The following is a 576,716-nucleotide window of genomic DNA, read 5'->3' on the forward strand; positions in this document are numbered from 1 at the left end:
TGCAGCGTTCATTGTTGAGGTGGTGATGGCCAGATAACAAACGAGAGGAGGACACTTGTGCTAAAGAAAAACTTTGCCCTGTAACTTGCCCTTGTTAAGAATTCAGAATTAACAATGATGCAGAGATGTCAGACAACCTATCAGGGCAAAGTCACAGTGCTTCGATGGAACAGCTCTTTCTCTTGGGGGATGGAGGAAGAGGAGAAGGGGGGGGAGGAGGAGGAAGGAAAGAAGGAGGAAGGAAGGAAGGAAGGAAGGAAGGAAGGAAGGAAGGAAGGAAGGAAGGAAGGAAGGAAGGAAAGAAGGAAGGAAGGAAAGAAGGAAGGGAGGGAGGGAGGGAAGGAGGGAGGGAGGAAGGGAGGAAGGAGAATGGGAAAGAGAAGGAGAAGACAAGGGAGGAGAGGGAGAAGGAGAAGGAAAAGAAGGAGGACGAAGCAGAAAAAGGATAAGGAGGAAAAGGAGGAGAAGCAGGAAGAAGCAGAAGAAAGAAGAAGGAGGAGGAAGAGGAGGAGGGAGAGGAGGAGGATGGAAGAAGGAAGAGAAAGGGGAGGAGGAGGAATAGAAGGAGGAGGAGGGTGAGGAGGAGGAGAAATAAGTTGTACAAATCCTCTAGCTCCACTAGCGTTTGCTGACATAAAAAAATCATTGTTTTGAGGTGACTGAAATGAGTAAAAGGCGAGAATTCTCTGTTTTCCTATTGTGTCAGACCTTATTGCAGCCTTAAATTTTGGTTTAATTCTCAACTCTTCATAGAGACATGTTGATCTTTAAAATATATTTAATCCAATATGCTAATACATGGCTGATTCAGCATGTTTCCCTTGGGATCAGGTATGAGTTAATGTTGTGCATCTTCAATTTTCACCATAATGGGGCTTACTTGGTCCCTTCCACTTAAAATAAAAAATAAAAAAAATCTTCGTACCTCACTATCCACATATTCCATTTATGTTCCCCATGGCACTTGTGAACCAGTGTTCACACAGGAGACAGAACTGCACAGTAGGCTGTACAGTGAGTGTTTATAGAATGAATGATGAGCAATTCATTGATATGAGAACTGTGTAAAGACTAGATCAGCAATGCAGGGAAATAGTGAAGGGAGAAAAAAATTCAGCATAGGATCTCTTCTAAGGCTGAGTTCATACCTGTTGAGAGGCGGTGAGGTTTGGATTACGGACAGGACTTATACACTGTTTCCTGTGTCGCCTTGGGTCATAGATGGTCACAGTTAGGACTGTTGTGAGCTGGTAAGGAGAGGCAGTCTGGCTAGACAAACACAATGCCCCTCTATCCTCTTAGGGTCAGAAGAGATGGGTCTTATAAGCCTCTAGGGTTTAAGGGAATCTACAGGTAGTGGTGCCACCGAAACTTGACAGGAGGTCATTAAGGTCCCACTGAGGTCAGTGAGCTTCCTGCATGTCCCTTACCTATGGCACTCTATAACGGTTAGTCTACAGCAGGTTGATGGAGAATGAAATGCTTTGTGACACCAGGAAGGAGACCCCTTGTTTCTAAGCCTCTATTTATTAAACTTACTGTGGTCCTGTGGGTTCAGTTCTGCTAACACCAGGCAGGTAGTGCAGGGTGGATCCGCAGCTGGAAGACATTGACCGATGGCTCCTAACTTCACCCTGTATCTGGTTTATTTGTCTCCTTCCCATGGAATAGGAGATCCATGTGAGCAGCATACTTGATTTGTTTGCTTCATTGCAGCATTTCTTGAGTCTAGAAATACTTATTCAATGGAGAGTGTGCACAAACCTTCAAACAGGAGTAAATTTGCTAATTTCTTCAAAGCCACAGACTGTCTATTATCTCAAGTAAATACACACCCTTGTTTGCTGTTTTGTACATTCTGGATTCATTTTGAAGAATTGCCAGTAAAGCAAAGTTGTCATGGGACACAGTGTGTGTGAGCATGTGGGAGTGTCCCGATTGGTAGAACGCCTCTGAGTTGATCTGTGGGTTGTAGGCCATGCATAGTTTTTAAAAATCTTCATGACCACTGTGCTATTAGAATGAGTCCTTTTTATTTAATAGTCATTGTGGATTCACACACAGGAGGAAGAAGTAATAATGAGATGGCATGCATTCATCACCCTCTAACCAAGTCAATTTTTCAAAGCTAAAGGACATCAGAAGCAGAAAGCTGGTGTTGATCCAAACAAGGGAGAGAGGAGCAACCTGGATGGATGACGTGCTTTTCAGAGCTATACTTCCTTCCTCTCCCAAATCTCTGCACCCCTGCCAACTGCTTCTCTCTTCTCTGTTACCGTTCTGTGTTTTAATCAGTGAATAAGTCTTGCCCCTGCACTTATTCAGATACTTGACTCAATCAGCATTGTATAATTTTTTTTTTATTTTTTGAAGTTATTTTTTAATTGTGAAAATACCGCACAGAGGGGTTACAATTACATGGGCAAGATAATGAGTAAATTTCTTATCAAGATTTGTTGCCTCCTCCTTCGTTTCCCCTTCCCATCCCTTCCCAGCTCCACCCAACAACCTGCTTCCTCCTTTCCCCCACCACACCCATACCCTCCCCCAGCCAAAGTTGTAAAGTTCATTTTCCGACATAATGTCATACATCTCATTGTTGCAATGGGTACACCTGTACCCTATTTAAACAATTTGTTTTTTCCCCTTCTCCTCCACAAATTATACCAACATCAAATACAGTGAAAGCAGGGGTTATACTGAGGGGGAGGGACATACAAAGCATCAAAGAAATCATCTTATAAATATGTTAGAAACATTCGCAAGAAAGAAAAAAACTTTGAATCCTTATCTTGAGGTTCATTTCACCTAACATCAACTTATCTGACCGTTTCTGCTTGTCTCAGACATATATTGTTGTTTGTGCCTTTCCTGGAGCTTGAACTCAGATCAGGGACTGGGTACTGTTCCAGAGCTTTTATTACTCAAGGTTAGTGCTCTACCACTTGAGCCAGAGCTTTATTTCTGGCTTTTTGATGCTTAATTGGCTATGAATTTCATGCAGTTTCCTATCCAGGCTGGCTTGAAACCACAATCCTCAACTCTTAATCTCCTGATTAGCTAGGATTATAGATATGAGCCACTAGTGCTGGGCCATTGTGTTGTTTTTTAACCTACAGTTATATACATAACTTTCTGGAGTTACAACTAGACATCTAATAATATTTTCCTTATTATGTTGTATAGGTATTGTATCTCCATTTTTTCTTTTAAAAATTATTTTCATTGACCCATAATCAGTGAACATATTTGTGAAGCAGATGGGTGTTTTGATCGGAATATCATTAAATAATAAGTTTAACTCAAATAGAAGCAATCCAAAAATAAATATAGAACAATAAAAGACACGAATAGCAAAAAAATCCTTAACAAAAAGAATAGTGCTTGAGGAATATCAATACCAAATTTCAAACTCTACTGCAAAGCCATAGTAATCAAAACAGCTTGGTACTGGCATAAGAACAGACCTCAGGACCAGTGGAATAGAATTGAAAACCCAGAAATTAACTGACCTATAGCCACCTAATCTTAGATAAGGGAACTAAAAACATAGAATGGAAGAAAGACAGCCTCTTCAGTAAATGGTGCTGGAAAAACTGGTAAATCACCTGTAGAAAACTAAAGCTACATCCTAATATATCACCCTGCACCAGAATCAACTCCAAATGGATCAAAGACCTCGGAGTCAAAGCAGACACCCTGAAAACATTACAGGACAAAATAGGAGAAACCCTAGGTCTCCTTGGCACAGGCTGAAATTTTCTTAATAGAGAAACAGATACACAACAAATCAAAGAAAGGTTGCACAAATGGGATTGCATGAAGCTGCACAGTTTCTGCATGGCAAAGGATATAGCTAGCAAGATCAATAGAAATCCCATGGATTGGGAGAAGCTCTTCACTAGCTATAAAATGGATTAGGGTCTGATATCTAAAATATGCTTCGAACTCAAAATATTAAATCCCCTAACAACAAATCCTCAAAGATACATAGGCCCAATAAATATGTGGGGTGAAGACTTAAAGAGAAACTTCTCTGAAGAGGAAATAAGAATGACCAATAGATACATGAAGAAATGCTCAACCTCTCTAGCCATAAAAGAAACACAAATCAAAACAACATTGAGATTCCACCTCACCCCAGTTAGAATGGCTATAAGCAAGAACTCTAATAACAACAGATGCTGGAAGGGATGTGGCCAGAAAGGAACCCTATTGCATTGTTGGTGGGAGTTTAAAACTTGTTCAACCACTTTGGAAAGCAGTATGGAGGTTCTTCAAAAGACTCCACATAGAGCTTTCCTATGACCAGCAATCCCACTTTTGGGCATTTCCACAAATGATCACAGACAAGGCTATACTAAAACTACCAGCACAATCATGTTAATTGCAGCATTATTTACCATAGCTAAGATATGGAACCAACCCAAATGCCCCTCAGTAGATGAATGGATCAAGAAAATGTGGGGTGTGTATATATACAATGGAATTCTATGCCTCCATCAGAAAGAATGACATTGCCACATTCATTAGGAAATGGAAAGACTTGGAAAAAAATATATAAAGTGAAGTAAGCCAGGCCCAAAGAAACATAGGTCCCATGCTTTCCCTTATTTGCACTAACTAGTATAAGTCTAGGACAAAAGCTATGTACATATGACCAGATAAGATGATGTTAAGCAAAATGAACCCCAAGATAGGGACACAAGTGTGTTTTTCTTTTTTGTTATTGTTTCTAATGTATTTATTTTTTTTAATTGTATTTTATTTTATTTGAGAACATACTGTACAGAGGGGCTACAATTACATGGGCAGGATAATGCATACATCTAATGTATTTATAATGTATCATGTGTGGTTTTTTTTTTGTTGTTTCTTTGTATGTTCCTCCCCCACAGTATAACCCCTGTTTTCACTGTATCTGATTCCGGTGCCCTGCATCTTGTGTACTTACTTCTCTAATTTGGGAAGGGGAAAGGGAAGGGAAAAAATGCTTAAATAGGGATACAGGTTGACCCATTGTAACAATGAAATGTACAAGACACTATGTTGTAAAGCAAACTTTACAATTTAGGTGGAGGAATGGAAGAGTGTTGTTGTGGAGGTGGAAGGGAAGGAATGGTAGGGGAAAAGCAAAGGAGGAGGTAACAGTGCTTGATAGGAAATGTACTCATTACCTTGCTCATGTAACTGTAAACCTTCTGTACAGTATTTTTACAAAAAAAAGTATAAAAATAAGAAACCTAAAAAAAAGATGCACAGAGCTACTTTATTGACAAAAAGTTTAACTTGGGTAAACTAGCATATCAATATATGCATCACCTTTCCCTTCATCTTTCCTCAGTGTATATGTGAATACCTGTAAATACCTTTCTTCTAAGCATTTTGATATGTATTGCAAATGTTTTTAATTATATTTATGTTCCTGCCCCATAGAGTCCTCTATCATCAATAAGCCTGCAATTGATCATCAATCTTTTCCTCCTACAAACCCCCTTATCTTGTTCTTTTTTCAAAATGAAATTTTTAACCAGAGGTATGATATAAATACTTGTCCTTAGGGTGCTGTGCTATTTGATGAGCTTCTGGGAACCTTCTAGATCACTGGGAGTAGGTCTTTGGGGCTACCTTTTCCTCGAATCTCTCCTTTCTCCTCTCTACATTGTCCTCTCTCTCCCTTCTCTCTCTCATTCTATCTTCTTTTTTTCTCTCTCTGCTTTCACTGTTTTATTTCTATCTATTTTATTCTCTCTATTTTATTTTCTCTTATTCTCCCTTTCACACTCTCTCCTTGTCTATTGAATCTTATTCTCTATCCTTTGCTCACTCACTCTCTCCTCATTCATTCTGTCTCTCAGTCCTGTCTACTATGAAGTGAACATCTCTCCTCGCTGTATCCTCCTACTGCCATGATATTCTTCGGAAGTGTGTAGTGCCAGGTGACCATGGGTTGAACTCTATGAAACTGTGAATCAACCTAAATTCTTCCCAATCATTAAGAAAAGCAAAGAATGGAAGTTGTCTACCTATATTCTTTCCATTGCTCAATTCTCCTAAGATGTTGATTAAGTTCCAACCTCCATAGATGGTTGATTTAGTCTGAAAATAGATGAAAATTCATTGAATGGCATTTTTATTGAAAAGGTGATGAGGGAGGGGTTACAGTTACTTAAGTAAGGTAATGAGTAATTTGTTTTTAATCCCTCATTATCTCCCACTTACCCCTCCCTATTTCCCTTCCCCCAAGTTGTAAGTTTCTTAAACCATATAGTGTCAAGTGAGTATCAATGCTACATTGGTTCCTCCTTTGTCCTGCTCTTTCTGGGATTCCCTTTCCCTTCCACATATCGAACAATATTTTGTACAAAACACATGGCATCAAAAACCAAGAGAAACTAAAGAGAGAAAAAAACTACATACAAGACATAATAATAACCTCTTATTTCTAAATACTGGAGTGCATGTTGATACTGTTTAAGTGATTACATATATTGTCTCCATGTTTTGAGTCATATCTACTCTGAACTCATTATCTTTTATGCTTGGGAATGTGCATTATGTGTTATGGTTTGCTAAGTGATGTTACCATTTGTCTAAGGAAGTGTTTAGATTGTAATCTAAAGCACAGAATTCATTTTCACTCATTTATGGGTTCTAACTAAAACATATATATTCAGGGACATGTGTACATACATATATATATATGTATATGGCTGTGTCTTATAAATATATGTATGAGCGAACACAATATTAATTTACAAAGAGACTATTAATTGGAAATAGGACTGGGATGAGAAAAGGTAAAAGACAGATTGAATAATGTTGAAATACATGTTGAAAGAGGACAAATACACAAATGGATTGTTTCAAACTATGAAATAAAAAATGTTAAATAATAAATGTGTAACAAATGTCACTTGTCCCAGAAAAATGCCAATATATACAAAATGGAAAGAGCTAGCAACGTAAGCCTAATTGGAAAACAACAATAAGCATTTATTTCCAATAGTGTATTAAGAATTCTATACAAGGTATGTCAAATTCAATCCAACTATAACACTTCACATGTGTCTGATTTCAACCAAAGAAACCAACTAAGTTGTCAATAAATATAGACACCCAATTAACTGACTTCAGACATACATAAACACAAATGTCTTCAGAAATCTTAGAGAATTATATTACTTGTCTTTAATTCACAAATGTTTTTATGAGTATTTTATTGTGAAAATACTGTACAGAGAGATTACAGTTACATGAGCAAGGTAATCAGTACAATTCTTATCAAGCATTGTGTGTGTGTGTGTGTGTGTTTCTTAATTGAGTTTTTTTAATCTTTAATCCTGGGGCTTAAACTCAGAGCCAAGACATGGTCCCTGAGCTTTTTGCTCAAGGCTAGCACTCTACAACTTTTTTTGATGGACATAAGTCTCATGAACTTTCCTGCCAGGTCTGGCTTTGAACCACAATCCACAGATCTCAACCTCCTCAGTAGCTAGGATTACAAGCAAAAGCCACTAGCACCTGCCTAATTGAACTAGTTTTTGAAAAAGATTCCAACTCTTCTTCATGTGTTAGAGTGGTTCCCCTGTTGAACTTACACATACATCTGGGACTATAGGCAAGCACCATCACAAAAATCTTAAAATTTATGTTCAAGGGTAAAACTAGATACACATAACTCGCATATTTTGTTATCTATTAGGTGCTACTCAAGGCTTCAAACTTCCAGGAGGCATTCTCCCCAGAGCTACATGTCTAACCCCCTTTCCATCACTGAGACTTTGAGTGGAGCCTTGCTCTTTCCTTGGGCACACAAATGCACACTGATGCTGTTATGGATGCATCCAGTATACTTAGTCTTCAAGAGTTTCCCACTGTCCTCTTCATGACAGATTGTGCATTTGCATTTGCACTTGTGAACTAAGCGAACACTTTTGCCTATCTCTCTTACTCCATATTTCTCTCAATACTATCTTCGTGTGTATTTGTGGGTTACACTGAACTAAACACAACCATCAACACATACATTTCCTTGATGAGAATTCGGTTCGCTGTCAAGGGTCTACTGATGTTCAAATTTTCCCATGTTGTGTATTTAGCGTTACGTCCATTATGTGAATTGGTTCATGTTGGTGAGTACAATCCTATGGCTTCATTGTTCCAATCCATAGACATTCCATCCAGTTCTTTCAGATGTTTGAACTAGACTAGAAACCTTTCCCACATTGTTTATACACATAGTTTCTCTTCAGTATTTTTTTTCCTGTGCAAAAACAGTACTGGAGAAAGTGAAAACCTTATCAGATTTTTATATATGTAGGGTTATACCCTACTGTGTTATCTGCATCCGTTTTTAAATTTTGGTAGTACTGAGGAATGAACCACACCCCTCACCCCTTAGTACGTTGCTTATTTTTGAGATACTGTTTTGCTTTTACACTGGATATTTTTGAAACCTGGACTGTGATTCCTTACTCATGTTTTCCCATATCACTAGAGAGAACAGCCATGAACAATTGAAGCAGCTATTGGTTAAGATGGACTTTCATAAATCCTTTCCCTGAGGTAGCCTCAAACCATAATCTCCACATCACCAATCCCAGCTAATAAGATAATATATGGAGGCTACAAGTCATCATCAATCTGACCCACCTTCTGAATGCTAAAGATTTCTTATACCTTTTCTCTGAAACCATGCTCAGGAAGGTCTTCTGCATAGCTTTTGGGTGAGCCTAGCAGCAGAAATCCTTGCCCTTTCTTCTCCAGTGGATCACATGTAGGCTGGGGTAAAAGGAGCTCAGAAAGGTGCACATGGGACCTAGCCACTAACCCTTGGCTGACAAGCACACGTCTGCCAATCTTAATGGAGACCAAGATATAGCCTTTTTCCCTTGAAGGTTGTACCATCTTGTGTTGCAGGGCAAACTGCAACACAAACCACAACCTAGGTCTAATGACACTAGTACAAGGAAATCTTGGACCAAGCCACCAGTTGGCTTTTCCACATATTATTAAATTACTGCAGAGAAAGCCCTCCTTCCCAAGGTTGAACAGCATTTGCTGCAGGACTCCGCATAAGGGGATGGCCTAAGGTGAACAGGCGTATGAACCTCCCAGGGTCTGCTTGTGTCTATGTCTTATGCTCTCTACTCTGGAGCTTCCTGGGATGTTTGGGCCCTACGTTTTATCTCAGGCCAGGTTTCTGCTGTAGACTTAGAGCTATATACAGCAGGAGCTTGGTAGGCGGTGTTCCGTTAACCCTGTGACTTGGGTAAATTCAATGGGTGTAGCCTTCTGTAGGTCTTCACTGCTCTGGAAGTAATGCCTATTCAATTTATGTATCAAGCAGGTATTGCATGAGTTATTTGCTGACCATTGATACTCAGTTTGGGGCTTATGTTTCTTCATGATCACCATGGTCTGCTCCTGATGTGCTGTGACCTTGGACAAAACCTATTTCCTCACCATGAAAAAGTATGTCATCTGTCATCAATGGTGACTGATCTTTGGCTCCTAGAAACCTGGTGGAGTACCCAAGGTGTGCCCATGATCAGAGCCTAGACTCTTGAGTTTTCAGTCCCCAAATCCCTGCAATCCTTCAAACTCTGTTCATTGTCCACTCTCCATTGTCAGCCCTGATTGTCTTGCACCAGCCACCCAGTTGCATTCTCCTTTCCTGGACAGCCAGGCTCTGTGTGCCCTGCCAAGGTCGGTGCTTATCAGCAGGGACCACAAAGCTATGGCGGGCAGCCATGGCCATGTATGTCCCCTTGAGGTGCTGGGTTGCCCAGCAGGTGCCAGAAGAGGCAGTACTCTGCCCAAGCAGCCAGAGCGGAGCTGTCTGGTTTCGGCCTTGCCCATCAGAGTCCGTCACAGTCTATGCACTGCCCTCGCCAAGCCTACCTGGTTGGATATCCATCTGCAGCACCTGTTCCCACCAGGAGTTGGGGATTTCTGCGCCATTCTCCTATGGAGGAAGAAGAGTGAACACTGGAATTGCTGTTGGAGTTGGAAGCAAACGAGTGCTTCCGAGTGAACTATGAGGTCATCCACCGGTTCCAGGGACCCCCGCCTAGCCACCCTAACGCCAGCCAGCACATTCTCCCTCAACATCTCTCCCTCAATGCTACACCATCACTTGCACCCAGAGGAGCTCCCAACCAGGGGAGGGTCAGACAAATGCCTTCCCTTCATGGGCCAGTTCTTTGGGACCCGGAATTTCTTTGGGTTGCTGCTACTTATGGACAATCTCAGAAGTGTCACCAGGGCGCAAGGAAAAGGGGAGCCTGGCCTATAGGTTCGTCTCACCACGCTCAGCATTTGTTCCACACCTGTAGCTCTGGACCAACCCCCTCATTTCTTCTTAGATTTCTCCACATTCAGGCTGTCCACCTGGTTGGATTCTCTGCACTTTAGTCTTTGGACTTTAGTCTTTGAATGTGTTCTTGCTTTCTGGGGAGATGAAATGGCTACTGGGGAGCAGAGCAGTAGTTCTCATGGCCCTGCCCTGGCTTCATGGGGCAGGAGCCAGGCAAGGAGAGCAGAAGCAAGCCAGAGCACACAATGGACACACATGGTAGACGTTATACTCAAGCACTGACCTTTCCCATCTTCCCAGGCTTTAGATGGATGCACGGAGCCTGTTTTCTTCATTCTCTGTTCTTGTTTACAGTATTCCGCCCTCTCCATTGGAGAGCACCTCCAGCCTTTCTATCAGCTACATACACCTTTCATCATATTATTTTCCTGTTTCAAGGCTTCCTTGATCTATAAAGTAACTCCAACCACTATTTTATCTCATCAATAAATTAGTGGCAATTATAGTGAATTCATGAAACAGACATCAAGATGATTATGTTAATGAGTAAGATCAAAACTAAGATTAGAAATGCATAGTACAGAGCACTTCATGCTAATGACTATTTTTACGTATATATATATATATATATATATATATATATATATATTCATAACATCTCTCGTGATCGCTAATTCCTACATGGTTTCCATGCTTTGTCTCCCCTTAGTCTAATCGTTTATTCCTACTGTACTGGAATTTTCTGACTTCAGATTCTGAAATCAATCTCAGCTGATTGGACTACCTTTCTAGTTTTTCTGTTTTCTCTTATGTTCAAATCATATCCTTTATTATATCTCCTTTTTGCTGCAGTGTAGATCTTATATGTCCCCTAGAGGTAATGTGTTAAAGGCTTGATCCCAAAGCCCTGGCACTGCAGCCTTCAACTGGTCAAGCTTAGTTGGTGTCATGGTCATTGGAGGTATACCTTTGAGGGAGAGGATGAAACCCTGTCCCCTTTCTTCTTCTCATAAGGTAAGAAATTTTGCTGTCTTATGGGTCATAATTTCCCTCCAAAGGCCGAAATTGTTGGGTCCAACTAATCATGGACCAAAACCTACAAAATTGTGAAATTATCCTCTTATTTTTATAAGCTGTTTGTCTCAGGCATTTATTATAGTGATGAGGAGCTGATTAATACAACACTGACACACTGATTCTCATTATTTATTGTTCAATATCATGATCCTAGAACTCTTTCCTCTATAATTTCCTGGAGTCTAGCCAACTGTATTTTTTTAAAACATTGGGATTGACAATGGTGGCCCAAAGTTGCAATCCTAGCTACTCAGTGGGTCATGGTTTAAAACCAAGTTGGGCAGAAAAGTCCAGGAAACTTCATCTCCAATTAGTCAACAAAAATCTAGGGTGGTGATATGCCATAGACCAACATGCCATGAGTGTGTGTCCCTGATTTCCAGTTCCAGTACTGACACATACAAGAACACTGAAAGAGGAGCTGTAACTCCTTGTTTGTATCTTCACAGTGCAAATCACATTTTAAATGTTCCAAAGCCATTCACTGAATAAATTAATGACATGAAAATATAGATATTTGTGGTATATTATTATTAATTCCCAATAAAAACAATTTATATCAGTGAAGTTTGAGAATCACCTCTGAAATTTGGGTACTTGTGGACATAAAGATTGACAGATTATCAGAACATGGCCTTCACTTTGACAAATAAGAGAGAACTTTCTCCTCCTCCCTGCAATAATACTCAAAAGAGATTATTTCATTAATGCAGGGATGTTTATTTGCTTATGGCTCTTGGAAGACAGGAATTTGATATTTATTCTCAGGCAATTGGAAAATTGATTTTACCCATTTAGGAGTTTAAAATGGATTCATAATAACTCTTTTCAAAGAGGACAAAAGCTCAAGTATATCAATTGATCAATAGAACATTTAAGAAGATAAAGAAGTCAATATCAAAGAATTTGAAGACCTTGCTGAAGAGCATTACTTCCCAGTCAGAGAATTAAGTCATAAAGTATTGCCGAGGTATAAAACTAATAATTTGAAAGTGCATCTTTAAATCTGGGATCCCAGGTTTTGGAGTATAAGGCATCCAAACCCCTTCCTATCACTATACAATCAGGATGCCTGTTCCATTTCAAACCTCTGAGTCATCATAAATGTTTAATTTTATGCTGTGATCCATCCTTGATGTTTGTTTCAAACAGTTCTGGGTTTGTACAAAGCACACCCTTTCACTCCTCTCTCACGGCTGGTCAGGTTTGCAGTTGGAAAAATTAACCCTAGGAGGGCCTGAGTTTAAAACAAATCTTGAAGGAAGAGAGAGAGGCTGAGGAGCTGCTTTATATATGGTAGCTCACAATAAAAACACCAAGAAATGTGATTCCCTTTTAGTTTCATCTAGAAAACATACCAGCAGCCTAGGAGAGAATTCTATCAGTCATTTTGATATGGTTGTCTATGGCTGTGATCCCCTCCCTCAGGAGGCTGAAGATGGAGAACTGCAAGTCTGAGACCAGCTTGGGCTACCAAATCAGACTCTGTTTTAAGAAAAAAAGAAATGTTGGTTCTGCTCAACTCTAGTTAAACTCTAGTTTTAGCGTTAGCAGATTGGGTTCTCATGGGTGAGCACCATTGGCTTTGTTCTTTTTCTTTAATTACTCTGGCCCCTAGGGCCCAGTCAACTTTGTGCTCTGGGATGTGTATATCCATATACCTGGCAATCCCAGTTTTTCAGAAAGACATTGTCTCCTTCTTCTACTTGTCCTGTCCTAGAATCAGCTGGCTGAAACCCTGAGAGCATTTCCTATATGACTGGGAACTGCTTGGCAAACCATCCCCTTGGCTACACAGTGAGCTTTGTGCCTTCTGTTGATTTTGAGTTCAGTTTCACTGGGGCTACACCTGCTATGGCTGCTGCTGCTATAACTTCTTTGTTATGATGTCCCAAGGATGTTACTCAACTCCCTCCTCAGCAAGGGATTCCTTGGTCTTAACAAGGAAATAGGACCTGAAACATCAAGTTGAGGATGCAGACTTCAGCCTCTAAAAGGGGCAACTCTCTCTGGGGCCTCTCTCACCTCCAGAGTGTTTCTCTCCCACAGACAGATTTAGGAAATAGTATATTATGGATATAATACTAGTCTGGGAGATATACTCTATAGATTTTAATACCATGGGGTTGAATTTAGTCTTGCTGAGTCTCATTTACATTCTCTGCTGAATGAAGATACTGTAGCACCAACCTCTACAGCTATTGTGATCATTAAAAACAGTCATCTGCTGGGTGCTGGTGGCTCACACACCTGTAACCTTAGCTACTCAGAAGGCTGAGATCTGAGAATTGGAATTCAAAGCCAGCCTGAAAAGGAAAGTTTGTGAGACCTTTTCTCCAATTATTCACCAAAAAGGTGGAGCTGTGTTTTAAGTGGTAGAGTGATAGCTTTGAGCAAAAATCTCAAGGAAAATGCCCAGGACCTGAGTTCAAGTTCCAGGACAGGCACACACACACACACACATACACAAACATACACACACACATACACAAACACACACACACACACATTCCACCATATTCCTCAGTGCCTTTTTTCTCTTAAACCAATAGCCAAACAAGAAATCTAGAGGAAGACCTTGATGGGAAGACCACCATCCTCCATCTCAAACTCAGTGACATCACCAAGAGAACATTCTGACTGACCCCATGGCTGAATTTTGCAGTCAGACAGCTGGACAGTGAAGACAATATCCAGATGGCATTCACCTGCCTTTGGTACATCACCATGGAGCTGGATACAGCTCAGACTGAAGTAAAATCACAGCAAGACACACTTGCCTTCAACTCCATGTTTCAACTCTTATGAAAAGTACCACTTAGAGCTTTGATCTCCAGAAAAAAAAAAGTCAGAGAAGATATATCACTCTATCCTCCTGCCCCCTGCAAGGTAGCTTTTTTCCTGGGCCTCGTTTTCCTAAGATTTAAACATATGTTCTCTTTCTTTTCCTGGGGAAATTATCACCATGCTAAACATGGCTAATACACAATCTGCTTATAAACAGACCTCTACAGACGAAAATAATGGCAATTGATGTTGATTGCACAACAAAGATTTATTTTCTAGGTGCTAGCCTGAGAATCAGGACACTGTTATACACATTAGCACTGCTACCAGACTATGTAGGGACATAATGATACCATGCAGCCTCTTATCTCAATAAAGTCTTAGTCCTAAATGTGCCTATGGAGGAAAGGCCTAGTTTGCCTTACTAGAATACACTTTTTTTTATTATTATGAAAATACCATACAGAGGAGTTACAACTACATGGGCAAGATAATGAATACATTTCTTATCAAGCATTGTTACCTCCTCCTTTGTTTCCTCTTCCTATCCCTTTCCGTCTCCCCCTCCCTTCCCCCCCATCCCCCCCTCATTCCTCGCACCCATATCCCCCCCTCCCTGGCCTAAGTTGTAAAGTTCCTTTTTCAACATAACGACTTGTACATCTCATTGTTGCAATGAGTCCACCTGTATCCCTATTTAAACAATTTGTTTTTCCCTTCCCCTCCACAAATTATACCAACATCAAATCCAGTGAAAGCAGGGGTTATACCTTAGGAGAGGGACATACAAAGCAACAAAGAAATCATCTTATAAATATGTTAGAAACAATAGCAAGAAAGAAAAACCATTTAAGTCCTTATCTTGGGGTTCATTTCACCTAACATCGACTTATCTGACCTTTTCTGCTTGTCTCAGACATACACTAGTTACTGCAAATAAGGGAAACAACGGGGTATATGTTTTTTGGGCCTGGTTTACTTCACTTAATATAATTTTTTTCCAAATCTTTCCATTTACTAACAAATGGGGCAATGTCATTCTTTCTGATGGAGGCATAGAATTCCATTGTGTATATATACCACATTTTTTTTGATCCATGCATCTACTGAGGGGCATCTGGGTTGGTTCCATATCTTAGCTATGGTAAATAATGCTGCAATAAACATGGTTGCGCTGATAGCTTTAGTGCGGTCTTGTTTGTGATCATTTGTGGAAATGCCCAAAAGTGGGATTGCTGGGTCATAGGGGAGCTCTATGTGGAGTCTTGAGGAACCTCCATATTGTTTTCTAAAGTGGTTGAACAAGTTTACACTCCCACCAACAATGCAGTAAGGTTCCCTTCTGTCCACATCCCCTCCAGCATCTGTTGTTATTAGAGTTCTTGATTATAGCCATTCTAACTTGGGTGAGGTGGTATCTCAATGTTGTTTTGATTTGCATTTCTTTTGTGGCTAGGGAGGTTGAGCATTTCTTCATGTGTCTATTGGCCATCCTTCTTTCCTCTTCAGAGAAGTGTCTCTTTAAGTCTTTAGCCCACTTAGTTATTGGGCAGTTGTTTCTTCGAGGATTGGTTGTTGGGATATTTAATTTTTTGAGTTTGAAGTATATTTTAGATATGAGACCCTTGTCCGTTGTATGGCTAGTGAAGATCTTCTCCCAATCCGTGGGCTTTCTATTGATCTTGCTAGCTATCGCGTTTGCCATGCAGAATCTCTGCTATTTCATGCAATACCAAATTTCAAACTCTACTACAAAACCATAGTAAACAAAATAGCTTGGTACTGGCACAAGAACAGACTTCAGGACCAATGGAATAGAATTGAAAGCCCAGAAATGAACCTACAGACCTATAGCCATCTAATCTTCGATAAGGGAAGTAAATAAAAATATAGAATGGAAAAAAGATAGCCTCTTTAGTAAATGGTGCTGGCAAAATTGGTTAACTACTTGTAGAAAACTAAAGCTAGATCCTTATATCTCACCCTGTACCAGAATCAACTCCAAATGGATCAAAGACCTCAGAGTTCAAACAGACACCCTGAAAACATTACAGAATGGAATAGGAGAAACCCTAGGTCTCCTAGGCACAGGCTGAAATTTTCTTAATAGAGACCCAGAAACACAACAGATCAAAGAAAGGTTGGACAAATGGGACTGCATGAAATTGCAGAGCTTCTGCATGGCAAAGGACATAGAATATACTTTTGCATAGTTGTTTGTTACCTTATAGCCAGAGCCTCCATTAAGTTATTTTTTAGTGATTTATTTAGGTTCAAGATAGATATTTATAGACATATATGCTAGCTACTGTCACACACACACACACACACACACGAATTCTATGTGTCCATCAGAAAACATGACATTGTTCCATTTGTTAGGAAATGGAAAGACTTGGAAAAATCATATTAAGTGGAGCAACCCAGACCCAGAGATATATAGGTCCCATGGCTTCCCTTACTTGCAATAATTAGTGCACATTTAGGATAATCTTATCAGATGGGCAGAACAGCTCAAAAGCTATGTATATATGACCATATAAAACTAAGTAAAATGAACCAAAGACATAGACACAAGAGGTTTTTCTTTGTTGTGCTTGTTTTAATGTACTATGTGATTTTCTTTTGTTTCTTTTGTATGTTCTTCCCCCTATGGTTTATCCCTGTTGTCACTGTATTTGATTTTGATAAATGTATATACATTTATCTAATTTGGGGAGGAGAAATGGAATAACAAAATGCTGACACAAGGACACAGGATGACCCAGTGCAACAATGATACAAGACATGTTAGAAATGAACTTTACAACTTTGAGGGGAGAGGGTAGTAGAGGAGGGAAGGGAAGGAAGGGGTACTGGGAGAACAACAAAGGAGGGAGCAGCAATGCTCAACAGGAAATGGACTCATTACCTTACTCATGTAACGGTATCCTCCTGGACAGGATCTTCACAATAAAATAAGATAAAATGAATGACCCATAAATGGGATCAAGAAAATAAGAAAAAGAAAGAAAAAGATTTCTTTACAAAAAAGCTAGGTACTTATACATACGCACACGTTTAAATTCTGATGGCATTTTATGGGTGTCAAGTTAACTGTATTGAGGAATGTCTAGAAGATTGATAGAGTGTATCCTGCTTGTATCTGGGAGAGTGGATATTTCAGGATATGGTTGTCATAAGGTTCCAAAAACTGGGTGGGCAATAGGAGGAATTGGTGGCGCTATCTAATAGGCTGGTGGCTCATATGGAACAAAACACGGGAGAAGGGAAAGTTACCAGAAGTATGAATGTTCTGCCCCTCTGGTACATTTTTGCTCCTGGCATTGCCTGTGGGCATCAGACTCCAGATTTTATAGCTTTGAATGTGGGCTTCCAAGAGCAACTAACCAGGGAACTGCAGGCCTTCAGCCTCATCCTGAGGCTGCGTTATTGATTCTGTTTGTTCTGAGGCTCTAGATTCTTGGTCTGAGAAGTTACTGGTATTCCCAGGTCTATAGCCTGTGATTGGCTCCTGTTAGACTATTTAGACTCTGATTATGAGCCAATCTAATAAATTACTCCTATAATTATTGGTGACTCTTCTTGGTTCAGTTCCTACATAGAACTCAAATACACATAGGTCAATATAGACAGGTAATAGAAAATAGATAGATAAATGATATATAGATGATATGTAGATAGCTGATAGCTGATATGTAGATAGATCACTGATAAATGATAGATATACAGATTGATTGATTCCAAACCACTTCTCTCCTAGTTTGTGGGGTACCATAATCTATCAGGAAGATAAGTTATTTAAATAAGACCATAAGTAATTGATGCTTTAAAAATTAAGTGAATAAACAAAATAGTCTTCTCAGATTAATTTATTGGATGATCAGAAGGGTTAGGGTAGGATGAGAGAAAATGATTGTATATTGAATTGTCAATTCTCTGTAGAGTCTAAAGAAATAGACCAGTATTAAAAGGTAAATTAACTTCCTGACACTTGCTTAACAACAGAAACAGGCAAAAGATACATAGGGAAAGTGCAGAATTAAAGAGAATTATTTAGAAATGTATATAAATTACTTAATATGTACCTCTTGTATAAGAATTTAAGTTGTATGGAAAGTAGCTAAACTAGCTATTTTACAAGTTCATGCAAAGTAATGATTGTCAAGCTTTAGAAATACAATACAGAATAGATGTCTCCTCTAAAATAATTCATTTAGATCTGAAGCTGGTAAAGCCATGTTTGATTAGATACTGATTTAGAGAGATTTCTTTGGCTAAAGCAAATAAATCTATAATCACTAACCCAGAAAACAGAATATTACATGAAGGATAATAGGATTACTGAGCCCAAAGTTCACTAAGTAAAAACAAGAATGCCTACATGTAATGCCCTTGAACAATGCCTTTGACCTCCACATAGTTTTTCACATTCTATTTTCATTCATTTGCTCCACAATATTTATTGTAATTTATTCTAGAGAAAGGGGGCAAAGACTCCAATCTTCTAGCAGACTTTACATTTAGAAATTGTAGAATTAGCCATAAAATTAACGGAAAACTACAGAGGCTTCCCACAACAGCCCTACTTTCATACATTCATAACCCTCAATTCCTTCACAGAGGTGCATTTGTTATAAAGCAGCAAAACCTACATTGACATCTTACTGTTGCCAAAATTATGCTTTCATTTTTGTCTTTCCTTTTCCATAAAACAAAAATTTGGCTTTGAAGTAGGCACCGATAATAAACACCAGATTTTTTTAAACCTCTTTTTACAGTTAAGGTAGTCCTATAACTGAAACCCACCAGCAAAATAGCAAAGAATATGACTGGACACAGGTTCCAGGGCAGGAAAGAACAAGTATGTCCCCAAAGATTCCTTATGCTCAGCCCATGTTTCCTCTTGCTATCTGGAAGGCAAAAGCTCACCTTCACAGCTATGGTAAAGACCATGGATAGCTAGACAACGGTATAGAAAGAACCTGGATCTTTGAATAGTTTGTGGAACACAGTATGTATTCAGAGCTAAATCTGCCTAAACAATTTTTATTTAATTCTATTGTCAAGGTGATGTACAGAGGGGTTACAGTTACATACCTAAAGTAGTGAGTATATTTCTTGTTGAACATTATTACCCCTTCCCTCATTTTGCTTCCACTTTCTCTCCCCCCAAGACACCCCTTCAAGTTGTAAAGTTTATTTCCAACATAGTGTCTTGTGAGTATCCCTGGTGCATTGGCTTACCCTTTGTCCTTGGTCTCACCATTTGTTTTTCCCCTTCCCTTCCCCAAATCAGATAAACATATATACATGACACAGGGTACCAAAATCAAATACAGTGACAACAGAGCATAAACCAGAGGAAAAGAAAGAAACCATTTTATATTATTGAGACCTCTGCTATTTGGTATATTTTAATAGTCACAGCCACTATTATTAGACCCAAGAATATAAGATAAAAGTCTCCAAATATCATCAAACACATCCAGAAGGTCCAACTTGTATCCACAGGATGATTCCATAATACTATGGGGAATATGATATAGAAATGAAAAGACACAGCCAAAGTTCATCCAGAGAAGACACGGGGGAAGTGGGTACTCAAAAAAGGATCAAAGGGAAAGTGGCAGATGAATGAAGAGGAAAAAGTGGGAGGGAGATGAAGATAAAAATCCAAAGTATATCCTACAAAATTAAGAAGAGGGAGAGAAGGGGTGGGTTGGGAGGGACAGGAGAGAATGTTGAAAGGTGTGACATTGATCGAGAGATATTGTTTTCACAAACTGCTTTATTAAATGGCAAGTCTTCTGTACAACTACTTAAAGATAATTTTAAACACTCAAAAATTTATTCAGACTTTCTAGTGAAAAAAAGGCATAGGAATGAGTAAACTGTAATAAATATTACAGAGCTCATAAGCAGAAAAGGACTGTTTCATACACCAGAAAATGGAAAGTTTGGTCAATGGATGGTCCAGGAAGAGAAATAACAAATTCTACTTTTTGAAACAGAGTGAACCAAGATCAACGTAAGAAGGGCATTGAGACAGCAGAATGCAGTCTAGCTTGGATAATGTAAAATGAGAAATGGACAGGTAAACTGAGCTGTTTTTGGAAAGTAACATCAGAAAAATGTGATATTTAGGTTTTAGGAAATGCAATTTATTTGAATCTACCCTAGGGAAATGAACTCGACTCTACTATTACAAGGAAGGAGGTGATAGGTAGTGAAAAGAATATGGAAAGGTAATAGCTCTCTCCCAGATATTTTAGTAACAGAATTAAAGGGGAAAGAGACAGGCGCATGGGAGCAATCTTTCTCAGTTGGCAACTGGAAATGTGAAGGAAGTGGGAGATAAACAATTTTAAACTAGATGAAAGCTCACAGTTTTCTAAACTAGAAAGGGTAGTTAGAAAGAGGAAGCTGTTTGCTGGAGGGATATCTTCAGGACTGTTTTTTATTTTATGTGTTTCAGGTATAAGACTAGAAAGAAAGAGACCAGAGAAAGAAACTTGAAGCATTCCTCTTCAAGGGTAAAAATAAAGCCCATCAAAGGAATCATCTTAGGGACAATAAAAAGCATACAGAAATTGAAAGCAAACGAAGCTTTTGAGACTAGGCACAGTGGCTCACCTCTGTAATCTCAGCTACTTTAAGGACAGAGATTAGAAGGATGTGTGGTCCAAAGACAGCTTAGAAAAATGTGGATCCACAATTTACAATTTAGGCTGGGGGTGGGCGGGTGGGGGGGGGGGAGGGAGGAGTGTAGTTGTAGAAGTGGTAGGGAAGGGATGGCAGGGGAAAAACAAAGGAGGAGATAACAATGATTGATAGGAAATATACTCATTACCTTGCTCATGTAACTGTAACCCCTCTGTACAGTATTTTTACAATAAAAAACATATTAAAAAAAGAAAAATGTGAGATCCAATCTCAACAAGTAAGGTAGGTGTAGTGGTGTGTGTCTGTAATTTGAGCTGTGATGCAGTTAGGAGATGAACTGGGACAGATCACTTGGGCAAAATGTGAGAACCTATCTCAAAAAAAAAAAAAAATAACTAGAGCCAAAGGGTGGTAGTCATGGCTCAAGTGGCATTTGTCTGCCTGGAGCATGCCAGTTCCTAAGTTTAAATTCTCATACCACAACCAAAATGAATGAATGAATGAGTATTTGAGTCAAAGTTAGTGTTGCTTTATGCAAAATGTTTATTTTTCAAGAGGTTAAAAATAGTACTAATATGCTATGCCTCCATCAGAAAGAATGGCATTGCCCCATTTGTTAGGAAATGGAAAGACTTGGAAAAAATTATATTAAGTGAAGTAAGCCAGGCCCAAAGAAACATAGGTCCCATGGTTTCCCTTATTTGCAATATCTAGTATCTGACTGAGTCAAGCAGAAAAGGACAGATAAGGTGATGTTAGGGAAATGAACCCTAAGATATGTATTCAAATGTTTTTTTTTCTTTCATGCGATTGTTTCTAACACATTTATAAGATTATTTCTTTGTTGCTTTGAATGTCCCTCTCCCACAGTATAACCCCTGCTTTCACTATATTTGATGTCAGTATAATTTGTGGAGGGGAAGGGGAAAAACAAATCGTTTAAATAGGGATACAGGTGGACCCATTGCAACAACGAAATGTACAAGTTGAAAACGAACTTTACAACTTTGGTGGGGGGGGCGGGGAGGATTGGGTGGGGCGACAGGGGGAGGATGGGAAGGTATGGGAAGGGGAAACAAAGGAGGAGGCTACAATGCTTGATAAGAAATGTACTCATTATCTTGCCCATGTAATTGTAACCCTTCTGTACAGTATTTTCACAATAAAAAATAAATAAAAATAAAAAAAATAGTACTGATATGGGCTGGGAACGTGGCTTGGCGGTAGAGCACTTGCCTTGCATGCATAAGGCACTGGATTCGATTCCTCAGCACCACATAAGCAAAAAGCAAAAAGCCGGAAGTGGCGCTGTGGCTCAAGTGGTAGAGCGCTAGCCTTGAGCTGAAGAGCTGAGGGTCAGTGCCCAGGCCCAGGGATCAGTCCCCATGACCTGATACCACCCCCCCCAAGAAAATAGTACTGATATGGAATGAAATGTTGTCCCAAGGATGAGAAGTTGATTAATTAATGGGAAAGGTTTTTATTTTTATTACTATGGAGCACAAACTTTTTAGATGGTAGTAATGAAAGGTACAGGAGTGGAAGGGAATGTACAGTACACTTAGCTGTAGCTAAAAGAATGCTTGGCTTAGAAAGAGATGGGAATGGATGCAGGCATATTGAAAGGTAGAGAAAACAAATTTACAAGGCTGAGGATGGAGGAAATGTGGTGACTAATGAGTAGAGGAATTCCTTCTAGACTGACACAAGTATTCTAAAAATCAGTGTCGTGATAGCACAACTGAGTAACTTTATTAAACCCCAGAATTTCACACTTTAAAAAGATAAATGTTAGGACAAATAAATTATATCTCAGTAAAATAAAATGCTTCTAAGAGGCATGTTGTCTTTGAAAGGAGAGTTCTGGAATGGGGAGTTTGCTGATTAAGGCTGAAGACAGCAGAATACCCAGCACCTCTGATGCTTGCATGAAGCATGTCTTTGTTTCTGCAGAGACTGTCTGTAACACCTCTGTTAGCTTGAGGATTAAAGTCATTTCAGGAAAGAGCAGAGCAATGTTAAGACCTGTTCTCCTGGGTTAGAGTGACTGTGTATTATTGTTGTGTGTGTGTGTGTGTGTGTGTGTGTGTGTGTGTGTGTGTGTGTGTGTGTGTGTGTGTGTGTGTGTGTACTCACATGCACATAGTCTGTACATAGTGTGTTTTAAAAAATGACCCTTGCTTTGTAAGATAACTGCTCTTTTAATATGTCTTCTTTAACTGGACGGTGGTTTAGAGCCCCTCTCCCCTTACTCAACAGGTGTGTGGTAACTCAATGTTTCTCCCTTTGAGGTCTTCAGTATTCACTCATAGCCTTCTTAGTATCCTCAAAAGCATCCACTCTGCTGGGCTTCACTCACCATTTAGGGGTCAGTAATGCCAACTCCATCTAGTTCTTGATATGTGCTTGAAAGAATACAAATTAACAACATTCAGCTTCTTCATTTTGAATTCTCAGATCCCCCTCCCCAAATCAAGATGTCTAAAACACCTGGAAAATCATAACTTCTATACTAAACTGAGTCTTTCTCCACATTTCCCCATTTCACCACATGAATTATGACTAGGAAATATCCTCTATTCATTCTTTGAATTCCTGATCCTCTGAGTTCTATTTCCTAAACATTTCTCCAATTTTTCTCTCTTGCTCTCTCTCTCCATTGCCCTAGAGTGCCACATATCATCAACTCTTGCTAAGAATTTTCATAAAAGCTTCCTAAATGCTTTACCCGTGAAGCATTTACCACTATCACCTTCTAGTTTATTCTCTATAATATAGCCAGAGTACACAGTTTAGAAAGACGATCTTGTCACATCTGCTCCTTGTTAAATACCTCTCAGTAGTTTCCTTTTCCTCTTAAGAGTAAAAAAGCATCGTCCACAATCCTTAATATGTCCCATGAGTCTCTGCACAGTTAGGCTGCCTCTCATCTCTTTTGCTTTAGCTCCCTCTTCTCTCTACACTCTAGTATTATTGGCCTTAAAAATATTCCTCTGACAGGCCATTCTCATCTGTGCACTAGGACCTTATATACACTGTCATATAATTTCCCTACTCTCCTGCTTATTCAGCCTTTACTTATCTAATGCTTCCTTTATGGTCAACACAAATTTCATTTCCTCAGGGAAGTGTTTCTGGGCTCTAAAGTACAATTTCCTGTCATATGCTTCCACAGAACATTTCTCCTACATGGAGCTCAATAAAATTGTTTGATGACTCTCTTCCTTACCAATCTGCAATCTGTCTTGCTCAGTGCTGTGTATCTAGTAACCAGCACATTTTCAGCAAAGAAAAACTGAATGAAATGAATGCATGTTTTTAGTGGAACTATAGCAGGCTTCGGTTTAAATTTTTTTTTAATATTTTTAAAAAGTTCTCTGGCAGAACAGTTATGATAAAACATGAACTCACCCTAAATGTGTTTATCAGATTAGCAGAAAGCAAGATGTGAAAGAAATGTCTGACCACAGGTAAACAGAGAAGGGATTTAACGACTAGATTTGAGACACTATGCTAAGAGAAGAATAGTGAATGATGCATGCTTGCCTGCAAAAGTGAAGTAGAAAAGGATGATAAGAGGAGAAGGAAGTAAAACCCACAGAAATCAATTTGATTTTGGCATTGAAATAACTTAGCCTTCAGAGTCAGAAAGACCTGAATACTCCAGCATGTATGAACTCACTAATTATTCTATCTTAAATTCTACCACCTTGCTATGATCTGGGAAAAATACACATTACATATAAAAGATGAGAAACCCCATTTTTAATGGCAGAAAAAATCTTAACCAAATTATTAATTTATTATATTCTTAAGAGCCAGGATGGCACTCATATTTATTCCTCTGATATTTATTTTAGATTTGGTTGACCAAGCAATAAAATCTGTGACAAAGTGAATGTTCAATTAGATTATACAAGCCAAGGCCTGAAGTTCTAAGTGAATTTTTAACGAAAGGAATAGGTCAATATACTAGTAAGACAGTTGAAAGTAAGTAAGCGAACTCACCTTGTGTATGTGCGGGGGGTGTGTGTGTGTGTGTGTGTGTGTGTGTGTGTGTGTGTGTGTGTGTGTGTGTGTGTGTGTGCGTTTCCCATGAGATTTCAACCAACCCCAGAATAAAACTATTCAGAAAAATACTAACTAGTAGCAGGAAACACTACCACAATTTCTCCTTTCTTTCCTTCATCCAGCTTCATGCTAAGGTTTCCCACTGGTTACAACCACCTGAAGGCCAGTAGGTAGAGGCTCTCCACAAGTGTAGTTCCCAGTATCAATCCTGTGAGCATAGGACAAGGGAGGGAGAAAACAGGGAGTGCATTGATCTAGAAAACAGGCAAATCCCCAACACACACACATACACACACACACACACACACACACACACACACACACACACACAACCAAATTGATATAGTAAACTTACTAGGGCAGAGCTCCTTCAGAACAACACAAGAAAGACTACACATAATCACAGTTTCCCCTTTTGTGCTTTGCCAAACATTTCCAAAGTAATGGAAGTAAAAGAGGCTTGGAAGGAATCTTCTTGTTGTTTAAACAATTGAAACATCATTTAGAGATAAATTTATTTTTGAGTCATACATGAAATTTATTTATAATCAAAATATTACCTTGTTATGACATCAGAGTATATAATGAATCGTATACAGATAAAAACAACCTATCCAAAATATATAGATATAAATTTTAAAAAATAAATTTAGCATACACTTTTTTCATTCCTTCCTCAAATAATCACTATCAAATTGGTGAAAATCTTCTGGAAATTGATTTGTTTGCAAAAGAGATGATTATACTCACCATTTCAAGTGTCTGTGTGAGATAGGTTTTAGGACCAATATAGAAACCCAAATCTGAAGATGCTCAAGTTCATCCCATAAAATGCCCTGATGTTTCCATATAACTTACACAATCCTTCCATATACTTTTTGCCATCACTAGGTTACCAGCAATATATAACACATTATGAATTATATATGTACATATATATAGAAAGAGAGAGAAAAAAAGAGAGGTAGAATGCAGTAAAGAATTCAATGTATATCCTACCAAAAAAAAAGAAATGAGGGAAGTGGTGAGTTGAGGAGGGATGGGTAAGATCAAGATGTACTTTATCCATGACCTGCTTTGTTAAATAACTTCCTTGGACAACTGCTTAAAGACAATAAAAATGCTGTATGTATGTATGTGTTATGCTGTATTTTAAAGGAATAGAAGGAAAAGCCTGTGCATGTTCAATACAGACACATCATAAGCCTAGCTACCTAGTATACATGCAAACAAAGAGCTCTGGTAAAGGTTGAGGATCTGAAATGGTGGGAAACTCCAACCAATGCACCCACACATCACTTTCTTTGTAATTGTTTTTCATTTGCCATGGGTGGATAGAAAGAATATAAGTATGCATGTTATTAAAAACAAAAAGGCAGACATATAGCTTTGAAACTTTCCCCCACTTCAAAATGTATCTCTTGTCACATATGTAATTTTGGTTTATTATTTTTAATAACTATAAGCATTCTACTGTATCCTTAGATGATAATTCATTTAACCAATTTCCCACCAGGAGTCACTTGTAGTGTTCCTATGTTTTCCCACCACAAATAGGATCGAAAAGAAGAAAATTATATAAATGCCCATAGGGCAAGGCTACAAAGGAGAATTTCTGAGTTAGATGGTATGATGTCAAAAATGTTAATATACAGTACTAAAAAGCATTCCAAAATTTACTTCAATTTACATTCTCATCAAGCGTGAATAGACATATTCCTCATTTACTTTTTTATAATTATAAAGATTTCTGTACAGAGGGGTTACAGTTACATGAGTAAGATAATGAATACACTTCTTGTCAAACATTGTTACTCCCTTGTTTTTTTCTCTTAATATCCGTTCCCTTTCCCACCTCCCTCACTCTTCCCATCCTCAAAGTTGTAAAGTTCATTTCCATTATAGTGTCTTATGAGTCTCATAACCACACTGTAGGCTTTTTTAAAAAGCTTGTTTGCCATTTGAAACATATATAAAATTATTTTGCTGTTGATATTAATTCATGCTTTATAGTATTTTGTTAGGTTTCATTTTGCTGTGAATTAACTTATTTCCTATTTTTTAAAATTTTTTAATTAAGTGATTTTTTAAAAAACCTGCTTTCTCATTTAAAAAAAATAACGAATTCTGTCCTAAACTATCAGGAAGTGCTACTTCTTTTTCCTTTGTCTTTAGACTCCATATATTTATGTCATTTGCCTCACTGAAATTTGCCAACTTACAAGCTGCAACAACTAGGCATTAATTAAATTTCATCTGCCACTATTTAATTTACTCATCTATAAAGAGGAAGAAATAATGTGTTTCATGTTTGAGAATTCCGAGATTACAGGTCCAATTTCTCTTTGTCCAGGATATAAATAGCCACTTTTATTATTAAAATCCTCTTCATGCTACAAAATAAGATAAATTTATGACAACTTCTTGAGACTGAAGCTCAGAAAGCTTTCCTGTATTTATTATCATTAGTCAACTAATTATAGTTAGAGGTTTGATTCATCTAAGAATTAAATATATTCAAGTATCTATCTATCATCTAGAGATAGAGCTCCATATCTATCTGTTTACAATGATAGAGGTATAGATATTTCTGTTTATGTGTTTGTTTATAGAAAGAGAATATATTCTAATATCTGTTATATTTATTGTAGATAGATTTCTATGTGTATTCTTTAGAGATGTTATAGATATATAGAGATCTATCCATAGGTATAGATAGATGTATATTAAGATAGACAGATGCATATTAAGATGTATATTAAGATAGACAGAAAGACAGACAGACAACTAGATAGATAGATGTACAATAAGTGCACTTGCCACTTGGCCATCCTGCTCTGAACTTGATAGAGGTTGGGAGCAAAAGAAGAGATCATGCTGGGCACCAGTGGCTCATGCCTGTAATCCTAGCTATTCAAGAAGCTAAGATATGAGGATCATGGTTCAAAGCCAGCCCTGGGCAAGAAAGTCCGTGAGACTGCTATCTCAAATGAACCACCAGGAAAATGGAAGTGGCACTGAGGCTAAAATGGTAGAGCTCAGGGACAGCACCCAGACCCAGAGTTCAAGCCCACAATCAACAAGGCAGAGAGAGAGAGAGAGAGAGAGAGAGAGAGAGAGAGAGAGAGAGAGAGAGAGAGAGAGAGAGAGAGAGAGAGAGAGAGAGAGAGAGAGAGAGAGCAAGAGAGGGGGGGAGAGGAGAGGGAGGAAGGGAGGGAGCATGATCAGGTCATGGAATGTAAAGCTTCTTTCAAGACTATCTCAATAAATGATTAGTTGGAAGGGGAAGCAAGGCAAACTTTTCAGGGGATGCTTTCAGGTTTGTTTTAAATTGACATGTTAACTAAGAGACAAAAATATAAAATCATTGTGGATTTCACGGTGATAATGGGAAGAAGAATGGTTATGAGTGCTCCTTAAATTTAAATTTCATAACATTATTTTCCATTTAGTTTCAAGATACTGCTTAAAACAGTTGCCCAGTCCTTACATATTACTTATTGTGAGCAAACGGCTTTAGCTACAATTTATGAAGGTCTGCAAAGTAAAATATTTGAATGCAAAGAAAAAAAGATAATTTCCAAAAGTATCCAGGTGAAATATGCAGTTGTATTAGCTCTCCTTTTCATTTGCTATTCTGGGAAAGATACCTGTGACATGAAAGAAAATGTAACAATGAAAACTGATTGTGTAGAAAAAGTGAACACATAAATAAAAATGGAAATGCCCAGCACACAGCCTTTTATGGGGAAGCCAGATGAAAGTTTAGGCGTTCCAAATGCCCTGGAGACTTCAGTTGCTCTAATAAAATGGAAACGCTCCCAGATACACATGCTTAGTGAGATTATTTCAAGGTTTAATATAGATGCAAAACATTTGAGTTTTAGGAGCCCAAATCAGATGAGATTAATAATACACCCATCACTTCTGCAGCCTTACACAGACACTACACATTTTTCACAATAATAGTAGAAGGTCAACCATGGCCTCTCCACTGGAGAGTGAACAGCTGTTTGAGTAGGAAACTTGGGCAGTTTATTGAAATCATTATTAAAAGGAGTAGCCAATGGCAACAGACACAATAATGGTTCTCAGACTGTGTTTACAGATAAGAATGTCCTCCATCCTGGTTCATCTCTCTAACTTCTCTAGCGAACTCCTACCCAGGAAACCATCTTGATAGTATGTTATACCTCCACAGCCTGAGATCATCAAAGTTGTATGTAGGATTAGAAGGAAAACTTAATAAAAGGCATGTGGTACTTTAGAAAAAGTATGTGTTTATAGATTTCAGCCTGAGATGAGGATTTTGGCAACACATGGTGAGGTGAAGTCTTTGTTTTGATCTGAAAGGTCTAACATGACTTTGAGAAGGTTCTATTCAGTCTATATGGGTACAGACCCAGAAGCTTTCCCTGTACCTCTGAGGGTAAGAGACCAACTGCATTTGTGAGCCATAGAAAGGAGAGTTCTTCACATCAGCTATAACTGAGGGCCAGGTCTCAGGCCCTCAGTGGGAATCCCTGTTATTGTTATTGGATAACAAGCTTTGCAATATTAGTGGGAAGTCCTCCTTTGATGTCAATGCCAACCATATGTGTTAAGGATTATTTATCCAAAATTTTGAGGCCAGTAATGTTTTAGATGTCAGATGTTCCTTAGATTTTGGAGTATCATCTACATATTTAGTCTTGAGAGTGGAATTCACATCTAAACACAAAAATATATTTCCAAGACACATTGCCCAAAGGTAATTTTATACAGTATTTTCAGTACCCTTGAGTTTTGACTATGACTTATTACATGAGGTCAGCTGTGAGATTTTGCACTGATGGTATCATGTTAGCATTCAGGAAGTACTTGATTATATATATATATATATATATATATATATATATATATATATATATATATATATATATATATATATATATTTCAGATTTCTGATTTTCAATGAACTACTTACCTCGAACAAGCAATGTGCCAGACTTCCTTGAGTGGATGCTTATGCCACTCCTGTTGCTTGATCACTTGACCTGTTTCTCTAGTCCTGTACCCAGCAACCTCTATATGCATGCAACATGATCTTCTGTCTTCTTCCTTTTGCTGCTAGATTCTTCACTGAGACTAGGGTCAAGATAGCCAGGATGTTCTGCTATTACTGATGATTTATTCTCTTGTCCTGTCCAAGGTACTGGAATCAAAAGGCAAAAGTACTTTCATTCTTTTTTCTCTAAGCTTCTTTTCCATAAGTCACTAGGTGTAAAACATGTAATTTACACAATAATCAATGGTCTAGAAGGCTGTAGGGAATAGAAAAATAGACTAATTGAAAAAAGAAAGAAAAATAGAATAATTGGAAGCACAATAGGTTACTAAATAAAACTCTTATTCAATTCTACATCCATTTTCATGGTTTCATACTATTTTTGTGATTAACTATTAGAGAAAACTATAGACTACAGCTCAGCTTACTTTAGCTTTGAACTTTTAACAGATGTTTCTTCAAAAGTAACATGCACTAGCAGTAATGCTGCAACCTATAAACATCCTTAGGTGAGCTATCAGAGAGAGTTGGTTCTTGTTATTATAAAGCAGCAAAAAAAGAGAGAATTCTGGAGTCTGCCTATATTGTACTTCTGAAATGAAAAAGGGAAGTTGCCTGTGATAGGCATTTCACCTGAGAACAATCACAATGTTGGTTCTCCTACTTTTGATAGTTCTCCATTGTATCTAACTCTCCTGCTGAGCTCCTGTCTTAGGCTCACAGATTAATATTAACATATGCTTCAATGAGGCAGATTTCTCTTATTGAGGGAGAGCTATTTTGATCATATATTTTATTATTAAAAAGGCTTCCTAGAAGCCTACCTTGCAGCATTGCTATGAAATTCATGTTCCTTAGAAGCTTGGTATCCAGTGAGATATAATACATACTGCATAGATAAAAGAGATATGTACTTAAACTACTCAGAGACATTTTGCAAGGTTTACCTCTTATCATAAAGATTCAGAATTCAATTAACATAGAAAAATCCAGGGGGGGCAGGGAATCTGTCTGCTTAGAAAAACCCCAGTATTTCTCAGATTTTGCAAACACAACCTCAATTTTACCCACCTACTATCAGCAAATATAGTATGGACCACCTTTTGAAAGTGTCTGATATATAAACATGACATAATTTATTTGATGTTTTATTATAGGTGCACCTATCAATAAAGATAGTACCCAGGGCTGGGATGTAGCTCAGTGGCAAAGTGCTTGCCTAGCAAGTGCAACATCCTAGGTTCAATCCCCAGTACCAAAAAAGAAAAGATAAAAAAAATACAGTTAAAAGATAGTATCTTTGTCCAATTAGAGAGAAACTATGACATTTTCAGAAGCATGAAAACATTTTTGGTTGTGCAAATTTTTCCACATTCTAAACCCAGAATTCACGTGATTGTTGAATAATATGGACTGTTTAATGTTTGAAAACTGGCCCCTTTAAAATGCATTTACATAAACATCATTTGCAGTATATAAGTTGTCCACTCTTTAAAGGAAGAGGATCAAATAAGAAATCAATTCAAGTGAGTCAGGAGCAGATGAATTACAGAGAGTTGTGTTGCAAAATGTCCTGTGTTCAAGGCAATGAGGTGAATGCTGGAAAGATTGAAGGACAAGAACAAGGCAAGTCATTGGAAAAATCAAGCAGGCAATCAGGGGCCAGGAACACTCTGTCTCTGGAAAGCAAGTTAAAACATTAGATCAAATTTCAAGATCCTGGAAAAGAACGAAGATGAGACAAGATGGATTTTTTTTTAAGACAGACATTCTGAAACAAGGGGTCTATAACATGAGCTGAAGTGCAGCGAGGTACCTCAACAAGAAAATCTTTCCCACAAATGTCTGGTGAAATAAGGAACTTAAAAGAAAAGAAAAGCAAAAATCCATGAAAAACACTGGATAATTATAGGCAAGGTCATTCCCAAATCTAAGGGTTGTAGCTAGGAAGTACTTATTCTGGATATAGGAAAAGAAAAGAAGGAAGACAAGGGCAACAATTATGTAACAAGGCAGAAATCATTGGAATGTTTACCTTACCCTGGAGGAAGTAGAATCTGATTATTTTTATGGTAGAATCATCATTTGATTTATAAATTGCTATTTATAATCATATTTCCAATTTTTCCCTCTTAATTGGCTCAAGATAATGGCTTATATGATCAAAATATCCATGCCACTATTGGGCAGCCATGATCATCATACACATGCTCTTTGTGAGATGACAAATCACATATTAAAGTATTAACAAATGCCAAATATCAATGATACAAAAGCCTATGCATATGAAGAGCCAAAATTTGAGTTGACCTAAGAATTCAATGTAAAACATTTCTAGTTTTTTATGTTTTTATAATGGTAGCACAATTGATTTCAATGAATTGAATAATACCTTATAGTCTTTAAAGATTGTTTTTATTTTAGTAAAGCTTGCTTTTACTTTAGTGACTCATTTGACTTTTTGTTTGTTTTTGTTTTGTTTATGCTAATTCTGGGCCTGGGCACTGTCCCTAAGCTTTTTTACTCAAAGCTAGCACTCTACTAAAGCCACAGCTCCAGTTGCAGCTTTTTTGATGGTTAATTGGAAACAAGAGTTTCAAAGACTTCCTTCTCAGGCAGGATGCAAACCCCAATCCTCAGATCTCAGCCTTCTGAGTATGTTAGGATTACATGTGAGAGCCACTGGCTCTTGGCTAAGCATTCCATCTTTATCCACAGATCACTCATACAAATGAATGAAGTGGTTACTCTATTGAACAACTTACAATCTGGGTCATTACATATTTCTGTTAACCTGGAGAATTTTTTTGACAGGTATTGATTATAAGGTTTTCCCTGAACAATATATTCATTGAATTCCCTATCAAAGTGTTTATAATATGCTACCTATATTATTGAAAAACTTGAGTATGTGTTCATGGAACTTCAGAAATAGAAAATAAAATCTGTCACTTTTACAAAAAAATGTATTATATGTGCTTAAGCAGCACAAAATTTAACAACAACAAATATAGGCTGATTTAAGTAAGAAAAGGCAATTATAGAAATGGAAGCAGATATTAGATGTATTCATATCATTAGCTTATAAAGAGAATTTCATGGCCTCTCATTTGAAGACATATTAGATTTTGAACAGAGTGGGATCAAACACATGGTTCCACCTAGAAATGACAACCTTACAAATGCCAACAGAAGTGGACCATGTGTACTGTCAGTATGTCATAAGCTTTCAATCCATAACTGTTGACATTATATTGGTCATGTTCTGTCAGTAAGACAGGTCATCCTGTGTAGTCCAAGCATAAAGGTACTTCATATAGAAAGCGCTACTTTAACACTGGGGATTGCTGGACAGGAAGGATGGGGACGCCACCCTGGCCAGCTCAGTCTAAGACCCCAAAAATGACAATTATCAGGGCTGGCTAGAAGATGCAGAGATTTGCTCCTCTAGCAATGTCTTTGCTTCCATGTTGAAGGACCATTCCTTCTCTCTACCTTCCAAATCTACTAGAGTAATTGTTACTGTCAAACTCTGACCCAGTGACCCAGAGCTATTTGAGGGAAAGTATTCTGAGGAAGAGAATTCTTGCTATAGAAGAAGATAAAGATGATGCAATTGCTTGACATTCAACACAGTTACACAAATGAAGCGCCAATGAAGGCAGGATAAATAATTTACATGTTTAGCTGAGAGAAGGGAAGCAATGATGCCTTGCCTTGAATTTGTTGGCTTCTTGGGAAGCCAGGTTAAAAATTCTTGGCTGTTTTTGTTTGTAAATGAGTAGTCAACTATTGCTACAAGAGTAGCAAACAACATCAGTTCAGCCATTGTACTAGCTGTCATTATATCTGTGGATGGGGAAAAATACCCAGTTCTAACCTCATTCTCTTTAGACAGAATGCTTTACCGCTTGAGCCATACCACTAAACCATTTTTGCTTTTTTTTTTAAGTAAGCTTTTTATTGTGAAAATACTGTACGGAAGGGTTACACTTACATGAGCAAGGTAATGAGTACATTTCTTATCAAGCATTCTTGCCTCCTCCTTTGTTTTTCCCCTACCATCCTTTCCCTCCCATCTCCACAACTAAACCCCCCACCCCCAGCTAAATTAGAAAGTTTGTTTTTCGACTTAGCATCTTGTACATCTCATTGTTGTAATGGGTCAACCTGTATCCCTATATAAACAATTTGCTTTATTTCCTTCCACTCCACAAATTATACCAACATCAAATGCAGTGAAAACAGGGGTTATATCATGGGGGAGGGACATACAAAGCAAAAACAAAAAAAACAAACACATGGTACCTTATAATGACCCAGCAATCCTACTTTTGGGCATTTAGCCGAATGATTACAAACAAGACCATACTAAAGCTACCAGCACAACTATGTTTACTGCAGCATTATTTACCATAGCTAAGATATGGAACCAACCCAGATGTCCCTCAGTAGATGAATGGATCAAGAAAATGTGGCATATGTACACAATGGAATCTATGCCTCTATCAGAAATAATGGCATTGCCCCATTTGTTAGGAAATGGAAAGACTTGGAAAAATTATATTAAGTGAAGTAAGCCAGGCCCAAAGAAACATAGTCCCATGGTTTCCCTTCTTTGTAATAACTAGTATATGTCTGAGACAAGCAGTAAAGGACAGATAAGATGATGTTAAGCGAAATGAGCCACAAGATAAGGACACAGCTGTTTTTTGTTTTCATTCTTGCTGTTGTTTCTAACATATTTATAAGGTGCCATATTTGCTTTTTTAAAGTTAGTTTTTTAAAGATATAGTCTCCCCTTTTTGGTCTAGGTTCAGCCTTAGACTAGTTTTTAACGATGCACCCATCTTAAGTTTGCAGAAGCACAGCACTAGGCCCAGTTTTTGTTGAGATGGAAGTCTTACTAACATTTTTCCAAACATGGTCATGAACTGTGATCCTCCCAATCTTTGCCTCCTAAGTAGATAAGATTATAAGCCTGAGCTACCATACTTGCCTCAGTGACTGCACTGGCTAGAATTGTATGTGGCCTGTGTATCTATAAATCACATGCCCCCTCAGTACAGCATCTCTCAAAAAAAACCCACTTAGGATCCCTCTGCTGATCCCTCCCGGATTTGGCTCTGGGTTAGTGCATATTCCACATATTTCCCATTTTAACGAATTAACTGAATTAGCTGTCTTTGATAGTAATGGTCCTTCAAAGAAGACCTGAGACTGTGCCAGGTCACTAGGCATAGGTAAACTAAAGTTACATGTTTAAAAGTGATGTATCTAACTGAGTGATTTTTTTTTTTATTTTTGTTTTGGTCCAGTTGTGGGGCCTGAACTCTGAGCCTGGATGCTGTCCCTCAGCTCTTCAGCTCAAGGCTAGCGCTCTACCACTTGAGCCACAGCACCACTTCTGGTTTTTACTTTTTTGCTTATGTGGTGCTGAGGAATCGAACCCAGGGCCTCATGCATGCAAGGCAAGCGCTCTACCACTGAGCCACCTTCCCAGCCCTAACTGAGTGATTTTAAGATGGAATTATCTTCAATTATCTTGGATTTTCAGAATGTACCCTATGAAAACATGAAGTTCCTCAAAGGAGAAGATGACAATAGAACCCAAATGTAACGGTTCACCCCTGTAATCCTAGCTACTAGGGAGATATAGATCAGGAAGACAGCAAATCTAGGCCAGCCCTGGCCAGAAGTTCTCAAAACCCACCTAAAAAGTAAAAGCTGGGCACAGTGATTCATGCCTGTCATCCAAGCTACTTCAGGAAACATAAATAGGATGATTTCAGTCCAGGTCTAGTAGGCATAAACATGAAACCCTGTTTCAAAAAAATAACCAAAGCAAAAAGAGCTTGACAGTGTGGCTCTAGTGGTAGAGTGTCTGCCTACTGAGTATGAGGCTCTGAGTTCAAATCTCAGCACCCTCTCAAAAAATAAGATGAAGATAGACACAGAAAGCACCAGAAAGAACCCCAAAGAAAGGGCACTATAGTAAAGAGTCATACAACGGAAGGTGTGAGCATTGACAGGTGAAAATCTTTAACACTGTTACGCCACATTTTTGCAGGTGGCATCTGTCTTGCTAAGGTAACTTTTATCTGTGAAAAACTTAGGGAATGGGACTAACCGCTAGATGCCTCACAGGTTAAATTTGAACTCAAACACATTATGTGTGGTCAAATCACAAATGTTGGGTCATTTTATATGCTACGAATGAAAGGTAGAAATAATTACTAACCTGTACTCAAATGTTACATCCCAGCAAGATCTCTCTTTCCATCTCTCATGTAAAAAACACACATAGAGGCATACAGCAAGACAGGTGAGAAGATGTTTATTTCAGTATAGTTAAATGTTGCAGAGTAACCATTAGTGGAAGAATGAAATGTAAAATGTAACACAAACATTTCATGGCCCTTGTCATATACCATGGAGTAGTAAAAGCACTAACATCTGCATATACATGGACAGATTACAGAAACAAGTATTGGGTAGATAAAGAAGGAAAGAGAGCATGAGAGATCTCATGGAACAAAAGCAACTATACAAAGCTAAGTTCCCTAAGAATGCCATGATTTTTCGACTTTGATAATCTACATAAAAATGTAGAATATGTATTTGAAAAAAGGTTATGTTAAATGTACCAATACACCATATACCCTGTGAGCTAGGATCTACAAGGAAAATTAATTGAGAAAATCAGAGCAACTGGGAAAATCGCCAGATTTCTTTAAAGATACCCTGACAAAATAAACTTAAGAAATACTGGCTAAAGTAAATTAAACACAGCCAATCCTTAGGAAGGAAAGAAAAGAGGGAGAGAAGGAATGGAGAAAGAGAGAAGAAAAACAACTCAAGAAAGACTAAAAAGTATGGAGAGAAGGTGGTAGAAATGCTTGGGAGACAGGTAAAACCTTTATTAAGCTGCTGAGCTTTGATATCACAGCATCTTTTTATTAACATTTATGTTTGCTGGCAGAGATTAATGCTTTGGTTGATTTCTAGTCCTTTAAGAGCATAAAATAGGCAGGCAGACAGGCAGGCAGGCAGACAGACAGACAGACAGACACACACACACACACACACACACACACACACACACACACATACACCATATCTATATTTTACCTAGAGATCTATTCCATTACATCTCTCACACAATCAATTCTTTATGTCTGTCTCCCTAATACCTGCCACTACTACCCCTCTCATGGGTGTCCGCAGGCAGGGACAATGCCTACCAGGCAGCCTTCACCTCCCTTGACCAGTCTTTTCAGCCACTCACAAGGTAAAGAGATCATTGCCACAAAGATACAGATGACCCCTGGCTGCATTTCATTTTTGAAAGAAAACAGGATTGCTTAAAAGAAGTATCTGTGCTGAAGGTAAGATTTCAGGCTTTAGTACAGAAGATATTTTATCCATAACAGCATATCCAGTACTGGAGAAAAGAGATGAATATACCCATGTACAGTCTGGATATCATCCCACTCCAAATGCCATTTAAGATGAGCATTTCTTGAGTTTGTAGTATATAATCCATTAGCCAGTGTATTTGAAAACAATGAAAAGGTCCAGGTGTTACATTGCCTAATGGATAGCATTTGACATCAAAAGTTCACAGGTGGGTTGGGAATGTGGCTTAGTGGTAGAGTGCTTGTCTAGCATGCAGGAAGCCCTGAGTTCCATTCCTCAGTACCATGTAAACAGAAAAAGCTGAAAAGCCAGAAGTGGTGTTGTGGCTCAAGTGGTAGAGTGCTAGCTTTGAGCATAGAGAGGGTCAGGGACAGAGCTCAGGCCTTGTGTTGAAGCCCCAGGACCGGCAAAAATAAATAAATAAAAATTCATAAGTAGTATCTCTTCTCCAAACTTGCCCTTCTACCTACCACAGCCCTCTGGTTCAGGGACAAAACTGTCAAATTTCCCAATGACCTGAGTCAGAAGACAGAAACCATGGCATACAAACTAGGTCAGACTGTGAGATAAGAAATATCAGCCTGAGCTTTTTCATGGATGTAAAATTCAAATTTAAATATGTACATAATGATTATAGAAGACCACAAACTTGCCAAGTTCAAATAGCCTTCCTGGATATTTTTCTAGAATAAAAATCTAAAAAGTGCTCATTTGATCCAGTCTTAACTTTGCCACTAGAAACAGATTTTCTTAAATATAAAAAGGCCCAGTATCCTTATTTAAAAATATGTATATATAATCTTATTGGGTGAAAAAGTACAGCAGTGGTACTCACAAGACACTATTTCAAAAATGAACTATACATCTAGTCAGTGGGGATGGGAAGCAAAAAATAGGAGACAGCAAGGGACAGAGTGCCCGTGTCCAAAAATAAATGTACTCTTTACCTGATTTATGTAACTGTAACCTCTTTGTACATCATTTTTATAATAACAATAAAAGTAACTTTTTAAAAGTGCCAGAATACTTCAATATCGTATATATATATATATATATATATATATATATATATATATATATATGCATAAACCGTATTTAGAGTAAGAGTGCCATTTCATAAGTCAGGTGCATCAGTACAGTTATTTTTTGTTATTGTTTTTCATTTTGGCCAATGTCACCCCTTCTTTCACTTTTTCCCAGTTTTCCTGAGATTTTTGTTTTTAATTCAGATACCCTCAGTGTGTGCCATCCCTGTGAGGGATGGTTTAAAGATTAAATCCCAAGCAGCTAAAGGAGCGGATGGTACACTTAGCTCAGGGTGGAGAATTTATCCCTCGGTCATGATCTCTTTAGTATGCAGGGTAAATAGCCTCATTAGGAGTACACTGCAAAGGAGATTCATGACTTTCTCAACTGGGTGAGAGAGGTCAGCTGAGGAAAACAAACCTCTGACTCAGAGCAGTTATATCCTTGTCCAAATTGGTGCCCATAAACTTAGTCATTTTAAGGATGCTATCAGTCAGAGAAGGAGAAGAGGCCTATTAGAAGGTGAAGACCTAAGTCCCCCCAGAGCTTTTCCACACAGGTCGTGTGAATGTAGTGTGGTAATAGATGGCTAAAAGAGAGGCAAGAGTGAGAAGCACTGGAAATGAATCTCTTTCTTGAACAGCAGCATTTCCTTAACACTGTGCTTGTTGGCCCTTGGCACAGCTGAGCAGCAAGGTTATTTTTTAGGTTTTATTTTTATTGAGGTTGAAATTCCTTTCTTTATTCATCCTCCTATTAACTTCTATTTAGAGTTCCCCAGACTCAGTTTTCAGTAGAAGGATCTTTGTGAAATTCCTGATGGATGCTCTAAGGCCTCTTTGGGATATAATCTCGACCTTCTCATCCTTCCAAAGGTGCCATGTACAAGGGCTCACCTTCTATTCACTCCTGCTGACACAGCTTGGCAAGATGAGGCTGAAAAACCACAGAGGCTGACCTCAGCAGATGGGTCATAGGGAGGAACTTAAGAGGCTCCACAGGGGACCAGCTATTCCTTTCCAGATAACATGTGCATTCTAGCACAGTGACCTACAGCTGTGATTTCAGGTACTCGGAAGGTGCAGTTAAGAGAATTCTGGCTCAAGGCCAACCCAAGCCAATGCATCTCAACAAAGAAGCCAGGTGTGTTAGTTTATAATCCCCGTGTCTCTGGAGGTCTTGGTAGTAGGATTGTAGTCTGAAACTAGCCCAGACAAAAAGCATGAGGCCCTATCCAAAATGGCTGGAGGGTGACTCAAATGGCCTAGCAAGTGTGAAATCATAAATTTAAATCCAAGTGCAAAAGGAAAACAGAAAGAAGAAAGAGAGAGGGGGGAAAGGAGGAGGGAAGAGGAGGGAAGAGGAGGGAAGAAGAGCAGTGACATCTTAGAGGCAGCTCTCCTTCATTTGTTTTCTCCCACAGGAGACTGTGTTTAGTATTGCATGGTTCTGGGGAATAAACTCTAACGCTAGGACATTGCACATGCCAGCCAGTACTGATCTGCATACCTGACCCTGAAGAACAGTTTCAATGGACATTTCAGAGCAAGTTGGTACAACACAGAACACAAGCAAAGACATTTGTGGCATTGGGTGAAAAGTGAAAGATGGAGAAGACTCTTTGTATGAGAAAACTCCATTTGAAAGACCCAAAGATACTAAAGGTAGGAAAACCTTCCCCCTGGCCACACATTAAGAACATAGCCTGATTTCCCTCCAGAATAGAGCATCCAATGACAGATCTCTAGTTCATGTGTGGAGAGAAACAATAGTATTCACTTCACTGCATAATCACATCATGCTGGTGTTTAAAGATGGTGGGGAACATTTCAGGGAGTACTTAATTTTACTCAATGATACCTGAGACTCGGGTTGAAACAACAATTTGCTAATTTTAGAAAGGAGAGAAGTAAAAATGGTCTCCCATTTACATACCATTAACCACTGTAATAGCGCAAGGATGAACTTAGGGATCTAGCAGATTGTAGAATTACTGCTCTGGGTGTAGACAGGGGACCATAAAAACGCCGTGCCGAGGAAAGATAAGTGAGATTTTAGTCCTGGCTCCTCTGTGGAAGTTTCTTATTGTAATTTCAGCAGCCAGATTTTAAAGGTGAGTCAACCACAAGATCTTAAGATTTAATTCATTCTGTTACTTTTGGTAATTGAGATATTTTATATCCTAATTTTAACTCATGCTGCTGATACCTGCTCCAAGACCAGTAAAAAAATGTCCATGATTCCAATTAGATTATAATTCAGGAATTAATCAGGATACAATAATTGTGTGTGAGTGAGTGTATGTGTATATACAGAGAGCAGTAGTATAGTGTAATGTAGCATAGAAAGGGAGTGACTGAAAGGAAATATGTCAACAGGAGATGTCTCTGGATCCTTAAAATAAAGTCAATTTTTATTTTATATTTCTTCTGCTCTCCCAAAACTCAATCAAGCCATCGGTGGATTTTACATTTAAACTTCAGGGTATATTTTCAGATATCATTTGTTAATATGTTTACTTTTTGCCAACTAGCATAAATTAGTCCAGAAAAAGTAGAGTGGACATAACAATTGGTAAATCCGAGCAATGGTCTAGTTTTATTTGTATATCATCATTGTATCTCCCTTTTTTTAACACTTAGTTAATGCTTTGCAGTTTTGCTTGAAAAAATATACTATTCTGAATCAAAAATGTACATATGTTACTGTTCCTTATCAGACAGCATTCTATTATCATCTTTCTAGACATAATAGACAAATTGTCACAAGTTTTGCCACTAAACACAATGGGAAGCCAGGCTTGGGTACTGAGGAAAAGCAGCACTTGAAAGGGGAAATGTTTGCATACAAAATAGGGGTGAATAATCTGCCCATATTTAAGGACCCAAACTGGTACCTGTCTCAACTGATATCTTTCTAAAGCTGAGTTTTCTAATTGAGGGCATAAAATATCTTCCCATTGACTTCCTACTTCTTTAAATTTTTATTACCATCATTTCATTTTAGTATACAACTAGTGCACCCATTTTACCAAATCCTTCTACTTATACCTCCCACAAAGTAGCACATATAAATTGCCATACTCAACTTCTTCGTTGAGATGAGAGTCTCACTTATGTTTTGCACAGGCTGACCTCAGATTGTGATTGTCTTGATCTTTGTCTCCTGAGCAACCAGTGAAAAAAACACATGAAGGGAAAAAACAAATTGTTTAAATAGGGATACAGATGTACCCATTGCAATAATGAGATGTACAAGTTGTTATGTCCAAAAACAAACTTTACAACTTTGGCAGGGCAGGGGTGGGGACGGGAGTGGGTGGGTGGTGATGTGGGAAGGGCTGGGAAGGGGAAACAAGGGAGGAGGCAACAATGCTTGATAAGAAATGTACTCATTACCTTGCCCATGTAATTGTAATGCCTCTGTACTGTATTTTCACAATTAACACACACACACACACACACACACACACACACACACACACACACACACACACACACACACGAACCCAGCTATAATTTTGACATTTCTACGCCTATTTTTATTATTCCTTTTCTTCTTCTTGCCTTGGGATTTTTGATCTTCGGTACTAGGTTCTTCAACTAAGAGTTCAGATTATTTCTTTTAAGACATTTCTTTTCTAACACATACACTTCATGCTACACATTTACTTCTCACTTCTTTCATGGAGTTCTACACAGTTTGATGTTATGCTTCCCTTTTCATTCAGTCCAATGTATCTTTTCACTTCTCTTAAGACTTTCTATTTAACCCATAGGTTATTTATGTGTATTTCTCAGTGTTTGGAGATTTTTAAAATAAGTTTTTTATTGTGAAAATACTGTATAGATGGGTTACAGTTACATGAGCAAGGTAATAAGTACATTTCTTATCAAACATTGGTGCCTCCTCCTTTGTTTTTCCCCTACCATACCTTCCCTCCCATCTTCACAACTACACTCCCCCCTCCACACATCCCTCCCGATTTGGAGATTTTTCTGTTATTAATTTCTGGCTTGATTTCTGTATGACCCACTGGATCCTTCCAATTCTTTTAAATCATTGAGGTTTGTTTTATTATTCAGGTTGTTACCTGCCTTAGTATCTGTTCCATAGATGCTTAAGAAGTCTGGTTTCTATTACTGAGTGGAATGTTGCATTTGAAAATCCACTGGAGCAAGGGTCTAATTGGATCCTGTTGTTTAACAGCGTTGCTAATTTCTCTCTATATTTTTTTTTCTGGTATTGGGATTTGAATTCAAAGCTTCATGTTTGCTTGGATGGCCCTCTGTGACTTGAGTCATGCATTTAAGCTGGCTTTTTCAGGCTATTTTGGAGCTAGAGTTTAGTCGACTTTTCTGTTTGGACCATCTTCAAATCACAGGTCTCTATATCTCAATCTCCTGAGCAGCTAGGTTTCTAAGCATGAGCTACTGGATCCCAGAAAGTTCTATGTTCTGGACAACTTCTATATTTTTGTTACATTTATCTTCCTGATGAGTTTTCTATAAATGGCTATAAGTTTTCATGGTTGGCCTATGAATATAAGAATGGAAGAGAGTCAGAGAGACAGAGAAACAGACAGATACTGATTTCAGTCTTCTATAATTATGGATTTGTCTATTGTTCCTTTCCATTCTGTCAGTTTTTGCTTCACATGTTTTACAGCCCTATTGTCTATTGTATACACATTTAGGATTGCACACATTGTAGATTCATTGAGTCTTTTGTCATTATACTAAATATTCTGTGTCTCTGGCAATTCTCTTTGCACTAAAGCTTACTTTTTCTATTATTAATACAGCACTTTAGCTTTCGCTAGATTGATGTTTGCATACTGTATCATATATTTATTTTCTTTACTTTCATACTATCCATAACTCACTTAAGTGAGTTTCTCATGAAATCTACTTGGGTTATACTTTGTAATGCAACTTGATAGTTTGTGTAATTGATGTGCTTAAACTTTGCGTTTAATACAAGAAATGAAAAAAAAAGACAAGAAATGATATGCTAATGCTTAACACATTTTGTATTTTGCCTTCTGTTTTTTTGTTTTGTTTTGTTTTCGTTTTGGGTTTTTGGGTTTTGGTTTTTTTTTTTTTTTTTTGGTTTGCAGTTTCTTATTTTCTTTTTTCCTAGAATCCTGCAGGTTGCTTGTATCACTTATAAAATTCTGTTGTTTATCTATATGCTTTTGTATGTTTCTTTTTGAGTATGAGCTTTTCTTAGTGGTTTTTGTGGATATCATTATGTCCATACAAGTATCCACATTTTACTGGCTGCAGAGAAGTACACATAACTGATATTCCCATATATGTCCTTGGCTTGTATGCTTATGAAGTTATTGCTTTAAATCTCAAGGGAAAGGAAAGACAATTGGTTTATTTTCTGCCATACTTTTACTTTACTATTTTATTTCTTCTGTTTGATGTTCTTATTTTTTTCATTTATTTTTTTCTGGAATATTCTTTTGAAATTTCATAAAGGAAGCCTGTTGGTCACTGATTTTTAGTTTTTCTTCATTTTAGAATGTCTTGGTTTTTTTTTTTACTTAATTCCTGAAAGCTACTTTCATTTGATGTAGGAATCTGAGTTGACAGATACTCATTTCATACCTTTGAAAAAAAATGTGATTCCGGGAGAGAAATACACATGAGTGAAATTGTTTCCTTCTCAGTAGGTGAGCTGCCATTTCTCTCTTGCCATGGCAGAAGGTCCATGACTGGAAGGAGTAAGACTGCAATGTCTTCCCCCAGTATGCCTCCACTAGAGAGGAGCTGCAACCACTACAACGGAACAAAGGTGAAAGTACTAACTTTCCATCAGCTACTACCTCAGGGGTAAAAGAGAGAAAGAAAGGGACACAGAGAGATTATCATCATTTTCTGATGATGATGGTGGAAGTACAAACAGTCTATACTTTGGGAGGACCTTGGTCTCATTGGTACTCAATAAGTATGGAAGTCTATACTCCCTACGTAACTTATTTAACACCATAAAGGCATCCAGGGTGTCTTAATCCAGCCTTCTAGGGGTTATCTAGGCTTCCTATCAGTCTTGACCATCCTTGAGTTAGGAGGTACCACAGGTCTGTCTTGTCTCTGGAAGCAAATCTGTTATTGGGGAAAACTTTTCTATCCAGCCACTTTCCTGATTCTACTGGTAGAGGAATATTTTGTTTCTGTGTATTTGTGTTTCCAGTTTTCCTGCTCCTTCTGCTGTAAACATGAGATGCCCACACAACTAAACTTTGGGACTCACTACTCTATTTTGTCTTGAGATAGAGAGTTTTGACCTTATTTGGCATTTTCTCTCCACCTTCAGTGTCTTCTTAGAGTTATTTAGATACATGGTACACAATTTTTAGCTGCACTTAGGTGGTAAAATTCAGTGCTAACCAGAGATATAGTTCTAAAGTCATTTTTTCATTCTCTCTGTCTCTCTGTCTCTTCTGCCTTTCTGTCTTTGTCTCTCTTTTACTATATGTGTGTATATTTATATATACTAATATATATACTAATACATATTGTATATATAGATATATCAGTACTAGGGTTTGAACTCAGGATCTTTCACTATCTAGACAAGCATGCAGCAACTTAAGGCACACTCCAGCATTTCTAGCTTTCACTGTTTTCAAATAGGCTCTTTCTTTTTGGCTCCACAAGTTTAAACCCTGGTCCTTTTATTTATGCTTCCTATGTAGGTTAGATAACAGGTGCATGTCATCACACCTAGCTTTTAAATGATTAAGATGAGGGTCTTAAATACTTTACACAGCCAGGTGCCAGTGACTCATGCCTATAATCCTAGCTGCTCAGAAGGCTGAGATTTGAGGATCATGGTTCAAAGCCAGCTCAGGCGGGAAAGTCCATGAAGACTCTTATCTCCAATTAACCACCAGGCAACTGGAAGTGGCACTGTGGCTCAAGTGGTAGAGCACTTGCCTTGAGCTGAAAAGTTCAGGAACTGCGCCCAGAAACAGAGTTTAAGCCCCACAACCAACCAAAGGGGGAAAAGAGTTTTACACAGACTGCCCTTGAGCCACAACATCACCACATACAAACTCAGCCTCACTAATCACTAAGATTACAATTATGTGCTTTGTGTGTAATACCCACTTTATACTCAAAGCATTTCCTTTACATTTCTATGGTCCCAAATCAATGTCAGTAAAATGAATCTCTGTCCCTCTGAGGCACATTACCTGAAAATCAGAGTTGAGGACTTTGTTTATAATTTGTAACTCATGATGGTGAGCAAGATAAAAATTTAACATGGAAGGCTGGGAATGTGGTTTAGTGTTAGAGTACTTGCCTAACATGCCTGAAGCCCTGAGTTTGATTCCTCAGAAAAGGCCAGAAGTGGCACTGTGGCTCAAGTAGTCGAGTGCTAGCCTTGAGCACAAAAGAAGCCCAGGGACAGCACCCAGATCCTGACTTCAAACCCCAGGACTGGCAAAAAAAAATAACATGGAAGAAATCACTGCACATCAATATTTGAGTGGCAGGGCTCTTGCAAAAACATCAAGTATTGTATAAATTTCATGTAGATATGTGGAAAATTTGCTACTACCCCTTAAGACAGATGCTACTTTTTTATTTTTAGTCATTTCATGCTTTTTATTTATCAGAAAAAAATTAAGAGCTACAAATGGTTCAAAAATAAAAGGCTCATCATGAGGAGAAATGAAAGTAGATATTTCAAAAGCTGTAGCCAAGAAACAGTGACAATGGCTAAATCCCTCCAAGTGATGAGCATTGTACCCTTTGGCCACAAATAATTCTCCTAACCAGCAGTTTTCGTAACTGTTCCTCTTGGTGTGCCATTGAATTGCACATAATTGAGAATCAAATTCTGCCTTTGATAATTCACAATAGAACTGATTATTGTCCATCTAATTCTGAAAAAGTAAAGCTGCAGAGAACCTAATGAACATTTGATGGTTCCTTTGGAATTTAACAGTTGAACAAGCTTTGTGTGGGATGACATAATTCATGTGACAGAAGAGGAATAGAGATTTTTATGAATTCAAGTGATTGATGGCATTGTTAGAATTAAGAGTATCAGCCACATGGGGGAGAGAGGAGATAAAAATAGAATGTAGAAATCCCGGGCAGCAATTGTAATCTCAAGGTAAGGAGACCAGGGTAAGATGTGAGCTTTTCACTAAGAAGATGTAGAATATGCCTGCTAGGTTAGTGCATCACTTCATCATTCATATAGTGTGCAGAATTTACACATAATCCCACAGACAAAAGGCATATATATTTGCCTAATTGTCTGCAAGCCCTGCTCCTTTAGCTGGCTGGAAACTACTCCTATGTCCATAAAAATTTCAGGATACCTTACAGGAGGGTGAATATCCTAATGGACAATTAACAGACCATACACAACTACAGAATTCAGACTCATAGTCTCTACAAAAGCTGGCCAGAAAGTCAAATCACAATCTCAATTGCCATCAGCCCAAAACTGGACTTGAAAAAGGACCTTCCACCTTCCATGATATTTTTTTTTTTTAGTATGGGTGAGAATTACTGGGATTTAAACTCAGGATGCTTTACTTGCTAGGGAGATACTCTACTGCTTGAAATGCTGTACAAGTCATTTATTGTGATTATTGTTTTCTAGACTCTTTGTATAACCGTGCTGGCTTACCCACACTGGTTGCATCATGAACATGTGCTACGGTACCCAGCCATTGTGTTTCCCTTGTAGCTGAGAAGACAGGTGTGTACAACCACACCCAGCGATTGGTTGAGATAGAGCTTCGCAAATGTTTTGTGAAGGCTATCTTAAACTTCAGTCCTCAAGATCTCTGCCCCAAATAGCTAGAGACATATGCTTAAGCTGCTGTTTCTAGCACCTTCCCCAGCCTCCCTCCCCCCACACTTCCAATTCAGGATTAATAATATAAATCCAAATATTACTTATCCTGATTAATCACACAGCACTTCTAATTAAATTATGTGCTTCTAGTTTCCCAATAGCAATTGGGAATAAGCCTCCAGTCACAAAATAACTGAAGCCTCTGATTTTTCATGATATAACTTCCTCATACCCATCCACCTTGGAATTGTGAGTGATGGTGTCTTGCCTTCTTGCTATAAACAAGTTCTGAAGAAATCGCTTTTTCATGGTTCTCTTTGATGTATTCATCTATTTTCACGCATTCTTGCTTTTCCACTACCTACCTCCAGTGTCAAAAGAGTTAATTTTAAGTGATGTTAACAAATAAGTCTGGCTTATGTCTCTCGATTTAATGATTCAGTTAAAGCAAAACAGATTGCATTCTGGTCTCTATTTTCATTATAGAATTTGAGTTTTGAGAATAAGCTTCTCTATATATTTTGTTTGATAGACACCCAACTATTCCAAGTTTTAGTACTATGGCATTGGGGCTAGTCCTCAACCACATAAAACACTTAAAAATAATGAGGTCAAAATAATAGAGCAATGATTCTAATGTATTGATAATATGCTTAAATGATTTTAAAGTCAGATGTGGCAGTCAAACAATTTCTAATGCTTGAACAGCTATTCATGTCTGAGGAAAGGTCTCTTTTTTCTATTGTCATTTTCTACTCATGAAGAAGTTCTTGATCAATATTATCAATACTTACTATGTTCATACAATGTAAAGTTCAATATCATTAAGATATGGATTCATCCTATTCTGGTCTATAGAATAAGCTTAATCCAAATTGAAATTCCTAAAGATTATTTTGATTGTAACAGTAAGCTTATTTTAAACTAGGTTTGGGGTAACAAGTGAATTAGAACAGAAGGACAAAGCTGAAAACACATTAAGATTTACCACAGTTATCACAGCAAAACCTGTCTGGGAACACAGTCTTTATGGATGTGATCAACCTATGGATCAAAATGAGCTCACATAATATAGTTTTGTCCAAGTCTTTCCATTTTCTAACAAATGGGGCAATGCCATTCTTTCTGATGGAGGCATAGAATTCCATTGTGAGTGTGTGTGTGTGTGTGTGTGTGTGTGTGTGTGTGTGTGTGTGTGTATATACACACACACATATATATGTATATATATCAAGAAAATGTGATATATATATGATATATGATATATATATCACATTTTCTTGATCCATTCATCTATTGTGAAGTAAGCCAGGCCCAAAGAAACATAGGTCCTATGATTTCCCTTATTTGTTATAACTAGTACATGTGTAAGACAAGTAGAAAAGGCTAAAGTTGTGTACATATGACCATATAAGATGATGTTAAGTGAAATGAACCCCAAGATAGGGACACAAATATTTTTTCTTGCTTGCTATTGTTTCTAATGTATTTATAATGTACCATGTGATTTTTTTTTGTTTCTTTGTATGTTCCTCCCCCATGGTATAACCCCTGTTTTCACTGTATTTGATGTTGGTGCCCTGCATCTTGTGTCTACACTTCTCTAATTTGGGGAGGGGAAGGGAAATTAAAAAAAAAAACGCTTAAATGAGGATATAGGTTGACCCATTGTAACAATGAGATGTACAAAGCACTATGTTGAAAATGAACTTTATAATTTCGACGATTGGGGGTAGTTGTGGAGGTGGGAGGGAAGGGATGGTAGGGGGAAAACAAACAAGGCAGCAATAATGCTCAGTAGGAAATGTACTCATTACCTTGCTCATGTCACCCCTCTATACAGTATTTTTGCAATAAAAAACGTACAAAAAATGAGATAACATTGGATTATAGTGGGCCCAAAACCAGTGCCAAGAGTTAGAGAGGGCAGACTCAGAATGAGGGTCATATGAAGTCAGATGTAGGCAGAGGATGGAGTTACACTCCACAGGCTAAAAGTTATCTGGAAGAAAATCTTGGAGAGGTAAGGGCCATAGCCTTTTTGGAAGTTCACTGACACCTTAACTCAGACTCATCCTCCAGAGCTATTACATACTAAATTTCCATTATTTGAAGACACCATGTATGATAATTTACCATGTGTGATGATTTACTGTGTAATGATTAATTCCTGGGAGACCCTAGGAAATGAATATAACCATGCAAGAAAAAAAAAAAACAAAATAATTTGAGTTTACTTCATTCAGGTGGGTGAATGATTTTTAAATTTTATTCTCTCTATATATCTTTTGAAATTGAATGTGTGGAGGCCAAACTATAAGCAGCTTTGTTCTATTCTGATTTTTTTTGGGGGGTCCAGTCGTGGGGCCTCAACTCTGGGCCTGGGTGCTGTCCCTCAGCTCTTCAGCTCAAGGCTAGCGCTCTACCACTTGAGCCACAGCGCCAATTCCGGCTTTTTTCTTTTTGCTTATGTGGTGTTGAGGAATCGAACCCAGCGCCTCAGGCATGCAAGACAAGCGCTCTACCACTGAGCCACCTTCCCAGCCCTCTATTCTGATTTTTTACTTTACTGAAAGCCTGTTTTAAATTCACTTGAATTTCCTTCAACCGATTGTCCTCACTTTTCATAGGCCTAAATTATCTAAAGTTCTAAAATAGAATAATCAGGATAAGTGGATGAATTAAGAAATGTAACCCTTTACAACTTTGGAGCGGGGGAGGGGGAGGGGGGCAGGTGTGGGGGTGAGGGGAGGACATGGGAATGGATGGGAAGGGGAAACAAAGGAGGAGGCAACAATGCTTGATAAGATACCTTGCTCATGTAAATGTAACCTCTCTGTACGGTATTTTCACAATTAAAAAAAAAAAAAGAATGCTTGATAAGATACCTTGCTCATGTAAATGTAACCTCTCTGTACGGTATTTTCACAATTTAAAAAAAAAAAAAAAGAAATGTAACCCAACAGTAAGATTTGTACTGTCGATTCACAAGTTAAAAGAATTAACTTGTTTACCATACAATGTATGAGCATCAATGCTGTCATTGTCCAAGTGTCTTCCCCTTCATAGTTAGTTTTGCTTTGACTTGCTAATGGATGCCATCTGTTTGAGTCAATAAATTACCTTCATATACTTGATTGATTAATTTAATCTTGTCTCAGAAAGTTGATTATCTTTTTCTCAAACATGTTCGTACTCCATGAACTATCTATCTTAAGAATAGAAAAAGATAAACACCCCAAGAATACAAACAGTGCAAAACATTTAGAAAAACGATGATGGATGAAGATGCAATGGTAAAATACACATTGTGTGATCTGGGCCCAGGTGTATTCTCCAGCTTTAAAAAAAGAAGAAGAAGAAGAAGAAGAAGAAGAAGAAGAAGAAGAAGAAGAAGAAGAAGAAGAAGAAGAAGAAGAAGAAGAAGAAGAAGAAGAAGAAGAAGAAGAAGAAGAAGAAGAAGAAGAAGAAGAAGAAGAAGAAATGAAAGAAATGAAGGAGGCTGAGGAGGTGGAGGGGGGAGAAGAAAGGAAGGAAGGAAGGAAGGAAGGAAGGAAGGAAGGAAGGAAGGAAGGAAGGAAGGAAGGAAGGAAGGAAGGAAGGAAGAAATAATTATTGTATCTTCTGTGTTTTGCATAGCAAAACTGAGGCACATCAAGATTGGCTCTTATTTTTCAATCCTTGCAGCAGAAAAATGCAAGGACAAACATTTTAAAATCCATTCACGGGATTCACAGATATCTTAAATATCTAAGTTAAGAATGTTAGTACCTTGCTCAGGTAACTGTAACTGCTCTGTACAGCATTTTTACAATAAAAAAATACACAATGGAATTCTATGCCTCCATCAGAAAGAATGACATTGCTCAATTTGTTAGGAAATGGAAAGACTTGGAAAAAAATTATATTAAGAGAAGTAAGCCAGGCCCAAGGAAACATAGGTCCCATGGTTTCCCTTATTTGCAATAACTAGTATATGTCTGAGACAAGCAGAAACAGTCAGATTAAGTTGATGTTAGTCAAAATGAACCTCAAGATAAGGACTCAAATTTTTTTTTCTTGCTTGCTATTGTTTCTAACATATTTATAAGTAATTTTTTGTTGCTTTGTATGTCCCCCATGGTATAACTCCTGTTTTTCACTGTATTTGATGTTGGCATAATTTGTGGAGAGGAAGGGAAAAAACAAATTGCTTAAATAGGGATACAAGTGGACCCATTGCAACAATGTACAAGACGTCATGTTGAAAAATGTGCTTTACAACTTTGGCGAGGGGCGAGGCGGGGACGGGAAACAAAGGAGGAAGCAACAATGCTTGATAAGAAATGTAATCATTACCTTGCTCATGTAATTGTAACCCCTCTGTACTGTATTTTTGCAATGAAAAGAAAAAGGAAAAACAAAAAACTAAAAAAACTAAATATATAAAAGACATGGAGAAAGGGGCCCAGTTATATTTCTGCACATCAGAATTTGAAACCAAATAGTTCAAAAGAGTTTCCCCTCTACTCCATTTGAAAGTCAGGACAGATATTATCAAAGAGATTGAATCACTCTAGCATAATCTGGTAATAAAAAATGTAGAAAGATGCTTTTCCTTAAAAGAAAAAAAAGCAGAAACTTTGAGGGTTGTCATTTCAAAGTTTCCTTTTGTCTGAGTGGGTTGTAACAGCCATATTTTGTAGGTCAGTCATTTAGAAAGAAATCCTCCTACTTAATCACTCCACTGATTACTTGATTGTTGTTATTGTTTGTGCTTTGGTTTCTTGGTTTCTTGTTCCAAAAAGTAAGATGTCATTTCCTTCCTTTATTCCTGTTGGCATAGACCTTCTGGATGGGAAAGCTCTCCTAATATTCAGTCACTGCTGCTTAACAGAGCTGTACCATTTATAAAACATTTCTCTATGCAGGGTTACATATCCAAATTGCCCACCATCTGGGTTAATACAAATAAAGCCATAGTAAATCATTCATCACATTGTGGAATTTTATATAAATTTGTATGATTTTTTTAACTTACCACATGGACATTTCCCAGCAGATCTATGGCTCTATAAAGACAAGCAACTTTATTTGCTAATAATCCCATGATTATGGCTTCGTTTGTTAGTTGCTTTATGCTTCATATAAAACTGTCACTTTTTATTACTAGCAAGGGAGCCTTGATTCTAAACCTTTTAATATATTGCCTTTTATGTACATGTGTTTTCTCCATCCACTGTGCTTCATCTTGCTTAAATTCCAAGATAATAAAATTTTTAACATTTCTCATGAGGAAAAAAAAACTGTAGCACTACATTTTAATTCAGGTTTTCCTTTACAAAAGTATAGTATTGATACAAATTATAAGGAATATATGTGTTACTTATATACATGGGATGTAGGTGCAAGCATGTAGTTTACATATGTCTAACGTCAGAAAATGGTTAAAACTACATCCTGGATTTTTTTGAATTTTAGCTTCATAAACTTGTTATAAACTTTGTAGTTGAGTTCAAAATGTGGTAGAAAAGGTGTGAGGAATTGCTCTCATTCTAGAGTTCACTATGCTTAAAATATAGTTATGCAAATGCCAATTATCCTGGCTAGAATTTCAATTTTCAATTCTTTTCAATTTCAAATGGCCAAGGAGTGAGAGTCTCCTAACGTCAGCAATCTTCAGTTTCCATATGTATAAAATAGTTTTAAAAAATTATACACAGTGAATTTTGTTAAGAACCGATAAAATATTTAAACAAATGTAAACCATTCATTAAATATCTTTCTGTCTAAAAGAATTATATAAAGTAGTTAATATGTCATATTTCTTTGCAGTACATTTTTTGATGACTCTTCTAACTCCTTGTATCTTTCTTGGTCCCTATCCCAAATCTGGACTAGGAAAAGTAAGGTAGTTTCTCTCTAACAAGTTGTCAGTCAGCAGTAAAGCTGTACAATGCTAGTCATTAAGAACAGATGAAAGGTGGCTTACATATCATTGAATTAGTTCTCCCTTAAAGCAGATGGAAAGTTTAGCTACTGTTTTTGCATGTCTGTCTCATTCTTCATTACTTCACAAGAGAGTGATTTCTACTCATAGGTCAAAAGACGTGATGATGGTTTGTTCAGCATCTTCAGAATTTCAAAATGCTTAACTAAAATCACAGGTGCATACGGGATACAGGAACATGCGCTAAACATTAAATTCCTTTGTCTATAAGCATTTATATCAAATTAGAACTCATTAGCTCACTGGGAAATTCAATTAGTTGCTTAAAGATTAGTTTAATATACATTTTAACAATACAGGGCCAATGAAGAGGAAAAATGAAAACATCAAAGAAACTCTTCATTCTGCATTTATTTCTACAAAATAATGTGATGCTCCACGGAGAGGGTCCTGAGAAGGAACTTACATTCTGAAATATGTCACTGCAGAAGTACTCACTATGAGGACAAATGCAGAGTGAAAGCTTACCAAAGAACTGCTTCATTGGAAAAATATTCATTACACAAAGAATGGGAAACTAAACAAGATGTGACTGGCTGGGAAAATGATGCCTCAAAATTCATTCCTATCACCAAAAGTCGGTGTTTTTATGAATGTAATAATTTGCCACACCCGAATGGACTAAGGTAGACCCTTCCCAGTGAGTTCTGATCATTAATGAGAGTGGTTTCGAAAACTCATTGAAAAACCAAGAGGAAGAATGCCACATGACAATGGAGACAGAGAAAGGAGCCATGCATGCATCTATAACCCAACAAATTACAAGGATTGAAAATGGCCCTATCAATATGGTCTCTTCACACTTCTCACTTCTGGAAGAGTGTAAATATAAATTTTAGTTATTCTAAGTTACTCCTATTTTGAGGTTTTTATTATGGATGCCTTTGGTAAGTAATACAGAAGGTTGAAGACATTTTTCTTGAAAAAAAAACTGTGCCTGGGCTGAGAAGGTGGCTCAGTGATAGTGCTTGCCTCGCATGCAAGAGGCCCTGGGTTCGATTCCTCAGCACCACATAAGCAGAAAAAAGCTAGAAATGGCGCTGTACCTCAATTAGTAGAGCACTAACCTTGAGCTGAAGTGCTGACGGACAGTGCCTAGGCCCAGAGTTCAGGCTCCACAACTGACAAAAAGAAAAAACATTATATTCCCATCAACAATGGAGTAGGGTTCCCTCTGGCCACATCTCCTCCAGCATCTGTTGTTATTAGATTTCTTGATTATAGCCATTACAACTGGGTGAGGTGGAATCTCAATGTTGTTTTGATTTGCATTTCTTTTATGGCTAGAGAGGTTGAGCATTTCTTCATGTGTCTATTGACCATTCTTATTTCCTCTACAGAGAAGTTTCTCTTTAAGTCTTTAGCCCACTTATTTATTGGGCAGTTGTTTCTTTGAGGATTTGTTATTGGGGAATTTAATTTTTTTGAATTCCAAGTATATTTTGGATTTGATACCCTTGTCTGTTGTATGGCTAGTGAAGATCTTCTCCCAATCCTTGGGCTTTCTATTGATCTTGCTAGCTATTTCCTTTGCCATGCAGAAGCTCTGCAGCTTCATGCAATCCCATTTGTCCAAACTTTGATTTGTTGTGTTTCTGGGTGTTCATTAAGAAAATTTCAGCCTGTGCCAAGAAGAAAGACCTAGGATTTGTCCTATTTCTTCCTGTAATGTTTTCAGGGTGTCTGCTTTAACTTTGAGGTCTTTGATCCATTTTTAGTTGATTCAGGTGCAGGTTGATATATAAGGATCTACCTGTAGAAAACTACAGGTGATTAATCAATTTTGCCAGCACCATTTACTGAAGAGGGAGTGTAAACTTGTTCATCTACTTTGGAAAGCAGTATGGAGGTTCCTCAAAAGACTCCACATAGGGCTCCCCTATGACCCAGCAATCCCATTTTTGGGCATTTACCCAAACAATCACAAACAAGGCTACCAGCACAACTATGTTTATGGCAGCATTATTTACCATAGCTAAAATATGGAACCAACCCAGATGCCCCTCAGTAGATGAATGGATCAAAAAATGTGATATATATATATATATATATATATATATATATATATATATAATGGAATTCTATGCTCCCATCAAAAAGAATGACACAGCCCCATTTTTTAGGAAATGGAAAGTCTTGGAAAAAATTATATTAAGTGAAGTAAGCCAGGCCCAAAGAAACATAGGTCCCATGGTTTCCCTTATTTGCAATAACTAGTACATGTGTAGGACAAGTAGAAAAGGCCAAAAGCTATGTATATATGACCATATAAGATCATGTTACCAAAATGCAACCCAAGATAGGGACACAAATATTTTTTTCTTGCTTGTTATTGTTTCTAATGTATTTATAATGTACTATGTGATTTTTTTCATTGTATGTTCCTCCCCGTCCCCCGCCCCCCATATAACCCTTGTTTCCACCATATTTGATGTTGGTGCCCTTCATCTTGTGTATACACTTCTCTAATTCAGGAAGGGGAAGGGACAAAACAAAATGCTTAAATAAGGATACAGGTTGACCCATTGTAACAATGAGATGTACAAGACACTATGTTGAAAACGAACTTTACAACTTTGGCAGGGGTGGGTAGTTGTGAAGGTGGAAAGGAAGGGATGTAGGGGGGAAAGAAAGTAGGAGGCAACAATGCTCAGTAGGAAATGTACTCATTACCTTGCTCATGTAACTGTAACCCCTCTATACAGAATTTTTATAATTAAAAACGTACAAAAAGGAAAGAAAAGAAAAACTATGCTTAACAATGAAGACGTCTTACCTCTTTCATTTAGATTCATAAATACAGAGTGGGTGTATAATTCTAGAGTTTTTGCTTCCTGCCAGGCTTAAATTTTTAAAAAATGTGGAAGTCACTAATTCAGCACATACATTGAGTTTAGTTGCCCAAACATAATGGTGCACTTTTCCAAAGTATTTAATTTACTTAGCAACTTGATTTGTTTACACTCAGAGCATTTGAGTCATTTACTTGAGTAAGTACATTTATACTGAACTTTAATCGTGTAAACACAGATTCATGAATATTTTACATAAAAACATAATTTAACTTTACTTTTTTCAGATTGAACATTGCTTCAATGATTAAAGTATCTAATAAGACAGCAGCAATCAGTTATATGTCATGAAATAGAAAGGATTAAGTTAGGTAAAAATTTACCACTGTGTACAGTCCTACAAAAAGTGTCTGTTCCATAACTGTTAAAGTGCACTTCATGATTTCTATGGTGGCCAAAATAGAAATAGAAATCTTTCCAATGAGGGGTAGGAGTTCATCCTCTAAGACTGTTAGTGATCTTCGGTTTCTTGGAAAGAAACCTAGATTGTAAGAGATTATAATTTTATACAATCTTACAGAAATCTTCCACATCCTAATTACTGAAAATATAGTTATTTCTTCTTAGTGATAGGCTTTTCCAAAATGATGTTATAATCCATTATCATCTACAGAATAAATACAAAAAGTCATAAAATATTAGCAAGTAATACAGAGCAATAATGGCAGCAGTCAAAAATAATTCCATGATTTAAAAATATTTTAATTAGAAATAGAAGGAATCCATATAATAAAGAACACTTACAAAAGATAACAGATATTTAATGGAAAATTTGAGATGTTGAATCAATTAGTATTTATAAACATAATTACATAATATACACGTACAGGAGTTTATATAAATCCCTATATATAGACACATCTATCCCTATGTGTATTTATATGTACACATAGCTCTCTCCTCTCTCTATATGTATGCACACACACACTCATAGACACATATATTATATATCACAGCATGAAACAGACAGACAGACAGAACACAAGGCTGAGAACACCTGTTTTGAACTAGAAGAACAATAAAATGATTTTAAGTGTTTTCAAGACTTATTATATAAAGTATTTAATCAAGACAATGAATTATAGAAGGAATATATACATTAATAAAACAAAATAAGGAATGTAGAAAAAGTACATAGAAATCATAAAAATATGCAATTTGGTGAAGGAATAATATACATTTCAGCAAGTCGTGCTATATTGGACATCTATTGTAAAAACTAACTCGAAATGGGTTACTGATTTCAAAGCAAAGTGTAAACTAGAAAGCATTACAAAAACGGACACTGTAGAATCATTGAATCCTATGGAAAGGAAAAAAATACTCTAGATCACGTCAAAAATATACCAATAAAAAATAGGAAAAATGTCACAAATTAATACCTTTTTTCTCTGCAAAAGGCTACAAAGCAGATAATACGACAATCTATGAACATGAAGAAAACATTACAAACCTTATATCTGACAAAGGAGTAGTATTTACCATAAATAAAACATCTCAAAGTCAAGAGTTAAAAAAAAACATAAGGAAAAATCCAACCGTACAAAACACAAGATATTACTGAAGAGAGAATAAAGGAACAATAAACACACAAAGAGAATTCATTACAGAAACTCAAATTTAAAACATAAATTGATATCACCACATACACTGTCAGAATGTCTGAAATAAAAATTAGTGATAATATGAAATGATTAATTACTGATAAATTAGTGAAGATACAAGCTGTATTTATTGGAAAGGAAAATACTACAGTCATTGCAAAAGTGTGTAGACATTTCTAACAAATGTAAACATAAGCTTACAACATGACTCAGTCACTGTATACTTGGGCATTTATCAAAGAGAGATGAACATTTATTTTCCTACAAAACCTATATGCAAATATTGTAGTAACATTTATAATCACCCCAAACTGGAAACAATGCACATATTTTCAGTAGATGATTAAACAAATTGCAGTATTTTTATGCCATGGAAATTATTTACCAGTAAAAAGGGAAACATTGATCCAATTTATAACTTGCACAATTTTCAATGGCATTATGCTGAGCAAAAAAAACAATAATTTCAAAAGATTTCTCTGTTGGTCAACTTTATAACAATATAAAACATGGCTAGTCTGAATAATGTAAAAGAAAAGGTTTTTTTAACTCAGAATTTTAGAAGCTTCAGCCCTTGATTATTTGTTTCCCATGTCTTTGGACCTAAGGTGTCATACCAGGACTAGAATGCATAGGAGAGCAAATTTGCCCACATTGTGGGTTGGGAGAGGGATAAGAAAGCTAGAATGACACAGTCCCCTTCCATGGAACATCTCCAATGACTTGGAGTCCTCTCACACAGCTTCACCTTCAACAGCATCAAACCTATAAAGAATTTACAGATTACTGGCAAAGGCCAGACTTGGAATACATATAACATTTTAATATGTGGTTCACTCTGTTAAGGACGTCTGAGATAAATATTTAACATGGGTTGGTTTTTCTCTTTATAATATGTTTTTTATTGTAAAAATACTATGCAGAGGGGTTACAGTTATATGAACAAGGTAATGAGTACATTTCCTGTCAAGCATTGTTACCTCCTCCTTTGTTTTTCCCCTACCCTTCCTTCCCTCCCACCTCCACAACTACACTCTCCTCCTCCCCCCACCTAAATTGTAAAGTTCAGTTTAAGTAGGTTTTTTTTATTGATTGATTGTTTAGAGCACAGATATTACAAAATAAATAATAAATCATCCAAACTAAAACTTTCAGGAATTCCAGTCTCTAAATATATACATTGTTGTTGTAATGGCATCTGACTAAAGAGGAAAATGATTTTTTCCTAAACAAAAAGAAAATGGATACTGGAGGAATTAATTAGATTTTCACATAAAGAACATATTTGTAAACTTAATCTACCTATATGAAAATGCATGCCTTTCCACACATCCTTATTAAGTACTATACCAACTGTAGAAGAGATGAATGAAGGACAGAGCATAAATATTTTGCAATATAATAGAGTTTGGTAACAATATGGTGTAAAAAGTTATTATATTGCCTGTAATCCTAGCAATTCAAGAGGCTGATATCTGAGAATTATGGTTCAAAGCCAGCATGGCCAAGACACTCTTATTGCCAATTAACCAGCAAAAAGCCAGGAATAATATCTGTGATTCAACTAACAGAGTGCCAGCCTAGAGCAAAAACGCTCAGGTATGGTATCCAGGTTCTGAGTTCAAGAACTAGAACTGGCACAAAAAGGAGATAGATAATAGCTTGACAGTGAAACAGATAATGAGATATTTATAGATTTTAATGTACCTTCACATCTTATTTTAAAATTATTAATAGGAAAGGATAATTATTTGGTGATTGTGAAGCATCCTATTGACTTACTCTCAAAATGTGTTCATATAAAAGATTTCTTTGAGCCAGGCCCTGGTGGCTCTCGCCTACAATACTAGCTACTCATGAGGCTGAGATCTGAGGATCATGTTTGAAAGCCAGCCCAGGCGAGAAAGACTGTGAGACTCTTATCTCCAAAAAAACACCTGAAAACCAGAAGTAGTGCTGTAGCTCAAGTGGTAGAGTGGTAGCCTTGAGCAGATGAGCTCAGGGACAGTGCCCAGGCCCAGAGTTCAAGCCCCATGACCAATAAAAAAAAAAGAAAAGAAAAGAAAATATTTCTTTGCAATAGTTAAAACTCATCTGTGTGTTTTATTTCATTGGGGAGTAAAATAAAACTACCACATTACTTCTGAAAATATAGGTAATGATACACTAATCATATTGCTTTAGGATCTGATCCTGACTTCCATGGATCGAGATTGTAAAGACGTTCAGAAGTTACATTTGTGTGGGGAGAGCCAATTCACACGATCAAATTCTTAAGAGATGGTAGTGTATGCACATCATAATGCAAAATTGATGGATTTCAAAATATACAGTGTCATTTGGTATTAATTAACTGTCGTTGTGTGTGCCACAAGAATGCCTATCTTATTCCCTAGGTTGTTTAACACACAGGTAACATCCTGAAAATTGCATTTGGACAGAGTATCATGATTACATGAAGTTTGTAGATGCTATCTGATCAATAATAAGGGACAAGGAAGAAAGTATTAAGAAAAATATTAAGAAAATATTAAGAATAAATAATATTCAAATGGCTAGATGTTTCAGAAGAGCCAAGCATTTCCATTTCTAGATGTTTTAAGTAGAACAGATAGCTACAGCAAAATAATTTTAAACTGGGCCTATTGTCCTGTTAAAAAATCCCCCCTTTCATTTTCCTTTGAGAGACATTGTTGTCAGATCCTTGTTCTCTTTCTGCTTCTGAATTCTATTCTGTTTTCTGAGTTAAAAGGAAAGAGGTCAGAAAAGTTAATGTCAGTGAGCCCAATGAGGATGATAATAATGTCTGAGAGATTGGACACAGCTAATTTGGACCTCATTGTTCTTGGGGCCACCACCCAAAGAATGCCGGCTCTTTTGAAGCTTGCTCTGAAATCATCCAGAAGATGAGGAATTTAGCTAGCACTTGTTAGGTTTAGTTCATTCTCACATTAAACTCCTTTTCATTCCTTCCGAAATCCCAATGAGGCTTCTAGACATTAAAGCAATCCATCCTTTGTTTTCTGATGGAGTGCAGCTATCGGGGTCTCCTACCAACCAGGTTTTAGGAGGCAAGGAAAAAAATTCCTCCTTTCCCTCAAACAAATAAGAACATCTGGGACTAGCAGCTGAGTTCTGACAAGAAAAATGGTATCACAGAAGTATTGTTCTTTTGACCCATTTCCAGCCAGTTAGTATCCTGTAAATAATAGTTGTTTATCACCTCACTGACACTCAGGGACAAAGCTTGGTGTCGTTAATTAATATCACTGCAGGCGTTCTCTAAGCTCTATTCTCCGCAATTGATGTTGGCTGGGGGCAGAAAGCAACATCTGCTAGGAAATATTTATTCAATAGGTTTCTAGAACCCGCCATTACAGTCCTTTCCCTCAAAAATGGGACTCTGCAATAACATAAATCATGCCCAGGTTGTGACACAAGCTTGTACAATTGCTCCTACTCCCAAAATAACAGTAGCCTTATTATTAGAACCAGCTTCAAATGGGAAAGCGAAAGATAGACTCTTTCTTCCCTGTAATGCCCATCCCTTCCCAAAATGCGTTTGGCCTACTGAATCCTTTATATCTCGCAACAGACATCAAACAGGGTTCAAATGTGCAGCAGCCTAGCATATCTGTTGTGTGCACTGCCTCCAAAAAGCAAAGGTATTTTTAATTAATTATATAAATAAATTAAAGAAATTCTATAATCAGAATGTCTGCTAAGTAATTCATTTCCCCTCAGTTTTTTAGTCATTTTCTTCTCTGCTGCAGTCTGCTCTAATAAATTCCAGCTATGAATAGTATATGCTGTTCTCCAATTAATTATTTATGCTGATTAAACATCGCCCTTACAGAGCCCTTCTGAGACTGCAAGTTGAACATACCTTCCAGCTTTGGCACAGAGATTCACTTGCGGTCACAGAAGGTTTTGTTGGTAGAAATTATTCTAGACTTAAAAGAAAATAAACCATTAAATACTTCCCCATCCATTTTCTCAGTCTGGAAATACCATTCCTCTTTACTGTGCTTTCACTATCTAGAAAACAGCTTGATATTTCTTACAAAGGACATAATCAACTAAATTTTGTGAATAGATTCCATACTACAGCTACGCACAAACATGTTTCCTTCAGGACCCAAGGAATTCATGGTTCAAGCCAAGGACCTGTGGTTCACTACTGTAATTCTAACGACTCAGTAGGCCGAGCTCTGAGAATTGCCTTCAGAAGGTAGCCTGGTCAGGAAAGTCCATAAATGTCTGAAGTCAATACACTAGTACTCCGTGTGATTAAGAGAGTCTGAAACTAGACTTCATTAGCTTTGTGGTGAGTGGATTACCTGGGAAAAGGAAAATAAAAAACAAATACTAATATTAACAAAATTCAAACGCTGCCCAATGATATCACACACCTGAAAGATTTTCTTTCTTGCTATTGTTTCTAATGTATTTATAATGTAGCATGTGATTTTTGTGTTTGTTTGATGGGAGGGGAAAATCAAAGGAGGAGGTAACAATGCTTGATAGGAAATGTACTCATTACTTTACTCATGTAACTGTAACCCCTCTGTACAGTATTTTTACAATAAAAACATATTTAAAATATAAAGATAAAAATAAATTTAAAAAAAGATTTTGAGAGGTAGAGCATGAATGGGGCGTGTTTGAGAACAAGATCTTATTTCCAACTAACCAAATAAACAAAGAAACCCACCAATTTATTATAAGCATGGACTGCTGAAGGAAAAATATAAAGGATATTTGTCCTGTTATTTGAAATCCAGTAAATGCTACATGACAAATGGAAGCTAAGTATTGTATTAAAATAGGCAATATGGTTTTCTATGTTTCTAATGTTCTTAATTTAAACCACGATTAAAGAACAGATAACCCATTCATTTCAGAATTTCTAGGTGATCTCTATAATTTCTTTAATCAATTTAGGACATCAAATCAATGTTATGATTAGATTGACAAATCTAAGAGGCAGAACAAGTGGAGAAGCAGTTTGTTTACAAGCAGTGAAAATACTCTTTTGTTAAGCATGGTCTGTTTTTCACATGAAGGGTAATTTTAAGAGAACCTTTTTCTGAAGGATTTGTCCCAAATATATATATATATATATATATATATATATATATATATATATACATATATACATATAGACATCATATACTCATATAATGTGTGTATATATATATATATACATATATTTGATTTCTTTGTACTCTAGGTGGAGCACTTCATCTTCACCTTTACATTTTGTTTCAAAACTGAATTAGAATAATAAAAGTAAAATTAAATTTAAAAAGATAAAGTTAAGCAAGAGTGCAAGGCCCTGATTTCATGCCTCAGTACCAACAAAATATAAACAAACAGAAAATTCTATTTCTGCATATATTATATTTCATGAGGAATACTTCAGGCTGATTAATAATAAATTCCAATACTTTTCATGTAAAAAAAAAGACTGAGTTGAAGTCAAAGAGAATATGGAAAAATCCTTTCTTTAGCAGGCTTTGTGGATGTTCAGAAAATAAAAAAACATTTCAACTATCATGGATAAGAATGGCCCCTACTATCCACACAGCCATGTTTGGGTTTTTTTAATGATTAAATTTCCAAAGCACTCCTAGCTTTGTGGTTTCAAGTTCATGGCATAAGGAATAAATGTGTTGCTGAGTTGCTTCTTATTTAAAGTAGTCCAAGGACATTTCTTAAAAATACTTTAAAAAAATACAAGCAAGAACAGAGATTGAAATTGGCAACATTGTCCTCATTAGTCATGTGGGTGGTATATGTTGGTGCCAGTGGTAAAGCCCACCTAAGCCTAAATCTAACATCAAGGTTGAATGTTCCTGGAGCAATGATTTCCACTGGTTTTGTAGTGTATTCCTTCTTTCTTTATATTGTAAATTGGACTTATGTATTCTGTAAATTCCCAACAAGATACTATTTCATTTTTCCTAATAGTATGAATTTTTAAAGCCAGAGTATAGATATTTTATTTTTTTCATTTTCAAGCAAACTAATAATATATAAACAAATATTGTTTTAAATTTTAAACTATATAGATTGCCTGATTAATGGTCCATTTTACTAGACACATAAAAACGGCCTAAAAAATTTCCTGTGGCTATTCTCTCAAAATAACCTAGGATTTATAGGACTTACAAACAATTATTAATGCTTAGATTAAACTTTACAGCTCTTGTGTGTTTGTTCTGCAAGAATAATTCATTTCTTAAATATAAAAGTGAGATGGAAAGTTTCCCTGGTGCATTTCTTTTGTGTTCCAGGGAATAGGCCCATTGCACATGCAGTAAATTACCGTGGTAAGTACTGGGATTTATTCAAGTTAGCTACATAAAATGCACCAACATTCCTTAGCAAATAAGACTATCTGCAGCAAAGTAGCGATAATCAGTATACTTTTCTCCCTGAGGTAAAATACCCACGAGACTGAGAAAGGAAAGTTCTGTCTCCAGCTTTAAAAGAAGTGAGGGTTTTTCTTGTTTCCTGAAAGAAAGCTTGAGAATGTATTAGTTTCATGTAAGGTATTCCCCCAACAATACTTTTTAAATAAATTGTTTTATATTGAAAAAATTGAATACCTGGCCCGCAGGACATTGACACTCACTCTTTGGGTGAAGACAATCATGTCATAGACTTGACAGTAATGTAACTGTTTTCTTCCTTGCCTCTGTGTCTCTGGTCCTACTAGACAATGGGAGACAACCCTAGGCAAAAAATGTATCTTGTTCATCTTTATTTCTCTAGTGTCTGAAGAAGGTATTCATTAAATATTTACTGAATGGATGGATACATAAAGGACAGAAGGGTGAATAAAAGTAAAACCATCCAGAGATAATCCAGGTTTCAACCAAGGAATAGTTATTTTTATAGATGTAGCTGCACATGTTTTTAAACGCAGATAAAAATGACTCCCAAAGTGATTTAAAACATGCACCTAAAACAAATTCCTGCTGTTTCTACTGACAAAGAAAAGGATTTATTTGAGGAAAGGCAATATAAAACTATCGTTCTAAATTCCACTACAAATAACAATAATCATTCACAATAGTCAAGGGTCTCCATTCACCTGTGAAGTATTAATGGTATTAAAACATTTATATGTATTTATTTATAATACCTTCTTAACATATATTTTAAGAAGGCTTATTTGAAATAAACCTCCTTAAAGTATGCTACTATTTAAAAAAAACTGAGATTAGATAATTTAAGAAACTCTAAGAAACTTATTTCTTACAGTTCTGAAGATTATGAAGTCCCAGACTGAGTTGGTAAGGGAATTCATAGCGGGGCACTGGTGGCTCATGCCTGTAATCCTAGCCACTCTGGAGGCTGAGATCTGAGGATGGTGGTTCAAAGCCAGCCTGGGCAAGAAAGTCCATAAGACTCTTATCTCCAATAAACCACTCAGAAAATAGAAAGTGGTGCCGTGGCTCAAGTGGAAGAGCACTCACCTTGAGCTGAAGAGTTGAGGGACAGCCCTCAGGCCCAGAGTTCAAGCCCCACAACTCACACATACACACACACACATACACCACTTAATTGTTGGAATTATTATTTTAATGTATATGATATTAGCAAACAAAAAAAGCAAAAGCAAAGCAGAAAATATGGCCCTGTATGATGATTGAATTTAGCCAGTGATGTTTTCAAAATTATTTCCTTTTTTAAATTTTATTTTATTGTAAAGATGCTGTACAGAGGTCAAAATTAGTTCTGCAGTTTAGTTTGTTGATTGTATTTGAAGAAATAAAAGAATGCAAATGCTTATTTTGCAAACTTTTTTCTGTATTTTCATTTCAAATTGCTAGAGTTCAATATTTTCTCAGTGAAACACTATAAATGAAAGCTCTTTCAGTCACTCAGAAGCACTAGTAGAATTTTAGTTATACAGATGATAGTTTTTGAAAATAAAGTATCAAGAGGAAAAAATCATGAAGAATCTTGTCTTTCACAGCTACACCAAAGTAACAGATTTCTGAAATATTAGCAGGTGAAGGGTAACCTCTGAGACCTTTGGCCACCTCCTAAAATGAAGAAAGGTTGCATACATTTTGTCTTGCTGTTATGAATAATGAAAAGCCATGGGATTCCTTGTAGCAGTTCTGGAATAATTATGAAATGGCTGATTAAGTTCAAAGTTAGTATGGAAATCTGTTCCTTTAAAACTCTTCCATAATCTATCTCAGGAGAGAGATAATTCTATCAAGTTTGAATTAATCCATAGATAATGATGAGATTATTACCTACCATTATTTGTCCATATGCAGGAAATGAATACTGTGTGCATTCTCAAATTACACATGAAAATAACTCAGGACCAGACTACAGAAGAGATTATTTGTAAACAGTATGAGTTATGACAGTAACCTCAAGAAAAGGATTAATCATCTTCAACACTTGACTGGACCTAACAATAAAAACCCATCCACAGATCATTCTTTGGAGAGAAGTTTTTCTAAATGCAAGTCACATAAAATTCCTTTCATAGCCCCAATAAAACATTTAAAAAATGACCCTTTCTGGTATTATAAAGTATAATCAGGCCCCATATTATCATCCGTACTGAAGCACATAGTAGAATTAATTTTTCTTCATTTCAAAGCACAAATAGCCTTTTTATCCGGAAACCTAAATCAAAGCATTCCAAAAAGTTCCCAGTTTGATTCTTTAGGCATTTTATCAGGAGCTAGTATGTAACCACTTACTCGTTTTATCTTCCAATGATGTCTTGTTTCTATTCTTTCAGCTATGAAACCACACATGTACCACACATAAAGAGGAGCCACATAAGTGCAGGGTTCTGAGCTTTAGGACACTGTACCTTGTTCAAAAGTGCATGCAAACGTGATCAGACAACTTTAGAATAACTGAATTAAGTTGGGTTTCTTCATTCCTAAAAGTATGATAAAAGATACATAACCCATGTACTAATGAAAAAGTTGGGTTTCTTCATTCCTAAAAGTATGATAAAAGATACATAACCAGTGTACTAATGAAAGTACTTTTACATATGCAGTTCACTCGCACTGAGTACTTTCATACTGTTCTGTAGCTGGTCTCTTGAGGTATTTTCTGTCACACACAACTTGCCATTCTGCCTTCATCTTTCCTCTTGGTAATGGCGTACGCCAAGTCTATGAATCTGACTAATCACATAGTACTTGTCCTATTTGTGACTGTCTGTTTCCCTTAGCAATAATGGCATCAAGATTGACCCTCTTGTAAAACTAATAATATATGTATATATCCTACATTTTCTTTATGCATTCATCAAAGGTCACTTGTGTGGCGACCTGCTTTTGCAGTAATGTTATACATAATGTGTCCATGAATATAAGTGGACAAGTATTTCTTTGAGAACCTGCTTTAAATCCTCTTGGATATACATCCCAGGAGTGGATTTGCTGGTTCCTGTGGTGAATCCTGTTTGACAATGGTCATGTTCCTTTCCACCGTGCTTGTGCTGTTTCATATTTGCACCATTAACAAGAGGGCACAAGTTCCAATAGTCTGTGTTTGCTGATGAAACATAGAAAAGAAAAACCTTCTTGTTTTCTTTTTTAAAAAATAAGAGTTAGGAGTTTGAACTGACAAACTTAAGCTTGTTTATTTTTAAGTTAGGAAATCCACATTTACGAATTTTCATGTGATGTTTCTAGTATACCTGTTAGAGATAAATTTTGGGCTTTTCCCTCTTCTAGATCAGACAATTGTTAAAACTGAAGATAAAGAAAATGAAAATTTTCTTTTTTTGCTGAGTCCTATGATAAGCCTATTTTCAATTTTTTAAGAAACGTTCATATTGTTTTCCATAATAGTTCCATCATTTTACCTTCCTAACAATGCAACAAACAAGACAGAGGACAGTTCTTGTCAAAACCTCTCCTAACATTTTTCACACAGTATGCCCTGGGAAGCTGGGTATGGTAGCACACACCTGTAATCTCATCTCCCAAGAGGTGTGGGCAGGAAGATCATGAATTTTAGGCCAGTCTAAGTTACATAATGAGACTCTCAAAAAAACTAACGAACAAAATAAAAAGTATTATCTTAAAATATTTAAATAAATGAGATGAAATATTTTAGCCTCTTTACAGCCCCCACTACCACAGGTTTTAAATTCAAGGTGAATCTCAAGATTCTTAAGGATCTAGGGCACAGCACTGCAAGGTTGTTACTCAACTGTCATCTGCAAAAGGCCCATTGTACCACTTGGTTATTGTGGAGAATAAATTTGTGTGAAGTGTAAAGAGTTGCCCATGATCAATTTGATAAGTGCTAGCTGAGGTACATATTATCATCAATCTGTTTTGTAAAACCCAATTAGTAAATAAGTATTATTAAACATTTAGCATTGTTTTCAGCTCAGTGTCAAATGTTGTCATACTAAAATTAACAATCCCCACAGTAGCGATAGTTTAATTGGAAAGGAATGAAACATAAGGATAGTACAGGGGGAAGTGATAATCCCTCCCTATGAAGCTGTCTTCCCTTAGCACCCTAATGACATAATTCTTGTTTTTCACACATCTGCCTGGTTCTCCCACTTCCCACACATTCATGAATGGGCTTGACCTCTGTCAGATAACCTTGGTTTGCTTGCATGCTCTCTCATTTGTTGACTTTACCTACTATCATTTCTCAGGAAATGATGAAGCTAGCACATCCCCTTTCCATACTGATGGCTTAGTCTAAAGCAATGAACTATGAGGGCCATTTCATAGGCAAATATAAACGTATGCACTGCAATTGTTGTTCCTGCTGCTTGTTATACAGACAAAATTCTTAATTACATCTTTATATACAGAATAAAACTCCAAAACGTTTGCCTGTGATAGAGACCATTCACAATAGGCTTATGTGTTTGAAATTTTATTTTTTGTAAGTTTGGATCATTTTAAAGTTTATGATTTTTTAAATTATTCAGTTTTTTGAATGAAATCTGATATATATACATATATATATATATATATATATATATATATATATATGAATTCTATGTTTCCATCAGAAAGAATGACACCGCCCCACTTGTAAGGAAATGGAAGGACTTGGAAAAACTCATATTAAGTGAAGTCAGCCAGACCCAAAGAAACATAGTTCCCACGGTCTCCCTTATTTGTAATAAATAGTAAAATACATCTAAGATAATCTTATCAGATGAGTAAAATAGCTCTAAGACATGGACACAAGAGGTTTTTCTTTGTTTTTGTTCTCAATGTACTATGTGATTTCTTTTTCTTTTGTGTCCCTCCCCCCATGGTTGTCACTGCATTCGATTTTGTTATTGGGTATTGTATAGATGGTTTTTTTGTTTATTTTTTTGTGAAAATATCATACAGAGGGGTTGCAATTACATGAGCAAGGTAATGAGTACATTTCATATCAAGCATTGTTGCCTCCTCCTGTTTCCCCTTCCCATCTCTTCCCATCTCCTCTGCACACCCCGCTTCCCCCCACTCTCCTGCTGCCTCTCCCCTCCAACCCCGGCGCCAAAGTTGGGAAGTTCATTTTATGACATAATGTCTTGTACATCTCATTGTTGCAATGGGTCCACCTGTATCCCTATTTAAACAATTGGTTTTTTCCCTTCCCCTCCACAAATTATACCAACATCAAATACAGTGAAAACAGGGTGTATACCGTGGGGAAGGGACATACAAAGCAACAAAGAAATATAAATATGTTAGAGACAATAGCAAGAAAGAAAAAACAGTTAACTCCTTATCTTGGGGTTCCTTTCCCTAACATCAACGTATCTGACCGTTTCTGCTTGTTTCAGACATATACTAGTTATTGCAAATAAGGAAAACCATGGGGCCTATGTTTCTTTGGGCCTGGCTTACTTCACTTAATATAATTTTTTTCCAAATCTTTCTATTTCCTAACAAAGGGCGCAATGTCATTCTTTCTAATGGAGACATAGAATTCCATTGTGTATATATACCACATTTTCTTGATCCATTCATCTACTGAGGGGCATCTGGGTTGGTTCCATATCTTGGCTATGATAAATAATGCTGTAGTAAATAATGCTGTAGTTTTGCTGGTAGCTTTAGTATGGTCTTGTTTGTGATGAATCAGGTAAATGCCCAAAAGTGGGACTGCTGGGTCATAGGGGAGCTAACGTGGAGTCTTTTGAGGAAACTCCATACTGCTTTCCAAAGTGGTTGAACAAGTTTACACTCCCACCAACAATGCAGTAAGGTTCCCTTCTGTCCACATCCCCTCCAGCATCTTTAATTATTAGAGTTCCTAATTATAGCCATTCTAACTGGGCTGAGGTGGTATCTCAATGTTGTTTTGATTTGCATTTCTTTTATGACTAGGGAGATTAAGCATTTCTTCATGTGTCTGTTGGCCATCCTTTTTTCCTCTTCAGAGAAGTTTCTCTCTAAGTCTTTAGTCCACTTATTTATTGGGCAGTTGTTTCTTTGAGGATTTGTTGTTGGGGATTTAATTTTTTGAGTCCCAGGTATATTTTAGATATGAGACCCTTGTCCATTGTATGGCTAGTGAAGCTCTTCTCCCAATCTCTGGGCTTTCTATTGATCTTGCCATGCAGAAGTTCTGCAATTTCACGCAATCCCAACCTTTCTTTGATTTGTTGTGTTTCTGGGTCTCTTTAGGAAATTTTGGCCTGTGCCAAGGAGACCTAAGGTTTCTCCTATTCTGTCCTGTAATGTTTTCAGGGGTCTTATTTGACTCAGAAGTCTTTGATCCATTTGGAGTTGATTCTGGTGCAGGGTGATATATAAGGGGCTAGCTTTCGTTTTCTACAAGGGATTAACCAATTTTGCCAGCACCATTTACTGAAGAGGCTGTTTTTATTCCATTCTATTTATTTTAGCCTCCTTATCGAAGATTAGATGCTGTAGGTCTGTGGGTTCATTTCTGGGTTTTCAATTCTATTCCATTGGTCCTGAGGTCTGTTCTTGTGCCAGTACCAAGCTGTTTTGATTACTATGGCTTTGTAGTAGAGTTTGAAATTAGGTATTGATATTCCTCCATCACTGTTCTTTCTGTTGAGGATCGTTTTTGCTATTCAGGGTCTTTTATTGTTCCATATGAATTTTTTGGATTGCCTCTTCTATTTCCTTGAAGAATGAGGTTGGAATATTGATAGGCATCCCATTGAATTTGTGGATAGCCTTAGGAAGTATTGCCATTTTCACGATGTTCAGCTTTCCAATCCAGTAGCATGGGAGGTTTTTCCACTTTCTAAGTTCTGTTTTGATTTCCTTTTTCAGATTTTTAAGGTTTTCATCATAGAGGTCCTTCACTTCTTTGGCTAAGTTAATTCCTAGGTATTTTATTTTTTTGTGGGGCTATTATGAATGGAGCTGCTTTCCTGATTTCAGCCACGCTTTTCTCATTGTTGGCATACAGAAAAACCATTGGTTTTTGAGGGTTAATTTTATACCCTGCTACTTTGCCAAAGTATATATATTTTTTTGTTTGCTGGTTTATTTGCCGAGTTTTGCTCTAGCTAATGAGATCTAGCTACATGTAAACCCTCCATGAGTGTACAGTGCATCGAGTTTAATTATCTCAAAATTGCCTTTTTTATCTGTATGTGTTAAAGATCTATTCACAAACTATGTTCCTGCTTGACTCAGCCAACCAGAAGGAATGAATTCCCCAAACAAACTTTGTTCAGATTCCCAGAAGTATCTTTCTTCTACTTATGTTTGTTTATACACTATACTGTGAGCCACAAGTAATTTGGGTTTCCCAAAATGAATGAGTGAATGAATGAATGAATAAATAAATAAATAAATAAGAGAGAAAGAAATTCTCAAAGGGGAATATAATCAAAATTTAACGTATTATATATCAATATAATCACATTTTATTTTATATTATTTCATATAAAAATGAAGCCCATCATTTTGCGAAGTTAATAGACTCATAAAAATGAATTAACAGCTCAGAAATTCATGAATTAATGAATCCAACAAAATGTCAAGTTGTTTTAAAGGTGAAATTTAACTTTGTAATAGCATAGAATCTAACAGTCTACATTCAGGGCCTCAGAAAAGGCTATTCCACTATTGAAAAAAAAAACCAAGGACTAGTGTTTCAGAAAAGTAAATATATGCTAAAGTGTGGATTTCTTGTGCCACTAAAGACCCATCTGTCAAAGGCTTGCTCCTCAGCCCTTGGTGCTACTGAGAGTTGGAAGACATTGATAAAGTGGGGCCTAGTGAAAGGAAGTTAGATCATTGGAGGTGTAACCTACAAGGGGAAATTGTGACACCATCCTTCCTAGAGAGAGGAAGTGAGCATATTTCTCTACAGTATGCCCTGGCTATGATTTACTGTCTTACTAAAGGCCCCACAACAAGAGAGCCAACTGACCAGGGGGTGAAACAACCCCAACTGTAAGCCAAAATATGCTTTTGCTCTTTTTAATTTGATTATTTCAGGTATTTTGTAACATCAATGAAAAGCTGACTTAATATATATGTATATATATGCATGTTTAAACAGAAAATATATATACATGTCAAAATATTAGTATTTATTTTTATACAAAATAGGCCATTCTCATTAATGGATTAACATGGATATATCATCTTACAGTCTTGAACTTGTGACATTTTTTTATTTTGTTTTGCTGAACTCAAGACCTTGAACTGCTCAGCTTTCTTGTTTGCACTTCTATCACTTGACCCATGAGTCTCACAGACCTTTCCTGACTGAATCTCAATCCTATAGATCTAAGCTTCTTGAGTAGCTAGGATTATAAGCATGAGACATTGGCACGCAACTAATTCTAAAGTTCTTGTGTAGATCTCAGGATTCCTTTTTTTAAGTTTCAAAACTGTAGAAATTGGAAAAAACAATTCTAATTATTATTATTTTTAAATTTAAATTTTTTTTGCAAAGGTGATGTACAGAGGGGTTACACCATTTCTATTATTTCATCTACTGAAAATCTCAGTGAATATGCAGAGGAAACTCCATTGTAGCAAAAATAACCAGTGTGGATATTCACTTATTTAATATGTAGTAAGAAAATCATTGACAAATTAAAAATATATTCAAGATCAAACCAAACAGATAAATCCCAGTCACTTCTAAAGAAAAGGATAAGTTCATTAGAAATGTATGCTGTGGATCCAAGTATATCACCTCTCATCATGGCTCTGCCAGTAAATAGTTGGATAACCTTGAACTTGTTTCTTAACTTCCTCCTCCAAAGGCCTCCCTGGCTCAGTACATTCCCATCTACACAGCAAATGCCATTAAAATGTTTCAACCTGTCCTCTGTCTTAGAACATTTAGGTTGTTTATGATAGATTTGACAAATAAAGCTTTTAAATTTTTAATTAGTCAGATCTCTAAATCTCTTTTATCTGTTTGCCTTTTGGTATTACTTTCCATCTCTGTCCTTGGAATCTTCTTTTCCTGGCCCCCTTCCTGGATAATTTTCTTTTGCCTGAGACTAGGAATCTTTATTTGTCCATCTAATTTTCTCAGAAGAAACTTTCAACACCTTCTCTGCTAGCAGAGTCATACATTTGCATTTTTTTTCAAATTAAAAGATATCAATCTCAAGATCTCTCTCACCCACACATACACATCACACATCAACTTTACTATTTGATTTTCCCATAGTTTATATCATATATGAATTATATAAAGTAGCTCAAAGTCAAGAATAATAATCATATTAGGATATTTCTTCCTCAAGATATGTAAGAAGCAGCACTGACTATAAAGCAGGGAATAACTTTAAAATTCCATTACCTTGTCCATTACCAAGAGACTATGAATTGCTCTTCAGGAAGGAACATCATCTAAACAATGAAGGGGATAATGGTGTTGCTGCCTCCACTGACATTTTCCCCCTATCTTCTCACCACCCTGCTGTTATCTTTCAACTTTAGAAGATTGGGACAGATTGCTATCAAATGACTTGAGTGACAGTCTCCTTTTGAGACTTTCATAATGATCTTTTAAACATTTATATTCCTCTCTTTCTTAGGCAAAGCTGTCATTTATTCTCATTTCTCTAGTTGTGCTTCTTAACAGTTGACTTTCTGATGAAAGAGTATTCAGTGTCTTGGGTATTTGCTATTTCTTTGATGCTTTGATTATTTCTTTGATTATTTTTTGTACCATTCTGAGGTTTGAACTCAGGGCCTGTACACTGTTCCTGAGCTCAAAGCTAATGCTCTATCACTTGAACCACAGTTCCACTTACAGTTCCTCACAGGTTTTTGGAGATCAGAGTCTCATAGACTTTCCTACCCAAGCTGGCCTTATATGCTTTTTTCAAACAATTGTTCTTAATATTAAATTGTTTTTCACCAGTTTGGAAATAGCCAGCTCATAATATAATAGTTTTGAATTTCATTACTCAGATTCTGCATGCAGATTATGCGTACATCCTAGCTGTGCCACTTCCACATGATTTGACCTTGTAAAGTCACTTCAGTGCCTCAATTCTCTCATCATGAAAGAGATCAAAACTTACCTGGTATGATTGTGGCAAACATGTTAATCCATGTCTAGTATACTAACTGCTTCAAAGATTGCCCTGCCTATAGTACATGTAAGTACTGGTGTTTATTATTAGCATGCATTCTCCTGGTTTTGTCACCTCCAAAAAAAATACTCAACAAGCTAGAAGAAGTGTTAAGATACACATATTAGAATATGCAAATATCTTCTGTCCTTTCAAGAAAGAACTCTTCAGTATAGAGTGATGCAGAGACTAGTGCCTGACTACATCTCTAGATGACTCTCTTGTGCTCTTTCAGCTATAAACCTACTGATCAGCAAGATGGCATCACCTGAATCTTGAGACCTAATTTTCACCAATATGGAAGTATCCAAACTTTATCAAATAATCCAAACATTTACTAGTTTTTTAATGGTAAAAGTGATGTACAGAGAGTTTACAGTTACCTAAAACAGGTAATGAGTATATTTCTTTTTGAACAGTTTTACCCTCTCCCTCATTTTCTCTCAGTCTTTCCTTTCTAGACTGCCCCCACTCCACGTTGCATAGTACATTTCCTTTTGAACAGTGTCACCCGCCTCTCTCATTGTCTGTCAGTTCTCCCCCTCCCAAATTCCCTTCTCCCAAAGTTGTATAGTTCATTTCCAACATAGTTTCTAATGGGTTTCACTGCTGAATTGGTTTATCCTTTGTTCTACCACCTTCCCCTTCCTCTCTACAAATCAGATAAACCTATATACAAGACAAAGAGTGCAGAAATAAAAAAGAGCAACAAAAAGGAATAAACCAAATGTGAAAAAGAACCACAAACAGTATAATATAAGACCTCTCATTTCCATTTCTTGAAGTTCATTTTAATAAGCATAATTTTATATGATCGCATGCACATAACTATTGAGCCTTTGTGATTCTTTCCTAATAATCCTCCTTTGGTCACACTATGTGAATATTTGGATTGTTGCTTAATTAATAATGCCCAAGTGTATTTTTTGTCTTTTACTATTCACTGGACTTACTTGTAGGTTTATAGGCAACTTCGGATTATTACAAATGAGGGAAACCATGCAGCCTATGTTTCTTTGGGTCTGGATTACTTTGCTTAGCATAATTTTTCCAAGTCTTTCCATTTCCTTATGAATGGGGCAATATCACTCTTTCTGATAGAAGCATAGAATTCCATTGTGTATATAGAACACATTTTCCACTGACAGGCATCTGGGTTGATTCCATATATTACCTATGGTAAACAATACTGCAATGAACATGGTTGTTCTGGTGGCTTTAGTGTGGTCATTTGATAAATGCTGAGTAGTGGGAATTTGGGGTCATACTTTTAATATGTAGCTACTTTTGCTTGAAGTATTCTTTCTAGGTGGAATAATTGTCACATTTTTGTCAATCTGGTAGTTTCCTCCTTAAGTTTTAAAATTAATTCAGGCATCTCCTCCTCCATGAAGCCTGCCTCTGTCCCTAGTTAAATTTGGTATCCTTCCTCACCAGATCAGCCTTAGGTCTTTCTTCCAGCCTAATACTGAGAGCAATTGTTTAGGAAGATTTTCTGGCTGACATATACCCATTAATTCTTGATGTCAGAAATTATGTACATTCAGTTGTCCAAATTCTGATTGTGCTTATTACATAACTAGCACTGAATAAATATTGAGTAAATGGATAGATAATTGTTTGAATTTTAGATTTTACCTAGTAATTATCTCCATTGCAAATGTATCATTTCTTCACTGACCACAGAATTAGAGATTACCACTTCAGGGTAGTAAACAGGTTGCCTGATGTTTATTCAGAAAGCTGGAAACAACCAGATTATGCTCTTTCTAAAAACTGATACTTTCCCCTTCTCTTTCATTCTCATTTTTCTTCTACAGACTGACCCAAAAGGTTATTAAATTTGTTTGTTTCTAGGAAGAAAAGTGGGATGAGAAATCATTATGTTGAATTAGATAAACCAAGCTCAAAACAAAAAAAAATTGGAATGTTCTGGCTTATTTGTGGAGACCTAAAATGATGATGACGACGATGACGACGATGATGACGACCACGACGACGACAAGGACGACGACGATGATGATGATGATGATGATGATGATGATGATGATATAGCAATGATAATGGGACATAAATGTGACAGGGGAACTGTCTAGAATTCGGTCAGTAGGAGATGGGAGGAAAAAAGGAAGATTAAACTGAAGGATGAAGACACCATAATGAAACCCACTTAATGCTGCTGGAAAGATGGGAGGAAGAAGAATGGAAATATGGTGAAGGAGATGAATTATTTCAAAGATTGCTGTGTGCATGTGTGGAAATAGCACACCAACACCACTCCATACTAAAATGTATGCTAATTCAAAATTACTTTTTGTTTCATATTACTTTTAAATTACATTTTTATTTATATTCGTTTTAAATTACATTTTTTATCTCTAAATAGTGGTGCAAAGGTGTTATCATTCAACATGTCAGTTTATGACTACAATACATTTTGATCAGTATCATACCTTTCATCATTCTCCCCATTCCTCTCAAGTTCTCCCTCCACTCCCCACACAAAAATGGTAATTCCAGTATTTATCAGGTACAGATGCTCACACATGTCATCCTAGCTACTCAAAAGGCTAGGCTACTAGCAGAGGATCTTGGTTCAAAGCCAGCCAGAGCAGAAAAAAATAGAATAGTTTTATACAATACTCTCTAGTGACTACAATTAGAAAGCACCTTTTCTTTCAGAATCTATATAGAGCTATTTTAAATCCTCACTTGCAGTGGTTATTCATTGCTAGTTTCTTACTAAAATTGTTCATAGGGACAGTGCTCTATTTGTCTTTGAGAAAGATTACATATCTTCAGCTTTCCATCTCTCCACATGGACCTTCCAAATATGTTCACTGACATGGTCAGCACACAAGCTGTGAGTAACAATCATTAAGACTATTTCCAAGCAAGTGCTTACTGTTGAAGACACAAAAGGAGAGAAAATAAACAGACATTTAAATTTCTATTTTGAAACTGGTAAATTTTCAGAATAGTCTTTAAAGGGTAGACTCTTCTAAGAAATATAATCCCCAGTTGTGACACTGTAGTACTTTGGAAGAAATTAATGTAAAAATTATTTTTGTAAAAACATCATAAAGAACCAAGGTTCAGAGTATACTAAAAATATAAGAAAATAATAGGAAGTAGAGCAATGGATCAAGTGGTACAGTACTTGCTAGTTTTGAGCTCAGGAAGAGCACTCAGAATCTGAGTTCAAGCCCCAAGTCCAGCATAAGAAAAAGAAAGAAAAGAATAAGTTGTTAAAAGAGTAAGTAGTTTGATCTCATATTCTTTCTGATTCCAAAGAATTATTATGTTTACCTTGGACACTCTGGAGGGAATGATTTTTAATTTTTCAAATGGTGCTATCACATACTGAGCATTAGTTTGAGAGCCATTACATTGTGCTGTAAGTGTGTTTCCATATTTTTAATGTACAGTAATCTATTTCAGATATATTTACTCACTTTAGTAGAAGAACACTTTAAAAATCATTTAATCAAGAGTAGCATTCTGATTTTACCACTGGATAAAATATGACCTTTTTCATTTTGTCTTGTTAACAATTGCTGATATAACAAAACCAGAACCTGCTCTTCTCTCTGGATAAGAGCTTTTCTAAGTGAAAGCAAAGAAGCAACAAGGAACTCAGAAGCCCCTTGAATGTGAACTTAGAGACCTACCATATAAAGTGATAATGCTCAGAATTATTTATATCGCTAACCTCCAACAATTCCCCTAAGTTCTCTTTCCTGTTTTCTTTTCAAAAATGCTTTGCAGAGTGAAGCAGTGCATTAATTATTTCATTTTTTAGTCTTTATTGTTGATAATGCTTTTGATGTGTTTTCTTCTTTGAGTTCTCACCGTGTTTTCTCCTCTCTTTTCATGCTTTATCTTCATTTATTTTGTACTCCTTTGGATATTTCACCAAATGTTGTTTTTGATTTTGATTTTGTGCAATTGATTTTTTTCTCATGGAATTGAGGCTTTCATATTTTAGACATGTATAACAACTTAAAATCTTTCCTTGTATACAACCCACAGACAGGAATCCCTATAAGGAAATGCAACAAAATGATAAACATTTGTTCTATAAAATAAGACAGACATAGGCTCAAATATAGTCTCTATTTTTTTCTAAGGGGGGAGTTATGTAATCTCTCTAACCTCTAATTTTCCTGTCTATTATATATATATATATTATATATATTATATATATATATATATATATATTAAACATCTATCTTACAGTGTTATTTAAAGATTAAAATTCCAAAATGTCAACACCTAGCCCACAACAAATGCAAGGTACTGCCTTTATTATTGTATCTACTGTTTCATTGTAGTTGCTATGAAAATTTTCTATATGGATCTGCATGTTAAAAATAAACCATTATAATAGAAAATAAAGGAGAGTGTTTTCATGTCTTACGGTGAGGTAAAGGACAAAAGACATTCTAACTTTAAAAGATTGATTTGTGAATGTGTTCATCCTAAGATACAAAATTTATTCATTAAAATATGAAACCATGAATATAGGACTCACACATAACATTAGCAATCTATATTAGAAACTTTATCACTAGGAAAAATATAGGTAAAGGACCTTACCTAGAAAATGTCTCAGTAGCCAATAGTCATATGACCACGTGGTTAACTGCAATAGACATAAGGCAATGCAAATTACAGAAAGCAACCATAAGATACCACTCTCTACCAACTACAATGACTCAAAATATAAGCCTGTTTGAAATCAATGCATAACATAATGAAATGAAGTTCTCACACAACAGATAGCAGGGTAAATTAAATCATTCATTTTGAGATAGCAATAATATCTATTTAGCTGAATGATAACTCAAATAACCTTACAACCTAACTCTCATCTTGGCAAAACTGGAAGAGTGGTTGAAGAATGCCCAATTTGTGGTTTAGGGTTTTTTTTTAACAATAAGCCCACCAGTTCAACTATACTTTAGTAGGACACATGAAGTATTTGTATGCAGCAGAATGTTATTCAGAAAGGAAAACTGATGAATTACTGATAAACAATAGCACATGAACACAAGTATGGAAATCCCAACTATAATTGTGAACAATAAAGCCAGACACAACTCAAAACACAGTATTTTTCCTTTTACAGAAATTTAAAACATAAGAAAAGCTAGTCTGTGGAACTTCAGCTCATTTTGGCAGATCTCTTTAGGAAAGAGGGACAGTGGATCATGGGGTTTGACTATTGTAGTGGTGAGAATATCCTATTGTTCACTTGGGTCATTGTTATTCTGACATACACACCTTGTGATAGCTGCAATGAACACTCAAACTATAGGAATTTTTCTGTACCTTTCCTTTATTGCCATAAAGAAGTTGATTATAAAAATGGCATTCTTATATTGGGAAAACAGTTTTATTTCCTGAAAGTGTTGATTTGTTAAAAATTCTTCCCAAAGGCAAGTTGGTTGGTGTAGAAATCTACCTTTAAATCACTCTTTTAGATAAAGTCTAAGGTAATTTCACATCTTACATTTTACTGTTATAATGTCTACCTTCATTAAGGGCTGCATAAGGAACACATAAACAAAGCTCTTTGGAAGCCTGTACTAGGCATACTGAGATCTATTTTAATTTGTTCAGCATCCTCATAGGATGTTCTGTGTTCAAAATTTATTTGGATGATTAATGCGAGGGAAAGTATCATGGTTTGGATGTGGTTCCCCTGCAAAGGTTCATGTGGTGGAGGCTCAGTCTCCAATAGAATACAACTAAGAAGTGACTGAACTTTTAAGAGGTAGACCCTAGTGGGAAATAGTTGCCCTCTCAGAAGGAATGATCCCATTGTAACAAGAGTGGTTTAGATCCGGAAGAGTAGATTGGTACCACAATGGCAGGCTGTTAGGAATCAAGCTCAGCTTTCTCGGCATGTCTTCTTGCTTCTTCTCTTTTGTGAGTGTGTGCTGATACTGGGACTTGAACTTGGAGCCTGAGACCTGTCCCTTAGTTTTTTTGTTCAAGGTTAGTACTCTGCCACTTGAGCCATAGTTCTAATTCAGGCTTTTAGGTGGTTAATTGGAGATAAATCTTTCAAAGAATTTCTTGATCAGGTTGATTTGGGACCATGATACTCAGCTCTCAGCCTCCTGAGATAGGATTACAGTCGTGACCCACCAGAAGCCAGCTTGTCTTCTTGCTTCTTTTACTTCTGTGTGGTCTCTTCCACACTTAACACTCCTGCACACATCCTTACTGTTCCATGTACCATCATGTGACAATGTACAACTAGAAGACCCTCCAGCTTCAGAAGTCCCATACCAGAAGCCAAATAAGAATGGACTTTAGACTTCTGCAACTGTGAACTAAACAAGTCTCTTTCTCTTTATAATATTCCCAGACTGAGTAATTAGTTATAGCAGCATGTAATGAACAAAGCAATCCCTCTGAAAAGTTAATGTTTCCTTCAATAGAAATGCCTAAATTTCCCCTTTCATGGACCACCAGAAGGAGCCAAAGTGATTTTTTTCATTGCATTTTACGCTGTTTACTATGTACTACTGTGATTTGTATTTCTAAACTAATAAATACATAAAGGTTTCTGTTATTCATATTCAGTATAAAAGACACCAAATGTGTCATTTCTCATGCCCTGTCATGAAGATACATATACAAAAGTCTAACCAATAACTATCAAATAGAAATAAACAAAAGAGGATAAATAAAAATATCAAATCAAAAAAAGTAAAAGCTAAGAGTTTAGAAAATGAAGACTTCACTAGATCATTGTGATGATCTCAAAAAGTCTCTTGAGAAACAAGTGATTATTTTTGGATTTTTTTTCAAGTAGTGATCAAATCTTAAGATCTTTCATATAGCTTGGCATGTACTCTATTATTGAACTATATGCCAAGCCATAAAATTAAAATAAATGACTAATGCTAATAATCTCTAACAATTAGGATGATTATTATAATGAGTAAATAAAAGGGACAAATATCTCTAGTTATGATAGCCATATTAAGGAACTGTTGTCCTTTACACAAGCAAAAAACCACAACTGAACATGCATTTTGTCTAGCAACTATGCTAGATCAGAATAGATATCATCGAGATATTGGTCATGATCATGAACCAAGAAAAAGATAAACAAACATATTTGAAGCAAGTTGGTGTCGCTTAAAGTCTAGTGACCATGAACAAGTAAATCAATGAGAAATGTGATGATTAATTTCTTCCCACAGTATTTCAACAATAACATATAACATATACATATGGGGCCAGCATATAATCATCAGATCCCAAACAGTGCTTTACAAATGCCAAGAGCAGAGAAATAAGATTGCTGCACAAATGGAAAAGTTAATAAAACAATACCAGGTGAGGCAGAGTCTTTTTTCCTGGATTTAGTCATCCAAAAGATTGACAAGTAGCGAGCATGTTGTTTGAACTTTGGTAATTTCTCCTTGAATCTCAATGTCATTTTGACATATTAATAGTGTTATTACCCACCCCTCAGTATTGTCGCTCAGATCATGAGCATTACCTATAAACTGTTCAGGGAAGATTGACAAATTTCCTTTTATCTTCATATAACAAATATTCATTGAATGCCTGCTGTGCGTCAAGTACTGCTCTGGTTTTAAAGTTTAGAGTTAAGCCAAATCCAACTTAAATAAAAGTATATATTTCAAGAAGTGGAACTTAATAAATAATTCAAATATTACATTCATGAAACATCAATGTTGATTTCCAGAGGAAAGCAATTAAAGAGCTATGAAGAAAACCACAATAATAATTGATGAAAGTTAGTTTTGGAAGAACTGGACATTTTAATTGCAGTTGTTTTTGGAGGAATTGTTGAAGGCTGTTTCAATAAGGTGTAAATGATGTGTAATCCAAAGACAACTGAATCTATATAGAGTTCATTCTTCATGTACTTCTTACATCAAACTGGAACATGGATGGACCAGTGTAGTTGTCTCCATCAAGAGACTGTGATAGTAAAGGTGCTGTGAGATTTATAATAATTACAAAGGACACAAGACAGTCCAAAAATTCTATCTTTACCCATAGTGGAGTTTTCTATGGCAAATTCTATCCTGGACAAACATATGACCTGAAGAGTTAGTACTCATTCACTCCCGTTTTAAGATTTGGTTTGAAACCTGATTTAGTTCACCATGAGGTTGCTTTTGGTTGGACCCCATGGGCAGCCTCATTGAGTAATTGCAGCCTTAACTATTACAGATGACATAATCCAAGAACACTCAGGTATCTAAACAGAATCTGGAATGAGTAGAGATCTGCTGATCTAAAGAGTTATTAAAGAGCTTCCTCAGATCAACACGACTGACCCTTTGCATTGGATAACTCATTGCTGGGAAGCTATGCATTACAGGAGAAAAGGCCAAAAGCAGCCTTCAGATACTGTCGCCACTAATTCCTTCAGACATTGTCAATTTTCCCCCATGGAGACAAAAGAAAGTTTTGAGAACTGTGGTGGAGTTACAGTCACAGAAAAATGGCAGCAGCGGGGCTCTAGTTTTTCTGAGAAACCCATTCCTCTTTTCCTTCCATTCAGAAAACAACAACAACAACAACAACAACAACAACAACAATAATAATAATAATAATAATAATAATCAACAGAACCCTAGAGATTCTGGGCACCAAAGTGACAAATTTGGAGTAGGAAGGAAATGGATCTCAGCAATGCCAAGAGTAAACACCAGTGGGTGCTGTTCGTATTTCATGAGACCACCTTTTATCAACAGGCGCGCATACACTCCCTCTTATTGGTATTAGTATTCGGTTCTAGCAGCTTAAATACTCTGGAGAATTAACCTCTGCCGAATAGACATTTCCCTGCTGGAGATCCCACAATCCTGAACCTCACTCTCTTCTAAATGGGACTGACACTAGTTCGAGCTGCCCAGCTTCCCAGGAAATGAAACTGAAGAGAGTCCCCAGACTGGATCATGCATCGCCAGCATTTTTCTTCTGCCCGATTTTCATTCCCTGCCCTGTTGAAATATCAACCAATACACCTCCCATTTTATCTCTGCTCTCAAGAGCTCAAAACAATCGTGTGTATACACTCAAGCATCTAATACTTGATCTCATTTCATCCTTAATGGAAGAGGTTCCTATTATCAAGTCTATTTTACAAATAAGCTGAATGCTAAGGATTGTCCAAAATTATACTCTATTAAATGGTCAAGTCATTATTTGTATGTAGTTGTATGACTTCATATTCTAAACCAATATACTGGATTCTCTTGTAAGTTAAATGGTCCTGTAAATATATGGTTCTCTCCCTTAAAGGAGTACTCCTTTCAAGATTTGTTTTAAAAAAAAAAAAAAAGATTGGCTTCCTTTTTCCATTAGGTTCAAACAGGTTAGGATTGGAGCTATTCATTAAATGGTGAAAGCTCCAGTCCTCTGCATCAGATAGCATGTCCTCCATCTAGCAAGAGTATGTTTCTGAAGGCCCATGGGAGGGCTCATAAACCTGACTCTCAAGAGAGAAAAGGGAGTTTGACATTCAGTATTAACTTCTATTTTGAGGCGCAGGGGGAGGATAATATGAGAACTTGCCTTAAAATACTTCTTGCAATGGAAAATTAAAGGGAACAAGCAATAGTAAATTGTGTCTGCATCTGACAGTACAATCTCTTCCACTTAATTATTTTAATAAGAACTGGAATACAATATGCATTGTGCATAAATCCTCTAGAAGCTAAGTGAGAGTCAAGTGAATTATAAACTAAAGGCTATGTTAATTAGGTCTAGGTTGTTTAGGTGTTTGAATGTTGATGAACATATTATATTATATACATACACATGTGCATATATATTATTGTAATATACTTTTGACTTAGGGAGGTTTTTATATAATCTATGCATTGAAAGCATAGACAGGCCAGTAAACTTTATCACTCTACTTTGGGTAGCTATTGCTTTAATTGAAATGCCACTAAGAGATATAACTTCTTCAAATGGAAAAATATTTTGCTGGTTGCAGTGGTGTTCTTTCCCTTTCCTGTTTGTCTTTTTGCTAATTTATGATTTGTTAACTATTTTTACATTATATTTAGTAGAATTGGTGAAGTACTAAAGAGTAGAAAATATAATCATGCTCAGCACAAAGATTCATCTAATCTAAATGCAGTTCATTTTCAAGAATACATTTTTACAGGAACAAGTTTCTGGATATTTTCAGATTTTTTTCTACTAGACAAGACACACTTTTTCTATAGACCACAGCGTGGACTTATATGATCAAATACTGACTTAATATTTACCACCACCGTGGTGGAGAATAAAACTTGATGCCAGGGCTGAGAAGGTGGCTCAGTGGTAAAGTGCTTGCCTTGCATGCATGAGGCCCTGGGTTCGATTCCTCAGCACCACATAAGCAAAAAGAAAAAAGCCAGAAGTGGTGCTATGGCTCAAGTGGTAGAGTGCTAGCCTTGAACTGAAGAGCTGAGGGACAGCACCCAGGCCCAGAGTTCAGGCCCCATGACCAACCAAAAAAAAAAAAAAAACTTGTTGCCAGATTAAAATTAAAGTGCAAACACCCAGCTGAAGTCTGGTTGTAGTTTTCTTTATTTTCATCCTTCACTCCTGTTACCATAGAGCTTTCTACAGCCCTAGTAATGGGATATGAAAATCCCTCTTAGAGATGATAAGACATGAAAATATTAAAGTATCACATGCTCACCACTCAGAATTTATGATGCCTTAAATTTAAAGCAGAGTTGAATTAGAACAATTTGGACATTAATTTATTATCAAGGATGGGTACATGCAAAGGATGATAGAATAGAAAGAATATCTACAATACTAGTTTAACTTGGAAAAGCTGCTCTAGCAGAATATATACTTAGAACCTTCTGCCCCTGTTATTTTCTCTGAAATATATAATATTCTTACTAGCATAGCCCTTCCTCCGATGCCTGAATCTGAAGCTTCATAGTTAATTACCACCAAAAAAAGACTACTCCTCCAAATTATAGGAACATTTTGGATGTTTTAAATCATAGACATGTAATTTATTGATTGTAGTCACTGAGCAAGTCATTGAAACAATTTGAGACCTGTTGTTCTATGTAAAATAAAACTTTTTATAGATGAGGGATAACAGAGCTAGCACAATCCCAGACAACCCTCAAAGTTTTAGCAAGCTTCCTGTCTGCCTAAAGTGTATATTTGGTTTTAGTCATTCATACCTTATTTAAAATTTGTTTAATCTGATTATTTTTTCCTCTAATGTCTACAATATGGAAAAGCTTTGTCATTGATAAAAAGGAAGTTTCATGGGTATCAGAACAACAAGGGGATCTTGGATTCCTGAAGGTCAGAGGAACAATGCCCACAGAGCTAGGGAGAGAAGATACAGGTATAAATGGAAGTGTAATATTTTCTTTTTACCTTTATGAGACCAGAAATGGAAAAAAAGAGAGAGCAGATGTGTTCTATTACCTTCCTGATAAATAAATCCTACATTAAAAATCTAATAGTGGTATATATTACTAGCAACACAGTTCACTTATACTATGGGTTATTCAAGTGTTTACTGATAAATTTAGTAAGATTTTATGTGAGATGCTTTTTTTTTTCTTTTTTGTTTGTGGGGGATGCAGGTCCTAGGGCTTGAACTCAGAGTCTGGGCACTATCCCTTAGCCTTCTGATTAATGCTAGCACACTCTGCTCTACTATTTGAGCCATAGCTCCACTTTTGCTATTTTTGGTGAATGTACTTTTGGCATTTTAAGTGGACTTATATGCCTGTACTAGCTTTCAACCATGATCCTCAGATCTCAGCCTCCTGAGTAGCTAAGATTCCTGGCACCTGGCGTTGAAATGCTCTTTGATGGAACAAAACCAGCATCCTTCCTTAACAAATGCCAATTTCCCTAACAAACTTGTGATGAAAAACCTATTTTTAATTAGAGACTAATTGTAATTAAGATGCCTGACAAATTCTGTAATATCAAATGCTAATGAGTTTCACACCTTTGTTTTCACATTTGTTTTAGTTTGTGTGTGTGTGTGTAGGAGAGAGAGAGAGAGAGAGAGAGAGAGAGAGAGAGAGAGAGAGAGAGAGAGAGAGAGAGAGAGAGAGAAGAGAAAGAGAGAGAGAGAGAGAGTCTGTGTCTTCTGGGGCTGGGGCTTGAACTGAGGGCCTGGGGGCTGTCTTTGAGCTATTTTGTTCAAGGTTAGCATTCTACCTCTTGAGCCATAATTCCACTTATGCTTTTTTCTTTTCTTTTCTTTTCTTTTCTTTTCTTTTCTTTTTCCTTTTAGTACTTTATTGGAGAGTGTCATGTGTCATGGAATTTCCTGCCTGGACTGGTTTCAAATCATGATCCTCAGATCTCAGCCCCTTGAGGAGCTATGATTACCTTCATGAGCCACTGGCCCAGTATGAACCAATTTTAAAATTCAGTTTGAATTGATTCTCTAGAGCACACTTCTAAACCATAATAAATATGTTACCCTGGATGGCTTGTTTATACTTGTTTATGAAATCATTAATGCAACTTGAAATATGTGAGTGACAGGATATTACACATTATTTATCCAATGTAACCACCAACATGGCTTCAAAGGTATTAGACAAAATTAAAACCAATAATTTTACCATCTCTCTCTCCAATGGCAAATCTAAATTGAAAAAAAAACCAAGTGCTCTCATATTCTTATAACTTTTCTAATTCTGAGATGGCATTTACTATTTACATCATCTCCCAGATTGTGGGAATCAGGCTTTGATATTTCTACCCCTCTGCCCACTCCTCCTCTACAGATTCCTAGGACGCAGGCCAATTCTCATACGATAGGACGTCATGAGATATTCAAGTTTTGACAATTCATTTTTATTTGGAGATGTTTCCTTCAAAATCTTTATAATGTAAGTTCTCTACATTACTGCTGTCAAAAATCCAGTTTTATAAAGAATCTCTGACAGGCTTCAGGTAATGTTGTAAGTGCCACACAAGCAAAATGTGTCATTTCGTGGCATTACTGTTACTGCTATTGGAGTTTTAGGGAGAGAAAGATTGCAATCATTGCAAGAACAGTGCGTGGGCCTCGACTCAGCAGAGTTCAAAAGCAATGGCAGGTCAGTCCTGTCACAGTCAACTGAAAGTTCTCATCCCCCTGGGATAAACTGCATTGGACACTATTTTCTTCAGCTCTTAGATGCACTTGAAGAAACTTCTAGATATTTGAGTTCTTTCTTTAAGCACCATGGAAAGTGGACAATAAGAACATTGGAAGATAGTACTATATAGCAGTTCTAATTTGTGGAAAGGTTGTCAAAAGGCTATCCCATGGAATATACTAAAGGAAAATGATCTTGATGGTGTGAATTTACTTTTATTGTCCTCAGAACCCATTTTCTGCAGCCTGCCTTGTAGTTTGACATACTGCCAATGTTTCATAAAAGAGCCAACCAAATGAAATTAACTGGTGGAAACTTCAAAAGTCTCATACAAGATGAAAATAGCTCTGAAAAAAATATGACCCTCCCTGTAGGTACAAAAGGGGGAATATGAACAGAAATGTAAAAGGTTCCTGGAAGAAAACAATATACTAAAAAAATAGGAATAAGTTTTCCCTTAGAAAGTAAACAGAATTTTAAAAAATCAGTTCAAACTGTAGAGCAGCATCCACAGGAAATTATTCTGATGTGTAAAAGATTAGGAACACTTCCATTCTATTCTACAGCCTCTTAGCTCTGATTTGATGGCCAAGGAAACAGCTGTTAGCTCTTTCAGTCAAATTATCTGTAAGGTATCCTGCTAGTGCTTTGGATGCTATATCAAATAAAAAAATAAATACAATAGTTATAGAAATAAGAAAAGGGGAAGATGCAAGACTGGTTGCTGATACTACATTACAAGTAAATACAAGATGCTTTGAGAGCACAGAACCTCTATGAAAGATCAATGTTTTCTTACAGGGAAACTGAAGAGTAGTCAGGTACAAAATCTTCTATATAACTACCCAAAAGACAAGAATGTGGGGGTGAAAAAGAGAGAGACAGAGACAGACAAACATACAGACAAACTGACAGGCAGGCAGACAGACAGACAGACAGACAGAGGGGTTTAAGTTGATCAGAACTATTGAGATTTCTCATGTGAAAAATTACATAGTCATACTACAGAAGAAAAGGAATACACATGAGTCTCAACCAACTTAGAAGACAATTAAAAATCAGCAGTGCTTTGAAGTCCTCTCTGTTATTTTCTGCCTATAAATGTTTGGGTAGGACTGGTGCTGGTGGCTCACACATGTAATCCTAGTTATTCAGAAGGCTGAGATCTAAGGATGACGGTTCAAAGCCAGCCCAGGAAGGAAAGTCCATGAAACACTCATTTCCAATAAACCACCAGAAAACAGGAAGGGGCACTGTGACTCAAGTGGTAGAGCGCTTACATTGAGCTGAAGAGCGCAGGGACAGCCCCACGACTGACAAAAAAAAAAGAGAAAAAAGAAAAAAAAAAGGTAAATCTTGAATTTTATATCCGAGGTTCAACTTTTAGAAGCTGAAACTGATTTTCTTACTTTCAGGCTCAAAACATGGGGAGAAGTATATCAAATCATTAATTCACCCTTTTTTTCCACCCCAGTCATTGGGCTTGAACGCTGGGCCTGAGCACTGTTCCTCAGCTCTTCAGCTCAAGGTGAGTGCTCTACCACTTGAGCCACACTGCTACTTACAGTTTTCTGCTGGTTAATTGGAGATAAGAGTCTCACGGACTTTCCTGCTCAGGTTGGCTTTGAACCGTGATCCTCAGATCTCAGCCTCCTGAGTAGCTAGGATTACATGCATGAGCCACCAGCACCTGGCATTAATTCACTCTTCAATTCTCTGTCCCATTGTATGCCAAATGCACATGGTAGGTGTGATAAGCAAGACAAGAAAATCCGTGTCTTTATAAAACTCACACGCTGGTAGGAGAAATGAGAGGAAATACATGGAAAACACCAGTGTAGGTAAATTGCAATGCTAGTGAATAAATAGAACAGAAAGTGACAAAATGAATGACAAAGGATTTAAGACAGCAACAAGGCGATGTGCTAGTTTGTGTCAGGAGCATGGTACCAGTTCAAAACAATGGCATAGACAAGATGTCCAGTGACTGAGTACCCCTCCACACCCCTTCCAGCTGCTATTAGAGTCAGCGGGTACCTTTAATTCAGAAGTTGCCAGCAGCCATCTCTTATTGAGATGAAATAGGCACATATTGAGCACCTACTATGTGTTCATCATATGTACACATAAGCTTTCCCACATGATTTCAAGAAACTAAGTTAATTCAATCCATCACCCTTTTAAAAAGATTTCCTCTTAAAAAAAAACACAAAAACTGAATAACCTTGTGAAGAAGACAGGGGTTACCATGTGACATCCTGAGGACTTGTCAGAATGTCCAACACAGTCATTTCTTTCTACCTCACCCACTGAGGACATTTTAAATTCTGACAAGATGTTTCTGTCTTTCAGAATATCCCTGCAGGAGGTTGTCAACTTTAAAAAAAATAGCACCCTCAATAGAAGGGGAGAAAGTAGGTTTAATGTGTTTGTTTTTACGGGCTAAAGTGTATGGAAAAATCTCTGGACTCCTCCCCAACCTCCTTGTGACCTGTATTCTGTGCTGACTCCTTTCATTGGGCAAAAACATTTCTTTAGAAATTGCCTTAATGAATGCCTCCTCCTTGGATGAATGATCCTCTCCCCCTGGCAATCATTTTTGCATTTGTGTAATTCAATTAAGTGACATATGTTAAGTACCTATAGCTGTGCCTCACACATAATAGATATTCCATTGATGATAGCAAATTGTGAGATGTGTGCTTTAGCATCATTTGCTTAGATATAAAACCTGGGTTTTATTATCAGCTGATTCCCAAATTATATATTCTATGCTCCTGGTTATGTCATAAATTTTGGTGCTTTATAATATCTGCCCATTTGGAGCTAATAGATGTTAGTCACCAATGCTCTCTTCTGATCCTTTCCTGAAACAGCACATGGTAAAAGCCACAGGCACCTGTTTTTCAGACACTGATCCCCATTGCCTAGTTCACTCCATACCAGCATGCAGAAATTTAACCTTTTACCTAATAGAAGCCAAGAAAAATAATGACTTCTTTATTCAAAGTTCATTTGGTTTTCCATAGAATAAAAATATAATTTTATACAATCATATTTTAGAACAGAATCGTGTTCTTTCCAAATGGAGGAGCTTTGATCAATATGAAGATATTCACTTAAAACCAAAACAAACATGGAATACGTAAGGCAGTAAACTGGGCATACAATTTACAGGATATTTCTCCCTCTCCCCCCCCCCTCTCTCTCTCTCTCTCTCTTATTCTCTCTCTCCTCTCTTCTCTCTCTCCCCCGCTCAGGCATTTTGCCCTAGTCTTCTGGCCCCTGCATTCAGGAGTAACAGACACATTGGAATGTCACAGGACGCATTGCATCCTGTCTTTTGACAGATGAGTGTTGGAGAAACTTGTATTTTTTAAGCTGTATTTATATTACAAAGCCATAACTTCCATTTTGACAGCCAGTTTTTGTAGCAGTTCACTTCAATTGTCATATTAAGAGTTCATTTTTTGACCTGACAGCTTGTGCCAATATTTTGTCTTGCCAAGTTTGGCTTGTCAAGCTGGAAACTATTATCAGAACTCCCTAACAAAAATGACAGCCAGTAAGGTGGCTTTAAAATAGTTGCAACTTCTAATGAATAAAAAAATCCTTTCAAATATTTATTAAGACAATAATTAATAAATTACTTTGTTTTGGATGGAAGATCAACAAGGTATATTATATGCATATTCCGTAAAACAACTATTTGCAGAAAATTTAATGGTTAGCTGTTTTTTGTGTTATTTTAACAGATTTCCCTGCTTTGATTTGTCCATTTATAGAAACAAATGCCTAAATTCATGTGAACTGGATGCATCTAGACTCATGCCAATTCTATTTCTAAAAGTTTTCGTTCCAAACCTTAGAACCAACTACTGAGTAATGTATAATCACAGCACCTTCAACTGTTAAATATCTCACCTACTTTCCTCTCTAGCTACCCATCTTTGTCAGTTCATGAGCTATAGAAAAAGCCATTCTGCAAAGCGGAACATTGCTACTGCTGCTATTTGACTACGCTTTCAGAGTGAAAATGAAATGAACTCTGGAGTCATAGCCATGATTCATAATCCAGGACCACTAACAGATAACACAACACAAATATTCCTGTGATAGAACTCCAAAGTATAAATAAATAAAAGCTCACTGAAGGCAGGGTCAAGACTTCTTTTGTAAAATGTGTTCTAATGACTAGTTCACAAGTCCATGAATGTTACACAAATATGATGGGTTTTATTTGCTCATTTGCTTGTTTTTCCTTCTAGGTAACTTTCTTCTAAGAAGCAGCATGAAGAACAATAACTATTTTCTTTGAATAATCATTCACTAATCTTTAGCATGGGCCCTCAGAAGAAAATTGACTCTAAGAATATTGATTACATTTGATCATTCAGAATGTATATACTAAAAGCAGAATGCCAATATGCCAAAACAAAAACTCAAATCATAAAGTGTAAGACTGAAACAATTCAAAATATTGATGCAACAGTAAGAGAAGCTGATTGTACAGAAACAACTAATTCAAATGCCATCGCATGACACTTTTGTGTGGGTTAGATGATATGAGTTACTAAATAGTAGTCTGTTTAAGTCAAAAGTTGAATATACTATTTTACTGGTCCAATAAAACAACTATGGTTATATGGTTGTATAGTTTGGATATAAAGGAAAAGAAAAGTTGTTTAATGCATTTCAGTTGGTAAGACTAATAAAACGATTCAAATCAAAAAGAAGCCAAGCAAGCTGAATGCCAGTGGCTCAGGCCTGTAATCCTAGCTATTCAGGAGAATGAGATCTGAGGATCTTGGTTTTAAGTTATCCTGGACAGCAAAGTCTGAGAATCTTATTTCCAATTATCCAAAAACTGAGCTGCTGCTCAAGTGGATGGTGTACCAGGCTTGAGAGAAAATCTAAGGACCAGGCGTTGAGTTCAATCCCCAGTACCAGCACACACACAAATACAAGTAAGAAGGAGGAATAGTATAAACACACTATAGAATTTTATTAAATTATGTTACACAGAATCCTATTCTACTATATTAATATATGCAATAATGTAGTCCTACTTTTATAATTGGGTTTCCAAATATAAGATAAGTTTTTCTCTTATACAATCTATCTACCCTTCTGCTCTCTCCATTCCAGGATATATATTTTTCCAGCACAATGCCCAGGAATTGGGTTATTAACACAGGGTTATCTCTGCAGGCTTTACAAGTAAATCTTTGGAGTTCAAATGCTCATTCTGTCACTTACTCTGTATGACTTTGGACAATTTTCTAAAAATGATCTCTACTTGTTTTATTTTTGTATATCTGTAAACCAAGAACTGAAAAATACTTCCTATATGTGTCAGTCAACTCTCCACCACTGTAACAAGTCATCAGAGATTGTCTATTTCTAAAAGAAACCAATTGTTTGGGCTCATGTTCAGAGGTTTCAGTCAGTGCTTAAGTTAGGCCCATTGCTCTGAGAGCCTCAGAGAGCTGCCCTAATGTGGCAGACATCCCACAGTGGGGCAAGTTGCTCACCTGTTGGACAGGAAGTTCAGAGAGAAAGAAAGTGTTTACATTCTGGGATCACCTCAAGTACATGGCCTTTATGACCAAACTTGCTCCTACTTGTCTTCAACTCCGAAAGCTTCCATCATCGCTCATTGCCACATTCTAGCAATGAGGAATTTATTTTTTTAATCATAGAATAATACATTTATTGAAAGTTTCTCAAGACTTAAGAGGGCTTGAACTATACATGACCATAAAAAAGCAAATGGTAAACTCAGTCTGAATCTTCTCCCTTGGCTTTCCCTCAAAGAGTCTCACAACACACAGTAGCTTCTTGATTTTTTTTTCCTCATCAAAACATTATGAACCTCTGTTTTCCTCTTTATTATTCCCTCTCCTCACATCTCCAACCTCAATTCTTCTCTGGTGGAGTTGAAGTCGGCAGGAAGCACAAGGAAGAGGAGGGTCTGTTAGGAAGGGAACGATGTCCTTTTGGTTTGCTCCAGGAAAATACATTTTGTTTTGTTTTCTGCTCAAAGCTGGCATTCTACACTCTGAGCCACAGCTCCACTGGGAAAAAAAAAACTTTCTTGGGTGCCATGATTACAAATCCAAGGCTTCTCAGAAATATTTTTTAATTACTGTTTGGTACAAATTCTTTTGAATCACAAGCATGCTGTTATTCTTTTTTTAATTAATAAGTTTTTTATTGTGAAAATACCATACAGAGGGGTTATAATTACATGAGCAAGATAATGTGTACATTTCTTATCAAGCATTGTTGCCTCCTCCTTTATTTTCCCTTCCCATCCCTTCCCATCTCCCCCCCCGTCCTGTCCCCACCCAGCCAAAGTTGTAAAGTTCATTTTTCGACATAACAAATTGTACATCTCATTGTTGCAATGGGTCCACCTGTATCCCTATTTAAACAATTTCTTTTTTCCCTTCCCCTCCCAAATTATACCAACATCAAATACAGTGAAAACAGGGCTTATACCACGAGGGAGGGACATACAAAGCAACAAAGAAATCATTTTATACATATGTTAGAAACAATAGCTAGAAATAAAAACCATTTGAATCCTTATCTTGGGGTTCATTTCGCCTAACATCAACTTATCTGACCGTTTCTGCTTGACTCAGACATATACTAGCTATTGCAAATAAGGGAAACCATGGGACCTATGTTTCTTTGGGCCTGGCTTACTTCACTTCATATAATTTATTCTATAGTGTTACAATCTGATCATTTCATAGTATTGTAGATCACAGCAAAGCTATTTTTGACTGTACCTTTCTGAGGCCTAAGCAAGATTGCACTTTAAATAGGCAAGCAGGAATTTGAGAGCTGTGTCCACTCTTGCACGGTGTTGAGATGGGTCGGGATAGATTACCACTCCCCACTGCCCTTGGCATCCTCTGTCGTGCCCAGCTCCGAGCGCATGCTGTAGGGAAGGTAGAAGCCCCCCTTGCCCTCTCTGCCTCTTCCTTGAACTGTTGCATGCAATTGGGGAAAGTAGGCATGGAACAGTCAAATGTGTTTTCCAACAAAACATTCTGCTTCCCATCGGAGAACAAGGACAGCTGGAAATAGTCCTAGTCAACGACTTCAAGTAGGAATGGTTTCCACCGGCCACGAGTTGGTACCTCTGAAACTTGAGTCCAGTGGTATTGGCAAGGGCAAGGAGCAGCAAGGCCGCCGGTCCCCAGGCAGCATTGATCTCCATCCAGCTCAAAGGAACACAAGGCAGGTGGCCCAATCTGAAGTTATTGATGATGCCCAAGGGGCCCTCCTCCTAGATCTGGAAGGTAACATCGAAGATGCTGGTTGTGCTCAGCTTGTCCAGCTGGCCGTGGCGTACTTCAGCTGGTTCTCCACACTGCTCAGCTGGTCCATCAGTTCGAGCCGTTGCCACTCCAGGATGCAGTATTCCTTCTGGTACTGCGCAGCCTGCAGGTGCAGCTCTGCCATCTGCCTGGGAAACCTGGACGTCTGGGGCATTTGGGCCCAGGCTTGCTCCTCATCCACCAGCTCCTCAGTCAGCCTGGCCTCCGCCTGCTACAGCTCTTGTAGCTCTGCCAGCAGCGGGGTGTCCAGGGCCCTCCTCTCCTCCTGATCCACCAGCAACTCAGTCTCCAGGGCACGCCTGTAGGCCTGGCAGTCCAGCTACACCTGCAAGAGCCTAGTGTCCAGTTGTTCCAAAAGATGGTTAGTGGAGCAGAGAGGGTGCTCCACCTCTTTTTTGCCTGACAGGATGGCAAAAATGTCCACCAGGGTCTTCTGGATGCTGCTCAGAGTTTTGATGAACACAGCATTCCCAAGCAGGGTGAATTGGTCAGGACTGGCCCTGGATTCCCCTCTGTGGCCAGCCAGGGCCCATGGTTAGTGTTTGTACTTCATTTTTGTAAATTACAAAACTACTTTAATGCTTTGTTATGTGTCCCCTAGGAATAAGGGAAGGAAGAAGAGAGGGAGTAACCCTATCAGCCCCAGGAATGGCTCTGGGGGAGAGAGACTACCGGGAGACAAGGGAGTATGGGAGCAGAGAAGTAAGCCCCTGCACACTGCCAAGCAAAGGCTTTCAGGGATGGGACTGTGAACACTACAGGAGGAGACTGAAACTCACTCCAAGCACACAGGTGATGAGAAAGAGGGATGAGGGACATGAATCACAAAGTTTCTTGATTTCCTTCTCCTGTGTGTGTGTGTTTCTGCAGCACGATTGCTGAGTCCCTCTACTTCGGTGGCAGCTGAAAGCTCATGAAATTGGAGCCCCACTTTAATGCAAGTCCGTCCGCATTGTTTTATTCATCCGGCCTTTGAGCTCAGGCTGGTGATGTGAAGACTGTGTCATCACAAGGCCTGTTCCTCCTGGAGTCTCCTCCAGTCTGACATGCAGGCCCAGCTTCCTTCATACAAAGACCAAGTGTGTAATACTTTGTAATACTTCACAGTGAAGATTAAATGTTAACACATGGAGCCTGAGGAGCCACACTCAAACCATAAGCAAGCCACAGTGGACCATCATGAGTGATTCAACATTGAATACATTGTAGGCTTGATGGAGCTCACACCCTAATGGGAAAACTAATGGTAAATAGCTCAACGCCACCAGTTGACAGGTGGTGGTTGGTCAGTGGAAGGTGCTCTTATAGCTGATTCCTCAGAAGACACACTCATCTAAAATGTCTGTTAAAGAAATGTTTGAGTGAAGGAAGGGGTGACATTGTCCACAAAGAAATGTACTCATGACTTAGGTAACTGTAACCCTTCTTTTCAACAATTTTATAATGACAACAACAATAAATTTAAAAGACAAGAAATGCTTGAGCAGGTATAGTTTAGTCTGAGAGCTGAAAGGTGAGAAAGAACCAACCCAGTCCTTCTGGCACTCTGTCTTGGTGGTACTCCCAAGCACTCTCCATATTTAGGAGGCTGAGGCTAGAGAATCTTGACTTGGAGACTAGTTTGGACTAAAACATAGGCTTTCTGAAGGAACTGACAGCTGACAGAGTCATTACAGGATGATTAGATGACTAGGTAAAGAAAGAAATAATATTATGCTGGGCACCAGTGGCTCACACCTGTAATCCTAGCTACTCAGGAGGCTGAGATCTGAGGATTGCAGTTCAAACCCAGCAAGGGCAGTGAAGACTGAAACTTTTATCTCCAAGTAACCACACACACACACACACACTCACACACACACACACACACACACACACACACACACACACACACACACACACACACACACACACAGCTCCACTTATTGGAGCTGTGGCTCAGTGGTAGAGAGCTAGCCTTGAGCAAAAAAGCTCAGGAACAGCACTCAAGCCTGGGGTTCAAGCCCCAGGACTAGCAAACACACACACCAAGGACTAATGATCAATACTGGCAGAATTTAGAATTCAAGTAGCCTACAGGACCACTCAGGAGAGAAGCTAGGATAATGGGTGGGGCCTTTATGCCAAGTTTAAGATGACTAGACTTTATCTCAGGTGAGGTAAGTACTTTTAGTTGGACTATATGATAAGATTTTAGGTTTAAAAGATAACTTCTAATACAGTGAAAGCAGGAGTTATACCATGGGAGAGGGACACACAAAGCAACAAAGAAATATCTTATAAATATGTTAGAAACAATAGCAAGAAAGACAAAACATTTTAATACTTATCTTGGGGTTCATTTATTAACATTAACTTATCTGACCATTTCTGCTTGTCTCAGACATATACTAGTTATTGCAAATAAGGGAAACCATGGGACCTGTTTCTTTGGACCTGGCTTACTTCACTTCATATAATTTTTTCCAAGTCTTTCCATTTCCTAACAAAAGGGGCAATGTCATTCTTTCTGATGGAAGCATAGAATTCCATTGTGTATATACACCACATTTTCTTGTTGGTATAATTTGTGGAGGGGAAAGGAAAAAGCAAATCATTTAAATAGGGACACAGGTGGACCCATTGCAACAGTGAGATGTACAAGTCGCTTTGTTGAAAAATGAACTATACAACTTTGGCCGTGGGGGGTGGTTGGGACTAGGGAGAGAGGGGAGGGGGGGGAGATGGGAAGGGATAGCAAGGGGAAACAAAGGAGGAGGCAACAATGCTTAATAAGAAATGTACTTATTACCTTGCCCATGTAATTGTAACTCCTCTGTATGGTATTTTCACAATTAAAATTTTAAAAAAAGATTACTTCTTAAAAAAAAGTGTGCTATTTCCAGCAAATTACTTCACCTTTTTGTGCTCATCTGTCTTCATTGGCATAATGAATAAAGCCTACCAATAAGGTTATTGAAAAGTATTAGAATAAAATGTTGCATAGGCAATATCCTGGGCAGTTTTAATGCAGCCTCATACCCCTTGAGAATAAGAAAAAAGGAGCAATTGCTTTGTTTTCATCAATAGATATTTATCAAGCACTTACTATGAGGTTTCTGGAACTTTTGTCAGTAGAGATGAAGAAAATTAAAATTCTGCTCTGTGGAGTTTCCTTTCCAGTGAGAAGATAGAAAGTACAAAAAAAGTAAAATGAAAAGGAAAGAAAAATAAGATAATAAAGAAAACTTAAAACTAAGGAAATAAGAAAAATAAGAAAATAAAAAAAAACCATAATGTGCTTAATTGTAGTATGTCCTCTGGGAAAACAAGACAGAGAAAAGTGCAAAGGCTTTGCTGTGTATGAGGAGGGGAAGGGTTGATGGATTTTAATCCAAATATTCATGAAACAGAAGCTTCTTTGAGAAAACCTCAGGAGTAGTCAATGTTTTGTAATGTAGGGAAGAGTCTCTGTCAGGAGCATGTCGTGATCTCCAACTTCTGATGTATATAGAGTTTCATTTGTACGTACACTCATCACAGCTAGAGTTTGTTTTACAATAGCCGCAACATGGAAATCACATAAAGTGTGTTGAAGTGTGTGGGGGAAATGAAGTGTATGGGGGAAAAAAGTAAACCTTTTAATATTCTGCTATGGATGAAAATTTAATGGCATACATACATGTTCCATCTAAATTTTCAAAAGCATATGTCATACTGTTTATGATGTAAGTTCTGTCATACTGTTAAGTGTGTGTGAATGAAATATCACCCACAAACTCATTGGTGAAGGCTTGGAACCCAGGTGGTGGAACTATTTTCAGAGAGAGAAGGTGAGGCCTAGCTGGAGAAAGTAGGCAGTAGGACCATGTGTTTGGGAGTTGTATCTTGCCTAAGGTTCCTCTGCTGCCCTCCTTCTTTCCCTCCCTCCCTCCATCCTCTCCAGCTCTCCCTCCCAAGTCCCATGATGTGACCCTGTTTGCTCCATCAAAATAGGATGTTCAGCTTTGTTATAGTCAGCTGACTATGGAACAAAACTTTTGTAACTCCCCCAAATTTAATATGTATTTTCTTTACATTTTCCTGGAAGTATTGACCACAGCAATAAAAAGTCTGGCCAATGAGCATACACTCCGAATTTTTTCTTTATATATATATATATATATATATATATATATATATATATATATATATATATATATATATATATATGTATTATTTATTGTAAAGATACAATACAGAGGGGTTACAGTTACATGAGCAAGGTAATGAGTCCATTTCCTATCCAGCATTGTTACATCCTCCTTTGTTTTTCCTCTATCATCCCTTCCTTCTCCCCACCAACTCCTCCCTCCCCTCCCCCCACCTCCCCCCCCACAAGGTTGTAAAGTTCTTTTTCAACATAGTGTCTTGTACATCTCATTATTATAATGGGTCATCCTAAATCCTTATTTCAGCAGTTTGTTATTTCCCTTCCCCTCCCCAAATTAGAAAAAATATATATACAAGATACAGGACACCAGAATCAAATACAGTGACAACAGGGATTGGATCATTACACTCCTAATTTTTTAAGTATATTTTCTTCAAACTAGAAAATTGTACAATGGTATATCATAAAATTTTGGTAGTACCTATAGTATGGGAATTTAATCCAGATTTGTAATATTTTGAATGTTTCATACATTTTCTACCAGAAACAAATATTACGTTGAAGCTTAAAAATTATTAAATTTGATTTAATTAAATTGAAAAGTTTCAGAAACTAGAACTCTTAAAATGTGTTCGTTAAGATATTAAAAGTATAGAAGGAGAGATATTGATTAAGATGCTTTATTCTCATAAAATGACATGTTGAATTGAGATCCTTTTTTACAATGACTGAACTATAAGTAAAAATAAATTAAAACAATAAGGTTGTTGGTAAATTAAAAAAATAAACAAATGCTTATCCAACACAATGGTGACAGATGATCTAATAAAAATTATTTAACATGATGTTGCAAAGAATCAAAATCAGTAATTATTTTGACAGACCAGAATAAAATCCATAGCCATCAAGCTGTGTCATTAACCAGTACATCTGAATTCAAAACAATCAACAAAAAGGTTATACAGTGGACAGGAACTTACACAAAGGACCTGAGCTCCGGGTCTTAAGCTCCGGGTGAACTCATAATTGCTTAGAAACTAATAGATTTGTATTAGCTTCATTAGCATGCCTCAGGTGCCAGCATAGGAGACAGGATGATCCCCTATAGCCTACATGGACCAACTAAAATGTGGCTCGTAGGCAAGATGAAAAGCTCATACAATGTCTTGCTTTTCTCAGCACAGCAATAGTCACAGGTATGGACCATTTGTTCACTTGCTTACTGAACACCTGTTCTTCCTGTCAGCCTGTATGCTCCCTGAAGTCAGGAACTATACCTTGATTATTTGCTATCTTATCCACAATGTCTAGGTTAGGCATTTACACACACACACACACACACACACACACACACACACACACACACAAGTTGCTGTTTGGAATCACCTCACTTGTTTATTGTATTCATCAATATTGTATTGTGATTAAATGTGTCAGCTGTGAGTCTGAGTTATTTAAAGATGAATATTAGCTCAATCTCCATTACAACCATGGGGTGTAGATAGATTAGAACACTGAGTAGCAGAGAAATTTTAAAAAGTGTCTAAGTTGGTGAGTGGCAGGAAGTTCTTAAAAATCTAGAGCAGGTACTCCACATTCTCCAACAGAAATCACAAAAAAATGGAGGCTGCTGTATGAAACTGATCAGAGAAAGGTATCTGAAAAACAACACCATATGTAAACACCGTATGTTTGAAAGAAACAGACTTATTAGGCTAAACACAAACAAATAAATAGATGTGATATGATCTCTTGAGAACTATGCAATTAAGACAACAGCTACTAAATTTAATAGTAATAATTTATTTTTTAAAAAACCTTACACGTTTAGTAGGAGAATGTATCCAGACTGCTGAGTTAGTCCAATTTTATGCCTGCTGTTATAGAAATGTTGATAATCCTGTCTTTAGTTCACACACACACACACACACACACACACACACACACACACACACACACACACACGAATGTTCAAGCAAGGTGTAGTGGAGCAGGTCTGTTCTCAGCCAGTTAGTGGTAGAGCTGTATTAGAGTCTTGTAGTCTAATTCAAACTGTAATCTTTTCAGTCTACTATGATGAGCTATTTGGCCTGTTTGCTACCAACTTTGGTATTAGGAAAAATGAGTTGAAGTGCTTAAAAGAAAGATTCATGGTCAAGCAAAGTACTGTATGTAATGTACTCATGTGTATATTAACTGAAGGAATGAATGCCTGCTCAATCAGAAATCTTGAATAACCATCCCTGAGTTCTTTACAATAAGATAGACTAGGTCCAATGGCTCAAGCCTGTAATTCTACATAGCAGAGATAGGGTTACTGCAACTCATGGACAGCCCAGGCAAAGAGAAGTTCACAAGACTCCATTTCTGGTGGTGCTCATCTATTATCCCAGCTGTAAGGGAAGTAGAATGTCTGACAGTTGTGGCACAGGCTTTCTATCCCCAATGACACAGAGAATCACAAGTAGAAGCATCATATTCAATGCTGGTTTACATATCAGGCAAGATCCTACCTCAAAAATAATCAAAGCAAGGAGTGGCTCAAGGTATGACTCAAATGGCACCTGTCTACTAAGTTCAATTCTCACACTCACTAAAGGAAAAAAGAAAGAAGATGGGATATATAAAATATATCCCTAAATAAAATTATGTATGAATAAGTATATAAAGAGCATAGAATATCCATGAGTGTATATATGTGGGTATACAATGTTCTACATATGCTCTATGCTATGCATATATACACACATATATTCTATGGTATATGGTGCTAAATGAATGATGAGGTCATTTTCATGAATATAGCATTTAAAATCATTGACTTGTGTAACAAGACTTTAAGGTTCCCTTCTCAATTACAGTCTCATTCCTTTCTCTATGCCTAGGGAAAGGCTCCAACGGGTGCTTTACTTCAACATGCTACCTTCCTTTTCAATCATGTGAGCAGTTGGCTCTAAAGATTCAGGAAGTAATATTATCAAGTTAACTCATCCAATACCATGTTTTCTTTTCTTTAAGTTATTATAATTTTGACTTTCCATTTATAGCTACTTTACAATATTTTTCCTCTGAAATACATCTGAGTAAATGAATCAGTCAACTTCAATAAAAACTTTAAGTGGTTTATGTGAGAAATTACATTTGGCAGAAAAATAAACCATTAATAATTTCCACTTGTCAATTTCCAAAACCTGATAATATATTTACCTGATTGTCCAGAGGGATCTGGCACATGAAGTTAAGGTTAAAGACCTTGGAAGATTAATTTGTTTTATTTTTGTAGACTCAACCTAATCACACAAATCCTTAAAAGTTCAGATTTGCCTGAACTATAGTCTAAAATACAAATGAGGAAAGATGGGTAAAAGTGGTACAATGTTGGTGCCTCTGAAAATACAAGCACTGGCCCAAGATCCAAGGAGTGAGTAGCCTCCAGAAAGTAGAAACTGCAGGGAAGTAGATTTTCTTCTAGAACTTCCAGAAGTGAGTCTTATCAGAACTTAGACCTTAGTCAATGAGGCTCATGTCAAGTTTTGGAGCCACAGAACTCTAAAAATTACTGGCCACCAAATTTTGGGTAATTTGTTATGACAACAATAGAAAACTATTAAGGAAAGCTAAAAGGAAGGTAGTAGTGGTATTTAAAGACTGTAGTTTGCAAAGCAAAAATGTTTTTATTTTGTGTTATGCGCCTCTGAGTACTTACATAATCAAATAAAATACTGTCACCTGTCAGGTTTCTGTTTTTCCCAACAGTAAACTTAGCATTTGTTGTGCTTTCATGGATTTTCTAAAAGGTCATGTGAAAACAATGAGAGTTAAACATGATGGTACATCCTATAATCGTGACCCTTGGAAGGCTGAGGCAGGAAGCTCACTATCTCCAGCCCACATTGGGCTAAATAATAATAACCTATCTAAACAAATAAATAAGTATAAATAAGTAAATTAATTTTTAGAATTATTTACATAATGGTTCATTTTGATCGGGAAAGTAATATATTATGTTTTAGAGACATGATGTTGGTGATATATGTGTAATAATCTTATTTATAATCATTTCACATAAATCATTTCACATGGCTATTCATATGGTAGAGCTTTTTGCTTACACAAAACTGGTTCATTTTATTTTCAACATATCACAGTATTTTTCCATGCAAAAGTATATATGTCTACATACTAGGATTCTCAATGCCACAGATTAAATACTTTCTACTCCACTTGAAATGAAAAGCAACCAGAGTGTACCAATGAAATAGAAATTGAATTTGGCTGAGCACCACTGGCTCACACCTGTAATCCTAGCTACTCAGGAGACAGATCTGAGGATCACAGTTTGAAGCTAGCCTGCACAGGAAAGTCTACAAGGCTCTTATCTCCAATTTACCACCAAAAAGCTGGAAGTGGAGCTATGACTTGAGTAGTAAAGCAGTAGCCTGGAGAAAAAAAATATCTCAAGCTCCAAGTCTGGCACACATTTAAAAAAAACCCACATAATTTATCTACATTTCTAGTTAGAAATAGTTCTTGTCTTCTAATAAGCTATTTTTTTCATATTTGAATCCTCAATACCTCTGTAGGTGATACTTGATGAGTGAACTGAAGTGGGCATGTGCTGATCACAAAGGATGCTGATGCAGGCAATAGCTACTGAATAATATCTGATTCATTACAAGAGAGCTTGTTATTTCATATTGTAAGCCCAGGGCTATTTGCCCAAATAGCCTCAAGCAAACAGTAGGGCAAATTAATTTAGGCTAATCTTAAATCTCAAGAAGGGCATATCCTAGAAGTGAAAAGCTTCCAATTATTTTTTTAAATCATCTTAGATTGAAATTATTTATCTTGAGCACAAGTATTTTAATGCTAATGGAACTTGAATAATACTTGAGACCAGATGTGGTTCTGGAGATGTAGATAGTGAAAATAGCTTCAAAATAGCTGTTATCAGATGGCCAGAGCACTAATAGATAGCCAGAGCACTAATGTGTCCAGGCGTACTCAGTCCCACAGATTGTGGTAAGAATGGCAAATTGTTCTTTCCCCCTGAAAAAAAAATCAGTTTGTACCCTGGTTTTCACAAGAAAATATCACATTTTAGTCAAGTGATTTGAATACATATTAGCCCTGATCCATGTTAATAGGACAAATATATTAGGCTCTCAAAAAACAGAACTTTTCATACAATACAAAGCTAGCTTTCAATTATTGTACTTTTGGCACTGATAAGAAATGATACCATTTATCTTTTATTTTTAGCATATTATTTCTGATCTCTGAAGGATTTTCCTTAAAGCTATTTTGTATTTCTTTTAGATAGAGCTAAAATTGTCAGAGTTCTGAGTTGTAACAGTTCCTCACTTAGTTGATAATAATATGGATTTGTAGAAATGTTGTTGATTAGTTACTTCTGAGCTCTTTTTATTAAGTTGAACTTTGTAAAATGTGTTTTCATTTCATTGTCTCTTCATAAACATTTCCCCGGTCTCAGAAAGACTAAAATAACCCTGATAAGATCATATAACATAGCATAGTCTTTGCCCTATTCAAGTCCATCCAATTATTAGACTCTTCGTTCTCTGGCAAGCAGGAGATGACTGTCTCTTTTTATGAAAGAGAAAGCATTTTTGTGGGTATTCTCAGTGAATAACATTAAGGAAATTAAGTGTGTACAGTTTTATACTTCTATTTTAATAACACCACAGAACATAACAATTTTGCTTTATATTTGAAGAAAAAAATGAGTTGACTCAACAGTGACCAGGCAAATATCTTCAAGACTTAAAACAAGTAGCTTCTTAGCCAGGCACTGGTGGCTTATGCCTGTATTCAATCACAGCTATTCAGGAGCCTGAGATCTGAGAATCACGGTTCAAAGCCAGCTCTGGCAGGAAAGTCCATGACACTCTTATCTCCAATTAACCACCAGAAAACAGGAAGTAGCTTATGGCTCAAGTGGTAGAGTGCTTGCCTTGAGCTGAAGAGCTCATGGACAGTGCCCAGACCCAAAATTCAAGCCAAATGACGGACAAAAATAAAACAAGTAGCTTCTTTTGCTTGAAAATGAAAATTTAGCTTCTCTGGCCTCTTCCTCCCTACACATGCAAATTATTGTTATTTCATCAAATTAACTGGCTACAGGGAAACCTGATCCAATTATATTTTTGTCTTTAAACATAAAATTGAACGATACTCTGTGTTGGAGTGATGAGGTATTGACTAGAGTCAAGAAACCTTCTATTTTCTAATTACTATAAGACTCTTTAATTACCTGCCCAAACATGTTTGAGTTTCAAGAGAATACACAGAAGTCTAGGGTTGTAGTTTACTGGGAGAGAGCCTGCCTAGCATTTACAAAATCCTTACTTCAACTAATTCATATTTCCTCCAACAATTTATAAGGGTTCCCTTTGGGCCACATCTGTTATTGATTGTTTTCTTGATAATGCCCATTCTAACTGGCATGAGGTGGAATCTCAATCTTTTTCAACCACTCTGGAAAGAAGTGTTGATGTTTCTAACAAATAAAATAACCATAGAACCACTCTGGAAAGAAGTGTTGACGTTTCTAACAAATAAAATAACCATAGAACTACCCTATATCCAGCAATTCTACTCCTGGGCATTTGCTCAAAAGATTACAGTTCACAACCAAAATAAAGCCACCAGCACACTATTACAGCACTATTCATCATTGCCAAGGTGTGGAATCAGCTCAAATGCTCCTCCGTGTATGAATGGATCAAAAAAATGTGGTATATATGCACAATGGATTTTGCTCATCCATTATAAAGAATGATATTGTACATTTTTTTAATATTTGAAACTATTTTATCCCATGATGGTAGTAGAGCAATTTTTAAGTTCTGGTCTTAGAGATGCACACAAAATTCTAGTTGGAGACCAATGATGTATACCTATAATCTCAGCTACTCAGAGGGCTGAGATCTGCAAAACATGGTTCAAAGCCAGGTTGGGTTCTGTGGTTTCACTTCAGCTATGGTAAACTAATTTTTAATTCCTTATGGACTCTTCCTGGCTGCGAAGTACCATTTGTAAAGACATGGAAAGACTTGGGGGAAAAAATTCTGTTATGTGAAGTAAGTCAGGAATTATATAGTGTTTCTATTAAATATCTTATTGACAATCATTTTTGAAGGTTTTTTGTCACTGGAAAAGGATTTTCAGTACTTCAAAATGACATGAGTAGAACTATCAAATAGTATTATGAAAGTGCTTATTTATGTTCTTTATTTTTAGTAAAAATCAATAGTTAGGCATTCAGTGAGGATAGGATAATAGATACATACTACATTTATAATCTATTAGCACTGCTCAGGATAAAATACACTTCACAGCTGCTTCCAAGATAGTACATTATTAGATCTTAATATTTAACTTAGTTTGCACACCAAAATTGATTTGCTGTTGCTGCTATCAAGATTGCTTCCAGGTGATCATCTGCTCTAAAGAAACACACAATTAAATTAGTTTTGCAGTATTCTATGCCTAAATTATATTTGCCACTTTTATTTTTATTGTGAACTGCTTTGAAAAGACTCATTTCATTTGTCCCCTGAAAAGAATAGCTTTGTGTCTCCTTGCCATGTTGATTATTTCTCAAAATCTCAGTCAGCAGAAGAGGCAATCTAATGATTGAATAATTTCAAGAGAGATATCTACTGCAGAGGCCAACCTGAAGGCTGGCTGTGTTTTCACTAAGAACAACCCATCTCTCATCTCGTATGTGAAGTCTTCCCCAGTTCTAGTACAGACAGTCCATCCTTGTTGCAAAATATCCTGTGAATTAAACAGGATAGGTTTAGCATTGTAGTAATTCAACCTTATGCTTCTTATAACCTTATTCCAACTTAAGATAGTTATCTCCAAACTCAGTATTTCTTCAAATATTTCAAATCTCTCAAAGGCTTGTTTTATAAATTTTATATAATGGATTCTTTTCAAACTCAACTTGCTACATTTTTTTGAAACCACAAGTGATTTACCTTTGGACCCTCTCTCTGTTCCTCTGTGTCTTTGGAGGCTGGCTATCCTTTTGTGCAAAACATTTTTGATCATCACTGTGCCCTCATGCTGTTTCTTCCTAGAAGAAAGGAGACATTACTCTTGGAGCCACTATGACAGGACCTGGGTGATTGAGTGTACCACAGCTGCTCAAACTCCTCCCATACATTTTGCTATTTAGCACCTACACTGCCTTAACCAGGATTAGCATGGCAATAACCCAAACAGATGAGACTTTAAGCTGAGTATTCTCTCATTACCAAGAGATTCTTGTCCATACTTGCTTGGTGTCCAACCCCTTGGCTGATGCTTCCAATGCCTTTTAATGTAAGATAAATCTAAATTTATTTTCAGTGCACAAGAAATACCAGGTTGAAGTTGCAAGTATTCTTATGAAGAAATGCAAATAACATAAAATTAAAAATTCTCCATACGGGATAATCTTACTAGGAGACAATTTGTGAGGACATGGACGCCCTAGAGCTTCAGGCAAGGTTAGCTTGCATAGGTCATTAAATAGGAAGATTAGGGATGAAGTGCCCAGCCAGTTTTCTACTTTCAGCTGTGGTCAATATCTGCAAAGTTTCCCCTCCTCCTCCAAAAAAAAAAAAGGAATAGTATTTGCAATATAACTTTCATGCTACCTATACAAAAGGCTCTCCTTCCCCACTGGGTGGCCAGGTTTTGAAAGCCTGAATAAAATATTTCTACAATCTATTATAATTTATGTATTCTTGATTTTTGTATTATGGAATTGTTAAGTCTCACACTTAGGAGTGGACCTTATATTCTCAAATAGTATGTTGTAAAAGGGAAATGGCTGCTTTTTAATATTTAATTCTAGTATAAACATACCTTAAAGAAATAGAATTTCTAATTTCACTATAGTAATTAATCTTCCTGCTGTTAATGAATTATATAATATGGACTGGTTAATACTTATTGATCCCCCACAATTTATAACTAAAAACAAATGTATCTATTTATTTTTTTCTGAATGTGTGCCTCATTTTTTTGAGTAAGCATTCAGAAGATATTAGCAGCATATTGAGAAGATATTAGCAGCACATAAACCATTTTATTCAAATACCAAGAAATAGCCAACATAAACTCAGAATGACAGCTGTTCTGTGGTTATATGGAGTGAGGTAGGATTAGAGTAGAAGTTTTATTCTAATCACAAATAATTTATCACTTTGAATCATACTAGACATTTAACAAGGATTATGTTAGGTATTTCTCTAAGACACTCCATGTGTTAATATACTTAAATTGAATTAAAAACTCATTGAGAAATTATAATAATTTTGCATCTGAAAAACCAAAGCACAGAAAGGTTAGACCACTGTCCCAAGTTTACTCAGGATGGCAGCATGTAGCTGACTTAGGCAATCAACAACTTTGCTTCCCTGTATGCCATTGCTCTTGTTCCTGGAAGCCAGATATTTCTCCCATTGTTAAAAGATTATTTTCATTATTGCCAGATCTGTATCTAAGAAGCATAGTTATATTCTTCATCTCAAAACACAATTTGGGATTCTAGCCTCAAAAGCTAATGAATAAATTACCAGAGACGGGTGGCACCCAAGGAATTCTCCCTGGAGTCTTAGACTTTCATGACCATAATATACAGTTCAACTAGTCTACTGATATAAGTAAAGCTGGTATTCTATAGATGGAGTACATGGTTTTCCAAAGGATATTTCACTGAAATAACTTTATTGACTTTGTTGACTTTTTAGCTAGAAAAATCATATTAAATAATTTTAAAAAGTCATATTGGTAAGAAGGGTCTCCAACAATTTAATTCCAGCCATTTGTATCAGTACTAATAACAATGTTCATGAAAATAAATTTCAACCTCCCTTACTTTATAAACATTTTATTTTTGTCTGCAATATTCCCAAGCAGAATTTCTTAAAAATAGAACTCAGTACTACCATTATGTGAAAACCAAATTCAGTCATTATTTTTCCATGAAGGGAAGCCATTATACTATTTGTATACTTATAAAGTCTTAATCACTGCTGCAGCATTTGGGATTCTCTGCAGGAATGTTCAAGGGGACTTTGTGCTTTGTGAATTATAAATACATTCAATAATGGGAAAAACCAGCGAAGGAAATTACCTCCATAGTTTGTAACATTTGCTTTCCCTATTGTACTAAAAGCTATTTCACAGTTTTGTAACTCCTAAAAACAAATAAGACGTAATTTCTCTACTGGTTACCTGAGATCTTTGTGGAGATAAACAATGTACAATCATAACTTTGTTCTTGGAACAAAGTATTTTTAATCTTATTTTTGACTTACACATAATCCTTGGACATATTTATGTGGTAACATATGATGCTTTGCATGCATATACATTGTATAATCATGAAACATAAACTTTAAGCACTTATCATTTCTTTGTAGTGAGAATATTGAAAATCTCTTCTAGTTATTTTAAAATGTGTAAGACATTGTGATTGAAGGTAGACGAAATCTAAGTGTAGAAAGAAGGTGGATAAGAGAGTTTAGATCCCTGAAACCTATCATACCTCAATGGGAGGAGGAGGGCAGAAATGGAGTCCTAGAAAGAGAGACGAGTGGATTTTGGACAAAACTGTCTGTGACTCTAATGTATCCACAAACCTACATGGACCATTGCCCTACATTCTGATTCCGAATTGTTTTTTTTTTTAGATAGGCAGCGAATAATGTTTAATATGTTGGTAATAAAGGGCATGTGTAAATATTGTATCAAATATACAAAAAGGTGCTTGTTGATTAACGTTTAACTACATAGCCTCTTTTCGTTTGCTAATTTTGACAACCTTACACAGAAAATTCCTATACAAAAAAGGAAAAAATAAAATTGGGTTGAGACTTTCATCTCAGCATTGTGGAAGTATTTGCTGCTTCTAGTACTTAGGAAATTTAATGTAGCACACAGTCTAAAGTTTTTGAATAAGCAACTAATCTAAGTAAAGTTAGATGAGATTTCCCTTTAATTGAACCTTGGTTGTTTTATTTTTTTTACTTGTGAAAATACTGTACAGAGAGGTTTCAATTACATGGGCAAGATAATGAGTACATTTCTTATCAAGCATTGTAGCCTCCTTTGTTTCCCCTTCCCATCCCTTCCCATCCTCCCCCTGCCCCCCCCCACAATTCTCCCCGCTCCCCCTCCCCCTCCCCAACATTGTAAAGTTCATTTTCGACATACGACTTGTACATCTCATTGTTGCAATGGGTCCACCTGTATCCCTATTTAAATGATTTGTTTTTCCCCTTCCCCTCCACAAATTATACCGACATCAAATACAGTGAAAGCAGGGGTTATACTGTGGGGGAGGGACATACAAACAACAAAGAAATAATCTTATAAATGTGTTAGAAACAATCACATGAAAGAAAACAAACATTTTGAACCTTGGTTATTTTAATTTGCTACTGTACTAACAGTAATGTTTGGTGTTTAGTACATATTGTGTTGAGTACATTATTTCAAAGTATGAAAAAAGGCAGTCTTTGAGGATAAAAAGCATAAAGGCAGATAGATCTGGGCATTATGGATCTATTTCTACATTCTCTTTTTTTCTTCTCCTTATCATCAATTAAAGAAGACAGCTTGCTCCTTTGAACAGGAAAAGTGAGTTTGACCAAATATGACTGAGGTTTTGGAAACAAAAAAGGAAAGAGAAATGAAAGGCACTGCTCTACATTCTATCCTTTGTTTTCTTTCACAGGGTTTGGAAGTCTGCAAGGAGGCAGCCCTGGACCCAGGAGAAGGTCATTGCCCACAGAGCCCAACTAGGTCACGACCATGACCATGAGCTCAGCTGTAGAGAGCTAAGTGCCACATTTAGTAATGTTATTGGCAGACAAAAATGCCAGGGGTAGGGAGAAGATAATCTAGGCAAAATCCCTTCAAAATAAAACCAAAACTGGAGAGTTTTGCACCAGCCACCAGTGCAGATTTTAAACACAACTCAGATTACTACATGGACTTCAGGCTCCTTCTACCCTGCTTCTTACCACATCCCAGATACTATGTGAAGTACTAGCAGGAGAAAGCTCTCCCAAATATTTTTTGGAGAGGCTCAGAAATAGAAACAAGCTCTGAGGGTTTTGAAATTCTACAATTGAGAGTTTGAAATTACTTTTACAGAATTGGATTTTTTTCCCATTTCATTGTTGGTAGAAACTTCAGCTTGATTCTATAATCTGCAAAGAAGAATAACTACCAGAAAGGCCAAATAAAGGTACCTAAAGCTGTAATCTCCCATCTGGCCAACATAGGACATTGGAAAGAAAGCTGCATGCTGGGAGAAATTGAATTCTTCCCAGTCTCTCACAAAAATTAGAGAAGATCCATTCACCTAGAATCGACAGCAGTATGTGTTCAAGGTTTTGGCTAAGGCTGTGTTAACTTTCCTGCTCTCCACTAAGTCCATCCAGTCCATGGGGATCATAGTCAACAGGCATTGACAAACTGGTCTTATTGGTTTGCCATTTTGATGAAATCACGTGACCTCGACCTGGAAGCAGAAAAGGAGAGATTTATGTATGAGCTTAACACAAAGCTACCATTATGAAACAAGTTACCTTATTCAACAATGTAATTCATTCCAGTGTTGACTACAGTATTATCCACCAGAACAGTGAGATCTGCGGTGTGGATTTCATTAGAAACTCCAGTGATGGGCTGAGGGTTGCTTCAAGATCAGGAAGTATCAATTCCCCAACCCTTTGTACTTGCCCCATGGTGGAAGAGAGGAGAGATGCAGTCCGTTTCTGGCAATGGAAATGTGGGGTCATTTCAGACCTGCAAAAACAGAGGAAGACCGATGCAGGCAGATACAACTTCCAGAAAGCTACCTGTCTTTCAAGGACCTGACTTATTCAATACATCTTGTTCCACTTAGGTGGGATCTGTGTATATTTTTCCTTTTATAGATGCTCCATTTAAATTTTGTATATTAGTTCTATTCTCATACTTCAAATAGGAATTTTTTTAAAAAAAACAATCTTAAGTAGGTTTGAATTTCTCTCTTTAGGTACTTAGTTTCTACCTGCTCCCTTGCTGGATGTCCTGTTATTGGTTCTATTTTTGTTTCAAATATATTATTCCACTGATTTTTATTAAATACGAATATATTTTTCTGTTCTTTTTTTAACACACACATGGCAACTCACACAATGCTTATTCTCTATCATGTTTGTCCTACCTAACAATGTGTTGATTACCTTTCTTTATCAGTTCAACAGTGTACCAGCTAAGTAGCAATCCCAAATATATCTGGAACAAAATGTTTTTAATGAATACAAAGGATAGACATTTAGAGCATATTTCATGATTTGTTCCTACAAACTGTCCTCTGTGAATAGCTTAGAGACAGCTCTTTAAGCCTGTATGAAAATGAACTTCCTGTGTGAGTATCTCTATAAGGTCAATTCTAAAAGTAGTATTTCTGTGTTAAAGGATAAATTCTTCAGTGTTAAATGATGCATTTTTAATTTTTAATTATAAGAGATATGGGAAATGGTGCTTCTAAGTGGTTTGGGTGATTTAAAGCTAACTACAACTTTAAAATGTAATCTATTATCTTTCATCTTTCATTGTAAGGAAATCTTAACTCATTTGAACTGGCAAAACGGGTGAGTTAGCATACTTAGATGGTATCCTGACTCTACAAAATACATAATAGCTTTTTGAAGTTGTTACAGGCATTTTTATGCTAAAGAACTGTTCAATGCAAAGATTAAAATAATTTAGTTGCCACTGTGCACAAATAATTGACAAGTTTCTTGGAAAAAATATAACAATTCTATTTTTAGAGAATAAATGTGGGAAAATTGACAACTTTTTCTTAAAAACAAAGGAAGTCCATTTTAACATGTTTGTTCTGGAAAATTCTGTTGTAATTGTGTGAGATAAAATCATCTGTGTGAAACCTCACATTTTGAGCAACATCAGAAATAAAGGCTGTAATTGGTAAAACACTAAACAAACCTTTTTCTCAATCAGCATTAAGTTTGAATCTAACAACCACCACAACAAAAATTACCTGCTATTTTTGTTGCTGCCAAAGAAATATTTTCCATAAACATAGGCTTTCCAGGGCTTTTTCTTTATGAGACCATTGGCATCATTGTCAGAATCTATCCAAAAGCATATGACAAAGAGAAACTTTAATAGCATTTTCTTTGATTGAGATAAGTTGCCCTCACCATCTTCTTCTGCTGGAAAAGGGAAATTAATTTCTTACATTCTCCTCAGGCTGAAAAGATAGTCTATAGCACAAATACTCAAATCCTTCTCTTTCCACCTGCAAGATTGATTAATCTATAGCATAAAAAATGTAAATCTTTGGGGATCTTGTCACTTTTATGGTCTGTAGAAGATGAATTCAAGCAGGATTTCAATATAAGCGTGGGCCTCTGGCCCCAAAATAATATAACAATGTCACCAGAGGAAAGACTTGGGGAACATGCTGTGCTGTAATAGTTTACAGATTCATAAAAAGTATTGATCAAGCTTTGTCTCCTGTAGATCTAAATAGAGTATTAAAGGATTTTTATCTTCTTGACTATAACAGCCCAATAATGCTAAACATGGCAGCCAGCACACACATGAAAATCAAATACAACCAAATAAACACAAAAGCATCTGGCCTCGTGTTTAACTTTACTTTCATCAAGTTAATGTTGCAGTCATGTATACCCTCTCCTTTTAATTAAATACTTAACTCTTCTCTGATGGACAGCTTTATACTTGGCCACATTGACTACTGGTAGAAACCAAGCTGGCAGATGTGCCACAGTCGATAAAGTTTGCATAGCTTTAACAAGACATCAGATAGCAACCACTCACTTCCTTTTCCATCATAGATTCATATCCATTTTTACTGACTTTCTGGTGGTATACTGGGTTATTAAAATATTAACAACATTATCCAGACATCTGTGGCTCATGCCTGTAGTCCAAGCTACCCAGGAGACTGGGCTCTGAGGTTTGCACTTTGAATCCACTACAGAAAAGTTAATGAGACTTTATCCCCAATTAATCAGGAAAAAAAGCCAGAGATGGAGGTGTGGCTCAAATGATAAATCACCAACCTTGAGCCAGCAAGATTAAATGAGAATGCTCTAGACTGTCATAAAAATATTATTAACATCAATAGGATGATGCTGGAAATTCAACCTTTCTTTTGGATCCCAGATTCAAAAATAAGACAATTCTGGACACTTGTATTCTGAAAGAGGCTTTGAAAAAGAATCACAGCAACATTTATTTGTTCTTACTTTTTCTGAAATTGCAAGTATTTATTTTCCCCTATAAATAATGCAATGAATTTTTACCAGTGGCCAAAAGTTCACTGAATGGATACAATTTCATATCTGATTGATCAAATACTTTTTCTTTGAGAAGTGAGAGGACTGGATCCCAATGTAAAAATTCTTTCTTGTTTTAGCCCGTGTCAGGGGCTAATGCCTGTAATCTTGGTTACTTGGGAAGCTGAAATCTGAGGATCTAGGTTTGAAGTCAGTGGGAACAGAGTATATCCAAACCATGAAATTCTTATCTCCAATTAACCAAAAAAGTAACGAAGAGCAACAAACAAGAAATAAACAAACAACAAATTAGGATTGTGGCTCAAGACTCCTACTCTCAAGTGAAGAAGGTAAGAGCTAGCATCCAGGCCCTTAGTTCAAGCATTTAAAAGAAAAAAAATCTTTCATTTTATTTTGAAGAGCTATCATTCAGATCAAATAGTATTCACACTACTGTCAGTAAGTATAAATCGTGTAAATAAATTTATAGTGTATGCTGGTGTAAAAGTCTGGAAATCTCTGGTCCTCTCAGTATAGAAGAAAATTACATAAATATAAACTGATACGTCTGTTTGCACTGATAACCTCTGCTATCATTGTGATGTGGGCTGTCCCCCAAACACATGTGTTAAACACTTAGTCCCCAGGTGCTATGCTATTGGGATGTAGGGAACTTGTTACAAGCCTACTAGTGGATCTTTAAATCATTGGTGAGTGGGGAATGTCCTCAAAGGGAGGAGTGTGAGCCCATCCCCTTTGTCTTCTTCTTTCTTTGCCTCTTAGCCATGAAGTGAGTATTTTTCCTCTGTCACTCATTTCCATTGCCACAGTTCAAAGCCACAGGACCCATCCACCATAGACTAAAACATCTAACACTGTGACTTGAAATAAATGGTTTCTTTTCAGAAGTTGACTAACTCAGATATTTGCTACAGTAGTGAAAAGGTAACTATAATAACTCCTAATTACTCCCTTATAAAATTGTTTTCCAGGAGGAATGTAGCCATAAAGAGAAGAAACATCATCAAAGAAAGAGAACTAGAGACCCATATCTTTGATGAACATTGACGCAAAACTTCTCAACAAAATTTTGGCCATTCGACTTCAACAATTCATCCAAAAATTATACACCATGATCAAACAGGATTCATTTCAGGGATGCAAAGCTGGTTCAATATACGTAAATCAATTAACATAATTCATCACATCAATAAGAGCAAGGGAAAGAACCACATGGTTATCTCAATATATGCAGAAAAGGCATTTGACAAGATGCAACACCCCTTTATGATGAAGGTTCTGGAAAAATTAGGAATCCATGGACCATTCCTCAATACAATAAAGGCTGTATATGACAAACCTACAGCCAGTATTATACTCAATGGTGAAAAATTAAGCCATTTCCTCTAAACTCAGGAACGAGGCAAGGATGTCCACTCTTCCCACTGCTCTTCAATGTAGTATTAGAATGCCTAGCTACAGCAATAAGACAAGATGCAAACATAAAGGGGATCCAAATAGGGAAAGAAGTAAAACTCTCCCTCTTTGCAGATGACATGATCTTGTATTTAAAGAATCCCATGGACTCCGCTCCCAAATTACTCAAGGTGATTCAAAACTTTGTCAAAGTAGCAGGGTATAAAATTAACCCTCAAAAATCAATGGCTTTTCTGTAGGCTAACAATGAGAAAAGTGTGACTGAAATTAGGAAAGCAACTCCATTCATAACAGCCCCACAAAAAATAAAATACCTAGGAATTAACTTAACCTAAGAAAGAAGGATCTCTATGATGAAAACTTTAAAAAAAACCTGGAAAAAGAAATCAAAACAGAACTTAGAAAGTGACAAAAACTCCCATGCTTCTGGACTGGAAAGATCAACATCGTGAAAATGGCAATACTTCCCAAGGCTATCTACAAATTCAATATGTTATCTATCAATATTCCAACCTCATTCTTCAAGGAAATAGAAGAGGCAATCCACAAATTCATATGGAACAATAAAAGACCCCGAATAGCAAAAACGATCCTCAAGTGAAAGAACAGTGATGGAGGAATATCAATACCAAATTTCAAACTCTACTACAAAGCCATAGTAATCAAAACAGCTTGGTACTGGCACAAGAACAGACCCCAGGACCAATGGAATAAAATTGAAAACCCAGAAATGAACCTAAAGACCTATAGCCATCTAATCTTCGATAAAGGAGCTAAAAAAAAAACAGAATGGAAGAAAGACTGGCTCTTCAGTAAATGGTGCTGGAAAAATTGCTTAACTACTTGTAGAAAACTAATGATAGATACTTATATATCACCCTGTGCCAGAATCAACTCCAAATGAATCAAAGACCTCAGACTCAAAGCAAACACTCTGAAAACATTACAGGATGGAATAGGAGAAACCCTAGGTCTCCTTAGCCTAATTTTCTAAATAGAGACCCAGAAACACAACAAATCAAAGAAAGGTTGGACAAATGGGATTGCATGAAATTGCAGAGCTTCTGCATGGCAAAGGACATAGCTAGTAAGATTAATACAAAGCTCACAGACTGGGAGAAGATCTTCACTAGCCATGCAACAGACAAGGGTCTCATATCTAAAATATACCTGGAACTTAAAAATTAAATCCCCCAAAAACAAATCTTCAAAGAAATAACTGCCCAATAAATAAGTGGGCTAAAGACTTAAAGAGAAACTTCTCTGAAGAGGAAAGAAGGATGGCCAATAGACACATGAAGAAATGTTCGACCTCTCTAGCCATAAAAGAAGTGCAAATCAAAACAACAATGAGATTCCACCTCACCCCAGTTAGAATGGCTATAATCAAGTATTCTAATAACAACAGATGCTGGAGGGAATGTGGAAAGAAGAGAACCTTACTGCATTGTTGGTGGGAGTGTAAACTTGTTCAACCACTTTGGAAAGCAGTATGGAGGTTCCTCAAAAACTTCACATAGAGATCCCACTTTTGGGCATTTACCCAAATGATCACAAACAAGACCACACTAAAGCTATCAGCACGACTATGTTTATTGTAGCATTATTTACCATAGCTAAGATATGGAAACAACCCAGATACCCCTCAGTAGATGAATGGATCAAGAAAATGTGGTATACATACACAATGGAATTCTATGCCTCCATCAAAAAGAATGACATTGCCCCATTTGTTAGGAAATGGAAAGACTTGGAAAAAATTATATTAAGTGAAGTAAGCCAGGCCCAAAGAATCATAGGTCCCATGGTTTCCTTATTTGTAATATCTAGTATATGTCTTGAGTCAAGCAGAAAAGGTCAGATAAGTTGATGTTAGGGGAATGAACCCCAAGATAAGTATTCAAATTTTTTTGTTTTTTTTTCCTTTCATGCGATTGTTTCTAACATATTTATAAGATGATTTATTTATTGCTTTGTATGTCCCTCCCCCACAGTATAACCCATGCTTTCATTGTATTTGATGTTGACATAATTTGTGGAGGGGAAGGGAAAAAACAAATCGTTTAAATAGGGATACAGGTGGACCCATTGCAACAATGAGATGTACAAGTCTTTATGTCGAAAAATGACCTTTACAACTTTGGTGGGGGGTAGGGGGAAGATGGGGTTAGGGGAGGGAGGAGTATGAGAAGGGATGGGAAGGGTAAACAAAGAGGTGGCAACAATGTTTGATAAGAAATGTACTCGTTATCTTGCCCATGTAATTGTAACCCCTCTGTAGGGTATTCTCACAATAAAAATAAATAAATAAAATTGAAAAAAAGATAAGACACATGTTTGTATATTAGGTCCCCCTCCCAGTGCCCCCCACACCACTTGGGGGGCTTGTTGTTTACAATGAAGTCTGAGGCTTTGGAAATTCTATAGAAAAAGCAACCCTTCTTAAGTCACACTGTTGTCAGTCAAATCTAATTGCCAAAAATGATGTTTGAATTTTGGCTACATTGATTATTCAATAGTGGTTAACAGGCATTTAAATGTTTATTTAATTAGCAAAAGAAAACAACTAATCTTCATTATAAATGAATCTCAGAAAGAGGCTTTTGAGCATGGCAGAAGGCTACTGGTAAGACATTTGTTTACCTTCACAGATGAGAGAGGGGAATTTCTCTCACTAGTCATTTTATGGTAAATTCAGGCAGCAAGTCTTATTTTATTGCCAGTAAATCTAGGTCTTTTCTTGGGTCTATGTGAAACAATCATTTCTAACCAGATTGAGCTTAGAGATTATCTAATCATGTTGAAGAAATAAACTTTCCACTAATGATATGTGCTTATTTTTAATTTTAAAATAATCAATATGTGCTTATTTTTAATTTTAAAATAATACTACTTGAAAACATCTTTTAGTTTCAAAGAATTAAAACATCTTCAACTTTACTAATACAAAAAAAATTACCTTCGAGTTGTGTATAGAGTCATGAATGTTGTGTTCACTCACACAAATCCAGCTAAAAATTCAATGTGGCTATTTTCAACAAACTTTATAGTACTCCTATGAAAGTTGCCTCAGTAATGGATATTTTTGAAAAGATAGTTCAAGAGTTGTAGGTTATACAGATAAACTAGAAGTAGACATATTGCCTAACTAAATTTTTATGAAATGAGGAACTTTCATAAAATTCAGATGTTCCATAAAATGAAAAAGTTAAGTTAGGAAATGTTTAAGAGTTGTGTGACTGGTCCCATCCTAGTTGAAATAATCACAAATTCATTCACTATGGCTACCTTGTGGTCCAGACTCTTATCATTTGGATATCCCAGGTCAGGCTGTGCTGCTGTGTTCTTTTGGCCTTTTTAGGTAAATTTAGTCAAGTTTAGTTCAGACAGGTTCACAAATGGACCCAGGTTTCTACTGGAAACCTGTCATGAGGAAGATCTATATTTCCCATACTTCAGCAGGACCACAGTCCAAGGGACAAGCACATGGGAATCCAGCAAATCTAATGAACTCATTAGGACATTTCCCTCCAGAATTAGAACCAATTAAAAAAGGGGGGACTGGGCTGTGAAGGTAGCTTAGTGGTAGAGCACTTGCCTTGCATGCATGAGGCCCTGGGTTCGATTCCTCAGCACCACATAAGCAAAAAGAAAGAAGCTGGAAGTGGTGCTGTGGTTCAAGTGGTAGAGTGCTAGCCTTGAGCAGAAGAGCTGAGGGACAGTGCCCAGGCCCAGAGTTCAGGCCCCACGACCAGACCCCCCCAAAATAAAAAAGCAAGGGGGGGCTCAAGAAAATGCTAGCAATCCATTCTTAAGCAGGTCTCTGATTTTCTTGTATCTCTTCCATGAATGGATAGTGATCAGTCCTGCAGAAAAAGCTGGGAAATCAGCACATAGTTCCTTGGAAGCAGGTAGACTTTTAGCTTCCCTGAATAAATTAATAGTACACGGAGAAAACAACAGAACAATGTACTTCCAGGCTTCCTAGGACAGATCCAAAACTAAAAGACATGCTTTCATTGCCTCTTGAAAGTACTGAGAATAACCACAGGATCCCTGACCTAGGACTCAAAGACACTGATAACTTCTTTCCATCTGCAGCCTTTTTCAATTTATTCTACCATCTTAGTTAACAGTCCTCTGGGTGAATAATTGGTGAATAGTTCCATGTTTAGTTACTGTTGTGGTGTGCATGAAGATGTGCCCTCCAAAATTCACATTCAAACTGAACCTTCTGTGCAATGGTATTAAAGAAGCATGTCCTTTGGGAACTAATTAACTCCTGAAGGCATTGCCCTCCAGAATGAGATTAGTACCAGTATAAAAGGGCTCAGGTTAAAGGGAGAACTCTCTGACCTTCTACCATTCACCAAGGGAACTCAAAGGAACAAGTCAGCATTGGAAGTATAGAGTGGGCCTCAAAGACACCAAGGCAGGTGGTACTTTGATCTTGGATTTTCCACCATCCCAGATAGGTAGAAAATTAAAATTTTATTATTAATAAATCTAAGAATTATGTTATACAGCCTCACAGACAGAGTCTCATTCATGGGCTCTTCTGCCCAGGATGGTTTCTGACTGTGATCTTCAGATGATTTCAGCCTCCTGAGTAGCTAGGATTACAGGTATGACCTACCAGCACCTGACTATGAATCACTCTTTTATTGTTAAAGTTGAAACATAAAAAAGCATTAAGATTTTTTTCCTGTTTCTATTTTTCAAATGGGAATATCTACATGTGGTAGATCCAGAGAATAAAAAAGGAAACAAAATAATACACATATAAGAAAAATCTACTGGAAAATTATCTATCTGAAATTATGAAAACTTAGAATATAAAATTGAAAGGAATATTTCAACAGATTTTTGCAACAACCTATTCTATTTTATTATCATTACAAAATCACAATGAAAATAAATTAATTTATCAGAATGGAAACTAGAGTAACTGCAGTAGAGTGAAAATCATGGATTCTTTTTCTGTATATAAAATATTCCCTTCCAAGGCTGGTTGTTAATGGCTCATGCCTTTAACCCTAGCTACTGAGAAGGCTGAGATCTAGATTTCAGTTCAAAGCCAGTTCGAGCAGAAAAATTCCATGAGATTCTTTCCTCCAATTATCCAGTGAAAAGCCAGAAGTAGAAATATGGATCAAGTGGTATATTGCTGACATTGGGCAAAACATAATATGAGAAAGCATGAGGCTGAGTTCAAGCCCCTACCAAAGTACAAGCACACACACGTGTGTGCACGCACACACACACACCTAATGTCAGAAAGGAATTGTAAGGGAAGCATTGAGTTGAATACATTGGGAAATAAATAGTTAAAAATAGTTTAGCTTACTTATTCAAAGGAAAAAGATCCAAGAAAGGCTGAGGAGAAATCAATACCATTCAATGGGTTATCAAAACCCCTGAGGTGTTTGTTGAAACCTTTCATATACATGCCAGCATTTGTCAGTCACAAACTCTGGTCAATAAATAGATTACAATGACACACACACTCACACAGAGAAAGACACAAGAATCAAAATTGGTTTGTTTCATTTTCCTTCTTTACTTGAATGTTACCTTCATTATTTCCTAAGCAAATACTTCTCTACCATCTTGCCCGTCTTCACCTGCTTCATCATTTTCTGACAAATAGCTTTCCATGACTTGTCTGATATCCTGCAGATGCACCCTGAGGTTACACACACACACACACACACACACACACACACACACACACACACACACACACACACACACACACACACTTTCCAATATACTATGTGTGGGTTATATTAAGCAGCTCTAAGTATTTGGCATAGGGATAAATTATTTAAAACAATATGTAAACTATTAAACTAACTAGTTTTCATTTGGCTTTGGCTTTGCTTTATCTGTCTTTTTACCTTAAATGTTTTTTTCTTTTCTTCTAAAATGTTTCCCTTCATTGAAGAAGAGTATAGAAAAACAAGAAAAATTATCTTTTTTCCTTAGAAATGACCTCAGGGCTCTCATTTAATATATGCAGCATAAAAATATGTGTTTCTTAAAGAAAAAAGCCATATGTGTCTTGGAGGTAAGTTTAGGTTCTTTCCTCTCCATGTGTATTTTGCTTCTTTTAAGCAATAAGCGAGTTTTATAGGATAGGTCTAGGGTCTAATAACTCCTCAAATATTATGAAGTACAAGCTTAGGGATAGCTTACCAACTCCTTTAGCTGGGTCTTGAATTTTTGTTCTATGCCATATTAATTTCTTTAACAGATCTCCAAGACATTCAGTAGAATTTTCAATTTTCAGAGCATGAAAAGATGTATTTGAAATGACCCTTCCCACTAGTTCACATTGCATTTCTGCACAAGGAAAACTTCAGCATACACAAGGGTTTTGCCCAAATACTACACAAAGCCATACAGTGAAGAAAAGGCTGCTTGAAGAAGATATTTTGTCTGCAGGCTCTTAGAAATCTAACTTTTGTTAGCTCCTGGCTGGTGGAGGTTTCTGAGGTCAGATGTCACTATCTTTCAAGATATACTTACTTGATATTTTATGAACATATCAAAAGAACTGTTTTTCAGCTGTACTATGGGCCATATAATCTACTCTTCTGCTAAACTGAGCCTAGTGTCAGAACTTAGAAAACAATAATGCATTGTACATAGGGCATATTGAAAAACTCTGAGAAATGTGTAGAGTCTACTTATCTAGTACTTGTAAGTGAGCCTATCATTCATATTTAAAATCAATTGGTAAAAGATTCAATGATAATACTCTATGTAGAAAAACAAGCAAGATATTACAAGGAAATAGGATATTTCAAAATCAGAGTTAAAATCTAATTATGGTGAGTGAAGGGGAAAAGAATGAGACAAAGGATAAAAAAATTATACCTGGGTCTTCAATAATGGCCCAGGAAAGATGACATTCTGACAAGCCCAAGCTGAAGATAGAATTCACTTGTCAGGTTGATGTCTTTAGAGATGGATACATCAACTCCAAGCATGGAGTACTCTAGCTATGGAAAGAAATTAGTGGGCAAATATATCCTTTGCTTCCTTCCATACTGAATAACTCTGAAAATAACATGAGTTACCTTGTATACTTTCCTAGATTCCTGTCCTATTCTACCTGGGAAGGTATATTTCTTACTGAAATAAATACAGGTGCATTCTAATTTTTATAATCATACTTTCTTATCAATTCTGGATGCACTAAAGAAAAGTATAATTCCAGTGCAAGCTCAGAACTAACACTTCAACTGCGATGGTCATTGTAAATATTACCATTTTTGATAGGCACTATCTGATTTTATGCTTGGTCTATAAAATCCATATATATATATATATATATATATATATATATATATATATATGTATTTCCTTGATACCACACTCTATCAGTTTATTCTTTCCTTCCCTCTTTCTCACCCTCTCTTCTACTGATCTTCTAGACACCCGGTGCTTGGCTTATAGTTTCTTTCCATCGTACATTTTTTTCATAGCCTGCCAAAGCACTCTTTGGATAAGGGTTAGAGCAAAATGATGATTCAGGTTCATTTAAAGGTGCAGATGAACTTGGGTGAAAAAGCTGAATTAATACATAATATTGGCATTCCATAGATACAGGTGAGAAAACAAAACCCCAAACACACCAGGACAGAGGTTTGACAGCCTTAGATTTACTGGGTTTCAAGCTTCTTGGTTGAAAATGAGAAGAAGTCAGTCCTCCCTGTGGCCCGGGGAAATGTCGCAATGCACTGGGGAATGATGTGCACTCAGGATTAGTGGGCCCAAGTATGTTCTGCTTACAATACATCCCATCCTCACAGCGACTTCCTCTTAAACTGAACAATGACCTGAGTGCAGCCTGGCATTCTCATTTTGAAGAGTTTTCTTTTTTCCCCTAGGATTGAAGGGAGAGTATCTATTCAGACACTGGAAGAAAGGCTGGAATGTTTCTATAGCTGTGTACAAGTAGCGAAGGACATAGCGCCATCAGCATGGTGACTTCATGTAACACTAAGATCCCACGTGTATATAGCATCTAGATTTGTAGATGTGTTCTCCATCATGCCTGACACCCAGGACTCTCCCAGAAAAGGAAAAAAGGTGTCAGACTTGGCTTCTTACTCCAAGATTAAATTTTTGGCAGTGCTAGGATCTCAATTCAGGGCCTAAGCAGGCCCAATTCATGAATGGGTGAGTGTGAACACGGCAGCCTCTAGCCAATGAAGCTGTCAGGTGGTTCCCAGGTGCTGAGATTTTGCCCCAGGTTTGGCAAAACAGCGATACGAGGATAAGCAGATAGTGGTATACAAATAAATATATATTGGTAAAAAGCACCATAGCCACCTATCTATGATTGAATAAGACATACTACGTTCCTACCAACTCTTAGGTATTTATTATACCCTAATTAAAGGAATAGTATTCTTTTCATGCTTAATAAATTATTAATTAAGATAAAAAAGATCCCACTTGTCTCCGTGTTCCTTAACTTTCCAATATTTTACAAAGTGAAATGAAATGAAAGAAAAATTAGACATATAGCCATAAACAACTAAATACAACTCACTTACCCCATCTGCCAAATTTTATACATTACATTTTAGACCTACTTTAATAGGTCATTCAAACTACCTACAAATTAGATCAAATAACTGTATTTTTAAAGTTGGGCCCTTGCGCTCTCACTAAGATGTCTTGATGAAATCTGCACCTTGAACCACACTTACAGTAAGGCATTTTGTTGTTTAATTGCAGATGGAGTCCTATAGACTTTTCTGCACTGGCTGGCTTTGAATTATGACCCTCCAGGTCTCAGCCTCAGGTACGATTATAGACGAGCCACTGGTACCTAGCTCAAAAGTAAATGTTATTTTTTTTTAATTCTTTGGTTCACTTTATTAAAAGTTCAGATTAGAAAGTATGTCAGAAACCCTTAACCCACGAGTTATTTAAAAAACATCTGTCTTGAGGCTGCTTCCAGTAGATATTATCCTATTCTGTTTCATGTTTCTTTCTTGAATAAAAGCAAGGTGATCATATTCAATATGTCAGCCATCGGTTGATGTCCCTCATAATCTGTGTCAACCCCAATCAGTTTGTTATCAAAGTGACAAATAATTTCTCAACAGCTTCAAACTTTGAAGTGCTCAAAATTCACACTGTAAGTTTCACACTGGAAGAAGTTAGAGTCTTACAAGCTCTAACTACTGCTTGCTAGTATTTATTTCTGCCACAAAGGCCCTGCAGTGCGTGTACAAGCTGCCTACATCACTGGAGGATGCTTCCTACCACCCTGGGCTCCTTGCCTGTTGTCAAGGAAAGAAAAATACCCTCCAGGTTTAGTGTTCTATTGCTTTAAAATTCTGTACTTGCTGGTCACTGTTTTGACAATGTTACCACTCTCAATAATTTACATAATTCTGATGAGCTCAGAAGGAACACTATAATCAATCACACTTACCATCCAAATGTTTCTTAGATAGACACTTTTTGTTCAACTTCTCCATCTACTCGCTGTTGGGTGAGGTGGATAAAATTCTAAGAAAGTTCATAAGATTCTCAGTCCCCTATAATGTATTCCCTCTATCTTCCAGTTATCCTGAGAAAAGTAAACTGAGGTGTTGTTGATGTGAAAGGGACTATGCAGATGTAATTAGCCGCAAAAACGACTGGCCTTCAGATAGGGCAGGATTTGGGAACCATGAACTAATCATTCAGATAAGCCCTTGGATATAGGTTCATAAGCCAGAGAGACCTAAATTATCATAAGGCATTAACATGGAAAGCCTTTCATGCTTGGCCAGGAATATGCTTGGTCTTTAGAAACCAAGGGCCTTCAAGTTAATAGCAAGCAAGGAAAGGAGAATTTCAGTCCTACAACAATATGGATCTGAGTTTTGACCCTAGAAGTGGACACTGAACTTCAGATGAGAAGCTTGTAGGTCAACAAGCAGAGAACCCAGCCATGCTATGCTTAGACTTTGGACCAATTTAACTTTCAGCTAACAAATGGTATAATAAACCTTTTATTGAGCAATGGAGTATTTTTCAGCTGTTCGTTGTATATAGGCATTTATCATATAGTCCCTACAGTTTGTTCTCCAGTTTGCTTTTGAAAGCCAATACTCTCAAAAGTGCATTCGATGAATAGAGCAGAGCAGTAGGGAGATGATATGCAGATCAGAGGTGAATGCTCATCTGAATCCACAATTATCACATAGGCCTGATGGTCCATGTAATGATCCATGAATGTTTTTCTTTTAAAGTAAGAGAAATTATGGCATCAACTACTATGAAGATACAAAAAAGGCATTTTTATTTATTAGATATATCAAAATTTTTGTGTGAAAGATTTGAAAGAAGGAATCTAGAATTAATATACAAACATAGAGTAAACACAAGTAAACACTTCAGGATGGTATCCAAAAGTGCAAAAGTATATGAACCAAAATATGGTAGATTAAGGGGAGAACTGAAGTTGTGTATGCTTTGAAAGGCTAAGTCACAGTCCCACAAAATAATCACAAGGAAATGGCTACTCCAAAGTGCGGGGTTGCAAAGGAAGTAATAAAATGCAATGCATATCCTACCAAATTTATAAGATTGGAGAGAAGAGTGATGTTGGAAAAGACACAGGAAGATGATCAAAGGAGTGACTGATCAAGATGCATTGTATTCATAGATTACTTTGTCATATGACAACTCCTTTGTATACTACCCAAAATATTAAAAACTTAAAAGATTACATTCACAAATTCCTTTCTGTGTGTGTGTGTGCCCATATGTGTGTGTGTGTGTGTGTGTGTGTGTGTGTGTTTGTGTGTAGGTGAATAGTATATATATTTGAGATTTTCTTGGCTGCATAGAGTTTGAACACAGGGCAGAATACTTGCTAGACAAGTATTCTACCACTTGAGCCATGACATATTTTAAAAACTTTAAATCTATTTTCTGGGCTGGGAAGGTGGCTCAGTGGTAGAGCGCTTGCCTTGCATGCCTGAGGCCCTGGTTTGATTCCTCAGCACCACATAAGCAAAAAGAAAAAAGCCGGAACTGGTGCTGTGGCTCAAGTGGTAGAGTGCTAGCCTTGAGGTGAAGAGCTGAGGGACAGTGCCCAGGCCCAGAGTTCAGGCCCCATGACTGGACCCCCCAAAAAAATCTATTTTCTTCCTTAATATATGCAAAATACTGGCCATAATTTTTGCATCTCATACATATGTAAATTATATATAAATATAACTGATTATATTTATTATATATAAATACATATGTATTAATCTACTATATATATTTACTTTAACCTCAGAGGAGGCAGCAATATTAATTCACTTATCACCTGTTGTTGAAACTACTCAACTTAATAGGGAATATTTTAGAGATCAATGTAAGTGAGAGACAAAGGAACGTAGAGATGATATTATCAAGAATTAAGACAATAATAAGTTAGCACTCTCAGGACATAACTTTTTACTTTCACTGGAAGTGAAAAATGGGGAAAAATAATGCCAAGAAAAATAAATGGTCATGTCTTCTAGCACACAGAGAAAAGAAATGTCTCTCTCACCGGTACATTATGTTAGGAAAAAATAGTGAGAAAAATGTCAGCAGAAACACAACACATATTCACTGATTAAGTATCAATAGACACCTATGAGCATGTTAAAGTTGACCCAGAATAAGCTTGAGAAAGAAAAAGTGTGGACAAATGTGATAACTCACAAATATTTAAATATGTGAACTGGTATTGAATTTAGATCACTACACACCAGCTACAGCTAAAAGTGATAAGAATTTATGAAGGGTCAATTACAGCCTAATCTAATATAGAAGTCCTAGTATGTCATCTACTTTTTTGGAATCGGGGGAAGATTAATAACTTATTGAGTTGACTCATTCAATCAAAATCAATTAATGGTCCAGGTCCAGTTTAAGTGTGCATATTTTTAAAGTCTTTAATGCTGTTCATTTTCTAGTAACTTTATGCTTTATATTTACTTTCTTAAACTCCTATTCAAAATTTTAAATGTTTAAATTTTAAATGTTTATAGTAACTCTGTTTTAGGAATTTCTGGAAACTAGATCAGGTGTCTCAAGTGACTAAGAAGATGGGCAATGAGAAAACTTAATTACTTAACAAAGTAGGCATATGACCTTAAAAAAAAGGATAATACATTTTTTTTCCTGTTAAGCATAGCATTTCACATGCTACCAGAGCACAAAGAATGCTGGATACCTATAAAATACTTAAGGGCAGATATTTGTGGTGCTAAAAATCATAAAATGGCATTTGGAACAATGTTTTTTTTAAAGAGAATTTCTGTGTCAGGAGGAAGATGGCAAAGGAGAAGCTGGGGGCTAAACAAGTTCTCACATAGAATCCAGTTTTAGTGTTCAAGTGAAAAGTCCAAGACTAGAGAGTCACACCAAAGTGTGACATCACAGTACAGAGAGTTTAGCCAGAGAGGAAAACTTCAGGCAGCTTGGCTAAGAAGACAGATTCAAGCACTCACCAGTGTCTGCAGCAGGTGCTGCAGCTGTGGTGGCCACCATATAAACACAGAGAATCTGGAACAAAGGTGCCAGAGGCAGTGTAAGAGCAGATTCTACTTACCACCAGTAAGAACTGACAAGGAGCAGAAATCTTCATCCAGCTGACCATAGATAGTCATAGACCAGTGGATGGCTGGGAAACCAAGGGAAAGGCATGAATACCCCACAAGACATCCTTACTCCTTCTCATGGAGCAGCGAGGGGAAACTAGCCCACCACCAAGGAAGAACTCCATCTTTATTTATTTATTTTTTTGTCAGTCGTGGGGCTTGAACTCTGGGCCTGAGCGCTATCCCTCAGCTCTTCAGCTCAAGGCTAGCACTCTAACACTTGAGCTACAGCATCACTTCAAAGAACTCCATCTTTGATACTGACAAAGACCTGGCAAGAGCAGCTAACACATAACTCAGGCCTTGGAATAAAGGCCTTGGAGCCATTCAACAGATGAGAAGAACCTGACCTGCAAGGCTCAGCTACAACCAGTGGTAAGTTGCCCTTCCCAAGCAGAGGAAGCTCCACCCATGGAGGAGTGACTTTCTTCACTTTCTTCACTGGATAAACAGAGCCAGCAGCTGCCCCCACCCCCACTGCAGCATAGGCAGCAGACCTAGCTACAGGAGGGTAAAAGAAAGTCAATTGGACACTCAATGTCGGGAGCCAAAAGTTGAGTCTCTCAACATAATAGGCTTGACTATCTCACTGGAACATCTTGAGGCTGAGTTTACAGAATCCTACCCTCATCCTGCCCTAAGTAAGCATCCTGCAACTGCTAATGACCACCCTTTCCCCCTGCCCTAAGCAAACATCCTGCACTGCTATGGCCAATGAAAAAGCTTCCTTAACGGCCAATGAAAAAGCTTCCTTATTCCAAGCATATAAATACCCCTGTGTGAAAAATAAAAATTTGCAGCTTGATGAGAACCCTTGTCTTGCTGTCATTCTTCATGTCTCTTGTCCCTTCATTCCTTCTAGCTTAGGTTCACTGCCCTCGTTGATGTCCTGCGGGTTGGGACAACTCAATACACATAAATGGTGAGAATGGCTCCAGGTTGGGCTGTGTGAGTGTCTCAGGAGCTAGCAACTCAGGGAAAAGCTACTGATTGCTGACAGACCTCAAGCCTATCCACAACCTAGCCCCATCACAGCAACTCCAAGCTAGAGGAAACAGCCATATCCCTCTTTTGAGCAGATCACCCTCCCACAGAGCTATCCTAGGAGGAGGGTCATAAAGTCTCTGGTAAGGCAGACCTTCATTCAGCTTGCTCAAACAAACTGATTTAAGAAACCAGACAAGCTACAGGAGAACCAGACACCACAAGCAAACCAGAGACTCCACCAGGAGACTGGTTATGGACACAGGGGAGACCCAAGGTACCACTCCTCCCCCAAATTGAAGAACTCTTCTTTCTACTTAATTTTTTAAAATTTTTTAAATAAGTTTTTTATTGTGAAAATATTGTACAGAGGGGTTACAGTTACATGAGCAAGGTAATGAGTACATTTCTGATCAAGCAATGTTGCCTCCTCCTTTGTTTTTCCCCTACCATCCCTTCCTTCCCACCTCTTTACCTACACTCCTCACCTCCCCCAACCTAAATTGTACAGTTCGTTTTCAACATAGTGTTTTGTACATTTCATTGTTGCAATGGATCAACCTATATCCCTATTTAAACAATTTGTTTTTTCCCTTCCACTCCCCAAATTATACCAACATCAAATAGAGGGAAAACAGGGGTTATACTGTGTGGGACGGACATACAAAGCAACAATTGTTTTTTAAAATAAAATTTAAAGGGACCCACAAACACAACAAATCAAAGAAAGGTTGAACAAATGAGATTGCATGAAACTGCAGAGCTTCTGCATGGCAAAGGACATAGTTAGCAATATAAATAGAAAGCCCATGATTGGGAGAAGACCTTCACTAGTCATACAACAGAAAAGGGCCTCATACCTAAAATATACTTAGAACTCAAAAAATTAAATCCCTAACAACAAATCCTCAGAGAAATAACTGCCTGATTAGTAAGTGGGCTAAAGACTTAAAGAGAAACTTCTCTGAAGAGGAAATAAGAATTGTCAATAGACACATGTAGAAATGCTCAACCTCTCTAGCCATAAAAGAAATGCAAATCAAAACAATATTGAGATCCACCTCATCCCAGTTAGAATAGCTATAATCAAGAAATCTAATAACAACAGATGCTGGAGGGGATGTGGCCAAAAGTGAACCCTACTGCATTGTTGGTAGGAGTGTAAACTTGTTAAACCATTCTGGAAGCAGTATGGAGGTTCCTCAAAAGACTCCACATAGAGCTCCCCTACGATCCAGCAATCCCACTTTTTGGCATTTACTCAAATGATCACAAACAAGGCCATACTAAAGCTACCAGCACAACTATATTTATCACACCATTATTCACCATTGCTAAGATATGGAACCAACCCAGGTGCCCCTCAGTAGATGAATGGATTAAAATAATGTGATATATATAGTGGAATTGTATTCCTCCATCAGAAAGAATGACACTGCCCCATTTGTTAGGAAATGGAAAGACTTGGAAAAATTATATTAAGTGAAATAAGCCAGGCCCAAAGAAACATAGGTCCCATGGTTTCCTTTATCTGCAATAATTAATATATGTCTAGGACAAGCAGAGAAGGTCAAAAGCTATGTACATATGACCATGGAAGATGATGCTAAGTGAAACGAACCCCAAGATAGGGACACAGAGGTTTTATTTTTGTTACTGTTGTTTGTTAATGTACTATGTGATTTTTGTTTCTTCTGTATGTTCTTCCCCCATGGTACAACCCCTGTACTCACTGTATATAATTCTAGTGCCCTGCATCTTTTATATACATTTTTCTAATTTGGGGAGGGGAAGGGAAATAACAAAAGGCTGAAATAAAGATACAGGTTGACCCATCATAGCAATGAGATGTACAAGACACTATGTTGAAAATGAACTTTACAACTTCAGGAGAGGTGGAGGTAGGATTAGGATAAGAGAGATGGGAAGAGATGATAGGAGAAAAACAAAAAAGGAGTAACAAAGCTTGATAGGAAATGTACTTTTTACCTTGCTTATGTAACTGTAACCCCTCTGTACAATGTCTTTACAATAAAAAATATTCTTTTTTTAATGTTAATTTTTTGTGAACACACTGTACAGAGGGGTTACAATTACATGGGCAGGTTAATGCGTACATTTCTTATCAAGCATTGCAGCCTCCTCCTTTGTTTACCCTTCACATCCCTTCCCAGCCTCCCCCCGCCCAATCCTCCCCACCTTCCCCTCCCCCCCACCACACCCCCCCACCCCCGCACCAACATTGTAAAGCTCGTTTTCGACATGACAACTTGTACTTCTCATTGTTGCAACAGGTCCACCTGTATCCTTAAACGCCTTGTTTTTCCCCATCTCCTCTACAAGTTATACTGACATCAAATATAGTGAAAGCAGGGGTTATACTGTGGGGGGAGGGACATACAAAGCTACAAAGAGATAATCTTATAAATGTGATTCTTAATAATAATAAAGAGAATTTCTGTGGAAACATTTTAAATTCATTATTGAATCCATTCACATACCACAAACAGATAAAGGATTTATTTAAATACTAATTTATTTTATTTTTGCCTAAGTGTAGCATTTATTCTGAAAATAAGGTGAAATTTTGACGTGCATGATAGAATTTCATTATCACTAAAGGTATATTACTTATCAGGTTTTTTTTCTTTTTTAAAGACTTCTGCTTGATTCACTCAAGCAACAATTCATTCTGGACCCTGTTCAGATCACTGTAAGAACAACATTAGCCTTCCCTGAAATCTCTTAGCAATGGCCATTTCAGCAAAGAAAATGCTTGGCTGAAATTCTTCAAAGGTTGTGACAGGTTTGAAGTCCAACTTTACATTGGCAAGCAGAGCTACATATACTCCGCGGTTCATTGTGATATAATGGTGCTTGTGTAGCCAGAGGCAGGTTCCCTATGGATTACACCTCTCTCTTCTCTGTACTTTTCTCATTCCTACAGCCAAGACGTTAGTTGGAGTCGTAATCATCCTTTAACTAGATTAATGAACAGGTCTTCTGACTTATTTCTCCACATGCAGCCTTGCAGAAAGTATGAACCTTTTGCAAGTGTCATTCCCTTTCTATTACATCATTCTTACCAACGCTTTGAAATAGAGTATATCCTAAAACAACATACAAGACCCTGGCTCACACTGGCCACCTCTTATAACTCACTCTACCCTGTTACATGTTCTAGCCAAACAGATCTGCTTTCTGTTCTCCAAATGCACCATGCCCCTCTCTGCAGCCTTGAACCTGGAAGATACTGTTTTCCCTGACTCAAAATCCCCTTTCTGCTCATCATCCCTCTCTGTCCCTTATCTCCACTCTTCAAGTGTGCATTTAATTACCAGTTCTACATTATCCCTCGACTCTCCTAATTGCTGCCTATAAGTGTAAGCTGTCTTCTAGTCTTCTGAGGCATTTGTTCATAAAACATGGTGGCCTGTCTCTGTTCATCTTCAACAGATTTTCACTAGCTGTAGGCCCAAAACATAATGTCCCCAGCAGCATACATGGGTACCTAGAGCCAGAGCACTTCACAGTCTCAAGAAGTATGCATACTTAATGATTATTGAATGAGTAGTTATATAAATTGATCCAGATTAATTCTGCCTACTTGTTCAATGTTGAGAATGAATTACAACTACATTAATCCTTTGGTCCTTATTCTTACCCCTATGCAAGTTTGCTTTCATAGTTTCCTCTTAGCATCTAGAGACACCCAGTCTATAGGGCATAAGAAACTGGGTATACAGAGAAAAATCCAGAAAAGTGTTGAATTGATTACAAAAGTGCAAGTGGGTTTTAAGGAGATATTCCAGGCTTAGGATAGAATGACAATGCTAATTAGTGGAAGAGCACTGGGGCCTGAGAATGGGGAGAGTGGGCCCTGAAACAGCACTGAAAGTGACTTTTGGAAACTCTTCTCAAGGCCCTCTAATCAACTTGGAAAAATGGTATTTAGAGAATAAAAGCCTTCTCCCCAGTCTTATCTTGCCTCCTCCTCCATTAACTCTGTTGAAAAAATACCCCACCAGAAACTCTCAGGCCAGGAAATATGTATTGTTTAAATAGATCCATGCTTCCTCCCACACAGGCTTGGAGATACCGAGTGATATTTGAATTTAGAGAAGCAAACAGATAAAATATACCACAGTGATGTAATATTTTCAAATGGAAAAGAAACAGCAATGTTTTTATGTTTCTGGAGGTTGAACCAAGTGATTTTTTTTACTTGCTAGGTAGGTATTCTACCACTGAGCCACACACCCAGCCTAAGATAATTATAATGATTTTAAAAACACTATGTCAAAACATGAAATACAGGCAAAGTCTCAGTAAATAAGAAGAAACATACCCTAGAACAAACTGGAAATACATCTTATCATCAGTGTGCTTCAATGAAACTAATCTCTTTTCTCATAATATGTTTAAATAGACATTCTATTCCTTTGTTTTATGTACTTTGATTCATGATCTACAAATGTTTTCTATTTTCAAGTCTCCTTCCTTGAAACCATTGCTGGGTTCCTACATTCTGAAAACACTAGGTCCTTGGGTATCACAAACTTATTGAGAAGAGAACTAGTGTTGTTCCAGTAAGGTAATTCAAAGATGTACAATAAGATTTTTTTTATTGTGAAAAAACTGTACAGAGGGGTTACAATTACATGGGCAAGATAATGAGTACATTTCTTATCAAGCATTGTAGCCTCCTCCTTTGTTTCCCCTTCCCATCCCTTCCAAGCCTCCCCCGTCCCCGACCCAATCTTCCCCCACCCCCCCACCAAAGTTGTAAAGTTCGTTTTCGACATAACAACTTGTACTTCTCATTGTTGCAACGGGTCCACCTGTATCCTTATTTAAACGACTTGTTTTTCCCCTTCCCCTCCAAAAATTATACCGACATCAAATACAGTGAAAGCCGGGGTTATACTCATACAAAGCAACAAAGAAATAATCATATAAATGCGTTAGAAACAAATGCATGAAAGAAAAAAAACATTTAAATACTTATCTTAGGGTTAATTTCCTAACATCGCCTTATGTGACCTTTTCTGCATGACTCATACATATACTAATTATTGCAAATGAGGGAAACCATGGGACCTATGCTTCTTTGGGCTTGACTTACTTCACTTAATATAATTTTTTCCAAGTTTTTCCATTTCCTGACAAATGGGGCAATGTCATTCTTTCTGATGGAGGCATAGAATTCCATTGTGTATATATACCACATTTTCTTGATCTATTCATCTACTGAGGGGCATCTGGGTTGGTTCCATATTAAATTCCCCAACAACAAATCCTCAAAGAAACAACTGCCCAATAAATAAGTGGGCTAAAGACTTAAAGAGAAACTTCTCTGAAGAAGAAAGAAGGATGGCCAATAGACACATGAAGAAATGCTCAACCTCCCTAGCCATAAAAGAAATGCAAATCAAAACAACATTGAGATTCTACCTCACCCCAGTTAGAATGGCAAAAATCAAGAACTCTAATAACAACAGATGCTGGAGGGGATGTGGACAGAAGGGAACCTTACTGCATTGTTGGTGGGAGTGTAAACTTGTTCAACCACTTTGGAAAGTAGTATGGAGGTTCCTCAAAAGACTCCACATAGAGCTCCCCTATGACCCAGCAATCCCACTTTTGGGCATTTACCCAAATGTTTACAAACAAGACCACACTAAACCTACTAGCACAACTATGTTTATTGCCCCATTATTTACAATAAGATTCTTATAGGACAATTGTGAGATGTAAAGTTACATAAGTCTCTGTAAGGTTCAATCTGTACAAGGAAGCGTTGAAAATCTGGATGAATTTCACAGTCTTTACCCCATCATCTTATCACTTGCTATTTTAAGGTTTAGAATGTATTTTCTGCCTTTGAATTTTGTTGTTGTTCAGGATTTTGGACAGGTCACAGTTATATAACATGATTAAAAGGGTAGTGGGAAAATAATGACAAAGAATTGCAAATACTAGGAAACTTGCCAGGATTCCTCCAAGCAGTGAGGAAGGATCTCCTGTTTTTCATTATTACACAATAGTCTGGAGGACCCACTTGATGGATGTGTGAATCAAGTTGGAGCTTTTCTGTAACAATGGTAAAACAAAGTTCCTGAGATCACTTGTGTTTCAACACACATTGTCCAAAGAGATCCACAATTGTACTGAAAATACCAACAATAAAACTGAAAGAGACCTTGAGGAAATCTTCAATCTACAAACAACATTCTTAAGCCAAGTGCACAATTCATCCATCAACATGTGCAAAAGCCCACAAAAATAATTAATTATATGACCTGTCTTGAAGTACATGATATACCAAGTGGGAGCTTTATGCTTTTCAATAAAACTGTACACTATAAACAAAAGGTTGACTTGCGGAAGTGGCGCTGTGGCTCAAGTGGTAGAGCACTAGCCTTGAGCTGAAGAGCTGAGGGACAGAGCCCAGGCCCAGTTCAAGCCACATGACCGACAAAAAAAAAAAAAAAAAAAGATTTGCTCCTTTGAGGAGTAAACTTTCAAAAAGTTGACTTGCTATGTAATATGTGTGCATGTTAAAACGTTGGGGAGATATGATGCAAGCATAAGAGATCTTTACATTTTGTTTAATAATTGACTTCCCCATAGAGAGAGATAGGCTCATATCTAAAACATTCTTTAAGGGGAAATTTTTAAAATTTCATTTTTATTGTTAAGTTGATGTACAGAGGGGTCACAGTTACATATATAAGGTAGTGAGTACATTTCTTTTTAAAAATATATTTTTATTATAAAGATACTGTGCAGAGGGTTACAGTTAACATGAGTAAGGTAGTGAGTACATTTCCTTTTGAGCATTGTTACCCCTCCTTTGTTTTTCCCCTACCATCCCTTCCCTCCCCAACTCCTTAAGGGGAAAATTTTTGTATTTTAAAAAATATCCTAGGGGCTGGGGGTTTAGCCCAGTGGAAGGGCGCCCGCCCGGCGCATGCAAGGCCCTGGGTTCTGTCCTCAGCCCTAGAAAAAAAAATCTTAATATTTAAAAACAGAATGTAAATTCTATGTGAACTTAGACTACTAGAATGGATCAAAAGACTGTGATATTATTCATGTACAAGTAAACACACACAAGGGTATATGCAAGTGTACACCTATGTATGAACTGAAATACGCTATTTTCAGGGGAGAATTGAAATGGTGTAATTCCTTGGTTAAACTAATTCATAGTCCAACAGAATGAATGCTAGGAAATGGACTGGAAAAGTGTGAGGGGGGTAACAATAGGGGAGATGTAGACAAATGAAGATTAAGGGGAGAATGTATTAATAATATTCAATGTATAGGGGAGGGATTGAGCTGGGAGGAATGAGGGAGAATGGTGAAAGGGATGACATTTGTCAAGATGTGTTTTATTCATAAATGGATTTGTTGAGTGGTAACTCCTTTGTATAAATGCTTAAAGATAATAAGGATAATTTTACAATTACATGAGCAAGATAACGAGTACATTTCTTATCAAGCATTGTTGCCTCCTCTTTGTTTCCCCTTCCCATCCCTTCCCATAATTTTTAAAAGTATAAATCTGACTCTATACTAAACTCTCTCCCACCCCGCTCTTCACATGAATTGTTAATGCTTTAGCATACTCTTCAAACCCTCTTCCAGACAGCTCTTTACCTTCTTTAACCACAGCTTGTGGTATTCCCCCATCACAGCCCATTTGACTTCATTTCTGTAAATAGAACACATTTGTTTATGAAACTGGCTCGTAGGCTTCTTTAGCATTGTCTAGTTCACATCTTGAAGGATTGTGCTCAAACACTGCCTCCTTTCCTGATTTTTCCCATATTAACTCTTGCATATTTTAAGTTACTTCAACCATCAAAACTTTCATCCTTTTTCTTCATCTTCTTTTCTTTCTTAACTGTATTTTTTGTCTTTTCTTTTTTGGTTCTGAGGATCAAACCTAGGACATTGACACTTGCTAGGCAAGTGCTTTGCCACTGAGCTACAATCCAGTCCCCTTTTTCTTCTTATTCATTCATTTATATGTAAACTTGCTTAATACCCTTCTTTGCCCAAAAGAATATATCCTTTATGAAGACAGAACCCTGGTTATAGAATTCTTTCCTTTATTTGGTAATGGCTAGAAGTCACCATAGATACAGGAGATCAATGGAAAAAAAAACTCCATTCAGATAGTTAGATAGACAGACAGACAGACAGACAGACAGACGATAGATGGTTTCAATTTTAGCCCACTTTAAAAATATTTTCACTTTTAATCATTAAATTAATGCCAGCTTACTAGATCTTTTTCGTGAATCTTACATTCAACTTAATTTTGTAAATGAATTGATCACTGCCTGCCTATGCTTCTCCAAACAGAAGTCTTAGCCCTTGATGTGAATTGAGTTTCCATCCAGTTTATTTCCATTTTCCTTAGCTCTAGCATCTCTTTAGAATTTTCATACAATCAATAATCTGCTCTGCAAATTAAACATATTCAACTAAGACCACACATTTCTCAAAGGGCTACTGTGGTTTTGTTTCCACCAATTTAATATTTTTCATCTAGATGGATAAAAGTCATGAATGATGATACCATAAGCTACAAATAGGAAATACATACTGGAAAAGTTGTGGGGTTTTTTGGAAAATAATTTTCCTTCATGCAGATACAATTTGAATTGAAAAGCAAATGTTTGGCAGGGACTTCATTTATTCTGCTAAAATGACTACCTTCGGTAGGCAATGATGTCTATAAATATTTACTAGCTATTTTCATCAGCAGACATGCTTTAGAAATATTCAAGGAACAGAAAACACTGGGCTTCCCTTCAACTCCCAAACTCGTTTTTTCATTGCTTTGTTGCTATGTCTCATCCTGTAAGTTATAGTTATGCATGTGCCAGTTTCTATAATAACTCATTATGGTTAAAAGTAACACCATGTAATTGCATTTAATCTGACAGTAATTTAAAAGTTTATTCACGCTTAGGGCAGATCTGTTGAACATTTGCATTTTCACAGTTTAATTGTTGATGTTTACCAACTGGGGCATTTTGTTTCTAGATTTCTTATGAAAAGCTTTGCCATTTCTTCTTGCTACTTCATCACCTTGAAACAAATTTCACTTTTCTCTCTTATTAAAGTCGTCACTCAGCTTAAAAAGAGTCGGAACAAACCCTTGTGCTGGGGAAGATGTTTTTGACTCCAACTCAAAGATAGCAGCAGTGATTCAAAGATAATACATAGGTGTTTTACTCCTTTGCTTTGTCGGGTAGCTGAAAAACAACACTAAGAGAGCTCTGCAGTTTGTAGACATTTGCATAATGTAGAAGTGATTTAGTAGTACATGATGTGCAGTTAAGTAAGTCTGAAAAATGGAGATTGGACATTTATATTCAGTGTGTTAAAGCAATCCCTCTGACCAAAATGAAAAAGAAAATTTGAAGGATATATTAACAGCAATGCTATGAAAGTTTATCAAATATGTGTCACCATCAAAACTTACATTTTACTAGTGTATAACTACTCTATACACATTTTTATTAATGGGAATCCTTATAAAATAATTTTTGAAATTAATTCTTACCAATTACAATTAATGATCATATAATCACAGCTACATAGGAGGCAAAGGTGTGCGGATCATGGCTTGAGGTTACCTGGAGAGAACAAAGTTAGAGAGATCCTATTTCAAAAACAAACTTGAGCATTTGCAGGTGATTCCTGCCTGTAATCAAAGCTATTCAAGAGGCTGAGGTCTGAGAATTGAGGTTTGAAGCCCAGCAGGAAAATCTATGAGACTCTTATCTCCAATAAACTACCCAAAAGCCAAATGTGATAGGCACTTGTCTTGAGCAAAAGAAATTTAGGGACAGTGCCCAGGCCCTGAGTTCAAGTCCCAGGATAGTCACAAAAGCAAAAAAGAAGGAAGGGGAGGGAAGGGTAGGAGAGGAGGGGAAAGGAAAGGGGGCAGATAGGAGAAAAACAAGGGGAGGGGAGGGGAGTAAAGAGGAAAGGAAAGGGAGGGGAGGGAAGAAGAGAGGAAGGGAGGGAAAAGGGGGAGAGAAAATGGAAGAGGGGAAGATGTAGAAGAGGGAGAGGAGAGGAGGAGGAGGAGAAGGGGAAAAGAAGGGGAGGAGGGAGGGAGAAGAAGAGGAGGGTAGAGGAGAGAGGGGAGGAGAGGGGTTAGGATAGGAGGGGGGAAAGAAGCGGACAGGGAGATAAAAGAGGATAGAAAAGACAAATTCAGAGAAGAATGTACTTAAACAATAGGTACTATTCCAACTGTGTTTTCCTTACCCTTAGTGCTTAAAGTTCAGGTTCCTTTCACAATTTTTTTTATTGTGAAAATACTTTACAGAGGGGTTACAATTACATGGGCAAGATAACGAGTACATTTCTTATCAAGCATTGTTGCCTCCTCCTTTGTTTCCCCTTCCCATCCCTTCCTATCTCCCCCCCTCCTTTTTGACATAACGACTTGTACATCTCATTGTTGCAATGGCTCCACCTGTATCCCTATTTAAACGGCTTGTTTTTGCCCTTCCCCTCCACAAATCATATCAACATCAAATACAGTGAAAGCAGGGGTTATACCATGGGGGAGGGACATACAAAGAAATCATCTTATAAATATGTTAGAAACAATCGCATGAAAGAAAAATCATTTGAATATATTTTATTGTAAAGCTACTGGACAGAGAGGTTACAGTTACATAAGCAAGGTAAAAAGTACATTTCCTATCAAGCATTGTTACCCCTCCTTTGTTTTTTCCCTATCATCCCCTCCCTTCCCTCTTACCCTAATCCTACCTCCACTTCTCCTGAAGCTGTAAAGTTCATTTTCAACATAGTGTCTTGTACATCTCATTGCTACGATGGGTCCACTGTTATTTTTATTTCAGCATTTTGTTATTTCCCTCCCCAAATTAGAAAAAAGTATATAAAAGATGCAGGGCACCAGAATCATATACAGTGAATACAGGGGTTATAGCATGAGGGAAGAACATACAAAAGAAACAAGAAAATGACATAGTACATTATAAGTACTTTAAAAACAACAGCGACAAAGATAAAAAACCTCTTGTGTCCCTATCTTGGGGTTCATTTCACTTAGCATCATCTTATATGGTCATATGTACATGGCTTTTGACCTTCTCTGCTTGTCCTAGACATATACTAGTTATTGCAGATAAGGGAAACCATGGGACCTATGTTTCTTTGGGCCTGGCTTATTTCACTTAATGTAATTTTTCCAAGTCTTTCCATTTCCTAACAAATGGGGCAATGTCATTCTTTCTGATGTAGGAATACAATTCCACTAGAGAAAGAAAGAGAGAGAGAGAGAGAGAGAGACAGAGAGAGACAGAGAGAGACAGAGACAGAGAGAGACAGAGAGAGATCACTTTTTCTTGATCCATTCATTCATCTACTGAGGGGCATCTGGGTTGGCTCCATATCTTAGCAATGGTAAATAATACTACAATAAACATAGTTGTGCTTGTAGCTTTAGTATGGCCTTGTTTGTGATCATTTGGGTAAATGCCAAAAAGTGGGATTGCTGGATCATAGGGGAGCTCTATATGGAGTCTTTTGAGAAACCTCCATACTGCTTTCCAGAATGGTTTAACAAGTTTACACTCCTACCAACAATGCAGTAGGATTCACTTTTGGCCACATCCCCTCCAGCATCTGTTGCTGTTAGATTTCTTGATTATAGCCATTCTAACTGGGGTGAGGTGGAATCTCAATGTTGTTCTGATTTGCATTTCTTTTATGGCTAGAGAAGTTGAGCATTTCTTCATATGTCTACTGGCCATTCTTATTTCCTCTTCAAAGAAGTTTCTCTTTAAGTTTTTAGCCCACTTTTTAATCGGGCAGTGGTTTCTTTGAGCATTTGTTGTTGGGAATTTAATTTTTTGAGTTCTAAGTGTATTTTAGCTGTAAGACCCTTGTCCATTGTATGGCCAGTGAAGATCTTCTCCTAATCGTGGGCTTTCTATTGATCTTGCTAGATATGTCCTTTGCCATGCAGAAGTTCTGCAGTTTCATGCAATTCCATTTGTCTAACCTTTCTTTGATTTATTGTGTTTCTGGGTCCCTTTCACAATTTTGAGCAAGAACTAGAATATTTATTTTTTAACATAAAATAAAAATCAAGTTTTAATTCTCACTGTTATTGCTTCTCACAAATACAAAAGCAGAAAGGCAAATAGCTAATAGATATTAACTTTTCTCTTCTCTCTTTTCTACATATTAGTAGAGGATTTCTGAAAATTCCTTTTTTATTGCAAGAAGAAAATTTTAAATAAGGTGAATATACAAATGGGATAAAATCACTATATTTTGACGTGGTTTCAGATACAGTCAGTTAGATAAATAACACGAGTTTAATGATATCACACTGAAATATTTTTGTTTACAGCTCATTTTAAAGATCGATGTGAGAAATAATATGTATAACATTTTCTGGATATTATAATTTGATAATTTTTATGTTAATTTTGTGAAGCTATAAAGTATAAGATTTCTGGACTTTCTTTTTTGTTAACATTAGTCTTAAAAACTTATTGTTTATCTCTATTTAAAAAAAACCCTTCCATTAAGGAAAACAGACTTTGAATGCCAATCAATAGAATCTCTTCCTCATAAAGGTTAAGATCATCACCAGGTCTGAGCCCCTCTGGGCTAAAAGAATATTAGATTTGGTGAGGTAACTCGTATATCATAAGTCCACTTGTTCCTGGGTAAGGAGATATTTCATTGTGTGGGAGGAGTGGGTTCAGAATTACTTTGTGCCATCAAATACTGTATTTTATCTTTGGATACATCACTGACATCCTCTCTAGATTTCATCACATTTCTTACCAGCTTTTTTTCCAACACTCTCTCTCTCTCTCTCTCTCTCTCTCTCTCTCTCTCTCTCTCTCTCTCTCTCTCTCTCTCTCTCTCTCTCTCTCTCTCACACACACACACACACACACACACACACACACACACACACATCATTGAAAGGAATCACAAAACAAAACTATTTTTTTATTTTCTTACTCTAGGAAATCTCTCTTTACTTTTTCCTGAAAGCTTAACATTTCTAAATGTAATGCCATTTGATATGAATTAATTAATTATTACTATGTTTGAGGGGACCACATTTTATTAATATTAGTGTCCAAGATACCAGTATGGAGCAGTTAGGCTATGCTTAGGAAATTATTTAATAAAGAAAAGATTGGCAAGATAAGATTTATGTGTAGCTCATCAAATTGTTTGAGAGACATCCCTCCACACACACAAACTTCAGTTCAAACCATTTCAACTTCATTGTATTTGACTGAGTATCTTGAAGTCATTCATCAGTACTTTGATTGGCCATACTAAAAGCTGAATCCACTTTGGAAAATAAAGATATGTATACAAATACAAGTTTAGAGGAAAATATTGTATTTTTTGTGAGTTCTTCACCTAGAATTATTGCTGTCCTAGTACTACTGAAATGCAATGATTCAAATTATAACATATCAAAACCCATTAAAGTTGTAAGCTAAAATTTCCCTACATATAAGCACAGCGATAGGCATGCAGTTTACTTCTAATTTGCATTTTGTGATGCATTAACACTTCTACAATTGATTTATAAAATTCTATTTCTGAAGTTTTAAAGATGGCTATTTGAAATTGTTTTATTTTTTTAAAATCATATATGCTGAGTTTAAGGAATTGCATACATAACTTCCCAAGTGACTTTGATTTTCCTAAAATATCTTCAAGCAGTTTTCTTATTCAATTGGCCAATCAATACATATTTATTGACCCACTCTATTTACAGAGCACTATGAGGAGCTGACTATTCTAAGTTATTTGACCTTGAGTTATTGCTTTATTTAGGAAGCAAACACATAAAAATAATGGCAACCCATGGTTTTATTTTTTATTCATTATTATCTTTCAGTTTTTTTTCTGTTTGATTAGTGTTATTTTTATATAATTTAAAATGTGCAGTTCTTTAGGAGTTGTATTTCTCCTTCATCTACTATTTTTTCCTATTGTTTTATCTTTAAGTAGGTGTATAAAGGGGTTTCAATTCAACATGTCAGTTTGTGAGTACAATGTATCTTGATCAATGTCAACCCTTTTACCATTCCTTTCCTATCTCTCCCAACCCCACTCATACCCTCAAATTGCTTAGTTCCGTTTTCACACACGCACATGGAATATTGTGACTTTATTCACCCATTCTAGTTTACTATTAATCCAATATCCCTACCAGAATTCAATTTTCTCTTTGAAGTCTCCTTGACTTTTCAATAATTTCTGAATACTTAATTTGAGCTCTAGTTTATATGTAACATATCACATAATACAATGTGTATATTTATTTATCATTATATATTTATATAAATTTATATACTATATTACAACTACATTAATTACATATATCATATATATATGGTCGTTGATGTTGTTTCTTAATCTTTAAGAAGAGAATATTATCCAGGTGAAAATAAATAGACACAGCCATTTTTTTTCCTTGCTCCATCACACAATAATTTTGAAATTCTCCAAATTATTAAATTTGCTATCCCATGCTTTCCATAGTGAGAAGTTAATCCTTGTTTCCAGATTACCCCTTTTAGCATAAGAGAGGAATTTCAATGTGTGGATGCTGTCCCTTCACCATGTGGCCATGTGTGTTTCTGAGGTGGGAGTGTACTCTCAAAGAGCAGCTGTGCTGAGCAGGACACCACCTTTTCTGTCCTGTAGGTTGCTTCTCATAATCACTGAGTGTTTTCACACTGTGATCACAGCAGTCATTCTGAATTGCTTCTCCTTAAGACAAGTCTAAACCATCCTTCTATTTGCTGATTAAAATTCACTAAGCATCTATATGGATATGTGCAGACGGCAATAACTCACATGACTTTGTCAAGATAGATCACTTTAACCAGACATACTAGGGGTTTGAAAGTCCACAGGATCTTTGATATCATTTAAGTTCACAAACCTCCCAGGCTGGAGATAGGAAATTGAACCTAGGGACAGAAGTCTTGCCCAGCTTTACCTCAACAAGGGGTTGTTCAATATTCTTCCTATTTCTTATAAAAGTGGAAGTTTCTACAACCCAAGTTTAAAACCTTTTGCCTGGAAATACCTAGATGGTGTGCCTTCTATTTTCTTTTTCTAAGGTTCTTCTATTCTGGCCTGGTTCGGTGGGATAGCTTCTGCCCTCGTGACTGTGGATCACCATAAATCACAACCTATCACTTTGTTCTAGTTTGATTCCTGCCTGCCCTGAAGAAGTACTGTAGCTACTAGACTAGGCTGTGTTGACTCATAAAAATATCTCCTTCCAGGTAAATACATCTCTGTGCTCCCTCAATAAAACAGTTGCAGCCATAAATAATATAAGCTAAAGGTATTTGCAACACCCACATGAGCTGGCATATTGTGCTACATGCATTTCTGCTGAATTTCTACTTTGGCTATTCATTAAGCTAAGTCATCATTAACACCTGCATGGCTAAACGCAAAGCACAAACTCCAAAATAGCAAGAGCGATCTTATAATGGTGCTACTGCACTCTTACTTTAGACTAGGAATTTTGTCATCATTTTCTACCTCTCTATCCTTCCTCCCTATAACCTTTTTACATCTCTATAAGCAGTTCCCTGTGCTCATTCTTACATTATTAAATACATTTTCATAGTTCTGTTTGACTGAATTTCTTATGCTTAGTCTAGTGGTATATGCTCTGTGTACAAATGAAGTCCTTCCTCAAAGCAACCTTGCCAGTGACTGTACATTAGGATTCGATGTAGAATGCTGTTTTAGGGCCCATAATTATAACTTGCCCAGTTACAAAAAATAATAATTTATTGGTTTCTTGTTTGTCTAAAAACAAAGTTAAGCATTTTAAGAAATTCAGTGAAATAGCCTGGAGACTTTATAAACGTAGTTAACTAATGTTATAGAAATAACTCATTATGCAAAAATTAAATTAACTACAAATTTAGAAAGCAATCTATGTGCAGTAGCTCATGTCTATAAGCTACTTGGGATGCTGAGATGGGAGGATGGTAGTTCAAGTCGACCCGGGACAAAATGCCATCTGAACAAACAAGTTATGAAGGGTCACACCTGTAATCCCAGCTACCCAGGACACAGAAGTAGGAGGATCACTTTCTGAGGCTGACTAGGCAAAGAGCACAACACCCTATCTGAAACAGAACTAAACCATAAAGGACTGGAGATATGGCTCAAGTGTAGAGTATCTGCCTAGAAAGCACAAAACCCTAAATTAAATCCCCAGTATCATCCAAAAAGAAAAAAATTATAGAAAAGAAAAGCAATATTTTCACTTACTATGCAACAATCAAATGTGATCAGAAGGTATATCTTATATTGTGGTTGGTATTCATTTTTAGGTAATTCAATCCTTTCTTAATCTGCTTCAGATATTAAGAAAATTCAATTTCCCTGAACCATTAGAAAAAGTTCTTGAAGTTTTGAACAGGATCTTAATAACAGAAGACAGTTCACAGTTCACAGCCTTCAGTATCGGATGCAATGTGTGATAGGTAAGTAAATGAAAAGGATTCTAGAACCTAAAGTGTCCTATAATGGGCTGGCAATTTCTATAGAGTCAAATTCAATTAGAAGTTCACCTGACAAGGCCCAGATCCTCCCACTAGCTTCTTTTAATATTTAAAATAATAGAATTGCAATGATATTCATACACAATTGCATTCTTTAACAAACAGAAAGGCCTAGGTACAACAACTGGCTGGGGTGGATCTGGGATGGATCTCAGGTCAGCTGAGGTGGGCCTTAGAATAATGCTCTGGAATAATGGAAGCACAGCTCCAAGAGTTCCTAGAACTGAGTGGATTTGAAAAATTGGTTAATTGATCCAAGAGCACATATCACTTGCCTACCAGGCACATGGAAATTAAATACAGTTTAAGGAGCCCTTACTTGTTCCTTTGAAAGTTGAACTCAGAGGGGAAAATGTCCATTCTATTGGTACAGAATAGGACAATTAAATGCCAACAATAAACCAGCAGACATATAAACTAAAAATAAAGCTCTTATGTCTATCCAAACACTCTGTCCATTTTATAACCATTATTTGACTCTTGTTAATTTGTGAGCGCTCTTTATATTTTCTGAATGTTATCTATGACACATAGTAGTTAGAATCATAATAGCAGAATGGTACTAACCAAGTTGGAGGAAGAGGGCAAAGAGAAGTTGTGTGCTGGATGAATAATTTAATTCAGGAGATCTGTTTGTACAATATCCCTAAAGTGGTTAAAATGGCAAAATTCATGTTATGTCTTTACTATAATTTAATTGCATAAAATATAAAATATAAAATTCTTATAATATAAAAACAAATTAGGTTTAAATAACCAGAAGCAGGTAAGTCATTTAACAGTATTTCTTACTGTGAACCAAGTTCATAATCATCAGATGTTTTATTTCTAAGCCATTAATAAAGCTATTTCCTTCTGAAAATGCAGAAAACAATCATTTTTGTCAATGCAGTACAAAGTTTGCTTTCTCTATTTCATGTTTTAAAAAAAGGTTCAGTTCTTCTCTAAGCTGCTTGAATGCAAAATAAGCAATCAAAGGTTTGCTTCATTTTATTTGCCCTAATTTGGTCAAATTTATTATTAGGATATATTTGAAACTAATTTTTGAATCTCAATTTACTGCTTTTTCTTAATGATTAAAAAAATGTATACCAATCTTGGTCTTTGCAAGTCCCCCCGCCCTGCCACACACACTTTAAAAAAAAAAACAAAAACTTAAAGCTTGTGGGATTTTAAAATGTGTGGCTACTTAGGGTCTACTTAGCTTCAAATACTGGGAGTATTTTGGGGGAGGGGGACCTCTGACCTTTCCACAAACCTGCTGAAGTCACCTGCTAGGTAGGCCTTACTTACCACAAGCACTTTGCTGGTGATAACCAAGGCATGAAAACAAACAGAAAAAAAGCAAACAAGCCCACTTCCCCATGCAAGGCAAAAAAAAAAAGATGTTTGAGACTTTTTGGAGTGTGTGTTTTGCGATGACCCCTTAACCTATTGACTTGTCCTTCTGGACTGTGTGTGTAGAAAAATCTTGGGTAGGAATGTTAAGAGGCAGAACAGAGAACGGCGGCAGAAGGGGAATTGAGACTGGAGCGGAGATCTCTTTCTTGATCTAGAGTGGGGTGACCCTTGAGCGATTCGGACACACACTAGGGATGGAGAGGGGGGGTGAGGAGGGAGGGTGAGTTCTTTTGCGGACGACACAGGCGGGGCGGGGCGGGGGGGGGGGTGAGGGAAGGGAGAGGAGGTGGAGAAGAAGAAGAAGGCAGCGCGGGCAGCGGGCAGCCAAGGGAGATAAAACCGGGAGGCGGAGCTGTGGGGCGGCGGGGGCGCGGCAGGCGGCGGCGGGAGCCGGCGGGAGCCCAGGCGGCGCCGCAGCCCCAGCTTGGCCGGACGGGCTAAGGCGAGTGCCGGTTCCTTGCAGTCCCTGCTCTGGGCACTGGGCCATCTGATGGGCAGGGGTTCGGAGGAGCCCACTGGAGTTTGCCCGGGGCGTGGGGAAGTTTCCTCCCAGAGCCCGATCCGCCTGAGCTATACCTCCAGGAGCCGGGGCGCGGCCGGTCCCCTGTGCGCCCTGCGCCTCGCCAGGTAACCTCTTTTGGGTTGCGCGCTGGGGCTGGGACTGGGGGTACCAGGGATGGAGATGGTGGGGCGCCCTGGGTACCCATGGAGACATCCTGAGAAGGTGGGGGGGCGAGCCTCACCTCTTCAAGCACTTCATCCTCCGCGATGTCTATCCACTTCCATTCACTTTCATGGATGGGTGCAGGCAGGGGTGCGCTAGTTGGAGAGGCGGCAGATCTAGAGGCTTGGAGAGGGGCTCACGCCCCGAGAAACTTGTCAACTACCTATTCTGCATTTTTAGGGCACCCTGGACTCCAAGATTCGAGTGTCAGATCCGCGTGGGCCACGCGGCTGGAAGGACAGGAAAAAAAAAAGCATGGAGTTTCCCAGTCCTGTTGGTCAGGTCGTCCAGCATGTTTTGAGGAGAGCTGAGCATCCCTGTGGTGGAACCCCCTTTTGGGTCTACCCAAACTCAGCACGACCTTACTAAGGCTGCTGAGGAGCAGGGAGGGGACATGCATATTGAGTACCCGGTTCCACGTGGCCCTAGCAAGCCGGGCTGGCCGGGCCATCAGAGGAGGCAGTGAGAAGCAGGTTGGAAAGGATGAACTGTAAGGTGGCTTTGTCCCTGCTGCTGTTGTTACTTTTGCAGGCTTACCAGCTCTCCACGTTTGAGTGTCCCGCCTATCAGCATGTTTCTGTTGGCAGGCTAAAAGGTGTTATGTTTGATGCCTGTCAGAAGTTATTTCCAACTAACTTCACAGGTGGGAAGTCGAGAGCTGAGGCTCCCTTTCCTTCCCTCCCTGCAGGTCCACCCCCAACTCCCGCCCACAAGCAAACTGTGCTTGAAACAGTCCCAGAGTTTGAAAAGGAATAGCATGTAAATAATATATAGTGTGCGGTTAGGTGACTTCTTTTCCACCATTACGCTATATGAGCCAACACTTTGGCTGTTTAATAAGACTCTTTTGGGGCAGGGTGTGTGTGTGTGTGTGTGTGTGTGTGAATTAGGGTATGATTAACCGATGTTCATTTTCCTTCATTCCAATCCCACACATCACATTAACCTATCTATATGATTTTATCTTTACTGTTACTATTGCTCTCAAATGGCTTGAGCTTCTTTTACTCTCACACATACACGCAATACAGTGTGACCATATTTAATATTTATCTGCCTTCCTGATTCAGTGGCCTGCCACCTGTCAATTCCAGCACAGAATCATAACACCATATGCCTGTCTACCAAATAGAAGATGAAGAGAATGCTATTGTTTTCCATGGACAAAAGTACCTACACCGACTACCAGATTTTTATTATTGTTTAACTGGTTTTTAACTTCATTAGTCAAAATGAATCAGACATACAGAACAAAATTGTAATTGTTCAAGCAAATTGAAATATCTGGGAATTCGGAGTTGACTAGTATTCAAGGGAAACTTAAGGTATTCTCATCAAATGGAAAACACCTTGAATGAATATAGTCAATAAGAAATAGCATGCATTGAATGCTTTGAGAAAGCAAGAGGAATTTTCTTTCCTTTAATTTTTATCTCCTTTATTATAGTAACATCGTTTAGAAAATGAGCACCTTGAATATAGATTCTAGTATGTACTAACTAAAGACCATATTTTATGATACAGAGGCTTGGTGACAGTCCAAACCATAAATGTTTTAAATCATTACCAACCATCTGTTCTCTCATACCACTTGAAACGCGGTGTTTTATTTTCACAGGTACTCACTCATTTCATACCTTTCCGAGAACATCTGAAAAAAAATGTGATGCCATCAGATGCTGACCCAAGTTTGACAACTTTCATGTTTGGCTTATAAGCTCTTCTTATAAACTATTCTCCTTTTATTTTCAATGAGTCAAGAAATCAGCAAAGTTTTACTGTTTAGCCAAGGCTAGCATACAGAGTTAATACAATCCAGTAGACTCTGATTGCTTTTCCCACCAACACAGCCCCAAGCTCTTGCGGATGGCATTCTCTCTCTCCCTTCATGACCACATGGGTGGCATTTGATGCTCTAATGCAGTGAATTCAGCAGCTCCTCAACTTCAGGCATTAGCAAGGGTTCCACATGGTAGAGTGTCTTCATGAGAAGAACGCACAAAACAGGAAACTAACTTAATATTCCACATGCCAAATTAAAAAGACCTAAGAAACACATATTAATTCCCACGTGTATGTTGATAGGTCTGAATAACATAGGCTACTCTACCAAAGATGAATTCACTGTCTCTAAGATATGTCCTTCCATTTTTCCAGCACTGGAGCTTGAACTCAGAACCTTGCATTTCTCTTGACTTTTTCTATTCAAGGCTAATGCTCTACCACTTGAGTTATACTTCTACTTGCAGCTTTTTGATAGTTAATTGAATCTCATAGATTTTACTGCCCAGGCTATCTTTGAATAATTATCCTCAGATCCTGAGTAGCTAGGATTGTAGTCATGGGCCAACCAGTATCTTGCTTGAATTGTGTGTTATACATTATACTTCATGTTTATGATTGGGAATCCACATGATCTTGTAAGCAACCAACAAATAGATTCACCCTCTCTGATATGTTCAGATCATCCTTAATAAGAGATTTGAGGTTTTGAGTCCTCACTATTTAAGAATGTTTTGGAGCTTTCTGTTTTAACCAGAATGGCAGCGTTAAGTATGTCATGTCTCAAAACTGTCACATAGATTCTTCAGCCAGAATTTTTTTTTCTGGTCATGGGATTTGAACTGAGGACCCTAAGCTCTAGCTCTCTACCCCTTTGAGCCACAGTTCCACTTCCAGATTTTAGGTGGTTAATTGGAGATACTTTTCTGCCCAGGCCAACTTCCATCCTCTATCCTCATACCTCAGCCTCCTAAGTTACTAGGATTAAAGGCCTGAGCCATCAGCACCTGGCTCTAGAATTTGAGAGATATTCTTTATACTCAATGTGGCTAAAATATCCCAAAGTACTTTCATATTTTTTGAGGAAACAGATAGTGATGGTCTTGCTTGTTGTACAAATAATCAGTAGGTACTTGCAGAATCTTAAAATAGATAAGGAAAAGCTAGATGTGAGCAGCTTATGTTTGCAATCTTACTGACTCAGAAGACTGAGATTTGAGAATCACACTTTGAAGCCAGTCCAGGCAGGAAAGACCATGAGATTCTTATCTCCAGTTGTCCACCAATAAGCCAGAAGTGGAGTTGTGGTTCAAATGGCAGACACTGGCTTTGAGTTAAAAAGTTAAGGGACATCACTCAGGCCTGACTTTAAGTCTTGCTACTGGTGTGCATGTATATGCATGCGCACATACACACATACACACAAAAAAAAACATGGAAAAGATGGGACCTTATAACCTTCTTTATGGCAAACACTGCCCCTTCCTTGAAAGCCCTAAGAGTCTTCTAACTTACAACTGAAAAGCATTGAAGAGAGTGAATCCAAGCTATAAATACTTTTTAAAGTACAGTTTCCTTTCAAATGTGGTCTAACTTAAATCACTTTTTCTTACATGTGTTCCATCTTATTTTTTTCTGTATACTAAAAGTGAATTAGTGAGGGGAAACACTTTCCCCATGTACAGTATGAATTGAATTATTCACGTTAATGAGAGGAACCCAGCACAGATAATCTAAAATCATGGTTATTTAAAAAGACATTTGTATTTGTCTTTGGAATGTATTTCATGTTTGGCTTGAAAAAGATTTCCATTGTTATTGTGGGCAAGTTGCCTTTCTAATTATTTTGTTTCTGTTTAGGTTAATGTTTAAATGAGCTTACATACCTCAAACACCCAAACCAATTTCTAAGGAGGTGTGGCAGCTGGCAACTTGCCCAGAAAAGAACTAAGAGGTAGAAAGAAGCAAATGCAGGATGATAGCTTGACAGTAGATTATGAAGAATTCACAGAAAAATATGCAAAACTTTACCATGCATTCACTTAAGGACTGTTTGTCAAGTATTAAACATGTTCTCCAAAAGTAAAAGTCCTTTAGTGAAAAACCTGAGCACTTCAGTCTCACTTGACAAGAAACGGTGGTTAGCAATATGTTTGAAAAACATATAGAGGGTTGCTTGTGAAAAACAAACAGGAGCATAATAATTGTAAACCATACTAAGCTGAATTTTCAAGTGTTTTCCTAAAGTCTGTCCTTGCCTGTGGTGTTAAGTAGTGTTTCTAAGCCTTATATTCCTTATACGTACACTTTGATAAAGACACAGCAGCATGGAAGCCATCTGAATAAGGAGTTTTGTCCATTTGATCTCTGTACCTATGTTCCAAACAAAAAAACATATATCATCAAAGGGAAGCTCTCAAGTATCTATTGTTCCCATAGACCTGGTTAGATAAAATAGTTGAAGTTCAGTAAGACTGCCAATTTAACAGATTTCTATTGTGTTTTGCAAAACCTCTAGGGCAAAATTGGTTGTGGATGAAATAGTTACTTGAACAAGAAGCTGATTCACACCACAGCAGTTAAATACCTTGCTGAGAGTCAGCATTTAGTTGTATATAGATTGTGTTGAATTGTTGGTTCTGTGGGCTTTTAGAAAGAATCAAGGAAGCCTATATGTTGCAGGTAAGAACTGCTGAAAATATACTATTGGAAAGGTAGATAAGATAATTTTTAATTCAAAGGATTCACAGTAAAAAATGTAACTTTTATCGATGTGAAGAGCACAGTCATAGATAAGTGGAATGAGACTATGTTCTCAAAATGAATGTGTTCACTGCTGAAGTGTAGAGATGGTCTTTTTGAGGGAAGAGGGAACATTTTTGCTTTTTACAGGTCAAGGCACTTTTAAAAATTGGAGTAAAATGATCATTTTAAAAGAAATGTTGTGGTTGAGAATGTAAGAATTGAGACACACAAGATATATTTCACAATATATTTATTCTGGGAAACTATTTCTTCTTATCACTACCTAAGAATGAAAATCAAAATTATGCATTTTATGGAGCTGGAAGGGATTTTGAAAGTAATTTATGCCAATGTAGTATATCATAGCTGAGGACGTTTTGGGGCCCACCGTGATTATGGTGAACTGCTAAAGATTAACCTGGTAGTTAGTGGCAGAGCAGAAACTAGTAAGCTGATCTGACTCATTCCTTGACCAACTACCTTGTGCTAAGTTGGGTGCTTGGATAAAGGAAGTACCTCCTCCTGGTCCCCACAGTGTCCACCAGTTTGTGGTAGCCATGAAATGAAATAATACAGCAGCAAATGCACAAGGCTGTGTGCTGATCTCTTCCATCCCACACTGAATAAGACTGGCAATCAGACTGCACAACTTCAGTCTTAAGCTTGAGACACAGTGTAAGGATATTTTTTATTACCAAATGTTTTGTGTTACCTTATTAGTATTTTGAAATGTAATTCACAACTAATATAGTTAGCATAATATATGTCATATGGTTGTGTGTGAGTGTGTATGTGTGTATCATTAAAAGGAACAATAAAACAAAAGTAATAGCTAACCACAAGTATTACACTGCCCTAACATTTGTGGATGATTTCATTGGAATACATAATAAAGAAGTCAGAGATTGTGTATTATGTAGCTGTATGTATGGATAATGTTTGAATTTAAGACAAATAAAAATATCAGAAGCTATGCAAGAAGTTCAGGAAAATGTGAAAATGTGTACAAGTCGAAGGAAATGTTAGTATAATTACAAACTAGATTTATTTGTATAGAATAAGAAGAATGAAATAATAGTAACTGTCAACTGTTAAAATGGGAAAATTTACAAACCAAATTATACATAGAGTAGAAAATATATGTAAGTCTATATTCTAAATAGGATCATGAATAAAAAATAAAAAAAAGAAAACAAACAAGCAGGCACAGAGGTACATGCTCTGTAATCCCAGCATTCAAGAGACTAATCAAGATGATCACAAGTGAAATGCTGGCTGGAATTATATAGTAAATCACAGAAAATTGAGAAAATAATGAGTTTTTATATTTTAGTATAACTAATAATAATGTCTTAGTATCTTTTAGTAAACTTTAGTAAAACACACACACACACACACACACACAAACACACACACACACACACACACAAAGGCTGAGGATAGCTCTTTGGAACAGGGCCTGTGTTCTATACACACTACTGTGTATATGTGTGTGTGTATGTGTGTGTGTGTGTGTGTGTGTGTGTGTGTGTGTGTGTTTGTGTGTGAGGTGTGTATATTTCAGACAGACATAGAAAGGAAGACAAAGTTAAAAAGAGTGAGAGAGTGAGACAGAAACAAAGAGAGAGAGAAGACAGAGAGAAGGACTATTTATATGCTGCCACCAGATTTCCAAAACAACTTTTATTGGATGTTTGCACATTGTTCCTCATTTCAAGGAACTCTGCGGTTTACCTCCTCTATCATCAATAACAATGAAATAGTTCTCAAATGAAAACTATTGATTTCATGCTAATACTTCTTGTTTGTTTTGTTACTATTACAGCCTGTCAATTCTAGAGTTAGAAGTCAGCCTACGTGTGATGATATTCATTACCAAACACCGTGTATGGCTAGAATCTGAAAGTTTTATACAATTCTTAATTATGACATTTAACCAGACTCTACAAGTTGATCTTTACAACATGTTTAGTTCACTGCGCCGTGAGATGTTATGAAGAATATTTGGGAGAATTTAATGTCATGAAGGCTTCCACCCCGCACTGAAAGCCAGAAGCACTTCCTCCTATCCCCAGTAATTTTGATAACTCTTCACCAACACTACCTTTCCTCAGATTCTCTCAAGGGCTGGTACTGGCCGCAATAGAGCCACTGAGCCAGGGAAACAAGACTTTTAGGTAGGCTATGGACAGAGACTTTTCATATTGTTCCCTATCTCATCATACTTCCTTTCAGTGAGACCACCCTACTCACCCGGAGTGTTCCATACCCACAGACTTCTCTGCCCTCATATTTGAACTCACTTTCTGGTGTATAAAAACTCACTTCTAGTACTTATTTCCCTTAGAAATCTTTGTGGATAACTCTGAATGTTGACAAACTAATACATAAGTGGATTAGTATTTTAGTTCCCCCAAGCCCTTATCCTCCTAAAGTGCATATCGCTGAAAAGCTTTGAATGCTTCTATACACACAAGGTTCTATTTATACAAGTATTTACATGTGAGGCCTATATGCAGGTCACATATATGTGTGTTATATGTTATGCACCCTGTGTACATGTACCCATGAATATGTATAAGTGGAAACATGTGTAATACATTTTCCATATAGACTTCATACACTTACATAAATTATGTATATTGACATATTATGTGTAAACATTTATGTGTATAATTTTAAGCACTAAAATCAGGAAAGGATATATCTTAAAAGCTCCATTTTGTTTCCCATTGAAACACTAAAGGAGAAGCTGCACTGTTCCAATACTGAAAGTTACATAGAATACACAGTACAAAGAGGAAAACTTAACACCAACCCAAATAATCGGCTGAATTAGAATTTTATTACATAGTGGCAAATAAATGTGTCTGTACTTGCATGTAGGACGTGGGGTAATAAAGGATTTTGTTGTTTGTACTATATCCATTGAATTTGTGCACTGTTAACATCCTAAAATCATGCAATGTATCATGTCTTTGAAAAATATATAGTATTTGCAGAAAGACTAAAGAACTTCTAGGAAATTTTGTATACACGAATACAGAAATGCATATGATCTCCAAAACAACAAGGACTTCAGAATGGCAATCAGATTTTCTTACATCTGATGTTCTGTCTACTAAATCATGACATGAGACTACTCTTGAGAATGAAGAGTTCACATGAAATGTCATTTCAGTATTAAATCTAATAGACATATTGAACCTACAAAATTATGAGCTTTTTATTTGTCTTAGACTACCTCAAATTTGGGATTTATTTTATGTGTCTTTTAGAATACTGTATATTTCACTTTAAAAAAAAAATTTTGGAGCCAGAATCTTGCTGGGTAGCCTAGGCTTCCCTTGAACTTGTGATCTTTCTGCTACAGTCTCTCAGAGATTATAGCTGTGTACCATCACACCAAACTTTTGCCTCTTAAGAAAATACATTTTCATGTGCACTATTAATCGTGGAGATTGAAATTGTCATCGTTGTCTGTGTATCTGTGCGCTTGTGAATAACCATTGCTTTGACAAAAGTACTAGCTTCTTTGTGCAGAAAACTAGGCTTCACCCCATCAAGAGAGAGAGCAGCTTTTTTCTAGAAGGAGGCGTAAGTGTTGTACAGAACACACTTTGCTCTAAAATTGTTTGGCTGTCTATTGTTCTTCCATACTGGAAGCTCCTTAGTGAATTGAATGGCCCAACATTCAACCTCACACTGACCCCTGACTTTATTTGGTTTACTTTTGTTACTACTTCTGATACTAGTGCGGTGTTGCAATGGGAATTGAGCAAAGATTGAGGTTGTGGATTGTGGGCAGACAGGAACTGCTTTCCTTTGACCAGCAGGAAGATCTATAGAGGCAGTGAAGTTTTATTGGAATATCTGCCTTTTCTTGTTCTGCTTTTATTCGGGTGTGGAATAAAGAAAGAGATTATAAAGTGAAGCCCTCCTTCCTTCCCGTTCATATTGCTAACTTGGCTCTGGAAGAAAAAACATTCTTTGTCAGAATGAATACACATGAAACATCCAGTCATAATGCCCATAGTGCCTCTGTTCTTAGAGAGCTCTGCTACTACCATACACTGAACTCTAAAAGAGAACATAGTTTAGATTAGGGGAAATAATATGGATGATTTGGTGAAGGAAATTTGAGAAGTTTCTCTACATATGTGGAGAAATCAGAAAGCCAAAAAAACACCAACTCTGTCAAATTTAATCAAATCATTCAACAATTACAACAGCTCTAAATCATTTAACTCTCAAGCAGTGAGGATTTGCATTAAACTGCAAATGCACTTTAATGCACAACACTCAACAAAGCCCTTAATTACAACTCAGAGTCTGTACTGAGTTCCTCAGTCATTTACATGGCCTTTTCTCTGGTGTTAAATAAACAAAACTGGGACATCTTCCCATCTCATTGCAAACATCCAGGCTTCTCACACCCATCTCAAGTCTCTCTAAGTCATTGCTTAAGTATGTTACAAATATGTCTCTGCCATCACTCAAGTCTGAGTGATGACACTCAGTTGTATAGATAAATTACTACAAGGACTCAATAAGGGATCCAATAAGCATTATTCCTTGTTCAAGCCCACCTTCCAATAAGGCACCAGAAGATCCTTCATCATGCACATCTAATTCCCACTTCTCTGACCACATAGAGCATTTACACACATTATTACATACACAAACAACTACACACATTACTTTTGCTTTGCTCAGTGCAAGGATCCAAACCGTGTACCTCATTTCTCCAAGCCTTCTAGGGTCAGCCTCTTCCAGTAGTCTCTCTTTCCTATTCCTGCTCCTTCTGCTTCAGCTGCCTGGGTGTTTACTTGTGCTCTTAATTTACCAGGTTCTCATTTTGGATTTTGTAGGTGAAAATGTCTTTGGGGAGAAGGTATACTTGTAAGTAGTTGCGGATGAAATCTTATGACTTCTGCAGCTTGCTCTCAAATGGTTAAGCAAAAAACTTTTTTCAAAGTGTGGGTGAGATAAGCGTGGCAAAATGTTAATAATCAGTTAATGTAGTTTCAGGCTGTATTCATTGTAATGTGTTATTTTGAAAGTGAAAATTGGAGAAAAGATTCTATAATTCCCACCAACTAAACAATTGATGACATTGTTTGTATGTATTAAAGAAAACCAGCATGATCAAAAATGTTTAATTAGCCAATTAGTAAAGTGTTCTTGAAAGTAGTTAAATATCTTCATTTAGTATCCTATAAGACCTAACTTATATTAAGCAATTAAGAGTTTTTTTAAAATCATTTCTTGAGTTTAAGTCGAGCCTGGGCAAAATCAAAACAGTGAAGCCAGTGGAGAAATAAGAAAAGGGCAAGGAAGGAAGGAAGGAAGGAAGGAAGGAAGGAAGGAAGGAAGGAAGGAAGGAAGGAAGGAAGGAAGGAAGGAAGGAAGAGAGGGAGGGAGGGGGGAGGGAGGGAGGGAGGGAGGGGAGAGGGAGGGAGGGAGGGAGGGGAGAGGGAACAAAGGAAGAAGAATAAGAAAGAAAAGGAAGGAATGAAAAGGAAAGGAATGAATGAAGAGGAAAAAATGAGTGTTTCCATTCTGTCAGCCTACACTGTCCTAAATCTTACAATGATAGGATCTCCTTAATAAACATGTGTAAAAAAAAAAAGGAAAATAATGTGTAGTTCATCTTGTTTATATAAATACTCATGTTAGTTATCACTTTGAATTGGTATTGCTTTTGCTAACAGGAAATCTGCTAAGAGGAAGATGCTTGTGTTTAGAAAGTCTTATTTATCTTTACACAAAGTTAATAGTAGTTTAGTTCTTAACCCACATCCCCTCCACTCTACCTCAGCTACCCTTATCTCTATTAATAGTTAGACAAAGGGTAACTGCAATGCTGTTGAATTTTAAGACCTAAGAGAACTGGATGAAACTGAATTTAGTGATCTTATTAAACTGTTAATATATTTTATTATATACTTTTAAAGTTCTAAGACCACGAATAAGTTAAAAGTTTTTTGAATTTATAGCAAAAGGAAAGGCAGCCCTCCATATAGAATTTGGTATTAAAACAGAACAGCTAGGCCAACAATTTGTGTAGGTAATTATTAGCTGGAAGCTATTTGTACTCTAAGTTTATTGCATAGACACATATGATAATAAGACTGCACAAATGGAAACTTTGATAATAAATCCATGTAAGAGATGGTGCCCTAAGGAATAACTTTAGATGCTAGAAATATATTTGAATTCCCTGCAAATGGAATGTAGATTTCTCAACCAAGTATATAACTAGTTTTCATTCATGATATTTACTGGGTCATTGTACCTAAAATATCAGGACAAATAAGCAATGGAAAATGTAGGTGTTCTATTTATATTCAAATCTATTTGTATTAAAACACTGTAACTAGAGAAATTGTAAAGGAGGACTGTGAAACGTATTGCCAGCAGTTATCTAAACTACACTCAAAATCACAATTACCATAAATACCCAAACTTTATCTGAAAAATACTCTTTCATGGCATATTTAAATCACAGATTAACTAGATTTTGCTGTTGTGGCATCTACTAACCTGATTAGAAAAAGGATTAATACTAATATAGATTAGCTGAGGTGGGTTTTTTTAACCCAGCTGCACACTCACAACATTTCCTGGTATTGTACACTCCTTCCATCTCAAGTCAGTTTCTCTGTATGTTAACAAAATAAAATAAATGATTTAATTAGAATTAAATTATATAACTATCTTAACTAAATCAGTTTTGTTTGTTCACATTTAAATGAAGTCATTACTAAAATTTCCATGTTTCACTAATGTATTCCTAAATTACTTTGGTTTATTAGATAGCTAAATTCCATGATTCAAGTTACTGATCCATATCTCATCTCTCTCCATTGTTTTCCTCTTGTCTGGTACCTATGACTCTCATAAGCTGTTTTCTAATTGTTTTCCATTCTTAAAGAGGAGCCAATAACCTGAAAAAGCAGGCAATGTGCTATGCTCTCTGTATTTTCAGTGTGGGTCTTATCTAGAATATTCTCTTTCCAAGCTTATTTCATTTTCCAAAGCCTGTAACTCTGTGCAGTGATTTAATGGTCATGGCTTTCCATGAATTTCCTCCCACAATACCTTTTGTGGAATGACCATGTCACAGCTAATAAAAGTCGTAGGTGGCTGAGTTACTTTTCTTCAATGGGAACAGGTAGCCTATTTATACCCTGGATCTAGTGACTCTACTCAAAAATTTTCTGGACAAACTTTTGGCACTATGTCATTATTTTTGTGGAAATCTACATACAGCTCAGGTTTGAGAATATATTAAGAGAATTCTTTTAAAAATCTTTATTGTTATTATAAAGGAGATACACAGAGGGGTAAGTCAGGGAAGGAATACATTTCTTTTTTAGTACATATATATTAATAAGTTTTTTTATTGTGAAAATACTGTACAGAGAGGTTACAGTTACATGAGCAAGGTAATGAGTACATTTCTTATCAAGCATTGTTGCCTCCTCCTTTGTTTTTCTCCTACCATCCCTTCCCTCCCACCTCCACAACTACACTCCCCCCCACACCTAAATTGTAAAGTTCGTTTTCCAACATAGTATCTTGTACATCTCATTGTTACAATGGGTCAACCTGTATCTCTCTTTAAACATTTTGTTTTTTCCCTTCCCATTCCTAAGTTATATCAACATCAAATACAGTGAAAACAGGGGTTATACCATGGTGGGAGGACATACAAAGCAACAAAACATCAAATGGTACCTTATAAATACATTAGAAACAATAGCAAGCAACAAAAATAAAACACTTGTGTCCCTATCTTGGGGTTCATTTCGCTTGACTTCATCTTATCTGTTCATACGTACATAGCTTTTGGCCTTTTCTACTTTTCCCAGATATATGCTAGCTATTACAAATAAGGGAAACCATGGGACCTATGTTTCTTTGGGTCTGGCTTACTTCACTTAATATAATTTTTCCAAGTCTTTCCATTTCCTAACAAATGGGGCAATGTCATTCTTTCTGATGGAGGCATAGAATTCCATGGTGTATATATACCACATTTTCTCGATGCATTCATCTACTGAGGGGCATCTGGGTTGGTTCCATATCTTAGTTATGGTAAATAACGCTGCAATAAACATAGTTGTGCTGGTAGCTTTAATATGGTCTTGTTTGTGATCGTTTGGGTAAATGCCCAAAAGTGGGATTGCTGGGTCATAGAGGAGCTCTATGTAGAGTCTTTTGAGGAACCTCCATACTGCTTTCCAAAGTGGCTGAACAAATTTGCACTCCCACCAATTCAGTGAGGCTCCCTTCTGTCCACATCCACTCCAGCATCTGTTGTTATGAGATTTCTTGATTATAGCCATCCTAACTGGGGTGAGGTGGTATCTCAATGTTGTTTTGATTTGCATGTCTTTTATAGCTAGAGAGGTTATGGACAATCCCTCTCTCTCTCCCAGTTTTTCCCTCTCATTCCCACCCACAAGTTGTGTAGTTCATTTTCAATATAGTGTCCATTGAGTACCACTGCGGCAATTTGGTCACCCTCTGCCCCTCCATTTCTGTGCCTCCCCTTATGCTATCAAAGATATACAAATGAACAAAGTATACAAAAAGAAAACAAAAACAGCAAAACAAAAGTTTAAAAACATCCTTTTGTTTCTATTTCCTGGGGTCATTCGATAAATATTATTTTATGTGATCAGATGCACATATTCATTGTGCCTTTCTGTTCCTCTCCTAAGAGTATCCTTCTTTGGTCTCACTGTGTGTGAATGCCTAGAAACCTGTAAAATTTATTATGCCCCAGGGCATTTTAGATCAAATTTTTATGTATGAAAGAAAACATTTGTCTCTCTTAGCTTGGTTTACCTTATTGAAAGAATTCCTGTCCTTCTCTTGTTTCATTTCATATTTAACAGAAATTTTCAGGCATGCTTTACAGTTAGTAGTTTAATGTGTGATTCTTTTGTTTAATTGAAAACTCAAAATAATTGAAAATTACTTTTCTCTTAATTTTTTATATGTACCATTTTCATTGTATTTCAAAGAAAGAAAGCCAAAACATGTCTTTATTTCACTGTTAATAGATGTCTCAGAGTTCCAGTCACTACTTTGTTTCATGATATATTGTACTTAATGTACCAAAAAAATTATATATATATATATATATTTTTTTTTTTTTTTGCCGGTCATGGGGCCTGAACTCTGGGTCTGGGCGCTGTCCCTCAGCTCTTCAGCTCAAGGCTAGCACTCTACCACTGGAGCCACAGCGCCACTTCCAGCTTTTTCTGTTTATGTGGTGCTGAGGAATCGAACCCAGGGACTCATGCTTGCAAGGCATGCACTCTACCTCTGAGCTACCTTTCCAGCCCAAAATTATATATTTTTATAGTTGAAAAGTATTAAGCCAGGTGCTAGTGACTCATACCTGTAATCCTAGCTTCTCAGGAGGCTGAGATCTGAGGATGGGGGTTCAAAGCCAGCCCAGGCAGGAAAGTCCATGAGATTCTTTTCTCCAATTAACCACCAGAAAACCAGAAGTGGAGCTGTGACTCAAAGTGCTAAAGCACTAGCATTGAGCAAAAGACCTTTGGGACAGCACCTGAGGCCCTGAGTCCAAGCCCCATGACCAACCCAAAGAAAAGAAAAAAAATTGAAAGCAAATACTCATATATTCCCTCAAGCAGAAGATAAAGAATTTCTTCAGAATCTTTGAAGTACCCACACTTACGTCATGATAAATTAGTAACTGTGAACAGCTTGGTATCTGCAAGTCATGATTCAATGATGATCAGTGGAGGAATTCTGCTCCATGCAGTGATTCAGAGATCTAGGTTCTCTCTGCATAGCATTTCTGCCATCTTTCTGTACTTTGTGACTGACACTCTAATGTTCAACCCATGCCTCCAGTTTTTTGCTAGATAATTGGAGATGGAGTCTTGTGTATTCATGCCTGAGATGACTTTGAATCTGATCTTTTAGATCTTATCCTCCTGAGTAACAAGGATTATACATCTGAGTTCATTTTAACTCTTAGATTTTCTATTTTGCTTTTCCTATAGCTATTAGTTTTGTTTCTTATATATACATTATGTATATTTTATATATACATTATATATACATTCTTCCTAAAAAAATACAATAATCTTGACATGCTTTAATTTTGATAGTTTTCAAACTGACTTTAAGGATATTGCTTTATTTTCCAAAACTAGCCATTAGTGTTATAAACTGTAAATATTTTAGACCTGTTCATGGCTTACTATCTTCTTTGCTGAAAATTCCTTTATTTATCTCTTTCATTCTAAATTTTGAAAACTAGACTTAACCAGGTCTGGAAAATCTAGAGGAATAAATTATTTTTTTCTAAGGTTGACGATGTTTTGCTCTTTCATTTGTTTAAAGTTCTAAGTTTTTTATTGTGAAAATACCATACAGAGGGGTTACGTGGGCAAGATAATGAGTACATTTCTTATCAAGCATTGTTGCCTCCTCCTTTGTTTCCCCTTCCCATCCCTTCCTATCTACCAACCCTTCCCCCAGCCAAAGTTGTAAAGTTCATTTTTTGACATAACGACTTGTTGCATTGGTTCCACCTGTACCCCTATTTAAACAATTGGTTCAAGCAAACTCTTTATCACTGTCTAAACTTCCTATCTAGATATTCAGACCAGCCTCTCTGTTTTATTCTTGTAAAAAGTTTCTCCTAATTCTCTGCCTTTCTCCAGTTTGAAATTCCTGTCTTCCAAGCCTCTTCTAGCTGCCATCCTTTTACTCTAAACCAAAATTAACTCCCTTTCTCTCTTTTTAGATCTGTTGCTTTCAGTTTCTCATTCTTTCCTTGCCCTTAGTTTCTTGCCTGCTCTGGTGCGCCTCAGATTATCTGGAGGCAAATAAATATCTTTGAGAATTTGTTAGAAAGATATCTCTTAATTGATAGCTTGTTAGAATTTTGGTGGCATTTATAGAATTTTAAGTAAAAGTTATTCTCCCTCTAGAAAGCCTTGAAAGGATTCCTGCCGTATTACCTTAAACCCATATTCCAGTGTTGCCGTTCACTGTCTGACAACATTCTGTCCGTTCATATCCCTGATGTACTATATTTGTTCTTTCTTTCTTTCATTTTTTTTGGTTGGCCTTGGGGCTTGAACTCAGGACCTGGGCACTGTCCCTAAGCTGTTTTGCTCAAGGCTAACATGACCCACAGCTCCATTTCTTATATTTGTTTTCTTTGACAACACATGTAATCCGTTCTTTATTCCTAGTGTTCTAAAATGTCAAAGCAATGATCCTTGATGTTTTTATTTTTCCATTTCTTATCCATTGTGTAAGATCCTCAATGTGATCTCTTTGCATCTGGAATCTCATGTCCATGATGTTTTCTTGAATTATATCATCAACAATCTCCTTCACTTTGATTTCTCAGTTGGCACCATCTGAAATTCCTGTTTTGATTAATCTCATTTCCAAGCCTGTTTCTTTCCTATCCAGATTTGTATCTCTGACCTTTTGCTCTATCTTCTGAGAAATCACTTTCCCTTATCTCGTAGCCAGTATGATGAGCTTTTCATTTGGTTTCATTTTTCATTTGCAAGAGCTTTTTATTGCTATCTGATGTCTTTCCTTTCTATTAAATATAGGGTCCCGAGGAACCAGGGGCCCATTTCCTGGGTTTTATAGCACACAGCATCTTGCTTCTTATTGTTATCTATGGAAACACTTTGACTTCAGTTTTTATGATCTGTTAAGCTAGTTATCACTCCTCTGTCAGCAATCCACATTCTCCAACTTTATGATTACCTCTCTCTTACAATCGTTTCCTCTTTCTTTACCTATATATCTACAACTATATTTTTTCTAATTCATTTTGGTGGGGTTTATGCTGGGAGTAAATAGAATGGGCTCTTTCTGCTCCTATATAGCTAGAGATCCTCTTATTGATACATCAACTAAATTAAAAATAGCCTGTATATTAACTAAACTAAAAACATCCATTGACAAACTTAGCAGCATCTGTGGGGTTTCTCAACTATTTTTCTCTCTCTTTCCCCCTCATGCTTTGCTGTATTTCCTGCCAAATTTTCTTGATACTAATTTTCCAATAATAATGTATATTATTCATACTTTGATTTACTGGCAGCATTGTAAGCTTCTCTATGTATCTATATTTATTCAAGTAACTACCTTAGGCAGTTACTTTGAAATTTTAACCTGAACACTGTTTGCATGGTATGTTCTTTGAAAATGCCTTATGAGCTTAATGTAGGATTTTTGCCAGTAGAAACATTCGCAGATTTAATTTATTTTTTCTTTTTTATACCAAGATTCCTAGATTATCACCTTTGCTGCTTTAGTTCAAGCTGTTTCTCTAATAGATGTTTGCAGAATAACCACATGGGTGCTGAAATATAAAGCCAGAGGAAAGAGAGAAAGAGTGCATGGTAGAATTTTATAAATATTTTGAGGTGATTGCTTGGAGTTAGAAGTGTGCTGGCTTACAAACTTTACTATCTATAAGAATCAAATCATGTTCGTTTTAGAATATATACACCATTGGTATGGTTTCATAGAGTTTTATACTAATCATAGAATTTTATTATTATATAGAGGGTAGTATTTTCTTTTTTGTAAAAGACATTATACAATTGTAACACATCAGAGGTCTAGGTAACACACAATAGAAAAAAAATCAGTCTTCCAAATAGGTATCAATTGTCTGCCTAATCATTAACACAAATAACTACCTAGCATATCTAATATAAGAAAGTAGAATTCTCTTCAAATGTAATACATATTCAAGGATTTTATTGCTCCTGTAATGAGAGAATAGAGGAGTTTACAAGTCATAATGTTTATAGGTAACAAAACATAAATTTATCCAGATAACAATAATATTTATATTTTATTGACTCATTATAAAAATACATATTTGAAAATATATGTGGACGATTTTTTGGGTACTATAGAACATTTTTGTCTAAGACTGGTTTCCCAAAAATTTGCTGCGTAAAAGTTGTGTTAACTTTTTGACATTATTTAAGGGCAAATATGGTGATTTTACTGTGAAAATTGAGATTCCAAAATCAGTATTATTCATTTTGTCTTATATTGTAGCTAATGTTCTAACTTAAAACATTATTCATAAGAAGCAGGTGCAGGGATCAAAATGAATTCCTAACATTCTATCTCCCATTACTTTCTAAAAGCTGCTGAGTTTTGTTTTCTTGCTTTTAGGGATCTTTTGAAAGCAGAAATATTGCTATGAACCTTAAAAATTCTATATCTGTATGTTTCTGTCTCCTATATTTACCATTTTTATAATCTCTCCCTTTTATCAGTCATAATGCCCTACAAAACTTACTAGATTATACAAATTATACCATATTCTCCTGACAAACAATTCTTTCTATTTAGTCAACATGGAGAACTCTTGCTTTGCTATTAGTGAAACAAAAAAAAATGCTCATTTGCATAGCAGTCAAAGTATGCCATTATTACTTAGGTTTAAAAGATATTTATATGGGGAGCTCTATGTTTAGTCTTTTGAGATCCTCCATACTGCTTTCCAGAGTGGTTGAACCCGCTTACATTCCCACCAACAGTATAGTAGCATTTCCTTTGGCCACATCCCTGCCAACATCTGTTATTATTTGTTTGCTTGTTAATGACTATTCTAACTGGGGTGAAATGGAATCTCAATATGCTTTTGATTTGTATTTCCTTTATGGCCAGCAATGTTGACCATTTCTTCATGAGTCTATTGGCCATTTTTATTTCCTCTCCAGAGAAATCCCCTTTTAATTCTTTTTTTTTTAATTTTAATTTTTATTTTTTGTGAACATACTGTACAGAGGGGTTACAATTACATGGGCAAGATAATGAGTACATTTCTTATCAAGCATTGCAGCCTCCTCCTTTGTTTACCCTTCCCATCCCTTCCAAGCCTCCCCCAACCCTCCCACACAATCACCCCCCCCCCACCAAAGTTGTAAAGTTCGTTTTCAACATGACAACTTGTACTTCTCATAGTTGCAATGGGTCCACCTGTATCCTTAAATGACTTGTTTTTCCCCATCTCCTCCACAAATTATACCGACATCAAATATAGTGAAAGCGGGGGTTATACTGTGGGGGAGGGACATACAAAGCAACAAAGAAATTATCTTATAAATCTTAGAAACAAATGCATGAAAGAAAAAAAAACATTTAAATATATATCTAAGGGTTCATTTTCCTAACATCACCTTATGTGACCTTTTCTGCTTGACTCATACATTTACTAGATATTGCAAATAAGGGAAACCATGGGACCTATGTTTCTTTGGGCTTGGCTTACTTCACTTAATATAATTTTTTCCAAGCCTTTCCATTTCCTAACAAATGGGGCAATGTCATTCTTTCTGATGGAGGCATAGAATTCCATGGTGTATATATACCACATTTTCTTGATCCATTCATCTACTGTGGGGCATCTGGGTTGGTTCCATATCTTAGCTATGGTAAATAATGCTGCAATAAACATAGTTGTGCTGGTAGCTTTAGTGTGGTCTTGTTTGTAAACATTTGGGTAAATGCCCAAAAGTGGGATTGCTGGATCATAGGGGAGCTCTATGTGAAGTCTTTTCAGGAACCTCCATACTGCTTTCCAAGGTGGTTGAACAAGTTCCCTTTTAATTCTTTAGCCCACTTATTCATGGGGTGGTTGATTATTTGAGGATTTGTTGTTGGAGGGTTTAATTTTTTGAGCTCTAAGTATATTGTTGCTATGAGGCCCTTGTATGTTTTATACCTAGTAAGATCTTCTCCTAATCTGTGGGTTTTCTACTTATCTTGCTAGCTATGTCCTTTGCCATGCAGAAGCTTTGTAGCTTAATGTGATCCCGTTTATCCCACTCTTGGGCATTTATCCAAATGATCACAGCAACACCACAGTAAAGCTACCAGCACAACTATGTTCATTGCAGTATTATTTATTATAGTGAAGATATGAAATGAACACAGATGCCTCTCAATAGATGAATGGATCAAGAAAATGTGGTACATATGCACAATAGAATTCTATGCTTCCATCAAAAAGAATGACATTGACACATTCATAAGGAAATGGAAATACTTGGAAAAATCATATTAAGAAGTAAGCCAGACCCAAAAAAACATAGGCTCCATAGTTTCCCTCATTTGTAGTAATTAGAACATGTCTAGGATAGTCCTAGCAGAGGATCACAATAGCTCAATAGCTATGTACATATGACCATATAAAATGATGCTAATTGACATGAATTCCAAGACATGGAAACAACAGGTCTTTTTTTGGTTGTTGACCTTGTCATTGTCAATGTACTGTATCCAGTTCTTTTTTATATTAATTCATTTTTCTTTTTCCTTTGGTTTATCCGTGGCAATCACTGTCTTTGATGCTGCTACCCTGCAATTTGTATATATGTTGATCTGATTTGGGGAAGGGAAGGAGAATAACAAAATGGTGAAACAAAGACAAAGAATGACCCAATGCAACAATGACACTCACAAGACACTATGTTGGAAATGAATTTTACAACTTCGGTGAAGGAGTAGGGGAGGGAAGAGATAGTGGGCGAAAAATGAAGGAGTTGGTAAAAATATCCAACAGAAATATACTCATTACCTTACTTATATAATTGTAACCCCTTTGAAGAGCACCTTTACAATAAAATAGGAAAAAATTATAACACTTAAAATAACGATTGGACTGAATACCACTTGTCCACACGTTTAACCCCAGCTCTTTGGGAAGCAAAGATTAAAAGCCTGGCATAGAAAGTGATTGGGAACCCCATCTTATTCAATAAGCTGGATATAGTGGCATATATTGGTGATCTCAGCAACACAGGCACCAAAGTTGCCAGGCCAGGCAAACAATGTGACACCTTACCTGAATGAAGTGTGGAACATGAAACCCTGAGTTCAAACCCCAACATCACCATCCCCCCCAAATCTTCACAATATGCATTATATACACAATATACATTATAGTACAGCACATCTGCTCTTTCCTTGTGTGACACTTTGCAAAAATAGTAGGGCAGTTATTTTCCCATCTTTACTTCTTTAAAATCTTATGGTATTTTTAGATTTCTCTCTAAATGTTTTCCATATTAATCAAGTCATATCTTCTGACTTCATTTTTTCCATATTTTACTGTAAGCCTTCGTTGCCATTATTCTTTCATCTTTTCATTATATTTGTTTGGATACATATTAAGTGTATTTATTTCCTGAATGCCAAAGGATAATCTCCTTGGTTTCTTTTTTAAATTTCTTATAGTAAAGATGCTGTACAGAGGGGTTACAGTTACATGAGTAAGGTAATGAGTAGTCTGAGTAGTACATTTCTTTGTTAAGTAATGTTACACCCTCCTTTATTTTTTTTCCCACTATCCCTTCCCTCCCTCACCTTGTGCACTCCTCCCCCACCCTGAAATTGTAGAGTTCATTTTCAACATAGTTTCTTGTAGGTATCATTGTTGCTGTTGCAATAGGTCATACTGTGTTCTTGTTTCAACATATCCTTGGGTTTTTAACCACAAACACTTTATGATAGGCTTCTGTCACCCAACCCTTTCCTTAATATTTCTTTTTAATTTTCTATTTCCTTCCTCAGGGCTGAAGGAAACCCTCAGGCTCTAACCTGTGACCTATTTTATTCTCCCATTTCCTCTGTAGGTGCACTCTAATTCAGCTGTCATTTTTATCGTGCTAATTCTCATTACACTATTTGTCCATTCAATCACGCTTGGATTATAGTATCCACTTCTGAGCCCTGCATTTAAAGAAAAGCACTAACAAACTCGAATGTGTCTGGAGAGGATGATTAAATTGATTGAATGCTTTTAAACCATGTCTCATAAAGAATGGCTGAAGGAATTGTATATATTTATTGTTTATCCTGAAGTAAAAAAGATTGAGGGCAGACAGGATAATTGTTTTCAGTAATTGGAAAGTCTGTCTTGGAAAGGAGGGAACAGATTTGCTGTGAGTTGTACTAGAAAGTTGTACAAGAACCTCCTTGTACAAGTTATGAAGAGACACAGGAAAATATTCTCTAATAAGGATCAGGGATTAAACCTTACTCATTTTGGCTTCACTTACAATGTCTAGCAAACTACCTTAATCATATTGGGGCTTAATGGATATTGATTGATTGAACTGAATCAGCATGAATTGAAAGAATAAACCTCTCTTACAGTAAAAAATAAAAACAACACAACAAAATCAAAGTGTCTTCAGAAGTAAAAATGTCCAGTCTATCCACAAACTCTTATTGATTAGCTGTAAGGCAGCTTTCCTATGTTTGGATCTTAAATATAAAGATATTAGCATCTCAATGTTGACAACTACTTCTGTGAACAAGATATTCTTCTAAATATTTTCATATACTTACTTATTTCACAATATCACATGGTAGCTTCTGTTATTGTCCCCAATTTAGATATAAGTAAACAAGCAGGTTCCAGCTGGGCCTCTGTAATCCTAGCTACTCAGGAAGTTGAGATCTGAAGATCCAGATTTGAAGCCAGACCAGACAGGAAAATCATGAGTTTCTTTTTTTTTTTTTTATTGTGAAAATACTGTGCAGAGGAGTTACAATTACATGGGCAAGATAGTGAGTACATTTCTTATCCAGCATTGCAGCCTCCTCCTTTGTTTACCCTTCCCATCCCTTCGCAGCCTCCCCCGTCCCCCCACCCAATTCTCCCCCCTCCCACCAAAGTTGTAAATTTCGTTTTCGACATGACAATTTGTAAGGAAAGTCATGAGTTTCTTATCTCCAATTAACCACCAAAAAGCCAGACAAGAGTTGTAGCTCAAGTGGTAGAGCAGTACCCTTGAGTGCAGAAGCTCAGGAACAGCACCCAGGCCCTGAGTTCAAGCCCTAGGATTTGTACATAAAAAGAAAATAAAAGCTGATTTCCTAATGAGTAATGTCACAAAGCTAGTGAGAGATCAAGCTGTAACTTGAACCCAGGTAGACAAGGCTCAAAGATCTACATCCTTAACCACCATGATAAACTGCCTCCAGTGATAAAAGGCAAGAGAATGCTCTTAAAAGAAAGACATTGAGAACTTGTGGACTAGGCAGAATATCACCTACTCTAGTTCTTTCTCTGGAGATTCTTGACCAGGGGCTGGGTTATTTCTGCCCAAATTCCCATGGTCTCATATTCCTTTGGATCTCTCTTGTCACACTACTGCCAAGTGATGGGATAAGCACTTGATTCTAGCACTCTCTTCAAAACTTTCACTAGTTTTCTGTGTCCAAAGGCGCATGCTGGTCATCATTATTTGGTCACAAAACTGTCTGGATTTTGTCTCCACTTGTACCTCTCCCTGAAAACACATTGTGGTTAAATGAATTGGTCATACAAATCTTGTCTGGGTAGAAATCAGGGATATTTCAAGAGTGAAGCAATCCATTTAAAATACTTAGAATGGTTCCTTGACTGTAGTAACTGCTCATGAAATGTGAGCATACTATCTATTTCTGATCATACTGCACAAATTTCTATTTCCAATATATATAGTAATTCTTTGATTCTTTCATTATTATTGACAAGAAATAAAAGGTTGTCTTTCCTCTCTGGCCAAACTCTCTGTAAAAGAAATATAGGTCCCATGGTTTCCTTTATCTGCAATAACTAGTATATGTCTACGACAAGCAAAAGAGGCCAAGAGCTATGTACATTAGACCATGTAAGCTGATGTTAGGCAAAATGAACCCCAAGATAGGGACACAAGAGATTTTATCTTTCTTGCTGTTCTTTTAAATGTGCTTATAATGTACTATGTGATTATTTTTTTGTTTCTTTGTATGTTCTCCCCCCAGGGTATAACCCCTGTTGTCACTGTATTTGATTCTGGTGCCCTGTATCTTTTATATTCATTTTTCCTAAATTGGGGAGGGGAAAGGAAATAACAGGATGCTGAAATAAGGATACAGGATGACCCATTGTAACAATGATATGCGTAAGACACTATATTGAAAATGAACTTTACAAGTTAGGGGGCAGGAAGGAGTTGGGGAGGTGGGGAGGAAAGGGATGGTAGGGGAGAAATAAAGGAGGGGGTAACAAAGCTCAATAGGAAATGGACTCATTACCTTGCTCTCATAACTGTAACCCCACTGTACAGTATCTTTACAATAAAAATATATATTAATTAAAAAAAGAAATAAAAAGAATTTGTTGGCTCACCAAATGACCAAGTTCAGAGGCAGAGCGGGTCGTAGATAGAATCCAGTCATACCTTTTCCTTTACTTTGTCTTCTTTCCTTTTTTTTTTTTTTGTATGTTTTTTGATTCCTGACCCTGCCCTTCCTCCCAGCCAGCTTATGTTTTAGGCTGCTTTCATCACAATACCCAGGGCTTCTAGAAACCTCCAGGCTTTTTAAATTCACATGCACTGTAAGCAAAAAAGGTCACTTCCCATAACCATCCATCTAAACCTCTGAGCTTCTTTCTGAGGAGAATAATTATAAAACAATCACTGTGGACAGAGAAATCCTGAGACAGCCGAATGTGATGGGTCAAGTGATGACACCAGAAGACGGGTCCTGATTCTAAGCCTCAGAACCTGTGGCTCTTTTCAGGAAAAATATCTCTGTTATAATGAAGGATTTAAAGATGAGATCAGCCTGGATTATCTGAGTGGGCCCTAAAGTTGAATGGCAAGTATGTCTATAATGGACATAAAATAATAAAACTCAGAAAGGCCAGATTAAGAGCAAAGCAGAGACTGACTTGACAAATACATGTCTGGAGCCACTAGGAGCCTCTGACCCAAGGAAGGACTGATTCATCCTTTGTTTTTAAGGGGAGTGTGGTCCAATGACACCTGCTTTTCAGATGTCCAGCCTTCAGATTTCTGACAGCATTCTTTCTACTATTTTAAAGCATAAGACTTGTGGTCATTATTACGAAAGCCACAGGAAAGTAACAAGAGCAACCTTTTATGGACCTACACTGTCATGCCTGCACTGTTTTGCAGAGAAGCAAAATGGACATTCAGGAGGCCACTCAACATCCACCATCCTTTAAATTGTCTACCTACTCATACCCACTTCTGGTTTTACCACCCTGGAGTCACATCATGGTTGTAAGCCATCTTTTAGTCAGCATTTCTTATGTTACGTGATTAAGCATAACAATTAACACCTGAGTGTTCTATTTGACTTGCTGATGCTCTTAATCATTTCATAATTGACTCACCTCATTTAACATATCCCGGGCTGACAATATCTTCGAGTTATTTCAGCTATAACCATCCAAATTGCCCTTTACTTGTCCCACTATGGTCAAAGTCTAGGACAGTAAAAGCACTGTTTTGGAGTTTCTCTTTTTTCCCAACTATAACTTTTAAATGAGATATAGTTGGTTCTGTATGTACTTTGTATACTAGTTAATAATCACCCTGAGAATTCTCGACTAGCTTTTAAGTACATACTACAAATGTTATGATTTCATGTAAACAAATGTAAAATACAATAGTTTTGTTTCACATGTATTTAACACTTTGAAATATTTTAAAATTTTAAATCTTTATTTAGACAGTGGGATAAGTAAAGTTAGGATGAGATGAGTACTCCATGAAACAACCCTCTCTTGCATTTCCTCCTGCAATACAAATAAATGTTCCCAGAAGCTTTGGTTTTAATGTACTATAGCTATTAAAGACAGGCTATTGTAGCTTAAAAAGGAAAATGTCTCTATTGAGTGCTATAAAATATAAGTCTAAAACTTTTTATCTGAAACAAAGAATGCAAGACAAAGACTTGTCTTGTTAAAAAAATCTTAATTATAATTAAATCTTAATTACAACAGCTAAAAGTGGAAGGCACCTGTTAAAGAAATTATATGGAAAATCTAAGCAACAATATGTATAAGAAAGAACCTACAAATTAGTGTCGAGCAAAGGAATATGTTTCTGTGTTCATTATGACAAAACACACTGAATGTTGGCGCAGTTATAGAAATCCACCATGAAACACTAAATTTGAGAAACTATTTGAGAAAAGTCAGCAATATTACAGCCATTCATAGCAAATGTTACAAATAGGTTTTTGTCTTTGAAATGATAGCTAAAACGATATTGTGTGATGTTGGGTGGTGGTGTTGCTGGCTTTTTGTTGTTTTGGCTTTGCTTTGGGTTTTCTTACTGCTATAACAAAATATTACAAATACACTGCCTTAAAATAATATAAATTTGTTATCTTACATTCTGTAAGCCAGATGTCAGATGAGGGCTAAAATCAAGGTGTCAGCAGGGCCATCCATCTTTTCTGTGGCCCTGAGTGAGATTTAGTTCCTTCTCTTTTCCAGTTTTTAGGAGCTGCCTGTACACTTTAAACATGATTCTCTATTCCCGTCTCCAAAACTAAAAAGGTTGATCTAATCCTTACATTACCTTACTGTAAACACCTCTTCTGTTTCTCTCTTCCACTTGTCTGGCCCCTGGTACCTAGATGGGGCCCAATCAGATAATTTAGAATACTCTCCTCTGATCATCTGATTGGCCACACTCCTTCCATGTCCATGTCACTTCTCCATTGCCACAGAATGGAATATGATCATGAGGCCCGATGGCTAAGAGTTGGACCCCGTGGAAAGCCATCCCTTTGCTGGCCATAGATACCATTGTTAATGTCTTAGTGTTGGCAATCATACTGTGCACAGGTAAGATCTTAGAAGTGGCGGAGATTTAATTTGAGGTGCTAAAGAACTTTGTACTATTTTTTTTTACATTAAGGAAGGTTGTTACTTGTGAGCTATCCCCAGCTTTCATCAATGAACTTGGTTCCCAGCTACTGCTGCTAGATGCAAAACTCCAAGATATTTTGCAGCTTTAATGCGTTATTAAAACCCAACAGGCCATGATTGCAGCCTATTACTAGTTTTCTTCATTTTTGCTCTTCCTGATGTTGAGTCAGGTTATATCTTCTTGCTCTTTTCCTTCCAAATTTCATTTGTCATTGTTTTCTTCTGAGATGACACTAGCAACCAAATGCAAATACACTTTTGACTGAGAAGCAAAATATGGTGCCTCATCAGAGAGCTGTGGCATGTGAAATGCTCAACGAATTAGGAAGCAGACAGACACAGGCTCAGGCCCAACATGGAACCTTGATCATCTCCAAGCTGCCCCTGGGGTCTGCAGTATGATAATATCACTCTAGGTCAAGAACACTAAGACAGCAATGATAAGACTCAGCCCTGGGTGGGAATCTCAGGAGCAATTCGTGGGCCACTGAAAAATTACTTGACAAGATAGGATGGACACAGGGAGAAGAGAAAAAAAAAACGGGGAATGGAAAAGAAGTACTTTAAAACTTTCCTCTAAAATCAACTTTGAAGACATAAAACTAATGGTAGAGAGTTATCTTTTCATTAAATGAAATTTTTCTTTTTTTTTCTTTTTTTTGTCGGTCATGGGGCTTGAACTCTTGGCTTAGGCGCTGTCCCTGAACTCTTCAGCTCAAGGCGAGCGCTCTACCGCTTGAGCCACAGTGCCACTTTCGGTTTTCTAGTGCTTTATTGGAAGTAAGAGTCTCACGGACTTTCATGATCCGGCTGGCTTTGAACTGTGATCCTCAGATCTCAGCCTCCTGAGTAGCTGGGATTACAGGAGTGAGCCACCTGTGCCTGGCTTTACATGAAATTTTTCAATACAAATCTATAAACTTGAACAAGATATAAACATGAAACAAAAATAGGTGAATAGAATAAGGAGGAATAGGGTTATTAGAATATTTAAAACAAAGTATTGAACAAAACATATAGGCAAAAATAAATGTAAGGAAGGCGAGACGGAGAGAAACTGGTAAAGTACAAATAAGCACATAATTATATCACAGATTAGTAAATATTCAACACTGAGTGTCTATGAAAATACCACATATAAAGATGTCTGAGGTTTGCAAATGCAGTTTTGGAGTGTATTAGTGACCTTACATAAATTCATATTTTAGAAATATCTATATGAGATAATGTTCAGTTGAACAACTTTGGACAGGGACCAATACTCCTAAAGAAAAATTAGAGTGAAGAAGTAATAAAAGTGAAAGAACAAATTAATAAAACAAAAATAATAATAGAGAAATAGACAAGTAATAGGGAAACAGAGAACTAATAATAGAGAAAAATAAGACATAAAATACCTAATGCTCTCAAAAGAATGATTGAAGAAACCAAAAAAGCAAGAGGTGGCTGCATCCACAACTATAGAAGGTATCTTTAGAACCCTAAGGGAATTCCATGGACAACTCCATACTTTTAAATTTGACAACTAGCAGAAAATTATAATTTTATAGACAACATGATTTTAAAAGCTAACTTAAACAGTAAGGATATTTTATTAGACCAACACCAACAAAGAAAAAACAGTGTTACTATATCACAATTTCCTTTACATATGAAACAATAATAAAATTAATTTAAAACATCTGAATAATAATAAAAACCAATTCCCAAAAGGAGGTAAAGAAGAAGGGAAGAACAAAAGTAAGAAAAGAGACAGAGAGTGAAATAGGGAAGGAGACAAGGAGGAAGAAGAGAAGAATGGAAACACAAGCAAGAAAACGTGTGTCATGCCTATATGAAGAATTATTATCCAAATTCATAAAGTGCTCCAAACCCCTAAGAGGAATAAAGAAGAGAAATAAACAGAAAATTCCTTGGAGTGAAAGCTAGAATGTAAAAAGAAATCAAAACGAAACGAAACACAGAATTATATGTTTTAAATCCTTACACAATTCCTGGTCTTCAATACAACCTATCAGCACCCTGGACAGCTGTGAAAAGAATAGGAGATGGTGCTGTCAGAAAGTTCATCTGGGAATGAGAGCGAGGATTCTTTGGAAGGGTTACAGGAGTCACAGGGTGCAGAGGCTAAAGAAGGAAGACTTGTTTGGCAGAGACAGGGCAGAGGTTTGGAGATGCCAAGGGCTGCAAGCTTGAAAGGGAAGGTAGTGCATTAACAGAGTGCATCACTGATGATCTCTGTTTGCTTGGGTGAGGAAGAGATTTTAAGTGCATCTGCTATAAGAGATCGAGGAGATGCTCACCGCTCAAATTCACCTGAATGACCATAGATAAGCAACCCCTGAAGCAATATCAAACTGCGTGAATCATTGATCCAAATCAATCTCTTAAATCCCACTTCTCTATAAAAAATATAAACTTCTGTCAAACTAAGCAACTTGAATTTTCTTCTATGCAAATGGCCTCTCATTAGTCATTTATGGCTGTATTTAAATCCCAAAATATATTGGTTGGTAGCCATGGTTATTTTTTAAGTGTTAGGACAGAGACAATGGAATGAAGTAATCATCTTTATATTTCTCTTTTTCATTTTGAGAGATAAATCCTCTAGGCAAATAAAAATAGGTGTGTATTTTTTTAATGACAAATCACAGACCCTAGCTTTCTGTGTTTTAATAGTCCCTATTTCTCCATTTGGAGGGTAGAACTATTGATTTACAAATTAAATTCTTAAAATTCTTCCAGTACCTGTGTACTGTTATGAGAGATCCAAGTTCTAGTCAAGACAACAAGCTGTTAGGTACTTTATTTGGCTTAAAGTATTGTGTCCATAGTGAGCAGAGGTTGTACAAAGTGCAGGAAGGCTGTGGCATGTTGTATAACGGGGATGTTGTATAAGACTTGTACATAAAACAGCACTATTCCAAGTAACTTCAATCTCCAGTAGTCTGCACTTTTGTCTGCAAGCTTGGAGATGGATATATGGTGTCCAAAGAGGTGGGTTTTCCCATCACAACTGACTTTCAGGTTTGCTTCAAGCCATGTGGTCACTCCTACCACCTCACCTTTGTTTAACGGGAGCCTTTCCCTAAAGCCAACGTTGGGTTAATGGACTGAGTTGGGAGAAAAACCAACATAGCTCTGCTTTTTGTGCCAGATTGCCTTTCTGCCTTGTGGCTTTAATCACTCAATCCTACTCACATCTGCCATAATAACAATTATGGCTTTTCCACTGCCTTCGCGCCCAGGAGGATAGAGCAACATCTTCGGAAGAAAGGCAGGGCAAATTCATAATCTATTTCCAGCATTGTTGGTAATAATTTTCCTGTACAATCCCCCAAGGGATACTTCTTTTCCCCCACCATCCTCACAGGTTCTGCTCCATTCTGATTGATGAGGATTCTCCTACCCATTCTCTTCTAAGCTTTAATTATACAGACAGATTGCAAAAGTCTCTTCTTGCAAACAACTATTTCGTTTTTAGTGGTAGATTTCATTTAACTGATGTCCTCCTATCTAAATCTTCTTACATGCCCAGAAATTATGTCTTTTCGTTGTTTAATTGCCACATGAAAAGAAGAGAAAGATGGCTCCTTTTGAAGCTTCTCTCCCTGAGGGATTCCTTCTTGGAATACCTCAAATTGCACATCTCCTTGGGGAATTGTTCTCGGTTGCAGATGTCTGGAAAGTCCAGAATATTTCAGTTTTATTCAGTCGCACCCATCAAATAAACAGTGTGGTAATACTCTTGATTTTTCTACTTCTTTAAAGACTTTTCCTTGCTACTTAAATCAAAACACTTGAAATCCTCAACAGCTCAGGTGAAAACATTTGGAGTTTTCCCTTCCTCTGGGAAAATTTGTATCTGTGATAGGATTTTTTTCTAGTTTTTTATAGACTCCCTTGAGTATTGATTTGATTTGTTTCATATTCTAATTATTTATGTATGCCCTGCTAATCCTTATGTTGTGCATTGTCTTTGTCAAGGATAGCCAAATAAACCAAGCAAAGTAACGCAAAACTGCACTCCCAGGTAAAAGCAAAAATATCTCAAGTTCAAAGTTATCTTGGACAAATATCTTTTTTCTTTCTTGTTTTTGTTTCTAACAAATTTATAATGTACCATGTGATTTTTTTTTGTTTCTTTGTATGTTCATCCCCCATGGTATAACCCCTGTTTTCTCTATATTTGAGGTCGGTGTCCTGCATCTTTTATATACACTTCTCTAATTTGGGGAGGGGAAGGGAAAAAACAAAATGCTTAAATAAGGATCTGGGTTGATCCATTGTAACAACGAGATGTATACTATGTTGAAAATGAACTTTACAACTTCGGCTAGGGTAGTTGTGAGGGTTGGAGGGAAGGGATGGTAGGGGGAAAACAATGGAGGAGGCAACAATGCTCAATAGGAAATATACTCATTACCTTGCTCGTGTAACTGTAACCCCTCTGTACAACATTTTTGCAATAAAAAACTTACAAAAAAGTTATCTTAGGCTGCATAGACAAGTCCTTTTTTTAAGGTAGCTAAATATTATCAATCTCCCACAGTGATTTTTAGCTTTTAAGTGGCACCCTACCAAAACCTCTTAACCAACCTACATCAATATTATCCTTGAAGATTTTGAGACATATTGGGAATTAAAGAGATAATATTTAGGTACAGCAATGTGTGTGATGTCTTACATTGAGGAAACATTTATTCAGCTCACCCCCAGATATGGTCTATAGCTAAGGAAGAGATCCAAAGTCTCTGGCCAACAATTAGACACAAATTCATGACCCTGATCACACACTCTGGGCTGCTGACCAGGTGAGCTCCCCAGGTAGGTTACTACAGCTCACTGGGATCCAAGATTCAGATTCAAGATTTCAGGGAAGGTGCATGAACACATTGGCAGTATGTGCAGGCTCTTCTGTATGTTTTCCTAAGGGGTTGGTTTGCATTTTCATTTACCTTCTAAAGAAGGTAATGAAGAGGGAATAACTTGGAAAAGTAAATGATTAATGTTGCGTTTAGTAAAGTAGTTCTGAAGAAAGCCTTTTTCCCCCCAGAGGAACATTTCTGTAATCTGACAGATTTAAGTGTTCTATGCTATTGTGGGAGGGGTCAATTTAAGACTGCCTGTGGCCCATGCCTGTAATTCTAGCCACTCAGGAGGCTAAGATCTGTTCAAAGCCAGCCCAGAGAGAAATGTCTGTGAGACCCTATCTCCAATAAACTACTCAGAAAATCCCAGAAGTGGCATTGTGGCTCATGTGGTAGGATGCTAACCTTGAGCACAAAGAGGCTCAGAAACAGTGCCCAGGCCCTGTGTTCAAGCCCAGGACCAGGAAGGGGGAAAAAAAACTAAATATTTAACATTTATTCCTTTGATGTGTTTTAATTTAACTAGTGAAGTTTGATAATTTTATTCCTTTTACATCACATGAAAATATCAAATTATCGTTTTTGAACTTTAGGGAACCAGTTCACTATCCAGCTGCAGATAATGATACAATCAACTTGAGATCAAACCTATTTGGAAATAAAGTTTAATTTTTACTGTCTATTCACAGATTCAACCGGCCAATCCGGGCCACAAATATTTGGAAAACAAATAAATTGCATCTCTTCTGAACATGGAGACTTTCCCCCTCATTAGTTATTCCTTACACAACTAGAGCTAACAACTGTCTACCTAACATTGACATTGACGTAGGTATTGCAAGCCACTAGGAGAGGCTATGACATATACCAGAGGCTGGCCATGGACCAAGTGCAAATCCTATGCCATTTTATACAAGAGACTTGAGCATCTGCAGAGTGTTGTATGCACTTGGGTCTTGGAAGCAACCATGCTTCTATATTAAGGAACAACTATGATTTTTGTGGTATGAAGGACTTCCCTCTATTCCATAAGCACGGTTTCCAAAACCTTCTTCAGCAATCCAATCTGTTAGCATTTTCCTCCCCTCGCAATCATGTTAAGGTAGCCAAACCTTAACTGTATTCTTTACTAGAAAAAGGCTAAACTCTTCCTAATGCTACTTGAGAGCTTATTTATTAACTGTAGGACAATACATTCTGTAGGTAAGATAAAAGCATGCAGTCCCAAACTGCCATGGAGAGGCACACATTTCAGTCTCTCCCACCTTCAGAGCAGTAGAGTGTATTTAAGGCTAGGTTGTTTATATGCTCCAAACTTTTACCATATTTTGGGTGTAAATGTCATCAGATGTGTTCACTGTGAATTCTTTTAAACTCTAGGTTACTTCGTGGAATAAACTCTGACAGAACAAGACAGAAAAAGTAAGTCATGTGGCCTTCAGATTCAGACATGCGGAGAAATGCAGCCATCTGACATGGTCATGAACCCCAAACAAGTGTTCCTCTCTGTGCTGCTATTTGGAGTGGCAGGCCTCCTCCTCTTCATGTACCTGCAAGTCTGGATTGAAGAGCGGCATACAGGTAACACATGGGCTTTCTTTTTCTCTTTGAGCAAAAGTAAAATAATGATGGGTGGCACTTTAAAATTAGCTAAGCTGGATGTTCACGGGTGTGTGGAATACCAAACCTGTTTTATTATCAATGACAAAAAAAATAAGCTATGAAATACAATTCCCAATTCCCACAAATAAAAAATATGTACATATTTTTAAAAACCTTGGCGTTTTATTACATCATGAGGAGCAAAAGGGCTCCTCTAGCCCAGCCAGGTGTCTTTTAGAAAATTTGTCTACAAAAGTACAGCATTGAGTTTATCTCTAATTTTCCAACCAAATATCAAGCATAAGATTTAAAGAAACAGCTCTTAAATCTTTTCATTCTTTCTTAGTGTTGTGTTGATACTCTAAGCTGGCATGGAAAGTCTTTAATACCTTTATATAATGCAGGAAGTGACAAACATTTCTGATACCAGATGGCAAATAGTTTAAACTTTGTAGATTACATTTCTATCATAACTACTGCATCCTACCAGTATATCACAAAAGAAGCTGTAGACAAAAAGTGAACAATGGCGTAGGTTGTATTCTAATAAAACTGGGCTGAATTTGTCTACCGAAAATAGTTCAATGATGTTTAAGCCATAGAGGTCCTTCTCTTCTTTAGTTAACTCCTAAGTATTTTATTTTTTGTGGGACTACGTATGGCCATATAAGATGATGTTAAATGAAATGAACCCCTAGACAGGGACAAAAGAGGTTTTTTATTTCTTGCTATTGTTTTTAACATACTTATGATGCACTATGTGATTCTCTTGTTTCTTTTGTATGTTCTTCCTCCACAGTATAACTCCTGTTTTTATTGTATCTAATTCCAGTGCCATGCATCTTGTATATACATTTTTATAACTTGGGAAGGGGAAGGGAAATAACTAATATAGGATGACCCATTGTAACAATGAGACATACAAGACACTATGTTGAAAACGAACTTGGTGAGGGGGAGAAGTTGGGGAGGTAGGGAGGGAAGGGATGATAGGGAAAAACAAAGGAGGAGGTAACAATACTTGATAGGAAATGTACTCATTATCCTACTCATGTAACTGTAACCCCTCTGTACTGTATTTTTACAATAAAAATATATATGAAAGAAAAAAATGAAATAGTTCATTGATCACTACTATGCTCATCTTGTACTTTCTTTACTCAATTTACAATTGTTGTAAATTGGGAACATTCATTTGCCTTTAAAATTGATTACAGATATAATAAAAATAATGTTGTTTAAGGAAATAGCAGAGTACATCTCAGAAATGGATTCATTCAGATGCTATGAAGTTTGTTTTCCTTTGGTATAGATAGACTACGGCTTATGAACAGTAAGGAAAATAAGGTAAATGCTGAATTATTTAATTATCTCCAATGGTGGCCTATTTAATTTAGATAAAAGACCTTAAGAGTCTATTGTAACCCCTTTGTACAGTATATTCACAAATAAAATAAAATAAAATTAAAAAAAAAGACTCTATGTTAAGCAATGATTCAATAAATCAGTTACAAACACAAATTTAAAAGTGCTTCCAGACAGGTGCTGGTGGCTCATGTCAGAAATCCTAGCTACTCAGAGGGTTGAGATCTCTGAAGATATCAGTCTGAAGCTAGCCAGGGCAAGAAAGTCTATGAGCCTCTTATCTCCAGTTAGCCTCCAAAAAACTGGAAGTAGAGCTGTGGTGCAAAGTGGTAGAGCCTTGAGCAAAAATGCCCAGTAACAACACCCAGACCCTGAGTTCAAGCCTCACAACTGAAAAAAAAAGTGCTTCCATTTTAAATCCCTTTCTTGATTTCCCTTCACAGATAGTTCAATTTTTTTTAATTTGTACAGTAATCTTGGTGAAGCATAGTTACCTAAAATTATTTTTATAGAGAATCTGTAGCATTTAGTGGAAATGTATTCTTTTCATGTGTGTGTGTCATTCCTGGGGTTTGAACTTGGTGCCAAGATGCTGTCCCCGAGATTTTTTGCTCAAGATTAGCACTCTACCATTTGAGTCACATCTCTACTTCCAGCTTTTTTCAGGTCACTTGGAGATAAGAGTCTCATGGACTCTTCTGCTTGAGATGGCATTGAACTGATATTCTAAGATCTCAGCTTCCTAACTAGCTAGGACTACAAAAATGACCACTGGTGCCTAGCATGTCATTTCTTTGTAAATCAGAAAATAACTGAATAAACTGAATACATTATTTTGATGTTAAGTTCAGTAGGGAAAAATCTGCCTTTTGAGTACTCTTGGAACTTTCACACCAACAACTTTTTAAGATGAATAGAATTGGATGCTTGAAACTTCTTATAAGAATTCATGAATTTGGAAGTGAAGTTTGGATAAGTAGTAGAATATCATCCTTGAGAGGAAAAAGCCAAATGAGAGTGTGAGACCCTGAATTCAAGCCCCATTCCTGGAACACACACACACACACTCACACACACACACACACACACACACACACACACACACACTTCAGGAGTTTAAGATTGGAATACTTTTAAACCTCATATACATTTCACATGAGAACTTAGGTTCCAATCAAACCTTTTCTTTGAAGCCTTAAAGATATGACTACTTCTAAAACCCCTTTGGTTTTTCTGCACTTTTTCCATTAAAATAAATTATAATTCCAAAGTAAATCCCAAATATGCCTGTCATGTCAGTAGAAGATTATAAAGATATAGTCTTTTAAAAATGAAAGATGAAAAATGTATGAAGAAGAAAAATGAGCTATATAGCACCTCTCATTCTCAATATGTAATAATTAAAGAATCTATTTCTTTGTTCCTCATGCATAAAATCAGCATTTTACTTTAAAACCCTGCTTATAGTTGGTAAGAGTGCAGGCTTTCCATCCTGAAGGACCATGAAGAGCTCATTGCCCTACTTGTTAGCCCTGCCATACACAGCAGTGTGGAGCCCTTCTGAGGCTCAGGTTTTCATCTATAGAATGAGGATAAGGACGTTCCCCACACAGGGCTGCAGGGAAGATTAAAGGAAGCAGTGCTTGCAAAGCACTCAGTGTGGTGCCTGGCAATCACAAAGACCAAAACCTATTATTACTAGCCTAAAAATGAGACAGCACACTTATTCTGAGTGGTCATGATAAAACTCAACCACAATCCAACATGACTGAACTGTGCCCAGTACTGTGTCCCAACTGTTTTAGGACAAAGAAACAGGCTTCATTCCAGCTTGTGTTAGAGGAGTTGGAGGAATTTAACTGGCACAGAGCCAACCTGGCTCCCAATGTTGACACCAGAAGGACAATGATAGGATTAGGGGTCATTGTGGAGCAGCATCTCACCACCTCCAAGGTCAGGGAAACTGCTTTGCAAGTCTTGAGAACTTGACAATGAGAAGTGCCCAGCACTGTTTTGAATGTACAGATATAGTCATGAGCTACATTCAACTCTCTTTCTAAAAATACTGTTGTTCCAGGGGGCAGTGAGGGGAAAAAAGGGACCCTGAGCCAACGTACACACTGTATTGTGTCCGAAAGGAGACAGACCCTCCATTATGGGGCAAAATAATGAGTTAGGGCCAAGAGGAAATGTGCAATGTGTTTTTGGTGATGGAATGTCTAACCAGATGAAAGCACTATAAGGAGTGGAGTGGTGTGGGATGGGTGAGGGGATACAGAGGGCCAGACCAGGAGAGGCAATTGGGGTAGATGGAACAGCTCTCCTTAAGCCCAGCTTCTGTTGAAATTTGCAGTTTGTACTCTTTCTCTGGGGAGAATTTTACTGCCAAATAGAACAAGTAGAAATATGCAAGGTGCCGAGCACGGGAGCTCATGCCTGTAATCCTAATTACTCAGGAGTCTGAGATCTGAGGATCATGGTTCAAAGTTAGCCCAGGCACACAATCCTATTTGTTCAACCTTTCTTTGATTTGTTGTGTTTCTTGGTCTCTATTAAGAAAATTTTGGCCTGTGCCAAGGAGCCCTAATGTTTCTCCTATTCCTTCCTGTAATGTTTTCAAGGTGTCTGCTTTGACTCTGAGGTCTTTGATCCATTTGGAGTTGATTCTGGTGCAAGGTGATATAAAAGGATCTAGCTTTAGTTTTCTACAGATGAATAACCAGTTTTTCCAGCACCATTTACTGAAAAGGCTGTCTTTCTTCCTTTCTGTTTTTTTAGCTCCCTAATCAAAGATTAGGTGTCTATAGGTCTGTGGGTTAATTCCTGGGTCTTCAGTTCTATTCCATTGGTCCTCAGGTCTGTTCTTGTGCCAGTACCAAGCTGTTTTGATTACTATGGCTTTGTAGTAGAGTTTGAAATTTGGTATTGATATTCCTGCAGCACTGTTCTTTCTGTTAAGGATTGTTTTTGCTATTCGGGGTCTTTTATTGTTCCATATGAACTTTTGGGTTGCTTCTTCTATTTCATTGAAGAATGAGGTTGAGATATTGATAGGTGTCACATTGAATTTGTACATAGCTTTTGGCAGTACTGTCATTTTCACAATGTTAGTCCTCCCAATCCAGGAGCATGGGAGGTATTTCCACTTCCTTAGTTGTGCTTTAATTTCCTTTTTCAGGTTTTTAAAATTTTCATCATAGAGGTCCTTCACTTCTTAAGTTACCTCCTAGATATTTTATGTTTTGTGGGGCTATTATTAAAGGAGTTGCTTTCCTGATTTCAGCCATGTTATTCAGCCATGTTGGCATACAGAAAAGTAATTGATTTTTGAGGGTTAATTTTATACCCTGCTACTTTGCCAAAGTTTTAGATCAGCTCAAGTAACTTGGGAGTGGAGTCCATAGAGTTCTTTAAATATAAGATCCTGTCATCTGCAAAGAGGGAGAGTTTTACTTCATCTCTCCCTATTTGGATCCCCTTTATGTTTGCATCTTGTCTTATTGCTTTAGCTAGGCATTCTAATAATAAATCATGTAACTCTTACCTGTACATAAGAAGACAAAAGCTGAGATGTTCGCCTGACTATCTGAGTCTCAGATTTTAAAGAATTTGAACATCCTCTAGAGCAGTGCCTGCTATTGTTTAAATATCCATACCAAGATTCATGTTAAACTTTTATCCCCATTATTAGGCAAGAAGAGGTTAGAACTTAAATTTAATCTATCCTATTTGGAGGTGAGGTCTTTGGAGCTAGGTTATTAAGGATAAATAAAGCCATAAAATGGGGCCCTAATCAAATGATGTGCCTTTACAAGAAGAAGAGAGATCTGAACTAGGGCTCATGGTCCTTTCGCCATGAGTTGTTCTGCACTGTTTTTACTGTTTTGGGACTCCTAGAGACCCGCTCCTCCATCAAGAAGGACCTCGCCACATAGAGCTGCCTTGTAAGGAAGTCATGAACTAGACAAACCTTAATCTCTACATTATTAAGTCAGTGGTGTTCACTTATGTCAACAAAAACAAACTCATCATCTATATATACATATATATTTATATAATACATTTATTATATATTTATAATATATCTTTATATAATATATTTACATGTATTTATATATATTTATGTTTATTTTTTATTTTTACCACACCAAGTCATCCTACTTTTAGAAGTTTCCCCTCTTTTACCTGTTAGGAAAGAGGGCACATTTCGCTTCCTTTGTCCATCCCACAGGTTTATTAGCCTCACCAACCTACCTCATCACCCCAGGTTGCATAACACAGAACCTCACCTGTGATCAGTGTTCACTAGTATCCTGTGGCTGCATAAATAATATTTATGTTGATCTTCCAACATCCCAGCCAAGTGTTTGCAAACATTCCATTTGAATACTTTTAGGGACAAAGAATTGAACATTCACACCGCATCCACTTGCCACTAGAGTTCTAATGCAGTCCCTGTATTAATGAACAGACTTTACATCCTTTTTGCCCCGTAGTTATACTCCTGATACTACATGAGGGATATTTTTTTCTCATCTTTTATTTAACTATCATATAACTGATTTTGTTTTCATAGCAAGTGAAACTCAGGATTGATTTATGTATTGATGGATGTATAAACGTATTGATGGGTGTATCAAATGATGGATAAATGTATCGATGGATGGATTTATTTGAATTTTGCATTTGCCAGGTATTATACTAATTAATAGAGCCACAACTCCTGTTCCTTTTGTTTGTTTGTTTGTTTGTTTTTAACAAAGAAGCAACTTTTATTGAGATGGTTCCTACACTGACAGGTCAGGGCCGTAGCACAGACTCGGGAGTTGGTACTACAGCCCCTAGCGGCCCATGTACTTTGGTTTTTAAAGGCAAAATTTATGAGGTTGAGCCCTGTCATGCACAGGTGACCAATGGGATTGTAACACACACAAAGGATTGTACAATCATACAGACCACACGCCGGTGGCCAATGAGGTTACAGTGTGTCTGTAATGGCTGTTTAAACCAGCCTATCACTTTGGTTTAAAATGGCACGAAATTTAGCAGGTAAGGTGGGTTTTACCTTTTGGGGAGCAAAAGGCGGAGTTTACCTTAAGCATGTGGTGTTGCCAGTTTGAGCCAGATTTATGGGTCTGTTTTATAGGTCAGTCTTTAACTGAATAATCAAGGGTGGGTTAGGTTGTTAAGGGGAGGAGGACCAGATGCATTTTTTTTCATTCTGGGAACTAGGCCCATGGAGTCTAAAATCCCCAAAACAAAGACAAATCTCAAAATAGAATCATACCAACTTGGGCTCCATCTCAGGGTCCACTTCAATCCTCCCTTTGACCTGTTCCTGAGTCGAATCATTAACTCAGTTCCTCCATAGGGAGAATTGTATTGGTTTATTCTTAAAATAGGGTGTTGCTATGCTCTGTCTGTACTGGACCCTCATCCCCCTATTTATGCCTCCCATGTAGTTAGGATGATAGTTTTACATACCATTATGTCCAGCTTTTTAATGCTTGAGATAAAGTCTTGCAATTTTTTTTGCCTAGATTGCCTTCAAACTATAATCCTCTCAATCTCCACTTTCTAAGTTGTTAGGATTATAGGTGTAAGCCACCATGGATGATCTTAGTAAAACTTCAGAGTTTTTTTGAGGCATTTGATGAAAAAGATAATCTAAGTCACTCTCATCCAAACCATAGTGCCCCTTCTATGTTCCTTTTGTAACATGATGTGCACTAGTCTTATATAGAATTGTGTGGGCAATATGAATGTGTAATAAAATTCCCTATCAAGCAGTAAGGCATTATGCATATGTATTTTTTAAACCACCGAGCATTAAAACCTAATACAAATTCAGTTGTCCACATTGTTTTTCTGAGCTTTTTCAGAATCCGATTTAGTCTCAACTATTTTAAACTGAAATAATTCTCTAGAGATATCTAATATTACAAAAGTCTTTCTGAACTACCACTGAACAATTTTATTCAAGGTTAATAATTTCAATCCATTTATTAGTATTGTTTATATGTAGATTTAACCTAAGAAACTTTAACTTTTCTGTGTCTAAGCAATTTTTTTGATTTTCTACTAGCTTTTTTCTGATTTGTACCAAGTGAATATTAATATCTGAATTCATTTCAGCACTTGGTATTAGAACCTAAGGTCAGTAGCTGGATATCAGTGGCTTACTTCTGTAAACCTAGCTACTCAGGAGGCTGAGACCTGAAGAATGAGGTTCAAAGCCATCTCAGGGATGAAAGTTTGACATTTCTAATTAGTGAGGAAAATGCCCATCTGGTGTTGTGGCTTAAGTGGCTTAAGAATGCCAGATGTGAACGAAATAAGCTCCACAAGCACAATGCTCTGAGTTCAAGCCCTGGTATCAATACACACACACACAAAGGACAAAGAAAGGAAGGAAAGAGGAAGGAAGGAAGGAAGGAAGGAAGGAAGGAAGGAAGGAAGGAAGGAAGGAAGGAAGGAAGGAAGGAAGGAAGGAAGGAAAGAAGGAAAGAAGGGAGGGAGGGAGGGAGGGAGGGAGGGAGGGAGGGAGGGAGGGAAGGAAGGAGGGAGGGAAAGTCAGGGAGGGAGGGAGGAGAAAGAAACTAAACTAGGTTTATTATTTTGCTATGAGTTATTGTCAATAGCCTATGAAACAAAAAATCATGCGCTATAACCTTGGTGCTCAGTGGGAGAGATGTGCTAAAACTGAGGCCCTTGTCAATTTAATCCTCACTATGATCGTTAATGAAAGCAAGTAACTTAGGGAACAAATGATTCAATCAGAGCTACAGTAATCTAGTCCTACCTTTAAAAACTCACTGCTGAGTTCTGTAGGACTCTGATCCCAAGAACAGTGTTCTTTATGGACGGTTATGCGTACTTTCTGCATGTCAGAGTTCTACTCAAATCCTGAATGCTGTTTTCCGTAGCAAGGTAACCAAAACACAGATGGCTGCTTTTTTTCTTCCTTTCTTTTTATATTCTGTTTCAAAAGACAACAAACATCACTTGTTTATTTTCACCCTCCAAGATTTGGAAGTATGAAAGCAAAGAAGGCAGTAACTATAGCTTCTGATTTGCAGCAAAGCAAATCTACCTATGGTTTTCTCTCTGATAGCTGTGTCTGGTTTTCACACACAAACTGGCCTCTGTGCTTCTTGTGTTTTCTAGGTCAACTTCACCTTGCTTTTACTTTCAAACTCTTTCTCATTCTACAATGAAGCATATTTTTGGCAATCTGGTTTGGCTTCTGGCCTGTGTTGGTACAGTTCTTTTTATTTCCTGGGCTTCTTTGAGGAGAAAATACATCTTTTCTTCCCAAATCAGGCTGTACATCTTGACTGTGATGCTGCCGTTTTGAAATTCTGTTTTCTTCCAGGTCTCTTGCTCACCCGAACTAGAACAAAGCCACCTTTAACAGGGACAGAGAGCATGTGTTTTTGCCGATCATTCTCAGGGGAATCGTTTTTCTTTCAAAAGTCACCTAACTGAAATGCTTCCTCTGATTTTTCTGAGCATGGCAAGGGAGCAGCAACCAAATGAGAAAATATTCCTGCTGCTTCCTCTTGTCAAACCAATGCCCCCTCTTCCTTGAACTCACATGATTGCTCATGCCAGGGCCTTGTGTTCACTCTTCATCGTAGGCATCTATCTAAGTCTCCTGAATGGTAGAATGCTGGTCCTATGAAGTAGTAATATCTTCCAAGGTGCTTACGATCTCATGAAATTAACATTCTGCAGCCAAGCCCTGCCACTAAATGGACCTTTGTCAAACCAAGTAACAAAATAGATTTCTCAAGTATCAGTTGAGTTTATTTGAGGATAGCAATATAGTAAGAACAAGTATTTCAGAGCAGAGTGTGTGTATTTTCAGTAAGGTTGAAATAAAGGGAAGCTTTTATTAGAAAAATGGGAAGAATTCACAGGAGCTACTTGGATACAGAGTTCATTGGTCTCAGATACAGGAGACAAGCATTGATGTCAGCTCATTGGCAGAGTTGTTGTTGCTGGGCAAGTCTTCTGTCCAGAGCATCTTATCTGAATTGCTGCCATCCTAAAGAATGAGAAAGATAAAGTTTTACAGAAATATGTGCTTCAACAAGCTGTACAAAGCTTGGAATACAGGGTGACCATGAAGAAATTTCTTGTGAGTTTTTTTAAGAAAGACTTTAAGACAGCTCTTATCTCAGACAGGCAGCCATGAGCCTTTGTCTTCTGTTATTTCTTGGCCTTAATTTTGTCTGGCTCTGGTAAGACTGATTTCATTTTGGTCTTAGCAACATTGCACTTTTAAACAGATTATATATATATATATATATATATATATATATATATATATATATATATATATGTTAAGGCCATAAATTCATTTGTTCTCCAAGACTGGATTATCAAAAAACCACCAGGTGAGGAAAGGTCAAGACTTAAATGAGGAATAATGTACAATTATCTTGTTTTTTTCTTTTAGGTGTCACTTTGAACTCAAGATCTTGCACTTGCCAGCTAGGTACTCTACCACTTGAATCATACTACACCCCTTTTGCTTTGGTTATTGTCAAATAGAGTCCCCGTTTTATGTTCAGGTTCTGCTTAGACTGAAATCTTCAATTTATACTTTCTGTGTAGCAGAAATGTTAGTATATGCCACCATGCCCAGCTTGTATCAATTGAGATGAGGTCTAGTGACTTTTTATCTCATAACCTGGGACTGCAATTTTCCCAATCTCTACTTCCTGAGAAGCAAAGACAACAAACATGTGCCATAAGCAGCTCAGTGATCTTTTAAGGCCTTTTAAGTTATTACATTTCGTGTACCTGTCATATTGTGTCTGAAACAGTCAGGAACAAATGGAGGACTCAGAAGTTTTCCATTTGGGGAGTAGTATATATATAATGAAAAGTACTGACCCCTGCTCACTAGCTTCTCACCTGCTTTGTACCCATGAACAAGTCATTAAAGCTCTCCAGATTCTGGTCACTTCTTTTCATTCCGCGTTACCAGACCTTCTTTCTTGCAAACTTTAACTGTCATCCAAAATCTGATGTTTATCACTCAATTCTGTGTATGTATCTATAATTTTAAAGCACACAGACCTTCTATTTTCGTACCTGTATGCATATGAGTTAAGGATAGACAGAGGTATTAATCTGGACACACTGATTTCCATCTAGAGTCTAGGAGCATGCTATCAATGTGGGCACAGGAACTGTTCTCACATTGCTTCTTTACTGGTATGCTAACAGAGTAGGGAACAGTTCATTGAAAATTGATCAAAATGACAAAAAAAATATGGCCAGCACAAAAAAAAGAAAATTGATTAACATAATTACCCAGGTCACTGGTGTGGACTTTGAGTATGAGTGTAAAGACTCCACTAAGTTAGTCATGGCAATGGACAAAGTGAGAGTATTGATTTGGTATAAAATGCCATCAAGTCTAAACTCTAATTTTCCTGTGAAAAATACTTTCAGATGGCAAAGCATCACCAGCATTTCTTTTTCAGAGAAGAAACTGACTTAAATTTGCCAGTGAGGAAAAAACTTCCACATGATTCCAGAGAACTATGTTTCTATAGAATGCTATTCTCCTTCTCCTCCTGGATAGCTCTTATTTTTTCCTTCCTGCCTTATCCCTTTCAGGTCCAAAGGGCTCAAGACAGTGAGTTATTCATTCATTTCCCACAGTGGCTTGCACAGAACCAGGATAATCCCCAATTAAGAAACAATAAGCAAGGATACATTTTTTATTCTCCAGTTGGAAATCGGTCTACATGTTGAAGAACTTACTGCTGGAGTAGCCTCAGGCTTCAAAAGAAACATCAGTAGTCTAAAACTAGTGTCTTTGGGAACCACTCCTCTGTGGCTTTCTTTCCAAAGTTGCCTTTCAAAGAATCAATCAGGCCATGAAGATGCTGATGGGAAGTTACATTGCATCTAGTTCCTCACAGATCAAAGTGGAAAGCTTGAACACAAAATATGAGCCATATTTAATTCAAAGGTGAACCTTAATTTTCATAATTTTCTCTCTATAATTTTCCCCACAAGGCACAGGACACTAAAAGTTTTATTGTGTTTTTTATGTGAATATTATACAGACACAATAATCACTTATTTCTACTCCACTATTTTTTAATCACCATAACCAATTCAGAGGCTCTTACTTGCTCAGCTTGTTTGCACAGCTGGTACTTTATTACTTGAGCCATACCTTCAGCTTAGCTTTATGCTAGTTAATTGAAAACAGAGTCATGTGGCCTTTCTTGCCCTAGATGGATTTGAGCTATGATGCTCAGATCTCATCCTCCTTAGTAGCTAGTATTAAGACATGAGACACCAGCACCCAGCTCTACTACTACTACTACTACTACTACTACTACTTAACAGTTTACTTGCATCTGGTATTGAGCAAGGAGGCTTTCATGCCTGTCTTTTTCCCTACTGGCCCCATGAGGATTAGGTTCACAGTACATATGACATATGGGATTCCATAAAAGACAGAGGAGAGATTCCAGAAAAAGTAGGTGATGGCTTCATAAGGCATCAGATCTTTGGAACAGTCACTACTTTTGAGGTCTCCGTGGTTTTTGCAAATCTAGACATTTTGTTTTGTTAGTTCCCAAGAATTAAACAACATTGAGTCACTAATAATGCTAAATAGTCATAGGATTAATATCCAATTCAGAAATAATTATATATATTTTATTGTAAAAATACTGTACAGAGGGTTACAGTTATATGAGTAAGGTAAGAATACATTTCCTATCGAGCATTGAGTAACTTAATTTTAAAATGTATCATTCATGGAACAACATATTCTAATAGTTAAAAATAGATATATACATAGTTTCAGTCTTCATTTTCCTAAGGTGTTGGGGGAATTTTTTTTTCTTCCTTGGTGTCGCTTAATGAATTTGGAACCTGCTTGTAGAGTATTTTGCTAAGACACAAAGAAGACACACATAAGATAAGTGTTATGCTAAGCTCTGCATCAGGCAGGCTATTTTCTTTTGTATGTGAGAGACTGTGATAAGAATATCAGAAAAGGCAGAGGACTGCTAGGATAAACTGATGCATTCTTAATTTTGCCTGGCAATGCTATGTTCTCTATGATTCTCTTCTTTCCTATGTTCCAGAAAGACAGTTACTGAAGTAGTAACCTCAAGGCTTCAAACTCATCTTGTGTTTCTGGGCAGATGGCTTCTCTTCTTACTTAACTGAAAAAAGATGGCCAGCAAAGAAGAAAACAACTAGAGCTTCCTGCTATTGAGAGAATGTACCCACTTCCCATTATATCCATTACTCAGATGAACTATCTCCTCCTCCTCTTCCTCCCTGGATCCCTGGGGCTTCTACTTCCTCTATGACCCCACCTGTCTTCTGTTTATTCTCTTCTCTTCTCTATCTCTATTTCTTTACTACTTCCTTGTATCTGTATCTATACACTGGGAAATCTCCCTTATCAAAGGGAAAAAAAAGCACAGTCAAGTAGCTAATGATTTCAACTACATTCTCTAGTCCTTTGCTCCTTATTAACTTCACTTCTTTTTTATTTTATTATATTTATTTATTTACTTATTAGAATACTGCACAGAGGAGTTAAAATTACATGGGCAAGATAATGAGTACATTTCTTATCAAGCATTGTTGCCTTTTTTGTAAATCCCTCATATCTACTTTATTAGATATAAGGCATCCTTCCATGCCTTACAGTAATTGGCTTTCATCAACCCTTGCTTCTGTAGCCCCTGACAACCTCATCTTAATCCAGTAAGTCCCTCTGAGTGCAACTCTTTGGAATCTACAGTATTAGATACCAGTGACCTCATAGATGCCATCATCCTGTCTGCCCACCATAACACACTCTTCTAGCTTTGACCTCTTCTCTGGATGCATTCTGAGTGGCCTCTTCATGCACTTCTTTCCTTTGATCAGGTTTAGACATCAGAATTCTTTCAGAGTTCCACCCTCAGATTTGGTCCTTTTTTTTTGGTCTCAGATTGTATGATGAACTTCTTAGAAGCTGTCTTACTCACTAGCCTCAGTGAGTAAGATACCCATCTACCTCCTGGGTATCTGAAGTCATAGAACCCTCACACTCAATAAGAACAAAGCTAAGCTCTTATATTTTTCCAAAGGCTCTTCGTCCTCTAGAATATCTTATTCCACTACAAAGACTGTGCTGCCTAGGGGATATCTCCATTTTCCTCTTCCCTTTCCTGTATTCTGAGTAAATATTAGTAAGTCATGACTTTTCAGCCACTCCCTGATGTGTGCAAGCCTTCCTACCTCTTTGCCACCATCTTAGTACACATCATGTGATCTAGTTACCTTCTAATGTATTGTCTTCTAAAACCCTGCCCCCATCCCATCATCCTTAATGAGTGCCATAACTGGCAAACATAGAAGCCTCATCATTCTGCTTGGCACTCTTCTGGACCGTCTACAATGGCACTCAGGACAGATCTGAGAGGTTTTGTGAAAAGCTGTTCAAGAAGCATGTGGGATTAAAGTTAATATTCTAAACATCAACAGCTGTCCTCTCCGGAAGCTTCCCATTTTGGGGGCTCATCTCTGGGAAAGAAGAAAATATATCCTGTGCAAATGACATTTTCTTCCGTTCAAATGACATTTAATTATTATGTGGGTGAGTGCTGGCTGCATCGTTAGTGAAGAATCTTGAAAGGAAATTTTTTCTCATTAGTTTTTTTTAAAAAGTTAAGAAGGTTGGCTCAAAATTATTCAGAGAGGAGGCAATACAGAAAGAAGTGAACTCTCTCCCAACACTTGTCTGTGCCTTGATCCCAATACTCGTGGAAAATGCATAAATGGATTCCTAATAAAAGATATCCTAATAATACATGTAGGATTTAGAAAGCTGATCAAATACCCCATGGGAAAAGTAGCAATTGTTAGTTGTTTGCAAGAAAATAAGTATAGTTGTGCAATTATTATGTGGACACTATATTATGAATTGTTAATTTGCATAAATTAGGCTTGTGCATTTTACATTTCTTTTAATATAAAGTATATTTAAAACTACAAATGATCTTCACATATAACAGTCTCCCTTGGTTTCTGTATGATCTCTTGAATAAAAATTTGCTAAGAAAAATGTACTTAGCATTACTGAGAAAAAAAGTCTGAATCTGAAAACTGTTCAAATATATAAAGCCAAAAAGTACCTAGTAACAGAGAACACCAGAGTAGCAGTCACCTTTCATTCACTCAATAAACCAATATACCTTTACTATGCCTTCTTTTAAGTTTGCTCAGGGGACAAAGAAATCCATAAAGCAGCCAGACTGCTTATTATCACTCTGCCAGGAATACACTGTAAACAATGAAATAGTCTCAGAATTTTGTACTCAGAATTTTATGATTGACATGAAAGGCCAGTGCTTACAATTTTAGATCCATCCCCAAAACAATCAATGATCAACAGAAATCTGAATACACTCACAGAAACACAAGAGACAATTACACAGGGATTCCTAGGTTGGTTCGAATATAAAGGTAGAATGTCTAGTAACACCCTCACCCCCCAAAAAAGCTTAGGGAAAAGATAGAACTATAAACTGAATCCTATATCCATAAGCAATATGTACTGGTTGTGGAAGAAATCTGAGGAATTCTAAACAATCCGGGATTAATGCAAATATACATACACTTAAATAGGAAATTAATTTCGATGGGAAAATTTCATCATGGGTTTTTAATCTTCTGAAAGATTCTTCATTCAGCTAGATTATTTTGTCATGGTTGTTATACCTTTGAAAAAAGTCTAAGCAAATTCCTATTTTACTGTAGAAATGTCCATTGAAATTTAAATTCCTTTTAAAATTCACAGCAACAGGTAGGCAGCTTTTCTCAACTGTATCTCTTACATTTAAATTTTATGCTCTCTATTTACAATTGTCAAGAGTCAGATTATCCTTGATTTCTGCCAAGATGCCAAGTTCACTTGGCTGATGTTGGATTCCAGAAGGCAAAGAAGCTTCTTCCCTGAAGCAATTTCTGATTAAGGAGAAAATGAGATCTCAGGTGTATATTTAGCATCCAGAAGTCTTAAATATTCATTTATTCAGTTGTGACTTTAGGGACCCTTTGGGTGGTTCCACTTCTTGTGTGTGTAGAGCGGATAGCGCTAGTATGTAAATCATTATATGAACTTCAAACAATTGTGCTGTGTTTCATAGTCCGATCCTATAATTTCATAAGGAAAAATATACAGATATATATGTGCATTTGTATTCATTGAATAATTATAAAAGCCACAGATGGCCAAGTATGACAGAGAAGATAAGGAATTCTAGATAAAGGAGCTGTGTGGAGGTAGTAAAGGATGGCTTCATCCTCCCAACACTGTATGGGGTGTCCATATCCAAGGCTTCAGAGGTGGTGGCAGTTTGTCAAAAGTAGTGTTATCTCCAGATTCTCACTTTCTCCTCGAATCCAAGCAGACCACATTCTTGATATCAATGTATTAGAAAGGTCTTTCCTATAGCCCCAGTATTGCTAGCTGCTTTGGAGTGAGCTGCTCCTCAGCCATTCTGAAAGCTAATAAAGGTATCCTTGGGGAATAAGTAACATTTCTATTCCTTATTAGACTTCTTCGAATTTCTTCCTTCTTTTGTGTCTCCTGCTCCCATAGAATTTACATGAAATTCTATCCTTATGGCATTAGATACTATTTTTTGTACAAATGTAAATTTCCGTTTAAAATGCCTGTGTTGTTGGGGGCAGGTAGCTTATGCCTATTCATGACGTTGAGATCTGAAGATTGTCAGCCCAAGGCAAGAAAGTCCTTGAGACTCTTAATCTCCAATTAGTCTCTCTCTCTCTCTCTCTCTCTCTCTCTCTCTCTCTCTCTCTCTCTCTCTCTCTCTCTCTCTCTCTCTCTCTCTCTCTCTCTCTCTCTCTCTCTCTCTCTCTCTCTCTCTCTCACACACACACACACACACACACACACAGAAGTAGAGTTATGACCTAAGTGGTGGAACTCTAACTTGGGGTATAAAAGCTCAGGGGTATCACCCAGGCTGAATTAAAGCCCTAGTATTGTTACAAAATAAAGATCTGCATACTTCCAAAAGACTACGGTACTACTGAACAGTGTACATTACTTGTGAGATGGTATACTAGAGAAAAAGAAATAATAAAATATGAGGGTAACACTTAGACCTGACTCTGAATTAGCATCTCTGACAGAGGTGGGGGGGCAATATGAGGGAAAAGGAGATGATCCCCTTCCTGCCCCTCACAAGAGTTAAGGCTAAACCTAATGTGTGCATGAAATACACAACTCAAGGAAGTTGCCAACTGGTTAGAGATTATATAGCTTTCATCATAGGAGAGAAGATGGAGGAAGATGTAGAGACAAATTTAGAGAAGGTAAAGGAGAGAGGGTAGAACTTACTTGGGAAAAAAAGTATGAAGAATGAAATTAATCTCTCGGGGCTGCCCTAGAAGCTCAGATTGAGAAGCTGGCTTGGGTATGGTTGGGACCTCTTTGGTGATTTGTGTTTTCCTAATTTTCTAATGAGACAGTCTTAGGAAAAACGCTTAATACAATGCTATATCTTGTGAAAGAAGGCTTTGTTTTCAGTCACATTAGGAAATCTCTAAGACAGAGGTCTGCCTACACCAGAGAGAGAAGCAAAACTCAGGGCTGAGGTTGTTGCTTCAGCTCTATCAATCCAAGGACTATCCAGCAGGATAGTCCAGCAGGATTTGGAGGTCAGGTGATCACTGAAGTTTTGGCAGAGGTCCATCTCAAAGGAGTTGTTTCCTAAGCTCATGCTATGCTCATTTCCAGATCCAGAATGCATGCTTAGACTGACATACCACTGGCAAAATATCTAATGCGGGGATTCTGTAAATATGTCACAGCTGAGAGCATTTCCTGGTCAGTTTGCTACTCCTCACTGGTGAATACTTCAGAGAGGGAAATAAATTGTTGACTAGACTCAAAAGAATGCCAGCTAGGTGGCTGTGTTACCTTAGTCCAATTTTTCCCTGCATACCTAGATGTATCTCATGGCCAAACTCATACATAAAACAGTTATGATACAAGTGGTTCAACTTTCTTTCTAAAAAATGCTGCTATTCTTATTTAATCACAACTCTACTTTCTATTTTTCTTTGAGTAGTCAAACTGGACATGAATTGAGTGCAGAACGATTTCTTTGTACTATACCAATATAAAGATAGCCTTCACATTTTGGCACATTTTAAACAATAGATGGTACAAGAAAGGCTAATGGTTTTCCTATGTTTTTCCTCTGTGCCTTTAACATTCTTTACTTCCCTTTGCTCTTTTTCAGGTCCCCCTCTCTACTTTGTAGTTCTTACTAATTTGACATGAAAAAATACTGTGCATTAATAAGTCTCATAGAAAATTACATCAAGGACAGCTGATCTATATTTCAAATGCAGAATAATTACTTCAGTTCTAACCTAAACTAGTATAACATAATTATTTTCATTTCCTTCCACTTTTTCTTGGATGGGTTCTATACCTACAAGGGTGATTTTTTATTAACTGTTAATGTCACTTGTAACCCTATTCCAGTTTGTATTCAGTATTGCTTTAAACAGAGTTCTGTTCACAATAGAATTCAATATTGTGAAGCTTTACTATAAGGCGAAAGCTTTACTGATGTTATAAGACCAGTATTTTTTATTAAGACTGTTCACTTAATGGAAGGAACAGGCTCACACAAATCTAAGATCATAATAAGGGAACGGCAAATTTTCTGAGCAGCTCAGGGAATAAATCAACTTTAAGCTGTTTTAGATAAATCTCTCTAATTCATTCACTTTAAATATGCGAGTGCACTTGTTCTTTCATAATCATAATACAAGGAGAGCTACAGCAAGTTCCAACCTGCTTTCATCCCCATCTATACTACTTCTCTTACTTCTCTGGGTTATTAAACCATGGAAATCACAGCCTTTCTCCTTGGTCTTCAAACTAAACTTAGAGTGTCCTGGAAAAAAGTTAATATTGTGATGAAAATGCACAGATGTATGTTACAGAACACTGTTTTTAAAGTAACAGCAACCTACCTCAAAATAAGCCACATAGATGATAGATAGATAGATAGATAGATAGATAGATAGATAGATAGATAGATAGATAGATAGATAGATAGATAGTATATGGTAGCTAGATTTGATGAGAGACTTCTTCAGCATAACATTTGGAAAGTCCACAGTGTTTTCAGAAATGACTCTCTCCATCTCTGCCTTGTTCTCTTGGCTTTGCTTTCTTCTGCATACTGTCATTCTCAGCAGGTTCTCTCATCTGAGGGTGAAAATACCCCTTAGAAATCCAGACTTTTATCATTTGTTCTATTAGCAGTTGTAAAGAAGAAGACTGTCTCCTGGTATTATCAATGACTAAAAAGGGACTCTTTCTTATATTTCTGGTTCTTCGAGTGGAAGACCCAGTATTCTGATTGCCACCCTAATTTACAGACCTTCCTTTGTCCTAAGGAAATTAAAAGTCAGAAGTGTGAGCATCCCATACCAACCTAGGAGATAGAAGACATGACCAAAGAAGGCAAAAGAGGGGATGGAGGCAAGGTGTAAAACTACAATTATCCATGATACCACAGCCCTGCAGTAGAGGACAGCTCAGAAAGTGACCCACAAATCAGAACTAATTGACTCATTAGAGGTCCACCTATCTGTGGCACAGTCCTGAGTTTCTAAAGTCCTTAGAACTGCCATTTTCTTCCATTGGTGTGTTTCCTGTGCAACTATATTATATGAAATCAGGTTGAGTACCTTTTTAAAAAATGATAGTGATAACAAACTCTATAAGATAAATGGGAAGTGGGCAAGAATGCAATCCTGAAGTTCAATGCACATTCTACAAAATTAAGAAAGTTGAGGATTGGGATGGATGGGGTAGAATGATGCAAGGGGCATCATTGATCAAGATGCATTATATTCATAAACTATTTGGTTGAATGGCAAATCATTTGTACAACTACTTAAGTATAAAAATTAAAATGTACCATTATGATTCTAATTTTCATCTGAAGAAAATGTGCCTCCAGGAATTAACTTGTCTATGGCTGTATAGCTAAAAATAGAGCAGGAATCTTGGTGATACTCTATTTTTCTTCCAGTCACTTACTAAAACCTTATGTAGTTAAAAATGTGACTAAGCAACTAAAAGATACCCAACATCTTCTATCATTAATAACAAAAAATATTTCATAGTGTGAAACACAAACTTTTAAATGAAACGTTTCATTCTAACGTTTTGTTTTTTCTGCTTGGAGTAGATTTTTCCTCCTCTTATTCATACTTAAGTTCTTAAGTCTCTTATGATGCCTTCCTGATCTTATAGGTTAAATGGATAAACTCACTTAGAATACACTTTACCTTTCTTTCATAGCACATACAATTTGTAATTTTTAATTTACTTGTGAGACAATAGCTTTATGCTGAATTAATTAGCAATTGCTATGAACTGGATCTAAAATATCGTTCAAAGGCCCATTAGTCAAAGGTTTGGAACCCAACTTATAGTACTAGAAGAGGCGGAAACATTTAAGGGATGCAGTTTAGTTTGAGAGCCTTAGGACGTGGGGCTGTGTCTTTGAAGGAATATTGGCCTTTTCCTCTCTCCTTCTTATCTTTCTTGCTACCAGAAGGTGAGCAACTCCTCTGCCATCCTCTTCCATTAAGATGATATGCTGCCCGGCCACAGGCCCAAAATCAGCAGCAGCAAGTGACCCTGGTTAGATATTTTTATGATTCAACATAATCCTTTCCTTGTGAGTTGATTATGTCAAGTATTTTGCCCCAGCATTAAAATATAAAAGACTAAAGTGACTACCTCTGAGTATGTGCTTCTCTATTCATGGTATGTTGTGCACAGGGAGCAGGCAAATATGGTTTGTTAAGCTGATCATATGAAACCTCTGTGCCAAAAAGAGATGTTAAATATAGCTTGATTGTGCTGTGTTGAATGAAAATACAGATTCCTTTAAGAAAACATTAGAAATTGTTGAGAAACTTTGAGACATTGAAGATTGGCGAGATTGTTTTGGGAAGGAGAGCGGAAGGATGAAGGAGAGAGGCCAGTCTGCAAAATTTAGTCTGAACCAGGTACATTGCATAGATGGAAAATGTCAAAATAAAAACTGCACTGACAACTGACCAATGCCAGGACATGAAGAAAACAATAAATGTACAAAGAAAATAAAGCAACATTAACTTATAAAAATGTGGAAAAGGTTTGGTAAGAAAGACAATAAGTGCTTACAGAGATATTTCTCCAAATGGAATTTAACCTACTCTTGAAGAGATAGAAGTAGAAAAAGCCTTGGAGAAACTTAGAAAAATTCTTAGAGAGTAAGCAGCAACAAAGTGATAAGGAGGCAATTATCACCTGCAGCCTGAGTGTAGATATAAACACACAGAGCAGTAAGCTGAGAAAATAACTAGAGGCCCATTGGAAAGGGGTGAGTAACCAGGCCATTAGCAAGTGAAACAAGAGCTAATTATGGTGAAGCTGAGATAAAGTTCTTGGATATGTTTGGTTGTTTCTTTCACACAAAAAATCCTATACCTGAAAAAAAAATATTGAGCATATTCCAAACTGACATCTTTGTACCCCATCTACACAGGTATGGGATCTATTAAGGTATGGCTAGATCCTCTACAATTCTAATGAATAGTGCATCTTTCTCTATGATATGGGTGAATGATGGACCAGAAAACAAAGGCCCTTTGTATTTGGATCCAGTGATATTAATTCTGTGAGGTTCTGATGTACCTTATTAATTAATGTGAGAAGTAGAAGGTAGTGATAACTTTAACCATATAAAAATACTGGTAAAAGGAGAGATGACAAGGGGCTGGAGGATTTATTTCAGTATAAAGGAATTTACCATATCCCCAGAGCATATGATTGTTTCCAGAGCCAAAAAAAAAATGTGTGAATGTTTCTATGATGACATAATGACATAGTTTTTGATTATATAAAGGAAAATTACAAAAAGCAGGGTACTGGTGGTTTAAACTTGTAATCTTAGGTAACTCAGGAGACAGAGTTAGGGAAATCTGTGAGATTCCTATTTCCAATTAACCACCAAAAAAGCTGGAAACAGAGCTGTGGCTCAAATAGAAGAGTGTTAGCCCTGAGAAAAAAGCTCAAGAACAGAGCTCAGGCCCTGAGTTAAAGCCCCAGGACAACCACTCACAAAATGAATGAATGAATGAGCAAATAAATAAAGCCAGAAGACTGTTATATCAAAGTTAATACATGTCAAATAAAATGCCTACAAAGCATCACTGTTAAACAACTTCATTAATTACAAAATATAATTCAGTAATTGTGTTTTTGAAGGCTACAGAATTGTTGAAACAGGAAATTTTGATTTGGGCAGGAAAGAAGATGGAGAAAAGCATAAGGCTGAAGAATTGTGAGCTACTTGGGAGACAGAGACAGGAGGATGGTGATTCAAAGCCAGCCTGGACAAACGTTAGTTACACTTTATCTCCAAAAGCAAGTCAAGGGCTGGGAAGGTGACTCAGTGGTAGAGCGCTTGCCTTGCATGCCTGAGGCCCTGGGTTCGATTCCTCAGCACCACATAAGCAAAAAGAAAAAAGCCGGAAGTGGCACTGTGGCTCAAGTGGTAGAGCGCTAGCCTTGAGCTGAAGAGCTGAGGGACAGCGCCCAGGCCCAGAGTTCAGGCCCCACGACCGGACCAAAAAAAAAAAAAAAAAAGCAAGTCAAATGTCATAAAATATACCTATCACTCTAGCTATGTGAGAGACTATACTTAAGAAGATCATAGACTCTGGCCAACAACAAGTAAAAACCTGAGACTCTGCTCAAAAAATAACAGTTAAGAAGGAATAGAGACATGATAGATTGTTATTCTAGTACTCCTTCCCTTCCCCCCCCCCCGCCCCGCACAAAACAAAATCTATAATATGGGAGCTAACAAGCACAAGGAATGACATAGGATGGATCTAATTTCCCCCTATTCTAATATTTAAGTAATTTAAAATATGCCCAAACACTTTAGAATATTATTTAAGTACAGTTCCTTTTGGATTTTTTTTCCAGTCGTGAGGCTTGAACTCAGCCTGGGCACTGTCCCTGAGCTCTTGAGCTCAAGGCTTGTGCTCTACCACTTGAGCCACACCATCACTCACAGTTTTCTGTGGTTTATTGGAGATAAGAGTCTCACAGACTTTCTTGCCCAGGCTGGCTTTGAAGCGCAATCCTCAGCTCTCAGCCTCCTGAGTAGCTAGGATTACAGGCATGAAACACGGGTACCCAATTTCTTTTTGGACATTTTAAAGAGGCATCTTCTCATAGAAACAGAGAATAGAAGCATGGTAACCAAGAGTATGAGGAGAGAGCTGGAGAAAGGAACACTGTTGATAAAATGGTATAAAGGTAACTCAAACAATGAGAAAACTATTCCAAGTTACAGAATTTATAGGAGATTCGTACTTTGAATGCATAAAGAAGACAGATCAGTAATGAGAAAACAACCCAATTAAAAGCAGTTAAAAATCAGAGGAGATATTTCTCTAAGGAAGAAACAGAAATGATCAGTAAGCACATGAAAAGATATTCATCCTTGTTAGTCATAACAAAAGTGAAATTTAGTCATAATAAGGTATTACTTTGCACTCCTACAGATGGATAAAATTAAAAAGCAAGACAGAAGCATAGCAAAAATGTGGAAAATTGGAAATGTCCTTTACAACTAGTAGAATGGTAGAATGATTCAGTACTTTGGAAAACAGCCTCGTGGTGATTCAGGATGTTATTAGCTGAATTATATGGAATATAAGTTCTCTCTTAATACAGCTGCTATTTCTGATGTCTAGAAGAATTTGATTAGATACAAGGAAAAACCAGCAAAAGGAATGTAATCAAGCACTGAAATATTGAAAGGTGTTGAAGGATTTAAAAATAAGCAAGACTATCTCTGCTGTATAAAGTATAGTCTTCTACTTTGGGGACAGAAAACTACCTGAAATCCTACATTGATCCCTTTTGCATTCAGGATTCCATGATGATAACTGGACACTAGCACTCAAAACATAAAAGATCACTTAATTCTTCACATATGATATTATAACAGAATTTCACTCATCTTCAAGCTTCAAATCACAGTTTGTATGATGTCCATTTATCTCTTTTATATGTGCTGCTGTATAAACTTTATCTAGGTCAGAAAGCAGTACTGCTTCCATTAACATCAGTAACTTATATGACAGAGACCAGTAAATGCTAGCATTATGTTTACCTCTAACATTTAAATTTCATGCAGATCTGTTATACAATACAATTAAGACTTTTTAATTTGCAAAATTCATCATAGGCTATAGCTATGGATTTGAGGGCCTTAAATTGGCTTATGGGTTCAACAAAGGCTCTGTTGTAATCTGGCTGCAGTAACAGAAACACAATAAGCTGGATAGCCCATAAATAACTAACACACATTCTCACAGCTCTGGAGTACGGGAACCCAACGTCAAGGTGCCATTAGCTTTAGTGTCTGGTGTGGGCTTGCCTCCTCTTTCACAAAGATGGCTCATTGTTGTATTCTCTCTTGGGTCTCTGGTGCCTCTTTTATAAAGCACAATTCCTATTCCTGAGGACCCCATGCTCATGAACCTAATCACTTCCCAGAGGCTTCACCTCCTAAGATCATCTCTGTGGGGGACACAAATGGTTAAATCCTAGCAGGTTCTAAAAGAGTTTCCAGTGATCATCAGAAAGACACACTAGCAGCTCTTCCCTCCCCCCCTTCCTTTTAAAGCAAAAAAAAAAAAAATACTGAGAAATAAAAATATATACCTTTCAGGTGGGCAGAGTATCAGGTGAGTGGGTTCGAAATAACTAAAAAGCATTTGATGAAAATAAATTATATGAACTACTTTTGTTACTCTGAAGATCACATCTGAAGTCATTGGTTAAGTAGCAACATCAATTCTTGTCAGCACAGGTGTGTGTGTGTGTGTGTGTGTGTGTGTGTGTGTGTGTGTGTGTGTGTGTGTGTGTGTGTGTGTGTGTGTGTGTGTGTGTGTGTACTCTTGGGGTTTGAACTCAGAGAGGACAGAGTTCTACTGTTTGAGCCACAGTTCTGTTTAAAGCTTTGTGATAGTTAATTGGATAACTATCCAAATAAGAGTTTTATAGACTTTCATGCCTAGGTTGGCTTCAAACTGTGAGCTTCAGATCTTAATCCCCTGAGTATCTAGAATTACAGGTATGATTACTGACATCGGCTGAAGCTTCAACTCTTCACTCAGGGCCTGGGCATTGTCCCTGAGCTTCTTTGTCTCAAGGCTAGCACTCTACCACTTGAATCATAGCACCACTTCTGGCTTTTCCTGTTTATGTGGTACTGAGGAATCAAACCCAGGGCTCCATGCATGCTAGGCAAACACTCTACCACTAAGCCACATTCCAAGCCCAAGAGAATGGTTTGTTCTCTTATTTCCAAAGTGTTCACATTGTAACAGCCCTGAAATCTTGTACAGTTTAACATGTACAGCAGCGATTAATTGGTGGTGTTTCTTATAATCCATGACATTTGAGAAAAGAGGCCATAGGATGCTTCTTGATGACACTGGCATAACCAGCAGAGAACAGTCCCATATGTCTTTTTCTCTGAATCCATCTGTGTCTTTAAAGAAGATACCTGCAAACAAGGCCTGTTCGCTCATGCTCTTCAGCCCCAGCGCATCCTTGTAGACCTCTCTCCATGACATCAGCAACTCATTATTTTCTTGCAAGAGATGTTGGAGAGGTCATATTGATAGCTTTCCTAAATCCATTCTAACCAAGTCATTAGTGGAAGTAAAGCACGAACTCGAATCAAAATCACAAGTTTGTTAATGGGAAGATTGCTGAGTCCTGGATCCTTTATAGAACTATACAATTTGGAACCTGATAATTAGCTTTGTTTTTTTAGTTTTTATTTTGTCAGTTGTGGGGCTTCAACTCTGGGCCTGGGCGCTGTCCCTGCACTCTTCAGCTCAAGGCTAGAGCTCTACCACTTGAGCCACAGCACCACTTCCAGTTTTCTGGTGGTTTATTGTAGATAAGAATGTCATGGACTTTCCTGGCTTTGAACTGCAATCCTCAGATTTCAGCCTCCTGAGTAGCTAGGATTACAGGCGTGACACACTGGCACCCAGCTTAGCATTTTTAAAAAGTTTAAAATTGATGCTGATATTGTTAGCCTAGAGCTACAGTTTGAGAATCTCTGTTCTGTGCTAACCATTTGATATGTTGTCTCTTCATGGGTGAGGGAGAAGGTATCTGAGCTTACTTTCTGTCCATCAAACCAGAAGAATTGTCTGCTGGGAGAGATGACATAATTTCTTTCCCCCTAGAAAGTTTGTTCCTTGATGGAACAGCCATAGTCATGTCACTTCCATCTGTGACCACCAGTAAACAACTCTGACTATTATCCTGAGGCTGAGATAGCCAGAGAAAGCAACTGCTAGAAATTTGTGTCCAGGATGTCAGACAGTAACTAGCCTGAGGCCTATGTTTCCAGTTGTGAGAAAAATAAGTATTTTTTGTTTATTTTAGTCTATTTGAGTTAGAAATATATGGTCTTAATAGTCCTATAGACCTATCCTAATAGGGACATGTCAAGGAATGTGACATAAAGTCTATAACAGTAACAGAAAGACGTAAGTAGAAAAGAAAACCATCCCATACTAATGAGAGGAAATATAAGACATAAGGTGTCAAAGAAAGGAAATCATAAAATACTAATTTCAAGAGAGAAAGTAGTGAGGCCAGGTTTAGAAACAAGTGAGAAAAACAAAGTATTTTTCATGTGGCAAAAACAATCCAAACAAAAGTTTAGGCTAAAAAAACCCTCTGGTAAGGAACTCCACATTGAAATTTTACACTTTTACAGTGAATTTGTGTAAATGTATTTTAGCCCTGAGGCAAAAGCTTTGTCTTTTCCATCTGCCTTCCCAGACCACCCAGTATAACAAATGACTCAACTCAACTTACAACTATTTAAAGAAAATTGGACTTTCTCCTTTCTAATCTCAGCCAGGGGCTTCCCTAACATTTCTCCAAGGGGCCAATAGCTTAGAGGCTGACTGTCCTAAACCATCCCTAATTATGAAGAGAAACATCAAATTGTCAAACTCACCTAGGTAACTGGGACATAGCCTTGAGGTTAAAAAACAAATTGTCAGAACCAATTTTCAAATTCACTGGGAGCTGCTGTCAGACAAATGAAGTGGCCCTGATGAACTGACTCACATACGGTATGATGGGAGTCAAGCAGTAGACGTCAGCTCCAATTAGATCCAGCACCAGAGGAGCCAGCATGAACAGACCAGACACTCCCTTGGAGTAAGCAAGCTAGCTGTCATGGCTACAGTGAAACTGGACAATTATATAAAATATAGATCTCAGTTGTATTGTTCCAAGTCTTTGTTTAGTCTTCACCAGTAACCACATGCCTCTTTCTATTTATGTTCAAGACCTCAAATATATCCCTCAGTATTTCGCTACCTAAACTGAAGGCTAAAATAAGCAACAATAACCCAAACTCCTTTCCACTATGAAAAAAAAAGTAGTCACATTCCATGTAGAAATAGAGAAAGAAAAATCCCAAGAATCAGTAGGCTGCATATGATGGATGTGCAGGAGACAGAGACTTGAGAAGAGAGGTGACTTGATTAAGGACTTAATGCGATGCAGCTCCCAAGAGGCTGGAGGTTATACTAGGTATGTGCACAAATGCCTGATGTTGCAGTATTATCTGCTTTCACATGATGTTTATTTTCTACTTGGACCAAACTATGATTGAGACTTTTTAGAAACACTGCTGGCATCTAAGTTGGGACACAACTGAAGACTTCTGATCTCTACAGCATAGATGTCCTATACTACCCTGAACATTGTCACAAGATACTCATTGAGTCCATAAATGACAGTGCAGGTCCACAGAGCAAGGAATGTAGAGGGAGAAGTAGGATAACACTTATACACCAGAGCCAATTTAATAAAAATCTTTGGTGAGACAAAAGGAAAACAATGCAGCAGTGATACTCACAAAACAATATGTTGGAAATTATCTGTACAACATTCAGGGGATGGATTGGGGAGGGGAGGAAAGTGTAAGACAATAAGGGGGAGGGGTAACAAGCTTGACCAAAAAATATACTTATTACCTTATTTATGTAACTGTAATCCCTCTGTACATCACCTTGACAATAAAAATAAATAAATAAATGATCATTTGTAAAAGAACCAATAAAAATTTCTGGGAAAATCATTTAATAAATGGGTAAAAGACTTAGAGATACTTGGAAGAAGAGATGAGAATGGTCGATAGACACATGAAGAGATATTTAACTTCTCTGACCATTAAAGAAATGGGAATCAAAACTACATTGAGTGTGGCTCAAGTGGTAGAGTGCTACCCTTGAGCTGAAGAGCTGAGGGACAGTGCCCAGGCTAAGAGCTCAAGCCCCACAATGGACAAAAACAAAGAACAAAAACCAAAAAACTACATTGAGATTCCACCTGACCCAATTAGAAAGGCCATTATCAAGAAAACTAACAATAACAATGACAGATGCTGGCAGGGATGTGGCCTGAGGGGAACACTACTAACCTGTTGGTGGGAATATAAACTTGTTCAGCCACTCTGGAAAGCAGTATGACCCAGCAATCCCACTCCTGAGCATCTATACAATTGAGCATAAACAATGTTATGCTAATGCCACCAGCACAACCATGTTCATTCCAACATTGCTTACCATAGCTAAGATATAGAATCAACCCAGATCTCTTCAGTGGATAAATGGATCAAGAAAATGTGGTATAAATACACAATAGAATTACATGCTTCCATCAGAAAGAGTGGCATTGCCCCATTCATAAGGAAATGGAAAGACCTGGAAAAATTATATTAAGTGAAGCAAACCAGACCCAAAGAAACAAAGACTGCATGGTTCCCCTCACTTGTAGTAACTAGAATTTGCCTTTAAATCTGTAAATAAACCCAATGGACAGTAAAAGACAATACCAATCTTAACATTCACACAGTGAGAAGAAAAGAGGATATTCTTAGGAGAGGATCTCAAGGGCTCAATAGCTATGTGCTTAGCATCATATAAAATGATGTTATCAAAATGAACTCCAAGAAAAGAAAGTAAGAGGTTTTTTTTATTGTACTGTGGTTCTTCTTTTTCTTTTCTTGTTTTCTCTTTTCTTTGGTTTATTCCCTTCAGTTACTTTTTAAAAAAATTTCTGTACCCTTTGTCTTGTATGTAAGTTTATCTGATTTGGGGAAGGGAAGGGGAAGCACAGCAATGGGGCAAATGTGAACCAATTAATCAGTGAAACCCATTAGACACTACAATGGCAATGACCTATACAACTTTAGGAGAAGGGAAATCAGGAGGGGAAAAAATGGAAGAGAATGAGGGTACAGGTAACATTGTTCAAAAGGAAATGTACTCATTACCTGTAATGACTCATTACCTCCTGTAACTGTACCCCTCCATACATCACCTTTACAGTAAATTTTTTTTGGGGGGTCCAGTCGTGGGGCCTGAACTCTGGGCCTGGGCGCTGTCCCTCAGCTCTTCAGCTCAAGGCTAGCGCTCTACCACTTGAGCCACAGTGCCACAGCTTTTTTCTTTTACAGTAAAATTTGTAAAAAATATTTCTGAGAAAAGTAAAATTTCTGTACATGCTTCTCTCAACTCTGCTGAAGATCAAATGTGAAATATAATGAGCTAGTTACATCAAAATAAAATGCATTAATACATGTATCTTTAGAAACAAAATTAGTATTCACAAACACATCTGTATTCCTATGTGCATTGTAGTCCTGACATATAAATGACTATCAGTTCAACAGCTGACAAGTAGAAAAGAAAATGTACATATACCCAATGGAATATTACTCAGTCATAAAAAATGCAATTTTCTCATTTGCAAGAAATAATGGAAATGGGCTCTTATATTATACTATATTATAAGAAATAAGCCAAGTACAGGAAGACAAGTACCCCACACTCTCATTCATAGGAGAAATATTTTTTAAACTTGGTTTTGTAAAAGAGAAGAGCACAATGGTGAGAGTTAACATAACCTGAAGTGAGATAAAAGGGAGCAATAGAAAAAATTGATTGGTGTGTATCATAATTTGATAGAAGAAATTTCTAGTATGCTATACTATATCAATGTATCCATAGATAATAATAATGTACTGTACATTTCAAAAGCTAGAAGACAGGATTTGAAAAGTTTTCTACAAAGAAATAAATGAGATAGATAAGTTTTAAATTGATTTAAATATAATGCAATGTGTACATATATAAGAACATCATTGGATGCTCCATTTATATTTATAATTTTGTACCAACTAAAAGGAAATCTAATCAATAAAATAAGTGAGTTAATAATAAAAAGTGAGTTAACTCACACTTTATATTTTATTAATTAGATTTCCTTTTAGTTGGTACAAAATTATAAATATAAAATGTATACATATAATATATACATATAAATATATACATATAAATATATATAAATTATATGTATATAACATATACATATAATACATATATACATATAATATAAATATAAACATATAAATATGTACATGTAATATAATATTATAGTATAAATATAACAATATACATATAAATTATAATATAAATAAATATAAATATAACTACTCTTTTTTTGGGGGGGTCCAGTCGTGGGGCCTGAACTCTGGGCCTGGGCACTGCCCCTCAGCTCTTCAGTGCAAGGCTAATGCTCTACCACTTGAGCCACAGCACAACTTCTGGCTTTTTTCTTTTTGCTTATGTGGTACTGAGGAATCGAACCCAGGGCCTCAGGCATGCAAGGCAAGCCCTCTACCACTGAGTCACCTTCCCAGCCCCCTATTTACTCTTAACCAGTGATACAAGAGGTTACAATAGCATCTGATTTTTCCCTTAAGTCCCATAACTGCTTCCTCTTCTTTCAATTCCAAATGAAATATTTTGATTAAAAAGTAAATAACATTATTTTGAAAAAAAATTCTTTGGAACAGAAAACAATGTTCATATTTAAGTATATTGTTCATTTCATTCTTGCTTCCCTTAATACATTTTCTAATATTTTATATGTGTAAATAAGTAATTCAACCTCTGTTCCCTTAAAAAGTGGGGAGAGATGAGAAGGGATGGGAAGGGGAAACAAAGGGGGAGGCTACAATGCTTGATAAGAAATGTACTCATTATCTTGCCCATGTAATTGTAACCCCTCTGTACGGTTTTTTCACAATTAAAAAAAGATTTTAATCATCATATAAAATACTTTCACTGTTTTATAAAATTGTGTCCATGTAAAATATCATTTTAGCCAGGCGCCGGTGGCTCACGCCTGTAATCCTAGCTACTCAGGAGGCTGAGATCTGAAGATTGCAGTTCAAAGCCAGCACAGGCAAGGAAAGTCCATGAGACTCTTATCTTCAATTAACCACAGAAAACTAGAAGTGGTATTGTGGCTTAAGTGGTAGAGCACTAGCCTTGATATGAAGACAGTGCCCAGGCCAAGAGTTTAAACCCCAGGATCGACCAAAAAAATCATTTTATATTTCAGTCATGTACAAGTTAAATAGTTCCCTACTTAAAAAGGGACTTATTTGCTCAGTTCCATAAAAACAATATACAATGTATTTATTGACATCATTTATATTCAAAAGTCATACAATTCAATGCACATCTTACAAAGCTAAGAAAATTGAGGGGAGGAGTGGGGTTGGAAGGAATGAAGGAAAAATAATTAAAGTGGTGACATGGATAAAGATGAATTGTATTTATAAACTTATTTGTTGAATGTCAACTCCTGTGTACAACTACTTAAAGATAATTTTTAAAAGTTGATGTAAAGATTTTTTACATAACTGATAATTTAAACAGAAAAATCAAACCAAGGAATTCCAAATTACAGCCCTCAATACAATACCTAAGTAGAGTAGAAGCTCCAGACACAGATCTGAGAACGGATATTAACAGGTAATTTTACCATGGTATAGGAGAACTTTTCAGGTCAATTCAGGAAGGAATGAGTAGGCTTCCAACTAGAGCAATTCACCAGAAAACTCAGTGAATAAGCTCATAGCAGGTGTCTGGGAACTTAGATGGCTGACCTTAGAAGTGACAGAAAAAATTATTAAGAGTATGTGAGACTCCTGGCTTTCAGAAAATGGAAAACATGGACAGGTGGCCAAGATAAAAACAATCCTCTAGTGACAACAAAGACATGAGATTTGAGTGCAACTAGAATGCCAAACAAGAAACAAGTAGCAGGGATTCTGCAAGGTAAGATCTATACTACCTCTCACAGTTACCCTTCACTCAGGCTTTTCTTAAGACCACCCTACTCCCCATCACAGTAAACATGGAGGAGAAAACATGTCATTATGGTTGACTACAAATGTGGCTCAGAAATACATCACTCCAGAACTGTCACTGGAAGTTGGTTAGGAAATGCAATGAATATGAAATTGTTCACCCTTTTCATCCTACCTTCAGAGCATTGCCTAGTCCAATATGCCAGTCATGATCTTCTAATATTGAATTCCATTTGACTGACAGGTGGACTCACAAACAAGGAGACCTTAGAAAAGGCTTAACATGAACTTTTTCTACTACCTACATGTACAAATGAGAGAAACAGTTGATACTCAAGTAGCAAATAAACATGGTGAGTGGAAATGGATCTTCGGCCAGGAAACCCTAAGCAGTTCTGTAGTTTCTTTGTCCACTTCTGATACTGTTTAGGAAGATCTCTTTAAAAATTAAACTCTTATCATCCTATAGTTAAAACTTCATGCTTTTCCATTTTTAAAGACTAGCACTCTGATTTCATGGACAAGTACTTAATGCAGTTCAGAATACAGCTGCTTCTAGTCATTCAAAAACAACTCCACTCGTGTACATAATAAAAAATTCATACACACACACACATACACAAATATTTCCTTACCCTTTCTGGCTATTCCATACACTTTTATGCTTCTCAAAAACTTTTTGCACTCTTCTTTTCCTTCTTTAATTTCAGTTCTAAGTTATGCCAAACTTCTGCCTATTATTGTTTTCTTTCTTTTTTTCCACAGGACATAAGAAGAACCTCTTGTTTCCAATTCTTGGACTTCATTTTGATATGCTTCATTATATATGGTCCTATTCACTTAGCAATTGGGCTATTGTGATCCCCTGCTAAGAATATTGGAGAAATATTCTAGTTATTACAAAGGAGGGAAACCATGCAACCTTTATTTCTTTGGGTCTGGCTTGCTTCACTTAATATAATATAATTTTTCCCAGATTTTTCCATTTCCTTAAGAATGGGAAAATGTCATTCTTTCTGATGGAGGCATAGAACTCGTGTGTGTGTGTGTGTGTGTGTGTGTGTGTGTGTGTGTGTGTGTGTGTGTGACATCTTCTTCATCCATTCATCTGCCGAGGTGCATCTGGCTTGGTTTAGCTATGGTAAATAATGCTACAATGAACATGGTTGTGCTGGTACCTTTAGTGTGGCCCTGTTTTTAAGTACTTAAGTATATATAGATAGCCTAGTGAGATGTTTAAATGTAACCAAAGTCTTTTTTCTTAATTCTGATTCCAATACAGGTAAATAAAATATTGTTTCATAGAAATATGATAATACAGCGACTTTCAACTGTTACTGTTAGTAATTTTTAACCATGAAATGTATCAAAATCTAAGGAGAAAATATTATATATATTTTCTAGCTTTTGAGATAAACTGCAAAGTAGAAGAATGTGTTGTATAAATAAGGAATGCTTTTATGTAAGCTTTATTTCTAAATGTGTGTCTGTTAGAAATCAAACTGCAAATACAAAATAAATTCCCACTGAGAATATAGTTCACATATGCTAACTCAAGAAAGGGCTAATTTTAGGTTTTCCTTATTTTATATTCAAGACCTTAAGGAGTAAGAAACTTTTGGTAAGATAACAATCACAAGAAAATGGAAACAAATTGATTAAGCAAGCAGATGAATTTATCTAAGTCCAATAATAGCATTAAGAAAATTAGAGTGCTAGTTTTCAAATGGAGCTAATCATTAAAAAGGGGAACTAAGATGAATGGACTTTAGTTAATGATTTTGTTCAAAATTTAGGCTCAGCTAGTTGTACACTTATTCTGGGTCTGTCTTCATTTCTTTGGAGACAAAAAAGAAAAAAATTGACAGAAAACAACTCAGCCAATCAATACTTTGGATGATGATACCGACTAATTACTAAGAATAATGTTGACTGTGTTTCCTGGCTGTGTATGCATTGATGGATCACTAAAAAGTTCATTTGACTTTCTAGCTATAGCTGACTTTTTTCTCTAAACATCAAAATGTGTTTATTTTGTGAATAAAATAAACTGCATCTTTAGAAGGAAAACAAAATTTATAAAAATCAGTTGGAATGGTAAAACCTAGTAGTCTATTTTAATGACTCATATCCATCAATGTGTTTGAAACTTCTGAGATTAAAATTATTTTATTCTTGGTACTTTCAAATATAATTCTAGCTTTAAGTTTTCCACTGTGACTAATACCTTTAAATAAGTAGATTATTGTAGGTGAGAGTTTTTGACTGCTAATGTGCACATCTGGTCCAAAGAAACATTTTTTTATTGTTATCATTATTTTGACAGTATTGGGGTTTGAACTCAGATCTTCCCATTTGCTAAGCAGGTGCTGCTCTACCATCAAATTCTATTTATTTTTGTATTAGTTACAAGAGATAGTTTCACTCCTGCATGGACACATACCTGGACAGAGATTCTCATTTTGTATGCTTTCTATCATAGCTAGGATAATAGGTATGTACTACCATGTCCAGCCTCTTTCATTGAGATGCATCCGAGCTGGTTTGGAACCACTACCCTCCCAATCACAGCTTCCCATATAGATAGGATGGCAAGTATACACTCCCATGGGGCATCTCAAAACTTTCTGCCTGAGCCAGGTGCCGGTGGCTCACACCTGTAATCCTAGCTACTCAGGAGGCTGAGATCTGAGGATCACAGTTCAAAGCCAGCCCCGGCAAGGAAAGTCTGTGAGACTCATCTCCAATAAACCACTAGAAAACCTGAAGTGGCACTGTGGCTCAAGCAGTAGAGTGCTCACCTTGAGATGAAGACCTGAGGGACAGCGCTCAGGCCCCACAACAGACTGGGGGAAAAAAAAACTTTTTACCTGGATTGGACTCTAACTTTTTGTTCTTTTTCATAACATAGTATCCCAAGGAGCAGCCAAATGAATTGAAATGGATTTCAGAGCTAATTAGGTCTTCTGAAAAGCTAGGACAAGAGACATAATTTATCAGATAAAGTAATACTTCTCAGAATTCTATTTTCCTCTCTCCTTTTTCTCCTCCTGTACTTGCACATTAAGCTTCTAAAACACTCTTTCAGGTAGCCCCACACATAACTTTTCCTACCACCAACTTCTAATTTCCTGGTTCTTTGTTCTCAGGCTTCCCAAGTATTTTTCACTTTCTAAATCACTAAGTTCCTGAGGCAGTCATTAGCAGAAACTAATGAAGTAAGACCCTGAGGCTAAATCAGGACTGACAGGAGTAGCAGAACACAGCTGCAGAACACATAGACCACGGACACCACAGCGTAGGCACTGTCTCTGTTTACACTGCCATAGTCACTTTAATAAAACCCTTACTTTCCTTATGCCACAGTTTCCTCTTGTTTATAAGGAAGAGAGAGAATTTGAGAAGGTATCTTTAAGGTCCATTCCAGCACAAACTCATTTGATCACTTGAGCAAACATTTATTTGCTCACTACCACACAAGCATGATGAATAGTTTTCTTTTTCAACAAAGATGATAAATACTAACAAATACTAACCCATAATTTGTAATGCCTGTTGCTATACTTTACCTCATCCCATCCAATTATTGGGATTATGACAACTTCCTCTCTTTCTGACCTATTTTTTAAGCTCCTTTAAACTCTGAAGACATCCACCATGAACCATCTTGTGGTTTGACTTTATTGTTCCCTCATCTTCAGGATGCACTTTTTCCCTGAATAGCCTGATCTGATCCAATGTCTAGGAAGAGAACTGAAGAGGTCAGGAGGGAATCTCTGCCAATAAAGCCCTTCTGGCCAATTCAAGGAAGTAAGATGTGCAGAAAGAGTGGGTTTTAGACTGGGTTTATCTGCTGTCTATTTATAAATTTAATTCTGCCTGCCTCTAGGAGATGTCCTAGCATTTCAAAAAATGCTGCATGTCACTATTCTTTGAATTTGAACTTCTTCAAAATGTCAAAAGGCAATGCAAAACTAATGAAAGAAAAAAATGTTTTAAAAGCTCTCATTTGACAGATACTTATTAGTCATTTTTGTGGGTTTGGTGGCAAATGCTTCAGAATGAAGCCAAAATTGTAAATGACAAAACAAACAAAAACACCTTAGAATAGCTATGGTGAAATTTTTGAAGAAAAGTCTGGCACTTGACAGAACAGTCTAGTTATTTTCATTGCACACAGTAGTTTGGGATGATAATTGTGACTGACAGTACTACACCAGCACCATCATGCTTTCCTTGTTACAATTAGGAATGCATGCACACAGTCCCGCAAAAGGCTAGCATCACTAACAATCTTAATTTGGAACACAAAACTTAAATATTTGTAGAACATAAATAAATTTAACATGCAAAGAAGCCAAACATAATTAGCATCACAGCTTCATTGATGGAATATACATAAATATTTAGATTTTACTTTTAGGAAAAATTTCTGAATTCACATAAAATAGTAAGGGTATAACACTAACAAACATTAAAATTTTAGAACTCCAACCAGAAATAAGAAAATATAGCATAGCTTTATTTCCTAATGTATAAGTGAGATAGATAGATAGATAGATAGATCAAATAATTAAGAAGTTGTAAACAAATAGATGTAGCAAATGCCAGAAGACTTACTGATCATTTTTATATGTCAAAGATTTAGATGCATTTGGGATAGAAGAGAACATTAGCTGCTTATTTTACATGTATTAAATTTACCCATCTTTAATTCTGCAAACATTTGCAGAACATTAGGAATATCCATCCATACTTAATATAATTTCTCAGTAATACATTAAAATGGTTTCTCAGAGGGCTAAGAGGGCTTTGTAATGGTAGTGAAAGCTGCCAGTGACTCTGATCAGGAAGATGTCACCTAGGTATCTGATCAATCATGTAACAGAATCATAGGTTGTTTCTTTTTTATTAAGAGAATGCTTAAAACCAGTAAATACTGTTTCCCTCTAAGTAAAGGGGGAACTTCCCTCTGTAGTAAATAATTGTGCATGTTAAATAAGATGATTTCATGAATTTTGAGTACAGATTCCTCTTTTCTCTTCACAGCTTAATTATTTGTTAGGGCCATTTCCAAGTAATGTAAACAAAAAATATTATTTTTTCAGTCTAAGCTTTGTAGGCTAGGTGTCACTTTACACTGGGATGTACTTAGAGATATAGCAATAATTTGGAGATTATTATTTTCTAGTTACTGGAGAATTATATTTTGGCCTTTAGGTTCATGCATTAATAAATCACCAGAGATTAGAGTATCTAAAGCTAGAGTCTATATGTGGCTGGGGACCCAAGTTTCTCCTGAAAAGTATGCAAACTATTTATATTTTTTTTAAAAAAAGAACAAAAGCAGGCAGTATAATTCAGAGATAGGAAACCAGAGTGGACATAGCTGATAAAGGCTGTTGGTTACAACAATCTCCTCTGAATCAACTAAAAGGAGAAGCTAAAATCCACTGGAATGTGCTCTCGACCACACCAAAGGATTTTGTACATTATTGATTGGTAAAACTCTGTGACTTGGTTCTGATTTTTCTGCACTCATTTCTTCCTGTTCATTTTACCTGAAAATACGTGGAAGCCACAGTATTGATTTCATTGTCACATTATCATTTCACAGCTATTGCCCATAGAATGTGCACAGCCAGAACTTTACCCATGGGTAAATTCTGTTCAACTTCAGTTATTACTTTTGTTTTGTCTACCAGTCTGCATGGCAGATATGAGAATGATGTTGAAATTTACAACACATTTTGCTTTTCCCTAAGACCAGCTCTCACTTGCTCACTGTAGATATGTGATTCACAGTTCCCAGACCCTTCATCTACTAATTATCCATGTTGATTCAACATGGAAACAAGATCTGTGCAGTTCATAAATCCAAGTCAGCCAGGATGTGTATATTTCACAGATCTCCTCATGTTGTGAGTTAAACTTTTTTTTTGCCAGTCCTGTGGCTTGAACTCAGGGCCAGGGAACTGTCCCTGAGCTTCTTTTGCTCAAGGTTAGCACTCTACCATTTGAGCCACAGCACCACTTCTGAGTTAAACTTTTTATGTAATGTTTTGAAAGGAATTCTCCCTGAAAGAATATATTGTAATATGCATGCACTCTATGTTAATGCAGATCAATTGCACATCCTAGCAATAAAAAAATCTTAACTGTGCTGTAAAAAAATTGTGCTAATTATTTATTGAACAGTAGAGCAAGCATAGCATTGTGCCTAGAAAGAATCGTAGCCCTGACCTCAGAAAGACAGATGTAGAAATCCTGTCTTAACACTTACTACGGTAACACTTGCTACTCATCTATCTTCTCTGATCTTCATCTTGCTTATCTATGCATTTGGAATTATAGTTCGCATCATTATGTATATGGCCCATAGTGTGAACATAAGACTTGACAAATCCTTTCTGTCCTCATCATTACTTAAGTTCCTGAAATCCAAATCTGACATTTGACAAATGAAACATTACTTGTAACTTCCATTGCTAATATCCCATATATATTTATACCAGTCTCAAAATGAGAAGATTGTTGAATTCACTTAACAATTTTGTAACTGGGGGGCTGCGGGTTTAGCCCAGCGGAAGAGCGCCCGCCTGGCGCGCCCAAGGCCCTGGGTTCGGTTCTCAGCCCTGGTTTAAAAAAAAAAAAAGACATATAAAGCTACAAAAGACTAAAAAAAACAAGGCAATGGCAAACAATTTTTTAACTGAGAATCCAGTCATGGAATTTTTTTTCTACTTTTATTTTAACATGGAGGTAAAGCCTCCCAAATATTCCAATGTTAGTATTTATTTTACATCTTGAAATACAAGATTTTTAATATAAACATGACATCAACACAAAAGAAATGAAAGTAAAGATTTTTCTCCAAAGAAGAAGAGAGCCTGGTTGTCAATTGCCCTGAATAGGCTGGCCAAGCTGATATGACATCCACAACCCACACCTCCCTTGTAGACCTGCTCTTCCTACTCTGCAAACTCATAAATAAACTCACAAATGAAATATGGAAACAATGGTTTCCAGTGTTCTCAATTTCCCCAGTGCGAAAATGTCCCTTTACATGCATTTAAAGCATATTTTGTATATCTATGGAACATTTTTTAAATAATGACATTTTATTTCAAGTGTTAGGTAAATTAAATTGGCAGCCGACTAAAGAGAGCAGCATGTGTTTTTCAGGCTAGGGAAAGGTTTCTTTGCAGGCCGCCTCTGGTCAAGCTGGAAGCCCACACAGCAGGAATAAAATGGATCGAACCACAGCCAGGCCAGACTTATCAAGGCCAGGAGCGGAAGGTGGCTACACTAGATGTGGATATGACCTCAGGGAGGGGGAAGATGACTGCCTTCAATGTGTGGCTTACCTAGGTGACACAGGTACTGGGTGGAGGCGTAACCAAGAAGAGGGAGGAGTCTGCTCCCCCTTCCTAGGGTGGATCTTACATTCCAGCCTTTTAATAATCATGAAATAGGATGCAGATTCTCTCTGGCTGCTTTCCGCTGACAGGGGGCATCGACATTAGGAGTAAAAGGTGGAAATGTGGTGTCCCCTGATTCCTGGAGAAGGCAGCAAGCAGCAGCTGTCCCTTGGTTGATGCAGGTCTTTGAGTGAAGTCTGGAAGAAGTCTCCTGAGGCAGGACTTGGTAGGCCCAAGGCGGGAACAGGTGTACCTGGAAGTCACTGTTGGTATAGAAGGAACAGGAGCAAGATCCCTTTTTATTCTTGACAGATGAATCCATTGTGGCTGTCCGTTGAGCTTGGCTACTGTGGGGGTGGGCTTGTATCCTATGTGTAGCACCTGATGCACCAGAAGTAAGGAAGCTGGAAGTTGTCTTGGAAATTCTCTTTGGACTGCTAGCTTTGCCTCCTGGTCTGCTTTTGAATTGCTGACCATGATGGCATCCAGTCCAGTCTGGTGTCCCCAGCAATGAATGACCTCTACCTTGTGGAGACGAAGAGGGACAGACAACTCTCCAGTGTCCCTGTTGTCCATACTTTGGGCAGGGTCCAGGTAGTGGTTACGGTGAAGGGCAGAATTTTGCCCAGTGTCCTTCTTGTCCACACCTGTGGCATGGTCTGGGCAGCATATGTTGGGTGCCTCTTCTCAGAGGAGACCAGATGGCAGCAGCCTGGATTTGATCATTCTCCCTCTTATGGGCCATCTTATCAACAATCTCCTTATCTTCCCAATTATTAAAAACCTTAAATGCCATGCTCACCAGATCTCTTGGGGGGGGGGCGTTGAGGACCATCCTCGGCCTTTTTTTAACTTTTCCTAATATGGGGGGGAGGAGCTGATTGGGCGATAAAATGAGTATTAAGAACCACTTTGACCTCCAGTGACTCCGGGTTGAGCTTAGTATAGCGCTGGAGTGCTACCGTGAGGCATTCCACAAATTCAGCTGGGTTTTCACTGGGCCTTTGAGTAATGTGGTTTAATTTGTCATCATTAACAGGGAGATAGGCTGCCTTTTGAAGGCCAGCCACTAAGCAAGTTATCATCCTATTTCTGTTTTCCCTCCCATAAGCATGATGTTGATAATTCCAATTGGGCTCTTCCCTAAGCACAGCTGTTGCTCCCACTGCAAAGTCAATATCTAAGCAGCGAGCTTCCTCAGCATGTGCCTAGGCTGCAGTCCACACCCTTGCCTTTTCCTCGGCGGCTAAGCGTGGAGGATAGTATTAGATCTATGTCCTGCCAAGTTAGGTCATAGGTCTGAGCCAGGTTTTTAAACTGCTTGGTATAATTATTAGAATCTTGGGCACAAGATCCCAGCCGCTTCTCAATCTGAGCAATATCAAACATTGAAAATAGTGCGTGCCTTCTAAGGATGCCTTCAGGACCTGCCACCTCTCACAAAGGGCACATGGAATTCGGTGGAGGTTGTGTGCTGCCAGTGTGAAGCTGGCTGCAAGCCACAGTGGGGAAAGTGAGAGAAGGTAAAGAGGAGGAAGAGGAAGAAGGTGGAGAAGGAGCTGAAGGCCCAGCAGGAAGAGGAGCAGAGTCAAAAGGAGGGTCAGACACATCAGGCTCTGGAGAGGGCTCGGAGTTCTCAGAGATGGATTGCTCATGTGCAAGGAGGATGGGGAAAGCCGGGCATGATGGGTAGAGATCCGGGTTATCCCGGAGAGCGAAGAAAGCCCGAATATAAACAACCTCTAACCATTTACCATTGTAGCGGCAAAAAACATGTAACTTTCTGAGAATGGCATAGTCCAGAGTTCCATGTTTGGGCCACTGAGAGCCATTATCCAGTCGATACTGTGGTCAGACTTCAGTGCAATAATAAATTAGGCACTTTCTGTTGATGCAGTCCTTAAGGGATCAGACAACCAAGAAAGGCAGAAGGCATTCCAAAGGAATTTCCTCCCTCCTGCAGGACTTGCAGCACCCCATTAAAAGAGCTGGAGGCAGTCAGTCTGGTGAGTGAAGGAGAGCTGACCAGGCAGAAGCAATGTAGAGACCTAGCAACAGAGAACCCTCAGAGTTGCACTCATCAGAGTAGAGAAGTGGTGTGGACATGGACGTGGAGGCCAGCAACGGTACTGGTGAAAAGTCTCAAGGCATCTCAAGGCAGTTCAGTTTGTGGAAAAGGGGTGGTCAGGAAATTCTAATATTCCCGACTCAAAAACCCCATCCAAGTCAAGGCACCATATATGTTAAGTAAATTAAATTGGCAGCTGACTAACGAGAGCAGCATGTGTGTTTCAGAAAGAGAAAATTTTCTTTGCAGGCCACCTCTGATCAAGCTGGAAGCCCACACAGCAGGAAAAAAGGATTGAACCACAGCCAGGCCAGACTTATCAAGGCCAGGGGTGGAAGGTGTGGTCACATCAGACGTGGATGTGACCTCAGGGAGGGGGGGAGTTGACTGCCTTCAAATGTGTCTGTTGTCTTGGTGACACAAGTACTGGGCAGAGACTTAACCAAGAAGAGGGATGAGTCTGCTCCACCTTCCCAGAGTGGACCTTACACAAAGAGCTGCCAGCTGAGTGTCTCAGGCACTCTGCAAGAGGTCTCTCAGGCAGGTGCCAAGTCTGGGAATTCCTGACTGGCAGCCTCTCTTTGTAGACAACTATCTAATCTATCTATGCCTCTTAGAGATGACCCTAAATTTACTCGCAGCCTGCATACATATCCCTTCTCCATTTTGTAGGGCACTTTCCCAACAGATAGGTATCTTTTTTATGTTAACAACTACAAATGTAATATAGATACTTGTTACTCATTATTGGTAACATGGAATAGTGAATAGGTAAGGGGGAAAGGTGTAAATGTGGAGAAACTATTACTGGAAAGAACAGAAGACATTCTGTGGTAGCCCTCTGTCCAATAGCTTTGCCAAATAAGCTTTCCTTTCCAACTCTTTATGGTGAATATGGCTGCTCCATGACCATATATAAATGCCTTGCTTGTGCAGTATTGTTCAAAACTGCATTCACAAGTTCTGCCAGATCCTATGTATTTGCTTCACTGAGAGAGAGGATTGGAGAATTTCTGTGGGCACCAGGTAGAAGTCTACAATGTATTGTTGCTTTTCCTTTGTTTGTTTGTGCTGGTCCTGGGGTTTGAACTTGGGTTCCACATGCTATTAGTGAGCTTTTGTTATCAAGGCTAGCACTCTACTGCGTTAACTGTATTGGGTAGTTAATTGGAGTTAAGAATCTCAAAGACTTCCCTGCCCCCGGCTGGCTTCAAACCATGCTCCTAAGATCTCAACCTCTTGAGTAACTAGGATTACAGGCATGAGCCACTGGCACCTGTGTTTAAAGAATATCAGGGAGTTTCCAAAAGCTTTTGAAGTCATTGAACATTTGTGCTTTTGAAGTGTCATCAAGTGAATGGGGTGGGGCCAATGAGGGCTTCAACATGATTGTCCTGGGACATTTGAAATTGTCAGGAAATTGCTTTGTTCCATATCTGGTTCCAGCATGGTTGCAGATGGGCTGCTTTTATCCCTGTAGACATCTTCCTTCACTTAGGTCACTTCCTAAAGCACTGGTATATACATTTTCTTCCTTAGAATGCAGATGGCTGGAAAATTATATAGTAAGATAGACTGCTAGGGTTACCAATTGTTCGTGGATAAGGCTACCAGATACCTATGGCTTAATCCCAAAAGTCCTGTAGAATTGCATCCCCAGTAAATTAGTATGGCCTTGGGAAATAAATGTACGAAGACCAATCATCTTTAGTTCTAGTTCTGCACATCTTAAATTCTTAGAAATTTGCAAAGTAGAATCTGCTAAGAATGTTGAGGAGAAATAGACCTGAGCACTTTCATTAGGAGAAAAGAAGCACTCTGCAAATAACCGGAGAAAATGAACACTTGGATGGCTTTCCGTGGTGGTTGTTAGAAACCTATCAAAAGGGCAGAAACTCCAGAAAAGGGCAAAAAAGGTCAATTAGAATGGCGATTTTGCCCATGTTTCTGCTAATATTGAGTCCAGTTGAGCACTGGGAATGACAGATGCTGTCAGGGAAGATAAGCAGAAACAGGCTTTGTGACATGTTTCCCAGTGTGTTTTCTCTTTTTCCTACCAGCTCCACTTCTGACTGACATTTCTTTTTTTTTTTTCAATCAAGAGGACAGATTTTTATTTTTTTACATGTCACATTTATCCTTAATTCACACTGAAAATTTCAAAATCATTGAAAATACATTGCTATTGTGGCTTAATTTTGATCATTTCAAAATGATTTCATATACAGATGTTAGTATAACATGTGGTTGTCGGGTTTATTTTCTTGAAACAATAATATCCATGGCAAACTATCTGGTGGCAGGTGCTCAATGTGAACATTCTATAATGACCTCTCATTGCAATGATGATATGATGCAGTCTGACTCACATTTCTGACTTCAGTAAACTTAAATTTTTAGAAAGGCTCTGAGAGGAGAATTGTAACCCATCCAAGAAAATCTCCATTCACATACCCCAGTAAGCTGTTCCACAGTTTTATTGTTGTGCCATTACATCCAACCTCGATCATGGGAGGCTCTCATTTTGCCTATTGGCATTCAAGAGGGAATAGCATATACTTCGATTCTTGCTTCATATCTCTGTAACTGAACACCATTTTGTTCAACGTAAATCATGTTTTATGGGGCTTCTACCTACTCTATGTAAACTTGTTTAGAAGGTTAAGAATGCAGCTCATTCAAGAGACTCCACTCACGGATTAAGCAAAACAATACATGTCTCACAATTCCCCTTACTTTGCAGAGATTCTTGCAGAGAGTAATTAGAACCTTATCTTATTTACTATAGCCATAGGCCTCTGAAATTATATAAAGTTGATGCCCTCAATTCTACTTTAGACTTCTGTAAAACTTATTATTAGGAAATTAGAAATTCAGGTGTGTGTCTGTGTATCTGCAACTATCACTTTCATTTAAAACAATTTCAGGTTGTCTAGGAGCAGAAATCTTGTTATTTAATTTAATATTAAGCACACCAGGTTTCAGGATGGTTAGGCTTGGTTCATATTCTTATTGTACTGTTTAATAACCCTGCAACCTTGGCTAGATTGTTTCAGCATTTTAATCCTCAGTCCCTTTGTTGTCTAGAAACACCTCCATTGCTATTAGAACTCAGTGAGATGACACTTCAGGTATACCATATGCCTGAAGTCTTAGTTATGAGTTCTACATTTTGAGGGATAGTTTTAGGGAATTTTGAGTCAATTTGCTAAGACCAGTTTTCTCAAGCAAATTAAAAAGAGCTAGGTCTTAGAATTATCAGTCTTTTGAAATGGTAGATCATCACATGGAAAATTCATATACTACATAAATATTTTAAACTCATGACAAGTTACCACAGATAGAGGCAGGGACTCTGGCAGAGTCCAGAGCAAGTGAAGGGGCACAGAAAAGGGAAAGGCGGGGCCCATGAAGACATCAAAATTACATGTCTCAGAAATTCTGGGCAGCTCAGTGTTCAAACGTGGTAAGCAAATAAGCAGTCACTTCAGAATGTAACGGATAGGAAAAGGAGATAGAATAGTCAAGGTTAACACTGATAACCATCCTGAATCAGGGAACAATAGATTATTTGATAAACTGATTTTCAACGAATTGCTTTTGTATCAATTAGTCCTGTGGTGAGTTAACCTGTTTCTCTATGAGGCCCATTTTAGTGACAAGAAAGTCAAAATTAACATATTTAATTTATTATATACGAATAGATGTTGGAGCACGGTGTGATGATACATGTCTATAATCCTAGATAAGGAGGTATAAGGAAGAAGATGGTGTTTAAATCAAGGCTAGCCATGGACAAAAAGCTTAAGAATCTATCTGAAAATGATTAAAGCAACACAAGGCTAGGGGTTGACTCAAATAATAGAGTTCTTGCCTAACGAGTGTACGGTCTTCCAGGAACACATACACACAGAGGGAGACATTAATACGTATTTCATATATTACATATAGTTGTAAAAACTTGTATGTATATAAATATGTACATACACATACACACTAATTCAATGGAAATGAAGTTTTATGTTAGTGAGCAGCACTTTGGCAATACAAAAGTAAAATTTTCACTCCACGAAAAATGTTATGGGCCTGCATGCTTTGAACTATTTCTGAAAAAAATTATTATTGATATTAAATTTTAATTTGCAACAAGCTGCTAGCCTCTAGATGTGAGGCTATACAATGAATCCCGAACACCCCCTGTTACTTAAGTTCCAATGTTAACAACTACCACTTCTCAGATTAAGGTCATTACCTTTCTTTGTAGTTTTCTCTTCTTGCTATTCCTATATTCCTTTATGAATCCTTCACCAATTAGGTTGAAATGAACTGTACCATATGACTAACTTTTCTAACAGAAGAGCCGCTAGACCTACCAACGAGCATGATGTTGTCAGTCTCAACCTGAAAAACAATTATCTACTCTCTCAAAGACATGTGAAATTTTCTGACTCCTATAGGAATTTAAACCGAGCAAATTGAGCACAGCACACAAAATCAGCATTTAGAGAAAGTGTTCTGGCACTCGAGCGCCCTTTCAACTGGACATATCAAAGCCTAAGCATGTTCGTCTTCTTCTGTCACTTTGCTCCCTCAGGCAGAAAGACACCCGAGGTTGCCTTTGCTCTGTGTATTGATAAAACTTCAAATAAATGACACCGGGAACCAGCTGTGAAAAGCTTTTGAAATTTTTTCCCCCAAAAGTTTTACTTAGACATTAACTTGCTTTGAAAAATCAATCCCAGTTCCCGAAGAGTTGTAATTTGGCCATAGAGTATTCTGTTTTATTGTCATTCCTGGTACTGAAGCAGGGTGATTGCCATAGTGAGGTTGGGACAATGGGCTAAAAAAGGTTAATGGCCAGGTTGGCCACTGCCACAGGACTTGGGAAGATAGATGTGGGGTTGTGAAGAACTTTGACCTCACCAGCATGTGGTACAAACCATCTGTACATTCGTGTTTCTCCATAAATATGTTTTTTTTCCAAAAATAATTTTACACACATCAATGCTAAATCTGAGAATTACCTGGTAATTGAAAAACTTGTTGAGGTTAATGTAGTGATGCTGAAAAACCCCAACATCTGGATCGGGTCCTTGAGGATATTTCCTAAGAGATTGTAACCAAAGATGAAGTTAATTAATACCTATGATGGTCATGGAAATCTAAACATTGGGAGGCAGCAGCAGTTACAGGAACAAAAACAAAAAAAAAGCTGAGAGTTAATGCATCTGTGAACATCAGCCTGGTTCCAGGGGCAGAGGTTTTTTCCTGGGATGTGGATTAGACCAACTGGACATTTCAACCCCTGCAATGATACTAAAAACTGCAAGGTTTGGATCAGTTCCATTGTCTCTACGGTTTCAAAGAATGAGTCTATGGACACAAAGGGTTTACAGACGAAAAAAGATAAACAGAGTTTTCCTGCCAGACTAGAGGAGTCTTAAGAGATAACACAGCCTGGAGTGTGTTATGTAGAGTTAATAAGGAGTCTCTGTGGGAGAGCTACACAACTCTCAAGATAATGGGACAGCCTGTTGGCTATATTAGCCCCCAAACCCAGTCAGAGGCTCTGTGCAGCCGGCATGAACTCTCCATGCTGTGCTTACGCCAGAGCCTACTTCTGGGTCCAATCAGCCTCTTGCTTATGTGCAATTATTAGAGGGGCAATGGACTATGACATGATACCTAGGAGCCCCGACATATGCAACTGCCCAAAGCCAGGGTGATGTGATCTAGGTCCCACATAAAGACTGCTCAGGATCATGCAGAGGACTGCAAACCTCCAATAGGAGAGGGTCTTTGCCTTGATTGCCTAGACAGGCCCTTTTTCTGTTTTCAATATTGCTATTACCTCCATGCTTTAACCACAAAACAGCTATTGTTTTGAGTATACAAAAAAAGTGTCATTACCCAGATAACTTAGAACATGTGAAGTTTTGTGAGAAGCATTTGTACTTAGTATACTTTTTTAAGATCTACTTTAGGGTAACTTTCGGTAGTCTGATGGAGTCACACGTTTAGTAATTTAAGAGCTGACTGGTGCTGGCCTGATTATTTAGTCAGACTAACTGATCGACATGTTGTGGGCAACCTTCGGATTAAGTCTCATCATGGAGACAGAAAGCTCCTGTTTATATTTTTAATTAAATGCAGGCTTCTGTCCTTTGCCTGAACTTGAGAAGTATCATGTAGCAGGAAGTTTCAGTAGAGCAGCACACTGGATGCTTTTGTGCAGGTCTACTTTTCAAACAAGAAAAAGAATTAAGACAAAGCACACACTAGGCTCTGACTTTGTGAAGTATTTTAAGCCCCTTTGTGACATTTTCTTCTTCCCATGGTTTTAGACAAACTTAAGGAGAAATTGGACATGCCATTCTGTGAAACAAAGAAATAACAAAGCATGTAAATATCTGTTTATTGATGTACTACATGAAGAAATGTGATTTCAATACCTAGAAAAATAAACATAAAATGACAAAGTATCTCATCAACCCCACAAATATGTCATCCTGGGACAGGAAGTAGGGGACAAAAACCATACTTAAATAGGAAGACTGACAAATAGAACCAACCCTGTGTGTCATCTCATAGTTCAGAGATGTAAGCAATCACTTGCTCTTCTATGATCAGAGAAATGGTCAACTTAGGAAGACTGTTGCATTCTTCATCTGGCATTAATTTAATCCTTATAAAAGTATTTTTCAGAATATATTCACCTACATTCTGCCAATGATTTTTTTCTTGAATTTTTTTATATTATTACGTTTTTGCCAGGCCTGGGGTTTGAACTCAGGGACTGTCCCTGAGTCCCTCTGTGCTCAAGGAAAGTACTCTACCACAACACTACTTCCAGCTTTTTCTGAGTAGTTTATTGGCGATAAGAGTCTCAAGGACTTTTCTGCCAGGGCTGGCTTCAAACTATGATCCTCGAATATCAGCCTCCTTAGTAGCTAGGATTACAGGCATGAGCCACCAGCTCCGGGCTCTCTGCTCCTCTTTGCTTCTTGATAAATCTCTTCCTTTAGTTCTTCCAAGGAAACTAATACCAGATACTAGTGTGATTTTTCTCCTTAAATCCACCTTGTTATTTCTTAATCATCCTGGTCAGTAGTTACACTAAATTTTTGGAAAATCATTGCTTGGAACATTTGTCATTGTTTGGACCATTTGCATGGCTACCCAAACTTAACAGTTGAGTTTTTTTTGTTTCTTTGTTTTTGGGGGGGGGTCCAGTCGTGGGGCCTGAACTCTGGGCCTGGGCGCTGTCCCTCAGCTCTTCAGCTCAAGGCTAGCACTCTACCACTTGAACCACAGCATCACTTCTGGCTTTTTTCTTTTTGCTTATGTGGTGCTGAGGAATTGAACTCAGGGCCTCAGGCATGCAAGGCAAGCGCTCTACCACTGAGCCACCTTCCCAGCCCCAACAGTTGAGTTTTATCCTGAATCTTTCCCCAGTTTATCCCGTGTAGTTTCATCATTCCGCTAGTGAAAAGACTCTCTTCACTCTAGCTCAAGTATATGGTTTACTTCCATCTACTTGACATCTTCAGTTTATAAACATATGTAGCCAGGCATCTGCATTCTTTGTGCACAGAACCTGTCCACATCAGTTCACTCCAAAATCACCTAAACGTGCACATCTCTGTAAGATGTTGAGAATTCAAAAATCGAATAGTTTCTCAGAAGACAAGAACTATTTCTAACTAGAGATGAAGATAAACCTTGGTATGCTTCTCTTGGGTTTGGGCACTGTCCCTGAGCTTTTTTTTTTTTTTTTGCTAAGGCTAGTGCTGTACCACTTGAGCCACAGTTCCACTTATGGCTTTTTTGGTGTTCTATTTGAGATAACAGTCTCATGGACTTTCTTGTTGAAGCCGGCCTCAAACTTCAATCCTCACATCTCAGCATTCGGAATAGCTAGGATTACAGGTGTGAGCCACTGTGTCTAGCTAAACTATTTAAAAAAAAAAAACAATGTGGGTTGAACATGCTGTCAGGTGCCTGAAATTCTAGTACTTGGGGGATTGAAAGAAGAAGATCACTGTTGGAGGCCTGCTTAGATTATATTGAGAGAAGCCTTGTCAAAAAAAAATAGAAATAAAATAATGTGACAAGAGTACCATCTCTACCTGGGCAACCAGAGACATGTACCCAAAGAAATGCTTTGAGTTATAAAGGGTGAGCAGTAGTTAACTAAACCGAAGTTAAAAAAAATAGTATTTCCAGATAAGGGAGAATTCAAGACAAAAAGTAGGTATTACCTTTGTGGAAAGAGGCAAGTGGAGTTTTTTCAGAAAATTTCCTACTCTGAATTCCCCTAAGTCCTGCAAACTACCCCACTTTGTTTTAGGCTTGTTGTAGTATTTTCCTCCAACCAGATTACAGGTTTTTAAGGACGTGGGCCACATACAAATTGTCTTTTAATTCATTGTAGAATTGTACCTATGTTGTATTTCTGGTAGAGAAAATAATGGCTCCCAAAGCTGGCCACATCCAAATCCCAGAACCAGTGACTATGCTTCCTTCCATAGTAAAAGTGACTTTTCGGGTATGGTTAAGCAAAGGACCTCAGTGAAGGAAATTATTCTAGATTTGCTAGATAGGTAAAGGCAAAGGGTTATACTTAGAGTTGATGTGAGGACAGAAAGAAAAATCAGAGCAATGGAGACAAAGAAGTATTATGACCCAAAATTGTAGCCAGCCTCTAGGCAAACTGCCAGGATCAGGAAGGATGGATTGTACTTGAGAACCCACAGAAGCAATGCAACCGTACCCAGACTTGTGACCTCAGAACTGTAAGACTATGCACTTATGCTTGTCCTTATATTTTGTTACAGGTGTAATAGAAAACAATACACTGTTTATTAATCACAAAATGTGTATTGATCATAATATGGTATTTTTGTATTGTTTCAATATTAGCATAACAGGCATTGAATCTTTTTAAAATTTTTTGGATAGATAATCCTAAATATTAACAACCACCAAGTTGTGCTCTTTTGATAAAGTAAAGCAAATAAGAAATACTAATCATAAAAAGTTTTACTCATTGCAGAGGACTTAAAAGGAAAGCTAATGAGAAATTTCAGATTTTTGTGTTAAAATTATTTTTCAACTACTTAGGGATACCATAGGAAAAAATCTCTTTCAGAACAATTATTAGAATTTGTAAAATTTCATTAAGATTTCCACCTGGTATCTATCTGGTATTGATCTTAAGTGACTGTGTAATTTAAAGGAAAAGTAAAAATAATATCTAATGTGCATTACAAATTTTTCAGCGTTTTCAAAGCAGAAAACCCATAATCCTTTATTACAGGTGTTCACAGACAGTGAGGAGGAAGCACGGAATACGCTTTTGTATTCACCAGACCATAGACAGGCCTTTGAAGCCCCTAACGTCATCACCACTAGCAAGTGCTGGCAGTAAAGCTGGGAGTTCCTAAATCTGTAGAAAGTATCCAAGAACCATGCTGTCTAGAATTTAATCTTAATATTAATTGATCTTTCCTATCTAGAATCCATGAATAAAGATGGACTCTATATTTACAAGTTCACCTTCTCATTTAGCTTCACTACTAACCTCCAAACAAATACACAAGGCAGTTTGGCAATCACACTTGGACATGTGCTGAGTACTAAAATTTGTATTGTTCAAAGCACCATTTCCACTGGAGCTAAAACATGAACACCCTCTGCCTTTCTTCAGGTCTGCTATCAAGATATGAAAAGGATAGGGTACGAGGAGCTCTGCCCTGGGACTGCTTGGATGGATTGAGTTTGATGTTTGAGTTCTCACTGTAGGATCTGTCAGTAGTAAATCACAACACCACGGAGTCCATTTTTCTTCTTTTGTTAAATTTTATTTTATTATAAAGATGCTGGACAGAGGGGTTACAGTTACATGAGTAAGGTAATGAGTACACTTCTTTTATTTCTTCTCAGGATTTTTTTAATTGTGAAAATACCATACAGAGGGGTTACAATTGCATGAGCAAGAAAATGAGTACATTTCTTATCAAGCATTGTTGCCTCCTCCTTTGTTTCCCCCTCCCATCCCTTCGCACCTCCCCCCTCCCCACCCACCCCCGCAGGCCAAAGTTGTAAAGTTCATTTTTCGACATAGCATAATGAGTACATTTCTTGTCGAGCATTGTTACCCCCTCCTTTGTTTTTATCCTACTATCCCTCTCCTCCCCCACATCCCCCACTCCTTCCCTCCAGATATTGTAAAGTTCATTTCCAACATAGTGTTTTGTGAGTATCATTGCTGCAATGGGTCATCCTGTGTCCTTGTTTCAGCATTTCTTCTTATGAAATAAACAAAATAGAATCTACCAAAATGAGTCAGTTTCAGGATTTGAGATTACAACCTACATGAAATATATGTAAGCATACACACCTGTATATATATTCTCCTAGAAGCATTGGTTCAGGAATCATTCAGTGTTTAGAGAGACAGAAAAAATTACTGCAAATAACAAAAGTCAACTGTATATTTCAGTGTAAGATCTTTATAGGGGAACTAGACCTGGAAATGGTGGTACCTGGAAAATAGTCATAACAAATCTCAATTGAAAATAAATGTACTGAATTCATGTGTTAGTGAGACATGCCAGCTTGGTACCCTGTTCTCTTTTAAAAAAATAACAAGTGTTGAAATAACAAATTTCTTCTACCATGGTGTATATTTTTTGTCTTTTTTGGAGCAAGACATATTACTTGCATATTTGCTTTTAGCAAGTCACACATTTTCCTCATAGTACTAAATTAGACATATATATTTAAAATAAGCATAGAAATTAACCAGTTCTGCATTTCCACATTTTATTAGTTGCAAAATATTCCATCCCAAATTTCACCTTCTCTCCACAGAATTTATCAATAATAACACAAAATTATTTTTCAAGACTCATTCAATTAAGTTTTATTAAACACTTCCTTAAATATAGTGCAATATATAGTCATATGTGCATATATACATGACTATATGTATATGGAATGTAAAAGATAAATTATATAATATAAATCATATATGAATTATATAATCAATATATGAAAGTATATTGAAGTATCCCCATTTAGTCATTAAACTAAAGCATCTTAAGAGAATTTGAGTTTTAAATCTTAACTTCAGACCTTTGGGGTTTCTTTTGCTTCCATTCATGCTCTAATTAAAATTATAATTACTTTCCTCTCTTCTATCAAGCAATTCTAAACACTGGTAGGAAAAACATCAAGGATGGATACATGGCTCTGGTGGTAGAATGCCAGCCACTGAGCAAAAGCTAGGTACTGAGTTTAAGTCCTACTCTCAGAAAAAAGAAAAAGAAAACATTTATCACAGCTCCTGTAATGATTATAAAAGGTTCATTCCAAAGTTTCCACATGAAGTCAATAAACACCAGTTTTGTGGGCCAAATGGAACATATGAAGCTATAAATTCAGAATTTTATGTACCTCATAAGAATATGACATAAAACAGAGATAGACTTTCTTTTCTGAAATTGAGAACTCTGATCAATTTTTTACAGTTGTGTTGTGTAGTAAAGCCACTCAAGTCCATTGGACAGATCATCACTCTGAAATACTGGCTGTGTGGTTAAAGGATTGTTTATCATCCTTTTCAAATCTTTCTTTCTTTGAATATGTGGTGTCCGTTGCCCTTCCCCAGCATAGGAAGCAGATGTGCAACAATCTTGTATTTTTCCCTGCCAAGCACCTCATTGGTGTGATCGTGGATGAAGGAGAGGCACTAAGTATAGACAATGCTTTTACCAGTGGTTCATATCCTGGATAGAGTTAAATCTAAAAGACCTCTAGTCACACAAAACAAAGCAAGGAGTTTCTAGTGTTGACTCTAAACAGCATGTGTGCTTGGAACATGTTCTACTAAAGACAAACAATACCTAACTGGTTATAAATAAAGGAATAACAGAGAACTGGCAGCTTTGGCACTATCAATGTTCTTTCTGAACTCTGGAATATTGAGCATTCAGTTTCACACAGGCCATACTTATCCAGAGTTCATTTGTAGATCAGGTATGATGATTACAAATTACAAATAATTATTTAATGAGAACATTAAAACCTAAAAATATGAGCAAGAGCTGACTTTATTTGACCAATATTGCACCCACCCACAAACACGCATGCACACTCACTACAAACACACATACCATACATACGTATTTGGTAATAACAACTCAATTCTTTAAATTTAAAAAGACAGAATTATTGCTACTGGTTCTGGAATTGTCTCATAGTACAAAGAGTCTAAAATTTCTAGTTATATCTCATCTGACTAAACTTTCAAAAATGTAAGCCTTTTCAAATAGAAACTGTCTTACTGGATTTGTACATTTAGAGAAGAGAGCCAGGTTCTTTCACCAAATAACTTTATGAATGTTTTGAAATGTCAGATTTAATAATTTATCTCCTGGAAACAGTATGCTTTGAAGCTGGGGTCATGCTAACAATGTTAATGACATGGAAAATTATGTTGCCATGGCACAAGAGCTTCCTCTGGCTTCTCAGATTCCAGCTTCCTAAACTTTATGTCTTTATCAAGATCTGGGTCAAAGGGACAGGTGTTGAAATTGTTTGATCTTCCTAAATTTAACAGCTTGCTCCATGGGTCTCAGCATAGGTCTCAGGTTTCAAAAACATAATTTTGAGGAGTTTATGATCAATTTTGGTCATTCCCACTATTGTATGTTTAGGGAGAGTCTGATTTCCTTTTCTACTAAGAAGAGATGGCATTTTGAAAAAGTGTGTGTGGGTGAGTGAGTGTGTGTGTGTGTGTGTGTGTGTGTGTGTGTGTGTGTGTGTGTAAGAGATACTTCATTGTAGGTAATTGATGTCTAACCAAGAAAATTGTCAAGTTTTGTTATAAGCTTTTGGTATTGTCTAATTTTCCATGTTAGTATGTTCCAGAAAACTTTATTCACATCACTATTAGCTAAAATGAATGGAGAGTTCGGGGTGAGTTGTAATTTTGTAGGCAAGTCAGACCCTTCAGAGTCAGAATGTACTTTATCAATTGGAATCAGAACATAAGTAAAAACAAAAGATACTCTTAAACCAGTAGAAAACTAGAGTTTGTTTTATTCTTTAACTTTCCATCTTAGGAATCCTTCTGAATGTAAACAATCACTTTTTAGCTCTCTCACTCTCTTTTTCTTTCTCTTTCTCTCTCTCTCTCTCTCACACACACACATACAGAGTAATGGTTGAAATAGTTTGCTTTAGTAAATAGTAAATACATAGTATATTTGGTATCTGAGCAAGTTTGCAACAAGAATGTGACCAACATTAGCCCACCAGTTCAGCTCCAGCCGCTTCCAGCTAATGGAATATATCACTAAGCCTTTCTCATAAGAGCTACACAATTCTAGTCAAAAAGACCAAACTCTGCAACTTAGGTGCACTTCATTCTTCTTTATCAGTGAACTACAGTCTATACTTTATAGCTTCTAAAACGGGACAAAAAGAGCATTACAAGATGGGACAACAATTGATTGAAAACATTATTTTTGCTTCTATGACTCCATGTTACAGATGTTCAATCTTATTGATTGCTGTTCTTTCAGCCTATCATATATGACTTCTGGATAGTAGGTATATACTATTATATATAATATATTTTATATAATTATGTTACATTATTTGCATATTATGTTATAGCATACACAAGTTACATACTTATAAAGTAATATTACTTATCCTTTGCTGAGCTTTAATTTATATATATATAAATTTTTATATTAATGTGTTCTCTTCTAACATTTGCAATATGTCAAAAAATTATAAAAATGTGGCTGGGGTGTGTGGCTCAAGAGGTAGAGTTCCTGCCAAGCAATTATGAAGTCCTGAGTTCAAACCCCAGTACTGCCAAAAAGCAAAAGAAAATATAATCTCTGAAGTAGCTAAAGAAAGCAACAGAAAACATCATGTTAATTTTGCATAAATAGAGTACTGACGTCAAGGGACACTCAGTGGTGTTGCTCATAACAGGTCAATACCGTTAGGTTAGTATCAAAGCTTGGTGTGAGGTGTGAGGACTCAGAAGGATGTGAATCTTTTTTCACTATCATCTCCTACAGAAGTTACAATTTGCTAGATGGAGAAAAGAACACATCAATAGACATCATTTGACTCAAGTCTAAGCAGAGTACAAAAAGCCTTTTAATGCCCCCCACACACACTTATTTTTCACGTGATGGATGTAAGTCACTCTTGTTCTCTTTAAAACATTTCTGAAGCTTTCTTTGGCCAAAACTCATACCAGATTCAGACCATCTGATGACTTGCTGAATGGATAAAATACACATGGGTTCAGATATTTGGGGGTCTGTAATAAAGAAGAAAAGTGAATTTGGGGAAAGATTCTTCATGCTGAACTGACAAAAACTGCTCACAGTTTTTAAAATAAGAGATCCTTTGGGAGAAAGATGCTCCCAGCGCTTCGTGATTTACAGATGTTAATTGCCTCCACTTTCAAACATTGGAAGAGCTGGGATAAAATAGGAGTATCAGTGAATCAGTGCTGTATTCTTAATGTTGTCAAAACTGTGCTACTTTAGGTAAGACAAGTTCTGTATCAGAGTTACAACTCTGGCAGCTTGTCAAAGATAAAAGATACTTCTACCTCCTTATGGAGTTGTGAGGTACAACTAAGGTTATAGAAAGTTAGGGGAAAAATAACCAGAAAATATTTTCTGTATACAGAATACATATACAGAATATATATACAGAATATACATATATATATATATACAGAATATATATACATATATGAATATATACATTGACAAATGTGAAGCAAATGCTATCTGAATGTCTATGGAATATCAGCAGTCCCCTCCTTCTGGGAGGGGAGGAACTGCAGAGAGGTTACCAAAAGTGACTGAATACATCAATCTCATAAAATGGTGGCTTTCTCTCTCCTTCTTGCCACAACTTCTCAGCATAATCCTCTAAATAAATCACCCCTCTCAGTCATGCTAGGGATTTTCCAGTCTGAGTTTCATCTTCTGACTAAATACTTCTAGATGATGTCACCTCAGTCAAAGGAGTTTTGCTTTCCTACAGTGACCCAGGCCCTGACCTGCTCACCAGCTGGATGCTTGCCTGACTTGTCAACCCAGACTTGACATCACTCTTACGTTTTACTAGTCTTCCAAGGAGATCATGGACAATTTCCAAGCCAGTTGTGCACTCAGAACGGACAATCATGTCTAGTGGAGCAGATGTAACATTGTTCTTCAACACTCACGCTCTGGTTCATGTAGCCTCCTCCTGGGTGGAGTTCTCACATGATGAGACAGATAGGGATAAATTTCAATGGCTTCATCCCCATCCAGTCAGACATTCATTGACAAGTACAAAGTTGCCTTTGCTGATTGGAGAAGATAAAGTGTTATTTGTGAACTGGTGAAGATTGCTTCTCAGTCTTCAAATTGCTTCAGTCTTCTGAAATGCAGATTCTGAGTTGTGCAATTTGGAATGGCACCTGAGATTTTTGTCATATCCCTTGAGTTCCTAGGTAAAGATGATATTGGTTGTCTCTTGCATTTTGAGTTGCAAGCATCTACCAGACTTGTTTCAGATTTCTGAAATAAAAAAGCATATTCCTCTATGAAAACCTTCTACCTACTAATACTACCAGGTACTTTTTTAGAGCTCTTAAACTGGAGTAGTCTTCAGGCAAGATATTAGCTGGAGTAACAAAGCCTTTTGTATCTGTTAGGAAAAGGGAGATCTTTTCTGTTACCATAGGCTGACCTCCTTCCTGAATCTCATCATTGTCGGTTTGGATCCAAGTGAGAATGGTCTATCTCTGATCTAGCCTTTCATCTAGATCAGAAGGTCACCCGTGTAGACTCCCAAGCCTATATGTTCAACTACGGGCACATCTATATGTTCTCTTAATATTCAGGTATTTTCTCAGTCATGAAATGTTACCAAGAGAGTGGTAGGATCAAGCCCTTTGACATTTAGAGGGTCTGCCTTTAGTGTGTCCATCCATTGGAATGAGCTAAACATGCAATTCTTGTTGACAACTCTGGTTATACTACATCCTAAAGAGAGGGAACTGCTTTCTATAAAAGGAAGAAAGCGTTAACAATATACTTGCAGCCTGACATCAACTGACAATTCAGTACTGAGTGCAAGAGGTGGCAGACACAGGGAAATGAGGTTAGCACATTGAAATTTACAACGGAAGTTGTCGTTTTTGTCCTTTTTCAAACAGTCTGCACAAGCTTGCTATTAGTTTAAAAGCAGAAGTTACAAACAATCACTGTCTTTCAAAAGCCCAGATGTAGCCCAATCAAAGAACAATCTTCACACTGGCCCAGATAGAAAGAACTATTGAGTTGGCATTCAGCCTGACAACCGTAATTATATGTAATGCAACACAGGAACAGCATAGCTGACAATAAGTACAACAGCAACTGCTAATAAAGTAGACATATATAAATGTATATATGATGACAGACAGGACAAATTGAACAGACCATTTACACTGGCTTATTGTGAAGATATCTACAACTGAGAATTGAGAAAATATGAATTTGAACTCAGTGCTTTAAATGTTAAGTCCAGAACTTTGGGATTTGAACTTGAGCCATGGCTCTAGTGTTCTGTCAGGACTTTAGGTATTAGGTTAATGAGTATTTGTTATCTCAAAAATAATGTCACTCTAAATATCTAATATGCAATCTTTTAGGTCCAGGAAATTAATTTCTCAGCATTGTATTCATAATTATAATGTAGATGTTTTAATGATTTATCCAAATGGAATAATAATAATTTTAAACTGAAGGAGAGTATATAATACCCATCAATGTGTCTCAGACAATGTAAAAATAATTTTGCTGTGCATCAGGGTTAAGTGCAGCAGTATCTTACAATAAATTTCACATTACAAGTGTGATTACTTGCCCACTCTAGAGTGTGTTGCTATACATAACAGCCTAGACCTATTTACTAGTGTATTTGTCTAGTGAGTTAGAAAAATGTACATAGATAATCATAAGGGATTGTAAAGGTTAAGCCAATTTTCAGTTTTCCAGGGCAGGCTAGGGAAGGAACCCAGGAAACCTATATAAATGAAATATTAAACTGTATCAGTAATGGAAGACAGATGGAGAAGGGGGCATATTTCAGAAAAATATGATCCAATGCGACAAAGAGAATGTATCCTCTCCCAAATCCTTCTCATGAGACTACAGAAGGAGGCCAGTGAGTGGGCTAAGATGTAGAGAGAGCATTTGCTTTGTTTTGTTATTAGGAAGCAGAGACTTGGTGATTTTTTAAAAATATTGATGGAAAACATTCAATGGAGAATGAATAAGAGAGGAAGGAAACAATTTGGAAAACCTACAGGATCTAGGATGGAGAACTTTGTAGAGGAAAGAGATGTCTTCCACAGTAATAAGAAGGAAATAAGAATTATGTGACAATATACGTTTTGCTAGAACTTGAAGGAAAGTTCATCTAAACTTGTTTCATTTGGGAAGTAAGAATTAGGGTGATGTGCTGAACAGGTGGTAGTGAAATAGAAGGTCTGTGGAGTAAGGTGAAGTAGGAAAGTCTGCAGTGAAGAAGAAGAAGAACTAACCAAGGCAACACAGAAGCATAGCTTGTGATCTCTAAAAGTCTGTTCAGAGTAAAAAATTTTGAAGTTTTGATTGTATACTTAAGAATATGTTTCTTAATTGTGAAAGGTAATGAAATTAAACATTCCACCCTCACTTATCAAGAAAATGAACATAAAGAAATTAATTCATGGTCAGAGTATGATTTTATTTAAAAAGATTTTTAATATATATTTTTATTGTAAAGATACTGTACAGAGGGGTTACAGTTACATGAGCAAGGTAATGAGTCTATGTCCTATTGAGCATTGTTATACCCTCCTTTATATTTCCCCTACCATCCCTTTTCTCCCCGCCCCCCAACTCCTTCCCACCCCTCTCTCCCCTCCCCCCCCCCGCAAAGTTGTAAAGTTTGCTTTCAACATACTGTCTTGTACATCTCATTGTTACAATGGGTCATCCTATATCCTTACTTCACCATTTTGTTATTTCCCTCTCCCTCACCAAATTAGAAAAATGTATATACAAGATGCAAGAAACCAGAATCAAATACAGTGACAACAGGGCTTGTAACATGGGGGAAGAACATACCAAAGAAATTTAAAAATCACATAGTACATTATAAGTACATTAAAAAGAACAGCAACAAAGATAAAACCTCTTGTGTCCCTATCTTGGGGTCATTTTGCTTAGCATCAGGTTATTTGGTCATTTATAGCTTTTGACCTCTTCTGCTTGTCTTAGACATATACTAGTTATTTCAGCTAAGGGAAACCATGGGACCTATGTTTCTTTGAGTCTGGCTTACTTCACTTAACAGCAAGAAAATAAAAATTTTGATGTTATGTTAACTTAAAGCAAAGCAATATTAGGAAGTGGTGTTAATTTACATATATAGCATTAATAGATCTAAAAAGAATTGGATACCTTCAGCTATTTTTTCCATTTTTGATAAGAGAAAACAATGTCTTGTATGATATCACTGACAAAACTTTGTTTAATCGTCAAACTCAAAAATCTCTGGCTCTCTTTTTCTCTTATTTTCCCAGTTTAATTGCCACTTGAATATTTTTTATTGTCTATAAATTCTTGTCAATGTAAGGTAAAGATTATTTCTCTTATGGGGGTATCTTATCAATATAAGAGAATAAGGAAAATAAGCACTTTGTTTTCCCTTATGGGATTCCATTTGGTATAGGGGAAGAGAAACAGGCAGTAGAAGTTGGGCAAAGAACATTTATGCATTTTTGATATACCAGAGAAGAAAAAGTCTCAGTAAAATAAGTCCTTAAAGAAGACAATATGATCGTGGTGTATGATTTTTTGGATGAATTGTTGAAGTCGATTGGCCAAAATTTTGTTGAGAAGTTTTGCATCAATGTTCATCAAAGAAATGGGTCTATAGTTCTCTTTCTTTGATGAGTCCCTGCCTGGTTTGGGGAGGAGGGTTATGATGGCTTCATAGTATGAGTTCAGTAGTGAACTTTCTCTTTCAATTTCATTGAAGAGTTGGAGGAGTATTGGTGTGAGCTCTGCTTTGAAGGCCTTGTAGAATTCCACTGTAAAGCCATATGGTCCTGGGCTTTCCTTAGATGGGAGGTCTCTTATTGCTGTTTCTATTTCAATGTTTGGTATGGGCCTATTAAATTAGTTTAACTCATCTTGGTTTAGTTTTGGCATGTCGATATTTGCTAGAAAATCATCCATTTCTGCCAAGTTCTCAAACTTATTAGCGTAAAGTTTTGAGAAGTATTCCCTTTTAATGTTCTGAATCTTGGTTGTTTCTGTGGTGATGTTTCCATTCTCATCTCTCCTTTTTCTGATAAGATTTGCTAAGGGTCTGTCAATTTTGTTAATTTTTTTGAAGAACCAACTCTTTGTTTTGATTCTTTCTATGGTTTTTTTGGATTTTAATTCGTTTAATTCTGATTTAATTTTAATTATTTCTTTCTGTCTACTGGATTGGGGTTTATCTTGCTGCTCTTTTCAAGGAGGTTCAGATGTTTCATTAAATTGTTGGTTTCAGATCTCTCCAATTTGTTGATGTAGGAACTCAGAGCTATAAACTTGCCTCTGGGTACTGCCTGTGCTGTGTCCCAGAGGAGCTGGTTTATGTCTGAGACAAGCAGAAATGGTCAGATAAGTTGATGTTAGGTGAAATGAACCCCAAGCTAAGGACTCAAATGGTTTATCTTTCTTGCTATTGTTTTTAACATAGTTATAAGATGATTTCTTTGTTGCTTTGTATGTCCTTCCTCCACAGTGTAACCCCTGTTTTCACTGTATTTGATGTTGGTATAATTTGTGGAGGGGAAGGGAAAAAAACAATTGTTTAAATAGGGATACAGGTGGACCCATTTCAACAATGAGATGTACAAGACACAATGTCGAAAAACGAATTTTGCAACTTTAGCCCGGGGTGGGGGAGGGAAGGAGGGGGTGAGGGAGGAAGTGGGTGGTGGGAGGGATGGGGGTGGGGGAGATGGAAAGGGATGGTAAGGGGAAACAAAAGAAGAGGCATTACCTTGCTCATGTAATTGTAACCCCTCTGTATGGTATTTTCACAATTAAAAAAAAGAAATGCAAATCAAAAAAGAAATTAAAAAAGAAGGCAATATGTACAATGGCTAATACACCTTCTTTGAGTGTCAGTACCTTTTCCCTATACCATGCTCTAGTGCTGCAATAATAAAATGACTGCAAGACAGAAGTGTTTAATACACTGAACTAGATAGCTATTCCCAATCAGTGGGCCTGTCAATCTAAATGTATCTGGCATAACACTTTCAAACTCACAGTAACTCTCCTGGCCTTAGCCCTCTTTGTCAAAGTCTGATGGAACCTGTGGGGAGCTGAACCCATTTCTTTATACAAATAGATAAATGAAAAGGAAATGCTTTGGGGTTCATAGGCAAATGTTTAACCTTGCTTCTCTTTCACTTTTCTTTGTTTCCTTCTTCCTTTTTATTTTCTTTTCAAAGAGAACGGACATGTCAGATAGCAGTGTGTTGTTCCTGCCACAAAATATTATCAAAGCCTAACTAGCAAATCAGAAAGTATCACCATGTAACTTTAATGCAATGTCAGTTTTCATCTAGATGTTTTGCTCTCCAAAGAGATGCCTAATCTTCTAACCAAAATTGAACTGAATGGATTTCAAAAATATCTGTAGTGGGAAAGTGTCAGCCCTGCTTACCATCCAAATAGCTACCTTGAAACATCCCTACAGGTGAATATACAAACCGGAGATTTGGGTGTAACTATGGTACTATTGATTGACTGGAGCAATAATAAATGGTACCATTTTATTATCAAGCAGGTAATTAGAAACTTGACCGTATTTACTGGAATTTGATGTTTTGGAGGCAGATAATTGTGTCTTAATAAAATACATCAAAGAATGAAGGTACACACCTGTAATCCTGACACTCAGGAGAGTGAAGCAAGAGGGTCATAAGTTTGGTTACCTGAGTCTACCTCTAAACATAGACTAAGATTAAAGTGCTTGTTGATTGTGTGTCAAACCCAAGGGCAAGGGATAGCTCAGTGATAGGGCATTGTCCTAGCATTCACAAGCCTCTAGGTTCAATTCCCAGTCTCTCTCTCCCTCTCTCTCTCTCCTCTCTCTCTCTCTCTCTCTCTCTCTCTCTCTCTCTCTCTCTCTCTCTCTCTCTCTCTCTCTCTCTCTTTCTCTCTCTCTCTCTTTCTCTCTCTCTCTCTTACACACACACACACACACACTCACACACGTGTGTGTGCACATGCACACATACTAGAAGGATCAAGATCAAATAGATAATGTACATAGTATGTAAATCACTAAAAATTATTTTACTGTTTTTTGGATGACAATTCCTTTGTACAATGAGTGAAAGAAGTTCTTTTTTTAAAAAAAGAAACGTAAAAAAAAATAAAAAAATAAAAAAAAGAAACGTGATACTTTATGGAAGATAATTATTAGAGGTGGTTGGCCACTGGTGGCTCACATCTGTAATCCTACCTAGTCAGGAGGCTGAGATCTGAGGATCCCAGAAGTCAATAGGGCAGGAATTTCCATGAGAATCTTATCTCTAATTAACCACCAAAATCCGTAAGTGAAACTGTGGCTCAAGTGGTAGAGCACTAGCCTTGAGTAAAACAGCTCAGGGATAGCACCCAGACCCTGAATTCAAACCCCAGGACCAGTACAAAGAGAGGGTGAGGGGGAGAAAAAGAGGGAGGGAAAGAGAGAGAGAGAGAGAGAGAGAGAGACAGAGAGAGACAGAGAGAGACAGAGAAAGACAGAGAGAGAGACAGAGAGAGATACTAAATAATAAGATTCAAAGCTATTTACTGAATATGTTGTTTTCTTAGAAGTCATGTGGAAGTCATGATATTTACAAAGGTTTAATTACACCTACTAAGTTAATCTTTTTAGAAATGTCCTTATTTTTATTAGCATCCAAATAAATACATGTAAGGCCTTTAAATAATTTAGGTTATATAGTGAAGAATCACTATTTAGAAGACAACTGAGTTTATACAAAATTATACATAAAATAGCACCAACAAATAGAGACACTTCTGTAAATCATGAATGAAGGAGGTGTGCACTCAGCTGGGTTGGTGTCAAGCTAATGAGTGTAAAAATCACATTGAATCACATAGAAATCACATTGACTTAGATTTTACTCTGGTTTGAAAGTTACGAATTTAGATTTTCAGTTTGTCTCTTTACCAAAAACAGAATATTAAAAAAAAATATATGGTTATACTAACCACTTAACAATATTCTTTTCACCTTTTTTTTTTTTTTTTTTGGTCGGTCGTGGGGCTTGAACTCTGGGCCTGGGTGCTGTCCCTCAGCTCTTCAGCTCAAGGTGAGCACTCTACCACTTGAGCTACAGCGCCACTTCTGGTTTTCTGGTGGTTTACTGGAGATAGGAGTCTCATGGTCTCTCCTGCCCGGGCTGGCTTTGAACCGCGATCCTCAGATCTCAGCCTCCTGAGTAGCTAGGATTACAGGCCTGAGCCACCAGCGCCCGGCTTATTCTTTTCATCTTAAGCATAAGGAAATTTGGTTCAAGGAGGACATGGGTAAAGACACAGAAGTAGAAAGCAGAAGAGTAAGGATCTAAGTGCAGACTTTCTCTTACTCTTCTTGTTGACTACTAGCAATGAATGCTCAAAGTGGGATGGTGAGCCATGGGCATGTGACAGCATGACCTTGTCCTTCTTTCTCCTTATATAATCCAGATCCCAAGACTTCCATGCTTCTTAATTCACTCATTTTATTACTATCCAAAGAATGATGCAAAGCCCAGTGCTCTATGCACAGTCTCCCCTTGGGACACCTTATGATTTCATCTGAACATCATCTGTTCTATATTCTGCTTGTGCAAAATCTAGACCCTACTCCAAGAGGGAAGAAAATGTTCTTCAGACTTCATCAGCCCAACTTTTGACATCTGCAAATATCAATCCGACTTTGTTGGTTTAAAGGGGTTTAATGGGGTTGACAATGAACAGAACTGAAAACTATAATAAAGTTAGTGTCTGGCTCCAACTACTTAGTGTCTACTTCCTACACAGGGAAATTCTTTCTGGTTGAATCCTTCCTTAGAGTCAGCTACTAAACTTTATCTCTCAAACAAATATTTCTAACAAGTCTAAGATTCCACTTATTTCATTATACACAAAATCTGTCTTTTCTTTAGAGTCTTCCTTACATCATCAAAATAGATGGTTGAGTCATCAGGAAATTTTCTTGGTCACTTCTGGTAGAAATGTCATTCTGAAGCCCCTAGAGGTAACAGTGACTGGGCAGGGTTTATATATTATATATGTAAGACATATATATATTATTGTGAGAATACTGTACAGAGGAGTTACAATTACATGGGCAAGATAACGAGTACATTTCTTATCAAGCATTGTTACCTCCTCTTTGTTTCCCCTTCCCATCCCTTCCCATACTCCAGGTAACTTTACTTGATGTTATATTAGTGATTTTATTTTATTTATTTATTTTGTTGGTCATGGGACCTGAACTCTGGGCCTGGGTGCTGTCTTTCAGCTCTTCAGCTCAAGGCTAGCGCTCTACCATTTGAGCCACAGCATCACTTCCAGCTTATATTAGTGATTTTAAATCATATCTCTTTTCAAATCATGGTCCTGAAAGATTCCAGAATGACAAAACCAAGGGTGAAAATTCTTGGTTTTCTACAACTAAAGAGAAAAAATAATAGGCCAAAACTCCCTTAGCTTCCTTCGAAAGCTTATTAAAACTGAACTAAAGGTGCTGTTCTTTAGCAGAGATTTTTTTTCCTTATACCCAGCAAACTTGCTTGATATGCACATAGTTTAATTCCACCACAGGACATCATCTAGCCTTGAAGATGAAATATTAAGATATTTATGGAAGAGTTTTCTGCCACTTAAATGCAAGAAGAGGAGCTCTGGGCAGTGAATGTTCTTTTCTGTCCCCTCAAGTTTACACATTAGAGTCCTTATTTGTATGCACCCAAACTAAACATCTTGCCAGAGGATACATATCCCTGTGTGTCCTGCTAAAGAAGTGGCTTCTGAAGCTTGAAATGCTTGAGATGACAAATCCCCAGCAGGTCTGGCCTCTCCCCATCCTTCCCTGAGCTGCTGGCAATCTATTTCAGATTGTGTGTGCATTGTAGGGTGAAGTGCATATCAAGAAGTGCCAACCTCACCCCGAGCACTGTCCTATTGAATACAGGATTAGGTGCAAGTCCCTTGGCATGAGCCAGAGTAGGAAAGCACACAATATTACCAGAGGCATGAGTGGCTGAACAGAAGCAACCTCTATGCTCCACACTTCTTTTAAATGCTTCTGGTGTCATATTCTGTCAGATAGTTCTACAATTATACTTCCTCCCTAAAAAAAAAACAGTATACCCACCACATTTCTTTAGATGAATATTTCGCCCCTCTATGGATCACTTGAATGCCTAAACTAAAAATCTGGTTTTGAACCTCTCGTGACTTGGAACTAGCTTTACTTGTGTTGTAGTGCTTTATTATACAAAATGTCACCACTGAATCACAGAGCAAAAAGTGCCTGTCTGCCTGCATGGGGTTGATTTTTCTTAGAAGCCCAACACCACATCATTCCAGCTCCATCATTCCAGCTCCCATCATTCCAGCTCCATCAACATGTCAGCTGAACTCATAACCGACCTGCTTGGGAATTATTATTTTTTTATTTCCACTATAAGGCTTAGGCATTTGTAAATGTGTGATCTGAATTTTGTAACATTTTTCTTCACCCTTTGAAGTCATCCTTTCCTACATAGACTACCACTTCCCTAGGTTTCTATTCAGCCTGTCAAAAACTCAAATCCACCTATGAATACTTAGCTCTGATATTTTTTCCCAAAATATGCACAAGTGTCACAGTAAAGTTCCCCCCAAAAAATGGCCCAAGGAAAACACAAAGATATGCAGTGTTCCAGGAGAAACGTGTCAGGTGTCTCTGGGAATATCTGGATTTGAATGCAAGTGAGAATGACTGCTCCTGATTCCACAATCAGGGAGCAAAACAGAAGTCCACAATTCTCCCCACCCCACTGACCCTCATCCAGATTTAAATATAATCAATTCAACCCAGGGATAAAACCTCAATTTAAAACCTAAACATGATATGTAAATAACTTCATAACTTAAAATAAAACAACTTGCAACAAATAGTGAGTTGAGAACTTTAAAATCAAACTGACAGATTGGGGCTATGTAAGAAGCCAATTCAGATAATTCAATAAAAATACCTTTACATATTTTGCACAACAAAGGGAAAAGAATAGGATTGACCCATTTCCCCAAGACTTCAGAGAACATTTTGTACAAATGACACTGGATCATCCATATCCTATAATAACATGATAAAATGAAGTGCTCACCATGGCCTAGTTTACTTTCTACCAGAGTAGAGGACTTTTTTCAAAAATAAATTTGGTAATGACAAACTTCACAATGATTTCATTTACAATTTGACTATATATACATATATATGTATGTATACACAGACAGACTGACAGATAGATAATTTGAATTTTCTTGAATATGCATTGCTGTTTTTCTGAGATTGGAAAGTAGAGATCTTATAAATCAAAAAGGATCATGTAAATCAATCTCTGTCTAAAGCTTGTTCACCACTCTTGTGTTTTTACTTTCTCATTTATAAACTCAGTGTGAAATATTTCCCTGAACCTTTTCCTATAATACGTAAGAGCTCAGTGATTCTATTCAAGTGTGTTGGCCATTTCTGGGCATTCTTTCAGAAACTACCCCAGAAATAACCTTCTGGACCTTGATCAAGAAAATCGGTTGGCATCTCCTTCACTTCCTGCTTTCACTGTTATCCCTACAGTATGTGAGGGATGACACCTGCATTGAGACTGGCCTTACCTCCCAAAGCCCCAGCTTTTCCTTGAATGCCTCCTGTGCCTCAGGGCTGGCACATCAAGGATGCAGTCTAGTCCTGACCACTGCAGATTTCATTTGAGCAGAGTCTGGCCAGAGAGTTCTATCATCTGTGTCTCAGTGCATCATATAGGCAAGGCATAGCTCCTAAAGACAAACCCATCGTCCTTCCACACCCTCTCTGAAGATAGCATGTGGGCCTAGGAAGAAGTTAGGATGCTAAGGAACTAAAAAAATTTAACTTAAACAAAAAATGACTAGTTAACTCACGGCAAGAAATCTTAAGGTAGAGTGTCCCATGATGCATTACTTCAGAGGCTCATTGCCCTTCATTTTTCCCTTCCATCATTGCTGCTTTTGTCTTAAGGTCCCTGGTACCCAATCTGGATGTGACATCAAGTTTTTGCAGAAGACATGATTTCTTATCTCTCTCATTCTCTTAATGAAGTCCTTCAATCAAATTCATCCATTATGGCATTGGACAGAAATATCAGTTAGCTAATAGACCTAGGTGGGGGAGAAAGGGGACCACAATACTTAATTCACATGCCTTATATCTATTATGTGAGAAGTAAAGGCGGGAGTTTGATTGTGGGTGGGCACTTAACTGTTTAAGAGAGTAGGTTAAACTAGAATGTTCTTACCCTTTCAGAAAATAACAATTTTCTCAGTCTTGTGCAACTGTAAGTGTGGCTGAATACAGTTGAGATACACTTAAGGTTCCCACTGGCTTTCCTGATCATCTATACTACTCCAGGGGAGCCATTACTTCCTCACTTTGTGGTGGGCTGTTGTAGGAGATGTATCCTGTATTGTGTCACCTGCTTTTCACTCTGGACACCAATACAAAGTTTGCCAGGAAATAGAGCTATTGCCTTAGGAGTCCAGATGTTACGTATTTCTCTTCACTCCTGGAGAACCTCTATTCTTAGACAAAGGCTTCCTTTCAGCCCTCCAAAGAGCCCATAGTAATTCCATCAGCCTACAGTCTTCTGTACAGCCCTTCCTAAGCCTTTGTTGTGGATTTCATGTTTACTTTTTACCATAGTTTTGCAGACAGAATATGTCTGTCTCTCTGTCACTCATGACACAGGCACTCAACCATGTTTGCTCTTTGCTTTCTCCTAAGTATTTAAGTATGGGTCAGCCTGTTTTTTTCCTCCTACATAAAATGTACTAGATAATGAACAGTTTTTCTAGTAAATACTAGCAGTCAGTTTGAAGAGGAGGTTCTTTTAAAAATAAAATTACAAAGTACCTGAAAGCAATAAATCAATAGCCACTAATCTAAGCCTTCTTTTTATTTGCTTCTTTCACTCCATGAAATATGAACTTCCCTTAATGTCAAAGGCCTAAATCTTTGATGTGGGTCAATGTGAAGGAAAGGATGAATATAATTAGAATTTTTTTAATTAAAAAAGGAAAATCTTAGGAGTAGAGAGAATAAAAACTATGCTGACATCTCAAAGAATAAAATTAAGCTCACCTCTGGCCTCTCTACCCATTTTCTCCACAAGCTAATGAGATGATGATTAAGATTTCAGGAAAAGTGCAATGAAATGTCCTTGTTTCCTCCGGCTGAAAGGCTGGGCAGGATTGTGTATCCATTAGCCAAATAAATTACTTTGAAAGTGAGCAAACTCAGACTACACAAGCATAAACTCTGATTGGACTCCTGACCTTACCTTTCTTAATAAAATGTTTCTCCTGTTGCCCTCATATAGAAAATTAACTCTTCATTGTATTAAAAACTCTTAATTCAATGTGGAGCCTAGTAATTTATGTTTTTTTAAATAAATTTTGTATTGTGAAAATACAGTACAGAGGGGTTACAATTACATGAGCAAGGTAATGAGTACATTTCTTTCTTTTTTATATTTTTATTGTGAAAATACCGTACAGAAGGGTTACAATTACATGGGCAAGATAATGAGTACATTTCTTATCAAGCATTGTTGCCTCCTCCTTTGTTTCCCCTTCCCATCCCTTCCCATCTCCCCCCATCCCACTCCCCCTTCACTCCCCCCTCCCCTGCGCCAAAGATGTATAGTTCATTTTCGACATAATGTCTTGTACATCTCATTATTGCAATGGGTACACCTGTATCCCTATTTAAACAATTAGTTTTTTCCCTTCTCCTCCACAAATTATACCAACATCAAATACAGTGAAAACAAGGGTTATACCATGGGGGAGGGACATACAAAGCAACAAAGAAATATCTTTTTTTTTTTTTAGTTTTATTCTGTGTTTTTTTTTTTTGTGAAAATACCGTACAGAGGAGTTACAATTACATGGACAAGATAATGAGTACATTTCTTATCAAGCATTGTAGCCTCCTTCTTTGTTTCCCCTTCCTATCCCTTCCCATCTCTCCCCCTCCCACCCTCCATCACCCCCCCTCCGTGAAAGTTGTAAAGTTCATTTTTCAACATAACGACTTGTACATCTCATGCAACAAAGAAATATCTTATAAATATGTTAGACACAATAGCATGCAAGAAAAAACATTTGAGTCCTTAACTTGGGGTTTTCTTATCAAGCATTGTTGCCTTCTCCTTTGTTTTTCCCTTACCATCCCTGCCCTCCCATCTCCAGGACTACACTCCTTCCTCCAACTTCCCCCACCCCCATTTCTCCGCCAAAGATGTAAAGTTTGTTCTTAAATATACTGTCTTGTACAATGTAAATTTGCCCAGTTACAATTAGATACATTTTAATTAGCAAAAATTTGCTATTATTTTTAGTGTATTAAAGCAGAGAGCTGTCTATATAATATTAAGCATATGTAGTATATAGTTTTTGAGGCCTAAATGAATGTTTAGCTGTTGTGCATTCAATTGAAGAGCTCCACTTTACATGGCTAGATCATTATAAGTCTCTATTTTACCTTTGACTCATAACCTAAATGCAGAGAAATATTGTACTATTTTAATAAAACCCAAAATATGTAGTACGCTACATTGATGATACTTTAATACACTCATAATAACAATAAGCTTTGTTATATTTACATGAAAAGCCATATGTTCAATAATAACATAGAAGATATTTTTAAATTTATTTTATTGTAAAGGTGATGTACATAGGAGTTACAGTTAGGTAATGAGTACATTTCTTGTCAAACATTGTTACTACCTCCTTCATTTTCTTCCACTTTCCCTCCCCCTCCAACTTACCTTCCCCTCCCAAGTTGTAGAGTTCATTTCCGACATAGTATCTCATGATCATTGCTGTTGCATTGGTTCACAACTGTCCTTTGTTTCACCATTTTATTATTCCCCTTCCCTTCCCCAAATCAGATAAACATACATATAAGACTCAAGGTAACAAAATAAAAAACAGTGATAAGAGGGTGTAACCAAAGGAAAAAATGAAAAAACAAATAACTTCACACATAAAAACACAAAAACCAAAAACAAGACCTCTTGTTTCCATACCTTGGCGTTCATGTTGATTAACATCATTTTATATGGTCATATGTACATAGCTATTGAGCTATTGTGATCCTCTGCTAGGACTATCCTTAGACATATACTAATTATTACATATGAGGGAAAACCATGGAGCCTATGTTTTTTTGGGTCTGGCTTACTTCACTTAATATGATTTTTCTCAAGTCGTTCCATTTCCTTATGAATGGGGCAATGTCATTCTTTCTGATGGAAGCATAGAATTCCATTGTGTATATATACCACATTTTCTTGATCCATTCATCTACTGAATGGCATATGGGTTGATTCCATATCTCAGCAATGGTAAATAACTTCAGTTTTCTACATGTGTATAGCCAGTTCTGCCAGCACCATTTGTTGAAGAGGCTTTTTCCATCTGATAATTTTGGCTACCTTATCAAATATTATGTGGCTATGGGTCTGTGGGATCATTTCTGGGTCTTCATTTCTATTCCATTCATCCTCAGGCCTGTTCTTGTGCCAGTACCAAGCTGTTTTTATAAGTATGGCTTTATAATAGAGTTTGTAGCTTAGTGTTGATATTCCTCCAGCTCTGCTTTTCTGCTAAAGATTGTGTTTACTATTTAGGTATTCCATTGTTATTATTCAATATGAATTTTTGGATCACTTCTTCTATTTTATTAAAGAATATTGTTGGAATAGTGATGGGTATTGCATTGAATTTGTAGATAGATTTGCCAGTATTGCCATTTTCATGATGTTCCTCCCATCCAGGAGCATGGGAGGTTTCCACTTCCTCAAATCTGCTTTAATTTCCATTTCCAGGTTTTTAAAGTTTTCATTGTAGAGATCCATCATTTCTTTGGTTAGATTAATTCCTAGGTACTTTTTAGGCTATTATTGGTTTTCTAAATTCAGTCTCACTCTTCTCATTGTTGGCATACAGACAAGCTACTGATTTCTGTGGGTTAGTTTTTTTTATATCTCGCTACTTTGCCAAAGTTTTAGATCAGCTCAAGTAACTTGGGAGAGGAGTCTATGGAGTTCTTTAAATATAGGATCATGTCACCTTCAAGAAGGGAGAGTTTTACTTCTTCTTTCCCTATTTGGATCCCCTTTATGTTTGTCTCTTGCCTTATTCCTCTGGCTGGGATTTCCAGTACTATATTGAAGAGGAGTGGAGAAAGCAGACATCCTTGTCTCAGTTACATTAATTGATTTGTGTATATTCAGCCAGCTTTCCATCTCTGGAATGAATCCCATTTGGTCATTGTGTATGAGTTTTGTGATTTATTGTTGAAGTCAGCTGGCCAGAATTTTATTGAGAAGTTTTGCATTGATATAGAACATATTTTTAAACATAGTTGAGCAGTCTCTTAGAGAAGGATCCAGGTAAACTCTCAATTAATACATATATCATAAATATTGTCAATAAAGAGAGAAAATGACTTCTCAGCAATGTACCACACAATGTATTGCCATTAGAACAAAAAGAAGAACTATTTGTTTTGCATATAGCTTTATAGGCTAACTATCTGAGAGAAGTTCAGATGGAAATCCACATGACATCTGCGATAGCTAGAGCTAAAGAATCCACTTTTGGCTTATTAGTCAGCTTCGTGTTACTGTACCAAAATACCTGAGGAAATAAGCTTATCAAGAGGGAATATTTCCTTTGGTATTTCATTTCAGAGCTTTCAGCCCAAAACGACTGAGTCCTTTTTTTTTGAGCCTGTGACAAAGCAGTTCATTAAAGTGGTGCAAATTGCTCACTTCATGGCGTGGAAATTAGATAGGGGAGAGGAGAGAGAATGTACCACAATGCCTTTCAAGGGCACACCCCCCAATGACCTAAAACCTCCTACCGCTAGGCCTCATCTTCTAATCATGCCAACCTGAGCACAAAGTCCTTAATATGTAGGCCTTTGGGAAGCATTTCTAGCTCTGAATGATAACATCCAGAATGATCTCTTCATTCCCATTTCTACTGTCTTGGTTGGAATGGCTGGGATGGCTGAGTTACTCATGTATGTTTAGGGATCTCATGGCCACTATTTGTGGTTAGCCCAAGCTTCCTCAGTGCATGACCATCTCTAGATATACTGTGTCTAGCTTCTCCCAGGTCATGTTTTCAAAGACTCAGGAGTAGAAGCTATGAACCTCACCTTTCAAGCCTAGAAATTGCAAAACATTATTTATTCTGTGTTGTAATTGGTAAGCAAGTTGTTAGACCTGTAATGACCTAAGGAGAGGGAATTTGGGCTCCACATCTTATTGCATCATCAATTTTATTCCAAAAGCAGAGTGGATAGATGTATTTTGAAAAATATTTTACAAAATATTTTTCCAGTTTCTTTTCTATAATGAACAATACAATGACACTTCCAATACTATGTTCCTTGCAAATGCTTCTTCAAACTTAACAAAAAAAATATATTTATCCCACAAATGCTCACAGCCCTACTTTAGGCAGTAGCTGAAGCTTGTTATTAAAACTAGTGTCCCCATTTCACAGAGCTATTTAAGAGCTGGCAGTAACTTGGTATTTGCTTTTGCCAATCTGACTTCAGCATCTAAAGGTCTTCCAAAAACCTTCTTTGCCAAGAAACGACTGCCTCAGAATGAGATTCTAAATAACAAAAGGTTTACTCTAAGATGTAATTCACCCAGGCCAGTGTTGGGAATCTGAAAGTGACTGTGGCTTGTCACATTAATTATGTGCTTGTCAGATGGATGAAGTGGGAAGAGAGTGTGTAGTCAACAATTTCCAAGACAACCAAAACAATTAATCCTCATACTGATTTTGTGATTTCTTTGCAAAGGGGTTCACCCAAGAAAAAAATCTTTGCACACTTAGTTCTTTCTCTATGCTATGATGGATGGCAGACCCCAAGGCTGGGGAGTACAGATGGAGAGTCAGCTCTGCCAAGGCAGATGGTCAAGCTCAAAGGCCCAGATCTATCTGTATCGATATGTTTCTAAAGAGCCAGTTTTTGTATCTCAGTACACACTGTCTGAAGCTCTCAGTACTCAGTGTGCTCATGATGGCTTTCTTTGCCTAAGCATCCTAGCAACAGATCAACTAACCAAATAGAAAAAGACAGTGGAGCAGTAGGGTTTATCTAAAGCTGCAGGAGAACAGTAGTAAAGATGTACCACCATACTGAGAGTCGTCATCAGCATCTGCTGAGGCTGGTGGCATTTCGACATCAGCGTGAATCAAAGCACAAACCATGAAACCAACTCCAGCCTTTATAGATTATTGATCAAATCTCTACAATCTTGTGTGGACCCATTTTTACCAGCCAGTCTTTAAAGCTTCTCTGCTCCCATCCCTTCAAGATGCTACCTAGCATCCTCTCATATCTCTGTTGGGACAAATGCTTTTGAAATTATTAAATGATAGTATCTATCCATCGAAATGAAGAGACTGTTGAATATCAGAAGAACTAAGTAAGTGACTTAAGTGCCATAGGATCTTTTTTTTTTTTTTTTTTTTTTTTTTGTCGGTCGTGGGGCTTGAACTCTGGGCCTGGGTGCTGTCCCTCAGCTCTTCAGCTCAAGGCGAGCGCTCTACCACTTGAGCTACAGCGCCACTTCCGGTTTTCTGGTGGTTTATTGGAGATAGGAGTCTCACGGTCTCTCCTGCCCGGGCTGGCTTTGAACCGCGATCCTCAGATCTCAGCCTCCTGAGTAGCTAGGATTACAGGCGTGAGCCACCAGCGCCCGGCCTGCCATAGGATCTTTAGGAGTAGGGCAGAAAGGTTTTACGCTGTTGCTCAGCAGCTCTCTCTGTCTTCTTGGTCTCTCTGTCTTTCTGTCTCCTTCTCTGTTCAAACCACATCAGACAATTGACAGTCTGATGGCTGCTGCTCACTTCAAAGTGTAATTCGAGCCATAAGCCCTTGACCCTAAAAGCATGTGGTTAAGACCATGATTTTGAGGAATTTTGGCATATCAGTTTTCATTCCTTTAAATTAATTTGTATTTCAAAGATGAGAGGACATGAGAATAAAAGAAAAAGAACTCACTAAAGGGGTGACAGTGATCCAGATCCACTGTATCTTTGATTGTTGAATGGAAATTCCTTTGTAAAGCTACTTAAAGATAACGAAAATATTCAAAAAGAGAAAAAAGAGAAGAAAAAAGAATTGCAAATATAATTTTCTCTTAGAAACTAAGGGAAGGCAAAAGAGAACTCATGATAAAAATATCAGGAAACTTTTGGGTCAGATACAGACGCTCACACATGTCATCCCAGTTACTGGAAAAATGGAGATAGAGAACTGAAGTTGAGCAAAGTATCTGTGAGAGTCTATTTTAAAGTGTAAGCCGATATGGGATTAATATCTATAAACTACATAGAAGCTACATAGAAGGCATATATCAGAGAATGTTGTTCCGAGTCATGTCCTGTGAATGAAGTGAAAGATCCTATCTGAAAATAACTATGGCAAAATGGCTAGAGGCATAGATAAGTGGAAGAGTGCTTGCCTACCAAGCCCAGGGCTCTGAGTTCAATCCCCTGTGCCACACAAAGAAAGAGAATAAAACAGGTGAGCCTATTTTCATCACTGGAATAGGAAGTCCTATCTACACGATGGATTCCTGAAAAGTATCCTTATAGAGCCAACTCATAGTCCATGCTGAGTAAATGCTAATCCAACTTTGAGGCTATTTTATGACATAAAACACTTGAAATGTGCTGACATGTATAGCAGTTTCAATGGGCACTGTTTCATTCAAACAGATAGTTAGTGTTAAGTGGATCTTAGGTAGTCTGCAGAAATGTTTTAACAAAATAATGCATCCAGCCAACTCTTAAAACCTACATATGGACCAATTATATATGGCTTAGGGATTTTTCAACCTTTCTTTCTTCCTATCTCTTTGCTCCATTAATTTCTTTGTTTAAAATTTAGTTTTTTTGTCAAGGTGATGTACAGAGGGATTACAGTTACATAGTAAGGTAGTGAGTACATTTCTTAGACATTGCTACTCCCTCATTTTACTGCCACTTTCCTCCCTCCCTAACTACCACCCCAGTTGTCAAGTTCATTTCCAACATATTGTCTTGTGAGTGTCGCTGTAGCATTGATCCCCCCTTGTCCTTTGTTGTTCTCCTTCCCTTCCCAAATTCAGATAAATGTACATATAATACACCATTAATTTCATTTTTTCCCTCTCATTATATATTACAACTTAGCAAGAACTCTTTGTGACTCGGTTTTTTATATGTGAAAATGGGTAGAACATCTTTTAAGTTTCATAGTACTGTGAGAATAAAAGAAATTAATTCTTACATCATGACAGTAACAATATTAAGCACAAAGATATTGATTGAACAATTTGCTGTTTTATCAATATAATTATAGTAATAGTACTCTGTTAATGTCACTTTGAAACTAGAATGAAGTATAACTCAATGTGCTTCTATTTCTTTGAAGTTGAAATATTAGAAAGACAAGACGGCAGATGGATGATATGTAGAGAGGTAGAAATTTTGCATATGTATGGGTCAACACACAACACACACAAACACCTGAAGAAAAGAGACAGAAGAAAGGAAACACTTTGTTTCTTTCCATGAGTTACGTGGCCCTCTGAGATTCATGATAAAGATGAAGGCCAGTCTATCTAACTCCAAAGTCCACGTTCTTTCTGCTAAGTCATGCTGTTTCCTATGGAAAAGTGACTAAGTGCATTTAGGTAGATTTTACATAATGACATTTTCCCTTATTATAATCAATAAGCAGGAACCCTTGTTATATTACCACCTAAATCAGAAACGAATGGATCAAGAAAGTGATATATATATATATATATATATATATATATATATATATATATATATATACATAATAGAATTCTATGTTTCCTTCAGAAAGAATGGCACCACCCCATTTGTAAAGAAATGAAAGACTTGGAAAAATCATATTAAGTAAAGTTAGCCAGAGCCAAAGAAACATAGGTCCCATGGTTTCCCTGATTTGCAGTAATTAGTATGTGTCTATGATAATCTTAGCAGATGAGAAGAATAGCTCAATAACTATGTATATATGACCATAAGATAATACTAAGCAAAATGAACTCCAAGACATGGACACAAGAGGTTATTCTTTGTTGTTATTGTTTTTAATGTACTATGTGATTTCTTGTTTCTTTTGTATGTTCTTTCCCCTATAGCATATCCCCTGTTGTCACTGTATTTGATTTTGGTACCCTGGAATTGTATATATGTTTATCTGAATTAGGGAAGGGAAGGGGAACAACAGAATGGTGAGACAAAGAACAAGGGGGAAACCAATGCAACAGCGATATTCACAAGACAACATGTTGGAAATGATCAGTACCATTTGGGAGGGGGAGTTGAAAGGAGGAAAAGGAGGAGAAAAATGAGGGAAGGAGTAATAAGTTTGACAAGAAGTGTACTTATTACCCTACTTATCTAAGTGTAACCCCTCTATACATCACCTTGACAATAAATTTAAAAAAGAAATGATTTTGAAATTATTTAAAACTCCTAATAAAGATACTTTTAACTCTGATTGGCTAGTCTCACATTCTAAGTAAATATGGCACACTCTCATAAATATTACATTGAAAAGGCTGGAAATAGTGGTGATCAGGGTTTTAAGTTTGTTTCTACATATCTGCTAGCACTCTAACTTAGATATCTTGTCTACAAATGGAAGCAAGTATATCTTAGGCCTAATTCCACTCCAAGTGTCTATGAAACAAACCATTAAAATCCTGTCCCCTGCCAGGTGCTGGTGGATCAGCCTGTAATCCCACCTGCTCGGGAGACTGAGGTCTGAGGATTATGGTTCGAAGCTAGCCCAGTCTGGAAATTCTATAAGATTATTATCTCCAATAAACTACAGTGCTCAGAAAAATCCCTAAGTGGTGCTGTGGCTCAAGTGGGACAGTGCTAGCCTTGAGCAAAAGAAGCTCAGGGACAGCAATCAGGCCCAGAGTTCAAGCCCCAGGACTGGCACACACACACACACACACACACACACACACACACACACACACAAATCTTATCTTCTTCCAGCTCTTCTAGTTAAACTCAGAAGTATATAAATGAAACATTGTCTCAACAAAAATTGCCAAATGCCTTACTATTATCATCTAAATGAAACAAAATTGGCATTAACAATCCATGGGTGTTAGCATTATATTCTCTGGAGATCGCTATCCCCCTACATTGAATGTGCATGGTAATTTTCTGTGTCATGAGCCTATGCCTTCTTCATAGTGCATTTTGCCAAAGAAACATCAGACATAAATGAACATTCTCAGGTATCCTAGCAACAGGATGTGATTAATAATACCTCTCAGAGCAGGGCAGATAAAATGCCTGAAAGTAAACGCAAACTCAGAATTGGCTATTGAGAAATTGGTATTTCAGTGAGGCAAGCTTGATAAGATTCCATGACAGACTTCGCTATACAGGTTGGGAGTCAGTAAAAGAGAATATATTTTAAAGAACAAACTGTATCTGACCATGAAAATAAAGTGTACTCTGGATACATACATAGACATACATATGCATACATAGACCATATATGTATGTTTATTTATATGCACATACACAGACATATACATGAGTGATTTCCTTTACCTCAGAAGTTACAAGACATGCTGCGGTAGAGGCCTAATACAAATATCATTTCCACTCATTATTGGTAAGTAGCTTCCAACTCACTATTGATGAAACACCAATAATGCATTTGGGTGGATTTTATATAATGATATTTTCTTACATTGTTATTTATATACCTGTGGTGTTAAAATATCAGAAACCATCACTGTGATTAATAGACTACTTCTGTACTGAAGTACTGAAATGTGCTATAAATTAATATGTATTTAATGTTTCTCAATGGAACAATATTAACCTCAAGTCTGAAAGAGCTTTTGTAAATATCAAGACTCCATTTATATAAATAATCATGCATCCTAGAATTTTAGTGTTCAATTAGATACATTTTTTCTCATATAAGGAAAAAAAAAGCTTTACCCCCACCAATCAAATTCAATTTTAATGAGATTATTATAGTTTTATTCCTCATAGGTAGAACACTACATCTCTATTTAAACCAAAATAAAATACAAACTGTATTTTAATGTTCTCCTTTTACTCTAGAATCTGTGATAAAATAGAGCATAACTAGGACAGAATGCATGTTCATTACTCTGAAAGCCTATCTGTTATTTTATCGCTCACTTTTCTAATAGAATAGTTTTCTAGGTTGTCAGTTGTAATATAAATATAGGCTAAAAGCTCTGTGCTAGTTGTACTTCCACTAAATTTTAGCAGTAGTAAAATTTCCTTCATGTTCTTTAGCATCTTGAGATAGCTTAGAGCATGACATAGTACTTAATGTCATGTATTTTTGTTCAGTGCTTGCTGCTTTTTACCAGTAGGTAAAAAGACAGGACTCAATGCAACTAAATATGAACCATGTAAAGACTAAACTCTGTGCTCCATTCTGCAGGGAGTTGGGGGATGGGAGTACTATCCCAGAGAGACAGAAGCTTCACAGAGCACTGCTGTCTGCACTAAGCTCTAAAGAGTGGATGACACTTTGACAGACAAAAATGACAGGGTGGGACATCTAGAAAGCAGAAACAATGCAAGCGAGGAGCTGGTGTGTGAGGTACACCTTTTGGCATAATGGGTAAGGTGTTCTAGATGGTACTTGAGAGGTGGCAGTACACAATCAGTTCTCAAATCAGAGTCATTAATTTTACATGAAAGAATGGGAATTTTAATCTTTAGCGTGTATGGACAAACCACCAAAACCAGTTGGAACTCTTTAGAAAGTAGATTTCCCAAGAAAAGAAATCCTATTCACAAATAAGGATGAAGGCAATGAGAAAGAAGATAGACCTGAAAGGCCCTATAGAGGGGAAATGGAGAGGCTGAGCCAAAGGGAGCAGCTGTGAAAACTTTCCTGTTTGGGTGCCTAAGCAGCCAAGAGGGGCAGGGATGAGAAGCACGGTAGACAGAGAGAAAGATTTCAGCTAAGGGTATGCATTGCAGTGAATAGAAAATACAAAGATAATTCCTTAACATAATTAAGTCACCAAAGCCTAACAAAATAAGTACCAGGAAATGGGTACTTGCAAGAGGGGAGTGTGAAGCCAAGCGTAAAGGGGTAGAAAAATAAAGGGGGGAGGGGGAAGAAGGCAGGCAATAATTCATTGTATACACCACAGAGTTCGGAATGTAAGGAAGGGTTGGGCTGAAAAGAGGTGAAGCTATTGAACTGATGACACAGATCAAGGGGCAATGCACACATAAACTGCTTTGTTAAAAGGCAAAAAAGTTCAATACATAACCTAAAATCAAGATAGGTAAAGGAAGGGTAGGTTGGGAGGAGTGGATGATAATGTTGAAAGGAATGACAGGGATCAAAATGGACTGGATACATAAGCTGCGTCAGTGAATGGAAATCCCTTTGTACAACTACATAAAGATAACAAAAATATTTAAAAAGAAAATGTAGGGGGAGATTTCTAGTAGAAACCTCAGTAAAACCTAAGTAGGTTCTGAAGTTAAAGGTGTAGGTCCCACACTATTGTCTTGCTGTGGACGTCAATGTGAAAGGAATGTGTTAAGATCATCCACGCAGAGTGAGAGATAACGAGAGTGAAAGGAAACCCCAATTGATGGAACTCTGGCATGGCATTCACATGTTCTATGTAACACTTTTCTTCATATAACACAGGAGCCAATAATTGTTTAAAGTCTACCAAAAAAATAATAAAACAACCTTTCAATAATGTCTTCCATTCTCTCTTCTGAAACATTGGAGTGCAAAATGTCATGTTAATTTTTGTCTATTTCTGACCAGTTCTAACTCACAAAATCAAATCACTTAATCCTTGAGGCATTGCAGAGAAGGGTGTTCTGACCTTAATAGACAGACCACACAGCCAGGAAGATGGTGATTTGCTTTCAAGGATTGTTACAGTAAGTATATGATGAATTAAGACAGGCTCATCAAACACACTAACAATCTTCCCGGGATTTACCAGTTGAAAACAACAATCTGCTTTTACCACCTCCCACAGTTTCTGTGGAGGCAGATCTGAGTATGGAAATGAATGGCCTTGAGTCCCTATTTCCCATGGAGTCACAATCAAGCCGGCTGCCAGAGGCATAGTCTCCTGCAGGATTGATGGCTGGTGAACATTTTGTTCCTCTGCCTGGAAGACACACACTGATCACTAGCAGGAAACTTTTGTTCCTCCTAGGCTGTGAACAGGACACCTCAGCCCCCTACCACATGGATCTCTCTTTAGGGTTGCTTGTGTGTCCTTAAACATCTTATCTGGCTCTCCCAAGAGGGTGGGATACAAGAGAAAACAATGTGAAAGTTGCAATTCTTTTAAGGCACAATCCCTGAAACCATACTCTATTATTTTTGCAAAAATCCTATAGGTTATACAAGCCTAATTCAATGGAAAAGGGGAACTGACCCAGGGCATGTGTATACAGAGAATGGAAAATGAGCAACTCCAGCAACACTGTGATTACTGTCTCGGATACATTCCCTTTTGATTAAACTCCATCTTTTTTTTAGAATAATTTTTATTGTGATGGATGACACAAATTTTACAGTATTGTGAGATAGTGATACTTAAAGTCACAAACACATTCTAACTTTCATGAGGCAAATTGTCATTATTCTGGTCTATAAAGTTTGTGAATTCTATGAGCTTTGACAATACAACTATTTCTTCCACATCGGGTGTTATGTACATTTCTTTCCTTTTGCTTGGTGTTAGCTGTTCCCTCTATCCTTCTCATCCCTTCCCTCCTATTGCTGCCCTTGAGTTGCTTAGTTCGTTTTCATCAATGTCCAGTGCAGCTGATGGGCCTTCTGTTGTATGTTTTCCCTTTTCCCTCTGATTCTGTGTCTTCCTCCTAGTTTCCCTCAGATGTGCACATATATATCATATAAGTGATCAATAGCATGGGGTCATTTAGTAATGATATAACAAGATGAGTGGAGGTCCTTTATTTCTTGAGTCCTGTTTACTTTGTCCTATCTTCTTACATTTTGTATTTAACATCCACATATCAGGGAGACCGAGTGCTATATGTCTCTTTGCTCTTGGCTTACCTCATTCAAAATTATTTTTTTCTAGTTCCATCCATTTCCTTGTGAATGCCATTATTTTGTCCTGTACAATGGCTGCATAATATTCCATTGTATATGGAAACCACAATTTTTGGATCCATTCATCCATTCATCTGTGGTGGGGCATCTGGGTTGTTTCCACACCCTGGCTATTATGAACAGGACTGCAATAAACATGGAATTGCATGTGTACTTGTATCTTAGTTCCTGTTACTCAGGGTAGATGCCTAGGAGTGGTATGGGTGGGTTGTAGGGGAGATCTATATTTAGCTTTCTGAGGTACCTCCAGACTGCTTTTCAAAGTGGTTGTATTAGTGTACATTCCCACCAGCAGTGCAATAGGGTTCCTCTTTCTCTGCATACCCTCCAGCATTTGTCGTTGGCTGAATTTGGGATGCAGGCCATTCTGACTGAGGTAAGGTGGTATCTCAGGGTTGTTTTTATTTTCATTTTCCTTACGACCAGGAATGATGAATATTTTCTCATGTGTTTCTTTGCCATATTTATCTCTTCTTCTGAAAAGTCTCTCTTTAGCTCCTTTGCCTATTTAGTAATTGGTTTGTTAGGTTTAGGAAGGATTAGTTTCTTGAGTTCCCTGTATATACTGGATATTAATCCTTTGTCTGATATATTGCTGGTAAATATTTTTTCCCAGTTAGTTGGTTGCCTTTCTAGTTTGGTTGCTATGTCTTTAGCTGTGCAGAAACTTTTTTATTTTAAGGTAGTCCCATTTGTCGAGTCTCTCTTCAATTTGTTGTAACCCTGGGACTCTATTCAAGAAGTTCCTGCTTGTGCCTATAAATTCAAGTGTCTCCTATTCTGTCCTCAGTAGTTTCAGAGTTTCAGGTTTGATTATGAGTTGATGTTAGTGCACGGTGACAGGCTGGGGTCCACTTTAATTTTCTGCATGTGGCTGCCCTGTTTTCCCAGCACTAGTAGTTGAAGAGGCTATGCTTCTTCCACTGTATGTCATTGGCTCCTTTGTCGAATATCAGCTGACTGTAAGTGTGTGGTTTTATTTCTCGAACTTCTAATCTATTCCATTAGACTTTGGGTCTGTTTCTGTGCCAGTACCAGGCTGTTTTTGGTATCATGGCTCTACAGTAGAGTTTGAAGTCTATTATTATGATCCTTCCTGTTTTTGGTTTTTTTGTTGTTGTTGTTGTTGCTTCTTTGTTTTTGCCTAGAATTGCCTTGGCTATTCTAGGTCTTTTGTTGTTCCATATGAACTTTTGGATTGTTTTCTCTATTTCAGTAAAGTATGTCATTGGGATTTTAATGGGAATTGCATTGAATTTTTGTACCGATTTCGGCAGTATTGCCATTTTCACTATATTAAGTCTGTCTATCCAAGAACATGGAAGGTCTTTCCATTTCCTGGTGTCCTCTATGATTTCTTTTTTTTTTAAGAAAAAAATTTATTTTATTTTATTTTATTGTAAAGATGTTGTACAGAGGGGTTACAATTACATTACATAACTAAGGCAATGAGTATATTACTTGTTGTTGTCCCATTACCCCTTCCTTCCCCTACCTCCCACACTCCACCTCACCGACCCCCATCCCTTCCCCTGCCCAAAGTTGTAAAGTTCATTTCCAATACACTGTGCTGTGGGTATCCTTGTTGCAATGGGTCATCCTGTGTCCTTGTTTCAACATTTTGTTGTTCCCCTTCCCCTCCCCAGATTAGACAAATGTATATACAAGATGCAGGGTACCAAAATCAAGTACAGTGACAACAGGGAATATGCCATAGGGGAAAGAACATACAAAGGAAACAACAACAATAAAAAAATAAAATCACATGGTACATTTAAAACAATCTTTCTTTAGTTTTTCGTATGGTATTTTCACAATAAAAAAAATAGTTTCTTTACATCTTTGGTTAGATTAATGCCTAAATATTTTGTGAGGTTATGTGAATGGGGTTGTTTCTTTGATTTCCCTTTCTGCTGATATGTTGTTAGTGGACAGAAAGGCAACTGATTTTTTTATTTAATTTTGTATCTAGCTACTTTGACAAAGTGGTTTATAAATTCTAAGAGTTTGGGGGTGGAGTTTTGGGGATCATGGAGGTATAGTATCATGTTCCATTTGGAAAAAGGGGTAGTTTAACTTCTTCTTTCCCTATGCGGATCCCTTTAATGTCTTTTTCTTGCCTTATTGCTCTGGTTAAGGATTCCAGAACTATGTTGAAGAGGAGTGGTGAGAGTGGGCATCCTTGCCTTCTTCCTGATTTTAGAAAAATTGGTTGTATTTTTTCCCATTAAATATAATATTAGCTCTTGGTCTGTCATATATGGCTTTTATTGTTTTAAGGAATGTTCCTTCTATTCCTATTTTCTCCAGAGCTTTTAACATGAGTGAATTTTGTATCTTATCAAAAGCCTTTTCTGTGTCAATGGAGATAATCATGTGGTTCTTTACCTTAGATCTGTTAATGTGATGGATTAGATTTATTGATTTACATATGTTAAAATATCCCTTCATCTCTGGGATAAAGCCTACTTGATCGTAATGTATAATTTTTTATATGTTTCTGGATTCTGATGGCTAAAATTTTATTGAGGAGCTTTGCATCTGTGTTCATCAAGAAGATTAGTCTGTAGTTCTCTTTTTTTGTTGTCTTTGCCTGGTTTGGGGATGAGTGTGATAATGGCTTCATAGAATAAGTTTGAGATTGCTCCCTCTTTTTCTATTTCTCAGAAGAGTTTGAGGTCTTATAGAATTCCATAGTGAATCCATCTGGTCTTGGGCTTTTTTTAATACATTTTTTAATTGTAAAAATACTGTCCAGAGGGGTTACAGTTACATGAGCAAGGTAATGAGTACATTTCCTACCAAGCATTGTTACCTCCTCCTTCCTTTTTCACCTACCATCCCTTCCCGCCCACTTCCACAAGTACACTCCCACCCACCCACCCACCTACCCCCACCTACCCACCCCCACCTAAATTGTAAAGATCATTTTTCAACATACTGTCTTGTGCATCTCATTGTTACAATGGGCCAACCTGTATCCTTATTTAAACATTTTGTTTATATCCCTTCCCCTCCCCAAATTAGAGAAGTGTATATACAAGATGCAGGGAACCAACATCAAATGGAACAAACCCAGATGCTCCTCAGTAGATGAATAGATCAAGAAAATGTGAGATACACACACACACACACACACACACACACACACACACACACACACACACACACACACACACAACGGAATTCTATACCTCTATCAGAAAGAATAACATTGCCCCATTTGTTAGGAAATGGAAAGACTTAAGAAAAAATTATATTAAGTGAAGTAAGCCAGGCCCAAAGAAACATAGGTCCCATGGTTTCCCTTATTTGCAATAACTAGTATAGGTCTGGGACAAGCAAAAAAGTTCAAAACCTATGTACATATGGCCATAAAAGATGATGTTAAGCAAAATGAACCTCAAGTAGGGACACAAGTGGTTTTTTCTTGCTTGCTATTGTTTCTAATGTATTTCTAATGTACCATGTGATTTTTTTGTCCCTTTGTATGTTCCTCCCCCATGGTATAACCCTTTTTTTCACTGAGCTTTTCCTTGTTGGAAGACTGCTGATTGCTTCCTCTATCTCATTGTAAGATATTGGCTTATTTAATTGATTTATTTCTTCTTGGTTCAGTTTGGGCAATTTGTATTTTTCTAAAAATTCATCCATTTCTTCTAGGTTTTCCTTCCTTAATGAGTATAGATTCTGGAAATAGTTCTTTATAATTGTTTGGATATGTTGGGTATTTATTGTAATTTTTCACGTGACATCCCTGATCTTATTGATTTGGGTTTCCTCTTTTCCTTTTTAGTTAATCTTGCCAGATGTCCATCAATTTTATTGATTTTAAAAAGTTTTTTGTTTTATTACTTTTATCTATAGATTTCTTAGTCTCTATCTTGTTAATTTCAGCTCTTATTTTGATTATCTTGGTCCATCTAGTAACTTTAGGTTCATTTTTTTATGCTTTTCTAGCAATTTTAGTTGCAACATGAGATTATTTATTTGATCTGTCTCTACTTTTTTTAGTGTGTGCATTGAGAGCAATAAATTTTCCCCTTAGGGCTGCTTGTGCTGTGTCCCATGGGTTTCTTTGTGATGTATATTCATTTTCATTGAATTGTAGGAACTTTTTAATTTCTTCTTTAGTTTCTTCTGTGACCTAGGTGTTGCTCAGGAATGCTCTGTTAAAATTCCATGTATCTGAGTAATTTCTACAGTATGCATTGTTACCGAGAGCTAGCTTGATTACACTGTGGTTGGATAGAATACAAGGGATTATGTCAATCCTCTTGTATTTTTAGCCCGTTCTTAATACAAATTAAAGACTCTCCAGAAAGATGTTTTACTGTAAATATTTCACTGTATTGAGTTTTGAATACTCGCTTTTTGAAGTTCATGAACTTGTGTCAGGTGTATAATGAAACAATATACAGTGGCTCACCCATTAGAAAACTTAAATGAGGAGTTTACCCATCATGTGTGGGAATTAATGAGAGTTTTAAATGGACCATTCATGCCATTTATCTGCTTGAGTCACTGAAACAAATTGCAACAAACAAATTTTCTGGAAATTGCCCAAATGAGCAGAATTAATCAGGGTACCAGTTGAATGAATCTTATACTTTCAACAGCTACATGCAGGAAAATTATACATTTTCCACTGTATAGTATTATTGTAGGATTTTCCACCTTATATTTTAGGATATCTTAGCATTTTTTAAAGATGTGAGAGGCTTATAGAAACACATGGAAAAAGGCATAGCTTCTATGTGTTTCCATAGCTAACAAAAACTGGGAGAACTTGGTAGATGACAAGAAAATGAGAGATAGGCTTAAGAATTAGCCTGTCTTCTCATTTGATGCTGCTGGGTCTCATAACTGAAAATTCCTATTCTCAGCCTCATCTTCTTTATTACCCACTTACTATCAGGGCCTTCATCTCTCTCCTATCCCCTAGCTCCTCTCTTCCAAACCTACTTCTGCATGGGCCAGTAACCACAACTTGAGTTCGGTGATGCACGATGCTGTAGGAACTCCCACTACAAACACCCTGAAACTTTATTAGTGGCATTCATGGAGCCTGTTGGATCTCTGCTTCCTCTGTCTTCTCATGCCTACTTTGATGAACAGAAGTAGCATTTTTGTTGCTTGTTTATTGGCTTTACCCTATTCATCTACCCTGTCTGCCTTATCTCCCTGTTGAACCCCTAAATTCACCAATCTACTCATGGTGAGAAATCCCTACATCTATGATTTCAACTCATTTCTACCTCCCATCCTGTTTTATCATTGCCTCATAAAAGATAAATTTTGACCTCTTCTTTTCCCTGGCCACTCATATTTCACAAATAACTTGATTTCTGTAACTTTGAGTTCCCTACCATCTGTAGCATCCACTCCTTTCTTCCTTACCATTCCCAGTGCCTTGGCCCAGCCCATGCTTGCATTACCTACTGCCAATATCCTCTTATAGTCCTCTTCCTATGCATTGCTATGTGTGTTTAGGTTTCTAAAGCAATTTCTAAAAGGATGTACTTGTTCTGTTTTCCTTGTCTGCTTAGTACACACTATAGTCTCTTTGCCAGGAGTCAAATGACCTAAACCCCATGTACATCTCATGGTCCAAATCAAACATCACTTTCTCTGTCAATTCATGGGCACTCCCTCTTTTTTCAAAATAATTGAATCACCCTCCCATATCTTTAAACATTGGGCATGAAGAAATCTATGTATTATTTCATAAAATATTGTCTATGCTTTCTGTCTTTCAAATAGATTAAAGGGGTCATGGTGTTATTTTTTTTTACTTGCCTCCTCTGTACTGCTATTGATGGGAATTTGCAATTTGCAGGTTTATTGCTTAGTAAACAACTCTTAGTAACAAGATTTTTAAAACCCAACAGCATAATTATCACATAATTTATAAGGCTTTTATGTTTATGAATTTATTTGAAAGAATTGTCCCTCCTCATCATCTGTACATGGTCATCTCTATAGTCACATTGGACATGATTGAAATAATGGTTTTGTTTGGAAATTACCATAAATTGAGCTTTCATCTTAAGTACAGCATATTCTCCCGACCCCACACTGCAACTTATCTGCCACTTCTCATTTCAGGGAGAGTGGAGAAGAAAAGAGAACAAAAATCAACTTCAGGTAAGATTTGGTCTAATTAGGCTCCAGCTTTATTTCCTGCTTTTATCCCTATCTCTGAAAGTATACTCAGAACATCCAGAAATTGCCATTAATCACAGAGATATTGTGAATGTGTATGTGTCTGTGTGTCTGTGTGGCTAGGTATCACTCTTCCCAAAACTTCACTAGTCCACAGTTTTTATAATACCTGGGTCATTCCAATGAAAAAGCACTGGAACTGCAGACTTTTTGCATCTATGGGTGGAAATAAGATGTTTTGAACGCTTCCCTACAGTGAGTATAGTAAATAGAAGACAAAGTCTACCTTAATCGAAAAGTGGATAGCAGTCTAAGTCCTTGTCATTTTTCTCCTTCCTAATTTAAGGGACCATGAAGACAAGTGAATAACTTATTTATCCCTGCAACTTCCCTGTTAAAACTTACTGCTTGCATTCTACTCATTGATCTATTGAAGCTCAATCGTGACTATAAAAAAAAAAGATAAAAAAAAGAACTGGTCTCTTGTAGTCTATTAGTCTGTTCAGATCATACAGATTCTGTTTTCTACAAGTCAGTAATAACTCATAGTGAATATATGGAACAGGGTGTCTCACTTTTTATCATTTAAAAAAAACACATGTGCCTTTTGATGTTGTATTGGAAATCCATACCTTATTCATGACACATGGCCAGAAAAAATAAAATAAAATTTGTCTACATGACTTGGTAAGAACAATTAGACATACCCTTTCATGATGAAGGCTCTGAAAAAACTAGGAATCCATAGAACATTCCTCAATATACTAAAGGCTGGGTATGACAAACCTATAGCCATCATTATACTTAATGGTGAAAATCTAAAGCCTATTAGAATGCCTAGCTACAGCAATAAGACACAATGCGAACATAAAGAGGATCCAAATAGGAAATGCTGAAGTAAAACTCTCCCTTTTCACAGATAACATGATCTTGTATTTAAAGAATCTCATGGATTCCACTCCCAAATTATTCGAGCTGATTCAAACCTTTGGCAAAGTAGCAGGCTACAAAATTAAACCTCAAAAATCAATGGCTGGGGGACTGGGAAGGTAGCTCTGTGGTAGAGCACTTGCCTTGCATGCATGAGGCCCTGGGTTTGATTCCTCAGCACCACATAAGTAAAAAGAAAAATAGCCTGAAGTGGCGCTTTGGCTCAAGTGGTAGAGAGCTAGCCTTGAGCTGAAGAGCTGAGGGACAGAGCCCAGGCTCAGAGTTCAGGCCCCAAGACCGGACCAAAAAAAAAAAAATCAATGCCTGGGCTGGGAAGGTGGCTCAGTGGTAGAGCGCTTGCCTTGCATGCATGAGGCCCTGGATTCGATTCCTCAGCAACACATAAGCAAAAAGAAAAAAGTCGGAAGTGGTGCTGTGGTTCAAGTGGTAGAGTGCTAGCCTTGAACTGAAGAGCTGAAGGACAGCACCCAGGCCCAGAGTTCACAACCGGACCCCCCCCCCAAAAAAAAGTAATGGCTTTTCTGTATGCCAATAATGAGAAGAGTGTGGCTGAAATTAGGAAAGCAACTCCTTTCACGATAGCCCCACTCAAAATAAAATACCTAGGGCGTAACTTAACTAAAGGATATTAAATTAAGTGAAGTAAGCCAGGCCCAAAGAAACATAGGTCCCATGGTTTCCCTTATTTGCAATAACTAGTATTTGTCTGAGTCAAGCAGAAAAGGTCAGATAAGTTGATGTTAGGTGAAATGAATCCCAAGATAAGTATTCAAATGTTTTTGCTTTCATGCAATTGTTTGTAACATATTTAAAGATGATTTCTTTGTTGTTTTGTATGTCCCTCCCCCAGGGTATAACCCCTGCTTTCATGGTATTTGATGTTGATATAATTTGTGGAGGGGAAGGGAAAAAATAAATAGTTTAAATAGGGATACAGGTGGACCCATTGCAACAATGAGATGTAAAGGTTGTTATGTCGAAAACAAACTTTACAACTTTGGTGGGGGAGGAGGGTGGGGGGGCACAGTTGGAGATGGGAAAGGGTGGGAAGGGAAAACAAAGGAGGAGGCAACAATGCTTGATAAGAAATGTACTCATTATCTTGCCCATGTAATTGTAACCCCTCTGTTCAGTATTTTCACAATAATAGTAATAATAATAACAATAATAATAAAGAACCAAAGGACCTCTATGATAAAAACTTTAAAAACCTGAAAGAGGGAATTAAAGCACAAATTAGGAAATGGAAAACCCTCCCATGGTTGGGAGGATTAACATTGTGAAAATGGCAATGCTTCCAAAGGCTATCTACAAATTCAATGTGATACCCATTAATATCCCAACCTCATTCTTCAATGAAATAGAAGAAGCAACCCAAAAATTCATATGGAACAATAAAAGAACCCAAATAGCAAAAACAATCCTTAGCAGAAAGAATAGTACTGGAGGAATATCAGTACCAAATTTCAAACTCTACTACAAAGCCATAGTAATCAAAACAGGTTGGTACTGGCACAAGAACAGACCTCAGGAACAAGGGAATAGAATTGAAAACCAGAAATGAACTTATAGACCTATAGCCAGCTAATCTTTGATAAAGAAGCTAAAAGAATAGAACAGAAGAAAGGCAGTCTCTTCAGTAAGTGGCGCTGGCAAAATTGGTTATTCACCTGTAGAAAACTAAAGCTAGATCCTAATATATCACCCTGCACCAGAATCAACTCCAAATGGATCAAAGACCTCAAAGTCAGAGCAGACACTCTGAAAACATTACAGGAAGGAATAGGAGAAACTCTAGGGTTCTTTAGCACAGGCCAGAATTTTTTTAATAGAGACCCAGAAACATAACAAATCAAAGAAAGGTTGTTCAAATGGGATTGCATGAAACTGCAGAGTTTCTGCATGGCAAAGGACATAGCTAGCAAGATCAATAGAAAGCCTATGGATTGGGAGAAGATCTTCACTAGCTATACAACGGACAAGGGTCTCATATCTAAAATATACTTGGAACTCAAAAAAATTAACTTCCCCAACAACAAATCATCAAAGAAACTACAGCCCAGTTAATGAATGGGCTAAAGACTTAAAGAGAGACTTCTCTGAAGAGGAAGTAAGAATGGCCAATAGACATATGAAGGAATACTCAACTTCCTTGGCCATAAAAAAATGCAAATCAAAAGAACATTGAGATACCACATCACCCCAGTTAGAATGGCTATGATCAAGAACTCTAATAACAACAGATGCTGGAGGGGATGTGGCCAGAAGGGAACCTTACTGCACTGTAGGTGGGACTGTAAACTTATTTAACTACTTTGGAAAGCAGTATTGAGGTTCCTCAAAGGACTCTGCATAGAGCTCCCCTATGACCCAGCAAGCCCACTTTTGGGCATTTCCCCAAATGATCACAAACAAGACCATACTAAAGCTACCAGCATAACTAAGTTTACTGCTGTATTATTTACTATAGCTAAGATATGGAACCAACCCAGATGCCTCTCAGTAAATGAATGGATCAAGAAATGTGGTGTATGTGTATATACACACTATACACACACACACACACACACACACACATACACACATACACAAACACACACACACACACACACACACACACACACACACACACACACACACACACACACACACACACACACACAATGGAATTCTATGCCTCCATCAGAAAGAATGACATTGCCCCATTTGTTAGGAAATGAAAAGACTTGGAAAAAATTATATTAAGTGAAGTAAGCCAGGCCCAGAAAAACATAGGTCCCATGGTTTCTCTTATTTGCAATAACAAGCAGAAAAGTTCCAAAGCTATGTATATATGGCCACATAAGATGATGTAAGCAAAATGAACCCCAAGTAGGCACCCTAGTGGTTTTCTTTCTTGCTATTGTTTCTAGTGTATTTAAAACGTACTGTGATTTTTTTGGTTTCTTTTCTATGTTTTTACCCCATGGTATAACTCCTGTTTTCACTGTATTTGATGTCAGTGCCCTCATCTTGTATATACATTTTTCTAATTTAGGGAGGGGAAAGGAAATAACAAAATGCTCAAATAAGGATACAGATTGACCCATTGTAACAATGAGATATACAAGACTATGTTGAAAATGAATTTTACAACTTGGAGTGGGGGAGGGAGGAGTTGAGGAGGTGGGGAGGGAAGGGATGGTAGGGAAAAACAAAGGAAGAGGTATCAATGCTTCAAAGGAAATGTACTGATTACCTTACTTATGTAACAGTAACCCCTCTGCATAGTATTTCTACAATAAAAACATATAAAAATAACAATTACACACATATGCAGCATAATAATAAATTGATAAAATGTGAAGAGTTGAGTCCTTGATTTCATTGATTACATACCCTTGATTTTTTTCACTGATGAAGTGAAACAGAAAAAACTTAAACCGAAGAAAAATGATCAATAATTTCCACAAAATTTCTACTGAGTTTGAAGTACACTTATTGGAGTAAGTTCATGGAATTCTTGATATTAAAAAGCAACATAGCATAAAATATAAAGATTAAATTCTTACAAACAAGAGTGCTTCGCCTTTTCTTAAGGTTTACAAAACACTGCCAGAAGTTTTCCTTAGTTAGATTATGGAAATATCATCTAGCAAATGTATACTGCTTAAATGTTTCCAACATGACATATTCTTTCAAATTCAGTTAAGTATTAGGAAGAGTGGTCCTAATGGAAGAGAAAATGGAATAATTAGTAAACACCATATTGAGTATTTTAAAATAAAGTTGAAAATTTTTCATTGATGGTATTAAACATCTTTAAAGTTAGAGATTATTTGTTCATTTGCATAATTTGCAAAAAGTTACCAATAGAGAACAATGTTGTTTTCACAGCTTAAAGGTGAAGTATATTATTGGAGGTTTAGCACCTTGTAGAACATCTGCTTTGCAAATTCTCTCCCTAGCTGCCTACTTTTAGACTAGGTTTGCTGCTTCCTGGAAATGTTCTGAAAGACCAATAGCATCTCCACTTTAAAACATTCTAACACTCGTGAATGTATGAAATATAACTAAGTAATAGTGTGTGAAATATAACTAAATACTGAAAAAAAATCTTCCACCTGTGTGTGAATAACATACTTTTCTATATGTAACTTATTGAATGTAAATTTTCAAGGCAAAGCACATTTTGTATGATTTTTTTTTTGCTATGTCGTTTCTGGTTTTGCAGTTGTACTGCTTTTTGCTTCAGTTCTCATCCCTTATCCAAAAGGAAACTCTCAAAAACAGGAGTGAGAAAGGCCTAATAGTATATTATAATTTTAGTTACAATTGAATATACTGTCGTTTTCAAAAGCCCACTAATTTTTTGGACGTCAATATTTTGTAATTCTATATACATTTCATTCCTACTCTGACAACCACTATCACAATGAAAATGATTATCATCTAAACCTATTTCCAACCTATGACAACCATTATCTTTACACCATCTTATTTGGCACCACAAAGGTTACAGAGAATGAATTTGAGGCATTCATAAGTTGATACATTAAATTTGGTAAATGTAGTGCCGGGCGCTGGTGGCTCACGCCTGTAATCCTAGCTACTCAGGAGGCTGAGATCTGAGGATTGCGGTTCAAAGCCAGCCCGGGCAGGAGAGACCGTGAGACTCCTATCTCCAATAAACCACCAGAAAACCGGAAGTGGCGCTGTAGCTCAAGTGGCAGAGCGCTCACCTTGAGCTGAAGAGCTGAAAGACAGTGCCCAGGCCCAGAGTTCAAGCCCCACGGCCCACAAAAAAAAAAAAAAAAAAAAAAAAAAAAATTTGGTAAATGTTTGTATGGTTCAGATCTCCACATCTTCAGTATGAATATGTGAGAGCCAATGACATATGAGATGAATATGAAAAATGCCTCCTAGAGCGTTATATACAACACATCAGGAGGAATTCAGAGAGGGCTTCCAGGAAGAAGTGAAATTTGCACTAATCCTTCATGGAAGAAGTAGCAGTTTACCAGATAGAAAGTGGAAAAGGACTGACTTTTCAGGGACATAAAACAAGAAAATGCATTGCATCTCGAAAGAAAGTCTAGAAATTAATACACACTGAACACATCCATGAATGGGCAAATATCAGGAATGGCAGCTAAAAAGGAGAAATGGTCCAGAATCTGTGAGAACCATTTGTGCCCTTCTGTGAAGTTTGAACTTCATGTAATAGATTCTGAAAAATTTTGTAATAAAAGAAGTTACCATATCTGTTTGCATTTTCCAATCATCTATATAAGTGTGAACTGGAAATGACAGGAGTCAAGGAATTGGGAGGCATAGCCTTTTAATTTATCTAAGAATGAAAGATGAGGTCTGCAATGTCCTCACTAAGACAGTAACATTAGGAAGGAAATCAAATAAATGGAAAGGTATATTTACAGGGTAGAATTGGATATGGTAGAGAAGATATATGATTCCTATTTGTCCAACCTAAAATATGAAATAAATGTGCAGCTGAACAATATATCCCTAAATCTAAGCCTTGAGTGTCTTCAAATGTGGTAAGACCAAGGTCATTTGTCTAGCTAGTGATAACAGAATTAAATTCTGAATCTACACCTATGACCCAGCTCCACTGCAGAGATCACAGAAGTCAGGCAGGGAGAATAGTAAGTTAATTAATATTTACATTGCTTATAGTATGGGATATGTTGAGTTGTTGAAACTATTGGATAGCAAGTGGGAATACAGACATGACACTCTGTAACTCCAGAGATCTATCTGGGATTCAGCTTGCCTTTTAAGTCACTGATGCCTGAATAAGAATTGAAACCATGGTTATGAGTAAGCATGATCAAAATGAATGGACGGTACAAGAAGAGAATAAACTAGAATGAATTCTTGGGAAAATCACACATATTAACAAATATATAAGAGAAATGAGACCCTGAGAGTCTTAAAAAGATCAATCTAACCTTTCCTATAGAACTGGAAGCCTTTGGTCTTAGAATCAAAGAGAAGAGAATTTGAAGGAAAGACTGGCCAGTTCTATATAGAGAGCAAAAAATCACTGGAAAAATTGCCATTAGATTGGGGGGGGGGATATCTAATAGCACAGAAATAATTTTTTCAGAAATTCTGTAAGTGGAAACCAAGCAGTGGTTATGAGTAATGGATCATGAAATGAATGCTGGTTTTTCAAAAATTTGGAGGAAAAGGGAAAAGAAAAGTAAGAAGATGAGTTGAGGGAAAGAAAGGGAATCTTAGTCATCAGGCAAGGAATTGACACTTATTATTTATTTCAGGCTCTGTGTTCATTTTACTTCTACTTCACCCCTAAACTGAACTTGTGAGGTTAGTTTAAGGTCAACATTTTAAAAATTAAGAACTTGAGGTCACATGTGTTAACTAAAGGAACCAGATTAACAGAATGTAGGCAGTGAGTTGCTAAAAGAGCTTATAACCTGTGGAAAGATATCGAGAAGAACTGGCTATACTTATCGGTTCCCTCTTTTGTATTCATTGAGACTATGAAGGCAACTTCAGATTGACTGTGGTGGGCATGTTCACACCATGGACATAGGCAAGATAACAAACTAGGAATCTACTCAGGTTTGAAAATGACCAATGCACCACTGGATCCCAGCGCAGGCATTTCCCACTGTCCTCAAGTGTGAAGTGGTCATCGTCACTTGGTTCACTAGAGTTGGGTTTTGAACCCAGACACAAGCACAAGATGAAAAAAGAGAAGTAAGTTATTCTTTCCTCATACTCTATACCCAAAGGGCCCAGATCATTATAAACTCTGTCTTATGTTTATCCATCATCTACTACTAAGCTACTAATTTTCTGCTTTGGCCTCCCAGACAATCCATCCCCAGCCGTTTGCTTTCCTGAAGAACTAGCTCTCTCAACTGTGTTAATGAGTTCTATTTTTAAAAATAACCAATCTACTCAGAGTGTGTGATTTCAGAATGGCATTTATTATTGACTGAAATAAAATCTCTTCTGTAGATTTTTTTCCACCCACAAAATGGAGGACCTACATGTAGGTTATTGGTTCAAAAACAATTCCTGAGGCCTCTATTTTTTAACCAAACTTCATTTTCCAGACAGTTGATTTTATCATACAGAATGAATCACAACAAACCTGTGACACCTTATTTTGAAAATACCTTAAATTTCATTATTCAACAGTGTACTTGAAAAGAAAGTGTTCATGCAAACTGAACAAACTTAAAATGGTAAATAGCTTACGTGGAAAATGACCATGTCACACCATACAGTGGAAGTACAGATATGAAGCATCTTTCCCTCCACGTTTGATGTTTAGTTTGAATTGAAACAGGGCTTCTTTGGGTGGCAGAGAAAAAAAATATTGTTTATAGTCAGCTCATAGATTTTACCTTAAAGCAGTCTGTCTGATTGTATAACTGAGAAAGAGACTTCTACCTGTGTTGACTCTTAAGTGACATGTCCATGGTCCTTGTACCCAGAAGGAAAAGCTAGTTGTTTCATATTTGTGTTAACCAAAATTACTTCCAGCTTTTATCTTAAATCATGTATTCTGGTTTAGTTAAGCCACAAGAAATTCTCAATTAAAATGGAAATTAACCCCAAAATGAACCTTGAGTACCCAGGTAGTCTTTTTAAGCCAGAACATTAACCAAACAGCTCCCAACAAAATTAGGATTCATACTCTTCTGGGTTTATTTTAGACATGCATCAAGGTGCATCTTATATTGTATATCTGCCACTTAACAAGGCAGTTTATGAGTACAAAGCATCTTAACCAATGTTAGCCCTGTCAATATTCTCACCCATCCCTCCCACTACTCCCTTCAGTCTTGTTAATTTTGTCGGATATACACTGACTCTATAGATAACTCACCTGCACTTGTCTTTATTTATCTATCCCTCTCCACTTGACTCCACCCCATCTATTTCAAGTACCCATTTCCTGGTGTTTATTTTGTTGAAGTTGGACTTTACCTCTTTACCTTTTTAAAAAATTATACTATTTGAGTTCTTCCTTGCCACCATAATATTTCAGGTAATAAATAGATTTTGCATACACTTGCATACCACCTATTTATTTACATGTTTATAAACTAATATTAGCTTCTACTCATGAAGGAAAAGATGCAACCTTTGGCTCTGCCTGACTGACTTCACTCAACATAATTTTGCTCAGGTCTTTCCATTTCTTTGAAAATGATACAATATCACTCTTAGTAATGGATGAGCAAAATCCTATAGTGTATATATGCTACATTGTCTTGATCCGTATGTCCATAACACTCAATATAACATTGTTAAATGCCTACTTTTTAAGCATATTATACTGTGTATTAGAATTGCCATCTTTCTTGTGGGCTACATAATATTCATTTATAATATTTATAATAACAAAGTATGTTTTATTTACCCACTCATCTTCTGAAGGATGATTGTGTTGGATGGATGGATGGATGAATAATGTTGTTTCTAGTTTTTGGCCATAGTAAACATTGATGTAGTGGATATGAGTGGTTTCAACATTATGTGTTCAATTGTTTGCTAAATACTCTGAAGAAGTCGTACCATATGATATTTTAACTCAAGGTATCTACCACTTAAATAAATTTGTAAGTTTCCAAATTCCCTAATAGCTTATTTCTTGGTTTTTTAGTGCTATTGCTAGTTGTTGTTGTTGGTTCTTTTTTTGACTTCATTTTTTCTCCTAGATAAGCAATATCTAATTTAAATATTATGCAAGCCATTTATTTAAATTTAAATTTTTCAGTAGCTGCATTTAATTTTATTTGTCTTTCTCTTAGCACTAGAGTTTAAACTCAGTGTCTCATGCTTATTCAGGTTTCTTGCTAGGCTGGCACTCTTCCACTTGAGCCACATTTCTAGACTGCTCTTTGCAGTCTACCCAGGTCTTGAACTGTGATCCTCTGATCTCTGCCTCTTGTGTAGCTAAAATTACAAGCATGAGCTACTAGCACCTGAGTAGCTGCATTTTTAAAAGCAAAAAAAAATGATCGTAATTCAAAAGCATTAGCAAAACAATATTGAAAATATTGCAGAAATAAGTTGTGTGTGCCAAATTTTATATTGTAATGAAAAGAGTAGATTATAAGATAGGGTTTAAGAGAAATAAATGTACCAAAACAGTACAATTACTTTTGGTAGGAAAATATTTTATATTGATTATGTGTGTTGTTAAATTAAAACTTTAATTAAAATTAACTTTTTGAGCTCAGTGTGATTATGTGTATCTATAATCCCAACACTTGAGAGGCAGAGGCAGGAAGGAACCCTGTATTAATAAAATGACAAAATAATTTAAAATTGGTTTCTAGGTAGAGTTGTTCATATGTCCAGTGCTTTGTAACCACATGTCGCTATCAGCTACCATGATAGACAGCATAGAATTAAGTGCCATCCTTAGTACCCCTTTTGGACAGGCATCTCTGGGTTAGACTCTGATCTCAATCACAGCCTCATCACCGGATGAACTAAATTTCCTCACCCTGCCCTTAGTAAAAGGTCTTGATAGTCCAGAATATTCTCCAGACACAGAAGCCCTACTTGGGTGAACTGATGAAGCCATAAACCTAGTTGTTAGATGCTTATTCAAAGCTAGAATTTTCAGAGCTTCAGTGTGCTTGGTTTCTAGGCTAAATGTTAATGAAGTGGGAATAAATACTAGTATGTTTTCTGGGTTGGGCTCTGGTAGGTACCTTCCATAACTTCAGGAATAACACATTTACTGTCAGTAAATACTGGTCCAACCAATACAGCGCAAGTATTGTAAAATCCTCAGGCACTGAAAATGGCTCTATGGATCTCTTAAGAAGGAAACCCTAAAAATGATGAAATAGAATTACAAGGCAGGGCAAGAGAAAACCAGAGAAAAGGAGCACACAGAAAATGGGTGCAAAACCCCCAGATTATGCATTTGAAGTAGTAATTGAGTTCTTTCTAACCAATCCCAGGGTCATGAACTCATTGAATAAAATGCAAACTTTATGAATTCTGCATTTTAGTTCAATTTGGAATATATGTTATTCATTTGTGTAGTGAAAAATTAAGAGAATGTTTATTCTTAGCAATAAGAATACATATTCATATACATAGATGCACAGAAAGGAGGAGGAAAATAGAGGGAAAGGGAGAAGAGAGGAAGAGAGAGTTTGTGATTAGACTATGTAGAGGATGTGAACGGTGGAATGGCATTTTCTGAAATTTGCTTCAGATGTATCAATTTTGTATGCCCATGAATGAATCTGTTTGTCTGAAGAACTAGAATATTATTGTTTCAGCATCACTGTAATATTATAAGGAAAGAATAAAAGTTGATGCATTTCTTTGATTATTTATTGCACTTATTTGAATTCTTACCATCATTAAAAATGTGAGTGTAAATGCAAGGAAAAACACTCTATACATGCAGACTTCCTTGCTTACCATTCTCTGTGATATTGGAAACAGGATTCTAGATGCAGAAGTGATTCAAAAGTTGGGCTGAAAAGGGGTTTCAGGATATCCCTACCACTTGTCTCATACCTCACATAATCCTTTATTACATTGCTTTCACAATTGCAATTACATACATTTATCATTCACTCATTTGTCATTGATATAGGGCTCTCCAACTTTTGCAAAGTAACAGGAGAACTTTGCTAAGGAATATTGCAATTCTTTTTTGCTACTACAAAGTGAGCCTTCCCAGTGTATGTAGGTAGCCTGGCCCCCTCACACAGTTAACAGTAGCCATCATTGTGTGCTAGAAAAAGCAGCTGGACACTGACTTCTAGAGCATTTGAAAAATATCAAGTAATAGTATTCAGTGTGTCCTTATCAAACATGCTTGCAGAATCACTGCTATGATGATTTTTTCAATGCCTCATTCAAAACTGTGCAACGTGGTTTTTTTTTTTTTTTTTTTTTGTCGGCCGTGGGGCTTGAACTCTGGGCCTGGGCGCTGTCCCTCAGCTCTTCAGCTCAAGGAGAGTGCTCTACCACTTGAGCTACAGCGCCACTTCCAGTTTTCTGGTGGTTTATTGGAGATAGGAGTCTCACGGTCTCTCCTGCCCGGGCTGGCTTTGAACCGTGATCCTCAGATCTCAGCCTCCTGAGTAGCTAGGATTACAGGCGTGAGCCACCAGCTCCCGGCTATGTGCGACGTGTTTAACTCAAATGTAATAATAGTTGTTACTTCTTAAAATATTAACTAATAGCCACATTAAAACATATTTTAATGGTTTAGCTAAAATAATGGCTGTTCTACAATACCCAGCACATCAAAAGGCATGGCTATGTGATTAGCAATAACATTTTGGACTGCTGAGTATATTAGAAAATCTTCTTCATTTTAACCAATGCAAATGAACTGAATACTTTAAAGGTAAATTATGAATCTATTTCTAGAACTTAAATTACTTTTCTAGTGTTTACAACACAAGAAAAAAATCCCCTATTTAATGAAGAGACTCAAAAGAGATAATCACTTGAATTTCTTTTAACTTTGCAGCAGAAAATTTTTAAATAAACTCATGTTACTAATACAGTGGACAAAATCCAGGTTTCATATTACAGTACCAGTAATGTCTTATTTTTGGCATCCTAATCATCATTGCAATGTTTTAATTTCACTGAAATTCTCCAGAAGCACTCAACACATATGCTGTATAGCAATATTTTACCATCTGAATGGCTGAAGAATTGGCAATAGGCTTTGGGAGAGTATAAAAGTTAAACAAACAAAAAACTAAATGACCTGAAAGATGGATTTCATTTATGTTCATTTTTTAAGTAATATATAATGGAATGGTTGGTGGCCGGAATAGATAAAGCGAACAGATGCCCCCATCATCTTGTGTTTATTATCTTTTCTGTTTAATTATGTCCAGTACAAACAGCAGAAATATCTGGCACAGTGTAAGATAGAAATCATGCTGTCTCCACTAGTAAATGATAAAATTTAATGTTGTCACTCAAGACAAAATGTCAGAAGAGGATCTTTGTTCTGGATGAACAAGAAAAGATTTGCATATAAGCTGACAGATACAAGGGAACACTCAGTTCATGTTTGCTGATAGAAATGTAAATGCCAATGTGACTAAGATTCATGTTAACCATTTGGTTTCAGAATTCATAAGAGTAAAAACACAGATTAGTTAGATGAAGCTATCTCAACTCTTCAACATAGGACTGGTATAAGTGAAGAGATCAGACATGACCCTAAGCACAAGAGTAAGGACAAAAGAAATTTAGTTCAGTGCTTTTGTAACCAGCATCTATTAAGCTACTCCCACTTTCCCACTCCTTTCAGCCCTAGGGAAATTCTAGAGATCTACCCCACAATACTGTACCTACAGCTAACAATACTGTATTAGATATTGAAAATACCTTAAAGGGGTCAACTTGATGTTCCAGTATTCTTGCCATGACAAATATGGGTATTTTCCCCTGATTTCTTCATTTTCATCACCATTTCATGTAATATTAATTATAGAGGTTTTCATGTTGATATTTCCATAAAAGCACATAATGTATATTAGTCATATTGACCCTTCCTTACTCTTTCTTATCTCCTGTTGAAAATGAGTTCAATAGTTTTTGTTAATTTATTTTAATACATGCATATAATGTACTTTTCAAAATAATAGTCAATTTAGGCACTAATGACTTGGGCATATGGTCCTAGCTACTCAGGGACCTCAGATCTGAGGATCCAGGTTTAAAGGCAGCCCAGGTAGACAAACCATCAAGACATTTGTCTACAATTATCCAGCAAAAAGCTGGATGAGTGGCTCAGATGGTATCACACCAGCTGTAAGTGAAAAAACCATGTGACAGTACAAGACCTTGAGTTTCAGCTCCAGTTCAGGAATAAAAACTAATAATAGCAGTCAATTTCTATGTACCAGGAGGTATTTACTAGTTGTGGGTATAAAAGAGAAAATAAGCTGGGCCCTGGTTGCTCACGCCTGCAATCCTAGCTACTCAAGAGTCTGAGATCTGAGGATCTCAGTTCAAAGCCAGCCTGGCAAGAAAGTCCATGAGGCTATTACCTCCAATAAACCACCAGAAAACCGGAAGTGGTGCTGTGTGGCTCAAGTGTTAGAGCACTAGCCTTGAGCTGAAGAGCTCAGGGACAGTGCCCAGACCCAGAGTTCGAGCCCATGACCAACAAAAAGAGAGAGAGAGAGAAAAAAAATAGTCTTTACAACTGAGGGAAACCATGAAGCTCATGTTTCCTTGGGTCACATAATATAATTTTTTCCAAGTCTTCCCATTTCCTTGATAATGGAACAATGCCATTCTTTCTGATGGAAGCATAGAATTCCATTGTGTATAACTAGGTTTTCTTGAACCATTCATCCATTGAGGGGCATCTGACTTGATTTTATATCTTGGTTGTGGTCAACACTGTTGCAATGAACATGGTTGTACTGGTAGCTTTAGTGTGGGCCTGTTTGTGGTCATTTGGGTAAATGCCCAGGAGTGGGATTACTGGGTCATAGGGAAGCTCTATGCCTTTTGAGGAACCTCTGTACTGCTTTCCAGAGTGGTTGAACAAGCTTACATTCCCACCAACAGTGTAATAGCATTCCCTTTTGGCCACATCCTTGCCAACAACTGTTAATGTTATTTTTCTTAATAATGGCCATTCTAGGTGTGATGAGGTGGAATCTCGATGTTATTTTGATTTGCATTTCTTTTATGGCCAGAGATGTTGAGCATTTCTTCACGTGTCTATTGGCCATTCTTGTTTCCTCTTCAGAAAAGCCTCTCTTTAAGTCTTAAGCCCACTTGCTAATGGGGTTGCAGTTTCATTGAAGATTTATTTTGAGAGGTTTAAATTTTTGAGCTTTAAGTAAATTTATATTAAGTAAAGTAACCCAGACCCAAAGAAGCACAAGCTGCATGTTTTCCCTCATTTGTAATAGCTACACTATATCTATAAATCTACAAGTAAACCCAATGGATAGTAAAAGACAATTAATTATATTTAGATATGATTAAACAGCACCCTAACCATTCACAAAGTGAGAACAAAGAAGGATATTCTTTGGAGAGGATCTCAGTGACCCAATAGCTATGTGCATAAGATCATATTAAATGATACATATCAAAATGATCTCCACAAAAGAAACAAAAGGTGTTTTATTGTAATATTTTCAATTATTTCTTTTTTCTTTCTTTTTTTCCCCTTTGGTTGTCACTTTTTTAATTTCTGTACACTTTGTCTTATACATAAGTTTATCTGATTTGTGGAAGGGAAGGGGAATCATAGAAACAGCAAGACAAAGGATGAACCAATGCAACAGTGATGCTCACTATACAGTATGTTGGAAATGAACTTTACAACTTGTGGGTAGGGAAGTCAGGATGGGTAAAAGCGGGAGAAAATAAGGGAGAGGGTAACACTGTTCTGAAAGAAATGAACTCATTGCTTAACTATGTAACTGTAACCCTCTTTACAATGAAATTTTAATTTTAAAAAGAGAGAAATCAGACCAAAATGTCAAAACTGATCTTTCCATTCCTTTGCCTCAGGTAGAGATTTGGAACACACTGGTCTCATCTAGATGATAGGGAGTTTTGACACCACATAGTTCTACATGAAATAGAGGGAAATGTGTTATTAAAAAATGAAGCTTTCCAATTTTCCTAATGTTTACATGCATTAGAATATATTCATAATAAAATGCTCATAATCAAATATTGTTATGAGCTAGCTACTCAATAGGTAGAGATAAGAGGTGTTTTTTAATTCATAGCACCACAAAAAAATTAAATATTAAAGGCAAAACAGCTGTGCCTTTGTTTTATCCTTTTGTAAAAATCCTATAATGTAACTTAAATTAGCATTGTTATAGATCCATAAATGCTTGTTGGATTGGCTGTGTCTTCTAGACACTTCAGAAAATCTGAGAGGAAAAATGGATTTCTTTTCTGCCCTCTTGTCCACCTTCCCTAAAGGATGAGAAGATGGTAGTCTGGTCATCCGCAGCATTAGGGCAGACCTAGAACACAGGTCTCCAGATTTTTCTGCATCTATTTGGAGCAACTTGTTCTTTCTTTTTTTTTTTCACCATCTAGTGACCATCCAGTGTCTGCATCCACCTGCATAAAAAGTATCTTTACACTAGTAGACTGTGTCAAGAACTGAACTTGCACTTTTAAATTCTGTGCGTCAATGCAGTGGTACAATATAAAGTACTTTTAAATGTTTTCTGTATTTACCGAAATGCAACTGATCTATAAGGATAGATAGATGATTGATAGACAGGCAGAGAGAGAAACAGACAGGCAGACAGACATCAGTAGACAGATAGATTGATTGAGGTCCATTATATGCACATGAAAAAAAACTGAATAATGAAATCCATCTTATAAAATATATATAAATATTTATTTAAGGAGAAAGGTACATTGGTATATTGTGGGAATGAGAGGATGAGGAGAGAAGGAAACATTGATGCACTGTGGTTGGGAGAAAAGATTTGTACAAAATAGTTGAAAGCAGTAAAAAGTCCCAGATAAACTGGATGCTGCCTCAAAAAATTAAAAAGAGAACTCCTACTACTGGATACATATCCACAGGAATTGAGATCAGTATTTCAAAGCAACAACTTTAACTTTTCAAGTGCTTTTTTCCCTAATTTTGAACAACTTGTTTCACTGGGTTCCAGGTTTTCAGTATTTAGTGAGTCATTACATCATTGGAAGAGGTAGAAGTGAAGTTAACTGGTTATGCACATTGCACTCCTCCAGCTATAGTGGTAGACATTTGAAGTGAATCCTCAGCAGTATGTTGCAACCAGCCATCAGGGCATCTGAGAGAAGTGGGAGGAATGAGAGAGAAGGTTCAAGCAGAACAGGCTTGTTGGAAGGAAGGAACAGAAATTGTCAGTGTGGGTAGAGTATAGTGAACAAGGTGAACCTGTGGGCAACATCCAGATTGTGTGGGCTTTTCTACACTGTGGCAAAGAGTGTGTATTTTTATGATATCTGCAATGGAAAATCACTGTCAAATTCTAAGCAATGGACTAAGATAGATAATCCCTACCTCCCTCTTTAAACCTTCCGGCCTGGAACAGTCTAGTGGAGAAATAGAGATAAACAATTTAGTTATCTATGAAAGTAAACATGGAGAAAAATGAAGTGGCCTGGACTATGGAGTTGGATAGAAATAAAATAATGCTATCAGTTTTAGAACATCTTTTTGAAGTAATACATAAGGGATATGGGACAGAGAGAAAGGAGTGATAAGAAATGAGCCTAAATCCTAGGCCTGAGCAATTTAGTGAATGACAAAAAATAGCTGCGATGTGGCAGAACATGAGGAGATCAGGGACATGATTTCTATTTGTGTATCTTACCTTTGAAGTGACCCTTATCTACTCAACCAAAGATATTTCTTGAATGTCAACTGTGATTATTTGGATGAACAGATAAAGGGGGATGCAAACTAAGGAATTGTAAGAGGAGATGTGTGTAGATTTGTAAGTATTTGGAAACTATCAGGAGAACATAGTTATCATTGACATGAGATAAGTGAAAGAGGAATTTTAAAGCCTCTGCTTTGAGTGACTGATGCATTGTCTGAAAGGAAACACTGGGACAGGAGCCCATGTGGAAGAGACAAAGAAGATTTCATATTGGACCTGTGTGAGAGGTAAAAGATTTAAGAACCACCAATGTTAACATTGTCCTCATCAAAGTCAACATAATAAGATGTGATTACCCAGAAAGGATTTGTAGCATAGACATATTTTTTTAAAAAAGATTTTATTTCAAATCCAAAGAAAAGTATTGATGTGGATTAAGCTGGGTAAGCAGTCCTGAAATGTCAAAGAAAGAGAACAATGCAATTATCTTCCTAAATCAAGTATATTGTCCTCTCCAGCCTAAACCTACACCAAAGCAAAATTAGATATGAGTACACATTTCTCATCCAATGAGTAGTAACACCTGCAACCATTGCTCAGAATGATAGAGAAGTTGAGACTTTGATCTTGATTGCTTGCATATTGTGAAACGTGTGATGGTGGTGTGGGTTTTACAATTTGACAATCATTGCAATTGAAATGAACCGATAACAAGCTGGAAGTCATTGACATATCTCTCCCTCAGATATATAGTCAATGTGTACCTGGGAGGATTCTGGGTATTATTTGATGTTGGTTTTACAAATTAAGTGAAAGGTTCACAAGGGGGAAAGGTCACCCAACTTCTTTTGGGTAGAGCTTGCCATGTGGTTGGAAGCATTGCTGCAGCACCCTGGTACTACTTATGGAGTCTTTTGCAAAGGAAATAAAGCTAATGTTTCATATACCCTTTCTATGCCATGCAGCTATGTCTGTTCATAGAGGAAATCAAGTATAAAGGTGAAGAGGGCAGGTTTATTCTCCATTCTGCTAGCACAGGAATCTTTCCCAAAACCCTCAGGTCTCATGACCTTAACCTCTCTCAACTTGCTCACCATACGTGTGAAACAGACATGACAGTTGTTTTAGCTTCTGGAATTTTCATAAAGACAAAATGGATTGACACCCTGTCAAGCCTTTAGCCCAATGGCTAGCTCATAGTAATTTAACAACAAATTTTAGCAACTTAATTTTTTACTGCTTTTGAGTGATTACTGGATGTAATATTTGCCTCTGCCTTTTAGGAATGTTAATAACAAACTCACAAATAGAGAAAGGTGAATGAAACAAATATTCAGTGAGTAAGGAAGGGAGAAATGGAGGAAGAGACAGAGGGAAGAGAGGGAAGGAGTCTCCAATGTCAAAAGGTCCATATTCTGAAAGGTGGAAATGGAGTTGGTATTTTATTAATAGCATCGCCTCTTCTTTGACTTGAGACCTCTACTGACTACTATAGGAAAGATGGAGGATGGTGTGTCACTGCATTTTAATCATGCAGGGACTGTAAGAGTTTGTTGTGAACTCAGTTTCTGGGACTTCTTAGACAGTACCTACTGGGTGTCTCAGTGGACCAGTCACTATTTACTAAGAGGACACAGACAGAAAGTTCTTCATCTATGAGGCTATGTGTGGTAGACACAATTAGCATAATAGAATTTACAGAATAAAAGCTGCTATGGGCCAGGTAGTATGAGGTAAGAGGCCAGAACAACTAGTGGATCCAGAACTGGCAATATTTTGCCCTAGACAAGACAGTGACCTCTCTGGGCTATATTCTCACCTGGACAGTGGGGACAATGGTAATGGTTTCCGGATAAGATTAAGTAGCAAATGAAGCTGGTATATGTAATGGGCTTCACCAGATCTGCACTATCATCACTTCCCAGGTATACAACAACTTCTATGATTAGAGGATGATTGCTCTAAAGAAAGAATAGGACTTTTCTCAAACAGAAGAAAAAGCTGGTGGAGTGGGGGGGGGGGGGTTTAAGCTTGTTAATAGAAGTGAATGAGACTTGAATTGGCATTAGAATTGTGAATTAGTCACTGAGATCCAAGTACAGAACTAGGCTTGCTTCTGTTCCAGTGAGAAGTAAACCAGGGGTTTTGTTTTTCTGTTTTTTTTTGTTTTTTTGTTGGTCATGGGGCTTGAACTCTGGGCCTGGGCGCTGTAACCTATGCTCTTCAGCTCAAGGTGCGCGCCCTACTGTTTGAGTCACAGCACCACTTCCGGTTTTCTAGTGGTTTATTGGAGATAAGAGTCTCACCAACTTTCCTACCCAGGCTGGCTTTGATCCTCAGATCTCAGCCTCCTGAGTAGCTAGGATTATAGGCGTGAGCCACCGTCACCCAGCTAAACCATTCACATGGGCAACGCGGCCATTTATTTTGTGCTATTACTGGAGCTTAATTCTGGACCTGGGCACTTTCCATCAGCTTTTTCACTCAAGGATGGTGCTCTACCACTTGAGCTACAGCTCCACTTCTGGCTTTTTGCTGGTTAATTAGATATAAAAGTCTCACAGACTTTCTTGCCTTGCTGGCTTCAAACTGAAATACTCAGATCTCAGCTTCCTGAATAGCCAAGATTATAAGTATGAGCCACTGGTGCCTATAAAAGCAGCTTTTAAAATAACTAATTTAGTAAATGAACATGAAGATGGTGATAGAAGTCAGAGATCGCAGTTTGGGGACAGATGCTATAATCCTGATATCAGTGGGCAAAGAACAAGTGGCTGCAGTGCTGAAGGTTCAAATGATATAAAAGAAAAAAAAAAGAATCAGAAGTGATTGGAAATAAGTATGAGGAAGGAAAGTTCACAGAGGATGCACATCCGGATGGCTAGAAGATCTATCCATGTATTAGATACACTTGTGCAAGTTCCTCAGGACAGATGTGCTAAGGAAAGGAATTACATGTTTCCTTCAAGTCCAGCTGTGCATGATCCAACAAGAGGGGCCCACATGGATGGTAAAATTTAGAGAAGTAAAATAGAAGTTCAAAATAAAGAAAAGATGGATGGATAGACAGACACACAGGCACACAGATGTGCAGACAGGCAGATAGATAGACAGATAAGATAGATGATAGATAGATAGATAGATAGATAGATAGATAGATAGATAGATAGATAGATAGATAGATAGATAGATAGATAGATAGATAGATAGACAGACAGACAGATATATAGATGTAGCAAGAGTAGCCAATGCAGGCTCTTGTCAGCCTGTCACTCTTTACTATTATTGTTATTGTAAAGGTAATGTACAGAGGGGTTACAGTTATACAATTCAGGTAATGAATACTTTTCTTTTGGAACATTGTCAACTCTGCCTTCATTTTCTCCCATTTTTCCCCCTCTGACAAGATAATGTCTAGTGAGTATCACTGATGCATTTGTTTACCCTTTGTTCCACCATTTCTGTGCTCTCCCTTGCCCTCCTCAAAACAGATACAGTTACATATACAAGACAAAAGGTATAGAAAATAAAAATAGCAACGAAGGAGAAAACAAAAACAAAAAGCAAAATAAAAAAGCTCGTTGATGTTTCTTGGAGTTCATTTTGATAAACATACCTTTACATGATCATATGCACATAGCTATTGAGCCTTTGTGATCCTCTCCTTTGGTCTCACATGAATAAGTGGAGTTCTACATAATTTATCATGTCAAAGTGTATTTTTTGTCTTTTACCATCCAGTGTACTTACTTGTGTATATTTATAAGTTCATTCTAGTTAAAACAAATGAGCCAAAAAATGCATCCTATGTTTCTTTGGGTCTGGCTTACTTCAATTAATATAATTTTTCCAAGTCTTTCCATGTCTGCATGGAAATTTCATTCTTTCTGATGGAAGCATAGAATTCCAGTGCATGTGTGTGTGTGTGTGTGTGTGTGTGTGTGTGTGTGTGTATGTGTGTGTATTTTCTTGATCTATTCATCATTAAGGGACATTTGAATTGCATGGTTATGCTGATGACTTTAGTGAGGGCTGGTTTGTGGTCATTTGCATAAATGCCCAAGAGTGGGATTGCTGGGTCATAGGAGAGCTCTATGTTTAATCTTTTGAGGAACCTTCATACTGCTTTCCAGAGTGGTTGAATAAGTTTACATTCCCACCAATAGTATAATAGTGATCCTTTTTGGTCACATCCCTGCCAACAACTGTTACTGTTAGTTTTCTTGATAATGGTCATTCTAACTGGGTGAGATAGAATCTCAACGTTATTTTGATTTGCCATTCTCTTACGGCCAAAGATATCAAATATTTCTTCATATGTCTATTTGACATTATCTCTTCTTCTGACAAGTTTCTTTTTAACTGGTTGTTTTTGTTTTTTTTTTTTTGCCGGTCATGAGGCCTGAACTCTGGGTCTGGGCACTGTCCCTCAGTTCTTCAGCTCAAGGCTAGCGCTCTACCACTGGAGCCACAGCACCACTTCCAGTTTTTTCTGTTTATGTGGTGCTGAGGAATCAAACCCAGGGCCTCATGCTTGCAAGGCATGCACTCTACCGCTGAGCCACCTTCCCAGCCCCCAAGTTTCTTTTTAAGTCTTTAGACTATTTATTAATTGGGCTATTGTTTCTTTGAGGGTTTATTCTTGATGATGTTAATTTCTTGAACTCTAAGTATATTTTAGATTCGAGGCCCTTGTCAGATGCACAGCTAGTAAAAAAAACTCTTCTCCCATTCTGTGGGCTTTCTATTTTCTTGCTAGCTATGTCCTTTGCCAGGCTATCACTCTTGAGGAACTGCCTTGAGCATCCTGAAAGATGACACATAAGAAAACACTAGGGAGACATTTAGTAAATGTCACATAAATAGTACAAAACACGGTAACTGCCTGGTCATAAAGAATTGGCTTTGTTTTGTGTCTTCAAATGTTAACTCCAAAACAGGCATTAAGACATTCTATAGATAAGGTAATCAAGCTCTGAGAAGCTAAGTGAATGGTTTTTCCACAGGTCAGTTGAGAACCAGGCTTTTGAGATATTTTTCAATGCAATTCTCCCTGCAGACTCTGTCTCTTGGTCTCCTGGTCTCTCAGATTTTCCCAGAATAATATTTGCTTCCCACTCTGTTTACACAGCATATACTATGAAGCACTAGGAGCTTGGCTTAAATACACCTCTACCTGTCTCCTTACAATAAAGCATGGCTTTGCTTGTGATATCCTGTAAAGGAGCCACTGTCACAAACACTGCTACTCCCTCTCTCTTCCTTCATTCCTTCATTTGTATCTCTGATTAACTCACTTTGTAACGTTCATAAAATAAGCTGCCTGATTTTATGCTTCTCAGCCCCATGAAGCAATCCAAAATGTTGAAGTAGGATAGTTCTGCATACGAAAGAAGGCTTAAATCTTAACAGCATCTAGTCATGTTCAAAATTAAATCAGTTAAAAACTAATTAACTACTTTAAAAACCTAGAATGGACATGGACATTTTGAACAATTGAACATAATTTGATTGAAAGGAGAGCTGTTCTTAACCTTTATATGAATTTTGGCTCACACCTGTAATTCTAGCTACTCAAGTATCTTGAAATATGGAGCATTATAGAACAAAGCCAGCCCCAACAGAAAAGTCCATGAGACTTCATCTCTGAAATAATTAGCACAAAGCCAGGCTGGAGGCGTGGCTCCAGTGGTAGAGCACCAAACCAGCCAACAAGCTGAGCAAGTGCAAGACTGAGCCCAAACCCCAATATCAGAGGGAACAAATGAATATCTTTCTAATTTTCTTCTTGCAGAAACTATCTTAGAAAATATCAAGGGGGAAAAACATAAACATTTAACATAAACTGAAGTCATAATAATCTATCATGGAGTGTCTTCAAACAGTTACCCTAAAGCTATTCCTTCTAGGACTTAAGGAAATTCTTCAAAACAGACAATTAGATAGTCTTAACCCAGAAAAGCATTGGTGACAGCTAGAACCTATAAACCAAAGAACTAGAAGCAAGTGGAAGGTGAGATTCAAGTTACCTGGGTTGAATTGCTGTTTGTCATCACTGATTTCCTTAAGCTCCATTCTACCCTTAGGAACCCCATGGGACCATTGAGTTACAAATTCTTCTGTGTTGCTTATTGTTTGCTGAGGTGGGGTGAGGCCTTTTCAGGGTTTCTTCAGTTTCACAACTACAAAATAAAAGTTCTCTTTGGCAGTTTCAGCAAGCAACATTTGTTTGCCGAAACCTCTTTTGTTTTGAACCAGTGAGGTATGAAGTTAAGAGATACCTGGATTAACTCAAAGAAACCACTAAAACTGAGAAATACAGATGATGATTATGAGTATGGTTTATGTAGAAATGGAAGGTAGCTATGGGTGGGAGTATGAAGCTGTATTCCATATGCAGAAATTTCTATTGTATTCCCCTGAGAGTTTTATAATATTAAATTAGATAAGGTTCACATAAAGCACTCGGCAGCCTGTTTGGTATTTAATAAGCAGTCTTCAGGATATGTTAGCTGTTATTGTGTTTATTGATTTCATAATTGTGCATCTAGGCAATTTTAAAAGAAGAAAAAATGGTAAGGTTAGATCAAGTCAATATCTCAGAAGAAAATACAGGGATAAACTTTTAAATCCAGCAACCAAATATTAGAAAACAAAGAACCTAAACTTCACTGCAATGATACTTTTTTCACCTGAATATCTGGGTGTAGAACTGACAGGGTGTTGATAATCATATTTTTGTAAGATAAAGCTGAGGAAAAAAGAGAAAGAAAACTGCTGAGAATAGGCTTTGGCATTCCAAATATAATCCTATGTCAGTTTTTCTTCCCCACCCCCCAGGGCTGAGGACCAAACCCAGGGCCTTGCATGCGCAGGGTAGGCGCCCTTCTGCTGGCCTAAACCCCCAACCCCTATTTCAGTTTTTCTTTTTTTGGGGGGGGGTCCGGTCGTGGGGCCTGAACTCTGGGCCTGAGCGCTGTCCCTCAGCATTTCAGCTCAAGGCTAGCGCTCTACTGCTTGAGCCACAGCGCCACTTATGGCTTTTTTCTTTTTGCTTATGTGGTGCTGAGGAATCGAACCCAAGGCCTCAGGCATGCAAGGCAAGCGCTCTACCACTGAGCCACCTTCCCAGCCCTCAGTTTTTCTTATCTTTATATTTTTTATTAAGGAAGGATGAAAGCAAACAACTTTACCAATTTATTGTGTAAATGAATTTCTTTGAATTCTTTCAATAAATTACATATGCCAGGCACAGTGACTTACCCCTATAATAACAGCTACCTGGAAAGCAGAGATAGAGGTCTTATAGTTGGATGTTAGCCCAGTAAATAAATCTTAGTGATACTAAAAGAAGATGAGGATTATGGTTCATATATTCCTAGTGACTAGAGAGGAAGAGTTTGGAGGATCATGACCACCCAGAGCAAAAGCTGTATCCTATAAACAAATGAAAGATTAAAAAGCATTGGGAACATGGTAGAGTGCTTTTCTTTTAGCAAGCATGAGGCCTGGAGTTCAAACCCTACTGTCAACAAAAATTATACATTTATATGTGTGTGTGAATGCATGTATGTAGGTATATATATATGTATATATAATATATATATGATCATATCTATTTTCTCCCAATAGAATATAAGCTCCACCCAGTTTCTTGTACTATTTGGGCTACATATTCTAACCCTCAAGATAAAGACTAGTGAAATGCTACTTTTTAAAGAGAATGTTAGAGGATGAACAATATTGAATTACATTACATCCATGAATAAAGATAGAATATTAAGACCCATTGAAAGATGTTGGATAATAGAGAGAAGGGAGGCTGGGAAAAGTAATAGCAAGCAAGGATTTAACCTGATTAAAGAACTTCATATACATATGTGAAATACCAACTATGAATCCTCTTTGGACAGTTACCATACACTTAAAAGATGAAGGACAGAACTGTAAAACAATCCTGTCCAGGGTTTGGGAACTAATGGAAAGGGGAAAATAAATAAAGAGAATGAACAGCCGGGCGCTGGTGGCTCACGCCTGTAATCCTAGCTACTCAGGAGGCTGAGATCTGAGGATCGCGGTTCAAAGCCAGCCCGGGCAGGAAAGACCGTGAGACTCCTATCTCCAATAAACCACCAGAAAAACCGGAAGTGGCGCTGTAGCTCAAGTGGTAGAGCGCTCGCCTTGAGCTGGAGAGCTGAGGGACAGCGCCCAGGCCCAGAGTTCAAGCCCCACGACCGACAAAAAATAAAAATAAAAAAAAAAATAAAGAGAATGAAGGAGGGTAAATGTGGAGTGTAAATATAGTAAATAGATACATGTGTGAAAATGGAACAATGAAGTTTGTTGATACTGATGGGAAGGAGAGATGAGAGAGTTTGGGTTGAGTGTAATCAAGGCATATTATAAGTATATATAGACATGCAACAATGAAACTCTCTTATACAACTAATTGATGTTAATAAAAAAGTAAAAGAAGAGAATTGATTTTTCCATCAGATCTCAACCTAGTCGTTTCCAGGATTTACATCAAGTTTCCACAGATGAATGTGCTTTGACACAGAAAGTAAAATAACTCCTATTAAAATAGGGCAATTTTTCAGTAGATCATCTATACCACTAAATAGGTCTTGATTTCCTATTCAATCTTGTAAACACAATGTAAGAACCAAACATATGGGACATGAGGTCGATCATAGAAAAGCATTCACAGCTAACAAATGGATGATGGGGTAGCCAGTAAACCAATCTGTAGGTACAAAGTGAGGCCAACCTCTTAGGTACTTATTATCCTAGAATAGAAATAAAAATTACAGTCACTTAGAAGATACAGTATGGAGAAAGCTTTTGAAGAGGTGTACACTCTATTAATATTATTAGGAAGTAGAGCAGAACACTTTCTTAGAAAACAATTCACAAAACTTTTCATTTTGTTTGAACAGAGCTTTTAAGAACTGTCTCTCAGAAATATAATTTAACTCAATACAGTTGCATTCTGGATACTAGATCCCTTTTGAGCCCAGGTTTGCTGCACAGTACAAGAGGGATACAATAAATACTATACTTCAATCTGCAAGACCAAGGAAGGGTATCCAATACCTGAGTTGCTCTCCTTATTATGTCTCAATGTCAAGTTTTCAGACACACTTAAGAAGTTCATACTTGACTTTGCCTTGCTTTTATGATTGAGCCATTATAGAGATAGAGGAAAACATCTGTCATGTCAACATTCTTTGAGGAAATGTCTTGATCATCGTAAGCCAGATAGCTTAAAAGCAATACCTAATGAGAACAATCCATCATACAGTCAATAAGCAACTTACCAGGCTATCATAACAGATAAAGAAACAGAGGCATTTGACATTCTCAATGTCTATTATTTTTTCTGTGCCAATTTAATTTCCTCCCATGATTAAGTGAGAGATGAAATAAACACTGAAAATAAGCTGGATAAAATCAATTTTGTATGGAGGAAGATTCTGGGCTCTCACCTAAACAATATTCTTATCACTAAACCATGAAAGCGTGACCTTAATCACGCTGCTGTTACATGAGTCAACGCATAAACAGAGAGTTGCAATTACATTAAAGTGGGTTGGAGCCGTGGATTATGTATCAAGTTCCAACCTGTGGAGATCAATTGTATTAAAGAACTTGTAACTTATTGATGAGCTTTATAAATGACTTATAAATACCCTCATCCAAAATTCAGAAATTCCTAAATCAAGGATAGCTGCTGATACCTTATACTAGGCAATTCTTTATTTTTAAATATATTTATGTATTTTTATTTTTATTATCCTCAAGTAATTGTACAAAGTGGCTTTAAGTCAGCATGTCAGTTTGTGAGTACAATGCATCTTGATCAATGTCAGCCCATAAATCATTTTCTCCTATCTGTCCCAATCTGACCCATCCTCTCAACTCTCCTAGTTCTAGTTTTATTATTATTATTATTATTATTATTATTATTATTAATGTGAAAATACCATACAGAGGGGTTAAAATTACATGGGCAAGATACTGAGTACATTTCTTATCAAGCATTGTTGCCTCCTCCTTTGTTTCCCCTTCCCATCCCTTCCACTCTCCACCCCCACCCCCACACCCCCCTACCACCACCACCCCAGCCCCCACCCTGCCAAAGTTGTAAAGTTCGTTTTTCGACATAATGCCTTGTACATCTCATTGTTGTAATGGGTCCACCTGTAACCTTATTTAAACAGTTTGTTTTTTCCCCTTGCCATCCACAAATTATATCAACATCAAATAGAGTGAAAGCAGGGCTTATACCCTGAGGGAGGTACATACAAAGCAACAAAGAAATAATCTTATAAATATGTTGGAAACAATCTCCAGAAAGGAAAAAAAAATTGAATCCTTATCTTGGGGTTCATTTTGCCTAACATCAACTTATCTGACAGTTTCTGTTTGTCTCAGACATATACTAGTTTTTGCAAATAAGGGAAACCATGGGACCCATATTTCCTTGGGCCTGGCTTTCTTCACTTAATATAATTTTTTTCCAAGTCTTCCATTTCCTAACAAATGGAACAATGGCATTCTTTCTGACGTAGGCATAGAATTCCATTGCGTATATATACCACATTTTCTTGATCCATCCATCTACTGAGGGGCATCTAGGTTGGTTCTATATCTTAGCTATGGTAAATAATGCTGCCATAAACATAGTTGTGCTGGTAGCTTTAGTATAGTCTTGTTTGTGATCATTTGGGGAAATGCCCAAAAGTGGGATTGCTGGGTCATAGGGGAGCTCTATGTGGAGTCTCTTGAGTAATCTCCATACTACTTTCCAAAGTGGTTGAACAAGTTTACACTCCCACCAACAATGCAGTAAGGTTCTCTTCTATCCATATCCCCTCCAGCATCTGTTGTTATTAGAGTTCTTGATTATAGCCATTCTAACTGGAGTGAGGTGGTATCTCAATGTTCTTTTGATTTGCATTTCTTTTATGGCTAGGGAGGTTGAGTATTTCTTCATGTGTCTATTGACCATTCTTCTTTCCTCTTCAGAGAAGTTTCTCTTTAAGTCTTTAGCCCACTTATTTATTGGGCAGTTGTTTCTTTGAAGATTTTTTGTTGGGGGATTTAATTTTTTGAGTTCCAAGTATATTTTAGATATGAGAACCTTGTCTGTTGTATGGCTAGTGAAGATCTTCTCCCAATCCATGGGCGTTCTATTGATCTTGCTAGCTATATCCTTTGCCATGCAGAAGTTCTGCAATTTCATGTAATACCAAATTTCAAACTCTACTACAAAGCCATGGTAATCAAAACAGGTTGGTACTGGCACAAGAACAGACGTCAGGAACAATGGAATAGAATTGAAATCCCAAAAATGAACCCACAGACCTATAGCCATCTAATCTTCGATATGGGAGCTAAAAAAAAATAGAATGGAAGAAAGACAACCTCTTCAGTAAACGGTGCTGGCAAAATTGGTTAATCACTTGTAGAAAACTAAAACTAGATCCTTATAGATCACCCTGTACCAGAATCAACTCCAAATGGATCAAAGATCTCAGAGTCAAAGCAGACACTCTGAAAACATTACAGGATGGAATAGGAGAAACCCTAGGTCTCCTTGGCGCAGGCCGAAATTTTCTTAATAGAGACTCAGAAACACAACAAATCAAAGAAAGGTTATACTAGGCAATTCTTATCAGTTCAATTCAAAAATGTTCTTGGTTATATATTTTTTTTAAATCATGCTAAAAATAATAGAACTTCTCACCAATGGAAGTATACCTAGTATATTTTAATACAAATGTAATTTGTCATAAGATTGGTTGAAAATATGAGTTAAAAGGATTTGGAGCTCAATTAGGGTTAGGAAAGCAATATTATAAATGAGACATATGGACAGTAGGTTAGTTAAGTGGAATAGGACAGAGGACAGAGACTTAATAAATTCATCAATTCTTAAACCACATGACTTGATTTGCCTAAATGTCAATCTGTGTATTTTGTATGTGCTGTTACTGGGGCTTGAACTCACAGCATGGTCCCTATCCTTTAGGTTTTATACTCAAGTCTGGCTTTACCATTTGAGCCACAGCTCTGTTTGTTTGTTGTTGTTGGAGCTAATAGTTTCAAGGACTGAACTGCCTTGGCTCTGCTATAAATCCAAAGAAATATTTGCATAATGACCCTCTTCCAGCTCACCCACTCCCATCTTCCCCTGCTCCCACCTCCTGCTGTTTAGACCATAGGCACAAAGCTGTCATCCCTATGATCAGGCTCAGGAACACAAGGGCTGACTAACTCCCCATTCCCACCTCCATACAGCTGTGGGTTGTTGTTGTTTTATACCAAGGTTTTGAGGTTTTGAGACATCTCTGCACCAAAGGTTTTATAAATACCTTTAAATGTGAAGATAACCTTATGAATTCCCTTTTTCTTATTTTTCCAGCATGGGGGCCAGCCAATTACTTTCAGCCTGCACCCGGAATCAGTGAGTACCCTCCTCATAATGCTCTCATGCAGCTACTGACAAAGAAGCAGAAGACATGGTATACCTGAAACCTCACAGCACTGCTTCTCAGCATCTGGTCTGATGACAGTGATTCCCAGAACACACAGCCCACGTGCCACTGTTGAGGTGTAGAAATCTCTTAGGGCAGGGAGAGACTGTGACCCATGTCCTTGAGGAATTTACAAATGAAACCCAAGGCTTTGAAGGGAGATTTTCTTATATCAACTTGATGAATAAATAATCTTTAGTATATTTGAAAGAGCATATTTGCTGTTCTCTCCATTTTTTTTATTTTTAAAAGTCTTCCTTGGGACTTCAGACTAAATTCTTTCAGTTTCAAAGGGCTTGTCTCCCTGAATGTAGTAAAGCCTGATTAATTCAGGTATTGCTAATACTCCGATTTTGACAATTTGATCTAACTTAAGTAAAAACTCACCTTTCAACAGTCTGCAAGATTGAATTCAAGAGAACATTTATAACTTGTATATACAGAATGTGTTTTCCTTGTGATTCCAGTATACCATGCTGTTTAGGCACTAAGATTTACCTATGAAGCAAGGATCTGCGTCATTAAGTAGCTGCTTCCTGAGACAGACTTCATTGATTCCTGACTGATCATAGTATTGAAGCTAATCATACTGCATTGCTTTCAACAGATTCTGATTCCAATAATTCAGGCCAGCTTTCCCTCCCCACGTTTCCAAGCTCATTATTTCAATTTTCAGAAGTTTCCTCTGGTGTACTCTGTGAGCCACAAGCATTTATTAATAGAAGAGGATCAGTTCTTATTATCTTATTTTAGAATGATCAAATATCAGGATTTTAAAAAATAGATGCTCTTCTGTAACGTTTTTTACTTAGAGGCACTGAACGCGGGACCTCACAGTTGCTAGAGAGCTGCCCCTACCTGCCTGGATGTCTAGCGAGGGATGTGACATCTAGAGAGTAAGGTATCTGGAGAGTAATATGATCAAGAAGAGATGCTTCTTAAGTGATCCAAAACACCACCTGAACTTCAGAGACAGAGATTTGAGCAATCTGCATAGAGCTGAAATGTGAACCATGGAGACAAAAAATACCACTCAAGGACAAAAAAAGGGCTTTGTGACACAGAGAGTAGAATTTCTCTTTGAGACAAGCAACAGCTTTAAAAAAAAATACATATTTACAGGATAAGGAGGTTCTTGAGGGTCATCTCGAGTACATAGGAGGGAGAAAGTAGGGGCACCATGGCACAAAGCCACCCTGCCCAAAGTTAGTGAGGCCTCATATCAACCAAGAAAGGAGGCATGGAAGTGTGCCCGTGCCATCTCAGATACATGGCAGGTATATAGATAGGACGATTACAGTCTGTGGCTAGACCCAAGCAGCAGGCGGAGACATAATATATACAAAATACCTAAAGCATGATACATGTATGAACAGAATACAATGGTGAAACCCCTTTGAGCAATTAAGATGGCCTTAACAAAAATGACTATTAGGAAACTGAAAAGGAAAGGCCTTCCTGGGCTGTAGATGTGAATGGAAGGGAGATGGAGAATGGAGGGCATACAGGGGGGTGAACAGGGTCCAAATGCCTTATGTATAGTGTAAAAATAGAACAGTAAAGTTTGCTGAAATTGGTTTGGGAAGGAAGGAACAGAGATGAGGGAGAGTAATGAAAGACATGAGTCTAAGCAACATACACTGGATGCATTTATGAACATGCCAAAATGCAATGCCCTTATACCACGGATGCTAATATTAAATATCCAAAGAAGAAATAAAATAGCTAAAGCAAAAGGGGTTAGAGGTAAAGCATCTGCCCAGTGAGAGCAAAGACATGAGTTGAAACCCTAATACCAACACTTAAAGGTGGGTATAAAGAAATGCAAAGACATTTATGTCAGAAGCTTTCATTTTTCTTTCCTTGTAACATTGGATAAGTATTAGATGTAGTGTAGGATCCAAGAGTGATAGAACTTAGCCAGGCCATATAACTTCTGTGAATATCAATGGTATTATGTGTCAACTTGCGGAAACAGTAACCATAAATTCACAAGGTGAGAGAACTGCAGCATGACATGAAAGTACTTGGTAAACTGTCAAATATTACTGACAAGAAGCCCAACCTAGTGTCCAGAACACAGCTTGGTGATGTTGTTTAGCTCTTGGAAACAGAATAGGGACAGCAGTGCACATAGATTGCACAGGTTCCTGAGATCAGAGATGATCAGGTTTGTCCCCAGTACACAGAGAACAGGTGCTCAAGAGATGGGAGCTTCCTGTAAGAGTTTGTTTCTAGTGAAAATCAGGGAAAGCATCACAATAGGGAATGAAAATGTGGGGAGCTTATGTCTTAATGTTTTCAAGCAGTGGAGGCATTTTGGTTACGTTTTTCCTGATGTTCGTTCAAAAGGCCCACTCTGAAAACATGGCTTTGCATGAATAGCCATATCTACAAGGTCTGAAGCAGCCCACCTAGTGAATTGGTGATCTGAAGTTGGGGAAAATCAAAGTAAGTGCACTAGTGTCTTAGAACTAATGCTTGTGAGAGGAAATTGGAAACACTGAGTAATGAAGATCTCCAAATTTGAGAAACCTGGTACTAAGGGCTTTGCATTCAATCCTCTATTCTGGTTTGAGTGAAGAGTAGTATCCTTTCTGTTCAGTCAGCAGTGTGGATATGAAGGATGGATTCTTATCATTACCTATTTAAATGAGTAGCTTACTCTGAAGTTTTGAGTTTTCAGATACTCCCAAGGTCATATTCCTCACTCTTCTGAATACATCACCTGACTTTTCTATTTACCCACTACCCACCCTTGGCTCATAACCACAACCTCAGCCTCATTTTCCACTTGAATTTTAGTTCTTCTCTGCCACAAGATGCATCAAAGAACTTTTTCACCTTTCTCTGGAATAAAAATGCAGAGTTTGAGGCAAGTAAAAAGAAAACAGACTTCCTGCTATGTCTACCTTGCTCCCTCAGGCCCAGTTCTAAACCTTAGTCTAGAATTTGCTAGATGAAATGGGCAAGAACGCACTTCCATGCTCAGAAACTGTCCCATGTCATCTTAAAACACTTAGCCAGCCTAAGGAACCCCCAGAGAGAGCTGCCAAGATCTATTGCAATGGTGACTGAAGTTTCCTCAGAGGGAGATTTGAATTGCTAGAACTCTTATCCTAAATTTTCCAAATGGTAGTAATAAAAAATATATATAAGCTAAATCTTGCCCATGATTGACTCCTATTTTAATTAATTAATGACATATACCTCATTGGGGAGCACGATTGATTAGCTCAGTCAGTGCTTATTCACTAAGAATGAGTGTAAGAGGGCTACCGAATATTCAGAATCTTTGAAGGTAATGAAAGTAAGCATCTTCCATAAATAATATTTGAAACATCAAGAGGGAAAGAACCTATCTGATTCAGACAAAATTCTGCTTTCTGTAAAACTACAACTCCAGAGACTAATTAGCAGATGGAAAAGCCCAGAGCTTTTACTTCTCTCCCTGTAGTACCAAAGCTAATTCTTCCCTTCTGTCCCAACATGAAACACATAAAATTCCCCTCCAAGCTTCTTGCTTCTGGTGCATTCCTTTTGCTTATCTGTGGTGACCTGCTAAGGTATAGCTTGCCCCAGGACACCTTTGCATCCAGTGAGACTTCCCAACATGACCTAATCCTTGCAGAAGTGCCTTTCCCAGGGTAAGAAGCAGCAGCAGCGGTCTTTCTCATGACTTCGTTTCATGCAGGATATCCCCTTTGACCACAAAGATACCCTGGCCTCTTTCTGAGTGTGCGTAAATCATTTAGTACCACTCCAGCCAGACCCCAGAGCCTTCTACCACCACCATTTCATTCCTCACTGATTTATACACAGTCTTCATTCTGCTCTACTGAAAAATGCACCCCATTTCTAACTAAAACCAAACACCAGGACAAACTCCCATTCATTCCCTTGCATTGGCATTAATACATTCTCTTCTATTTCCTCTTAAAATCAACAACGTCTCCTATTTCTGGGTTCTTTGTATATTTTCTTCTTGACTCTCATTTCTATCCTTTATCTACTACTACAGAGGTTTCAGTCACTCTTGGATACAGTCTTTGGTTTATTTCCTACTTTGTTGGAAGAACACAAGACATACCCAGTCAGCAGCAAACTCAAAATCAGGTTTAAGTAGAGGCATTTCAGTTACATGTTTTTCCTGATGTTCTTTCAAAAGCTTTTGCTGCATAGTGAAAGGATTTGCAATTACAGCCAATCCTGTGACTCTTGACAGCAAAGACAAGGCCCAAACTGTAACTGCTCAAATTTGAGGCTTGATAAAATGTTCACAGTGAAGTCCTAAGAATTGGTTCTTATGACTCTAACTCCTATGCCTCCCTAAAACAGACTCAGAGAGAAAAGCCTTGCTTCTACTACATGAGCAGAAGGGAATTCAAAATCAGCTTTTAAGGTTATTGAACTGAGGAACTGAGAAATATCTCTTGGAAATTCATTAAAATTAAATCTTCGATAGGCACCAATGCTTCATACCTGTAATCCTGGCTACTCACTGAGGCTTAGCTATGAAGATTGAAGTTTGAAGCCAGCCCTGGAAAGAAAGTCCATGAGACTCTTATCTTCAATTAACTAACGTTGAGCAATTAAGCTCAGAGACAGTGCCCAAACCCTGAGTTCAAGCCCCAGGACCAGCACAAAAATAAATAAATAAATTTTCAGTTAGGATTTATGATCAAAGAATGCACATGTAGAAAATGGAACTAGGTAACTTGAGGTGATATGTGGTTGTGAGCAATGAGGAAGAATGTTGGAAGGATTGACATGGATCAAGATGCATCACACTCAGTGTTTTTAATCAAAACTCCTTTTAACAACTATGAAAGGATAATTTTAAAAATTAACAAAGTGGAATACGCATATCCAAGGGCCACATCCTTTTCCATATTGAAAGCAGATTGTACCCTCTTCCAAACTAGAAGCCTACTCTGTGCACAAGCTGCAGAGCTATGTGGTATTAAAAGAAGAATTTCTCCCTTCCAACTTTCCCAAGTATGCACCTATAGTGACCCCACCCTGGGGCACTTACACTGGGTAGCACTGTATTAACTTCCTCCTGGGCACAGTTCCTAGAAGGGATTGTTGTTTACTTGTGTTTGGTTTCCTGTGCTCAAACCTGAGAGTACATCTCCTATTCAGCACCCGATATTACAAAGATGTGGCCCCCAGACATAACTAGGGGGCACCAGCTCCAAATAATAGTAACATTAGCAACCAAGTCAGTTATTCTGAAGGTTGGATTGGGAAAAAAAAAAAAAAAAAAAACCTTATCCAACCTCCACTCTCTTTTGCATGCTGTAGGGTGTACTTCTCATTGTCAGCCTGAACATTCTTCTCTATAAATCCAGGATTACCAAACCTGTAGGAAGGGATAGAAAGAGACTTTTCAAAAGCCTTCCTGAGCTTATGTGAGAATTAAGCCTTACAAATCTTATAAGAATTGATGAACATGATGATATATTTTTTTAAACATACACCATAAACTTTAAGATTCAAAGCCTCACGATCTTACCTAGAAACTCTTCTGCTACAGGGCACAAGAGTGCTCTGCCAGTCTTCCTTTCTCTCAAACCACTGCAGGTATTCATGGAAATAGTAAATTTGTGCAAACAAGTATTTTCAGTCTCACATCCACGGCAAGAAACTAAGCAATTGTCAGGGTCTTTCTCTTTTGCGAGAAAAGGGGTTGTGAATTTTTATCCTTGTATGGAAATAATTAACAAAGAAAAAGTGGCAGCCCATAGTTAATTTGGCTGTTCTCTTAACTATTTTCCTAGTATCTGAATGGCACAAACATATTATTTTAATAAGCTGATCTGCAAGTGTTTTTCCTCTTTTCATTGAAGTTTGAAGTCATTTACAGGGTCAAGGTTTCCAATCTTTTTCTCCTGAATTCAAATGATCTGTCATTTTCATTGTGGCTACACCCAAGCGTCATTTTATTTTCTCTTGTTAAAGTGGCCTATAGAGAAATTCAGTGGTGAAAAAGATGGAAATCTTCTCAAAGAGCAACTACTCCCCTTGCTGGTATAAAGTGGCACTAGCAGTCATCTCTGCAAATGCAATCCTGATACAGGGAAGGGGGTTTTAATGCTTTATGTATTTGAACATCACAGTAAGTTGACACTTAGTCCAAAGAAACTGAATACATTAACATTTGCATCATAATTGGTCAATCAGGTAGGCCCAATTTAGTATACAGAATTTACTTTTTTAAATTCTTCACTGTAAGAAGTGGGAAAGTATTCAGATGGTGGTTAGTGACCATTTTTTAAAAGAATAGAATCCCTTACATTTTTTAAAATCAAAGTGCCCCTTTGAGGTACACAGTAAAATACATGAATGTTCAGTGTTCAACACATTGAGTTTTGATAATTGTATATACCTATGAAAGTTACCAAAATAACGTGTAGAATCTTATAGCCTTATCCACCATATCCACCTGCTCAGACAATTCCATCCCAGAACCAGAAGACTATAGTCACAAGCATGTCTCAGCAAGGAAGTCAAAGAATTTTCATGCCTTTTTTTGTTTCTTTCCTTTCCTTTTTTTTCTTTTTTGAGATATACACTCAAGTTGGATATCTGCAAATAACAATCAGTAAAACTTACTTTTAAGAAGAGGTTATAATGGAAAAAATATATTCAGAAATAATTCAAAACAGGAAGTCAAAAACTCTTTTTTTATTGTGAAAATACTGTACAGAAGGGTTACAATTACATGGGCAAGATAATGAGTACATTTCTTATCAAGCATTATTGCCTCCTCCTTTGTTTCCCCTTCCCATCCCTTCCCATCCTCCTCCCCACACCCAATACTCCTTCCCCCCCCCCACCAAAGTTGCAAAGTTCATTTTTGACATAACAACTTGTACATCTCATCGTTACAATGGTTCCACCTGTATCTCTATTTAAATGACTTGCTTTTTCCCTTCCCCTCCACAAATTATACCAACATCAAATACAGTGAATGCAGAGGTTATTTGATCTAAATGAACCAGTAAGAGATGAAGAGCTCTTCAGCCCTAGAATGGGACCACACAGTGAGGGCTGATCTTAAAAATAAATAAATAGCCCAGTGCTGATGGTTCCTACCTATAATCCTCACTACTCAGGAGTCTGAGATCTGAGGATCACAGTTCAAAGACAGCCTGGGCAAGAAACCCCATAAGACTCTTTATCTCCAATAAACTACTCAAAAAATCAGGAAGTGGTATTATGGCTCATTTGGTAGAGTGCTCACCTTTAGCAAAAAAAGAAGCTCAGGAACACGGCCCAGGCCAGGGTTCAAGCCCCACGACCAGCAAAAATAAACAAACAAACACACACACAAAGGAAAATGGAAAGGCACAAGAAGTTTAAGAATAGTAATAATAAAAAAAAGAATAGCATCGCGTAATATAAGGGGGTCTTTTACAACACAAGTCAATTTTTATTGAATTGGCTGCAAAATCATTACTTTTAGCATCTTCTCTGTGATTCTTAAAAGAAAGAAAAAAAAAGAAAAGGAAGTTTTCCACATATTGTATTGGATATTCTTCCTTCCTCTTGAGGCTAAATTTGGCTAACTGATATCACGGTGGAATTGCAACATAGGAGCATAGAACTGATTTTCTCATTTGACTTTCAAATGAGTTTTTGTGTGTTAACTAAAATTGAAATGTTTCAATTATGAATAATGCCAAAATGAACTGGTACACTCCATTGCTTTTAATGAAATGCACATGATCTTGCAGGCCTGTGAATGCCAGCCTGGTTATAGAGTTCTTAAATCTCATTATTTCATATTTGCTACACTCACATCGTTTATTTATGGTAATACCACAATCAGAGCTCTTTAATTTGACAAACACCCTTCAACTTACACTTTTTTCATCAGCTTTTTAAAGAGATTGACATGACTAAGGGTGTGCCCAACCTCATTTTAAATAAAAGGAAGAGATGGCAATCAATTCAATAAGTTCACATTTGCTGAAATTTTCTACATGACTTATTTGAAAGACTTCTGTGACAAGAGACGAATTTGCCAAGAATAAACAGATGATCCCTTAGAGTCATCTACATTTTAAAGTTTAGATTCTAGGTAATTGGGATTTAAAAAGAATTGAGTCATCAGCGATTTTAAAAATGGATTCAGTAAGTCAAACAGCAAGCAATACTTGGTACTGATAAATGCAAAAGACATAAGCAACTAGAAAAAGAAAACTAAAGGAAAAAAATCAATCTTTTCTTTTGTAAGTGACCTAGTTAGAGTTTCCCTTCCAAAGATCATATTCTCAGTGAAAAAGTTAAATCTGGATGTGGCAGGAGTGACATACATGTAAATTGTATACTACTGAAATTTGTTAGTTTTCTGTCACTAGAACAAAATACGTATAAGTTGTGTTAGATTGTCTCATGGTTTTACAAGTTTCAGCCCACAGTTAATCTGAGCCTGCAGTGAAGCTGAACAGACATCACAGTGGAGGTCTGTAGAAGAGCAAAGCTGCTTACTATATAGTTGTAGCCGGGAAGTAATATAAAGTGGAATAGTGGCCATTCCCAATTTCCCCATCAAGGGAATGGCACCAGTCCAGTGATTTTACTTCCTTCTAACAGGCCTAAGACAGTTAATCGTTTTTTTTGGGGGGGGGTGGGGGGGGGCTGGTCTTGGGACTTGAACTCAAAGCCTGAACACTGTTCCTGAGCTTTGTACCTCAAAGCTAGAGCTCTGCCATTTGAGTCACATCTCCACCTCTGGCACTTTTTTTTTTTTGGTACTTAATTGGAGATAAGAGGTTCACAGACTTTCCTGCCCAAGTTTGCTTTGAACCTCAATCCTTTAGACCTCTTGACCTCCTAAGTAGCTAAGACTAGAGACATGAGCCACCACGAGGGCTTCCCACTTATTCCGGTTGCGTGCTTGTTCTGGTGATACTCTACCACTTAAGCCATGCCTGCAGCCTAGAATTTTGTTGGTTAATCAGATAGAAATCCAGGACCTTTCTACTTGGGCTGACTTCCCACAATGATTCACTAGATCTCAGCCTCCTGAGTAGCTAGGGTTATATGTGAACCACTAATGCCCAGCTAGGGGAATATTTCTTTACCTCTCTGAATGGTGATCTTGATTTTGTTTTCTTTATTGTTTCTATTTATGTGGAAAAGTGTTCCATGAATTAAAGGAGCTACATGAATTATAAACAACAAAGACAATGCTATTTATCTATTGGTTAAACTAGGAGCAGGCGAGTGGCCCCAAAATCTGAGAAGGTGCATAGATACCCTCTCACCAGTCCCTTGTAGAAAACATTGCTTGGGCTGAGACACAACCAGATACACCTGCGCCTGGGCAGCAAGATAGCAAGAACTTACCCTTCTTTCACCATGCTGCTTTCCTAAAGGTGACCTTGTCTGTGGGCAAGAATCAGCATGCACGGAGTTGCTGGGAAATACCAGATGCTGACACCTGCTGGCCTTAGGCAATCTGGCTCCCTGCACCTCTGTATTCCCCACTGAGAGAAGATTGAGTAAAACCATGCATTCAACCCATCACCTGTCACCAGGAGAGACCTAGTGTTAGGGTATTCACTCCAGCCTTTCAGACTTCTCAAGACTAGAAAATAAAGCAACTTTCAAATGAGAAAAAAATAAGTACAATATTATTCAACAATTTGCATTAAAGGGCATCCTGAGTTTATTCTTAATATATTCTCTTGAAGGATCTCCCTCTTCCATGTTTACTTTCTGCCTTGGGCTGCTGTTATAGCCTTGGATGGGAGTTGCTAATTCTAACAGAGTTTGTTCTACCAACTGTAGTCTAGTCATTCAATAGAAATGGTATCAGTACTAGTTGTGGTCTTTTTCAACCTGGGAAAGTCTCTTGAAGTCTTCATCACAGAACTCTGGCTTCCTGGTTCTATCTGAGCTCCATCATTGCCTTTCCCTCACCCCATCATTCCCATGGTCCTACCATGGGCGAGGTCTATCTGACTGTGGTTTTTTGACCATGTCTCTGATATACTGGTGAGCACATTCTACTAGATCAGAATCATTCTGTATTCTCCAAGACAAAATGCAAATGCTACTACTTTGCTATAGGTTTCCATGCAGTCTTTCTGTTTATTGCAGTGAGGAAGTCTAGGATCTCATTGGTCTATCTTCCTGCTACATTAGTTATTGTAATCAAATCATTTGTCATCTAACTATTGAAGGATCTCTGTTGTTTTCCTTGCCCTTCCTATGTTACATGCTCAAGGATCACCTATTCTGAATCAATTGCTTTACTGTGGATCACACATACATGGAAAGGATGGATGAAACTGAAGTCTATTTCTTTCTCTGTCACTAGCAACCTTGCCCCGGTGGCTTGGTCCTTAATCTTAGATTCCTTTCCTCCTGTGCATATTGAAATCCTGGATTCTAGAATGAGGTAAAAATCAATTTAAATGAAGGCTGGTGGTCTGCACATGGGTAAGTTATTTACCCTCTCTAAGAATTAGTATCCCTCTAAAAACGCTAATAAGTTAAGAATATTGTTTTATTATAAGGACTTAAAGCAATGCTTGTGATTAAACACATTGTCACTATTTTGTTAACCTTATTTTTACATTATTCAGCCCAGAATTTTATATCACTGACTATATATATATCACAACTATATAACTATAGTTGTGGCTTTGAGCCCTACTCTTTTGTCTAATTCACTCTCTCACCTTCATTTGAAATTAAAAATGGATGAGATTCATTTCCAAATAGTACAACTTATCCCCATCTCAAAAATCCCTGATACTAGACAGCCTCAGTTTCTCCCTAATCACTGTTTACTCTCTGGTGGGCCACTCTGTGTTCAACTGTTCATTCTTCCCTTTCCCTGTCCTTCTTCCCTTTTGATTGCTTTTGTCCAAAATTCCTTCAAATGACCACAGCTTCTGTAGTAGGTGGTCTGAATCCCTTTGGAACAGTCAGAACTAGAACTTTCCCAATCAAGTATTAAGACGAGGATTCCCCACAATGCTTAGACAGTTCCCAAAGCCAAAGTACTGCACAATGGCAATGTATTCATCAGCATCCACCAGTCATAACTCCATCTCATTCAGCCATCCAATAGTCCCTTGACAACAGGTATTGCTATCTCCTCATGGTAAACACAAAACTTGTCCAAAGAAGGCACATTTCTTGCCCACTATCTCACAGGTATAGTTGTAGAGTTCAGAAAGGACCCATGTCATAGAACTCCAGCCCTTACATTCATCCCATTAATTTGCCCTAACTCTGTCCTGTTGGACCATTCTAGGTGACTGTGGACAGTGTCATTCACACATGGACAATAACATACTACACAAGAACAAAGGAAGAGATGGACTATTTTCTCTATAGGTCATTAAAGTCATTAGTTTGAGAGAGGACAGTAGAGGTAAGAAAAGAAAAATCTAGACAATGAGAGGTGCTGTACCTTAATTCACCAGAGCAAATACCAAACGCTCTAGACCCAGCTGTTGACTGACAAACATTGCTTTGTTATCTTAGGTAAATTTACTACAAAGAAAGCAGTTAATTTCTAGACATGTCATAAGTGAAAATTATTACTGAATCTGATAGAATTATGTTTAACCAAGAATCTAGAAATCTTAGAAATATTTATAATATTTGAAACACAGAAGTCCTCTCAGCAATAAATAAAGACAAAGGGCAGGGTAAGTAAAGAAATGAAAGTATAACTTGTTTCTTTGGCTGGTTTAATTTAGAAACTATGCTTTTGGATTTCTCCTCCAAGGCTTATGAGCTGTGTATTTCCAATGTGACTCAAAGTAGATTACCATGGATTTGATTCTACCAAAGGCAAAAGCAGAACATGGTAAATGAGAGGACTTTTCCACAATTCAACAATATGAATAAACTTTTCAGAAGTTCTGTTCTAAAGTTATTTTTTTCTTAAAGGAGTGCTACCACCTTTTCCACAGAATAATAAATAGTTTACTTGATGTAATTTCCTACTCCATTACTTCTCAAAGTATAGGACCAAATGTAGGAATGCCTTCACAGATTGTGTGCCACATGTCAGAAAGGCACTGCCATACTTGCTGGCATTCTTTCCCCCACCTCTCCAGAGTGTTTTAATTTTAAACTGGAGGGAAAATTGTACTAAACTGGAGGATCCTCTGGCATATTCAATTAATCTGAAGATCTGTGCTCATTTATTTAACTAAAGAATTCTGAACAATAAATCCCAATTATCTACCATTCATTAAGCAGTTATGCATGAAAAACATCATGCCAAAAAACAAACATTCAGATCCCTTACCTCTTCCCTGGGCATTAGCTCTGTGCCATGTTCACAGAAATGCAAGGTCACCAATTTATAGAATGGGCTCCGGCCACCAGTTTAACCATTATAAATGTTGTCATCCATTAAAGAGCATGTGTTCTAATTGGTGGGGAGACGAGGTGGTGTCAAAGATTCTTTTAACATTAAAGTCTGGTGATTCTAAGTGAATGAGTTACAAGGGGTTCTTTTCTTCAAATCCTCAATGTACAATGTAAAAATCTTCCTAAATATGAACATATATTTTGTGTTTGGCAGAAGGAACAGAAGAAACAGGGAGAGATAAGGGAGAGAGAGAAAATGAGAGAGAACTTTGTGAGAGTATCCATAGTTTTACAAAGAAAAACAAATAACAGACAACAAACAACAGTAATAAAAAAGCAATAACCTTACAGGAACCTATATCTCAAGACTGAAGGGCCATTGAAGACTCATTTCTCTTCATAGAGATGAAACGTGCACAAATAGAAATGTTAATTTCTTTTTTTTTAATTTTATTTTATTTTATTTGAGAACATACTGTACAGAGGGGCTACAATTACATGGGCAGGATAATGCATACAAGAAATGTTAATTTCTAGTAGTATGTTTCTTGTGAGCCAGACACTGTGTAGGTGCTAAGGGAAGAAAGAAGCAACCAAGAAAGGTAAAGAAATAAACAAACATAAGCGAACAGGTTAATTACGAATAGCATGACATACTTAAGTTTTTTTTTCTGCAGCTAGTTTTCATCTTTTCCAGTTAAATGTTTCACCCTAAAAGAAATATATATTCAAAATGCATCCTTTCAAAGCCAAAAGACATCAGTTGTAGAATAATACAAAAAAGCCCCAAAGTATACTTAACTTGATTGGATTTAATACTAACATGTTTGAAGAGGGACCAGGAATAAGTGGGAGATTATGACTTTAAGACTTATACCTGATATGTTATAATATCTTATTATTGTTACATATACTCAAAGTAACTTCTGAAATCTTTCCCTGGTTATATCCATTTTCTGAAATAACTTTTTAAAATATAATCCTAAAAGCTTATCTTTCTAGTTGCTATTTCCTGATGCTTATGCTCCATGATTTCATGAGTAGCTTGCTCACTTCTTAATCTGTAAACTTCTTCTCCATTGGCCTCTTATTTTCAGTATATACAATGTTGTTTTCTTCTTTAAAGACAGCTGGATGGATGGATGAGTAGACAGATACATAGATAGATACATAGATACATAGATATATTAGAAGATAGATAGATAGATAGATAGATAGATAGATAGATAGATAGATAGATAGATAGATAGATAACCTCCCTGAATCCTTCATCTGCTCAAATATAGTTCTTTCCTTTAGTCATCTTTTTAAATTAGTGTATAGTAATTGTATAAATATCCAGTCTGGTTATACATGTATATAATGTACTTGATCATATTCACCTCCATTACAATCTGTTATCCCCATTCTCACTTATTCGCTTCCTTTTCCCAACTAGTTCTTCTATTCAGCCACACATTTTAAGACTTATCCATTTCCTTGTCTCTCCTCCATACCTGTGCTTCTCTTCCCTCCCTTATGGCTTCTGTACCAAACACTCCACTGTTTGTTCTGTGTGGCTAAATTTTAAAGATACTTCATGGTCTATCTGATTTGATTTGTCTTCATCTTATAACCCTCTTCTCTTTTTTTTTTGCCTGTCTTGGGGTTTGAACTCAAGGAGTAGGGGCACTATCTCTGAGTTTCTTTGCTCAAGGCTAACACTCTACCACTTGAGCCCATAGCACCACTTCCAGCTTTTTAAAAGTAGTTTCTGGGAGATAAGAGTCTCACAGACTTCCCTGCCCAGGCTAACTTTGAACCATGATCCTCAGATCTCAGTCTTCAGGGAAGCTAGAATTACTAGGGAGAGCCACTATCTGCTTGCTACCCTCTCCTTATTGAATGCTCCTTCTCCATATTTTGGAGAAGCCATCTTCTTCTACCTGGAGTTTATACATGAGTTTCTAGGCTCATGTTGCTTTTAAATCCTTATTCTTTTCTTCAAGATATCATGCAATCTCACAGACTATCTTCAGAACATCAGCAACATATTAAGCTATATTGTCACACCCCATCACCCCATCCCTTTTCTAAATCTTTAGGTCAGTTATCTGGTTGTTCCTAGCTCATAAAACTTGACACTTCCCCTTCTTTAGCTCACATTTTCAGTTGGCAAGTTCTATCCATTTCACCTCTAAATGTCTATCATGTTGTCCCTTTCTGTCCTTTTCCGTGCACTACCATCACCCATCAGCCATGGATACAACCTCCTAGCTGATCTCCCTGAATCCCCTCTGACTCCTCTGTATTTCATGTACTATGGCAGCTAGAATGAATTTACCAGGTGTTATTCCTGAGCTTGAAATAGTTCAAAGGTTTCTTAACCCTCAGCAGAAAAGGCCAATTCCTTTGTATGGTCATCTGGAAACTTCCCTTTCTCTCCTGAGCCCCCTCCACCGGGATACCTCCTCAGCTTGCTGATTCACTTCCTTCCACTGGGCTTCTATCAGTTGCTTGATCCAGAAGACCCTTTCCTGGCCATATGTGTCCTGTAGCATTTGAATTCTCTCACTTCTACAGCCCTCCTTTCCCATAGCCAGGCTTTGACTCAGGGTTCTGATTAAAGGTCCTTTCTCCAGGCAATTCTGTAAATTTCCCAGCTCCTCTTGATTGAAAAGAAGCTCTTCCTGTGCATGGTTATCTTAGAACATTTGTGACTCCATACTTGCCACAACATAATTGCAAGACAATTTGAAGCATGTTGTCCAACATATCTCCTCAAGTGGATATTTATCTCTTCCCCTTTATTAGCTTGTATACTTCTGATATACACTATTTACAAAATTTAAATAGATTAGTAGTAAGTTCCTCTCCTCTACCTTTGCCTTCCCTCTTCGTTCTTCTCTCTTTTCCTCTCCTTTCCCATCCTATCTTCTTCTTTCTCTCGCTCCCTCTCTCCTAAAACCTTTTTATCTTTCTTATTTCCATTCCAGATTTAGCTTCCCATCTTATAAAGGAAAATTTTACATAAAGAGTAGAAGCAATTTTGCTTAGTTTTTGCCTTTTTTCTCTGCAAATATTTATGAAAAACAGAAAATTAAGATTGTACTCTGGGATATATGTACATGCCAGGATAGCCTCAGTGTGTCTGAAGAACAAATAAAATCTAGACATTTTATTAAGAGAAAAACTTTGTACATTGTTTTCAAAGGAAGCTTGTTGGTACTTGCAAACTTCATAGATGTTGTTAGACTTCAATGGGATTGGTGAGGAGGAGCAACTATTAGTAAAGTAAAAATGGCTGCTTTTCATGATCAGTTTTCCAACTACACAGTTAACAGAACATCTCATCAAAATAGATGCCACTACCCATGGTTGGTTTTTACATTTGTGCCATTACTGAAGCTTAAACTCAGGACCTTGCACTCTTGCTGAGTTTGGGGTATTGTTTTTTTTTTTTTTTCATTCACAGCTTGCAGCTCTACTATGTGAGCCACACTTCCAGTTCTGACTTTTTGCTGGTTAATTAGATATAAGAATATCATATATTTACCTGCTTGGACTGGATCAAAATCAAGATCCTCAGATAGATCCTAATTACTCAGCCCCCTGAGTAATTAGGATTACAAGCATGAGTCACGATGCCTGGATCCATAGTTGAACTTTTTATATTCCTGTATGTAATCCTCTTGACATTATGGGATTAGTAACACCCCAAGGAAACACATGTAGAGATTATCCTGACTGTAATTTTGCACTCAATCCAATCCATCTAATCGTCACATTCTTCTACAGCATTCAGGGAGCCTGAATGGAATTGTAAATTGTCATTAGAGAATAAAATCCAACTAACTGGATGCATAGAAATTCATCCTGAATTTTGGCCTTTTGACTAGTGTGCTTCAACAACATTGTTCAAAAAGCCAAGTAGTAGTCCATAGTAAAGTTTCATTCATGCACTTACTAATCTATCGATAACTTATGGGATGCCAACTATATGGTAGATAAATTATGGTATTAAATTCATAACAAATATGTGAATAATTTTTAATCAGCACTATCTTTAGGGTGGCCCAACTGTAGTATCATAGAAGTACATGTAGATGCATGCAGATATACAGTGGTAACTGTAGTATCATGGCACATTGAATTACTGCACTCTCCTAGGCTATATACTAGATATTCTCATCACAAGACTGCTAACACTACCCATTCTCCAGTGCTGTTTCTTAGCTGTTGGACTTCTTCCTCCCCCACTCCACTGGTTGTAACTTGATCCAGATCAGTGAGATTGGACTATTCCATGCAGTTTTCACAGGACGGATTGAGCAGAAATAGCTTTTAAAAACTGCAGCAATCCTAGGGAGACTGAGAGGCCCACAAAAGAACAAAGCCACAAACTGTAACAGAAAATAGGTTTCAGAAAACATTACTTCAACTATAAATGTGACACACTAGGACACCATGAGGATAAAGAACATTTATTTTCAATCACTTGATTTCGAGTGAATGAAAATAAGTGTCTAAATGGGCCTAATAACATTACAACAACAACAACAAATTATATGCCAGGGACCACTGTTGTATACTCAGCTTGTGACTCATTGTGACGATTTTTTTTTCAGAAAGAGAAGGCATTTGTCTGCCTCAAGTTCATTGGAATTGCTGGGGTTCTTGTGATAGTGATACACTGTAACCACACCCGAGGTATAATTTTAGAGATCTCTTAAAATACATTCATCAATGAGCATTTGATCCTGACTAAATAAAAAGGAAAATTAACAAAGCCTAGTGCAGCACATCTCTTTCTCCTCAGGGAACCAGCTAAGATCTTTCTAGTGTTCTGATTACATCAGAGAGAAAATTTCAATAGCAGGCAGATCCTGTTTTCTTCGTGTTGATAGGTTTCTCTTGTAACTAGGTTTGAAATAGGTGATGGAAATAGGACTAAGGAATGGAAGTGAGAAAAGGCAGATATCTTTGAAACTAACAGTTTTAAATATAGAATCAGAGGCAATTTCGCATAAGCATCCTAGACCTGGATACTTATTCAAGATCACTTGCTGACCCAGTACTCCCTAACTTTGTGTTCCCCCCAGGAAGTGGATAAGGAATTCAACACATTTCTGTCTCTAATAGTTGCCTGAGGGGAACCAGGGAAACACTGTGCTGATCTTGAGGGTTTCACACCCCTAGTATCACCTCCCAAAGCCCTTGATATACCTCTTCAGTGACTGGTCCTTCTATCATTGAGAACAATAGATGAAATCCCTTTGCCTTTCATCTCCACAAAATAAGGATATGTTTTGGAATCTTCTAAGCAATGAGAGGACAGAGGAAGATAATGTATAATGTCTCCCATTTTCCATTTACATCCACAGAAAATCTGCTAAATGTGGCACAACAGAACTGGATTTATGGAATGTTCTAGTTAATCTCTTGGGCCCTTGACTCTTCTACAGAGAATCTAAAAATAGATGCATTACAAGTAAAAATGGCCCACAATCTATGTAAAGGTCATTTGACTCTGAACAGTAATGTTGTTTCTACCAAATAATTTTAGAGAGAGAAGGTAAGACAGGACTAGCTTATAGCAACTATTGAGCTATACATCTAAGTAATTACATTTTGTGAAGCCTTAAACTTATGCTGATAATTTACTGAGACTTCTGAATAGTATCTCATTTAATCCCGTAGCAATCTTTTATAAATGTTATTATTCCCATTATGGGTTATTCCTATTCTCAACCTAAAATGGAGGTCTGAAGAACTTGCCTACCATGTCCAGTATCACACATTACTGAATCTGTGTTGAAACCTAAGCATTTGCACTTGCAATGTCTCCTCTCTAAGCTACTGGGCACCACTTGCAGAAGTTCCAAAGTGATCAGGAAAAGAACATGATGTCATCCTTATTATCTATGCTGCTGATGTATTGTTTCACAGGCTGAAAGCCATTATGTCAAAAATCTGAATCTTAATCCTAGGTAACAGCAGAGGTGGAGAACCTGACAAATTGAATTCTCAAATAGCTTACTTGGTAATCCTGTGACAAGGGTAACGTTGTTCTTATTATAGGAGACTATAGGTTTTTTCCAACTATAAATTAATTTATAAAGAAAAACAGTCATGGGTTGTTTTGATGTTCTAAACTTACTTAAGAAGGCTTCTTCTATGCCAAATTTTAAAAATTGATGGTAAAAGAGATGCTTTATGTATAAGTCACCACATTTGTACTGGGCAAAGGAAAGGGTTAGAAGAAAGTGTGAAAGAGATTCTGAAACTGGACCTTGTCACTAGGGGGCACTTAGGGATATAAAATCAGCATTGCCAGAAAACTTTCTAAAGTAAAACAATTAGTGGGATACATCCTTTCACTGGAAGAAAGCAGTGAGAATACAAGGTATCACCTGATGGATTATTTTTAGGTGATGAGGTGGTTGGTGATGAAAGTGCATTTATTTTTTATTAATAGTTTTTATTGTGAAAATACCGTACAGAGGGGTTACAATTACATGAACAAGGTAATGAGTACATTTCTTATCAAGCATTGTTGCCTCCTCCTTTGTTTCCCCTTCCCATCCCTTCCCATCTCCCCCCTACCCCCCCAACTCACCAAAGTTGTAAAGTTCTTTTTTTGACATAGTATCTTGTACCTTTCATTGTTACAATGGGTCCACCTGTATCCGTATTTAAACAATTTGTTTTTTCCCTTCCCCTCCCTAAATTATGCCAACATCAAATACAGTGAAAACAGGGATTATACTGTGGGGGAGGGACATACAAAGCAACAAAGAAATCATCTTATAAATATGTTAGAAACAATAGCAAGAAAGAAAAAACATTTGTGTCCTTATCTTGGGGTTCATTTCACCTAATATCAACTTACCTGACCTTTACTGCTTCTCTCAGACATATACTAGTTATTGCAAATAAGGGAAACCATGGGACCTATGTTTCTTTGGGCCTGGCTTGCTTCACTTAATATAATTTTTTCCAAGTCTTTCCATTTCCTAACAAATGGGGCAATGTCATTCTTTCTGATGGAGACATAGAAATTCCATTGTGTGTATATACCACATTTTCTTGATCCATTCATCTACTGAGGTGCATCTGGGTTGGTTCCATATCTTAGCTATGATAAATAATGCTGCAATAAACATAGTTGTACTGGTAGCTTTAGTATGGCTTTGTTTGTGATCATTTGGGTAAATGCCCAAAAGTGGGATTGCTGGGTCATAGGGGAGCTCTATGGGGAGTCTTTTGAAAACCTCCATATTACTTTCCAAAATGGTTGAACAAGTTTACACTCCCACCAACAATGTAGTAGGGTTCCCTTCTGTCCACATCCCCTCCAGAATCTGTTGTTGTTATAGTTCTTGATTGTAGCCATTCTAACTGGGGTGAGGTGGTATCTCGATATTGTTTTGATTTGCATTTCTCTTATGGCTAGAGACGTTGAGCATTTCTTCTTGTGTCTATTGGCCATCTTTTCCTCTTCAGAGAAATTTCTCTGTAAGTCTTTAGCCCACTTATTTATTGGGCAGTTGTTTCTTTGAGGATTTTGAATTCCAGGTATATTTTAGATATGAGACCCTTATCTATTGTATGGCTAGTGAAGATCTTCTCCCAATCCATGGGCTTTCTATTGATCTTGCTAGCTATATCTTTTGCCATGCAGAAGCTCTGCAATTTCATGCAATCCCATTTGTCCAACCTTTCTCTGATTTCTGGGTCTTTATTTACAAAATTTCAGTCTGTGCCAAGGAGACCTAGGGTTTCTCCTATTCCATCTTGTAATGTTGAAAGTACATTTAAAGGGGACCCAATGATGAGATCCGAAGCTCTGACTTTTCTCCTGCTCTGTCTTTTACTACTAGAATCAACATGGGAATGTATTAAGGAGGAAGGAGGAAGAAGCAGGAAAACAGTAGAACAAAGTCCTTCTCCTTGCTCAGTCTCTTTCAGTGGCCAGGCTGGGCCTCTCCCTCTTCCTTGAGTCATCTCTCTTATGTTTTCCCCAGGATGTTTGTTCTCTTCTTGCTCAGTTTGTCTTGGTTTTACATTCCTGTCCTTTCAGTTACCTCTTCTTGTGTCTATTTTTGCTCTTTGGCTTTGTTATTCTTTGCTTTCACTAGCTGAGACTGGGTTTTGGCTTTGGCTTTCATTCATGCTGAGGGCAGTTATTTGGGGGAGTTCTGTTATATTTGTTTTTTTTTCTCTTTCCAGGTATTCCCATCCCTATTTCTATAAGAAGTCAATGGAATGCATTTCTAGGATCTGTTTCATCTAAATGTAATGGCAACAGACAATATATTATCTGAGGTCAGAAAAGAATAACCTCAAATGATCAAGTAAATAGGGAGAAAAAATAGGAGCATTGTTATTACACAGTAAGTATCTTAAAGGAAACATACAAGCTGGACAATATGGTTCATGGTATGTAATATACAAAACTAGAACCACACATTGAAAAGTGAGCATTGTAGCAACAGAAGCTTGATTTGTCCATGTGATGCCCAACAAACACTTTAACTCCTTTAACTCCTTTTCTTTTTCAAATTCACTATTTCTTTAGATGTCATAGGAAGAGGTTGTCAACTACATCAAATTACAGGGAACCACATTTTGGAAATATCAGATAGCTCCCACCACATAATCACAAACAAGAGAGACCTTCAGTTGCCCTATTCCTTAATGTGAGGAGGGGGATCTTTCTGTTATGCACTCTATTTGCGGAAATTACCCTGCAGTTATAATTAAGAAAATAATTGCGAGTGCAATTTACCAGACCCATGCCCATCATTCCATCCTGTAAATTGAAAGAAAGACTCGCTGCACTTCATCCAGCGACCTAGTTTGTGAGCTTTGGGCTAATCTCCCCTGAGTATAGTTCAGGGTCTTCTTCCGTAAGGGAACAGTGGTCTGAGACTAGGAATCACAAATTTCATCCCTTATTTCCCCAACTCACCATGTGGTCATAGGAAAGTCTTCACATCATCAGATTTTCTGGTAGGAAAATAACAAGGATAATTATTATGCAGATTACCCTAGAGCTTTAGTTTCAATAAGCTACTTTTAGCCCCCAAATCTGCCCTCAACCTTTAAATAAAAGTATCATTCATACTAGCAACAAGTGTTTTGCTTAATATTCATATGGAGTGGCTTTTGTTGTTGTTGTTTTGTTTTGTATTGGTTTTGTCTTGGTGCTACATCAAGCTTAAACACTGTCCTTGAGCTATTCTGCTCAAGGCTAGCGCTCTACCACTTAAATCAACAGCTTCATTTCTTTCCTGCCTAGGCTGGCTTTGAATCATGATCCTCAGATCTCAACCTCCTTAATAATCAAGATTACAAGCATAAGCCTGCAAAATTGATTTTTTAAAATTTGATAATAGGCTGGTTTTTATTTATTTATTTGAGAATGGGACCAAGCTATGCCATCATTAACAAAACATCTTGTTAGTTTTCAATCTCCAAAGCCCTCTTTCTAAATGCTCTAGAATTGTATATGAATTTTTGTTTTCATTGCCCTTTAATACTTGTACAAGGGGGTTTCAATTCAACATATCAGTTTAGAATACAGTGCACCTTGATCAATGTCACCCTTTCATCATCCACCCCCATTTCTCCCATCCACACCCATATTTAATTTACCTAGTTTTAGCTTCACATATGTGCAATGATTGTTATGATTGCATTCAATTCCCCTTCCTTTCTCTACATCCTCCTCTTGACCTTGCCTCACCTCAGAAACACATGTTCTAGATTCCTGTTAAGTTACTTACTCAACAGAGTTACACTGTTGTAATCCTCCCTTGCATATACTATACTTTAGTTAACATGCTTGTATCTGTGTACATCTGTAACCCTGTATCTGTGTACATCTACACAGAAACAAATGTTATTTTAAATGTCATTTTCCACAAAATAAAATGTCCATCCAACTAGGGAATCCCTATAGTTGATTCATAATAAATAGGCAAAGTCACTTTAATTTCAGCTTTGTGATTGAGCAAAACCTTTCATCTGTCCATAATGCTGCCATTGACTTCTTCTCCCACTTGGAAAGAGAACAACATAATTCATGCCTATATGTATAGAGTCTTTACGCCAATATTTTATCATTTCTCAACCATTTTGGAAGAAAATGTGCTTGTTCCTCATACACCATTTCATGTAGACAGTCCTCAACTAACAGTAAGATAAAAGTATGACTCACACCTCAACTTTTGACTCTTGATCTTCTGCCTCTTGATCCAAGCTTGTGGAATATTATATGATTCAAATGATGGTGGCCAGTGTCTACAAGCTCCCGCTCATTCTCAAGCTTACGAAGGTAAACCATGGATACTCTACAAGCACTGTGTTTCTAGGCTATGACTTTCAGCAAATTAGGTGCATTCAGTGCATTTTACCTTACTGTGTTTTCCCTTTATGATGGACTCATTGGAATATAACAACTTAGGAAATTTAGGAGCTGCTGCTTTGCATTTCTTTTTCTTTTCTTTACTTTTGTTTGTTTTATTATTATTACTTAGCAGCAGTGGGGTTTGAACTCAGGACCTTGTTGTCATTAGGCAAGTGCTCTACTTCTTGAACCATGCCACCAGTACTTATTGCTTTTGTTCCTTCTTCTTCCTTCCTTCCTTCCTTCCTTCCTTCCTTTCTTCCTTCCTTCCTTCCTTCCTTCCTTCCTCCCTTCCTTCCTTTCCTCTCTCCCTCTCTCTGTCCCTTCCTTTCCTCCCACCCTTCCTGCCTTTTCTTCTGTCCTTCCTCCCTCCCTCTCTTCCTTCCTTCTTTTTCTCCCTCTCTCCTTCCATCCCTCCCTTTCTTCCTTCTTTCATTCCTTCCTTCCTATCTTTCTTTCCTTCTCCTTCAGATAAAAACTACCTGTGGTAGCTTTGAACTTTGAGCCTCCTACCTTTACCTCCTGAGTAGCTACAGAGGTGACATACACTTGCCTGATTGTATTGCATTCGTATATTTTATTCATTTTTTGACTTCTAGGAATACAACTGTGCAATTACAAGGGCTTTTCTGGCAGGAGCCTATAAACAAATCAACCTAAGGCAGAGAACAGCATTTACTGCAGCATGAGCAACGTCAATAACTAACACTACTCAGATGAGCCATGATGTCATGAGGGGCCAGATGCCCTCTTACATTTCCTTGGGAGTTTGCAGAGAGGTTTTGTTGTTGCTATTGTCACCAATGTTGAAGGTTTCTGGCATGTAGTTGATAAGCTAAGAGAAACAGATATCCTACAATGCACAGGTCAGTTCAGTTCTGTCCAACAAAAATACACCCTGGTTGCTACAGCTTTCTAAAATCCTATTAGTCATTCTGGAAGTTATGAAAACAGATTTATAATTAGATTATTCTTGAACCCTACTTAATATGAGATATAAAACAAAGAAATTGTTGAGATTTTAAGACACATTGAATTTTCCAGGAATGCAGTTACAATTTAAACCATAGACAGAATATTTTTGGTCTTTTTTATTTCTTCTCAGAACTTGATTAAGAATTATCTTTGAAAAATTATGGTACCAACTACTGATTTGGGCATTTGGAATGCCAGTGCACTGTATCACTTTGGAATTGTTGCTACTGAGATATTCATAGCATTCTAGGTGGAAGGATCAACCTTCATACACTAGTATCCTTTGTAGTAGATGTTCCTGAGAACTTGTAAGATATTGCGTAGGCTTTTAAAAACACATATGCACATATAAGCTTTGACACCTATGTATAGCTATTGCTACATGTGGAACCACAGCAAAACTTAGTAATTTATAACAATAATTCATTTAGTTCACAGTTCTGTGAATGGAAGACATATGCTTGCATTTCCTTGTTATTCTTCAAACATCTGCAGAGGTCCAGTCTAAGGATGGTTACAGTTCACAATTCCAGGGCCTTGCAATAGGCAAGCTGCTTGGACCCTGGTGCAGGTATCTTTCATAACCAGCAGACATGACGAGACTGGTGCATGGAGCAGAAGCATGGGGTTCTACTCAGCAAGCCTAACTAGCACAGCACTGCCTCCCCTTTGTTCTGTTGACCAAAAAAAACAAAATCACAAAGTCTCCTCTACTCAAAAGGTAGGAAAATAAACTTGATCTCTTGGGAAAAGCTGTAAAGTCATTACAAGGACATGTAGGCATAGGAAGGAAAACAAATGCATTATTGTTAATAAACAACTGATCACAAACATTTGTTGGGTATGTTTGGTAGGTTTAAGGACAACTATTTTGTCCAGAGAAGAAACAAGGAAATGAAAGTATAATCTTAGAAAGATAAACCTAACCTTGCTCATGTAACTGTAGCCCCCTCTGTACAGGATTTTTACAATAAAAAATGTTTTAAAAAGATCAGCATATAGGCATATAGAGATAGGTTACAAAGAAGTAACACCATTGTTTTAGTCTTCCAAGTTAGGAACAGATTACAACACTTGAGTGGTCCAGGCCTCTAGGTGGAATTGTACTGTCTGGCACATGGAAGCCAAAAGCTCACCAATATTGTTTCCCCAATTTTGGACCTTGGCCTACGACCAAATTAGCCTAAAGGAGAGAGTACATTTTTCCTGATTCATCTATTCAAATCCTATGCTTTTTATTTTTTTATTGTGAAAATACCATACAGAGAAGTGACAATTACATGGGCAAGATAGTGAGTACATTTCTTATCAAGCATTGTTGCCTCCTCTTTGTTTCTGCATACCATCCCTTCCACTCCCCACCACCACACACCCCTACCACCCCCAACCCCCACCCCTCCAAATTTGTAAAGTTCATTTTTCGACATAACGTCTTGTACATCTCATTGTTGTAATGGTTCCACCGGTAACCCTATTTAAACAGCTTGTTTTGTCCCTTCCCCTCCTCAAATTATATCAACATCAAATACAGTGAAAGATCACAAACAAGACCATACTACAGCTACCAGCACAACTATGTGTATTGTAACATTATTTACCATAGCTAAGATATGGAACCAACCCAGATGCCCTTCAGTAGATGAATGGATCAAGAAAATATGGTATATATACACAATGGAATTCTCTGCCTCCATCAGAAAGAATGACATTGCTCCATTTGTTAGGAAATGGAAAGGCTTGGAAAAAATTATACTAAGTGAAGTAAGCCAGGCCCAAAGAAATATAGGTCCCATGGTTTCCTTTATTTGCAATAACTAGTATATGTCTGAGACAAATCCTATGCTTTTTATGTTTTACTTTGTCAATCTTCAGAGGCACATTTTAAAAAATTTATCTTTACATAGGGATGACATTTATTTTATAATTTACATGGCCCTGAAACCAGAGGTTGGACTGCCATCTCATTCTACCACATCTTTGCCCAATGTTCAATCTGTCTAGAATGGCTTCCCCTCTCTGCCTTAATCTTCCTGGCAAATGTCTCAAGGATTACCTGTAGGGACACAAGATCTCACCAGTGTTTTTTATTCTGCCTGTGTGGAAGTGAATGCCACCGAGCTACCCTTCCTTCTGCTGATGTTTTAGCCAGAACACACTTCCATCACAAGCAGACTAGGTCCAAAATGAGAGCCAGAATCACTCAATGCCTTTCCAGAAGGGCAGCTACCACCCCTAGACTGCCCTCCCCCCACATCCCAGCCCAGGTGCATATTGAGGTCTCTAAGGAAGGGTGTGTCCAGCAAAAAGAATCCAGGAGAAATTTACTCTGGTTCTATCATGCTTTTACACAAGCTCCATAAAGTTTCTCCAAGCCAAAGCTAAAGTCAGGCCAACTGGGCTCCAGCCCAGTTAAGCCCATAGAATTTTCCTTCCCCTTCCAATTAGATACATGTCCAAATCTCAGCTTGTTTTTTAACAAGTTCAGAGGAAAAGCACTAGTAGGAAATAAAGGAAAAAATGTTTTCAAGAGAATCATCTTTAAACCCCTCCTCTAATCCTTCCTCCAAATAACTTCATTGGAAATGGCGCAGCCTCTCTGTCCCCCTTCTCCATGGGTTTGAGCATCTGAAGACATAGTCTTTCCCTAGGAAGTGGAATTCTCTTTTTCCTTTAAATCTGCCAAGTTTTTTGTCTAATGTTGGGATCGGTCAGCCTTTTTATCTACTTTCTCATTTCGGACAACATCTTATTTCGCTGTTATAGTTTGTTTTTGCTCTGGTTTTGGTTTTGGGGCGTGGAAGAAGTCTGTTTGAGGGGGGATTGGGGGCTTAATAATTGATTGATTGATTGATTGATTGATTGACTGATTGATTACATCACAATTTCACTTTGTAGCTCAGGCTAACCTCCACCCTTCCTGCCTCATCCTCCCGAGCTCTGGAATTACAGGTGTGCACTGCTATGCTCAGCTCGACTATGTATTCCTATGTTACCTGTAAATGCGTTGTTCGTCATTAGGACACTGGTCTCCAGTGTAGGTGGATCATACCTTCCTTTCATGTATTAGAGAAAAAAATTACAGTTTCCATTTGGGTACATTTTTAGCTTTTCTAAATAATCACTGTTTTGAGGCTAAGATAAATTTTAGAAGATCAAAATATTCTGTCACTTTGGTATATGATAGCCGATTTGCAGATAGAGAGACCTAGATAATAATTCATAATACATTCTGGGTAGAATTGAGTACTGTATAATGACAAAGTTTTGAGGGTCTCCACTGTGGGTCTCCACTTGTTAGGCTAAAGTTTCCTCAACTCTGTGTCTTCAGGTCAAATATCACTTGACCTATTTGAAACAATCAATAGCTTACTTTAGATTCTCTGCATTTGACTTCTCTGAGAGTAAGCCACACTTGCTTTCAGAGAACAAAACTCTTGAAACGTCTCTCCACAGGCAAACACCTCTGCCATCCAACTCATCTTGTGTTTCATGAATGACTCCTACATGGCTACATTTTTGTTTTTCTTTCTTCCTTGCTAAAGTTGCTGAAGCTACCGTTCTGTACATGCAAACTATATGCAAAGCAGATGTGGTTAGACAATTTAGAGGGCTAAGGTGATCTCACATACACAACCTTGGGAACAAGATAGCTAGGTACCTGGGTACCATCCTGCCAGGGATGGGGGTGTGGGAAGCTGGAAGGTGCCATTCTGAAGCAGCTGTAGAAATGAATAAGACTGTGTTGTTCTCTACATCTACAATACTGTCCCTGAGTTAAATGAGAATGTCCTCAATCTTGTTTAGTATTTCACCCCATTCTGCTGTTCTTTTGTATTTAGGCTTCATTTTTCTCCTACTTTAGCCAATAAATAATTTTTTATTAATTCTTTTTTGGACCGGCCATGGGGCCTGAACTCTGAGCCTGGGCTCTGTCCCTCAGCTCTTCAGCTCAAGGCTAGTGCTCTACCAATTGAGCCACTTCCGGGTTTTTTTTTTTCTGCTTATGTGGTGCTGAGGAATTGAACCCAGTGCCTCATGCATACAAGGCAAGCACTCTACCACTGAGCCACCTTCCCAGGCCCAGTAAATAATTGAATAAATAATAACCAATACATTATAAAGGAAATTACCTATAAATTGTAATTAATCAATAATTAACCACTGAATATTTAGCTTTGCCATTATACATTGTACTCACTCTGCATCAGAGTATCAGACTAAATTAATTATTGGTAGAGTCATGTGTTGCATAACAAGGTTTCAGTCAGCAACAAACCTCCTCACAATCATGGTCCAAGAGAATTATATCCCATGATGACACCAGAGCCACCTTAACTTCTGAAAGTACACACTGTCATTCAAACAGTGACAAAATTAATAGACAATACATTCCTCAAAAACTGTTTTCACCCATTATCATGTGATGCAAGACCGGTAGGGATTTTTACTTTAATATCAATACATTTCGCTAAATATTTAGGTACCAGTAACTTTTATTAGTAACTAGTGATATCTTCCAAATTATAATTCCTATAAAACCCATGAATTTAGATCATTTTAGCCTCAATAGTTAAGATATAAAAGAGAAAAATATGGCCTTCTCGATATAAAGAATATGGTACAATATAGGGAAGTTCTATGACTTTCTCTAAGCCTGTTACTTTCTTCCAATAGTTTCTTTCTATAAACTTGTAAAAAGTTTTGTTTGCTCTATTTAAATTTAAAATTAAATGTTGAGTTTGATCTTCTGAAACATTTAATCAGTTTTGGAAATGTATTTTTATGAAACCGAATGAAGTCAGCTATGGTATGAACTAAAAATCTAATATTGTGCATGGCATACAAGTTTTCAGAACATTCTGCATTGGCGGTGGTATTTGCTTTGGAAAATGAATTATTGTGTTATGGGCTAAATCCTGCCAGAACTAATTCTGAAAATACAGGTTAGAATATTTTGGACACTATAGTTTAATATGAATTGAACAGGCAAATTGTATTTTTATTTTTTTTTAAATGTAATAAAAATGGTTTCAATAAATTGTTATACTTGAGTTTATTGCCTGCTCTGTGACTCTGAACTATAAATCAACAGCTATATATGAGGTGTAAGCAAAGGCTATTCTGTATAACTGTGGGATAAGCATTTTCAAAGCTTGTTGCACCATCTCATTATTGTGATCAGTTATTACTTTGCTTCCCCAGAGAAAGGTTGTCCATCCTCATTTAGTACTGAAACCCTGGTCTTATTATATTCTCGCAAGTGAAAAGTAGCTCCAATCCATTCAAATGTAATGAAGCCAAAATAACCTATGGAACAATAGAAGCCAGAACCTTCAGACACTCAGAGAAAAATCCATAGGTATGATGGACCATGTCACAGTCCCTGGGGACCCAGCCCGACCTCCAGGGCCCTTCCCATGTTGCTCTCAGGTGATAACCATGGATTTCCAACATTTATTGGGAGCCATTTCTCATTTGCTATGAATAAAAAAGGAAACAGTGATGCAATCGTCTCTCTGGGTTTCTACAATCATTTTTGTAATTTTCTCTTTTATTGCCTTTCTCTGTGCTTTCTATTTATCTTTTTTTAATAACATCTGTTTGTATCTAACTCAGCTCAAGATGCTGACTTTGCAGAGATGGGATTGGGTCCCCTAGAAAGGTACACAATCGGCAAGACTTAGGAGTTTAGGTTCTGCAATCAAACTGGGATAAGAGTGTTATGAGAGGGCTGGGATGTAGCTCAGTGGCAAAGCGCTTGCCTAGCAAGTGCAACGTCCTGGGTTCGATCCCCAGTACCAAAAAAGAAAAGACAAAAAAAATACAGTTAAAAAAAAGAGTGTTATGAGAGATGAGTCCAGCTGTGGAGAGTGTGGATCACTTGTGTGCAGATGTGGCTATGCTGCTTCTTGAAAGGTGAGAAGCTGGTCTTTAGCGCTCACTTGGTGTTGTGCCCTGCAGTAACACGGGGCTAAGATTGTCACTGCTGGTGTTCCCACTGTTGCTCCTGATGGTAGCTAAATTGAAAAGTCACAGATAGCCCAGTATTTGTGGCTTATACCTATAATCCTCGCTACTTAAAAGCTGGGAGACCTGGAGGATCAAGATTCAAAGACAGCCCAGGCAGAAAAGTCCATGGTACAAGATCTCCAATTAACCAGACAGAAGCAGGACTGGAAGCACAGCTCCACTGGTAGAGACACAGCCATGAACAATTAAGCCAAGCATACCTGAGATCCTGAGTTCAAACCCCAAGCACCCAAAGAAAAGAAAAGGCCAAAATAAGCAGCAATGTAGAATGGAAACTTAATTATTTCATACTCAAGGCTGTGTTCTATCATAGAGGGCTGTGTGCTTTGTGGAACACAGAAAATCTGTGGTAAGAATGGATCTCCACAGGCCCTGAGTAGAGACTAGTGAGAGAAATGAGTATTAGGACAGAGAAATGATGGTTGAATTCTTTCCTCCGGTCGAGAAAATTTGGTGTTTTCCAAACTACTTTAGTAGGAAACATTGTTAGGTGGCAATAAGCTAAAATGAAAGGAGGAAAAATAACAGTTGGAAATTAACTTGAAGTGCTATTAGAAGATGAAAGTACTGGAATGGCTTGAAGGGTACAAGGTGAAGCTGTTGTCAGTCACCTTTCTGTCACTCTTGCAAAATATGTGGGAAAATATCAGCTTAAAGAGGAAAAATTATTTGGGCTCTTTTTTTTGTTTTCAGAGGTTTAAATCCATGGTCATTTGACTCTATTGCTTCTGGATCTCCCTTCTTTGTAAGTTGTTTATTTCAGGAATTCTTCACAGTGGCAGAAAGATGACAAATACACGAGTTTATATTTATTTATGTATCCATTACTTGCTTAATGAACTTCTACTTTGCATCAGGAATTGTGCTGGGTGCAGATGTTTCAGTGGTGAATAAGTTAAAAAAAGGGCAATCCTTACTCTCAATGATGATGAAGTTCTCTGAAAGAAATCAGGTGTTTTTGTCTCTCTTAGTTCCTCTGTGTCCAGGCTTTTGTCACTATCTGTTCTTAGAATAAATCGGATGTGGTCTGTTTTTCTGCAAGTCACTAGCTTTTAGTTCAGAGGTTGGTGTAAAAGTACCAGGCTCCTGTTCCTGAGCTTGTTCTTCAAAAATTCTGCAAAAGTGAAAAATGGGAGAAAGGAGATTCTGCCTGAACAGAGAAAACTCTATAAACGTAGAAATGGCATGAGACATGAACAGGAAAACCAGGTACAACAGCCCCTCACTCTGGATTGCCATTGCAAGCTGAAGAGCCAGAGAGGTCAATAATTATGTCTCAGTCCTAGAAGCTCCTAGCCTCAGAAATAAGCAAACTGATGAAGCATCTCTTGTTCTAAGGCCAAATTTTAGGTACACATCCAAGAGCCAGAGTTCAAAGGCCAAAAAGTCTTGAGTCAGATATCCAAAGTCAGCAGGAGCAGAAATGTATGCCAATATGGAAAACAAAATAAAAATAAAACACAAAGTGAATTTTTCCTTTCTTCCATCTTCCTATTCCACCTGGTCCCTTCAGATGTTTAGTCCTCTCCTCTTGAGTTCTAGCCTACTCACCAATCCACTCTGGAAACACAGTGACGATGCTTTAACCCATCATCTTGACTTCTCTTGATTCAAAATTGACCCTCAGAAGGGATTTTGACTTCCAGAGCTTCACCAAACTGCTTTTGCTCACCAGTGATCACCTTAATACTAGAAACATATCATCAGAGCTGTCAGAAACATTAGATACAGGTGACCCTCCCAGTCCCCAGTACAGGGGCTGCAAGGGGCATTAAGTTCAGAGAAGTAGAAGCTTCTCTGACCCTATGCTGCTTGCTCCTCTGTCTTCAGTGATTTCTAAGGCTGAGGCCAGTGCTGTCCTGCCCTTTTCTCATCTTAGGACACGTAACCTCATGCTATTAACCACTAAACATATCCAGATCTCTCTGGACTCCAGATTCATAGACCCAACTGCTTATTTGACATTTGTTAAACATCTAAAAACCATGTGATATCCTACACATGAAACAAAAACCTGTTTTCTGCTTTTCTTTGACAAGCCTTTATGGTTTTCTCCCCATCCACTGAATGTTACAGATAGTATTCTACGTCATCTATTTTGGTGAATATGCACATACATTTTGAATAGCTGAGCAATTAGAGGTAGAATTTCTTGACCGGGGTATGGGAATTGCACAGCTTTGGTTAATAATAATCTGCTAAAGAATCAACCATAGTGCTTATGCAAATTGCACATCACTAGTATGACTTCCTCTTTTTCCATGTCCTCACCAGAGATTGGTATTTTTGCCCTGTCACATTTTGTCAACTTATCTGTATCTGCCTCTAGTATATGAGCAGTTTAACACAGGACCATCATATTCCCAGGCCAGAAGGTATAGCAGGTATTCCCGTACAACTTTGAATGAATGAATGTTATTCACTTTCTTTCTTGAAAATTGCCATACAAGAAAATAAATGCTATAATTCTGGAGAAAATGATTTTTTTAAATGTGAAGAATTCTTGTATGAAAAAGAATGTTACTAGAGGTTCAATGACTTCAAGAAATCAAGGACCACTGAAACATATATCATCAATGTTGCTCAAGGAAAGACTGGAAAATGCTCCAAGCCTCTATATCCCCTTCCTAGCAGCTCCTTCTCAATGTAAGCTTCTGGAAGCCAGTGGCAGCATCCCACTCACTGTATATTATCTGACTCCGAAAGGGACTGGATCAGTTCCTGATGTACAGTAAATAAGCTATAGAAGGAAGTAAGGAAAGGAGAAAGGGGTGGAGGGAGAGAGAAATGAAGGGAGAAAGGGAAAGAATTAGTTGAGGGCAAATTGACACTATGTCATTGTCAATATTTTGTTTGCTTGATGTTTTCACTGGAAAAACTATAGGTTTAAATAGCTAATAAGGATACAAGGAACCTGCTAAGTAGAGGCAAAAAAAGAAAAGAAAAAAAGAAAAAGGTTTAGTTTTGATAGATTGTTGATGATTTTGTAATCAGATGTTTTTAGAAATTATTTTTTAATTTTATTTTATGGTAAAGATGCTGTACAGAGGGGTTACAGTTACATGAGGAAGGTAATGAGTACATTTCTTGTTGAACATTGTTACCCCCTCCTTTGTTTTTTTTCTACTATCTTTTCCCTCCCTCCTCCACTCCCCACCCCCCCTCCCTGCCACTGCTGCAAGTTGTAAAGATCAATTCCAACATAATGTCTTGTGAGTATCATTGTTGCGATGGGTCATCCTGTGTCCTTGTTTTAGCACTGAGTCATTCCCCTTCCCCTCCCCAAATTACATAAATATATATACAAGATGCAGGGTACCAAATAGAAATTATTTTAACTATAGAAAACTTATGTGTTTCATGATTTATGGTTCCTTCTTTTTTTCCTAATTAGGTATGGATGAAGGGACTGTAAAGTAGGTTACCATATTCTTTTCAACATTTAGTGACTGAATCCTACCCTTGGGCTGAGGTCAGGTCCATATAACCTTGTAGGTCTTGTTTACTCCATATAGGAGTTTGTACTTGATCTTAAAGGCAGCTGTAAGCCATTGAATAATGTTAAGGAGGAAAAATAGCATAATAGATTTGTTTTCCTAAAGGTCATTCTGACTGCTGCATAGAGGATTGATTGGGAAGTAGGAAGAGAAAGATAGGAGGCTGGCCTATAAGAAAGCCAGTTAAATGTTGAAACTGATCAAGAAAGAGTTGACAAGAACTTGAATTAGGGCTAGGCCAGGATTGAGGAAAACAGGGACTGGATTCAATAGAAACTTAGTAAGTTGACTCAACCCAGCTTAATAAATTCAGGTCAATAAATTCAGTTTGCTGACAAAGGTAGGGGTCTTGTCAGAAATGATCAGAGTTAGCTTTAAATTTAATAGTAATAATTAAATTGTCAAGCTTCCTCTTCTATTGGATCTGTGAGATTTTGTAATGGAAGTCTTTGTTAACTACAAAACCCTATACACATCCAAAATGGGATAATTACCCACAGAAATTATACCTCCAAGTTCCGCATGCCACAGGCAAGTCCTGAGAGCCTGAAAATGAGTCCATGTTTATTAGTGATCAACAGCAGGACAGCACATGTACTCCTGAACAATGAGCTTACTGTTCCTTCTCAAGGGCTCATTACAATGGAAATTAGTAACACTTGAATGGTTGGTGCTGCTCTATTCCAAACATGCCACTTAGCAAATACTTTCTGTGGCTAAGTAAGTCAAAAATCCGCACGCTGATTGATGCAGAAATGAGTGGCTATTTTTTTTATGAATGGAATAAAGCTGGCTACCTCACCATGTAGAGTAAGCAGCATGTCTATGTGGGTCATAATCTAGATGTTTTTATAACTATTTACTTGTGAAGCACTCTGCCTAGATAGACATCTTTTCTGTTTATGTCCTATAAAAATGAGTATTTAGCTTCTCATGCTGGTATTTAGTGAAGTGGCTTTTTTGTGGTTGTTGCTTTTGTATTGTTGTTTTGTAAAGGCAGTTATTTTTCAGACATTGGTGGCTCACACCTGTAATCCTAGTTACTCAGGAAGCTAAGATCTGAGAATTGTGGTTCAAAGCTAGCCTGGGCAGGAAAGTCTGTGAAACTCTTAGCTCCAATAAAGTCAGAAGTAGAGCTGTGGTTCAAGTGGTAGAGCACTAGCCTTAAGCAGAAAATCTCAAGATCAGTGCTCAGGCCCTGAGTTCAATCCCTGGGACAGGTACACACACACACACACACACACACACACACACACACACACACACACACACACACACACAGAGCTATTGACATAAAAGTAAATTTACAACCAATTCTAATTTCCTAATTTAATTCACAATTTGGGAAAGTAGAAGAAACTTCAATATTTTAATTCTTCTTAGTAGAGTATGCATAAGAATGAGAAAACTAGGGGCCTTCTATGGTCTTTGTCCATTACTTGTCCATTACAAATCAATCAGTACATATTTAGGTGTCATTTCTATATAGTGATTGTTAATCTGTATTTTGGAGAAAGGTTGTACATATATTCTTTGAGATCACATAATTTTTACATATCTTTCTCATACTGGGAATCAGGACATACATATTCAAGCTTCTAGTTTGGCCAATGGGTTGCTATGAGACAAACCCATAACCTCTTTCATACCATTTTGCTCATTTTCTGCCCTTGGTAAAATATTCATTATTAACTGCTATAAATTATAAAATCTTTTTTTCCCAAGAAAAGTGTGGGCTTTCTTGTTTCTAAGGAGATTTAGCACTGATAGGACAGCTTGCCTTAGGCAGCACTACTAGTAATTGAATCTGCATGCTGAAGTGGAAAACCATAGGAATTTTTAAAGAAAAGAAACCTGATGTATAAAATAGAGTAAAGGCAGACTGATAGACAAAGAAAAATTCAGGGTTGTAAAACTTTCTAACTATAGTGTGAATCTTGAATAAGTGAACATTACTGCATGTATTGGACATTAATTCTGTTAACATTTCCACAGTAATTCCCATTAATTCCCTAATCTATCTCCCACCCCTACTTTATATTTTGTACATGACAGTCATCACTATTATTATGGTGGATTGGAACAAAAGGAGCTTGTAACATTGCACACACAACTTGCCTAGAATGGTATATAACCAACTGTGACAGAGAAGGAGGAGAAGGAAGCTGCCAGGCATGGTGGTTTATGCTTATAATCCAAACTACTTGAGAACTGAAAATAGAAAAAGCATGAGACCCTAGCTGAGAGATAAATAAAGCAAAAAAGCTAGCGGCATTGAACAATTGGTATAGTGTCTGCTTAGCAAGTACAAAGCCCTGAGTTTAGACCCCAGTGCCAGAAACAAACAAACAAAAAGCAGAGTAAAACACAACCAGAGAAATAAGTTAATGATTACTTTATGTGTAATATTTCTAGGTGGCTTTTCTCTAAATAGTCTATCACAAACATACACAGCTTGTGAAATATACAAGGAAGTATTGCAGGCAAATACCAGACACCAAGTGTTTGCACGTGTAGAACTGTTCAGTCATACGTTCATAACAAAATATTCAACAAACACATGTCCAAGAAGCAATAACACAGGGAAAGATTCTCAAGAATATTCCCCAGTATCCTACCCATGACCCTTGAAAACAACCACACAAACCACAGATGCATAACCAGGTCACAAAAGTCACACAGAAAATGCTTCATGGTTAGAATTCTGATTCTCTTGGGTTTATTCCTTTGTACGAGACCCATGCTGCTCACTCTGAGCCTTTCACTGAGCCCATCATTCACTCAATGCATTAATGTCCTCATTTGCATAACATGTTGGAATGGAAGGGATATTTTCATAAAGCTTTTATTTTAGATAGAGCAGATACATTATTTTTCTTATTTTATTGTTAAAGAATGTAAGAGTTGGATGGGTTTTCTTGCCTCTGGTTACACGGTTGTTGTTAGAAGCAGTACTGGAGCAAAGCTTTCTCTCTGAGTATAAGGTTTGCTCCTCTGACACAAGTATCAAATGATTGGTGCCTCTCTTCAGATAAAAAAGTACATCTGTGAGAGCAGAGGTGCTGTCTTGTTTTTAACCTATGCAGGCTATCATACAGGAGAATTCTAGCAGACAAGATCCCATGCATTTTAATTAGAGTAATAAATGAAAGGATATCAAGTACTCTTATTTCATTTTTAATAAACATACCAGCCCTAAATAAATCATCTAATGAAACATGATCAATAGTCCTTGAGGAGTCTACTTAGAAGAGAAAAAACAATACGCCAATGCTAAAATCAGGGGAATAAAGTTGGAAGGGCAAAAAGAAGTTTGTGCTACAAAGAGGTTCCTAATGAACTAAAAATAGAAGATGTGCCATTCACCTCTCTTCCATTCAAAAAAATCCATTTTCCTCATTAAACATTGTTGTGCATTAAACAAAAGCAGCAGAGGAGAAGAGAGAATGCCTTTGAGAGTCATCAAAGCTGGACTGGCTTCTCCTTCATGCACGTACCCGCTCCCCTACCTGCTTCTAAAAAGGGGGGGCTCATTTAGCATCTGCTGATTGAGCATAAGAAAACTTCTGTTCTCCTGCTGAGCCCATGAAGTTGTTTTTTTTTCTTTTAACTTATTAAGGTAATGCATGCAACCATGCCCTGGTGACTGCAGTTATCTATGCCCTTTGAAAAACATCTCTAATGACATGTTGGACACCCTGCATACAAATGTCACCACTTGGAATAAGAGTCAGATTTTTGCTCATGGGAATGTTCTCATAATATTACACTTGGCTCCAGTGTAATATTATCCCTGATCTAATGAAAGAAAATGCTCCTCCATAACTCCTCCTGAAGCGTAGTATTACAGATTCTTTCCTCTGCTGTACATATGGTGTAGGTAAATCATTTAGCAAGATGCAGAGGTATAATTCCACTAACGGATTCAAAAAAAAACAAATTAAGTTGATATCTATGTGGCCCTAGATGTTTTCGATTTTTTCCCCAAAATTCAACCCTGCAACAGTGGCCTTTCTTCTTAATTTTGACTAGCTTCTCAGACCTGGCTTTTTACATGTATGAGAGATATCTTTAAATCCATATTACATTTTTATTTTACAAATGACCTTTGGAAATGATTTCCAATAGCTGCAGCTGACTTTAAGCTCAGGGCTTGGTTAAAAAAAAAAAAAAGGTCACTCTACGTTTAGACTAAATGTGGATAGATTTGTATTCCCTGCAGCAGGCTATTGCTTTAGGACTTGATACCACGAGTGACCCAATCTTCTTTCTAACTCAAGCATTTAGACAGCTTCCATCTGGGTTTTGGTTAAACTTCTCTTTTGTAACTTCAGTACAAATTAAATGAGTTAACATGGTAGCAAGTTACTATTTTTGCATTAGAGATGCCCAGTTTCCTTAGAATGCTGAAACAAATAGGAGAAATATGATTGTTGAACTTCTTATAAGATGATTCTGTGATGTTTACCTGAGGAAGATGCTCCAATCTAGAAGAGGGCCTGGGACAGAATGTGGGGCTGCCCTATCCCTCAGCACCCTCTCATTCTTCCTTTCAAGTTCCTTACAAAGAGGTAAGAAAAAATAAAAAAACGCACTAGCTCCAGTATATAGTACATGTACTCTTTGTATGGCTGTACAGACTACAAGGAGATGGGATTTGTCCTCTCAAGCTCCAAGAACCATCAGATGGTTCAACCTGTGACTGGTAAAGGCTATCTTGAGACTTCCTACCTTCACTCTCTCTGGTGGCTTCCTCTTGTCAAGTGAGTGGCTCAGCACACCACTCAGCCTCCACAGGTGAGGCACAAAGTGTTTCCTGCCTAACCAAGCCCATCTGTTGTCAGAGAAAGACTCCACAAGTTGGAAAGACACATTTCCAAGTGGCTTCCAGGCACACAATCCTATCCGAGATCCTGTCTCCCCATCCTGGATTCTGCCCTTCATGTCACCCAGACTGAAAGCAATGCTGCTTCCTCATTTTCTAGCTGAAGAGCGGAGAGGAGTCTGGACAGGGCATCAGAAGACCTGAGTTTGGTCTTTTTCAAGTTCTGCCTTTTACCAGTTCTGGGTCTCAAGGCTAATTCACTATCCTCTAAGCTTACTCTTTTGTCTAGAAAAGAATGAGTTAATAAAATTATTCCCATTCGTTCAGTGAAACAATGTGCAGCCTTGGCCATGCTTCCTTTGACTAAATGACTGTCTTTAGATCAGGTTCCTTGGGGAGACTCAGGTTACTGCGGCTCTCTCTGATTCTGATTTCAAAGGCGCCTAAATTACCCCCCACCTCCCCTTTAGGAGCATCTTTAGATGCACCAGAAGAAAATGACTTGTTATATTCATTAGGCAACCTAAAATTTCCAATCTGTTTTCTTTCATTCCATTTATAGAAACACATTTAATCCTGATTAGTCTAGATTTGAGGGATTCACTGTTGGAGCCCCTCCATTGCGCTTTGCTGGCACACCTGCCATCCTAAGGGTTGGCAGTGTAGGTCCTCACGACTAGTTTCAGATGGTGCAGAGCATCCTTTAATGACTGGGCAATGGTGCAAGCAGGTGAGAACACAGAAGGCAGCTTCCCTGCCTCCAAGTGAAGACTTTGCGATGCAACAGATGCTTTACAGAGCAACCTCAGAAATAGGCCTGAGTCTAGGCTCTTCCACCCCGACCCACCAGAACTGCCTCCCACTGGCTTCTCCTGAGCATGTTTCTTCCCATCACTTGCACCTAGAATCATGTCCAGAAGAGCCTTGTGCAATAAAACAGTAGATTTAACCACAAATTTAAATTATATGACAATTATATGTTTTGTCAAAAGACCACTATTCTCTGGGCATGATGGCACACATCTGCAATCTTAGTTACAAACAGGAAGATCGTGGTTCAAGGTTTGCCTTGGCAATGTTAGCAAGACTTTATCTGAAAAACAAACTAAAGCAAAATGACTGAGAATATGTCTCAAAATGGGGCTTGTTAGAGCCTTACTTAGCAAACAAGTTCTCTGAGTTTCCTACTTCCACCAAAAGAACAAAGTAAAAAAAAAAGGACCTGTGTTTACAGCCCTACTATTTAATTCTCAACAAAGGGGCTACAGATCAGGCCCCCCCTCTCTTTATTTCCAAAATGAAAACAGTTAACACTATCTCTGATACTGTATGATTGTCAGAGAATCAGATGAGCTTACAGTTGCTGGAAATGTTTGGAAGCTGTCAAGCACTGTGTGTGTGTGTGTGTGTGTGTGTGTGTGTGTGTGTGTGTGTGTGTGTGTGTGTGTGTGTGTATGAGAGACTCAAAACTAAATTTATTAGCAGGTTTTTCAGAGGAAAAAAATTCACCAGCAGTTAAGCAGTTAGACAATTCTAAAGCCATGCCTTACATTTTGGTTTCCATCTACTACTTCCTTGCTCACATTCTTTGAGTTTTTCTCCTCAAAATGTTCACTCATCTCTCAAGTAGTCTCCCTATGTTCCAGAGAGAGACCAGAGCAAGTAAGGAGCCAGGTGTCACTGGCTCATGCCTGTAATCCTAGCTAATCAGGAGGCTGAGATCCGAGGATCATGGTTTAAAGCCAGCCCAGGCAGAAAACTTTATGAGATTCTTTTTTTGGGGGGTGGGGGATCCATTCGTGGGGCCTGAACTCTGGGCCTGGGAGCTGTCCCTCAGCTCTTCAGCTCAGGGCTAGGGCTCTACCACTTGAGCCACAGCACCACTTCTGGCTTTTTTCCTTTTGCTTATGTGGTGCTGAAGAATCGAACCCAGGGCCTTATACATGCAAGGCAAGCGCTCTACCACTGAGCCACCCTTTCAGCCCCTCTATGAGACTCTTATCTTCAATACACTACTCAAAAAAGCCTTGAAGTGGCACTGTGGCTCAAGTAATAGAGTGCTCCCCTTGAGCAAAAAAGAAACCAGAAGTAGGAACCTGGGGCAGCACCCAGGCCCAGAGTTCAAGCCCCAGGATGGGCAAAACAAACAAACAAACAAAAACTATGTAAGGATAAAAAAATAACAAGGAAGTAAAACAGACACCAACTTGAGTGGGCATAGACAATACAAACCATCCAGAACCTCGGATTGTGTTTATTCTCATTTTGTATGTTGTGATTCATCGATCACAATGAAATAAAGTTAACAGAAAGCACAACCAGATGGTACCTCTTTACAAACAAACATCTCAATGTGTCCAAAAGTTTATGGCCTGCATGTAAAGACTGACTTTTTTATCCCATGAAAATTCTACGAGATTCATGATAAGAGTTTACATCTAATAAGAATCTAATTAAAGAACTCAGCATGAGAGGTTGAAGACAGGAAATCAAAAGAGTCTGATACTATAAGAATTTGTAAAGTACTCAGGCACCAAGGATAAAAGGAAAAATAGCCCATGGCTGTGAGTGGAGGAAATAGACAAAAATCAGATCATGACACTAGATTTTGACAAGTGTCCAGTGTGCTCAGAGCAAAAGTATCCAGTCTGGAGCTCAAAAGATAATTTCCCTTCAGAAGTATGATCCCCAACCCCTCAGGTTCTTATAGGATACTTGGAAATGGCTGAGCACCATTGGCTCATGCTTTGTAATTCTAGCTACTCAGAAGGCTGAGATCTGAGGATCATAGCTCAAAGCCATCCAGGGCAGGAAAGACCATGAGACTCTTTTTTTTTAATTGTGAAAATACTGTACAGAGGGGTTACAATTACATGGGCAAGATAATGAGTACATTTCTTATCAAGCATTGTAGCCTCCTCCTTTGTTTCCCTTTCCCATCCCATCCTCCTCTCCCCAACCTAATCCTCCTCCCCACCCCACCCCCCACCAAAGTTGTAAAGTTCGTTTTCGACATAATGACTTGTACGTCTCATTATTGCAATGGGTCCACCTGTATCCCTATTTAAATGATTTGTTTTTCCCTTCCCCCTCCACAAATTATACCAACATCAAATACAGTGAAAGCAGGGGTTATACCATAGGGGAGAGACATACAAAGCAACAAAGAAATAATCTTATAAATGTGTTAGAAACAATCGCATGAAAGAAAAAAACATTTGAGTACATATCTTAGGGTTCATTTCCCTAACATCAACTTATCTTACCTTTTCTGCTTGACTCAGACATATACTAGATATTACAAATAAGGGAAACCATGGGACCTATGTTTCTTTGGGCCTGGCTTACTTCACTTAATATAATTTTTTCCAAGTCTTTCCATATCCTAACAAATAGGGCAATGTCATTCTTTCTGATGGAGGCATAGAATTCCATTGTGTATATATACCACATTTTCTTTATTCATTCATCTCCTGAGGGGCATCTGGGTTGGTTCCATATCTTAGCTATGGTAAGTAATTCTGCGATAAACATAGTTGTGCTGGTAGCTTTAGTGTGGTCTTGTTTGTGAACATCTGGGTAAATGCCCCAAAGTGGGATTGCTGGGTCATAGGGGAGCTCTATGGGGAGTCTTTTGAGGAACCTCCATACTGCTTTCCAAAGTGGTTGAACAAGTTTACACTCCCACCAACAATGAAGTAAGGTTCCCTTCTGTCCACATCCCCTCCAGCATCTGTTGTTATTAGAGTTCTTGATTATAGCCATTCTAAATGGGGTGAGGTAGTATCTCAATGTTGTTTTGATTTGTATTTCTTTTATGGCTAGAGAGGTTGAGTATTTCTTCATGTGTCTATTGGCCATCCTTCTTTCCTCTTCAGAGAAGTTTCTCTTTAAGTCTTTAGCCCACTTATTTATTGGGCAGTTGTTTCTTTGAAGATTTGTTGTTGGGGGATTTAATTTTTTGAATTCCAGGTATATTTTAGATATGAGACCCCTGTCTGTTGTATGGCTAATGAAGTTCTTCTCCCAATCCATGGGCTTTCCATAAGACTCTTATCTGCAATTAATCACAGAAAAAGCAGTGGCACTGTAGCTCAAGTGGTAGACCTCTAGCCTTGATCAAAAGGAGCCCAAAGACGGTGCTCAGGCTCAGAGTAGAAGCCCCAGAACTGGAAAGAAAGAGAGAGAGGGAGAGAGAGGGAGGAGGAGGGAGGAGGGAGGGAGGGAAGAAAAGAAGGAGAGGAGGAGAGGAAGGAAGGAAGAAAGGAAGGAAGGAAGGAAGGAAGGAAGGAAGGAAGGAAGGAAGGAAGGAAGGAAGGAAGAAAGGAAGGAAGGAAGGAAGGAAGGAAGGAAGGAAGGAAGGAAGGAAGGAAGAGCCTTATTTTTGGGGGGGGGTTCTATTCACTATTCTGTATTTTTGTCTCAGTGATGCCTACCTTTCCTTTGGAACATGTGATTCATCAAAGTGGCTCCCTTAAACATGGGAGTTAGTTTGCAAGATGGCTGAAACTGAGACTAATCCTGAGCCCTACGCATACAAATGGGTGGGTAGCAGATACACTAGACACATGGATGATTCACCTCCCAGGTAAATGGAGCACTACTCAGAACAGCATACAATTTAACACTCGTAGAGTTAGTTGTTCATTTGCATACTTCCAGTTAACATATTAGAGCACAGCTGTCCAGGGGTGACTAAACCATGGAAGGAAATAGCACTTAAAAGGAGATTGTTGTAATCTGCTCACACATACACTGCCATGCACCTGTTCCTCCAGGCACATAGAATCCCTCATAATAAAGGTCAGACCCCACTCTTCATTGTCTGAGTGTGGAGCTTACATTCTAGTGGTTAGAAACAGTTGAGAAGGAATTAAGTCAGTAGTGCAACCTCAGACTATAATATCTGCCATGGGAGAAATAGCTGAACGACGTGATTGAGAATAAGTAGAAAAGACTTCTGTAAGCTAGTTGATCAGGGAAGGCCTCTCAAATTTATGACTTTTGAGATGAGACCTGAAAATGGAGAAAGTCTATGCTAGCTAAAGATAATGTGGTGTAATCAAGGGATTTCAAGCTGGCCATTGTAGCCAGAGCTGGTGGGCAAGGAGTAGCGTGTCAGTGGGTGGAGCCTGAGGAAACAGGCCGTCCTAAGGCTCATGGGAAGACATGATGTCATTCTTAGAACTGTGCAGTGCTTAAAATTAAAATCCCATTATGAAACATGCATGTTTGAAAAACATACCTTGAAATCAGAGTCCATGGTAAGGGAAAAGGCCATCGCCCTGTGTGAGTTGTCACCAAATCTCTCTCCTGGACACTAGTCCCTCACTCACACCTCCATGCATCCATTTTACCCTGTGAAAGCCCATCATCAACACAGATCCCTGGAAAGGTAGAGTAAAATCCTATTTTGGTTTTGTTTTTGTGGGGGATTTTGTTTCTTTTTTTATACCTCAAACCTTCCCTTGGCTCCCCAGGTCAAAAGCCAGAATTCCTTTCCAGGGCCTCAAAGGCCTCAAGTGTAGTCTAGCTTTGGCAATCCAGACTCTGCTCATCGCCATCTTCCACAGACACCCAGACTCCTCGCTGTTCCTTAAGCCCATGAAGATGCCCGTACTTTAGGGCTTTTGGTTGCTGCTCCCTCTACTTAGAGCCACTGTCCAAGAATAGATATGACCAACTCCTTTACATTTTTCAACACTTTGTTCATTCTCACCATCTCAGTTATAGTCCTGTGACCATATCTACCTGACACTCCTCACTCTCCTACCTGGTTCTATGTCCTCTAACATATTTTATGATCAACTCACCTGGCGTATCGGTTATTTACAGTCTATTTCCCTGCCTGAGGCTAGAACAGTTCTAGAAGACAGAGATCATTGCCTGTAGAATGTGAGGGAGCTATCCACCAATATTTGGGGCTTTCTTCTTCCAGGTTCACTGAGGGAATATATTTTCCTGACTACCTGAGTTTGCATGGGGATGTGTTACCTGCTTTGGCGAGCAGATGGAAAAGAGAATGGATGAGTGCTATTATGGGCACAGCCTTTCACAACCTGGGCATAACCTTCCACGTTCCTTTCTGCTTTGATGAAGAATCCTTCGCCTTTCAAGGCTGTAGGTTACTCAATCATGTTTAATCCCTATTCAATCATGTGTAGTATTACTAGAGCAAAATAGCCTGCAGATATTAAAGGATGTCTAATGTGATCAAGAAATAAGCCTTTCATTTGTTATTACTGTGTAGCCTGTCCTATTCTGTCTATTCAATACCTCACTGGTATTTGCAACAGAATCCGATGTATGACATAGTCTCAGTATTTGTTGAGTGAATTTCTCTGTCGCTATTCTTAAATTTTCATATTATGTTTTAAATATACTAACTATACTAAGATGGGGGAAATCAGAAGGGTACCAGTTCAAGATAATAAACCCAGGTGACAATAATAGTAAGACTCCATTCAACAAATAAGCCAGGCATAATGGCACATCTCTGTGGTTTCAGCTACACAGGAGGCAAGATAGGACAATCCAGGTGGTGGGTAAAAACCTTATCAGGTGGCTCAAGTGGTGGAGCATCTGTCTGAGCAAGGAGAAAGCCTTAAATTTAATCCCTAAGTAATGCCTAAATAGGCCAGTTGAGTAACCAAAGTTACAATATCAGGATTCAGGCTTTATCCCACTAAATATGTCTCATGACTAACCTTGTCAACAGTCAACATTAAGTATGTGCTGTGCGAAACAGTGGAATAAGACACTGAGTCTACCTTGGAGTTATCCGTAGTCTAGTTTTGGTGTATGTAGGTACAGGACACATAAAGTCACATGTTCCACTGAGTGGCAGTGACACATCCTGAAACCATCCTGAGGGCCCAGAAATAGAGCAACCTCTGTAAACAAGGATGATGAGAGACAGAGACTGTGGGGTTTAGGAAGCTGGGCCTCAGCTACCTAGTTGAGCAGAAACTGAGGTGGGGAGATAGTCATTGCTAAGAAGAACAGCATTGGATCACGTGAGGATTCTGAAGCGGTAGAGTGGAGCATATTCAGCTCTGGTGAAAAGCTGGACTGCCGAACTTCCTTGGCTTGAAAGTTTAGATATCTGTGTTCTGGTTCTGGGACCTTAAACAAACCAGTTAAACCAGTTGGTGCACCTGTGCCTCAGTTGCTTCATTTGGCCAATGATAACTTGAATAGGAACATACTGCAGAGGATTACAGTGAAAATTGAATGGGCTGATACCTCATGTGTCTAGAGCAGCACTGAGCAAATCGTAAGTGCTCACCTGGAAGGAAAAGTTATGAACCAGACAAAGCTTACATATTGGAAGATTTCAAACCTGAGTTAAGGCAGCCTATGGGTTCTCTGTTCCATTAACAGTTCATAGATGTGGATCAGAGAGATCAATAGCAACCTTGTAGACATGGAGCCTTGGGAGACAAGTGGTTTGGAGGCACAGGGAATCATCTCATGGTGGATAATTTGAAGAACACACCCCAATACTGGCCATGAAAAATGGCACACTGCAGCCCCCTTGAAGCAGGCCTTCTGGATGCACAACTTGTCCATCTAGGAAAGAAAGAAAGGGAGCAAAGTGACCTGAAAGTTTTGCTCAGGCAACTGAGGACCACATTGGCAGTACCAACCAAAATGGTGAGGACAAGAAATGAGAAGATTTTAATAAACATATTCTATTTTAGCCTTGAAGCATCAAGGCCAAGCTAGTTAAAAGGATATTGGATAGGATAAACTGAAGCTTAACTAATTTAAGGCAAGCCAAAATGTCACTCTGAAAACCTTCCCCAAATAACTTACTTAAAATACCTTCCTCTTCCCCTCACTCTATCTAGCTCACCATGCTAATTTATTTTCTTCATTTTACTTAATAGCCCAACATTACATTCTTCATTTGTTTATTTGCTATGGGTCCCTCCCTGGTACTCCATACAAGCTTGGTAAGAACAGAAGAACAGAATCTTCTCTTTCACTCACTGCTGAAGCAGGACAGTGCCTAGCCCTGTAATCTCTTTTTTTTTTTTTCTGGTCCTGGGCACTGTCCTCGAGCCATTTTGTGCTCAAGGCTTGTGCTCTACCACAGCACCATTTCCAGTTTTCTGGTTCTTAATTGTAGGTCAGAGTCTCATGGACTTTCCTGATGGGGCCGGCTTTGAACCATTATCCTTAGATTTCAGCCTCCTGAGTAGCTAGGATTACAGGCCTGAGCCACCAGAGCTCAGCTCCTGTAGGCATTTGAGAACTACTTTGTGGAACAAATGCTTTTTAAAAAATGAGACCCTAACTGCTAAGTATGTAGTAACAATTATAGGTTACTTTCGGTCTGTGCAGAGACTTGTATACCAGAAAAAAATGAAGAAAACCAAGGCTAGTCATGCATATGAAAATGCCAAGCTGCACATATGCAAATAAGGAAAGACAGAAGTATAAATGAAGCAAACCTGAGACCCCCACCCGAACCCACGTGGGATAAAGTAGAAATGAAGAAGGCAAGCAGGGGAGGAAGGTAGTGTTGGATCACTGGGGCCAGTGAAACTGGCTAGTCATGGGGAAGGGAACAATATCTGGATTTTTTCCTCATCATTATATCAAAATCAGTTCAAGTGTATCAAATTATAAAGCAGCCATACCATCAAAAATACATTCACAAATCATGTCAAGCAAGATTCTGGGTGGCACCCACTTGAAATCCAAGTCACTCAAGATATTGGGGTAAAAGGATCCAGACTTCAAAGCCGTGGTGGGTTCATCACAGAGACCTTGCCTCCTGTCCTAAAAAATTCTCCCAAACCATGGAGGTAAATAACCCATTGTTTCTAATTCAGCCATAGGAAAATTCCTACCCACATAACAATGACACAAAATTAATATCATCTTGTTGAATGTCATAAAATATTTGAGAAATAATAAAACCATACAAAAATGTCAATGATTCACCTCAAAAGACATTTAAAACTGCCTGCAATTTAACATGCAAGTATCTAACTTCTTGTGCTTTGTGACTGTTAGAAATAAAAAGCAGATTGTGGAAAATGAGCAATTCACAGAAAGAAATCAATTGATTAGGAAACATAAAAGAATGCACATCTTTTCTGTTTAAAATGCTGGTTAAAACCATGAGATAACAATGGTATTGCTTTCAAAGCTTGACAATGCTAACATATCAGGATGTGGATAAAGTGTAAAATGTAAAATGTTCACATTGTCAGTGAGCATGTACATTTGTACAACCATTTTGTAGTCATTTAGATATAATAGTTAAAATTTAACTAGAATTTAACTAAGAACTTAGCCAAAAGAATATATTTTTATGACTCAAAAAGCTACAACAGGATTCATTGGCAAAGTCATTATTTGTGATAAATTTAGAATTATACACAATTGTTGCCTGTCTTAAAAAGTCATAGGAATAAAACACTGTTGCTAACAATAAAGAGGTCAGCTATAAGGACAGAGATTTGCAATATAATGTTAAATGAAAGAAAAAAGAAGTAGCTAGACAGTAAGTATAGAATGCACATAAAAAGCACAAAGACGATTATCAAAGTGTTTGTGTGTAGAGCAGAAACTTTCAGAATGCTAGGCAAGAAACTGCTTATGGGCCAGTGAGAAGTTAGACCAGTATTGGGGAAACCTTTTTCACTTTCAGTTGATGCACTCTTAATAATGAAAGAAGTTTTACAACAAATATGTGAATGAGCTGACTTAGAATTTCATTAAAATGAATAATATAGTCCTCAGTAGTTCTATATGACTAATAATGGTGATGAGACACTAATATAAAAAGGGGGACACTCTCCCTCTCCCTCTCCTTCTCTCCCTCTCCCTCCCTCTCTCTCTCTCTCTCACTCTCTCTCTCTCCCCCCCCTCTCTCTCTCTCTCACACACACACACACACACACATATACACACACATTCTCCTTCCCTCCCTCTCCCTCTCCCCCCCGTAACAGAAATAATAAAAAATAAAAAAAAGGGGGACTATCTAAGTGGTTCAACAGGAGTGGAAGAGGAAGGGGGGACACTGAGGGGTGAAGAGGAACGAATGCTATAACATACACATAGAGAGACGCACACATATACACACATGTATGACTACAACACAATGAAAGCCAAGTGCATTGGGTGCAATTATGGAAATAACACAATAAAACCTTGCCACATTACAAATGTGTGTTAATTCAAAAATTAAAAAAATAATAAAAGCTCTCAATCTTTCCACTGCACTCTCCTTTTTGACTCATCCTCCAAAATAAAAGGCATATGTGTAGTGTTTCCTTGATTAGTCTTAAAACTAACCTGACAAGACCTCAGACTCACCCAAAAGACTTCTGCCCCTTGGAACATTAGGGTTTTAGGACAATTTCCAGAATCCTTTGGCCTTTGGTAGGAATCACTGTACATTTTTATTTGAGAGGAATAAAGCCTTATTTTCATATCGTCTAATCATCAAGAATTGGCTGATGTATACCCTGAAATGGTGAAACAATCCATATGACTCAAAGTAGCCAACATTTCTTTAATAGATAACAACTTAGGCTCCTTCTAGCACTGCTGGAGAGCTAAGAAACTGATGGGACAAATGAGGAGAGAATGCGAGGACAGGCGCATCTGTGGTTCACTCATTGGAAGGCTACCATTATAAGTAGCTACATCACCAGCACAGGTGCATGATACACACATGATGAGAGAAAGATTCTAAACTAGTATCTGCATTGCATCAAGGATTTTGCTTAAGTCTGGAAGTACTCTGTGCATTCCTCTATATTCTTTCCCCATTTCAAAAGAATACATGGCAGAATGATTTTCTTTTTTTTAATTTCCAAAGAACAGCCAGGCCCCAGTGGTTTACACCTATAATTCTAGCTATTCAGAAGACTGAGATATGGAAGGTTGCATTTCAAAGCCTTCACAGGCAGAAAAGTCTGTGAGAACCCATTTCCAATTAGCCAACAAAATACTTACTAGAGACATGGCTCAAGTAGTCAAGGGCCAACCAAGCAAATAAGCTGAGCAAATGTGAGACCCTGAGTTCAGTCCCCAGTACTGGCATACATGCATACATATATACATACACATGCATACATACATGTATACATACATTCACATATTCATAGTAAATCCTCAGAGAACTATATTTCTATTTTTAAAAATCCAAACTTTGTAGTTCAAAGCCAACTCAAGTAAGATAGTTCAAGAAACTATTTTTTTTTGTCAGTCATGGGGCTTGAACTCTGGGCATGGGCGCTGTCCCTCAGCTCTTCAGCTCAAGGCTAGCACTCTACAACTTGAGCCACAGCACCACTTCTGGTTTTCTAGTGGTTTATTGGAGATAAGAGTCTCACAGACTTTCCTACCCTGGCTGGCTTCAAACAGTGATCCCCAGATCTTATCCTCCTGATTAGCTAGGATTACAAGCATGAGCCACCAGTATCCAGCTAGTCCATGAAACTCGTGTCTCCAACTGCCTAGCAAAAAGCCAGAAGTGGAGATGTGGCTCAAGTGGTAGCCAAATAGCTACATTATATTTGGCCTTGAGCCAAATAGCTAAGGGGCAGCACCCAGATCCTGAGTTCAAGCCCCACTACCAGAAAACACACACACACACACACACACACACACACACACACACACACACACACACGCCCAAACTAAAACAAAATGAATGTATATTTCTGCTTTTTAGTTTAAGATGACAATGACATTTTTAAGGTCTTGATTTATTTTGCTGTGTACAAAATCTTGTCCAAAGATTTAGGAGACATTTTCCTTAGAAAAAGAAAAATATGGGGCAATGTCATTCTTTCTGTTGGAGGCATAAAATTCCATTGTGTATATATATATACCACATTTTCTTGATCCATTCATCTACTCTGCTCTCATTGTATCTGATGTTGGTATAATTTGTGGAAGGGAAAGGAAAAAACAAATCATTTAAATAGGGATACAGGTGGACCCATTGCAACAATGAGATGTACAAGTCGTTATGTCGAAAAATGAACTTTACCACTTTGTCCAGATGGAAGGGATGGGAAGGGGAAACAAAGGAGGAGGCAACAATGCTTGAAAAGAAATGTACTCATTATTTTGCCCATGTAATTGTAACCCCTCTGTATGGTATTTTCACAATAAAAAAAAGAAAAAGGAAAATACCCTGTCTATTATACATATCCATTTTCCTTGATTTTTAATAATGCTGTCAAATTAATTATACTCTTCATAAGTATTCCATTTTTTCAGCTTACCAGAAAAATAATTGTTAAAAATTATCGACAACACTAAATTTTCCTCTTACCTATCTCAAATTAAATAATATATTGAACCTACCCATTAACACAGTTTGAGACTTCAGAAAAAAAATAAAGATAGCTAATTATAAAAAAAATTAAAGGAGTATTATAAATAAGCAACCAAGTTTTACTAAAGAATATATCACTGAGTATGTGCACAGAGGAGGACCATAGACATATCTATTCTGGGTTTGGTCTTTTGTGATTTTTTTTTAGCTTTTCATTTTTCCCTTTTTAACTGTATGTGTTAGATTTCACAAATGAGGTGGTATTATGAAATTCCGTTCATATATATAATGTAGCTTGATCACATATACCCCCTCTATTTGTTCTGTTTTAATTATAGAACTTTTTATTGGATAGTAGTTGGCTTTCTTTCCTCACTGTCCACCTCAATATCCTTTCTTCTTCTGTGAGGTATTTCCTTTCTGGGTTCCTTACTAGGCTTTCAAGTTGGCCAAAAAACTCTCAGATCTCTGTGTTTATTTAACTTCTGGTTGGCTATATACGTGTATAACTTCTGGTTGGCTATATACGAGTGTGTGTGTGTGTGTGTGTGTGTGTGTGTGTGTGTGTGTGTGTGTGTGTGTGACATCATTACCACTGACTCTGCAAGTGCTTTTTGTTACTGTTGTAGGAGTAGAAAGGTGAGTGAACATGTCTTATTTAGTCTTCATAGCAATGAACTAGTCTGCTGTTATCTACAGCTCTCTGATTGAAACCTATAGACATTAAATAATTTGCCCAACCTAACTTTAAACGCAGTTCAGTGACACCAAAGTCGATGCTACAGGCAAAGGTCAAGCGAAAGGGAAGCAAGATGGCCAGCTGCCTGGGAGTGCCAATCTATAAAAAGCACCAAAGATGACTGGAGTAAGCCAATAGCATGCTGTGTGTTCACTTGGGTTTAGACACACAAGTTGCCACATGATTATAAATGGCTGCACTGCTATCAAACCAGACAGCTCCTGCACGGGGAAGTAACCCTTCTCACAGCACCTGTACCTCTGCCTCAAGTGAGTGCATTTGTGAGAGTAGTCAAGCTGCACGGTGCAGAATGGGGCTGAGCCAGATGAAGTGACACTCACCTGAGGTTCGTATGCCAGGCACCATCAGGCAAAATTCTAAACCCAAATAGAAACTTGCCCGGTGCTGGCCACAGGGAGTGAATTATTCCTCAAACTCAGTGTGTGTGTGTGTGTGTGTGTGTGTGTGTGTGTGTGTGTGTGTGTGTGTGTGTGTGTGTGTGTGTGTGTGTGTGCACATGGGGAAGTGTCATCATTCCTGGGCCTCAGCAGCTCTGGCATGAAATATTAGAGCTTCTATTTCTGCCACCTGGATCCAGATTTGATTTTCTCAGTGCAACTGCATCAAGACAAATAAAATGGAATGGGCAAGTCATGTGCACCATGTAGGATAAAAAGGAGAGGTCTTCTTCCCTTTTCCTGCCTTCTTCCCTCTCCCACCTTTTCCTCCTCTCTGCATTCTTCCTCACCTTGACTATACTTACATGAATCCATAATTGTCCTCTGCGGAGTGGCTAATCACACAGCTCCAAGACTGAGGGTCAGGGGCAAACAGAGCAGAGCAGAGGTAGCTTGCTCTTTTCTGGGCACCACTCCAACAGCCAGATGGGTAGGTAGGAATGAATATAGGTCTTGTATAACCAATACATTTTTAAGATTTTTTTGTTTTTTGTTGTAATTTTATTATCAAGGAGATATAAGTTATATAAGTAAGGTAGTGATTACATTCCTTATCTAACTTGCTACCCCCTCCCTCATTTTTCTCCCTCTCCCCCTCCCCAAATCCACCCAAGTTGCATGGATCTTTTCCAATATATTGTCTCGTGAGTAATGCTGTTGCATAGGTTCGCCCTTTGTCCTTTGTCTCGCCATTTTGTTGTTCCCCTTTCCTGAAAGTCAGGAGAAAAGCGCTGTGTCTGGATATATCTATAAATGATTGTACCATTTTCTCAGTAGCTAAGTCAAATGTGAGCAATGGAGCAAAGGAAGTGGCATGGGTCTAGACTTTTCTCCAATTTTTATCAAGCTTTATAACTCTAATAACTACAGTCTAACATGTATTAGTGATACCAAGGTCTCACTCCTACTTCTGTTTTCTCAGTTTAAGTGAAGCTTATTGCTTTTCTCTAAGTTTATATTTTCTTTAGAAAAAGAAAAACTACAAGTTTACTGCTCTGGCTACAAATACCTAGGTTGTGTAATCATTTTTCCTTTTCTTTCGAGAGAGATAGTGGGGGGAAAAAAACAGACGCAAGGTAATGGCTCCATTTACTGAGTACTTACTATGTGCCAGGCACTGTGCCAAGTATGACACACACATAATATCACTTTACTCCATCAAAGTTGCATGAGTGGGAATTATTCTAATCATGCCCAGTTGAGAGGCAAATGTCAGAGTGTGGAGCTGCTATATGCATTATTTCAAGTCTCAGGACTAGTAAATGAAATTGATACAGAAGCCCAGGCTTGGGACCTTCATCACTATATTCTACCACTACAAGTTGGAACTGAGGTTTTCATTTAAAAAAATCACATCGTTGTTGCAGTTGTTGTTGTTTAATGGTCTTTAAAAATACAAAGTTGAATTCTAGCCCAGCACCCTCTGGCTTGGTGAAGTTTTCCATTTGAACAGATGGGGGAGCTTGGAGGCAGCTAATCTTTTCATGCTCCATAGTCTTAAAAACAAACCCAAAGGCTCCATAAATAAGCAGCAACTTTAGCTTTTATGACTAGTCGTGGCGAGGCACTAGATCCTGATGCGCCAGGACTGTGGTGATGCCATTCTGACGACTCACCAGGATAAGGAGTTCTGGGTATCTGGAGACTGTGCCTCATCTCACTAAAGCATGCTCTCTTCCAGATTCGGAAGAAACCCACTGCTCCTGGTATCTCAGGAAGAAGCCTAGCAGTGCGTCTTCCAAGTCACGCTTTGAGATAAAATAAGAATTGAACAATTTTGAATAAAATGAGGTTTTATTCAATCCTCAGTAGGAGCTTGAGAGGCAGCTCAAGTGGTAGAGCATGGACCTTCAAGTATAAGGCCAAGTTCAGGTCTCAGTGACCTGTTGTCTCTTATGATTAAATCAGCAGCTGTTGGGGAAAATTTAGGAAAATGCAGAGGAAGGAAGTACAATTATTCCCTGGGATCTTGACACCTGCAAGCCAAGCCTGTGTACTATGTGTACTATGTGTACTATGGCTTGACTACTTCTTCAAAATGTCCCCCAAAGGTTCATGAAGGCCTAGTCCACAGGAAAGAGCAGCGATGAGACCTTTAAGAGGTGAAGCTATGGAGCAATGGCCTTAGAAGAGATTAATGCTACTGTGGAGGAGTGAGTTAGTTTTGGCAAAAATGGGTTGTAAAACTGGGAAGCCTTCTGCCTGTGGCTAATGCTTGGCTTACGGACTCATGATAGTGAGTTTCCACTTGAACCATACCTCCAATGTAGTGTTTTGCTGATTAACGGGACCCTCTCAGACTTTCATGCCCTGGCTGGCTTTGAACCACAATCTTCATATATCAGCCTCTTGAGTAGCTAGTATTACAGGTGAAAATACTGCTTGTTTATTTATCATAGTCAGGCTAAAAGTACAGATTTATGTCACATTTGTCAATCTATTTGAAATTCAATCTTAATTGTACATGTAACACAAATCATTATAGAAAGAGTGTACTGGGAAACAAAAAGAAAGATTCATAATGTATTCATTAAAATACGTACATTTTAATAAAATAGCTCCAGAATATATCTTTGGTTATTTTTTATTAAATGCATCCATGTCAATATTTCTTGGCTGACCATAGGAGAGTTGCACTGGATGATTTGCTGTAACTTCTCTAGTGTCCCTCTGCCCAGGGCCTCTCATGTTCTCAGATTGCTTTTTACCCAGGCTGGAATGCACACACAGATGCCGCTTGGTGTGAGCCCCTCCAGGTTTTCCTAGATGAAATCCTAGAATGGGAGGTATGCTTCACTTCTCATTCTTTCCAAGACCTCTGAATCAGACAATTAAAAATTGAGTAAGGCAATTAAAAACAAATGGCAGTAAAGCAAAATTGGACCCCTCACTGACACCATTGCTTTCAACCCCATTATAGTGGAAAATGGACTAAAGGTTATGCTCGTGGAACTCAAAAGTCATATGATTCTGGAGGAAACTTGCTTTAGTCATGAGCTGACTGTTCAACTTCATCCTCTGGCTCCCATGGATGCAATTTGATGCACACCTGGAACTGCTCTGTTTCAAAAACCTGACATTTAGAGATTCTAGTCTTGCTATCATTACCCTCTGCCCAAGTCTCACTTGCCTAACTTTCTGCATTGTAATCAAATAATTCTTCTGCCAGGCATTTGTTGTTCATGCCTGTAATCTTAGCTACTCAGGAGGCTGAAATCTACAGGAACATTCCTGAAATTTTATGTCCAATTAACCACCAGAAACCTGGAAGTGGAGCTGGAGTTCAAATGATATAGCACCAATCAAGAGCAAAAAGGCTCAGAGATAGAACCTAGGATCTGTGTCCTAGGACTGAAACAAAATAAAAAATATATAATGCTTCTTTTTGGTATGTACATTTTTTCAGTGAAGAACTCTTAAGTTAACTCCAAAATCTTTTTGTCATGCCCTCATTCATGGTTGAGCATTATTGTAATTATTATACTATCTAATGCTCTAGACCTCTCTGAACCTCAATTTGAAGTCTAGACTGCTCTCTAGATTTTCAGAGCCATGTGCTCATCTGCCTGCTCAACATTTTCATCCTTAGGTATCCTATAGATACCCAAACCAGGAATGAAATAAAACCCATTTATTTACTTTCTAAAACTTATCGCTTGGTTGGTACCACTATTCAACAGAACTCATTCTTTCCACCTGCAAGCTGATATGACTTCTCCCTCTCACTTACTATCAACCAGCCAGTTTTGGTCCTGTATTTTTCTGGAATGGGTACCCTTCTTCAACCAAACCCATTAGCCTTGTCTTAGAACTTGCTCATCCCTTCTCAAGTGCACTGCCATGATCTTCCAGTCTGATCCTGTCTTTACCTCACGCCTTCTGAAAAAAATCACCTGACCCAACTCCAGCAGTGAGCTTTCTTTTTACAGCTGTGTAAGTCCTGTTCTGTTAAAGAGTGTTGGATTTATTTTTTATCATGGCTACTAAATATCAATAAAACTGATTTAGATTTCACACGTGCTCTGATGTGTGAGAAAGAAACCTTAGGCAGCAATTTAAAATGAAAAGTGGTGTTCAGAGACCCTTTATGAAACAGATCATTCCTAAGCTCTGTGTTGTTACAGAGAAAGCATCATGTATCTGATTACTTAAACCAAAGCTAGCACCATGCTGTTGACTACTTTTTATATAGCAAATATTTCCTAATAGAGGAGAAATAACTGTGTACAAGTAGCAAATATAATCAAAGCCAAAGGAAAAAAGATTTTCTAGTTGTACAATTGTGATTGGTATCTCAAACAACCAAAACATTATTGACTTTTAGTTGGTTAAGAGAGAGAGAAAAAAAGAGACAGTGAGAGACAATGAATTTCCATCTTCAATTCCTATTTATACAGCTTGTGTATGTATAAATGTAAAAACTGCAATTAGATACACCCTCACTATAGTACTCTAGCGAAATTAACATTATTTGCTTGCACCATAAAGCTGAAAAGGTTTGCATGTTGTGTGTTTTTTGAGAGAAAGATGAATGGGAGATTTTAGAATGGGAAATCACATAACAATTTCTGTATAAAATTGTTTAAGGGATACATGGATTTAAGTTACTCTTTTAAATTATTACCCTCAACAGATCTGTCCAGAGCTATATATTTTCCAAATAGAAATTTAAAAAATAGAAATGTCTTCTATCACTATCAAAACAAAATAATCAGCACATGCACTGATAAGTAAAAAAAAATCTTCAAAAACCATGTTTCACAAAAAAGAAACTGAATCAGTTTTTATTCCAATTAATAGTAAAATATTCACCCTAATTCATTTTCATTATGTAAAACAAAAATTAATCTTATTAAATAAGAATATTTATATGCTCATTACCTGAATCATATAACTGTAACTCCTCTGTGCATCACCTTTACAATAAAATTTTACAAAAGAAAAAGAAAAAAAAGCAGCGTGCCCATAGCTCATGCCTGTAATCCTAACTACTGAGGAGGCTGAGATCTGAGGATCAAGGTTCAAAGCTAGCTTGGGCAAGAAAGTCAGTGAGACTTTTATCTCCAATTAACTACCAGAAAACCAGAAGTGGTGCTGTGGCATAAGTGGTAGAGCATTAGCCTTGAGCTGAAGAGCTGAGGGACAGTGCCCAGGCCCAGAGTTCAAGACCCACAACAGACAAAAAGAAAAAAAAGAATACTCTGTGGTCAAACACAGATTTAATACAAATTTGCCATTTGCTTTATTAGGTGTTTAAAAATACCTAAAACATTCATAGATTCCCCATTACAAGTTTGATTTTATGGTACTATTTTACCTCCATTAAGCCTTCTACCTAAACTCCAAAAAGAACTAGAATTAGAATTTTACTGAATACTTATGAAATGTAAAACTAGCAAATAGAAAAATACCCCCAAATGTCCCAAAGTATACACAAAAGTAAAAGAAATTACATAAATACATCAAAATAATGAAGCCAGTGTTTACTGTGTAAGAAAACATCTAATAGGTTGATGCCAATAAAATGATAGCATATGGAGCTAGCTAATGAGTGGGTTTTTTGTTTTGCTTTGTTTATGTTGTTGTTGTTGTTGTTGTTTTGGCCTTTGCTGCTTGACCCACAGGCCTAAAACATGCAACAGGCTTATCCACTGATAATACAAAAAGACCACCTAAAAAGTTATAGCCTCAGCTTTTTTTTGCTATAGAATCTTAATCTTTCTTATATCATGTCTATCAGGATGAAAGAGTTGTATACACAATCCTCATTGCTAATTCTAGCATTAAATAGGTGAAAGAACTAACAAAAAATCCATACTTATTTCTTATGGTCCTTAATACTCTTTAAGTTAGCCAAGTAAAATGTCTGGGCATGATTTGAGTTTCTATTTTTTCTTGAGGGTAGGAAACTTACTTGAATTTGCAGAATAAAACATGCCATCACATTTGAAAATTCAATTTTTTAAACTTTTATTGTTATTATAAAGGTGATGTGCAGAGGTCTAGTTACAGTTACCTAACTCAGATAATGAGTACATTTCTTTTTGGACAATGTCACCACTTCCCTCAATTTATTTATTTTTTTTGAAAGTTAGGATCTCTCACCACTTCTGAAGATAAAGAACAAATAGGAAATTCACTTTTTTCAAACAAAGTATGGATCCTAGTAAAAGACGGTAATTTACATTTTTCTCTGACTGTACACTGAGACTCTTGAGTGCTCACCAGAGAGAATTAGAAACTGAGAAGACCTGGGATCTTTCAATTTAATAAGGATTTTTTTTAAACTTCCTAGTTTGGGAAAGGCTAATGGGTATAATGAAAAGAAAATGAATTCAATGTTACAACAATAAGTACCCTAGAATAGTCTACCTAAGTATAAAAAGTAAAATGAAAAACTATACACCCTTTCTTCTCAGATAATGTTTCACATAAGAATGAGAACTTGAACCTTAAGAGACATCCCCTCATCCAGTTCCTAATTTAGAAGTCCCTACTGAACTTGTCTCTGCTGGTTTCCCCAGAATAAATGCAGCAGCATTCTTTATCCTGGACAACTAAGCATGTGGTCTGCCCAAGGCCACCCAGGAAGCAAGTAGGAAAATGAAAATTTGGACCAGTCTGATTGCTTGGACTTCACTCTTGACTATTACTGAAATCTGTCTTCTCTCAACTCTGTCATTAGCTTAGTTAGAGTTCTTAGATCAATCCCATACTTTCATCAGCCTATTCATAGTGAAAAAGTTAATTTTCTTCTGCCAAAAGTGGCTAGTACTTTTTACCTCCATAACTAATGCTATGATTTAAATATGAAATTACTCCCAAGACTTATATGTTGTTCAATAGTTGGTCCCAAGGTATCTGTGATACTTTAGAAAGTTCTGAAAACTTTAGGAGATGGAACCACCTCCCAGGAGGAAGTAGGTTATTGGAGTATGCATTCAAAGGCCATAGGCTATTGCTGGTCCCTTCTTCCCTCTCCACTTCCTGGCTACCATGATGTAAACAGCTCTACCATGCCTTCCCCACTGAGAAACAATGAGACAAAAAAATTCTTTTATTCCCTTTATGTTGATTTCCCCAGGCATTTGATCACACGAATGATCAAAGCAACCAATTCAACTAATATGAGAACTTACACTCCCAAACCCAGCTTCAAATGTGCTTGGTCCTAACAGCAAATCCTTGTGGTATATGGGTTTTTCAGCATATCCCTGTGGCTTAAGAGAAGAGGACTCTTCTCATTCACTTTGCACAATGTCATGTTTGCATTTGATTCTCTAAGGGTCACCAAAATATTACAATACCTTGTTGTTCATTTCCCTCTTTGTACTCAGCTCGGATCTTCCATCCAGGGTCACGCCTAGTGTTTCCCTACGTCCTCTCCTGCACCCAAGTTCTGCTTCCTTCCAGTATCTTGCTGGAATTTTTTAATTCTAGCAAATACCATGTGTGGGCTCATTATCTCATTTCTGTTGTTATTCAACATAATGACTTACATAAACTAATTCTGTTCCTTTGTTTCCACCTTTGCATTAGGAGAACCTTCTCCCAAGTAAGCAAGCTTACGATCTCCATCAGTTATGATTCCTCTTTCTCCCCTGCTCCCACATCCTACCACCACGTGAATTGTCAAGTGTGTTCTACTACCACACTGTGTCACCCTCATTCTTAGCAGTATCAACATCCTTAAGCCATGACACTGTTAGTTAATCTTCAAAAAATACACCATTTTAATCTTTCCCTGGCTCAAAACCCTCAAGGACATCCCCTCCCTTGCCAAACAGATGTCCAAAATAATCCCCTAAGTATTAAGAATCCTCAATGACAGTGGCCCATCACAGACTTTTTTACTTTGTCTATTATTATTTTCTCATATGCAGAGCACTTGGCAGCCCAACAGAAGAATTCTGCCCAACAGAAGAAGCTCCTAATGTATGCATTTACTAGCCTGGACTTTCATGTGTGCTTAAGCTACTGAATGAAACACTGTGCCCTGCACTTATTTCTACAAACATCCTTCCCAGATCAAATCCTGCCTCCTCTATGAAGCATCCACCACTTTCTCTATCCCCTTTTTTCATTTGTGAAAAATCCTTTGAAAAATTTTAATTGCTCCCATTGGTTGTTACAGTCAAAGAATATAACCAAATTTGGTTACAATTAGTTACCATTTGGTTATTCTGTACTAAAGCCAAAGCAAAAATTTGAAAGGTGAAGTAATTCTGCTAGGTGATACAAACAGATAGTGGCAAAGTCAGTAAGAGTAAAATCTGAAAGTAATATAACTCCATTTCCACTGTATCAAGATTAAATCGAATTTGCATGTGACTTAACATGTATTTCACTAGAGATATTTTATAGCTCCTTCATTTGATATTGTTGTGTATATTGCATGATGTGTGTGTAAGAGGGAGAGAGACACTTATTTCACTTGCTCTAGTTTATTTCTATGCATCTACAGCATGTACCTAGCATATTGTTATGTCAAGAATATATGCTCATTAAATATAATTGTAGAATCAAATGGATGAATTTTATTAGAGACAGAGTATTTCCACTTTGGAAGATGATCTGAAAAGCCTCCGGCTTGAAAAATAAAGCAGGTGAACATTATCTAGATGTTTCTTAAGTGAAATTCCTTTTATCATTGAGTTTTAAAAATTACATATCATTAAGTGGTTGTACAGAGGAGTTGTCATTTAACAAAGCAGTTTATGAATACAATGAATCTTAATCAATTTTCCCTCTCTCAACATTCCCAACCATCAGTCTTCTACCCTCTCTTTCCTTCACTCTTCTTAATTTTGTGGGATATACATTGAACTTTTGTCTGCATTCTCCCCTTCTTCTCCTCCTCATTTGTCTACTCCTTTCCCCTGGACCCCACTTCACTGCTGTTGAGTACCCACTTTCTAATGTTTATTTTGTTGAACTTTGACTTTGCCTTTCTAAGAGATTATACTATTTGAGTTTTCCTTTGAATCCACCATATTTCAGTTAATACATTTGTACACACTTGCATACTACCCAATGTATGTGCATACAAACTTATAAGCTAATTCTAGCTTCTACCTCTAAAGAAAATCAAACATCCTTTGTATCTTTGGGCCTGACTTACTTCACTTAACAAATCTTTTCCAGGTCTTTCTATTTCTTTGCAAATGATACAGCATCATTTTTTCAAATGGATGAGTAAAATTCCATTGTGTGTGTGTGTGTGTGTGTCCATTGAGGGGTATCTATGCTTTCTTTTATTAGTTCAAGATACATCTTAAGGTTGACCAAAATCTGAAAATTGATTGAATGTTCTAAACATGCTGAAAGACAAGAAATTAATCCATTTCCTGAAGTGAGTTATTCCCATGATTTGTGATCTTTAACTTGAGCTATAATTCTTTGACTGTTACTGGCCCCTTCCCTGTCTCTACATCACACACTTAAACTGTCAGCAACTTAATCTAGTACCTTATATCTGTAAAATGCACCTAGGTACATTTCCATGTCTCTTATGCACAGGTGTGTATACACATTCACACAAGCATTCTCCCCTGACACAACCCAGATGTATGTGAGGAACTGACAAGCAGCTCAGCTGTCATGGAAAATTGGATCACCAAGATCAAGGGAAATTCTCATAAGAATGATGGTATTCGTTGTGATGGTAAATGATATTACTATTGTTATTGCTGAAAGCTCTGATTTGTTGACTGGCTCTACAGTGAAGTTATAAAGCCACAAACACAGATTTTTAAAACAAAAGACCAGGGTAGTAACTGTAGATGACATCTAAATACCTCTGCTTCTAGATAGCTCCCAGTAGGAGACAGAAAGCGATTTACAGCTCTCATTGGGACAAAAGTGGCAAGATAAAATGTCTCCATTATATGGATTAGTACATGGCCTTCTTAGCCATCTGTCACAGAAATGGACTGGCTTCTACCAACGGTTTGCATCAAACTCATTTTCTAGACAAAGAAACTGAGGCCTGACAGAGAATGAAATATAGACTGGAGAGACAAGTTCCTGAGTGCCCTGTAATTCACTTTGCCCCTAGGTTCCTGCACCCCTCATCCGTTTTCTTCTTAGTGTTGCAGGGCATTGTTCCTTCAGTTTGCACGGAGTTGGTTGGAGGTAGGCACCATAGGTTTGATTGATACAGCAATTTGCATCTCAAGGCATTGCTCGATAAATACAGTGCAATGAAAGGCTACTCTCTCACAAGCCGACTTCTCCCTCTGGGCTGACTTCCGAAACTCATTGATGTCACTTCCTTCCTCAGTCAGCAAGTGAATTTTCTTTAATTCCCAAGACCAGCTGTCCATGCTGTCAACAGAAAGTTATTAAAATTCCTTTAAAGTGAATAAAAATAGCCTAAAAGCAAATGTTCTTGGAAACAGGAAAGAATCAGTATGCAAAGTCCACAAACCTCTGAGCAAAATCGTGTTGTTCCAAGGAGAGATCTCAAACACTGTATATTCAAGATGCTAGGGTAAAAAAAAATGAAATAATTAAAAGATAAATAAAATAATTAAAACCACACACTTCTTAATCTTTTATTAGCAGAAGCTTACACAGTTAAAATTTATCTCTCTAAATTCTCTTTTTCACATATGAGTGGAATAAACTCAAGGGTGATTTAAGTTTTTGTGATTTTGTTTTTGGTGTTTTGTTTTTTAGACTGGGATTCCCTCTTGTTTTCTTGCAAGCGCTGAAAAATATGTATATCTCCACTAGGCTGAGACTGTCCATACGCAAGAGAAAAACATGACTGTTAGTAACAATCATAATCACAAGGATGACAGAATAGTAATATGATAATATATTTGAATTTATTTGAATTGCAATAGCTCAAAGGAAGAGATGTTTTTCTCTTATGTGAGTCGCTGTAACTTACAGATATGAACTGTCTACCTCCTGAATTACCCTGTTCCTCCTCTAACTCGCTAACTGCTTGGCCCTCAGTCCCTGAGGCTGCTCAGTCTCTGCCCTCAGTCTTCCAACATGGGGATTCTTCCCTTGTTGCCTGAGTTGTATGTGGACAGTGTCCCTGCCACTCATCTTACCTGCTGCCATTTACCTCTTCCTTACTGGGAACAGATTCACTCAATTCTGTACTGTCTCTGAATATTTACCAAGGAAATTTGTACCCAGTCTGGTGAGCCAGGTTTGTCTCATAGAGTCCTAACCATCACTCAGGATATCAGATTCCACACAAAGTGTTTCTACTTATATATATACAATGTGATTTTTTTAAGTTTACATATAGTATACAATGAAATGTTACATGAATCTTAGAAAAGTAGCTATGCCACAAAATTTGATTTTAGCAAATGGCAGTTAATGAAAGAAATGGAATGTTGGCTAAATTCAGACTAAAAGGACAGGTTAAACTGTCCTCTGGGAAAGTAAAAATGATGAGCTAAGTTGTCTAGAGTTACCTTTATCTTTTATTTCAGGTCCCAGAATTAGGAATACTTGTTATGTTCTTAATAAAGTACTATGATATTAAAGCTGTTGTACAAAACATAACCAAACAAAGGAACTTTTGATCCCTGGTATAAGAATACTTTTAAGCCGGGCACCAGTGGCTCACACCTATAATCCTTAGGAGCACTTAGGAGGCTGAGATCTGAGGATCTCAGTTCAAAGCCAGCCTGGGCAAGAAACGCCGTGAGACTCTTATCTCCAATAAACCACTAGAAAACCAGAGGTGGCGTTGTGGCTCAAGCAGTGAAGTGCTTGCCTTGAGCTGAAGAGTGCAGGGACAGTACCCACGCCCAGAGTTCAAGCCCCATGACTGACAAAAAAAAAAAAAGAATACTTAAAAATTCTTAGAGAATCCATTAGGAACTAATACAAAGTATTTGTTATAGTCCATATTTCATGAGAAGTCAATTTCAAGCCCTCTTATGGGAAATATAATAATTTCTTTTAATTCACCAAACTCTGTTTTCATGAGAGAGCTAGACTCAGGAGCAGCTATCTTCAACGTATTGGAAGCTAGTGCAAAGCTTAGCAAATAATAATAAGCTTAGCTTATTATTGGTTGATGAGTAAGTTTCACTTGATACAGCTTTAAAATATTTGACAGTTTCTTAAACAACTAAATATCAATTACCATACAACTATACCCCTAACTATTTACTCCAGAGAAATAAATCTTTACACACAAATGTCTGTAGAAACTTCATTCCTAGTAGCCCAATCCTCAAAACTACCCAGATGTCCTTGAGTAAGTGAGTAGTTAAAATATGGTACAACCATGGAATAGTACTCAGCAAGAAAAAGGAACACACTGCTGCTAAACACATCAATCTGGATAAATCCCTAGAGAAGTATACTAAGTGAAAGACACCAATCCCAAAAGGCTACACGCTACATATATCCACTTCCTATTCCATTTATATGAGTCTTGCTTTTCAAGATGTTACCACTGGTGGAAATTGAGGAAAAGATACAAATTATCCTTCTATGCTGTTCATTAAAACTACACATGACTCTACAATTATCTCAATTAAAATTAGGCTAATCTAAAAAGGCATGCTTCATAGAGCGTATGTAACATACTGAGTTGTTCACATACAAAAAGGAAAATCCCTGCTATCATATTTCATATTTTCCATACTTTTCTGGTGGTTGGTTCTTTATCATTTCTAAGACTTCTACTTCATTTATCATTTCTAAGACTTCTACTTCATTCTATTTAAAATGGATATGGCATTGGCCTCTTTTAGACATGCAACAATGAATGACATTCAATATTTTAGAATCCTTAATATTTATGTCCCTCTATGACCTTTCAGACATAATCTTGAATTTTTTTCTTCCATCCCAACCAACTTACCATCTACAGAACTGTTACTTATATTTCCATCTCCAAGAATCCCGTACCAACAAAGTATTAGCATGTCTTTGTCATTCCCCAGATAAAAGAGATTATTTTTCAGTATCACTTCTTGCCAACATCAAGGCCCATATCTGTAAACCCAGCAAGGGAAGATGAGGCAGAATTATTATGGAATGAAGACTCTGTGTGAACAGAAAACAAAACAAGCAAAAATAGTGCAGTAGCCATCAACACCTCAGATCTCCTTGTCTGGCTCTCAAGAGTTCATGAGCTCAGTTTAGGTATAAACTTCCCTAGTGTTTCATTTTTTGGAAACATGTTGACAGCTGTTGGATAAATTTCTCTTCAGTCTTATTCGATTTCCATTCCATTTTCTGTTATCTGGGCCTAATACAGTTTTTCAGGCTTTGATTCACGCTCCCACCACCACCACATACGCACATTATTGGAATAATTTCAAATGTCCATTTGTAATACAACCCTGCTATTGGAGTTCCAACTGAGAACAGTACAGTCAATGTGCATGTTTTAATTGATTTTTATGCTTTCATATAAAATTTATTTTTTGTTTCTCTTTCAGTGATTACAGAAAAACTCCAGGAGCATATTGCCAACCAGGTATTTCTTTAATTCTCATAATCTATAACATAGAATTTTATTTCAAATGCCAATGTGTAAACATTTATACAAGTTAAGATTTATGCTGATTGTTAGATATGAGCAATGTATATTTTTGGGGATCTGAGAACAAATGAGTCAGCCAACTGTGAAGGATCGTGACTTTCTTTACCTGTCTCCAACACTATTCCTTTCCTTTGCCCCATCACACTCCAAATGGCCAACAGGAGACTAGTGGACTGTGGCATTCCTGATATATACATGTCCCTCTAACCATACTGTGGCCACTGCCTTGGCAGAAAACAGAAACTTTTTCTATTATTCCCTAGATCCAACTGACTATGATCTTCTCAAGTGTTAATCCACCCAGCTGAATATCACTTTCCCCTAAATTTTCCATCCTGATCTTTCCTGTCTCCTCCCATCTAGCTGGCATCTTCCTATTTGCTACACTCTTTCCTTAACCAGTCTTCTTACTGGTCTAGTGTTTATATTTTCAGATACATGGAGTCCTTCTATATAACTTTCAAAGGAAGTTAAGGCATATAACCACACATGGGTGTGAACCAGGGAAGGCTTTCCCCAGAATCCCATGGTGTCCACCCTACCTGAAGCTTCTGTAGGCCCATTGAACTACAAAGTCTCCACCTGTGGCCTGTGCATCAGACTGAGAAGGCAGACACTGGCCTTTAGCAAAATTACTGCTTAGATTTCACTCACAGACGCAAATCTCTATGTCTCTGGTATAAATTACAACTCACCTTCACCAAGGAGGAAAGTGGGAAATCTACATTTGTACATGACAAGGAGATGTTTTCAAAATCCTCCAGTGCACCCCAAAACAGCTCCACTTCTAGTTACCATTGTCCATCTGCCAATATTAAGTTCTGAGCCAGATACCCTGCAATTCATCAAGCTTCAACCATCACAAGTTCATTTGATTAATGGACTCTACTGTAAGGCCAGAAGGCTGAATCAAGTGCTTATCAACTGTCTTTTGCCCTTGGAATACAATTGTTTAAGCTGACTTGCAGGAACAGCCAACTTAAAACTTGAGAACATCATCATTGTGAAATAGCTAAATCAGTTGGCCTTTTCACATAGCTCATTTACCTTCTTAACTCAGTTCATTATTGTATTTTCATTTACTGTGTACACTCACAAGGCTGAGCACAGTTAACCTGTAAAATTTCCTGCTGGCATTTTCATTTAAGTCACATGGAGAGTCCTTTTCTTTATAAAGAGATTTATTTTCTCATTAATTCAATTAAGTAAAAACAATGGTTCCAAAATAAAGTGAGGGCTGCTCTTAAGGGAGATTTTTCATTTCCTGTATTTTGTTCCTTCTTTGTATATTTGGATAAACTAATAGAATATTATAGAAAACAAAACTGAACACCAAATATTTATTCATCCTCTTAAATACTGACCTGATGCCAAATACAATCTTAATAGTTCCCAGCTTTAATGAAAGAGTGAAATTTGATCTTTAACACAAGAGAAGAAGGCTTTCCCATTTTATTTATACAATTGTTCTCAGAAAACGTAGTTGCATTGCACACTCCTTGTCTACCAGTTTGCATTTCTTTTTTCTCTTTTTTGGTAGGTCCTGGGGCTTGAACTCAGGGCTTAGGCGCTGTCCCTGAGTGCTTTTGCTCAAAGCTAGTGCTCTACCATTTTGAGCCACAGTGCCAACTTCCAGTTTCCTAGTGGCTAATTGAAGAGAAGAGTCTGATGAGGATTTTTCAGCCAGGCAAGCTTTGAACCTCGATCCTCAGATCTCAGCCCCGTGAGTAGCTAGGACTATAGGCGTGAGCCACCGGTACCTAGTCAGCCAGTATATCTAATACTCCAACAGAATTTCCTTCCATTCTTTCAATTAGAGATCTGTTTTCAGGACTGTACTAACTACAAAATCCAAAGAGGCATCGTCCATCTCTAATTTATCTACATTATGGTAAACAGTGAAAATTTGAAGTAATTTCCTTCTGCTACCAAAAGAATTTGGCTCTTGAGACATTTTTCAAAACTCACTCTGGATAATCAATACGGTATCTTTATCAACAAAAATGCAAAATGGAACACTGGCAAGCATTAAGCTAGCCCCTAAATCCTTCCACAAGACACTATAGATTGTGTAATTGAATTAAAATTGAAAATTGAATCCTCCCTTCTTCCTTCCTTTTTTTTTCCTTCCTTCCTCCCTCTTTCTTTCTCAAAACTTTTCTTCCTTTCTTCTTCCTTTCTTTTCTTTCTTTCCCTCTTCTTTCTTCCTTTCTTCCTTCCTTCCTTCCTTCCTTTCTTTTTCTTTCTTTCTTTCTTATAGGCAGGCTAAATTGTACACCAACTTTCAGATTCAAGCTAGAAAGGAGGGCAGGCCTGCTGGCCAATATCCAGTGTGGTTTTTTAGCCTCCAGTTAGTTTACCACACCTGAGCTCTAAGAACAAACAACTCTTTGAATACTCTGGAGGGCATGCTAGATTCTTTTCTGTGTGATTCACTGGGGAAATCAGCATGCTTTTAAAAAGTAACTTGTGAACACAGCTTGTTTATAAGAAGTAGACAAAAAAAAAGTGAGCGGAGAATTACTTGGCAGCTCCTGCCCACAATGGGCTGAATGCATGACCCATTGCTTTCAGCTGTCTCTGGCACTTCAATGCTATAATAATTTCCTATCTGGAAAATGTTACTGGTAGAGATGAAATCTATAGGTTTTCTGGAGAACTTTTACTGTGGTCGATTAAAGTGGATACCTTAAAATATTAACCAAAAAAGAAAAACTTTCAAAGCCAAATTAAACTATGATCAACATGAAAATAGGAATACTAAATGTAAAAACCTTTTAACTTTTTGGAACCTGTCTTATTATAAAGCGGACAATGGAAACTTCTAGTAAATGAATACCTTCTGTTTTACTTCTTTATATAGCAGATAATTGCAGTCCGCAGTGAATTAATACCTTGTGTTTGTGCAATGAGGTGATGAAGAGCAACACAGGATAAGAGATTGTTTCTTGTGCATAGAAATTCATGATGTATGGGGCTGTCTCTGAACAAATCTTGCTTACACTGATCACGTGGTTCAGAGACCAGACTCCATGAGTACATCACTGGGACAATGTTCAGCTTTCCAGGAACTCCAGAATAAACTTCCATAAACTGGGTGACTTAAAACAACAGAAATTGGGGGCTGGGAAGGTGGCTCAGTGTTAGAGCGCTTGCCTTGCATGCCTGAGGCCCTGGGTTCGATTCCTCAGCACCACATAAGCAAAAAGAAAAAAGCCAGAAGTGGCGCTGTGGCTCATGTGGTAGAGTGCTAGCCTTGAGTTAAAGAGCTGAGGGACAGCGCCCAGACCCAGAGTTCAGGACCCACGACCGGACCCTCCCCCCGCAAAAAAAAAACAAACAGAAATTGTCTCACAATTCTAGATGTTGAATATCCAAAGACAAGGGGCTAAGAGGATCATGCTCCCTCCAAAACCCCACAGGAGAGAAGGACTCTTCCTTGCCTTTCCCTAGATTTGGTAATGACCAGCCATAGCTGGCATTGAAGCTACATCATTCCTGGCTCTGTCCTTCCTCGGCTTCTGTTGGCTGCCAATATGGAGGACAGCCATGCTGGCTTAGACCACAATAATGAACTCACCTTAACTTGACCACATCTGTAAGTATCTCAAGTTCAAATATTACTGCATTCACAGCAAGGAGGAATGTTGAACCCAGAGGTTTCTGACTCCAGGTCCACACCGGGGAATCCAGCTGCTTGGTCCAGCTATTTGCCAAATTATATGGCACAGGCAAACCAAAATAAGGTAGAACTTAGTCTATTTTCAGCCATCTTCAAGGTACCCATAGGTGTCTTAGGTTGAATAGGAGAAGCAGAAGTGTGAGGTAAAGGTATGCAGGTGACCAGAGGTGCCCTGATAGTCATTGCCAAGGGAACACGTTGGGCCTGGTTATGATGAGTCATTGATGCCTGTAAGATGGTCTTACTCTCTTGCCTTCCAAGATGGTTACAAAGTGATTGCAAGAAAGAATGGCGCAGGGCAAAGTGTATAGGCACAAAATGGAGGAAGGTGGGATGCCTCACCTTTATTTTGCTCCTAATTAACATGATTGCTCAGGTAAGGAGTCACTATATTTGTCAGCAAAGTGAGTTTAAGGACCTCTTGCATTAAGTCAACCTATCTGTTTGTGAGGCACAAATCTACCCTTAATAACAAGCTGGCAACTTTGTGCATGTAGCCTCTAATTGCTAAGTAATAAAGCACTTCCCCACGGTTAGCAGTGATTATTCACCTGCCTCTGCCTTCTATTCACCCCAGAAACTTGTTAGTACAGATTTGAAACCACATCCTCAAGAAATCTTAGATGTGTGGTATTGGACTTGAATTCAGACAGAGCCCAACCCTTTGACTAAATCAAGAGAGGCATATACTTTACAAAGGTTTAATATTACAAGCACAGAAATGCAAAGACATATTTTTTGTTTCCCTTCCCTCCCAGCCTCATGTTTTAAAGTCTGATAACCAATCTAATACACAAAGGATCTGAGAATAAGACTTCGCTGCCGAATCGGGCCCTCTAGTCAAGTACGGTGGGCCAAGCTGGGACTAATCTCATAGCCTGTGCCATGGGACACCAGGGAAAAGTGGCAGCATTGATTTCTCAGTATCTTCATCACATCCTGCAAAGTTGGAGGATGTGTTGTCTCACTGTTCTCTCCTATATACTTCTCTCCTGCTGGGGATAAAAAGGGTAAGCTCAAGGGGTGGGCATACTTTGGAGTGGTTCTGAGACTGTCCTAGTCATTTAGAGTCCATAGAGTAATGCATGAGTAGAAGAACCTGCACTCCTAGTAACCTGAAGACCTTTATCAAGACATCCCCATCCTTAATGAGAGCAGGTGCAGCCACTATGCAGGCATCCTCCTTGTAAGTCCAACTTCTGCTCTGCTGTCCCTCTAAATGTCTATCTGACCACTCAGGAAAGCCATACTTTTATCCTGCTTTAATAGCCACAGCCCATAGTGCTTGAGTTACACTTGAAAGTATGCTTGGATCAAGATTATCTGATTTCTTTTATGAATGAGATCATGCCAAAGCCATTCATGACTGCATTTCCAATGGAATGTGAATTTTGCAACTTCTAAATGTAAGGTGGGATGCATTGCCTTACACTACTGTTATCAAAATAACCATGAACTCAAGGAGCCAATTTTGACTTCAAGTTGATTTTTCTTTGTGGCCTCAGGACTTCCAGAGCTGGTAAAGATCCCACAAACCCTTAGTTCTCTTGGAATGTTGGTTTATAGAAATAGAAGCTACACTTATTAAAAGCTATCCAATTTGTGTGTCTTAAAAAATATTTTAGGTCTTACATTGAAGTTTCTGATGCTGGTATAGGTGATAGAAAAGGATCCAGTTTCAGTTTTCTGCATGTGAATATCCAGTTTTCCCAACATTATTTGTTGAAGAGGCTATCTTTCTTAAGGCTTATTTTTTTGGCCCCCTTATCAAATATCAGATATAGGTTTGTGGTTTTATTTCTGAGTCTTCTATTGTTCCATTGGTCTTATTTTTTGTGCCAGTACTGAGGTGTTTTCATAACTATAACACTGTAGTGAAGTTTGAAGTTTGGTATTGTTTTAACTCCAGTACTTTTTCTGCCGAGAATTGCTTTTATGATTTGAGGCCTTTTGTGTTTCTAAATGGATGAAAGGCCTCAAAGCAAAACCTGAAGCCATAAAACAATTGCAGGAAGGAATAGAAGAAATATTAGGACTCCTTGGCACAGGAAGAAACTTTCTGACTAAAGATCCAGAAACATACCGAATTTTTAAACAAAGACTTCATAAATGGGATTGCATCAAACTAAAAAGTTTCTGCATGGCAAAGGACATAACTAACAAGTTAAAAAGACACCATACAAAATAGGAGAAGAATTTTTCCTGCTATACATCAATGGCCTAATATCCAGAATACACAGAGAACTTAAAATTTTTAAACTCTTGAAGAACCAACAAACAAGTTAATAAATGGTTTAATGATCTAAAAAGAGTCTTCTCAGAAGAACTATCTCTGGCTGTAAAGGAAATGTAACTTAAAAAACACTAAGATTCCACCACACCTCAGTTTTAGAATGGCCATTATAAAGAAAATAAACAATAGCAGAGACTGGCTAGGATATGGCCAAAAAGGATCATTAATACACTGTTGGTAGGAATGTGAACATGGTCAACCACTTGGAAATTCAGTATGGAGATTCCTGAAAAAACAAAAAAACAACTAAATGTAGAACTACTCTATGATCTAGCAATTCCACTCTTGGGCATTTCTTGAGAAGATGGTAAGCCAGGATACGTAAAGTTATCAACACAACGATGTTCACTGCAGCACTATTCACAATAGTCAAGGTATGGAGTTAGGCCAGATTCCTCTCAAAAAAATGAATGGATTGAGAAAATTTTCTTGAGTAGATCAAGAAAATTCATTACTTATTCATCATAAATAATGATATTGTATCATTTGAAAGAAACCTGAAAAAAATTAAGTGAAGTCAGGTCCAGAGAGATTAATGTTGCATGTTTTCCCTCATAAGTTGAAGCTACAGTTCGCTTATAAACTTAGATGTAAATATGTTGGAGAGTATAAAAGAGTACACAAGCATATTCACTAAAATATGGCATATTGTAGGGAGAATTCAAATAGTATAATTCCTTGAAAAGGCAAAGTCAAAGTTCAACAAAATAAACACCAGAAAATATGTTACTTGAAAAGGGTGGGGTGAGATCAAGGGGTGAGGGAAAAGAGGGGAATAGAATGAAGTCAAGAATTCAATGTGTCTTATAAAATTAAGAAGAGTGAGGGAAGGGGATGAGTATGGGCAAAATGGATGAGGATGTTTAAAAGGGTGAAAATGATCACTGTATTTATAATCTACTTTGTTAAATGGCAACTCTTTTATACAACTACCTAAAGATAACTTTTTAAAATGTTTCAAAGTAAGAGTCAATCAGAACAAAAAGTGGCAGTGATGATGGCTAATGAAGGAAGATTTATTTTAAAATGTTCTTTACTAAAGGTCAGATGTCTCCTTACCTTGGAAATACTTAGGTATAAATGTCAAAGGCTCCCCTTTCCACTCAGAAACCAAGAAAGTTAAAGTATTGTGTAAGCATTTCTGTGCAATAATAACAAGGAGGATGAAATGTTTTCAAAGCATAAACATCAAGATGAAAGTAATTATTGAAATAAATGCAATGGTAAGTATTAGCAATCAAATACACAGATACTTGTCACAGGATCATTCAAAATGTTTCTAAACAATTACAGACAATGGTTTTTGTTGTTCATTCAATTATCAATATCATTTATGGAGGATCAGCATTTAATCCCCATTTTTATACAGATAGAAATTCATGATCGAATTTCTATGCTTAGCACAAAGCTAATAGAATTATTGTTAAATGCTTGGTGAGCTTTCTGTGTGTGCATATGATGCTAAAGATGAAGAAAAACATCACATTTAAATCTCACAGCCATAACCCTGTGAGGCAGATTACCAAGGGATTCAAACGTCGTCAGGTTTAGTACCCCACCTGTGATCATGCAAGTGGTAAATTGCCACTTGCATGAATGAAATCCAGCTGTTCAACTCTACAGCATGAGTTGCAGATATGATCGTCTGTAGCCTTGTGGACCTGTACTTGAAGATTCTACCCAAATCTATCTTATTTTGAACCCTTTCTGAAACCCATTGTGTTAAACAATGGACTAGGGCCTCTGCAAGTTGTTCAGTTAGTTAAATGACCCCAATTATGACATCAACGCTGAAGCATTTGGTTAGACCACTTTGCAGAACATTTCTTTTCCCAAGTTTTTTTAACCAACCAAGATGAGCATGAAACTTACTGTGGGGACCCTGTTGAGCATTAAATTACTATTTTTTAATTTAAAAGAAAAAGGAAATCTGGTCTAAGAGAACGCTATCTATCTCCTGAAAAGTGATTAAACACTAAAATACATACACACAATTGGGATAATCTGTTGCTCACTGGCAATTTTTCCCAGATAAAGCCCGCATATGTGAAATGCAAAGTAAAGCGTGAAACCAATTCTCACCCACTATGAAATGCTCACTTGATCGCTTATTTTTTCAAAAAAAGCATTTTACTTTTTTAAAACTCTCTTAGAAGTTTCTTACTGTTAGTAATAATTATGGTAAATGTGTGTGAGTGTAAGAAAATAAAAGGTATAGAAACTCTGTGTTGAAAATGCAGCCTCTATTAAAATGAGTGTTAAAAATGGTTAACGTATCGTGTACTAAAACAGTCACATCACTTCAGATGTCATTAGCCAATCTGTCAGTGCTACCCCATGCATAATTTTCTGTTCTGTCTGCTCCTTTTCTCTTTCTTCCTGTCTTTGGAATTTTTCTAATCATCTACCTCTCTACTTAATACCATCTGTCCCTGAAAATAAGCATGTAGCTGAAAACTTTCAGCTTAGGAAATATTATTAGCATTAATAACGATGTTAGCATTTATAACAGTAATTTGATTGCCATTATTTTGGATTTTTCTATCGCTATGTAACACAATAGCTGAAGTCTAGGAACATAGGAACCAGAGACCCTTCAGGATTCACTAACTCAGACACCACCTTCTTCCATTTACTTGTTAGTGTGGAGCTAAGGCCAAATGGGCCACAGAATCATTGTCATGTCTAAATATGCATTCTCAAATAAAATACTTAAGTCTACATTTAAACCATTGCACCAATGTTATTCTTTTTTTTCTCATAAGAAAAGTGATTGAAGGTTTCCAGTGAGCCCTTTTTTTAATTTCTTTTTTTTATTGTGAAAATACTGTACAGAGGAGTTACAATTACATGGGTAAAATAATGAGTACATTTCTTATCAAGCATTGTAGCCTCCTCCTTTGTTTCTCCTTCCCATCCTCCACCCGCCCTCCCACCCAATCTTCCTCCCCCACTCCCCCTTCCCCCCACCAAAGTTGTAAAGTTCATTTTCAACATAATGACTTGAACATTTCATTGTTGCAATGGGTCCACCTGTATCCCTATTTAAACGATTTGTTTTTTCCCTTCCCCTCCACAAATTATACCACCATCAAATACAGTGAAAGCAGTGACTACAAAGCAACAAAGAAATAATCTTATAAATGTGTTAGAAACAATCACATGAAAAAAATTTGAATACATATCTTAGGGTTCATTTCCCTAACATCAACTTATCTGACCTTCTCTGCTTGACTCAGACATATACTAGTTATTGCAAATAAGGGAAGCCAGGGGACCTATGTTTCTTTGGGCCTGGCTTTCTTCACTTAATATAATTCTATGCCTCCATCTGAAAGAATGACATTGCCCCATTTGTTAGGAAATGGAAAGACTTGGAAAAATTATTTCCAACAAGTGAAAACCTGCTCTGATCTACAGTTGTGTAAAAGACACATTTGATGATTAGTCATCATTTTTTGGATAAAAACTGCTGGCTGACATAATATGTGTTTTAAGAAGTAGTGATTATCAACAACAGCCCAATTCTGCAGCATCTGAGTTATCTATAAGGTCTGCATCCCCCAGGGAGGAACCTTGCATCTGTTATATCCATCCGTGGTCTTCCAGATGTATTAGTCATTTGTGTCTATCTGCACTTTGCTGAAGAGATGCCTCTTGGAGTTCATCAGAATGCTGAAAGAACAGGACAACACTCCTTGGATTCATCTTTTCTTGTTTCAGAGAGAAAGTGACCACAATTGTCCCTTTTATCATGCATAAAATGAAACAAAATTGATTTAAGCTTGATTTTTACAGGGTAGCATTTATTTAAAAACAAATGTTTAGGAAGGACAAGAAATGCCCACAAACAGTGAAACTCAAAAGTATCAGGAAGTACCCTATAAAAGCTACCTTGTCCTTATTAGCTTTAATGTGGAAAAAGTTATCCACAGAAGTGTTACGTTACATTCTGTGGTCAATCATCAAACAAAAATGGAATAAACAACATTCTTCATTGTTTCATCACTGGCATGCCTTGCCCAAAGTGTATTAAAAGAGAATATTTTCATCATGCGATTACTGGATAATTCAATTAAGGCAATGTTCTGTGAATGTGGAATAATGTAATTTACTATGTAGAATGATTAGCCAATCGGATTTCTCCCATTTTCTAAGGCTAGGGATTAACTACAATGTGACCATAAACAAAATAGATTTTATTAGGCATAATCTACTTTGTAAACAAATGAAATTAATTACTTGTCTGACCTAAAGCTTTGAAAATGAAAGACCAAAATTGAACACATGCTTCCAATTTTGATTCTGTTACAAAGATGACACTTAATATAAAAAAGTTACAATTTAACTTCCCCTCAAGTATTCCATACTCAAGACTAAATGATTCTTAGAAATATGTTCATCAACAGATGGGAGCCACTTATTGCTTCATAAACTGCAAAGCAAGTGAAATTATCTCAGCATAATAGCAGGAGATTGTGATAATGCCTCATCTGGTTATCTCAGAGATGATTAATGCATTGCATATTGTTTTAACAATACAATGAATATTGACAGATAATCATCCTTCCTCATACAAGAAAAATAGAGAAGAGACAAATATCAGTGACACATGCTTTCTAGCAACCAGTAAGCAATTTCAACTCTATGTTTAGAGTTGTGTCAAATGCTACAAGGTTCAGGAGACCTGTTCTAACAGAATTTCCATCTTGGCAGACTAGTTGGGTACATTGCCCAGAACATTATTCTGTGACTTGCTTGCTTGTTAACTCTGTATTATAGATAATGTATAAAATCAGTAAGTAGTGAAAAGTACACACCAAGGAAGCACAGTAGTCTATGAAAAATCTGGGGACAGGAAAGCTGTGAAAACCAGAGTTACTCAGATCAGAGTCAGAAAAAAAAATACATTATGAAACTGGGGAGGTTGGAAATTTCCACAGGAGAATGGATATGGATGGTTCCCTATGTATTTTGTGGGCATTTTCCTTGTGTTCCATTCCCATTCTGACTTCTTCTTTCTTCTACTCCTGCTATTATCAATCTATTTGTCAGATGGGCAACCAAGTGAGCTTTAAAAAAGGCAAATTTGCTGTGCTTGTATCAAACCTCTTAAAATCCAGTGTTCATCATGATCTGATAGTCCTAGAAGATGAGACCCGGCCTTCTTCATTGGTTTGTTGCATCTTGCTCTGCTGGGTTATTCTCTGATTCACAGGAAACTGCATGAGCTTGCTCTCTGCAAGCTTCTTCTCATGCAAGGACCTACATCAACCTGTTGCCTTGGGCCTGAAATGCTCTGCTCTCAGATCTTGCTCTCCTTATTGTCCTCTGCTCAATCAGCTCCTTCAAGGTAAATCATCCCTAGACACCTACTTAATGGAACCTGCTGTTTTAGTATTTGCATACATTTTCCCCAGTAAATTTTTCTTGCTCAATTAACTATTATTTTTATTTTCCACCACTCAATAACATCAGCACCATGAGAACAGGAGCCTTGTCCTTGCTAATACCCCACGCTCCCGCCTCAGCAGCACACACAGTATATCTATTAGGTGTTCAATACACACTTCAGGAATGAATGTGGTTCTTAATCAGTTCTGCCAGCTGTCACGATGGTCAAGACCTGAAGAGGAAGACTTGTCTGCATAAATATTGATAGTGGGGTGAACATTGTGGAGGGGAAATACAGTCTGAGGACAGGAAAGGGATGAGTAGGCTAAGATGAGAACAAGAGTGAGCTCCATAGGGTCACTGCACAAACATGGTGCTTTTGGTAGAAATATAAAACTCATGATTAGAAGCCATATTTATGAGTATACATGTCAAGCATTGTGAATGTATTCAATTTACTTTCCACGCCTCATTAGATGGACATCCTTACCTTCCCGTAAGGCTGAGTTCCAGTAAGGCACCTTTAGCGCTGCCTCCTTCCAATCACACAAGCCACTGGGCTGGTAGAGGTGTGAAGTCTATGTCTTACAACCTAGGCTCCCAGGGTTCTTTACAACTTGGTCTGTTACCCAGTGAATCCTAAAGGGTTACCCTCCTCATGCTAACATAAAGCACATTGGCAGCTGAAAGCACCTTGAGGAAGATAATGAAGTGAAAATGGCCAGGGTGAAAATAAGAGAATGTGATCAGAGGGCAGAATAAATCCATTGGCCTTGGAGATAGTTGCCTGAGGAGTCAGAGATCCACAGAGAAATGATTTTGTTATAAAATGGAACTTAGAACTTGAACGTAGGGATGGGATGGGGAGGGGAGAAGAATGATAGAAGGGGTGCTATTGATTGAGATGCATTTTTCAAGAGTCCAAAAATAACCATTGAAAAATAGCGCCAGAAGCATGGCTCACTGGGAGAGCATCAGCCTAACAAGTGCAAGGTCTTGTGTTCAATCCCCAGTGCCTTTTTTTTTTTAAAAAAGGATTCCTATTATTAGCGTTATACAGTGAAAACAATCTAACTGATGAGAATGGGGAATTTGAAATGCTGCATTCTTATTCACCAAAGAAAATAGACATGTAAGTCACCATGGAGACAGCATCATAAAAGTAGTGTCTTGATGATAAAGAGCCACGGGGAATAGGTTCTCTAGTTTCTGGGAGGTTATAGGGGCTTTCAAAATCCCATCAACTTCCTTCCCTTCATCCTCAGACCAGCACACAGTATCCCAGTGCCCACATGCGATCATAAGTTCTCCATGATTTGTAGATGCTGAAATATCAAGATAATTTAAAACGTGTTCTTTAAAAGACCAACACAGGTAGAATGAAAATGGCTCCATGCCATAACTCCCTTGTCTGGTAAATATGTTTCTGTCAATAATATGGAGGCAGTCAAGAACCTGAAGATGTCATGAGCAGGCTTGTCGAATCACCCAGAAGCTGATCACAGCACATGATCACAGGTTCCACGAGAGAAGAAGCAAAGTTTATGAGGAACGAACGATCTAACTGCCCCATCTATCAGCCATGACAATGCATTTGAAATTTTTTTGACAGAGTACCAGCTCTTGGCCTTTGACATATATATATATATATATATATATATATATACACATGTATATACATACATATATACATATATATACATGTATATATATATATTCTCAAAGAAAAGCAACCACAATTACAATGGTGTACACTGTCCAGAATAAGTGAATTTGACTCCAGCATGTTTGACCATGTTAAGGCAGCTCAGCATAAAGGATGATATTCACTTTGCTCCAACAGTGAGGGAACATTTTTGTAAGTACAAATGTCAAATGTGTGTTATGGAGTGGGAAAAAGAAGACTTGGGAGCCAGACAAGCTCAGATTTTAATTCTGTCTCTATTACCTGACATCTGTAAGTCTCTGACCAAGTTTAATGGAGATATTGCCCTAACCACTTGCTAGAGCTGAGGTAAAATTTAAATTCCATTACCTCAGTGTAGCACCAGCCTGGGTGAAATACTAAGTCTATCTGCAACCTTGCAGAACCACTCTCACCAAACCATGCTCTCCTATTGCTTGGTTCAGGAGCTTGCTTTATATAGAGTGAAGCCCAGTAGGGCTCAGCACAGACAGAAGTATGGAATGCTGGTTGATACATGTTTCTCCCTGTTCCCTTAGGAGGGATTAGAGTATTTTGCAATATGGTCAGGAGTTACAGGTGAGGCACCTACGTGCCTGGCCAACACATCCAAAAGTACATGACTCTTCTTTGGTTTTTCCAGATGAATGGCTGTCAAATCCATATACTTTCCTCATGTTACCATACTGGCTGTAGACCAATTAATTACTAGTGGCCTATGGCTATGGGAATGTTCCAGAAAGCTTCCTAAATGGAGCCTGAGATTTCCTTTACCCCTCTGTGGACACTTTGTTTTCCCTGTGTGCAGAATAGATAGAGCTAATAAACTATGATATGCTTTGTGAGCAAGAATGCTGAGATATGTTTGTCCCTTCCAAGGAGGACCTGACAGAATTATAAGATCCAAGATTTGCAGCACCTTAGGAGAATTGTTTGCTTGTTTTATGACACCTGTGTCTCTAGAAATAAGTAGGTAGAATCCTGGCCATCCAAGTCTCAACTTAAATGAGAATTGGGATGGATTTCAGCTCCAGCCACTGTGACACCACACAAATGCTGCTCCCACAGTGAACAAAGCTTTTGATATTGATAAAGTATCAATAGCAGGCAAGTCACAGGGAGAGAAATCGTCCCATAGGTATATGCCACTATCTAGAATGTGAAGTCAGCTTAAAGGCTAGTCTGGCCCTGAATCTCCCACTGTCAGTCAGTTGCGTGCTGCACCCACCAAGTCTGGACTGCAGGTGGCAGGCTGCCCTCCTGGCTAAAGAAGAGGTCATTCTGCAGCCAGCTCTGGGGGAATGACGTTGTGCAGACTTTGAAGGCTCTCACCTTAAGGCCAAGAGATCAGAATCAGAGATGTTCATAGCTACACTTGGAAGGGAGAGAAGTAACAGGGAGAGAGATCACATCTATGGATATGGCTACTTCTAGTAGCCATTTCATCGACACCTTGAATCATCAGGTACAAATGCTACGGCAAAGAATCCATCCTGGAAACCCTTCAAGAGTGCCAGAATTTAAAATTAATGAAACAACATTCTTCAAATAAAAATGTTTTAAATGTATCCTTTTTAATATTTTTATTGTAAAGATACAGAGGGGTAACAGTTACATGAGTAAGGTGATGAGAACATTTCCTATCGAGCATTGCTTTTTCCTTACCATCCCTTCCCTCTCCACCTCCCCAGCTCCTCCTCTCCCACCCCAAATTGTAAAGTTCATTTTCAACATAGTGTCTTGTTACAATGGGTCAGCCTGTGTCCTTGAATGCATGAATTGATAAGTCCCTGGAAACACTCATTCACCCATCCCATTGCCTCATTAGATTCATTCTCCTCATTCATTAAGACAACCTCCTTTACTTCTCTCTTGCCTTTCTGTCCTGCCTTGCTGCTTCCCCTTCTCGCTTCCTCAGTCTGAAATCCTGGAACAAACCCCTCTTATACATGGTGCCAGGAATCTCATTTTAGCATCTGTTGCCTCTCTTTCTAGTTCAAGGGCCAGAGGACCCATGATAGCACCCACATGTGAGCTGTCTGTTCTTGACCTAGGGCTGAGGAAGCTGCCTTGAGTAAAGCTGGGTTGTCAAGTATGCAAGAGTGACCTAAGCTGGAGGGGCTTATGAATCTCTCAGAGGTGCTGATACAAGAAAATCTGATCTGGGACTAGAGAGGCTTAACCCAATGAGACCGATGAAATGTATTCTGCAGTGACCTGCCACTCACACTTGGCATGGCTGTTTGCAGAGCTCCAGTGGCTTAGACTAGCAGGTTACATGTAGGGGTCCTGATTTGTGCTGCTTTCTGTAATTGTGTTCTCTCCCAAGCTAGGACCCCAGCTATGCCATTCTGAACTCGGCTATGTTCTTGGATGTCTTCCCAAGAATTCTTCATATTTTTTTTCAATCTAAAATGCATAGGAGAGATGAGCCAATTAATTGGGCTAGTGACTTGCTCTCTACCTATCTGGGCAAGTATCTTGCTCAGGCCTCTCATTGGATACCAGTGGACTATGGATAAGCTACCCTTAGATGAAGTACCCACCCACCCTCAAGTGAATGCTCATGTACTCCTCAGACAGTTAAGGCACACAGGGTCTGTTGCCATGGTCATTTCATTCTGAGGCTGAAGATATAGCATGATGGAAGATGGATGATGTACCCGATTTTGAGGGAAAATCAGAAAAGAAGGCCAATAAGATGCATTGGCATTTTGGGGAAACTTACTATGTATCAGACATAATGTGTCAGATACTTACTATGAAGTTTATAACTGAATTTAGATAATTAATTCTCAGCGTATTTCTCTTTTTTCTGCTGCCAGGGTATCAGAATCAGAAAGATGAGAATGTAAGCATAACTTTCAGTGAAATGGACCCTTCTCTCCAGTCCAAAGTTGGTGCTAGATCTCAAAACTGCCTTTTCTTAGCAAGGAATTCTTCCATACTATGTGGTTTAGGTTTGCTTTTCTTAGCCTTATTTTATGTGTATGGACACACACTCCATGGAGACTTCCAAAGAAAGAGTAACTATGGAATGACAGAACTGAGATCTCTTTCTATGTGGGAAGACAAGTGTGTTAGAGATCCTGACTCTCAAGCAGAACCATTTAAAAAAATCATTGTAAAGGTGATATACAGAGGGATTACAGTTACATAAATCAGGCAATGAGGACATTTATTTTTGAACAGTGTCACCTCTTCCCTCACTTTCTCCCAGTTTTTCCCTCCTGGTCCCCCTCCCCGACAACTCGTATAGTTCATTTTCAATATAGTGTCTAGTGAGGATCACTGCTAACATCGTTCACTTTTTGTCCCAATTTCTGTGCTTCCCCTTCCCCTTTTCAATGTAATGGATAATCAAAGACAAAAAAATTACACTTGCACATGATAAATTAAACAGGACTCCAAACATTCACACAGTTGAGACCAAAGGAGGATATTCTTAGGAGAGGATCACAAGGGTTCAATAGCTATATGCATATGATCACATAAAATGATACTTATTGAAATGAGCTCCAAGAAATGGAGCAAGAGGTTTTATCCTTTAACTTTTCGTGTGTTTTTTCTTCTCTATTTTTCCCTTTTGTTGCTATTTTTATTTCAGTATCATTATTTCTATTTTAGCATGTCTAAGAATTGTGATTGGTATTCCCCCTTTAAAAATGAGCCAGAGGCTGGTGGCTTATGCCTATACTCCTAGCTATGCAAGAGCCTGAGATCTGAGGATAATGATTTGAAGCCATCCTAGGCAAGAAAGTCTGTGTGAGACTCTTACCTCTAGTAAACTATCACGAAAGTGCCCAGACCCTGAGGTCAAGCCCTGACTGCCACTGAGAGAGAGAAAGAGAGGAAGAGAAAAAGAAAGAGAGAGAGACAGACAGACAGACAGACAGACAGACAGACAGACAGACAGACAGACAGACAGACACAAAGACAGACACAAAGACAGACACAAAGACAGAGAGAGATAGATACATAGAGCAAGGATCAGGGATATTCATTGATTTTATACATTTTCTACAACTGTTCTGGCTCTGCCTTCCCTTACTCCTTCATCTCTTATTACTTCCTTCCCTGCACTCTAGCCAGCCATGTGCTAACCGCCCACACTACAGCTCCACCTAAGTCCATGCACCTACCTGCCTGAAGAGCAGCTGGAGTGATCAGACCTCTCCTCCCAGGATTCTTTAAGCATGGCTGGCAGTGTTTGGTAAAGGAACTCTCTGAGGCAGATGTCAACATTGACTCTGGGAGTTCTTTGGTAGAATTGAGCTCCTGCTCACACTGTATTAACTTGTTGACAATTTGCCTTGTATCTTCTGCTCACATTCTCACACTTTATTAGCATTTCCTGGAATCAAGTCCAGATTAATGAATTGCATTCAACTTCTGATTTTATGAAATGTGAATGAGGGCTCGGTCTTAAAACCTCCCCATGAAATAGGTGGGGGACATGGTTGAGCCACCCTAAGGGCTGCAATATTTGGAACCACCAGCAGTAGTGCTTCTGGCCTCACAATGTATTTTCAGTCTTCAACCTAAATCTCTTTTCCAACAAGCAACCTATTTCACTGGCCCTGATACCTAGACATATCCATATCAGTCCGTAATTCCAGTACCACCTCATAGAAACCACTGAGTGCCCTGTAAAAATCATCTGGTTACTAATATATGACCAGAACACTTCACACGTGTCCCCCCAAAAAGCATTGCATAAGCAGTTCAGGACAGTTGTTTTCTTGCACTCCTGAAAACAAGGGCAAGAACTCTTCCAGGGAATTTCACTTTCAAGAACAAGATTGGGGAGCCAGGATGTCCTCCTTCATGGGAGCAATGCCAGTGTTAGGCAATTAAGCACCTGATGTTGAACTGTTTTGAAGAATGTGGCTTGAAGAGGACTGAACTTCACTAAGGTCTTTATGCTCATCCAAGTGCCCATTTGTCTTTCCTCCCATCCATACTGGTGTTTCTTTCTCCTCTTTCTTTCTTTGTCTTTGTTTTCATTCCAGCTGAGCTTTTCTTTTTTGCTTTTCCATTTCTATTTCCCAATTGTCTTCAGCCTTCTCTTTTCTTACATCCTTCTTCATTACTATTGCACATTTATCATCTAGTCTTCACTTGGCTGAGTGTTTTATGTGAAGGAGAAGGAAGAGGAAGGAGAGAGGGGAAAAAAGCAGAGGAAAAACACCTGATATTTACCTTGAAAATGCTTGTCATGGTGAAGTTGCTCCATATGTAAACACTCATTGACTAAATCAATTTAAAAAATAGCTTACATTTATAGAGAACATCCTTTGTGTCAAGAATATCTGCATGCATTTCCTGTAATCCAACCACCCTACAGGTAAATGTTTATTCTCTCCAGCACCAGGAAATAGGAGTCTTTAAAAACAAAATAAGTAAACTATGGTTACCTAGGTAAAAGGAAAGGGACACAAACAACTTTTACCTGATCCCAAATCCACATTCTAAACTATTATACAAATATAGATTTTTTTTCTTCTAACTGTCTGGTAGGTTGTTTTGTTTTTTTAAAATATAATTTCATTTATTAGACATTACGCAAAAGTGTGTTGCATAATATGAGATAAACTTTTTAAAAAGCCATAAATTGGAGGTGTTAAGTGTCTTCTGGATATCAGCTGACTCAGGCAAGTTACTCAAACCCTCTGAGCTTCAGATCATCTGTTTGTAAAATGAGTATCTCTGTATCTCATCTTTAGGTTGATTGCAGTGATTAAATCTGCTTGCCTATGCCCCCATACTCTTAAGGACACAGACAATGGGAAAAGCCTTGAAGAGGAGAAGAAAGTCTGAAACAGGAAATGGAAATTATTTTGTGTAACACACGCTTTCTCCCCAAGCCCCATTCCTTCATTTCCAAGTCAGGATTGGCTGCCTTTCATCAGTCAAGAGTCCCCATCCCTGCATAACCAGCTTTGGAGACCTGATGTCTCCAAACAAGGTCCTCAAACACAAGGGGTCTTAAGACTAGTGAGTGCCCACACCCACTCAGTGACACCACCGTAACAGGTGCTGCTCCCAATTCCTCTTTCTGGGAATGGAGGCCATTCTTCACCTTGCTCCTTTCAGTTTAATCTGCTCACTTGCGTGAATTTATCCAAGTAATTTTTTTCTTCCTTCTTACCTCACTGCCCTTAGTTCCTCTCCAAAGAATTGCTAGTGGACAGCCACAGTCATCTTCTGGGCAATCCCCATAACCCCAGCACTATCTCCCAACTTGCTCGGATGTTTATAAACATGAATCTGTCGCCGTCTCGTTGAAAGTCCCCAAGATTTATATGGTAAAGGGCAGAGCCTCAGGCCCTACTTGCCTCTCACTCACCTGAATCTGGACCCTTGTGGACTCTCACTGACAGCAGATACTATGCTATCCACTCCTGGCTATCCTAACTAGGGGCCTCCCGGCCTTCATCCCAGACTCACTGTAAGCAATGAGGTTTTTGGGTTTTGTTTTGTTTTGTTTGTTTGTTTTTGCAAAACTTACCTCTAATACTCTTTTCAGAAAAAAAAAATAAGCACTCATCTCTATTTCCCAAATACTGGTTGCAACCTTTCATTTTTGTAATTATCACCATTTTCTCATAAACTGCTTCTTTTTCTCAGTTCACTTACATATAGACTTCCCTAAAGGGGCACAAATTATATCTACTTTATCCTTGTCAATGTGTTTCATTCTTATTTACCTAACACAGTACACCAGAGTAGTTCCATACCAGTGTGAATGAATGAATGAATGATTCCAGTCCTTGAGTTATAGTTCTCAACAGCAGATAAAATCTTACAAAATGAATACACTTGTCAACAGCATTAAACTAATGTGAGCTAGTTGTATTAGCAAGAAGTACAGAAATGAGAGTGCTTTTCCACTTCAACTAAGTTCAAACATATGCTGTTGATGCAAGATTATATTCTCCATGCTAATAGATTCCTGAGACTGTACACCATCATCTAGTATAGCAAAAATAAATCAGAGACAGTCACTTAAACAAACTAACTAGAATAATGTAAAAGTGCTAAACAGAGAACTTAACACGCTGGACCACTCATCTCTATTTCTGTTGTCCCAGTTCCTGAGAGCACAGCATAAAGGTCTCTATTATGCTACCATATTAATTAATTAGTTCATTAATTAATGCCATAATAATTTACTTAGTATGCTTTTCCCTGTATGAATATCAGCTCTCTGTGGGCAGAAAGCACACTTGTCTTATCCATCATATCAGTCTGGGTATGATGTGCTCCCTTGTTTTGATGGGAGAAAAGAAGAGCAATACATTGATATCTTACTGACTGGAAAAGAACTTATAGTGACAAAGAGACACAGAGACCAAGGGGGAAAAAAAACAAGAATGAACCTTTCAGGCTGATTGATAAGTTAAAGATTCCAAGCATTTTTACCATTTCACTTGCTTGAATATTCCCTGTTTTCATCAGGAATCATGTATCTTTCAACTAACTTTGCAGTATCTTCTCTTCAAAGGTATTTAAAGATAACTATGGAAAATTATAGTCATGGCCTACCACTAAGTTGTGGTTAAAGGTGTTTTCCAATGCAAAAGTCACATAACAAGTGTAAACTGAAATAAAGAGTGTAGAACCACTCACTGGATGTCCGAGTATTTTTCATGAAGAAACTATGATTTTTATATTGCCCTGGAAGATTGAAAGACGGAAAGGATGGGTGGGGAGTCTGAGAGTGAGGATGCAAGACAGTATTTATCAAGATCAGTTGTCAAGATAACTGCAGAAATGTCTGGCAAGAAGATGCCCAAGTGAGGCAGGTAGCAATGTGAGGTAGGGAAGCAGGACTTCATAACTAGTACAGCCAGTCCAGAATGTCCAAGGATGAAAATCAAATGTTTGGAAAGGACTAATTTAGTAATAACTTTTGGGGAAAAAATTTGGGACTAATTAGGTGGATACTAAAGAATATCCAATTAAAAGCTAATGAATTTTAAAAGATTAAAGACAGAAGCATTCTGAAGTGTAAAATAGCTAATTTACTTTCCAATTGTTAAAGCATTTCTTAGATTTTGTGAGTGATGAGCACAAAGTAAAAAGAATCACTTCAGAAAGAGGAAAATGATCTCTGAAGGAGCTGTTTCTGGTTGTTTTAGATGTTTGCTCTAAGGGGCAGAATGAGGTCTCCCAAAGACAATGGAGATGGAAGATTTTACTCTTCTTGTTTAGTTAATGTTATTATTGTTAGCATTGTGGCTGGCGATGCTGATGGGAAGTCACTAAAAAATAAGCATCAGATGTAACATGTCATCACCTTTGATTTGTAGTCCAAACTCCTCAGTCTTAGGTAGCCCTGGCTGGGATTGGGAGGAAATAGAGCTGGATAGGAATGAGGAGGGGGCTTTGCCATGGCATCCTAAGAACAGTCTTCCAGCAAAGACCAGTGTGTAAACAAGAAAGACTCTGATCAGGCTGCATTATACTCATTAACTGACTTCTGGAATTGAAGCTTTTTTGTACAGCTACTTAAATATAAACAAATAATCTTTTGTAAAAAACAAAAAGATTGTGCTGATCCTGAAGGCTTGAACTCACAGCATTGTCTGTCAGTTTTGTTTTTTGTTTTTGTTTTTTGTTTCTTGCTCAAGGCTAACACTCTACCACTTGAGCCACAGCTCCATATCCAACTTTTGTGGTGTTTAACTAAAAATCCCAGACTTTCCTACCCAGGCTGTCTTCAAACCACAATCCTCAGATCTCAGTTTCATAAGTAGCTTGGATTACAGGTATAAGCCTCCAATGCTCAACTAATAAACATAAACTTTTTTAAAAAAAGAAAGATACTGGGAGGCATAGAAAGGGAAAGGAAAGGTGAACAAATGCAATCATGCCATCCAGGATACACTGTGGAAAATGAATTACAAAATTTGTGGGCAAAGGCAGGAGGGGAAAACTAGGGAAAAGCAAAAGAAGGTGTGGCATTGCCTCCCCCAAAATATGTACTCATTACTTGACTTATGAAATGGTAATCTCTTTCTACAACAATTTAATAATGACAAAAATAGATTTAAATAAAAAAGAAAGGTATTTTACCTAGTCTGGCTGAGGGTTCATGTCACATTCCTAGCTTACATTCAAGTTTTGCTCTTCTACCATTCTCTCCTTCACCCTTGGATGGGAGAACTCCAGAATTTGGCCCTTATTTGGTTCATTTCCTTTGTGTCACTGTAGCTCTGTGATTCCCAACTGCAACCCATTGCCTATGGGACTCAGGGAAGCTTGTTTAAATTCAGGGCCAGGAGTCTCGCCTCAGATACTCTGGTCTGGTGTATCCACAGTAAAGCCTTAGAATCTCGCATTCTGACAATGTTCCCTGGTCCCCGACAGGGACCGCAAGGCAGCACTGAGTGACTTTGAACCAATCTAATTTGGCAGGCAGCAAAGGCTCTGTGCACCACACCCATTTTAGCAGCTCTCTGTGTACCTATTTTATTTGCTTCTCTTCTGCCAAAGATTTGTTTAAACACAGATTTTTTTCAGTGCCTTTACAAGACTTAACTGTTTGTTTAACCTTGACCTTTAGATGAACACCATTTTTCTTCGCCAAGGTCATAAAACTATTATCTGGAATCCCCCATTTACTTATTCTGTGATTAGTCATTGATCATCATCTAGGGCCTGGCACAGTGTTACATACCATAAAGAACAAGGAAGATAAGAGCTCTATAGTTACATTTCTTTCAAAGGAGGTGAAGTGAAGCAAGAAAAGATAGTGTAAATATGAATAAACAAAATCCTTTCATATTGTGATTAGCTTTAGGGACAGTCATCGAAATGCTGGGACTTTTAGAGAACATAACTGAGAAAGATAGATAGATAAAGTCTCTATACAGAGCTCACCCTCTGAGAGCTGAAGAATGAAGAACAGTTGTGCTAGCTGCTGGGATCTTAATAAATGTGGCCAAATCTTTGGAAAATGCAAAATGACAGTGAGCTAGAAGTTTGTCAAAGGTGGATCAGGAGATGAGGAAAGTGGGATTGGGCTTGATGATAGCACAGGTTTACGTCAAACAAAAACTCTTCAGTGAATAACAAAGTGGTCAAAGGATTGAACTCAATGTGGAATACAAGGACAAGGAACGATGTCTGATTTGGAAGTAGAGTCCTGAGTGTGTGAAGAAAAGAGACTAGTGATTGGAATAAGGGGAAGGGGAGGACACAAGTGTTTCACAGAATCAGGGTATTCTCTTTTACTGGTATTGCTGGGGCATGTTCTGGAAGCATAGTGCACTTCAAGAAAATCCACTATCTTCTGGTTTGAGAGACACCTGATTTCAAGAAATGAAATTTCATGTACTAGAGAAGTTGAAGGGAGAGTCTGGTCCAGCTAGGTTTCATATATAAAATCATGGAAACAAACATTCAAGAAGTCACTAGAGGATCAAAATTCTCTAGGGCTGGGTGCCGGTGGCTCACATCTGTAACCCTAGCTACTCAGGAGGCTGAGATCTGAGGATCAAAGCCAGTCTAGGTAGCAAAGTCCATGAGACTTTAATCTCCAATTAACCACCAGAAAACCATAAGTGGAACTGTAGCTCAAAGTGGTAGAGTACTAGCCTTGAGTAAAAGAGCTGAAGGACAGTGCCCCAGTCCTGAGTTCAAGCCCTATGACAAAAAAGAAAAGAAAAGAAAAGAAAAGTCTATAGGACACAGTGGAAATCTGATTGGTTTGGATTTTTGGTTTTGTTTATGGGGCAAATGACAGAAAAGACTAGGGCATATGGAAGGTAATGAACAACTTAGGAACTTTGCAATTCACCCTGTCACTGGGACAATGTACTATCACTGAAATAACTATAATGGTAATTATTATTTACACATTATTATTTACAATTATTATTTACAATAATTTACAATTATTGTTTACAAATTATTATTTACATAGGTTGGTGCAAACCTATGGTCAATTTATATAGTACTGGCTAAAAGTTTACAGGATATCTTAAATTAGGAATGAGACAAGGATGTCCACTCTCTCCACTTCTCTTCAATTTAGTATTAGAATGCCTAGCTACAGCAATAAGACAAGATGCAAACATACAAGGAATCCAAATAGGGAAAGATGAAGTAAAACTCTCCCTCTTTGCAGATGACATGATCTTGTATGTAAAGAATCCCATGGACTCTGCTCCCAAATTACTCAAGGTGATTTCAAAACTTTGGCACAGTAGCAGGGTATAAAATCAACCCTCAAAAATCAATGGCTTTTCTGTATGTCAACAATGAGAAAAGTGTGGCTGAAATCAGGAAAGCAATTCCATTCATAATAGCCCCAAAATAAAATACCTAGGAATTAACTTAACAAAAGAAGTGAAGGACCTCTATGATGAAAACTTTAAAAACTTGAAAAAGGAAATCAAAACAGAACTTAGAAAGTGGAAAAAACCTCCCATGCTCCTGGATTGGAAGGATCAACATAGTGAAAATGGCAATACTTCCAAAGGCTATCTACAAATTCAATGCGATAACTATCAATATTCCAACCTCATTCTTCAAGGAAATAGAAGAGGCAATCCAAAAATTCATATGGAACAATAAAAGACCCCGAATAGCAAAAATGATCCTCAACAGAAAGAATGGTGCTGGAGGAATATCAATACCAATTTTCAAACTCTACTACAAAGCCATAGTAATGAAAACAGTTTGGTACTGGCACAAGAACAGACCTCAGGACCAATGGATTAGAATTGAAAACCCAGAAATGAACCTACAGACCTATAGCCATAGAATCTTCTATAAGAGAGCTAACAAAGTAGAATGGAAGAAAGACAGCTTCTTCAGTAAATGGTGCTGGTGAAAGTGGTTAATCACTTGTAGAAAACTAAAGCTAGATCCTTATATATCACCCTGAACGAGAATCATTTCCAAATGGATCAAAGACCTCGGAGTCAAAGCAGACACTCTGAAAACATTACAGGTCTCCTTAGCACAGGCCGAAAGTTTCTTAATAGAGACCCAGAAACACAACAAATCAAAGAAAGGTTGGACAAATGGGATTGCATGAAATTGCAGAGCTTCTGCATGGCAAAGGACACAGCTAGCAAGATCAATAGAAAGCCTATGATTGGGAGAAGATCTTCACTAGCCATACAATGGACAAGGGTCTCAAATCTAAAATATACCTGGAACTCAAAATATTAAATCCCCCAAAGAAACAAAACCTCAAAGAAACAACTGCCCAATAAATAAATGGACTAAAGACTTACAGAGAAATTTCTTTGAAGAGGAAAGAAGGACTGCCAATAGGCACATGAAGAAATGCTCAACCTCTCTAGCCATAAAAGAAACACAAATCAAAACAATATTGAGATTCCACCTCACCCCAGTTACAATGGCTATAATCAAAAACTCTAATAACAACAGATGCTGGAGGGTTTGTGGACAGAAGGGAACCTTACTGCATTGTTGGTGGGAGTGTAAACTTATTCAACCAATTTGGAAAGCAGTATGGAGTTTCCCCAAAGACTCCACATAGGGCTGGGAAGGTGGCTCAGTGGTAGAGCGCTTGCCTTGCATGCCTGAGGCCCTGGGTTTGATTCCTCAGCACCACATAAGCGAAAAGAAAAAAGCCATAAGTGGTGCTGTGGCTCAAGTGGTAGAGTGCTAGCCTTGAGCTGAAGAGCTGAGGGACAGCGCCCAGGCCCAGAGTTCAGGCCCCATGACCGGACCCCCCCCCAAAAAAAGAAAAAGACTCCACATAGAGCTCCCCTATGACACAGCAATCCCACTTTTGCACATTTACCCAAATAATCACAAACAAGACCACACTAAAGCTACCAGCACAACTATGTTTATTGCAACATTATTTACCATAGCTAAGATATGGAACCAACCCAGATACCCCTCAGTAGATGAATGGATAAAGAAAATGTGGTAAATATACACAATGGAATTTTATGCCTCCATCAGAAAGAATGACATTGCCCCATTTGTTAGGAAATGGAAAGACTTGAAAAAAATTTATATTAAGTGAAGTAAGCCAGGCCCAAAGAAACTTAGGTCGCATGGTTTCCCTTATTTACAATAACTAGTATATGTCTGAGTCAAGCAGAAAAGGTCAGATAAGTTGATGTTACAGGAATGAACCCCAAGATAAGTATTCAAATGTTTTTTTGTTTTTTTTCCCTTTCATGCAATTGTTTCTAACATATTTATAAGATGATTTCTTTGTTGCTTTGTATGTCTCTCCCCCACAGTATAACCTCTGCTTTCACTGTATTTGATGTTGGTATAATTTGTGGAGGGGAAGGGAAAAAACAAATTGTTTAACTAGAGATACAGGTGGACCCATGCAACAATGAGATATACAAGTCGTTATGTAGAAAAACGAACTTTACAACTTTGGTGGGGGTGGGGGAAGATTGGGTGGGGGAGGGGGAGTATAGGAAGGGATGGGAAGAGGAAACAAAGAGGAGGCAACAATGCTTGATAAGAAATGTACTTGTCATCTTGCCCATGTAATTTAATTGTAACTCCTCTGTGCAGTATTCTCACAATAAAAAATTAAAAAAAAAAAAAAACATTGAGAATCCACCTCACCCCAGTTAGAACGGCTATAATAAAGAACTCTAATAACAACAGATGCTTGAGGGGATGTGGACAGAAGGGAACCTTACTTCATTGTTGGTGGGAGTGTAAACTTGTTCAACCACTTTGGAAAGCAGTATGGAGGTTCCTCAAAAGACTCCACATAGAGCTCCCCTATGACCCAGCAATCCCACTTTTGGGCATTTACCCAAATGATCATAAACAAGACCATACTAAAGCTACCAGCACAACTATGTTTATTGCAGCATTATTTACCATAGTTAAGATATGGAACCAACCCAGATGCCCCTCAGTAGATGAATGGATCAAAAGAATGTGGTCTATATACACAACGGAATTCTATGCCTCCATCAGAAAGAATAACATTGCCCCATTTTTTAGGAAATGGAAAGACTTGAAAAAAATTATATTAAGTGAAGTAAGCCAGGCCCAAAGAAACGTAGGTCACATAGTTTACCTTATTTGCAATAGCTAGTATATGTCTGAGACAAGCAGAAAAGGTCAGATAAGTTGATGTTAGGTGAAATGAACCCCAAGATAAGTACTCAAATGATTTTTCTTTCATGTGATTGTTTCTAACATATTTATAAGATGATTTCTTTGTTGCTTTGTATGTCCCTCCCCCACAGTATAACCCCTGCTTTCATTGTATTTGATGTTGGTATAATTTGTGGAGGGGAAGGGCAAAAACAAGCAGTCTAAATAGGGATACAGGTGGACCCATTGCAACAATGAGATGTACAAGTTGTTATGTGGAAAACTGAACTTTACAACTTTGGCTGGTCAGGGACGGGGGTGGGGGGAGAGATGGGAAGGGATGAGAAGGGGAAACAAAGGAGGAGGCAACAATGTTTGATAAGAAATGTATTCATTATCTTAGCCATGTAATTGTAACCCCTCTGTACAGTATTTTCACAATAAAAAACTTAAAAGAGTTTACAGGCTAAAGATTATTGATCAGAACCAAGAAGGATACAGGGCTTTGAAAGATACATCTTAGATGTCTCTGGATAAGATAGCAGACAAATGATTTTAGAGATGAGACTCCAAATAGATGGTTCCCTAATGAAGATTTTGTACAGATCTTGTGTAGGCTATGCAAATTGATGTGTGGTGAGGTAGGACTATTCACAAACCTCTTGCACTTGGAAGACGCACTCCCCCATCCCACTTGCCCTTTATGATAAAGGGCAACAAAGCCTGAAGTTACTTCTTTCCTCTTTTCTTCTGCTCAGTTTGCTAGAAAATTCCTAGTCGTCCTTCAAGACCAAATCCCCTTCATTGTTGCTTCACAAAATTTGAGAACAATTACTATTTTTTAATTTTTAGTATTTTTTACTGTAAAAATACTGTACAGAGGAGTTACAGTTACATGAGTAAGGTAATGAGTATATTTCCTATCCCCTGCGTTGTTACCCCCTCCTTTGTTTTTCCCCTTTACTCTCCCCCTCCCCAACTTCTCACTCCCCCCCCCCTGCAAAGTTGTAAAGTTCATTTTCAACATAGTGTCTTGTACATTTCATTGTTACATTGGGTCAACCTGTATCCTTATCTCAGATTTTTGTTATTTCCCTTCCCCTCCCCAAATTAGAAAAATGTGTATACAAGATGTATGGCACAGGAATCAAATACAGTGACAACAGGGGTTATACCATGGGAAAAGAACATGCAAAAGAAACAAAATCACATAGTACATTATAAGTACATTAATAAAAACAACAGCGGCAAAGATAAAACCTCTTGTGTCCCTACCTTGGGGTTCATTTCGCTTAGAATCATCTTATTTGAGAACAATTACTATTAACTATGGCCTGTTCTAAGTACTGTAGATACAAATGGTAAATACAGATTTTTCCCATCATTTTCTCTACCTCTAGATTTATAGCATCATGAATTACCTCCAAAGTACAATTTTTATTTGTTCAATTTTTCAATAACAGCCAGTGGCTCAGGCCTACAATCCTAACTACTCATGAGGCTGAGATCTGAGGACTGTGGTTCAAAGTCAGACTTGGCAGACAAATTTGAGAGAGTCTCTCTCCAATTAAACAGCATAAAAGCCAGAACTGGCAGAGTGGCTCAAGTGATAAAACACTATCCATCAGTGAAAAATCTGAAAGAGTTTGTGAGGCCCTGAGTTCAAGCCACAGTATCAACATATATACTAGTATATGCACATTGTGCGTGCACACACACACACACACACACACACACACACACACACACACACACACACACATTTTCTTTTTTTTAATTTTTTTCTCTTTTTAAAATTTTATTTATTATTTTTTGTTTATGTGGTACTGCGGAACTGAACCCAAGGGCTCATGCATGCAAGGCAAGCACTCTACCACTAAGCCACATTCCCAGCACCCCCACACACACACATTTTCAATAATGTGCTGAAAACTGATTTATCTCAAATCAAGCCTTCTCTACAATCTTCCTAAGTCTAAGTAAGATATAATTTCTCTGCTTAGAGCCCTTCAATTCTCTCTTTTAGTTTAGGCAGAGTAAAAGCCAAAATCCTTACAATTACCTTTACCTCATCAGGGCATACCGCCTTGCAAATGTCAACTTTCCCAGCCAATGCAAGAGTAGTAGGAAGGGCAAGCCTGATACAGGAAGGGTCAGTTGGTGAGCAGGTGGCAAGTGGCCCAGCTCATCCTTCAGGAAAGAGAACTGAAATCTCATTTCCACATATGGATAAAGTTGAATGCATTTTAAGCTATTGTGATAAAGAAATTTAGAAAAGTAGAACATGGGCTGGGAAGTTGGCTCAGTGGTAGAGCGCTTGCCTTGCATGCCTGAGGCCCTGGATTCGATTCCTCAGCACCACATAAGCAAAAAGAAAAAAACCGGAAGTGGTGCTGTGGCTCAAGTGGTAGAGTGCTAGCCTTGAGCTGAAGAGCTGAGGGACAGCGCCCAGGCCCAGAGTTCAGGCCCAAAGACCGGACCTCCCCCACCCAAAAAAAAGAAAAGAAAAAGAAAAGAAAAGTAAAGTAGAACATTTTCCAAAAGGAGGAAATAGATCACTCTTTGCAAACACTTAGAAAACTAAATTGGTCATCAATTTTTGATAATTACTCTTGCTCTAATTTTTTAATTTTTTAAGTAATTGTACAAAGTAGTTACCATTCAATAAATCAGTTTATAAGTACAATGCTTCTCAATTGATGTCACCCCTTTCATTATTTTCCTTCCAACCCATCTCTTCCCCTGGATGTTCTTAGTTTCATAGAATATGCATTGGATATTTTATGACTGCCTTCTCCCACCTTCTCTCTTCATTCTTCTACCTCCTCTTTACTTCCCCTTCCACAACTTGCAAGTGCCAGGCTCCTGGTATTCATATTGTTGGAGTATGAGTTCATTTTTCTCCCCCACAAAGACCAAATCCAGTTAATACATTTGTGTGCACTTGCATACAACCCCTTGTTTCTTTGTACATTTATAATTAGTCTAGCTTCCATGCACCCTTTTTCTCTCTGGACCTGACTTATTTCACTTAACATAATTTTTCCAGGTCTATCCATTTCATTGCAAATGATGTCATATCATTGTACCTAATGAATGAGTACAATTCCATTGTGAATATATTCCCAATTTTTTGAATCATTCATCCATTGAAGACCATCTGGGCTGATTCCATATCTTAGCTATGGTGTATAGTGTTGCAATGAACACAGTTCTGCAGTTCTGCAGGTGGCTTTACTGTGTCATACTTTGTATTTTTTGATAAATGCCCAAGAGTGGAATTCATAAATCACAGAGTAATTCTATGTTTAATTTTTTGAGGCATCTCTAAGTTGCTTTCTAGAGCAGTTGAACAAATTTATATTCCCACCACAGGGAATTAGGGTTCTTTTCCCCTGATCTCACCTGCATCTGGTATTTCTCATATTCTTGATGACCTTTCTAACTGGGGTGAGATGGAATCTCAGTGTTGTTTTGATTTGCACTTACTTTATGGTCAGGGATGTTGTCTTGCTCTAATTTTTTTAATTGTATTACTTCAAACTCCTATCTGCATTATGTAGTGTTTCCCCAAACAACAAGCATTTCAATCCAACCACAAGTTCTGTGTTTTGTCTCAATGTTCAAGGATACTAACTCAGTATATGAAGATAACATACTCATTAACATTGCATAAATGACTCATTCACGGACTGATTACGTCATATTTTATTGCATTATAGACAGTAAACAAATCCAAGATCCTTTCCTCCATCCTATGAAGTCCTTTTTCATTACTATACTTTATACTCAAAGCTTACTACACAATGTGGGTTCCATATGCCTTGCTAAATCATGTCTGGCAGTCTATATGAAATGTGCTCTCCAAATATATTAAGTGCTTTATTTATAGTATCTACACTTAAGAATAAACATTCAAAAATCTTTTTTTCTATTTTAACAGAGCCCCAAGTTTCACATACCTGAGGAGGTAAAGAAAAAAAAGGACAATCTATTACATCCTGGAAGGCCTACTAGAGTGTTAACAAAGACCAGCAGCCACTCACAAGGAGAGAATCAAGATCTGGATAAGGTCTCAGGGTCACTAACAAACCATTTGATTGAAAGTCATCAAGGAGCAAAGACTGTTTTCAAGAAGTATAGTGAGATTAATTGGCCATTGGACACTCGGCCTTTAAACAAAAGTTTAGTCAAAGACAACAAATGGAAAAAAATTGAGGTGACCCAAGAGGAACGCAGGTCCTTCCTCCAGGAGTTTTGCAAGAAATATAGTGGGGCAAGTCACCCTCAATCACATCTCTTTCATATGGTATCTAGGATCTATGTAGAAGACAAACACAAAATCTTATACTGTGAGGTGCCCAAGGCTGGCTGCTCCAACTGGAAAAGAATTCTGATGGTGCTAAATGGGTTGGCTTCCTCTGCATACAACATATCCCATGATGCTGTCCACTATGGGAAGCATTTAAAAAAGCTAGATAGCTTTGACTTAAAAGGGATCTATACTCGTTTGAATACCTACACCAAAGCTGTCTTTGTTCGCGATCCTATGGAAAGATTAGTGTCAGCATTTAGGGACAAATTTGAACATCCCAATAGTTATTATCATCCAGTATTTGGAAAGGCAATTATAAAGAAATATCGACCAAATGCCTGTAATGAATCATTAAATAATGGATCCGGAGTCAAATTCAAAGAGTTTGTACACTATTTGCTGGATTCTCATCGTCCAGTAGGGATGGATATTCACTGGGAAAAGGTCAGCAAACTCTGCTACCCATGTTTGATCAACTATGACTTTGTAGGGAAATTTGAAACTTTGGAAGAAGATGCCAATTACTTTTTGCAGCTGATTGGTGCTCCTAAAGAGCTGAAATTTCCAAACTTCAAGGACAGACACTCTTCCGATGAAAGAACCAATGCTCAAGTGGTGAGACAGTATTTAAAGGACTTGAGCAGAACTGAAAGACAACTGATCTATGACTTTTATTACTTGGACTACTTGATGTTTAATTACACAGCCCCATTTTTGTAGTTTGCATTCATTGTTCTAAAACCCTGTATTTACTTAATGATGATGGCCTCAAATCAGCTACTCTAATTTTCCTATAATTCTCTGTATGAGGGAAATTTTTAACTAAATGCAGTTGTCCTGATTTAATGAGTTTTTTTACTGAATAGGACAACAGCAATTGGCACAAAGTTATAGGAAAATCATCTAACAGAGACGTATAAACAACTTGAGTTGCTTTAAAATGTTTGGAAAAGAGCTGCTTTGGCATTATGGATCATATTGTTGAAGCAATAACCTAGCCAGCTGTTACATTAACTAAAACAGCCTCTTGCAATGGTAGAATAAGGCATCTAAAATAGCATGAATGTGTATCAGTATCCTGGAATTCATTGTCTAAAGTGCATGAATGTATTTTTTAGCAGTCTGTGCTGTATTAATCAAACTATTATATCATTTTCTCATACTCTGGAAATCTTTCTATCAGCTGTAATGATAAATCCATTTTAAAATGATATTTGGACTTAGCCATTTTACTTTAGATTAGGAGGCATCACATGATTTACAAGATGAGAATACAACACGAAAACAGAGGAGACCCTGGCTTTTTATATTAAACTGCCAATAAGAAAATGCACAACATACTAAGATCAAAGCCACATAAGCAGCCTACATTTTTTCCAGAAAAAAAACTTGAGGGGATTGATTCTGCTTTCTTTTGTATAGTCCATGAAGAGACAAAATGAATACAACCACTGAAGGTCCCCATTTCTGAAGCAGGTGGTTGAGATGTTTATGCTTCATCAGATACAAATGTGCTCCTAATTCTGGTTTAATTGGACAGGAGGGAAATTGTTTCAGGATGGAATAATCATCAAAAACAAAAGTTGCCATTCTGAATCTAGACCTCTAACAATAACAAAGTTTTATAAGAATATTATTTGAATCAAAGCATCATGTGCATAGCCTTATATGTGGAATTCACTCTAAGAATAGCTTTTGTTTGCAGTCTAATTATTCAACTTGGGAATGATTTTTTTAAACTAATATACCACTTCAAAGATAGGTTATGTTCTAAAGAATAAACATAACAAGAGCCCCTAGAAATGTTTTTAATAGGCTTATGCATAAGGAAATTAAGGTATTTTCTTTTTAAGTTTAAATATTCTATACTAACAAAGTCAAATACCATTGCATTCAAATATTAAATCAAAGTCTTTGGAAAACAGGACCATGTGTCACCCTTACAAAAAGTTTAATGCACTTTGGAAATTTTTTCCAAAGCAGTCTAAATTAAAAGACACATTTTAATGGGAAATTTATTTTAATTGGTCAACTATTACACTGAGTTAACCAAACCACATGCCAGTCAAACCCTGTATAAATGGCTTTGTGGCATTTTCCTCTTCTTAAGTTATTGTTTTAAATCAGCAAACATTCAGTAATGTCTCTCAAAGGAAACCAGATATTAATGTTTGAATACTAATAGACTTGAGATTATTACAGTCATACTTATTTCATTTTGATTTTCCATTTCATGGCTGAGTATCCAAGAATTGCTTCACTCTGTCTGTACATCTTCCCTGTCTCATCTGTGTCTCCTGAGGAGTAAGTAAACTACAGCAGGCTGAGTGATCAGAGGTATTAAACCCTCCAGACTAACCTTTTACTACTTTTCCATTCCATTTACTCCTGCCTCTAGACCCTACACCCGAGTTGTGTTTTACTCTAGAATAATCTAAATTATATAAATTTAAATTTTTCTATACTATAATGTGGATTTCCAGTAACTTATAAACATCGAGCTTGCAGGTAGATTGGAGGGAAAGTATTTATATATAATTGACCAAGCAATCCAACTTTTATTCCCCAAACTACATAAAGCTATCTATATATGTGATTTGCTACAAAGGATAAAGGCCTTATCTTAAAGGTATTCCTAAAATATATGTAATATACAAACAAACAAAATCTTTCCTTTCATAGCTTTGGAACGCATTTATAACAGGGCCATTTGTACTAGCATTTCTAAAGCATTCAGGAAGCACAGGACACACATACACATACACACACACACACAGCACATGAATTTATTTGGCTTTGATGATAGAATGAGAGGATGAAATGATACACAATGCTCTAAATAGCTATTTATAACATTTTTGTTTAGAGTAGTTAGTCCTTATCTGCAGCTTCAGTTACCTATGGTCAGCCATGATATAAAAATATTAAGTGGAAACATTTGAGAAACAATTCCTAAGTTTTAAATAATGTACCATCCTAATTAGCATGGTGAAAACTGTCTCCTGCAGCTGGGAAGGTGGTTCAGTGGTAGAGCGCTTGTCTTGCATGCGCGAGGCCCTGGGCTCAATTCCTCAGCACTATAAAAAAACAGAAAAAGCCAGAAGAGGCAGTGGCTCAAGTGGTGGAGCACTAGCCTTCAGCTGAAGAACTGAGGGACAGTGCCCAGGCCCAGAGCTCAGGCCCCACAACTGACAAAAACAAAAACAAAAACCTGTCTCCCTCCTTGACTATTTCACCTCAAAGAGGAATTATTCCTTTGGAATTATATCCTGTTGTATTTGCTACCTACACATTATAGTCAGTACAGTTACTAGATTGACTGTCATGGTATCACAGCATTTGTGTCTAAGTAGCCTTTATTTAGAGACCAAATGCTTCGTCACAATGCCTGTACTATTTACATCACTTCTCATTATGTAAGCATTGTATTAGCTCACATCATCACATGAAGAGTAAGTACCATCCATTAAAATATTTTGAGAGAGAAAAGGCTGGATCTCACATAAATTTGAAACTTACTGTCATACTTGTTCTATTTTATTGCTAAATTCTTGCTGGCCTCTCTTACTGTGTCCAATTTGTAAGTAAACTTAATCATGCTTATCTATGTAGCGTTAGATACAACCTATGGACTCAAGTATTCACTGGGGAGCTTGAAGCATATCACCCAATAGATAAGGTGGAAAAGGTTAAATCTTCATGTTCCTCTTCTGGCTATTTCCACTGAAACTGTGTAAGCTACAGATGGTTCTTCATTCTTTTTCTAAACAAAACCTCTAAAGCTGACAGAGACCCTGTGTTTCTGTGTGTTGTGGAAGATTGATCTTTGCCACAGAAGAACAAACTGTTACCTGTTCTTTATTTTACATGATTCCTTTTCATGTTAAGGCCAAGAAAGGTGGCCATTATCTTGGACCCTGTGTGATTTTAAATACCTACTTCATTTATCTCACTTGAACTCACAGCTCACATTCCCTGTTCATCATTCCTGCCTCTTTGTATAAATCCATGCGAGAACATTACTCTTCTTTGGATAGTCACAAATTCATGAATTTAGTTTCCAAAGGCAGCTGACTAAATCTAAACTCATCTTCCAGATGCCCAGTGTCTGCATTTTAACATGAGCACACTTAAGGTGTGATCCATGTCCTCTAATTAAACCCAAAGGACAATAATTGTTTTCATAGACAGCAGTAACATGATGGGCATATTCACGCAGTTATTCACACCTGGAATTAATGTTACAGTAAGAAGGTTTCTGTTAAATCCAAAACCACAGTTATTTAACCTGTAAACTGCTTATGTGTATATGTGATTGATGTGATTGTACCTTGATTGTCCAGTGGACATGTATGTAGAAGAGACCTAACTTTCTGATTGCCTCATGTGTGTTTGGAAATAGTCATTAACTCAATAGAAAGGTCAGGCCATGTGCTGTATTCTCTATAATTTAAAAGCTACTTGGGAGAAGAAAAGATGTTTTTATACTTTATTCATGAACAATTATTTTTTAGAAAGGTGTTATCTTCTAAAATTTATCATCATTGTCTACGGCCATACCACCCTGAACACACCCGATCTCGTCTAAAATCTATCATCTTTTGTAGAGGGGAATATACAAGCAGATGAAGACAATATTGAATATTAGAGTTTCCTTTGAAAATATCTTACACTAAATTAGTAGAATTTTGGATCTGCAAGCTGGGACCAGAGTAAACATGTCCCTGTTTATGTTCTCATTTGGCCTCTTGGGACATCTTCTGCTTATGGGCCTTCCTGGGGTATGGAGAAGTAGAAACACTGCCATGGCTGATAACTCCAATGTGTTCTGACATTTGAAAATAGGTTGAGCAAGAACCCAGCCACCTGAGCACTTTAGAAAAAATACTTTTTTATCTGACTATAGAACCATACCTTCTCAATCTCAATCATACTTATTACAACATTAACAATTATACCCAGCATTTATTCAATACTTACTGTCAATTAGTCACTCTTTTAGAAGTTCCCAGGGCTCAGAATGTAACTCAATGCTAGAGTGGTTGTCTAGCAGGCAGAAGCTGTAGGTTTAATACCAAGAAACACACACACACACACACAAACACACACATAAAAGAACTATACATAAATTAATATGTTTAATCTCTATATGTAATCTAACTTACATGCTATTATGGTTCCTCTCTATCCCATATAAATGAAGGAAACTGAAAAACATGTTTAGATAACTTTTCAAAAGAGACACAAACAGGTGCTGGTGGCTCACACCAATAATCCTACCTACTTGACAGGCAAAGATTTGGAAGATTGTGGTTCAAGACCAGCCCTGACAAAAGCTTCCCAAGCCTCCAAGGCACAGTGGTATACACCTGTCATCCAGCTATTGTGAGGCACTAATTGCACATGAATCATGGTTATAGGCCAGCCAAAGAAACATAGTTCATAAGATCTCATCTCAATTCTTTAAAAAGCTGGGCATAGTGGCATAAACCTATCATTCCATCTATAACATGAAGTGTTAATAGGAGGATTGCAGTCCAGGCCAGCTCAGGCAAAAAGCAAGACTGTATCTCAAAAATAATCAGAGGTAAAAAGGCTGGCATCTTGATTTGAGTAGTACACTCACCTAGAAAACACAGCTCTGAGTACAAACCCCCATGCTGCCCCCCCAAAAAAATTTAAAAGATAGAGGAAGAGGGAAAAAGAGGAGAGAGAAAGAGAGAGACAGAGACAGAAACAGAGACAGAAAGTGTTAAGTAGGTAGGGAGACAGAATAAACCCAATATCGCTACAAAACTCTTCTCTCAGAATATAATAAACATAAATGTTTACACTTACTTTTTCCTACCTGTATTTAGAACTGCTAGAAGTGAAAAATGCCCAATATCATCTTAAAATATTTTGATACAACTATAAACATGTAGTAGTCAGGTAGGTAGTTACTACTTTCACAACAGCTTGTCCCTTTATTCCTGCTGAGTTAAACTAATAGTCAGAATTTTTCAGAGAAATTTGTTTTTCTTCTTTTTAACCACCACAGTTGATCATGTGACATATTTTTGAAAGAGTAAAAACGTCCCTGGAACAAGTTAGCTTAGCAATAACACAATATAGTTTTCACAAGACATTCCAGACAAGAACAATCAATGTCAAGAAGAATATAGTCTAAGAGGGAGAAAAATCCAGGCCAACTTTCTCAACGTAGATACTTGCTGGACACTGAGGACAGACATGACTCTATATTGAATCAGAGCATAACTTCAGGATTCCCATGAAACACTTGCTCATTGTGTCTTCTCCAGAGTTCTCATTCCTGGAATCAGTATAGAAGTTAAGAAAACCCTATCTGAGTAGGATTGTAAATAAACCATACCTGAGAAAGATTATAAAAAAGAATAGAAGAACGTGTTGACTTAAAAGCTAAAAACTAAAAGCATCATGAAATAGCAAGATAAATAAGTATCAAGCTAGAAGATAGGAAACTTCTCCTAACTCTGTGGGATACTCTGCCTGAAGAGAACTAAATCTGGAGAGCTCAACAAAACATTACTTCACATCATTCAAGTCACAGAAGTCCCTAGTCACACCTCAGTTCTTCCCTAAGATCCTATCCTTCTATGTAAAATCTATTCATCAGCCTTTAGACTTTCCCTTCTGCAAATCTTTGCTCAGCTTTCACACTGTAAATTGAACACTCTCTTCTCTATGTATGAGAACCTTTGTCTCCTGTGAGATAACCAAAGATTTTCTTCCAATTATTTGATTTTCAAAAATTCATGAGCCATTGGATTGGTAGGAAAAAGCAGAATTATTTTCCCTTCATGTAGTAAGCACCAGACTGTTCTCTTGTGGATAAATGCATGCATTTCTGCCCTGACTTCTTTTGGGCTTCATTGATTTATTTCACTTTCTGTGTGGCCTGCCTTATATGAATATAAAATCTCTGTGGTCATCATTGGAATATATCTTAGATCTTTCAAGAGGAAAAGAACTGAGTGTATCTGATACTCTTTGCACTATATCGAGCAGAGAATGACTTGGAGAGTTACTTTAAGAAATGCTTTTAGGTACTGAAGTCTGCACTTGCAGGGGTGGGGAACATTCTGCCATTAGGCCATAGAAAGCCTATAAAATCGTTTGGTGCTTGATAGGACAGGCACATATACTTCTTGTCAGCTGCCCAAGAGATCCGTCTGCCTATATTAAAATTGTTATATGTATGTATGTAGATAGATAGATAGATAGATAGATAGATAGATAGATAGATAGATAGATAGATAGATAGATAGATAGATAGATAGACACAACTGGCTTTTGGGAGGAAAATGGTTCCCCACCCCTAGAAAGGTCTTCTCTTGGTGTATATTTCTTAAGACATTCATGCATCTATAGTACCAGTGGGTCTGAAAAGAAGACACTAAGCCAGAGCAACTGAAGAAGGAAAGGGTCCTAGCCCCATGCCTCTTCTAGACTATCATACACACCTCACCTAAAAGATCCTTGTGAACACAGTAATTTTTTTCCACTTCTAAGATGATACATCTCTTTGATTATTTTTGGAAGAAACTTTGGGAAAAAAAACATATTTGTAACCTATAGAAGAATAATTTGTTGAATGCTCCTAAGATAGCAGACACTGAAAAGGCTATTTAACATGCATTCATGTAATGCCATGAGAAGTCTGTCTAATCCTTTTCTAACGTAAGTGAAAATGAAGTGTTATTCCAACCACCATTTTATGAATGAGAAAATAGAGGTTTAGAGAGCTTTACTACTGAATCCCAAAGACAGAATGTAAGCCACCCTCTCTGGATCTAAAATAGGGACCACACATCAGCAGACCACTGGCAAGATCTGGACACAGATATGTTTGGTTTGGCCTACAGAACTTAACATTTGTTATTTGGGGACATTTTTATACTGGAACATTTTTGTTAACCATAGGGGATTTGTTACCCTACACTCTAAATATCCATTTGAAAATATTGTCAAGCAGAAATAAGGAAAATTAAGACTGGAAGTATCTCATTCTCACTATCCACTGACCACCATAGTGATTCACCTTACCTGCCTAGTGCTAAGAGCCTCACTTTCTAATTTCTGCTATGAAGTATGTCAAGTGTGTATTTTTTCACCTACCAAGCTTCCCAAGGAAAATAGGGGCTGAATATTTTGGGGCACAATGTGTGCATTGTGCCTAACGAGGTCTCACTCTTTGTTTCTTCATTCTCCATAAGGATGTTGCTTGTCCCTTGGCGAATATTTCTGGTGAAATTCCCCAGAAATATTCCATTGTTTGAGGACATCTATTTCCATCAATGGCAAAGGAGAAGTCCACTACTGTTGTACTTCTTTCCGTCTTCTTTCTGTCATAACCATTGGTTTACCCTAGCAACATTATTTCCTCACACTCACTCAGTGGAGAAGAGTCAGTCTCCCATGCCCTTGGAATCTCAGAGTCTAGGAACAGACATTGGCTCCTTCCAGTTTGGTCTACTGTAACCTTCTTTCAAAAACCTGTCCTGTTTAGAAGGTTACCATACTTTCTTTACCTTTGTTTGTTTTCTTATTCTGAGTATTTTTTTTCATTGGCTGACAAGTTCTTCTACCTCAATTCCATCATCATACTCAGAAATATTTAACTATCTTTGCTGAAGAAAACAGAAAGGGCCCATGCAAAGTGAAAATCATAACACCTGATCACCAGTGGCAAATTATATAGTATCCCTTAATTCATTCCTTTGCTTGAAATAATTGCAAAATCTAGCTGGACCTTGGTGACTCGTGCCTGTCAACATGGTTGTTCAGAGGCTGAGGTCTCAAGATCATGGTCAAAGCCAACCTGGGCATGAAAGTCTGTGAGACTTTTGTCACCAATTAAATTAACCACCAAAAAAGCTAGAAGTGGAACTGTGTCTCAGATGGTAGAATGCTATCCTTGAGCTGAAAAACTCAGTGACAGCACCTAAGATTGAGCTCAAATCCTTGTGCGTGCACGTGCGTGCACACATGCACACACACACACATCCACATACTTCCAAATTCTGGGAAAAAATGTTTTCCAGAAATATAAATGGAAATATATTCAGAACACTAGCTATCAACCAACTTAATTTGACATTATTATTATGTTGCGTAATTGTTCCTAGAGGGACTCACTTTGATTTAATTTGTTAATTTTGATTATTCTAAATTTTATTAAGGGAGTCCTGGATCAAAATAAACTGAATCAAAATCATTGTGAACTCCACTTCAAATTTCCCTTTCAACTATTTATTTGAGGGATTTTTTTTAATATACAGTCACGTCTGAACATTATTTGTGTATTTGAATGAGAGAGTTTTATTGAAGTCCTAGTTAATTATAAGTGATTAAAACATGTTCGTTTTGTTCTATCGCTTCGTTAAAAAAAAAGTTAAACATTCTCAGATCAGAGACAGGTCAGCTGGTAGTGGTGCCAAAGGCCCCTGTGGGATTTTGATCCGTATTGGAGAGGGAAGTTGGCATCTGATGTCTGCCAACATCCAGAACTAGAGCTGAAATGATGAAGTAAATTCTGGGACCCACATTGGGCACTACCCAAGTTTTTTGAAAGCATTCAGGATGAAACAGAGAAATGGAAACTTTCCTCCGTTTTTGAAACACAAAAGGCAAGTGAGTACTGAGGGCAATTTTGGCAGCTAAACATCAGACTGAACAAAGTGAAGATAATATGAGCCTTTCCTTCAATAAAAAAAAAAAAAGAAAGAAAAAGCTGTTTTCAAATTGACCTAAGATGATTGAAAATGGAAAATATTTGCTATTTGGATTATTAGTTTGAGAGCCAGTGCCCCAGGAGATATTTTGCAATTTCACTTAAATGGTAAGAATGTACATTCTCTTGGGACTTCATTAAAGAATTTGTCTTTCCTCGCCTTTTCATTAGGTTGAAACATATGAGGTGACCAGCACTGACCAGCTCTGACATACAAGGCCAGCCATCTCCTCTGTTTCCCCTGCTACTTACATGGTCCTAGCCACTGTTGCTCTTACCTAGACCATTGCAAATGGTCTAAGTTCTGTACTTCTTACTTTTTGAAATTAGTCCTCTGTTTCCCTTGTTCTTTTCTCTTTTTTATTTGTAATTGTAGTAAAATACATATAATAGCATAATTGTTTACCACCTTACCATTGTTTTTTCTTTCTTTACAAAGATTGAACTGTACTTTACTTCTTATTTGTGTTGGTTATTTTCTCTAGAAGGTCTTGCTTTCTATGTCTATGCTAGCTGGACTGTGATCCTCCTTGTGTTACCTGTGCTTCTTTGTGTCACGGGATAACAGGATTGCATCACAACATCTAGCTATTGGTCAAGATGAAGTCACACAAGCTGTCCTCAAACTCATATCCACCTTTCCAAATAGCTGAGATTGCAGAGCCACTGTGCCTGCCTTCTACCTTACTTTTTCTTTTTTTTCTTTTTTCTTTTTTTTTGGGGGGGTCGTGGGGCCTAAACTCCAGGACTAGGTACTGTCCCTCAGCTCTTCAGCTCAAGGCTAGCGCTCTACCACTTGAGCCACAGTACCACTTCCAGCTTTTTCTGCTTATGTGGTGCTAAGGAATTGAACGCAGGGCATCATGCATGCAAGGCAAGCACTCTACCGCTGAGCCACCTTCCCAGCTCTACCTTACCATTTTTAAGTGTACCATTCAGGGATTTCTAGGACCTTCCAGTTGTTAAAACATCATCGTTCTCCTTTGTGTTAGTCACCTTCCTAAGACAGTACCAAATACCTGAAGCAATCATCAGATAAATGGAAGAAAGTGACATTTTGGTTCACAGATTGGAGTTTTCACTCACTGACTGATTGGCTCTATAGCTTTTGTACTGTGAAGTAGCACATTGTAGCCTGAGTAAGTGGCAAAACTACCAACTTAATGGCTGTGATGCAAAAGGAAGACAAAAAGGAACTTTTATACCAGTATCCCCAAAATCTAGAAGCCCTCTTACTAAAGCCCACCACTTACCAGTAGCATCAAGCTAGTTACTGGTTCTTTAACACACGGGCCTTTGAAGAACACTTAAAATTCACTGCAACATCATTCACAAGGAAGTTTTCATCTCAACAACACTGAAACCGTTAAACAACTCTACTTTCTCCCCTGCCCTAATTCCTGGCTACCATCATTCTATCTTCCATCTATCTGAATTTGACTACTTTATAAGTCTGTGATTTGTTCATCTTCATAAACCCAAAAAGAAACACTTACTGTTGAATAAATAAACGCAGGAACAAATTTCTGCATCCATGAAGCACTGTGTTCTTCTTAAGGCTCTTTCCAATTTGTATAATAACAGTAAGAAAATATGTCCCACCATTTGGATATGATCCTAACGTATATGTGGTCATTAACCTTGTCTTAATAAATGTATGCCTAATCGAATTTAAGCTTTCAAGTATTGATAGTTCTAATAAGGTAAGAGTTTAAAGTATCGTTACCATTCTTCTCAATGGTAAGTGAATACAGACCTAATATTCAATGTACACGTGTGAAAATGGAATAATGTAACTTGAAGGGAGGAATTCCAACTTGAGGTTGAAACACATGGGGAAAAATAATGACAAAGTGGTAACACATTTTACTAAAAAACTGACATACTGAATTAAAACTGCTTTGTACAACTATTTAAAGAAAAAAATAAAATAACCAAAGAAATAAAGAAACTAAAATTCCATTACCTTGTTTGTCTTTAGGTCTATACCCCAACCCTACTGAATTTTTGTCTCCTCAAATAAGCCATGTTTTCCCCTGTTCCCTGGGCCTTTCTACAAAACTATATCTCAGCTAATGTAATACCTTGATATTTGGGGGATACCTTGGTATTTGAAAAAGCTTTTTTGATCTCTCAAGTAGACTGAATAGTTTGTTGTTGCGTTTCCAAAGTTGCATGTTTCCACTGAAAAATAAGTAGGTTTCTGGTGTGACATGTCTTGTTTGTTTTCTCAACACTAAGAGTTCAGCTGCTGGTAAGTTACACTGAGTTACACTGACTAATCAACTGAGACACTGGAGCTCTGACTTTCTATCTCTTTCATAAGACATTAACAAATGCTAGTATGGAAAAAACTTGCATAGTAGTGATTCTGCCAGAATTTATTTAAGACTCAATTCTTGAAGATTGCCTTATAAGTAACAGTTATAGATTTGTTCTATAGCAGAAAAGACTTGATAAAATTAAAAGTCACCATGTTGATCCAATGCCCTGACTGTTCCATTTTAACTTAGGGATGGTATGATGGCCAGTCTTCTTCAAAACTCAAAATGATTAAAGGAGGTGCCAAAAAACAGTGTTCCCAGTTTACAACATCAGTTAATGTTGCACCTGGATCCACAGCTCCATTATGTCAAATACCTAAAAAACAGTGTACATTTCTTCCTGATATGTCCAAGCTCATAAGACAGATCTCAGTCTCCTTCTTTATAGTCTGCTACAAAGAAGTTTTTGTTTATAGTGATCTTCTGTGCTTTTCTGTCCACATAATCTGCTGAACCACAGTACATCATTATCTCCAAAACTTAGCAAGGCTCAGTCAACATGACTAGGTTGTACCTCATAACAATAGACATGATGATTTATCCCCCACAAATGCAAGTGGGTTTATGAAGTCTATGAAGAAAATCATGGCTTTATTTCTTTACACCCACCCACTCAGCAGACCTAACTATGTGTTCATTGTTTATTCCATGTATTTCTTTGCAACATTCCATTTGGTCTTCTAAGTGAAACTTTCTTAGACACTCTGCATAGAGAGATGAAATAGAACATTCACCCATATACTCTCTTGGTCATTAGATCTGTCTGCTAGTTGGTGGCCCCTCTGCTCACTGAAGCATAGGCACAGAGCCAAGGCATCAGCCCCCAGCATGAGGTTCTCTTGGCAGCTACCAGGACAGATTCTCAGAAGTCACTACTGCACCCTTTCCCAGGCCTGACATTCCTGCTGTGTCTGGCTGGCTAGTTGGCTCTCAGATTCCTTTCTCACCCTTCCTTGCTCTGCATCAAAAGATACTTTCAGGCTGCATTTCTCAAGCCGGCCTGGCCTACTTCCAGCTCAAGGTACACTGTTAAAGCCAGAAAGCCTTGTTACAGTTTCCAAGTGACTCTTGACTTCTAAAGCAGCAGGAAAGATTGTGCTGGAAAATCAAGCCCAAGATCCAACTGTAAACATGGCAGAGCTAAACACACAGTCTTAAACAGCTCTTCTATGCCACAGTGAAGAGAATGATCGAAAGAAAGTTGCACATGGAACCATAGGATATGGGTCCTTGAGGTGGAAGGCTGCAGAATCTTGAAGACCCAGCATAACAAGGCAGCTGTAGTTTCCTTAACAGAGAAGAATGACATCAACTTCTATGGAGGCCACCCTAAAACATACCTGAAGCAGGTAACTTGCTTTCTTCAAGATGTTCCAGTGTCCCCTGTGGTTTAATATCCGGTATTAGCTAGCACATGTTAACAGTAACACTCTGGGATAGAGTAATTCAAATGTTGAAGACATTTTAGGACATGGCTGATTAAATTAACAGTAATCAAAGGAGCAGAGGTAAATGGAAATTTTGAGGTTGTTGGGAAAGTGATAACCTAAAATATAAAATAGGTTAAGGAATAATTCACTAAAATGGCATATATACCTCTGCTTAGGAATGAAGTTTGGGTAAGAACACTGGAGCTAGATACTAATAGGATGTTCCTTGAATCCTGATGAAATAGAAGTCTACAGAAAAGGAAGCAGAAATGACAGAACTTTTGGGTCCAGTGTTAAGAAAGGAGTCAGAAGTCTTGGCATATGCAGATGTTATAATGGACATAAAATGTAAAATCCTGGAAACTACCACTATGCTATGATAACCAGGATAGGCCAAAAGCACACTTTTCTCTCAAGGTTCTATAACATTTCTGGAGATGATAGGATTTGGGAATGGAAGAAGCCAGTTGTGCACTTGGCTTTCTGTGACAAGGTGGATGTTATCACCATACTATGAATGAAGACTACGATTGCAAGGAGAAGACCTGAACTGCAGAGATCAATAACAATGGCTAGTAGGTTATTTATATGTAGGAATGAGATAGCTGACTAGCTGACCAGAGTGGTATTCAATTTGTGTGCTTCAAACACTGGAGAATAAGAAAGCAGATGGTGACAATATCTGCCTTTGTAGGAAATCATGAGTGCCCATGTAATTCCCGACTCATATGAGTTTGCAGATAGAGCATCTTGGTTGAAGAAAGACTATAAGAATTATGTAGGAATCACCATATATAACTGCTACAAGAATGTATGGTAAATATTCCTCTGGTCTTCTTAAAGAAAGAGAAGCTTGCCACCTTTTGTTAGGGAAATACATACTAGAAATTTTCTCAAACTTTTCTGTAAGACACTGGGTCTGAACTCTCATTTGAAACCAGTCATGATCCTCCAGTTAGAGTGTATGGAGACCAGGTGACACATAAACTTCCATAACTATGTCAGTTTTTCAGTGACTCCAAAGAGGATCACAGACTTGACTGTGTTTATTTCCTAGATTACTTGGTTTATGTTTGGGGTGGATCAAAGTGGCATTAGTATTGTTAGTTGTAGTGTCAAGAGCATTATGATATGTATTTTTTTAAAAAGACAAGTCAAAATCTCTGAAACTACTTCCATCTGTTTCTAAGATGCTAGGTCAGAAGTCATATTATAACCCAGGAGTAGTTTCAATTATTCAGACTTTAGTGATGTCAAAGTGATATTTCCCATCACATCCCTGGTCACAGGCTGATACAGTCTTTCTCAAGTGACAGCTAGCCAGATATGATGATGTCTTTGCACAGCAAATCAACACAACCTCTGAGATTTCATGTGTGGATTTTGATCTGGTCAATGTGTACTTCTCCTTCAAAAAGAAAGATCAAACCCTTAGATATGTATTTAAATGTTTTTTTTCTTTCATGCATTTGTTTCTAACGCATTTATAAGATTATTTCTTTGTTGCTTTGTATGCCCCTCCCCCACAGTATAACCCCTGCTTTCACTATATTTAATGTCAGTATAATTTGTGGAGGAGATGGGGAAAAACAAGTCGTTTAAGGATACAAGCGGACCCGTTGCAACTATGAGAAGTACAAGTTGTCATGTCGAAAACGAACTTTACAACTTTGGTGCGGGGGGGGGGGGAGGGAGATTGGATGGGGGAAGCCGGGGGAGGCAGGGAAGGGATGTGAAGGGTAAACAAAGGAGGAGGCTGCAATGCTTGATAAGAAATGTACTCATTATCTTGCCCATGTAATTGTAACCTCTCTGTACTGTATGTTCACAAAAAATAAAAATTAAAATTAAAAATAAAATAAAAATAAAAATAAAAAAGAGAGAGAGAAAAAAGAAAGATCAAACACAGATCGCCTTTCTGCAAAAGATAGAGAATATTCAATGTCTTACCCAAGGTCCATGTAAATGCTGTTAACTTTTGTTGTCATAGCTCCATAGAGACTTTGATTATCTTGACATTCTTAGAGTCATCATACCTGTTCACTTTATTACATCAGGCTAATTTGTCCTGCAAAGCAGAAAGTGTTTCCCTTTATTACATATGCTGAGCCAAGTCAGACATAAATCCTATGAAAATTTAATAATCAGTGAAGGTTTGGAGGGCACAGTAGTCTGAAGATATTGAATGTTCCCCATTTGAAAAATGATGTGTTCTTGTGCCCCACATCTCCTACAATCAAGACACTCATTTGAAGCCCAGACCACGACAAAGATCTACATCAAGTCCAGGCTAACATGTGACTACCTTACCTCTGTCACCTGACTCAATGCATTCATCAGTTTCCCATCATTGTGACAAAAATCCCTGAAATTATGAACTTGAAAAGAAAAAAAGGTTATTTGGGGCTTACCATTTCAGAGGTTTTAGTCCATGCTCAGTTGACATAGTGCTATTGGGTCTTGAAACAAAGTAGCAAAAGGAAGGAACACCTAGTAGAGCAAGTTGCTCATCACTTGGCAACTGAGAAGCAAAAGAGAAAGAAGTAAGGGATGAAGTAAAAAATATTTCCGCCAATGACCTAACTTCCTCCCACTAGGCCCCACTTTGTGAGACTCTAACCACTTCCCAATAAAACCACATGCTGATGATAAAGCTCTTAAAACATGGACCTTTGAGGTACATTTATCCAAACCATAGCACTCAGCATGTGTGATGTGTACTATGTATATCTATCATGAATAAAGATGCTGTGCAGAATTTCCAGCAAGTCCCAATAGAAGAGTTGTGGTACATTCGTTACATTGTAAATCAAGCCATCCCTCAGCACTTGGGATCACTCTCTATTTAAAACAACAATTATTGTTATCTAATTAAAAAATGTCTTGGATCATAGGATTTAATGTGCCTCTGTAACTAGAGTTTTCCGTGAAGAAGGAAGTATTACCACCAAATCATCATAATAATAATCTCAGAGTCACACAGCAGAAATGCTATGTTTAGAATTAAATATCGATGTTCCAGAAAGTGTAAATCATGTGACTAGATGATTGATAAGTGGCTCCTATTCCTGTGTCACCTATCTCCATTGAGAAAATACCTCTTAATTAACTCACACAACTGGTTGGAAGGGATTTCCTTATGAACAATTGATAAGTGAGAAAATGACCTAGGCCTGGTTCACAGATGAGCTAACTTGATATGTAAGGTCTAGAGGAAAATACCCTTCAGTCCCATTACACACCTGAAGAGAAGTTCCAGAAGACAATAACATAGGTAATTGCTATCAGGCATAAAGCTTCCATAAAATACATTTGTTTATTCACTGCAAGGAGGGAAAAGTAGCCTGAGAAATGGATATGTGATGTTCCCTAGGCAGTAATCAAGGGTTTGAGTTTGTTCAAGAATAGACCCATAAATACTATGGTTGAAAATGTAAGGGAAAGAAGACCTCTGATGAAGGGTATAAGTGATCCTGTGACAGTGGTAGGAAGAGTGCAGGTATTTCTGTTTCCAAAGCAGCCACCTCACAGGAAACTCAACAACCACATGGACAGGATAGCTATGGGTTTGTGTCTCAGCCCTGCCTTCCCAGTGCTGGTACAATGGATCCATGAACAGAGTTGTCATAATCACAATAGTACAGGCAATGCCCAACTCCAGCTACATGAGTCCTTATCGAAATAGATTGCTACGATTTGAGTAAGTATATCCACATGTATTTAAAAGACTCCTATGTTGAAGTCTTGATCCCCAGGGAGGTACTCTTAGAGGAAAAGGAAACTTTGGAGAGGAAGGACCTATTAGAAGTAGGAGATTCTTTAGTTCCTTGGGAAGGGGATTGTGGGACAATCTTAGTTTTTCTTTACTCCACAAGTCACAAAGTGAATGGCTTTCTCTGTCTTGTACTCCAGCCTCTGCTAACGCTAGAGGTCCAAAGAAGTAATATCACTTGATCTTGGACTGGAATATTCAGTACTGGGAGCCAACCTAAACTTCTGTTCTTTATCCATTATTTTCCTTCATTATTTGCTTATAATGACGAATAAAACAACTGAATTTCTTAAATGCTATAGCAGGAATCAGCATCTGCTCAATATCAATTGATTGCAATAGACCTCTCTCACCACAGACAGGTCAGCAATTTGTCTTGCTGGAGATTTCATTATAAATAAAGTTTCTCTTTGGTGCCATCCCCAGCACCACCAGTTAGAACACTCAAAATATCCTAAGGTGCCAATATGAATCCCCCCCAATGCTACCTGGATCAAGGGACTCATTTAATGGTAAATGAGGTATAATATGTGTGCCACCATAGACTCTACTGGATGCCCCATGAGCTTAACAGAGCTAAAAGGGGCTGCTAAAAATGATGTGATGGTCTGTTAGAGACACCACTAAGGCAGTAGCCTAAAAACAATACCTAGAGCACCAGCTTTCTGCATGTGGTATGTACTCTGGGTGAGAGAGCTGTGTCCCCCAAATCTCCACACAAGGATGTAGATAGGAATCTTATTTTTCTCTTTTTCTCAGTGAGTGACTTACAGAATGTGTGCTTCCCATTTCTGGAAGCTTAAGTATTTTTGTTTGGGTTTTTTAAAACTATATTTTTTGTCTTTTTCTTCTTTAGTACTAAGGATCGAACCCAGGACACTACACTTGTGAGGCAGTCACTTTGCCACTGAGCTACATCCCAGCCCTTAAGTATTTTTTAATTAAATTAAATGATTCTCAAAATAGATAGTTTTATCTAGGAGAAAATTAGAAAGTTCTAGTAAATTTTTTGACACCTGTCAGGAAAAATAAGACCAAGGAAGAGTTACTATAATGATGCAATGATTCATTTGATATGTCAATTTGACTGGATCATGGGCTGCCCAGGTAGGTATCTTATTCAACATTAGCTTTGAGTGTTGGCTGTGAGGCTGGTTCCAGAAAATATGAGCATTCAAATTAATAGACTGGATTTGGGGGACATCTTAAATGGGCCTTGGTGAAAATGTTCATTATATTTTCTTTATATAATTATAAGAAAAAGTATCAAGTGTTAAATGTTTTATAAGATTTCCAAATTAGATATCGTTAAAAGTCCAAAAAAATAAATAGATTTCCCTTATATGGGTGGACATAATACTACCTGTGGAGCAAACAAGTAGAACAATAAAGCAGAGAAAGAAAGAATTCTTTTCCTCACTGACTGAGATATCAATCTTCTGTCTGCAGACTGAGATTTAATATCTATAGCCTTCTGGATCTTACACCTTCCAACTTAGATAGCACTTATACGATCAGCTCTGGCTCTCAGACTTTTAGACTCAGTTTAGAATGACACCACCAATTTTCTGCATTTTCAGCTTGTAGAAAGAAGATTGCAAGATTTCTTGACCTCCATGTCTACTTCAGTCCATTCTCTGGGACCTCTGAATAATACGATGGGTAAGGGAATCTGACTGTGATCAGCATGAAGAATTAAAGATACCACTAGACAATAGGGCCAGGGAAGAGAAAGTCTACAACCCAATAGATTCCTTGGTTATCTCTTGGTACTCAAACTGTTAAACCCAGGAAATAGTGAAAAAACAATTGCTAGAACCACAGTCCAAATATATGCAGCAATTAAATGTCTCAAACCCCTGAAAGATGACAATCAGGGTCATAATAGTAGACAAGGAATTAGTAAAAAGATACAGATAAAGAGATAAAGTGGGTGATGAAAGAAGGAAATGAGGAATGTCTTCTATAACCTTGGCACAAGCTGACATATAAGAGAAACATCTTGTCTTGTTCTGTTAGAGGTTTTGGTTTTGAAGGATATTCAGAGATTGATTATATTTACAATTTCCCTGTTGGGGCAAGGAAAAAGCGATCTCTTTTCAATCACAACAATAGAGACTGATATTGTAGCTTAGAGGTACAAAGGAGGATGGAAGTGCATCTGGATGGTAAATGGTGCAGACTGCATCAGATACCTGACAGACATCACTTTTGTCTCAGCCTTTCTGCCTCCTATTTCAGCTGCTTCTGAAGCAACTTGTTTTCATGGGTTTCAACATAGTTCATAAAAATTCATCTCACTGCAAGGCCAAAAACAACCTGGCAAAGAATCCATACACTAAAACTTCTAAATCCATAAACCAAAATAAACCTTTCTAATCTCTGAAGCTGGGTTTTCTCAGGTAGTTTATCATAGCAGCAGCAAACTGACGAATAACAATAGACATGAAACAGAGGCAAGCAAGGTCAAAATGTACCCTCTCTTGCCTGCCTCCAACTTTGTCAATACAAGTGACTTTATGAGTCACTGGTGCCCTTCCTCGTGGAGAGAAAGACATAATTGGCCCATGATGAAAAAAAGAGAGAAGACCAAGGTGTGTAGTCTGTCCATGTACCTCTAAGTCATGTGTCTAAGTCATATACCTACAGTAAAATCATCCTATGGAAGGTAACTTTGTGCTTTTCATCTCTTATAGATATAGTTGAAAGCTTTCTTTACATATTTCCTCAAATTCTAAGCTAAAATTGATTTTAAGACAATCTTTCCAAGGGGAATCATTTGTTATTTCTAAATAATTTAGTAGTACAAACTCAGAGAAAATAAAAATACTAAACCATCTTAAGTGTGATGTATGCTTTTCAGCTTTATTGTATTTTTATGATACTTAATTTCATTGTAGGAGATTTATTTAGTTCCTCTTTAGTACATGAAACTGTATAGGAGATAGGTGTATGAATAAATTCTGTACCAAAGATTATACAATGTAGGAAGGAAAATACAAATTAAAACCTGAAACTGTGATAAACTTCATACAATAACATTTAAATTAATATTAAATCAATTCAAAGGAATGGGAACTACGCTCATGCACGAGAACATAAAGAAATATATATATATATATATATATATATATATATATATATATATATATATATATATATAAAAGAAATACAGCTCAAAAGCCCTTTTAAAGCTTGAATTGGTTTCTTTCTAAAGTAACAGAGTAGAAAGAGGAAAACGTTAAAGGCAATGGTGTGTTTAGAAGAACATACAGAGTAACTGCGGATAACAAAGTTTTCTACATTAACTGGAATGTGGGCATGATATGGGAGAAGACAGGTACACTGAAGAAATACACTGTGTGATCTTAGAACATGGTGCTTCTTCATCGGCCCATAGTCAGCCACAAGTGGAATGGGTAAAGCTGTATCAAGACTTTATTTAGTAGTTGTGTGTAGCATGATTTAAAAGAAGGAAACTGCAAATGGCTACAATGAGCTAGAGAAAGTTCTGGAGTGGGAGTTGGTGAGGTACGACCTGATCACAACAAATGAGCATCTAATTTAGGGCAGGTCACTTGCCCACTTGATCTATATTTTTCCTATCAAAATAACAGGGTAAGGGACTGATTATCCCTCAGTTCCCTTTCAAATCTAAAAGACAATTGTTTGTTTAAGTCACAATAGTAACAATTATATAGATAGATAAATTACTTAAATTAATAAGTGAATGAAAAAGATGCTATCACTTTTGAATGGCAAATATTTAGTTCAGAATAAGAAATGTAATTAAAGAAATCAAAATATTGAACATTTAAAGAAAGAACAGTTGGATGACAGAAATCAGGTGATCCCGGTTTGAAGTTAGCACAGTCATAAAAGTTCACAAGATTCCATCTCAATATGTCAATAACTAGCGTGGGATGCACTTAATTCATCATCGCCAGCAACCCAGGGAAACACAAGTAGAAAGATCACAGACTAGGCATAAAGCAAGACTCTACCTTAAAAATAACCAGCACCAAAAAGTGGACCAGAGGCAAGACCCATGTGGTTAAATGCCTTTCTAGCAAGCTCAGGGCTGAGTTCAACCCCCAGTACTGCAGAAAGGAAGGAAGGAAGGAAGGAAGGAAGGAAGGAAGGAAGGAAGGAAGGAAGGAAGGAAGGAAGGAAGGAAGGAAGGAAGGAAGGAAGGAAGAAGGAAGGAAGGAAGGAAGGAAGGAAGGAAGGAAGGAAGGAAGGAAGGAAGGAAGGAAGGAGGAAGGAAGGAAGGAAGGAAGGAAGGAAGGAAGGAAGGAAGGAAGGAAGGAAGGAAGGAAGGAAAAGAGAGAGGGAGAAGAAAAAAACAAATGAAGGCTGAAGATGCTGTAGTATGGTCATGATTGGAGTATGACCCCCAACTTTTCATGTGTTGAAATTTAATCACCATTATGATGTATTAAGAGGATGGAGACTTAATCCAACTATGGTGTTTGGGAAAGGGGAGGTTGCTGGGAAATAAGGAGATGGGGTCATGAGATGCAGAAACCATAACTGAACCCTAATCATTCCATAAGAAGGAGAGAAAGCAGGATAGTCTCCCCTAGCCCCCCTCCCGTCTCTCTCTCTCATTATGTTGTTATATAATGTCCTGAGCTAGCTAGAGATTCTTCTAGCACAGATATTGCCAAATATGTCCTCTTGACCTTGAACCTCTGGAATCCATGCACTACAGTAAACCTCTTTAAATTAAAATTTACCCATTCTGAAGCATCCTACTATTAGCAACAGAAAACAAACCATTCCAGAACAACAAAGCAACTGCATTGATAAATTTTAAAGATTGCTTTTTGAATAATTGACTTTTATAGTAAAGATTGCTACCAATTATCCTTATATTAAGTTACATACAAAATATTTATGCTTCTAAAATTTAAAAACATATTCATAAGTATTTAAAATCTGAAGTCATTTCTGAGAAAAGGAAATATTCAATTAAATTCGGTCTTGGATTTTTAAAATATTACAATTGAGAATAATTTTGAAAATGCTTTATTATAAATAATTAAAAGGCCTGTCTTAAAATATCTGTTCTTGATATTGCCATAACAGACAGAGACTTTATGCCTTTATTATTTAAATTAAGACTGTACTTCTTAGACACAAGGAATTTGGAATAACTAGAATTATCTTCACACTGAAAATAACAAAAGAATATCCAATCTTTTGTGATACTTTTTTTTTAATTTTCCTGAATGGCCACTACAAGATTTAAAAACTCAGGGTTAAGCTGAGTTGACAATTTGGTACAACTATATTTATTGCTATTACTGTTTTTTTATATAAAGCTGTTGCTATGGTTGCTCTCAAACCTCTTTGGGAAAAAGTGATATGTAAATACAAATGAGAATATTTTCATTTTATGGTAAATACATTGTTATCCACTAAGCATTACTCCCTGGATTTACTAACAGCTCTCCATTTCTACATTTCTTCTCTCCTATTCAGGCTTCTACTGTTTTATGCTACCACCTCCCATCCTTCCCTCCATAATCCCACATCACTGTGCCACACTGGCAAGCAGGCTTCCTCAATAGATTTTCAACAGCTCCCCTGGGTCTCTGTGCACTCTTTATTGTTACAGTACCATATTCACACTAAAGCACCATTCCCCTGTCTACATCTTACTTGTGGCAGGGACCAGAAATGGCTTGCACTAAGTCTTACAGGAAGCTGCTAATACAATCTCTACAAATCACACTTTGGGGAAATATTGCATGATATGACAATGTGTTCATGACATGGGGGCAAATCAGGTTGTGAGTGAGTATGCACTGCAGGATCTCCATTTTTTTAAGAATTTAGTATGTTTTAAAATAGATGTACGAAGAAATAGGAAGAGAAATGCCAAGATAATATTCAACTTTCAGCTGCCCACACAGAGCTTTGGAAATTGCATAGGAAAAAGACATTATGAAGACAAGAATACACCTTCTAAAAATATTTTAGTACTCATAAAGCTGAGGCAGAAGGATTGTAAGTTCAAAGCCAGCTGAGCTAAAAGACTCTACTAGCAAGCCTCTGTCCCAAAATTCTAGCATACTGTTAGCATCCAAGAGTGACCAAACAACAGAGTTCTAACATGTAACAAAAACTGGGGATGTAACAGAGAGCTGTGGTTCTATAACTCTCCGATCAACCTCTTCACAACTCTTGCAAATAACCCAACCCCAGGAACTTCAAGTTTTATGTGGGTTATTTCTACTAATACTTACTGATGTGGTTTGAATACAATGTGCTCCCTCCAAAGTTCGTCCTGAAATTTGACTTCCCATGTAATGGTGGTGTTAAGAGGTGGTTGGCACTTTAAGAAGTGATTGGGACTTTCAGAGGGACTGAAGAAATTCTCCTGGGGCCACAGGTTACTGACAGAGAAGGGTCTATTAATCACGTGTGTCTGTGGTCCCTGCACTTTCCAGCCATGTCGTGACACAGCCCAGATGGGCCAACTGAGCCTGGCTCTCTCACCTTTGAAGCTGCAAACTAAAACTTTCTTTCCTTCATCAGTGTCCCACCTCTCAGATACTCACGGCAACAAACAGAGAAACTTACTATATTGAACACAATCTATTAATGACCTAAAATCTATCAAATCTATTGTATTCACATAAATTACACAATTTAGCAAAACGTATTTTCCCACCTCTTAAAAATGAGTAAGAAGGGCTGGGAATGTGGCTCAGTGGTAGAGTTCTTGCCTAGCATGCATGAAGCCCTCGGTTCAATTCCTCAGTACCACACACACTGAACAAGCCGAAAGTAGTGCTGTGTGGCTCAAATGGTAGACTGCTAGCCTTGAGCAAAAGAAGCTCATGAACATTGCCCAGGCCCTTAGTTCAAGCCCAAGACTGGCAAAAAAAAAATAAAAAAAAGTTGAGTAAGAAGAATATGTGGCTGACTTCCTCTGTGAAGCCAAGGGTATACAGACATGAAAGTAGTTTTTCCTCTAGCAAACAAAAAAAAAAAACTGAGAAACTCAGAATTATTAGAAATGTGACTTACCTCTCAGGAAGTGGCCTCGCCATGAATGGAGGAGAATCAGTCATTTATACTGTGTCTGCCATGAGAAAACTGTATGCCTGGGATGCGTAACATGGCAATATCATCTGGGAAAGCCCAATGCAGCAGACCACCAGCATGATGAATCTAATGACTTCCTTCAGCTGCATCATGCAGTCACGTTGGACCCCCGGCACGTGATCCAAGTGTGCAATTGATGAAATCCTCATGCTCTGGCTACTCAAGTCCTGCTTTGACATTGTTGTGCCATCGCCGCTTTTCTCACAAAAGATGCCCCATTCCTGACGGTGAGTGGTACTTTGGGTGACAAACTGGTATTCACCTCTGTGAATTCAATGCATTCCAACACAGTGCTGATTTTCTACTCAGCTCTCCTGATAAAGAAATGGATCTTTGCATCCCTGGGCCATCCACCAATATCTGGCCAGATCTTTTCCTCGGAGTGCTTAATGACATCATCCAGAGGTTGCAGTCCTGCCAGTATCTCTGTGTCCAATTTGCATCAAGCTGTCTTGCAGATTGGAACCCCAGGAAAGAAAACAGGATAGATGTGATGTATACATAGAGGCAAAGGTTCCTGGAGAAGCACTGGATTTGTGTTATTGAATGTGACAAGGGAGATTCAGAACTGGGGGCAGAGCTGTCATCTTGGAACATCAGGTTGCAAATCCCTGCCCCGCAATTGGATGGGAGTCAATGAAAAAGGTACAGAAGAGATACCTGTATGTCTTCACCATCTATGGAACCCCACTACTACAACTTAATGATAATTCCAGAAACACCAATTGCATATGGGTGGACTCTCCATTTCCTCACCACATCAGTGTATGGTGCTCTTGCTTTTCACCTGTACAGGGGGGAGGAGGCAAGCTATCCCCTGGACCTCAAGAGCTGCTGTAAAGTAGGACTCCAGAAAAACCAACCTCCAATATCCTGTTATAATCCATGTAGTATGAGATACTGTGAGCATAGCACGCCTGTTGTCATGAGGCAGAGAAAGTTCTGCCTAGGACTTGCTATATGTACTGAAGAGGTAAGGTGGGAGCAAATAGAATTACCTTTGTATTCTCTTCAATTTCAAAAAGAAATTCTTGTTTGCAAGCCAAAAAAGGGGAAGCAGAGTTGTGGCTCAAGTGGCAAAGAAGCTCAGGAACAGCACCCAGATCCTGAGTTCAAGCCCTACAACCAACCAAAAAGAGAGTGAGTGGTATCATGAGCTGGGCATGGTGACACACAGCTGTAATCTCAACTCCTCAGAAGAAGTGTGAGTTTAAGGCCAACTTAGTGACACCCTATTTGAGAAACAAATACAAACAAATAGGCTAGAAGTGTCTCAATGGACAGACCATTTGCCTAGAATATGTAAGGCTCTAGGTTAAATCCTCAGTACTCTCAAAAAATAAAAAAGAGAAAAAGAAAACTAAGGAGACAGAGAAAGAGAGAGAGACTGGTATAATTTTTACATATCTATTTAATGTTTGATTTAATAAAAAGCAACTAAATAACTGAATCCTCATTCCTGCTTCTATATACAATTTATTGTAATATGTTTTGATATGTGGGGGGATTCAACCTTACACATAAATATAGTTAAGACAAAGAAAAATTATTTTAATAATCATTCCAGGAAATTGTGAATAATTCTCTTTCAATGCTATAATAAGACTCAACAAGTTATGGTTTCTTAAATGTTAGTGATAAGAGCAATCTGAAACCACATAAATTGATTAGAACTCACTCATCTATCTTGTGATCTGAATGGATATTTTTATCTATGCTTTATTTTGAACATGTAACACTCTGTAGAGAATACTAATTAACTGAATTGTGTTGAGTTTACAATATATAAGATTTATAAAATGTATTTCATCACATAATGTTAAACTATGTCAAATAATGATGCATGTTATATCATCCTGGTGACTGACTGCTGCTTTCTATCCCAGACCTGAAAACATTTGGAGAGGACATTAGTGACCCCGGATCTGGGCTTACTGTGAAAGAATCTTAGGGGCTCCTGGAAGTGCCTCATTTTCAGGTGCTTTCAACAGGGGATGGGAAGCAGCAATGGCAGGCAGGCAGTGAGGTGAGTATGAAGGTGGTCTATGAGAGGCCTACCTGAGGCATAAGGGAACTCAGAGGTTTCTGGGAGCCCCAGACTAAAGGAATACCCAGGTTCTGAGAAGATGGTGTGGCATTTGAGATGAGGAAACTACTAAGGGATGCAAATGTATAATTTGGAAGCTGCTTTGGTTTGGATGTGGTTCAACCAAGTCAATCCATGTTGTAAGAAGCATGACTGTTTGCTCAAGAGACTGGATTGGTTCTCCTAAGACTATATTAATTCTCAAGGGAGCAGCATTAAGGAGCAGGCAGCTCCTTCGTAGCCTCTCTCTCTTCCGCATGTATCAATTTTACTGTTTTTCCACCTTGTAAGGAAGAGCACATGGCCCTCACCAGAAACCAATGGAAGCTGCCACCTAACTTGGCCTTATAGCTTCTGGACCTATAATCCTAGTCTCAGGTATTTCATTTGGGCAACTGAATACAGACTAAGAGAGAAGCAAAAGGCAAGAACCAGGAACTCCAGCCAAGGGTACCGATGCATCCCTTAAAAGAGCAGATGGTGCTAGGCCTTTTTGCAAGCACCATTCAGGAAAAAGACCAGAGCAGCCCTCTGCCCCAGAGATCAGGCTTGCTGCCAAGAAGACCCATAACTTATTCCATATGTCCAACTGCCACATTGGAAAGGAGAAGGAGAAAGGAACTGAACTCTTAAAAACTGAGCAATTAGCTATAGAGCCTCGTTTACCCAAAGGAAGCTATTTAAACTAGCAGTGACAAGAGGTTCATGATTTGCAAAGACTGAATGGTGAAACGGACAAGCATTTTCAAGACGGAGATATTGTTTCCTTATTAAACAAAGTCTCCCTACTAGCCCTTAGGCTAGGAATGAAACAGATGGTAGGGCCTACTTCTCCCTGAGGTACTGGAGTAAGAGTTAAACATTGTTAGTGGACTGTTAAGTACTGTTAAATCACTGTTGATGCTAATGATAAACCTTTATTATAAGCACTCTTTCAGAAGGATCTTTTTTCTGTAACTGTGTTGAGATGTTAGGGGTGACAAAGGCTTGACTCCCTAATGGACGGCTGTGTGACCCTTCTCTGGAGCTCCAGCTGTCTTAAGGGAAGAAATGCCAGACAAGCAACTACACTGCCCTCATGTCAGCATCAGCCATTTTGGACCCAAAGCATGCCTCTGGCCCAGAAATCACTTCCTTAACAAACAGATTGCACCAGACTTTTGCTAACACAAGCCTAAGAGAATTCTACAAGATCTTGTGGCCATTTCCAAGCAGGCCAGAGGAGGAGTACTTCCTTACCCTGGTGGGCCAGCAAAGAGCCATTACTGGTGCAAACACAGTCCTCACTTGCACATGGGCCTGCCATGACTGAGGAAGACACTCTGGCCCTCTTCCCATTCTGAATATACAAGCAGGCACTTGGCTTGTTTGGGGAGCAGCTGGGAAGAGACTCTCCTGAGAGTTGCAACATTCAGTCCAGATAAACACTTCTCCGGAATGTCTCCTTTGTCAATTTTTTTTTAAATTTTCATCAGTAGTAGACTAACTGACCTGGTAACCTGAAGTGAAGAGGTAGTAATGGAGGTAAGAGCAGTGGCAAGATATCCAGAGACATCCCAGCAAGAACAAGGGTGGAGCTGACAAGCACAGAACCCATCCTCAGAAGAGTGTCAGGAATGCCACAGATGAGGGCATTTGCAGAAACATGGGGCTGATCAAGGCTCGTGGCACTGGCAGCAGGAGAGGGCAGTGGCTACAGCAACCCTCCCTCCACCTTCCCGACATAAAACTGACGTAGGAGAGAGTTAGAGCTCTAACACTTGCCCTTGTCATGATCTGGCACACCCCAGAGCACAAAAGCTACCAGCTATAAATCACCCACAGACCCAACAACTGACTTATTCAAACTGCCAAGGTAGAGGGCACCAAGCGTTCCTGTGCACTGCCTGCCTTGACCTCAAAACACACCAAGGGTCTGAGGTAATTGGAAGAGCTTCTTGCCGTCCCTTGGTTTTTATCTGGATAGAGAAGAATGACCCCAGCCAACTGGGTTTTTAAGTACCTTAAGGATCTGCTACAGAAAAGGTCAGATAAGGTGATGTTAGGAAAATGAACCCTAAGATATGTATTCAGATGTTTTTTTCTTTCATGCATTTGTTTCTAACACATTTATAAGATTATTTCTTTGTTGCTTTGTATGTCCCTCCCCACAGTATAACCCCTGCTTTCACTGTATTTGATGTCGGTATAATTTGTGGAGGGGAAGGGGAAAAACAAGTCGTTTAAATAAGGATACAGGTGGACCCGTTGCAACAATGAGAAGTACAAGTTTGTCATGTCGAAAATGAACTTTACAACTTTGGTGGGGGGGAGGATTGGGTGGGGGTGGGGGAGGCTGGGAAGGGATGGGAAGGGGAAACCAAGGAGGAGGCTACAATGCTTGATAAGAAATGTACTCATTATCTTGCCCATGTAATTGTAACCCCTCTGTACAGTATTTTCACAATAAAAAAATAAATAAAAATTTTTAAAAAAAGGATCTGCTACAGAAAATAATCATTGCCTGAATATATTTATGAGACTAAAAACAAATGGCCCGTGCTTCCGTGATTAACTCTGAATGGTAGAGTGATGGATTTTTTTTATTTTCTTTGCAAACTTACCTGAATATTATTAATCTGTCAAAATAAACAATCATTACTATAATCAGAAAATATACAATGTATTATATTACCCAAAAAATGATATTCACATTTTTCAGCCTGCTCAAAAATTTCGTCTTTTTTTCTTCCCTGTTCTTCCCTTTCTGGTTTTGTGTTTGCTGTTACTAGTGTTTTTTCACATTCTCAGCTAGCACTCTGCCACTTAAGCCATACCTTCAGCCGGTCTTTTAGATGATTTATCAGAGATAGAGACTCTCTAACTTTTCTGTATGGGCTAACTTTGGACCTCAGTCCTCCAGATCTGAGCCTCCTAAATAGCTAGGTCTTACAGGCATAAGCTGCCAGTAATAAAAGAAGAAAATGGCCCTGATCCTGACCCTCTTTCTCATCTTCATTTTCCTCTCCCAGCACTTGAACTGCACCACTGACTTGCTATGCCACACAGGACAAGCTTCCTCGGGGTTTTGAGTGGTTTAACAATTTGTTCACCCTTAATCTTGAATGTGGCAAAACTCCCTATAGCAAAAGAAAGGTCAAAGCTCATGCAGGAAAGAGGAGATCATTGGTCACTTTCAAGTTCCTCTTGTTTAGTTGATATTGGGAACAAGAAAACTACACCATGATAAAACTCTTGATAAGCTTTTTATAACTGCATGTTCAACACAGTATCCTTTGCTACATGTAGCTAGGAACTCCTTAAAATAAAAAGTGAAACAGAAATTGAATGTTTAATCTTATTTGATTTTGAGTGTGTGTGAGTCTGTGGGGTGGGGGTGTATCTGTGTGTGTGTAGGTGTGTGGGGTATATGTATGCCAGTATGGGTGCTTGAACTCAGGGCCTTACACTTTCAGTTGGCTTTTTCATTCAAGGCTACCGCTGGAGCCTCAGCATTACCTCTGGCTTTTGATTGGTTAATTGAAGATAAGAGTCTCACAGACTTTCTTGCCTGGGCTGGTTTTGAAGCATGATCCTTAGACTTCAGCCTTCTGAGGAGCTAGGATTACAGGCATGAGCCACTGACACTCAGCTAATTTTAATGAAATTAAATTTTAAAATGCTACCCAATTCAATTATTGACTATTTTAAAGTATATTCTGAATCTACTTTTCCAACTACAAATTTATGATGACATCAGAAGACAAATCAAGCATTTCTAATGAAAATCTAGTCGGCAAATGAACAAATTTTGTAACTATAAAACACAATTTTCAAATAATAAGAAAAAGTATTTGTTTTCCTACAATTTTACATTGATTGCATCTTGAAATAATATTTGACATATTGTATTAAATAAAATACTGTATTATAGTTAATTTACCCATATGTTTTTACTTTTTAAATGTACCAACTAGGAAATTTTAATTACATACATGGTTCACATTATATTTTTCTCTTGAACAGTGCTGTCTTCAAAGTTATTATGGCAGAATTGGACCTAAAACTTAAGATCTAAATTAGATGTAAAAGTTAGTTTGCTATACCAAGGACTTTCTATTCTTACAAATCTACATAAAATCTTTCCAAGTCTTAAACTGGAAATAATATTATTTTTCTCCAAAATTTGCCTTATATATATTATAATTTCCATGCTATGAACTAAGAAGATATTTTTGCAGCACTTAAAAAAATTAAACACTCATAAAGAGTCCATACTTGTGAGAACTATAATTATGTTATTACAATGTTGTTTCAACCACATTGCTTTAAACCTAGAAAATTCTGTCCTTCTAAACCAGGCTAATGCAAGGTGACTGCAGATGCTGGGTAATTTTTTATTACAGCTAATAGTTCCTTTATTTTCTACTTGCCGTTCTGACCTGACCACTTTTGTCTCTTGTGGCTCAGAATTGGACAATTGAAATTTCCCAGAGGCCCATTTTCTTAACTTAACAAAGCAGTGGCAAGCGTTCTGTCTCTATTCACAGTAATGGTTTTTTGCCTTTTCAATGAACAAGTCAGACTGAGAATAGTTTCCAGAGCTTTCAGAACTTTTTCCATTGAAATGCAAACACTCTTCTGGCGCCTCTGAAAATTCTGAGAAATGGCTGGGTTTTGGCAATGTGTCCAGGAAACCTGGCACCCTTGTACTGATTTGAGTTCTCCCCTTTGCAAAGATATTCAAGAGAGGTCCGCAGTTGACTGTCTCCTGCAGAGCATACTTGAACACTGAAAAAAAGAGTAACTTTTCATCCAATTTGGAATTGTGATCAACAAACCTCAGAATCGTACCTTTGTTGCATCTTCTCTCTCAGTGTTCTTTAGCTTCTTCCTGTGGCATATTTCCTCTGAACCTTGTGACTGGATTGATAACCCCAGTCCAGAAGACCACTCCTACTCCAGAAGGATGATGGCGACCATCTTCTCAGGTTCTCTATTGTGGCTATCCTGACTAGTCTAAAACTTGCCATTCACCTTTTTTTATTGTTTCATACAGCCAACATACCCTGTTCCAAAGCATCCTTGCCTTCATTTTCTCTGCAATAAGGTTATGTGCCTGAGCAGAGGAAAAAAAGAAATTGTCAAGTGCTGAATCAACCCATCACCAGATTCGGACTTCATTTAAAGCCAGCTTGGCTCTCTCTTCCTTTCATGTTGTCTGTCATATATAATACAGGACACCATCATACAACAGTCATGGCCAAGATCACCCAGAAGGCACCAATTGTTTGGTTTTTCCTCTGTTACCTATAGATTAAACTGGGAGGATAACTTACTACTGATTGTGACAAGAAAAAAAGCATCAGACAGCTTCTAGCATGTTAAAGGAAGGTGGTAACGTCATGCCCAGTTAGAAGGTATGATATCATCTGAAGTAGAGCTAAAGAAGAAAATGAAAGAATACGCTGCCTTCTCTTAGATGCTGTGCAGCACTGGGATCCAGTTCACTAGCCTCATTCTCTGTTCTCCTTCACAGAGGAGACGTAAATATCATAGCTATGAAATTCAATTGAAGCACAGTATAATGTTTAACAGTAAATTCCTCTAGAATGCTAGTTCATTTTCTGAAAAGTATGGGAATCTGACTAGACAATATTCAAATCCAGTGAGTCTATAAATCTGAGTCATATTTCGGATCAGCTATCTTAAATAATGTTTTGCAAGCCTGTGGCCCCAAATGAAGTCAGAATAGCAGTATGCACCTTTAACAATAAAGTTGACGATAAAATGATTTTTCTGAATAGACATTAATAAAAATAAGATAAAATTATATATTTAAAAAACTTCTAGCCATGCATTTATAACTATGAATTACACTTAAATATTGGCAGCACAAAGGCATGGCACCAGGCATGCAGTATATATGCTCAAGAAAATGTTCTCTGAGTTGGTTCCATATCTTAGCTATGGTAAATAATGCTGCAACAAACATAGTCATGCTGGTAGCTTTAGTATGGTCTTGTTTGTGATCATTTGGGTAAATGCCCAAAAATGGGATTGCTGGATTTTATGGGAGCTCTGCCCCTCAGTAGATGAATGGATCAAGAAAATGTGGTCTATATACACAATGGAATTCTATGCCTCCATCAGAAAGAATGACATTGCCCCATTTGTTAGGAAATGGAAAGACTTGGAAAAAATTATATCAAGTGAAGTAAGCCAAGCCCAAAGAAACATAGGTCCCATGGTTTCCCTTATTTGCAATACCTAGGATATGTCTGAGACAAGCAGAAAAGGTCAGATAAGGTGACGTTAGGGAAATGAACCCTAAAGTATGTATTCAAATGATTTTTTCTTTCATGTGATTGTTTCTAACACATTTATAAGATTATTTCTTTGTTGCTTTGTATGTCCCTCCCCCACAGCATAACCCCTGCTTTCACTGTATTTGATGTCAGTATAATTTGTGGAGGGGAAGGAAAAAACAAATCATTTAAATAGGGATACATGTGGACACAACAATGAGATGTACAAGTTGTTATGTCTAAAACGAACTTTACAACTTTGGTGGGGGGGTAGCGGGGAGGATTGGATGAGGGGCGGGGAGGGGCAGTATGGGAAGGGATGGGAAGGGGAAACAAAGAGGAGGCAACAATGCTTGATCAGAAATGTACTCATTATCTTGCCCATGTAATTGTAACCCCTATGTACAGTATTTTCACAATAAAAAAATAAAATAAATAAACATATACCATCAGATATTCCTCTATTTAATAAAAATCTATTCTAGTTCTTGAGATGCATGTGTGTCACAAACTGTCTTCAAAACAAAAATAAACTAATATAAAATGGAGGGGCTGGGGGTTTAGCCCAGCAGAAGGGCGCCCGCCTGGCGCACGCAAGACCCTGGGTTCGGTCCTCAGCCCTGGGGGAAAAAAAACTAATATAAAATGGAGAATAAGGTTTAAGTAAAGCACCTATATTTGTAGAAAATGAGAAGTTCTTAAAAGAAATTTGCTCAATTCTTACAACCTTCCAAACAACCTGGCAAAACCATTAGTGTAATTACTTCACTACATCTCACTTCTGTATGGGTACTGGAGAAACAGCATCCTCAGCGAGCACTCTCTCACATAGCTCCCATTTAGGAGTTCAAGGATGCTAAAATAGAGCTGAGAATCACATAGAGGATCATAAGACCCAAAGCACAAGAGGCAGAAAAGGGGAAAGAAGGAGCCAAACCAGTCAGCACAGATCCAAATCAACTCTTCTCTTACAGAATAAACATTGTGTTGTGCCATCTTGCAAAGAAATAAAATGAAAAATTGCTTCCAATGGCCTCAGAATGATCCCTGCTCTGAGGCACTGGAAAAAAATTGATTTCAATAATTGAAAGAGAGTTTTGTGGTGCATGAACAATCAGCCTCACAGAAGATTCTGCCTGCACGGCCCACTGACTTCTACAATATCTGAATGAAAACTGTCCTATTCCCACAGATAAACCAAGTGGGCTAAAATCTGTGTCTCTTTTTGCATCTGTCTTTAAACGTAAGTCTGAAAGTTAGTTATTATAAATGCCAATTAAGATCTGGAAGTGATAGCAGATGGCTGTCCAGGTATGGACATGTCATCAAATCTTAACTGTGATAGATTCACTCCATCCTGGGCAGAGGTTTGCTTGCTTGATTGCTTCTTTCCTTCCTTCCTTCCTTCCTTTCTTTCTTTCTTCCTTCCCTCCCTCCTTTCTCCCTTACTTCTCCCATCCCTCCTTCCCTCACTTCTTTCCACCCTTCCTTCTTCCTTTCTTTTCCCGATCAAGGAAATACTGTCACAAACACTCATGATGATTAACAACACACAGGTAGTTAAATACTTTTGCTTGAAAATCCATTTTTCAGTCCTATATAAAAGAACTAAGTTTTATCTTTCTCTTTCCTTTTCTATCTCTTTCTCTTTCTCTCACACCTGTAGGAACCCAACTCAAAACAAAAAAAGGAAAATAAACTAAAACATTAAGCATTAAACATGAATTTTCATACCTAAAGATAGGAAGCAATTTAGGAATTTGGGTAGTCATTACATTTATAGCCTTGTTGTCAACAAAGGCATATCCAAAATACTTCATTACTGCCAAAAAAAACCCTAAGGAATTTTTAATCATCTTGAGAGACCACTGTATGCTATTGTTTTCATCAGTTTTTCTGTCACTATAACAAAATACTCATGCAAGGAACTAATTAGAAGGAAATGTTTATTGACTCTAGTTTTAGAGGATTCAGTCCATGGTTTAGGGAACCATTGTTTGGGATCTATGGCAAGGTCATTTAGCAAGATCCTCATAGTGGGAGCAGATGTGGAGAAAGTTGCTTGCCTCATGGTAGCTAGGGAGTAAAAAGAGAGCAGGAAGAGGTTGAAATTCCAATATCCCCTTGATGAATGCAGACACAGTAAAAGGCTGAGGGTGGAAAAGAATCCTGGAGATTCTTTTTTATTATTTTTTGGGGGGTCCGGTTGTGGGGTCTGAACTCTGGGCCTGGGCGCTGTCCCTCAGCGCTTCAGCTCAAGGCTAGTGCTCTACCACTTGAGCCACAGCGCCACTTCCGCCTTTTTTCTTTTTGCTTATGTGATGCTGAGGAACTGAACCCAGGGCCTCATACATGCAAGGCAAGCGCTCTACCACTGAGCCACCTTCCCAGTCCCCTGGAGATTCTTTGATATGACTCCACATTAAATTGGAGTAGTGGAGTCTGACAGCCACAAGTGAGGGCATCAGTAATACATGCACTTGCTCAGGAAGCATCAAGTTTTTATGTGCTAACAGACTTCCTCCTTCTTCCACTTTTGTTCCACCTGGGTCTCCAGCCTATTGGATGCTTCCACCCTCATTCAGGGCAGGTCTTGCCCCTCAGTTGCTCTTCCATATGCAGTCATTTTTGGAAATACATCCACAGATACACCCGAGATCTTCTATGAAAGGGACTATCCAGATTAACCATTAAATACATAAACCAATGAACATAGTCTTCATTATCTCTGCCTAATACGTAGTTCTGTGGGTAATAATATTCTATATAGCGGTGGCACAGGAGGTTCATTTACATAAGACTTTCCACCAGCACTAAGTAACGCATTGCATCACGATGTTATAATAGCTGCAAGGTCCTTAGGCAATAGGAATTTTTCAGTGCTATTACATCTATTGAAGCACTATTGTATATATAATTCATTGTTGACCAAAGTGGTACATGACATACCAGTGTGTGTGTCTACAATAACAGTAAAAGTTTTCTTAGATATGGCAAAACTTATAAGGGTGGCAGGATTACAGTGCAGCAGCACTTTTAAGAGTGACACAATCTTTTTCCTAGGTCTTCTCTTCCACTTCTTAATTGCAGAAACCTACACAGGCTTATCCTTTCTGGAGTCAATTTTCCTTGTCCTTCTTTCTCATTGAGGAAGACCAGAGGAATAAGTAGATGACATGGCTAAGATAGGATTCTCATCAAGGCTGGTAGTGTTTGCCCTGTCCAGATTCTGACTCCCTCAGCTCCCATTGCTCTCCAATTACTTTTTCCCTCTCCATTGCTGTTGGTCATTGGTAGGACTCTAGAAACAAGTACATCTATTTTATGTTAAGCCAAATCAGTCTGCTACAAAAAGATATTGCAGACTAGGTGGCTCAAGCAACAGACATTGATTTCTCACAACTCTTGGGGCCAGAAGGTTAATATCAAGGTGCTAACAGGTTGGGGTTTGGTGAAGCCAGTCCTCTTGGCTTGCAGACATTTGAGTCCTCACATGGACTTCTATCTATGATGGAGCAGCAGGAAAGAAAAATGAGATAGATTATGATGGTGATGGTTATGATGATGATGATGATGATGATGATGATGATGATGATGATGATGATGATGATGATGATGAAGATAGATACATACATAGATAAATAAATACATAGATAGATACATAGATAGAGCTTTGATGTCTCTGTGTCTACACTGCCATCTTATTTCACTATAACTGTTCCCCATCACCCTCAACCCATTATTGGCTGAAATAGGATCTCCCACATGTTTTTACCCGGGCTGTTTTCAAACCAAATTTCCCAATTTAAGCCTCTCGAATAAGTAATATTTCTTTTTTCTGTAAAGATAGTAGCTTTTGAAAATTAAGGCCGCATCCTATTGATCATTTTATCTTGTCTCTTCAAAGGTTCCAAAACTCTGCCTCCAAATAGAGTAAGCATTAAAGCTTAAACATCAAATCTAGACAGGGGGAGAACACAACTGAGTCCATATGTTTACCCTAATCTTATTTTTTCTTTTTCTAATTAGTAAAATCATTATACTAACACAGTGATGGATGTACACTGATGGGTTTCAACCAGAAGTTGAATCACCATAATGCGTTTTAACAGTACAGAATCCTAGTCCCAATTCATACCTACGGAACCAGAAAATTTAGAGAATGATTTCCAGGAACCTGTGATTGTACCTTCTGTGCAGGTACAAGTGATGTAGATCCCTAGTTGAAAACGTCTGACCTACACATCTTGCCATTATGTGTAGCTCCAATTTCCAACCTATCCAATTGCTCCCACTATCTGATGTTTATACTCATTTTTCAACTCATCTTTCAAAAGCCAGACAATGATTTCATGGTTACAAAACTACAGAGAATTATTTCCATTCTTATTGATGTTAATGTGTCTGCAACAGTTGTACCCTGGAGTCATCTAATTTCATGAACTTTTTTTTCTGTTTTCTGTGCCTTTGCACCCACATGAATTACATCCTTGCTTCATATGTTTGACTGTTTTTCATCAAGTCTTATTTCTCTAATCCCCAAGGCACTGTCCAAGGCATTTCCTTTCCTCTTTCTCCCAGGGCATCTAATCCATTCCAGTAATTTCAAATGCTATTTCTACTGAAAAAAATCCTAAAATCTTTAGACCACTTTGGTGAATACCTTTTCACTGACTTTTTCAAGACACATATGCTCAGCAATGTCTTATTTATTCCTCAAATCCAGTGTATTCATTTATCCATCCAACATTAAAAAACAACCACAGATCGTGTACTAGATTCTAAGGATGCATGGCAAAAATCAGAAATAATCCCACTCACCTCATATAATTTAATTTAGAAATTTAAACCTGAAACTGTAATATGTCATTCAATAATTAATTACCTTGGTATGGGAAGCTCGGGGCATGAAGGATTACAGAAAATCTATATTTGAAAGTCAAAGAAAACCTCTTGAATAGAATCATGCCTATTCTCAGTCTTAAAATTGGAAAGGGAGTCAGTGAGGAAAAGAGGAACACAAAGAAGAGATTGTAGTGACCATTTACCCATTCTGGATGAACAAATATCCACCTCTCTATCACCATCCAGAATGCCTTGAAGAACCCTTTGGGATTAGAGACAACTTCCAGAAGCCAAAGGGTACATTTCTCCCACTCTGAAGCATGACCAAGCCAGGAGGTGGGTAGATACAATAACTAGCATTCCAGTTAGATCATCTCTCACAAGACTTCGTACTTAGAGCAAAGAACATTGGGTTTATACACACAAAACAGACTAATAAGAAGCACTTGGACAGGTAGGAAATGAATGCCAAAAGTGTTGTAGGAGAAAAAAAAACCTCTGGGTTTGAGGTGGTAGAGATGCATGATGACTTGGGCAGTTTTCTGGGTTTCCTGTATTGCGAAAGAGAATAACACTCATACCTATGTAGTCAGGTTGAAATGAGTAAATGATTATTAAATAAGTTGCCTCATACAAAGCACTCAGCACAATATGTGCCACAGTTTATGATGAATCAAGAGGTCAGTAGGATCAGAGACTATAAATGAGGAAAGGAAAGGAAAAACGGAGTATTTCACCCAGAATCACACAACAGAGAAGGTAGGCATTTTATCCCCATACATTGTTATGATAAGAGTAAGTATGCACAGAAAGGTAATTTGAAAGATTTTATTCATATAATTTTTATTATTGTCTATAATTGTTAAGTTTTATTGTTATTTTCATCCATCTCCTATTATGCCTAATCCAGAAATTAAAGCCTACTGTATGGGAAGCAATAGTATATATAGGATTCAATGCAGTCTATAGTTTCTGGCATCCATTGGAGTCTTGAAAAATATTCCCCATGGATTAGGGGTACACATTGGATTCATCTCATTCTTGGTTCATGGTACCTAGTCTTTTCTGTGGCTCTGGGCCTGAGCTGTTGCATGGTTTGCTCAAAGCTCTTCCATCTTTTTTGATACTTTCCCCTCACTTCCCCATCCAATGTTTAACTTCACTATCATAATGAAATTAAGTCTTCCTAAAAAATACCTGCTATCTATCTAAAATTGTCCTTTGGCCATTGCCTCGTTCTTTTATTTTCTATAGGAATTACATCTCCCTTTGTAGCCAATGGATTCCTTTATGTTTATGTTTGTTCCTACCTGGCTATAGTTTGAATATGAAATATCCTCCAGAGGTTTGTGTGTTTGGATGATTCCCTGCTTCTGGCAACTTGCTTCACATACTGGTGGAGATATTTGGGAAGGTTGCAGAAAGATTAGGAGGTAGATACCAGCTAGAGGAAGTTGGTCATGGAGGAGTGCTGTTAGAGAAGGCTCTAGAGCTGGAGAAGATGTAGAAAGAGAAGGATAGAAACTAGATTGCAATGAGTAGGAAAGGGTATCCCAAGAAAAGCAGACAATAGGGCTGGGAAGGTGGCTCAGTGATAGAGTGCTTGCCTCACATGCGTGAGGCCCTGGGTTCGATTCCTCAGCACCACATAAATAGAAAAAGCCAGAAGTGACGCTGTGGCTCAAGTGGTAGAGTGCTAGCCTTGAGCTGAAGCAGACAATAAGTAGAAGTGATTAAGGACAGTTACTTGTGATGGGAAAATACATTTGATAGTTTCTAGTGAGAGATATAGCTCTTATCCATAAGAGCTCCCCACCAAAATAAGCTAAATATAAACATGCTTAAAAGCTAATAGGACAAGGGCCTAACCAATTCAACCAGTAGGTCACAGGTGTGGTTTATATACTGTTAGGAGTCCCTGAGAACTATTCTGGGATTCTAGAAAATCAAAACTACTTTCCTAATCAAAGTAAAATATTACTCATTTTCCCCTTCATAATTCAAGATTAAAACAATGCTGGCCCCTTGGTATGAATCAAGTTTGAGACATCAAACTGTCACCTTCCCATCACACATTGTAAGATCAATGTAAATTACATTTAGAAACATTTTGATAAATTTATTAAATCTTGACCCATGAGGCCATATCATTTTATTACTCTATGTGGCAAAATGAGAACACACAAAGCACTTCTGCTACAGTCCTGGTGTGATGGTTTTATTCGTACTACACTAGAAGCTAAATTACCCCCCACCTTTCAAGGATGTCATTTTAACTTTAAAGAATGACTAAAACCCATGGCTATACAAAGTCAGTGTTTGAAAAACATTTTTTCGGGGAAATGAACAAAAATAAGCCTGTCACTACAAGTGAAACAATATTTGTTTCCATTAATAATATCTGGGCTTTCAGGCAAACATTATAATTTTGAGAAAAATGCACGCCTGCTTTCATGAGTTTGACAGCTCTCAATATTTAACTACTTTTCTGATGTGATTAGTGATGCTATTTAATTAATATAGTATTTCAATATTGTAAAGGAAAACATACCACCATTCCAGATGCACACAAGCCAGTAAGTCAATATTTTCCAGATTACTATGTGTAATGTCAAAAGCCATAACAGGAAAAGAATAGTTCAACATGAAAAATAGGTGAATGAATTTTAATGCAGCAAGGTAGGAAAAAATTTCACCAATACACTTTTAGATCCCACATTGACATTAACTTTAAGAAACCTTGGTTAACTTTTGGTGTCCTATGAAAGAAAAATACCTACACTCATCTGCCTATTTGTGTGTGGCATGCCTCTTAGACCATGCTTCAGCCAAATAACCATTTCATAGAAGCAGACACAAAATCCAGTTCTCTTCTATTAAGCAAGGCTTAAAGAAATTTACAAAAATATAAAACTAGGCTTTCTTCTCACTGGTTGTTTTGTTTAGAAAATAGATTCATTTAATTTCAAAATGCATCCCAGCTACCATATATTGAGTTCATTATTGCTATTATAATATTGTTATTAAAGATTATTTTCTGTTTTGTTCCTAATATGATTAAGAGTCAACACACAGAGTTCATATTATTAAAAAAAAAAGTTCTTCGCAGTGTTCAATAATTTTCAACTATAAAAGTGCCTAACACCAGGCACCAATGGCTCACTCCTGTAATCCTAGCTACTCAGGAGGCTGAGATCTGAAGATCATGGCTCAAAGCCAGCCTGAACAGGAAAATCCACAAGACTCTTATCTCCAATTAACCGCCATACTGGGAATGGCACTGTGGCTCGAAGTGGTAGAATGCTAGCTTTGAGTGAAAAAGCTAACGAATAGGGCCCAGGCCCTGAGTTGTAAGCCCAAGACCAGAAAAAAAAAGTGCCTGAGTTCAGAAAGCTTAAAAAATAATTGGTTATATATAGCTCCTAAATTACACCAAATTTCTTGTTCATCTCTATAACTAAAATAGCTGACATAACAACTTCAAGGAGGAAAGATTTATTTTGACGTATATTTTCAGAGAGTTCAGTTTGTGGTCCCCTGGCCCAATGCATTTGGGCAGTACATTATGGTACATATGTCAGAGAAATTCACTTCATCATAGACAGGATGCAGAAAGATTCATAGAGAGGGCTCAAGACAAAGCCCCTAACAGCACTCCTCCATGACCAACTTCCTCTAGCTGGTATCTACCTCCTAATCTTTCTGCAACCTTCCCAAATACCTCCACCAGTATGTGAAGCAGGTTGCCAGAAGCAGGGAATCATCCAAACACACAAACCTCTGGAGGATATTTCATATTCAAACTATAGCAAGATAGGAACAAGCATAAACATGAAGGAATCCATTGGTTACAATGGGAGATGTAATTCCTATAGAAAATAAAAGGACGAGGCGATGGCCAAAGGACAATTTTAAATAGATAGCAGGTATTTTTTAGGAAGACTTAATTTCATTATGATAGTGAAGTTAAACATTGGATGGGGAAGTGAGGGGAAAGTATCAAAAAAGATGGAAGAGCTTTGAGCAAACCATGCAACAGCTCAGGCCCAGAGCCGCAGAAAAGACTAGGTACCATGAACCCAGAATGAGATGAATCCAACGTGTGCCCCTAATCCATGGGGAATATTTTTCAAGACTCCAATGGATGCCAGAAACTATAGACTGCATTGAATCCTATATATACTATTGCTTCCCATACAGTAGGCTTTAATTTCTGGATTAGGCATAATAGGAGATGGACGACAATAACAATAAAACTTAACAATTATAGACAATAATAAAATTACCTTTCTGTGCATATTTACTCTTATCATAACAATGTATGGGGATAAAATGCCTACGTGATCAGCCACACTTAGATAATGACTAAAAAGCATGTGGCAAAGCATGGGCTTTTATTGACCTACTACACTGGAAAATCATCTGCTTCATCTTGATGCAGAATGACACAAAATTCATCATGCTGATAAGAATGGCACACAATATAAAATTTATGAATTGTTGACTTGTGGAATGTTCCACTTAATATTTTCAAGACCAAGATTGACCACAGGTAAGGAAAGTACAGATAATGAAGCCACAGATCGGAGGGACTGCTGTATGTCCATCTGTACCAAGGGTAAACCTGTGCTCCTTGCCCTATATAAACAACCTGGCCACATTATCAAACTGACACTAACTAGCTGGCTTTACCATTTTCATTAAATTTCTAACTTAACATTTCAACCAGAAAACATTTTATCATTTGTAGAGTTTTGTCATAGCAATATGTATACTGAATGTTTGGACCAAATTATTTCTAGATATACTACAATGTCCTACGACATGATATGATTTACTTAGTTGATATGTATATTCTGATTTTATAAACATATAATTTAATTTTTGCCTCTGATGTCATTGTTAAAATCAATTTCTAAAAGAATGGGCAGTTGGAGACCTTGCCACCTTATTTTAGCTGCACAGAACAATAGTTTTTCTACGTGAAATGGTTAATTGGATTTCTTTTTCTATTTTAAAGCATCTACTATGGCCTGTTGGCTCAGTATATTACAAATTAAGGAACTAATTCAATAACAAACACAAATTTAAAGTTTAACTTCTTTAGCTAAAGTGAGCAAAGTTCATGGTTAAGGCTAAGTGTTCAAAACCCAAACTCTACAATTGGCTCCTTCCTCTGCACTATAATTTTGACATATAAGTAACCATTAGAACTTTAATCTTGCCAACTCTAAAAGCACTTGTTCATCACCAAAGTAAAAAGCTTTACAGATTTCAAAATGCTCTAAAGCATTTAAAGAGTTTGAATCTCAATATTCGAGTACAATGATTTCAATGATTTCGACTAATGATTTCAACTGAGACCAAGGTGTGTAGATATTTATTGAGTTCAGACACCAACAATCTCAGTCTGCCTCTCTCTATCCCAAATGTTATTCAGAATGAGATACACAATATGAGCTTACATACTTCATAAGATCTATATCCTATAGAAGGTTATAATGCTGATACTACCGAAACATTTGAGTTCCATTTATTCTTTGCAATAATTCCACATTTGAGAAATATTTCCTCTACACTTATATAAAATTATATATATATATATATATGATATATATCAAAATGCACTCCAGGATAAGGAAATAAGTGCTCTTTTATAAAAATGTATTTTTATGATTTTGTCTTCATTTTTTAATGTATGGTGTATTTGTGTGTATTATCTTCAGAAGGATTGGGGGAGGGTAGAAAAAAAGGTGGAAAAGTACAGCAGTGGAGCTCACTGGGCACTGGTGAAAGTGTGCTATATAACTCATGGGTAAAGACATGAGGGAGGGACTTGGAGAAAAGAAAACAGATTTAAGGGCTAGGAGCATATGCTTAGCATGTGTGAGATCCTGGATTCAATTGCCAGCACCAAACAAATATTATCATTTTAAATTCTGTTCTTAGCAGTAAAAAAAAAAAACAAAAAATAGAAGGTGTTTTGCTCTAAACTTTTATACCATAGCATACATGTGCCTTTTGGTAATTATAAAAACTATCTCAACGAAATTATGAAATATATACTAAGCATATCAATAAAAGTGTATCTTGTTTCAAATTCTATTGTACTAGTTGTACACTGGTTATCAACTTTAATAGCTCATTATGTGTCAGTTCATTATTGATTCAATAAATTGCTCTTAAAGAAGTCACTCCCATTTGAAATGAAAATAGGATTTTTCAAAAGCCATAATCTCATCAAGTAGGGTTCTACTAGTGAAAAGGTTTTACTAAACAAATAATCTTGAAATGACTCAGCTTTTCCAAAAGCTATTATTCTAATTTCAAAAGCAGATCAAAATACAAACTTCCTTCCATTTTTCTCTTGGGTAAATTGAAAGTATATACAAAGATCCTCTTCTACTCTAAAAAAAATAAAAGTGCTTATAAAGCAGCTTCAACTGTATCTAGACAGAACATGTATCAATATAATAGTATGAAGACTACTTCTTCTATTTCATTAAAGAATGAGGTTAGGATATTGAATAGGTGTTGCATTGAATTTGTAGATAACCTTTGGAAGTATTGTCATTTTCACAAATGTTAATCCTCCCAATCCAGAAGCATAGGAGGTTTTTCCATTTCCAAGGTCCTGCTTTAATTTTCTTTTTCAGTTTTTTAAAGTTTTCATCATAGAGGTCCTTCACTTCTTTGGTTAAGTTAATTCCTAGGTATTTTATTTTTTGTGAGGCTATTACAAAAAGAGTTGCTTTCCTAATTTCAGCCACGCTCTTCTTGTTATTGGCATGCAGAAAAGCCATTGATTTTTGAGAGTTAATTCTATACCATGCTGCTTTGCCAAAGTTTTAGATCAGCTCAAGTAACTTGGAAGTGGAGTCCATGGGGTACTTTAAATACAAGATCATGTCATCTGCAAAGAGGGAGAGTTTTACTTCAGCTTTCCCTATTTGGATCCCCTTTATGTTTGCATCTTGTCTTATTGCTCTAGCTACCACCACAACTATGTTTATCACTGCATTTTTCACCATAGCTAAGATATGGAACCAACCCAGATGCCTCTCAGTAGATTAATGGATCAAGAAAATCAAGAAAGAGTTTCCTTTATTTGCAATAATTAGTAATATCTAGGATAATCTTATCAGATAAGCAGAAAAGCTCAAAAATTATGTACATACCATCATATAAGATGATGCTAAGTGAATGAACCCCAAGATATGGACACAAGAGGATTTTCTTTGTTGTTGGTTTTAATATATCATGTGAATTTTTTTCTTTATTTTTTTGTATGTTCTTCCTCCTATGATATATCCTTGTTGTCACTGTATTTGATTTTGGTACCTTGAATCTTGTATATACATTTATCTAATTTGGGGAGGGAAAGGGAATAACAAAATGATGAAACAATAACATTGCAACAATGATACTCACAAGACACTATGTTGGAAATGAACTTTACAACTTTGTGGGAGGGGGAAGGGGGGAGGTAGGGTAGGGAAGGGATAGTTGGAGAAAAACCAAGGAGGGGGTAAAAATGCCCAACAAGAGATGTACTCATTACCTTGCTGAGGTAACTGTAATCTCTCTACACAGCATCTTTACAAGAAAATAAAATTTAAAACAAAGTAGTATGGAGAGTACGGGTCGATTAACCTCTGACAATTTAGCTAACTTAAGTTCTCCATTAATTCAAATCTCAACCAAGAAATTTATGTATTTCTTTATTAGCACTTTTTTATCTCATAAACATATTGAAAGGTATTCATTCATTTACTCAGTCAACCAACCCAAACATATGAACACCTTCAATTTGGAAACATCTATGTCCTAAGAAATGTATTTCTTAAGTTAGAGATTAGAAAAATAGCAAATTGTTCATTGTGAAACATTGTAATTAAAACTAATTCAATCTTATTTTGAAACCCTACAACCAACTCTTAGTACATTGTCACATGAGAAAAGCCTTTGATTCTTATACCTCTTTACTCAGGTAACCCCACATTGTTTTTAGGAGGAAAATGAAGGGAATTTGAAGTTTTACTCACTCAGATACTGGAGAGGAATGAAGATATTTCAGGAAAGTGCTGTGGGAGTAAAGAGTAGGACCATTTAAATAAGACTAGTGGCAAATGGAAGGTTTTACAGAGAAAATGAAATAAATAGATATTAAAAGGGTAAGATGTGAGAATCTAGACCCAAAAAAAGGAAGCTGGGTGCCAGTGGCTCAAGCCTGTAATCCTAGCTACTCAGGAGGCTAAGATCTGAGGATTGCGATTCAAAGCCAGCCCAGGCAGGAAAGTCCGTGAGACCTTTATCTCAAAAAAAAAAAAAAAAAAAAAAACACCAGAAAACCAGAAGTGGCACTGTGGTTCAATTGATAGAGCACTTGCCTCAGCTGAAGAGCTGAGGGACAGCATCCACAACAGACAAAAAAAAGAAAGAAAGAAAGAAAGAAAGAAAGAAAGAAAGAAAGAAAGAAAGAAAGAAAGAAAGAAAGAAAGAAAGAAAGAAAGAGAGAAAGAGAGAGAGAGAGAGAGAGAGAGAGAAAGAAAGAAAGAAAGAAAGAAAGAAAGAAAGAAAGAAAGAAAGAAAGAAAGAAGAGAGAGAAAGAAAGAAAGAAAGAAAGAAGAGAAAGAAAGAAAGAGAGAAAGAAAGAGAGAAAGAAAGAGAGAGAGAAAGAAAGAAAGAGAGAAAGAAAGAAAGAAAGAAGAAAGAAAGAAAGAGAGAAAGAAAGAAAGAGAGAAAGAAAGAAAGAGAGAAAGAAAGAAAGAGAGAGAGAAAGAAAGAAAGAGAGAAAGAGGAGAAAGAGAGAAAGAAAGAAAGAGAGAGAGAAAGAAGAGAAAGAAAGAGAGAGAGAGAAAGAGAAAGAGAGAGAAAGAGAGAGAGAGAAAGAGAGAGAAAGAAAGAGAGAGAGAAAGAAAGAGAGAGAGAAAGAAAGAGAGAGAAAGAAAGAAAGAGAGAAAGAAAGAAAGAAAGAGAGAGAGAGAAAGAAAGAAAGAAAGAAAGAAGAAGAGAGAGAAGAGAAAGAAAGAAAGAAAGAAAGAAAGAAAGAAAGAAAGAGAGAGAGAGAGAGAGAAAGAAAGAGAGAGAGAGAAAGAAAGAAAGAGAGAGAGGGAGGGAGGAGAAGAGAGAGAGAGAGAAGAAAGAAAGAAGAAAGAAAGAAAGAAAGAAAGAAAGAAAGAAAGAAAGAAAGAAAGAAAGAAAGAAAGAAAGAAAGAAAGGGTGTCTCTGAAGCCTCGGGACTTCTTTGTGTAAAGTTTTTATGTGCTAAATTGTGTCTTCTTCCCCCTCCAAACTTATATGCTAAGAAGAGAGCATTAGGCAATCAAGAAAACAACAAACTCTGGCAAGGATTCAGGGGGAAAAAGAACCCTCATACACTGTTGGTAGAAATATAAATTAGTGCACCCACTATGGAAGTCTGCATGGATGCTCATCAGACAATTATTTTATACCCTCACAAGACCATTCTTGGGCATATATCCAAAGGAATATAAATCAACAAACAAAATAAGATACCTGCATTCTTATATTAATTGCACTTCTCTTGCTAAAACCAAGATTTAGGATCAACAAAGATGCCCAACAACCAATGAATGCATAAAGAACATCATAAGGAACCTCCATACTACTTTCCAAAGTGGTTGAACAAGTTTACACTCCCACCAACAATGCTGTAGAGTTCCCTTCTGGCCACATCCCCTCCAGCATCTGTTGTTATTAGAGTTCTTGATTATAGCCATTCTAACTGGGGTGAGGTGGAATCTCAATGTTGTTTTGATTTGCATTTCTTTTATGGCTAGAGAGGTTGAGCATTTCTTCACATGTCTATTATCCATTCTTATTTCATCTTCAGAGAAGTTTCTCTGTAAGTCTTTAGCCCACTTATTTATTTGGCAGTTGTTTCTTTGAGGATTTGTGTTGGAAGATTTAATTTTTTAAGTTCCAAGTATATTTTAGATATGAGACCTTTGTCCGTTGTATGGCTAGTGAAGATCTCCCAATCTGTGGGCTTTCAATTGATCTTGCTAGCTATGTCCTTTGCCATGCAGAAGCTCTGCAACTTCATGCAATCCCATTTGTCTAACCTCTTTGATTTGTTGTGTTTCTGGGTCTCTATTAAGAAAATTTTGGCCTGTGCCAAGGAGACCTAGGGTTTCTCCTATTCCATCCTGTAATGTTTTCAGTGTGTCTGCTTTGACTCCAAGGTCTTTGATCCATTTGGAGTTGATTTGGGTGCGGGGAGCTCCTCTATGACCCAGGAATCCCACTTTTGGGCATTTACCTGAATCATCACAAACAAGACCACACTAAAGCTAATAGCGCACCTATGTTTATTGCAGCATTATTTATCATAGCTAAGATATGGAACCAACCCAGATGCCCCTCAGTAGATGAATGGACCAAGAAAATGTGGTGTACATATACAATGGAATTCTAGGATTCCATCAGAAAGAATGACATTGCCCCATTTGTTAGGAAATGTAAAGGCTTGGAAAAAATTATATTAAGTGAAGTAAGCAAGGCCCAAAGAAACACAGGTCCCATGGTTTCCCTTATTTGCAATAACTACTATATGTCTGAGTCAAGCAGAAAAGGTCAGATAAGATGATGTTAAGCGAAATGAACCCCAAGATGAGGACACAAGTGTTTTTTTCTTTCTTGCTATTGTTTCTCATGTATTTATAAGGTACCACGTGATTTTTGTTGTTGTTTTGTATGTCCCTCACCCATGGTATAACCCCTGTTTTCATTGTATTTGATGTTGGTATAATTTGGGGAGGGGAGGGGAAAAAACAAATTGTTTAAATAGGGATACAAGTTGACCTACTGCAACAATGAGATGTACAAGACACTATGTCAAAAAACGAACTTTACAATTTGGTGGAGGGGGTGTAGTTGTGGAGGTGGGAGGGTAGGGGAGACACAAAGGAGGAGGCAACCATGCTTGATAAAAATGTACTCATTACCTTGCTCATGTAATTGTAACCCCTCTGTATAATATTTTCACAATAAAAAACGTATTTCAAATAAAAAAAAAGAATATCATGAACAAATGTAAAGAAAATTATGGTGTAGGGAACCTGTAGTAGCGAAACCTCTTCACTTTCTGTGGACAGGAAGCAGAGAGGGCACATTCAACCTTCAAAGACACCTCCCTAGGGAACCATGTCCTCCTGCAAGGACCCACTTCCTTAACTTTTCGCAGACTCTTGAAAGAGTACCAACAGCTATTCGAGCCTGCAGGAGGCTGTTCATATCCAAACCAAAACAATCACCAACATTATTACTATCACTTTATCTTATTTTTAGACTTAGTTTTGTTGTCAAGTTGATGGACAGAGGGGTTACAGTTACATATGTAAGGTGCGTACATTTCTTATCAAACGTTGTTACCCCTCCCTCATTTTTCTCCCACTTTCCCTCATCCCCAATGTTCCCCCCACCCATTGTAAAGTTCATTTCCATCATATTATCTTCTGAGTATCGCTATTGCATTAGTTCACCCTTCATTCTTTATAACACCATTTTGCCGTTCCCCTTCCACTCCCTAATTCAGATAAACATATATGCAATACACAGGGCACCAAATTCAAATACAGTGACAACAAGGAATAAGTCATAGGGAAAAAGAAAAGAAAAAAGAAATAACTTCACATAGTGCATGAAAAACAACAACAAAGGAAAACCTCTTGTTTCCACATCTTGGAGTTCATTTCCCTTAGCATTACCTATGTCATATGTACATAGCTATTGAGCTATTGTGATCCTGTTCCAGGACTGTCCTAGACATATACTACTTTATTTTACCATCATCTCTATAAGAATTTTAAAAGAAAATATGCATCAGACAACTTCAATCTATACCTAAAAAAGAGAGTAAGCTGTGAGTAATATAAATATAACCTAATTAACTGTAGAGTAGCACCTAGATTACAGGTGTACTAATCAGCCTTCTCCAGAGAAACGAAACCAATATATAATATATCCAACTATCAAAGGAGATGTATTAGATTGGCCAACAATATCTAAGGTGGCAATGCTATCTGTAGGCTGTAGACTTGGAGAAACTGGAAGCTGCTCAGCCCAAGAAACTAACCTCAAAACAAGATCAATAATCCAACTATACTCTGAGACTGAAGACTGGAAAGCTTCATGGGGTGTCACTAGTGTAAACTCACTTTTCTAGGCTAAAGAATGTAAAATATGCCATCCATAGAGGGCAGATATAGCACCCCTCCCAGCCCACCCAAAAAGAAAAACTGCCTCTCAACAAGAATCCAATATGTATGTGCCTGGGTTTTTCCCATCCTCTGCATTTTTGACCCATCTGAGACAGTGCCCTCTTGGGTAGCACCATCCAAATTCAAGGCAAATGTTAACTACTCAGTTCCCTGCTGTCTTTAGAAACATTCTCACAGATACACTGAGAAATGTGTTGCCCCAGTTTTCAGTGGGGGGGGGGGGGGAGGGGGAGAGGTTGTCTCTTCATCCAGTAAAGCTGACAACCAAGATTAACCATTGCCCAGTCTTAGAGGTGTTTTAAGTACTAGAGTTAAGCAAATTTGACATTAAGGAGTGTTTGGAGAAGAATCAGAGAATCATGTGTCAAAGAGTGAAGGAGATGGATCATCTTAAATAAATGAGTCACCACAGTGGGCGCTGAGGAGGAGGGGTGACAGTATGGTCCCTTCAGCAGGAATACAAGCCAATGTGCAGCAAGTGATAAGAAGATTTGGGTTAGAGGAAAACACTACTGAGGAGACTTGACACCTCCAAAGCCCTGTGAATTTCTTCAGAAGTGCCTTTCTGGTTGTGTGAATGTGCAAAACAAAGGGAAAGTTAAACTTACAAGAAGGGTGCATCATCATTTAAAAGAAGTAAAAAGAGGTTTGCCTGATTATTAGAAAGGCCATCCAAGGGCACGCCTGCATACCTTGACAGCAGCAAATCAGTCTATGTTAAGGGAATTAGATTGCAGCCACTTCTGCTCCTTAGGATGTTCTCTCCTTAACATTTATTCTAAAATCTTCTTTTTTAATCAGCAAGCATTTTGGTCTACTCAACTTGCCTTTTCCCCTTGGGCACAGAATTTTAAATACCTGTTCTATCCTTGAGCCTGATAGGATCTCTGCTACTTTGTTTTTAAAAAAAAACTCATGAAACCTTCTGTAGTGATCATTCTAGATGATCTTGAGCATTGAAAATATTAGTCCTGTTTTTAATCTGTCCAAATTTAATTTAAATTTGGAATCATTGCTACTATAGGCTACATTTAGATCATTCTCTATTTCAAATATTTTGGTACAGCACATTAGATCCCAACATAGTTAGCTTGCTATAAAAGAAAATATGGATTTTTCTCCTGTGGATCTTGAAGCCACCTTTAAAATGCCCAACCAAACTCTAACCTGTCATATTAGCTGGGTAAGAGATAAGAGGTAAGAAAAGTATCCAGTCATCCAACCACATTTCTGCTTTTTTTGTACAAGATTCAGATGAAATACAGTCACTCAATAAAGTCCTGTTTCTCCTGCCCGCCCTCCCTGTCTCTCTCTCCCTATTTGCCTGGAAAGGGGAACCCTAAACCCTTTGGAACACTGCCAATACCACCAAAGAATCTCTTGACTATTTTCCCAGGGAATTCCTGCCTTAAATGTCAGCAGAGTACAACTCTCCAGCCAAAGTAGAATCTGTGTGGGTCTGAATTAAGGAAAATGTGCCTGTTACATTCTGGGAAAACCTGGATCCACCCATGGGACATGGGGCCAAGGAGAAAATTTAATTTTTGAAAGGTTCAACAGCCATTGAAAAGACAAGTTTTCTCAAATTTAGCTCCTTGGGAAGCAAGAGACTCAAGGATACATTCTAATTTTTTGCTGCTGCTGCTGCTGCTTGATAGTTGTTTTCCTTTTACTCTTTTAGGGAGAAATATATCTAGAAACTACCCTGAATTATAACCATAAGGTAATGCCTCTTTTAAAAGAGAACAGAGCTTCATTAAACTCTTTGTCATGGTAGTTTGGGCTGCTGTTGTTCTATTTACTTGTTTGTTTTTAATGAACATACTGATATATAAGTGCTCTGGGGGGAATTCATGACGCTGAGCTTCATGAAAAGCAAGAGAAGATTTATGAGTTGGGATTGAGTCAGCCCCACCAGCCTGGAGACACTTCCGTCTGGTACTGAAGCATTGCTGGCATTTTTAGTGCTTTTGTTTCAGTCTTCAATCTCTGAACACATGAAGAAATATTAAAAGTTCTGAGGGCAAGGGTAGGAAAAGGAGTCCACAAATTTCGAAGATATACATGGGCACCAAAGGAAAACAGTGTGGCACAGGAGATTAAAAATGCAGACGCCAAGTGTGCTGATTGGCTAACTTTTGTGAGGTTCTCGTTTTATCCTTCCTTCAATTTCCCTATGTTATTGACCCTCCATTTCACAAGGTTCTTCAATTAAAACTTCACAAGATGGTCCAGTTTGGAAGATCCATTTTGTGTCAGTCAGTGTGCCAGGAAACTTGCCTTTCTCCAAAGATCACAGCACAACAAAGTAAGGATGACAAGATTTCATGAATAAATTGACATTCCATTTTAAAAATGAATTAGGCCCTTAGTAACCAATCAGGAAAAATAAATTGATTCCAGGTCTCATTAAGTTCCAGACACAGGTCAAAGCAGTTCAGCTTAGAAACTATTACCTCTATTCAGTAGGGTTCCTACCTCAAATTGCCTAACACCACCACCTCTATCATCAACTCCTGTGGCACAATATAGTTGCTCTCTTTCATCATCAGATCCTGAAAAACACTACAAGTCATCATCTTCCGTAGTTAGAAGAAAAGCCCAACAAGTACCAGAGTAATCTATGACAAGTAATGCTATGGCAAAAAAAAATCAGTCATTCCAAGTATTTAAAAAAAATCAACAGCAATATCTAATAAGAAAAAGTAGCTTTGGTAGATGAAGAGTTAATTTCTTGTTCATTTTAAGCCACTCTACTGAGCATACTAACAAGCATAAGACTTGTTGCCAATTAACGTGGCCCTTCCTTTGACGGGAACAGTCTTCCCTTAGAAACGGGACTGTCAGCACATCAGCCGGCCACAAAAAGAGGAGAAAGGCTGGGAAACTGTGGTAACCACGCTTTGCTGGCACTTAGTAAGATGGTGACTGGAACTACCCGGGCCATGCAGAGAATACTAATGAGTTTAGTAGGGTGTCCTAAAAAGAGGATCTGGAAAATCCCCCCCCTCCCCCCCCCCCCACACACACTAGCTGGTGCCCCAAGAAGCACCGTGTTTTGTGCATTTCTGCAGATCTGACCACAACACTTATTCAGAAAGAAACACCTACAACCCTACAAGGATTCTGGGGCTCAGAGAGCTCACAAACACCTCCTACTCCATTTTTATTTAGGTGGGGGTCAAATCAATTGCACTTTGCCCAATGTTTTCAAATTTAAAAAAAATAATCTTGCCTCTTTTTAATCTCATTTTTTATATTTTTATTGTAAAACTACTGTACAGAGGGGTTACAGTTACATGAGTAAGGTAATAAGTACTTTTCCTATTGAGCATTGTTTAATCTCATTTTTAAAGCTAAATGGTAAATATCTTTAAAAGTCCGTGTGAAATGTGTCAAGTGTCCTTTGTAGAGGCCCATAAATCCTCCTACCTCCCACCTCAGAATTGATTCTGACTGAGGTAGCATGCTTGTCGAAAAGCTGAAATCACTGTGAAACCACTGATATACAGTGATTGATGTGATATTTTTAAGAATGTGAATCCAATCTTTGATATCTTGGAATGCTGAAAACAGTAAGAAAGCGTTCCTCTGACTTTCACACACAAAACTTTAATTTCTCTTTCTAATGAAAACTCTGCCTTCATTGCTTGGTTTCATGTTCACAAACAATATAAGAGACTTAAAAATATAATGGTCTTTTCCTCTCTTCTTTATTTCTTTTTTGCCATATTTCATTTTTTCTTATACATTTTTATTCTATGATATATATATATATTTACATTTTTAAAGAAAAAAGAAAAGGAAAGTTTCAGTTTCAGTTGCTAAATTGAGTGGTGGGATCACAGATTTCATCATATTATTTAAAGTCATTCATTAACTATTATAAAACCAGACAGCCATATGTACAACCAATGATACCAGAGTATCATAAACCAGGTGATCATATTGTGATTATTCTAAGTCTGTGCACCTGAGATCTATTTTAGGAAAAAATAATTAACAATTAGATGATGATACAGGCTGCTAATTCCCAGACCCTCTAAGTTCACCAAATTCCTTAGGCAGAGACATCCTTTGAAACTGCACAGGATTTAGAAAGACCCCACAATGTTGTTATCATCTTGCTGTCATTGAAATCCTGAATACATTTTGAGGACAAGAGCCTGCAATTGTGTCTCACTGGGACCAGAAAAATGCATAGTCAATGCTAGGTTCCCAAAATGAAAGTTATCTGCAGTTCCCAATAATTTTGTCTCTCTAACATCTATAGTTTTAAATTTGGTGGCTTTTACCCAGAAAATTATTATTCATATAGCATTGAGATTAGCACCCTGGAGCAGTGTCGCGTCCTATATTTCCTATTTTTCCTTATTTTATAGTCCAAATCAGGGCTGCCTTTGCTAAATAAATCTGCTATAAATCACATGGTGATTATCATGCTTCTGCTCAGATCAAATATTTCAATGTGAACTCAGCTGTTTGCCATTCAAAATCGAACATGCGAAAGCCCAGATCCCGATTCGTCTTGCTTGTTGTATTAGTGCAAGACTGTTTTCTAATAGTTGTTCAATTTCCACTACAATATGTCACAAACATTGTATGTTCTCAGCAATTGTTTGTGATAAGAAGAATGTAAATAAGGAATCCTCATTTGCAAAGAATACTTGCTGGCTAAAGAAATATGAAGTAAGTGTTTGGCATTCCTGAAATGCCCTGTGTCTATAGTGATCAGGTATGGAGAAGTTATTTCAAGTGCAAATATAACTTAGCAATTGCCACATGGGGCAGAATCTTTCCACCCCTACACTCCAAAAACCCAATCAGACAAGTGGCCGTAATCTGACTCCCAGCTCACTGGGAGCTGAGGGGCAGGCAATGAGCGCTGCACTAAGCCAGGGAAGGCATGAGTGACAGACCTGCAGCAAGGCCGTGGGGGTAAGTCCTTCTTTTCCTTATGCAATTATGTTTAGAGCCAAAAGATGAACTTTATGTCTATTACAGATACATGTGCTTCTCTAGCAACATCTACTAGGAGTTACTGAGCAGGTGGGTGATTCTTTTAAGCTTGGATATCAGCAGAGAGGCACCAAGAAGACAGAAACAAGGGATGCTTTTAAGCAAAATCCTCATATAAAGACCAGCGGATGGCTGGGGAAAATCTTCGGGGTGGGGAGAGAATAGATCTGTAGTATTCTTCATCAGAAAAATTACTTACCCAGGAGCTCAGCTATCCAGGAGCAGAGGAGGCTGGGTGTTCATTTGTAAAGCAATGTGTCCGGTTGGTTCGCTACAACCCGGTCACATCAACAAACCCTCTTTGTTCTGGGGCAAAAGCAGCAAAACAAATTGTGTTGATCCATGTGTAGTGAGTGCAAACGCATAAGGGGACATTGATGATGGAGATGGGACTATGAACCACGCCAGGGTGAGCCTTCATGAGACCAGAAAGGTACGCACATGCCAGCAAACACTGGGGCTCACAGCCAGCCCAGGCTACTCACTCAGTCCTGAAAGCAGATCAAATTTTGTAAAGGACTAGGAAGGAGTTAACAATAGTGTAAGGACTGTATTTATGCTTTATGTATGTAGGCACTTTGTCATTACGTTATTTCTCTGACTAGTGAAAAGTTGAAGCAGAAAGAGAAACTGAGTTTCTCATGTTTGTCTCTGGAGAGGTAAACAGGTATGCGAAGAGAAGTCAAAGGACTGACTGGAGGGAAGGGGGGAGGTTAAAGAGATATCAGGTGGATCTTGGCCTTTCCTGGGAATGCTTCCCCTGCGTGCTTTCCTGCTTAAAAGGGAGCATTTCCTGACCACCTTTCTTCCTTTGCTTCCCGCTTTGTCCTCTCCCCTCCCCAAACCCAGCTCTAGAAGACAGCATCTGTGATATAGCTGTGCTGCCGTCACAGCCCTGGGATTCTGAGTTCAGAAGTGACTGTCCTCACTCCCATTTCAATTTGTGAGTCCTCAGAATTTCTCGCCCTTGGGGACGTTTTTCCCATGCCTCTTCCAGGGTTCCCTCTTTGCACCCTTCCAAGTGCTGCTTCTGTCTGTGTTCTCTTCCCCTAGGGAGTATGATGTCAATACCACCCCAGCTGGGCTTCTTTTTCATAATTACATGATTCACTTAGAAGAGTTCACTTGGCAGATGGAAAACATTCGTGTGTGGCAGGCTACCTTGACCCCCTTTTCCTCCCCTTCTACATACATATATCCCTTCTCTGATCCTCACACCCAGGCGTAGGCAGAAAATGGGTTTCTCTAAGCCTGAAGCAAATGCCCCATCTCATACCAGAAGTGTTGCTGAATCTGTACAGGTGAAGGGAGAGCCCCAGCTTGTGGATCTGACTGAGCACCTCCTCAAAGATAGCGTAATTCACAGGCTCCCAGGGACAGGAAGTGGTGAAGGGGAAATTAGGGCCTTACAGGACTTCAGAGGGAAAGCTACGGAACTTCTAATCCCTTAAAGTGCTTGGCTTTCTTGCCACTGTCCTCTGTGCTTAGCTTCTCTGCTATACTTCACTGTCTTGACAATCACAGGCAAAGAACAAAGACAAGTGTAGATAATGGGATACGTGGGGTAATCCTCTCCCACAGGGGAACTCAACCATTTCTGGCCAGAAGGAGCAGGGACTATCTTCAGACCCCACTCCTCCTGGGCTCCAAAGACTCAGACAGGAAAGGAGATTGGAGGACATCTTCTGTCTTCCCTGCCTGCCTTGCTGCCCACCATCCCCTGACCCCATCCAAGTTCCTTTTCTCCCCGTCTACAGCTCTCCACACACAAGCTCTTCAGGAGGAGGTCCACTGCCCTCCAAGAGCACATACAAGAAAGCCCTCACACAGACCCCACAGGCAAACCCTTTCTAAGAGCCTTTGCTCTACTACACCTCCCTTTCCTAGCTAGCCTGCCCAGCTCTATCCCTCTGGCTACCCTTGGCTCTGCTTACATGGCTCAGCTTCCAAGGAGTCCTTTAGGAAAAAGGAGATGAGGAAGGGTTGAAAGAGGGTTGGACGTGAGGAGGGGCTGCTCTTCCTCCCCAAATCATCCTCAGCCCCTGCGCCTGCTCTCTGAGATGGCCTCAGGATAGGTTGCTTCTGTCTGTTCACCTGGCTCCTGCCAGACACTGGCCACAACCCCACTCTCTGGAAGGCACTGCCGGCTCCCCTGGGGCCTGAAGTTGTCACGTCCTCCCATGCTGAGTGCCCAGATCTGCACTGCAGTGTCCCTCCGAGGGCCCAGCTCCAGGACTCCTCCCTCTGTCCGCTGGCTCCCTCTGGCACAGGGGTGTAGGAAGGAGTGTCCCTGTGGCAGCTGTGCCTGGCCTGTTCCCACAGCCACTGCCAGGCACCAGGATCCTCTCCACCTTTATGAGTTTACCTTCTCAAAGCACAGCATTTGGGGCCAGTCCTGAATTCCAAGCAGAACTTTCCTTCAGCTGCTCTTTGCTTCAGGGCAGATTTAAGGAGACTACACTTAGCAAATTCATTCTCAGAGTATCATTTTGAAGCTACAAAGTCCAAACCCGAGAATACTTACTCATTTACTTTTTAAATACTGTTACTTTATATTTGAAATAAAATGGCATGCAAAACACACAGACTTTAAACCCTACTCAAAGGGATTGAATTCCAAAGTAAACACATGTTACCTTTAATCTTGTAAGGAACTTAATTTAGACATTTTCCTAAGGACCTTTGGGATCATGATCGAGTGAAACTGGATGGTCTCCGAACATTAAGTCCAAGGAGACTACCGCAGCAATCTCTTGACTACTAATTAAAGGGGATTTCCTGAAGCAGTCTTTTGTGGTTGGGTAATATGTTTCGCAGTCCTTCCCCACAGACTCCATCCAGCAAGTCTGTATGTCTGTCTCCCTTCCCCTAAATCCATTCAGCTGTTGGCTTCTGATGCTCATTTGTTTTGTGTTTTCTTTGTTTTTTTGTTTTTTGTTTTTTTTTCAGTAAGTGCGGGTCTTTGTGCAGAAGAGAAGAAATCATGGTGGCTTTCAAAGGGGTCTGGACGCAAGCTTTCTGGAAGGCAGTCACGGCAGAATTTCTGGCCATGCTTATTTTTGTTCTGCTCAGCCTGGGATCCACCATCAACTGGGGTGGAAAGGAAAATCCCTTGCCTGTTGATATGGTTCTCATCTCCCTGTGCTTTGGACTCAGCATTGCCACCATGGTGCAATGCTTTGGGCATATCAGCGGTGGCCACATCAACCCCGCGGTCACAGTGGCCATGGTCTGCACCCGCAAGATCAGCATCGCCAAGTCTGTCTTCTACATCGCCGCACAGTGCCTGGGGGCCATCATTGGAGCAGGAATTCTGTACTTGGTCACACCTCCCAGTGTGGTGGGAGGACTGGGAGTCACCACGGTAGTCTCTTAAACGTTTACCTTCACACTTCCGGCTGCTTCCCCTAGTGGCCAGAGAGAGTCATAAAGTTGCTGATTTGCTCACCGAATTTTGATGGCTTTTGTTGAGATAGTGAAACTGATTCTGGCAACACTAAAAGTACCCATAGGAAAACCAGGTGTGGTCATGCAGGCCTGGATTCCCAGCACTCAGGAGGGTGAGACAAGAGGATGTTAAGATAGAGGACAGCTTGGGCTACATAGTGAGACACTCTGTCTCCAAAAAAAAAAAAAAAAAAAAAAAAGACGGGAGCTAGTGGCTCATGACACATGTATATAATCTTAGCTACTCAGATACCAAGATCAAAGATCATAGTTCCAAGTCAACCCAGGCAAGAAAGTCCATGGGACTCTTACTTCTAGTTAACTAACAAAAAGCTGGAAGTAAAGCAGTGGTTCATGTGGTAGAACACCAGCCTTAAGCAGAAAAGCTAAGGAACACCACCGAGGATATGAGTTCAAGCCTCAGAAATGGTACCCAAAAAAGTCTTAGTGATTTAAAAAAAAATGATAATTTGCTTTTTCCTCCTCTGTCTCCTATGCCCACCTTCCACCCTGTAATTGTACAGCCTATGTATTTATCTTGCAGCATTTGTATTACAATTATTTAACTAGCAAAAGAAGTATTATGTCTACAAAATTTAAAATAATCTACATAAAGGATCACTCATAAAAAGACAAAACTGACATTCTATCTTAGTTTTGCTTTTTCACTGATAAGGAATATGACTTCTTAACTCAGCAATGGAACTGACTTTTACCATGTACACCCTAAATTTTATTTGAAATATATATTAATTTAAATCTACTTAATGGAATTAATCACTACCTGATACAATTATAAGTCTCTCAAGGAAGTTTTTATGAGTTAAGTGCAACAATAACACATTTAGCTTTCTTTAAAAAAATGACATTTAACATGAATTTGCCCTTGGTCATTGTAAAAGTAATTATCTGTGGCTGACAAAGATGCCTGTATATTTATTATTTATTCTTCCCTTTTGGGAAGGGGCAGGATTGGATGTCCCCACTGGGATGGTATGCAAGGCTCAAATTAACCATTACTTTCTACAGAGTTAAAATATGCCTTTCATATTGCTATGCTGTTACAAAAATGTATGCTTGCTTCAATTCCAATAGAGTATTTTTCTCTCTCCAGGTTCATGGAAATCTCACTGCTGGCCATGGTCTCCTGGTGGAGTTGATAATCACATTTCAGTTGGTGTTTACTATTTTTGCCAGCTGTGATTCCAAACGCACTGATGTCACTGGTTCAATAGCTTTAGCAATTGGATTTTCTGTTGCAATTGGACATTTATTTGCAGTAAGTTTCCAAGTCTATTTAAATAATTGATCCATTTCATTTATCCTCACCCTAGAGTTGGCCTGAAGATGCTGTTTACAGCTGGAGCTCTTCAATATCCAGTCATGTCTGTCCATTTCACATGGTCATTTTGCCAACTATGTGACCAGAATGTTGACATGACTGCTAACATCTTGGCATGCCTGATGAGACAAAAATAGCAAATTGCAATGAATGATACTTGCTCATAGCCCTGTTTCGAGGATATCTGAAGTTGTTTTTCTTTCTTCCTCTAGATCAATTATACTGGTGCCAGTATGAATCCAGCCCGATCCTTTGGACCTGCTGTTATCATGGGAAATTGGGAAAACCACTGGGTAACCATTGTGTAGCTCCTATCTTATTATATATGGTTGAGGACAAGTAACCATCAGTCTCTTTATTATTTTGTCAGTATTTTCTGCTGCATCCACCCTATCTCAAACCTCACTCTGTTAGACCTTTGATAAAACATAGAGAACGTCTCAGATCTGATGCAAAACACCTCATCGGATATATATCCTGGGCCTTTAGTAATGGTTTTGTTTTGTATTGCTTATTTGTTTGTTCAAGCATCAGTCTGGGCGTATATCTGACAGACTGCAACAGAATACATTGTACGTGGAGATTGCTTATGTGGAACAAATTAAAATCAGAATGGTAGAGTGAACATGGTGTTTAAATAATTGAAACAAAAGCCTTCCCAACAATAATAACAACAACAAACCTGTAAAACAAAAAAGAAAAAAATCTCTGAAAGCACTGTCCATAGCAAAAATATTTGCCTTTTTTTTTTTTTTTAGAAAAATGTAACCTAATTAATAGTGGGCAAGTTGAAATCATTTAAATGCAGATGGTGAAAACATTTATGGTCCTCTCACCCCAACCATAGCCTGGAAAATAAATGACTCTCAGCAAAAGTATGTTTTTGAATCTCAACCTATTTATTAATGTGTGGGGCAAAGCTGCCAAATAATGGTGATATCTATTTTTTTAATATCACTATCCATTTTGTTTCTATTTTTCTTACAGTAATGGAATTCAAACCCTTTAAATAAATAATGAACAGTTGTGTAGGCTACTCACACACTATCTATTAAGACTAGTAAAAATATAAGACAATACATAGGCCAGTTACAAGAGTGGCAAAACTTTTATTGTCATCTATATGTCATAGATGTTATTTTTCATTGTCTTTTTAAATTCATGAATGTAACATGATATGCCATTTGTGTTTTGATTTTATACATATTCAACTATGGGATAGCATTGCAAGAAAAACAACACACCATTGTTATAAAGAATTCATTGCTATAAAAAGTGCATTGAACCATTACCAGTAATATACTCCATTTAATACTTGTAAATACCAGCATGGGAGTTACTGTTCAAAACAAGATTTTGGACAGAGCTATGCAAAACATGGCCAACAATCACATCCATGAGATTCAATTTTTGCCACTGAATATTTTCAGCTATGTCTCAAAAAATTGCTACATTAACAAGAATGGGAATTTTTAATGGGCAGTATATAGATTGTATGATTAGAAAACAATTTTTATTTTAATTTATTAAATTTCTCAACTCTTTTGTTATTAACTATTTTTAATTTGTTAAAGAGGACCTGAAAATGTGAATGAAAGCTTTTTTTTTGTTTTTGTTTTTTGGGTTTTTTTAATCAATTTTTTTATTTGTGCTAAACTGACAAAATTTTAATATGGCATAATTCTTGGCCTATTGATAACAATTTCCTCTTGTTATCTTATAAAAAATTTAATTTTACTACAAATAATTTTGTAAACTGTTTAGTAACAATGATTGTGTGAAATTTAAGATTAATTTTAAGGCATATTGATAGACTAGAAATAGCATGAGTATTTTTATTTTTTGTAGTGTGACATATTAATTCTCTTTACAATTTTGTTCATTTTCTATATTTTTAACAATAAGATTTTGTTATAAAAAAATTTTAAAGACAGTTGAAAGTATATCTGACTTTCTTTTGGAATTGAGACCTATTTACTTTTTAAAACATGTAGCTATATTGTTTTGGGAAAGGGTGGTTATTATTTAACAGTGGCTACTTTCCCTTGTGGGATTTGAAGCCTGTGAAATAGTAACAGTCTAATGAGATCTTAACAAAGGAATAAAGGGTAAAGATATTCAGAGGAAGGCTCTTATTTCTCCTTTGAAATGGGATGATAAACTCTATTGGATTTTTTCACATTCAAGATAAAGAGTTTAATTTGTCCAGCCAATACTTTCCCTGGTTAAGGGTATGTGTTCAGCTTCAGCTTACAAGGTGAATTGTCTTTAGATTTTTTACTATGAAGCTAAGTGACATTAGTTTACAAAAGATGTCTTATGCAAGAATCATTCCTCATATTTTTCTTCCAAATGAGAGAGAAAACAATATCATGGTTCAAAAGGAGATTTCAGTCAGACAGACAGAAATCTCACCTCAGTCACTGCATGAGGAAGCTTTATGCTTCTCAGCGTACCAGATATCTTCATCATCAGAATGTAGATTTTAATAGGAATACTGATCCCAAAAGTTACCATTCCAATTCAATGAGATGATGCAGTGCTACTTACAGTTGCTCAGTTAGCAAACAGGCTTCTGTAAGATCAACTGAATCTTCTGACTCCACCTCTAATTTTATCATATTGGTATACCCTAAAGCAACTGTTTCAGTTTACTCAAACTCAGAGCTTAGTATATATCACAGGTACATTCACAGGTACATAATTGATCCAATTTTTATTTTATTTTATTTTATTTTTTGTCCGTTGTGGGCCTGAACTCTGGGCCTGGGCAGCACAGTCCCTCAGCTCTTCAGCTCAAGGCTAGCACTCTAGCACTTGAGCCACAATGCCACTTGTGGCTTTTTCTGCTTATGTGGCACTGAAGAATCAAACCCAGGGCCTCATGCATGCAAGGCATGCATTCTACCACTGAGCCACCTTCCCAACCCCAATTGATCCAATTTTTAACCCTTTTTCTTTTTTTCTATAGTTCTGCAAAATTGCTACTTCTTAACTAACAACTATCCATAAACTCAATATAAGTTTCCTCAATGAGCACCATGAAGCTGAAAACTTGTGACAAGAGAAATGAACAGACCACAGGGTTTTCAATTATGTCAAGTCACCAGATTTTTAAGAAGAAAAGCAAGCTGTGTAAGAGAAATAATAATTTACAGCTAACTTAGTCACATGCATCTTTAATATGGAATAGAAGTGGTTCATAGTGAGCTCAGAACTGTTAAGTACTTTACAAGTATTACATTTCATCTTTCTACCTCACAATGTACATATTAGCTCCATGTTGCAGAGGAAGAGAGTAAAGCATGAGAATGTTAAGTTAACATGCAGCCTTCTGTAAGTACTATCACTACCATGCCCATCACATACAAAAAGGAATTATCAGAATTTCTTATATGTTTACTGTAAAGGTGATAAACAGAGGTTACAGTTACATAAGTAAGATAATGAGTGCATCTCTTTTTGAACTGTTATCCCCTCCCTTCAGAATATCTTTAAATGTAATCAGTAAGAAGAAAAGATAAGAAATGAGTCCCTCAAATTTTTCTGTTCAAATGTTTCTTAATAATTTAAGGATGGGCTGGGAAGATGGCTCAGTGGTAGCGTACTTGCCTTTGCATGCCTGAGACCCTGGGTTCGATTCCTCAGCACCACATAAGCAAAAAGAAAAAAAAAGCCGGAAGTGGCGCTGTGGCTCAAGTGGTAGAGCGCTAGCCTTGAGCTGAAGAGCTGAGGAACAGTGCCCAGGCCCAGAGTTCAGGCCCCACGACCAGACCAAAAATAATAATAATAATAATAATTTAAGGATTTCTGGTATGGATTGGTTATGTTCTCATTTTTGTACATGACACAGTGCTCTCTTTTTTTATTATTTTTTATTTGAAAACCCTAAAAACAGAGGCGTTAGAGTTGCTTAAGTCAGGCAAAGATTGCATTTCCTTTTGGGCAATGTCACCCCTTCCCTTGCTTTCCCCCAGTGCTCTCCTAACCAAGATAAATTCTATACTGACCACTTATTCAGTGAAATAGCTTAAAACTCTATTCTCTTCCATCTTTTCTCCCAGATATATTGGGTTGGACCAATAATAGGAGCCGTTCTCGCTGGTGGTCTTTATGAATATGTCTTCTGTCCAGATGTCGAACTCAAGCGTCGTTTTAAGGAAGCCTTCAGCAAAGCTGCCCAGCAAACAAAAGGAAGCTACATGGAAGTGGAAGACAACAGGAGCCAGGTAGAGACTGAAGACTTAATTCTGAAGCCTGGACTGGTGCATGTGATTGACATTGACCGTGGAGATGAGAAGAAGGGGAAAGACCCATCGGGAGAGGTATTATCTTCAGTATGACTAGAAGATAGCACTGAAAGCAGACGAGACCCCTTAGAACGGTCCTCAGATTTCCTTCCCCCTATCAAGGAGACAGATTTGTTGTAAATTAGACACACGCAGTTTTGTGGTTTTATATCATATTTGTCTACATCCAAAAAACATTTCATTATTTACTAAGGAGGAAAGGGAGAACACTATTGTGAATTTAAAATCCCATAAAAGAATTTTTAAATACCCTCAAAGCAAATATATATATATATATATGTATATAAATACATACTTTATCTTTCATTGATAAGCAATCAAAAATAAATATCGAGATGTGGTTAAGTCATACCTAACAGAACCCATTAACACATCTATCCACCTTTACTTCCTCTGTGAGGAAATCGGTATTGTCAGTCCTCATTTGAGTATTTATTCCATTAAGCTGAATTTAGGCAAAATACAGTATATCACTTGATATACAGTATATTAAGTTGTTTGTGAGTAATCCCTTATTTATAAACTACCTTGGCAAAAGAATATTATCAAAGCTTATTGCTAATTGTTTCATTTATTTTCCAAGTATCCAATTTTTAACTCCAACTCCTATTCACAATAATCCTTCCTTCTCCTCCCAAATTATCCAAGATAATATGGGGTTAAAGCCCCAGAAAATTAGAAGGAATACTCAGAAAGCTTGTGAACTTATTAGTTCGATTCAATGAATCAAATCACAAGAGTCACCTATGGATATTCAAGATAAGCAGACTTGTGAAACCGTGCAGGGATGGGGAAAACAATGAGGAAAAAGAAATCTGTATTCTTGTAACAAATGATGGATCTGTTTTCAGTGCACAACCTCAATGTACCATGAAAGACTGTCTAACCTTTTTAATCCTTAACCACTTGGCTTACTATTTTAAAATTTATTAGTAACACTGGGGAGTTTGTTTGTGGCTTTGGTTATCTAAATGTAAACTTTAGCTGGAACATATTTTTGACAAGAACTTAACTAGCTAAGTCCTGACTTTGTGTTAGTTGTTAAACCCTGACATTCTAGAAAAATGTAAACTGGTCCTGCCAGGTCCCAACCTAGCCTGGTTTCACTACTTAGGACATTTGATCATCTTCTATACAAGCTTGATTAATAGTTGAGTGAATTAAAATATCTCAAAGATAAGGCAGGTGTGGTGGCAGAATAACAAAAAAAGGGGGAGGGGGAGAAAACATCTAACCTGACTAGATGACCTATTCGATCTTCCATTGCAGAGCATTCTGTACATAACCCAACAAGATTCTGAAGGATTGTCACTACTGACTAGTGTATGCGTTCCATTGTTGTTCCTGTGCTGCTTTGCATTTTTGGTCTCTGAAAACCCCAGTCTCTATCATCTTAAAGGTCTAGTCTAGCATTTATCTTAGACAAAGAGCTGCAAATATCCATTTCACTGAACAAAAGCTAGGAGTAGGAGAGCAAAAACTATCTCTGCAAGGAGTGGCTTGTAAATAGCTGATAATCAAGGGCTTTCTTCTCCCAAGCACAACTCCAGCTGTGTTTCACTTGTTCATGTCAATGACAGGTGTGTGTCTGTGATAGTGAGATAATGGACCACTACTAAACCTGATTCTCTTCGGTGCTAGGGAAAAGTGATGTTTGAATTCTCAGAAAGACATCACTGCAGTGTCAGGCCTACAAATGACACTGGCATGTTTTAGGAATTTTACAGAAGGTGCCTGAAGCCCAGGATCCTTTCTCAGGCACTCAGCCAGGATGCACACTACTCCAGTGGCAAAATATGGCTTCCTGTTTGGGACACCTGTAATAAATACAGTGCAAATCCTTTAAGGGCAGTTTACACTCATTGTATCAAATGTTTTCACAAAATCATTGTATCAGTGGTTCCATTCAAAATGTAATATCAATTATTAGCAAACAATGTAAGTTCAAAGATGAATTTAGATAACCAGGAAGAGTTAACAACATACTTTCTTATAATCATTTTAATTACCATATGGCTTCCTTCAAATATATTCATTTCTATATTCACTTACAATTATAAAATTCAATAAATCAGGGTTCAGAAAAAGAAAAAGGAGTGGATGATGTTTTCATAAATTGTGATTCCCTTGCTTCCAGATCTCCTGGCACATAGTAGGAACACAAAACAAGTATATTAGTTCATTTTGAATATGTATAAAACACGTTCGGGATTTAAATATATAAACGATTTCCTTTTGATCTTTATTTTGCTCAATATTTAATAAAAGTGTGGTTTTGAGTGTTGTTAGAGGAAGAGAATATAAATGTAAAAAACATAAAATATATTTTTGCATTCTGCTATGTTTAGGGGCAAAAAGTGAATGAAAGCTTTCTCCCTGTGTATGAGACAACATATTTTGTATTTCACTCAAGGCTCTGCCAGTAAAAAAGTAATGAAATTGTATGTTTCTAATGACATCTATGCAGCAGGGGTCTATTGCCCTGTGGAGGGCACCAAATTATCCAAGTGTATTAGGAGACCAGGGCTTTTTCCCTTAATCCCTTCTTATTAATGAAGTGCACAGTGCTGCTCCCAAGGGACGGCTACTGACAGATACACAGAGAAAAGATCAGAGAGGAAAAACTGGAAAGACATAAATGAATTATACCCAGCCATGGAACAATGCCAAAAGTCTCTCCCCTCAGGAAGAGTACATGAAGCCCCTAGATTACAAGGTAGGGTCTCTCCTACACAGAAAATACACATCATTTATCAAAACAGTATAAAAAGTAAAGAGTGAGTTTTCAGGTTGTCTGAAAACTTGGGGCCAAGATTTCAAGTGTCTGTTTTTATTACAGAAGATGGTATTTTTCTTCCAAAAGCCCTAACTTCTTATACTGGAAGGAAGGTTTGGGGGGGGGGGGTTAATCTAAAAAGAATTGGTAAATATACAATGCCTTCACTCTGTATCTGCTATCTGGCACTTTTCCTAAGTTATCATATTTTCTATCTTGGGCAGCTCAGACACACTAGTTAGAATCACAGTTCCATATTGAAGATTTTACAAGAGGATAAGACATTTTCAGAAAAGACATCCATGATGCAAATGAGCTATTGAATTTATTAAAGGTCTAATCCCAAAAGGCACAGAATATTCTTCTAGGTCGTGAATCCAGACAACATGTGTGTTGGTTTAAACTTGATCATGACAAGGAAATGCCAAAAGAGAGCAAATATTTTAAATGCTAATAGTAAACCTAGGAAGTCCCTTTGTTATAGCATACTGTCGCATTTCCACATGTTATGAACATGTGACAGAGAAATGGCCTTTGTGACAACTGAGGACTGAGATGAATGGACAATTTTCTCCACAAGTGTAAAAGCCAATAGGAATCTTCTTTTATCATGATTATAATATTTTCTAAAAGTTTTTATTATCTTTAAGAGGTTGTGCAAAAGAATTGCCATTCAACAGAACAGTTTCTCACTACAGTGCATCTTGATCATGACAAGCACTAGAGAAGACATGAATTCAGAACATTTTAAATCTAAAAGTAATTTTGTCCTTCCCTAATGTGCTTATTAGAAAAACTGTGATTACCATGTGGAAAATGTAACAAAAAATTACTTTCTTTACCACAAATCTTGTGAGTTCATATGTACATTTTAATATTTTACAGATCGCCCAAACACAGCACTAACTTTTGAAACCTGTAATTCTCTGAAATAAATGGAGGACATGTAACTCAAGGATCAAAAACTATGGCCACTCACTTTTGCAAATGACTACTGATAGCCTGTGAGAATAACTATCATATAAATGTCATATAACTTGTACAATGAACATTAAGTCTAAGTTATGACTACCCATTCATGTTGAAAATCAAAGAGCTAAAAAATATATCTAATTTACATAACCCATTGGAATGTATTTCTAGAATCTTTTCAAGATTAATAAGTAAGTCTGGATTTGATTAGGATATATAAACAAGCATTGGTCACATTTATGACCCAAACCACAATAAAACTATAATTTATAGTTAAGTAGGAAGAATATACTCATGGTATTGTCATGTTCACATTTACTTATTAACCAAAATGTTATTCCAATACTAGAGCTAACATTAGAGTAATTTAAACTGTAATGCCTAATACTTGGAATCATTCATTCAAGTTTCAGCATTGTAGTTGATTTCCAAAACTATGTTGCATCTTATACTACTAAGCTTGTGCAAATAAACGTTCAAACATTTTAAAAGGTAAACATTGTGTTTGATGATGTTGAAAACTCACTGCTTGAAGTGGGCTGTGGCTCAAGTGGTAGAGCGCTCGGCTTGAGCTGAAGAGCTGAGGGACAGTGCCCAGGCCCAGAGTTCAAGCCCCACGACCGACGACAACAACAAAAAACTCATTACTTTACTCAAAAAGACAGAAGTTACCTCTTAGTCACCAAAATATCACCTCCCATGTAAATATACACAGAATCATGAGCTTATATACACAATTCAGTTGACTAGATTATGGTATATGCAGAAGAAAATTTCCATAGATTAAACCTTTTTGAACAATTAGACAGTTTAAAAAAATCAGTATCAGAAAGCTGAAATATCACTGTAAAGAGAGGGATCATGAGTGGGTAGATGAAAAAGGGAACAGCACCAAATAAAGCAGAAATATTTAATATGCATATGTGATAAAATGAGATATATTAAATGAGTCTGGGGAGAAGAAACAGATGGAATGGGGGAAAATGATGGAAGGGGTAACTAAACAGAAATCACTGGACACTTACATGGACATGCTAAATTGTAATCCCTTTGTCCAACCTTTTAAATTTAAATTATGGATAATAAAAACATGGGTAAAATAGTCATTGATATTTTTGCAAGCTAGCTCTCATGAGCTTCCTTTAGAATGAACAAGAGGTTTAAATATTTGAGTATAATCCATGACAAATGAAATAGTGGAAGAATCCATGAACTCAAATATACTTTTTCTGGAATGTCTGCAGACAATTCCCGATGATAGGCCCTGATCCAAACAGTGAAAATTGCGTTTTCATAGACGTAATTGAGATTGTCCACATTTATGCAAAATGGACCAGGGAGTATCAGCGCTCATTAGAGTGAATCTAAAAGTGAAGATCTCAACAACTGTGCCTGGTGTTACTAGATAGATGACTCATCCTCAGGGCATTTGGCAGACTCTGCCAGCCCAGATGGATAATGCAGGCTCAGTGAGTACTGGTTTACCCCGTGCATTCTTGGTTTGAAGCCCTTTTCAGTGTTAATGGGTTACAGACCAATAGTAGAGGATTGAAGATAATCATCGGTGTAGTATGCAATCAATCTAAGGAGGGGTGAATGATGTTTTATCCAGTAAGAAATATACTTATCATTTGTCACGTTGTGGTGAAACAATTCGTGCAAGTGTCTGTATCCTCTACTAAATTCTAAACTCCATAAAGGATAAGACTATGTTATTTTCATTCTCCACCTTTCCCTATTCCTAACTCCATCCCTAGGCAGTAAAAAGAGACTGATAATTCACTCAAAAAGGGCTAGTTTCAAAGATAAAGAAATTAATTAGTATCTTATAATCATTACAAAATTCCACAAAGCACGTTCCTCACTATAGTTGTTATACACTGTGCATCAGTGTGTGATAAATATTTGACTTGTTATAATACTAGATAGAAGCCTGTTATAATACTAGGTAGGAGCCCAAAATTAGCTAATACTAAAGAAAAAGGAGACTGCATACCAATAATATAACACTAACTGGATTTCTAAAACGTATACCTAATGTGCAAGCAACAAGATGTGTTTTTGTTGCTATATTTATTCAATGGCCAGGTGTTAGATGAAATTTATTTCAGCATTGAGTATTTCAACAAGGAAAGTATTTTAACAAGCATGGAAAGCTAGAGATATAAATGTCAGCCTGCTTTTAGATAATTGTACTACTTGGAAAATGTCCAAAACAATATGTTACATGAATTAATTCTTACCAGTTTTACAGTTTTTCTGCTTCTTCATTGTTTGGGTTTAAGAAAACACTGAGAACTGTAAAACCATGAATTTAATTCTTCTACTCCCACATGATCAGAAATCTCTGGGGGTGGGGAAAACATGACACTGATGTTTATAAACATTTGCATAACACACTGATAGCACATGGCTACTGCACAATAAATTAAGATGGATGTATGCATATACACATAGATGAGTGAATAGCAGAGTTTCTCCAAACTAGAGGTGTTAAGTCACTTTGTGAACAAATGGAAATCATAGACTATATATCTCTTCTTCCTTTGCACAGGACACTTCTCACAGAGGATTTGAAAACATTGGTCAAGAGTAAGAAGTAAAAAAGAAAAATGAATGGATTCAAATGATTATCACATCTAGGGGCTTTAGGATTAATATATACTACTCTCAATCATTTAATCAGCAAAGCTCATTAGACAGGCATTACCATCATTCTTATTTCTAAAGATGAGGAAACTGTGGAAAGCAATAAGAAAATTACCCCCAAATTATACAAAGTAGCAAATTAAAAAAACAAAGACCCATACAATCAATCCCAAAATTCCTCACATAATCGCCTTAAATCATACAACGTTCTTTCATACATCTATCAGTCTAATTTCCTGCCAGCCACACTTACTTTTAATGGCAAAAATCCCCATAGTCGAGGGAATCTCCACATCGCTACACTATCACAATAAAATAAATCGTGTACTATCCCCTTGACAATGAAATTAAATTTAAAAAAAGAAACTTTTACCAGATGACATCTGAAATAAAATAAAGACATTAGAAAAGCTTTCAAATAAGAGAATTGGTTAGCATATTGCTGTAATCTCAGCTATTGAGGAGATGGAAATAGGAGGACAGTAACTCAAAGCCAAACTAGTAAGATCCTATCTTTTTTAAAATTAATTTACTTTATTGCTATTTTAGAGGTGATATAGAGAGGCCAGCCAGCTTTCCAGGAGGCATAGTTGGAGTGTCTCAGGCCCAGGCTGAGTGTGAAATGTGTGAAACCCAATCAGAAAAAAAAAAAAAAAGGTCTGGGGCATGGCTCAAGTGGTAGAGCATGAGGCCCCAAATTCAGTCCTCAGAGTCAATGAAAGAGAGAGACAGTAAGAAAGCCTAGAGGCAGAAAGAATAATGTGGACTGCTATAATAGACTTTGAACTTCAGATATTTAGGCTATTTATTGCTTAATTTATTTAGAAAAATATTTATGATAGTGTTCATTTGATCTAGACAAGAATATAATTCTCTACATTTTAAGAATAACAGCTATAGTTTTCCATTGTTGAGCCCTTCTGCAGTAGGTACTCACTTAATACAACTTGCTCTCATCCTAATAGATTTCTGAGGTAGGCATTGCTCTTGTCCCTGTCTTTTTTGGGGTGATGGGGGGCAGCAGTCATGGGGCTTGAACTCTGGGCCTGGGTGTTGTCCTTGAGCTCTTCAGCTCAAGGCTAGTGCTCTACCACTTGAGCCACAGCACCACTTCTGGTTTTCTAGTGATTTATTGGAGATAAGATTCTCACAGACTTTTACTGCCCAGGCTGGCTTTGAACCTTGATCCTCAGAGTAGCTATGATTACAGGCGTGAGCCACCAGTGCCCAGTTTATCCCTGTCTTATATGGAACCCAGAGAGTCTGTCCACAGCTCTCTGTGCCTCCATATGACCCTGTAATGATGTCCTAACTATGGTGCTATTAAGTTCCAAGAGTTCCAACTTCCATTATCTGCTGTTCTAAGCCTTTGATTTTTTTCATATCAATAAAGATACAGTACATTGGAACCTCTCAGTTGTTCCGACCTAATCTCTTATTATCGTATTGACCAACCCTGGAGGAAGATTTAAATACTCAAACTTGCAAAGTAGTTTTGAAAGGGACTTTAAATGGCCTAGAAAATTTTCTTCAGTGAGTAATCAGACATAAATATCTTACACATTTACCTTCACATTTTCACTCCATGTTAGGTCTGCAATTGTCTATTGTGATGATTTCTTGTTACCTTTCATTGAAGCTGAAGCCTTAATATATATTCTGATCATTAGTTAACATTTATCACTCAATCTGCCTATGCTGAGTGCCTACTTTGTTTAAAAAGCTACAGAAAATGTCAATAAGTTAAATGTATTTATTAGCTATTTAATTTAAAGAATATTAACAAGGAAATCAATGCATAGCATTCCACAATCATCTGAACTACAGACTGATCATTAATCCTAGGCAAGGCTGTAGTGTTAAAAGGCTGCTTTTAAACAGTAAGTAAGTAAAGGTACTTTTGAACACCCTTATGGAAAATTATAACATTCAAAAAGAAATTTTTTTAAAAAACTAATGGTAACAATGTTGTGCTGGTATCATCTTTCAGAAATAATTGCATATAAAGACCATTAATCATCCTTTCTTCTTCAAAAGAGGAGAAAGATTTTGTATGTATCAAATATGTCTGATAGTCTGTTACCACTTTGATTCTAAACTACAGGATTATAAGGAAAACTCCAATAATATGAATCCAGGTAAAAAGATATGGAAGGAGAGCTAGATGATAGATAGGTAGATAGATAGATAGATAGATAGATAGATAGATAGATAGATAGATAGATAGATAGATAGATAGATAGATAGATAGATAGATAGAATACATCTTTAAGCATATATTACCATCCTTACACACAGAAAAGTTCCTGGGCAGTTAGTCGTTATAGTATACGCCTATAATCCAATATGTGGGAAGCAGAGGCAGGAGAATCACTAGCCTCATGACAGGCGTGGCTATATATAACAATCCTGACTCCAAAAGTTAAAAAAAAAAACTTCCTGTGCTAAATCAGTATGCTTTTATCCCCATCTATTATTACAAGTAATGTCTAAAGAGAATTGGACTCTGCACTGTCTCGAACAAACTGAAGCCTTATCTCAATTTTAATTGTCAGAATGTCAGGTTGAAGGGAATGAGATTCTTTCCTGTACAATGAAAGAATTCACCGCATCTTGATTTTTTTCAGCACGGGATGCAGATAAAAAGCAGAACTCCCATTACTCTAGAAATCTAGTCTCCAAAATGTATTTCTTTTCTAAGAAAAAGTTATGAGCTTCAATCTCTGCCCATGGCTCCTGGAAATAGTTCATCATATTGAGCTACTGCAAGATTTCAATGTCAAAACTTATCACAAAGGACTTGAGCTTTATCTCATTGTTCCAAAAGCCGATATTATGGGAAGACTTGAACTAAAGATTGAGAGCAACTGAGATTTCTCTAGTGACCAGCAATAAGGAAGAGTGGAGAAATATCACTACAGATTTTTTTCAACCCTGTGGTGTTGATACATAGTGCTTAAATCATTCATATTCTTTGAACTCTAATAAAAAATTCTCATCAAACAATGATGACATTTTCATCTCATCAAAGTTTAATCACAAGAGTATTGTAATTCTGATTTTCTTCACCTCAGTTCAAATTGAAAGTAATTGTCAGGCATCATTTTAATTCTAACCATTACATCCATTCTTACATGTTCACTCTCTCATTATTACCACCCATTTTCTTCTCTAAGAGGCATGTCAATTTTTTCTACTATTCAGGCAATTTTAAGAGAACGTTGCCACTTACTTAACAATTGTAGATTTTAGGCTCATTTTAAAATACATTTGAAATAACAAATTAATATGGATGGAAAACTTTCTTTCAAAACATAGAGACAAAATGGTAATACATCCTAACTTGAATTGCTTAATGTTCAGAGACCACCAAATTGACTGAACTGCAGTTGCAAAAAAAAAAAAAAAAAATGACTTCCATAAGAATGGGCTAAACATGCACAAAAGCAGAGAGGAAAATATATACTTGTCTAACATTCTTCCACTGAGATATATCAGGAAACAACAACAACAACAACAACAACACACACACACACACACACACACACACACACACACACACAAACCTTTACAGTACTTTTGGCCCAAAGTACCCTGGGATTTGAGCTGAGAAATAGCAGCAAAGTTACTCTGAGACAGTGAGCCCTAGCTCCTTTCTGCAGATGAAAGGTTAATCCTGATCACCACTTCCAATGCTATAGAGCAAGCCAGCAGCAAAGCCCAAGAGAACTATAAGATTGGGGACATAATGCCTGTTGTATTCTCTATGTTTGCTTTCAGTGCCTGGAGAAGAAGAGAGAGGCAGACAGAATGACAGAGAATGGTAAATTTCAGGATACCTATGAAATATGATTCAATGTATGGGACACAGGATATGGAAAAAAATGTGTGTGTGTGTGTGTGTGTGTGTGTGTGTGTGTGTGTGTGTGTGTGTGTGTGTGTGTATAGTAGGGCCTTCTAAAGAGTAATGGTCCCCAAGACTCTGTCAAAGAGCAGAAAGGTGCAACCAGAGTAGAAAGTCTGAAATGGGTTTTTTTCCAGGCGAAGTGGCCAAGCAATGGAGGGATGTTTTGAAAGCCACATACAGACTTTGACTCAGCTCAGTTAGTTAGTATCATCTGAGCCCTAGGTGTACATGGCTGTAAACTGCTTGATTCTTAAGCATGGTGACTTTGCATGTCAGGATACAACTAGCATTGTGAGGCACTTTGGGCTCTAACAACTAGAAAAGTCCTGAAATCTAGAGAGGTGTGCTCTGAATACACTTAAGTGCAAAGAACAGACTTCCATTGCCCTCCTTGCCCAAAAAAAGAATTATCCTGGCTCAGTCTATCAGTAACATGCCACGGGTTGACCTGCCTTCAGTTGAGTTGAAGTCTTCCGCAGTCTGATCAAAGTTTTTGTTTTGGGTTTTTGTTTAGTTTTGCTTTGTTTGTGCCCGCCCTAGGGCTTTAGCACTGTCCCTGAGCTTCTTTTGCTCAAGGTAAGCACTCTACTACTTGAGCCACTGCGCCACTTCCAGCTTTTTTGAGTAGTTTATTGGTGATAAGAGTCTCACGGAGTCCACCTCAGCTGGCCTCAAACCATGATCCTCAAATCTCAGCCTCCTGAAAAGCTAGGATTATAGGGGTGAGCCTTTAGCACCTGGCTTGATCAAGGTGTTTTAAATTAAGAAATCACATTTATTTAGTAAAGTCTAGGAGATGTTATTTATATTTCTCTCCAAGCCTATATGTATACTTATTTGCAACAAGATACCTTTTGCGTCAAAGAATATGTATCCTCAGCCCCAGGAAGTCAACCCTCATCAAACCAATCCAATCAGAACACACTTGCATCACAGTTCTTTCCAAGGTCTGGTTCCAGGATTTCTGTGGTAACAAAATCTGGGGATGCCCTGATATTAACATAAAATGGCATCATATTTGTTTATAACTGATGAGAATCCTTCCATATACTTTTATCTTTTTTGGTATTGGTCCTACTTGAACTTGGGGCCCTGGATACTGTATTTGATTTTTTTTTTTTTGGAACCACAGTTCCATTCTGGCTTTTTTTGGGGGGACGGAGCTTATTAGAGATGAGAATCTCATGGACTTTCTTGTCTGGACTGGCTTTGAACCACATCTCAGCTTCCTGAGTAGCTAGGATTACAGGCATGAACCACAGCATGGGCCCTTCCATATACTTGAAGTCACCTCTACATACATATACCTCAGACAATGCAAATGCTTGGTAAGCCATTGTTAGTCTGTATTTTTAGGGAAAAAATAATATGAAAAGTGTGAAAAGTGTCTGTACTTTAGTATAGGTACAGATTGTGTGTGTATGCATGTGTTCATGCATATATGTGCATCCTGTGTATCAAACTCAGGGGCTGATCACTATTCCTGTCCCTGAGATCTACCACTTGAGCCACTTGGTGGGGGTGGGGACAGGGGAGGAGGAGGTAGTTAATTCAAGATCGGGGTCTCACAGATTTTTCTGCCTGGCTGGCCTGGAACTACAATGCTCAGAACTCAGTCTCCTGAGTAGCTAAGATCACAGGTGTGAGCCACTGGTGCTGGGCTGGGTGCAAATTTTTAAAAAACATTTTTAGTCCACAGTCGGTTGAATCCATGAATGTAAAACTCATGGTTTCAGAAGGCCAACGTTAAGTGCATTGTCCTCCTCAGTGACTGGTTTAAGAGAGGACCTGAGTATAGTTGGTATGATTGTTATTTGAGAAAGTAGTCCCTATTCTTAAAAATTGGTTGTGATCAATTTATAGCAAATGCAGACATAATAACTTTTACAATTCCTGTGTCTGGGTTCCTTTGAAATATAGATAGCTTCTCTTCTCATCCTGGGGTGAAATCAATTCTTATCTCCTCAAATTTGAACAGGCCAACTTTCTTTGAAAAATAAGAAAGGAGCAAAGTAGGTCATTGTAGGACTTTTAAGCCTATGCCTCAAGAGGTCTTATTATATCAGTTCTCATCTTCTTAGGAAACTGACATAGGAAGAATCCCAGTCTATTCAACAGAGCACAGCCAGTTGTCTAGCCACAGCAGCTTTGGTCTTTGACTTGTAAATAAGACTATCTTAAAGTATCCAGACCCACTCAGCTGATTGAAGGTGGTAGACTGAATCTTAGAGAGAAAAGCAGCAGGCCTTCCCCCTTGAGACTAATCGAAAATATCAAGTTACAAAATTGGGAGCAAACAAAATTCTGGTTGTTTTAGGACATTACATTTTGAGGTGGTAAGTTTTGAAGCCATAATAAATAACTGATTTTTTTAAAAAAAGACATCAGGACACTTCTACCCTGTGGATGCTATTGTGCCAGGGAGCAATAGTCTAGCTTTTACAGCTATTAGGATTCAGACCTCTTTCTTGAGCAGAGCAAAGTAGAAAGAAGAAACGAACTTGATCCTTCATGTTGACACTGAGCTGCTGAATTAGCTCTCCTCCCTTTATTCTTTCTTTTTTTTTTTTTTTTTTGGAATTTTTTAAAATTCTCCCTTTATTCTTAGGTGGTAAGACATAGTACATTTTTCTCATGGCTTGAAATACGCTTGTGTTTTCTCTTCCTTGGAGAGAAAACTGGCGTTCAGTGAATTTCCATTGACTTAAGATGAAATTCAAGCCTGTTCATAGTCGGATTGGTTCCTACTCATCCTGTCTTCATATTTCAATGCTGCCCCTTGCTTGTCCCACTAACCAGACATCACACTTGTCTTGAAGTTGGTTCATGAACTTGAGCATGACTTCAATGAATTCCATCCCCATCCACATCTTTACATCTTCTGTTTCTTCTTCATGAAGCTTTCTTATTTTAAATATTTTTTATTGTAAAGATACTGCTCAGAGGGGTTACAGTTACAAGAGTAAGATCATGAGTACATGTCCCATTGAGCATTGTTACCTCCTCCTTTGTTTTTCCCCTACCACCCTTTCCTTCCCCACCTCCCCAACTCCTCCCAACACCCCCCCCAGCTGAAGTTGTAAAGTTCATTTTCAATATAGTGTCTTGTAGATCTTCAGGAGGCTTTCTATTAGCCCCATCACTAAGCCTTCAACTCAACCTTCTCCTTTGAAAAATGTACATGTTGGGATTGGAGAAGCAGCTCAATGATGGGCCAGATAATTAAAACATTCAAGGTTCTGGTTAACCCCTCAGGACAAGGAAAAATAAAAGAAATTGATAAAGGTAGGAAGGAAAAAAAGGAAGGAAGAAAATGACAGGAAAGGAAAGGAAAGGAAAGAGGAAAGGAAGGAAGGAAGGAAGGAAGGAAGGAAGGAAGGAAGGAAGGAAGGAAGGAAGGAAGGAAGGAGGGAAGGAGGGAAGGAGGGAAGGAGGGAGGGACTCATATGGTACTTATTTGAATAGTTCTAAAAGGTTGTTCTAACCAATGATAAGATCCTATTTTCTTTACCTGCCTTTCCCTGCATCTTGTATATACATTTGTCTAATCTGGGGAAGGGAAGGGGAATAACACAACACTGAAACAAGGACACAAGATGACCCATTGCATAAAGGCTACCCACAGGACAGTATATTGTAAATGAACTTTACAACTTCAGGGGGCAAGGGGGATAGGGAAAGGGAGGGATAGTGGGACAACAACAAGGGAAGGGGTAACATTGATTGACAAGTAATGTGCTCATTGCCTTACTCATGTAACTGTAACCCTCTGTACAGCATCTTTACAATAAAATTAATTTTTTCAAAAAGAGAAATTCTGGGGCTGGGAAATTGGCTCAGTAGTAGAGTGCTTGCCTCACATGCATGAGACCCTGGGTTCGATTCCTCAGCACCACATAAGCAGACAAAAGCCAGAAGTGGCACTGTGACTCAAGTGGTAGAGCACTAGCCTTAAGCTGAAGAGCTGAGGGACAGCGCCCAGGCCCAGAATTCAGGCCCCACAACCAACAAAAAAAGAAAAAGAAAAAGAAATTCTGTGTCCAGGAAAATTTATTTAACATTGTCTTTTGTTCTCAATATCTATTACTTTAGCATTTTAGTTGAACCAAAGGTAGAAAGCAAACTTCTTCCTCTTTTTCTGAGTCAGAGTCTCTCTTTGTAGCCCAGGCTGATTTCAAATTCTTCCTGCTTCAGCTGCCAAGTGCTGGGATTGCAAGCATATACCACTACACCCAGCTATTTTCAAAAATTCTTGTTACTTAAACCACTATTTTATGAAACCTCTTCAAAGTGAAAGAGTCATCAGAAAGTTGTACATGCAAAAATAGATAGCACTTTATAAATACTGATTGATTGATAACTCTAATTATTGCTTTTCTTCAATGCACTGTTATACTCAGATGGTCAATTATTTCTCCTTTCTAGATGTAATAGAAGTATTAATGGTTATAACTTTAATTTTAGGTACAAACTTAAAAAATCAGAAATGCTATATCTTGGCAAAAAGTACTAGTGTTTTTTAAAAAGCAGAATATGGAATCCATGTGTTTCTCTTTCCTGTTATTCAAATGTTGCCTTGGATAAAGAGTCAAATGAAATATCTTCTCAGAGGCTGTCCTAATATCATAATTTTATTTAAAAATACTTAAGTCTGAGAGTTGTATCATTTCTATGAGCTTTGTATCATTTCAAAGAAGAAATTGAAGCCAGATTAACAAAAAATTAAGCTGGTTAGGACATCTTTTTTGAGAAGTAAACAAATTATATTCCTATTCTAAAATCCTATATAAATAATGGAAAATAATTTAATTTCTCTGTTACATCCAGTAATCATTTTGCAATTATGCATTTAGAACATTATTGTGTTAGAATTTCCTAACCAAATTGTTCCTGTAGTAATACTGGATGTATTTTTACTTATTCAAGAGAAAGTAGTCTATAAAGGACTATAAAGGGGTACAGAGGGGATTTGGGATAACATAAAACTCACTTGAAGTGAATATTACCTCAAATGTGCTTTCTTTCTAATCTACTGTTATGGACTTCATGAATTTATCATGGGTATTCCCCCTACTCCTAAAAAGATTAAGGAAGATTTTATATTTCAAAAGGTACCATGTATATTGACTAAGGTAAAACAACAATAAAGGATGTGGGCAGAATGATAATCACATGTAAAGTCAGAGATGAGGAATTTGCTTCACTTCAAACTAAATTTATCCCTAAAATGTCTGATCCCAAGTTAAAAAAATACAATAGCTTGTAGTAAATCAGCTGTAAAGCAAAAGCAAAAAATATGCATATAACAGCTTTCAAGAGTTACTATTTTAGTTTTTGTCCTAAATTCCAGGAGTAATTTATCCTATGTGTAATTTATCCTGTAAATAATTAGCTCACATACACTGAATGTCTACATGTGGCAGATATTCCCCTAAGCTCTTTGAATGTATCTATAATTTAATCCTCCATAACAGCATTGCAAAATAGAATATTATCTTTGCTTTACACATTAGAAAATAAAAACATACAAAGGTATACCGTGCCCCTGGTCACTGCCAAAAGGCAGCAGCTATCACATACCTCAGGAAGCCTACTTCCAAAACCCAGCTTCTAACCACCACTGTTAAAAATCTTCATTGATGGCCACAGATGACCAAGAAGATCTCCACCTCTTAACCCAGCACTCAATCAAGGCCAAGGGGGATGTTTTCTTCTTCTTTACCGTCAGACTCACATGCTGTTGAGAATCACTGAGAGTTGGTCCTCAAGCCCAGAGCCCTTAGAGGGACCCCCTATGCAGAGACCACACCTGGATGAATGTGAGTGGGGACAGAGAGGAAAGGCAAAGGAGGGGAACTGGCACAGAGCACTTCCTGCCCCACCTCCAGATCAGAAGACAGCAAGGAGTTGAAGAATAGGTCTTCCCTATACATATGGCTGGTTTCAAAACAAAATATCATCCTTCAGAGTAATAAAACAACATTTTGGGATAATCTTAGAGAAAAATTTGGATTTCATAAGTTCTTAAAACTTGGGATTGAGGGCTAGGAATGTGCTTAGTGGTAGAGTGCTTGCCTAGCATGCATGAAGCCCTGGGTTCAATTCCTTAATCCCACATAAACAGAAAAAGCTGGAAGTGCTGCTATGGCTCAAGTGGTAGAGTACTAGCCTTGAGCAAAAGAAGCTCGGTGACAGTGCACAGGCCCTGAGTTCAAGGCCCAGGACTGGTTAAAAAAAAAAACACTTGGGGTGACTGCACCAGAATCAATCCAAATGGATCAAAGACCTCAATGTAAGATCAGATATCCTGAAAATACTACAAGCAGGAATAGGGGAAAATATTAGGGCTCCTTGGCACAGGTCAAAAAAAAATTAAATAAAGACCCAGAACCACCACAAATCAAAGAAAGGTTGGATAAACAGGATTACATGATACTGCAGAGCATCTGCATAGCAAAGGATATACCTAGCAAGATCAATAGAAAGCCCACAGATTAGGAAATGATATTCACTCACCATACAACAGACAAGGACCTCATGTCTGAAATATACTTCGAACTCAAAAAGTTAAATCCCCCAAAAACAAATCCTCAAAGAAACAACCATCCAATAATAAGTTGGCTAAAGACTTAAAGAGAGAGTTTTCTAAAAAAGGAAATAAGAATGGCCAATAGACATATTGAAGAAATGTTCAACATCTCTGGCCATAAAAGGAATGCAAATCAAAATAGCACTGAGATTCCACCTCATCACAGTTAGAACGGCCATTATCAAGAAAACTAATAATAATAGATGCTGGTGGGGATGTGGCCAAACGGGACTGCTACTACACTGTTGGTGGGAGTATAAACTTGTTCAATCACTCTGGAAAGCAGTATGGAGGTTCTTCAAAAGACTATACATAGAGCTCCCCTGTGATCCAGCGATCCCATTCCTGAGCACTTACCCAAATGATCACAAACAATGCCATACTAAAGCTACCAGCACAACCATGTTCATTGCAGCAATATTTACCATAGCTAAGATTTGGAACCAACCCAGATGCCTCCCCCCCAGTAGATGAATGGATCAAGAAAAAGTGGCATATATACACAATGGAATTCTACACTTCCATCAGAAAGAAAGACATTGCCCCATTGGTATGGAAATGGGAAGACCTGGAAGAAATCATATTGAGCGAAGCAAACCAGGCCCCCAAAAATGTGGGTTGCATGGTTTCCCTCATTTGTAATAACTAGATTATGTCTTAGCAGAAGATCACAATAGCCCAGTTGCTAGGTGCTTATGACCATATATAATGAAGCGTATTTGGAAACAAGAGGTAATTGGAAACAAGAGATAATGTACTGTTTCCAGTCATTTCTTCTTTTCTTTCTTTCTCTTTTTTTATTTTTGTTTTTTTTGGTTTTTTGTTTTGTTTGCTGTATCTTTTGTCTTATATATAAGTTTATCTGATCTGCAGAGGAAAGGGGAATCACAGAAACATCAGGACAAAGGATGAACTAATGCAACAATGATACTTACTAGACAGTAAGTTGGAAATTAACTTTACAACTTGGATGGAAGAGGAATGGGAAGAGGAGAGAGAAAATGAGGGAGGAGGTAACAGTGTCCAAAAAGAAATGTACTCATCATCTTACTTATGTATCTGTAACCCCCTGTTCATCACCTTTACAATAAACAAGGAAAAAAATGATAATAAAAATTTTCAGGAGAGGGGCTGGGAAGGTGGCTCAGTGGTAGAGCACTTGCTTTGCATGCATGAGGCCCTGGTTCAATTCCTCAGCACCACATAAGCAAAAAGAAAAAAGCCAGAAGTGGCGCTGTGGCTCAAGTGGTAGAGCGCTAGCCTTGAGCTGAAGAGCTGAGGGACAGCACCCAGGGCCCCACGACCGGACCCAAAAAAAAAATTTTTCAGGAGAAAAAGAAACTGGAGGATGAGATCACATTGTCTCCCCCATCTTTATAGGCAACGTTTGTTGGTCATAAATTCATGTACACCCTTTAGATGATGGGGTGTCTCTGGATCACATTGTTTCTCCACCCCAAACTGTCCCCTCCAGCAGATACACTTACTTTTGCATGTCACCATCTAGTTCCTGGGGACACTTGAGACTGAACCTCACAACTGGACAGTAGGGAGGCCAAGCTTTGGGAAGTGAATGGAAACAGACTAATGTGCTATGGAAAAACATGAATTAACATGGAATTTGGTGTTTATCCTCTTTGAGAAAGCACTGTATGCTTGGTTTGCAGGTGCTAAAATATGTCTACATGTAGAATGAAACCGAGTGGGGAAAGCTGACTGCCTTTCAGGAACTCTAAATAAGACAAGAAGAAAAGCTTAAATGTGACAAGAAAATAGAATGTGAGGGAGAAGGGGAGAGAAAGAATGAAGCAAGCAGCTATTTGGTAGAAGGCTGTTTCTTATGATGTGACTCTCCCTGGCCCTGCTTTTTCTTTTTGCTTTCTTTTTTTATTGTGAAAATACCATACAGCGGGGTTACAATTACATGAGCAAGGTAATGAGTACATTTCTTATCAAAACAGCTTGGTACTGGCACAAGAACAGACCTCAGGACCAATGGAATAAAATTGAAAACCCAGAAATGAACCCACAGACCTGTAGCCATGTAATCTTGGATAAGGGAGCTAAAAAACATAGAATGGAAGAAAGACAGCTTCTTCAGTAAATGGTGCTGGCAAAATTGGTTAATCACCTGTAGAAAACTAAAGCTAGATCCTTATATATCACCCTGCACCAGAATCAACTCCCTGCCCCTTCTTTTCTCACTAAATTCTCAAAATCTTCAAAAGTGAAAGGAAAGTGGAAGGAAATGTGGGAAGGAGGTTGGAAGGGGAAAAGGTAGACAGGGAAGAAGGAAGGGAGGCAATGGTAAAAGACAGCCTAGCTTGTCATAAAGAGTTTGATCTATGAACTGGTGAAGAGACTTACTCACCCTTTAGAGCATCACTAAACCCAGTGGAGTAGACTTAATCAACAAAAAAGATCCAAGGTAGAGATGCACCAAAGAAAGATGGCTGTGAGAATTTGCAGATTAAACCAAGGGTTCTGCACTCTGATGACCTGTTAGGCCATGTTTCAAACTGGGTTTACACAGATCTCCAAATGTACGGACATCCCAGCTGGCACTAAGACTTCCCTAACTTCCATGATACCCCAAAGCAAATCTATTCCCCATTCAGCCTCAATGAGAGTCAGGCATTTGTCAGCAGGTATGCTAAAACCAGTAGAAACTATTCAGTTAAACTCAGTTTCTAATTTGGGCACTAGTGGCTCACATTAGTGAGATACTCAGGAGGCTGAGATCTGGAGGATCATAGTTCAAAGTCAGCCTTAGCAGAAAAGTCCATGAGACACCATGTTCAATTAACCAGCAAAAATAAATAAGTAAATAAAAGTTCAGGCTAGTGGACTGGGAAGGTGGCTCAGTGGTAGAGTGTTTGCCTTGCATGCATGAGGCCCTGGATTCGATTCCTCAGTACCACATATGCAGAAAAAGCCGCAAGTGGCACTGTGGCTCAAGTGGTAGAGTGCTAGCCTTGAGCTGAAGAGCTGAGGGACAGCGCCCAGGCCCAGAGTTCAGGCCCCACAACCAGCCAAAAAAAAAAAAAGTTCAGGCTAGTGATAGAACACAAAACAAGAGCAAGAAAGCTGATCAAACATACAGCCCTGTGTTCAAGTTGCAGTACTAGAATGGGGGCAATTTCTAAACAACTAGCTGCTGCCAAGCATGGTGGTATACACCTATAATCCCTGCACTCAGAACAAGAAAATATCATCTGAAGCCAGCTACATAGGAGCTATCTCAACGAGACCAAAAATTTTTAAATGCCCACATTTTATTATAAGTTTTCTTAGTAATATTAGAAAGCTTTGGATATTATTCCCTCTTCTCTTACACACGCACACGCACACACACACACACACACACACACACACACACACACACACACACACACAAATACAAACACACACATACTCCCCTAAAAAAAAAAAACGGCAACAGCAACATCCATGAGTATATAAGTTGGTATTATACAAAGTTATTAGTGTCTAATCTGGGAAGACTTGATGGAAGATTTTGTTTGTTTATTTGTTTGTTTAGGGAGAGGAAAAATAAACCTCATGTACGGGTAATTGCACTACTGCAAATCTCTTGGGAATTACAATATAATTTATTTTTTCAGCTGCTTTGAGGAAGACATTCCTCAGAAGCCAGGTGTGTAGGGTCATGAGTATGACTAACCAATGATCAAAGTGATGCTGGTGACAATAAGCAACAATAGTAATCAGGAGAAATAACAATGATGATCGTAATAATCCTGGAGGTGCCATCAGAGCAAAACACGTTGCCATGGAAACTGGTTAAATGGTGGGGGGGGGGGTTGGAAGATGTGGAAAATCCCTCACAATGAAAAGCTGTATGGCTGGACTTCTGAGAATGAGCTTGTGGATTGTATCTTAAAGGCGTTTCAGATAAATAGCAATCTTTTGTGATTATACCCAACAGAGCTGAGGACATAATGGCTTGCCAAGGTCGGCTAGGATAAGCTGGGATGCTGGTGGGGCTATTTGCCTCTAGGTTCTGTCAATGAGACCCAGCTGCACAACACCTTTCTCTAGTGGGAATTCAGGCCAGCTGCACTGTGCAGTATGCACACAACAAAATGAAAATATTCCAAGCATGGTAGTTCTGCATCTTCAGAGCTGTCTGCAGCAGATCAAGTTTAATAGTGGCACACATCGTTCTTTAAGGCACAACAGTGAAACTTTCTGAGTGCAGGATTGAAATGTGAATGGATATAAAAATCTCTCAGTGATTTCCCAAGAATATAAAGAAAGTGTTAGTACAGGAAAAAAAAAAAAAAAAGGTCAGAAAATCCATCTGGATCACTTTTAAGCTTGGCAATTGTATCTCTGGGGTATTTTTCTCGTCTAAAAACATTTATCACAATGTTATATGATTATATGTGAAATCATTCTTTGTGTTCATCCTACACCCTGGCAAACACTAAGAAGAAAATCATCACTTGGCACAGGGAGCCTATCTGAAAGTGAGCAGACAGACCACTGTGAAAAGGAAGTAGAGGAAAATCTAAACCCCAGAAGGGTAGTAACAACTGTTTGCAATGATGTCCCCTCTGGGGTTACCAGAGAACAACCTCACCAACCACGTACTACCATCAGCACCCAGAGATTTGCACTTAGGTAGCTGGCAGCGAGGTTGATTTTTCTTCTTTCTCCTAATAAAAATACTGTAATTGATAGATATATGCTCTCTTTCAGCTATGTGCCAGCTGATCTATTAGTAATCATTATTTAAAGTCTCTTTGCTCTGTGGGTCTCCCTTCCCAAAAGTGAAGAGGTTAATCTATTAGACTATATTAACCCATACATGTTAGATCTGGTCAACTACAATGGGCAGTTGTTTACTTTTAGGGCTGGAAATTCATCATTCTATGTTCTCCTGGATATTTGAGCTTCTGTTGAGAACTCTTCTGTTATTCTGATGTGTTTGCCTTTATATGTACCTAAGTACTTTATATCACCTCTCAATTGCTCCTCCTTCTCAAATGGAGCCCAAATATTCCATACATAGTTGTTATACTGTGTTTTGGAGAAGTAATGATAAGGAAAATCTGACAAAAGAAAAGAAGTGAAGAAGTCAAAGAGTAGATTACACATTTATATTGCTCTAAATTTATATTATTTTTATTATATGTTTATGTTTCTGTTATTCAAAGAGAATAGTACTAACTCTTCCAAAGAACACATGACAACCAGAAATGTCTTAATTCAAGCCAGTTTGGGATCCAAATACAACTAGTTAAGTCCCATCTTCACCACTTACCAGCTTGGAGAGCATAGGGAAACATCCAAGGAAAATATGTATTTGTCATAATTGAAATGACCAGCACCTTCTTTACAGCTAACCACAAAGGATGCTTGGAAACTGTTGCTACCATAGTCTTCATGAGACATTTGTTCCCCCTAAATAGAAGAGGTGTTGGTACTGAAAATTCCTTGTCTAACTTAGAGTCGCTTTCGTTGGAACCAGAACACTAGCTCCAGAAAGTTAGCAGACAGAGGAGTGAGGTTGCGTCCAGAGGAGGATGTGGGAATCCTCCATCCTTCCTACAAGAATCCCTGGAAATCTTCAGAAAGACACCACCACTTCAAGGACTTCCCACCAAATGGAGTTTTTGGCAACCTCTAAGGATGCGCAGCTTAAAGATCTCTCAAAGGGCAATAGGCCACTCGCTCACAGGGCAATAGGCAATGTGTCACAGTCCTGGGAAAGCTGATGCCAACAAGAAGTAGACACCAACCTGAAACGGAAGACCCACTGAGTCACAGATTTGTTTCAAATCATTCCTAAGATCTCCCAACACAGCCATTTCCATCGAACCCCTCCCTGCTACTAATTTAGAATTCTGCAAACAGGCTCACACAAACGCTTTACTCCACTTCATCTCTAATGATTCGTTTTTCCACTTATCCAGCCAACTGCAAGAAGCATCTCTAAGTAATATAAACCACATATTCAGCTATCAAAGTCTTCAGTCCTCCAGTCGCTTTGATTTCACTGAAAGCAATCACTCAAAGGACATCTTGTAAGCTGCTCTCCCAAACAAACAGACTAGCAGGAAGCAGGAGGAAGTGATTTGAATTGTAAGAGGTTTCCCTTGAAATAAGCTCTGTAATAAAGGTTACAATACCGAGAAAAGATAAAAGGGAACAGAGTTGCAGAGTTGCAGCTAGAGTTGGGAATGCCTTAAAAATCAAATACAATCACAGAAGAAGAGGGGAAAAAAAAGTGTTAGGAGTCTTGCCAGATGAGCACAGAGTAAAATCTCAGCCCTCCATTCTTTCATGGAGATTTCTATTTCATCTACTCTGAAGGCCGATGTCAAGGGGTGGGCAAGCACAGAGCGGCCCTGGGGAAGGTGCAGGGTGCTCCTGTCAAGGTCGGCCCTATCATTAGGCAGAGCAGGCAGTAGCCCAGAGCTGCAAAAATATGAGAAGTAATGAAAACACATAGTGACGAGATTCTGTGACTGACCCCAGGCTGGCAGGCACCAACATTTTTCAGTCCACCCGGAGCGATAAAAGTCTTCATCTCCAACCTTCAATTCAATCAGGTACATACAGTATTGATTTCCAACCTTAAATTACACTGGGAGATTTTTTTTTTTACTATGGTTGTTAAATACAAATATTTCCCATTGTTTATAATACATATCTCTGTCAGGAAAAGAATTCAAAAGAGCTACGTAATTTGAGATACTCTGTACTCAAAAGTGTTTTTAATAAGCAGACGTCATTGATGTATACATTCCTGTTGCCTAGATAAAGATTCATAGACTTTCTAACACAAGACCGGATTTTAAAGGAGTTTGAGGTGAATTTGTTTGAAGACAAGAGATATTTTCAAAGGGCTGCATTTCCAAATGTCAATATAATAATGAAGAAGGAGGAGGAAGAGGAAAAAGAAGGTACAAGGTACTACCTGCTTGGTAATAATGATTCAAAAACTCTCTCTTACCTGGTATCCAAACAAGTAGGAGAGATTGCCCAGCCCTCTCAATGCCTTCTGGGAAATATAGAAAGCTGAATGCCCCTCGTTGGAGGTTACTTGCGAGTAAATCCACAGTGTGAGGCCTTGGCCTGCACTCTGTTTATCAACAGGGAACAAGTCCTGTATCTAAACCCATGCCCATGTTGTTGTACTTGTTAGTGACATTTACTTAAATATGATTAGAAACAATTCACCTGAATATAAGACACAAAAATCTCCCCTCTCTATAAAAATTCTATCAGGTGCACTGGATAAAAGCTAAAAGACAGGTTTTTTTAATATTGGGATTTAAAATATTGGGATGCTTATAAACAGATGGAGGAGAGAAATAACAAGAACTAGATTGGCCAGGTTTCTAAAATGCAGAAGTTGAGCATTGTAAATGATGCTATGTGGATACCACCTGTGTGTGAGAACCAATGAGGAACATTCCTCAGAGGTTCAAGCTCTATGGGAAAGTCTTCATCTACTTCACAAGGCTGATGAACTGGATTATAATTGTAGGCTTCAAATTTAAATAAAATCAGTAAAAGTTTAAAAGTCGTGTACCTTCTTAAGATTTCCTTCTTTGACCTTTTTGTTCCCCTTTGGAAAGGATAAAAAGGTAAGGGCTTTAGTTTTATTTAAGAAAAGGGGTTGTGTTGCATACAGTGGCCTTCAAGCAGTATGCAGAAGTGATTTCTGCTTTCTTGTGTTTTCAGAAGCAGCCTTACTTTTGAAGACACTGGAATAGTGCACTTAACCTTCCTTGTGATAGTCCCATCCTTAGCATTTGTTCTAGATCACATGGCTACCAGTTCTCTCCCCTGCTAAGGGACATTGTCCTTGTCCTCCCTCCTGAGATACAGTAAGAATAAGATGGAATATGGCCTTTTAATCTTGGAGAGCCATAAAAGGAATGTTGAGAGATAGGGGCTCAAACTACTCCCAGATGAAACATGACAACTTGAGAAGTGATGAAGCAGATGGTTCTGCACAGGGGAGTCTTCCTCTTCAAGAACAATCGAGCCAAGTCAGACAGGGCTGAGAACATTGATTATTCCTTCGCTGTAATCTATTTTATCTCAGATTCTGAGAAATAAAATATGGCAGCATGTCTCACTCTGTCTTCATTCAGAGAAAGCTGTTTCTCTGGAGGAGATCAGAGGCCATTAAGATGATGTTTCTGAGGCTACCTGGATGTCTCAATGAAAAATGCCCCAGCCACAAATTGATTTCCAGGTAGTCATTCCTAACAGTCACCTTTAATGATTAAATAGCAGAGCCCCAAAGCTTGCTATTTTACAGTTGGAGTTACTGGAGCAGGTTAATCACATATGATCTGATCATAAAAGAAGCGAAGGTGCTTGTTTTCATATGTGTGCTATGGTTTGGGTATAGCTTGATGTGTCTGTCTGTCAAGAGTTCGGATGTTAGAAACTTGGTGTGGTAATGTGGGGAAATGGGGGACCTTTGAAAAGTGGAGGAGCTTGTAGAAAGTAATTGTGGGTGCTTCCTTTAGAAGGAATTAGTGCAGTCTCATGAGGGATCCTAGTTATGTCTGATGAGAGGGTTGTTATGAAAGCGTGAGTGTGACCCTGAATCTCTCTCTTGCTTCTGTCTTTCTGTGTGGCCTCTTCAACTTGTACGGGACCTCCCACCGTGAAGTATCAAGTCATCCACCATGAAGTCTTTCCCAGAGCTGAGCAGATGCCAGTGCCACGCCCTTCCACATCCTCAGCTGTAAACATCCTTTTAAAAAAGAAAAGTACACAGCCAAAAAGTACAGAAATCAAAATTATTTTAAAAAAAACTCATTTCCATTTCTTGGATTTCACTTTGATAAACATCATTTTATATGCTCATATGCACGTAACTATCAAGCCTTTGTGATCCTCTCCTAAAAATATCCTCCTCTGATCTCACTGTGAATGTTTAGAGTCCTGTTTAACTTATCATGTCTAGTGTAATTTTTGTCTTTTACCATCCAATGTGTTTACATATACATTTATAGCACATTTTAATTATTACAAATGAGGGAGCATTTATCTGTTTTGGAGAGAGTAAGGGAGAACACAGTAATAGTGGGGTAAAGGGTGAACAAATAGCAGTGGTATTCACTAGTCACTGTTGAAAATGAACTATACAATTTGTGGGGGAAAGGGGATCCAGAGGGAAAAACTGGGAGAAAGAGAGGGAAGGGGTAACACTGTTCAAAAAGAAATGTACTCATTACCTGACTTATGTAACTGTAATCCCTCTGTACATTACCTTTGCAATAAAAAAAAATTTAAATAAGCAGTTTCTTCAAAGGAGATTTTCAAATAGCCAATAGACACATGAAAAATAAAAGTACACAGCGTTGAGTATTTTATTACAGTAACAGGTAAGTGCAGTGGGTGTATGCCAAGTGTACTTTGTAGTGACATATCAAGACAAATTTATACCATAACAGAAATGTAAAGCAGGTCATGTCAGGATAGGGATACTGGTTAGAGAAGGGAGTGGGAACAGAGAGGGTGTAGAAGGGCAAATATGGTCAAAGTACATTATGTACAAGTGTGAAGATGAAATGAGAAAGCTTGCTAGATTAGTTTGGGAAGAAGGTAGCAGGAAGGAGGGAGAGTGACAGAGGAAGGGAAACTGATCAATATGCATTGTAGATCTGGACATGTCAAAATGAATCCCCTTTGCACAACTAATCGATACTAAGAGAAATGCTGGGGGAGAAAAATATTATTTCCTTTCCCCAAAGATAAAATAAAAATTTTTGTTCGATATATGATATATCAAAATATATTCAGCTTAGGAAATAATCCAGGTTATATCATATAGCTGTGAGCACCTACTAAAACATAGATTCTGTGTAACAATTTTATTTTTTTCTTGGCTCCATCTCAGAACCCATCCTTTCTTTGTGTAACTGTCTTCCCTCTATATATCTATTTTATGATCATTGATTATTGCACCATTTTTCTTAACTTTATAGTCTTGGTAGAATTACTCTCCCTCTAGATTGTAAAGAAAAACCACCACAAAGGTAAACCACCTTAGCCAGGTGCAATCCTAATTACAGGTGTAATCCTAATACTCAAGAGGCTGGGATTGGAGAATTATAGTTTGAAGCCAATCTGGGCAGGAAAGTCCGTGAGACACTTACCTGCAATTAATTACCAAAGAGCCAGAAATGCAGATGTGGTTCATGTGGTAGAGTGCCAACCTTGATTAATGAAAGCTAAGGGATAACACCTCACCCTGAGTTCAAGCCCTAGTAGTGGAATGCATGCATGTGTGTATACACACACACACACACACACACACACACACACACACACACACACACACACACACACACACACAAAGTAAACCACCTTGAAACTGTATCATTAAAGTAGTGATTTGGATCACCATAGCTTCTTGCCACCAGGCAAAAGTTGTCTTTGTCTCCACAAACTCTTAAGGAGAAATTGTAGATACACATGTCCTACACTTACAAGCCCCTGCAACTCCACCAATCCTGAATTACCAAAGAGGAGAGTTCAGAGATAAAGCCTATTTGGGCTACCTTCTTACTTGTATATCAAATCCAGAGTTTCATGTATGTCTGTGTGTGCTGGACTTGGGACTTGAACTCTGGTACTGGGCACTATCAAGGCTCAAAGCTAATGATCTACCACTTGAGCCACAGTTTCACTTCTGGCTTTTTAGGTACTTTTTAGGCTCAACTGGGAAATTTGACTGATAAAGTTTCTTTTGTATGTTTGGTATGTCCCCTGATGTCACTGTATTTGATTTTGGTACCCTAGTATTGTATATGCATTTATTTGAATTAGGGAAGGGTAAGGAAACAACAGAATGGTGAGACAAAGGACAAGGGGGAACCAATGCAACAGCAATACACACAAAACAATATGTTGGAAATGATCTGTACAACTTGGGGAGAGTTGAGGGTTGAGGACAAGTAGGAGAAAAATGAGGGAAGGGGTAACGTGTTTGACAAGAAATATACTTATCGCCTTACTTATGTACTGTAACCCCTCTGTATATCACCTTGACAATAAAAAAGATACCATAGAAAATAGAACTGTCTCATGGTCCAGCAATCTGACTACTGGGTATATCTCCAAAGGAAATGTTGTAGGTTACATTGAAGAAAGATATCCCACATTCATTGCAGCACTATTCACAATAGCCAAACTAAGAATAAGACTATGTCTATACACATACATAAACAATAGAATACTATTTGGCCAAAAACAAAAAAAAACAAGGAAATCTTGTCATTTATATCAATATGAATGAATCTAAAGGACATTACGAAATAAGCCAGACACAGAAAGCTGAACACCACATGAAATCATGTGTAAGTATCAAAAGTTAAGTCTGCCTTTCAACCAGAACTTTCATCGTTCAGTAATGCAACAAATGACAAACACAAAAGGAAAAGGAGAACTACCCAATATATGTTCTCTTGGCCTTTCATAAAACATAGAGTTCTTTCAGGCACCAGTGGATCATGCCTGTAATCACAGCTACTCGGGCGGCTGAGATAGGAGGATTACATTTCTTTTTTTATTTAATTTTATTGGGGGGTTACAGTTACATGCATGAGATAGTGCGTACATTTCTTGTCAAAATTGTTACCCCTTCCTCATTTTTTCTCCCACTCTCCCTTCCCCTCCCCCTCCCCCAAGTTGCACAGATCATTTCCAACATATTGTCTTGTGAGTATCACTGTTTCATTGATTTGCCCTTTGTCCTTTGTCTTACCAACAACAAAATGGTAAGGGTTGTACTTCAAAGCTAGTCCAGGTAGGAAAATCTGTGACACTCTTATCTCCACTAAACCACAAAAAAAAAAAAGCTGGAATTAGAACTGTGGTATGGTAGAGTACTAGCCTTGAGCCAAAGGACCCACACAAAAAGACAACATGAATTTGTTCCTTTGGTCACATGTGTGAGAATCTGAAAGATGTGTGAATTTACACATATCAAGGGAATGGTTCTGTTCAAAATGGAGGACCCCACAAATATCACCGTGGCAAAGCTAGAAGACTCGACAAGGAGTTGTGGTAAAGCAAGTTAAGGACAAGATTTTTGCCAAGAAAACTAATGAGAGTATTAAACAGTCTAAGAGCCAAGATGGCTTCCTGAAACTCAAGAAGAAAAATGACCATAAAAAGAAGGTCAAAGAGAAATGAATATGAGTTCTCCTAAAGCACCAGCCTGCTCTACCCAGAGACACACATTGTGTGAGTCTGTGCAAAGGAGTCTAAACTACTTCAACCTATGACTTATAAATTCATATTATAGCAGATGAAATGTGTGAAGGCCTAGTGGACTACAAAATAATTAAAAATTATAATGCCAGGCACTGGTGACTCACATCTATAATCCTGGCTACTCAGGAGGCTGAGACTTGAGGATCACTATTCAAAGCTAGCCCATGCAGGAAAGTCTGTGAGACTCTTATCTCCAATAAATGACTTAGAAAAAGCTGGAAGTGGTGCTGTGGCTCAGGTGGTAGAGTAATAACCTTGACCAAAAGAAGCTCAGGGATAGCTCCCAGGCCCAGAGTTCAACCCCCAGGATGGGAAAAAAAAAAAAGAGTCAAACTCATAGAATGGTGGTTAGGATTCAACCTCAAGAACAAGGAAGGGTGATGTTGTTCAAGGTAACAAATTGCAGTTAGACAGGAGGAGTAAGTCCAGACGTTCATTGTATAATATGATTAGAGTTATGAACAATATATGCTAATCTTGAAAATTGCTATGAGAGTAAACTTCAACTGTTCTCAACACAAAAATTATGGTATATGTACTTGCTAACCAGCTTTACTTTGCCTTTCAAAATTCATATGTAATAAATATATTCACACATATATCATTTGTATTTGCCAGTTAAATACTTAAATGGTTAAATACTCCAAAACAAGGTAGACTAGAACAAATTCTTCAATGTGTCGGGAAGTAATTGTTTGAATGTAGTCTAATGTGAACTGGATGTAGGTGGTTCACATCTGTTAATCCTTGTTACTCACAGGCTGAGATCTAAGGATCATGGTTCAAAGCCAGCCCATGCAGGAAAGTCCATGAGACTTTTATATTCACTAAACTACCAAAAAAGCTACAAATGGAGCTGTAGCTCAAGTGGAGGAGTGCTAGTCTTGAGCAAAAGCTCAGGGACAAAGCCTGAGCCCTGAGTTCAAGCCCCAGGACTAGCACATACACAGAAAAAGATAGTCTAATACTATGGTCTTAATCAAAACTTGTTGTTATTCAATTTTCCATGAATTGGGTACTTCTATAATACCTCTGCAGTTGAATAAGTTTGAGTAGAACAAATGCAACTGTATCATGCTATATACATAGTCTCACAAAGACCTCATAAACTGTCCTTGATGCAATTTATACACCATCAATGTCATCCTAGAATTGATAACTTTTATATTTTTTGCTTATTCACTGTAAGAAAATGAGTGCTTTCCTGCTGTTTTCCAGAAATTCTAGTATGTGAAAATTCTTGGTCAAGTGCAAAGAGCTAGTCAAATATCAATGGCTGATTTTCTTGTCTACTGCTTCCTCATAGCACCTACAGTCTACTCCTGAGAATGAATCTGAATCTGAAAAGTCTCACAAAAGTGTCAGAATTCTCAGCCACTTCTCCCATTACATATGAGAATCCAGTAATACACCCACACTACAGCAGAATTTGGTTCAATGGCCTAAAAGAGGACAGAATGTTGGTTAGGCAGCACCACCTAATGGCTGCAAAACAGAATCTGTATCTTCTACCTTGAGAATGTGGGCTGCTGTGTCACATTCCCATGGATGGGTTTTAGTTATAAGCACAACAGGTGTTTATGCTATTATTTTCATCAAAACCAAAAGGTACCTGGACCAACCTCCCTGAATGCTGGTAAAAATACAACCTGACAGATTAAGGCATATTAAACTTAGTGGAAGCCACTGAATCCATGCAAGACTTACAGATTTAGGGTACCCTAACTAATAAGAAGATACCTTGTGTTCTATTAAAGCACCTCTTTTACTTCTCACGACAGCCAAGGGAAAAAGACATTAAAACATCTTGCTTTAAACCCGTTATAACTTAGCATCTGTCTGAAAAAGAACTTCAAGGGAAATTCATTCTGACATTTTCTTTGCAAAGATTAACTTCAAAGAACACAATGACAGAGGGGAGGGATTGTGACTCCTCCTCCTTGCTGGAATATTGATGCAGAAGAAATGAATTTTTCTGCTCTTTCTACTCTAAACTTGAGTTATCACTCGAGAGCTGTAAAGTATCTTGTGTGCCAAAATCTACAAAGGGTGTGTTTATTGCATTAATCCATAAGAACTTCTGGTTTTTATTGCTTCCATATTACATTTCTGGGAAGAAAAAAAATGACTAAATCAGATAAACACACTCAATGCTCCTCCTCTCCCATCCTCTCTCCCTGTTGTTAATCTGGTCTTCATCTTCAAGGCTTTTAATGCCTTGATCATTATCTCTTGACTGCCTTTCTTACTCTCCTTGTACATTTTCTCAGCTGTATTTTTATCAAATCGGTATCCCAGTTTTCTGGAAACCATTGATCATTTCTGCATCCTCTCTTCCAGATTTTAATCCCACATTATCCCAGTCAATCATTTTGCTTTTTTCTGGTCATTTGGTTGCTTTTTCCAAACAGGGTCACACTGTCTAGAACACTGTTTAGTCTAGTCTAGAACTTGCTCTGTAGGTCACGCTAGCCTAGGTCTCACAAGCCTCCTGCTTCTGTCTTTCAAGTGTAAATTACAGGCACACATGACTACATCCCACTGCTGCTTTGCTTTCCATCATTATTTATATGTGTGATGTGCATATAAATATGCATGTGCATGTGCATGTGCATGAATGTGCACTTCTGTGCATGCATGCCAGGCCTAAGGCTTGAACTCAGTGCCTGGGTACTACTTTGAGCTTTTTTTTTTCTTTTTTTTTCCTATGGTTGGCACTCTACCACTTAAGCCACAGCTCTACTTCTGGCTTTTTGGTGGTTAATTGAAAACAAAAGTCTCACAGCTTTTCTTACCCACACTGACTTATATCACAACCCACAGATCTCAGCCTCCTGAAGAGCAAGTATTATAGCATGCAGCTTGGTCAATATTTTGAACACTGGTGAGTGGTAAAGAAAACAAAGTTCCATAACTTTAGATCTTTGAATAGACTGGATCTGCAATATATCCATAGCATCTAATCCTACATGGCCTTGCTCCACTGAGCAATCCTCTCCTCTATCTCACCTGACTTCAACTGAGTTTCCAATTTTAGCTCTTCCAATTAATTTCCATCCTTCTCAAGTTGTAATGAAAATACAACCAAAGAATGTTAACACCTACTTCACCAAAGTGATTTGTGACTGCAACTTGTACTATTGCACCTCCTTGATCATCCTCCTTAAACCTTAGATGTCTCTACTTATCATTGCTTTCTCTTTTACGCTCATCCAACTACAAGTGTACATCAACAGTTATCCTTTTCCATTTTCAGCACACCATGCATTACTGCCTTTCCTTGTGTCTACTCTCTCTCTCCCTCCCCCTGCTCTCTTCTTTCCTGAGTTATACAACTCTTCTTCAAGTGTGATGGTCCACACCTGTAACCTCAGCCCTCGGGAAGCTGAGGCAGAAGGATTGCAAGTTCAAGTCCAAAAGCTAGAAATATTCTGGCTCCAAAATAAAAAATAAAAGACCTTCTTCCCTTAAACTGGCTTTTCATCATGCTGCTTCTTTACTAAACTTCTAGAAGGAGTAGCTGTAATTCTGTCACCTGTTCTTTCCATCTGTTCAACCCTCTCATCATTGACTACTGGGTTATCTTGTTCTTATCCAATGTCATTAGGGATCATAAGGCACCAGTACCTTCCTGATTACCTTTCTGTAAAGGTCTCCAGAGAGTTTTCTGAGGATCACCCCTTTCTTCTCTCTCCTCAATATCCACTTCTGATTCCATCTTCTTTACGAAGCACCTCTCTCAAAGGCTCTCAGGAACACATCCCTCCCCCATACTCTTCTCTCTTAGTCTTAGTTATTCCTTCACAGTTTTTACTTCCTTTGCTTTGGCATTATATCCGAGAAGGTAAGCAGCATATAAGATACCGAGAGAGTGATACAAACAAAAATCTTTGCTTCCAGGAAGCTAACATTCTAAACGAGTGAGCAAATAACATAGCAGTCAGAAAAATTGCTTTGTATGTTAGAAGGTGAAGCAGATATGATTGTTATCTTGCAGGGAAGGAAGTAGAAGCCTAAACAGAGAAAATCATTTGCACAAGTACTTAGCACCTGTACTGGGATTCCTCCAATCTAGTGTTCTGTCAGGGAGTCCATTTTTATCCATGTTTGCAACACAAGGTCACTCACATGCAAGGAAAGACACATGGAAGAGGAAGTCTCAGATGGAAAATGGTTTTATATAGCAGACTGAGTGTACCCTAAGATTTACCTTTCTTTATGATGTACTCCCACTTTAGGACTATGAGGCTACTGCACATAGGCCCAGAATACGCTACTCTCCATATGAAACTCCAGTGCAAAGACAATAAGACCCAACTAAAGTTCATTTTTTCCCTTTCACTCACCCAACAAAGACTGACCGGAATTTGAAAATGTCAGCATCCAAGGGAAAAAGTTAGCTTGGAAGTATGTAGAAAACATCTAAATGGTACAAAAATGGGATGTACACACGTCGTCTTAGGGGTTTATGATTCCTGCAAAAATACCCTAAGTAAGTCATCCAATTCATCAGTCCCATTCCTTCCTAGCTTCTGGGGGAAAAGTCTCTATGGAAGATCGCTATGGCTTTCGTTCTTAGTGCTCACTTCCAGACCAAAGGACAGAGCATAAGACAGGGTGAATGTCCACCATATGAGCAGACATAGGTTTGTAGATTCCCTCTTCTCCATTCTCCCCTTCTCCTCATCCAAGTTAAACTGATGGTCTGACTAAAGTCTATCAATTAGATGTTCTCAATATAATGACAGGTGAGAATCCATAACAGTCAGCTTAGTTCAGTTAAACAAATGATTATGAAGCCCTTACTGTACACTGGACCCTGAACCTGGTACAGAATAAACATGTAATCATTGTTGGTTGAGTGTACACACCAACAGATTAAATAAATGATTGACTACATGCTGCAGGTCAATGCAACACATCCCAGACCTTCAGAAGCTGATTCAGCTCGTGTGCTGGAATGTAAACACTCACAAGTTAGCACTCAAAAATGAGAAGCACATCTGGTTGCCCTTCCTCATTTCCTTTAGGTGAATGATCATTTGTTGACCTCAGAATCATTTGTACCTCCCTTCCCATGAGTTCCCCCGCCTACCAGTTCTTCTTTCTCTTCCCACTGCCATTCTCCTCAGTCATGGTGTCATTTACTGCAGAAGCTTCCTGACTGGAGACTCCTGCTCCAGTATGACCTGCCCCATCTTCACCCATGCCAGCCATTCTCCATCCTAGCTTCAAAGTTATTTTCCGTGTGTGTGTGTGTGTGTGTGTGTGTGTGTGTGTGTGTGTGTGTGTGTGTGTGTGTGTGTGCCAATCCTGAGGCTTGAACTCGGTCTGAGCACTGTCCCTGAGCTTCTTTTGCTCAAGGCTAGCACTCTACCGCTTTAGCCACAGCTCCACTTCCAGTTGGTTTTGTGTCTAATACAGATAAACATCTCACTGATGTCTCTGCCCATGCTGGCTAGGAACCACGATCCTCAGATCTCAACCTCTTTAGTAGCTAAGATTAGAGGCATGAGCCATTGGCACCTGGCCAGAGTTATATTTCTTACCTCTTAGACTATTACCACATCTTTCAAACACATTGATTAGCTCCCTACCTCCCTCTAGTGTAGTAATCATAGCCATCTATGATGGTGATCCAGTCTCCTCCAGTAGTACTTGAACCACACTCTCCCACCTTCCCTGGCCTCCACATACCCAAACCACTACCTTGAAGAATTATTTTCTTCTCTGGAATTAGCCCTGTACTCTGCAGCCTTTGCAGATACCAAGGCCATTCCACTCTTCCTAAATTACCTTTTCCTAATCTATACTTGCTGTGGGTCTATACCTCCTCTGGGACTGGACTGAAGTTCCTTTTACCCCCAGGCATCTCTGTGGTTGCTAATATCCTTTTTCTCCTTTAATTATTTGAATAAAGTACACTCATACTATAGACTATTTCATGATTGATTATTCCACTCTGGTCTCCTTTATAGGATTTTGAGCTCCAAGATACACTAACTCTATGGAACTCATTCCTGTAGTCCACAGAACTCAACCCTTTTACAGCTGCATTGGTTTGGCCATCAAACTTTTTTGGGGCTGTCACTCAAAGTGAGCACTGAATGGAGCCTGTGATTTCTTGAAATCAATCCCCAGTCCTTCATCAAGCACATGGTTTTCTAAGAAACCTTATAATTTTGTTGCAGACGCAGAGCCATGGTCACAGGGGAGACTTGTTAAAGAGAGTGTCACTAACGTAAGCTTAATTCATCATCACGACAACAAATACAATTCACAATGCACATGCCCTGCAGACAGTGGCTCAGTAACTTCAACACTCACATGAAGGAGACTCCCAGCAAAGACAACTAGGCTGGAAAAACACAAAAGCAAACTTGCCCAGTGCCAATTTCTGAATCATTTCAGAGGGGGGGGAAGGAGTCTTGGAAACTAAAAGCCATTGGAAGAAGGAATAAGTAAAAAGAACTGAAATCCCAAGAGTATTCCCATCTGGTGATCCCCAATTAATGCTTTTCATATTCTGCAACCTGGTTTTTGCTTGCTGGGCATTGATAAGATACCTTAGCATCTTCCTGATTAGAATAACAATTTCTTTTTACCATTCTTAGCCACATAGTAATAGTTGCCCTGCCCCTTTCTTGGATAACTCTAAGAATGGAAAAAGATTTGCATTTCTCTTATGGCCAGAGAAGTTGAGCATTTCTTCATGTGTCTGTTGGCCATCAAAATAACCACTCTGGAAAGCAGTATGGAGGTTCCTCAAAAGACTCCACATAGAGCTCCCCTATGACCCAGCAATCCCACTTCTGGGCATTTACCCAAATGATTACACACAAGGTCATACTAAAGCTACCAGCACAACCATGTTTACTGAAGCATTATTCACCATAGTTAGGATATGGAACCAACCTGATGCCCCTCAGTAGATGAATGGATCAAGACAATGTGTACAGTAGAATTCTATGCCCTCATTTGTTAGGAAATGGAAAGCTTTGGAAAAAAAAACTCATATTAAATGAAGTAAGCCAGGCCCAAAGAAATATAGGTTACATGGTTTCCCTTTAGTGAAATAATTAGTAGATGTCTAGGATAATCTTACCAGATTACCTATGTACATATGACCATATAAGATGATGTTAAGTGGGCTGGGAAGTTGGCTCAGTGGTAGAGTGCTTGCCTAGCATATATGAGACCCTGGGTTCAATTCCCAGCACCACATAAGCAGAAAAAAAGCCAGAAGTGGTGCTATGGTTCAAGTGGTAGAGCGCTAGCCTTAAGCTGAAGAGCTGAGAGACAGTGCTCAGGCCCAGAGTTCAGCCACCACAACCAAAAAAATAAAAATAAAAGATGATGCTAAGTGAAATGAACCCCAAGAAATGAACACAAAAACACAAAAAGGCTTTCTTTTTTTGTTGTTTTTTGATTTTCTTTTGTTTCTTTTGTATGTTCTTCCTCCTATTGGTATATCACCTGTTGTCACTGTATTTGATTTTGGTACCCTGCATCTTGTATACACATTTATCTAATTTGGGGAGGGGAAGGGGAATAACAAAAAGCTAAAATAAGGACACAGGAAGACCCATTGCAACAATGAAACTCACAAGACATGTTGGAAATGAACTTTACAACTTCACTCCAGGATGGAGGGGTAGGGGTGGGGGGCAATGGTGGAGGTGGGAGCGGGGAGGGATAGCAAGAGGAAAACAAAGGTGCAGGTAACAATGCTTGACAAGAGATGTACTCATGATCTTACTCATATAACTGTAACATCTCTGTATAGCATCTTTACAATAAAAATAAATAAATAAGCAAAAATATTTCAAGTAATAATAATAATAATAATAATAATAATAATAATAATAATGAGATCAGGACCCCTTCCACCATGGCCCTGAGCAGTCCCACATACAGGCTCCTAGATATCACATCATCATGGCCTGGATGGCAGTTGCATATGCAGGTCCCTAAGCATAGCCCATTGTCCTGAAAAGACTTGCATATGAACTGCAGACTGACTGGACCCCAGAGTGTATAGGAAAGGAACATCTAGTCAGAGAGTCTACATGATGCAGGGAGAGCTTGCAGGCTTCCTAGAACCTGATTTGGTCTGAGGACCTATATGGCCTGCAGGCTATCCAATGATCTTGAGAGTTACACACATAGCTCTCTCCTAAAGACCTTATTATCCTCTGCACAACTGGTGCCCAGGAGTGCCCTCCACTGGAATACCTCCTGTCTAGTGAGAGCTCTGTTTCTAGCTTTACCTTCAATAAATCTTTGCCATTTTGCTTCTTTGTATCCATGGACTTATTCTTCAAGACCATAAAGATAAAGAACGTGATCCAGATTTAAGTCCATGAGGTATGATATGCCACTATGGCTATTGATTCTGTCTCTGATACAAGTACAGAAACGTATCATTCTAGTCCCAAATATCTGGGTCTCCTATAGCTCATAATTCTAGTGTGAAAAAAATACTAAAAAGATAAAATGGTAACCTAAAGTAATTTTGTTATAGCAGCTCAAATAGAACAAGACACATTTTATCAATATTTTTTGCATAACAATTTATTGGTGCCAATATTAAAACAGTTTATCAGAAAATGTAGGAAACACAAGAAATTGAGTTAAAAAAAACCTCTGATTAACTTTTTGAGTAAAAGAATGGTTAAAGCACTAATACAATTGTTAACATTTAGTAGATGTTAGAGTTTTTAGAAGTAAGTTTATAGGACTGGGGATATAGCTGGATGGTAGAGCACTTGCCTAGCATACATAAGACCCCAGATCAATTCCTTGCACATTAAAAATAATTTTTGAAAGAAATAAAATAAATTTAAAAGACATGTCTCATGATCAATTCATACAACTTCTGCATGTAAAATTGTATTGTACAATGTAAATTTATAGTCTGATAACCCTCAGGCACTGTAAGATTCTTAATCATCAAAAACGCAATTATGCTCACTGTACTGTAATTACTAGGGAAAGAAAGTGCGCTCATACATTTCACAAAGATTTTTCTAAAGAGAAGAAATGGTGGTGGGGGGTGTAATTTCTAATTAACTTTCAATTAATCAGAAGTTCAAGTATAACGAGAAAATATCATGTCTTAAACATTCCAGGAGCACTTGCTATGCATCACCCTGAATTACTTTCACTTTGGTGAAGTGTAAGAAATCTCATTTCCTAAGTGATGATGATGATGATGATGATATATAGATAGACAGACAGACAGACAGACAAACAGACCGATAGATAGATAGATAGATAGATAGATAGATAGATAGATAGATAGATAGATAGATAGATAGATAGATAGATAGATAGATAGGCAGACAGATAGCACACCTTTTCTCGAAATCCAGTTTAGCAAATTATTCCACTCTGGGTTTGTATATCAAAGGGATGTCCTGTATAAAATGCCGTATTTTGAAAGGTTTCGATATTTGATACATCCAATCCAAATGAGTTAGCAATATTAGTTTTCAAATTTGATCTTATGAAACCCTGACAATCTTTGGGATTTACCAGCCAAAACTTTTAAAGAATAATAACTAATATCAATTCCATAGCCCATTACATGCATTAACCAATTAAATCTTTCTTTCTTTCTTCCTTTCTATCTCTTTTCTTTCTTTCTTTCTTTCTTTCATTCATTCTTTCTTTGGTTGGTTGTAGGGCTTGAACACAGGGCCTGGGCACTGTCCTGGAGTTCTTTTGCTCAAGGCTATACCTCTACCATTTGAGCCACAGCACCACTTTTGGGTTTTTAGTGGTTAATTGAAAATAAGAATCTCACTGGGACTTTTCTACCCAGACTGGCTTCAAACCACAATCCTCAGATCTCAGCTTCCTGAGTAGCTAGGATCATAGGTGAGTCACCAGTACCTAGCCAAATCTTTCAATCTACATAACCCTGGGAAATAGATCCTATAATTATCCTCAAATTACTTTGCATTTAATGTACAGCTACCTCTTAAATCTCCAATCCAGAATCAGGGTGATATGTTCCAAGTACCTAGAGCAAGAGAACTATGAAGAATCTAGAGTTCAAGATCTTCAGGAGTCTAGGAAGACCATTGTTAGCACAGAATCATAGATCAATAGGATCAATGTGGACAGCACAGCTGCCCCTTCTGTGGATGACAAAGTGACAGGTATAAAGCTAGGCACTGGTGGCTCACATCTGGAATCCTAACTACTCAGAAGGCTGGGATGTGAGGATCTTGATTCAAAGCCAGCCAATACAGGAAAGTCTATAAGACTCTTATCTCCACTTAACCACTAAAAAACAAGAAAGGAGGGGCCTGTGGCTCAAGTGGTAGAGCACCAATTTTGAGCACAAAAAACTAAAAGATAGTGCCTAGACAGAGTTAAAATCCCAGTACTGGCACATGAAAAAGGAGGAGGAGGAACAGCAGCAGCAGAAGGAGAAGAAAAAGTTTTGCTGACCCAGAAACTGTATTGAATATAGTCATGAAGGAGAAGAAGATCCTCCTTACATAAGGTCTGTGTAAAAATTTCTCATTTTTACTTTCCTCTTTTTTTATTTTTAGTTGGGGGGCAGAAGAGGAAAGAGGAGGGGGAGGAAGAGGAAAAGGAGGAGGAGGAGGAAGAGTGAAGGGAGGAGGAGGAAGGAAGGAAGAGGAGGAAGGAAGGAAGGAAGGAAAGAAGGAAGGAAGAAAGAAAGAAAGAAAGAAAGAAAGAAAGAAAGAAAGAAAGAAAGAAAGAAAGAAAGAAAGAAAGAAAGAAAGAAAGAAAGAAAGAAAAAGAAAAAAAAGGGAAGCCATATTCCAAGAAGAGGCCGGGTTACCAGAAAAAGACCAGAGGAAGATAGGGAATTAAGCACTTGGGCCTTGAAATTTTGCTGGGTAGAGAATCTGGAGTCAAAGACCATTATTATCACCTTTCTAATTGCTAAGTGCACTCTGCAATTTGTCCCTCTAGCCAATGTGACCTGGGAGAGTCAAGGTTACACATTATGGGACGTGATTAAAGGAAAAGCATTACATTCACAGATGCTGAGAATCTTAGTAATTACCATGATTTCATCTTTTAACTAATCTACATTTTTTTACACAAATGTTGGAAGACACCGACAAGATTCAAGAATAGCATTTGTTACCAAACACACCCTCCCATTAACCAAGTTCTCTGGACCCACTGAAAACGTAGCCAATAGAAAAAAAGAAAGAAAGATTTCTGTCCAAATTGAGTGCAAGTTTTGCCATATACACTGTAGCAGCTGAAGAAAATCCTACAGCTAAAAGCAGCAGGAAGCAGCCAGCTTAGAAACCCCAGGAGGGCAAACAGAATCTGAATGAGCTGTCTGTGCAGTTACAGCCCAAATGTTAAGACAAAGAGCATCAGAGACGCATAAAAATGCCTGCTGCGGATTTCTGTACACACACTGTCTTTTGCAATATGAAGTGTTTGAAAGGAGGGTCAGAGAAAGGGACAGGGAATTTCTGCCTTGGTGGCAGTTTGCTTCTGCAAGATAGTGGCTGCAGTGCGCCACCTAATGGTAACACCAGTAGTTTCCGGTTTCAATGGTTAATGATTGGGTCTCAAAAATCTAAGTTTTCCCTTCTCCCATTAAGTGACATGATAAGAGTATAAATTGCTTTGTTAACAGCCGCAAATAGTAGCCCGGCTTGAATTTTTTATGGCTGTAATGAAGATCTTGAGTAGGCTTTTAAATATTAAAATTCAGATTAACTATCAACTAGATGTCATGACAGCTTAAAAAATGTGTAAGTGCCTTGCTATGCTCAGTGAATATAAAAACTGAAAAAGACTCAGCTTAATTTACTGCATTCCTTCAAATCCAGAAATTTCAGACTACATTCCCTGACATCTTTATTTCCCCTATCAATTCTGTATTGTAGCTGTTCAATGCCAGTCCGGCACAGCCTTTTAAAACCAAACCTGTTAAAGTTAACAATCCTTTTTTAAGAAATACATTTTCTGCACCGTTGTTTTCTCTGGGCACTTATTCCCTTTCTGCATTATATATATATAATACATGACTGTTCTTTGAGGGCCGTGGCCTCAAGCACAGACACCCTGCCCACTCAGATGGGACTTCACTGCGCAAATTCACATCACTTTATATCCAAGATAAAAGGTCCTGGACCACCAAAGCCTGAGAACCCAGCACCAAGGAAAGTGGTAGACAGTAGGTCTGCTTAAGTCACAAGTAAACCTTCCATGGATCCCACTAAAAGGCACCAGGTCTTTGTGGGTCTGTAGTTCTGCAGTCCCAGCCTTTAGCAGGTGCTGAAAGCAGTTGATTTTTTTTTTTTCTTTGTTGGGCTTGGGGCTCAAACTCAGGGCCTGGGCGCTGCAGACCCTGAGGAGTTCTTTATGCTCAAGGCTAGTGCTCTACTACTTTGAACCACAGTGCCACTTCCAGTTCTCTGATTGTTAATTGAAGATAAGTCTCATGGACTTTCTTGCCCACCTTAGCTTCTGTCCTTGATCCTCAGATCTCAGCCTTCTGAGGAGCTAGGATTACAGGCATGAGCTATTGGCTCTCTTTTTTGTTTGCTTCAGGGAACTGAATGCAGGGCCTCACACATGTTAAGCATGCACACTACCACTGAGGTGTACCTCTCCATGAGCACCCTCATCGTTGTTTTACATTAGATGTGTGTGTGCATGTGCGTGTGGGTGTATGTGTGTGTATATATGTTCAAGAGCATGTGTAAAACCTGGAGTTTGGGGAATATGTAAATTTGCTTCACTGTGGTAATGATTTTATTATATATGTGAAGATGGAATACCATTTTATATACTTTAATAGTACACAAATTTTAAAAAATTAGGTCATGTGCTGGAAGCTCAAACTTTTAATCCTAGCTACTCAGGAGGCTGCAATTTGAGGAGCATAGTTTAAAGCCAGCTCAGGATAGAAAAAATCCATGAGACTGGGGGCAGGGGGAGGATGGGAAGGGATGGGAAGGGGAAACAAAGGAGGAGGCTACAATGCTTGATAAGAAATGTACTCATTATCTTGCCCATGTAATTGTAACCCCTCTGTACAGTATTTTCACAATAAAAAAAAAAAGAAAAAAAAAGAAAAAATTTCTAGGTAGTGGAAGATACAAGGAAGAGACTAAGATGAAAACCAGAACCTGGGCTACATAGTTGATCAGTGAGCCATCAAACCATACCTGAATCTGATTTAAAAAAAAAAAAAAAGAAAAGAAAAGAAAAGAAAAGAAAAAAAGAGAAAAATCCATGAGACTATTATCTCTAATCAACCACAAAAGGTCCAAAGTAAAGGCATGACTTAAGAGCCAGTCTGGAGCAAGCAAGCCAAGAAGAGGGTGAGAGCAAGTACTCACACACACACACACACACACACACACACACACACACACACACACACACACACACACATTAATTAATTAAGCTTCAGGAGATGCCGCATGAATAAGAGGGTGATGGAGCAAGGACATCACTATATTTTGCAAAAATGATTAAAGAAGTGCAATGATTTTTGTTCTTTTTGTTTTATGATTTCCTGCCCGATTGCTTTGGTAGCAACTGTAATGGCATTAAGTGTTGAGCCTCACAGTGGTGAGATGGTGAGCTCAAAGCACAGTGACTAGAAGTTATTCAAATTGTTTAACCAGAAGAGGGCTGTTTATCTTATATTCTAGTTCTCCCCTGCTACACAAGTAACGATCTGAATGCTCAATCCACTGTGAGTCTTTTTTTTTCTAGATTTTGGATGTGATATAAATTAAGTCAAGCATGCACTGTATATAAGATCCACAATGACAGTATAGCAGGGTGTGCAGAAGAAGATGTCTTGTGCAGCCCATGGGAGCCAAGATGCAAAGAAAGAGAAGTGGGGTTGGGGGTCTCAATATCCCCTTCAAGGGCACACCTGCCATAACCTTAATTCTCCCTACTTGGCCTGCTCCTGAAGGTTCCATCATCTACAGATACACCCCAGGCTGGCACCAAGCCTTCAATACACAGGCTTTGGAACATTTCAGGTCCAAACTATCATATGAAGCTAAACAAGAGATTGTTCCAGCCCCATTGCAGAAAATGATATTAATAGAATTATTAGAAGCCAGCCTTACTCCAAATACTTAGAACAAAACTTAATAAATGTTTGAGATAACTCTTGCTTTGAAAAGTGAATATATAGAAACAAAGCAGAACCATTGTGACCTGGGGTAATGAGGAAATGGAAATCATGGGATACAAAGTTGCAATTATGTAGGATAAAGAAATCTTTTAAGATGCTCAAAGATTTTAGATACTTTTACCACAAGGGTTAAGGCCTATAAGAGAGAGAGCAGGAAAGAAGGGCTGCATGAGATGATGGATATGTGAATTTGCTGAATTGTAGTGATTGCTTCAATATTGTATTTTGTTGATGTGTATTTGTATGCCTTAAATGTATACAATACAATAAAAATACATTTTCCAAAAAGTACGGCAAAATAAAAATGCACTAAGTTGAGAAGAAATTGAAAATCAACCAATCTCCTAGGCTGGTTGAATAACTCACTTTTAGAAACATAATAGCCAAGATTGGGATGTAGCTCAGTGCCAAAGAACTTGCCTATCCCCAGTGGCAGAAAAGAAAAGAAAAGAAAAAAAAAGTCTCACGGACTTTTCTGCCCTGGCTGGCTTCAATCCTTGACTCTCAGATCTCAACTTCCCAACTACCTAGGATTATAGGTATAACACACTGATACCCAGCTTCCAACAGCATTAAAAAAAAAAGAAGACACATAATAGCCATAATCAGAAATGTGCAGAAATCTTAGTAATTTTTTCAAGGAAGGAGCTGCAGATTGGATCAGGGCTTTGGTATGTTATGCAAACTTCCTATCACTGGGCTACATCTTCAACACTTGGTCTTCAAAGCCAGATATCACTATGTATCTCAGGCTGGCCTAAATCTCATGACCCTTTGCCTCTGCTTTACCTCCTGAGTGCTGGGATTACAGGTGTGCACCACCATGTCTGGCTCTTTTCATTTATTCACAAATATTGTTGATCCCTAATTATGTGACAAAGCCAGTTTATATTGGCTACAAAAATTATAATAAATATATGAAAACAATTAGAGTTGCACAAATAATAGGATAAATTTAGTATGTATCTAAATTACAGACTATTATACAGTCATATAAAATGCTGTGGAGAATGTTAAAATGGAAGAAATACTGATACACGATATAAGTAAAAGTCAATATACTAAATGAAATCTACATAAGCAATCTTGGTTTTTTCATAAATATGACTAAAATACATAAATTAAACAAATAATTCAGTAAAAAGTGTATTTAATACATTTAGCCTGCCAAACATCAGAGCTTAGCAACACAGTCCGGTCATGTTGTTATTGATACTATATTGACATCCCAAGAAGAGAACAAAATTCAAAATTGATGTGCAAGACCAGGCATACATAGTGGTACATGTCTGCTGTGCCAGCATTTGGGAAACTGAGGCCAGATGATTATAAACCCAAGACCAGCTTGAGTCCATATGGCAAAACCTTGTCTCAAAAAAGAAAAATTGAAGTATAGTTTCTACTGAATGCATTTTCTTTTGCACCATTGTACAGACAAAAATATCTTAGACTGAAACATGTAAAGGATCATGTGGGTATACTAAAATTATTTTTTAATTTCTTTACTCTTTGTGGAAGGATTATTTTTAATTCCTTCTCTTATTATTTCTTATTTTCTTCATTTTCCAATTTTTCTACACTAAGCATGTATCGCCAATATAATCCTCAGATAAACAGTAACATATTTTGTCTAAAATAAAAACACAATGTCTAACAATGAACACAAATTATGGCTATTTTACACATATGGTGAAGCCTGACTAATGCATTCATTTGGCATTTTCCCCACATTAGTCTGTTTCCAAATTGTGTTCACTTAGAAAAGTTTTAAAAGATCCCCCTTTGGGTTTAAATGGCATCTTTAGAAAATTAGCCATTTCTTTAGAAAATTAGTTTATATATGTAAGCTCTTTGAGTAACAGTGTAAGATGGAGCCCAGTTATGCTAACTGATAATGTCTGGTTGCCATGACAATTTATCTCTTATCTCTGGTATCCTGTGAACCCTTCATCACATCATTTGGCAATATCTTCCTCTTGTTGATATATAGTAATGCAGAGAAGCTTTGACCATTCTTGCCTTTATATAATATTCTTTAGTAAAGAAGTAGTCCTTTGCAATGTGCAATTTGAAGTAAGTTCAGACAGGCAGATAAATAATTCATAAGAAATAATAAGAGAATCACCATGCCCTGGTTGTTCCAAGTAATTACTCTATGCCAAAGCTAAGCTGTATATATTTTGAGTACCACAGTTGGCATGTATTCAAGTTAAGAAGCAAGCCTAAGTATTAGAGATGTGGTTCCATTGGTAGATTGCTAGCCAATGAGTGAAAGCAGCCACAGATACCGAGTTTGAGTACCAGTCTTGGACCAAGAAAAAGGAAAGAAGAAATTAGCCTAGGTTTGTCTTTTGAAATACAGAGGAAAAAAGTAATGCTCTCTGTATGGAAATATAATAATGAAACCTGTTGAAACTGTTGCTCTTTTGTCTTGCTTGTGCCAGTACTGAGAGACAGGCCTGCTCATTCAAGGCTGGTAGTCTACCACTTTAGCTACAGCTCCACTTTCAGTCGCTAATTGGAGAGCAAAGTCTCATAGACTTTACTGCACAGGCTGGCTTCAAATGATGATCCTCAGATCTTAGCCTCCTTATTAGCTAGTATTACAAATATGAGCCACTTGTGTCTGGTTTGAAACTGTTTTAAGAAGCAGGAATCTTGAAAGAGGTGATGTTCAAGACTCATTGCACTCATAGACTACTTCACTGAATAGCATTTCTTTGTACAGATACTTAAAGATAAAAAATTAAATACTTTTCAAGAAGGGGGAATGGGATTAAAAAGGAGAGTGAAGCTAGGTGCTGGTGGCTCACACCTGTAATCCTAGCTACTCAGGAGTTTGAGCTCTGAAAGATTGCAGTTTGAAGACAGCCCAGGCAGGAAAGTCCATGAGACTCTTATCTCCAATAAACTACTCAAAAAAGCTGGAAGGGATGCTGTGACTCAAATGGTAGAGTGCTTGCCTTGAGCAAAAGAAGCTCAGAGACAGCACCTAACATTCAATCCTCAGGACCAGCAAAAAATACATACATACATACATACATACATACATACATACATACATACATACATACATACATACATACATGCATACATACATACATACATAAAATAAATAAAAAGAGGAGTGATAAGGCAGGTGATGATGACCAGAATCCATTGTAAGCAAGTATAAAAGTGTCACATTAAAACTCTCCTTGCACAGCTAATGTTCCCAAATAAAGTAAAAATAATAAGGCTCCCATCCCCTTATTCCTGTTTTCATATATTCATAAAGTATTTAAAGACTATGTAGTCTACACAAGTCCTCTGCTGTTTACAGTACAGAGAAGATAGAGAAGGACGCATCAGTTCCTACCCTGAAGGAGCTATGGGATGGGAAGTGTACAGTGTTACCAATGGCTGTCCTTTCCAGACATTCCGTAAGTCCAGAGGTGGCCCTGTGACATTCATAAATGCAATGAGAATGGATGTGATAATGTCATTTTCAGAGACATGTCTGTCAGGAAGATGATGTGACTCTACACTTTTACTTTCCATCTTCTGGAAGCTGAAGAAGCCAAACCCAAGGAGAACAGAACGTGTCAAAAGAGAAGGATCCTAGAAGGTCCTATGTTGTGGTAGTTTTTGGTTGTTGTTTGTTTTTAACTCTGTGAACCCTTGGGTACTGTTCACTTTAAGGACGGAGCTTCATTCCCTCCCTGCCTCTTCCCCACCCCCTCAGCTGTGACCTGCTTCTTGTGCAGAGAATGATGTCATCAATGATGACAGAGTGTGGGGACTGGAATGGGTCTTAAAGGACAGGCTCCCTGTGTTTGGCTCCCAAGTCACCCACTACAGGGGTGCCATCATAAAGATATGCATTTGGTGAGGTACCTCGAGTGTCATTTTGGAAGTGGCTCCACCAGCGTGGCCACTCAAGCCATCACGTGGTTCAGCCCCAGCCAGCACTGCCCAGCTAAACTGCTCCCAAGTCCTTGGCCCATGAAAATCGTAAACTATTAAATAGCTTTCTAAGCCAGTGAAATGTGGAGCTATGCAGCAATGGTTAAAATAGGTAGAGAAGAATAGAGAGATAAAATTGACCAAGTGTTGAAATTTACACTCGGAGAAAAGCTTCTGGTTCACTTGTAACACCGCACTATTCAGAATACTGGAATACCATATGAAATCACTGAAAGTTGGGGATTTGTCAAAGAAGCTAAGGTATGTGAGGAGTTTACATTTCTCCATCTTCCATCTTCCCTTAACACTTGTAGAAGGAGTGACTGTTATTGTACACAAATACTATATTTTCTCCAATGAGGTAAAAAGTAGGCCCAATCAGGCACTAGTAGCAGTGTCTCAGCCAATGATGGAAGGTACATACAAATAGTAGACCCACAAGACGATGACAGGGCTGAATGATTTCCTGAGGATGGTGACTCCATGTGGGTCCAGCAGTGTAACACAATGCATGTGTATTCCTTGGTTTCTACTATCCTACTATGTAACGGATTCCCAAGGGAACACCTTAGAATGAGCAAAGGCTGATTTGGGCTCACATGCAAAAATACTAACAACAGAAAGACTACTGAAGTAAGCTTGCCGGTCACAAGGGCCTCTCTCCTCTCAGAACAGAGAAAAGGGACAGGTGCAAAAAATGGAGGATTGTCTTAAGCCCTTATGTTTGGTTCCCAGTGCTGATCATGACTTTGTCTTAGGCAGGTCATACTACATCTCTGTAGGTAAATTCTGTGATCTAGAGAGACTTTTTTTTCTACACAAAGTTAAGCCAAAGGATAAGGAGACCTTGTAAACATCCTATCCCAAAACAACTGAACTACTTAGTCTTAAGGAAGACCAAATTGTCCCCATAGCCACCCTAAGAAAAAGGAGCCAGCTGAGTACTGGTGGCTCACTCCTGTACTAGCTATTCAAGAAACTGTGATCTGGGGATCACTATTCAAAGTCAGCCCAGGCAGGAAAGTCTGTGAGATTCTTATCTCCAATAAACTACTCAGAAAAAAAAAGCCAGAAGTGGTTCAAGTGGCAGAACACTTACCTTGAGCAAAAAAAGCTCAGGGACAGTGTTCAGGCCCAGAGTTCAAGCCCCAGGATGAAAGAAAAAGTAAAAAGAAAGGGAGAAAGGAAGAAAGGAAAGGAAGAAAGGAAAGGAAGAAAGAAAAGGAAGAAAGAAAAAGAAAGAAAGAAAGAAAGAAAGAAAGAAAGAAAGAAAGAAAGAAAGAAAGAAAGAAAGAAAGAAAGAAGGTTAGAGAGAGAGGGAGGGAGGGAAGGAGGGAGAGAGAGAAAGAGAGGGGGGGGAGAGAGAGAGAGAGAGAGAGAGAGAGAGAGAGAGAGAGAGAGAGAGAGAGAGAGAGAGAGAGAGAGAGAGAGAAGCCAAATGCCAAATGTCAATCACTCAGTTGTTCTCAGCATTCAGGCCCAGAGCATCAGCTGTTCCCTGGAAGCAGTGCAGGGGGCCTCAGGCATGGAAATAGGCTTGGTAGAACAAACCATATTGTTCCTAGAAATTCAATCTTTCTTTTCACCCAGAAAACACAGGCAATATTTTCTTCTCCAATAAGCAAGTGGAATCACGTAGGAAAATGGGAGAACAACAAGCAATGTGGGAAAAGTCATCTGGGAGTTCATGAGCATCTCACCACGCCTTTTCAAACCCCTCTCCTTCATTTGCCCCCTCCTTTCTTGCCAGGGCCCTCTCTCACCTGCATGGACCTTCCCGTGTTCTTTTGCTCACATGTGGGGGCCATTTCCCATGCTGAAGCGCTCCCAAAGCTTTGGACTTCCTACAAGATGGACTCATTTTATCCAACCATGCTTCCTTCCCTGTCTGTTCCTGTCATCAAGTGTTCCTAAAGTATGCCTCTTTCATCTCTCTTTTGGGGACAGAGGACACCCCAGCCCTCACTGACGGATCATCTGCAGCACTCAGAAGAAGATGAGAAAGTTGCTGGGTATATTTCAGCTTGCTTCATTAAAAACAACTCTAGGCACTACAAAGTGTGTGTTATTAATATGCATATGTGATATCTTTGAGGCAGAGCTGCCTTCAAGGTGTATTTTCAGCAGGACAACATTTTCCCACGTGAGGTGGGGGGAACAAGAGTGAATCTCGTATGTGTGGGAGGGAGAGGCCGTGGGCTATGTACAATGCTTATTCCCTTTGTGTCTGCCTTCCCTCTCCCCCTCACCCCCTCCCTCCCTCTTTATTAATGGTTTCTGCAATTACTGGTAACAGTACATTGCCAGCAAAGGAAAAATCAGTGACTGCCTGACAGAATATGAGAAGGAAGGGAAGAGAGGTTTGCCTGTGAAGAGAAATGGGGGCACTGCTATTACAGCATGGAGTTTCTGAAACTGGGGTACACTAGGATCAGTGAAGGTCAGAAACCCAACTGGATATAGGACTTCCTGTGTTACAGCACATGGTATTTTATAAATAAAAAGGGAAATCGTGAAACAGGAAAGGTCACCTTGAGAGTACATCTCCCATTAGCTAAAGCAATGTTTCTCAAGGGCTTGCAAGAATGTAGACACAGGGGGACCCTGGGAAACTTGATAGAATGTACATGGTATGTCTCTTGTAGGGTGAAAGGGCACATGTCGTGGGAGAGGCAATGTTTAACATATTCAAGGAAGGACTGGATTGTTATTTTTAATTTATTACTCAATAAATAAAAGGAAGGTCTCGTATTACTGCTCTTCATTCACAGATGCCTCTCTCTCACACACACATACACACACACACACACACACACACACACACACACACACACACACACACACACACACACACCCCTCTCATGATGATGCTCGCTACCTAATAATAAATCCTCACAATACATGCAGAGCAGTCTCCTTCACCACTTCTCTTGAGGCCTGTATCTCTCCCTCTTCTCCCTTCTCCTATATGGGGCTAGGTTAATGGCAGTATGTCAATCATTCCCTGTAACATTACATACATACTTGTTATACATATGCAAACATATATAGGAGAGAGAGAGAGAGAGAGAGAGAGAGAGAGAGAGAGAGAGAGAGAGAGAGAGAGAGAGAGAGAGAGAGAGAGAGATTACCTTTGGCTCTATACTTTTCAAAGCCCCTTACTGGTCTTTTCCTGCACATTTGTAGTTTCCACACATCTTTGTTTACACTCCCCCTTCACTCTATTCCCCTTGGCTCACCCCTCCAAAAATCATAACACCTAGAAGCAGGTCATCCACCACGCTGTCCTCTCCTTAAAATGGTAAGAAATCTGTACGTCAATGAAAATGTTGAGAAAGCAGCGGTAGGAGATGCTTTGCCATTGGCTGTTTCTAAAAATTGTTCTTTCAGTAAAATTAACAGCCCTCAGCTTGTAAAGGAAACTGTCTACTTAGTGAGCCAAACATTTGGAAAAGATGTCGAATTTTCATCTATACAGAATACTTCTACTGTTAATGTACTGTTAATGCCAACAGGAAGAACCATGACATAGATTGACAGTAGAGAAGACACCAGGAGGGAGTAACAAATGCAGCTGGCTCATGGGAGCAACTTATGAAATGCACTCCAAGAAGAGACATGGAAGCCACTCTGGAAAGTGACACCACCTGAACTGTTCATAGTGATGCAGTTTACAAAGCTGGACACGATAAATGTGTTTGTTCAAGGGAGAGAACAGCATTTGCAATCTGAGATCACCTTACGTAACACTATCTTTACATTTATTTAAGAATTGAAGGGAAAATACCTTTAAAAACCTATGTGATTTAGTTGCATGCCTCTTAGTCATTATGACAAAAATAATATGTAATGCTCCTAGAAAAAAAATGTGAGAAATGGAAAACAGTCAACCAGAGTCCTGAGGGTTGTGGATAAAGAAGGCAAACATTGCTAGGTTATAGTGGCTCACACCTGTTATCCTAGCTTGCTAAGACTAAGAGCTGAAGATCCAAGTTCAATGCTGGCCCAGACAGACAAATCCTTGTGATCTCATTGTTATCTCCAACCAATGGAGGTATGGCTCAAATGGTAGAGTACTAGACTTTCGTGAATAGAAGGAAGGCCTTGAGTTCAAATCCACAGTACCAGCCCATGCGTGTGTGTGCGCACGCACGCACGCGCACACACACACACACACACACACACACACACACACACACACACACACACAAAGGAAACATGTTGCCTAACCTTGCAAAAGAAGTGGTTTGGGATTCTGATACACATCACAGAAGTAGCAGTTACCAGAAGATGCCTTTCTTCTTTTATGAAGAGCTACCCCCAGTACCCTGGCAGGAAGAGAATGTTCAGATATTCAGAAAGAACCTTACTGAAAGAGATTCTATTCAAATCAACTCAGCAGGAAATTGCCCAAAGCCTCCCTGATAGCTATTAGAGTGTTTTGCCATCTTGCAAATGTTTAGAATAGACACTTCTCCAAGGCGTTGACTTTAAAAAAAATAAATAAATTGACATTTGAATGCAAATAAACCTCTGTAGCTCTGTGTGGTAATACACTTTTTATAATCTCAGTGCTCCTAAGACTGAAGCAAGAAAATCAAGAGTTCAAGGTCAGCCTGAGATACAAAGGGAGACACTGTCTCGTGAAGAAAAGAATGAAATAGAACTCCGGATGGGGTAATTGTGGATTTTCTGATGGTGTGGACATTGCCTAATTTACTGAAAAATAGATACCTTCACATGCACAACTACATTGTCTCTTTTCAGTCAGATAGACACACAGGAAGCAAAGTCCTTATGGAGGAGGAACTGGTGACACATTATAGACCTTTCAGCTCTGAAGAAGTATGTGGAAAAGTCCAGACTGCTTTAGGATTACCAAGTAAACGAAGTTAATCTAGTCTTTGTTTCCAGGACTCTTTAAAAGGACAATATTTGACAAGAAATGTACTCACTACCTTACTTAAGTAACACTATCCCATCTATACATCAACTTGACAATAAAATTATTTTAAAAAATAGGATAAGCAACCTGTAGTTCTGGGTATCACACACAGATATCTTTTCCTTTGCTTATACCATAAGTCAAGTGACCAGGAAGACTCTTGTACTAGAATACAGATTTCCGTTAAAAAAGAAAGGACTTGAAGGGAAAGATGGAAACTCAAGGAGATAAGACCTAGGAGTAGGGGCAAAATCACCCATAAAAAGGAAGGCCAGGAGGTATGGTTCCAGTGGTAGTATGGCTGTCTAGGAAGGAAGAATTCAACACTGGTGAAATTTCTTACATCTTGTAAAAATCATTTAAAAACAGAATGGATTTTCTTAGTAATGGTGATCTCCCCACCAGGACAAAGATACAAGACAAGGTAGCCTTGGCCAAGGATCGCTGAAGTCATTCCTGTATTAGACAAGAGGTTATCCAGATTACTACTGATGGGCAGAAGAGCACAGCTCTGTGATAAACTCTGTCCTGTCTCTCTCCAAGAGACTCTGTCCCTTTCTGGGTAACCACAGCCATGTCAACTCAGGGGAGTGTTAAACTATTATTCCAGAGAGCCTGTTAGCTCTGAATAGTGCAGGAACCCTGGAGATTAGTACTAATAAATAAAGCATTTCTTCTTTTGTTGATAGGCTTTGTTCGCTGTTCATTAACTCTGTTTCTGGGCGGCTGAAGGGAATTCTGGGAGGCATGGCACCTTAAATATTCTCACTGCAGAACAGAGCCACTAAACAGCTTGAATCTGCTGCCTCTGCTCCCCAGGGGAAAATCTTGAGTCGTTTCCTTTCTCCATTTGCAACACCTCTCTCCTTCTCTCCTCATCTGTGCCTCAAACCCAGCGCACATAATTTATACACATAATCTATACAACTCTTATCATTGGTATTTATTGGTAGATGATTTACACACTGGAAAAAGAACTAATTACAGCCTTGTTTTTGAGGGATTCATTTTACAGTTGCAAGGTCATATTTTAGAATGTCATTTTATTCATTGGTTTCGCTTGAAATTTTTCACTTCAGAAGGCAACATTATCTGTATTCTTTGACCTCATCCATTTGTCATTTTGTACATCAAAAATAGCTGAATGCAAAAGCTGGAGAAGCACTCACACAAGAGAGGTGCTCAGTGTAATTTGCTTCATGGTTATGTATTCTTTATTTATGTTATTTATTCTGAATCCCTGGCAGATTTCTGACTCCCTCCACCTTCATGGCTGCCTGTCACCCTATGCTCCATCAGCACCCAGTGACATTACAGATCACACACGACAAGCCATACATCCCAGGCTCTCTACTCAGCTTATCCAGCAGCCTCTTCATGGACTAGTTCCTCCTTGATAATCTCTTGGTATCTGTTCTTCTGAATTCTTCTCATCTTTCTTTCCTTTTCTAACTTCCTTTTATTCTTGTTTTCTTTTCCTTTGACAATACTAGAGGTTGAATTCAATGCCTTGTGCTTGTTAGGCAAGAACTATACAATTGGAGCTATGCTTCCAACCTTGTTTTTTGCTTTAGGATATTTTTTAGGCATGGATTGTGTATGTGCCAGTACTGGGACTTGAAATTAGGCCCTCATACTCTCCCTTGGCTTTTTTGCTCAGACCTGGCTTGACCTGCACAACCACTTCCAGCTTTTTAGTGGTTAATTAAGAGGAGAATCTTAACCTTAGCCAGGTACTAGCTAGCTATCAAAGAGGTTAAGATCTGAATATCATGGTTCAAAGCCAGCCCAGGCAGGAAAGTTCATGAGACTTTTATCTCCAATTAACTACCTAAAATACCAGAAGTGGAGCTGTGGTTCAAAATGGTAGAACACTAACCTTTAACAAACCAACTCAGGGACAGTGCCCAGACCCTGAGTTAAAGCCCTATGACAAGAACGGGGAGGAGGAGGAGGGGGAGGGGGAGGGGGGGAGGGGGAGGGAGCATCTCATAGTCTTTTCTACCTAGGCTAGCTTCAAACTGTGATCCTCAGATCTCAGTCTTGAGTTACTAGGATTACAGGCCTGAGCTACCACAGCCTGGCAAGCTTTAGGGTATTTTTAAGGTAGTCTTGTTTGTTTTCTCTCAGACTTGCCCGGACAGTGATCTTCCTACTTTTTTTTTGCACGTTTTTTTATTGAAAAAATGCTGTACAGAAGGGGTTACAGTTATATGGGCAAGATAATGAGTACATTTCCTATTGAGCATTGTTGTCTCCTTCTTTGTTTTCCCCTTACCATCCCTTCCCTCCCATCTCCATAACTACCCACCACCCCTACCCTCCCCACCCCCACCAAAGTTGTAAGGTTCATTTGCAACATAGTGTTTTGTACATCTCATTGTTACAATGGGTCAACCTGTATCCCTACTTAAGTATTTTGTTTTTTCCCTTCCCCACCCCAAATTACAGAAGTGTATATACAAGATACAGGGTACCGACATCAAATACAGTGAAAATAGGGTTTATACCATGGAGGGAGGAACATACAAAGAAACAAAAAGATCACATGGTACATTATAAATATGTTAGAAACAACAGCAAGAAAGAAAAAAGATATTTGTGTCCCTATCTTGGGGTTCATTTCACTTAACATCATCTTATATGTTCATATGTACGTAGCTTTTGGCCTTTTCTGCTTGTCCTACACATGTCCTAGTTATTGCAAATAAGGGAAACCATGGGACTTATGTTTCTTGGTGCCTGGCTTACTTCACTTAATATAATTTTTTTCAAGTCTTTCCATTTCCTAACAAATGAGGCAATGTCATTCTTTCTGATGGAGGCATAACATTCCATTATACATACATATATATGTATATATATATCACATTTTCTTGATCCATTTATCTACTGAGGGGCATCTGGGTTGGTTCCATATCTTAGCCATGGTAAATAATGCTGTAATAAACATAGTTGTGCTGGTAGCCTTAGTATGGCCTTGTTTGTGATCATTTGAGTAAATGCCCAAAAGTGGGTTTGCTGGGTCGTAGAGGAGCTCTATGTGGAGTCTTTTGAGGAACCTCCATACTGCTTTCCAAAGTGGTTGTACAAATTTACACTCCCACCAACAATGCAGTGGGGTTCCCTTCTGACCACATCCCCTCCAGCGTCTGTTATAGCCATTCTAACTGGGGTGAGGAGGTATCTCAGTGTTGTTTTGATTTGCATTTCTTTTATGGCTAGAAAGGTTGAGCATTTAGCCACCTAATCTTTGATAAGGGAACTAAAATATAGTAGAATGGAAGTGATATGGTGGAGGACATAAAGATGGAATATGCTATTTGACTTGGATTGTGTAAAATTGATAATGAATGATTTTAAGATATAAATGTAAGTGTGCTCCACAGCACACTTCCCTGTAACTCATCACTTTAGCTAGTAACTGTAATTGTAACTCTGTAACTCCATACCTCTGTAACTCTGTAACTCTGCTTTTGCTGTTTTCTGAGCAAGGCTAGCCCTAACCCAGAGGAATCATCACAACCCCTTTTTCTATTCCCCTGCTTCCCACCAGCAAAACCTTGGCAGGAAATTTAAACTTAAGGTGTGCATTTCTGGTAACAATCATTAGCTAAAACCAACACCTCCATTTCCCCGCCCTAGCCCCAAATGCTTAAAAGGCAACATGGGCCGGCCCTGGGATCCCAACTCTAGGTGCAGCCCTGGCACATCAGTACTTTTCGCTCAATAAAACCTTTTACATTTTCACTGCAAACTGAGTGGTCTCACTGTCCCTCCACACTACAGAAGAAAGACAGCCTCTTCAGTAAATGGTGCTGGCAAAATTGGTTATTCACCTGTAGAAGACTACAGCTGGATCCTTATATATCACCCTGCACCAGAATCAACTCCAAATGGATCAAAGACCTCGGAGTCAAAGCAGACAGCCTGAACACATTACAGGACAGAGTAGGAGAAACCCTAGGTCTCCTTGGCACAGGCCAAAAATTTCTTAATAGAGACCCAGAAACACAACAAATCAAAGAAAGGTTGAACAAATGGGATTGCATGAAGCTGCAGAGCTTCTACATGGCAAAAGACATAGCTAGCAAGATCAATAGAAAGACCACAGATTGGGAGAAGATCTTCACTAGCCATACAACAGACAAGGGTCTCATATCTAAAATATACTTGGAACTCAAAAAATTAAATCCCCCAACAACAAATCCTCAAAGAAACAACTGCCTGATAAATAAGTGGGCTAAAGACTTCTCTGAAGAGGAAATAAGGATGGCCGATCTTCCTACTTTACACGGCCTACATAAATGGGATAACAGCCATATGCCACCATGGTCAGTTTTTTATTTGTTTGTTGTTTTTGTTTTTGTTTGCATTTAGATGAGTCTCACAAACTTTTTGTATGGAATAGTCTCAAACTAAAATCCCCTAGATCTCAACCTCCCAAGTAGCCAGAATTACAAGTGTGAGGCACTGAGCCCACCCTATTATTGTTGGGTTTTTTTAAGGCTAATTTAATGTCTCTTGTTGGTTTCGCTTCCTTTTTTCTCCTAAAGCTCATTTTCCCCTTTTCTTCCCACATTACCCTCTCACCCTTAAATCTCATTGGCCTCATTGTGAAATAGTCTTCAGAGTTATAACTCCACCCCTGAGCTCTCAGCATCCATCCTATTTGCCAATCGCCTGTGAATTCTCCACCAGATACCCAATGACCAGTGGCATTACCATTCTAGGTAACTTCCCTCCATCACTTCCTCAACTGGAAAGCAAAGAGGCTTTGTCAACTTATCTGCAAGTTTCCTCCTGACTTTCCAATATTGAATTCATCTTTTCTTCTGTTAAAAAAAAAAAAAAAGTGACTTCTCTCCACCACAACTGAGCTCACACTGCAAAGATCACAGGCACAGTTGAAACCCCAAAAAAGAACGTTTAACCAAGTCCTGTCTCCAGACAGGTTTTTGTCCTCATCCAGTTCAGAATTCTGCATTCTGCCTCTCTGAACTTTATGTTCTCCATAAATACAGGACTTCAGGCTGGCCTTGAAGTGATCCTCTCCATGTTTATCTTCTCCCAACTGCCCACCACACTGGCTTCTCCCTGCTTTTCCTCATCCTCAAACACCTCCTTTCACTCCCAAGTCTTTCCTCTGTTGGCATCTCACACCCCCTTCCCATGCCCTTCCTCAATGCCAGCTGAAAGCAAACCTTCCCATACCCAATCCAATGGCAGCTGCCCCCTGGACTCAGGGTGGATGATCTCTGCCCCGGGTCCTTGACCTTTGCTGCACATTTGATCAGCTGAGAGGCCCTTCTAAAATCCAAATCCCCAGGCACTCTCCCAGCCCAATCAATCAGAACCCTAGGGAGGGGTGCTGGTATTTTCACAGCTCTCTAGGTGATTCCAATCTGCGGTCAAGGTCGATAACTGTGGCTTGACGCCATTTATCACTTTCTTCCTTGTAGTTGTAATTACACCGTATTTGTCTTATTCCCAGGACTAAATTCGAAACTCCTTGAGGGCACAGGCCATCTTAGCACATCTGCTTATCCCTGCAGACCTTAGTGAATCAAAGATGCAATAAATATTGTTGAATTGAATTTAGAAACTTGAAATTAACCATAACCTTCCATTTTACATCTTTGCATATCATATTAAAAGAAGAAACATATTGGTGGAAGACTAATTTGAATTTTTTTAAAAAAAGATGCTATCTGTTATTACCAAAAATACTCTGATATAGCTTTGAAATCAGAAGAGTTCTCATTAAAGATCAACAACCAATAGGCAAAAAAAAAAATGCATATGGTTATATTTTTTTTAACCTGCAGGATTGAGCTCAGTACAAATAAAATATTCTATTTCTATGTAAGAACGAATCGTAAGATGTGAATGAATGTGTATGTGCTCATTTCTAATCAGAAAAACAGCCAGTGACACAGGCATCTGCCTCTGCAGGCACTGACACAAAAGGTACCACCAGCAAGACCACAATGTGAACCCAACTCAGAGCATCTGACCTCCTTTCAGGAAGCACAGAAAATGAGATGAAAAATGAGACAAGGCTTGCCAGCCCCATGTAGGGCTCCAGTTGCTAAGGAAACTGCTTTTCTTTTCCTCAACCTGTCCAGTGCAGCCCGTTTCGTGCATCCTTCTGGGTTTTATTTTTTGAAAATAAGGTTATCAAAGAAGGAAAAGATGATAGAGAATAAAAGTCAGTCCAAAGGGAGCCTCGCCCTAAGTCTCTATGCTATGCAGTTGCTTTCTGACTCACCTGGAATATTTTCCACCTGGCAAAACCCTCCTGGAAGTAAAGTCGCAGAATTAGCCAATAGGGTAAACAAAACAATAGGAAACCCTATTTGGCATGCAGCAGTAGCTAAAACACTGCCTTTTCTCCCCCAGCTGGCTCCTTCCTTCCTGCTGGGAAAGTAGGAGGCAACTCTTAACCCAGCAGGAGACCTCCCTCAGTGCTCTCCTGCCCCACATCTCAAGAGAAAATGCTCCACGTTTGTTTCTCAGTACCATGGGTTCACTAAGCTTCAACCTGGGGCTCTGGTGAACTTGACTGTGCTCATAGGAATGGTACACAGGGAATTCCAATCTCCAAGGCAAGTGAGGGCAGTGGGCTGGTCACAGAACACAAGGACACAGAAAGTAAGAAGACCTAACTCACCTACTTCTTAAACCTCCCAGACAGAGAGAAGAAAAGGCTCCCAGGACCCTAGAACGGGAAAATGCCACTCTATCAACAGGAGTGAAGATTTCCACTGGAGTGTGCCTGGGCAGTGACTGACAGAGGCTGATTTTGGAAAATGATGTGGTCATCAACATTACTGTGCATTATGCTCGACGATGATGCCACTTCCTCCATTTGGTTTTATTACAGCCTTTTATTTGTTTCCTGTTTTGTGTGTCTTCTTACTTATGGCCTTTGTGTAGGAGTGACCTAAGAGTGATCTATTTCCTCCTCCATTTCTGCTTAAGTGTAGGACAAATACAAGTTCTCCATATAAGAGACTAGTAGCTGCACATGATGTATGAGCCAAGGAAGAGAAAGATGGTGTACCTGGGCGTTAGGGGGAGGAAGGCTCTCTCTAATAACAAAAGGTCCTTTTAATTGTGTATGGTGATGAAGATGAAACCCACAGTCTTATGAATGCTGGGCAAGCTCTCTAGAACTTAGAGTGCTAGGTTCTTAGGGTTTTTTTTAAAACTATGCATATATATATATATATATGTTTGTGTGTGTGTGTGTGTGTGTGTGTGTATTCACGTGCATGCCAGTGCCAGTTATGGGGCTTGAAGTTGTTTAGCTTTTTCACTCAAGGCTAACACTCTATCACTTGAACCATACTTCCACTTCCGACTTTTTGCTGATTAACTGAAGATAAGATTCTCATGGACTTTTCTACCTGGGAGGCCTTTAAATTACGAGTGTCAGATCTTAGCCTCTAAAGTAGCTAGGATTGTAGGCATGACCCACTGGTACCTGACCTCTCTTTAAAATAAAACCCTACTATATTACATAACATCATCTAATAAGTTCATTTTATTCAGACTTTTGAAATATTACAAATGGCCCACTAGTTACACGCTAGCTATCAAGATTTTTTTTATTGTTGTCTGTTTTTCCTTATTTCTCCTTATGGACAGTGAGTCCTGCTGCATGAGGTAATGGATTTTCTGCCATCAGAAACTCTAAACTAGCTGGTAAATTATAATTAGATAAGTCTGACCAAGTTGCTCAAGTTCTTCCACTCAAGAAAAAAAAAACCAAGCAAGTGCAACATAATTATGTTAATGTGAAAAGGCTAATTAATGACCAGTGGGATTTTCTCAGAGTAAAATGCATCCAATCATTGATTATGGGATTTTTTTCTTTGTTAATTTTGCAGGTAGATGAATGATGCCCAAGTGCTTTCTCAGTTGTGTGTCTCCTGATGGGGGAGCTGGCGGCCAAGGTCGGAGCCCCAGGCGAGAATATTCAGCTAAGTCTCAAGATTACCATGTCGGTCACATAGGACCAGGAGAGCGTTTTTTAACTCTCTGGAAACCTGCTCTGTAAAATCAATAGGTCAAAAGGATTTCCTGTATCTAAAAAGCATGACACTGAAATACACAAGAAATCCACTTGAAAGACAATATTAAGAGCCTGTCATACACTGGCTCAAACTCTTAAGTCCTGCTGCCTTTGCTCTTGCCTAGACAGGTAAGAAAAATGGAAAGGTAGATGGTACTTCTCCACAGGTGTCTGGATTTCCCAGCCCACGGCTGAGAGTATTCAGAAGCACAGAGAAAGCACCCAGGCCAAAGACCTCTAAAAAAAAAAATTAAATCAGCCGCATGTCCGTGGCTGTTAAGCCTAGCTATTCAGGAGTCTGAGATTTGAGGATTGAAGTTTGAAGCCAGTCCAGAGCAGACAACTCTGAAAGACTAACTAACCAGCACAAATCCCAAAGTGGAGCACCAACCTTGAGTGAAAATGTTCAAGGACAGCACCCACACCCTGAATTTAAACCCTAATAATGGCACACAGAAAAAAGAAGAAAGAAAGAGAGAGAGAGAGAGAGAGAGAGAGAGAGAGAGAGAGAGAGAGAGAAAGAAATGAGAAAGAAAAGAAGAGAAAAGAAAAGAAAAAAATCAAAACCTGAAAGTCTGAGGCCTTGATAGTTCCCAGGCTAAGAATCACTGTTTTATATGAGGAGTAATTTCAGAACATGATTAGTCAAAGATAAAAAGATGTCTGAATGCAAAGGTCATCTTGGGAAGGTATTAAGACACTGTAGCTTCAAGATAAGTGGAGAAATGTGTGTGAGTGTGTGTGTGTGTGTGTGTGTGTGTGTGTGTGTGTGTGTGGTATGTAGGGTTGTGGGGGGGTGAGTGTGAAAATAAACTGCTTTGTTTTTTGCTTTTTTTTTTTTTTTTTTTTTTTTGCTTTCCTTTGTTTTTGTGATCCACGGGACAAAATTGAGGACTTCATGGTTGACAGTCAAATACTCTGGTACCCCTGCCTCCAGTGATATCCCCAGTCCCTGTTTGTTCATTTTTACAAAATTAAGAATAATAATAATAATAACTTCAGGCAAGCTAGACGGGGAAAGGCAGATATTAAAGAAGTAAAGACGTAACTTCCTACTAAGGAATAGATTTTTGCATAGTTGCCAGTGTCTTGGCCCATAGAAAACCTTGGCCACCCTTTCCACCGCTGGCTGAGAGATGCCATTCCTGGGCCACAAAGCATCCCCCGTTCCCCACAGCAGTGTCTGGCTCAGTCTCTCTCACGCTGGGCAGTGGTTCTCATGCAGGTCTCGTGGGCAGATGCACTTAGAGCCCTCCCAGCAAAACTCCTCGAGGCTTCCTTGCTCCCAGAAGGCACCGCTCCACTCACAGACGTGTTTTGGCAGAAGACAAATCTCCTTGTGGGATTTCTTTAGAGGATGCCTTTAAAGCAAGGACTTCAGGCAGGGCTCAAAAACCCTGTGAGCAGAAACATCTGCAGGCAGCCTGTGCATTCTTTCCAACTCGCCTCCATGCAGGACACGGGGTCTGAGGAAAAGAAGGTGGGAGGAGAGAGGAATGTCTTCATTTCCTTTCCTGTCATTAAGCCCTGCCATAGCCTGGGCACTGTCAGCCCCAGGCAGACTCCCATCTCCGACGCGAAGCCAGGCTGCTTTGATTTCGCTTCGTTTGGGATCTAGCTCAACCTTGTTATATGCCAAATGCCCTCCAGGGTGTCCTACTTTTTGGGATCTTCTCCTGTGCCTGTGTCGCAGCTCCTGAAGCTCCATCTTTTCTGTCCTTTCAAAGGAGAGCACCCCTCTCCACCCCCACCCCCACCCACCCCTACTCTTCCCAGGAAAGCAGCTCTGAGACACTGTGCAAGAGCATTTGCAATCCCAAGCAGCAATGAGGAAAACGTGTTGTTTTAACAACGGTTATCCTCATCAGGTTTGAAAATAAATGGGCTTGCTCTGATGTTGATGGAAAGGAAAAAGACTTGAAAAATCATAGGAAAATTCTTTCTCTGCTTCTGCCCAGATTTTTCTTTGTTCTTTTCTGCTGTCCCTACCCAATGGTAACTGATTTCCATTCCTAAGGATTTCTTAAGTCTGAAAAAAACAGTAGAAGTGGGCACACACTTTCAACTCGTAATAAAAACTTCTGTTTTCTTACTAATAAAGGAAAGACAATATCTCAGAGGGTTGCAACGACAGCTAAATAACATGATATAGTGGTGTTTATTAAGTATTGTCTTCAGAGCATTCTTTAGTGGGGGGAGCTCAGCCGTAGAATAAACAACGTGTATGCATGAGGCTGTAGGTTCAATTCTTACCACACTTACATGCATGTGCATGTGTGTGCACACGTACACACACAAAGAGTAAGAGCTTTAGACTTCAAACTCTATCACTTGAACTTACTAGTCGTGTGAGCTACAGAAAACAATTAAGCCTTTCTAAATCCCAAGGGGTTTCTCAAATATTAAATAATAATTGAACTTTTAGTTTACTATGTATTGAACATTCTCACTGCTCAAAACATCAGAATTTTAGAAAAGTGTTTCAGAAACACTTTTGAAAGTTTTAAATCTAAAAATTTTAGGTTTTTAGGAAATCTAAGAACTATAGATGTCTATAGATAACTGTTACCGTATTTGTAATAGGTCTGTCTCAAAATCTGTTTACACAGAATGTGGAAATTTGCTGGAGGAAATGGTTATGTCATGCTATATTAAACATGTCTATAGTTAGCTATCATACTCTGTGTATATGTGTGCACGCATGCACACATGCATGTGACATGTTTGTGCCAATCCTGGGGCTTGAACTCAGGGCATGGTGCTGTCCTTGAGCTTTTTTTTTTGCCCTGGGCCTCAGACTTGAAGTTTGGGCCTGGATGCTGTCCTTGGGCTTTTATGGTCCAGGCTAGTCCTCTACCACTTGAGCCACAGCTTCACTTACAACATTTTTTGTACTTTAAGAGTCTCACACACTTTCCTGCCCAGGCTGGTTCCAACCTGTGATCTCCAGATCTCAGCTTCCTGAGTAGCTAGAATTACAGGTATGAGACACTTGCACCGGGCTCTGAGCTTTTTTTGCTCAAGGCTAGCATTCTACCTCTTCCAGCCACAGCAACACTTCCAGATGTTTGGGTGGTTAATTGGAGATAAGAATCTCATGAGCTTCTGTTTTTACTGTATGTTATGTCGGTGCCCTTGTATATATACTTCTCTAATTTCGGGAAGGGAAGGGAAAAAACAAAATGTTTAAATAGGGAAACAGTTTGACCCATTGTAACAATGAGATATACAAGACACTACTTGAAAAATGAACTTTACAATTTAGGCAGGGGATGGGAGCAGGGAGTATAGTGGAGGTGGGAGGAAAGGGATGGTAGGGGAAAAACAAAGGAAGAGGCAACAATGCTTGATAGAAAATGTACTCATTACCTCGCTCATATAACTGTGACTCCTCTGTACAGTATTTTTACAATAAAAAAAACTTAAAAAATAAAGAAAAGAATTTCATGGGCTTTTCTGCTCCAGATACCTTTGATCCTCAGATCTCACCTCCTGTGTTGCTAGGATCACAGGCATGAGCCTTTGATGCCTGGTATCATATTCTTCTTATACGGAATATTTGTTTTGAGTGTTTAAATCAAAAGTAACTTGTGCTATTCAAAAGTCATGACCAAAAATGTTGTTTCTGTCTTCAAGTCCAACTATTACACAGAATTACTCTCTACTCCATTATTAACAAGGAACTTAGTGAGGATTAAGAGTAAAAAGCCAACAACAGTCTGATCTATGTTTGGATGCCAACCCAGGTAGTAAAGTCCATGATACCTGGTTTCCAAAATATCCAGCAGAAAGCAGGGCTGGAAGTAGGGCTTAACTATGCAGCGCACTTTGAATGAACACAAGGCCCTTAGCTTAAACCACAGTATGGGGCGGGGGGAGGGGGGAGAGAAACGATGATTTTGAAAAATCAACAAAATTAGTCTCTATGTGACAGAAGCCTGGAGGAGTTTAGAGAGAGGGAGAGGTATTCGGGAGACAAAGCAAACCATCCCAATGTGGGCAGCCTGCATGACCAGGCAACAACTTGAAACCAAGTCTGACCCTTTGATTCAATATATCCAATACCTTCTCTCTCTGCCACATGCCCTTGGCCACCAATGAAGTGTGGAGTGTGTGTGTGTGTGTGTGTGTGTGTGTGTGTGTGTGTGTGTAGACAGCATCATCTCATCTGCTCAGCAACTACCCATTAGCCTTTCCAACTAGGTTCCTGTCTCATTTCCTGGTTGTCATTACTACTCTTCTCCTATAACCCAGGAGATGCAGTCACATCCACAGTGGCCACACTCTGCCACACACTTAGTACAATGGGAACTAGCATCTTCTTAATATTGTTCCATGGGTTTGCAGCATGCATGACCTAGAGCATTAATTCAAGCAAGTGAGGGGAGGGGGAAGGATAGAAGAGTTTTCAGTTTAATTAATATCAACTTGCCCCAACTTTCATCATTATCTTGTTTCTCTTTCTCATTTTTGTTCTAATTTCAAGATCCCAGAGGGGAGGGGGAAGTGAGTCAAAATTAAGATCAAATACCTTACTGCTCAAAATAAATGCCTTTCTAAAAGAAAGCCTGCATGTAACAACAGATGCTCTGTTATCCATATGCATATGAGCTACAAAAGTCAAAACTCTGTTAAAATTCACCAAAAGGAAATGGTTAAGTAAATATTGTGCATTTACAAAGTGGAGAACTGTGTCACCTTGAAAATAAAACTCAGCTGAGAAGAATACTTACTTGCATGGATAAATTCTTTTAAGGTATTTTTTTTTTAATTTTTATTTTATTTGCGTAAGGTATTTTTAAGTGAAACAAAAACAAATCATATAACAAAACACATAATAGATACCCTAATGTGAAATATATATACATCTATATACATCTCTCTATATACATATATATATGTATGAATTGAAGGCGATACCTCTAGAATTTTTTTCATGTTTATTTCAGGGTTGTGAATTGTAAGTGACTTTTACTCTTATACCTTTTTACATTTTCCCCCAAAATGTACAAAATTTCCATGCATTCAATTTATAACCCTCCCAAAAGGAACTTATTACAAGAAAATAAAAGCCATACAAATACCATACAGAAGAGAAATGATCAGAGAAAATCACCACCTGCAAGTCCAGGTTCCTAAAGTATGTTGGTTAGTACCAGACATGGGGAAACAAATAATCATGATACACACACACACACACACACACACACACACACACACACACACACACACACACACACACACACACACACACACACCCTGCTCACAATTCTCAGAAACTTCCATAGCTGTATGAGTAGTCTCTGGTTACTCTGTACAACAAACAAATTTTTAATCTTCTGACTCATTTTCAAAATAAGGATGAGCATGATTTCTGGGGAAATACGTGTGACTTTATGCTTAAGTTCTCCTGAGAACTCAAATACCACTACAGCTGATATTGTTATTAATTTACTTATGTTGCTTATTTGTTTGTAAAAGTTGTACCAACACCGACTCACACACAGACAGGAAGTCATAAACTAGTGACTTGAGTCTTGGGAAGCTCAGGAAGACATGTGCACTATGATAACATCTGCTTCTAATTGAAATGTTTATCAAAGTGGCCATCAGCAGGCAAGTGCATAAATCTAGTACAAACACTTTTAGCTCTGAGTCTGCAAACAAAGTGTGGTCTTTTTTTTTTCTGGTCTTAACAAGTTATCAGCTAGCTGGCTGAGTCTGTTGTGATTGATATCTAAGTAACTCAATATCCCCACCTGCAGAATGAAATTAATATTAGATATTGTTGGCCAAGGTACATCTCTGGTCACAGGACACTTCTTCACTCACTAATTCTTTCATCAGCCATACTTTGAAGGCCTTCAGTATACCAAGCATTAGTCCCACAGGTCCTTAGACCCAGTGTTACTCTTTGTCCACACAAACAAGCCAACTGAGGATTGCTGCAACTCCAAGAGTCTTCACAAAAGTCTCACTTGTGTTACACACACACACACTATCTGTCCCTTAGGCAACCACTGTATTTTGCATCTGGAATAACTCCCAAAGGCCCAGGAATCAAAATGGCGGTCCTTGGCTTAGTATTATTAGAAGACAGTAGAAACTTCAAAAGACAAATTCTAGTGAGAAGAAGTTAGGTTACTGAGAACATGCCCCAGAAAGGAATATTGAGATCTTTTTCATCTTGCACTCTACTTCTCTGCCACCATAAAATGGGAGATTTCCTCTACCGTGTGCTCCCAACACAATGTTTTGCCTTACCACAGATCCAAAAGCAAATAGACCATCTGATCATGGATGTAAACATCTGAGAATAGGAGCCAAAATAAGTCTGTCTTGATTATCACAGTTATATTTGTCATAGGGACTGAAAGCTCAACATCCCAGCTGCTAAGGTAACAATGGAGGAGGAGGAAGGAACACAGGAAAAAAGGCATTGCACTTGCTAGGCCTGAGGAAATGTGACAGGTGATGCATGTGAGTTACATAGAACACAGTGGTTTTTCAAATAAAGTCACCTCATAAGCTGTGAGCCTTATTGTCATACAAAGCGGTTGTGCCTAGAAATAATTAAAGACTATTTTGTTTCATGTTGCCTCTATATATTTATTTCCTCATCCTTGTTTTGGCCAATAGGATGTATGCAAGGTCAAATGGAAATACTTGATAAACATGACCTCAGATGCTGCAGCAGAGTCTACAGGAGGCTGATTTGCTTCACTTCCACAGAGTGAGGAACAGTCTTCTGGTGTGACCAGCCAGAGGAGAAGAGGCTCATGCTCCATGGGAGACTGAGCTACAGAGTGCCAGGTCTCCCCAGAACAGGCAGTCATTGGAAAATACCAGTGTCCAGAACTTAAGGGCTTCAAGAAAACCTGTTTCTTCAGATTGAAATGCTAAAAAGAAAAGAATTCTCTAGAACAGCTCTGTGTTGTCACATGGACTCCAAAGTCAAAGAGGCCATGTCACCGGGGCCCTTCCCTTGGAAACAATGAGGAAGTTGAACCCAGTTCAAATGGCAGTCTGCAGCCTGTCACACAGCGGAGATGTTACCGGATCCCCATGTTCGTTGAAACGAAGAGGGGGAAGTAAGCATATAGAAGCAAAATAAAACAAATGTCTTTCATTGTTTCTAGGTATAACCACCTTGCATGGCAATAAGGCTGATGGCTTATGAGGAGACTTCATTTGGCCCCTGTGTACCTTTCAAGGCTGTGTTTGAAAGGAGCACCTGTGTGGCTGCTGGAGAATCCATCTCGTTTTTCACATTTTTTTTCTTGCATGAATTTAACATAAGCAGGCTATTCCCAAGCCTTAATCATAAGCATTAACAAGTTCTTCTCAGATAGTTCCATAATAAAAAGAACTGGAACACAGATGACCCTATGACACTCATGTGTGTCTGCCAGCATCCGTCTCACCAGAAAGAACCGACCCTGAGAGTCCCAGGAGCAGGCAACTGATAATAGTCTATACTGCCATTTAAAACTATATGTGGGTGGTCAGACTTTCTCCACTGGGACAAAATGCCTGAGCCAAACAAGTTAAGGGGAAAAGAATACTTATTTGAGTTCACAATTACAGAGGTTTCCATAATGGCATGGAGGGTGTGGTAGAGCCGAGTAGCATACCTCGTGGAGGCCAGGAAGCAAAGAGGAAAAATGCCTGTGCTATGGAGCTTCCTCTTATCCCATTTTGTTCCATCTGGATCCCTATCTCATAGAAAGGTACTGTCCACATTCCTGGGTGGGCCTCCTGCCCTATCTTAACCTTCTCTGGAAATACTATCAAAGACAGTGTTGGAAGTGAGCTTCTACTAATCTTCTAGGCATTTCTCATCCCAGTCAATTAACAATCAAGCTTAATCACCACAAGTTTACTCTTTGTCACCTTGACACAGGAACATGTTTCCTGAAATCATAATATTCTGCCACTATTCCCAAAAATCTCATATCCATCTCATAATATAAAACTCTCAGTCCATCTCTGGGAGTTTCTGTAATCTTAACAAATCCAACAGTGATGGAAAGTCAAAATCCAGGAAGGGGTGACATTGTCCCCCCAAAACTGCACTCTTCACATGACTTATGTAACTGTTACATCTCTGTACATCATCTTTCTAATAACAATTAAAAAATAAATAAAAACAGCTCAGGGACAGTGCCCAGGCGCCTGAGTTCAAGCTTCATGACTGACCAAAAAAACCAAAAACAATAAAAGTCAAAATCAAAAGTCTCATCTAAGACTCAATAAAAAATGTAGCTATGTGCCCCAATTAAATAAAAAATAAGTTATATACTTCCAAGATACGTTGGCACACCGCAAATATTCCCATTACAAAAGGGATCAAGATATAAAAAGGAAGGATGAGACCAAAACAAGATGGAAATTCAGCAGGGTAAACCTAAATCTTATAGACGATGTCCTGCATCTAGGGTGCATTGTATCAAGATGTGAACTAAAATGAGCTTGAATAGCTATCCACCTGGGCTTTGCTAGCTACAACTTACCTCCCCATCTTCTCTCCTGGTCTGGCTCTGTTGACTGTCTATGGATTTCCTTGTAAAGTTTTCAGGTTCCTAGCATTTCTAAATTCCTGGTGGAAAAGTCTGTGAGACTCTTATCTCCAACGAACTACTCAAAAAAGCCAGAAGTGGTGCTGTGGCTCAAGTGCTAGAGCACTGGCCTTGATGAAAAGAAGCTCAGGAACAGTGCCTAGGTCAAGTTTCAGCCCCAGGACTGGAACAAAAAACAAAACAAAAAAAAAGAGGATCTCTTGTTTCCATATCTTAGAGTTTGTTTCAGTGCATATATTATTTTATATAAATATGAAGAGGTACGTAGGCATTGTGTCTTTGTATTTCGCTCCTGAGAATATTCTCTTTTGGTCTCACTGTGAGTACATAGAATCCTGTATAATTTATCATAACCTTGGATTCAAATTTAATGTTCTTCTTTTCTACGTAAAGGGCAAGTTCTTCAAACTTTCCCTCTCCACTTTTTCCTTGTAAGATTCACTAGAATCTTGACTGAAAGCAACTGGAAAAACTCAGTGTGAATACTGGGCTGCCTGCACCCTATTGGCTTGCCTGTCCTGAACCATGAAGTTTTAGAGCATAAACAAAATTCAGGCTAAGTTCTTTGCCAGTATGTAACATGAATGGCCTCTAGTGCAGTTCCCGCCCGAGTCCTTGTTCTCATGGGAAACGTCATAAGAAAAGCTTTCACTGTCTACCTCCCTGTCATCTTTCTGGTCTTCTAAGCGCCTCCAAAATCTCCCACTAAGTTCTCTCTGCTGATAACACTCTAGTGCTTATCTAACCAATAGCACTAAACTTTCCCCAGTCTCTCTCCCACAAGCCAGTTCCAAAAGTTTCCAGAAATTTCTGGTCAGGTACTCATAGCAATGGCCCCACTTCTCTGGTACCAATTCCTTATAGTAGCCAGATTTTTCATCACCTTGATAAAATACCTGACATAAACAACTTACAGGAGGAAAGGTTTATTTGGCTCATGACTTCAGATTTCAGCTCATAAGCTTTGACTCTATTGATTCTGGGCCTGAGATAAGACACAGAGTCACAGTGGCAGGAATATGTGGCAGAGAACTCACCCTACAGCAACACTGGAAGCCTAGACAGCAAAGGCCTATATTAGCTATCTTCTTCTCTTAACTTTTTAATCCTCTCTGGGCTCCCAGCCTATGGGACAGTGCTGCCCACAATCAGGGCAGGCAGGTCTTCCTCTCTTAATCTTCTCTGGAAATGGTCTCACAGATACTCCCAAAGGTATGCTTTACTTATCTCGTTGTTTGCTTATCAAATCAGGTTGACAAGATTAACCATCATAGTATGGATATCCATATTTTATAGCACCATTTACAACAATGGAAGCAACCAGTGTCCATGGATGAATGGATCATGGAAAATCCATCCCATGGATACATGGATGCACAAAATGTAGTGTACATCTTCAAATACCAGGAAAGTTATTTGAACCTTATGGATGTTATGATAAGTAAAAGAAGGCAGCCATTGCTTGGCACTGGTGGTTCATACCTATAAGACTATAAGGCTACTCAGAAAATGAGATCTCATGATCATGGCTCAAAGCCAACCCAATCAGACAAATCCTAGAGATGCTTGGCTCCAATTAACTAGCAAATTGGAGACATGGCTTAAGTGGTAGAGCATCAGCAAAAGCAAAAATGCCACACAAAAACTCTAGACCCTGAGTCTATGCCCTAGGATCTGCACACAAACAAAAGAAAAAAACTAACAATAAGCCAGCCACAAAACAACAATATTGTATGATTCCAATTATATAAGTTACATGAAATAGCTTCAAAGAACCAGAAATGGATGGTAGTTGCCAAGAACTGAAAGGGGAACAAATGAGGAATTATTGTTTAATAAGCACCCAGTTTTAGCTAGGAATGATGAATAAGTTTTGGAGATAATTGATGCTGGTAGTTGTATAACAATGTAAATATACTTTAATGAAAAATAATTTTTCTAGGGCTTGGAGTCTATAGCTCAGTGATATAGCACTTGTCCAGCAAGTGAAATCTGGGCCTTGGGTTTAATCTTCTATACTGAAAAAAGAATATTTGATAAATTTGGTGTGCATTTTGTCTCTCCCTCAAATGTAAGAAGCTTACTATTCAGAAGTTTTCTTTCATCCAAAAGTTAAAGTGATTAAACAACAAAAGATTACTCTAAACAGTCATCTGGCATGTCCACCCATCTGTCTGCTAAGGTGCTAAGATTACTGTCAAAATGGAATACTATTCTCCTGTGAACTTGAAGCCTTCCTCTCACACACAAAAGCAACATCTCTGATCTTCATTCACTTCCCTACACTAGTTCTTGCTCACCATTATCAACATACCTGTAGCATAAAAGCTCCAATAAGTTACAGGGGAAAAATCACAAAGAGAAATGAATCACAGCTTCTCCCTTCCAAGACACAACAGAGGACTTGACACCATGACACACTCAAACAAACAAAAATACCAGAGAAAGATGGGTTTTGCAACTCTGATGCATAAGCAAATAATAACTTACAGAAATGGAAAAACAAAGCTACATAACTTCTCCAAGTAGTAGTAAGATACAGACACATCTATTTTGCAGTAGTGATATTTAGAATTCATGGAGTCCCTCCTGTGCGAGGGACTATAGCAAACTTTTCATATAAATATCTTGGTAACCCCATGTAAGAACTTGATGAGGTAACTATCTTTGTCCCAATATTACTGAAGAGGAAACAGGTTTATTGAAGTTAAATAACTGTCCATGACATTTGGTCATTGATGGGCAGGCTGAGTTCTCATGGAGGTCAGTCCAACTTTGTGACCTACGACCTTTGCTCTCATTCTCTAACAGACATGTAACCTCATGCTCTGAACTGACTTCCTGCTTGCATCCTCCAAGTGTGCCTCTGAATTGCTATTTGTCTATGCAAAAAGACATAAAATTAAGTGCACTACTAATTGCTGGGACCACGCATCCAGAGCAAATGATGTTTAGGTTAGCATATGCTGTGCACCCATGGACAAAAACAAAACAAAACAAAGCAGAAAAATCCAGGTTGTGGTTTTTGTGGCACGGAATGACAATTAGCGTTCCAGGAATCGTCCATGCACTAATTAATCATGGATGTCACTGATCGCTTTAGGACACACAGATAAGAAACTGCTTTTAATATCCAATTTCATATTAAGGATAGTCCTTTTCATGATTGTAGGGGGAAAAGGTATTATCTTTGTAATCCTCTCAATTAATAATAGCGCAGAGGTAGTCAAAGATAGGAATGTGAAGACTGGCATGAAAAGGAGAGACTGGCTTCTTGCTCTCAACAGAGGCCAAATCTTGGGATTCTTACACTTCACCCACCATTAAAAGTTAGCCTTCTCTCTCCGCAGTTCACTTTTAACATGAGGTGACCCACAAGATCATTAGAATATGAGATTTGGGACATTTTTGTAACAGCAAACGTTCACTTGTGCTGATTCATCCACAGATTTTCCGGCCAGATGCCCCATTGGCAAAGCCCCTGGAGCCTTCCCTTCATTAGTTCTCCGCTCCAGCCATCCGAGGTAATTCCTTCCTCTCTTCTCCCCTGATCGGCTGGTTGCAAATACAACCTATCCAAGGAATAAACAAACCTTCCGGAAGGAAGGGTCTGCTGGGGTTACAGCTTGAACTTCAGTGGGTGCTGGTACGGCCTGTGTCCCCCACCCTGGAGGTTTTCTTTGCAGGCTGTGAGCAAGGTGGAAAGGTCAAGGATTACTCTAGCCATGAACCAAAGAAAATAAGGAAACTGCTACTCGATAGAAGCCATCTGTAGCTGTCTTCAGTCTTCTATTTGCATTCATGTTCATTTTAAGTATTTTGCTGGGGTTAGCTTTTAGTGTAACAGAACTCAGAGACAAGTTCTTAAGTGAGCTATACCTTGTATCTCAGTGCTAAGTGAACAGAAAAACAGTGCCATGAGATATAGGTAGGTGACAGCAAGCATATTTTTTTCCTAATCATGAGCAGCACATATTATCCCCAAAGGTCTCCAAATCTGCCAGGGGTTGAGGCAGAGTGAATAAGGATAGACTGACAGAGACCTGCCACCTATACTCTGTTCCTCTGATGACTTTGCTCAAGAAAAACAGAAACTACCAGGCCCAGAGTTCAAGCCCCACGACCGACAAAAAAATAAATAAATAAATAAATGAAGACTAAACTTTGCTTGGTAAGAAATGTATGCATTATCCTGCCCATGTAATTGTAGCCCCTCTGTACAGTATGTTCTCAAATAAAATAAAATACAATTAAAAATAAATAAATAAATAAATCTGTGAGAATAGTGAAAAAAAAAAAAAAAGAAAAACAGAAACTAGAGAGCACAGAGAAGAGAAAGGAGACTAACTTTTTTTGAGTAGTTAGTGCATGCACAAGTAACTCAATTACGATCAAATATCCAGTCCTTCAAAATAAAGTTTGAGTTGGTATTAGCTCCATTCTATGATCACTACCTTAAACCTAGTCTTAGAAAGGATTATATCCTCCATGAAAGACCAGGATAAATTCAAACAGGAGTTCTGCCTTCCCCCAGCAGGAGAGGCTAGTGGAAATGGAAGCCTGAGAAAGCAAATACACCTTTTCTTTGTTTGTCGGAGACAGTCATCAACAGTGAACAATGTACTTCTCAGAGCTCTGGACAGGCAGCTAGACAAGAATATGATATTGTACAAATAGAAAGTTCCAAAAGATTCAGAACTAGGTATGTAATTGACAAGATGTAATTGAAGTTCTATTAATTTTTAAGTTTTATATACGCAGAATCCATATGTAACTTTGCATAGAGATTTATGTTCAGTGTCTTGTTCTTTTAATTATTTAATAAAGTACTTGGAGTTCTTTGTTTCTATTTTGATCTTACTTTTGTTTGGGGGGTTGTTTTTTTTTTGTTTTTTTGCTTGTTTATTTGTTTTTGGGTCCGGTCCTGGGTGCTGTCCCTCAGCTCTTCAGCTCAAGGCTAGTGCTCTACCACTTGAGCCACAGCGCCACTTCCAGCTTTTTTCTTTTTGCTTATGTGGTACTGAGGAATCGAACCCAGGGCCTCATGCATGCAAGGCAAGCGCTCTACCACTGAGCCACCTTCCCAGCCCCTTACTTTTGTTTTTGTTTTTTGCAACTACCAGGACCTTAACTCTGGTCCTCAAATCTGATCAGCTTGCTTGCTTGCTTGCTTCTCCTGTATATTACCATTTGAGCCACATCTCTGCCCCCAGCATTTTGCTGATTATTTTGGAGATGGAATCTTGAGGACTTGTCTGCCCCTGTTGGTTTTAAACCAATATCCTTCTTCTCAGACTCCAGAATAGCTAAGATTATAGGCATGGTATCAGCACCCAGGTTAAAGGTTATTTCCCTTTCTTTAAAAGAAGAAATATGATTATCTACTAACTGATACCTTCTTGAGTTCTTCTGACCATATACTCACAACAAAGCCAACACCTGCAGAGCAGTGTCAACACAGCCTACTTGTAGAAAAATAGGCAAAAATATTCTATTAGAGCACTAAACCTGCATACAGTTATCTTATTCGTGTACTGTTACATAACTTCTCCCCCCACCTGCCCCCACAACAGAACATACAATCACCTGGACCAGGAACCTTCACTATCTCCTTCCTGAGGAAGTCCCTCATATCCAGCATAGAATACGTGTTCAGTAAACACTAAGTGACTGATGCAACACATAAAGCCTCACTTGTGGATATCTTTTCACATACCAAGAATTCTTGTAAACTGTGCTACCCAGTACCGCGGGATATCAGATCAAGACTCATTTCAGCTGAGCAACAGTGGTTCATGCCTACAGGAGACTGAGATCTTAGGATAAAGGTTCAAAGCCAGCCAGGATAAAAATGTCCAAGAGATTCTTAGCTCCAATTAATCACCAAAAAGCCAGAAGTGGAGATGTTCCTCAATTGGTAGAGTGCCAGCCTTGGACAAAACAGTCAAGCAAGAGGCCCTGAGTTCAATCCCTAGTACCAACACACACACACACACACACACACACACACACACACACACACACACACACACACTAATTTCAAATATACACATCTATCAATGCAGCCTGAAACCAAAGAAGTTTTTTTTAACAGCCTCATTTTGCTATGAACTCACCTCAGGCTTTCAATTCAATCCTGAATGGCTTAGTCTATACCCTAGGCTAGGTGTAGCTCTCTCTTTCTGTATTTATCTGTGCACACCTGGCCAGTGCCTTTTTTGCCTCCCCACCTATGCCTAAGGCTTTGCAACATAAAAAAAAAGAAGAAGAAGAAGAAGAAAAGGTACAGCACCTAAGCAGCACAGGAATTGCCCCAGGCTCTGCCTGAAACTTGCCTGCCTGCCTCTCTTAGAGACTTCTGTTGTCAACTGATCTCTATCTGGCTGGCTTAGCAGCCAGATGCTCCCTAACTTCTTCTTTGAAAGGTGCTCTGTTGCATGGCTTTAGGCAGCTTTTAGTTGTGTCTACCCAAAACATTCCTTCCGGCCTTCTAGTCCCTTGCACAAAACCTGAATGATGTTCTCAAATCCAGGCTCCAAACCCACCCACACTTGTATGAGAAGCAAGAACAAATAGTAATGAAATAGAAGAAGGGAAATGGGAAATGCAAGAGTGGTGTATGTTGAGCTCAAGTGTAGGACTGCATATTTATCTTTTCTGAAATCTTATTCTGTTTAGCCTACTGTCCCAATATTTCTAGATTTATATTCAGTTGTTCATTGTCTTTGCAAAAGCTCATTCTTATTCACAAAATCTACAAAGGTGATCCAAATGTCACAAATAATCACATCCGAGTCACTGAGAACAAACATTTCACAGTAGAGACCCTTCATCATTCTCTACTGCAATCATTATTAATCTGCAATCTCTAGGAATTGCTAATCTTGTTGATAATACTGCAGGATCATCCAATCCTCATGTTCCCTTAACTGAAAAGAATTTGTTCACTGGCTCGGTGGAATTTGCTAGGCTGTTTGCCCACATGGTTGTAGTTCTTGTGCCCTGCTTATAGGCAGCACAGAGTTAGAACTAGAAATAGCCCCTAAAGGCAAGCACTACCATTAACTTCACTCCCTTGTATTAACTTTACCCCTTCCATCTACCTAGAAAGAATATGGCCAGAGTCAAGTTCAGGATGCTGTGTTTCAAGCCTTCTAGACAAGACAGGTGGCTTTACCTGAAGGTAGTTACTGCTGGCGGTCTTAATAGGTTCTTTCCCATCTGTCAGAGAGAGCCAGGGAGGATCCAGCTGGATTCCCTTTGCCTTGCTTTGCAGGGTTTGTTGAAGAGGACAGATTGATCACTTACCCTCGGGGCTGAGGTTCAAAGCTGTGAGTTAAGTGGCAAGGTGCCGGAGGGAGAGGATGTTTTTCAGCTAGAGCTAGAATACAAGGCAGATCATTCAGAGTGCAGAGACTAGGCCCGGAAATGCTACTGCAGTAGGAATGAGGGAAGCCAATGGAGAAGTCGGTATCTCTCAAGGACCTTCTGTGACATAAAGAAGATAAAGACAAAGAAGACATTCTATAGAGAAGAGTGGCAAATGACCTTTGGTCAAATCTTCCTTGTGCCTCCTACAGGACTGTTACATTGTCTCTGTGTCTAGAAGTAAAGTGAATGTGCCAAAAAGCGAACTTGTTTTTGCATTTACATTCATAATGTAAACTCCTCCCTGGATTAGATTTCACAAAGAAGTGGTTGATGCAGGACTTTCTTAGTACAGATCTCAATGTCTTCTACTTCTTGAGGAGTTAAGGGTATGTCATAGCACAAATTCATCCTCTCAGAGGAGTAGTATGAGACATGTGGGCAAAGGCAATTACAAGCAGAATTTGTAGTTCAAAAATATTTCATTCTATTTTTAATTTGTTCCAACAAATCCACTCCTTTTCCAAGTCCCTATATGGGACTTTGTAACACTAGCCTAGTGTGGTAGCACACACCAAGAATCTCAGTACTCAAGAGCCTGAGTCAGAAGGATCATGAGTTCAAGGCCAGTGTTGACTACATTGCAAGAACCTTGGGAAGGGAAGGGGAGGGGAAGGAAAGGGAAGAAGAGGGAAGGGGAGGAGAAGGAAAGGGGAAGGAGTGAAGGGAAGGGGGAGGGAGGGGAGGGAAAGGAAAGGGAAAGGAAGAGAAAGGGAAGGAAGGGAAGAGAGGGGGAGGGAGAGAAAGAAAGAAAGAAAGAAAGAAAGAAAGAAAGAAAGAAAGAAAGAAAGAAAGAAAGAAAGAAAGAAAGAAAGAAAGAAAGAAAGAAAGAAAGGAAGGAAGAAAGAAAGAAAGAAAGGAAGAAAGGAAGAAAGAAAGGAAGAAAGAAAGGAAGAAAGAAAGGAAGAAAGAAAGGAGGGCAAGGAAGAAAGAAAGGAGGGCAAGGAAGAAAGAAAGGAGGGCAAGGAAGGAAGGACAAAGGGAAATAGTGAGGGGGAGGGAGGGAGGGAAAGAAAAAGAGAAAGAGGGAGGAGGGAGGGAGGAAGGAAGAGAGAGAGGAAATAAGAGAGAGGGAGGAGGAGGGGGGAGGAAAGGAAAGGAAAGGGAAAAGGAAAGGGAGGGAGGAAAGGAGGGAGGAGGGGAAAAGGGAGGAAAAGAGTCCACTAATGTTCTGTTGGAAAAAATATTTAGTAACTGAGAAGAAATAAGCAACTCTTAACTACACAAACTGTAGACTCACAGATATGAATCCAAATCACTTTTTAAAAAATAAAAATATTTTATTCATTTATTCAATACCTATTTGATGTTTGTTATATAGAAATTTCTTTACTATATTCATTGAGGAATATGCCAAGATACACCACAAACCAGCTCTCCTCTAAAAAATTTTTAAATTCTAGGAAGCCAAACTCACACTACAGAACAATGGAAGGATTGTATATGACCACACAATGATTTCAAGTTTGTATTTGTGCTCATTACCTGATGCTGCATAACAAGTTACAAGAATAAAACAACACAAACTTACTGAGGATCAGGAATCTGAATACTATCTAGCCAGGTTCTGTGATTCACAGTGCCCCACAAAGCTAACTGGGAAAATCAAGGAGTCAGCTAAGGTTGGAGTCTCATCTGAAAGCCCAACTAGAGAAAAATAGACTTTTAAGGATTATTGAGATGTCTGTTAGCAGAATTTGTTTTCATTGGAGTTATTGAGGGGCTCCATTTCTAGCTTGATTGGAAGCCATGCTTCCTGGGCTTCCAAAACATGGCAACTTACTTCATTAGGACCTCGGGATCCATTTCTCATTAGACAGATATCACAATCTCTCATGATATGATTATGGAATTACCCTCTCCTCAAGATCTCCTCAAGATGGAGATACATTATTCATCAGAAGAAGCACATTACTCAAGGGGTAGGGATTATGCAAGGAATGGCTTCCAGGGGAGAGAGAGACCATCACATGTCATCTTAGAAACTACGACCTTAACAGAAAAAGTATTTTACTAAATGTAAGATGTCCCCTTCCAAGTTTAGTCCACAGGAAGTGGCGCTGTAGCTCAAGTGGTAGAGCGCTCGCCTTGAGTTGAAGAGCTGAGGGACAACCCCCAAGCCCAGAGTTCAAGCCCCACGACCGACAAAAAAAAAAAAACTATACAGAGCACCCAAGTTTAGTCCACATTGCTTTCCCTTATTGTACAAGGGATTTAAAAACAGGAGATACATTATTAGTCTGTTTTCTATACTACTATAAATACTTGAAAAAATCAGCTTATAAATGGAGAAGGTTTATATGGGGTAATCTTTTAGAGGTTTAAGTTGATGATCAGTAGACACCATTGCTTTGGGGCTTGTGGTAAGGCCTAATATGGTGGGAGCACATGGGGTAGAACAAAGCTGCTATACTCATGGCCAGGAAGTGAAGGAGAAGAGGATAGGGTCAGATTCATAATGTGACCTTCAAGGGTACACTCTCAAAGACCTAAAACTCCCCACGAGCCCCCATCTTTCACAGGCTTCTACCATCTCCCTGTAGCACTGCATGGGGACTATGTCTTTATCATCTGGATTTGGGGGGGAGTATGTTGATCCTACTGTAGCACAGCTGAAACCCTTAGTGATCCCCTAGTATTGGAGAGGCAATTGTCCTGCAGATGTTCTTACATGGAAAAGAATAAATGGAAGAGCTGGAGGAAATGACAAGACTGCCAAGGAGTGCTCAAGCACCCCTCCATGTATTTCAGAGAGAGCATCTTACCCATGTCTCCTCACAGAGCACCAACCAAGCAGATGCATTGCAAGCTACATCAACGGCATACATTTCATCACATTGTCACAACAGCAAGCTCTTGGGTTGAAAATTGCTGAATTCAAGACACCTTCCTAAGTCATCAAGGGACAAAAAAAATTCCTTTTCTAATCCCAGAGCAGTAAACATCACCTTTAAAAAAGTCACAGGTCACCTCAACGTTTCCTGACATAGAAAGCTACACATGCTCACCTTGTCCTTAAATACAAAGTTCAGAGAAGCACTTGCATTTGCATATTGTCTTGCTAGGTCTTGTATTTAAGTGAATAGTGCAACATTATCCTCCATAAACTACTTAGAAAGTTGTGTTTTAAAACCTAGCCTCTCCATATAATTTTTGCTTTTCAGTAGAGCTCTAGTATAAATGCAAAGAATCAGGGCTGGGGTTGGATAATATTACAAGAGATATCCACAGGAGCAAGCTGAAGTCAGCTATACCTCTCTTTGTCCTGTAAGTAGGAAGTGGAAAGGGACTGTTGTTTCTCTTGCCTCTTGTCCTGCCCCATGGCACATGGTGAAAAGTTTGGCAGGACCTAAGAATGGGAAATTTTTCAGTTGGCTGTGGCAAGGGGTATCCCAAGCAGAAACGAGCTTTAGGGAATCAGAGAGTTAAGACAGTCCATGATTATATGAAACTCCACTGTGTGGTACAGGGTGGAAGACAAGGCAGTTGGAGCTGGAGCTGGAAAATGAAGTCTGAGTTAGAAAGCAAATAGCAGGCTTGTGAGGTTTGCTGAAGGGAGGACTCTGCACCACCGCACCCCACCCCCAACCCAATCTAGGCGGAAAAGAGTTTACTAGGAGAACCATGCTGGAGAGTGAAGCATGGAGTGCACACACAGCATGTTGTAGTTCAACTAATGGTGGAAAGAGATTATATAGGGAATGGTGAGAAGGAGTGTGGCCACAGTGAATGCAGAAATGACCTCAGAGGATAAGATCCTTTACCAGACTAACAGTGAAGTGATTGAGAGTCAAGTGATTGACAGTTCACAGGTGATTACTGGTGTGGGGCAGGTGATTTCTGGTAAGGCTACATGTTGTCCTTCACAAAGAGGTGGAGGGAGAAGGGGACTGTTCTCCTGGACCAACCTAACACAGGCCACATCTGAAAGCTTGGCTTGATCACCAGAGACAGGACACACTAGCTGTTCAGTGGAGTACCCAAAACAACTTGCATTTTAAAATGGTGACTCTGCCCACATCATGACTAAACCTAAGGATCATGAAGACTAGTGAAAGGAATTCAAGAAAGAAATGACAAAGACCAATGTAATCCCAGGAAGCAGGAAGGGAGAAATACTAAGAGATCCTAGGGCCTGGGATTTGATGGCTGGTATCTGTGTCCTGACATTGTAGATGAGCCACAGGATGAATGAATCATAAAAAAGAGAAGATTGGAAAAAGATGAAGGCTATATTAACTGGGGGGAATGCTTGGCCAGGGAATTTCTCCTATCCAAGACTGTCAAATAGGGAAGCCATTTGGGTGGCTGCTGGATTTCTGGTCATGTTTTAATATGCTTACCCTCTTTTTCAGCCAGAACTCATTCATTTATTGTTGCATGACTCGGAAATGTCTTTTTACATCCCATTTCCAACGCCAGAGTTGCAAGACACAGTGCTCCTCTTGTTCCTGGAAAAAGGTGGGTCTTGAACTCATTATGCTCCCCAGCCCAAGAGTTAGACTCAAACCAATAGCCCAAAATGATCCATGTTATTTCTACAGCTTGGTGACTAATAGAAAAGATGGGCAAGTTGAAAGCACTATACCTTAACCATTCTCCAAAGACTGTTTCTCCTTGGGAAGGAGCTGTCTTAGGGTAATATAAGCGGGCTATGACAGGACAGTCAGCAATGCTACTATCATCACCTGGAGGACAGCAAACTACTCTATCCTCTAGAAGAAAAAAAAAAGAATGCCCATTGGGGAAAAATGCTGGAAATTGAATTAACTGCATCCAAGATTATAGGCTACTTTTATTCTCTGGTCATTTTTTTAATTCTGAAAAATGCTTAAAATTTTTGTCAAAACAGAGAGAGAGAGAGAGAGAGAGAGAGAGAGAGAGAGAGAGAGAGAGAGAGAGAGAGAGAGAGAGAGAGAGAGAGAGAGAGAGAGAGCTGCAATCACACTGTGTTCCAGTGACTTTATTCACACTTGCTAATGATTAACTCCCTTTGACACTGTAGCAGCGTGGAAGGCAGAGTTAAACAAACAGCTTCAGGGGGCCCAGAAATGAGTTACAGGAGACTGGGCCAAGTGACTTGGAAGAACTCCAGTGCTATTTCCCTAGTTTAAACTTGTCCTAAGGGGCATTTCCATTTGGGGACCTGAAGTTCTGGAATTCCTTCCTCTTCCTGGTTCAACAAAACTCTAATTTATTGACCTTGAGGGCACAGTCTAAGACATCTGTTAAGTTTGGCATTTCCTTGACCTGTACAGAGAATTCTGAGTAAAAACCGTTTTCCTTTAGTTCCTTGCAGTTTTTACACTAACAGTGTACATGTACCCAGTCTCTGATCTGAAGGAAGTACCTTATTTTTAAACCCAAGTAACAAAAGCATTCTGGGTTTTGTGTCAAAGCCAATCCCTCTGGGATATCGCACCCATGAAGTCTCTCTTCTGCATGATAAAACTTTAAGTAAATATCCAAGAACCCCTTTCTTTAATGTATACCAGGAAAGGAAAAGAAAGTTTACTGAACAGCAAAGTTTTGTGCTTTGCATGAAGAAAAATCAGTCCTGCTAGAATGTGAGAAAATTTCTGTACACAAGCCAAACAATTGTTTCATGAGCACTGTATAATGGCCCATGTTCACCTTGGATGAAAAAGATAATAAAACTTAAACAAGCTTTGGAATCAAGGAAAAGGAACAAAAATGCTTACAAAGCTCCCACCTGTACCTATACCAGCCAGCAGCCGACAGCCTAGGCAATAGTTGGCAAGTCTCAAAGATGGAGGTAAGAGAGGCTAAAGGTGATACATCCTCTATCCAAATGAGAGATCCCCTGGGTAAGCTTAATATTGCTTTATCTCCAATTTCCTATCAGCTGTCTTTGCCACAATGGGAGATGTCTATGAGAATTAAACTGAGAAGAGGCCTGGGGTTAGATCTTTATAGTCTTTCTGTGAGCTAAGGATAAAGAAGTGGGAAACTTGTATGAGGCCGGTGGGCTCCTAATTCCTCTATTTTATCAGAAACCATCTTCCAAAAAAAGGAAGGAAGGAAAGAGAGAAAGAGAAAGAGAGAAACAAGGAAGGAAGGAAAGAAAGAAAGAAAGAAAGAAAGAAAGAAAGAAAGAAAGAAAGAAAGAAAGAAAGAAAGAAAGAGCAAGCTTTATCCCAAAAGAAATTTTTTTTAAAAGTATATCCAGATCAAAAGGGGAAATGATTCCAATTTGTTTATAGAAAATGTAGACATGCCTAGGGGTTACAATAAATTGAGATCTAGACTTCATATGGGATTTGAGCCTGCACAGCTTATAATAATGCTGGACTGTTTTTTCAGTGTCTTTAATACAGACAATGTCCTCAGACCTTTCAAAGCCAGTATAATTGAAAATCGTAGGCAGGAGAAGATTAAGCTGTTTGATCAAGGATAGGAAGAGATATTTTTCCACTGAAGTTTAAGAAGAGGCGCCAGGAAGTTGAAAAAAAAGATCAAAAAGTAGACTTACATCTATGTATAAAAATGTCGGTCATGGATATATAACACTATGTAAACTTTATTATCTAATCATACAAGAATTGTATCATGTTTGGTGAATAGGAGAACTTATTTTCTGACTTCTTTGCATTTAAGTAATAAAACAAAATTATACATGCATAAAATATCTGATAGTACATTGTTTTCTGCATGTCTTCTGGAGCACAAGATAGAGTTCACTGAGAAAGAAGAGAGGGAACATACTGTGGTTCACATTAAATGACGAACAATAATAACAACTTTTAAACTTGGTAGAAGGTCAAAGATACTGTCCCACTGGACCATTTTATTTTGGATTTCCAACACTGGCAAAAACATGGCATGGGTCAGCCCATGACATTTTTTTTTCTGAAAGCAACCACGAATATTAAGGCACGTTATACTTGTGAGCACAGATGTTGGCTCCTACCCAGATCTGGAGCACGGCCTGGTGTTTGGGGTACCCTTCATCAGATCATAGCCATCCAGCAAAACAGAGCAAGACGTTCCCCCTGTCTTGTGTGGTTTTGCTAATTGAATCCAAACTAGTGCCAAGTCCTTCTGAAATTTATCCTAAACCCCATAGCCATTTGCATTGGTAAAGGAAGCTTTCAAGCCAAGATTCATCTAACTTTAAGAGTTTTTTCCATTGTGTGTGTGTGTGTGTGTGTGTGTGTGTGTGTGTGTGTGTGTGTGTGCTCTGCCTCAAATAGCTAAGAGCACTGGGAACTAAATGGGGTCAAGTCTGTTATGAAAGGAATGAAAACTGAAGAATCTTATTGTGATGGGAAGAAATGCACATGAAAAGTCCACAGTAGTATTACTTTGGACAGAGTTGTCACAACAAAGTTGCATGGACTTGGCAGTTTAAGCAATGGAAACTCATTTTTTCACATTGTTGGAGTCTACAAGTCTACGATCAAGGTGTTGACAGAAGTAGTTCTCTCTATCTCTCTCCTTGGCTTGCAGATGGCCATCTTCTGTGTCATCCCACTGTGTTTGCTCTGTGGATATGTCTGTATTCTATTCTTCTATTCTTTTTTTTTTTTTTTTGGTCCGGTCGTGGGGCCTGAACTCTGGGCCTGGGCGCTGTCCCTCAGCTCTTCAGCTCAAGGCTAGCGCTCTACCACTTGAGCCACAGCGCCACTTCCGGCTTTTTTTTTCCTGCTTATGTGGTGCTGAGGAATCAAACTCAGGGCCTCATGCATGCAAGGCAAGCGCTCTACCACTGAGCCACCTTCCCAGCCCATCTATTCTTCTATTCTTATAAGAGCACAAGTCATATTGGATAAAGGTCCACCCTGATGAACTCATTTTAACTTCATTAGTTTTTAAATAACCCTCTCTCCAAATATAGTCCAGACACTCTGGGTTAGGACTTTGGCACATCAATTTAAGAGTAAATAATTCAGTTCACAATTCAACATTAAATGTGCCATTATTCCCACAAGAGAGAAGGGAATTAAGCTAGAAAAATGGCATACATCCATATTCCTGGGTACTAGAAGGCTGGGGCAAGAGGATCATTTGAACATAGAAGTCTTTTATAGTTTTCAGGAACTATAAAAAAGAAAGAAGAAAGAGAAGTAAAGGGGAGAGGAGTAGAAGGGGAAGGGGGAAGGGAAAGGGGAAGGGTGAGGAGTTCAATAGGAGGAAAAAGAGAGAAGAAGAGAGAGGGGGAGGAAGGCAGGCAGGCAGCAGGAAGGCAGGCAGGCGAAAGGAAGGAAGGAAAGAAGGAAGGGAAGGAAGGAGGGAGGAAGGGAGGGAGGGAAGGAGGGAGGGAGGGAGGGAGGGAGGAAGGAAGGAAGGAAGGAAGGAAGGAACGAAGGAAGGAAGGAAGGAAGGAACGAAGGAAAAGGCATTACAAACTTCATGCTATCACTTTGGAACAATCACTGCTATGCATATAGGCAAAAATTGCCACACACACACACACACACACACACACACCTCTATTTTTGAGGATATTGAAGAAAGAACCATAGAGAATCTTGTCTTATCCCTTTTCCAGGAAGAGAAGGTAGAGTGTGAGCAATTTGGCCAATGACAAACATTCATAGCATCTAGCATGGTGTTGGGCCCACAGATGCCCCCCAAGAAAGATTAGCTCCAATACAAAACCAAAGCTGTATTTTCTATCACATTCCATCCAAATTACAGAAGATCTATCATCCAAGTTTGATATGGAAAAGAGAGTACTTTCTAAAACTAGCCAGTTTTTAATCTAGGGATTAAACCAAGAAGGACTGTATTTCTAAAACTAATATTGGTCAAGCATGCAAATATTCTGAAGTCCAAAGATCTCTTCATGAATTGTTTTCACAAATCAGGAGTGATGGGGCAAACACTTGTAACCCCAGCAAATTGTTCAGGGTCAGATTGATCTAGCCACACAACTACTTTAGAAATGCAAGATACAGAGTGCTACATAAGAAATAATGTTATTTTGGAAATAAATCAAGAGCATGAAAGAAGAAAATTACCAAAAGAGGTCTGTTCTACATTAAAAGAGATTTAACAGGCATAACAAATAAAATACATGCACCTTGTTTTGATCCTGACTCTGACCATAAGAAACACAAGAAAATTGAGGAATTACATTATTTATATTAGGTACATATTTGATTATATCATTACATATCATTTTAATATGTAATATACAAATTATACTGGTGTATATTATATGTTACCATAGTAATATGCATTATTTCTTAAGATGTGACTATGATATTTTGTTATATAAGAAAAATACTTAATTACTTACAGATTCATACCAAGTACCTAATACATCTTCAAGGAATACAAAACAAAAAATAAAAGGGAAAATAGTTTCAAAGAACCAGATAAACGTGATTTAAAGAATTCTTCATAAAATGGATCAAGTTCATATGGTTAATGAATATATAGAGGCTTATTGTGCTATATTCTCTACTTCTGAGTCGTTTTTTCAAGTTTTTAGTCCAACTACAAGTTGTTGTCATGAAACACCTCTAAAAAGCAATGAAACAGAACATACTAAATAAAATTATAGAGAATAATAGAGCATCTTAATAACAACCCAGAGAAAAACTACATTTACATCAGACATTAGATCTTACAGCAAGGGGAAAAAATGTATAGATCATTGCATACCTGATAAGAAAAAGGTATTTAAGAATATCACCCAAAATATATGGAAAATGAAAATTGGTAGAACTATGAAGTTAAAGATCAGACATAGTGGAAATTTTAATACACTGTGGTGAGTTGAATGATTGTCCCCTAAAACCCATGACTACATGCTGATGTCCCAATGCTATACTGTTCTATTTCATTTTAGTTATGTCTGTTAAAAGAGGTATGACTAATATAATTTAAGGTCTTCAGGTGATAAAATCCTGGGTTATTTCAGTGGGTTCTAAGTCCAGTGACATGTGGGTTTTTGTTTATGCTGCTGTTGCTGTTGATTTTGCTTTAGATAGGGTCTTGTGATGTAACTCAGCCTGGCCTTCAACTCATGATCCTCTTTCCTTAGTCTCCTAAGTGGTAGATTCACAGTTATGTACCACCGTGCCCAACTGTCTAGTTATTCTTGGAGAAACAGAAGATGCATATGCAGAAGGCTATATAAATATGGAAGCAAGTGCCAGGTGCAGTGGCTCACGCCTATAATCCTAGCTATTCAGAAGCTTGAGATTAGAGGAGTGCAGTTCAAAGCCAGCCTGAGCAGGAAAGTCTATGAGACTCTTAGCTCCCATTAATCACCTGAAAACCAGAAGTCGTAAAACACTAATCTTTAGCAGAAAAGCTCAGGCACAGAACACAAGCCCTGAGTTCAAGCCCCACAACTGACACACACACAAAAAAGAGGCAAGCATTTATGATATAGGAATGCCTGAAGACACCAGAAGTAGAGGGGATCAGAAATGGGTCTGTAGAGGGAACCCTAACATCTCCTTCATAGACTTTTTTCCTTCAAGGTGTTGATGCAATACTTTCTGTTGTTTCATACAGTCAAATTCATGAGTGCTTGTTAGTGAAGCTCTAGGAAACTAATATATATGCCTATCTTCGTAGCTGGCTATTTTTAATCTGGTCAAGAAGACAAAAATTAACAAGAACATATCACAGACTTCAATACAATTAGCCAATTCTATCTAATAGACATATATGCAATACTTATATGTGGTCTTTAGTCGATATAAGTTGATTCATATTGTGACAAAAGAAGTTAAGTCAACACTGCAGCTAGCATCATTTTTGTCTTCTAAATGAGCAGGTGCATTGTCCAAGTGTGAGTAAAATTGGCTTAGAACTTTCTGACCCTTGAATCTATTAGAGACAGCTTGTCTTCTCGCTGCTTAGGAGACAATATAGTTTGCTAATTAGCCACAAATAAACATCTACACTCAGGAACTTAGTTCTATCTGTTTTAGATAACTCTATAAAAACTAAAAATTTCAAGGACACCCAGATTTTGCTGTCATTTCTAAGACAGCTCTCGGGTTACAGGCTTTGTCATCATAACTAGTAGAATTACTCTTAAGGTAAAACTCCCCCAGGAGCAAGAATGGATTTTTAAAAATGTTTTCCTGATGTTGTTGATCAACCCTGAGGCTTCATAAGTAAATATGTAAAAGTTAACATGCTTGAACAAATTTTGCATAAGTCAGATCATACATTTTATATGCTTCTCACTAAAGAAAGTAGACTAGTACATTAGACATCTAGGAAGAAAAAATAGAGGCAATGTTCAGAAAAGATCATTCCTATCCTCGGTAGTACACCAACAATCACCACGTAGCCATGTGATAAGAAGGCACTGAGGATGTGATCTTGAACTGTGTGAGTCACCCCCATTGTCTCGCTCCGGCCATGACTAGGTTGTAGTTTTTTTGGCAAACTCTGTGGAACTATTCAAGGCCTATACCCTTCCAGCTTGTAAAAATGTCCAGCAACCATTTTATTAAAAGAAAAGCCTTGACATATTTCTACTGTGTCTCCAGCCCCCCACCCCCACCCCAGAGAAGGAGGAAATCTTAAGAATGGAATTCCATCTGGAAGGAAAGACATTGCCCAGTGAAGCATTAAAAATGTCCTAGGAGATGTGGGAGAAAGGTCACTGTAACCAGGGTTCTTACTTCACCAACCCACCCCTGCCTCAGCGCATCCTTGGGGGGATTATGTAATGGATTTGGACAAAGACCTTTCTGGTTGCCCACTTTTAGTGAAAAGTAAGCTTTGAAAGGAACAGTTAAGACCTAAAAAGATAATTCCTTAGGGCAGCTTTGCAGATTGAGCCAAAAAGTCTCATGACCCATAAAATACTTGAGGTTCCCATCCGTTCTCGCTACAGAACAGCAGCGCAGTCTCATCTACCAGCAGGAGCGGTAACTGCCAGCAGACGGGACTCTAGCAGACATCACATGATAGGGCCTGAATATCTGTGTAATTCCAATTCTGCCTCTTCTTGCGGCTTCTTTCTGAACTGGATTAATTTCTTTTTTTATTCTGACCTGTGCTGATTTGCATGACTGCCTTAAGGGGGTGAGATGATTCCTTCTGAAAAGCCATCTCAAACCTTAAGTAAAATCAAATTCCTTGCACCAAATATTCAGAGAGAATAAAAAGTGTCCTAATTGCCCTTTGTGAAAAATCATCCTTTTTAGTTTTCTTTTAAAGGTATTGTCCCAGGCAGTACCTGATTATAAACTGATATGGGTATGAATGTTAGTCCCCTAAAACAAAAGCCTTTTATCAAATACAACACATAAATGTCTTATGGACATACAAAAGAAAATTTCTTTGGGGATGGATATTCTAAGCCACATGATGGTAAAGGAAAAAGAGAAGGCTAGAAATGTGGTCCAATGGCAGGGTATAAGTTTGGTATGCACCAAGCTCTGAGTTTGATTCCCAGCATGACACACAGACAAGCACTTAAAGAGAAACAGTAATTGCTTGACTAAGAAAGTTACCTCTTTGAGATTTTGTCTCTTTCCTCTGAGCTCCACAGACCACAGCCATAAAGTTGATCCCCAAATCCCTGTAATCTGTCCCTTTATAGCCTTCTTTTCTAGCACATTCTCAGGATCCTTGCCAATGGCTCTTTTTCTGATTATCCACTATCTGCATTTTTCTGAGGATCCCACCCCGTCACTTCCCATTGCTCAAGGCGTTCAGACTTAAGTCTTTCTTTCAAGAATTTTGGCCCTGGAACAATCATAATTCTCAATATTCATATGTGAAAATGGGAAAAGGTAATTTGTGAAGAGGGGTGGGGTTGAAAGAGATGTTGGGGGGGGATGATAGGAGGGGTGACATTTACTAAGACACGTTGTGCCTTTAAATTGACATGGTGAAGCCAAGCACAGTAGCTCATGATGAGGCAGCTGAGACTTGAGGATCAAGGTTGGAAGCCAGAACAGGCAGAAAAGTCAGTAAGACTCTTACCTCCAATTAACCAGAAAAAAAGTTGGAAGTGGAGGTGTAGCTTGGTAGACTATTAACCTTGAGCACAAAATGCCAAGCAAAAGCAAGAGGTCCTAAATTCAAGATAGATAGATAGATAGATAGATAGATAGATAGATAGATAGATAGATTGATTGATTGATTGATTGATTGATAAATAGTGTTGACTTGAACTCCTTTTGTACAATGATTTAAAGATAACAAAATTAATTTGATTATAGAATAATTTAATATAAGGTTAATAATAATGCATTGTACACATAAACTGATATGTTGGACCCCATGCATAGCTATTTAAAGATGAAATATTTTTAAAGAAAAGTTAATTTGAAAGAAAAGGTTGCTCAGAAATGAAGGTGCTTCACAAAAAGGAAGGAAGGAGGGAGGGAGGGTGAGAGAGGAAGAAAGAAAGAAAGAAAGAAAGAAAGAAAGAAAGAAAGAAAGAAAGAAAGAAAGAAAGAAAGAAAGAAAGAAAGAAAGAAAGAAAGAGAGGGAGAGAGAGAAAGAGAGGGAGAGAGGGAGAGAGAGAAAGAGAGGGAGAGAGAGAAAGAGAGGGAGAGAGAGAAAGAGAGGGAGAGAGGGAGGGAGGAAGGGAGGAAGGAAGGAAGGAAAGAAGGAAGGAAGGAAGGAAGGAAGGAAGGAAGGAAGGAAGGAAGGAAGGAAGGAAGGAAGGAAGGAAGGAAGGAAGGGAAAGGGAAAGGGGAAGGGGAAGGACAGTTAGCTCCAATATTCCCCAAAGCTTGTTGGATTAACTAACTACATGCCATACCTAGCAAGAACCCTCCTAAATGGTGCTCATTCCCTGTTTCCCCCCTTTCTTTATGTATTCTTGATCCCAAGACTCCTTCCCTCACCCCTGGAAGGAGGAGGAAGGAAAGATGTGCAGAACTCCATCTGTCACATTTAAGTCATGCTAATCCTGCACTCACCCCACCCACTCTCTCCAAGGTAAACAGTTCTGTCCTCTTTGGCAGCTCCTTCGGCAACCTGGGAGCTTTTTCTGTGCAGCACTTCCTTGTTCCCTGTATCTGCCACCTCACCACCACCCCCATTTTGGTTCCCTAGTCCTCTGTCCCCTGCCTTCTGAGAGCAGCCATCTCACTTCTTCCGGGAGTTTGTCTCCAATTGCAGGCAGGTGGAACTTGGGGGGGCGGGGGAAAGGTTGAAATTAAGTAGCTTATCTCTGTAATTTGAGACATAATTTTTGCATTAAAGCAGAAAAGGACATGATGTGAAGCCAAATGCAAACTTTCCATTTCATTTTTAAAATGACAGTGAGCTCTTGCAGCAGTTTAGCTGTAGAGGGCAGCGTCTGGTGGCACAGGCAGATCTCTCTGCCCATTGTCACCCAAGGGAGAAAGAGACACCTGGAAACACCCTCCGAAAACCCCAGGCTGCTTTTGTTCTGTCTGTGGGTGTCTTTCATTCACTAAGTCAAGTTTCTACAACATGCCAGGCTCTCAGAATATTAACATGACCGAAAAATCCCTACCTTCAAGCAGCTTAGAGTTTCATGTGGATAATCTCCTCTAAGATACAATAATCACTTTTTGTGTGTACCAGTACTGGAGCTTGAACTTAAGGCTTCTCACTCTTCCTTAGCTCTTTTACTCAAGGTTGGCACTCCACCATTTAAATGATACCTCCACTTGCAGCTTTTTCTGAGCAATTGGAGATAAGATTCTCATGGACTTTCCTGCCTGGTTTACTTCAAAACAGGATTCTCAGATCTCAGCCTCCTGAGTACCTAGGATTACAGGCATGAGCCATCGGTACCCGCAAAGCAATAATTTATAATAGAAGTTTGTGCAAAATGTTACAGCATCACCCATAAGGTAACAATTAACCACTTCAGGCATAACCAAAGACAAGTTCAACCTTCAGAAATCCGGTTGTATCCTTTCAATTTGTGTATATCTCCTACATATCTTCCGCTATCAACAAAACCTGCCTTAGGCATTACATTTCTGTGTCTAATTAATTTACATTGCATAGTACTGAATGCATGTGGAACCTCACGCATTATTTTAATGCCTGGAAATAGTAATAGTTAAACATATTGTTGTGGGCTGAAATGAGGGGTGTGGAAACAAGGTGTGTGGAAGCCCTAACTCACATAATCTGACCTTATTGGAAAAATCAAATCTTTTTCAAAGCAATCAAGTTTAGAAGGCTGAAATAAAGCCATGAATATTGCCATAACCCAATACAATTCCTGTCCTCAGAAAAGGGAGAAGTTAGGACATGTACACACAAAGCAAGGAAATGTGTAGACACATAGGAGAAGGTGGCCCTGTGACCACAGTGATACATGTCCAAACTAAGGAACAACTATTGCCAGCAAGTTCTAGAAACTAGAAGAGGCAAGGGAGGGATCTCCCCTGCAGCCTTCAATCTACAACACCTCAATTGCAGACTTCTAGATCCCAGAAGTGTATGACAGGGGCTGGGAAGGTGGCTCAGTGGTAGAGTGCTTGCCTTGCATGCCTGAGGCCCTGGGTTCAATTCCTCAGCATCCCATAAGCAAAAAGAAAAAAGCCGGAAGTGGCGCTGTGGTTCAAGTGGTAGAGTGCTAGCCTTGACTGAAGAGCTGAAGGACAGCGCCCAGGCCCAGATTTCAGGCCCCACGACTGGACCCCCTCCCCCCCAAAAAACAGAAGTGTATGACAATAAATTCCATTGGTTTAATATCACACAGTGATACAGCAGCCATGATAAACTAATAACATATTCTCCACTCCATTGGAAGGGTATATCTTTTTTTGTGGGGAAAGAAAAAACCCTCACTTTCATCTTTCTTGACATCTTTACTCTGCTTGAAGCTAAGCTCCTAGAAAATCTCTTTATTCTTGAGTTCTCCAAGTATCTTCATGGAATCAGTGTCATTGTGGAGACAGTATTTTGCCAAGCCAGCAGCCTCAGCCTCAGCCTCGGCCTCCTCAGCAGGGAACTTGCTAGAAATGCCTCAGACTTCAAGCCTAACCCCAGGTCAACCTAAGCCAGAAACTGTGGACACTGATTCAGGAATCCCTCCCATGTGCCTGCATTCACCTATCTCCCTTCTGAATCATTAAGGGTATATTAGATATTAATTCTAATTTTCCTGACAAAATATAACAACAAAAACAAGCCCTAGATTTCACAACATTGCACTCCCCACCCCAAACTAAGCCTACAAAGGCTCCCAAGAATTATTTAAGAAGGATCTTTAATATTATGACAGACAATGTTGGCAAAGGTAATGCAGAGATCCTGAAATTTTCTCCCATAGTTGGCTCTGGCCTGCTGCCTTCTGGTGCCCCAGTGCCATGTCCTTATGCTGCAGAATGTGTCTCTAAACTTACCAGACAGCTCATCCCTGCCTATCATTTCTTTTGACATCCCAGCACCAAACATTCTCCTGTCCCTTCAAAACAATGTCCATTCATTGTAAAGATTGACCTTCACTGAGTAGCTTGAGGACACTTAGTATGATTTGGACAAGGAAGACTTTATCCCAAGAGGTATTGTATGACAATATTAAGGTAGGAGAACCTACAGGAGGTGAGGTCTCATGAGAGGTTCTTACTATCCCTTCTTTAAACTCCAGTTTCCTGTCTCACCATTTGATCTCTGCCTCCTAGCTGTGCTCACACTGCAATTCCAGTTTCCATGATGTGACATAGTCACCAGAGGGAAAATCATTGGGACCACCTAATCTTGGATTTCAGCATTCAAACTTGTGGGTTAAGTAAGCCTTTTTTCTTTGTAAAGAACCAGTTTCAGGAGTTTCTTTATAGGAGCAGAAAATTGCCTAACATAATATTATTGATTAACTTAAGTTTTTCTCCTTAACTGTGACAGGTTGTATGATTTTTTTAAAGGTGCTTTTTCATCTGAAATAACTCTATTTGGTTTCAAAATGATTTTTATTTTGTTATTTATTTTTGATGGTAGCTTAAGGAATGGGGTGGCCAATGCCCTCTACATTGCAACAAATCTTGGAACAAATTCTTGGCTCTCCTGAGACCAGTCCTGTTTGGCAGCTCTCTCCCATTCCTGGGTCACCAGCCTGCCAGCATGTTGACCTTGAAGACATGGCACCAGGCTCACCCTTCTAATTTGCGGTAGGTAGCCCTTAGTAGACTTCTGTTTCCTTTTAGTATTTTGGTGGGGTTTTTGTTTTTACATATTTCATTTTTCTTAGGAGGAAATTTTTCTATCTGTTGGTTTGAATCTTCAGTGGGGTATTTTGTATACATACCCTAAAGCCCTCAGGGTAAGATATCTTTTTAATAATGCAAACAAATAGATTCCAAGCTTTATACAAAATCAAATGTTCTCATCCCTTTAATAGTGGTCCCTAGATGGAAATTCTGACAAACACAGGAGTGATATCTCCTGAGTGGCCTAAAACAAAACAAATCAAAACTTAGGATTTAATTTTTCCTGGAAATGATAGAAAATGTTCCTTAGTTCCAATCTTGCATAGGTTCCCCTGAGCCCATTATTTGTAGGAAAGTATGGGAGCAGGGGTCTTGAGGGAAGTGCCTTCAGCCAATCAGGAACAATCCCTAAAAAGAAGCACCACTTCCTGCTCAAACTTAAGGACTGATTTACTTTTGCCTACATCAAGGATTAGCTAAGGTCAAATCACTACTACATTTATATACAGACTAACTCCTGGCTCACAAACCTGAAAGGACCAAATCAGCCATCAGAAGAATGATGTTTAAGCCATTGTATCAGTCAGTTAGGATATTGTTTTGAATAATCAAGGAAATCCTCTTACTTGTAATACCAGTGGGAAGAAAGTTTCCAGGTGATTGAACAATCCAAAAAGTGTTATTAAAAAAGTTTTAAGCTGTTATCTATCTGCCTACCTGCCTACTCAAGTCAATCAACATCAACCCAAGTTTTTATTTTTGTTCCCATTGTGGCAAAATGGTGGCAGAAGTTCTAGGTTTCATACTGACCTGCCACAATACCTAGAAGAGAGAAATCATGTATTCTTACAATACCTTGTTTTTCCCAGAATGCCACAGCAAAATTCTCTTTTTACTCATTTACATAATTTTTATTGAGAATATATGTTATGTATTTGGGATTCATTAAAAAATACAACATGAGGACCCCAGCCTATCACCATGCACCAACATCAACTCAAAATGGCTTAAAGACCTTAACATCAAACCTGAATCTCTGAAACTACTGCAGGACAGAGTAGGAGAGACACTTGAACTTATAGGCACAGGCAGGAATTTCCTAGAGTCCCGGGGTCACAACAAATTGGAGAGAGACTCGACACATGGGACTACCTTAAAATAAAGTTTCTGCATAGCTAAAGCTATAGCAACCAAGCTAGAAAGACAACCAACTAATCGGGAAAAAATATTTACCAGCAGTATATCAGACAAGGGGTTAATATCCAGTATATATAGGGAACTCAAGAAACTAATCCCTCCCAAATCTAACAAACCAGTTACTAAATGGGCAAGGGAACTAAAGAGAGACTTCTCAGAAGGAGAGATAAAAATGGCAAAGAAAAATATGAGGAAATATTCACCATCCCTGGTTGTGAAGGAAATGCAAATAAAGACAACCCTGAGATATCACCTTACCCAAGTCAAAATGGCCTGCATCCCAAATTCAGCCAACGACAAATGTTGATGGGGATGCGGAGAAAGAGGAACCCTATTACAGTGCTGGTGGAAATGTACACTTATAAAACCACTTTGGAAAGCAGTCTGGAGGGTCCTCAGAAAGCTAAATATTGACCTCCCTTATGACCCAGTCATACCACTTATAGGCATCTATCCTGAACAACAGGAACCAGTATAGAAGGACACATGCACTTCCATGTTTATTGCAGCACTGTTCGCAATAGCTAGGATATGGAAACAACCCAGATGTCCCACCACAGATGAATGGGTCCAAAAATTGTGGTATCTATACACAATGGAATATTATGCAGGCATTAGAAATGACAAAATAATGGCATTTGCAGGGAAATGGATGGAAATCATGTTGAGCGAGGTAAGCCAAGTACAAAGAGACAAACGGCACATGGTCTCCCCAATAAGTGGATGTTAAATCCAAAATGTATGGTGATATGACAAAATTAACAGGACTTAAGAAACAAAGGACTTCCACTCATCTGGTCAAATCACTACTAAATATCCCCATGCTACTGATCACATGTACGTTATATATGTGCACACCGGAGGGAAACCAGGAGGACAACACAGAACTAGAGGGAATCAGGGAAAAACATACAACAGAAGGACCCATCAACTACCCTGGACATTGACCAAAATGAACTAAGCAACTCAATGGCAGTGATGGGAGGGAGGGAACAAGTGGGAAAGAGGGAACAGCTGATGCTATGCAAAACAAAAGAAATGTACATATCACCCAATGTGGAAGAAATAACTGTATTGCAAAGCTCATAGAACTCATAAATGTTATAGACCATGATTTAAAAAATACAACATGAGGTTCTAGTAGAGCCTTATAATAATGTCTCTCTGGGATAATATGAGCTTTCTTCTAATGTCCTAGGTTCTGGTGACCCCATTTCTTCTCCTTTGTGTCCCTGGAGTTAAGTGTGAAAGCTACTCTGAGCAATTAGTGGTCTGTTATTATCTCAGGGTCCCCTTTTTTCCCTTTCAACCTTTGAGTATCTTCATAACTCACCCTCTTATTAAGCCCTCTTCTGTTTGAAATAACAAATATGTATTTCCTAGTTTGAAGAAATCTGACTGATATAGGATGAATACCTAAACAATAACCTGCTTGGTACTGAAAAAGAAAATGTAGGGAAGAGGAGAATAAATGCTGGGAAAGCACCTAATCCCAGTCCATTAGCAATAGATTATCATGAGCCAGGAGACTTCTGAGCAAAAAAAAAAAAAAAAATGAATTAGCCATACTAATAGGACTTTGGGACATTTCTCCAAATCACTCCAAGCATCTATCTGTGTGTGGGGGTTTGTGCTTCTAGGTGTTTTCTGAATGGGCAACCAGAGGAAGGAGAGAAGAAAGAAGAAACTATAGAAAGACAGTAAAGAAATATGTCTGCTGTCCAATCCAATGCATGGTCTAGGTCTGTGCCCCATTAAAGTCGGTGGGGGGGCCAACCAGAGGACAGGCAATCTACTTGAAACCCAGAAAAACACTGGCTGGAGCCTTTTGTGACTGTATGTAAGCCAGGTTTTTGGTTCACCCTCTCTTTGCCCCCACTGTAATCAGGCTTTCAATTCCACCAATACCTCACGGTGCCAGTCCACTGATCAAGTAAGTATAAGTTGTCACCTGACTTAATAACTACAGTACTAATCTTTGTATTCTTTTCCCAAAACTTGTATTTTATAGACATTCAGTTGATCTGAATGAATGCCAAATAGCTAAAGGAAAAATAATTCATCATCTAATCATTCGACTACTAAGAACAATGACAACAATAACAAGGGACATTAGGGAGCTTTTACCCTGTACCAGATATTTGCCTAAGCATCTTAGGGGATTGTCTTATTTAATCCTCACTGCAGTCCTGTGAAATAGTTACTGCTGTTATCTTCATTTTCAGGATGAGAGCTCTCAGATACAGGAAAGTTAGGCAACACACAAAGGTCACTCAACAGCAAGGGATAGAACCATGTCACCCCACATGTCTATCATCTAACTTCAAGAAAATCAACTTATATAGCTGAATTTTCAAGCTGTCATCAGAAATGTTTCTACACAAGGAGGAAGAAGAACAGCACTAAGGAAGTTAGATCACTGGAAAGATCTCTACACCCAGCTGCCTTCTCCATATTACTCTAGCACAGGCAAGTCTGGCTGTGGGGATCTGACCGGAAGCCACAGGGATCTGAACACCAATTACTGCAGCAATGCAGGCACACAGTTCAACAGGCAGAAAGTAAACATCTGTCAACTTTCAGACATCAGCCCATTGATCACAGAGCCAGGCAAAGGAAATGCAGAAGTGGATGATGGGGAAAAAGATCTGTTGAAGGATCCCCAAGATCCAAAAACCAAGTGGGAACTCAGTGACTGCATACTTATCCATGAAAAAGAAGCTCAAAGAATGAAACTAAGTGGGAGCTCTAGGGAAGAGAGATGTTCCTGTTGGTTGTTAAAACAGAGTCCAGTGCAATGAGCAAAACACAAAATAGACTCTAGAAGGACAAGCAATCTGTTGGTTTTTGCTCCTTCAAATTACCCTTCCCACCTGGTCCACACTCCAGATTGTTCTAGAAGTCCCAGTAATCCAATCTTAAGCCAAAAGCCTGTCAAGTTCACAGTGACTATGGATGAGCTGGATGAGCACATACACTGCAAAAGATGTCCCAGCTCCTCCCAGGCAAAGATGTCCAGAAGGTCTGTAAGGATCTCTGACCAATAAACATGGTGTGAAATGTTGGTGTGCACTTTGAGGCCTCAGCAGCCAAGAAAGAAGGCACATAAAAGACTAAACGCTGGGCTGGGAAGGTGGCTCAGTGGTAGAGCGCTTGCCTTGCATGCATGAGGCCCTGGGTTCGATTCCTCAGCACCACATAAGCAAAAAAAAAAAAGCCGGAAGTGATGCTGTGGCTCAAGTGGTAGAGTGCTAGCCTTGAGCTGAAGAGCTGAGGGACAGCGCCCAGGCCCAGAGTTAGGCCCCACGACCAGACCAAAAAAAAAAAAAAAAAGACTAAACGCTGGACAGGTCAGACAATTTCTTTTTATCTTTCTTTCCAGAAGTACTCTCTCCCTGCCCCATTTCTAAATTTCTGAATAATTGTTCATTCAAGTCATAGTGCTGGCAGAGGTCCATTGTATCACCAACCACTCTCAACATCTGATAAAAACTGATGAGATAGTCTGATATTTTTTAAATAACCTTAGCAGTGGAATCAATTAAGATAAAAAACAGATTGTTTCCCAAAATTCTTTATTTTTCCTTTATATATTGATTTTGACCTGGCTAAGATATTACTTCTACCTTTCTATGAGAGCCATCGTACTATTCCCTAAAATAATGACTAAATATTAGTTTGCAATGGCATCAGTGTTCAAGATAAATTCAAACAAACTAAGCAGGACTCACTCACAGGAATAGCAAAACACCTTTGTTAATGCATTGATTTCTTATGTCCCAGAAATGCAGAGTTGTGAAGAAAAACAAACAAACAATGAGTAGTTTACAGAACAAAAGAAAGAAAAAAATTCCCTGGTACAATGATATAGCTCTATGTTTTTTAGTTTTGTTATGTCAGGAAGCATAAAGTTTCTTTCTCAATTATGCAGCATTTTTCCATTAAATACCTGTGTCACAAGGAGGTTTGTGTCACAGACATGATGTTGCAAGTAAAAATGCCTTTGCTTGTGTAATTCTATCTTAGCTCTTTTCATTTGGGCATTTCCTTCTTGCCAAAAACATCTATCCTAATGAACGGTGAGAGAATAGAAAAAGCAATTGAGTTTAAAACTCTGGTGTCCTAAGTTGGAATTGAAACCAGCAACATTAATATAAGACTGAAAAAGAAAATTGTGAGGCAATTGGAAATGTGAACACTAGTAGACACTGATAACACTAATGCATCATCACTTGAGTTTCTTAGGTATATTAGTGAGATTATGATTGTGGCTTTTAAAACCAGATAAAAGAAAGATATTTTCAAGTGAAATCGGATGATAGTTGAGATTTTTATGGGAAGTACCACACAAACAGATGTAGTAGGTATTAAATGTGGATGCCGGGTATATAGGAATCAATGGGACTAACCAGTCAAGCTGTGTAATGCATATGCACATGTATTTGGTAAACATAAATGTATGTGTGAATTCTGAATTTTTAAGCTACTGTACAGTTAAAGACTTTATAAATTACTAGAAGCTTTGACTTAACTTCTTTAGCAGGCTTGACAACACTTTTCTTCAATAACTCTTCATAGTCTTTTTGTTTTGTTTGTTAAATTTAAATGCTTAATCCTTTTTCTTTGAAGTATTGTAAGATTTATGTCCCCACATTTACCTATTCTCTTCCTCATCTTTGAGGATCAGATTAAATCATATTGAATATGGGTGAAGAGGACCGACTATGCTAGAGGGTGAAATTAAGAGGTTCAAGGCCAGCTCAGGAAGAAAAAAGAAAAATAAACAGTTCATGAGACCCTATCTCAACAGGAAAAGCTGCTCATGGTGGTTCATGCTTGCCATCTCAACTATGGCAAGAATCTAAGTAGGAGGGTCACAGTCCAGGCTGGCCTGAACAAAAACCAAGACACTGTCTAAAAAATTGATCATAGCAAAAAAAATATATATATAAAGGATGAGGGCCAATTAGACAACAATTCAAGAAAGCTGATCATGGTGATATATGCCTGTAATTCCAGCAATCATGTGCCTGAAGCCAGCCTTACCTATATAGTGAGACCCTCTCTCCTAAGAAAGGAAGCCAAACAGATACGTTTTTCTTTTATTTGATGGGGGAGGAGCAGAGAGAGTAAAGAAACATTGAATCTGTACTTTTATAAGGAACTTAATATTCATTGTTTAACATAATGCTTGGGGAAAAAAACCTTAGGATAGATTTAATTCTTCTATGCATCTGAAAAAAAATGTTAATTTTTGTGGTTTCTACTATGCAAGAGCTAAGGAACATTACTGCATCTTTTGATACACTACCAGAACTTTCCCTCCCATCCCCTTGAGGTAGAGCAGCAGTTAGAAAAGTTAGTGCTGGTGCCATTTTTTGCCAGCCAACTTAAGTCCCTCTCTGTGTCAAAAATAATAGTAGTATAACAATCATAGCAGTAGAAATGACTTTTACTTACATGTAAAACACTAATACTGAAGATGTTTTGAGATTTTTACCCAAATCTAAAGCTAATAAGAAACAGAGCCAGGATTCAGGCTCCGTCTGGTCTCACTCTCATCAAAGCCCACCATTGTTAATGTCTTCCATCAAACTTAGATCCTACAGTCCAGGAAGAACATAGGTCATGTTCCCTCATCAACTCTGTCCTCAAGACTCAGATCCTCAACGCTGCTTGGAACTAATGTGAGCTACACTAATTCACTTGTTCACCTTTTCAAAATATGAGTTCATCTTTCCTTTCTGCTCCAGTGCTCAGCACTCCTTCCTACCTCCTCTCATCATGGTTGGCTTTGCCTCCTACCTACTGAGAAAATAAAAGCCCTTGGAAAGGCATATTGTTGTCTTCCCCCCAAACAATCCTGTCGGTCCACACATACCTCTGCTCTTTACCTTCATGCAAACCTGCCTACTGCTGAGTGTGTAATACTGTGTTCTCAGCCCTTACCCCTTTTCCTGCTGGAGGCTCCCTCACAATCCCTTCTCCCCTGAATCTTCACACCCTCCACTGAAGCAGCCCAAAAGCATAGAATCATGGTATGTTTCCTATCATCTATAATAAATGCAAATAACCTCACTGGCCTCCACCCACATCTCCCGCCAGCTACCCACCTGCTTTCATTGCACGACTGTTCATCATTGCAAAACTTCTGGGAAGAGTTGCCTTCACAATAATTTTAAGAGATTTCTATTACACAGTGCAGTGACCATAGTTTAAAAGAATATATCATATATTTCTAATTGCTGAAGTAAAAAAGAAAGTGGGATTTAAATATGCTTGCCATAAGCCAGGCAACAGTGGCTCATGTCTAAAACCTAGCTACCCAGGATGCTGAGATTGGAGGATTCAAATTCAAAGCAAGCCCAGAAAGATAAATCAGTGAGACCCCTATCTTTAATTATCCAGCAAAAATCCAGAAGCAGAAGCATGGTTCTAGTGGTAGAGTTCCAGCTTTGAGAGGAAAAAGCTAAGTGAGATTTTAAGATCCAGAGTTAAAGCCCCAGTACCACCTTCATCAAAAAATGTTCTCACACTAGATGCAGGTGGCTCATGCCTGTAATCGAAGCTACTCAGGAGGCTGAGATCTGAGGATTGAGGTTCAAAGCCAGCCCAGGCAAGAAAGTCTGTGAGACTCTTATCTCTAATTAACCACTAGAAAACCAGAGGGAGTGCTGTGGCTCAAAGTGGTAGAATGCTAGCCTTGAGCAAAACAGCCAAGAGACAGTGCCCATAGCCTGAGTTCAAGCCCATAGCAGAAGGAAAAAAAAGTTCTTGCCACAAAAAAGTAAGAAGGCTAAGTAAATGATATGTTAATTAACCTGTTCTAATCTTTCTACAAAGTGTACATACATCAAACATCACATTAGCTGAGCACCAGTGGCACACATTTATAATCCCAGCTAATAGGCTGAGATCTAAGGATCACTGTGAGACTAATCTCTAATTAACCACCAAAAAGCTAGAAGTAGAGCTGTGGCTCAAGTGGCAAAGCACCAGCCATGAGGAAAAAACACTCAGGGCAGTGCCCAGGCTCTGGGTTCAAGTCATAGACTAGTACCAACAACAACAACAAAATTTTGTTGGTTGTATTTTTTTCAATTTTTAAAATAAAAAAGCAATTTAAAGAAGGAGTTGTATAGTCAGTTCCACAATGTTGGACATGAAATGAAGCTTTGTGTCTATACCTGCATATTCCTGCCACTTCTGGACAATGACTAGGAAGATTAACCATGCAAGAAACAGTATAAAAATAAAAATAAATGATAAATAAATAAAAATGAATAAATAAATATAGCAAATAATATATAGTTAAAAAGAATTACTTCCAATGGTGTCTTCTTTTTCTGCCTCCCTTTTATCTTCTTTCCTACTACCATAAGGTCCCCACTACTATTCACAGAAATCGCTAATATCAGAACTCTAAATAACTCCCCTCGTTCCAATGCATGTTTCCTCAGCCCACATTCTCAAACTCCTAATAGCTCCTCACAGTTGAGAGCCTCTCCTCTTGGCCTCCCCTCAAGCAGGCCTTCCCACATGGAGTCAGTAATAAGGTTGGGTTCAATCTGAAACCTGAAGGGTGTTTGAAGTGATGATGACATACTTCATCATGTGAGACAGTGAGGAAATTTGGGGAGGACTTGAAGTAGGTGACGTTCATGCTTTTCGGCCTACATTGTCTTTTTCTTTTTTAATTTAAATTTTATTGTAAAGGTGATGTACAGAGGGATTAGAGTTACATAAGTCAGGTAATGCGTACATTTCCTTTTGAACAGTGTCACCCCTCCCTCATTTTCTCCCAGTTTTTCTCTTCCCAACTCCCCTTCCCCCCAAAATTGTATATTTTATTTTTTTTTATTTCCAACATAGTGTCTAGTGGGTTTCACTGCTGAATTGGTTCATCCTTTGTCCCACCATTTCTGTTCTTCCCTTTCCACTCCCCAAATCAGATTAACCTATATACGAGGCAAAGTGTGCAGAAGTCAGAAACAGTGACAAAAGGAAATAAACTGAAGGGGGGAGGGGGAATAACTGAAAACAGTACAATAAAAATCATCTTGTTTCTATTTCTTGGAATTCATTTCAATAAGCATCATTTTATATGATCATATGCACATAGCTATTGAGCCCTTGTGATTCTCTCCTAAGAATATCCTCCTTTGTTCTCACTGTGTGAATGTTTAGAGTCCTGTTTAATTATTCATGTCCAAGTGTAATTATTTGTCTGTTACTATCCATTGGAGTAACTTGAAGATATATAGGAACATTCTATTTATTACAAATGAGGGAAACCATCCAGCCTATGTTTCTTTGGGTCTGGCTTCTTTCGCTTAATATCATTTTTTCCAAGCCTTTCCATTTCCTTACAAATGGGGCAATGTCATTCTTTCTGATGGAAGCATAGAATTCCATTGTGTATATGTACCCTGTTTTCTTGATCCATTCATCTACTGAGGGGCATCTGGGTTGGTTCCATATCTTAGCTTTGGTAAATAATGCTTCAATGAACATGGTTGTGCTGGTAGCTTTAGTGTGGCCTTGTTTGTGATCATTTAGGTAAATGCCCAGGAATGGGATTGCTGAGTCATAGGGTAGCTCTATGTTTTGTCTTTTGAAAAACCTCCAACCTGCTTTTCAGAGTGGTTTCAGTTCACAGTCCAAGCAACAGTTTGGTCTACATTTTCAAAGGCCAGTGGCTGTGTGTGTGTGTGTGTGTGTGTGTGTGTGTGTGTGTGTGTGTGTGTGTGTGTGTGTGTGTGTGTGTGTGTGTGTGTAAAATAGACTGCATATGTGAAGAGAGAGGCAAGGAGACAAGTGGACAGCTCATCATGCAATCTGAATTAAGTACTTGTTGACTTGAATTCAATCAAGAAGAAGAAAGGAAGCAGAAATATCTGGAGGAGAGAAATAGAACCAAAAAGGGAAAATCCAGGCAGCAGATGAAGTGCTCTGAAAAGGTATGAAGGGACAAGCCCACTCCTGGGATTTGGATAGGTTCCAAGAAAATCCAAGAACCTGTCAACTAATGCTTTCTCTCTGGATGCTGCACAGAGTCCGTTTGCTCCTCTAAACGGTGACTCGAAGCCTGCTCTGGCACCTGCAGCTCCCATCGGGCAATGTTCTGCAGCAGGGAGAATTTGACTCATTATCTTCCACTGTATCTGTCATGTCACATTACTCTGCAGGCCCTGCCAGAACACTGCAGAAGTTGATGCATTATGACTTGACACCAGTTACCCAGCACTATACCTTATTAGAGGGCGCTGCAAAGGCCTGAGCCAGGGGTGACCTGCTTGGTGCTACCCACTCTCTCCACAACTTAATAGTCTCTTGATCTTTTTGTGGTTGTCATTAGGAACTATGAGTTTTATGTCCTGGTCAATTTCCAAAGGATAGCTTTGCATGTCAAAGTGATCAAGACAGGCAGCTTTCTCTTCCCCCACCCCCAGTGACAACAGCAGACAATCACAGGAAATTGATCATGTTGGATAAACTCACCTGATCCTAAAAATGATATTGGCTTCATGCTCCAGGGCAGGGCAAAAACAACTGAAAAATAATTGCCAGTACAGCCCAGAGGGAAACTCTTTCTCTTCCCCAAATTTGACAATCAATCTAACTCAGCCCATGTGACCAAAAAAAAATCTCTGTTGTAAAGACCATAATTCCATTTACACGCCATAACACTATAGCAATTTGATCTGAATCAGGCTCATTTCATCTAAATTTTTATTCTTGAAATTCTGTGTGTACAAGACCAGCAAGGACTTATAATATTAAAATAATAAGTCCTTTGAGAACAAGCAAGCATGTCCTAATGTGTTTTACTAACAGTCCTGGCTAGATAATGACTAATCTTTAGCTGTTACTCTTTCTCTCTCAAATTAAAAAACATTTTAAAAGCTTATCTTCATCCATTTTGGTGCCATAATTACTCAATGCCATTCACTAGGCAATTTATAAAGAAGAGAGGTTTATTTGGTTTATAGTTCTAGATGTAACAATGTAACTCATTACAATGTTTCTTCCCTGCCTAATCTCAGAGGTAAGTATGTTATCCTCAGAAAATATACTACTCTTGGTGTTGCTTTTGTCTTTCACATAGGGAAAGTTGATAGAATGAGATTATTTGGTGTTGCTTTTGTCTTTCACATAGGGAAAGTTGATAGAATGAGATTATTTGTTTCTCTGAAAGTGACGAATCCATCCAACCTGACTGATATGATCCAGAGAGAGACTTTCTGTAACCAGAAAAATAGCTTGCATTCCTTTATACTTACTCTCCAAATGCAAACAGGGTTTTAAATCTTTGCATTTCCTTGAACCAGAAGGATGTACCTGGGAAAGTACATCTGGTGAATTAGCTTTTTTAAATCAATGAGGGAATTTTTTTTAATTTTTTAAAAAAAGGTTGGAGCTCTTTAGTATATGCTTCTCTTCTGAAGATCTTGAACTAATTATGGTATGTTTGCTCATCATTTAGAGTACCCAAGCCTTCTATAGCAAAATGACCTGGTGTTCATTTATAAGTTATTTTGAGTATGTTCCATTTGCAGCTTTTCCCTCTGAAGTCTCTGCTCTCTCTCCAAGTCCTTCAAAGGCCAGAGGCCCTCACCCACTGCTTTCCCCAAAGAGCCACCCACCAAGCCAGTTTCCTGTGCACATCCTGCCTGGGTTTTTCCAAATAGGAAAATGACCCTAATTAGTGAGCAAGAAACCAAACTGTTTGGAAAAGAAAGCCAGAGCCACAGTAAATGAACCAGAATTAAAATTCTAGGTCTCTGTGTTTCCTAGAGTACCTCAGTTACAAGCTGGACTGAGCTGAAGTAACTGATAAAATTAGAGGAAACTCTAAAATTGTTTAGCAAGAAGGTGAAGTGGTAAAGAACTAATGCTATCACCAACAGCATCTAACTATAAGCAATTGTATTCATTATGTCCTCTTTATATTTATTTTCCATTTATATGCCTATGTACCTCTTTATCCATTCACCTAAAATATGGTTGCCTTTTTTTTTTTACTTTTCATCTTTTTCTGAGTGTATCAAAGATCATAAAACTTAGGAAACAAACACTACAAGTAATAGAGCTGACTATAGACACAGTTCAGTAACACAGTATTTGCCTAACATCCTGAGATCCTGGGTTCAATCTCCAGCACACACACAGAGAGAGAGAGAGAGAGAGAGAGAGAGAGAGAGAGAGAGAGAGAGAGAGAGAGAGAGAGAGAGAGAGAGAGAGAGACAACAAGAAAAGGAAAGGACAATAAATTATGGGATATGCATGGTTTTGTGATTTGTTTAAGAGAGGTTAGTAGTCAAACGTAAGGTTAAAATTTTTCTTGGGTATAGAATGAACTAAGATCCCAGGATGCATAAACTATGTAGACTAATTGGACAGTATGGGCTCCATTAGGACCCTAGCTCCACTTTGGATTTGTCCCTGTGTTTCTTCAGGCAGGTTTACACCCGCTCTGAGCTTCAGCCTCTTTAGATATGGATAATAACACTTGCGAGGTAATTATGAAAGATTTAGTGACATAACTCCTGAAAAGGAAAGAGCACAGTTTAGAAAATAACATAAAAAGCAAATTGTTCCTGCCATACTTTAGACAACTCATAGATAAGGAGTTCTTTTTTCTTTTACTTCCAGTTAGATTTCTAGAGCTATACATTAATCTAGGTTTACACTGGCATGTTAGTATGGTCTTTAATAAGCTTGAGCAGAATAGAAGTGCTCTTACATTGCTTCACACTCAACTTCAAAGGCATAAAGTTTGCACTACCTTGTCCAGTGGCTGTTATCCAGATGGGACTCAAGATCTTGAAATATATTTGATTTGAGATGTTTTGTAAGTGTAAAATACATGCCAAATGTCAACATAAAAATGTAAAAGTATCTCATTAACATCTTTACATTTGTTGCATTTTTAAATGACAATATTTCCTACAGGGTGGGTTAAATAAAATACATTATTAATTCCAACTTTACTTGTTTATTTTTCTATTTTTCTTTTGCCCTGTTCAATTTAAGCTATAGAAAAAAAATCCAATTATGCACAAGGTTTATGGTATGTTTCCACTGTGGGATACTAGCTTAAAAGGTAAACATCCAGAGAAATCCCAAAATATGCACAAAAAGCAAGGCGTTTGTCACATTCATACATTTTCTAAAGCCAACCTCAAATATTTGGAGTTCATATGTTTATTCAGCTCAATTCTTTTGTTGTTTTAGGTCTGGCATAGCTGACTATTCCCCTGCAATTCCTGCTTTTGTTTTTTTCATTGTTTTTGTTTAGCCAGTTCTGGGGCTTAAGCTCAGTACACATTCTCACTTAACTCTTTTACTCACAGCTGATGTTCTACCATCTGGGCCACATCTCCAGTTTGGGCTTTTTCTCAAGCTCAGTACACATTCTCACTTAACTCTTTTACTCACAGCTGATGTTCTACCATCTGGGCCACATCTCCAGTTTGGGCTTTTTCTCAGGATATTTATACATAAGAATATCAGTGATTTGTCTGCCTGGCTAACTCTAAACTTCAATTCTCAGATCTCAGCCTCCTGGGTAGATTATTATAGGCATGAGTCACTGGCATCCAGCTATTTGTTTTTACTATAGGGCTATATTCCCAGCTTGACCTAGAACTCTCTAGGTAGTCCAGATTGGCCTCAAATTCATGACCCTCCTACCTCAGTTGCTTAAGTTCTGGGATTGCAGGCACGTACCACTTTGCCTAGCAATTCCCAACAACAAGTAAACCTCCACTACAGAAAGAGATTGTCTGCAGTGTTATTCATCTGGAGGAGCACATTTCATGAGCTCAGCAAGGAGCTACATGTGGTTAATGAATACCATCCTCCATAGCTCAGCTCCAAAGTATGAAACCCTCATTCTTGAGTATAAGAGAGTTCCCCTCATAAAGTGGATGGAATTTCAAAGCAACAGATATAGAGTCTCGTAAAAGAACAAGCTCAAGTCACATACCTAACCTAACCAAGTATTATATGTTTATATTTCATGATCATAATTAATCTTTATTAATTCATTTTGCCAGACTCAAGAGTGGAACTCAGGGCCTCATATTCTCACTTGGCTTTCTTGTATTGAGACATAAATAAATGCACATGAGTTTTGTATAAAATAAAATACTCTTGAATGGTTTAAGATTGACTTGCAAATGAAAATGTTTGTCTTACAAAAACATAAAGATTTATAGTCCCCCTCTTCCCCTCCCCCCCCCCCCCGCCAAAAGCAACTAGTTTCTCTGGCTGTGTGTTGTTAGATGTTGTATTTTGATCCTGAAGAATTCAATGATACACAGCTTGACTAGCTGCAGATAAAAGGCATAGGCCTTAGTAACATGAAAGAGACAAACGGAGGAGGTGGAAGGGGAGAGGATGAAATGTGGAGGGAGAGGGGGGAAGAGAGAGAGGAAGAAGAATACAAAGGAGGAGGAGGAAGAGAAGAAAGAATCATAATATAGACAGTTCCTCAGTGTCAGAGGCCTTCTTGGACAGAATCATTCCAGGTCTGAAATGGTACTTATTCTATACATCAGAAATTCACACTAAAGATTGTGCATGTATTTTTCAAGGGATACCTTTTAAAATGTTAGAGAAATAAAGATCAAGGCTTTCCATATCAAATTCGTTTAACTAATTCTTGCCAAGGTTTATTACTCGGAGTTAAGTGCCCTTTGAGAGCTCCCCACCTCCGATAGAAGGATCAGGTAACAATAGTGTCCATCCCCTGAAGGTCAGGAACCAAATGTTAACTAGCTGTTGTCCAGTGCTCTGAGGACTGACTTTTATTCTTCCTCATTCTTTGACTTGACTAAATATCTTAAATCCATTTATCCACCTCATAAAATGTATTCCCTTCAGAAAGGCAAATCTGTGTGTGTTTTCTAAGGAGCAGCTGTCAGGGAATTGAGCTGTTGGACCACACAGGCGGCACAATGGTAAGAACAGTGGGACTAAGAGAGTACCACTCACCCCCACTCGTTGGAGACCTTACCCAAGTCACAACAGACCAATCACTTAACCCCTCCAAATCTGTTTCCCATTAGTCAACCGAAAGCAGTGATTCCAGCTTTCCTCTCTCCTACAAACTCTGTGGATGGCTAACGGAAGTAACACTGCTGTTTCCCTCACTTTTAGACAGTCAAGAGGTAGAGACCCTGCTTCGTACTCTCTCCCAAAGTCCCTCTTCTTTACAGTCCAAATGGAGAGACAAACAGGTACAGTGAAACTCAAGGAGAGAAAAGTAGCCAGCAAAATCAACTTGTCCATAGTAGTTCTGAGAAAACCTAGAATTCCTGGCTGGTTTGATCTAATTCTGTTAAGTCACAGCTTCAGAAAATCTGTTCCCAGCACTGTTACTAAACTCTGGGGAATTGCAAGAACTACCACCTAAACATGGTCAACACACTGTTTATCATCTGGCCATCATCCATTTGTGAAGCTTGTAGAGCAAATGTGTGAACCTTCTCGAAGATGAAGGCTGGAAGCTGTCAGCTCTGATTCTGCTGCAGTGCTAAAAATGGGAGGGGGAAAAAAAAGAACAAAGATGTGAGCCCAGCACAGTAGCATACACCTTTAGTCCCAGGTATTCAGGAAGTTAAGGCAGACACTGGAATAAAAAAATAATTATACCTGATCTTCCATGTGGTTAATAGAAATGGTAGTAGGCATCGTTCCACACAAGTCAGGTCTTAAAAGTAATTAATTCTGTGGTGGTAGAGAAGAAGAACAATTGTGGTACATCTGACCCTTGAAGATGAATTTCTGATTCCAAAATATGAAACATACGCAGTTAAACTCGCGGAGTCACTCGTAGGTTTGTAATATAAAGTATGAGATGTTAATAAAATGTTTGTAGCTTGCTACTTCAGCTTGTCCTGCTCACAGGGACACTTTCACTTCCCTTTGCCCTTAGGAGTCCTTTGATGTCAGCTCTTGAGAACTTCATTTCCTGAGCTTTTCTGATACAACCAGTGGTACTTGTCACTCAAATGCCTCATCACACAGATTCTCACAGAGGCTCTTCATGGAGGCCCAGGGAGAAAACAGCTAGCCTTCATTCTCCTGAGAAACAGACACCAACTCATCAAACTAAAGAATGTTAGCATTCTATGAGCTGGGAAGGTGGCTCAGTGGTAGAGCGCTTGCCTTGCATGCATGAGGCCCTGGGTTCGATTCCTCAGCACCACATAAGCAAAAAGAGAAAAGCCGGAAGTGGTGCTGTGGCTCAAGTGGTAGAGCGCTAGCCTTGAGCTGAAGAGCTGAGGGACAGCACCCAGGCCCAGAGTTCAGGCCCCACGACTGGACCAAAAAATAATAATAATTAAAAAAAACAATGTTAGCACGCTAGAAATGCTAATGGATGGTTTACAGGGGGCAAATGACACACAGCCATAAGAAATATACCAACAACACACCCAACTCATCTCCTCATTTTTATACTGGTCATCAATAAAACCAGATTCAACATTTGCTAGTGTTCTGGAAGGTGAGTAGGCTATAATGAAAGTAGACAGATAGAAGATGATAGATTTACCTTTAATAGCCTTTCAATGTCCTGCGTGTTTTAATGTGCTATGTAATTTAATTTACCTCTTAATGTCCTATGTATGTGCTGTCTTTCAACTCTTAGATAATTTTTAGTAAGAAAAAATCATGTATGACATGACTGATGTTTAGGTAGAATAGTAGAAACTGTTTTTATCTTCCTGTGTTAAGGAACCAGCCAGCCCATACCCTATGACAACACATACCCTATACAGAGCAGAACTGTGGACAGATGAGCTGTTGATCACAAGAGAACAATGACTGACTACATCTGATGAAGGAAGATCTCAGACGACCCCAACAGAGACCAGCAGTTTTACTGAGCAGAGAAAACAAGATTCAGAGGAGCCAAAAAAGCTAAATATTGAAGAGCAAAAAAGCCAGGAGTAGAAGTGCATAATGAGAGAACTGGTGACTATAGAAGAGCCTCTTAAATCTTTGGCTAAACGCAATAGGAGAAACTTTCAGAGGTAATAAAAAATAACCAGAAGTTAATATATTAATGACGTCCCAACTTTACACAGGGCTAGGAGTAAGCTATGATCCTCAAGACAAAGTAGAAAGGTTTTGTAATGTGAATCCATATAATAATACGATTCCATGTTGACTCAATAATTAAGGATTATTAAGGGATTAAATTAGACTTAGACTAAAGGTTGTACTGGATTTGCCCTAACACAAGCTTAAAAACAAATCAAACAAGCAAACACTGATTCAAAGACAATTAAGAGTGCACCAGATGCTGGGTGCCAGTGGCTCATGCCTATAACCCTAGCTACTCAGAAGGCTGAGATCTGAGGATCAGAGGAAGCCAACCTGGGCAAGAAAGAGAGGCATTTATCTCTAATTAACCACCACCAAAAAAGCTGGAAGTGGGCTATGGCTCAAGTGGTAGAGTGCTAGCCTTGAGCGAAAGAGCTTAGGGACAGAGTTCAGTCCCTGAGTTCAAGCCCCAGTACCAGCACTTAAAAAAAAAAAGTGTACCAAGACAAAAACTAACCATTTTTTTAAAATATAAAAACCCACGTAAGCAACAATATAAAATTCACAATATAAGTTTCTGATTTTTAAAATGTACCATGATAATGAAATTAGAGAACAAGAATCTTAAAAATTAGCAAATAATAACAATAAGAGGAAGAGATAACTAGAGAATAGAAGTAAAGTTAAAACAGAACCATAAAAATAATCATTTTATAAGCACTGTTGCCTCCTCTGTTTCCCCTTACCATCCCTTCCCATCTCCTTCCCGCCCCACCCCCACCCCATGCCAAAGTTGTAAAGTTCATTTTTCGACAACATCTTGTACATCTCATTGTTGCAATGGGTCCACCTGTATCCCTATTTAAACAATTTGATTTTCCCCTTCCCCTCCACAAATTATACCAACACCAAATACAGTGAAAACAGGGGTTATACCATGGGGGAGGGACATACAAAGCAACAAAGAAATCATCTTATAAATATGTGCAAATTACCTTGCTCATGTAATTGTAACCCCTCTGTATGGTATTTTCACAATAAAAAAAAATCATTCTACAAATAGGCAGGGAACAAAGACTAAAAGAGCAAAGTAGAGACAGGACAAGTGGAAAATGGAAGATTTAAACCTAATCAAATTGATAATTGCATGAAGTATAAATGGTCCAAACACTTTGGCTAAAATAGAGATTCTCAGTTGGATACAAAAAGCAAGGTCCACTTAATAAGCTATGAGAAAACTACTTTTCTGCTTGTTTGTGTTTAGGTACATATTTGTGTTTGTATGTTATTTGTAATATGTATTTGTATATGTTTGTTTCTTTTTCAGACAAGATTGACTTTCTATCCTAAGCTGTCTTTTTTCTTTTTTTGTATGTTATTTATTGTAAAAATGCTGTACAGAGGGGTTACAGTTACATGAGCAAGGTAATGATATATTTTCTATTGAGCATCTTTGCCTCCTCCTTTGTTTCCTCCTACATCCTTTCCCTCCTACCTTCACAACTACCTCCACCACCACCCCACCCCTCACCCCTCAAAGTTGTAAAGTTCATTTTCAAGTTAGTGTTTTGTACATCTTATTGTTACAATGGGTCAACCTGTATCCTTATTTAAGCATTTGTTTTTTCCCTTTCCCTCCCTGAATTAGAAAAGCATATATACAAGATGCAGGGCACCGACATCAAATACAGTGAAAATAGGGATTATACTGTGAGAGAGCAACATACAAAGCAACAAAAAAAAAATCACATGGTACATTATTAATACGTTAGAAACAATAGCAAGAAAGGAAAAAGATATTTGTGTCCCTATCTTGGAGTTCATTTCACTTAACATCATCTTATATGGTCATATGTACATCTCAGCTGTCTTTTCTATGTAACTGAAGCTGGCCTCAAATTCTTGATTTTCCTGCCTCAGTCTCCCAAGTGATAGGATTACAGGCATGTAATCTATACCTGTAATACCTGCATGGAAACCATGTCTTGCTCATAACACTTACTTTAAATATGAGATAAGTTAAAAATAAAAAGATAGGAGACTATACACATAGATAAATCAATCAAAAGACAGTTGGGGGAAAAAAAGAAAATTGGAGTGGCTATATCACATAAGTAGATTCTAGTACATATACTATCTCCTGAAATATAGATATACTATGTTAATAAAAGGATTGATTCATTAGGGAAAGAGAAATCCAAAATATTTGTACCAAATAACATAGTTTAAAAATATATGAAGTAATGTTTATAAACATTTATAAATATTTATAAAATTCAAGGGAAAAATAGAAAAATGTACCTAAGAAGTTCAGTACTCCTTTCTTGGCAATTGATAGAACAGTAGACAAAAAAAAAATCAAAATAATGACAGAAGACTTGAACAGCACAATCTGTTTATTTGGCCTGATTAATATTAGATAGATAGATAGATAGATAGAGATCTTGCATATCTCAAACCCCTTCCTCTGTAGTGATCTTGCTCATATATCAAATGCTGTCAGCCTTTCAGAAGCTTACTCTTTTAACCTGCTTTCAACAAACAGAAGGTGGTTCTTTGCTTCTAGTTTTACACACTTGCACCACAACCACTTACTTGATGGTGTCTGCTGAGTCTGTCTTGATGTTGTCCAGCCAGAGGTTTTTCTCAGAACAGGAGAAAGTACCAGAGGAGAAAGAACTGGCAGACAGCCAGAGTAAGAACCAGGAAACATAGAAGACAAGGGCTATACCCGCAGACCCGAGTTACAGTCCCATCATGCTAGTGTATGCTTCCAAAGCAGCACTAACTCTTTTGAACACCAATGAGCAAAACTTGACATGCACCAAAATGGACAAATATCAGGTCTAAATACCAACTCTGTTTAGTTAGCAAAGCCAAGGTTGAAACTTGGCCAGAATTATCAAACATAAAAGTCAGTTTCCCAGCCCTACAAATGTTGGACAGAGCCCACAACAGAGAACTCAACCAGAATTACTGACGCTCCTACTGTCCACAGCAGTAGCTCATCCTGTCAAGCTGGAGGAAGGGACCAAGGGAGTTGTGATCAAGACATTGGCTCTGGAGACTTCCAATACAAAAGAGACGTTGGTGACTATGGAGTAATAGAGGGTGGCATTCCTCATGTCACTGAGTCAGTTTGCAATGCAGATAGATGGAGATATAGATGTCAGCTTGCAGGAGAGGCAGGCTCCATGGCCCATGGACATCATGCTGCCAGCACCTGTCCACTCAGCAGGTCCTGTGCCTTGAAGTGCGGACTACACACTACCATCTCCTCCCTTGCCTTTCCTTCCCCGGCTGCAGCGGCCACGAAGGGGGCACCTCCCCTCAGTCTGTGTCAGCACATGGAGATCAGTCAGGGGAGACCACTTATAATTATGTGATACAGATGGTCACTTCATTAGCATAGATCCCAAGCAGCCCCGTTACAGGGTGCTGAGCCGCCTCCCCCTCCCTCCTCCTGAGCAAGCCCTAGGGCTACCAGGCAGTGTTAAGCAAAGCATAACTCGCTCACACCCCTCCAGAGACCCACTTTGTGAGACAGACTTTTTGTTTAGGAAACCCTACAAGAATCACTAGTTCTTCAATTCCTGTGATTGAAGATGGAGACTCCTCTGGTCCTCGATGAGGCTCTCCGTGCGCGTGCAACTTGTAATGAGGCTGGCAAGCTGCTCAACTCCCATTGCGTAGGTTTTGACCTGGGGTCACAGCAGCCAGGACCTCAGCCATAGGTGTGGACCCTCACAGAAGACTGAGGTTCATCATGGCCTCCTCTGCCTACTCACCTCTCCCAGAGACAAGGAGCCAGAACCAAAATGGAAAAAAGCGTTAGGAAAGAAAAAGTATAAAATATCTAGGCAATGCAGGGCAGGAAACCCCATTGCACTCTTATCTCCAAATAGTCACGCAAAAAATAAAATAAAAGTAAATACACTTTGTTTAAAAAAAGATAAAGTTGAGCTATAGCTCAAGTGATAGAGCACTCACTATCCTTGAGAGAAAATGCTCAGGGATTTCAAGTCCCAGGCCTGGCACACCAAAAAAGAGACTATAACAATTACATCAATGTGCCTGGCTTTAATTCAGATGCCACCCATAAAATCGTCTTTTAAGAATTTCTTGAAGCCATACATTTCACAGCTCTCTTGGAGGTTTATTTCTTTGGTGCCCAACAAAATAATATCTCAGGATTACAATATTCAGTGTTAAGCAATATATTTTAAAATAAGGGTATTGTATAGTTTTAAAGTCTTTCAGAGTAATTTGTGCTCACCAAGATTAGAGCCTGCAATAGATGCCTTCTTCACATGCACACGTTCAGTAGCTACCTGAAGCACTGAGGGTTTTTTGTGTGTGTGGTTTTATTTTTTATTTATTTATTTATTTTTGGCCGATCGTGGGGGCCGAGCTCTGGGCCTGGGCGCTGTCCTTCAGCTCTTGAGCTCAAGGCTAGAGCCCTACCACTTGAGCCACAGCGCCACTTCTGGCTTTTTTCTGCTTATGTGGTGCTGAGGAATCGAACCCAGAGCCTCATGCATGCAAGGCAAGCACTCTACCTCTGAGCCACCTTCCCAGTCCAGCTCTGAGTTTTGGTGGTGTAGATTCTTCAAAGTTCAGATAGAAAGCATCAATCCTAGGGAAAGATCTGTGCCGTTTATATATGTCTTCATTCTTTGTAGTGTCATAAGCATATATATATATATATATATATATATATATATATATATATATATGTGTGTGTGTGTGTGTGTAAATATAGAGAGGTGTATATAGATATGCATATCTATGTATATAGATATATACATCTTCCTACTATTTTGGTCTTTATTCATGGTAGCAAGACTGAATTTCTTTTAGCTTTACCCTGAGCAAATAAGTTCGCTTGTATTTTAAAATTGATTATGATGAATAATTAAAAGAGTTAATCAAAAAAATATCTGGGCATTGTGGTATATGTCTATATACTCAACACTAGGAGAATGAGGCAGGGGGATGGGGAGTTCAAGGTCATCCTGGGCAATACAATAAGATTCTGACTCAAAAAAACAAAAGGAGGAAAGAAAGGGGTGGGGATGGAAGAAACAGGGAAAGAAGAAGATGGAGGGAGGGTTGGGAACTACAGAAGGGTTGTTGAGGAAATAAGGACATTGCCAGGTATGTAGGAAAGCCACAAATCCAGTGAGTTTGCTACCACTTGCAAATAAGATATCCCTATATGCAAGTATTCTCTTTGAGTGAATTACAACATATAGAACAGAAAGGATAAAAGTGAAGTTTTGCTTTTATTTTAGTTATTTTGTTTTTGAAGTATTGGAGGTTGAACACAGAGCCTTCCTGCATGCACTGTATCACGTGAGTAATATCCTTCAGCCCTTTGGTGTATATTTTGTCTCTGAGAAAAGGTCTCATCACTGCCTTTACCAGAGCTGGCCTCAAACTTAAGATCCTTCTCCCTTCACCTTCTGGGCAGGTGGGATTTACAGACCTGTACTACTTTGTCTACCTAGCAAAACTATACAATAGAGATAGAGATATATAGTTTGTTGCTGCTGTTGTTGTTTTTGCCCATCCTGAGGCTTGAACTCAGGGCCCGGGTGCTGTTCCTGAGCCTGTTTGTACTCAAGGCTGGCACTCTACCATTTAAGCCACAGTGCCACTTCCGGCTTTTTTTTTTAGTAGTTTATTGGAGATAAGAGTCTCACGAGGACTTTTCTGCACAAGCTGGCTTTGAATTGCATTCCTCAGATCTCAGCCTCCTGAGTAGCTAGGATTGCAGGCGTGAGCCACTAGCACCTGGCTCCCACAAACCTATTTTAAAGGAGAGTATAGGATTCCAGAGCTATTTCCACCCGACCACTCTCCCTGGCCCTATGATGCGGCAGGAAAGTTTTCAGACAAACCTACTTCTTCTCAGAATGTGATATGGGAAATGCCTGCCATCCAGACATTCGTTCTGTGGAGGAGGAAGCAGAGTAACAGCATGAGGGAACAGGAGTAACTTGTCTAAGGTTGAATAAAGGAGGTCTTCCATGTGAGAGTAAAAACAGTCTCCCTGCCCCTTGCCAGGCAGGTGCTCATGTTAACTGGTGGGCTCTGAATCAGAAGTGGGATGACCTACTTAGACAAAGAGATTCATTTCACCTTCAGCCCCACATTCCCTCCACTCAAAATAGGACCATCTCAGAGGGTTTATAACACATCCTCTTTCCAACATAGCTCCTAAAGTTACTCAGGGAGACTCCTTATCTGGAGCCAGGTGTAGTGGCACATGCCTGTAGTCTCAGCTACCCAGGTAGCAAAGATAGGAGGATCAAGATCTGAAGTTGGCCTGGGTGAACCAGAAGCAAAAGGACTCAAGTGATGGAGGTCTTACCTAGCAAGTGTGAGCAAGGTCTTGAGTTCAAATCCTAGTGCTGCCAAAGAGAAAAGGAGGAAGGAAGGAAGGAAGGAAGGAAGCAAGCAAGCAAGCAAGCAAGCAAGGAAGGAAGGAAGGAAGGAAGGAAGGAAGGAAGGAAGGAAGGAAGGAAGGGAGTGAGAGAAAAAAAATCTTCATCGTCAGCCCTGCATTCCATGTACTCTAGGCCTCCAGAATATATATCCGACCTGTGACATGCTATGTATTTCCTGTGAGGTGGTAGGAACGTCCCTTCTTCCCAGGGAAGAAGAAAGGAGGAGTCTGCCTT

The 576,716-nt window shown here is 38.0% G+C and overlaps 2 protein-coding genes across 5 annotated transcripts; both read left to right on the top strand.

Moving 5' to 3' along the window:
- Nucleotides 1–147,881: 147,881 nt before the first annotated feature.
- Chst9 (carbohydrate sulfotransferase 9) lies at nt 147,882–396,665 on the top strand. Of its 2 annotated transcripts, XM_070028650.1 has the most exons (6): nt 147,882–148,015; nt 180,672–180,872; nt 268,895–268,933; nt 298,703–298,744; nt 363,832–363,869; nt 395,005–396,665. In XM_070028650.1, the coding sequence occupies exons 2-6, from the start codon at nt 180,752–180,754 to the stop codon at nt 396,094–396,096; spliced, it is 1,332 nt and encodes a 443-aa protein (XP_069884751.1). In that variant the 5' UTR covers nt 147,882–148,015; nt 180,672–180,751; the 3' UTR covers nt 396,097–396,665. The 2 variants fall into 2 exon arrangements, with proteins under 2 accessions (XP_069884751.1, XP_069884752.1); XM_070028651.1 differs by lacking the exon at nt 268,895–268,933.
- A 53,350-nt stretch (nt 396,666–450,015) lies between these two features.
- Aqp4 (aquaporin 4) lies at nt 450,016–463,597 on the top strand. Of its 3 annotated transcripts, none has more exons than XM_070029404.1 (6): nt 450,063–450,176; nt 453,207–453,621; nt 454,819–454,983; nt 455,259–455,339; nt 459,111–459,371; nt 463,018–463,597. In XM_070029404.1, exons 1-6 carry the CDS (start codon nt 450,145–450,147, stop codon nt 463,036–463,038), a joined length of 975 nt encoding a protein of 324 aa, XP_069885505.1. In that variant the 5' UTR covers nt 450,063–450,144; the 3' UTR covers nt 463,039–463,597. The 3 variants fall into 3 exon arrangements, with proteins under 3 accessions (XP_069885506.1, XP_069885505.1, XP_069885507.1); XM_070029406.1 differs by lacking the exon at nt 450,063–450,176 and adding an exon at nt 450,610–450,690; XM_070029405.1 differs by having other exon boundaries at nt 450,016–450,176; nt 459,111–463,590.
- The last annotated feature ends 113,119 nt before the right edge of the window (nt 463,598–576,716 follow it).

Source organism: Dipodomys merriami, unplaced genomic scaffold (genome assembly GCF_024711535.1).
Source record: "Dipodomys merriami isolate MVZ:Mamm:240054 unplaced genomic scaffold, mDipMer1.0.p SCAF_2, whole genome shotgun sequence".
NCBI classification, from domain to species: Eukaryota; Metazoa; Chordata; class Mammalia; order Rodentia; family Heteromyidae; genus Dipodomys; species Dipodomys merriami.

Bases quoted from the DNA above. Each gene is read 5' to 3' on its own strand.
- Chst9 (XM_070028650.1), top strand. From the start codon at position 180,752: ATGCAGCCATCTGACATGGTCATGAACCCCAAACAAGTGTTCCTCTCT. The intron at 268,934-298,702 runs GTAAGATTTGGT...TTATTTTTCCAG, and splicing joins AGAACAAAAATCAACTTCAG to CATGGGGGCCAGCCAATTAC. The intron at 363,870-395,004 runs GTATTTCTTTAA...CTATTTTAACAG, and splicing joins AGGAGCATATTGCCAACCAG to AGCCCCAAGTTTCACATACC.
- Aqp4 (XM_070029404.1), top strand. From the start codon at position 450,145: ATGAGTGACAGACCTGCAGCAAGGCCGTGGGG. The intron at 450,177-453,206 runs GTAAGTCCTTCT...TTTTTTTTTCAG, and splicing joins CCTGCAGCAAGGCCGTGGGG to TAAGTGCGGGTCTTTGTGCA. The intron at 455,340-459,110 runs GTAACCATTGTG...CTTTTCTCCCAG, and splicing joins GAAATTGGGAAAACCACTGG to ATATATTGGGTTGGACCAAT.